The following is a 551101-nucleotide window of genomic DNA, read 5'->3' on the forward strand; positions in this document are numbered from 1 at the left end:
AGAGAGGGTGTCTGTCTCCCTGATCTGAATTGGGAGCTGGTTCCACAGGAGAGGAGCCTGAAAGCTGAAGGCTCTGCCTCCCATTCTACTCTTACAAACCCTAGGAACTACAAGTAAGCCTGCAGTCTGAGAGCGAAGCGCTCTATTGGGGTAATATGGTACTACGAGGTCCCTAAGATAAGATGGGACCTGATTATTCAAAACCTTATAAGTAAGAAGAAGAATTTTAAATTCTATTCTAGAATTAACAGGAAGCCAATGAAGAGAGGCCAATATGGGTGAGATATGCTCTCTCCTTCTAGTCCCCGTCAGTACTCTAGCTGCAGCATTTTGAATTAACTGAAGGCTTTTTAGGGAACTTTTAGGACAACCTGATAATAATGAATTACAATAGTCCAGCCTAGAGGAAATAAATGCATGAATTAGTTTTTCAGCATCACTCTGAGACAAGACCTTTCTGATTTTAGAGATATTGCGTAAATGCAAAAAAGCAGTCCTACATATTTGTTTAATATGCACTTTGAATGACATATCCTGATCAAAAATGACTCCAAGATTTCTCACAGTATTACTAGAGGTCAGGGTAATGCCATCCAGAGTAAGGATCTGGTTAGACACCATGTTTCTAAGATTTGTGGGGCCAAGTACAATAACTTCAGTTTTATCTGAGTTTAAAAGCAGGAAATTAGAGGTCATCCATGTCTTTATGTCTGTAAGACAATCCTGCAGTTTAGCTAATTGGTGTGTGTCCTCTGGCTTCATGGATAGATAAAGCTGGGTATCATCTGCGTAACAATGAAAATTTAAGCAATACCGTCTAATAATACTGCCTAAGGGAAGCATGTATAAAGTGAATAAAATTGGTCCTAGCACAGAACCTTGTGGAACTCCATAATTAACTTTAGTCTGTGAAGAAGATTCCCCATTTACATGAACAAATTGTAATCTATTAGACAAATATGATTCAAACCACCGCAGCGCAGTGCCTTTAATACCTATGGCATGCTCTAATCTCTGTAATAAAATTTTATGGTCAACAGTATCAAAAGCAGCACTGAGATCTAACAGAACAAGCACAGAGATGAGTCCACTGTCCGAGGCCATAAGAAGATCATTTGTAACCTTCACTAATGCTGTTTCTGTACTATGATGAATTCTAAAACCTGACTGAAACTCTTCAAATAGACCATTCCTCTGCAGATGATCAGTTAGCTGTTTTACAACTACCCTTTCAAGAATTTTTGAGAGAAAAGGAAGGTTGGAGATTGGCCTATAATTAGCTAAGATAGCTGGGTCAAGTGATGGCTTTTTAAGTAATGGTTTAATTACTGCCACCTTAAAAGCCTGTGGTACATAGCCAACTAACAAAGATAGATTGATCATATTTAAGATCGAAGCATTAAATAATGGTAGGGCTTCCTTGAGCAGCCTGGTAGGAATGGGGTCTAATAAACATGTTGATGGTTTGGATGAAGTAACTAATGAGAATAACTCAGACAGAACAATCGGAGAGAAAGAGTCTAACCAAATACCGGCATCACTGAAAGCAGCCAAAGATAACGATACGTCTTTGGGATGGTTATGAGTAATTTTTTCTCTAATAGTTAAAATTTTGTTAGCAAAGAAAGTCATGAAGTCATTACTAGTTAAAGTTAATGGAATACTCAGCTCAATAGAGCTCTGACTCTTTGTCAGCCTGGCTACAGTGCTGAAAAGAAACCTGGGGTTGTTCTTATTTTCTTCAATTAGTGATGAGTAGAAAGATGTCCTAGCTTTACGAAGGGCTTTTTTATAGAGCAACAGACTCTTTTTCCAGGCTAAGTGAAGATCTTCTAAATTAGTGAGACGCCATTTCCTCTCCAACTTACGGGTTATCTGCTTTAAGCTACGAGTTTGTGAGTTATACCACGGAGTCAGACACTTCTGATTTAAAGCTCTCTTTTTCAGAGGAGCTACAGCATCCAAAGTTGTCTTCAATGAGGATGTAAAACTATTGACGAGATACTCTATCTCCCTTACAGAGTTTAGGTAGCTACTCTGCACTGTGTTGGTATATGGCATTAGAGAACATAAAGAAGGAATCATATCCTTAAACCTAGTTACAGCGCTTTCTGAAAGACTTCTAGTGTAATGAAACTTATTCCCCACTGCTGGGTAGTCCATCAGAGTAAATGTAAATGTTATTAAGAAATGATCAGACAGAAGGGAGTTATCAGGGAATACTGTTAAGTCTTCTATTTCCATACCATAAGTCAGAACAAGATCTAAGATATGATTAAAGTGGTGGGTGGACTCATTTACTTTTTGAGCAAAGCCAATAGAGTCTAATAATAGATTAAATGCAGTGTTGAGGCTGTCATTCTCAGCATCTGTGTGGATGTTAAAATCGCCCACTATAATTATCTTATCTGAGCTAAGCACTAAGTCAGACAAAAGGTCTGAAAATTCACAGAGAAACTCACAGTAACGACCAGGTGGACGATAGATAATAACAAATAAAACTGGTTTTTGGGACTTCCAATTTGGATGGACAAGACTAAGAGACAAGCTTTCAAATGAATTAAAGCTCTGTCTGGGTTTTGGATTAATTAATAAGCTGGAATGGAAGATTGCTGCTAATCCTCCACCCCGGCCCGTGCTACGAGCATTCTGACAGTTAGTGTGACTCGGGGGTGTTGACTCATTTAAACTAACATATTCATCCTGCTGTAACCAGGTTTCTGTTAGGCAGAATAAATCAATATGTTGATCAATTATTATATCATTTACCAACAGGGACTTAGAAGAGAGAGACCTAATGTTTAATAGACCACATTTAACTGTTTTAGTCTGTGGTGCAGTTGAAGGTGCTATATTATTTTTTCTTTTTGAATTTTTATGCTTAAATAGATTTTTGCTGGTTATTGGTAGTCTGGGAGCAGACACCGTCTCTACGGGGATGGGGTAATGAGGGGATGGCAGGGGGAGAGAAGCTGCAGAGAGGTGTGTAAGACTACAACTCTGCTTCCTGGTCCCAACCCTGGATAGTCACGGTTTGGAGGATTTAAGAAAATTGGCCAGATTTCTAGAAATGAGAGCTGCTCCATCCAAAGTGGGATGGCTGCCGTCTCTCCTAACAAGACCAGGTTTTCCCCAGAAGCTTTGCCAATTATCTATGAAGCCCACCTCATTTTTTGGACACCACTCAGACAGCCAGCAATTCAAGGAGAACATGCGGCTAAACATGTCACTCCCGGTCTGATTGGGGAGGGGCCCAGAGAAAACTACAGAGTCCGACATTGTTTTTGCAAAGTTACACACCGATTCAATGTTAATTTTAGTGACCTCCGATTGGCGTAACCGGGTGTCATTACTGCCGACGTGAATTACAATCTTACCAAATTTACGCTTAGCCTTAGCCAGCAGTTTCAAATTTCCTTCAATGTCGCCTGCTCTGGCCCCCGGAAGACAATTGACTATGGTTGCTGGTGTCGCTAACTTCACATTTCTCAAAACAGAGTCGCCAATAACCAGAGTTTGATCCTCGGCGGGTGTATCGTCGAGTGGGGAAAAACGGTTAAAGATGTGAACGGGTTGGCGGTGTACACGGGGCTTCTGTTTAGGGCTACGCTTCCTCCTCACAGTCACCCAGTCGGCCTGCTTTCCCGGCTGCTCGGGATCTGCCAGGGGGGAACTAACGGCGGCTAAGCTACCTTGGTCCGCACCGACTACAGGGGCCTGGCTAGCTGTAGAATTTTCCACGGTGCGGAGCCGAGTCTCCAATTCGCCCAGCCTGGCCTCCAAAGCTACGAATAAGCTACACTTATTACAAGTACCATTACTGCTAAAGGAGGCCGAGGAATAACTAAACATTTCACACCCAGAGCAGAAAAGTGCGGGAGAGACAGGAGAAGCCGCCATGCTAAATCGGCTAAGAGCTAGTAGCTACGCTAAGCTAGCGGATTCCTAAAAACACGCAAAGCGAATAATGTGTAAATAATTTAGAGGTGATTCAGCAGAAGGAGTGCTTTAGTTAAGGCACGTAAAGATTACACTGGGAAACAAATCGTAATCTAGATAACTAGATCAATCTAACTGCGCAGATCAAACAGCTAACAGATACAGAAAAACACCGCTGTGCTCCGGAACAAGAAGTGATACAATACCGCAGTGAGAGCCGACCACCAGTAGAGTCAAGTAAAAAAGTAAAAAAAAAAAAAAAATAAAAAGGTAAAAAAGTAAAAAAGTCTTGAAAAAGACTATTAGTTCAAAGTCCAAAGCAGCAGGTAGCAGTCTCTGTGTATTATCTCCACACCACCACCACACGTCACTTCGGCTGACTGGTATAAATGAACCGTTTTTCCGTATTATTCGACTACACCACTTGTCTTATTACATTTTCAGCTAAAGCTTCATAGGCTAAGAGTGTGTTAACTCATCACGTCAACAGTTCAAGCTTGAACTGGAGTTGTGAGCTTTTCAATATCATCATAATTCTCAGTACAGTCATTATAGTTTTCTCCACTAAGGTCTGACTGTTTCAATGCTTGATATTTTGGCATAGTTTGTTGGAAGGCCAGATTACACTGTACAAATGTATTTGACACCATTTTGCCAACCATTGTTTTGATATAAGGGATCACACAACACATGCAAAGTCCAATCAGAATTAGGACTATAATAACTGGTGTCACCATTTTCAATAGTAACTGCCAACATGGTCCTGAAGTCAACCAGGACCAGGGATTCCACCGGTTCACGGCTAGGGTGTCTTTATGCATTGCATCACGAAGTTTATTCAGCTCTTCCAATGCGTCCTGCATATCCACTGAATGAATGGAGTCTGGGATGAAAGTACAGCATGTTGTGTTCAGCAGAACACAAACTCCTCCCTGTGAACCAGTAAGCAAGTCTAAAACCATGCGATTTTGCATCACCATGGTACATAAAGCATCTATTTCAGTGTTTTGAGCTGCTACTATTTTTTCAGTTACATTCATGAACAGACCCAATCGATAATTCAGAGTTTCAATCATTAATGAATTTTTTCCCACTCCTATCCAGGGGAACAATGAATGTGCTATTTTATCTCCTACAGACCACAATTTTTGGTCCTTTGGTACATCCGAGCCCCACATGTGATCATGTGGTAACACATCTGGGTATATCAATCTCCTCCGTCTGGTGCTGCCATTCTTCTCTGTGGAGGTCCTTGGCACTACCACATATGTATGGTCAGTCACCTGGGTAGGTGCACACACACCACCCCAATTTGGTGGGAGACTCATGTACAGTCTGGAACCACAAAGCCAATAGATGTCATCATACACCGGAGTACCATTTACAGGTGGTAGCAAAAACTTACTAACATAAGCACATGATTCATCCGTTCCCCATGGACAGGAGCCTGTATAATTACATCCCCGTCCAATGTGATGAAGATAAGTACCATCCACATATTATGTTTTGGTTAGGCTTAAATTATTTGATAAAACATACGTTTGGGTACACAGACGTTTCTTAATTTTACCTACAGTTTTATTCCCTGTCCCGTAAAAGCAAATTGGGAATGGCCGTTGTGATGACAATTTAACGTGATGATATTTTTGCGTTTCCCTTCAGTCTAGTCAATGGAGCAGCACTTGGGCACGCTTGTACGTCCTCTGTTGAAATCCCTATCATATAAGTGGTTGCACTGAGGCAAGTGGTGTTACATCTTATCAGATTTGCTGAGAACTGCTGCCCCCGAAATACAGTTTGATTATGCATCCGTATGATAAGACATTCTGTCACCCTAGCAGGGTACGGTTTAGCCGTCAGAGCTGGGTGTGTTGAGGATATAGGTATTTGCGAACAAACATAACAATTAGTAACGTAATTCCATAGCCAATAAATGAACATATCTGTACCACATATTAGTATGGTATATATGAGGGTGTCCATCTGTCTCATTCACATTATGAATAAACCTCTTCTGACGTTGCTTGCGTTGTTCTCTGGCTCGGTCCACAGTGAGCTGCAATTCTTGGGTCAACCACCAGGCCAGGAATCCGAGGAGCACGAAACACACTAAGATCACAACGCAACCGGCTGCCCTACCAACAGTCCGGCAGCGGCGGCGCTGAGCACGCCGCTCCGGGGTCTGCTGTAGTTCAGTCATGATTGCTAGGATACAGTGTTGTTAACCAACCTCACCTAATAGTGCAAGGATCTCCCTGCTTCACTGGCATTGAGACAATCTATTACTAATTAAATAGACTCCCTTTGTAGCCAGACTTCCCCTTACACTGTGGAGGCAGCCAACACACGCTGTATCTTACAGTGATGTATCCACGTTGATCTCTCCGCTATCTTTACTGCAGTTGGTGTTGTTAACAGCACTTGGTATGGACCTTCCCAACGAGGACTGGACCAGTTCTTCCTCTTAATCACTCTGATGAACACCCAGTCTCCTGGCTAGACTACTGGAAGGCCGTCCTGTGGAAGATCAAAATTATTCGGCAGTAAATGTGTTTAAGTTATCTCTTTCTGTGTTAATGTCTTTTTCATAAAATTTGCTAATGTTTGTTCCTCATTTGCTGTTTTAGTATCCATGTCAAAATTGGTAGACGATATGGTCGTCCATAAAGTATCTCAAATGGTGTTAACCCTGATGGTGTTGGTGTTATTCTCATATACAATTTTACTAGGTCCAAACATTCAATCCAGGTTCGTTTTGTCTCTTCTATACATTTCCTTAATCTTATTTTTATTGTGCCCTTTGTCCTTTCCACTAATCCTGCACTGTGTGGGTGGTAAGCACAATGATGTTTTAACTTAATTTTCATGTGTTCTGCTACTCTTTGTACAACTTCATTTACAAAATGTGTTCCATTATCACTGTACAATGTCTCTGGTATTCCATAATACTAGACTGTATTGATAAGGTCCACATCGATTTAGTTCAATAAAGTCCATATGGACAATTTGAAAAGGATACTGTGGTTTTGGGAATTGCCCTCTCCGGGGTCTTATACTTCCCTGTGGGTTGTGTTTCAATCAGGTAACACAGGCTTTACAAAAATTTTTTGAGTATAAATTAAATCCATAGGTAGTAAAGTATTGGTCTACCATATATACCATCCCCCCTGTCGACACACCCATGTGTCGCAATTGCAGCTGCTTTGAATAAGCTTTTGGGTAGGATGGGTTTGTTATGTATACAATAAAGTCCTTTGGGGTTTGGGGTTGCCCCATTTTTCAACCATAAATGTCGTTCCTGCGCTGGTGCCTGTTTTTGCATATCCAATAAAAGGTCAGAATCTATTAATAGTTCATTGTCTGTCTGGCAGGCGATAAGAATGTATCCAAACGTTTGGAATAATAGCCAACTGGTTTATTTTTATTACCATGTTGTTGTAGCAAGACTGCACACATGAATCCCCGTTTTGTGTCCACCATGAGAGTGAATGGCTTGGCATAATTGGGCAGAGATAATACTGTGGAACTCACAAGTTCTTGTTTAAGAGCTGTAAACTGTTCTTCAGCTTCTTTATTCCACTGTATTTTGTCAGTCATATCCATTGGTATAGAGTGTATTAAATCCTGCAATTTCTGCACCATCTCTGCATAACATGGAATCTAGGCTCTGCAATAATTACAGATACCTAGAAAAGTCATCATTTCCTTTTTCTGCTTCAGGTTTTAACGGATATTGTTTGATCCGTGGTCTCCAATCAGATCGTGGCTTAATTTCGACTGGCGGAATATTTTTCAACAGTCCTACATCTGTGGGTGCTTTCACCCAGAGATGAGGAGGCAGTTTGGCCAATAAAGTCTCATCTTCCTGTGTCAACAACACAGATGTTGTTAAATTTCAATCATCCAGATCTACTTCATGTATCACCGGTGTCGTTCAAGCACTTACAAACTTGTATTTCCGATACAAGCCTGTGGATGGACTGAAATCCCACACCGACATTGCATCTGCTTCATGCCAATCAGTTGCTTCCTCAGCTATCTTAACAATTCCTCCAAGGTCCTTCCAGGACTGAGTGTCTGCCCTTATCAGTGAAATATGCGGCACAGCCTCAGGTTTTCCTCTGTACCATTTGTCTGCACTTTGGGTCAGCACTACACTACACACAGAGGTGGTTTTTTCTGTCTGTGTATAAGTGTGCTACTGTCTGTAATTCTGATGGAATTTTCAGAAATCCTGCTCCATACCTTTCATCCTTTCGTGGAGTGAATAGTATAGTTATGTGTAGATCTTTAGGTGACATCATTACTACATGTTCTCTGTTTTCACAGGTCATCAGACCTTCCTCCAATAATTGTTCAGTTTGTCTCAATTCCGACAGATCCAAAGAGCACTGCCAGGCCTGGGCCAAATTTGTATATACAGTAGCGGGCTGCCTTTTTTGTTTTCAGATTTCTTTCTGCGTGTATGGCGTGGTCTACATACTCTTGTAACCCAGCTGTTGGGAACGTTATCATGTGTTTGTCTACCCATGCTCGGATATCTGATCTGGAGTTGGCATGGAGTGCATTTTTCAATTGTTGTTCATACACGCTATCATTTTTCAGTGGTAGAAGACCACTGTGCACTTTAAAAACTTTTTCCATTTGATGTCGATAGTCTTCGAATGGTTCATCATCTTTCTGTTTTGTGCAATTTATTTCTGTGTAATTTGACTTCTGCTGGTATTTCTGCTTAATTCTCAGCAATAGTGCGGCCAATCGATCTTCCAATTCCTGACTATCATGGGCTAATGAAGTGTGGTCTGCCTCTGCAGGATCCCAATCTCCTTTTACATCAGCCCAATCCTTTGTCACAGTTGCCATTATGACTTGTTGAACTTCATCCCCTCTAAGATTGTAGGATTTAACCAAAGTGGTTACGTCAATAATGTACTGGGCTACATCTTCTCGTGGGGGAGTTACACCTTCCACAGTTCCATCTAGGTGATACGACTTTCTAATGTTTTCTGTGTCTTGCATGAATCCCTCAATGTCAACATGAGGTGATGGTATCATGTCAACTGCTGCTTTGATATCATCAGCATTCCATGTTCGATATACGAGCATGGTTGATCGGTGCCCTGGAGTTCCTGCACGAGGATTTGGTACTTCTATCAAAGGATAGGTACCTTCCTGGTCACTGTGTTCCTCCATGGGAGGAGCTGTAGGCACTTTTGTTTGACTGCGTGTTTGTGGCTTTTCTTGTTTTTCACTTTTTACTTTAGGTCGCACCGCCATATCATACTGCGGTGGAGGCACATCATCATCCTCTGGTAGAGGAGGGTACAAATGCGTTGTTGCCGGCGGTCCAGCCGTCGGTGGTTTCTGAGGTTGTTCAGGTTCTCTGTGCTGAATTATCACATCTTCTTCTGCCTTACCTACAGCTTTCTTTTTCCTTGCTTTCTCTAATCGTCGCTTCTCTGCTCCCTTCCGTCTGTTCTCTGCTTCCTCCTCCCAAAATGCCACTAAATCTGCCCCTACTTTCTGCTTCTTTTTTTTTTATCACCTTTATGTTCCTTTTCCAACCTTTCCTTCAGTTTTTGAATACTAGTCAGGTTTAGTCGTCCGTCAAAGTCATGTTTATTTATCCAGGTCTCCAATTTCTTTGTTGCTTTTGGATTTTTGCTTCCATAAATTTCCAGTCGTCAGTTGATAAATTTTCCTTATTTTTAGACGTCTTTCCCCCCATTTTTATTATTCCTTGTTATAATTTGGACTTCAGACGGGGGCACACCTAGGGTGTTCTAAATCTGAAGTTTTCACTTTCTTTGGACGTGACAATTAATTTGCCGTCGTGTGGTTGATTCCTTTCACCTCCCCGTAGGAAGCGGAATCACTTGCCTCTGCATCCACACACACGGTTGTCACTTACGTTGTCCAAAGTATTACACTTTCACACTTTTATTCTCAAAAACCGGTATTACTTCGTATTAAAACAGAGGAGTCCGTACCCTCCTTCGGAATTTAACTACGTGCGTCCCTCGCAACCGTAGAGGAGTCCGCCCTCCTCGCGGAGTTTAACTGCTTTACATTAACAGACGATTCCATGCCATCGCTTACGGAGTTTAACTGTTTATGTGATCACACTTTTATTCCCTACCGGTACGCGTATATAAACAGAGGAGTCCGCACCCTCCTTCGGAATTTAACTACGTGCGTTCCTCGCCATCGTAGAGGAGTCCGACCTCCTTACAGAGTTTAACTGTGTTTCATTAACAGACGATTCTGTATCATCGCTTGCGGAATTTAACTGTTTATGTGATCTGATCACCATTCACTCAGTACTGTTACAAAGAAATTCTACTCACTGACTCGACTTCCTGTCTGTCTTCTTCGGGAAAATCTCGTCAACCAGACGATGCCACCGGCGGTCGACAATTGCAGACACGATCAATCGATCGGACCTTGGCCAAGGATTTACGTCTGGACTTGGCGACCCCCGCCGGACACCTCCGGTATTGTTGAGATCCCGGACGTAGCCCCCAGTCAATGTTGGGTATTTTCGCCTCCAAACATTCTTAAAACCTTTAACAAGACAGAGTCAAGAACCACCAGTGAGACAGAAAGTCAAATTTAGCTCGCGAGGAGTGCAAGTCAGGCTGTACACCAAAGCTACACTAAAGTCTGGCCTGCACTCCTGCTCTTTTATTTAGGACTTCCCTACATACATGGGCGGTACAGCTCCTAAGGGGAGGAGTGATAGCGCGTGAGCTGTTGCCGCAGAACCGCTGATTGCACAATACATTCAGGACTTTCAGAACCTTTTTAATCTTGGGCTCGATTAAGATGTGTTTAAGACATCTAACGATTAATCACACTTCTTCTGACACAAGGACTAATGTATCATAATCACACTGTGGTTGGAACATTCAATTCTCTATTCTTTATCTCACTGCTCCGCTTATGGCTGCATTCTGCCTGGGTCATCTTCACATGTCCTGAAAAAGAGCTTAGCGTGCACACAGAGATACCACAACTTGCAGAAGCACGTCATGTCACATATCTTAAGTAACCTTCACCCATCACATCAGTACAGTACACTTTATCAGAGCAGAGAGAACTACATTCTACCAGAGCAGAGAACACAAAACATGCATGATAAAATAAAACAGTGTATCTACAGAATAACTCCAACACATGACACTCACAATTAGTGTCCTCAGTTCTCAAACGCTTATTGAGTGTTGTTAGAAGGAAAGGTGATGTAACACAGTCATAAACATACCACTGTCACAGCTTTTTTGAAATGTGTTGCAGGCATCCATTTCAAAATGAGCAAATATTTCCACAAAAACAATAAAGTTTATCAGTTTGAACATTAAATATCTTGTCTTTGTGGTGTATTCAATTGAATATAGGTTGAAGAGGATTTGCAAATCATTGTATTCTGCTTTTATTTACATTTTACACAACATCCCAACTTCATTGGAATTGGGGATGTATGACATAAACAGATTTTTGCAAAGTGAGTCACTTTTTATTTTGATGTTTGGGAAAGAACGTTGTTGAGAATGTTAATGGTAATGTTGGTACTATCATTTTTCTTACGTCCTGTATTAATTCATGATGTCCTCTTCGATGTGTCTTTTGGGTACCAGGTACTCCTTGGTGGTGACTCGTCAGCGGGCTTTGTGTGTGGTTCTGCTCTGCTGGGTGGGTTCCGTTCTGTCTTCCTTTGCCCAGTTTATCGGCTCGGATGTCCTGCACACCTACAGCATTGGTGGCTCTGACTCGGGAACAGCTGGCCTTGGGCTGGGGAACAACCGGACTACCTCTGTTCCACATTTTACCCCTTCCCCACTCCCTAAATACCTCAAAGACCGCAAAGTGATTGGAGAGTACCTTCCATATGGTGGCTTCTTGTCAAAGTTTTATGTTGAGGACCAGTACAACTTTACCTATGCTGAGATTCATGGTGCACACTGGGGAGTGTGCGCCCCAGACACTATTCTCAGTCCAGAGTTCTTAGTCTATGCCCATGGGCTGATGGTGTTTGTGCTGCCTTTGCTTTGCCTTCTGGCTATTTACCTTCACATTCTGTGCATGAAACCAAAGAAGACACTTTTTAGCCATGTTGAACTCCCAAAACTTGATTCCTGCCGGGTGCGTTCCCTAGCTCTGTCTGTCTCGCTCTTAATTTTGCTATGTCTACCACTCCATATTATACATGGCCTCTTGCTTTTCACCCCCACCACCCATGTTCCTCTTTGGGCACATGCACTTGCCACGTTTTTCTTCCAGCTGTATGGTCTTGTACCCCAGCTGCTCTTCACTCCTGTGAAGAAACAAACTGGTAATAAAGAACAAGCATCCTATCCTCTATCTGTCCCCAACCTCCCGCTGCCAGTGGTTGCCCCATCTGGATGTAAAACCGTTCCCAAATCCCTGTGTGAGGCTCTGCAGGTGGCTCCATGGTCTCCAACCAAACACTCGTTGAAAGCCAAAGTTTGTCCAGAGGTCTGAGAAGACATTCTGCAGACAAGTTAAGGCTACAATGTGTTGGACTTAGTGGCGCCTATTAGTGGAAATGTAAACTAACATTCATAACCATGTGTTTATTTGTGTAATAACACAGCAGTCTGTTTCCATAAGTTCAGAATGAACCCTTCATGTCTACATGGGAGGGGCCCCTTCATGGAGACCATCATGTTGATACTGTAGCCCAAAAGGGACATATAAACTTCGTATTTCACACTTTACAGTGCAGTAAGAAGACTGACGAAAAAAGAAGAGGAGTCAGTGGTTGCTCCCCCCCACCACATGCACTGAGCAGGCTAACCAGTTCAAGAATCCTGTTGGTCCCCAAAACGTGAATCTGCTGCAAATCTTGAATTATCTACAAACTGTAAATGAAAATGTACTCAAACCGTGAATATCTGTGAACTGTTAATAATTTTGCTGAAAATCATTAATAAAATATCCCACAAAACATCAACGCAGGTCTCGCAAAACATTATTCATGATATAGTATATGTATTTTCTTTTGGTTTAAGTAGTTTATGGGTCAGTTACTTAAGGAAATCTTGCAAAATATAATCATTTGCTCTCAATCATTCTATTTATATGGTGGTTGTATCCATAATTTGCAACGTATTGGTGGGCTTAAATTCACTACGTCATATATCATTCCAAGCAAAAAGCGAAAATATAATTACTTTAAAAAAAACATTTTTTTTTCAAATGTGCATTATATTTGTTTAATGTGGATTTTAGATTCTTTAAAAACCAATCATCAATATTTTGAAGCAACTAAAACATTAAATAGTTAAATCTAACACTGTAAAAATCCAGCTTGGGCTTTGAAATATGTTTCAGCAGAAATACATTATTATACAAATAATGAATGTTTATGAGTTCAATGGTACAAATATTTCATGAGGTGAAAGATGGAACGTACCATTCAATGAGGTAAAGCCTCGTTGAATGGTACATTCCAGCTTTCACCAAATTAAATATTTGTTTCATTGAAAGGATGGAAAAACATTAATTATTTGTTATATATAACGGTGAAAATAGATCCTTGTCAACTGATTAAATTATAAACAACAGAAAAGGACTTACATTTTGGTGCTCTTCACTGGTGGTTAACAATCCAACACGAACTTTAAATAGGAGTCCAAAATTGTTCTCAGTTGTCCATGATGCCATCCACTTATTTCATGTACAGACTGCCATCTGCTTTCCTCACTCCAGTGAAAAATTGCATCAGAAATTTGTCCAGCTATTCATCCTCACTTCATCCTAACAGCTCTTCATGCCTCCAGACAGCTTACATCATGGTGGATTTGTTTGTGTTTGTGTGTGTGTGTGTGTGTGTGTGTGTTAGAAGAATTAGCAATGTCAATAGCTCGTCATCCACCAGCAGACCAAACTCTGCTACATTTAGCTAAACACCGCCCACGGTAGTGTAAGCATGCACAATGGTCGGAGCGTGCAATAGCACATTTCATATAGCACCAACATTGCATGCTAATAAAGGACTATTGCATGGTCAAAGAAACACAATGGCAAATGGTATGAATAATCTATGTCACATGACATACAAGTCACCAATCAAATGACAATGATCCACTCAGCCATTATATAATCTGTAATATAAAATATATAATGTGTTAATTATATATTCTTGGTAGACTAAAATGTGCATCTTTGTTTTACTGTCAAATACAACAAAAATTCTGATTATTGACTGAACATTATCAGCAAATGTCAATTATTACATGACAGTTAATATACACTTTATACAAAAAAAATTACACTCATAAATAACACAACTTAGCGAGTGACATACTCAATATAATTGATAAATTTAATGCCTAAAACCATTGATATAGTTGTGTATTTACATAATATAACTGTCCATTTGGTTTATAACTGAACATTATCATTAGGTACAGCCAAAAGGCCTATGGATTGTGACATGTACAGCTCATATATGTTTTAGAAAAAAAACACATTCACAACATTACCTGTACACCTATGTAAATGTTTTTATTTATGCTATTATTATCATCAACATTGTCATTTACTAAAGTATTATGTAGTGCATATAATATGTGATTTTTTTGGTGTAGTCATTTCTAAGTTCTGCTTCAGAGTACAATATTTTTTACTGTCATTTTGTATGAATCTGAATAAAATGACTGAATTGAATAACATTTCATAGTTTCTATTTTTCTGTGATATTATTTTGTAAACATTATTTTGTGTTTTGGGGGACAAACAACTGACTCCTGATTTTTATCAGTGTGATCTCTGATTTAAATATGAGTACCTATACAATTTTTTTCATCTAGCTCAAATGCCTTCATAATGATAAAAATTTGCAATGTAGGGTACTGTAACATGGCACAGACAAATTTTGAACCTGTATTTGCATATTCAGAAAGCAACATATCAGCTCTGAATGGAAGCATAAAGCTCAAATTATCTCTCAATTTACTCTCTGCGTACAGCTCTTCAAAACCTTGTAACAAAATTGCGTTGACTGAATTGCTAATTTTATGATGCCATGGAAGAAAAAAGAAGCTCAGTAATCTGTCTTTCAAAGTTGATCCATTATTTTGGGGTGCCAAATATTGTAAATACAGTGGCTTGCAAAAGTATTCAGCCCCTCAGTATTTCAGGCATTTAAATTTGTTTATGGGGTTTCAAATACAAAAAGTAAATGATGCTTCTCAATATAAAAATTTCTAAAATTATCTTCCGTAGACTCAAACTGAAAACAAATCTTTACAACTTCATATAAATTAATTAAAAATATAAAAGCCAAGATGATGGGTTGCATAAGTAATCAGCCCCTTTGGTATAACACTTGTAAATAATCAATTTAATTGCCAGTTTTCTTCAGACAAGTCAGGGGATGGATACATTAACATTTCCAAGTCACTGAATATGTCTTGAACTTTATTTACATCAGTTATGAAGAAATGCAAACAATATGGCACTCTTTGGTAAATCTGTGTGGAGTAGACAGTTCTGAAAAACTAAGTGACTGTGCAAGAAGGAGAACAGTGAGGAAAGCCACCAAGACATCCAGACAACCCAGAAAAAAGTTTTAGGCTTCTGTGGCTGTGATTGAAGAAATTGTGCACAGTGCAAATTCTGCATTTTGTATCTCCAATTATACAGCTTCATGATGAAGTGGTACAGAGGAGGGTCGTCTTTCACCAAAACATCAAATCTAGGCTTGCATCTCAGATGTACCTTCTGGCAAATTGAAGGTGAACTTTCAGGTCTTCTTTTTAAGAAAACCCTCCTCTGCTGCACTTCATCATGAAGCTGTATAACTGGGAATATAAAATCCAAAACTTGCACTGTGCAATTTCTCCAATTACAGCCACATAAGTCTATAACTTCTTCTGGGTTGTGTAGGTGTCTTGGTGGCTTTCCTCAATCTTGTCCTTGCACAGTCACTTAGTTTTTCAGAAATGTCTTCTCCACACAGATTTACCATAGAGTGCCATACTGTTTGCATTTCTTCATAACTGATGTAAATAAAGTCCAAGACATATTCAGTGACTTGGAAATGTTCATGTATCCATCCCCTGACTTTTCTGAAGAAAACTGGCAATAAAACTGATTATTTACAGGTATTATACCAAAGGGGCCCATTACTTATGCAACCCATCATCTTGGCTTTTATATTTTAATTAATTTATATCAAGTTGTAGACATTTACTTTCAGTTTGAGTTTAAGGAAGATAATTTTAGACATTTTTATACTGAGAAGCCTGGTTTACTTTTTGTATTTGAAATGTTATAAACAAATTAAAATTTGTGAAATACCAAGGGGCTGAATACTTTTGCAAGCCACTGTACCAAATTTGAGCTTTATGCTTCCATTCAGAGCTGATATATTGCTTTCTGAATATGCAAATACAGGTTAAAAATTGGTTTGCGCCATGTTACGGTATCCTAGTTTGCAAATTTTTGTGAAAAATTAAGAAGTGGCTGAGCACTTGCCCACATGGTCAAATCATAAAGAGACTGGAGGCCTATTTTTGACATTCTATGATCATGTTCGATTTTCAAGAGTCAGTAATTCAAAAACCACAATATTTTACACACGTATAACTAGTACCCCAGATATGTGTATTCTACAATATGAAGATTTTCCAATGAACCCTTCTTTAGTACCACTCTTTGAAATTTTGTAATTTTTTGTGAGAATGGACAAACTTCCATTTTATTATGCTACAGAATGAAAAAATTAGCACTGTATCCCATTTTTGAAATTTACTACTGTATCTGCAGTGCCCAAATAGGGTGTATTACAAATTTGAGCTTTATATCTACATTTTTAGCTGAGATCATGCCTTTTAAAAATTAAGAAAGTTCAAAATGCGTTCGTGAGTGAAAAATAGGATTGCAGGTACCTTTATTAAAAAAATATATATATCTAAAAAACTACTTGGAATTAAGCAGAAACATTTTGCATGTGTTCATTAGACATAAAAAAAATAAAATAATGAGAATCCAAGTCGGTGACCTGGGAGGCACCTGATAATTTCACACGGAATGACCCATAACAAGGGGCGTTATGCATGGCTGAAAAAGAACACAGCATTCCAAGAAAAAACACTTGCTACCTACAGTAAAATTTAGATGTGGTTCCATCATGCTGTGGGGCTGTGTGGCCAGTGCAGGTACCCGGGAATCTTGTTAAAGTTGAGGGTCACATGGATTCCAGTCAATATCAGCAGATTCCTGAGAACAATGTTCAAGAATCAGTGACAAAGTTGAAGTTGCCCCGGGGCTGGATCTTTCACCAAGACAATGACCCCAAACACTGCTCAAAATCTACTAAGACATTCATGCAGAGGAACAAGTACAATGTTCTGGAATGGTCATCTCAGTCCCCAGACTTGACTATTATTGAAAATCTGTGGTGTGATTTTAAGCAGGCTGTCCATGCTCGGAAACCAACAAACCTGAGATGTTTTGTAAAGAAGAATGGTCCAAAATACCTTCAAACAGAATCCAGACTCTCATTGGAAGCTATAGGAAGCATTTAGAGGCTGTTATTTCTGCAGAAGGAGGATCTGCTAAATATTGATGTATTTTTCTGTTGGGGTGCCCACATTTATGCATCTGCCTAATTTTGTTTCAAGAATTATTGCATACTTTCTGTAAATCCTATAAACTTCATTTCACTTCTGAAATATCACTGTGTTTGTCTGCTATATGATATATTTAACTGAAACTGCTGATCCAAACAACCAATGATTTATAGGAAAATGATTTTAGGAAAATCATGGAAATCATCAGGGGTGCCCAAACTTTTACATACAACTGTATCTTCCAGTGAAACAATTGTTCCAGAATACACAGTTATGTCTATAATTACTGGATGATGAAGTTTTGTTTTGGGTGCGTATCACATAAATATTGAGTTAAAAGCAAATAGAGCCCATGCTGTCAGCTTTGAGTGTATTTCCATCCAAATCAGAAGAAATGTGTAGCAAATACAACTTTTACATGCTGCTCCCACTGTTCAGGCTCTGAAAGTAATTAACTAACATAATCATGCAATAAACTATAATTTTAAATACTTGGTTGCAATTCCTTCTGAGGCTTTGAATGCAGACAGATGGGTGATGTGCTACCAGGTTTGCACTCCATCTGTCTTTGGTTCCTGCATGTTTGTGGGCTCTCTTCGATTCTGTTTTGCCTTCAGCATTTGAAATATTAGATTTAATGTCAATTGATTGACTTGGACACTGCAGAAAAATCCACTTGTCGGCCCTGAAAGAGTCCAGGATTACATTCACAGTGTGCTTCAAGTCATTTTCTATCTGCACTGTAAATGAGTTTTGAAGCATTTGGCTGAATGTAAGAAGGTAAAATAGCCTCAAACACTTATGAATTGAATCTCACATCATCAATAAATACTGGAGAACCAGCTGCATTGGCAACAGTACATATCTACACCGTAACACATGGACCCCCTCCTCCCCACGACCCATGCAAAAATACAAACGCTCCAAAGCTCCACAACACAACAGAAGTAAGAAGAACAACAACATCACTTTCCACCAGAGGACTTGACAGACTGTTGAGTGCATTTTTTATTACTGTACTAGCTGGGGTACCCGGTGCTGCCCGGGTTAACCTGTTTTAGACATAAGCCAAATGCCAATCATTTTAACCAAAACAATTGCCCAACACTTGTTTTTGTAATGCTGATGTCTTATAAATGTAATATTCAATGGGCTAAAGTTTGTCCAGCAGAATTCCCCAAACTAAGTGGAAATACATGGTTAAAAGACAAACACATTTGAAGTCCTTCATGCAGACTTTGTTTTGCAATCAAATTTATAACAAAATTACACAAAAAAGGTAGGTAACAGTAAATGTAAATGAATGAATCAATACTGAGGTAGTGGTGTATTTCACTGTTTTTACATTGCAATTTTACAAACATAAAATGAATGTATTCAGACAGGAAGGCAAACTGGCTTGTACAGGACAGTCAGGTGCTTAACAGTTGATAACATAAAGTAGCTGAAGAAAGGGATTAAATAAATAGAGATGGCCAACACATATACAGCACTGGAAATTTGAATCTGCCTGGTCATACCCACAGCCTCAGCCTAAGCATGTTGTTGTTTTGCTGAGTGTGCTGTGGCTGTGCTGTGCTGAGTGTGCTGTAGAAAGGGATTAAATAAACAGAGATGGCCAACACATATACAGGGCTTGAAATTTGAATCTGCCTGGTCATACTCACAGCCTCAGCCTAAGCATGTTGTTGTTTTGCTGAGTGTGCTGTTGGTGTTGTGTGCTGAGTGTGCTGTAGAAAGGGATTAAATAAACAGAGATGGCCAACACATATACAGGGCTGGAAATTTGAATCTGCCTGGTCATACTCACAGCCTCAGCCTAAGCATGTTGTTGTTTTGCTGAGTGTGCTGTTGGTGTTGTGTGCTGAGTGTGCTGTAGAAAGGGATTAAATAAACAGAGATGGCCAACACATATACAGGGCTGGAAATTTTAATCTGCCTGGTCATACCCACAGCCGGCTATTTTGGGGGTAATTTTCAGTTCAACTTAAAAAAAAATGGTACCAGTTTGTTCCCCATGTCCTGAGGATTCAGAATATATGTAGTGTTTAGGGCTACATATTATAGTTTGAGAGTTTATCCCGGACAGACAGACAGACATAGCCCTTTATGTATATAGATTTTCAGGACGACAAGTCACAGCAGAGTATAAGTTATCTCTGTGCAAATACACACCATAATGAAGTGGAAGAAAAGCAAAAAACAAAACAAATCCATATGCAAGCTGTACCACTTCATACTGTAAGTCGCATACATTTTTTTAAACGCGGTGCTGCTTCATGCAATACGAAGGAAAATGAATGTAATCAGAGTATTCATTTTCAGTTCAGTGCCTCTGTTCAATGTAATTCAATGTTTGACAACCTTCTTGTAAGACATTTGTAAAACATAAGTGCCTTGCTTAGGCAGCATAGTGGCTTAGTGGTTACCACTGTTGCCTCACAGCAAGACTGTCATAGGATCGATTCCCCCTGTGGCCTTTCTATGTGGAGTTTGCGTGTTCTCCCCGTGTTTGTGTGGGTTCCCTTGGGGGTGTTCTGGCTTCTTCCCACATCCAAAGACATGCACATTAAGTGGACTGGAAACTTTAAACTGTCCGTAGGTGTGTGTATGTGTGAATGTTTTTGTCTATATGTGGCCCTGTGACAGACTGGCGTCCTGTCCAGGGTGTACCCCGCCTCACTCCGTGAGTGCTGGGATAGGCTCCAGCCCCCCGTGGCCTGACCTTGGATAAGTGGTTAAAGGTGAGTGTGTGAGTGAATTGCCTTATGTAGCTTAACCCTGCATTGTGTTGTTGCTACTGATTTCTGTGCATGCATCCCAGAAAGAAATCACTAACATGTTGCTGTTGCTGCATGTGTTTACTTTCTGGTGCAAACGTGTAGATAATATAATATATAATATATATAAAGTGCTTTAAAATCACCCACAGGGTCCAAAGTGCTGTACAGTAAGACAATAAAATACAACCACAATTCCAATGAAGTTGGGACATTGCGTAAAATGTAAATAACAGAATACAGTGATTTGCAAATCCTCTTCAACCTATATTCAATTGAATACACCACAAAGACAAGATATTTAATGTTCAAACTGATAGACTGTTGTTTTTGTGCAAATATTTGCACATTATGAAATGGATGCCTGCAACACATTTCAAAAAAGTTGGGACGGGGAACAAAAGACTGGGAAAGTTGATGAATGCTCAAAGAACACCTAACTGGAAACAGGTGAGTGTCATGATTGGGTATAAAAGGAGCATCCCTAAAAGGCTCAGCCATTCACAAGCAAAGATGGGGCGAGGATCACCACTTTGTGAACAAATGCGTGAAAAAATAGTCCAACAGTTTAAGAACAATGTTTGTCAATGTTCAACTGCAAGGAATTTAGGGATTCCATCATCTACACTCCATAATATCAGAAGATTCAGAGAATCTGGAGAACTTTTTACACATAAACGGCAAGGCCAAAAACCAACATTGAATGCCAGTGACCTTCCATCTCTCAGGTGGCACTACATTAAAAAACCAACATCATTCTGTAAAAGATCTTAACACGTGGGCTCAGGAACACTTCAGAAAACCAATGTCAGTTAACACAGTTCATCGCTACATCTACAAGTGCAAGTTAAAACTCTACCATGCAAAGCGCAAGCCATACATGAATGAATGAATGAATGAATGAATGAAATTTATTTCAGCATCAACACAGTACAGACACAACATATCAAAACAAATCAAAACAAAAACCAAAACCAAAATTTGCACTGTGTGTCTGAAAAGGGGTGGGAAGAAGCAAAGCTTATAAGTTACCCACCCCTATACCAAAAATCCAGTCCAACACATTTTACACTTATACTCAAAAAAAAAAAAAATAGGACTCATAAATACATATCCATTTTTGCTCACACTCCTATATATACATACATTCCCCACAGATACATACCATACATTAACAAATTTATACATCATATTTATACATTAAATTCAATTTCCTTTTCCAATATATCCAGAAATTAATAGATTTTTATAATGTTTCTTAAAACAAACTAAAGAACTACATAATCTAATTTCAACAGGACATTTATTCCAAATCTTCACCCCCTTAACTGAAACACAAAAACCCTTTATATTAGTGCGTACGGGAGGCCTCTTAAATACAGCACATCCTCGTAAACTATATCCAGAATCCCTTATCTTGAACAGGTTCTGGACATAAAGTGGTATGGCTAGATTATTTGCTTTGTACACAGTTTGTATTGTGATATAATCCACTAAATCTCTAAATTTCAATAAATTTAAAATCATAAACAAAGAATGCGTTGACTCAAGATAATGTTTGTTACAAATAATTCTAATGGCATGTTTTTGTAAGAGAAATACTTGATTGGTATTTGATTTATAAGTGTTACCCCAAGACTCCACACAATATGTCATATATGATACTACTAAAGAATGATATAAAGTGAGTAATCCTTCCTGTAACAGTGTGTCCTTGACCCTGTACATGATGGCGATAGATTTTGACATTTTCAATTTTATATAATTTATATGCGGTTTCCAGCTGAGTTTATTATCAATTATAACACCAAGGAATTTATTCTCAGTCACTGTCTCTATTTCCATATTGTTAATGGTTACATTTTTACATTTAGGTACAAATTTATTTCCAAATATAATACATTTAGTTTTTCCAAGGTGAAGTGACAATTAGCGTTAAACCAAGCCTTGAATTTATCCAATTCATTTTCCACAGTATCCAAAAGCTGTTCAAGATTATCACCACTACAAAACACAGTTGTGTCATCTGCAAAAAGGATACACCTCAGTACTCTTGACACCCAACTTATATCATTTATATATAGTATAAATAACAGGGGTCCTAACACCGAACCCTGGGGCACCCCACACGTAATTTCCCGAAGTCCAGAATCAATGTTATTATAATGAACATACTGAAACCGACCATGTAAATAACTATTTATCCAATCATATGCTAATCCTCTAATTCTGTATTTCTGTAATTTAGTTAATAATATTTCATGGTTAACAGTATCAAACGCTTTCTGTAAATCAAAAAAAATACCTACTGTATATTGCTTATTATCTACTGCAGTCACTATATTTTCGATAAAATCCATCAATGCATGTGATGTAGATCCAGATTTTCTAAATCCATACTGTTCTTCACAAAGTATCTCATGCTTTTGCAAGTAATTATTCAATCTTTTTACAAAAATTTTTTCTAGTATTTTCGAAAATTGTGGTAAAAGTGAAATAAGTCTGTAATTGGAAAAAGTGTGTTTGTCCCCGGTTTTAAACGTAGGTATTACTTTTGCTATCTTCATCTGAGAAGGAAATTTACCAGAACTTAATGATATATTACAAATATAGCTGAAAGGTTTCACTATACAATCAATAATTTTTTTCAGAAAAGCCATATCAAAATGATTAAAATCCTTTGTTTTCTTACTTTTGGAATTATGCACCAGATCAATTATCTCTTCTTCATTGGTTGCACCAACAAACATTGACACAGATTTATTAAATATTATCTTATTTTCAAAAAAATTAGTGCTCGTTGAGTCGATATTACTAGCTAGTTTTTTCCCCACATTGACAAAAAATTCGTTAAAATGATCAGCAATAGACTCATTGTATTCAATCACAGTATTATTCAAGAGAAAAAAAGAAGGATAATCTCTAACATTTTTACTCTTTTTTATTATTTCATTTAAAATGTTCCATGTATTTTTTATATTATTCTTGTTTTTAACGAGTAGCTCGCTATAATATTTTTTCTTACTAAATCTCATAATATAAATTAGTTTATTCTTATAAATTTTATATTTACTTTCAGCTTCCTTTGTTCTTAATTTTATAAATTGTTTATACAATAAATTCTTCTTTTTACATGCTCTCTGAAGTCCCTTAGTTATCCATGGTTTATTGCCGTATCGATTAGTGTATATTTTGTCAACAAGAGGACAATGTTTATCATATAACTTAGAAATAGAGGAAATGAAACCATCATAGGATCATCAACATAAACTTCATTCCAATTCTGACGTAGTAAATCCTCCCTTAAATTGTCAATGGCTATTGGTGTTACTTTTCTACTCAACCTTTTAAAATCCTTTCGAAACACTCGACCATGTAATGCAAAAACAGTGAATACTGGCAGGTGATCAGTAATATCACTTACCAGTAGTCTCGCACTGAGCTTACCGGATATAACATTTGTTAGAATATTATCAATAAGGGTTGTTGAGTTCGAAGTTATTCTGCTTGGATGAATAATAGTCGGGAATAACCCCATACAATATATGGAATTTATAAATGAAGTAGTTTGTGGATGATTGTGAGGATTTAGAAAATCAATATTAAAATCACCACAAATAAATAAATGTGCATTCTTATTAATTTTGTTGTACATTCCCATAATTATTTGTTCAAAGGTATCAATATTTGCTCCAGGAGCTCTGTATATGCAACTAACAACCGTATTATTTGAATTTATAGATGTAATTTTGACTGTAACACATTCCATGATATTATCAACTGTAAAAGACATATTAACTAGTTTACAATTATAATCAGACCTTACATATAATGCCACGCCCCCGCCTCTTCTCATCTGTCTATTAACCAGAAACAATTGATAACCATCCAGTTGTACTAAATCTTGACTGACCTCAGATAACCATGTTTCTGATATAGCAATCACTGAAAAACTTTTTTTAGATGTTATCAAACAATCATTTATACTTGAAAAATTCCGGGAGAGACTTCTACTATTAAAATGTATTATTGAAAAATCTCCATCATTGATTATGTAATCATTGAATTGTTCTTCCGTAAAATAATTACAATGTCTCTCAATATTGTCACTAAAAAAAGAATCTGGGTCAGATTCCAATCCAAAATGGCGAGAGGCAGAATGACTATAATTAAATGAATCCAGGCAGAGCTCCTTGGCAGAAATAAACTGATTATTGACCATGATTATTTTACTTTATGCAGATTTTCCTCCATCGTCACAATCATCCAATACATTTCTTTATTAAGTATTATTTCACAACTTACATCAATTAAACTCACTAAGGTCATGTTCATCTTTAATCCATAAGGTTTTCGCTTCTTCAGGTGTTCCATTTAATTTAATGTAAACTTTACAATTAAATGTCCATGTGGCCTGTATCTTATTTTGTTTTCTTAAAAGTCGTGCCTGTCTTGCTAAGTCTGAGTTCTTTCTGGTCAAGTATTCATTAATGTATACATTTGTTCCTCTTAAATTCTTTGCTTGTTTTAGAATTGCAATCTTCTGTTTCCTGCTTGTAAGCCTCAGTAATATAACTCTAGATTGTTTTTTTCCTCTCCGCGGTAAAAGGTGACTACTTTCAACATCATTGGAATTTATTACAATTCCTTTGTCCTTCAAAAATGAAATCACCTGTTCCTCCACAGAGAGGTTATCCATTTCAGATGGCTCCTCTCCTGGGGCCACTGCTCTTGCATAACTTCGAGGCTTAATGTTCAATCCTGTGATGAGGAGGTCATTTGACCTGGTCTGTTGTTCAAGTTCTGCAATTCGATTTTCCATATGTTTTAATGATTTGTCTTTTTCTTCATTTGCCTTTTGTAATTCGGCAACTTGCTTTGTTAATTCCAATATTTTTTGTTGTTGTTGTGAAATGATTTTTAGTTGATCAGCCACTTCTTTAATAGGCTTCATTTGTGCTGACATCTCATTTAGCATTTTTCTGATGTCCTCAAGTTCTTCCTCCATAAACGCAGTACCTTTTTTTGGAGCCATGGCTGAAGGGCCCTAAAAGCGGGCCGACTACGCCCACAGCAGGGGCTCCAGCAGGCAACAGCCGCAGATGCAATAGGCCTCAAAACAGGCCGACGCGGCGCAAACAACCCTCGAAGTCAGGCCAGCAAACGACAACAGCGGATCTCCAACAGCAGCGGCCGCAGTGGACCTGATGGCAGCTGACGGACGCCGGCGATGGTATACAGCAGCGGCGGCAGAGCGGATCCAACGGCCCCTGAAGCGGCTGATGCACGCCAACAGCGGCGTCCCCGACGAACGTCGACAGCAACACGATCTCAATCTCAGTCACAGCCGCCCCCGGCCTCAGTCATAGCTTCAGCTAGCCACGGATGTAGCCGCCGTCAGCCCAGGATGTAGCCGTAGGCAGCCTCAGATGTCGTCGCCGCTGCCAGCCCCGAATGTAGCCTCCGCTGAAAGAACAGCCGAAGCTCACACGGCGACTGTCGTCAAAGCAGCATCCAGTCCCGGCAGGTTTTAGGACCCGTCGGTGCCGAAAAATCCTTCTCCAAACTCCGCCGCCATGCTGAAATCATCACGTGACACGCGCCCGCCTGTGTTTGTGTGGGAGGCGTGGTCTGCAGGATGACGGACAGATGCAAGACAATGCTAAGCCACAGTCTGCACGTGTTACAATAGTGTGGCTTCGTAGCAAAAGAGTACAGGTACTAGACTGGCCTGCCTGCAGTCTAGACCTGTTGCCCATTGAAATGTGTGGTGTATTATGAAGCGCAAAATACAACAACGGAGACCCTGGACTGTTGAACAACTGAAGTCGTACATCAAGTAAGAATGGGAAAGAATTCCACCTATAAAGCTTCAACAATTAGTGTCCTCAGTTCCCAAACACTTATTGTTGTTAGAAGGAAAGGTGATGTAACACAGTGGTAAACATACCACTGTCCCAGCTTTTTTGAAGCGTGTTGCAGACATCCATTTCAAAATGAGCAAATATTTGCACAAAAACAATAAAGTTGATCAATTTGAAAAATATCTTGTCTTTGTGGTGTATTCAATTGAATATAGATTGAAGTGGATTTGCAAATCATTGTATTCTGTTTTATTTACATTTTACAAAACGTCCCAACTTCATTGGAATTGGGGTTGTACATAAAAATAACTCAATAAATACATTAAAATACAAAATGCATTTAAAATACACACAGCTCACAGCCACAGCATTTCACTTAGTGTTAAAAGCCAATGAAAAGAGATTTTTAAAAGTGATTTAAAATGTGCAATGATAAAGCCTGCCTAATATGCAGTGGCAGATCATTCCAAAGATTTGGTGCTGCCACAGCAAAAGCCCGGTCCCCTCTGAGCTTACACCTAGTTTTGGCACGGTCAGAAGCAGCTGGTCCGCCGACCTGAGTGACCGGATAGGAGTATGACTGTAAAAACTCAGAGATAAGGTGGGGCAAGTCCATTTAAAGATTTAAAAAGAAATATAAGAATTTTAAAATGGATCCTAAAACGAATAGGCAGCCAGTGAAGTGAGGCTAAGACAGGTGAAATGTGCTCATATTTGCTGTTGGGAAAGTGTAAGTACACGGACCCACAACAGGGGGCGCAAATGAACGGACAATGGAATAGGTCAAATAACAACACTTTACTGTTGCGAACGTGCACAACAAACACAACAGATTACACAATAGATCAGCGGTCAAATTACAAGGTGTCGTGTGGGCAGGCTCGAAGATAGGAGACGTCTGTCCAAAGCAGAACCGGAACCACACGATTTCCTCCGCCACCAGACCCCGGGAATACTGGAGCCGCCAAGTCCCGAACTCCCAGGTGGCCACTGCCTCCGCGTGTCGGACCTGGTACTGCTGGCGAGGAACAAAAACAATTAAACGTGGGTGCGTCTGCACCCAGCAATCTGCACGGCAGGGAAGCTACCTCCACCTCTCGTTGGAGAAAAAGTCTGTTATCACTCACAAAAAGCACAAAAAAAAGGGCTTTCTATCAAGCAGTCAGGCTGAGGATATTACCTTTCAGGTAGAACGATATCTCGGCAAAGAGGTGGAGATGACGTCTTGCTGATATACCGATGCAGATCAGATGAGTGGTGACAGCTGTCACAGGTGATGAGTGTCAGCTGTCACCCCGGCTGCTCTTGTGAGGCGGCAGCGCCCTCTTGTGCCTGGAGCCCGCACTCCAGGCAGGGTGCCCTCTGGTGGTGGTGGGCCAGCAGTACCTCCTCTTCAGCGGCCCACACAACAGGACCCCCCCCTCAACGGGCGCCTCCTGGCGCCCGACCAGGCTTGTCCGGGTGGCGGCGGTAGAAATCGGCCAGGAGGGCCGGGTCCAGAATGAAGCTCCTCTTCACCCAGGAGCGTTCTTCAGGTCCGTACCCCTCCCAGTCCACCAAATACTGGAAGCCCCGGCCCATCCTACGGACATCCAAAAGCCGGCGCACAGTCTAAGCCGGCTCGCCATCGATGATCCGGGCAGGAGGCGGTGCCGGACCCGGAGTACAGAGGGGTGAGGTGTGATGTGGTTTGATTCGGGACACGTGAAATACAGGATGGATCCGCAGTGAGGCCGGCAGCTGAAGCCTCACTGCGGCTGGACTGATGACCTTCTGGATTTTGAAGGGACCGATGTAACGGTCCTGTAACTTGGGGGAGTCCACTTTGAGGGGGATGTCCTTTGTCGACAACCACACCTCCTGCCCTGGCCGATACGCAGGGGCCGGGGTCCGCCGACGGTCTGCATGGGCCTTTGACCTCATCCGGGCCCTCAGCAAGGCAGAACGGGCGGCACGCCACACCCGACGGCACTTCCGTAGGTGGGCCTGGACCGAGGGCACACCGACCTCTCCCTCAACCACTGGAAACAAAGGCGGTTGGTACCCCAGACATACCTCCAAAGGGGAGAGGCCGGTGGCTGACGACACCTGGCTGTTATGGGCATACTCGATCCAGGCCAGATGGGTACTCCAGGCCGCCGGGTGCGCGGCTGTCACGCAACGCAGGGCCTGCTCCATCTCCTGATTGGCCCGTTCTGCTTGCCCGTTGGTCTGGGGATGGTACCCGGATGAGAGACTCACTGTGGCCCCCAGTTCCCGGCAGAAGCTCCTCCAGACGTGCGAGGAGAACTGGGGACCGCGATCTGAAACAATGTCTGTTGGGATCCCATGCAGCCGGACGACGTGGTGAACCAGGAGGTCCGCTGTCTCCTGGGCCGTCGGGAGCTTCGGGAGGGCCACGAAGTGGGCCGCCTTGGAGAATCGGTCCACTATCGTGAAGATGGTGGTGTTGCCCTGGGACGGCGGGAGACCCGTGACAAAATCCAGGCCGATGTGGGACCAGGGGCGATGGGGCACGGGCAGCGGCTGGAGCAGACCCGAAGCCCTACGATGGTCAGCCTTGCCCCTGGCGCAGGTGGTGCAGGCCTGGATATAATCCCGGACGTCGGCCTCTAGGGACGCCCACCAGAAGCGCTGCCGGACAACTGCCACGGTTCTTCGCACCCCTGGATGACAGGAGAGCTTAGAGCCGTGACAGAAGTCCAGGACTGCAGCCCTAGCTTCTGGTGGGACGTAAAGTCTGTTCTTCGGCCCAGTTCCGGGGTCCGGGCTTCGTGCCAGGGCCTCCCGGACGGTTCTCTCTACGTCCCAGGTGAGGGTGGCCACGATAGTGGACTCCGGGATGATGGGTTCCGGTGGATCCGACAACTCCGTTTTGACTTCATCTTCATGTACCCGGGACAAGGCATCCGATCTCTGGTTCTTGGTCCCGGGACGGTAGGTGATCCGGAAGTCAAAACGGCCGAAGAACAGTGACCAGCGGGCTTGCCTGGGATTCAGCCGCTTGGCGGTCCTGATATACTCCAGGTTCCGGTGGTCAGTGAAAACCGTGAATGGCACGGACGTTCCCTCCAACAGATGTCTCCACTCTTCTAGAGCCTCTTTCACCGCAAGGAGCTCTCGATTGCCGACGTCATAGTTCCGTTCGGCCGGGGTCAACCTGCGGGAAAAATAGGCACACGGGTGAAGGACCTTATCGGTCTTCCCGCTCTGGGAAAGCACAGCTCCTATCCCTGAGTCCGAGGCGTCCACTTCAACCACTAACTGGCGACTAGGATCGGGCTGCACCAGAACGGGTGCAGACGAGAAGCGCCGTTTCAACTCCTTGAACGCGGCATCGCAACGATCCGACCAGGTGAAGGGAACTTTTGGTGAGGTCAGGGCTGTCAGGGGGCTAACTACCTGACTGTAGCCCTTAATGAACCTCCTGTAGAAATTAGCAAAGCCGAGGAACTGTTGCAGCTTCCTACGGCTAGTGGGTTGGGGCCAGTCTCTCACCGCCGCAACCTTGGCCGGATCAGGAGCGACGGAGTTGGGGGAGATGATAAACCCCAGGAAGGACAAAGAGGTGCGGTGGAACTCACACTTCTCGCCCTTCACAAACAGCCGGTTCTCCAACAACCGCTGCAGGACCTGACGTACATGCCGGACATGAGTCTCAGGATCCGGAGAAAAGATGAGTATATCGTCTAGATATACGAAGACGAATCGGTGCAGGAAATCCCGCAAGACATCATTAACTAATGCTTGGAACGTCGCGGGGGCGTTTGTGAGGCCGAACGGCATGACCAGGTACTCAAAGTGACCTAATGGGGTGTTGAATGCCGTCTTCCATTCGTCTCCCTTCCGGATCCGAACCAGGTGATACGCATTTCTAAGATCCAGTTTAGTAAAGATTTTGGCTCCATGCAGGGGGGTGAACACGGAATCTAATAATGGCAACGGGTATCGGTTGCGAACCGTAATCTCATTCAGCCCCCTGTAATCAATACATGGACGAAGTCCGCCATCTTTCTTGCCCACAAAAAAGAAACCTGCCCCCATCGGGGAGGTGGAGTTCCGGATCAGCCCGGCAGCTAATGAGTCCCGGATGTAGGTCTCCATTGATTCGCGCTCAGGTCGTGAGAGGTTGTACAGCCTGCTGGACGGGAACTCAGCGCCTGGAACCAAATCAATGGCACAATCGTACGGACGGTGCGGGGGAAGGGTGAGTGCCAGATCCTTGCTGAAGACGTCAGCAAGATCGTGGTACTCAACTGGCACTGCCGTCAGATTGGGCGGGACTTTGACCTCCTCCTTAGCCTGGGAACCGGGAGGAACCGAGGATCCTAAACACACCCGATGGCAGGTTTCGCTCCACTGAACCACCACCCCAGACGGCCAATCGATCCGGGGATTGTGTTTTAACATCCATGGGATGCCCAAAATCACGCGGGAGGTGGCAGGAGTTACAAAAAACTCAATCTCCTCCCGGTGGTTTCCAGACACCACCAGAGTTACTGGTGGTGTCTTGTGTGTGAGTAAAGGGAGGAGGGTGCCATCTAGTGCCCGCACCTGCAATGGCGTAGGAAGCGCCACCAGAGGGAGCCCTACCTCCTTTGCCCATCTGCTGTCTAGCAGATTCCCTTCTGACCCCGTGTCCACCAGTGCTCGGGCTTGAAGGGTTAAATCCCCGCTCAGGATTGTGACTGGGAGTCGTGTGGCAATTTGTGTGTGTCTCACTTGAATGTCTTGACCCCCCCTTAGCCCAGTCTCTAAGGGCGAGTGTTGACGTTTTGGCCGTTTGGGGCAGTCTCTCTGTGTGTGCTCTGTTGAGCTGCAGAGAAAACACTCTCCACGGATCAGCCTTCCCATTTTGGCCCTGTGCGTCTCCCTAACAACGTCAACAGGGGGAGCTGTTGCCCCACAAAGCGCTGCGGCTGTGGAGCGTGGGGAGGGCGGCCCCTTTTCGAACCCGGAAGGGAGAGGGGCGGCGCGTATCCGGTCACGTCCTTCGCCTCGCTCCCGACGGCGTTCCTCTAACCGATTGTCTAATCGTATAACGAGATCAATAAGCCCGTCTAAATCCCGCGGTTCGTCCTTAGCCACCAGGAGCTCCTTTAGGACCAACGACAGTCCGTTTACGAAGGCGGCGCGGAGGGCAGTGTTATTCCAGCCGGACCTCGCAGCCGCGATGCGGAAGTCGACTGCATAAGCAGCTGCGCTCCGGCGCCCCTGTCTCATTGACAGCAGCACGGCTGAAGCGGTCTCTCCTCTATTTGGGTGATCGAACACTGTTCTGAACTCCCTCACAAACCCATCATATGTCAGAAGGAGCCGTGAATTTTGCTCCCAAAGCGCTGTAGCCCAAGCGCGTGCCTTGCCGCGAAGCAGATTAATTACATAAGCTATCTTGCTAGAATCAGTCGCGTACATGACAGGACGTTGTGCGAAGACGAGCGAACACTGCATAAGGAAGTCCGCGCACGTCTCCACACAGCCTCCGTACGGCTCTGGAGGGCTTATGTATGCTTCCGGGGAAGGTGGGAGGGGTCGTTGAACGACCAGTGGAACGTCACTGTTACGCACAGGATCGACAGGAGGGAGAGCCGCAGCAGCGCCCTGAGGGCGCGCCTCCACCTGCGCGGCGAGAGCCTCCACCCTGCGGTTAAGGAGGACGTTCTGCTCGGTCATTAAATCCAACCGAGCCGTGAAAACGGTGAGGATCCGCTGCAACTCACCGATCATTCCTCCTGCGGGCGCCTGTGCACCCTGTTCTTCCATTGGCCGTTCAACAGCCGGTTGACGCCCCTCGGGATCCATGACGTTGGCCGAGATATCCTGTTGGGAAAGTGTAAGTACACGGACCCACAACAGGGGGCGCAAATGAACGGACAATGGAATAGGTCAAATAACAACACTTTACTGTTGCGAACGTGCACAACAAACACAACAGATTACACAATAGATCAGCGGTCAAATTACAAGGTGTCGTGTGGGCAGGCTCGAAGATAGGAGACGTCTGTCCAAAGCAGAACCGGAACCACACGATTTCCTCCGCCACCAGACCCCGGGAATACTGGAGCCGCCAAGTCCCGAACTCCCAGGTGGCCACTGCCTCCGCGTGTCGGACCTGGTACTGCTGGCGAGGAACAAAAACAATTAAACGTGGGTGCGTCTGCACCCAGCAATCTGCACGGCAGGGAAGCTACCTCCACCTCTCGTTGGAGAAAAAGTCTGTTATCACTCACAAAAAGCACAAAAAAAAGGGCTTTCTATCAAGCAGTCAGGCTGAGGATATTACCTTTCAGGTAGAACGATATCTCGGCAAAGAGGTGGAGATGACGTCTTGCTGATATACCGATGCAGATCAGATGAGTGGTGACAGCTGTCACAGGTGATGAGTGTCAGCTGTCACCCCGGCTGCTCTTGTGAGGCGGCAGCGCCCTCTTGTGCCTGGAGCCCGCACTCCAGGCAGGGTGCCCTCTGGTGGTGGTGGGCCAGCAGTACCTCCTCTTCAGCGGCCCACACAACAATTTGCAACAACAAGATGGCTGCCTAGTTTGTAGTTCAATCACTTCACACACAAAGTTGTGTTTTGTGTGGAAAAGTGACAGCCTGAAAAATAATGACAGGCAGAAAACTCTTTGCAAATACTCTTGGGTATATTTATGTTCTCTGTGTTTGCAAGCTTTTTTTTATGATGCAACTACCCATTGCTGAATATGTCTCTGTTTCTGCGTTTGTTTTCTGCAGTTGCTAATTTGTAAGTGTTGTGGCCTTTCCCAGCCACCGCACAAATAGGTTTAAAGAAATGTTTGAAAAAAAAAAATAAAAAACACACACTTTTGTCATATGCTAAGTCAAAGTGTGACAACAGTCAACATTAATGTAGAAGATACATCATCAAAATCATTTCACAAATTACCGGAGAAAAATAATGAGTTCAGGTATGAACAATATCTAATTGATGTTTCATTTAGTGTAATTAAATGCTTAAAAACCCTGCTGTTAAACGTCAAGAACAACTTAAATGCCGTTGTTCTGCAAAGTTAAATTTTTGCTCATGTAGTATTTGGGCAAGAAAGATTTCAAGCATTACAAAATTTACAACTTTAGTTTGAAAAGGACACAGCAGCTGTGACTGACAGTTTGTTGTTTTAACAGACAGCAATAACAACTTATTCTGAAGACAGCCACTGGGTAATGTAGTCATAATATGAAAGATGCCAAGTCAGAAGGGAGCAGAAAGCTCTATGGTTCATAATCCTGACAACAGTGTTGAGAATTTTATTTTCAATGGCCTCGACTTAACTCATTCTTTCACATAAAATAATAAAAATAACAAGGAATCTCAGTTTAAGTCTTAGCTTAGTCATCTTTTCCTCCAAGAAATTAGTTTAAAGTTGATTATGAAAACACATATCGAGGCTTGAGTCATAGTTATTGGGGATGTCAGATGGTGGTCTGATGGGTTTCATTTTAACTCTGATCTATAAATCCCTCATTGAATCACTTATTTTCAATATCTCATCCTGGTACAATTTCCTCACTATCAAACAAAGAAATAAGCTTCTCCGCACTATCAGTCATGCAAGCAAAATAACTGGCTTACCCCAAACCCCTCTGTCTGAACTATACAGTCGCTCGGTGATCAGGAAAGCCACCCTGATCACTGAGGACCCCTCACACCCTCCTCACCACTCTGTCCAGTTACTGCCGTCAGGCCAGCGGTAAAGAGCTCTCTGGCCTGCAAAAATATTTGTAAGAAATCTTTCATTCCCTCCACTGTAGTAGTCCTTAATAAGACCAGATAGACGCTTGTGCTGTCAATGGTGTTGTCAATCAATGAGAAAAAATACTTGTGTGAGAATTTTATGTGTTTTATAAGCCAGATGTTGAAGAAGAATTTCTGTGACCTTTGTGGGACAGACAATAAAATTTATTCTATTCTATTCTATTCTTCTAAATTAACAAAATAACTTGTCTGTTGTTATTGCTTCAGATTAGATGATTTACTGATTAAAATAATCGTGTATCTTGGACATTTCTTTTAACACCAGTAAAACAGCATGAAAAGTCATGTGTACATTTTCAAGTTTTGTAGATTCATTCATTCATATCTGTATTCAGTCTAATTCATGTTTGGTCCTCCGAAGGATAAATAAATGCGTCATGATCTGCCCCGTTCCTGGTTTATGCCATGATTTTGGTCTCTTGTCTGTGCCCATGTCCCCAGTCTTTGATTTTCATTTTATGGTTACTTTAGTCATTGGTTTTAATTTCCGTTTTACCACTGTTGTCATTGGTTGTGTTATCTGTTTGTATACTTTTGCCACATGTTAGTTCTGTTCTAGTTTCAGCCCCAGCCTTTAATTTTCCTGTTGACCTTTTGTCAATTTTCACCTTTGTTTCCCTGGGTTTGTTTCTTTGTTCCTTTCATGTGTGGATTTTTCTTGCATTATGTTTGGGACTCACCTCCCAGTTTATTTCTGTCTGCTTATTGTTTACTTTACTGCACTCTCTTGCACCTGTTCGCTTCTTCTTGGTCCCATTCTTTCACACCCCTTTCTGAACTTTTTCACACACCTGTATTCACTTTCCTTAATTACTACACCTTGTATTTAAACCTCACACTGTCCACTCTTTCGACATGACATATTTACAAATACACATTTATTTGTAAAAGCACACGTTACAGTACTTGTGTTTTGGTTTTTACAAATAAATAAACCAATCAACCAGTGAAGGAGACTCATTTTTTCCGTAATGCCCCTTGGTGCGTGTGTCTGTTGACGCTCAAACCTTCAGAATTAGTGCACTACTTTAAAAGATATGTGCGATATTTTCACTTTGTAAAAATGACATAGTTGCTATTAATGTCAATAAACTGTCCAGAATTAGTTTTGTTTATAAATGAAACCATGAGTGAAAAGTGCTTTGCATTTCATGTCTTCTGCTCTCTGTCTGTGTTGTTGTATGTGGAAAGTAAATGAGCTTTTTTTTTTTTTTTTGCAACAGTAGCTAGCAGCTGGCCTGCCACCTGCTGGAGGAGGACTGAACTCACAGTGGTCTGACTGTTGCAAAGCATGCAACAGGAGCTAACATGTATGATTTTAGAGTATATAAATGTTTTGGACCGTTAAGCTTTCCTCACTATGCCAGCAAGAAAATGTTAGCAGACAGAAAGTTAACAGAACTAAATTTTGTGGAAGTTAATTGGTCCCCTGATGGTTTTCAAAATTAGCTGGAAAGCTAATCTGCTAACAAAAAGTTAGCTTTGCTAATTAGCAGTTAGTGGACTAGTGGAACTGTGCCCACCACTGCATATCAGACAATGAGACTCATTACAGAGAGGAGATCCAACACCTGACACAATGACCTTCAGCCAACAGCCACGTTCTGAACACAAGCATGGTCAAGGAGGTCATTGTGGATTATAGGAAGTCCCGGAAAACAGAACAGAACTCCTCTCCTTATTCATAGGGAGGTGGGAGAGCATGTGAACAACATCCAGTTTCTGGGTATCCACATCACATCAGATCTGGTCTCTGAAGACTTCCCACCAGACGAGGAAAGCCCAATAAAAGCTCTTCGTTCTCAGGAAGCTTTCCAGAACCACAACAGAGAACATCATCTGTCTCAGTGTGACAGTGTGGTACAGCAGCTGCACTGCACAGGACAGTAAGGACAAGGCCCGGGTGGTGAGAACAGCACAGGGGATCATGGGAGATTTGGACTCAGTATATGCTGGATGAGTACAGACGTGGGCCAGATGTGTTGCTGCGGGTCCCACCTACCCAGGCAATGTACTGTTTGTATCGCTTCCTTATGGAAAATGGTGCAGAAACATAAAAACAAACCACCAGACTGAAAGACAGCTTCTTCCCCAAAGCTGTGAAATCCATCCACCCCCTGCACACACACACACATACACACACACACACACACACCACCGGACCCCTACAGGCACACATACACTAACTTACCCTGCCTTACAGTCTGGGACCTGCACTCTGCTCCACTTTACGTTTATCTGCTGCTGTGTCATATCGTTGTTCTACTGCAATCTGTTTTCCATTATCGTTACTGCTGACATGTCCCTTATATCCTTTTATGCACATATCCAGAGTGTGTTTGCTCTTGTTTTTCCTTGTGCCTTTTCAAGCCAAGAGCTACCAAATGACATCTGATTATGTGTATGTATAATAACAATAAAGAATAGATGAATCTCAAATTTTTAGAAATGCTGTGTTGAAAATTCCAAGATGGCTCGGTGTTGATGTGCTGCAAATCATTCAGTGTGTGAAATCGGGCATCAGGTTGGATGGGGAGCGTCGGTGCACAGCCATTTTAAGATCTCTCCAGAGATGTTCAATCTCTGGTCTGGGCTGTGGCTGGGACACTCAAGGACATTCACAGAGTTGTTGACTCCTTTGATATCTTGGCCATGTGGTTAGGGTCATTGTCCTCCTGAAAGATGAACCATCACCCCAGTCTGAGGTCAAGAGCGCTCTGGAACAGGTTTTCGTCTACAGTAGGATGTCTCTGTACATTGCTGCATTCATTCATCATTACCTGCTGCTGAAAAACATCCCCACAACATGATGCTGCCACCACCATGCTTCACTGTTGGGATGGTTCCAAACATGACACTTGACATTCATGTCAAAGAGTTTAATCTTTGTCTCATCAGACCAGATTTTGTTTCTCATGGTCTCAGAGTCCTTCAGGTGCCTTTTGGCAAACTCCAAGTGGGCTGCCATGTGCCTTTTACTAAGGAGTGGCTTCCGTCTGGCCACTCTACCATACAGACCTGATTAGTAGATTGCTGCAGAGATGGTTGTCCTTTTGGAAGGTTCTCCTCTCTCCACAGAAGAATGCTGGAGCTCTGACAGAGTGACCATTGGATTCTTGGTCACCTCCCTGACTGCTGTTCTTCCGTGATCGTTCAGTTTAGACAGGCAGTCAGCTCTAGGAAAAGTCCTGTGGATCTGAACTTCTTCCATTTATGGATGATGGAGACCACTGTGCTCATTGAGACCTTCAAAGCAGAAGAACTGTTTCTGTACCCTTCCCCATACTTGTGCCTCTGACATGCATGCAACTGTGGGACCTTATATGTAGACAGGTGCGTGCCTTTCCAGTTCATGTCCAATCAACTGAATTTATCCCAGGTGGACTCCAATTAAGCTGTAGAAACATCTCAAGGATGATCATTGGAAACAGGATGCATCTGAGCTCAATTTTGAGCTTCATGGCAAAGGCTGCAAATATTTATGTGCACCCATTTTGCCATCTCTTCACTGGCTTCCTGTGTCTGTGGGGTTGGATTTTAAGGTTCTGTTATTAACTTATAAAATTATTCACAGACTAGCACCTCCCTACTTAGCTGACCTAATCAAGCCCTAGGTACTGGCCTGGGCTCTGTTTTCTCAGGGCACGGGACTACTTTGTGTCCTTAGGGTGAATAAAAAGTCTGCGGACCACAGAACTTTCTTTTGTCGTGCACCTGTTTTGTGGAATGATCTCCCTGTGTCAATTAAACAGTCAGCTTCTGTGGAGACTTTCAAGTCTAGACTTACGACCTATCTTTTCTCCCTCTCATATGGCTAGCATACTGGCATAGTGTAGTACTCTGCTTCCTATCTTTTTAAAGTCATTTTTATTTGCAACGGAACAGGTCTCAGCCTCAATTTTATCTAAATGTTTTGTCTGTGAGTGAAGCTTAGGGCTAGCAGCCGGTGATCACCTTAGTAATTTATGTTTTTCTGTCAAGATACTGCTGATAAATTATGCCTTAGGTGTAGTTTTATTCCAGCTGACTGATTCTGCTCTTTTTCTCTCTGTTTGTGGTATGAACGATGGACAGATCCGAACTGAAGGGCCTGGATGAACTGTGAGGTGGAAGACCTGAGGCAGGTGCTGCATGCTGCAGTCTTCATGTGAAAGGCCCACTGATGGCGTGGACAACCCCTGCCTGTGCTGCTGACGCCTGTGCAGCTACAGCCATGAGTGCAAATGAAGGTTGACTACGGCATTTGCAAAATGGACTATACTCAATGACTGGATCTGAAGACCCAATTACCACCTCCTCTTCTCCCCTCCCCAACCAACTGGTGCTGTCCTGGACATCTGCGTGGACTTAATAATTTTCAAAAATTTGATGTTCTCTGTATTGGTTAAAAAATGTTATTTTTTTAATCGTATGACCTAAGCAGAGGGTCACTCCTTTGAGTCTGGTCTGCTTGAGGTTTCTTCCTCAAATCATCAGAGGGAGTTTCCTTACCACTGTCACCTGTGTGCATGCTGTAGGGGTTGGTAAGGTTAGACCTTACTTGTGTGAAGCCTCTTGAGGCAGCTTTGCTATGATTTGGCGCTATAGAAATGAAATAAATTAAACTGAAATGTGATTTCTCATTTTATTTTTAATAAATTTGTAATATTGGAATGAGGCAGTAACAGAAAAAAATGTGGAAACAATGCACCGCTGTGAATAATTGCTGTATGTTCCAGATCTGTGGAATCCTTTTCATATATGGTTCTAGGAAGCTCTAATCTGGATTTCCTTTTGTGAGTAGCAGTGATTCTCTGCTGTATGTACTCTGAAGTCTTGATTATTTACCTTGATTTTTGACCCGTTGGCAACGTCTCGGAGGGTGTTCTTGAGCTTACCAACTGTTGCTTATAAGATTTCTTCACCAGAAAATTATTTTCCTGTTATTAGTCACAGTTTTCTGGGCATTCTGTTGGTGTGTTCCATCTTTCAAAGTAAATGCCAATTATTGATTTGGCCATATGTAGTATTTTACTGTTTTGGTGGGTTTGTTTTGTTAACAACATCAATCCAACAATCCACAAATGATGTCTTGCTTTTTTGGCAGTGACAGCAACTTGGACTTACCAGCAACAGATTCAAAATGCAACACTTGAAATGAGTTCTGCTCGAATGCAGTCGTGTGGAAATAACACACCCCTGGCAATAAAACAGTTCTGCAGTTGACTAATTATTTGATGAACCTTTAAAATAGGGAAGCACATCATAAAATCTCTGTCATTCCAAAAACCTTCCCCTGATTTGGATATTAAACTTAAACTGAAGCTTCAACTCGTAACTTTGAGCTTAATGCAGTGACTGCAGAAACTGTACACAGTGCAACTTTAACATGTTGCATCACCAGTTATACAGATTTGTAGTAGAGTGGCACTGAGAAGTATTTTATTAAAAAGGAGATGTAAAATTTAAGCTTCTGTTTGCCCGAAGGCACATGAGAGACTCAAGCCTCGATTTGATCTGTTTTCTTGTATAAAAATCTTTCTTTGTGCCACTTCACCATGAAGCTGATGATGCAACAGGTAAAAGTTGCACTCTGCAGTTCCTCCAGTGACAGCCACGGGAGTCTACAACTGCTTGGGAGTTGCACAGGTGTCTTGGTGGCTTCCCTCACGAATCTTCTTGGTTTTTGAGAACTTCCTCCTCCAGGCACATCCTCTGAGGGAATGTCACAGGAGTTATGGAATTCCTAATGCCTCTATGTGTCAAGGTTTTGCACAATGCATGAAAATGGACATTTTGTTCGTTCAAACCAAGGACTTCCCAAATGCCTTAGACTTACACCATCTGTTGGAGAAAAATGCTTACAACACCTACTATTGTTAGGTGGCCTCCCATCTCATTTTGGTCACTCGAGCAATGATAATCCACAGAATTCCCAAATGACTCCCTACATCTGCTGTCCAAAAAAGACCAACAGCCCAGGTAATGCCTTCATAACATTATGAAAACGTTTGGTTAATGTTATCAGAACATTTTGGAAAAACTCAACATTATGAGAATGTTCCCAGAACATTCCTCTGTAATGTTTTTCCAAAGCCTTCTTATAAAGAATTCCACACAATAATGTTACTGTAACAATATCACACAATATAACCAAAAGAAACCAATAGACAAACATAACCAAAACAATGAACTGGTGTTGCCAACCGAACAGTCCTCCCTAAAAATCGGTCCACCCTGCCTTCAATGCGCATGCGTCATTTCTGACCACAGCAGCACGTCTAAGACGGAGTCTCTAGTGATCAAAGGGAGTAATGTGATTATTAACCATGAGATGACAAAGTAAAACCTCTTAAATCATTCAAAAGACAGTTTTAAGCAGAAATGAGGAGATAATTGGAGAATCGCTACTGTAGCACGTCAGACCCAGATGAGGTGCTGCGCCACTCTCATCGGTCCCACATCTTTTATGACGAAATAATGTTGAATTTATGTGGAAATGATTGTTGTACAAAAGCTACAGATATCTGTTGCTGAGATAGATGATGACCAGAGTGCAGTTTGAAGCAGAAACTAGGTGATAATCAGCGAATGCGCAGTGAAGGCAGGGCAGACCAATTTTTAAGGGGGGACTGTTCGGTCGGCAACACCGGCTCTAGCTATTTTGGTGCCCTCAGTGAGAATATGGTTTGGTGCTCCCCCCACGCACACATCACCCCAAACAGTAATGGACAACAGCTGTATGACAGACCTTAAAGGTTGAATTGTTGATAAAATACACTAACATACAAAGAAACACACACACACACACACACACACACACACACACACACACACACACACACACACACACACACACACACACACACACACACACACACACACACACACACACACAAAACCACTTATCCTTGATTGGGTCATAGGTGCTGGAGCCTATCCCAGCAATCAGACAGCGTGAGGCGGGGTACACCCTGGACAGGATGCCTGTCTGTCGCAGTGCCACATACAGACAAAGAAACACATTCACACCTGCACGCACACCTACAGACATTTTAAAGTTTCCAATTCACCTAACCTGCATGTCTTTGGATGTGGGGGGAAACCAGAGCACCTGGTGGGAACCAGCCCAGTCTCACGTTTTTTTTTCATGCTCCCGTCACGAAATGAGTCAAATTTTCGTGACAGGTTTTTTTTAACTCACTATTACTAACCCTACTCCTACCCCCAACCCTAACCTTAACCATAACCTAACCCTACTCCTTCCCCCAACCATAACCACCACCGAACCCCCGCTTCATTTTTAATTTCTTGCAGCCATCACGAAATGAATTAGAATGAATTTGTGCTGCTGTGACGAAAATGAGGCGCTTTTTGTCACAATATGATGAACCAATAGATTAATGTATATGTCGTGCTGCTGAATCACGACTTGCCGTGAGACCAGGTTGAGAGAACCCATGCAAACATGGGGAGAACACGCAAACTCCACACAGAAAGGCCACAGGTGGAAATTGAACCCAAGAGTGTCTCGAGCTGAAGCAACAGTTCTTATCACTAAACCACAGTGCCGCCCCATAAAATAACAATGAAAAATAATTTAATGAAAGAACATAAACCAGTCCCAGCAGAAGACTGCCCCTCCCTGAGCCTGGTTCTGCTGGAGGTTTCTTCCTCTTAAAAGGGAGTTTTTCCTTCCCACTGTCGCCAAGTGCTTGCTCACAGGGGGTCGTTTTGACCGTTGGGGTTTTTCCGTAATTATTGTATGGCCTTGCCTTACAATATAAAGCGCCTTGGGGCAACTGTTTGTTGTGATTTGGCACTATATAATTAAATTGATTTGATTTGATAAATAAAACCAGAGCTCCTGTTGAGATTTTGTACAAATACTTAGAAAGTCCTGACAGCTCCCACAATATGAATAATAAAAAAAGGTGCTGTGTTCAAACAAAACAAAACAGTGGAATATAATTTTAAAACAGAACACAAAAGTTGCAGTGCAAGTTTAACTCAAAGTCAATCCCAGTGAAGGCAATTTTTTTTTTCATTTTTTTAACAACACAAATGGAAATGGTGCTATGTTCAGTGAATAATTTGTACTTGTATTTGTTAACAATGTGCCTTATCGAAGCAGAATGTGCAAACAAGACAACATGGGATCCATCTGCATTGCTGCACTGCACTGCTGAGAATCTGACAGCGATGCAGATGGATCCCCCCTTGTGTCCTGGATTGGAGATTACCTCACTGGCAGACCACAGTATGTGCGCTTGCCACAAGGGACTGTGCTCTCTCCTCCATTACACCACATCTGCCAGACGATGTTTTACGGGTCTGTGGTGGCTCGTGCTGTCATGTTTGCTGTTATGTGCTGGGGCAGCAGACTGAGAGTAGTGGACACCAACAGACTCATTAAACTGATCAGGAAGGCCAGTGATGCTGTTGGTGTGGAGCTGGACACTCTGTCAACAGTGTCGGACAAGAGAATGGTGTCCAAGTTACGAGCAATACTGCACAATAGCTCCCACTCCTTACATGACGTCCTCGTGGAATGCAGGAATGCTTTCAGTTGCAGTCTCATTCCAGCTAAATGCACCACGGAGCGCCACAAGAAATCATTCCTGCCTGTGGCCATCAAGCTGTACAACTCCTCCCTCTGAATGATACACATCCTTATTCCACAGAAAGAACTAATTTTTACCGGTGGCCATCAATTATGGCCATTGGGTATAGCGTAGACTTTGCGTCCATCTGTTCGTCCGTCTGTCTGTGCTCAGCGTACGTCCAGTCCTATTACTGGCAGAATCTTCAAATTTACAGGGAACATTCTTGGGACACAGACGTTGGACAAGTTCAAAGATGGCTAACCTTGACCTATTTTAAGATGTCTTTAGGAGGTTAAAAAGTCACATTCTGTTTCATTCTGTTCCTTTTTTTTGGTGTGGTGGGGCTGACAGCCAATCAGAGTAGAGTGGCACTGTGATGTCAGCGGCAGGTCTCTGTAAAACCACTTCATTTATGTGTTTATATGACATGTTTCTCATACTGTACATTCTGTAAAAGCTAGCGAGAAATAAACACTTCTAAAACTGAAAACGCTGTTTTTGGAACCTAATAACACAGATGAAGTGATTTACAAGACAGTTCGCGGACATTAGCATGGTGACGTCACAGGCTAGCTGCAAACCGTTTTGTTTATGCGTAACTATGACCTATTTGTCATATATTATGTAAAAGGTAGTGAGAAATAAACACTTCTAAAACTGAAAATGCTATTTCTGTAACCTGATAACACCTCTGGATGGATTTACAAGATATTTCACAGATGTCAGCGTGCACGCTAACTTCCACTAACTCAAAACTAACTTTTGCTCTTGTCAAAAGCTTATAAATGTAAATATTGTTTATAACTGATTGATAGATGGGCTTTACTGAACATATACAAATTGTAAGTAAGACAATATCTTCATAATAATGTAAATATCTATCTATCTATCTATCTATCTATCTATCTATCTATCTATCTATCTATCTATCTATCTATCTATCTATCTATCTATCTATCTATCTATCTATCTATCTATCTATCTATCTATCTATCTATCTATCTATCTATCTATCTATCTATCTATCTATCTATCTATGTATTTTAGCATTGTGTTATTATTTTTCATTTCCACATCCTGTTTATATTGTATATTTGCTGTTTACATTATATATTTGTATTGCTGTGTATTTAAAATGGTTGTGGACTGCTGTGTATTTAAAATTTTATTTCTATTTTCTTTCCTCTCCAACTTGCTATTTTGCACTGAGCACACAGAACAAGTACAATTTCCCCTAAGATACTAAATAAAGTCTTTAAAATGGCTACAAAAGTGAAATTTTTATGTGGACCTTTGTCTCAAACAGCAAGATGTAAGTGAAGCACTGCATATTTAAAGTTAAGCAGTGTGTTTGTACAGTAGTGTTCAGAATAATAGTAGTGTGGCATTCAGTCAGTGAGTTTGTCAATTTTGTGGAACAAACAGGTGTGAATCAGGTGTCCCCTATTTATGGATGAAGCCAGCACCTGTTGAACATGCTTTTCTCTTTGAAAGCCTGAGGAAAATGGGACGTTCAAGACATTGTTCAGAAGAACAGCGTAGTTTGAATAAAAAGTTGATTGGAGAGGGGAAAACTTATATGCAGGTGCAAAAAATTATAGGCTGTTCATCTACAATGATCTCCAATGCTTTAATATGGACAAAAAAAACAGAAACGTGTGGAAAAAAACGGAAAACAACCATCAAAATGGATAGAAGAATAACCAGAATGGCAAAGGCTCACCCATTGATCAGCTCCAGGATGATCAAAGACAGTCTAGAGTTACCTGTAAGTGCTGTGACAGTTAGAAGATGACTGTGTGAAGCTAATTTATTTGCAAGAATCCCACGCAAAGTCCCTCTGTTAAATAAAAGACATGTGCAGAAGAGGTTACAATTTGCCAAAGAACACATCAACTGGCCTAAAGAGAAATGGAGGAATATTTTGTGGACTGATGAGAGTAAAATTGTTCTCTTTGGGTCCAAGGGCCGCAGACAGTTTGTGAGATGACCCCCAAACTCTGAATTCAAGCCACAGTTCACAGTAAAGACAGTGAAGCATGGCGGTGAAAGCATCATGATATAGGCATGTTGCTCCTACTATGGTGTTGGGCCTATACGAGGTCTGTCCATAAAGTACAGGTCCTTTTTATTTTTTTCAAAAACTATATGGATTTCATTCATATGTTTTTACGTCAGACATGCTTGAACCCTCGTGCGCATGTGTGAGTTTTTCCACGCCTGTCGGTGACGTCATTCGCCTGTGAGCACTCCTTGTCGGAGGAGTCGTCCAGCCCCTCGTCGGAATTCCTTTGTCTGAGAAGTTGCTGAGAGACTGGCGCTTTGTTTGATCAAAATTTTTTCTAAACTTGTGAGACACATCGAAGTGGACATGGTTCGAAAAATTAAGCTGGTTTTCAGTGAAACTTTTAACGGCTGATGAGAGATTTTGAGGTGATACTGTTGCTTTAAGGACTTCTCACAGTGCGAGACGTCGCACAGCGCTCTCAGGCGGCGTCATCAGCCTGTTTCAAGCTGAAAACCTCCACATTTCAGGCTCTATTGATCCAGGACGTCGTGAGAGAACAGAGAAGTTTCAGAAGAAGTCGGTTTCAGCATTTTATCTGGATATTCCACTGTTAAAGGAGATTTTTTTAATGAAAGACGTGCGGACGGGTCCGCGTGTCGGCTCGCAGCCGCCGCGACGCTCCGCCACAGGAAAAACACCTCTGTTGGAAGCCTTAAGGACAAGTTGGAACATGTCCAAATGGTTATCAACACGGAGGTGTTTTTCCTGTGCCGCCGCTCCGCGCCGGCTGCGTCCCGACGCGCGGACCCGTCCGCACGTCTTTCATTAAAAAAATCTCCTTTAACAGTGGAATATCCGGATAAAATGCTGAAACCGACTTCTTCTGAAACTTCTCTGTTCTCTCACGACGTCCTGGATCAATAGAGCCTGAAATGTGAAGGTTTTCAGCTTGAAACAGGCTGATGACGCCGCCTGAGAGCGCAGCGCGACGTCTCACACCGTGGGAAGTCCTTAAAGCGACAGTGTCACCTCAAAATCTCTCATCAGCCGTTAAAATTTTCACTGAAAACCAGCTTAATTTTTCGAACCATGTCCACTTCGATGTGTCTCACAGGTTTAGAAAAAATTTTGATCAAACAAAGCGCCAGTCTCTCAGCAACTTCTCAGACAAAGGAATTCCGACGAGGGGCTGGATGACTCCTCCCACAAGGAGTGCTCACAGGCGAATGACGTCACCGACAGGCGTGGAAAAACTCACGCATGCGCACAAGGGTTCATGCATGTCTGACGTAAAAACATATGAATGAAATCCATATAGTTTTTGAAAAAAATAAAAAGGACCTATACTTTATGGACAGCCCTCGTATATAAGTAAGTAAGTAAGTAAGTAAGTAAACTTTATTTATATAGCACTTTTCACAGACACGGGTCACAAAGCGCTTTACAAGGTAAAACAATAAAAATATACAGTAAAAATACACACTCAGTACTAAAAAAGTATTGGCCATGAAAAGCCTGTTTAAAAAGTAGAGTCTTCAGTTGCTTTTTGAACATCTCAACAGAGTCCAGGGATCGCAGGGACAGAGGGAGTTCGTTCCAGAGACGAGGCACTACGGCTTTAAAAGATCGGTCTCCTCGAGTTTTAAAGCAGGTTCGAGGAACCATCAACAGGTTCTGACCTGAAGATCTGAGGCTGCGGGCTGAGGTGTAGGGCTGAATCAAGTCAGCAATGTAATCAGGAGCCTGACCATGTAGTGCTCTGAAAGTGAAGACCAAGATTTTAAAATTAATTCTGGAGGCAACAGGGAGCCAGTGGAGGGATTCCAAGATAGGTGTGATGTGGGCTCTCCTGTTGGTGCGGGTCTTAAGCCTCGCAGCAGAGTTCTGGACATACTGCAACCGATTTAGCTCCTTCTTACCCAGGCAAGTGAACAGGCTGTTGCAATAGTCCAACTGCGTGGAGACAAAGGCATGGATGATTTCCTCTAATTCTTTCTGTGACACCAATTGTTTAAGTTTGGTGATATTTCACAGTTGAAAGAAGCAATTCTTCACAAGCTTGCTTGCGTTCTGAGCAAGAGACATTCCTTCATCGAAAATAACGCCAAGGTTTCTAAGGCTTGTTTTTGCCGTTAAGCCCAAGTCACCAAGGAGGCTCCTGATAACAGGAACAGCACTGTCAGGGGCAACAATAAGTGTCTCAGTTTGTTCAGAGTTTAGTTGCAGACAGTTTCCATTAAGCCACTTCTTTACCTGTGACAGGCAGTCAAATAAAGAGTTCAGTTTGTGGACTTCTGAAATCTTAAAGGAACAGTACAGTTGTAAGTCGTCCGCAAACAGGTGGTAGGAAATATCCCTAAAGCCCTGAATCATCTGGCCAAGGGGAAGGACATACAACTGAAACAGCAGTGGCCCCAAAACAGAACCTTGCGGGACACCATACTGTAAGGCTGCTGTTTTCGATAGTTTATGGCCAGCCAACACACTAAAGGTCCTCTCCTCCAAGTATGAGGCAAACCACTTCAGCACGGACCCCGACAACCCTACCAGATCGCGCAGCCGGTTGACCATAATGCTGTGGTCGACGGTGTTGAAGGCTGCGGACAGGTCTAGCAGGACTAGGACCGTGCATCTTCCTGCGTCAGCAGCCATCATGATGTCACTAGACACTTTCAGTAGTGCGGTCTCGGTGGAGTGGTGTTTCCGAAAACCTGACTGAAAAGTGTCAGATGTTGTGCATCTCAAGGAAAGACGTTAGTTGTTTTGCGACCACTTTTTCCAGTATTTTTGCTAGAAAGGGGAGCTTCCATATTGGCCGGAAATTCTTTAGCTCAGACTGGTCCAAGTTAGGCTTTTTGAGTCTTGGTTCCGCCACAGCATGTTTAAATGAGCTAGGAAAGAGACCGGATGACAGGGACATGTTGAACATTTTCATGACCCATGGCCCGATTGAGTCAAAAGTATCTAAGAAAAGCTTGGAGGGAAGGACATCAAATGGGCATGAGGTCAGGTTCATTTTAGTTGCAACTGCTGCAATGTCTTCTAGTGACACTCGGTTGAAAGACGACCAGACCTGTAATGGCAGTTCAGGCCAGACTGAGCCAGACCACAAGGGGTCAGTAAAGGCATTTTTTATGTGTCTGACCTTATCAACAAAGAACTCCATATATATAACTCATATATCACATACCAGGTATCATGGATCAGTTTGGGTATGTCAAAATACTTGAAAAGGTCATGTTGCCTTATGCTGAAGAGGACATGCCCTTTAAATGGGTGTTTCAACAAGACAATAACCCCAAGCACACTAGTAAACAAGCAAAATCTTGGTTCCAAACCAACAAAATTAATGCCTCGCAGATGTGAAGAAATCATGAAAAACTGTGGTTATACAACTAAATACTAGTTTAGTGATTCAAAGGATTGCTAAAAAAGCAGTTTGAACATAATAGTTTTGAGTTTGTAGCATCAACAGCAGATGCTACTATTATTGTGAACACCCCCTTTTCTACTTTTTTTTTACTAATAGCCCAGTTTCATAGCCTTAAGAGTGTGCATATCATGAATGCTTGGTCTTGTTGGATTTGTAAGACTCTACTGAATCTACTGGTACCTTGTTTCCCATGTAATAATAAGAAATATACTCAAAACCTGGATTAATCTTTTTAGTCACATAGCACTACTATTATTTTGAACACTACTGTATATCTAAAAAATAAAATAAAATCATGACCCCCTGGAGCGAAAGAACACACACCTTTTATAAGTGAAGCAACTGACTAATCAAAAAACACCTTTATCGTACAGATTCTTATTGGATTTGATCACAGTTTTTATTTGGTCATCAAGAAGGTGGACAGCAGATTTATTAATACTGCTTTTGAGGAAATTGCTGCACTCCACAGCTCCACACGAGGCTTTTCCTGCAGCTACACCAAGTGAGTTCCACCCTGAGGGGGATGAACACCAACAGAGCTGCAGAACCAGATAAGGTGTCAGACCCAACTCTGAAACTATGTGCTGGTCAACTAGCAGGAGGTTTTCTGAACATTTTCAACCTGTCCCTCAAATCCTCCATCATTGCAGCTGTGCCTAAATAAATCATCCGCCATCTGCCCCAATGACTACCGCCCTGTCACTCTGACCTCAGTAGTCATGAAATAATCAAGGACATCATCACTGTGGGTCTGTACAGCCACCACTTCACCTACAAGGGGAACCGGTGTTGCAGGCCGAATGGTCCGCCCCTAAAAAATTGGTCCGCCTTTAGCATCTGCGCATGCGTCATTTCGGACCACAGCAGCACATCTGAGATGGAGTCTCTTCACTCAAAGCAATCAAATGCATTAATGGGATTATTAACCATCAGATGATGAAAGTAAAACCCTCTTAAATCATTCTAAAGTCAGTTTTAAGCAGAAACAAGGCCATTTGAAATCAAATCAAATCAGTTTTATTTATATAGCGCCAAATCACAACAAACAGTTGCCCCAAGGCACTTTATATTGTAAGGCAAAAGCCATACAATAATTACAGAAAAACCCCAACGGTCAAACCGACCCCCTATGAGCAAGCACTTAGCGACAGTGGAAAGGAAAAACTCCCTTTTAACAGGAAGAAACCTCCAGCAGAACCAGGCTCGGGGGGGGCAGTCTTCTGCTGGGACTGGTTGGGGCTGAGGGAGAGAATCAGAAAAAGACATGCTGTGGAAGAGAGCAGAGATCAATCACTAATGATAAAATGCAGAGTGGTGCATACAGAGCAAAAAGAGGTGAATAAAAAGAAACACTCAGTGCATCATGAATCCATTTTAAGCAGAAACGAGGCAAAATTCTGTCACGCTTTGAAATGTCCGAAGCGCAGTGAACGCATCAGCTAGCAGCTCATTTAGCCGTGGCGCTCTGACAGCTTCCTCCGCCTTTTGTGATGAAATAATGTGGAAATGATTGTTGTACAAAAGCTTCAGGTATCTCTCGCTGAGACAGATGATGACTGGAGTGCAGTTTGAAGCAGAAATGAGGTGATAATCCATGAACTGCGTCATCGGGGGGGGGGACCAATTTTTAGGGAGACCGTTCGGTCTGCGACACCAGTCAACAGAGGATGCAGTTTCAATACCACCCCACACAGAGTACAGAAGCTTGAATCTTCGACTGGACTGGGTTGCTTGACGCGAGAGTCAAAGATTCAAGCTTCTCTACTATGGAAACCACCTGGACAACTGAGAGCCTACACAGAAACACCCCACACAGAGACTGCAATGGTGAAGACAGCAACCAATCTTCTTTCTCTGTGGTGCTTCCTTGGAAAGAAAATCTGTCGGGTGTGCTCTGGCGCACACACACACACACACACACACACACACACACACACACACACACACACACACACACACACACACACACACACACACACACACACAGCTGCGCCCTGATGTCCAGATTGCTATCAATAGAAAGCAAACGCTAGAAAGCAATCCGGTTTGAATCCAGCTGAAGGGGGTCTAAAACCTTAATGCAATATTTTTGTTGATGCCTTCATTTAAAACCAAAAGTTTACACTTGACTGGTTCATTTCTGCAGCATTGTGGTGGTGTAGTTCTGGATCTGACTGCATGCAGTATTTGTTTGAAATAATAAAGAGGTGTGTTAATACCCATAAGTTTATTGGGGACAGCAGTACCACATACTGTGTGTCCATGTGAATCCATTTTGCAGAGAAACAGCGACTGATTTAATAAATAGCGTTTGGTCTAAAGAAGAATAAATGTGATATATTCCTCTTTGTTGTTGCCTTTTTAACTATTCAACAACCTCATATGCACATGCTATGAATAACACACAAATGAAAAGGCCAGTTAATTATCCAGCCTCACGCCAAATGTCAGCCAGAAAATGAATTCTGCTTGATGACGACTGTCCTGACTGCTGACGTCTCCCGTCTACGACCGCTCTTCCTGTGGGTTTTATCTAAAGCCTGCTTTAAATCTCTGTTAAGCCAATAACCATTAATGTATATGAGTGGCAGCATTTAATTAAACATTGAGTGAAAACACTGCGGTTCAGACAGGACTCTGCGTTCCAGGGAAAATGTAATTAACCTGGTTATGGTGCAAGCTTTATGGCCATTTTGATTAAACTTGTAAATACGCTGTGATGTGCTTTTGTAATAATGAAAAACAGCCTTGCTTGCTATAATTGGATTGTTCATCTTGAGCTGTGACAGTGGAGGAAAAGGAGAAATTATGTTTTTATACATGAAATCTCAAATTCACCATGTCATTGGGCCTCATAGGCAGCAGGGTGGCTTAGCGGTTAGCAATGTGGGCTCGCAGCAAGAAGGTCGTAGGATCGCTTCCCACCTGAGGCCTTTCTGTGTGGAGTTTGCATGTTCTCCCCATGTTTGCATGGGTTCCCTCCGGGTGCTCTGGCTTCCATCCATATCCAGACACGCCAGTTAGGTGAATTGGAAACTTTAAATTGCCCGTAGGTGTCTGAATGTTTTTGTCTGTCTATGCCGTGCATTCAGAAAGTATTCACAGCACTTAACATTTTTCACATTGTTTTATGTGTACAGCTGAAATTAAATTTTTTTTCATCAAAATTCTATACACAGTACCTCATAATCTTTTAAGATTTTTTCTAATTTCTTAAAAGTAAAAAAAAAAAAAAGGCGCACACCTGTCTACATATAAACTCCCACAGACCATATATAACGGATTTTGTATAACGTATTTTTCACTCACATTGGATAAAATGTCTCGTCCAATCGCAATGAATTTCCATTAAAAACACCTCGCATATGGGACCAGAGTCATTTCCATGATTAAAAGACTGGCTGCTTACTTTTTTCACACTGTGCTCAGACTCGAACCTGCAGCCTGACATGCACCTGTTAAATCAGACACTATGATGTGAAACTTTTCTGCTTTCACTCTTTCCTCTCACATTTTAATAGTTTTTGTAGTGTGCACACTAATTACATTTCGGGATCACATAGATTTGGCAGAAAAGGCCCCAAATTTACAACACAGTCTGCAAAAAAGTAAATTGTAGCCTTACCTTTGAATTGGAAGTTGATTAGAAAGAAAAGCTTGTTGAGGGTCAAATGAATCCAGAATAAAGCATAATCCAGTGACGGAAAACTTTAAAACTGTCACCCATGTCATTGCATGACACAGAGTTGCAGAGCTGCAGAACCATAAATCAGGCTTTAAAGTAAGTCATCTTTTAAGTAAATCATCATTTAATGAATAAAGGGACCCTACGTTACCACCATTCCACGTACCTCCAGGTATCTGATCTGTGTGTGGGTGGGGAGTGGGGGTCGACAGTTGGATCAGAGTGGTGTGAGAGATGTTACTCACCTTTCACATATGTACATGTACCTGGTTACCCAGGGGAGGGTATTGTACGGGCTCGGGCCCGATGCGTCACAAGTAGAGCAGAAAGATTCAAAACAAGCACCTCTGGGTGAACAGTTTATGCCACATAATATTTCATTCATCTCTGTAATTAAGACTTACCGTTGACCCTCTCCTGTGTTAATCAGCAATGCTTGATGTGAGGAGAGTGTTTGTGTGTGTGTGTGTTTGTGTGTGTATATGTATACAGTGGGGAAAATAAGTATTTGTTCTCCTGTCAGTTTTGCAGGTTTTCCCACCTACAAAGAATGGAGAGGTCTGTAATTTTTATCATAGGTACACAACTGTGAGAGACAGAATCTAAAAAAAAAAAAAAAATCCAGTAAATCACATTGTATGATTTTTAAATAATTAATTTGCATTTTATTGCATAAAATAAGTATTTGACCCCCTCGAAAAGCAGAGCTTAACAATTGGTACAGAAACATTTGTCTGCCATTACAGAGGTCAGATGTTTCCTGTAGTTCTTGACCACGTTTTCACACACTGCAGCAGGGATTTTCGTCCACTCCTCCATACAGATATTCTCCAAAACTTTCAGGTTTGGAGTTTCAGCTCACTCCAAAGATTTTCTATTGAGGTCAGGTCTGGAGACTGGCCAGGCCACTCCAGGACCTTAAAATGCTTCTTACAGAGCCCCTCCTTAGTTGCCCTGGCTGTGTTTGGGGTCATTGTCATGCTGGAAGACCCAGCCATGACCCATCTTCAATGCTGTCCCCAATGTACAGAGACATCCTGGATAAAAACCTTCTCCAGTGCGCTCTTGACCTCAGACTGGGACGAAGGTTCATCTTTCAGCAGGATAATGACCCTAAGCACACAGCCAAGATATCAAAGGAGTGGCTTCAGGACAACTCTGTGAATGTCCTTGAGTGGCCCAGCGAGAGCCCAGACCTGAATCCGACTGAACATCTCTAGAGAGATCTGAAAATGGCTGTGCACTGACGCTCCCATCCAACCTGATGGAGCTTTAGAGGTGCTGCAAAGACAAATGGGCAAAACTGCCGAAAGATAGGTGCACCAAGCTTGTGGCATCATATCCAACTTGAGCCTGTAATTGCTGCCAAAAGGTGAATCAAATCAAATCAAATCAATTTTATTTATATAGCGCCAAATCACAACAAACAGTTGCCTGAAGGCACTTTATATTGTAAGGCAAAAGCCATACAATAATTACAGAAAAACCCCAACGGTCAAAATGACCCCCTATGAGCAAGCACTTGGCGACAGTGGGAAGGAAAAACTCCCTTTTAACAGGAAGAAACCTCCAGCAGAACCAGGCTCAGGGAGGGGCAGTCTTCTGCTGGGACTGGTTGGGGCTGAGGGGAAAGAGTCAGGAAAAAGACATGCTGTGGAAGAGAGCAGAGATCAATCACCAATGATTAAAAGCAGAGTGGTACAGAGCAAAAAGAGGTGAATAAAAAGAAACACTGGGTGCATCATGGGAACCCCCCCAGCAATCTAAGTCCATAGCAGCATAACTAAGGGATGGTTCAGAATCAACAAACTACTGAGCAAAGGGTGCCAACACCTATGTACATGTGATTTCTAAGTTTTTTTTTAATAAATTTGCAAAAATTAAAAACAAAACTTTTTCTATTTTGTCATTACAGAGTGTTGTGAGTCGAATTTTGAGGGGAAACCCCCCAATTTACTCCTTTTTGGAATAAGCCCGAAACATAACAAAATGTGAGGAAAGTGAAGCGCTGTGAATACTTTCTGGATGTAGCGTATGTGGCCCTGTGACAGACTGGTGCCCTGTCCAGGGTGTACCCTGCAATCACCTCCAATCACCAACTTTCTTGTTGTTTTTTTTTTTTTTTATAGGTGCAAACAAAATGTCTGTGTGGTTACAAGCAGCAGTAGTAGGAGTCACGTATGGTTTATCTGGTGTCATCCAAATCTATGCGTTTTAGAAACAGAATATTTCATTCATTTAAAACAATTTCAACAGGAAAACCCCAGATAAATTACCCCATTATTATGGCAGTGTTATATTGTTTAACTCTGCAATTTGAAATGCAGTATAATTCTGAATTTATTCAGAGAACCTATAGCTAATATTAATTTCAGATATTCCTTTACCAGTCCTGCAATGGGGAAATATACAGGAATCACAAAGCTCATTCAATTGGGGGTGCACTTTACCCTAGAGTCCCTTTATTCAGAGATTAGCGACATGACGAGCCACGAGTCATATGACTCATGGTGCCATCTTGGGGCCAAAATAGCATTCGCTGTAAACCTATTTGCATGTAAATCCAGCTATTTTATTCATTTATTCACTGAAAATGTCAGTTTGTTGTGCATTTGGATGTGCAAATAGACACAACAAGGGGTTCAAGATGTACAGATTCCCTTCAGATTTGAACAGAAGAAAAATTTGGGAAAATAAAGTCGCCATATGGGATGGAAGCGATTTCATTGTCAAAACTTTGAGAGGTAAATTTACTGTTCAGTCCCATGTACAGTAAAACTTGCCTAAACCGTCATCATATAAACTGGATATTCGCAGTCACCAGACAAAAAAATCCCAAAGTTTTGTGTTGTTTTCCATGTAATAAACACCATATATAACATATTTTTCACTCACATCGGATAAAATGTCTCTTCCAATCACAATGAATTAAAAACACCTCGCATATGGGACGAGAGTCATTTCCGTGATTAAAAGACTGGCTGTTTATTTTTTTTCACACTGTACGCAGACTCGAACCTGCAGCCTGACATGCACCTGTTAAGTCAGACACTGTGATTTGACACTTTTCTGCTTTCACTCTTTCCTCTCACATTTTAATAGTTTTTGCAGTGTGCACACTAATTACATTTCAGGATCACATAGATTTGGCAGAAAAGGCCCCAAATTTACAACACAGAGTCTGCAAAAAAGTAAATTGTATCCTTACCTTTGAATTGGAAGTTGATTAGAAAGAAAAGCTTGTTGAGGGTCAAATTAATCCAGAATAAAGCATAATCCAGTGACAGAGAACTTTAAAACTGTCACCCATGTCATTGCATGACACAGAGTTACAGAGCTGCAGAACCATAAATCAGGCTTTAAAGTAAGTCATCTTTTGAGTAAATCATCATTTAATGAATAAAGGGACCCTACTTTACCACTATTCCACGTACCTCCAGGTACCTGAGTTGTGTGTGTGTGTTGGTGGGGTTGACAGTTGGATCAGAGTGGTGTGAGAGATGTTACTCACCTTTCACATATGTACATGTACCTGGTTACCCAGGGGGCAGTATTGTATGGGCTGGGGCTCGATCCATCAGAAGCAGAGCAGAGCATTCTAAATAAGCACCTCTGGGTGAACAATTTATGCCACATAATATTTCATTCATCTCTGTAATTGAGACTTACCGTTGACCCTCTCCTGTGTTAATCAGCAATGCTTGATGTGAGGAGAGTGTTTGTGTGTGTGTATCTATCTATCTATCTATCTATCTATCTATCTATCTATCTATCTATCTATCTATCTATCTATCTATCTATCTATCTATCTATCTATCTATCTATCTATCTATCTATCTATCTATCTATCTATCTATCTATCTATCTATCTATCTATCTATCTATCTATCTATCTATCTATCTATCTATCTATCTATCTATCTATCTATCTATCTATCTATCTATCTATCTATCTATCTATCTATCTATCTATCTATCTATCTATCTATCTATCTATCTATCTTTTTATTTATTTATTTATTCAATGTTTTACCATGTAAGTCAATTGAGAACACTTTCTCATTTACAATGACAACCTGATCAAGAGACAGCACACTGACAAGAGAGAAAAACAGAGATTCAAAGTCCCCACATACAACAGTGAAAAACATACAGTAAAACAACTGCAAAAATAACAATGAAACAGAAAATGTTAAGAATTAAGATATACATTATTAAAAACATAAGCAACGGTCCTGTAAAATATTAGAAATTGAGTTTTTAAAAATAGATAGGCGTAAAAACAAACTAAGCTTTAAAGACTGTTGTAAGTTATTCCAGTCACTTGCTGCAGAAAACTGGAAAGAGGAGCGACCAAAGACTGTGCGAACTTTTGGGACCACCAGACTGACGTAAGTGCTGGAGCAGAGAGCGCGAATGGAAGTGTGGATGTTTAGTAAGGAGCTCAAATAGGACGGAGCCAAACCGATCAAACATTTATAAATACACAATAGCCAATGGATTTGTCTACGTGTATGGAGAGAGGGCCACTTCACCATTGAGTACAAATCACAGTGGTGCGTGGTGAAAGGTGCACCTGTGACAAAGCGTATGGCAGCATGATATACAACATCAAGTTTGTGAAGCAGAGTCTTTGATGCCATTCTGTAAACTAAGTCTCAGCAATCAAGGATGGGGAAAACTGTAGTACACCTAAATACTTATAGTGCGAAACAGTCTGAATTTCTGATCCGTCCAGGGATACAATTTTACCTGGACTGGGAGGGACATGCCTGGAACACCACTCCAGCGAGGCGTCCAGGGGGCATCCGGAAAAGATGCCCGAGCCACCTCAACTGACTCCTTTCGATGTGGAGGAGCAGCGGCTCGACTCCGAGCTCCTCCTGAGTGACCGAGCTCCTCACCCTATTTCTAAGGGAGCGCCCAGCCACCCTGCGGAGGAAACTCATCTCGGCCGCTTGTACTCGCGATCTCGTTCTTTCGGTCATGAGCCAAATCTCATGACCAAAGGTGAGGATCGGAATGTAGATCAATCGGTAAATCGAGAGCTTTGCCCCCCTACTCAGCTCTCTCTTCACCACGATGGTCCGATAGAGCGACCGCATCACTGCAGATGCTGCACCGATCCGTCTATTGATCTCACGCTCCATCCGTCCCTCACTCGTGAACAAGACCCCGAGATACTTAATCTCCTCCACTTGAGGCAAGGACACTCAACCGACCTGAAGAGGGCAAAGCACCTTTTTCCGGTCGAGAACCATGGCCTTGGATATGGAGGTGCTGATTTTCATCCCAGATGCTGCACACTCGGCTGCAAACCGCCCCAGTGCACGCTGAAGGTCCTGATTTGACGAAGCCAACAGAACCACATCGTCCGCAAACAGCAGAGACGAGATTCAGACCCCCTCTACACCCTGGCTATGCCTAGAAATTCTGTCCATAAAAATAATGAACAGAAACGGTGACAAGGGCAGCCCTGGTGGAGGCCAACGTGCACTGGAAACAGGTTTGACTTACTACTGGCAACCAGCAGTAAGTCATGTGTGATATTGTTTATGTAAATATTAAAGAAGGTGGGACCCAGGATGGATCCTTGAGGCAGACCTTTGTGAAGAAGTAAGGGTTCTGAGAGGAGCCCTTCAACTCTCATCGACTGCGTACACCCAGAGCAGTAGCTTTTAAACCATGTGATGGAATTATCTGAAAAACCTGTCTCCCGTAGCCTATCCATCAAGATGTTTAAATCCACAGAATCAAAAGCTTTGGCTAAGTCAACAAACATAGCCACACAGTACTCCTTATTGTCAACAGCATTGATGATGTCATTATGGACCTTCAATGAGGCAGTCAGACAGCTGTGCCTGGCTCTAAACCCAGACTGCAATGGGTTATAGATGTGATAAGACTCCAGGTAATCTATCTGTTGTATGTTGACAATTTTTTCAAAAATTTTCGTTAAGACAGGGCAAGATGGAAATTGGCCTAAAGCAGTTCATGTCACTGTTGTCTCCAACTTTAAATAGAGGAGTGACTGCAGCAGATTTCCAATCTTTTGGAAAAACCCCAGTCTGTAAGGATTGAATAGTCTACAGATGGGGGCTGCTAAGATGTAGGCTGCTGCTTTCAAAAGAATGGCTCTAGTGGAATCGAGACCGGCGGATTTAGAAGTGTCCAGTCTTAGCAGTTCATTGAGCACTTCAGATTCCAGGATGGGATGAATAGAGAAGACAGGTCTATCAGGGGCTGATTGGGGTTGTTTCACAGGGGTTGTAGCCTGAGATAAAAGGTCTGTGTGGGCAACCTGAGCAAAGTGCTTGTTAAAATTGTCCATAATTTTTATTTTTAATTTTATCAGTGATAACCACGCCATCAGCTTTGATCATGATTGGCAGACAGGGACTTGTTTTCTTACACTCAACAAAAATATAAACGCAACACTTTTGGTTTTGCTCCCATTTTGTATGAGATGAACTCAAAGATCTAAAATTTTTTTCACATACACAACATCACCATTTCCCTCAAATATTGTTCACAAACCAGTCTAAATCTGTGATAGTGAGCACTTCTCCTTTGCTGAGATAATCCATCCCATCTCACAGGTGTGCCATACCAAGATGCTGATTAGACACCATGATTAGTGCACAGGTCTGCCTTAGACTGCCCACAATAAAAGGCCACTCTGAAAGGTGCAGTTTTGTTTTATTGGGGGGGGGGGGATACCAGTCAGTATCTGGTGTGACCACCATTTGCCTCATGCAGTGCAACACATCTCCTTCACATAGAGTTGATCAGGTTGTCAATTGTGGCCTGTGGAATGTTTGTTCCACTCCTCTTCAATGGCTGTGCGAAAGTTGCTGGATATTGGCAGGAACTGGTACACGCTGTCGTATACGCCGGTCCAGAGCATCTCAAAAAGCTCAATGGGTGACATGTCCGGTGAGTATGCCGGGCATGCAGGAACTGGGACATTTTCAGCTTCCAAGAATTGTGTACAGATCCTTGCAACATGGGGCCGTGCATTATCCTGCTGCAACATGAGGTGATGTTCTTGGATGTATGGCACAACAATGGGCCTCAGGATCTCGTCACGGTATCTCTGTGCATTCAAAATGCCATCAATAAAATGCACCTGTGTTCTTCGTCCATAACTGACGCCTGCCCATACCATAACCCCACCGCCACCATGGGCCACTCGATCCACAACATTGACATCAGAAAACCGCTCACCACACGACGCCACACCGCTGTCTGCCATCTGCCCTGGACAGTGTGAACCGGGATTCATCATGAAGAGAACACCTCTCCAACGTGCCAAACGCCAGCGAATGTGAGCATTTGCCCACTCAAGTCGGTTACGACGACGAACTGGAGTCAGGTCGAGACCCCGATGAGGACGACGAGCATGCAGATGAGCTTCCCTGAGACGGTTTCTGACAGTTTGTGCAGAAATTCTTTTGGTTATGCAAACCGATTGTTTCAGCAGCTGTCCGAGTGGCTGGTCTCAGACGATCTTGGAGGTGAACATGCTGGATGTGGAGGTCCTGGGCTGGTGTGGTTACACGTGGTCTGTGGTTGTGAGGCTGGTTGGATGTACTGCCAAATTCTCTGAAACGCCTTTGGAGATGGCTTATGGTAGAGAAATGAACATTCAATACACGAGCAACAGCTCTAGTTGACATTCCAGCTGTCAGTATGTCAACTGCACACTCCCTCAAATCTTGCGACATCTGTGGCATTGTGCTGTGTGATAAAACTGCACCTTTCAGAGTGGCCTTTTATTGTGGGCAGTCTAAGGCACACCTGTGCACTAATCATGGTGTCTAATCAGCATCTTGATATGGCACACCTGTGAGGTGGGATGGATTATCTCAGCAAAGGAGAAGTGCTCACTATCACAGATTTAGACTGGTTTGTGAACAATATTTGAGGGAAATGGTGATATTGTGTATGTGGAAAAAGTTTTAGATCTTTGAGTTCATCTCATACAAAATGAGAGCAAAACCAAAAGTGTTGCGTTTATATTTTTGTTGAGTGTATTTTCCATAGACTTAATTGAACTCCAGAATTTTTTAGGGTCAGCACTACTAGCGAGTAATTGCTCTTTAAAATGAGTAACTTTTGCCCTTCTAATTGTGTGAGTGCATTTGTGTCGGACAGCTCTATAGGTCTGATTGTTTATTAGAGAATTTAGCTTTTTGCCAAAGATGGTGTTTCTGACGAATGAGCTCAGCTAAATCTGGTCTAAACCAAGGACTATATCGATTTTTAACTCTTATTTTTCTTAGGGGAGCGTGTTTGTTCAAAATTGAGGTAAACAAGCTTTTGAAATGTGACCAGGCAACTTGATACTGTCTATCTCTCTCTCTCTCTCTCGCTCTCTCTCTCTCTCTCTATATTTATTTTTTCAGCAGTGGAGTACATCCCATGGATGAGAGGACTGTAACAGCACTCATTTGTTTCCTCATTCATTGGCTTTAGCAGGTCCCTTAATTCCACGTTTTACAGGTTAAACTGTTGTAGGCTTGCTGCTGTGTGTCTCTGATGTCAATCCTGGTCAGTTTCACAGATCTCAGCACTCTGATTGCACAACTCTGATGTGTTGGCCGGGCTGTGTTTGGTATTTTTTGTGGTGTTATTTACGTTAATTCACTATTCTCATGACCACATACTGACGTACACACAGGTACCAGTCATACACCCAATATTTAAGCAATGATGTGGATTCACAAGCATTTCCTAAATCTGTTGTGGCACATACATACGAGCACAAAAAGTTCAGACATTTCAGAGAAGTTTGTGAAAATGTTTTGCAGGACATTTGCTCACTCTTCCTGATTTGATTTGAGGTTTTTTTTTCTTCTTCTTCTTCTACTTGGTCCTTCTTTGGGCTTTAGAACTTCTCCCAGCACATATGACACACCATGGGGTCTATTTTTTTATTTATTTGCGCCACCTCTTTTCTGTCTTTACATCTCTTCTTGGTGCACCTGAAAAACAGTTACTCTTCTGCCATCACAGAAAAACTTCCTGACTGACACACATTATTGGTTGAAAATCAGGTAAAGAAACAAACAACAACAAAAAAAGTGATTTCCACAGCTTCCCTGGTGCGACTGTCCATTCAATTATTCTGTCTGCCTGAAAGCTCTCTGCTCTCTGATTATGTTCGGCCTCAGCACACTGAAGCGCCTCAATCAATGCCTCAAGCTGTGTTGCTGCTTCACACACCTGTGTGCTGCCAGGAACACTGAACGTAAACCACACTCACCACCCAGAGTTACCAAGGCTGGTGTTAAAATTGTGTCTAATCCACCATGTAGTCATCAAAATGTAAATACCTGACGTTTGCATAGACTGATATTGACAACAACTCGTATAATTGAAATATAACTGCCATAAATGGTCATTAATGGGAAGTTCTGTGATATGAACCTATTCCAGAACATTACTCAGAGAAACAAGCATCAGGGAAAAGTTATTCAGACTCCTCGCTGCCATTATTGGCAAGATTATAGCACATTCACTGCGTGTCATAAACGCTGGCAGGAATACAATCGACTGTTGTCTGGCTTGTGACAAACTCGTTTTTGCTTATGTCTATTGATTTGATAATCACCCTCAATGATCACAGTGGTGGTCTGAATGTAATCAGTTCTGGCTCTTGAATTGTATCATTGCTCTTGTCAGATAATTACACATTCCCAGAATGCACAAGAACAAGCAGTAAAAGCTTAAACAGACACTGAACAGTCTTTGAATTCTACAAACTTTTTAGCAAAGCATGCAACAGTACTTAAAATAAAACGAAACTTTTTGTGTCTTTAAAAAGTCTCAAAATACACTTGAAAGACTGAGTACAAATAGTCCATAGGCCAAGCAGGTTATCAGTACCATCTATGGGTATGAAACAGCACTTAAAATCCAGCCTCAGTATGCCATGGCCTACAAAAATGTATGATGGATAGCCCAGGGTGGTAGTCAGGTTGGGGTCAATGAAGAAATAAACAGGGGCCAAAATTGAAAATGCTGCAATCATATTGAAAAATGTACCACATTATTTGTCTAATCATAAAAATTCCAACATATATAGTTTTTGAACTATGACTATGGGCTAAAAGCACCAAAATGGTTACAAAGGTTAATTTTTAGTTTGTACATTGGTCAAAAGTTAAAGTTGGTCCCAATTTCAGTAAAAAACACTGCAACTGATTGTTTGGTTAACAGTTTTTAAAAAGGAATAGTTTGCATCATCTGTCCTGCCCTACTTATTATTTTAATGGGTAACATATATCAAATATAGGTGGACGTCACCTTGTTTGACCATTAATTTGGACGCCAAGCATTCAACACAGTCCAAATGATCCTGTTTATTAATAGTATTAATTTCAAACAATAATATGCATTACTTTTTACCAGTATGGAGCAAATTTAACTTTTGACACCTGTATAAACTTAAACTGACTTCTGTCACCATTTTTGCTGTTTTTACCCCATTCAGCATAATGTCTGAAAGCACCGTGGAGTTGGAGAACAACCACCAAATCTCCCTGAGGTGAAGTTTTGTATTTTTCCTTTTCTGTTTACTGTGTTTCATTAAATTGATTTCAACTCAGTTTTGCTGTGTGTACTGACAAAGTGTCAGTACACACCTGTCTATGTAGTTGGAACTGAATATTTCTCCATATAAATAGTAGACAGATGCTGCACTCGATTTTGAGACCGGTTTTTCTGTGGTGTGGTTTTTGACCTGCACTTATTTAAAAACCAGCACACCCAGATGAGTGCAAGCGCATTTTGAATTTTAAAGAACACTGACACAGGCATGAAAATGACAACTGTGTTGGTTGGAAATTAGCAGTGACATTTGAGCTGTCCCTTGCACTGCTTTACGCAGGGTGGAAGATAGACCGTCAGTGTTTTGCTCAACAACACCTTTACATGGAGTGGAGAAAGTAGAACCTTACCCTAAGGCTGAAAAATACCCAGTCTACCTGCTGAGGTTTGATCTGCCGGTAAGACAACAAGTAACAAAATACACTGAGATACTACCCCATTACACCCCAGAACCATCAGGGTCCTTGATGGCAACCATCCAGCCAGACAACTAGTACAACTAGTACATCCCTTTCTCTCAGTCTGTCACAGCCAGGTGAAACATAGCCATCCACTTAGCCTTCTCCAGCTGTCAGTGTCCTCAACATGGAGGCACCTGCATGCTGGATTATGCACAGATAAATACCCCACATGGCCAAAAGGTTACAGCTCACACTCCCTCACAATGCGAGTAATACTCATCATCTGAGTCTCCCAAAGTAACCCAAGTGGTACTCAAGGATCTTCCAAAGAGGATGTAGTTGTTTAGTAAAATAACAAAATGGATCATACACCATCCATAAAATTTTGAGTTGGAGACAAAGCAAGGGAAAGTCATTACATATGTGACAGAGATAATAATGTCGGACAGGTGTTGGATGAACAACGTATAGATCTGGGTTTGATACCCGATAATGCTACCTGTTTCTGTACTTGGACAAGACATTTTATCTGCATTGTCGTGGTCCTGCCAGCTATAAATATGTACTGGCTTTGGCTGGTGAAATAAAGTCCAACAGACTGGCATCCCAATCAAGAGGAGTAGTAGAGTCTTTTCCACTTCATGCTGTAGAATCTGGGGATAGGCACCAGCACCAATGAACCTCTGGATCGTATGAGATTTATTTCTTCTTCATGTTCCAGTGCTTACCTCTCCATGAAGCTAAATTCAAACCAGCTGTCACTCTTTTGAGTGATGCTGTCCACCAATCTGACATAGACAAACAGATGAGCCAACAAACCCCCTATTGGTCTGTTACATATTTTGAAATTCTGTGACTTGGTTGATTATACCACAATACAAATCATGTATAACATTAAAAATAAACTTTTACCTCATCATGTCCAGGATGTTTAAAATGAGGGAGTCCAGCTATAATTTGAGAGGAACATTATTATTTGATAAATTAAAGACTCAAAGTACTGTAAAAAGTCATTGTGTTTCTGTAAAAGTGTATATCTTTGGAATAACTGCTCTGATAGCATTAAATTATCTGGTACCTTAGTTGGCTTCAAAAGACTTTATAAAACAATACAATTACTTGTTATAGTATGAAGAATTAGGTTAACTGAGTTTGTTATTGGTTTTTTGATTGTGCGTTGTGCACGATTGTTTGTTCTGTTGTGTTGACAAATTTTAGTTCACTGATTAATCTATAGAGTCTGTGCTTGTTTTTTATTTTTTGGTATTTGTTGGTAAGTGTGTGTGTGTGTGTATATATATATATATATATATATGTGTCAAAGTAGAGTCTGCGATTTGGTAGAATCAGAGACTCTACCAGTAGAGACTCCAATTCTACCAAGGCATTCATTATCATGACAAGATGATATCTAGACAGCAATACCTTACTGTGGAAATTAGAAAAATATCTGTCATATCAACTTCCCATTAGAGCCACACCATGCGGAAGTGATCCTAGTAAGAAAGTGAGAACTTGTAATCAACAGAAACTCTACTAGTAGATTGTCCATTCGGAGACTCTACTAGTAGAGTTTCCTATTGGAGTCTCCACCAAATCTCCGATTCTACCAAATCGCAGACTCTACTTTGACATATATATATTTATAAACACACACACACACACACACACACACACACACACACACACACACACACACACACACACACCCACACAACACACACACACACACACACACACACACAACACACACACACACACACACACACACACACTCATACCAAAAAAGGAAAAAAACAAGCACATACGATATAGATTAATCAGTGAACTAAAGTTTCTCAACACAACAGAACAATCGTGCACAATCAAAAAACCAATAACAAATTCAGTTAACCTGTTTCTTCATAATCTCCAAATCTACCAAATCGCAGACTCTACTTTGACACACACACACACACACACATATATATAGATATACATATGTATGGTAAACGGGGTGGGTGCTTATAAGCTTTTGATTCTGCCTACATCCTTTTGGCCACACAAAACTGTGAAACTGTTCATGAGTTTGTTGTTTTACGAGATGTGTGTGCCGAATAAACTCATTCATTCATTCATTCATTCATTCAGAAGCACAACCTGGCTCAGCAAGGTGAAAGAATGAGTTTTGTGCGTAGGACACTGGAGGCTGGTTAGAACACATAGTGGGGACAGTATTCTTCATTCTATATCTGTCCTTCATGGGGTGTTTTGATAGCCTGAACAAGCTGGGCTCTGTTTGCCTCACCATAAAGCAAGAAGATAAGTCTATTCTTACACGTATGAATGGTTTGCTGTCCAACATGCTCTCATGTTGGTAGTGCTGGTTAGTCATTACTTTGATAGGAGTTTGACGATCTGTCTTTATGACAGGCGACCGCTGAGCTTGCCATTGATGGAAGAGAAACACATCGATCTATCACCCGGCGACCTCCGGCAGCTTTCAAATCTAGCCCCGTGCACAGATGGACATGTCGAATGCTTTTCGACAGAATCTGGTATTGATTGTGTGCAAGTTAATGGCAGAGTCATATTTTTTTCTGCATGCATCTGTCTCAACCCTCCTCTTATCCTTTCTTCCCCGCCATCTTCACTTGATTTATTAATGGCGCCACAGAATTTTCTGTTTTGCTTATTCCATTTTAATCTGAACAAGCTGTCAGTCAGAACTGCCTCCACCGCCTGACTCACTGCACCTATAACTCCACCATTCCCCATTGATCTCATCCCGCTTCATGTCTCCTGTCTTAGGATTTCACAATCAGCACCGGCTAATTACACAGTAAACACACCGAAAAACACAGTCGGATTCTTTTTGGATCCTTTTTTTTAATTTTGTCGTGCTTTGTATCTTTTCCCCTATAAAGAAATAGTTAGCTATATATCAACAATGACACATGGACTCTGAAATAAACGTAGTGAAAGACAGGGAAGAGACAACTAGGCACAGGAGAGAGACAGAGAAAGAGCGAGAGAGACTTAAAAAAGACAGCAATTTCTATACAGTAGAATGACAACAAACCATGAGAAGTGTACAGTTCTTTAACATTTACAATTATAATAATAACAGCAATAATAACAGTAACAACAATCATACATTGTTGAAACAATAATAATATTAATAAAAAAATCAATAAGACCTCTGGTTTCTCCTAAAGACAATTACTTTTTTTTATTCTTTTCTTTGTTTTCTTTAAAGATCACTGGACAGTAGTTTGTTCGGCTTTGCACCTCTAAAGGCTAATATTCTGTGTTAGTATAGTTTCATAATGTGTAAACTGTTTTTTTTTTCATCTTAAAAGTTTTTATTTAATTTATGCTTCTATTCTTTTTTATACAATAAGCAATTCAGAGATATGTATACTTGTTCTGTGTTCGTGAGTGTGTGCACGTGTCTGCGTTCGTGTGGTAAGCGTTCAGAAAATACCATCCCGTTCATGTTCAATCCATTCGCTATCGCACAACTCGTCCTTCTTGTTCAAACTTTTTAAAAGCCGTTTATCCTCTTAATGACATTCTAAAATAATTAGCTTTCTTTAATGCCTTAGCAAGACATATTCCTTTCTTCTTCATTGGGAAAGCAGCCCACACTACTAATCCTTTCATTATAGGAGCAACAAAGGAGGCGCGATATGGGGTGACCGACGGGGAGAAAACGGTACGAGGGAGAATGGAGAGAGGATGGAAGCAGGTGAGCAGTAGAAAATAAAAGGAGAAAATACCTTTTTCTCAATGTGTCAGTGGGGTGGGGGGACTGAGTAATACCCTACTTATGCTTATATTATTCCCAGCCAGCCGCAGGGAATTGGAAAACCAAAGTATGGCATCGTTTCCAAGAATCAACACTAAGTGGTCTTCAGGAATTATATATCAATTGCATTCTGCAGGCAAGATGCTTAGCAGTTTTAAGAATTTTAATGTTCTTGTGTTGCCTGCTCAGTAGCTCCTTCTCAGCCCCCCACCTGCCACTGCCGGCACTTTTAAAGACTGAGGTTTATGAAATCAATGGCTTCTAGAGGGGTAGAATTATAGCAGTATCCGTCTCTAATTCACCTTCTACTTTTCACTTATAGGGAAGGGTGTCAATTTCTTTGGGCTCGCCGCTTCCCTATTTTCGAAAATAATTATGGCATCATTTCTCTTTGTCTACCCTCTGCTTCCGCTCGCTCGCTTCACCCAATTCCCTTATTTTCTCTGACTCAGACTACATGGCAGAGTTGTTAATGGCTAGTGGGTCTATAGGCGCTCCTTTTTCTCAGCCTGCCTGTGGGCGTGTTTGTGTACGGCGGGTACGGCGTGGCACAGAGCAGTATGGATTGGCTATGTGCAGTGTCTGTATACACTTGTTCTCCAAAAGGCTGCCTCTTGCAGCTCAGTGTATGTACAAGTGTGTGTGTTTGTGTTTATACCTGTTATATAAGTAGGAGACAAGGAAAGGATGGAAGGGAGGGGATGAGGTCAGATGTGAAGGGGATTGGGGAAAAGGAACAGGGCTATTACAGTAGGTACTCCTTCTTGCCCTGGCTGGCGTCATTCCATTGAGGAAGGCCTCCTGGACCTCACCATGTTCATCCAACCCACTAGCCTCATGGGTAAGATAGGAACCTGGATGGAGAAAGACAGAGAGAGAGAGAAAGCAAGAGGGAGATGGGGGACGGAAGGTTAGGTGGGAAAGTGTCAAGATCATTGCAGTGACATGCGGCATTGCCAATCTAATCAGCGCTATGATTATTCAGCACCCATACCTGTGACTGATTAATTAATTAGTGAACTGATTGTTAGGTCAGTACCAAGCAAGAATAGGCTCTCTGGTACGATATGAGCCTATTCCATCAGAAATTAAAGATCGGGAATGGATGTGTATTTAAGAGGAAGGTGTTGAGGAGAAAATAGAGGATAAAAAAGACAGGAAGGGAAAAGAAGATGCAAGAGAAGGGAGGACGGAAGGTTAGGTACTTGAGAACAATGGCACATTCATGTCAAACAGAGATCCCATCAAAAAGTTTAACGTATCATTGTTATCCCTACGATACCATTGGACAGACTCGATGAGCCATTGCGCCTGGGACCTTCGCAAGGAAGGTAGCAAATCACTGATATTAGTACTGGCACCTTCCAACCCCAAATCAGAATAAAATGGGACAATATGGAAAATGCTAATAAAAACAAAAAAGTAATTTTCCATTAACTTTGACTTTGAATCAGCTGCAGACAACTTGAGGCTATTTCATCTTATTTCTGGGTAACTCATTTCAGTTGTAAATATCCATTCAGGAGGTGATAATATAGTGGTTAAGCAGAGGGCTGAAGACCAGAGCATCCTCGGTTCAAATCCCTGTCAGGCCGGAAATCACAAAGAGTCCTTAGGCAAGTCCTTAATCCTTGAGTTGTTCCTGGTTTACAGCTGAGTGCCTTGCGTGCATCACTCTGACATTGGTGTATGTGAATGTGAAGCATCGTTGTAAAGTACTTTGATCCATTCCTGCATTTCAGGCCTACAACACGGCCCAAAAAAGTTGGATGCAAAAGCATTTACCACTTTGTAATGTTGCCATTCCTTCTCACAACACTTAATGGACATTTTGACATTGAGGTTCAGATGTTTCAGGTGTTATTTTGTCCGAGGCTTCCTGTAAGCATGTCTTAAGGTGTGAAACAGTATGGGGTCATCATGTTGCATTTTTTGTTTCCACATACTTCACTGGAACAGGTCAGGACTGGTTAGGACTGCACGCAGGATAGTCCAGTACCTGTATCCTCTTATTCCACAGCCATGACTTTGTAATATATGCTGATTGTTGATTATGCGTGGAAAAGATGTCAAATTGAGGGCAGCATATGTTGTTTAATATTTCAGTGTATTTTCTGCATTAATGCTGCCATCACAGAAGTGCAAATTACCTTTGTCAAGGACACTAACAAAACCCCATACCATCACAGACCCTGGCTTTTGGACTTGATGAATCTAAGAGTCTGGAAAGTCTTTTTCATCTTCGGCCCAGTGTCGCCGACCCGAACGTTCCCCCCCAACAATCGGCCCGCCCTGCCTTCACTGTGATGTGTCATTTCGGAGCATCAACAGTGTCATTTTGAACGTCAGCAGTGATTCACTGATTATCGCCTTGTTTCTGCTTCAAACTGCACTCCAGTAATCATCTATCACAGCGACAGATATCTGAAGCTTTGGTACAACAATCATTTCCACATACTGTAAATTCAACATTATTTCATCATAAAAGGACAGGGGACCGATTACCGCGCCACAGCTGCACATCTGGAGTCTGACATACTGCTGCGCCTACATCATTTCGGAGCGTCAGTAGCGATTATGCCTCATTGCTGCTTAAACTGAACTTTTAGAATGATTTAAGAGGTTTTTACTTGTCATCTGATGGTTATAATCACATTATTCCCTTTGATTGCTTTGGGTGTAGAGAATCAGACTCAAAGTCAGTCTCAGATGCATGCACAGTGAAGGCAGGGCGGACCAGTTTTTAGGGGGAATCGTTCGATCGGCGACACTGGAGCACACAACATCTATTTTTTCTAAAAAAATAAAAGAAAAGAAAAAAGATCTGCAGTACTGATTAGTCTGATCAAATTCACATTTCCACTGTGTTATGGTCCAAACCGGAGCCCTGAGAAGTCAATGCCACTTCTGGACAAGGTTAACATCAGGCTTCTTTTTTTTTAATGGGGCATTTGTGAATGTAACTCTGTACTGTGCTGCTTGACAAAGGTTTCCTAAAGTAATCCCTTGCCTGTGTAGCTGCATATCAGCTAGTGATGAATGGCTGTTCTGTATGCACTGACATTCCTCCAGATTCCTTGAATAGTTTAATGGTGCTGTGCATTGAAGAGAGGAAATATGCAAATCCCTTCTCATCTTTTTTTTTTTTGTTTGTTTGTTTGAGGAACATGGTTTTTAAACATTTCAATAATTGTCTCACATATTTATTGAGAAACTGGAGATTTTTCAGCCCTTTGTAGATACTACTTTTGTGCCAAATCATGATTACAGTCACCTTTTTCCAACACCTGTTTCAAAAATCATTATTTCATTTGGTTGACCTCATTACTAGCTCTAAATGGCCCCATCCCAAACTTTTTTGGAATGTATTCAGGCCATAAATGTGGGAATGAATGTACTATATTAATAAAGGAAATGAAGTAGATGACACAAAACTTGAAATATGTCAGGTTAATACTAAAACAGAAATCAAACAGAAATCAACTGACTGTAAGAGCCCCATCACACTTACTACAAATGTGCACGTGCCAAACCAAATCAGGCAGAATGCAAATAAAAAAACAAAAACAAAACAAAACAAAACAAAACAAACAAACAAAAAAACAAAACAAAACCCAATATTCGTGCCACATCTGGGAGGGAATAAGGATTGTAGAGGACAGCCATCCCAGACTGTGCTTCGACCTGCCCCAACTAATTTGTGCCTCCGAACGCAGTACAGATGTAGGTTGCACACAGTAATAGCACCGGGACAGCTGCCAGAATGCAGTAAGAACAATAAGAATGGACTTACAAGTTGTGCGATTGCGGTCCGATTGCAGTTCAGCAGAATATATTCCAGCAGCACTTGAGGTGCACTCGAATTTCCCGAATGTGCCTGAACACACCTTCAGGAAATTCGGCCAGGGCGGAAACATGCCGAACGTCATCCAAATGCAATCAGAATGTAATGAATGCCGTTTTCATGCAGTCCGATTGTTTAGAATGCAGTCAGATGGCACATCGACTGCCGTTCGATAGTTGTTCCACTTCAACTGCACCACGACTGTTTTGAACATGAGCAAAACTGATGATTTTGTATTGTCCAGTTGTGATTGCTGCATGGCTGGACGGTGTGACGCTTTTGTGAGCCACACTGAATAAAAGTTGTGGAAATATTATATACTTTACATTATATACTAATGAATGCGCTCATCAAGAAAAACATTCTACACTGAAGGCAGCAGAAGCATTACTGTGACGTTATGAAACCGAATGCAACACAGACACCAAAGATTTTCCTTAAAAAAAAACAAAAAAAAACCAACAACAACAAAAATCTTTGGTAAGGAGAGACATGCTGTGTTAAAATATACAGCCACATGTGTGACAAAGCAAGACAAACACAAAGAAGACTGCAGCTCATCCGCTGGCTTGCATGCTGATTAATGCACAGCAGCCGAAGTTTAAAGAGACGATGTAGCACTGTTTGTTTAATGAGGCCCACTTTCATTAGCGATTTAAGAGAAAAAAGGACTGCCTGATTTGCTAGATGAAGAGATATTGAAGCTTTCAGATCTTAATGAACATGACAGAATGCGGCAGCTTGACTGTAAATTCTTATCTGTACACAACAATGGTAAAATTTGGTGACTCATATTAAACTAATTAAACATGATGGCATGGTTAAATTCACTGCACTCTCAAATAGCTTGGAGAATTTGTGTATATCTGAATATAATGTTCTTCAATGGAGGAATACAAGTGCAACTTGTATTCTATTTGAGAATTTGTATTTTCTGCCACATTATAATTCTGATCCACTCCATCTCAGAGGCAAGTATACATTTAACTACACTCCATTTATTGAACAGCTTTAGTTACTCTTCATTTTGGAGATTCAGAATAACAATAACAATGCAACATAAAATCAGTAAGTACATTATTATTTCAATATGGCTTTATGTATATATAAACTAAGTCCCTTCGGCTGCCACCTTGTTTTCACTTGGGGTCGCCACAGCAGCTCCTCGGTGGATCTGCACGTTGATTTGGCACAAGTTTTACGCAACTCCACGTTACATGGAGAAACATGGCAGGGGTGGGATTTGAACTGGGAACCTTCCACCCTGAAGCCATTGCATATTTGGCACTTTAAATACATTATTATGTTCATATTGCGGTACTGTTACTTCAAGGAGAACTCAGTAACTTTGGTCAGTTTTTTTCTGTTTCATCTTGTTTTTTTGGCTGCATTCCTTCTCTATGGTGCTCTCCCTATAACTCGGGAGTACCTAATGTATGTCAAAATTAGTAAAAACTCACTGCCACCCCCCCACTTTCCACGTGCATTTGTTTTTACACTGTGGAGCCATGTCAGGGAAGCAACAACCCACAGAAATATACAAACAGAGTTTAGTTCCCCTTCACACAGTACAAATGTGCTCGAATTGCGCATGAAGTACGCATGAAGCAGGAATCATATGCAATGCATGTAAAATCGTAGCTGCCTCCAACACCTCCTACCTGTTGCTACAACTATTTGCACACACCAGTGGCTGAAAGATAGAGTGTGCCCTGTGAGAGACCATCAAACCTTCTCGTGGCAGATGTCAGCCAAATTCCAGCTGATACACACGAACATCTAACATCGCTTGCTTGACACTTAGAAAATATGTGGCCATTCATGCTATTAGCATGACAACAGTTGGTAGACAATCACTTGTGAGCTAGCAGTGAAATCTGTCTAAGTGCCCCCACGAGTGTGGCTTTGCAAAACAGCAACACACATGTGAGGTGCCGGAGTGTCGGCCCCCCCGCACACATGTGCAGTGCGTGTGAATCGCATGTATGTTGCGTGATGGTGGGAGCGCACTTGCATGAGCTGCTGATATGGATGTACAGATGATGTGTTGGTGGGTGTGCTGGACTGACAGAGGCTGTGTCCACCCACAGGAGCAGCTGTGGAGATTTGTGGTTCTGGACGTCCCAGCTGGAGAACACGCACCGTGTTTGGATGGACATGACTAGCAACTGTCCCACTGTGACGCAGGTGTGTCTGCTTGTTGTCCTCACATGGACATACGTAAAAACATATATCACTGTTGCAATGGGCTGCAGCGAGTGAGCGCAAGCGGCACACACTGACAGGCTACCCCAGGTGAAACGGACCGTCAGATCATAACACGCAGTGAGCGATCTGAATGTCATGTCACTCACATGAGCTCTGTTTCACATGAAGCAGCGTCTGTCCTGTGGCTTGCCGTCCACAAGACACGCATGTCGGGCCGGAGATGCGCGCAGGGCTGGCTGAACACACCACCAGCAGATGCGGACATAAGGGTACCCTGATTTTTATTCATGTCATTTTATGACTGTACATCTGTGACTATGGGTCATCTACAGAGGAACAGACGGTTCATACTTGTATCACCCATTTGATAAGAGGGATTCCATAAAATGTGATGTTTTTATATGGTGTGTGGTTATATTTTTTAAATACATCCATGTCCTTCTTGATATCAGGTATTTTCCCACACCTTTTACAGGACAGCGATGGTAGCTTTGTGGAAATGTTTCTGCCTGACAATCAGAGCTTTTGGAAATTGCAGGTTCGAATCCCGTGGGTGGCATATATTTTTTTCCTTTTTCTTTTTCACAGCAGTGGTTACACATTGCACAGATGCTCGCACTGTGCTCCCACGTGTACAAAACCATCACAGCATATATTTTATTTATTTCTTTTTTCACAGCAGCTTTTACAGTATTTCTGTAAAGGCTCACAGAAATACTGTCATAGTCTGGCACTGCTAATTGTAACAACTACATATTTGCCTACTCTTTAGCAATATGGTAACCACATCGCATAGCTGCTTGCACTGTGTTCCAGCATGCACAAACGTGTCGCAGCGGCATCGTTTATGCCTGCCCATCGGCTCATTGTTTTTATGGTTTGCTCTTGCGAGCTGTTCCGCCATGATTCACCCTTTGTATTTATTTGTACTATGTGTGAAGGGGCCCTTAGCTCAGACAGGTCTCTCTCTCCTACCTCCTTTATTCTCTTTCTCTCCACTTCTCTCGCATGTACACTCTCTCTCTCTCTTTGCCTCTGACATGTGTGATCCCTCCCTCCCTCTCTCGCTCTCTCTCTCTCTCTCCACCTCTCTTTATCTGTCTTTGTGAGGACGTACATGATCAGGTAAATACAGTAGTGTTCAGAATAATAGTAGTGCTATGTGACTAAAAAGATTAATCCAGGTTTTGAGTATACGTGGTGTGTCCATAAAGTAACGGCCCTTTTTATTTTTTTTTTAAAACTATATGAATTTCATTAATATGTTTTTACGTCAGACATGCTTGAACCCTCGTGCGCATGCTTGAACCCTCCACGCCTGTCGGTGACGTCATTCGCCTGTGAGCACGCCTTGTGGAAGGAGTGGTCCCGCCCCCTCATCGGATTTTCATTGTCTGGAAATGGCGGAATGAAAAGGACTTTTTTCTATCAGAGTTTTTTCAGAAGCTTTTAGAGACTGGCACCTGGAAACCATTCAAAAAATTTATCTGGCTTTCTGTGAAAATTTTATGGGCTTCACAGAGAATAAGGACTTTAACTACAACTTTAAGGACCCCTTTAAGGACGGTCGGTGCGCCGCGCTCTGAGCTGCGACGTCGCGGCACAAACCACTGGATCATTTCTAAGCTGATGGCTCTGTGGATACGAGACCGTCGTGTGCTCTTTCTCTGGTTATCACAAGAGCTGGACATCAGCCATTTTCCGGCAGATTTCACTTTTAACGAGAGATTTTGTCATGGAAAGCCGCGCGGAGGCTTTGCGCGTCACGACCGATTCGCTGATGAAGCGAGACAAAGGAACACCTCCGTTTCGGAGTGTTAGAGGACAAGTTGGGACATGTCCAGCTCTCCACAAGTTCTCTTATACTCACTCGACTGGTAAGCACTGAAAGCCGAGATAGGCATGTCCAAACTTGCTCACAGGCGAATGACGTCACCGACAGGCGTGGAAAAACTCACGCATGCGCACGAGGGTTCAAGCATATCTGACGTAAAAACATATGAATGAAATCCATATAGTTTTAAAAAAAAAATAAAAAGGCCCGTTACTTTATGGACACACCACGTATTTCTTATTGTTACATGGGAAACAAGGTACCAGTAGATTCAGTAGATTCTCACAAATCAAACAAGACCAAGCATTCATGATATGCACACTCTTAAGGCTATGAAATTGGGCTATTAGTAAAAAAAGTAGAAAAGGGGGTGTTCACAATAATAGTAACATCTGCTGTTGACGCTACAAACTCAAAACTATTATGTTCAAACTGCTTTTTTAGCAAGCCTGTGAATCACTAAACTAGTATTTAGTTGTATAACCACAGTTTTTCATGATTTCCTCACATCTGCGAGGCATTAATTTTGTTGCTTTGGAACCAAGATTTTGTTTGTTTACTAGTGTGCTTGGGGTCATTGTCTTGTTGAAACACCCATTTCAAGGGCATGTCCTCTTCAGCATAAGGCAACATGACCTCTTCAAGTATTTTGACATATCTAAAAGTATTTTGACATATCCAAACTCATCCATGATACCTGGTATGCAATATATAGGCCCAACACCATAGTAGGAGAAACATGCCCATATCATGATGCTTGCACCACCATGCTTCACTGTCTTCACTGTGAACTGTGGCTTGAATTCAGAGTTTGAGGGTCGTCTCACAAACTGTCTGTGGCCCTTGGACCCAAAAAGAACAATTTTACTCTCATCAGTCCACAAAATATTCCTTCATTTCTCTTTAGGCCAGTTGATGTGTTCTTTGGCAAATTGTAACCTCTTCTGCACGTCTTTTATTTAACAGAGGGACTTTGCGTGGGATTCTTGCAAATAAATTAGCTTCACACAGGCGTCTTCTAACTGTCACAGCACTTACAGGTAACTCCAGACTGTCTTCTGTCATTCTGGGGCTGATCAATGGGTGAGCCTTTGCCATTGTGGTTATTCCTCTATCCATTTTGATGGTTGTTTTCCATTTTCTTCCATGTGTCTCTGGTTTTTTTTGTACATTTTAAAGCATTGGCGATCATTGTAGATGAACAGCCTATATTTTTTTCACCTGCGTATAAGTTTTCCCCTCTCCAATCAACACCTGATTCACACCTGTTTGTTCCACAAAATTGACAAACTCAGTGACTGAATGCCACACTACTATTATTGTGAACACCCCCTTTTCTACTTTTTTTACTAATAGCCCAATTTCATAGCCTTAAGAGTGTGCATATCATGAATGCTTGGTCTTGGATTTGTGAGAATCCACTGAATCTACTGGTACCTTGTTTCCCATGTAACAATAAGAAATATACTCAAAACCTAGATTAATCTTTTTAGTCACATAGCACTACTATTATTCTGAACACTACTGTATGATGTCATGCTTTCAGACCATGCCAAACTCAACTCCAAAGCTTCCCCCAGTAGCAGGAACACAGGTCTGCATCTCTTTTTCACACTTTTTTCTTTCAGCTCTGCTATTCCAGAAAGTCTGACAGAGGTTGACCCATGTGTGACCCCTTGCCCTGTCACATTGTTTTTCTCTTCCTGTCTTCTTTTTTTAATTTTTTGTTTTGCTGGCTCTGCCATTATTATGAACATACATGTAAGAAAAAGGTCTTTATTGGCATTTCTCATTTATTCGTGTTTCTCGTTGAGACCTGAGACACTCATTCACAACACAGGGTCGGTGTCTCTGAGGATGCAAGGCTGGTTTTCTGCTATGACACCCTTGGCGTGGAAGAGAGAACCTCCATTTTCACCAAAACAAGACATTTTAACCATTGCATTTACTCCCAAACTGTAAAATTAAGGTTAGAAAAGCTACTAGGTCCCCTTTAAGTAGCATTTTATTTTACTTATAAGCAGGTATTTTAACAGTGTCATATTACTTGCTACCTTTACTTAAGTCAAATATCTGAGTTTTTCTTCCATCACTGATGTTACTGCGCGATCTTCATCTCATCTTACTGTACAGCTAAGAAGTGATTTACAGAAACACTGTCACTCTATCTTATATTCAGAGAAAACACTGATTTAAAATTTCAAATATCATTAACGTTGACTTTTTTAAGTATGGATGAAAAAATGCTATTTCAATGCTAAACTATCAGAAAATCCTTGATTGAGGGAAGGAAGGGTGTGTGTGTGTGTGTGTGTGTGTGGGGGGGGGGGGGGGGTCTGACAAACAGCCTGAGTTTCATAGATCAGGGTGGCTTAGGTACTTCTTTTTTTAAGTTGTGTGTGCACTTAAGTGTCCTGAGTGACACTCTCGTTCACCACACTGCAGAGGTTGGTTGGCATGGTGACAGTGACATCAGGATGGAGACATCGCCCTCATGGCCCTGTCGTAACATTGATTGGTTGTAATGGTCTTGACTTTTGCTTATTGGCGGTCAAGTCATAGTGAATGTTGACTGACAGGTTGGTCTGGACGTAGGGAGAGTAATAACTCATCAGGCCGTCTCCCAGCCTTTTTTAACGTGTTCCTGGATCACTTCTTGGCAGCTGTGGTGCACAGTCACAGGCTGCCAACATGGGAGCACTTAGACAGATAGGAAAGGCAGGGAGGCCTCTTTGAATTGATGAGGGTTGATACACTAACATACAGAGTCATAAAACATGGGGGACCACACCTACATTTCCCAACGTGCCTTATTTCTTCCTCCAGCCCGGCCAAGGCTGTTCATCACTGACAGCGTGCGGATGGAGAGGAGCAGCGCATCCTGTCTGCTTTGCGCCTCACTTTAACGGATTATTCTTTGAAGCATCTGGGTGTTTTTTTAAAGCCTTTTCACAACAGAAAGTGGAAAAAAGTGACAGCTAAGACCTGCTGCTGATGCACGTGTGCGTGTTACCTTTCTGTCGGACGGAGCACCAGATGGTGATAATGAGGACGCAGATGACAGTGAAGACCAGCAGTGCCAGAACGCCACCTATCACAGCATATGGTACTGCGCTGTGGGTCTCTACCACTGCACCGGGATCTGAAAGGGAACAACAAAGACAAGTACGTGGGTGGGGTGTGGGCCATATAAAAGGAAATATGGAGATAAAGAGAGAAAGAGACAAAGAGAGACACAGATCAAAAATGAAAGCAGGAGAGTTGAGGAGGGGAAAATAATTGGATGAAAGCAAGAGAAGGAAAGCGCATTAAAACCCCCAGTGTGGGAGACGGAGCAAGAACGGGCAGCGACAGCGAGACGAGAAAAGACGAGTCGATTTCATCCACCAAACTTACATTATCACCTTTCATCAATCCGCTCGGCACAGAGGGCCAGGCGGACAGACAGAACGGGTGAGAAGAAGGTGGGGAAAAATAAAGAGAGCGAATAAAGAAATGAGTTTGCCGTCCCGTAAAAAGCTGCTCCAGCCAAGCACCTGTGAAGAAAACAATGCATTTTGAATGAGGGAAATTCTGTGCTGCGTGTTTATCGTGTGGCCCTGGGAAATGGAATCAAACGCTTTACCGAAAGAGTGACAAGACAAAAATAATAAGAATAAAAAGGAGGTTAAATTCTGACATTTTGTCAGATAAAATTGTAGCAATAAGGAATTATTAATGTCAACATCACCTTTTTTCCAACTTTTAGTGTTTTAAAGCAAAGGACAAACACAAAAACTGAAATAGAAATGAAAGAACATGTATGTTATGAAGCAGAGAAAATGCCTGTATTTATGTGTACCAGAACATGAGGTGTTAGAAAAACAAGAAAAGTGGATGATTGACAAGCTGCAGAGGTGCAGAAGAAGGTACCCTGCCTGCAAAAAATATCACAACTAGTGAAACATTTTTGTGTTTGTTTGTTCCACTCCTCAGAGGTGCTTGGGGCAATTTCCATCAAACCAGCTTGATGTATGTACGTTGACTCAAGAATTGCCCAGAAGGAGTTTGTTTTTGCAAAAGTCAAGGTCACTGGAGTCAAAGGACATTTTTTGCACCTCTGATTTGCACAAAAAACGTGCCACATATGTGGGTGGATTCTGTAATTGCCCAAGTGTCATCATATTTACCAAAGGTTCAATCATTGTGCTCAGGGTCATTGGGGTCAAAGGTAAAATTTTCTTTCACTCAATTTGCATCAAACGTGGCTCAGATGCTGATGTGGGTTCTGGTGTCATTCAGGTGAGGTCAAATTTGCTGAATGTCAAGAACTGTAGTCATGATTGTTGCTGTAAAGGGTCAAACATTTTATTCCAATTTGTATAAACCTGGAACACACATTGTACATATACGAGGTCTGTTAGAAAAATATCCAACCTTTTTATTTTTTGCAAAAACCATATGATTTGAATCACGTGTGATTGCATCAGCCAAGCTTGAACCTTCGTGCGCATGCGTGAGGTTTTTCACGCCTGGCGGTTGCGTCATCGCCTGTGAGCAGGCTTTGTGTGAGCAATGGTTCCACCCCTCACGTCGGATTTTTATTGCGAATAAATGTCCTGAACGATTTGGAGCTTTGCTGCATCAAATTTTTCCAGAAACTGTGAGAGACCTCCAGGTGGACACAGTTTGGAAAATTAATATGGCTTTCAGGGACAATTTTATGGGGATTACACAGATTAAGGAGTGCTCCAGCCGGTTTTAAAGAATGCCCACAGCGTCTGAGAGTGCGGCGCACTCCGAGCGCCCAATCAACAGGCTGCAACAACCAGATCATTTCCAACGTGAAGGCTTTGTTTGATCCGGGACGTCGTCTGACTTCCACAAAAATGGCAGAAGACGTGGACATCAAGACTTTTTCGGCACATTCCACTGTTACAGGAGTTTTTTTATGGAAAGAGAAGCGGAGGGATGCCGCCACCGTGCTGCTCATGGCGGGGGACAAAAGCACCTCCGTGTTGGTCTCACAGGACGGGCTTTGAGATGGCTTTCAGACGGCTTTCGGTGGCTTTTTCAGTCGTGTGACTATCGAGAAATTGTGCATGAGCAGGACATGCCAGAACATGTCTTGTGAGGCTTCATCACGGAGTTGCTTTGCGCCATGCGGCTCCGCCGCGATACGCGGAATTCCTCCGCACGTCTGTCTCATGGCCGAAAAAGTGCAGATGTCCACGTCTTCCGCAATTCTTGTGGAAGTCAGACGTCGTCCCGGATCACACAGCATCCAGTGTGGAAATGAACAGCACATTTCACTGTTACAGGAGTTTTTGTCATGGAAAGAGGAGCCTTCACGTTGGAAATGATCTGGTTGTTTCAGCGGGGTGTCAGCCTGTCGATCGGCGCTCGGAGTTCGCCGCGCTCTCAGATGCTGTGGGTGGTCTTTAAACCGGCTGGAGCACTCCTTAATCTGTGTAATCCCCATAAAATCGTCCCTGAAAACCATCTGAATTTTCCGAATGGTGTCCACCTGGAGGTCTCTCACAGTTTCTGGAAAAATTTGATGCAGCAAAGCTCCAAATCGTTCAGACATTTATTCGCAATAAAAATCCGACGAGAGGGAGAACCAGTGCTCACACAAAGCCTGCTCACAGGCGAATGACGCAACTGACAGGCGTGAAAAAACTCACACATGCGCACAAAGGTTCAAGCTTGGCTGATGCAATCACACGTGATTCAAATCCATATGGTTTTTGCAAAAATAAAAAGGTCGGATACTTTTCTAACAGACCTCGTATGTGGATCCTGAATTGCCCAGGTGAGGTCATATGTTTCAGAAGATCAGTCACTGGGTCAAGGCCATCGGGGTGAGGGTCAAAATGTATGTTTTTTTCACCATCCTACCAATTTGTATTGAAGGTCAAATATGTCAAAGGTAAGTCATTCTGGTCAATGACATGTCTGCCTGTCTGTCTATTGGCCTACTCGCCAGGTCATTTTGCTGATTTCTACCAAACGTAGTTTGTCAATGAAAAAAAATTGACATTAAAACTTTCATTTTGGCAAAGATCAAGATCGAATAATTTGATTCATGAAAAAATGAAAATTCATGAAATTTGGAACATATGTGGCACACACACAGGTTGATTTTAGAACTGGCCAGGCAATCTCATCCAGAGATCAATCATTCAGGTGAAGGCCAAGATACCGTGCATCCAGGAAGTAATCACAGTGCTTCACTTTTTCCACATTTTGTCATGTTGCAGCCTTATTCCAAAATGGATTAAATAATTTTTTTTCCTCAAAATTCTACAAACAATAATGACAATGACATAGACATTTTTTTTTAGATTTTTGTACATTTATATATATATATATATATATATATATATTATATATATATATATATACTATATATATATAATATATATATATATATAGAAAACAAACTAAGAAATCAAATGTATGTAAGTATTCACAGTTTTTGCCATGAAGCTCAAAATTGAGCTCAGGTGGATCCTGTTTCCATTGATCATCCTTGAGATGTTTCTACAGCTTAATTGGAGCTCACCTGTGATAAAGTCTGTTAATTGGACATGATTTGGAAAGGCTCACACCTGTCTATATATAAGGTCCCACAGTTGACAGTGCATGTCAGAGCACAAACCAAGCATAAAGTCAAAGGAACTGTCTGTAAACCTCTGAGATAGGATTCTCTTGGAGCACAAATCTGGAAAAGGGTACAGGAATATTTCTGCTGCTTTGAAGGTCTCAGTGAGCACAGTGCCCTCCATCATCCATCAATGGAGGAAGTTCAGATCCACCAATACTCTTCCAACAGCTGGATGACCATCTAAACTGAGTGATCGTAGGAGAAGAGCCTTAGTCAGGGAAGTGACCAAGAACCCAATGGTCACTCTGTCAGAGCACTAGCAAACCCCTGTGGAAGAGAGGAGAACCTTCCAGAAGGACAACCATCTCTGCAGCAATCCACCAATCAGGTCTGTATGGTAGAGTGGCCAGATGGAAACCACTCCTTAGTAAAAGGCACATGGCAGGGCTGGAGTTTGCCAAAAGGCAACTGAAGGACTCTCAGACCATGAGAAACAAAATTCTCTCATCTGATAAGACAAAGATTGAACTCTTTGGCATGAATGTCAGGCATCATGTTTAGAGGAAACCAGGCACCATCCCTACAGTGAAGTATGGTGGACATCATGCTGTGGGGATGTTTTTCAGTGGCATGAACTGGGAGACCAGTCAGGATTGAGGGAAAGAGAATGCAGGCAATGCACGGAGGACCACCCTGGATGAAAACCTGCTCCAGAGCGCTCTGGACCTCAGACTGGAGCGACAGTTCATCTTTCAGCAGGACAATGACCCTAAGCACACAGCCAGGATATCAAAGGAGTGGCTTAAGGACAACTCTGTGAATGTATCTGAGTGGCCCAGCCAGAATCCAGACCTGAATCTGATTGAACATCTCTGGAGAGATCTGAAAATGGCTCTGCACTGGACACTCTCACACTCTAAAAAATAAACCACTGTCTCAACAAGAAAAAGTGATGTAACAATTTGCATAGATTTTTAAAGTTATTTCAGCTTAACTAAAGTTATTTCAGCTTAACTAGAGAAGTCTTGTGGCATTAACTCAGTTGAAAGTGAAATAACTACGTTGAAAAAAAAAAAATTCTATGCAAATCGTTACATCACTTTTCTTGTTGAACAGCAGTTCCTTTTTTAGAGTACATCCAACCTGATGGAGATTGAGAGGTGCCGCAAAGAGGAATGTGCACCAAGCTTGTGGCATCATATTCAAGAAGACTTGAGGCTGTAATTGCTGCCAAAGGTGCATCAACAAAGTATTGAGCAAAGGCTGTGAATACTTATGTACGAGATTTCTTAGAGTTTTTTTTTTAATATTTTTAATAAATTTGAAAAAAAAAAATCCAAACCTTTTTTTTCATGTTGTTATTATGGGGTGTTGTGAGTAGAATTGTGAGAGAATTTTGACTCCATTTTGGAAAAAGGTTGTAGTATAACAAAATGTGGAAAAAGTGAAGCGCTGCAAACACTTTGGGGTGCCACTCTAATTGGGATCAAATGTCCAGATTACTTGAGCCCTTACTACTGTATCTTCATGCCTATGAGTAGGGTAAATCGGGGCACAAAGTTACACATGGCAAATTATTACAAATATAATAAATTAATATTAGCACATAAATATCCTATATAAATAAAACAAAACTGAACTGGACTGTTACTGTTGATCTCTCAGTGCTTGTGTTCCTGGATTACTCTGGTGCCTTTTCCCTGTGATAGACTGCTGACCACCCACCTGCTTATCCACATCAGTTCATGTTATCCAGTGTCTTTGATTTGAATAAAACAGTTTTTCAACTTGTTCACCATTGTGACTTTCTGCTTTGGGGTTCTTGTAAGAAACCTTAACACCATACAGGATTCAGTGCCACCTACTTGCTGCTTAGGGACCACAATAGCTTGATTTCGAATCCAAGAAGTCAACCAACCAGGGCAACCTAGTTACTGAACGCAAGTGCAAATATCAACATGGCTTCTTTGCAGTAAATTTCTGCACATCACATTTGTATACAGTTAGATCCATAGCACCACAAAGAACATGAAATGAAACAATGTAGTGTGGTTTAGTAACTTCATAGCTTCACCAGCTTCTTGGTGGAGTGGAACAGAGAATGATTTTCACACGGGAAAATGGATCAAAGCTGAGCTTGAGTGTCCGATGTGCCCCATGGCAAACTGTCAGTGAAATTTCATGTCTTCTTTTATGTGTGTCACCCCAACATGATGCTGTGTAACTGGTTATGCAAAAGACCCCAGGGAACACAGATGGCCAGTTTTGGTGGTCTGCCGGACAGGGTGCCAACCCAGACCCAGGGCGGTTACATAGCATGCTGAATGCGGTGCATCGCTCCAGACCATACCTTCCCGTCACCTGTTGACTGCCCAAGTTTTCCTCAAAGGGGCAATATAGTTGCTCGAAACATTGAAGACAACAGTTTACATCATGTTCACACTGGTGAATATGACATGCAAATTGGTGGCAATGGCCAATGAAATAGGCCTGAAATGACAATTTTATTGGTGAGCCATGTTGTGCTTTTTTATTTTTTTATTTGTTGCAATTCTGATTTTCTGGATTACAAATTGACAAAAAAAAAAAAAAAAAAAAAAAATATATATATATATATATATATATATATATATATATATATATATATACAAGGTCTGTCAATAAAGTAACGGTCCTTTTTATTTTTTTCAAAAACTATATGGATTTCATTCATATGTTTTTACGTCAGACATGCTTGAACCCTCGTGCGCATGCGTGAGTTTTTCCACGCCTGTCGGTGACGTCATTCGCCTGTGAGCACTCCTTGTGGGAGGAGTCGTCCAGCCCCTCGTTGGGAATTCCTTTGTCTGAGAAGTTGCTGAGAGACTGGCGCGTTGTTTGATCAAAATTTTTTTCTAAACCTGTGAGGACACATCGAAGTGGACACGGTTCGAAAAATTAAGCTGGTTTTCAGTGAAAATTTTAACGGCGGATGAGAGATTTTGAGGTGATTCTGTCGCTTTAAGGAACTTCCCACGGTGCGAGACGTCGCGCAGCACTCTCAGCCGCCGTCGTCAGCCTGTTCAAGCTGAAAACCTCCACATTTCAGGTTCTATTGATCCAGGACGTCGTGAGAGAACAGAGAAGTTTCAGAAGAAGTCGGTTTCAGCATTTTATCCGGATATTCCACTGTTAAAGGAGATTTTTTTAATGAAAGAACGTGCGGACGGGTCCGCGCGTCGGGACGCAGCGCCGCGACGCTCCGCCACAGGAAAAACACCTCTGTTGAAAGCCTTAAGGACAAGTTGGCCTGCCTGTTAACAATTTCTCATATACTCACTCCACTGAAAGCCATCAAAAGCCGCCTGGATTTTACAAATGGTTATCAACACGGAGGTGTTTTTTCCTGTGCCGCCGCACCGCGTCGGCTGCGTCCGACGCGCGGACCCGTCCACACGTCTTCATTAAAAAAATCTCCTTTAACAGGGAATATCCCGATAAAATGCTGAAACCGACTTCTTCTGAAACTTCTCTGTTCTCTCACGAAGTCCTGGATCAATAGAGCCTGAAATGTGGAGGTTTTCAGCTTGAACAGGCTCACGACGGCGGCTGAGAGCGCTGAGCGACGTCTCGCACCGTGGGAAGTCCTTAAAGCGACAGAATCACCTCAAAATCTCTCATCAGCCGTTAAAATTTTCACTGAAAACCAGCTTAATTTTTCGAACCGTGTCCACTTCCATGTGTCTCACAGGTTTAGAAAAAATTTTGATCAAACAACGCGCCAGTCTCTCAGCAACTTCTCAGACAAAGGAATTCCGACGAGGGGCTGGACGACTCCTCCCACAAGGAGTGCTCACAGGCGAATGACGTCACCAACAGGCGTGGAAAAACTCACGCATGTGCACGAGGGTTCAAGCATGTCTGACGTAAAAACATATGAATGAAATCCATATAGTTTTTGAAAAAAATAAAAAGGACCCTTACTTTATTGACAGCCCTCGTATATATATATATATATATATATATATAAAATTTACTCTGATTTTCTTTGCCAGAGACAATATACAAACACTGTTCTTCATGCAAAATTGATTAATTTCCATTTATATCTGCACATATTTTAAATTCTCTACTTAATATATTGGGACTTTTGATAATTCTGATCAGGAGTATGTGCACTCTCTGAGGGCCCTTCCTGTTCTATATTTTAGGTATTTACATTTTATACAGCTTGTTTTAAAACTATTACACTGAGTTGTATTGTGTTAACTGTATTGATTCATACAGTTTTAGCACCATCCTACGTAATGATCACAGCTTGAAACAAAAACCTTTCTCACAGCTATAATTGCAAACACAGACCTTCAATAGCTTTGAAAAACAATTAATTTGCTCAGCTTTAATGTCTGTCTTGTGCTAGACAATTTACCAACTACTATATATTGTTCTTTAAGCCATTTTCAGCCTAGTAATGTACTTTCAAATCTCAATTTTGCACTTTAGTTTCAAGGTAACAGTTTTGAATGTCTTTTTATAGTTAACATTTAGCTTGATAATGTTTATAGCAGCTGGCAACAGAGTCATGTTCTGCTTCTTTACTGCTCCAGAGTGTTTTAAGATGATACCAGTGAGTATGACAGTGGGTGAGAAGCTGGACACATAAAGTGGAGACATAGGTGGCAAAAGAGGGGTGCTTTGGTGGGGGCAGACTCATGCCCCACATTTTTAGACTTCAATTTTAGGACTGAGATTTGCAAAATCTCCATTCATTCATTTTTCTATACCAACTTATTCCAATTTAGGGTTAGGGTCACCAATTCACTGAACCTGCAAGTCTTTGGAAGTGGAAGGTAGACAACCAAGAGAGAACCAATGACACCACAGTGAGAACATGCAAACTCCACACAGGACCAGGTTGAAATCAAACCCAGGACCTTCTCATTGTGAGGCAACATTTCTGACTACTAAGCTGTCCATCTTACTTCGTATCATTGGTATGTTATTTTCAAAAATATAGAATGTTTCCTCAAAAACTGACCAACTCATTCAATCAATCTTTTGCTTATACATTGTTTATATGTGGTAATTATTCTTGAAATTTATTGATAAAGGTCTTATGAATGATATATTAAACATGACAGTTTCTTAGGGCCCCTTCACACATAACACAAAATTAAGTAGGAATCAGGGCGAATCACGGCGAAACAGCCCAAATGAACGAACCCCCGAAAACATTGAGCCGATGTCGGGAGGGACATACGATCGGAGCAGGCATGATCGACGGTGCTTGCGATGGTTTCAATCATGCTCGTGCGCATCCACAAAACCATTGCAGTGGGAACACAGTGAGAGTAGCTGGAGCGGTGGAACCACCTTGCGCAGCTATTGTGGAGAAAAAAAAAACAGAATGTGTGGAACCACATTGCACCACTGATGTACAGAAAAAAAAAAATAAAAACAGGTGGAACATGTGGAACCACACTGTGCACTACTGTGGAGAAACAAAAAATAAGAAATACATGCCCCTTGCGGGATTCAAACCTGCAATTTACAAAAGCTCTGATTAACAGACAGAAACTTACCACTGCTCTACCATCGCTGGCTTAACATAACAGGAGGCTAAAATGCCTAAAATCACCAAGAAGATGAACATATTTTAAAAAATAGGAATTAGACGATGTAGATGAAGAAGACATTTTCGTCATCTTTAATTATGGCAAAAAAGCGCCATAATAACTGACAAAATAGCATTTGTTACAGCATATTTTTGGTGATACATGACTGAAAGTGGCATATTTGGCGCACTGTTGGCTTGTAGACCTGTGGTGCGCCGCTCACAGGACAGATTGCCTACTGTGTGACCACATGATCTGACAGTTCATTTCACCTGGGGCAGCCTGTCGCAAAAGCAATATATGTTTTTATGTATGTGCATGTGAGGACAGCATGCAGGCACACGCGCATCGCAGTGGACAGATGTAAGGTCATGTCCGTCAAAACATAGTACATGTTCTCCACCTGTGATGTCCAGAACCAGAGATCTCAATAACTGCTGCTGTTGGCGGTCATGCCTCCTGTCCATTCAGTGGAAAGACCAACGTGTCACTCTCTGTTTCTGTGTTATGTGATAATTTTTGTTTTTGTTATTTTGTTATGTAATTGTGTATGTAGTTATTGTCCTGGCACCTGTCCTGGCAGTGGTCTCTGTGTTTTTAATGTGACACGTCGTGTGGACTGAACCGTCATTTGCAGCTGTCAGTGAGTCTCTGGCTGGCGATCAGCAGGGAGGAGGCTCGCTGTGCTGTGTGCGCTGAGACGTGGCTGGCTGCTCCCATCTGTACACATACATCAGCATTCAATGCAAATGTGCCTTGCAACACCCTGTTCAGATCCTTCCTCAAACACCTACCTGTCTTGCATTTCCTCTTAATCAGTCCTCTGTTTAAATCACACCCTGTACCTTATCTGTTTGTGAGATCGTTGTGCCCTGTGCCTTCAGAGTGCCTTCAGCCAGAGTGCCTTCAGAGTATTTTTTGCCGTGTATTGCTCTACCCGTGGTTTTGACCTGTCTGCCTGTTTTTTGGATCCTGTCTCTGCCTCATGTTTTGGCTTTTGTTGCTTTCATGGCATGCCTTTTTGTGTATCAAACCCAGCCTGTACCTTTATTAAATCCTGTGATCAGACGTCTGAATCCTGCACTTGTGTCCAACCACTCCGTACCATCGTGGCTGACAAACTGCTGCAGTACTTACTCTTCACCACATCACTGTTGATTGTTTTGCAGGTGGGCAGATGGCAGCTACTTTCCAGAAATACATGCAAAAAATCGTATTTCAAGGCTAAAAATGCTTCTGACAAAGAATGTATTCTCAGACTAGAATTCACATAGGGATGGCTGACAGTGGTGCTGATGGTTCTGCTCATTGTTTGTGTGTGTGTGTGTGTGTGTGTGTGGTGAGGAGGTGGGTAAGAGAGGAAGCTTTTTTTACATCCTGAAATCCAGTGCATGTGCAAATCCAGTGGCATATCAACTTCAACATCACCTGTGAATGAAACACTGGGTTAACACATATTTAAGATCTTCAGGATGGTAAATGGACTGAATTTATATAGCGCTTTTCTATCTGAATCAGAAGCTCCAAGCACTTTGCATTGACACCTCATATTCACCCATGCACACACACACTCACACACACACAAGTGCGCCAATCCAAGGCGCTCAACTGCACACCAGAAGCAACTGGAGGATTAAGGGTCTTGCCCAAGGGTCCTTAGTAATTTTCCAATCTGGTCAGGATTTGAATTGAGGATTTTCTGCTCTTAAGCCCAATGCACCTCCTCTCCCTTCAAGCTATAGGGCCTTTCAAATTTCACAAAACTTAAAAAAAATTAGTTTCTACCAAATGTAGGTTTGTTTTTGTAACATGTTGCAAAATTACAGCTCATTTTAATGAAGAGGTCATATTTATCTGGGATGAAATTCCATAGTGAATATTGCGTTTTCCTTCATCACCATCATGCAGATTAACTACAGGAGGAAGGCCATGTGTGCATGAGTGAGGTTTTAAGAAAACCTGAGACCCCTCTTATGTTAACATCTGCACAATTTCTTGTAAATCACTTCCAAATCTATCACATGTTGGTCACTGCATCTGATCTGTTGAATTTCTCCATCTCAGGGGTTGAAATTTTAACTGTTTCCAGAAAGCATGAATTTTGATCATATTGGCAATATCACATTTGGAATCCTTTATTTAAATGCTGAGGAATAAAATTATTGTGGTGCCAAAGAAAATTATTTTTATGACTTAAATCTTAAAAAAGCCAATGGCACAATCTGGATGTTTTTTTTCCTCTTTTATCCAGAGGGCACGACGTCCATGATTTGCAATTTGAAATGAGGACTCATCAGACCACAGCACACTTTTATACTTTATGTCTGTCCATTTCAAATGAGCTCGGGCCCAGAGAAGGTGGTGCCGTTTCTGGATGTTGTTGATGTATGGCTTTGGATTTGCATGGTAGAGTTTTAACTTGCACTTGTAGATGTAGCAATGAACTATGTTAACTGACAATGTTTAGCCGCATGTTCTCCTTGAATTGCTGGCTGTCTGAGTGGTGTCCAAAAAATGAGGTGGGCTTCATAGATAATTGGCAAAGCTTCTGGGGAAAACCTGGTCTTGTTAGGAGAGACGGCATCCATCCCACTTTGGATGGAGCAGCTCTCATTTCTAGAAATCTGGCCAATTTTCTGAAAATCCTCCAAACTGTGACTATCCAGGGTTGGGACCAGGAAGCAGAGTTGTAGTCTTACACACCTCTCTGCAGCTTCTCTCCCCCTGCCATCCCCTCATTACCCCATCCCCGTAGAGACGGTGCCTGCTCCCAGACCACCAATAACCAGCAAAAATCTATTTAAGCATAAAAATTCAAAAAGAAAACATAATATAGCACCTTCAACTGCACCACAGACTAAAACAGTTAAATGTGGTCTATTAAACATTAGGTCTCTCTCTTCTAAGTCCCTGTTAGTAAATGATATAATAATTGATCAACATATTGATTTATTCTGCCTTACAGAAACCTGGTTACAGCAGGATGAATATGTTAGTTTAAATGAGTCAACACCCCCGAGTCACACTAACTGCCAGAATGCTCGTAGCATGGGCCGAGGCGGAGGATTAGCAGCAATCTTCCATTCCAGCTTACTAATTAATCAAAACCTCAGACAGAGCTTTAATTCATTTGAAAGCTTGACTCTTAGTCTTTTCCATCCAAATTGGAAGTCCCAAAAAACTGTTTTATTTGTTATTATCTATTGTCCACCTGGTCGTTACTGTGAGTTTCTCTGTGAATTTTCAGACCTTTTGTCTGACTTAGTGCTTAGCTCAGATAAGATAATTATAGTGGGCGATCTTAACATCCACACAAATGCTGAGAATGACAGCCTCAACACTGCATTTAATCTATTATTAGACTCAATTGGCTTTGCTCAAAATGTAAATGAGTCCACCCACCACTTTAATCATATCTTAGATCTTGTTCTGACTTATGGTATGGAAATTGAAGACTTAACAGTATTCCCTGAAAACTCCCTTCTGTCTGATCATTTCTAATAACATTTACATTTACTCTGATGGACTACCCAGCAGTGGGGAATAAGTTTCATTACACTAGAAGTCTTTCAGAAAGCGCTGTAACTAGGTTTAAGGATATGATTCCTTCTTTATGTTCTCTACTGCCATATACCAACACAGTGCAGAGTAGCTACCTAAACTCTGTAAGTGAGATAGAGTATCTCGTCAGTAGTTTTACATCCTCATTGAAGACAACTTTGGATGCTGTAGCTCCTCTGAAAAAGAGAGCTTTAAATCAGAAGTGCCTAACTCCGTGGTATAACTCACAAACTCGCAGCTTAAAGCAGATAACCCGTAAGTTGGAGAGGAAATGGCATCTCACTAATTTAGAAGATCTTCACTTAGCCTGGAAAAAGAGTCTGTTGCTCTATAAAAAAGCCCTCCGTAAGCTAGGACATCTTACTACTCATCACTAATTGAAAGAAAATAAGAGCAACCCCAGGTTTCTTTTCAGCCCTGTAGCCAGGCTGACAAAGAGTCAGAGCTCTATTGAGCCGAGTATCCTTTAACTTTAACTAGTATGACTTCATGACTTTCTTTGCTAATAAATTTAACTATTAGAGAAAAAATTACTCATAACCATCCCAAAGACGTATCGTTATCTTTGGCTGCTTTCAGTGATGCCGGTATTTGGTTAGACTCTTTCTCTCAGATTGTTCTGTCTGAGTTATTTTCATTGGTTACTTCATCCAAACCATCAACATGTCTATTAGACCCCATTCCTACCAGGCTGCTCAAGGAAGCCCTACCATTATTTAATGCTTCGATCTTAAATATGATCAATCTATCTTTATTAGTTGGCTATGTACCACAGGCTTTTAAGGTGGCAGTAATTAAACCATTACTTAAAAAGCCATCACTTGACCCAGCTATCTTAGCTAATTATAGGCCAATCTCCAACCTTCCTTTTCTCTCAAAAATTCTTGAAAGGGTAGTTGTAACACAGCTAACTGATCATCTGCTGAGGAATGGTCTATTTGAAAAGTTTCAGTCAGGTTTTAGAATTCATCATAGTACAGAAACAGCATTAGTAAAGGTTACAAATGATCTTCTTATGGCCTCAGACAGTGGACTCATCTCTGTGCTTGTTCTGTTAGACCTCAGTGCTGCTTTTGATACTGTTGACCATAAAATTTTATTACAGAGATTAGAGCATGCCATAGGTATTAAAGGCACTGCGCTGCGGTGGTTTGAATCATATTTATCTAATAGATTACAATTTGTTCATGTAAATGGGGAATCTTCTTCACAGACTATGGTTGATTATGGAGTTCCACAAGGTTCTGTGTTAGGACCAATTTTTGTTATATGGCTGGGGGGGGGCCTGGCTGCCGGTTTGTTTCTGTTTTTTGGTTTTCCTCCCAGGTGGCGTGCATTTGGGACTGAGTGGCTGTGTTGCTGAGGCTGTCAGGACCTCACCCTGATCACCTGCGACTCGTCAGGACTCACAGCTGTGGTGCATCTGGATGGAGTGGAACATGTTGGCATTTAAGACTGGAGTGCACAGTGTGTATTTGCCAGAGACTCGACCTTGTGACCAGACGGGTGATATCGTCATCTTGGGAGCCATCTCATCAACAGCGGATGCTGAGAATGTCCAGGTTTGATGCACAGTCTGTGAAAGAGGAGGGGGTGAGGTCTCACGCTCGTCAGCACACTTCCTGAGGTACGTTAGATTTTGTGACTAACAGTTATACAGTCAGTAAATGTGGTGTCCCTCACACCTTATTGTATTGAGCTGTTTGTTAGTCATGTATCAGCTTCCACTGCGGTGGAGTTTTGTGAACTGGATGTCCATGCCTGCAGGTTGGGAAGCTGATCAGTAATCAAGCCAGGAAGTGTTTGCTGTTTTGTACACCTTTAAGTGTTCTGTGTGTAGAGTGTGGACTCACATAATGGTTCCTTCTTTCACAGACTCGGTTGTTGCGGCCACCTGGGGGGTGTCGGCGGGGTCCTTGGGTCCGAAACAGCTTCTGGCTCCGGACCGTTAGCGCTGCTGGGAGCGCACCACGCCAGGCCGCACCTTTTTGTTATATTATCACTGTTATGTATTAAATTCAGTTAGCCTTTGTACCGTGCTCTGCTTATTTCATACTGGGTCCTTCAAACGCTGGTCGGTTCTCCGAGCTGCGTCCGACACATAACAAATTTTATTCACTTTATACATGCTTCCCTTAGGCAGTATTATTAGACGGCATTGCTTAAATTTTCATTGTTACGCAGATGATACCCAGCTTTATCTATACATGAAGCCAGAGGACACACACCAATTAGCTAAACTGCAGGATTGTCTTACAGACATAAAGACATGGATGACCTCTAATTTCCTGGTTTTAAACTCAGATAAAACTGAAGTTATTGTACTTGGCCCCACAAATCTTAGAAACATGGTGTCTAACCAGATCCTTACTCTGGATGGCATTACCCTGACCTCTAGTAATACTGTGAGAAATCTTGGAGTCATTTTTGATCAGGATATGTCATTCAAAGCGCATATTAAACAAATATGTAGGACTGCTTTTTTGCATTTACGCAATATATATATAAAGGTCTTGTCTCAGAGTGATGCTGAAAAACTAATTCATGCATTTATTTCCTCTAGGCTGGACTATTGTAATTCATTATTATCAGGTTGTCCTAAAAGTTCCCTGAAAAGCCTTCAGTTAATTCAAAATGCTGCAGCTAGAGTACTAACGGGGACTAGAAGGAGAGAGCATATCTCACCCATATTGGCCTCTCTTCATTGGCTTCCTGTTAATTCTAGAATAGAATTTAAAATTCTTCTTCTTACTTATAAGGTTTTGAATAATAAGGTCCCATCTTATCTTAGGGACCTCATAGTACCATATCACCCCAATAGAGCGCTTCGCTCTCAGACTGCAGGCTTACTTGTAGTTCCTAGGGTTTGTAAGAGTAGAATGGGAGGCAGAGCCTTCAGCTTTCAGGCTCCTCTCCTGTGGAACCAGCTCCCAATTCAGATCAGGAGACAGACACCCTCTCTACTTTTAAGATTAGGCTTAAACTTTCCTTTTGCTAAAGCTTATAGTTAGGGCTGGATCAGGTGACCCTGAACCATCCCTTAGTTATGCTGCTATAGACTTAGACTGCTGGGGGGTTCCCATGATGCACTGAGTGTTTCTTTCTCTTTTTGCTCTGTATGCACCACTCTGCATTTAATCATTAGTGACTGATCTCTGCTCCCCTCCACAGCATGTCTTTTTCCTGGTTCTCTCCCTCAGCCCCAACCAGTCCCAGCAGAAGACTGCCCCTCCCTGAGCCTGGTTCTGCTGGAGGTTTCTTCCTGTTAAAAGGGAGTTTTTCCTTTCCACTGTTGCCAAGTGCTTGCTCATAGGGGTCGTTTTGACCGTTGGGGTTTTTACGTAATTATTGTATAGCCTTGCTTTACAATATAAAGCGCCTTGGGGCAACTGTTTGTTGTGATTTGGCGCTATATAAATAAAATTGATTGATTGATTGATTAAATGTTTTTCTGAAGTGTTCCTGAGCCCACGCGGTAAGATCCTTTACACAATGATGTCAGTTTTTAATGCAGTGCCGCCTGAAGGATTGAAGGTCCCGGATATTCAATGTTGGTTTTCAGCCTTGCTGCTTACATGTAGAAAGTTCTCCAGATTCTCAGAATCTTCTGATTATATTATGGACTGTAGATGATGGAATCCCTAAATTCCTTGCAATTGAACATTGAGAAACATTGCTCTTAAACTGTTGGACTATTTTTTTCACGCAGTTGTTCACAAAGTGGTGATCCTCACCCCATCTTTGCTTGTGAACGGCTGAGACTTTTGGGGATACTCCTTTTATACCCAATCATGACACTCACCTGTTTCCAATTAGGTGTTCTTTGAGCATTAACCAACTTTCCCAGTCTTTTGTTGCCCCGTCCCAACTTTTCCAAACGTGTTGCAGGCATCCATTTCAAAATGAGCAAATATTTGCACAAAAACAAAAAAGTTTATCAGTTTGAACATTAAATATCTTGTCTTTGTGGTGTATTCAATTGAATATAGGTTGAAGAGGATTTACAAATCATTGTATTCTGTTTTTATTTACATTTTACACAATGTCCCAACTTCACTGGAATTGGGGTTGTAAAATGAATTTGATTTTGCATCCTTCTATTTAAAAATAATGATTGATAACTGGTGGTAAATGCTGATATAGCACATAATATCAACATTCACAAATGATTAAATTAAACATGCAAAGTAACAAAAAACTATACAAAGTACAAAAATAAATAAATAAGCTGTAAGCTACCCTACCAGCCCACCGCAGGAGGTGCAGTGCCAACTGTGTGGTGATAAACACAGCAGTAACTATATTCTATTTGTGATTAAAGACAGCAAGTTGGACAGGCATGCCAAATTCTGAATGAGAAGCAGTGAGAGACATGTCAGAAGCTGCACAGGACAGCAGGGGATGCTACATGGGTATCATTTATTTCTTTATTTTTGTTTATTTACATTTAATAAGCTGTGGTGTATCTCCACTCTGCTCTCTGACTCCCTCTGTGTCCCTGAGTCAGCCATGATATTTGTGGTCTTTTGGCTTCACTTTTACACAGTGGGAATGAATAGTGGCACAACATCCATCGTTTCGAGTTTTATGGTCTGTAAACACCCACAAACACGCACACACACACACCTGCAGGTCAGGCATTTTGTGATGGAGCAGTTGGGCACAGCTAATATTTCATGAGGGATGAGCATTCAAACTGTCTCCATTTTCACATCATGGTGTTAAGTCGCTGCGGCGCTCAGATCCACAGGTGACTGACAGGATTAAAAAGTGGAATCTTCTCCAAAGAGCACCCGAGACAATACGTCAACATCGACTAAACGTTCGCCAAACTGCTCAAACCGCGTCTTTACTGTGACTCTTTCTGACACCTCCACACATGCCCAGCAGGTGAACAACCTTGAATTGACAGAGACAACACCAACAACAGCTAAGGCGGCAGAACAAGACGAATGCTCCCGCTCGCTTGTTTTTCATTTCTTCTTTTAAGTAACATCGAGGAGATAGAGAAGAGTTGAAGGTTTAGGAAGAAAGAAGAGATACCTGTGAGCTCATGTCTGAGTGCGTGTAGCAGATGAATAGATTCTGTAGTTAGCCGAGCAGTGCCAAAAAGATGTTCTTTCTCCTGCTGTGTCTTCTGGGAGAACGTGATTAGACAACCACCTGGATGTGTGATCTTTCCATCTTTCCCCATATGTATGCGTGTGTGTGTGCACATAAATATGTTTATGTAATATCTTTTAAGTCCCCAAGGGCCAGTGTCAGTCAGCCAAATGAATCCGTGTGCTGCCAATTCCATAAAAACCCTATGCACTGATTCATTAACTTTAATGCCTGAGCAACACAACACCCCGCCCACACACACACACACACGCATATTCAGACAAATGCTGACTGTGCAAAGCATGAATGGAGGATCAAAGCGCCAGTGATAAAAAAAAAAGGCAAGAAAGCGAGAGAGAGAAGCTCAAATGTCTGCAAACAGGCATGTGTATGGAGATGAAGGCTGAAAGAAGACTAACAGAAAACCAAATGACTCTGTGTGTGTGTGTGTGTGTGGGCTGGGTGTGTGTGCACATGGGATCTCGTCTGTTTGTGTGTGTATGTGTTGTGTGCACTGTGCTCTTGTCCACGGGCAGCTGCTTGTGATGCCTGGGGTTTGTCCTGGAACCTCCAAGTCTCTGGACTGCGTCTTCGGTAGAGTTGTGGGAAACAGTGACTTATGTGCCTTTGCTGGCTGACCTTGACTTTGTTGATGATGCTGTGACCTTTAGATACCCTGATTACAGCACCTAAGATGAGGAGTGAGGAATTGGGATGTGTGGGTATGTGATTATCCATGAGGAAGACTAAGACCCAGCTGTTTAATGTCTTCCTTGAACTTGTGGCGACATCCTCTTGTCTCAGCAGTGACGTTTATGTTTCTGGGCCTGGAGATGCCTATGAAGGGCTTATGGTGTCATCAGGCTGCTGGACAGAGGTGTCTGCAGGAGAACAAACATTCAAGTCTTTAAGGTCTTGGTGTTCTCTGACTTACTGCATGGTTGTGATACTTGTATGCTAACCAGTGACCTAAGGTGAGGATTAGATATCTTTGGTACTGGGCGTCTTCACAGAAGCCTTGGGGACTAATGGAATGACAGTGTATCAAATGAGCGGTTACTTCGGAAGACTAAGATGTGAGGTATCACCTACATTGAGAAGGGAGCATCAGGTATGACATTTGGATGTGGCACATTTTTCCATGCATGATCCAGAATGTAGGTGTCCAACTGTTGAGGACCACAGTATCTGGAGAATTACAAGGAGGTAGTTACTTCTGAGAGCTGGGAATGAATCAGTTGTCTGCCTGAGTGGCTGCTATCCAAGAGCCAAGCAGCTCCATAGTGTGGTGAAAAATTGACTTGACTTAACATGGGTGCAGCCCTTGCGTGGTTGTTAGTGGTCTTGGGCAGTAGCTTACCATGTGGGTGTGGACTCTTGATGGGGTGCTGTTCAGTGGATGCCCAGTCGATGGATGCCCCTCCTGGGAGGTGTGAACTGTCCTGTGGGTGGCTGCTCTCCTGCTGGCTTTGGTCCTGGGGCCTTGGCCATATGGGGAACAGTGACCTGTGGCACTGTTGCAGGATTGGACAGTCTCAGGAGGGGCACTGGCCTACCCTGTCTCTGTGATTTGACACCCTGTCTGTTGTCAGGGTTGGGGTCTGTTTCATGTATCTCATGTTCACAGGACTGGTCTTCTCTCGCCTGTGGAGTGGTTGGGTGCACCTCTTTATAGAGTAGCAGCTTGGTCTTTCCTGGTGTCATAACTGGCCTCTTGATGGTAGTGGACCTCACGCATGGGATACTGGTCCTCGTTGCTAATGTCTTCTATCATGGTCACTAGAGAGGTCTGCCTTTGCTGCTTGCCATTGCTGTTGACACTCTGTGCAGCAGTGAGGCCCCATGTGCATTTTGGATGCAGTGTAGCACAAATGCAACTCTGATCATTCATTCACTTTATCTCAGAGCACATTATATCTGTCACACTCTACACAGACTTAAACCTTCACACAACATATTCACACATCCATTCAAGTAACACTTTCAAAATCATGGCAAACTCTGTAAACCTCTATGGCTATGCCAATCGTCATGACCACCTCATCCATCACACACACACACACACACACACACACACACACACACACACACACACACACACACACACACACACACACACACACACACACACACACACACACACACACACACACACACACACACACTGTGATGTATGTTTGGCACTGGATAACGGAGATACAGTGCATCCAGAAAGTATTCACAGTGCTTCACTTTTTTACACATTTTGTTTGTTACAGTCTTATTCCAAAATGGAGTAAATTTATTATTTTCCTCAAAATGATACACACAATACCCCATAATGACAATGTGATTTTTTTTGTTTTAGATTTTTGCAAATTTATTAAAAAAAAACCCCCAACAAACAAAAAATGAAATTGTCTGTAGACCTCCAAGACAGGACTGTCTCAAGGCACAAATCTGGGGAAGGGTACAGAAACATTTCTACTACTTTGAAGGTCCCAATGAGTACAGTGGCCTCCATCGTATGTAAAAGGAAGACGTTCAGATCCACCAAGACTCTTCATAGAGCTGGTCGCCTGTCTAAACTGAGCAATCGGGGAGAAGGGCTTCAGGCAGGGAGATGACCAAGAACCTGACAACCATCTCTGCAGCAATCCACCGATCAGGTCTGTAGGGTAGAGTCGCCAGACGGAAGCCACTCCTTTGTAAAAGGCGCATGGCAGCCCATCTGGAGTATGCCAAAAGGCACCTGAAGGACTCTCAGATCATGAGAAATCAAATTCAATGGTCTGATAAGTAGGGATGCACTGTTGCCACTTTTCTCCAGACTGAGTACAAGTACGAGTACATACATTTTGGTACTTGTCGATACCAAGTACCGATACGATTACTTAATGATACCATTACAGTTTTATGATGACTTTGAAAACATGTTTAATTTATCAGTCATTCCTTACTTTTTGACTGTAACTCCTACCAGTATCATTAGCTTTGTTTTTATTTACAAACATTTCACTTAAATCATGTAACATCACTTTTTGACTACAACAAATTGTCCTTTAACATTAATTGTGTGTTTGTTAACAAACATGACAATGCCAGACATCTCACTGAAATGTAACCTGTCGACTTCAGCACTACAAAAGATACAACACCAATTACTGAATTGAAATTGTCCATCTGTCCATCTGTCCATCCATTTTGTCTGTGAGGACTAAAAGCCTTTTTTGAAAATGTGAGGGGCAGATTCATTTTGATGAAAAGAAACTTCCCTCCATTATTTCTGTTTCTCTTTTTATCTGCAATCTGTGACACTGAGCTAAACAGCCTGTCACTCTCCACACTATTTTTAAATTTAATTAAATACATAGCGGCAACCTACACAAATACAAACCATAAATGTTTTTTCCCCAAAGATGGAACATGCAATATTCGAGGAGCATGTTGTGTGCGCGCACACACACACACACACACACACACACACACACACACACACACACACACACACACACACACACACACACACACACACACACACACACACACACGCATGCTGTCGCAACACACGGAGGCAAAACTGAGTAATTTTAACATTATTTTTATTTAATTTTTTTCTTTCTATATCATGGGATAATTTGCTTACGTTCAGACAGAATAGCCGGTTGCCTGTGGTAAATGAGCCGTTAACGAGGAGCACTGACTCAACTTCTTGCCCAAATTGCGGCTTGTGGAGGCAAGCGGAGGTTCCGAACACAGCGCCACAGACATTCTGCAAACAGATTACACCTGTTGCGGACCGAGCCGGTCTCACATCAGCCTGGACACCCACACCAAGGGCTGAAACTCACCAACTTGAAGGACAATCTCCGCCGCTGAAACTGTGATCTGAGTTCTGATGGAGGAACTGCCGCAAAGTGCCGAACTCACGGAGAAACTTTTTTCAGCCACACGAGGAATTAAAGTATTTTCAGATGTTGTGTTCCAAACTCAGGAGGCTTTATGTGGATTATTTTTCTTCGTATGATGATGAATTCCACGAACAGATAAGACTTTTTATTTACTCTGGATGTGAAATTTCTCCGCATGATGGACCGCAGTTTTCAGCCAATTAATGGACAGCACTGACGGACGTATTTTGACTTATGAGTAAATTATATGAAAGCCTATAGCAACCCATAAATGAACCACATCATTGTTTAAGCTGCAGTGTTCAAAACGTATGAAGATGTAGGGGCTTACAGTCTGGAAATTTCGGAGTGTGTGCATAAAATTCACCCATTGAGAGGTTGACATCACGCTGCTGTGAAGATGTCTCAGGTCACAGAGTATCGGAGATGTTTTATGATTACAAGTATGAGTTAATGAATACGGGATTGGGCCGATACCTGATACTGGCATCGGGGTCAGTGCATCCCTACTGATAAGACAAAGACTGAACTCTTTGGTATGAATGCCAGGCGTCATGTTTGGAGGAAACAAGGCCCCATGTCTACAGTGAAGCATGGTGGTGGCAACATCATGTGGTGGGGATGTCTTTCAGCAGCAGGAACTGAGAGACTAGTGAAGATGGAGGGAAAGATGAATGCTGCAATGTGAGACATCCTGAATGAAACTCTGCTCCAGAGCACTCTTGACCTTAGACTTGGGTGAGGGTTCATCTTTCATCAGAACAATAACCCTAAACACACAGCCAAGATATCAAAGGAGTGACTTCAGGAAAACTCTGTGAATGTCCTTGAGTGGCCCAGCCAGAGGCCAGACCTGAATCTGACTGAACATCTCTGGAGAGATCTGAAACGCTCCCCATCCAACCTGATGAGAGGTGCTGCAAAGAGAAATGGGCAAAACTGTCTAAAGATAGGTGCACCATGCTTGTGGCATCATATTTAAGAAAACACCAGGCTGTAATTGCCGCTAAAAGTGCATGAGCAAAGGGTGTGAATACTTAAAAACCTTTTTCTCATTTAGTCATTATGGGGTGTTGTGTGTAGAATTTTGAGGGGAAAAATTAATTTACCCCATTTTGGAATAAGCCTGTAACATAAAATGTGGAAAAGGTGAAGCACTGTGAACACTTTCTGGATGCACTGTATATGGCTCAACATGTCAGCTGTGAATGGAAGCAGTGTGATACATCCATGGAGGAGATTGGACACGTGTCACACTGGGTCCACACTGCTTCAGAAATGCCATGAGAGACTCTCCAAGACTGAGCTGAACTGGACCAGTGGTATGAGCAGAACTGAATCAGTGCACGATCATAACCAAACCAGTGTGTGAGAGAACACCGTGGCTGTAGGACTGGCTGAAGCTTTGCAATAAATCTTGACATCTCTCGCACATCTCTCCATCTCACAGACTACAACCAACTGTCAGATCTGCAGAAAAGTCACTGGAGCCAGCCTGCCATCCATCCAGAACGTATACCGGTCCAGGACCAGGAAGTGAGCTGGTTAAAATCTCTGCAGACCCCTCACACCCTGGACACTCACTGTTTAAACTCCTCGCCTCTGGTCGATGTTCCAGATCTCTGTACTTCAAAGCAACAAGATACAGGAACAGTTTCTTTCCACAGGTCACCACACTGATGAACAACTTAACCTGCCAAAAAACTCACAAATTCATATAATTCCAGTCCAACTTCAATCTGTTTGTCTGTTTCTCCTTTGCACACATTTTTATTGCACATTTTATTTGCACCTTGTTATTTCCACATTTTTATTATGACTTATTTAGTGTTTAGTGTATATTTATACATGCTTATAGTACAGTTCAAACCGGCATAAAATTCCTTGTATTCTTGTAGATACTTGGTAAATAAAGGCTATTCTGATTCTTACTCTGACACTTCTCGCTCATGGTAACGGCAACATGTCACTTATTTAAACTGACTAAACCAGTTGAACTACATAAACACAATAAATCAATAACAAGAACAACACTGTTAAACTAACATGAACCACAATAACAGCATTTAAAACCCCCAAACCCTGAACTCCAATGGTGCATTGCAGCACAAACGTACATTGTTCACTGTTGTTAGCTACTGTCACTAATTTCTCCAAAAGTGTTTGTTCTATCAACTTTCTCCTTTCGCAGCATTCATCCTTGACCCAAAATACATAAGCATACCAAATGGCAAATGTCAGCTCTCCCCAGTTTCTCTGTGTGCGAAGTCATATCCATGCATGCACGCACACACACACAGAGTTCACTTGACTGTTATATTATAGATTATATACGTCGGTGTACAGGTAATGTGAGTGTGATTTTTTTCTAAAACATAATATATGTTTTATATGATTTAATGTTTTAATTTATGTTTAGCTGTACATGTAACAATCCATAGGTCTTTTGGCTGTACCTAATGATAATGTTCAGATAAAAACCAAATGGACAGTTACATACATGCATACATCTTCAACCGCTTATCTGGGATTAGGTTGCTGGGGCAACAGCCCCAAGCAGGACACCCCAAACGTCCCTTTCAAATGGACCAAATGGACAGTTATATATTTAAATACACAGTCATGTCAATGGTTCTAAGCATTATATTTATTTATTACATTGAACGTGTCACTCTCTAAGTTGTGTTATTTATGAGTGCAGTGTTTTCTATGAAGTGTATATTAGCTATCATGCAATAACTGAAATTTGCTGATAATGTTCAGTCAATAATAAGATAGACCAGAATTCTTTTCTGTTTGGCTGTAAAACAAATATGCACATGTTTGTCTATTACCCAAGAATATACGAGGTCTATTAGAAAAGTATCCGACCTTATTATTTTTTTCAAAAACCATATGGATTTGAATCATGTGTGATTACATCAGACATGCTTGAACCCTCGTGGGCATGCAAGAGTTTTTTCACGCCTGTCGGTTACGTCATTCGCCTGTGGGCAGTCTTTGAGTGAGGAGTCGCCCACCCTCTCGTCGATTTTTTCATTGTTGAGGAAGGGCTCAGAGACTGCTGCTTTGTTTGATCAAAATTTTTTCAAAACTGTAAGGCACAACTGAGTGGACACCATTCGATAAATTCAGCTGGTTTTCGGTAAAAATTTTAACGGCTGATGAGAGATTTTGGTCTGGTAGTGTCGCCGTAAGGACGGCCCACGGTGCCTGATGGCGATCTGCGCTTCGAGGCGGCAGCGTCTCGCCGTTTCAAGTTGAAAACTTCCACATTTCAGGCTCTGTTGACCCAGTAAGTCGTCAGAGAACAGAGAACTTTCAGAAGAAGTCGGCATGAGGAGTTTATTCGGACATTCCATTGTTAACGGACATTTTGTAATGAAAGAATGTGCGGGCAGAGTCGCATGTCGGGCCGGACCCGACCGCGGGGGGTCGCAACAGGAAAAACACCTCCATTTGAAACCTTAACGGGCAAGCTGGAACATGCCCAAGCTGTTAAACAATTTCTCAGTTACTCACTTGTTGAAAGCCATCAAAAGCCGCCTGAATTTTACAAATGGTTTTCAACACGGAGGTGTTTTTCCTGTCGCGGTGCACACAGATTCGCCGAGTCGTCACGGAAACGACTCAGCGAATTTGCGCGCACGTCTTTCATTAAAAAATGTCCTTAAACAGTGGAATGTCCGCATAAAGTCCTCATGCCGGCCTCTTCTGAATCTTCTCTGTTCTCTCACGACGTCCTGGGTGAATTAAGCCTTAAATTAGGATGTTTTCAGGTCGAAACAGGCCGACGACGGTGCCTGGAAGCGCTGCACGATGTCCCGCTCCGTGGGAAGTCCTTACAGCGACAGAAACACCCCATAATCTCTCATCAGCCGTTAAACTTTTCACCGAAAACCAGCTTAATTTCTCGAAGTGTCCACTCGGATATTCCTCACAGGTCCAGAAAAAATTTTGATAAAGCAACGTGCGTTGTCTCGAGCAGCGTGTGAAACAAAGGAATTCAGCCGAGAGGGCGGGACCACATCTCACTCAAGGCCTGCCCACAGGGAAATTACGTCACCGACACACGTGAAAAAACTCACGCATGCGCACGAGGGTTCAAGCATGATTGGTGTAATCGCACGTCATTCAAATCCATATAATTAAAAAAATAAATAAAAGTGTCGGTTTATTATCTAATAGACCTCGTATAATTAATACACAATAATGCATTTCTGCGAAAATGTATTTACGGTCAATTTCTTCAAAGCCCAAGCTGGATTTTTACAGCGTAAGATTTATAAATATTTATTGTATAAACACTTTAGTTGCTTCAAAACATTGGTGATTAGTTTTTAAAGAATTCAAATTCACATTAAACAAATATAATGCACATTTGAACAAAAACAATTATATTTTATATAAAATTAATTATATTTTGTGCAGCTATTGGTTGGAATGCTATATCACGTAGTGAATTTAAGCTTGCCAATACGTTGCAAAATATGGATACAACAGCCATATAAATAGCATGATTGAGAGAAAATTATATTTTGCAAAAGGATACCTTTTTTTTCATGAAAACATTGACAAATATACGAGGTCTGTGAGAAAAGTATCCGACCTTTTTATTTTATGCAAAAAATATATGGATTTGATTCATATGTTTTTACGTCAGCCAAGCTTGAACCTTCGTGCACATGCGTGAGTTTTTCCACGCCTGTCGGTTGCGTCATTCGCCTGTGGGCAGGCTTTGAGTGAGCACTGGTCCACCCCTCTCGTCTTTGTTTCATTGCGAGGAAATGGCGGAATGATTTGGGCTTTTTTTCCATCAGAATTTTTTCAGAAACTGTTAGAGACAGGCAGCTGGAAACCATTTGAAATATTTATCTGGCTTTCGGTGAAAATTTTACGGGCTTCACAGAGAATAAGGAGTGTTACCACAGCTTTAAGGACTGCCCACAATGGCGCACGGCACACCGCGCTCCGAGCCGCCATCGAGAGGCAGAAACCACCACATCATTTTTAAACGGATCGCTGTGTGGAGCCGGGACCGTCGTGTGCAATTTCTCTGGTTATCACAAGAGCTGGACATCAGCCATTTTCCGGCAGATTTCACTTTTAACAAGAGATTTTGTCACGGAAAGCCGCGCGGAGGCTTCGCGCGTCATGACCGATTTGCTGATGAAGCGAGACAAAGGAACACCTCCGTTTCGGAGTGTTAAAGGACAAGTTGGGACATGCCTATTTCAGCTTTCAGTGCTTACCAGTCGAGTGAGTATAAGAGAAATTGTGGAGAGCTGGGCATGTCCCAACTTGTCCTCTAACACTCCAAAACAGAGGTGTTCTTTGTCTCGCTTCATCAGCGAATCGATTGTGACGCGCGGAGGCTTTCCATGACAAAATCTCTTGTTAAAAGTGAAATCTGCCGGAAAATGGCTGATGTCCAGCTCTTGTGATAACCAGAGAAATTGCACACGACGGTCCCGGCTCCACACAGCGATCTGTTTAGAAATGATGTGGTGGTTTCTGCCTCTCGATGGCAGCTCAGAGCGCGGCGCGCCGTGCGCCATTGTGGGCAGTCCTTAAAGCTGTAGTAACACTCCTTATTCTCTGTGAAGCCTATAAAATTTTCACTGAAAGCCAGATAAATTTTTCGAATGGTTTCCAGCTGCCTGTCTCTAACAGTTTCTGAAAAAATTCTGATGGAAAAAAAGCCCAAATCATTTCACCATTTCCTCGCAATGAAACAACGACGAGAGGGGTGGACCACTGCTCACTCAAAGCCTGCCCACAGGCAAATGACGCAACCAACAGGCGTGGAAAAACTGACACATGCGCACAAAGGTTCAAGCTTGGCTGACGTAAAAACATATGAATCAAATCCATATATTTTTTGCATAAACTAAAAAGGTCGGATACTTTTCTCACAGACCTCATACATATAATAATAAATGTAAACAGCAGTAATATGAATGTACAGCTAATATATAATCAGTGATATGTGCAGTTAATATAACTTAGGCCAAACTGCAAATTTGCACATATAGCTCATGAAAATTAAGATGGCGTTGGTGCTGATCTTATGGTAGTAAACTACCCCCCCACCCCGCTCCCCAAAAATATATTTTTTTTGTTGCAGAGATAAGGTTTGTGGCCAAGATTTCCTGAAGTAATTGACCCGTAAACTACATAAACTGAAAGAAAATATATATCATGAATGATATTCACATTTTGCAACATACGTGAGACCTGCGTTCACATTTTGTGGGACATTTTATTCACAGCTTGTAGCACAATCACTAACGGTTCGCAGATATTCACGGTTTGCGTGAACCTTAAATGAAGTAAGTGGTTGAAGATGAGTGAGTGAGTGAGTAAAATAGCTTAAATGAATGACTTAGAAAAACAAAAATAAGAAAACCCCCTACCCCATACAGTTGTCATGAAATGTGAAACAGGCAACAGAAACCAAAACTTTTTTTTGTATCAGGCAGTAAACATGTATTTTTTTTTTCTGCTCTAACATTGGAGATTATAACACAGACTACTATGAGGATTGACTCACTTTTGCAGTCAACTACAAGCAGCCATTCAAGGAAAATGCAGCTTTTGGCAGTGCCACGTTTACTTCATTTTCAGCTTGACACAAACAAGATAGTGAAATCAACAGAAATGTCTATGCTACATTTCTCCTCCAATAAAAAAAGTAAGATTGGTATAACCGTTCAAAAAAAACAACAAAAAAAACAAACAACTTGTGCTTTTAAAACCATTTTTACCACAGAGTGAGATGGTGTGTGTGTGCATGTGTGTGTGATAAGGAGAAAGATGACAACAAAGGAGACAAGGGAAGGACATGGTGAGAGATGGAGCCATGCAGAAGCAGAATAAAGATGTGTGTGTGTTACCTTCAGGGACCTGGGCCAAGCTGTGTGTTATGAGGGTTGGGATGGCGGGATGGGAGGTGACGTAACTGACGGTAGGAGTGGGAGAGACAGTGGTTGTGACTGACACATTATCTACACACAGATAAGGGATGGGAAAACACACATACACAAATGCTATTATCGGAAACATGCAGCAAACTTCAACATACAGATTGCAGAGGTGTTATAGCAAAGTTAAGTACATCATGAATAACATTAAAAATACTTGTGCAATGCACCCGAAGAACTTTTTTACTGATGTTATTCATTACATTTCATTAATTAAATAACTCAATGAATGAAAGTGTTTGCAAGCTCATTTAGGGAGTCCTAGTGCACTTGCAAAACTAATTAGAAGTTGAAGTTGGTGAAGAAATGAACACTTAATAATAATAAAAAAAAAATACAAACCTGAAATCCTTGTATGTTTTCTGTTTTATTATCATTTTTTGACATCTCTTAAGTGGTTTGAGTACGTGATGCTGCAGTCATCATTATTTAATTGTATTCGCAATGTAAAACAGTGGCTGTCCCAAAACTTCCTTTACCTGAATGATGGTAAAATGGAGATCATGGTGTTTGAGCCCTCTGCCATACCAAATGTGGTAACACCAAATTTTGGTGCTTTGGCTAACTATGTAAAACCAGCTGTCAAGAATTTGGGAGTGATATTTGACAGCTGTTTGAGGTTCGATCAACAGATAAATTCTGTTGTCAAAGCTAGTTTTTTCCAACTTCACCTTTTGGCTAAAATAAAGCACTTTCTCAGTAGACGTGATCTTGAGACAGCCATTCATGCTTTCATCAGCTCCAGACTTGATTATTGTAATGCACTTTATTCGGGCATTAATCAGTCATCTCTTGCACGTCTCCAATTGGTGCAGAATGCTGCTGCTCATGTTTTAACAAACACTTTTAGACATGAGCATATTACGCCCGTCCTGTACTCACTCCACTGGCTTCCAGTTCATTTTAGAATTGATTTTAAAATTTTAATGTTTGTTTTTAAAGCTATTTATGGCCTTGCACATCCCTACTTGTCTGAAATTTTAACTTTGCGCACCTACAGTAGGACATTAACGGCATCTGGCCAGCTTTACTTAGATGTTCCAAGGTCAAGATATAAATGCTGGGGTGATCATGCTTTCGCGGTAGCTGGCCCCAGACTGTGGAACAAGCTACCTCTTGAGTTACATACTATTCCTGACCAAGCACTTTATTTAAACTGGCTTTTAACACTTAGTGGGGAGGTGACATGCTCTGTTTTTTTTATGTGCTGTTTTAAAATTTTGTTCTATATGTGTTTTATTTTTGTGAATTTGTGTTTTTTAATGTTAAACACTTTGGACACCAGTCAGTGCTGTAAAGCGCTTTATAAATACATGTTGATTGATTGTTTACAATGGGGTACTCATGTCAAAACAGTTTCAGTCTTTTGTTCATGATAATGGGTCATTCACATCATCAGGAGAGTCGCCAAGGGAGCCGTCAGGAGAGGCGTCTGTCCCATCATTAGGAGGGACAGCTGCCCTGTCATTTAGGAGGGTGCTAACTAGAGCACAATGGGTGCTAATTAGAGCTATTGTTTAGTCACTATTGTTTAGGCGGCGCAGTGAACGCAAACAGAAGAGGGGATGCCAGGGCGGCGTGCTAGTGAGGCTACGGAAGCAGCCACATAGACCAGTGCTCCCAAGCATTTTTCTCTCAAATGTACGGCCTCTTGCAAACAAATTGGACGAGTGGAAGCTGCGGATTGCAAACGATAAGGCTACCTGGGACTGTTGCACTCTGCTGCTCACGGAGACGTGGTTAAATCCACTTATACCGGATACGGCTATTGAGCTAGCAGGTTATACAGTACACCGGAAAGACAGGTCAGAAAGCTCCGGACAGAAAAGAGGAGGGGGGCTGTGCATTTATGTTAATAACAGTTGGTGCACGAATTCCACAGTAGTCGCTAGACATTGCTCTCCAGACGTCGAGTTCATGACGATTAAATGCAGACCCTTCTACCTCCCGCGGGAGTTAAATGCCGTGCTGCTTACTGCCGTGTATATAGCACCCGACGCTAATACTAACTCGGCTCTGGGGCATTTGCACGACAGCATTAGCGACAAAAAGAACAGATACCCTGAGGCTGCTCATATCATTTCTGGGGACTTTAATCATGCAGATCTTAAAGCAGTTCTCCCCAAATTCCATCAGCACATTAAGTGCAAAACCAGAGGAGAAAATATACTGGACAAACTGTATACAAACATCAGACAGTTACAGGGCTAAATCATTAGCACATCTTGGGCAATCTGATCATGCATCCCTGCTACTTATCCCTGCATACACACCCCTACGGAAACAAGCTCTGCCCACGACCCGGACTATTACAACTTGGCCTGAGGATGCCTCCTACCAGCTGCAAGACTGCTTCCAGAGAACTGACTGGGAGGTTTCTGACCACCAGGACCTGGAGAATCACACTACAGTGGTTCTGGACTGCATCAGGTTCTGCACAGACAGCGTCACCAGGGACAGACGTATAAGGATTTATCCCAACAGAAAGCCCTGGATGACGAAGGAGGTGCAGAGCCTATTGACAAGCAGGAACACAGCCTTTAGGTCTGGGGACGTGGCACTCTACACCACCGCCAGAGCTAATCTGAAAAGAGGTATCTGCAAGGCCAAGGCAGCATACAGAAGGAAGATGGAGGACTATATCAGGAGCAACGATACCAGACAGGTGTAGCGGGGTGTCCAGCATATCACAAGCTACAAACCTAGCAACTCCATGGCCAGGGTGAATCTTCTCTGGCAGAGGAGCTCAATATCTTCTTTGCCCACTTTGAGGTGACACCTACATCAGCTCCATCTCAGCCGCCTGCTCACAGTAGTCACACACTCATAGTAGAAGAGTGTGAGGTGAGGCAGGTGATGAGAATGGTGAACCCGAGGAAAGCTGCAGGACCTGACGGAGTGGCGGGTCGGGTGCTGAAAGATTGTGCGGACCAACTGGCTGGAATCTTTACCAGGATTTTCAATCAGTCCCTGTCACAGGCTACTGTCCCCCCCGCTTAAAGTCCTCTATCATCCCATTACCAAAGAAACCTTGCATTACCACCCTGAATGACTACCGCCCAGTGGCACTAACACCAGTCATCATGAAGTGCTTTGAGAAACTGGTGCGGAGTTATATCATCTCCTGCCTGCCAGCTGATCTGGACCCTTTTCAATTTGCTTATAAAGCAAAGAGATCTATGGAGGATGCTGTCTCCACAGCACTTCAGGCCACGCTAACCCACCTTGAACAACGAGGGAGCTACGCTAGAATGCTCTTTGTGGATTTCAGCTCGGCATTTAACACCATCCTTTCACCACGTCTGGTGTCCAAGCTGGCAGACCTTGGACTCCCTCCACTCACCTGCAGCTGGATATTGCACTTTTTGACAGACCGCTCCCAGAGGGTCAGGCTGGGTTCCAACATCTCCACTGCTCTTAGTCTTAGCACCGGCTCACCACAGGGCTGTGTGCTTAGCCCGCTCCTCTACACTCTTTACACCTATGACTGTGTCTCTACCCATCCTAGTAATAAGATAATAAAGTTCGCAGATGACACAACAGTAGTCGGACTCATCTCAGACGACATAGGTGAGGTAGCCTACTGGGATGAGGTGCAGCGGCTGGCAGAGTGGTGTTCAGTCAACAACCTGCTCCTTAACACTAAAAAAACAAAGGAGCTTGTTGTTGACTTTAGAAGGAACAAGTATGACATTCAACCACTCTTTATTGGGGGGGGGGGGGGGGAGGTCTGTGTGGAGCGGGTGCCGGTGTTCAGGTTTCTCGGCATTGAGCTGGAGAACAGCCTGACATGGCGCGCCAACACCAAGGAGCTGCTGAAGAAGGCACAGCAGAGGCTGTACTTTCTGAGAATTCTCGGGAGGAACAGTCTTTCTCAGAATCTGCTTCTCGCCTTCTATCGCTGCTCCATAGAGAGTGTGCTCACATATGGACTGTGTGTTTGGTATGGCAGCTGCACATCCTCAGAGAAGAAGGGTCGTTAGGGCAGCTACATAGGGTCGTTAGGGCAGCAGAGAAGATCATAGGTTGCCCCCTCCCCACACTGGAAGACATTTACACATCCAGATGCCGCAAGAAGGCAATAGATATTTCAAAGGATGTCTCACACCCTGGACACTGTCAGTTTCAGCTCATGCCATCAGGCAGGAGATACAGAATATTACAAACCAGAACAAACCGTCTAAAAAATAGGTTCTATCCAAAGGCAATCATGGCACTTAATTCTTCAAGGTGAAATATTATGTTCAGTATGCAACATATCTGGTGGCAGTCTTTTTCACCCAGTGTAACCTGTGACCGTACCATTCCTGTCCATAAACAGTGCAATATATGTTTTATTCTTTTAGATGTTTTATTCCTGTTCATAGCCAGTGTAATATGTTTCATTCTTTTATATGTTCTTAAACTATTTATTGCTCTTAACTCACGAGCCGAAGCACTTTCAATTTTGTTGTGACTTTGTAAAAAGTAACAATGACAATAAAGACTATCTAAATCTAAATCTACATGTAACTCCAGACTGTCTTTGATCATCCTGGAGCTGATCAATGGGTAAGCCATTGCCATTCTGGTTATTTTCTATCCATTTTGATGGTTGTTTTCCGTTTTCTTCCACGCGTCTCTGTTATTATTATTTTTTTGTCCATTTTAAAGCATTGGAGATCATTGTAGATGAACAGCCTATAATTTTTTGCACCTGCATATAGGTTTTCCCCTCTCCAATCAACTTTTAATCAAACTACGCTGTTCTTCTGAACAATGTCTTGAACGTCCCATTTTCCTCAGGCGTTCAAAGAGAAAAGCATGTTCAGCAGGTACTGGCTTCATCCTTAAACAGGGGACACCTGATTCACACCTGTTTGTTCCACAAAATTGATGAACTCACTGACCGAATGCCACACTACTATTATTGTGAACACCCCCTTTTCTACTTTTTTTTTTTACTAATAGCCCAATTTCATAGCCTTAAGAGTGTGCATATCATGAATGCTTGGTCTTGTTGGATTTGTGAGAATCTACTGAATCTACTGGTACCTTGTTTCCCATGTAACAATAAGAAATATACTCAAAACCTGGATTAATCTTTTTAGTCACATAGCACTACTATTATTCTGAACACTACTGTAATTAAACATATACTTTCAGGTGGGTGCTGTCAGCTGACTTTTGGTAATCTCAGCTATTTGTTCTGGTTTAAACGTATGTAAAAAACAAAAAAACAACAACAACAACAACAAAAAAACCACCAAGTGCTCTGTAAAATCACTTCCAAAAAACTGGCACACACACATAACCACCTGGTGTGAAACAGGTGTCCTTCAGAGTCCAGACTTTCAAAGTGTCTCTTGCAAGTGTCCACTAGAGGCGCACAGTCTATTGCGTGTAGTAATGGGATTTGAACTTACCAGTATTGTTGTACAATGAGCACGACATCAGATTATACTGATTTCTTTTAAGCAGAGTTTACTAAAATAACTTTCTTTCTTGATAACGACCTTGATCAGTACACCTCCTCGGTATTATCATACGTACATCAACTTTTGTATTGGAACTGTCACTATTGTTAACAGTCCATGAGGGTATCTGATTATTCCTAACCAAATACCTTGGCTGAGTAACAAATGTATGAACCTGCTTAGATTTAGGGATGGTGATTACAGAGCCAAGAATACCACTGCTTATAGCCATGGAAGGAGCAGTCTTAAATGTGGCATTAAAGATGCTAAAAACAACTACAGACTCTGGATTGAGGAAAACTTTGCCAGTAACGACTCTTGATGTATGTGGAAAGGCATAGGTGCCATCACAGACTATAAATGGAAGGACAATCAGACTGAAAACAGTAACCGCTCATTAGCAGAGGACTTCAACATGTTCTTTGCAAGCTTTGATGCAACTACCAGTCCAGGGTAATGAACAAACTGCCAGCAGATAATCAACCTCTGATGTTGGACACCAATGAGGTTAGGACAGCCATGCGTTGTATCACCACTAGAAAAGCAGTTAGACCAGACAGTATCCCAAGCTGGGTACTCCAGGCAAGCGCAAATCAGCTGGCAGAGGTCTTGCACACCAGTGGACAGTTTAATTTCCTTTTAGAGAATTAGGTTTCTTAGGTCAGGTGTAGGAGCACATGCTAGCATTGTACACTGCCTTTCCTGTCTGGATCTAAACTGGCAACTAGCCAGGTGGACCAGCGGCCATCCCAATCTCCTGAATGTAGCCATCTATATGCCACATCCAGGTGATACGTGGATGTCCCTTTGGCCTCATCCAGTCTTTGGGGTCCTTAGCAAGATAGCACCTGTGTGATGGATCATGCTTGTAAGAATGCATTACACTTGTTTTACTCAGGCTGTGTTGTGACTCGCTCAACTACTGCAGCACAGACATGTCTGTATGTACTATTTTCCCCCGGTAGCATTCCAGCTGCATTTTGTAGCATTGCTGCTGCACCCAGTTCAGTCTTTACACATAATTAGTCTTGATTATAGCTATCCACCTACACTCTTTATCTTCTGCGAAATAACTGTTCTTTGGAAGTGCTTTTACAGGGTGGTGTGTGTGTTTTATCTGGTGCATACTGCTGAAGCTATTCACTGTAAATGCTAACACAGAAATTAATTAAGTATGATAAGCGAAAGAAACTCAGTTTTCATCAACCTGTTGTGAACACTCATTTTAAATAAGTAAGTACAACCCCTGGCAAAAATTATGGAATCACCAGCCTCTGAGGATGTTCATTCAGTTGTTTAATTTTGTAGAAAAAAAGCAGACCACAGACATGACACAAAACTAAAGTCATTTCAAATGGCAACTTTCTGGCTTTAAGAAACACTATAAGAAATCAGGAAAAAAGATTGTGGCAGTCAGTAACGGTTACTTTTTTAGACCAAGCAGAGGAAAAAAATATGGAATCACTCAATTCTGAGGAAAAAATTATGGAATCACCCTGTAAATTTTCATCCCCAAAACTAACACCTGCATCATATCAGATCTGCTCGTTAGTCTGCATCTAAAAAGGAGTGAACACACCTTGGAGAGCTGTTGCACCAAGTGGACTGACATGAATCATGGCTCCAACATGAAAGATGTCAATTGAAACAAAGGAGAGGATTATCAAACTCTTAAAGAGAGTAAATCATCATGCAATGTTGCAAAAGATGTTGGTTATTCACAGTCAGCTGTGTTTTAAACTCTGGACCAAATACAAACAACATGGGAAGGTTGTTAAAGGCAAACATACTGGTAGACCAAGGAAGACATCAAAGTGTCAAGACAGAAAACTTAAAACAATATGTCTCAAAAATCAAAAAATGGACAACAAAACAAATGAGGAACGAATGGGAGGAAACTGGAGTCAACGTCTGTGACCGAACTGTAAGAAACCGCCTAAAGGAAATGGGATTTACATACAGAAAAGCTAAACGAAAGCCATCATTAACACCTAAACAGAAAAAAAACAAGGTTACAATGGGCTAAGGAAAAGCATTCGTGGACTGTGGATGACTGGATGAAAGTCATATTCAGTGATGAATCTCAAATCTGCATTGGGCAAGGTGATGATGCTGGAACTTTTGTTTGGTGCCATTCCAATGAGATTTATAATGATGACTGCCTGAAGAGAACATGTAAATTTCCACAGTCATTGATGATATGGGGCTGCATGTAAGGTAAAGGCACTGGGGAGATGGCTGTCATTACATCATCAATAAATGCACAAGTTTACGTTGATATTTTGGACAACTGAAAGGATGTTTGGGGATGTTTCAAGATGATAATGCATCTTGCCATAGAGCAAAAACTGCAAAAACATTCCTTGTAAAAAGACACATAGGGTCAATGTCATGGCATAGGGTCAGTGTCAATGAGTAGATCTGATTTGATGCAGGTGTTAGTTTGGGGGATGAAAATTTACAGGGTGATTCCATAATTTTTTCCTCAGAATTGAGTGATTCCATATTTTTTTCCTCTGCTTGGTCTAAAAAAGTAACCGTTACTGACTGCCACAATCTTTTTTTCTTGATTTCTTATAGTGTTTCTTAAAGCCAGAAAGTTGTCATTTGAAATGACTTTAGTTTTGTGTCATGTCTGTGATCTGCTTTTTTTCTACAAAATTAAACAACTGAATGAACATCCTCCGAGGCCGGTGATTCCATCATTTTTGCCAGGGGTTGTAAATTGAGATTGGAAGACATGCTTTACTTGATGTATCCCATTTAAGCCAAATAAAAAAAATAAACATTTTTCGTACCCAGAGTTCTTTGTGTGTTCTTTCAGACATGCACAGATCTGCCTCATTTACTTTGCACATTCCCGCCCACACGTCCATGGTGAGCCCATGTTTCAACTACCAGTGCTCTATTGAACCTGTTTTTCACTCATTATGAGTGCTGTGGGATTATTTGTGCTTGCCACCCTGATTTGGTAAGTAAATATTTACTATTTGGTAGACTGCATAGAACACTGTCATCTACTGGATGGGAGTGTGAATAGCGCCCAACACATGGTCGCTATTCATGGCACTGAATAACGCTTAACAAACAGAATTTTCAGTTTTGCAATGCCCTTTTTATGAATAAAAAATGACATATTTACAAATGCACATTTACTTGTAAAAACCAACACACGTTATAATAACTTGTGTGTTGGTCTTTACAAATAAATAAACCAGTCAACCATGATGAGTGGCGGCTCATTTTCCCATAATGCCTTAATACAGAGTTGACGTTAATTCAATAAACTGTCTGGAATTATTTGGGTTATCAATCAAAACCATAAGTCAAAACTGCTTTTCTTTTAATGTCTTCTGCGACACATCTGTACTGTTCTATGTTGAAAGTAAATGACTCTTCCTTACAGCAGTGGGCAGGGCACACATAAGACATAAGCTCTGACTCGTTTGTGTTGGGTTTGTGATCACCTTTGTTTTTAATCATACGCATTGGTGGTGGTTAACATTCTTTTATGTCAAGAAAATCAAGTTGACCTGAATATGATGGATGAGCAAAACTAAAGAGAATTAAGCTATCACTTGAGTACTAGATGCTAAGAGTAAACAACTTACTGTAATCTCATTTATTTTGAGTACTGAAACCTCAAAATAAACAAGTTACTATAATCCAATTATTTAAATTAATTTGAGTACTGCACACCCACAATAATTAAGTTAATCAAAACTGATTCATTTAAGTCAACATCAATAATTTTTTTTAGGCAAGTTTGCATGTTTTTTTTTAAGAAAGTCAACTTATTATATTTTACAGTGTTGGTGGTCAGCTGACCGAAACACTCTGACAGCACATGTTGAAAGTATTATAATATATACATGTGGCTTTTTCATTTGCTAAAATGATTTGAAAAATTATACTGCATTTTTTTTGTAAACATATTTTATTGAACTTTAACATATTAAAAACGGAACAACACACCACAAAAACAAAACAAAACAAAACTGAACTATAACGACTGAGCAATCTGAGTTATAAATAATTAAGTAAGAAAACAAAAAGAAATACATGTAATTTACCTAAAATAGGCTACAGAGACTAATTTATTTAATTGGAAGACCCCAAGGCTCTCCACTTTAGTAAACCAGTGCCGCTCTGCAAAGTATTGCTTAGATCACCGGTCAAGTATTCCAATAGAGAGTGCCATAAATCCAAATAGTTTTCATCATTACTTCTTAAATTTGCATTTTGCCTCTCCATTGGTAATACTCTGAAAATTTCTTTATACTATTAAGTTACTGTTGGTGGCTTATCCTTAATCCAGTTAAACAAGATACATTTTCGTGCCAAAAAGTTGTGTTCATAGTTTTTATACTGCATTTGTATTTTTCATGTCTGAGAGCTTTAACCAAGATATAGAACCTCCAGTTAAAGGTATTAATTATTTAATGTTGTTAATGTCAATGTTGGCATAATTTCTAACCATTGTGTATGCACAAAATGGGGCCTAAAAGATGCTATGACATTTTAACAGATACATTGTCATTTCTAAAAACAAACTAGATCCGTGTGTACAAACATTTTGGTGTACATTAAAATGTACTTGGCAGCATTACACAATAAATAATGCTGTGTGCAAGTGAGTCATAGCTTGTACAATCAATTCCACTTAAAAACACATGTCACGTATCCATGAACCTGAGCATTAAAAAAATGAAGTTATTAGATGTGACAGTGAGCCATCATTATTCCAGAATCAATGCTCAGTTGCTTATATATAAGGCAATTCAGATCTTACATATAACATATTTTAATAATTTATCAGTGCACCACAGCTGAGTTGCTGACATGACTGGATTATCACTATCACTTGGACAAGTTTCTGCCTGCTATACTGGCATGAAATACAAATCATGTCTTTCAAACAATTTTATTTTAAATTTTGCCCACATTATTTTCACTCCCTACACTTTATTAAGAGATTTTATCTTCATACAAACAGCAGTGAAAAGGATTCTGTGAAAACTGTAACAATAAGTAATTGTCAAGTTATTCTGTTATTTTGGGCAATTTCATGTTAGTTCTTTTAGTGGGCTTTTTGATGCTGCTTAAAGTTATGGCCATGAGTGAGTGTGATGTCAAATTAAGAAACATAAGTGAACAGTCCTTACCAATGGTTGAGACATGCCATCGCCCGCCTAGTGCCATATTCATTGTTTTTGTGTCTATATCTATCTGTGGCAGACGTGATATGTTTTTCGCTGAGGGATTCACAATCCTGCTCAGTAAATTACTGGATGTTAGTCTCAAAGTCCTGAACCTAGCCAATGCGTTTAGAGTAAGAAAGCGCAGTGATGAAATAATGAAGTGAAAGAAAGACTTGACTTATGTCATTTCGAAACAGGAGATATATATGACTAAATATTTTCTGAAATTGACTGTGCGGAATACATTCGAACTTGACCCCAGAAAAGCCATAAGGGCACAGAAAAATGATCCTTTCTGCTGGATTTCTGGAACAGCTGAGTTAAAAGGTATATCTGAATGAGAAAGACACACTTTAAAGAAGGGGCTAAAAGGAATTGCATTTGGCAGACTGACATTCATCTAGGAGGCAACTGGAATATATGAGAACACATTCTCTATCACTGACACATTTTCTATGGTACAATGGCAGGAGAGACAGAGACATTGTCTCTGACAGATACATTCCCAATAGAACAGCGCCATGCAGGGACTGTCTCATTCAAGGCTGAACAATAGCTTGGATCTTGACACATTATCTGAATCGATAGCTGAGACACAATGGCAGGTAGAGACAAGTCCATATAGCTGATAAATACAAAAATAATAGCTGACAAGAATAAAGGGAAGGTGAAGGAAGTAGGTGTAAATGTGTGTCTGTACGAGTGCATCAGCACTTTCTGAGTGAATACACGCCACTTCATCAAACAATCTTTATAAAACCGCAGTGTGCCACGTATGTAGTCTGAGGATGCACAAAAGCGTGCACACACACTGCCCTTTCTCCTCAGGAGTAATTTATTACTAAGTATTCCTTGGTCTCTTCTCTCCCATTCTCCCAGTGGTCCCTAAGATCATCAATCTCTTTTTGCACTCCCTATGTCAGCACTATACTACCAACTCCACCGTACCTCCCATTTTTTTCCTTACTTTATGTATAACCTTGGTCTTTTGTCTGCAGAGACATGTGTACTGTAGCTAAGACAAAACGGGGAGCAGAAAGCAGGAAAGAAAATCCTACACGTCAACATATACCCTAACTGTGACGCTCATCTGGAATGAGGTTCTTTGCTCATTATTTCCAACACTGTCCTTTGGCAGCCTGCATACTTCTGCGAGCAGTACTGCAGTGCCTGGATCCCTGCTGCTCAGTAGGGATCCAGGCATCCAGGGATCCATGCTACAACAAAAGAAAAAAAAAACCCACAGTGATGCTTGTATTGAATTTGATGCCTATTTTATTGCAGATAAAACCAAAGGTATGTCATGTTTTGTGTGGTCAACTTCATAAATTTGTTAATATACATCCGTTCATCCATTTAACCACCTTCAGCACATTCCAAGAAAAGTTGCCAGTTTGTGAGGTTCCAGTCCTTCTCACAATGCTCAAAAGACGTTTTGGCATTGAGGATATCAAGCAATGAAGCTATTTCAGGTGATATTTTGTGCTATTCTTCCAGGGAAGACAGGTCAGGACTGCAGGCAGGCCAGTCCAGTACCTTTATCCTCCTGTTTGCAGCTATACCTTTGTAATGTGTTCAGAATGTGTTTTTTACATTGTGTTGTTGAAAAATGCATGGGTTGTCCTTGGAAAAGACATCCTCTTGAAGGCAGCAGAGGGCTCTCCCTAATACCCTTGTCACACATAGAAGAGTGGCACCGGAATTATGAACCGGAGCACATCCAAAAATGTCGGATTTCAATTCCAAAACATTCTGACAGCCACCTGCGGAAGTCAACACAGTTGGTCAAAATCGGCCCCGAGTGTGATGCACATGTTCAAAATCTCCGGGCGCGGTCAAAATGGGACACCTATCTGACAGCGGTCCATGTGCAGTCTGAGAACCATCTGACCCTAATTTACATATTCCCAATGGCAGCAAAATGGAATCCGAAGACGATTTGAGGGAACCTCGAAATGGATTCTGGCACCGCAAAGCCTGCCCGGTATGACCTCCAAGTGCCTCGTATAATAATCCTGTGTTTGCCATTCAGACCATTTGGGGATCAGGCAGTCTGCAGCACCTTTCATGGCCATCTGACAGCAGTCTATGCCATCTACATACGCTCTGGATGAGATCTGACAGGTGTGGATGAGGCGGTCTGTTTGCACACCGACACTGCTGGCCATGCCTCTTTTCCTCCGACTGTATTGGATTATGGCAATATTTGCCATGTCGGGCATGCTTCCGGCACATTCTTGCTATGTGTGATGGGGATACTAAGCACTGGAATAATGGCGCTGCTATGATTTCAGCATCATCACACGACTTTCAAATTTAGGTTGGTTCCCTCTCTGTTTTCTAAGGTAATTTTGCTTAAACTGATAGAAATTTGCCCGTTGGGCCGCCACATGGTGTCATTGTTTTGTGAATGTAACTTTGTATTATAATCCTTGACAAGGTTTCCCAAAGTAATCTCTTGCCCATGTGGTTTATAACTGCTATTGATGAATGATGGTTCTTTTTGCAGTGCTGTCTGAAGGAACAGAGATCACAAGTGTTTCAGCAAGTGTTCAGCAAGGCTTGCATCTTTTAGACACTGAAATTCCTTGAATAATTTAATGATATTATGCACTGTTGAGGGAGAAATATACAAATTCCTTACACAGTTTCTTTGGGAAACATTGTTTTTAAAAAATTTCAATAATTTTCTGTTACATTTGTTGACATACTGGAGTTCTTCTGCCCATGTTTCTTCCTCATAGACCCAACCTTTCCTGATATTGCTTTACAATCACCAATTTGCCGTCATTCTGTAGAAAATAACATCATTTAGTTTAGTTTAACTCATTACTAGCACTAAATTGTCCCAGTGTTTTAGAATGTGCTGCTGGCTAAAATGCAGGAAGAACTAACAACAAATGAAATTAAATGTCCAGAAAAACATGAAATATCTTGGTTTCATATTGTCTGCAATGAAATAGAAGATGCACATTTTAATAGTGAACAGGTGAGTTAAGGATTTTTAATTAAAAATAATACACTAATCCTTAAGTTTTGAACATTAACACACACAGTGACAAACTGCATTATGGGTAAATGAACCTCTATTTCAATTCAATTTCTTCACTTTATATAGTGCCAAATCCAGTGGTGGGCACTGTTCAGATAATCTGATAACTGCTAGTTATCGAAGCTAATGTTTGTGCTAGCAAATTAGCTTTTCAGATAACTTTTAAAACCAAATATTTGCACAAAACAAGCCTCATTTTGAAATGGATGCCTGCAACATGTTTCAAAAAAGCTGGGACAGTGGTATGTTTACCACTGTGTTACATCACCTTTCCTTCTAACAACACCCAATAAGAGTTTGGGAACTGAGGGCACTAATTGTGAGTGTCATGATTGAGTATAAAAGGAGCATCCCCAAAGGCTCAGCCGTTTCACAAGCAAAGATGGGGTGAGGATCACCACTTTGTGAACAACTACGTGAAAAAATAGTCAAACAGTTTAAGAAAATGTTTCTCAATGTTCAATTGCAAGGAATTTAGGGATTCCATCATCTACAGTCCATAATATAATCAGAAGATTCAGAGAATTTGGAGAACTTTCTACACGTAAGCGGCAAGGCTGAAAACTAACATTGAATGCCCGTGACCTTCGGTCCCTTAGGCGCCACTGCATTAAAACCGACATCGTTGTGTAAAGGATCTTACCGCGTGGGCTCAGGAACACTTCAGAAAACCATTGTCAGTTAATAACACAGTTTGTTGCGACATCTACAAGTGCAAGTTAAAACTCTTCCATGCAAAGCAAAAGCCATACATCAACAACATCCAAAATGCTGCTGCTGCCTTCTTTGGGCCCCAAGCTGATTTGAAATGGACAAATGCAAAGTGGAAAAGTGTGCTGTGGTCTGATATGTCCACATTTCAAATTGTTATGGAAATCATAGACGTCGTGTCCTCCGGACAAAAGAGGAAAAAGACCATCCAGATTGTTACCAGTACAAAGTTCAAAAGCCAGCATCTGTGATGGTATGGGGGTGTGTTAGTGCCCATGGCATGGACAATTTACACATCTGTGATGGCACCATCAATGCTGAAGGTTTTGGAGCAACACATGCTGCCATCCAAGCAACGTCTTTTTCAGGGACGTCCCTGCTTATTTCAGCAAGACAATGCCAAGCCACATTCTGCACGTGTTACAACAGCGTGGCTTCATAGTAAAGAGTGCAGGTACTAGACTGGCCTGCCTGCATTCCAGACCTGTTGCCCATTGAAAATGTGTGGCGCATTATGAAGTGCAAAATATGACAATGGAGAGCCCGGACTGTTGAACAACTGAAGTCGTACATCAAGCAAGAATGGGAAAGAATTCCACCTACAAATCTTCAACAATTAGTGTCCTCAGTTCCCAAACACTTACTGAGGTTGCTGGAAGGAAAGGTGATGTAACACAGTGGTAAACATACCACTGTCCCAGCTTTTTTGAAATGTGTTTGCAGGCATCCATTCAAATGAGCAAATATTTGCACAAAAACAATAAATTTTATCAGTTTGAACATTAAATATCTTGTCTTTGTGGTGTATTCAATCGAATACAGGTTGAAGAGGATTTGCAATTATTGTATCTGTTTTGGAGTGTTAGAGGACAAGTTTGGACATGTCCAGCTCTCCACAAGTTCTCTTATACTCACTCGACTGGTAGCACTGAAAGCTGAGATAGGCATGTCCAAACTTGTCCTCTAACACTCCGAAACGGAGGTGTTCCTTTGTCTCGCTTCATCAGTGAATCGGTCGTGACACGCGAAGCCTCCGCGCGGCTTTCCATGACAAAATCTCTTGTTAAAAGTGAAATCTGCCAGAAAATGGCTGATGTCCAGCTCTTGTGATAACCAGAGAAAGAGCACACGACGGCCTCGTATCCACAGAGCCATCAGCTTAGAAATGATCCAGTGGTTTGTGCCGCGACGTCGCAGCTCAGAGCACGGCGCACTGACCGTCCTTAAAGGGGTCCTTAAAGCTGTAGTTAAAGTCCTTATTCTCTGTGAAGCCCGTAAAATTTTCACCAAAAGCCAGATAACTTTTCGAATGGTTTCCAGGTGCCAGTCTCTAACAGCTTCTGAAAAAATTCTGATGGAAAAAAGTCCTTTTCATTCCGCCATTTCCAGACAATGAAAATCCGACGAGGGGGCGGGACCACTCCTTCCACAAGGCGTGCTCACAGGCGAATGACGTCACTGACAGGCGTGGAAAAACTCACGCATGCACACGAGGGTTCAAGCATGTCTGACGTAAAAAACATATGAATGAAATCCATATAGTTTAAAAAAAAAAATAAAAAGGACCGTTAGTTTATGGACACACCACGTATGTCTTGTGGCATGGTATAATTTTAATCACCAAGACTCGGTGGGAGAGAGGAGCTCTCATGGCGCAGCTGTGTACAAGGACTTTTCTTCACTGTTTAGACACCGTTTGGATAAGCAGGATGCTTTATAAGGATTATTTCTTCAGATGAATCCCACTGAAACTAACAGGTAAGAATTTATATTTACTACATGTATTTTCCTCTGCCAATCAATGCATTAATGGACGTATTTTGGTTGTTTTAAGCTGCAGGGTTCAAAGTGTATGAAAAAGTAGTAGCTTTTAGCTTGTAAATGACAGTGTAATCTACAACTTTTGTATCTACAAGTGTTCCTGAGCCCACGTGGTAAGATCCTTTACACAATGATGTCAGTTTTTAATGCAGTGCCACCTGAGGGATCGAGGTCACGGGCATTCATTGTTGGTTTTTGGCCTTGCCGCTTATGTGTAGAAAGTTGTCCAGATTCTCTGAATCTTCTGATTATATTATGGACTGTAGATGATGGAATCCCTAAATTCCTTGCAATTGAAGGTTGAGAAAACATTGTTCTTAACTGTTGGATTATTTTTTCATGCAGTTGTTCACAAAGTGGTGATCCTCGCCCCGTCTTTGCTTGTGAACAGCTGAGCCTTTTGGGGATGCTCCTTTTATACCCAATCATGACACTCAGCTGTTTCCATTTAACCTGTTCACCTGTGGAATGTTTCAAACAGGTGCTCTTTGAGCATTCATCAACTTTCCCAGTCTTTTGTTGCTGCTGTCCCAGCTTTTTTGAAATGTGTTGCAGGAATGCATTTGAAAAATGACCAAATATTTGTACAAAAACAAAAAAAATCTCAGTTTGAACATTAAATATATGTCTTTGTGATGTATAGGTTGAAGAGGATTTGCAAATCACTGTATTCTGTTTTATTCACATTTCACCCAACATCCCAACATTATTGGAATTGGGGTTGTAATACCGAGATAAACTGTGACTTGTATACTGTGTTTCATTGCTTTTGAAAGATGATGACAGTGTTGGAGGTTTATTTTTATTTATTCATTTTTCATGTGTTCTTTGTGTTTACCCAGCAGCCCCTGCTGCACTTAAAGTGAAACTGGTGTATCAGAAGCCGACAGTGCAATCTGATGTGGCCGCGTCTGAATCAATACTAACAGTTATCTGTAATAAAGAAAAAAACTTTTAGCATTTTATTGGTTAGCATCATAAAAGATAACTTTTCAGTTATCTGATTAATGGTTATCAAAGCTAACTTTTTGGTTAAGGTGCGTTTACACATAAGCAAGATGCGTACGAATGTCATTTTTCTGTCATTCGTGACACATTCCTGACATCTTAATGTGACTTAACACATCTGAATAGGTTTCTTAATAGTGCGTGTTGGTGCGTGATATTCTTGATATTCATGGAGCATGTTTTTGCCTGTCAAAAAATCTTCCACGAATGTCACACACCACCCTCATTTCGTCTCAAGTCGTGGAGGTCGCAATCTGAGCGTATTGATCCGTCTTGATGGTAGTGATCCTTAATAGAACATGACAACATTCGTAGTGGTTCCTGTGATGGTTCTTGGAGCCCAAACTGTCACGCGTTATTACAAAGTGACACGGAACTGTCAAGTTTTGACATGACTTGTAACACGGCGTCACATTTCGCTGAGTGCCATGACGGATCAGTTTTCTGTCATGTGCGCACAATTAACTTGGCTTCAAATGTCAGTCCCAGTTCCTGCTGAAGCTCCTCAGGACTCTCCTGCAGGTGTTCCACTGCTGTAACCGATGAGCGGGAGAATGAGTCTGAACCAGAGGAGTGAGAGGAGACTCACGTGCAGCCAGACATCCTCTGCACCTTCCTCCAGTTCGTCGGAGGAAGAAGCACGTGCACAATTAAACCTACGCTGCACAACATTGTTTGATTGCTGACACCAAGTCGGCTAAAAGTCAACTTTCAGTGCTCTTCAGCGCGCTCCTGCAGGTGTGCCACCTGCTGCATGTGCCTGATGTTTGGGGGAAATGTGCCAGACGAGAGCCGCATGAAGCCAGACATCTGGTGCTGTCCTTTTCCTCCTCTCTGCACCACTCCATGGCACAGAGCCCAACTACGCATGCAGTCACAAAGTTCTTCTGAAAAACTGGAGCGATCTGAATTCGATTGGATGAATATGGGTGTGTGTGTGGAGGACAATTCACTTGTTCACAACGTGACAGAACTTAACGATGCGCTGTTACGCGCAATAGCAATAATTCTCTGGCAACATGTGCCATTAATCGTAATGTGTGGTAACAGGTTGCAGCAGTTCCTGAGGACACCTGATGCCTCTGCCCCGAATAATCACATTCGTGATCAGCGGCCAAGAATGTGTACTTCGTGGCATTCGTGACTTGTCGTATGTGTAAATGTAGCATTAGTTGTGCCCACCACTGGCCAAATCACAACAGAGTCGCCTAAAGGCACTTCACACATAACAATTCAGAAAACAAAATAAAATGAATTAAATAATTAAAAGCATAAGGCTAAAAAAGTAAAAAGCATAGTAACATAATATGCCAGGATGTAATATGCCATCCAGTAGATGGGTCAAAATGCATAGAACACTGCCATCTACTGGACGGCAGTGTAAATGATGCCCGGTTATATCAGATGGTTGTTGCTGCCTGGCCGACTCACAACTTAACAACAACAGAATTTTCAGTTTTGCAAATGCCTTTTTAACAAATGAAAAATTACATATTTTACAAATACACATTTATTTGTAAAAACCAACACATGTTAATTTTTGTTTTGGTTAAATGAATCAGCCAATCGGTGTTCACAGGCTCAGTTTACCCATAATGCAGTTTGGCATCTCTGTGTGTTAATGTTCAAAACTTCAGAATTAGTGCATATTTTAAAATTAAAAGATATGTGTCAGATTTTCACACTGTACAAACGACAGAGTTGACATTAGTCTAGTTAAACTATCCAGATTAATTTGGTTAATAAATCAAAACATCATAACTCAAATCTGCTTTCCTTTTGAGGACTTCAGCCTCACGGCTGGACCGCTGCATGCTGTAAAGGGTAATGACTTTTGTTTTGTTTTGTTTTTTTTGTAGCAGCCTGGTGGCCAGACCCCTTCTGCTGGGTCAGCTCCTCTTAGCTGCCCCACTGCTGCAAAATACATAGCAGACAGGAGCCAACAGGGTTTCTAAATGTTTTTCACTATTGCTAACTATGTAAAAAAATGTTAGCAGTCTAAAAGTTATTGGAACTAAATGTATCAGAAGCTAACTAGTCCGCTGATGGTTTTTAGCTGAAAAGCTAATCCACTAAAAAAAGTTAGCTTTGATAATTAGTGGATTAGCAGAAATGTGCCCACCACTGGTCCTCGGTGAGAAAATAATGATTCAAACTGACTAGATCTGCTTCAAAATGTCACAAATTGCCCTTTCACGAGATCAGTTGGACCAGGACACCAAAAGCATAGCAGGCAATGAGCAGACTCCTTTGCTATTCCCTGTTTTAATTTGATCTCAATGCCAACAGCAGCAGCTATCACCAGATGGTGCACACTGTCACTGTTTTACTGGATGGAAGTGGCTGAAGGCTACTGACACCTTGAAACATTTATAAGACTTTCTTTATTTCCCACTCTTAAATTCTTTTCACAGCTGAAACCACAGGCTCATTATTTCCCTTTGTATGAGTCCTATGAGCATGGCTCTGTTAGGGAAGGAAACCGTTCAAATTCAGATATGAAAGCACAACACAATAGATTTTCTTTCAACCATTTTTACAGCCACACACTGGCATTCTTTGGGGTCCTATATGTAAGTCTATCCAGGTCTGGAAAAAAATAACATGAAGAGTTTAGATCTAATTTAGGTTAAACGTGGCAAGTAATTTTTCATCATCCAAGGACAAAGTGATTTGATTACATGTGATGTTAACATTTTGGCCAAATGCTTATTAAGGTTATTCAGGATGACTACAATGAAGATAACCGATAGTTATTAAAAACTAATATGAGGTCCCATACCACCTTACCAAGACTAATGGCACCTTGACACACACGAATTTGATCCCTACGCTGTCATGCAATCGTGCATGCCAATGAGTAAATCATCATAAACTATTGTAAACTGTGCACAGCTGCATACCAAAACAAACAGTTGCCCCAAGGCGCTTCATATTGTAAGGCAAAGCCATAGAATAATTACGGAAAAACCCCAACTGTGACCCCCTGTGAGCAAGCAGTTGGCGACAGTGGGAAGGAAAAACTCCCTTTTAACAGGAAGAAACCTCCAGCAGAACCAGGCTCAGGGAGGGGCAGTCTTCTGCTGAGACTGGTTGGGGCTGAGGGAGAGAAGCAGGAAAAAGACATGCTGTGGGGGGAGCAGAGATCAATCACTAATGATTAAATGCAGAGTGGTGCATACAGAACAAAAAGAGAAAGAAACACTCAGTGCATCATGGGAACCCCCCAGCAGTCTAAGTCTATAGCAGCATAACTAAGGGATGGTTCAGGGTCACCTGATCCAGCCCTAACTATAAGCTTTAGCAAAAAGGAAAGTTTTAAGCCTAATCTTAAAAGTAGAGAGGGTGTCTGTCTCCCTGATCCGAATTGGGAGCTGATTCCAGAGGAGAGGAGCCTGAAAGCTGAAGGCTCTGCCTCCCATTCTACTCTTACAAACCCTAGGAACTACAAGTAAGCCTGCAGTCTGAGAGCGAAGCGCTCTATTGGGGTGATATGGTACTATGAGGTCCCTAAGATAAGATGGGACCTGATTATTCAAAACCTTATACGTAAGAAGAAGAATTTTAAATTCTATTCTAGAATTAACAGGAAGCCAATGAAGAGAGGCCAATATGGGTGAGATATGCTCTATCCTTCTAGTCCCTGTCAGTACTCTACCTGCAGCATTTTGAATTAACTGAAGGCTTTTCAGGGAACTTTTAGGACAGCCTGATAATACTGAATTACAATAGTCCAACCTAGAGGAAATAAATGCATGAATTAGTTTTTCAGCATCACTCTGAGACAAGACCTTTCTAATTTTAGAGATATTGCGCAAATGCAAAAAAGCAGTCCTACATATTTGTTTAATATGCGCATTGAATGACAGTGCCAGTGCGCAAAGAGTGCAAATGCATCATCAGTTACGAAAAGATTATTTTATATTGTGCGGCGTCAAGCGGGACAAAGCATGACGCATTGGCACGACAAACTGCGTGGAAGAGCAGGGATCAAATTTGTGCAATTGTTAAAGTACCTTAAAGTGTAGGTGACACGATATGTAATGTTTTTTGAGTATTTAAGACTAAAATTAAACCGTTTGAAATATATGCTTTCCTGGTGTGCAGTTACTGAAGAGACAAATTTTTGGATTTTGAACTGCGCAAGACTAAAAACCGGGAACTTCCAGGTGAGTCCTGACACTGGAGAAGAAGGAGGAAGTGACATCAGTGCCTGAACCAATATCTTAAGACCCCTGGGTTACTCCTTTTCTAACCCGAATATCAGGCCATATCGGGATATCCCTATAGAAAGGAACATTATTTTGTGTTCTGCGCATGTCCTATCCGCAAGGAATCTTGGTCTTTTGAGTACGGCAACTACTTGTATGCGGTGCGCGCAACCCACCGGACACCACAGAAGCAGAGATAAACAGCGCATTGTGTTCTGCATCCTTATTAGGCGGGCCGGTCGCTGGCACCAGTCGGCATATCACCGGGATTGCTCTCACTGCCTCCGATGCTCTTACCATGTCTGCGGGCTCGGTAAACGCCGCAGTGGGCCACTCACACCGCCCCCCCTCTCTGCTGTGCGGAGCTGCGCCAAATCTGGCAACAGGTCCAGCTGTTTTGATGTGGAGGCAGCCCACAGGAGAGAAAAGTGAAAAATGTTAAGGCCTGTTAGTGAGAAAAGTGTGTAGTGAGGGGTTTTACATGAAGCAGGATTACACGAAGCAGGATTTGCACGAACGCCAGACCAAATCAAGCACCGGTGGAAGATGTGCGTCGCTGTTTAGATGGGGATATTCCAAATTATACCAATGACCATGTATACAGGAGTAACTCTGTCTGCTTAAGCATGTAACGGGTTATTCCTAATGATTCAGAAACCGGAATATTGACCTTAACCCGAATATTAACGGTATGTAAACGTAGTAATTGTTCGAAAACGGCTCGACCTCTGCGGTGTTTACAACTGATGTGTGCTTGAATAAGCAGGTCCTATTCTCATGATGACGTAGCAACAATATAGCCCAAAGCCACGGGGCTGAGGGCTGAAATAGAGTGCAGGCTTCAGACAGCTGTTGTTTATCCTTCACCTGAGCACTTATCATCGACTTTGATTGTTCAGGATTTTTTTTTAAATATCAACATTTCATCATTTTTAGTGATTATTTGTGCACATTTTTTTGGTGTCACTTGCACTTTAAGATCTAGCCCGACCGCGGGGGTCGCAACAGGAAAAACACCTCCATTTGAAACCTTAACGGGCAAGCTGGAACATGCCCAAGCTGTTAAACAATTTCTCAGTTACTCACTTGTTGAAAGCCATCAAAAGCCGCCTGAATTTTACAAATGGTTTTCAACACGGAGGTGTTTTTCCTGTCGCGGTGCACACAGATTCGCCGAGTCGTCACGGAAACGACTCAGCGAATTTGCGCGCACGTCTTTCATTAAAAAATGTCCTTAAACAGTGGAATGTCCGCATAAAGTCCTCATGCCGGCCTCTTCTGAATCTTCTCTGTTCTCTCACGACGTCCTGGGTGAATTAAGCCTTAAATTAGGATGTTTTCAGGTCGAAACAGGCCGACGACGGTGCCTGGAAGCGCTGCACGATGTCCCGCTCCGTGGGAAGTCCTTACAGCGACAGAAACACCCCATAATCTCTCATCAGCCGTTAAACTTTTCACCGAAAACCAGCTTAATTTCTCGAAGTGTCCACTCGGATATTCCTCACAGGTCCAGAAAAATTTTGATAAAGCAACGTGCGTTGTCTCGAGCAGCGTGTGAAACAAAGGAATTCAGCCGAGAGGGGGGACCACATCTCACTCAAGGCCTGCCCACAGGGAAATTACGTCACCGACACACGTGAAAAAACTCACGCATGCGCACGAGGGTTCAAGCATGATTGGTGTAATCGCACGTCATTCAAATCCATATAATTAAAAAAATAAATAAAAGTGTCGGTTTATATCTAATAGACCTCGTATAATTAATACACAATAATGCATTTCTGCGAAAATGTATTTACGGTCAATTTCTTCAAAGCCCAAGCTGGATTTTTACAGCGTAAGATTTATAAATATTATTGTATAAACACTTTAGTTGCTTCAAAACATTGGTGATTAGTTTTTAAAGAATTCAAATTCACATTAAACAAATATAATGCACATTTGAACAAAAACAATTATATTTTATATAAAAATTAATTATATTTTGTGCAGCTATTGGTTGGAATGCTATATCACGTAGTGAATTTAAGCTTGCCAATACGTTGCAAATATGGATACAACAGCCATATAAATAGCATGATTGAGAGAAAATTATATTTTGCAAAAGGATACCTTTTTTTCATGAAAACATTGACAAATATACGAGGTCTGTGAGAAAAGTATCCGACCTTTTTATTTTATGCAAAAAATATATGGATTTGATTCATATGTTTTTACGTCAGCCAAGCTTGAACCTTCGTGCACATGCGTGAGTTTTTCCACGCCTGTCGGTTGCGTCATTCGCCTGTGGGCAGGCTTTGAGTGAGCACTGGTCCACCCCTCTCGTCTTTGTTTCATTGCGAGGAAATGGCGGAATGATTTGGGCTTTTTTTCCATCAGAATTTTTCAGAAACTGTTAGAGACAGGCAGCTGGAAACCATTTGAATATTTATCTGGCTTTCGGTGAAAATTTTACGGGCTTCACAGAGAATAAGGAGTGTTACCACAGCTTTAAGGACTGCCCACAATGGCGACGGCACACCGCGCTCCGAGCCGCCATCGAGAGGCAGAAACCACCACATCATTTTTAAACGGATCGCTGTGTGGAGCCGGGACCGTCGTGTGCAATTTCTCTGGTTATCACAAGAGCTGGACATCAGCCATTTTCCGGCAGATTTCACTTTTAACAAGAGATTTTGTCACGGAAAGCCGCGCGGAGGCTTCGCGCGTCATGACCGATTTGCTGATGAAGCGAGACAAAGGAACACCTCCGTTTCGGAGTGTTAAAGGACAAGTTGGGACATGCCTATTTCAGCTTTCAGTGCTTACCAGTCGAGTGAGTATAAGAGAAATTGTGGAGAGCTGGGCATGTCCCAACTTGTCCTCTAACACTCCAAAACAGAGGTGTTCTTTGTCTCGCTTCATCAGCGAATCGATTGTGACGCGCGGAGGCTTTCCATGACAAAATCTCTTGTTAAAAGTGAAATCTGCCGGAAAATGGCTGATGTCCAGCTCTTGTGATAACCAGAGAAATTGCACACGACGGTCCCGGCTCCACACAGCGATCTGTTTAGAAATGATGTGGTGGTTTCTGCCTCTCGATGGCAGCTCAGAGCGCGGCGCGCCGTGCGCCATTGTGGGCAGTCCTTAAAGCTGTAGTAACACTCCTTATTCTCTGTGAAGCCTATAAAATTTTCACTGAAAGCCAGATAAATTTTTCGAATGGTTTCCAGCTGCCTGTCTCTAACAGTTTCTGAAAAAATTCTGATGGAAAAAAGCCCAAATCATTTCACCATTTCCTCGCAATGAAACAACGACGAGAGGGGTGGACCACTGCTCACTCAAAGCCTGCCCACAGGCAAATGACGCAACCAACAGGCGTGGAAAAACTGACACATGCGCACAAAGGTTCAAGCTTGGCTGACGTAAAAACATATGAATCAAATCCATATATTTTTTGCATAAACTAAAAAGGTCGGATACTTTTCTCACAGACCTCATACATATAATAATAAATGTAAACAGCAGTAATATGAATGTACAGCTAATATATAATCAGTGATATGTGCAGTTAATATAACTTAGGCCAAACTGCAAATTTGCACATATAGCTCATGAAAATTAAGATGGCGTTGGTGCTGATCTTATGGTAGTAAACTACCCCCCCACCCCGCTCCCCAAAAATATTTTTTTGTTGCAGAGATAAGGTTTGTGGCCAAGATTTCCTGAAGTAATTGACCCGTAAACTACATAAACTGAAAGAAAATATATATCATGAATGATATTCACATTTTGCAACATACGTGAGACCTGCGTTCACATTTTGTGGGACATTTATTCACAGCTTGTAGCACAATCACTAACGGTTCGCAGATATTCACGGTTTGCGTGAACCTTAAATGAAGTAAGTGGTTGAAGATGAGTGAGTGAGTGAGTAAATAGCTTAAATGAATGACTTAGAAAAACAAAAATAAGAAAACCCCTACCCCATACAGTTGTCATGAAATGTGAAACAGGCAACAGAAACCAAAACTTTTTTTGTATCAGGCAGTAAACATGTATTTTTTTTTCTGCTCTAACATTGGAGATTATAACACAGACTACTATGAGGATTGACTCACTTTTGCAGTCAACTACAAGCAGCCATTCAAGGAAAATGCAGCTTTTGGCAGTGCCACGTTTACTTCATTTTCAGCTTGACACAAACAAGATAGTGAAATCAACAGAAATGTCTATGCTACATTTCTCCTCCAATAAAAAAAGTAAGATTGGTATAACCGTTCAAAAAAAACAACAAAAAAAACAAACAACTTGTGCTTTTAAAACCATTTTTACCACAGAGTGAGATGGTGTGTGTTAGCATGTGTGTGTGAGAAGGAGAAAGATGACAACAAAGGAACAAGGGAAGGACATGGGTGAGAGATGGAGCCCATGCAGAAGCAGAATAAAGATGTGTGTGTGTTACCCTTCAGGGACCTGGGCCAAGCTGTGTGATTTAGAGGGTTGGGATGGCGGGATGGGAGGTGACGTAAACTGACGGTAGGGAGGGGAAGGACAGTGTTGTGACTGACACATTATCGACACACAGAGAGGGATGGGAAAACACAATACCCAAATGCTATTATCGGAAACATGCAGCAAACTTCAACATACAGATTGCAGAGGTGTTATAGCAAAGTTAAGTACATCATAATAACTTAAAAATACTTGTGCAATGCACCCGAAGAACTTTTTTACTGATGTTATCATTACATTTCATTAATTAATAACTCAATGAATGAAAGTGTTTGCAAGCTCATTTAGGGAGTCCTAGTGCACTTGCAAAACTAATTAGAAGTTGAAGTTGGTGAAGAAATGAACACTTAATAATAATAAAAAAAAAATACAAACCTGAAATCCTTGTATGTTTTCTGTTTTATTATCATTTTTTGACATCTCTTAAGTGGTTTGAGTACGTGATGCTGCAGTCATCATTATTTAATTGTATTCGCAATGTAAACAGTGGCTGTCCCAAAACTTCCTTTACCTGAATGATGGTAAATGGAGATCATGGTGTTTGAGCCCTCTGCCATACCAAATGTGGTAACACCAAATTTTGGTGCTTTGGCTAACTATGTAAAACCAGCTGTCAAGAATTTGGGAGTGATATTTGACAGCTGTTTGAGGTTCGATCAACAGATAAATTCTGTTGTCAAAGCTAGTTTTTTCCAACTTCACCTTTGGCTAAAATAAAGCACTTTCTCAGTAGACGTGATCTTGAGACAGCCATTCAATGCTTTCATCAGCTCCAGACTTGATTATTGTAATGCACTTTATTCGGGCATTAAATCAGTCATCTCTTGCACGTCTCCAATTGTGCAGAATGCTGCTGCTCATGTTTTAACAAACACTTTTAGACATGAGCATATTACGCCCGTCCTGTACTCACTCCACTGGCTTCCAGTTCATTTTAGAATTGATTTTAAAATTTTAATGTTTGTTTTTAAAGCTATTTATGGCCTTGCACATCCCTACTTGTCTGAAATTTTAACTTTGCGCACCTACAGTAGGACATTAACGGCATCTGGCCAGCTTTACTTAGATGTTCCAAGGTCAAGATATAAATGCTGGGGTGATCATGCTTTCGCGGTAGCTGGCCCCAGACTGTGGAACAAGCTACCTCTTGAGTTACATACTATTCCTGACCAAGCACTTTATTTAAACTGGCTTTTAACACTTAGTGGGGAGGTGACATGCTCTGTTTTTTTTATGTGCTGTTTTAAAATTTTGTTCTATAGTGTTTTATTTTGTGAATTTGTGTTTTTTAATGTTAAACACTTTGGACACCAGTCAGTGCTGTAAAGCGCTTTATAAATACATGTTGATTGATGGTTTACAATGGGGTACTCATGTCAAAAACAGTTTCAGTCTTTGTTCATGATAATGGGTCATTCACATCATCAGGAGAGTCGCAAGGAGCCTGCAGGAGAGGCGTCTTCCCATCATTAGGAGGGACAGCTGCCCTGTCATTTAGGAGGGTGCTAACTAGAGCACAATGGGGCTAATTAGAGCTATTGTTTAGTCACTATTGTTTAGGCGGCGCAGTGAACGCAAACAGAGAGGGGATGCCAGGGCGGCGTGCTAGTGAGGCTACGGAAGCAGCCACATGACCAGTGCTCCAAGCATTTTTCTCTCAAATGTACGGCCGTCTTGCAACAATTGGACGAGTGAAGCTTGCGGATGCAAACGATAAGGCTACCTGGGACTGTTGCACTCTGCTGCTCACGGAGACGTGGTTACATCCACTTATACCGGATACGGCTATTGAGCTAGCAGGTTATACAGTACACGGAAAAGACAGGGTCAGAAAGCTCCGGACAGAAAAGAGGAGGGTGGCTGTGCATTTATGTTAATAACAGTTGGTGCACGAATTCCACAGTAGTCGCTAGACATTGCTCTCCAGACGTGGAGTTCATGACGATTAAATGCAGATCCTTCTATCTCCCGCGGGAAATAAATGCCGTGCTGCTTACTGCGGTGTATATAGCACCCGACACTAATGCTAACTCGGCTCTGGGGCATTTGCACGACAGCATTAGCGACAAACAGAACAGATACCCTGAGGCTGCTCATATCATTTCTGGGGACTCTAATCATGCAGATCTTAAAGCAGTTCTCCCCAAATTCCATCAGCACATTAAGTGTAAAACCAGAGGAGAAAATATATTGGACAAACTGTATACAAACATCAGACAGTTACAGGGCTAAATCAGCACATCTTGGGCAATCTGATCATGCATCCCTGCTACTTATCCCTGCATACACCCCTACGGAAACAAGCTCTGCCCACGACCCGGACTATTACAACTTGGCCTGAGGATGCCTCCTACCAGCTGCAAGACTGCTTCCAGAGAACTGACTGGGAGGTTTCTGACCACCAGGGACCTGGAGAATCACACTACAGTGGTTCTGGACTGCATCAGGTTCTGCACAGACAGCGGTCACCAGGGACAGACGTATAAGGATTTATCCCAACAGAAAGCCCTGGATGACGAAGGAGGTGCAGAGCCTATTGACAGCAGGACACAGCCTTTAGGTCTGGGGAAGTGGCACTCTACACCCACCGCCAGAGCTAATCTGAAAAGAGGTATCTGCAAGGGCCAAGGCAGTCATACAGAAGGAAGATGGAGGACTATATCAGGAAGCAACGATACCAGACAGGTGTAGCGGTGTGGCCAGCATATCACAAGCTAAAAACCTAGCAACTCCATGGCCAGGGTGAATCTCTCTGGCAGAGGAGCTCAATATCTTCTTTGCCCACTTTGAGGTGAACCTACATCAGCTCCATCTCAGGCCGCCTGCTCACAGTAGTCACACACTCATAGTAGAAGAGTGTGAGGTGAGGCAGGTGATGAGAATGGTGAACCCGAGGAAGCTGCAGGACCTGACGGAGTGGCGGGTCGGGTGCCTGAAAGATTGTGCGGACCAACTGGCTGGAATCTTTACCAGGATTTTCAATCAGTCCCTGTCACAGGCTACTGTCCCCCCCTGCTTAAAGTCCTCTATCATCCCATTACCAAAGAAACCTTGCATTACCACCCTGAATGACCTACCGCCCAGTGGCACTAACACCATCATCATGAAGTGCTTTGAGAAACTGGTGCGAGTTATATCATCTCCTGCCTGCCAGCTGATCTGGACCCTTTTCAATTTGCTTATAAAGCAAAGAGATCTATGGAGGATGCTGTCTCCACAGCACTTCAGGCCACGCTAACCCACCTTGAACAACGAGGGAGCTACGCTAGAATGCTCTTTGTGGATTTCAGCTCGGCATTTAACACCATCCTTTCACCACGTCTGGTGCCAAGCTGGCAGACCTTGGACTCCCTCCACTCACCTGCAGCTGGATATTGCACTTTTTGACAGACCGCTCCCAGAGGGTCAGGCTGGGTTCCAACATCTCCACTGCTCTTAGTCTTAGCACCGGCTCACCACAGGGCTGTGTGCTTAGCCCGCTCCTCTACACTCTTTACCCTATGACTGTGTCTCTACCCATCCTAGTAATAAGATAATAAAGTTCGCAGATGACACAACAGTAGTCGGACTCATCTCAGACGACATAGGTGAGGTAGCCTACTGGGATGAGGTGCAGCGGCTGGCAGAGTGGTGTTCAGTCAACAACCTGCTCCTTAACACTAAAAAAACAAAGGAGCTTGTTGTGACTTTAGAAGGAACAAGTATGACATTCAACCACTCTTTATTGGGGGGGGGGGGGGGGAGGTCTGTGTGGAGCGGGGGTGCCGGTGTTCAGGTTTTCTCGGCATTGAGCTGGAGAACAGCCTGACATGGCGCGCCAACACCAAGGAGCTGCTGAAGAAGGCACAGCAGAGGCTGTACTTTCTGAGAATTCTCGGGAGGAACAGTCCTTTCTCAGAATCTGCTTCTCGCCTTCTATCGCTGCTCCATAGAGAGTGTGCTCACATATGGACTGTGTGTTTGGTATGGCAGCTGCACATCCTCAGAGAAGAAGGGTCGTTAGGGCAGCTACATAGGGGTCGTTAGGGCAGCAGAGAAGATCATAGGTTGCCCCCTCCCCACACTGGAAGACATTTACACATCCAGATGCCGCAAGAAGGCAATAGATATTTCAAAGGATGTCTCACAACCCTGGACACTGTCAGTTTCAGCTCATGCCATCAGGCAGGAGATACCGAATATTACAAACCAGAACAAACCGTCTAAAAAATAGGTTCTATCCAAAGGCAATCATGGCACTTAATTCTTCAAGGTGAAATATTAGTTCAGTATGCAACATATCTGGTGGCAGTCTTTTCACACCAGTGTAACCTGTGACCGTACCATTCCTGTCCATAAACAGTGCAATATGTTTTATTCTTTTAGATGTTTTATTCCTGTTCATAGCCAGTGTAATATGTTTCATTCTTTTATATGTTCTTAAACTATTTATTGCTCTTAACTCACGAGCCGAAGCACTTTCAATTTTGTTGTGACTTTGTAAAAGTAACAATGACAATAAAGACTATCTAAATCTAAATCTACATGTAACTCCAGACTGTCTTTGATCATCCTGGAGCTGATCAATGGGTAAGCCATTGCCATTCTGGTTATTTTCTATCCATTTTGATGGTTGTTTTCCGTTTTCTTCCACGCGTCTCTGTTATTATTATTTTTTGTCCATTTTAAAGCATTGGAGATCATTGTAGATGAACAGCCTATAATTTTTGCACCTGCATATAGGTTTTCCCCTCTCCAATCAACTTTTAATCAAACTACGCTGTTCTTCTGAACAATGTCTTGAAACGTCCCATTTTCCTCAGGGCTTCAAAGAGAAAAGCATGTTCAGCAGGTACTGGCTTCATCCTTAAACAGGGGACACCTGATTCACACCTGTTTGTTCCACAAATTGATGAACTCACTGACCGAATGCCACACTACTATATTGTGAACACCCCCTTTTTCTACTTTTTTTTTTACTAATAGCCCAATTTCATAGCCTTAAGAGTGTGCATATCATGAATGCTTGGTCTTGTTGGATTTGTGAGAATCTACTGAATCTACTGGTACCTTGTTTCCCATGTAACAATAAGAAATATACTCAAAACCTGGATTAATCTTTTTAGTCACCTAGCACTACTATTATTCTGAACACTACTGTAATTAACATATACTTTCAGGTGGGTGCTGTCAGCTGACTTTTGGTAATCTCAGCTATTTGTTCTGGTTTAAACGTATGTAAAAACAAAAAAACAACAACAACAACAACAAAAAAACCACCAAGTGCTCTGTAAAATCACTTCCAAAAAACTGGCACACACACATAACCACTGGTGTGAAACAGTGTCCTTCAGAGTCCAGACTTTCAAAGTGTCTCTTGCAAGTGTCCACTAGAGGCGCACAGTCTATTGCGTGTAGTATGGGATTTGAACTTACCAGTATTGTTGTACAATGAGCACGACATCAGATTATACTGATTTCTTTTAAGCAGAGTTTACTAAAATAACTTTCTTTCTTGATAACGACCTTGATCAGTACACCTCCTCGGTATTATCATACGTACATCAACTTTTGTATTGGAACTGTCACTATTGTTAACAGTCCATGAGGGTATCTGATTATTCCTAACCAAATACCTTGGCTGAGTACAAATGTATGAACCTGCTTAGATTTAGGGATGGTGAGTACAGAGCAAGAATACCACTGCTTATAGCCATGGAAGGAGCAGTCTTAAATGTGGCATTAAAGATGCTAAAACAACTACAGACTCTGGATTGAGGAAAACTTTGCCAGTAACGACTCTTGATGTATGTGGAAAGGCATAGGTGCCATCACAGACTATAAATGGAAGGACAATCAGACTGAAAACAGTAAACCGCTCATTAGCAGAGGACTTCAACAGGTTCTTTGCAGCTTTGATGCAACTACCAGTCCAGGGTAATGAACAAACTGCCAGCAGATAATCACCTCTGATGTTGGACACCAATGAGGTTAGGACAGCCATGGCGTTGTATCACCACTAGAAAAGCAGTTAGACCAGACAGTATCCCAAGCTGGTACTCCAGGCAAGCGCAAATCAGCTGGCAGAGGGTCTTGCACACCAGTGGACAGTTTAATTTCCTTTTAGAGAATTAGGTTTCTTAGGTCAGGGTGTAGGAGCACATGCTAGCATTGTACACTGCCTTTCCTGTCTGGATCTAAACTGGCAACTAGCAGGTGGACCAGCGGCCATCCCAATCTCCTGAATGTAGCCATCTATATGCCACATCCGGTGATACGTGGATGTCCCTTTGGCCTCATCCAGTCTTGTGGGGTCCTTAGCAAGATAGCACCTGTGTGATGGATCATGCTTGTAAGAATGCATTACACTTGTTTTACTCAGGCTGTGTTGTGACTCGCTCAACTACTGCAGCACAGACATGTCTGTATGTACTATTTTCCCCCGGTAGCATTCCAGCTGCATTTTGTAGCATTGCTGCTGCACCCAGTTCAGTCTTTACACATAATTAGTCTTGATTATAGCTATCCACCTACACTCTTTATCTTCTGCGAAATAACTGTTCTTTGGAAGTGCTTTTACAGGGTGGTGTGTGTGTTTTATCTGGTGCATACTGCTGAAGCTATTCACTGTAAATGCTAACACAGAAATTAATTAAGTATGATAAGCGAAAGAAACTCAGTTTTCATCAACCTGTTGTGAACACTCATTTTAAATAAGTAAGTACAACCCCTGGCAAAAATTATGGAATCACCAGCCTCTGAGGATGTTCATTCAGTTGTTTAATTTTGTAGAAAAAAAGCAGACCACAGACATGACACAAAACTAAAGTCATTTCAAATGGCAACTTTCTGGCTTTAAGAAACACTATAAGAAATCAGGAAAAAAGATTGTGGCAGTCAGTAACGGTTACTTTTTAGACCAGCAGAGGAAAAAAATATGGAATCACTCAATTCTGAGGAAAAAATTATGGAATCACCCTGTAAATTTTCATCCCCAAAACTAACACCTGCATCATATCAGATCTGCTCGTTAGTCTGCATCTAAAAAGGAGTGAACACACCTGGAGAGCTGTTGCACCAAGTGGACTGACATGAATCATGGCTCCAACATGAAAGATGTCAATTGAAACAAAGGAGAGGATTACAAACTCTTAAAGAGAGTAAATCATCATGCAATGTGTGCAAAAGATGTTGGTTATTCACAGTCAGGCTGTGTTTAAACTCTGGACCAAATACAAACAACATGGGAAGGTTGTTAAAGGCAAACATACTGGTAGACCAAGGAAGACATCAAAGTGTCAAGACAGAAAACTTAAAACAATATGTCTCAAAAATCAAAAAATGGACAACAAAACAAATGAGGAACGAATGGGAGGAAAACTGGAGTCAACGTCTGTGACCGAACTGTAAGAAACCGCCTAAAGGAAATGGGATTTACATACAGAAAAGCTAAACGAAAGCCATCATTAACACCTAAACAGAAAAAAAACAAGGTTACAATGGGCTAAGGAAAAGCATTCGTGGACTGTGGATGACTGGATGAAAGTCATATTCAGTGATGAATCTCAAATCTGCATTGGGCAAGGTGATGATGCGGGAACTTTGTTTGGTGCCATTCCAATGAGATTTATAATGATGACTGCCTGAAGAGAACATGTAAATTTCCACAGTCATTGATGATATGGGGCTGCATGTAAGGTAAAGGCACTGGGGAGATGGCTGTCATTACATCATCAATAATGCACAAGTTTACGTTGATATTTTGGACAACTGAAAGGATGTTTGGGGATGTTTCAAGATGATAATGCATCTTGCCATAGAGCAAAAAACTGCAAAAACATTCCTTGTAAAAAGACACATAGGGTCATGTCATGGCATAGGGTCAGTGTCAATGAGTAGATCTGATTTGATGCAGGTGTTAGTTTGGGGGATGAAAATTTACAGGGTGATTCCATAATTTTTTCCTCAGAATTGAGTGATTCCATATTTTTTTCCTCTGCTTGGTCTAAAAAAGTAACCGTTACTGACTGCCACAATCTTTTTTTCTTGATTTCTTATAGTGTTTCTTAAAGCCAGAAAGTTGTCATTTGAAATGACTTTAGTTTTGTGTCATGTCTGTGATCTGCTTTTTTTCTACAAAATTAAACAACTGAATGAACATCCTCCGAGGCCGGTGATTCCATCATTTTTGCCAGGGGTTGTAAATTGAGATTGGAAGACATGCTTTACTTGATGTATCCCATTTAAGCCAAATAAAAAAAAAAAAACATTTTTCGTACCCAGAGTTCTTTGTGTGTTCTTTCAGACATGCACAGATCTGCCTCATTTACTTTGCACATTCCCGCCCACACGTCCATGGTGAGCCCATGTTTCAACTACCAGTGCTCTATTGAACCTGTTTTTCACTCATTATGAGTGCTGTGGGATTATTTGTGCTTGCCACCCTGATTTGGTAAGTAAATATTTTACTATTTGGTAGACTGCATAGAACACTGTCATCTACTGGATGGGAGTGTGAATAGCGCCCAACACATGGTCGCTATTCATGGCACTGAATAACGCTTAACAAACAGAATTTTCAGTTTTGCAAATGCCCTTTTTTATGAATAAAAAATGACATATTTACAAATGCACATTTACTTGTAAAAACCAACACACGTTATAATAACTTGTGTGTTGGTCTTTACAAATAAATAAACCAGTCAACCAGTGATGAGTGGCGGCTCATTTTCCCATAATGCCTTAATACAGAGTTGACGTTAATTCAATAAACTGTCTGGAATTATTTGGGTTATCAATCAAAACCATAAGTCAAAACTGCTTTTCTTTTAATGTCTTCTGCGACACATCTGTACTGTTCTATGTTGAAAGTAAATGACTCTCCTTACAGCAGTGGGCAGGGCACACATAAGACATAAGCTCTGACTCGTTTGTGTTGGGTTTGTGATCACCTTTGTTTTTAATCATACGCATTGGTGGTGGTTAACATTCTTTTATGTCAAGAAAATCAAGTTGACCTGAATATGATGGATGAGCAAAACTAAAGAGAATTAAGCTATCACTTGAGTACTAGATGCTAAGAGTAAACAACTTACTGTAATCTCATTTATTTGAGTACTGAAACCTCAAAATAAACAAGTTACTATAATCCAATTATTTAAATTAATTTGAGTACTGCACACCCACAATAATTAAGTTAATCAAAACTGATTCATTTAAGTCAACATCAATAATTTTTTTAGGCAAGTTTGCATGTTTTTTTTTAAGAAAGTCAACTTATTATATTTTACAGTGTTGGTGGTCAGCTGACCGAAACACTCTGACAGCACATGTTGAAAGTATTATAATATATACATGTGGCTTTTTCATTTGCTAAAATGATTTGAAAAATTATACTGCATTTTTTTGTAAACATATTTTATTGAAACTTTAACATATTAAAAACGGAACAACACACCACAAAAACAAAACAAAAACAAAACTGAACTATAACGACTGAGCAATCTGAGTTATAAATAATTAAGTAAGAAAAACAAAAAGAAATACATGTAATTTACCTAAAATAGGCTACAGAGACTAATTTATTTAATTGGAAGACCCCAAGGCTCTCCACTTTAGTAAACCAGTGCCGCTCTGCAAAGTATTGCTTAGATCACCGGTCAAGTATTCCAATAGAGAGTGCCATAAATCCAAATAGTTTTCATCATTACTTCTTAAATTTGCATTTTGCCTCTCCATTGGTAATACTCTGAAAATTTCTTTATACTATTAAGTTACTGTTGGTGGCTTATCCTTAATCCAGTTAAACAAGATACATTTTCGTGCCAAAAAGTTGTGTTTCATAGTTTTATACTGCATTTGTATTTTTCATGTCTGAGAGCTTTAACCAAGATATAGAACCTCCAGTTAAAGGTATTAATTATTTAATGTTGTTAATGTCAATGTTGGCATAATTTCTAACCATTGTGTATGCACAAAATGGGGCCTAAAAGATGCTATGACCATTTTAACAGATACATTGTCATTTCTAAAAACAAACTAGATCCGTGTGTACAAACATTTTGGTGTACATTAAAATGTACTTGGCAGCATTACACAATAAATAATGCTGTGTGCAAGTGAGTCATAGCTTGTACAATCAATTCCACTTAAAAACACATGTCACGTATCCATGAACCTGAGCATTAAAAAAATGAAGTTATTAGATGTGACAGTGAGCCATCATTATTCCAGAATCAATGCTCAGTTGCTTATATATAAGGCAATTCAGATCTTACATCATAACATATGTTTAATAATTTATCAGTGCACCACAGCTGAGTTGCTGACATGACTGGATTATCACTATCACTTGGACAAGTTTCTGCCTGCTATACTGGCATGAAATACAAATCATGTCTTTCAAACAATTTTATTTTAAAATTTTGCCCACATTATTTTCACTCCCTACACTTTATTAAGAGATTTTATCTTCATACAAACAGCAGTGAAAAGGATTCTGTGAAAACTGTAACAATAAGTAATTGTCAAGTTATTCTGTTATTTGGGCAATTTCATGTTAGTTCTTTTAGTGGGCTTTTTGATGCTGCTTAAAGTTATGGCCATGAGTGAGTGTGATGTCAAAATTAAGAAACATAAGTGAACAGTCCTTACCAATGGTTGAGACATGCCATCGCCGCCTAGTGCCATATTCATTGTTTTTGTGTCTATATCTATCTGTGGCAGACGTGATATGTTTTTCGCTGAGGGATTCACAATCCTGCTCAGTAAATTACTGGATGTTAGTCTCAAAGTCCTGAACCTAGCCAATGCGTTTAGAGTAAGAAAGCGCAGTGATGAAATAATGAAGTGAAAGAAAGACTTGACTTATGTCATTTCGAAACAGGAGATATATATGACTAAATATTTTCTGAAATTGACTGTGCGGAATACATTCGAACTTGACCCCAGAAAAGCCATAAGGGCACAGAAAAATGATCCTTTCTGCTGGATTTCTGGAATAGCTGAGTTAAAAGGTATATCTGAATGAGAAAGACACACTTTAAAGAAGGGGCTAAAAGGAATTGCATTTGGCAGACTGACATTCATCTAGGAGGCAACTGGAATATATGAGAACACATTCTCTATCACTGACACATTTTCTATGGTACAATGGCAGGAGAGACAGAGACATTGTCTCTGACAGATACATTCCCAATAGAACAGCGCCATGCAGGGACTGTCTCATTCAAGGCTGAACAATAGCTTGGATCTTGACACATTATCTGAATCGATAGCTGAGACACAATGGCAGGTAGAGACAAGTCCATATAGCTGATAAATACAAAAATAATAGCTGACAAGAATAAAGGGAAGGTGAAGGAGTAGGTGTAAATGTGTGTCTGTACGAGTGCATCAGCACTTTCTGAGTGAATAACACGCCACTTCATCAAACAATCTTTATAAAACCGCAGTGTGCCACGTATGTAGTCTGAGGATGCACAAAAGCGTGCACACACACTGCCCTTTCTCCTCAGGAGTAATTTATTACTAAGTATTCCTTGGTCTCTTCTCTCCCATTCTCCCAGTGGTCCTAAGATCATCAATCTCTTTTTGCACTCCCCTTATGTCAGCACTATACTACCAACTCCACCGTACCTCCCATTTTTTTCCTTACTTTATGTATAACCTTGGTCTTTTGTCTGCAGAGACATGTGTACTGTAGCTAAGACAAAACGGGGAGCAGAAAGCAGGAAAGAAAATCCTACACGTCAAACATATACCCTAACTGTGACGCTCATCTGGAATGAGGTTCTTTGCTCATTATTTTCCAACACTGTCACTTTGGCAGCCTGCATACTTCTGCGAGCAGTACTGCAGTGCCTGGATCCCTGCTGCTCAGTAGGGATCCAGGCATCCAGGGATCCATGCTACAACAAAAGAAAAAAAAAACCCCACAGTGATGCTTGTATTGAATTTGATGCCTATTTTATTGCAGATAAAACCAAAGGTATGTCATGTTTTGTGTGGTCAACTTCATTAAATTTGTTAATATACATCCGTTCATCCATTTAACACCTTCAGCACATTCCAAGAAAAGTTGCCAGTTTGTGATGTTCCAGTCCTTCTCACAATGCTCAAAAGACGTTTTGGCATTGAGGATATCAAGCAATGAAGCATTTCAGGTGATATTTTGTGCTATTCTTCCAGGGAAGACAGGTCAGGACTGCAGGCAGGCCAGTCCAGTACCTTTATCCTCCTGTTTTGCAGCTATACCTTTGTAATGTGTTCAGAATGTGTTTTTTACATTGTGTTGTTGAAAAATGCATGGGTGTCCTTGGAAAAGACATCCTCTTGAAGGCAGCAGAGGGCTCTCCCTAATACCCCTTGTCACACATAGAAGAGTGGCACCGGAATTATGAACCGGAGCACATCCAAAAAATGTCGGATTTCAATTCCAAAACATTCTGACAGCCACCTGCGGAAGTCAACACAGTTGGTCAAAATCGGCCCCGAGTGTGATGCACATGTTCAAAATCTCCGGGCGCGGTCAAAATGGGACACCTATCTGACAGCGGTCCATGTGCAGTCTGAGAACCATCTGACCATAATTTACATATTCCAATGGCAGCAAAATGGAATCCGAAGCGATTTGAGGGAACCTCGAAATGGATCTGGCACCGCAAAGCCTGCCGGTATGACCTCCACGTGCCTCGTATAATAATCCTGTGTTTGCCATTCAGACATTTGGGGATCAGGCAGTCTGCAGCACCTTTCATGGCCATCTGACAGCAGTCTATGCCATCTACATACGCTCTGGATGAGATCTGACAGGTGTGGATGAGGCGGTCTGTTTGCACACCGACACTGCTGGCCATGCCTCTTTTCCTCCCGACTGTATTGGATTATGGCAATATTTGCCATGTCGGGCATGCTTCCGGCACATTCTTGCTATGTGTGATGGGGATATAAGCACTGGAATAATGGCGCTGCTATGATTTCAGCATCATCACACGACTTTCAAATTTAGGTTGTTCCCTCTCTGTTTTCTAAGGTAATTTTGCTTAAACTGATAGAAATTTGCCCGTTGGCCGCCACATGGTGTCATTGTTTTGTGAATGTAACTTTGTATTATAATCCTTGACAAAGGTTTCCCAAAGTAATCTCTTGCCCATGTGGTTATAACTGCTATTGATGAATGATGGTTCTTTTTGCAGTGCTGTCTGAAGGAACAGAGATCACAAGTGTTCAGCAAGTGTTCAGCAAGGCTTGCATCTTTTAGACACTGAAATTCCTTGAATAATTTAATGATATTATGCACTGTTGAGGGAGAAATATACAAATTCCTTACACAGTTTCTTTGGGAAACATTGTTTTTAAAAATTTCAATAATTTTCTGTTACATTTGTTGACATACTGGAGTTCTTCTGCCCATGTTTCTTCCTCATAGACCCAACCTTTCCTGATATTGCTTTACAATCACCAATTGCCGTCATCTGTAGAAAATAACATCATTTAGTTTAGTTTAACTTCATTACTAGCACTAAATTGTCCCAGTGTTTTAGAATGTGCTGCTGGCCTAAAATGCAGGAAGAACTAACAACAAATGAAATTAAATTGTCCAGAAAAACATGAAATATCTTGGGTTCATATTGTCTGCAATGAAATAGAAGATGCACATTTTAATAGTGAACAGGTGAGTTAAGGATTTTTAATTTAAAAATAATACACTAATCCTTAAGTTTTGAACATTAACACACACAGATGACAAACTGCATTATGGGTAAACTGAACCTCTATTTCAATTCAATTTCTTCACTTTATATAGTGCCAAATCCAGTGGTGGGCACTGTTCAGATAATCTGATAACTGCTAGTTATCGAAGCTAATGTTTGTGCTAGCAAATTAGCTTTTCAGATAACTTTTAAAACCAAATATTTGCACAAAACAAGCCTCATTTTGAAATGGATGCCTGCAACATGTTTCAAAAAAGCTGGGACAGTGGTATGTTTACCACTGTGTTACATCACCTTTCCTTCTAACAACACCCAATAAGAGTTTGGGAACTGAGGGCACTAATTGTGAGTGTCATGATTGAGTATAAAAGGAGCATCCCCAAAAGGCTCAGCCGTTCACAAGCAAAGATGGGGTGAGGATCACCACTTTGTGAACAACTACGTGAAAAAATAGTCAAACAGTTTAAGAAAATGTTTCTCAATGTTCAATTGCAAGGAATTTAGGGATTCCATCATCTACAGTCCATAATATAATCAGAAGATTCAGAGAATTTGGAGAACTTTCTACACGTAAGCGGCAAGGCTGAAAACTAACATTGAATGCCCGTGACCTTCGGTCCCTTAGGCGCCACTGCATTAAAAACCGACATCGTTGTGTAAAGGATCTTACCGCGTGGGCTCAGGAACACTTCAGAAAACCATTGTCAGTTAATAACACAGTTTGTTGCGACATCTACAAGTGCAAGTTAAAACTCTTCCATGCAAAGCAAAAGCCATACATCAACAACATCCAAAAATGCTGCTGCCTTCTTTGGGCCCAAGCTGATTTGAAATGGACAAATGCAAAGTGGAAAAGTGTGCTGTGGTCTGATATGTCCACATTTCAAATTGTTATGGAAATCATAGACGTCGTGTCCTCCGGACAAAAGAGGAAAAAGACCATCCAGATTGTTACCAGTACAAAGTTCAAAAGCCAGCATCTGTGATGGTATGGGGGTGTGTTAGTGCCCATGGCATGGACAATTTACACATCTGTGATGGCACCATCAATGCTGAAAGGTTTTGGAGCAACACATGCTGCCATCCAAGCAACGTCTTTTTCAGGGACGTCCCTGCTTATTTCAGCAAGACAATGCCAAGCCACATTCTGCACGTGTTACAACAGCGTGGCTTCATAGTAAAAGAGTGCAGGTACTAGACTGGCCTGCCTGCATTCCAGACCTGTTGCCCATTGAAAATGTGTGGCGCATTATGAAGTGCAAAATATGACAATGGAGAGCCCGGACTGTTGAACAACTGAAGTCGTACATCAAGCAAGAATGGGAAAGAATTCCACCTACAAATCTTCAACAATTAGTGTCCTCAGTTCCCAAACACTTACTGAGTGTTGCTGGAAGGAAAGGTGATGTAACACAGTGGTAAACATACCACTGTCCCAGCTTTTTTGAAATGTGTTGCAGGCATCCATTTCAAAATGAGCAAATATTTGCACAAAAACAATAAATTTTATCAGTTTGAACATTAAATATCTTGTCTTTGTGGTGTATTCAATCGAATACAGGTTGAAGAGGATTTGCAAATTATTGTATTCTGTTTTGGAGTGTTAGAGGACAAGTTTGGACATGTCCAGCTCTCCACAAGTTCTCTTATACTCACTCGACTGGTAAGCACTGAAAGCTGAGATAGGCATGTCCAAACTTGTCCTCTAACACTCCGAAACGGAGGTGTTCCTTTGTCTCGCTTCATCAGTGAATCGGTCGTGACACGCGAAGCCTCCGCGCGGCTTTCCATGACAAAATCTCTTGTTAAAAGTGAAATCTGCCAGAAAATGGCTGATGTCCAGCTCTTGTGATAACCAGAGAAAGAGCACACGACGGCCTCGTATCCACAGAGCCATCAGCTTAGAAATGATCCAGTGGTTTGTGCCGCGACGTCGCAGCTCAGAGCACGGCGCACTGACCGTCCTTAAAGGGGTCCTTAAAGCTGTAGTTAAAGTCCTTATTCTCTGTGAAGCCCGTAAAATTTTCACCAAAAGCCAGATAACTTTTTCGAATGGTTTCCAGGTGCCAGTCTCTAACAGCTTCTGAAAAAATTCTGATGGAAAAAAGTCCTTTTCATTCCGCCATTTCCAGACAATGAAAATCCGACGAGGGGGCGGGACCACTCCTTCCACAAGGCGTGCTCACAGGCGAATGACGTCACTGACAGGCGTGGAAAAACTCACGCATGCACACGAGGGTTCAAGCATGTCTGACGTAAAAACATATGAATGAAATCCATATAGTTTAAAAAAAAAATAAAAAGGACCGTTAGTTTATGGACACACCACGTATGTCTTTGTGGCATGGTATAATTTAATCACCAAGACTCGGTGGGAGAGAGGAGCTCTCATGGCGCAGCTGTGTACAAGGACTTTTCTTCACTGTTTAGACACCGTTTGGATAAGCAGGATGCTTTATAAGGATTATTTCTTCAGATGAATCCCACTGAAACTAACAGGTAAGAATTTATATTTACTACATGTATTTTCCTCTGCCAATCAATGCATTAATGGACGTATTTTGGTTGTTTAAGCTGCAGGGTTCAAAGTGTATGAAAAAAGTAGTAGCTTTTAGCTTGTAAATGACAGTGTATCTACAACTTTTGTATCTACAAGTGTTCCTGAGCCCACGTGGTAAGATCCTTTACACAATGATGTCAGTTTTTAATGCAGTGCCACCTGAGGGATCGAAGGTCACGGGCATTCATTGTTGGTTTTTGGCCTTGCCGCTTATGTGTAGAAAGTTGTCCAGATTCTCTGAATCTTCTGATTATATTATGGACTGTAGATGATGGAATCCCTAAATTCCTTGCAATTGAAGGTTGAGAAACATTGTTCTTAAACTGTTGGATTATTTTTTCATGCAGTTGTTCACAAAGTGGTGATCCTCGCCCCGTCTTTGCTTGTGAACAGCTGAGCCTTTTGGGGATGCTCCTTTTATACCCAATCATGACACTCAGCTGTTTCCATTTAACCTGTTCACCTGTGGAATGTTTCAACAGGTGCTCTTTGAGCATTCATCAACTTTCCCAGTCTTTTGTTGCTGCTGTCCCAGCTTTTTTTGAAATGTGTTGCAGGAATGCATTTGAAAAATGACCAAATATTTGTACAAAAACAAAAAAATCTCAGTTTGAACATTAAATATATTGTCTTTGTGATGTATAGGTTGAAGAGGATTTGCAAATCACTGTATTCTGTTTTTATTCACATTTCACCCAACATCCCAACATTATTGGAATTGGGGTTGTAATACCGAGATAAACTGTGACTTGTAATACTGTGTTTCATTGCTTTTGAAAGATGATGACAGTGTTTGGAGGTTTATTTTTATTTATTCATTTTTCATGTGTTCTTTGTGTTTACCCAGCAGCCCCTGCTGCACTTAAAGTGAAACTGGTGTATCAGAAGCCGACAGTGCAATCTGATGTGGCCGCGTCTGAATCAATACTAACAGTTATCTGTAATAAAGAAAAAAACTTTTAGCATTTTATTGGTTAGCATCATAAAAGATAACTTTTCAGTTATCTGATTAATGGTTATCAAAGCTAACTTTTTGGTTAAGGTGCGTTTACACATAAGCAAGATGCGTTACGAATGTCATTTTTCTGTCATTCGTGACACATTCCTGACATTCTTAATGTGACTTAACACATCTGAATAGGTTTCTTAATAGTGCGTGTTGGTGCGTGATATTCTTGATATTCATGGAGCATGTTTTTGCCTGTCAAAAAATCTTCCACGAATGTCACACACCACCCTCATTTCGTCTCAAGTCGTGGAGGTCGCAACTGAGCGTATTGATCCGTCTTGATGAGTAGTGATCCTTAATAGAACATGACAACATTCGTAGTGGTTCCTGTGATGGTTCTTGGAGCCCAAACTGTCACGCGTTATTACAAAGTGACACGGAAACTGTCAAGTTTTGACATGACTTGTAACACGGCGTCACATTTCGCTGAGTGCCATGACGGATCAGTTTTCTGTCATGTGCGCACAATTAAACTTGGCTTCAAATGTCAGTCCACAGTTCCTGCTGAAGCTCCTCAGGACTCTCCTGCAGGTGTTCCACCTGCTGTAACCGATGAGCGGGAGAATGAGTCTGAACCAGAGGAGTGAGAGGAGACTCACGTGCAGCCAGACATCTCTGCACCTCCTCCAGTTCGTCGGAGGAAGAAGCACGTGCACAATTAAACCCTACGCTGCACAACATTGTTTGATTGCTGACACCAAGTCGGCTAAAAGTCAAATTTCAGTGCTCTTCAGCGCGCTCCTGCAGGTGTTCCACCTGCTGCATGTGCCTGATGTTTGGGGAAATGTGCCAGACGAGAGCCGCATGAAGCCAGACATCTGGTGCTGTCCTTTTCCTCCTCTCTGCACCACTCCATGGCACAGAGCCCAACTACGCATGCAGTCACAAAGTTCTTCTGAAAAACTGGAGCGATCTGAATTCGATTGGATGAATATGGGTGTGTGTGTGGAGACAATTCACCTTGTTCACAACGTGACAGAACTTAACGATGCGCTGTTACGCGCAATAGCAATAATTCTCTGGCAACATGTGCCATTAATCGTAATGTGTGGTAACAGGTTGCAGCAGTTCCTGAGGACACCTGATGCCTCTGCCCCGAATAATCACATTCGTGATCAGCGGCCAAGAATGTGTACTTCGTGGCATTCGTGACTTGTCGTCGTTATGTGTAAATGTAGCATTAGTTGTGCCCACCACTGGCCAAATCACAACAGAGTCGCCTAAAGGCACTTCACACATAACAATTCAGAAAACAAAATAAAATGAATTAAATAATTAAAAGCATAAGGCTAAAAAAGTAAAAAGCATAGTAACATAATATGCCAGGATGTAATATGCCATCCAGTAGATGGGTCAAAATGCATAGAACACTGCCATCTACTGGACGGCAGTGTAAATGATGCCCGGTTATATCAGATGGTTGTTGCTGCCTGGCCGACTCACAACTTAACAAACAGAATTTTCAGTTTTGCAAATGCCTTTTTAACAAATGAAAAAATTACATATTTTACAAATACACATTTATTTGTAAAAACCAACACATGTTAATTTTTGTTTTGGTTAAATGAATCAGCCAATCGGTGTTCACAGGCTCAGTTTACCCATAATGCAGTTTGGCATCTCTGTGTGTTAATGTTCAAAACTTCAGAATTAGTGCATATTTTAAAATTAAAAGATATGTGTCAGATTTTCACACTGTACAAACGACAGAGTTGACATTAGTCTAGTTAAACTATCCAGATTAATTTGGTTAATAAATCAAAACATCATAACTCAAATCTGCTTTCCTTTTGAGGACTTCAGCCTCACGGCTGGACCGCTGCATGCTGTAAAGGGTAATGACTTTTGTTTTGTTTTGTTTTTTTTGTAGCAGCCTGGTGGCCAGACCCCTTCTGCTGGGTCAGCTCCTCTTAGCTGCCCCACTGCTGCAAAATACATAGCAGACAGGAGCCAACAGGGTTTCTAAATGTTTTTCACTATTGCTAACTATGTAAAAAAATGTTAGCAGTCTAAAAGTTATTGGAACTAAATGTATCAGAAGCTAACTAGTCCGCTGATGGTTTTTAGCTGAAAAGCTAATCCACTAAAAAAAGTTAGCTTTGATAATTAGTGGATTAGCAGAAATGTGCCCACCACTGGTCCTCGGTGAGAAAATAATGATTCAAACTGACTAGATCTGCTTCAAAATGTCACAAATTGCCCTTTCACGAGATCAGTTGGACCAGGACACCAAAAGCATAGCAGGCAATGAGCAGACTCCTTTGCTATTCCCTGTTCTTTAATTTGATCTCAATGCCAACAGCAGCAGCTATCACCAGATGGTGCACACTGTCACTGTTTTACTGGATGGAAGTGGCTGAAGGCTACTGACACCTTGAAACATTTATAAGACTTTCTTTATTTCCCACTCTTAAATTCTTTTCACAGCTGAAACCACAGGCTCATTATTTCCCTTTGTATGAGTCCTATGAGCATGGCTCTGTTAGGGAAGGAAACCGTTCAAATTCAGATATGAAAGCACAACACAATAGATTTTCTTTCAACCATTTTTACAGCCACACACTGGCATTCTTTGGGGTCCTATATGTAAGTCTATCCAGGTCTGGAAAAAAATAACATGAAGAGTTTAGATCTAATTTAGGTTAAACGTGGCAAGTAATTTTTCATCATCCAAGGACAAAGTGATTTGATTACATGTGATGTTAACATTTTGGCCAAATGCTTATTAAGGTTATTCAGGATGACTACAATGAAGATAACCGATAGTTATTAAAAACTAATATGAGGTCCCATACCACCTTACCAAGACTAATGGCACCTTGACACACACGAATTTGATCCCTACGCTGTCATGCAATCGTGCATGCCAATGAGTAAACTCATCATAAACTATTGTAAACTGTGCACAGCTGCATACCAAAACAAACAGTTGCCCCAAGGCGCTTCATATTGTAAGGCAAAGCCATAGAATAATTACGGAAAAACCCCAACTGTGACCCCCTGTGAGCAAGCAGTTGGCGACAGTGGGAAGGAAAAACTCCCTTTTAACAGGAAGAAACCTCCAGCAGAACCAGGCTCAGGGAGGGGCAGTCTTCTGCTGAGACTGGTTGGGGCTGAGGGAGAGAAGCAGGAAAAAGACATGCTGTGGAGGGGAGCAGAGATCAATCACTAATGATTAAATGCAGAGTGGTGCATACAGAACAAAAAGAGAAAGAAACACTCAGTGCATCATGGGAACCCCCCAGCAGTCTAAGTCTATAGCAGCATAACTAAGGGATGGTTCAGGGTCACCTGATCCAGCCCTAACTATAAGCTTTAGCAAAAAGGAAAGTTTTAAGCCTAATCTTAAAAGTAGAGAGGGTGTCTGTCTCCCTGATCCGAATTGGGAGCTGATTCCAGAGGAGAGGAGCCTGAAAGCTGAAGGCTCTGCCTCCCATTCTACTCTTACAAACCCTAGGAACTACAAGTAAGCCTGCAGTCTGAGAGCGAAGCGCTCTATTGGGGTGATATGGTACTATGAGGTCCCTAAGATAAGATGGGACCTGATTATTCAAAACCTTATACGTAAGAAGAAGAATTTTAAATTCTATTCTAGAATTAACAGGAAGCCAATGAAGAGAGGCCAATATGGGTGAGATATGCTCTATCCTTCTAGTCCCTGTCAGTACTCTACCTGCAGCATTTTGAATTAACTGAAGGCTTTTCAGGGAACTTTTAGGACAGCCTGATAATACTGAATTACAATAGTCCAACCTAGAGGAAATAAATGCATGAATTAGTTTTTCAGCATCACTCTGAGACAAGACCTTTCTAATTTTAGAGATATTGCGCAAATGCAAAAAAGCAGTCCTACATATTTGTTTAATATGCGCATTGAATGACAGTGCCAGTGCGCAAAGAGTGCAAATGCATCATCAGTTACGAAAAGATTATTTTATATTGTGCGGCGTCAAGCGGGACAAAGCATGACGCATTGGCACGACAAACTGCGTGGAAGAGCAGGGATCAAATTTGTGCAATTGTTAAAGTACCTTAAAGTGTAGGTGACACGATATGTAATGTTTTTTGAGTATTTAAGACTAAAATTAAACCGTTTGAAATATATGCTTTCCTGGTGTGCAGTTACTGAAGAGACAAATTTTTGGATTTTGAACTGCGCAAGACTAAAAACCGGGAACTTCCAGGTGAGTCCTGACACTGGAGAAGAAGGAGGAAGTGACATCAGTGCCTGAACCAATATCTTAAGACCCCTGGGTTACTCCTTTTCTAACCCGAATATCAGGCCATATCGGGATATCCCTATAGAAAGGAACATTATTTTGTGTTCTGCGCATGTCCTATCCGCAAGGAATCTTGGTCTTTTGAGTACGGCAACTACTTGTATGCGGTGCGCGCAACCCACCGGACACCACAGAAGCAGAGATAAACAGCGCATTGTGTTCTGCATCCTTATTAGGCGGGCCGGTCGCTGGCACCAGTCGGCATATCACCGGGATTGCTCTCACTGCCTCCGATGCTCTTACCATGTCTGCGGGCTCGGTAAACGCCGCAGTGGGCCACTCACACCGCCCCCCCTCTCTGCTGTGCGGAGCTGCGCCAAATCTGGCAACAGGTCCAGCTGTTTTGATGTGGAGGCAGCCCACAGGAGAGAAAAGTGAGAAAAATGTTAAGGCCTGTTTGAGAAAAGTGTGTAGTGAGGGGTTTTACATGAAGCAGGATTACACGAAGCAGGATTTGCACGAACGCCAGACCAAATCAAGCACCGGTGGAAGATGTGCGTCGCTGTTTAGATGGGGATATTCCAAATTATACCAATGACCATGTATACAGGAGTAACTCTGTCTGCTTAAGCATGTAAACGGGTTATTCCTAATGATTCAGAAACCGGAATATTGACCTTAACCCGAATATTAACGGTATGTAAACGTAGTAATTGTTCGAAAACGGCTCGACCTCTGCGGTGTTTACAACTGATGTGTGCTTGAATAAGCAGGTCCTATTCTCATGATGACGTAGCAACAATATAGCCCAAAGCCACGGGGCTGAGGGCTGAAATAGAGTGCAGGCTTCAGACAGCTGTTGTTTATCCTTCACCTGAGCACTTATCATCGACTTTGATTGTTCAGGATTTTTTTTTAAATATCAACATTTCATCATTTTTAGTGATTATTTGTGCACATTTTTTTGGTGTCACTTGCACTTTAAGATCTAGACTTTCAGTGATTTCCATTATGTGACCATCAGAAGTGTATCTGAACTTGTAGTTGAACAAAAGTAGTTTAGCAAAAGTGTTGGTCTTATGCAGCCCATCTTTTTGGCTTTGGTTTTTATTTATTTATTAATATCACGTTGTAGAGAGGACAGGTCACTCATCTCATCAATGACATTCATGTCTCTAGGTTTTAAGCCTTTGAGATTGACACACACCTGAGAAGAGCTTATGGAGTTATTACCTCACTGGACAAAAGTGTTTATTGATGCGAATACTGTTGGAGGAGAAGGAAGGTCCAAGTCTTTGGGGTCCTGATACTTCCTGTTTTTGGGTAGTATCTCACTGGGCTGCGACAGCCTGCAAACAGCATCCGCAAGGAAATTTGTGCAGTTTTGCACGATTGTACGGCATCCGCGTGTCGCTTGAATTTTGCACAGACCAAAAGATTTGTGAGTTAAACTCCCTTACCAAATCATTAGCAGGATGCCTTGTACTCCTCACCATATAGTCTCTGCTAGTCAGAACATGTGCAACTTGTGAGTCAACGTGTGAGACAACTAGTGTGGGGTTGACATACACTTTTCCTTTTACATGATTGGGGAGGAACAGCCTTTCTGGAAGCGGTCAAACGAGTCCAGCAGCCTCCAACCACCTGGCTCTGCAGCCAACCTGCACCCATCTGATGTGTACACGTGTGAGAGGGCTGGATGCGTCCTGTCTGGCCGCAGAGAAGCCGCGCCATCTAATAGAACTATGTTTTATGGTGTGGCACACCCAGTCTGGCCACAGAACTGAATTTACTGCATTTTTCTCTTTTTATTTCCTTATTTTGCTGAGGACAGCAGTCTGATGCTGCTGGGCTGCCGTCGGCCCTCGTGCATGCAGGGACAGCAGGCTACACCTGTGTGGAGAATGTGGACGAGGCCATCGGGATTTATTGTTTTTATTTTCATTGCCTCTAAGGACATCAATGGAACTTAAAGTGGATATGACACCTAAAAAATTAGGTTAAACTGACATAAATATCAAAATATGCATACAGTATAGTAAGTTGAGAGTGGTTTTAATCATTATCACTGAGAAATAAAGTTTGTACAATTTCTCAAAAGTGTGTTTCTTGGAAAGCACCCTGGCAGCGTTCCATCAGCGGTCAAGTGATGCTGTGACGTCACAGCGTGTAGAGTCCCGTCTTTGTCTGTTAGATTAACAACAGGAACAGATAGACCTCAGCATGGACAGTGACGAGATCAAGAACTTTTCTGACTCCTCTTCAAGTGTGAATTATTTCTGACTCAGATACTGAGGATGTCGCAGCAGTGATTAGACCCTACAGACTGGAGCCATATCTTTCGGATGAACATTCAAACCAGGAGCATTATGGCAGCGAAAATAATGCCAGCGGTGCTTATGGTGGAGCCGAAGCAAAGGCAAGAGACGTGCCAATTCTGATGGATTTTGAAAGGCTGCAGAATATGGAATGGTAAGGGAGGCTTTGATTTTTGTTGCTGCTGTTTATAACACGCTAATTACTGTATAGCATTTTCGATTCGAGCGTCTGTTTACTGCTTTTGTTATTGTTCCGGAGCCGCGACAGTGTAGCTATTACTTGTGGACCACCGTCATTACCTTCGGGTTTTTGCCGTGTTCGAGTGCCTGGCATTGCATTCATCCATGTTTAGTTACGTTATTTTCATGAAAGAATAGGAAATAAATGGCGAAAGTTGCCGCCGCCATGTTTACATAACGCCGCCGTGTTTACTACGTAAGTTCCTTGACCATTTCAAGATTATTGTGAACATATTATTTGGGGTTGACATTTTATGTGTTCCTGTGAGCGGTGAGAACATGGAGACGGTAGAAGAAAGTGTCTGCTGTTGGGAGCAAATGCGTTTGTGCGAGTGAAGGGAGCGGCAGCCTGACATTTCATGCATCGCACAACAGCGCGGCTTTCGATCAATCTGCCTGGACTTGAAAAGGCTAAAACCTTTCGCCTTGTGTTTGTGCAATATGCTGCGACACACTGGTCAGGCATATCGACAAACAAGTCCCTGAGAGCTGTGTTTAATCAAAGTTTCTGCTGCTAAAAAAAGTGTAAACAACGGCCGCCAAGCGCGCAAGCCGATACGGTCTACACGTAGTGACGTATTTTAGGCTTGGTGCTCAGCAGGAAGCTGATCACGGGGCGTGCACATTTTTCAGTGGCGGGACGTTCAAATGTTATATTTAACGGGAGAACCGCGTCCATTTTCCCAAAACGCTGAGGTTGACTGAATTATATAACCTTTGTCACATGTAATAAGACTATGTTGTCTTTAAGTGTCATATCCACTTTAAGAGACACAGCTCTTGGACATCATTCTAGAAGTCTTTGAGGCGTTATTTAGACTTGTTTTTTTTAAACGTGCCTTCTTGGTTTTTAATGATCATTTATTTATTATTTTATTATTATTGTCAGTGCTTTTCTGCCTAAAGTTGCGGAATTTTCACGGTGACAAATGGATGTCTTTGTTTCTTAGTCTCATCTGAGGATTCTTGGATACAGTACCACCGGAGTAACTTTGTGGAAAATAAACGGTTACTCAAAGAGTCTTAGATGTGGAGTCTCACTTGCATTGTGAGGTAACATCAGTGACGACATTCTGGCCATGCGACTCGTTTCTCAGTGCCTGATCCAGCACACAGGTGCTACAGTGGTGAGGACCCGAGCAGTTAGAGAAGCCCTAGCAGATATCAGCAGAAGGCAGATATATAGCTACTTTCAAGGGGGAGAGATGAACTTATTGTCTGTTTGGATGATTACCATTCAGGACCCAAAACAATTCCATAGTGTCATGGATGTGGCAATGTGCATTGCAAACTCCCAGACCTGACTTGACTAAACAGTTTTTGGCCTTTGTTGACCTTAAATGATCAAACTGAAGGTCTGTACTGTTCAACCCTTGTGAAGTGTCTTGGGGTGACTTATGTTGTGATTTGGCACTATATAAATAAATTAGCCAATTACCTACCTCCGAGTGGGTTTGATTTAGAGACTGACATGAAAACTTCATCTTCATCAACAAAGCCATCACCTCCAAAAAAGAAGACCATGGAAGTGTATGACACCAACCTTTTATCACACTTGCAGATGATGATGCAGCACAAATGTGTCTCTGTCCTTACCTACTAATACTACTACTGTTACTTGCAAAAATGAAGAGGAAAAAAGTTAAAAGGAACATATGAGAAAAGAAAGAAACGTATGGCGCTAATCTTTTAGCATAATTGCTGATGATGATGATGCAGCACAAAAGTATCTCTCCCTTTTAACTACTACTACTACTACTACTACTACTACTACTAAAGTGCTCAATAGCCTGTGTCACTCCCCATATGCCAAGTATATACAGTATGTGTGACAAGCAAGTGTGGGTGTCAGGGGGACAGCCTTGGACTGGTTCCATTCTTACCTTACAGGCCATTCATTTACTGTCAGGCTGGGGGAGTCCACCTCGTCTTCTGTTCCTCTGAACTGTGGAGTTCCCCAGGGTTCTATTCTTGGGCCTATTCTCTTCACCCTATACCTTCTCCCATTAGGTCAGGTGTTTAGAAAACATGGCATATCTTATCATCTTTATGCAGATGATACTCAAATTTATTTGCCTATTAAGAAGAACTCTAGCAGCCCCCTGACACCCTTGCCTGTGTGCCTAGAAGACGTCAAGGCTTGGTTGGCTCAAAATTTTCTTAGCTTAAATGAGAACAAAACTGAGGTGATGGTGTTTGGGCCCAGTGTTGGTTCCACAGTTCGATTAGACCTGGGCCCTCTCAGTCAACACATGAAGCCCACAGCCACCAACCTTGGCATCATTATGGACTCTGATCTTAAACTGGACAGGCAGGTCAAGGCAGTTGTTAAATCCAGCTTTTATCAGCTTCGTCTTTTAACCAAAATTAAATCAATGTTATCCTTTTCTGACTTGGAGCGCGTCATGCATGCTTTTATTTCTTCACGCCTGGACTACTGCAATTCACTTTTTTATGGAATTAATCAAAATACAGTTCACAGATTGCAGTTAGTCCAGAACGCTGCTGCACGCCTCTTAACTGGGAGCAAAAAACATGAACATATTACACCCATTCTTGCGTCTTTGCACTGGCTCCCTGTTAATTTTAGAATTGATTTTAAAATTTTATTATTTGTTTTTAAAGCTTTAAATGGACTGGCCCCACAATATATTGTAGACCTCCTCCAAATTTGCTCCCCAGCGCGTGCTCTGAGGTCTGAGGGCCAGCTCTAGCTTGTGGTGCCTAGGACAAGACTTAAGACCAGGGGGGACAGGGCCTTCTCTGTGGCTGGGCCCAGACTCTGGAACGCTCTGCCTCTCCACGTTCGAACAGCCCCCACAATGGAGCGTTTTAAGTCTCGTCTGAAGACCCACTTTTATTCTCTGGCTTTTAGCTCTGCATGAGTTGTATGGTCTTCTGTTGTCTTTGGCCTAGTGTTTTATTTATTTATTGTTTTATTGTTTTTATGTTTATTTATTTATTAGTATCTGAGTGGGTTTATTGTTTTGTATAGTTGTATAATCATTTTTATGTGCAGCACTTTGGAAACTGTTCTGTTGTTTAAATGTGCTATATAAATAAAGTGGATTGGATTGGATTGGATTGAAGCTTGGCTCAATTCTCTCCCCTTAAATGTTACTACTGTTACTACTACTACTACTACTACTACTACTACAACACCTAAACTGCTCAATAGCCGAAATCACTCCCCAGATATCAAAGTATATGTGTGTCAGGTCTGGCTCAATTCGTAGGTGCCTTTGGACAGGAGAGGGACATATACACTCCCCCCCCCCCCCCCCCCCACACACACACACACACATACAGTTGTCTCGTATATTAACTGAAAAGTCCATTTCTATTAAACATGGTCAAAGGGTTGTGTATTCATCGTGAATAAAATAGTTTGTTTTGTAGAGACTTGGTGAGTTGTCAAGCCACCCCCACCCCACCCACACACACACACACACACACACACACACACACACACACACACACACACACACACACACACACACACACACACACACACACACACACACACACAAAGAAAAAAGCACAAGTTACAGTACCAATGAACCACTAAGAAATAATTTGCATGACTCTGTCTCAAACATGTAAAGCACAGGTTCGGCGCGGCGCGGTGCTCTGTGAGTGCCCATTCCAGGCTTGACTATTTTCTGCCTCCAAATATCAAAAATGTGAACTTCAGGTAATCAGTCTGTTGCTGTTGTTCATGGTGCAGTCAAGTACTGTTCAAGCTGAAGTGGACACGAGCTGACATTTAAACACTGCAGTAATTAACTAGATGATCAGAAAATATTTTCTCCTCTCCACTTCATCTATTATTCCTATTTTCTCCAAAACTAAATTCCCTCCCTCCTCATTAACGTATTCATCTGACTCTGGGTTGATTCCTCTGTAACTGCACCAGTTTTCTTCAACTTCATTCAGAAGAACGCTTGACAGCAGTTCTTCCCCCTCTTTTCCTCCCTTTGTGGTCGCATGCATTAAGACTATATAGCTGCCAATCAGGCACTGAGCCTGTGTTATTTTCAGCCATGGATGCAGTGATAAGTGCAATAATGGCATTTCTTGTATCTCATTTTTGCAGAAGTACGCCTGAGGATACTGTGTCACCATTTTGAATAAGCATATTTATATTTACATGTGCAGAGTTCATGTTTATGTGACCTTCTCCAGAGTCTTGGTGGCTACATCTGCCAATCAGTATGCTGAACAGCAGATGGTGTTCAGACGTCCATTGATGAAAATAATTAGCACCCATTAGCTGGATAAGTTTTGAGTCCCATCAAAAGGGACTATGGGCTATTATGACATTTTGAAAGCTATATGAATGGCCATCACAAAAAAAAAAAAAAAAGTTGAATGGAACTATTTGGGTGACACTTTCTATTAAATTTAGTAATGTATCATGGATACAATTTTTTGTGTTTATTTATTTATTTATTTATTTTGCTTCAAGTTCGGGATTATTACAAATGATGGCAAGTATTATTCATTCACTGTCTATTTCTGCTTATTCCATTTAATGGACATGGAGGAAAGGGGCTGGGGCTGGAGCCTATCCCAGCAGTCATTGGGCAAGAGGCAGGGTACACCCTGGACAGGACGCCAGTCTATCGTAGGGCCACATACAGACAGACAAACACATTCACACCGATAGTTAATTTAGAGTCACCAATTCCCCAAACTTGCATGTCTTTGTAGTGGGAGGAAGCCGGAGCAACCAATGGGAACCCATGCAAACACGGGGAGAATGCATAAACTCCACACAGAAAGGCCAAGGTGGGAAGCGATCCCAGGACCTTCTTGCTGTGACGCAACAGTGGTAACCACTAACCCACTGTGCCACTCAATTATTCATGTTATTGACACTGAAATTAGTGAGTAGTGTATAACAATGATCAACAATAATCAGTTGCTTCTGATTATCCAATACGTATGTTATTATGACTTTATATAACTTATAAACTTGTATAACTTATATAACTTATGTACTTGTAATTTGCCAACCTTAGAGCAAACAAAACCTTGCAACCTTAATCTTTGGAGGTTATGGACCCCAGGCTGCGATCCATTGCTCTAGAGTTTCTAGCAATATGGTATTGATTGAATAATCTTAATTCTATTATGGCTGAGTGGATCTTTGTCATTTGATTGGTGCCTTGAATGTCACGTGATATGGATTATTCATTCTGTTTACCGTGCAAATTTGGTTCCATGCGTTTTGTACCATGGCAGGCTGCGAACCCCGCCATACACACACACACACACACACACACACACACACACACACACACACACACACACACACACACACACACACACACACACACACACACACACACACACACACACACACACTAGTGGGGGTGACATTTAGCTAAACATAGGAGAGTTTTTTGCTGATGGACGATGATTTGAACAAGCTAACTGACGGCGCTAATTCTTCTAATGCACACACATGCGCGCACACACACACAAAAACAAACAACAAAAAAAAAACAAATCCACTATGCCAAGCTGTCTGGAGGCTGTCTGGAGCCATGAAGCTGTTTAAAGTTTGTGTGTCAGGGTTTGAGTTTTGTTTGGCTTTCTGTTTTATCTTCTTTTGTTCTGTTAGTTATTTTTGCATTTCATTGGTCTTGGTTTGTTTATTCTCTTGCTGGGTTTTTCTGCTTTTTCTTGTCATTTTGATTTAAAAACAGGAAACCTGGTTGTTTGACAATAAATGGCTTCACCCAACCACTAACCATGAGTGAAAAAAAGTGTTTGTGTTATCATTCATATTCTCAACAAGAATTCTGCCAGGGTATGTAAACGTTTGAGCTCAGTTGTATTTGTGTCATTCTTGGCACATTCCTGACATTCTTAATGTGACTTAACATATCTGAATAGTTTTCTTAATAGTGCGTGTTGGTGCGTGATATTCGTAATTTTTGTGGAGCATGATTTTGGCTGTCAAAAAATCTTCCACGAATGTCATGCACCACCCTCATTTCGCTTCATGTCATGGAGGTTGCAACTGAGCGTGTTGATCCATCTTGATTAGTGGTGATCTTTAACAGAGTGTGACAGAGCTCTTCTCTGACTTGCGCACAATTAAACCCTGCTGCACTGCATTCAGTTTCATTGCTGTAGTATGCTGAAGAAGGACAGTGACGCCAAGCTGGCTCAAAGTCTCGTTCCAATGCTCATCAGTGCACTCCTGCAGGTGCTGCTGCTGCTGCTGTGCCTGATGTTTGGGAAAACGAGTGAGACGAGAGCCGCGTGGAGCCACACATTTGGCCATCAGTCTCCTCCTCCTCTCTGCGCCACTCCATGTCACAGAGCCCAACTAAGCATGTAATCACAAAGTTCTTCTGGTGTGGATTAATCAACATTTTGAAGGGCAAACTGGAGTGATCTGAATTGCTCAGCAGCTGACGGTAGGACGAATATGGGGGTGTGTGAGGAGACAATTCACCTCATTCACAATGTAGCAGAACGTAATGATGCACTGTTATGTGCAAAAGTGGAACATTCTTCTTTACCGTGTGCAATAGTTCCTCATAATTTGCCAACAACACATGCCATTAATCGTTAAGCTTGGTAACAGGTTGCAGCAGTTCCTGAGGAGACCTGGCACCCCAAATCATCACATTCATGCTCAGCAGCCAAGAATGTATACTTTGTGACATTTGTGACTTGTCGTTATGTGTAAACACAGCATTACTGTCACATCTTGCACAGAAATAATAACCCTGAGATGTTAGGAGTTGTGGATGGAGCGTACATCATGTTCACCTGGAGTTACATAGAATTGAACCAGGCCTCTGCCCCAGTCCACCCTGAGCTGAGCGTGGCTGTGGTGGTTGGGAGTCCACCGCACTCTGGAAATACGGAGTGGCGCCCCTGCTCAACTTGGCACCAAATGCTGCCAGGTTACTTGCTTGGAGAAATCATCTGAAGTGCACTGAGTTATAGATTGTTCCACTGTGGCGCAAATCAGCTCAAATCTCAGCCCGATGTCAGAACTGCTTTAAAACTTATTCAGACATCAATGGAGATGCACTGACATGGTTTATTTTTGTTCCAATATAATATAGGTGTTGTTACACACACACACACACACACACACACACACACACACACACACACACACACACACACACACACACACACACACACACACACACACACACACACACACACACACACACCACACACACACACACACACACACACATATAAAATGACAGAAATCCTATGAAAAATGCCAAAACAAATCTGACTGAATGCCTTCTGTTTCCTTCCCCAAGCCTGCCTTCATTAAATACTGTTCTATGTTTTCTTTTCCAATTATCCTGACAGCTCATTACAACAGCAAGGGAGACACACACTAATCCCGGGTCATCAACTATTCTCCATTTTTCTACCACTTTCCTCCTCCTCCGCATTCTGTCTATAAGATAAATACATGATTTGCAGCACATACGCAAAAAAAAGCTGTGCAACTCTAACCCAAACGCCACTTTCCCTTTGCTTCCCGATCTCATGCAGTTCACTTTTAATGGGTTTTACTGCCTTGGTGACTAATTTGAGCTCAGTTCAATTACATGAGGGAGCCCTGCAGGTTTTCACCTCACAATCAGTACCATGCTCCTCCGGTCACATGCACACCGACTGCATATCATTTCCTGCTTCTGAAAATGGGCTGAAAGTTAAATTTGTGGTTGAACTTGTGCAAACGCGTACACTTGCGGCAATCGGTGTCAGACTATTTGTCACTAAGTGTGTACACGTGACCAGCCAAATAAAGAAAAATATCTTTTTCTCTGCTTCCTCTCCTTTGCTGGCAGGAAGTGACATTGCCGACAGCGACAGAGACAAATCGGCAGGCACTTTCGCCTGAGTTTGTGCTCGCCGTGCAGACTCTGATGGCAGATAAAGCTCACACAGGGATGAAAGACGCTGCTGGTTTTTCTGCAACCAAATGCTTTTTGGTTTGTTTCGCTGACTCATCCCTTTGCAGCGTTTCTTCCAGCTTTGCTGTGCGTGTTCTTGTTCCCTCTGGGGTGACTGGGAGCAAACTAACCTGATACTCAGTTCGACTGATTCTTAACCGATTCTTAACCTACATTTGACTAACAGACTCCTTTTGTCTTTCTTTCTTGTCCTCTGTCCAACCTCACCTTCATTACCTGTCCCCTCCCTCTCTTCAGACCTTAATGCATCCCTCCCTCCAATGCTCTTTAACGCATCTTTGGCTGCGATCAGTCATCTCTGTGGTTTTATCTCATCAGTGAGGTCTTTGTCAGGTAAATAGAACAGCAGCAGATGTCAGAGCACAGGACAAACTGGTGGCAAGGTGAAGAAGAGATGAAAGGGATGGAGTGAGAAAGAAGAATAACTCCGCTGTTATGGGTCATGTTTTAGCTCTAGTTCTGTTTTGCTGTTTTGGTCAAGTCTTACAAGTCATGAGTTATTTGAGGTTATACAATGGCTGAGTGGATCCTTGTCATTTGATTGGTGCTTTGTGTGTCACGTGACATGGATTATTCTTCCATTTACCGAGCAAATTTGGTTCCATACGATTTGTACCATTGCACGCTGCGAACCCTGCCCACACACACACTAGTGGGGTAGCGTTTAGCGCCCCCACTTGTGCTTTGCTGATGAACGATGATTTGAACGAGCTAATTCTTCTAACACACACACACACACACACACAAACAAATCCACTACGCCATAAGCCATCTGGAGGCATGAAGAGCTGTTAGGAAGAAAAGCTGGACAAATTTCTGACACAATTTTTCGCTGGACTGAGGAAGTACACACTATCACAGACTATATCATCAGTATTATTCTGAACTATCAAACTGTTTTTCCAAGTTGACTGAGAACAATTTTGGACTATTTAAAGTTTGTGTTGGATTGTTGATGTCAAAGCAGCAGTCGCACCAAAATGTAAGTCCCTTTTCTGTTGTTTCTAAATGTATATAATTAGGGAATAACCCTGTTGTGTCTGATGATGGGCGGACGTTCATGCTGGGTTATACGGTTGAACATACAGCTTTACCGGTGATGCATAGCGAAGCCGGTAAAAAGTAGTTTTATAGCGGCACGTTAGTGGAGCCGTAAAACAGATATGTTCCACCGTATAACAGCATGAACATCCACACATCAGACACATTCTAATCCAATTCCATTGTTTGCACGGTTTATTTTTCTGTAGGTAATTCAGCTTACCATGAAGTAGCGATCATCTTTCCAAAAGCGCACATGCACAGTTACATGTGGAGGGGAGGAGTGACATTCGACAGTAATCACATCTCGTCAGAACAGCGGTCAGGGCGTGGAGTAATACATCTTTTGCCACTGTTGTTGCAAAAATTACACGTATATGAGATATTATACGGTCTGTGCTCTCGCACGATTAACCAATCAGATTTTGAAGTTTTTACATTATTTCAATGGTACAAATATTTCATGAGGTCAAAGAAGGAATGTTCCATTCAATGAGGCTTTGCCTTGGACCTAATGACCCCAAGCTAACCTGGTGCCAGCATGCTACTGTTGGCGTTATGTGGTATAGATGGAATCACAGACATGGAAGTCACTGAGTGCTTGTCTTCACTCTCACCCAATAGAAATATTGGAACAGAATCCTTTTAGATGTGTTGTATGGTTGGGGGTGCCTGGCTGTCTTTTGTTTCTGTCTTCTGTTTCTGTCTTTTGTTTTTCCTTCCAGGTGGCACGCGTTTAGGACTGAGTGGCTGTGTGGCTGAGTTATCAGGACCTCACCCTGATCACCTGAGGCTGATCATGTGCAGCTCGTCAGGACTCACAGCTGTGGTGCATCTACACGGATTGGAGCATGGTGGCATTTAAGTCTGGAGTACACAGTGTGTATTTGCCAGAGACTCGACCTTGTGACCAGACGGGTGAGATCATTGTCTTGAGAGCCATCTCATCATCATGGATGCAGAGACCGTCCAGGTTTGATGCAATGGTCTGTGAAAGAGGAGGGGGTGAGGTCTCACGCTCATCAGCACACTTCCTGAGGTACGTTAGGTTTTGTGACTAACATAAGTACAGTCAGTAAATGTGGTGTCCCTCACACCTTATTATATTGAGCTGTTATGTTAGTCGTTTAATCAGCTTCCACTGCAGTGATAATGTGAACTGGGTGTTCCATGCCTGCAGGGTGGGAAGCTGATTAGTGATTAAGCCAGGAAGTGTTTGCTGTTTATGTACACCTTTGAGTGGTCTCTCTGTGTGTGGAGTGTGGACTCACATGATGGTTTCTTCTTTCACAGACTCGGTTTGTCGCGGCCACCTGGGGGGTGTCGGCGGGGTCCTTGGGTCCGAACTGTTTCTGGCTCCGGACCGTTAGTGCTGCTGGGAGCACACCGGCATTCCACCACGCCAGACCGCGCACTTATTTGTTTGTATTTTGCACATCACTGTTATGTCATTAAATTTTGTTATCCTTTGTACCGTGCGCTGCTTATTTCATACTGGGTCCTTCAAACGCTGGTCGGTTCTCCGTCCTGCGTCCGACACATAACAGTAGTCTCTGGCCAAACATCACGGACCCAGCGGTAGCAGAGACGGTAACGCGCCGGGAAGGTGGCAGCAGACGTTCAGAAGTTATCCGGATCAGTTGCGGGTGCTCTCCGCCCGGATGGTGCGTGTTTGAGAACCCATTATCGAATACTGATTTGAGCTCTCTTGCAGCCGTGTTCCTGTGTTGTGCCTTATCCGTGGGTCGTGGTGGAGTGTGACTAGCGACGGCTTCGCGTCACACTTCGACCGGATAAGAGGTTTAAACGGGAGGTGCATGAGTGTGTCTGTAATGGGTGAACGCGCACGGCGGAGCTCTGTGGCACGGGTCGCTGTGCTTCTTGTTGTTACAGTTGTAGCCCCGTTTCCTCGGGTGAAGATAACTACTGCGTCTGTTGTGTCAGCTCCGGCGTAGTTTAGTTGAATCACATTTTGGTTGTGTGTTTACACATAGCTGCACACAAGAAAAGCAGCATGAGTTTGTTTTCTCTGTTACCAAAGGGGTTTTATTTTCAGCACTTTGGCTCCCTCTGTTGGTGACTGAGTCACATTACCGTTAATGCTCTTAAGGTGGAACAGGTGTGTTCCATTTGTTTGAGCTTAACGGTATACGTCACTTATTAGTTTTGTGTTGGTTCATTTTTTGTGGGTGTTTTTTGAGTTGGTTTATGTGTGGGAGATTTTTTACACTATTAGTGTTCTGGGGTTGTGACCCTGCAGTCTGTCTGGAGCATAAACAGGACCCAAGTAACTGTATGTTAGTCTGTAAGTCTTTTTTTTAATTTCTTTTAGTTTCACCTCCCAGGGTTTGATGGGACGGTCCTCTGGGGGGTGATGGGGGGGTAATTGGGTTGTTTTTTCTTTTTTCTTTTTTTTTTGTTTTTGTTATGCCCTCTCTTCTCCTCTGGCTCCAGCCGTGTGAGCCGTAGGTTGTCGGCGTTGCTGGAGTGGTGCAGTTTGGTTATGCTGGGTGTTTCCCAGGTAACCTCTGCACCTGGGAGGGGGGGGGGTTCGGGGTGTTGTTGGTTTTTTTTTTGTTTGTTGATTCCCTGTTCCACCTCCGGCTTCAGCGCACCTTTGAGCCGTCTGCCATCGGCGTGGCTGAGGTTTGGGGCAGTGGGATATACCCGCAGCTGGTGGCTGGTTTGGAAGTCGGAGGGGTGGCGCCGTTTTGTGCCGTCTGCCATAACCGCTGTTCCACTCCTCCCGGTTGACTTCTGGGGTATAGTCATGGTTGGTGACGCTGGACGTGCTTCCAGTTTCCACTGCGCCGAGGGGGTGGGGTTGGGGTTGTTTTGTTTGTATGTTTTTTTTCCCCTTTTGTTTTCCCCCCCAGTTTCCGCCCTCAGGGTGTGACTGTGGTGTCCTCTGGGGGGGAAAGGGCGGTGGGTCCATCTAGCCATAGACGGCCGGGGCTGGGTCCATTGGTCATGAGGGGGGGCGTCTCCTGGGGTTGATGGAGCGGTCCTCTGGGAGGCGCTGGGAGTCCCCGTGGGTGACTTTGGATCCCAGAGGGACCTCGGCTGTGGTTATTACTCCTGGAGCTGGCAGGATGTCCTCTGGGGGGTGTTGGTCCCTACATGTCGTCGGGGGGGGGGGGGGGGTGTTAGCGTTTTTATTTGTAAGCTTAAGTTTGGGTTGTTTTTCTTTTCTCCTCTTCCCGGGGTTTGATGGGACGGTCCTCTGGGGAGGGGGGGGGGGGGGGTTGGTTGTTTGTATTTGTCTTTTTTGTTTTATGACTAATCAGACTTTGAACATAGTTGGACAAAGGCTGACTGCACAGGTTCAAGAACTCCTGGCCACACCTGTGCAAATTGACTGACAGAAACAAGGGCAAAGATGCAGTCAGAGGAGAAGACGTCAACTGTTCTGTCAGATGAAGATTCTGTTGGAAGACGAATGCAGATACGGTTTCCAGCCATGGTCCCTGGAGGGGGGTGTTTCTCCTGGGCCCGGTTTGTGTGGTCACCGGGAGGTTTCCCGTGAGGGTGGGGTGCTGTTGTATGGTTGGGGGTGCCTGGCTGTCTTTTGTTTCTGTCTTCTGTTTCTGTCTTTTGTTTTTCCTTCCAGGTGGCACGCGTTTAGGACTGAGTGGCTGTGTGGCTGAGTTATCAGGACCTCACCCTGATCACCTGAGGCTGATCATGTGCAGCTCGTCAGGACTCACAGCTGTGGTGCATCTACACGGATTGGAGCATGGTGGCATTTAAGTCTGGAGTACACAGTGTGTATTTGCCAGAGACTCGACCTTGTGACCAGACGGGTGAGATCGTCGTCTTGAGAGCCATCTCATCATCATGGATGCAGAGACCGTCCAGGTTTGATGCAATGGTCTGTGAAAGAGGAGGGGGTGAGGTCTCACACTCGTCAGCACACTTCCTGAGGTACGTTAGGTTTTGTGACTAACATAAGTACAGTCAGTAAATGTGGTGTCCCACACACCTTATTATATTGAGCTGTTATGTTAGTCGTTTAATCAGCTTCCACTTCAGTGATAATGTGAACTGGGTGTTCCATGCCTGCAGGGTGGGAAGCTGATTAGTGATTAAGCCAGGAAGTGTTTGCTGTTTATGTACACCTTTGAGTGGTCTCTCTGTGTGTGGAGTGTGGACTCACATGATGGTTTCTTCTTTCACAGACTCAGTTTGTCGTGGCCACCTGGGGGGTGTCGGCGGGGTCCTTGGGTCCGAACTGTTTCTGGCTCCGGACCGTTAGTGTTGCTGGGAGCACACCGGCATTCCACCATGCCAGACCGCGCACTTATTTGTTTGTATTTTGCACATCACTGTTATGTCATTAAATTTTGTTATCCTTTGTACCGTGCTCTGCTTATTTCATACTGGGTCCTTCAAACGCTGGTCGGTTCTCCGTCCTGCGTCCGACACATAACAAGATGGCCTGTTAGTGCACTCAACAGGCAGCATGGTGGCTCTCGTGGATGTCTAACGAAGAAATGACATGTTTACACAAAACATTTTCAGCTGCTATTATCCTGATGTTATGTGAGTAGATGCTATGGTAATTACCCCGAGTGTACCCAGTAAGGGGGAAGCACGGTGGCTTAGTGGTTAGTGCTGTTTCCTCACAGCAAGAAGGTCATGGGATCGATTCCCACCTGTGGCCTTTCTGTGTGGAGTTTGCATGTTCTCCCCATGTTTGTGTGGGTTTCCTCTAGATGCTCCGGTTCCCCCCTCATTTAAAGACATGCAGGTTAGGTAATTAGGAAACTTTATAACTGTCCAGGTCTCCCTTGCAAAAGAGATCTCGATCTCAATGGGACAAACCTGGTTAAATAAAGGTTAAATAATAAAATAAACTGCATTGCAGTTAGCTATATTTCAGATGTTTGTAATAAAATTCTTAGAAAAGACAAACAGTGGATGCGATTGGCGTCTTGACTCCAGCACACACAGCCGTCCCTCAAAGCATGCACACCACTAATTATTCATAACATTATACCATAACCGAGCATAAACGGACAAGCTATTAAAAAATAATCACACCTTGTACATTTGTCATGAAATTGGAAACCAAAACCATATTTTGTACCAGGCTATAAAGGATATTTATTACTGCTATAAAGTTGAGGATTTTAATATTGGCTGCTGTGGAGAGTGAGTCACTTTTCAAACTAGTCTAAGGTGGCCATTAAAGGAACTGCAAGATTTTGGTGTGAAAAGTGTGCTGGGTTAAGTCAAGGAGTCTAATCGATGAATGTTGAGGGCAAAAATGAAAGAAAACTGTAAAGGAGGGATTACGGAAAACCAGATGACAGAATAGAGCACTCGGTATCCTTTTACAATATTCCACTGTGGTGTTATACAGTGAAAAAGAGGGAGTCATGGATATGGAAACCACTCAGTGTTTGTCACCACTCTTGTCCTCTGATCAATACAGAACTCTTCTTGCATTGATTAAGAGGAATAAAAAGATGGGTATATTCTGGAGTGTTTGAAACTGTAATGGGGTAACTACACAGAAAGTGGTGTAGTAGTAAAACAAGCATTCCTTTGATTTATTAATTTGTTAATTTATTATGTCCGCTAAAGATGTAATAAATTAATCAGCGTTTATTTGTCTGTCTTTTAGCAGGATTACATCAAAACTACTGCACAGATTTTGATGATATTTTATCCACAGATAGATATTAGGCCATGGAAGACTACACTGAATTTTGGAGCTGATCCAGATCTGGCTTCTGGATCAAGATTACACTGTATACAGACTCTGAAGGATTACGTCAAAATTACTTCGTGGATTCTCAACAAATTTGCACTACAGGTAGATATTGGGGCATGGAAGACTCCACTGAATTTATATCTGGATCCAGATTCTGGCTCAGGATTTTAATTTATAGGCTTCTAAGGATTATGTCAAAACTACTGCACAGATTTTGATGAAATTTTCATCACAGATACATATTAGGCCAGGGAAGACTCCATTAAATTCTGGAGGAAATCTGGAACCTGATTCTGGATCAAGATTTCCCTTTATATAGGCTTTGAATGATTACATCAAAACTATTTCAAGGATTCTCACCACATTTTCACAACAGACAGATATTAGGCTGTGGAAGACTCCACTGAATTGTGTAGGTGATATGGATCTGGATTGGCAGACATCATTAATCTCTGATTGCTCTTGTTTATCCTGTCGTGATGGTTGGTAATACTCTCACATTATATATGTACATAGCATGCATGAATGTATGTTGGGGAGGTGATGGTCTAGTGGTTAAGCAGTGGGTTTAAGACCAGAGGATCCTCAGTTCAAACCCTATATGGCCAGAAAATCTCTCAGGGCCTTTGGGCAAGGTCCAGCTTGCTCCCAGTGTGTAGTGATGTGCACCTTGTGTGGCAGCACCCTGACATCAGTGTGTGAATGGGTATATGTGAGGTATTACTGTAAAGTGCTTTGGTCTTCTGACATAGATGGAAAGACACTATATAAAAGCAGTCCATGTACCATGTCGTTGAACTTGCATCTGCATATTTATTTGTGTATGAACATGAAATCTCACTAACAGTATCAAATTGAAAATTGTTTACGGACTGGCACCTCCCTACCTACCTGACCTAATTACACCCTATGTGCTGGCCCGGGCTTTGCGTTCTCAGGGTGCAAGACTACTTTGTGTCCCTAGGGTGAATAAAAAGTCTGCAGGTCACAGAACTTTCTCCTTATTGTGCCCCTGTTCTGTGGAATGACCTCCCTGCATCAATAAAACAGTCAGATTCTGTAGAGACTTTCAAGTCAGGACTTAAGACACACTTATTTTCCCCTTTGTATGGCTACCATATTGGCATAGTATGTTTCTATGCTTTTTACTCTTTTAATTAATTTTATTAGGAAACGGAGTGGGCCACGGCCTCAACTTTATTTAAAGTTTGTGTCTTTTAGTGAAGCTTAGGGCTAGTGGCCGGCAATCACCTTAGTATTTCTTTTGTTTTTCTTGTTGCTTAATGCTGACAAATTATACTGTATTTGTTGTCTTTCTGATGCCCAATTCTGTTTTTTCTCCCTGTTTGAGGTGCCACTCCATCCAGAGATGGGTGTGGTATCTGTTTCTGTTACCCGCCTGTCCTGTGCACCAGCAACATTTCCTGTATATTTGTTTTGTGAATTGTTTTGTAAATTGTTTTGTAAATTGCGTCGGTAGCATGGCCCAAACAAAGGGTCGCACCTTTGAGTCTGGTCTGCTTGAGGTTTCTTCCTCAACTCATCAGAGGGAGTTTTTCCTTACCACTGTCACCTGTCTGCTTGCTCTGGGAGTTGGTAAGGTTAGACCTTACTTGTGTGAAGCACCTTGAGGCAACTTTGTTGTGATTTGGTGCTATAAAAATGAAAATAAAATTAAATTGTCTGGTGCATATGTTTGCATAATAGTAAGCCCCTTCAGCTGTTCCTTTGATTTCACTCGGGGTCGCCACAGCAGATCCAAGGTAGATCTGCATGTTGATTTGGCACAAGTTTTACACCGGATACACCTCCTCTACGCAATTCTACATTACATGGAGAAATGTGGCAGGGGTAGGTTTTGAACCAGGAACCTACTACTTGAAACTAACCACACTAACCACTTGGCCAACACCCCTGCATATGCTCGCATAATAATATGGATGAATTTTCCTTTCCTAACAAGCACTATTCAAGAATGCTTTGTATTTGGAATGTGTGTATATTGGTGATGTTATTATGATGTATATATATACTGTATCATTGGAATGCCCCAGTGCTGAGCATCTGCCCACCCCCTTTATTAATGAAAGTTGGCTAAACGCCCACCCAAAATTAAATACTTGTTTTATTAAAGTTGATTAAATGCGCACCATAAAATAAAGAAATTTCATGACCTCAAAATATTGTAAAAAACAACAACAACAAAAAATATTACTTTTCATGACGTTTTTCTCATTGCTTCCGCATCTTACCCCTAATGAGGTCATCAGTATGCACTGGTAGTAGTCGCATAACAATGACATCAGTTTGAGAGTTTGCAGTATGAGAGTTGCGCACAAGGCAGAAAGATCTGTAACCATCTGGTACTAAATTTGTGATTTATTTTTTATTTGTGATGAAGCATTTTGTTGAACTATTTGGAGGGGTGGGCATTCTGACAAACGTAATAGTGGCTGTGCCCATGCATCCACCGACCTCCTCTTTAGGCAGAATTTTGTAATTATGGCAGATATAATAATTATGTTCCTAATTTGCAGAAAGCATTCTCAACTTAATAAGAGACTTACTTCCAGAATGGTTTACAATAAATCTTTGTATATTTTGTTGAGGCAGTTGTGATATGTACACATTATGGGGCTGATTTGATTATATAATAGCCACAACAACCAATGCACTATGGCAGACACTTCAAATTTTACATTAGAATCTTACAGTCAAATATTACCACATTGATTTCAGATGTTAAAATCTTATTTTAAGACTCTGTGTATTAAAGATTGCATTTATTGATTCTCAGAGGTCATCACATCATTGTTGATTTAACTATCTGAAGCCGCTTATACTTGATGTTACAGCTGCTTTGCATTAACACTACTGTGAATTAAGTAGACGCAGCACATGGGCAAACCCTGTACATTTTGTAGCACATGGCTTTGCATTGCTTGAGTGCGTATTGCTGTTTTTGCCTGCAATTACATGGGTTCATCACAGTTAATTGTCAATTTTGTAATAATTTGAGTATTTTTGCTCTCTGGTGCCTTTCACAGATTATTCAGCAATTAAAGGAGAAAGAAGCTCCAGTTTATTTTCATTTTTAACACTTTCATATGAAGTTTATTGGGATACTGTCTGCAGGAGCATTCCACCTGCTATGAGGCTGTCATTAATCCTGATGTTCCTGCCACAGGTGATTAAGCTTTACTTTTGTGTTAAATACTGGTGCAAATGAGTGCACATAGCAAATAACACATTTGAGTTCAACTGCATATCTTATGGTGTCTCAGTGTTGACAGTTATTTCATTGTGTAGATTGCTTATATGCATGCACATTAGAGTTAGTCAGATGGGTTCCTATGTCATATCAGCATAATAGGTGTGGGACAAAAAGACAAAAAGAAGAAGAAGATGAGAAAAAAAAAAACGACAAAAAGACAAAAAGAAGAAGAAGATGAGAAAAAAAAAAACAACAACTTTTCTTATTGTTACCATGAGGAGAACTCTGCTGCTCCAAACACAGCTGAAGTGGGTTGAAACTTGGCTTGTTGTATTAAATTAGTAATAATATGAGTAGCCACTTTAAAAAACATAGAAGAAAAAGTGCACAAACTTTGCTCCATCTAAATGTTTTACGACAGACATTGTGATTTTCCAATTAAGTAGACATCACCCAACCCTGCTACTCCTATCTTGAACCATAGCTCAGATGCAATGTAAGGAATATACACACACTTGTGTACACACACAGAGCACTATTTTGAGCAAGTTGTGAATTTTTTCGAATGCATTGTGTTCACCCAAAAATAGCTACAGAACACAATGTAAGCACCACACATTGTGTTGCATTTGTGTTTTTATATGTGAAAGAGGCAGTAATATAGACAGAATACTGGGGGTCTGGGGACCCCCACAAACAGTCTAAATTTTTAGGTGCCATTTCACCACAAATACCAATCACAGAGAAAAGATACTTTGAAACCTGTCTGGTATTAATTTCAACTTGTATTGTACATTATTATCACTTACTGAGGCGTTGCTGGGCCGGTAGCATAGATTTACATTTATGCTACCTGTCCATACCTGCCTGCAGTTACGGGCGGGTATCCCAATACCCGCCCCCTGTACGTAAAGTGATGACATCATATCATGCACAACCCAAGAACTGTCCGCAGATGATAACGTGAAAAGGCGAGAAGTGTGTGTTGATCCCAATATGGATATTCCGGATGAGTTTATCATGGATAGTCCGACAATGAACAGCAGCCAAAGCAGCCAGCTTGATGAGGACGCCCTGACGAATTTGGAGAGCAGCGCGGTACCAGCCAACATGACAAACGTTAAAGTGAGCCGATATTTGCCCGAGTTAGATATCGGTTACTATTAGTCATTTTGGGCGACTAGGCATGGACATCGGGCCTCTGAAAATGCATACTGCACGACAACTGCATGTTATTGTATTAATCTTGAATGTGATTCTAAAACGTTATGATGACAATAACACAGAACATTTGAAATGTCTGTGGCTAAAAAAATTGAACACCCTTCCTCTACCTTGCTGCACTGTGGCCTTTTACAAATGTATCGACCTGGGCAGCACATATGAAACCTGCACACAGTCAAGCACAGCTTAGGGGCTGAGTGGTGGTTCTCGTAACAGTTTTGCTTTTTTTGTAGCTGCTTCAACCTGGGAGCAGCGTGTCCATGTGTGCACTATGCACACGCTCACTCACTGCAGCATGTCGCCACAGTGATATATATTTTTATTTATGTCCACTTGATAACAGCAAACAGACACACGGGTGTCACAGTGGGCAGTTGTTTGTCCATGTCTGTCCAACCACAGTATGTGGTGTCCAGCTGGGATGTCCAGATCCACAGATTTCTAGAGCCACTTCAGTGGGAGGACACACCTCCTGTCATCTCAGTGCACAGACCAAAGCCACACTCATGTGGGACTTAGACAAATTTCTGTGTGAGTACGAAAGAGATTGTCTGCAGTCTGTTATCATGCCAAGAGTGCGACTGGCCACACATTTTCTAAGTGCTATGCGAGCGGTGTTAATGTTTGTGTGTGTCACCTGAAATTTGGCCAAGACCTGCCGCGAGAGGGTGTGATGGGTTTGCACAGCACACACTTTGTCTTTCAATTGCTTGTGTGCGTAAACAGTTGTAGAAACACGTGTACGAGGGGTTGGAGGCAGGGACGACATTACACGGTTTGCACACGATTCCTGCATCATGCACATTAAGTTTATACATTGTCCAAACTTCACACTATGTGTTAAGGGGCCCTCCATGATGTAGTTATGTTCAGCAGCTCTTTGGGGGTGTGCATATTTTGATGTAATCTGATTTATTTGGAAATTATATAGTAAGTCCCTTTAGCCATTCCCTTGATTTTTTTCCACTCAGGTTCCACAGCAGATCTGAGGTGGATCTGCATGTTGATTTGGAACGGATCACGCACAGTGTCTTCTTCCTCTGTCCTTCTTTGTTTTGGCTCTGATGGACAAATGACATCACATTTCCATGGCAGCACAGAGATCTGCATTTAGCAGAAAGCTTTTCCCAGTTTGAAAACACAGCACATATGTGCTGGCGGGAGCTGGATTTGATTGGGGTTTGCCGTGGGATGAAAGCACAATGTCATATTTCCTCACAGGATGTCAAATAACTCCACCACATGTCATCAGAGAGAGAGAGAGAGAGAGAGAGAGAGACAGAGAGAGACAGAGAGAGACAGAGCGAGAGGGCGCTATAGATAAAAAATATTGAAAACCACACAGTGCTGTCTGACCTGGAACAGCTGCAAGGGATGCTCTCTGGATGTGAGCTCTCTGCCCAGCCCAGAAGCCCTAAGTGAACCATCAAAAAGCTGCAAGATTTCATTTTCCACTATGCTCCTCAATAATAATAATTAAAAAAAAATTAAATACATGAGTCCAGAAATGGTGGCTGTAAGTCTTGAAGTCCGCTGCACCTGCCTGTGCCAGCAGCATATCAGACCACTTCCAGAAGCGGCTGTTACTTTCTGGTCACCTGCTATTTTTGTGTGCTCCCAGGGCAGGCACTGGGAGCATATTGGGAGGTCCCTTGTCGCCTTGCCATTTTTGAACAGTTCAAAATCCAGGCATGATGCTTGCAACACCCTGCTGGTCAAGCGAGGGAAGAGCCCCATCCAGCGAATGTCACGCAAATTTACGTGACTTCCCTTACAACTGCCATTTGCATGCTGTCACAACCCAGTAAGATAGCACTCTCACTGTTTAACTTCATGAACAGATCACTGGAATCCTTATCCTTTGGCTTCACCACTTGTTTCCTTGTACTCCAGTCTACTTTCTTCATCTCTCCATCCAACTTGTGTTTAACATCTTTCTTCTTATACACTGAACAAAAATATAGATGCAACACTTTTGTTTTTCCTCCCATTTTTCATGAGCTGAACTCAAAGGTCTAAAACGTTTTCCATACACACAAAATACCAATTTCTCTCAAATATTGTTCACAAATCTAAATCTGTCTTAGTGAGCACTCTCCTTTGCCAAGATCATCCATCCCACTTCACAGGTGTGGCATATCAAGATGCTGATTAGACAGCATGATTATGCACAGGTGTGCCTTAGGCTGGACACAATAAAAGACCATTCTGAAAAATGCAATTTTGCTATATTGGGGGGGGTGGACACAAAACCAGTCACTATCTGGTGTGACCACCACTTTCCTCACGCAGTGCAACACGTCTCCTTCACATAGAGCTGATCAGCAGCCAGCCACCATCGAATGTGAGCATTTGCCCACTCAAGTCGGTAACTCTCTTGGGTACACTCCAGACCACCTCATCTAACTCACTTCAGAAATCTTCTTTCTCCATCTCACAACCTACCTGTGGGGCATATGCACTGATGGCATTCATCATCACCACTTCACACTCATCATCCTGTGAGCTCGCTTCACCTCCAACACACTCTTAACATACGTTTCCCTTAAAATTCCCCAATACCATTTCTCCTCCCATCCACACCATGATGCAACAACTTAATCCCACCTCTGATGCTCTTGGCCTTGATTCCCTCTCACTTGGTTTATTCTACACACAATACGTCTACTTTTCTCCTCTACATCATCATCAGCCAATTCTCTCCCTTTACTGGTCACACTGCCAATATTCAAAATCTTGACTCTCACTTCCACCCTTCTAACTTTTCTCCTTTCCCGCTGTCTCCAGGCATGTTCTCCTCTTTTTCTTTTCTTTGCCCAACAGTAGCCAAATTTCTGCTGGCACCATGTGGGCAACAGCACCAGTGAAGGTCATTGTTAACCTGGGAATGGGCAATCCAGAAAGGAAATTTGGTTTGTAAACTACATGGTTATTTTGGTACATTTTACACTGGATGTCCTTCCTTACTCAACTCTATTTGTCTTGGGAATAGCAAGTAGAATGTACTGGTTCCACACCACACACTCAAAAAAACAAACAAACAAAAAAACATGGGTGTTGATTGTTTTTATGGTACACGAACATAAGTCTAACATGTAGTTTATATGATATTGAATCAGGTTTTATGGGTGAACACATTCAAACCATGTAGTTTTAACATAACATGCAACATCTTAAAATTTAACTTGCTCAGTGAACATAATAAAATTATGGAAAGTATTTCCACTCAAGTAAAATGCATTAACTTAGCCAGAAACAATTTTGCTGAGTGACCTAAATGTAAATTTGTTGGGTCAACATGATTAATTTGTGTTACTGTTACTAAATTACCATGGGTCAGGCCAACTCGATTTGTAAGAGTAAATGTAAAAAAAAAAAAAACAAACAAAACAAACAACAGTAAGTCCCTTTGGTTGCTCGCTTGTTTGTGCTTGGGTTTGCCACAGCAAATCCAAGGTGGATCTGCATAAATTGTATTGATCCCACACAGCAAAGTTAAGTTGACGTGTAACTGTGCTATTTTAATAGTAGTTGTAACTACTTACAGGGCAGGGGTGGTGGCCAAGTGGTTAGTGCACTTGGTTTCAGTATGAAAAGTTCCTGGTTCAAACCCCCACCCCTGCTACATTTCTCCATGTAATGTGGAGTTGAGTCACGAAGGGCATCTGGTGTAAAACTTGTGCCAATTGAACATGCAGATCCACCTCAGATTTGCTGTGGCAACCCTGAGCACAAACAAGAGAGCAGCCGAAGGGACTTAATTTTTGTTTTTGTTACATTTACCCTTACAAATTTAGTTGGCCTAAACCATGGTAATTGAGTAACAGTAATGCAAATTCATCATGTTGACCCAACAAATGTACATTTAGGTCTACATTTATCTTTTCAAATCTGGTTGGCCTGAACCATGGCAATTAGGTAACAGTAACACAAATTCATCATGTTGATCCAACAAATTTATTCTTAGGTCAGTCAGCAAAATTGTTTCTGGCTAGGTTAACACATTTGACTTGGGTGGAAATACTTTACATAATTTTTTTTAATGTTCACTGAGCAAGTTATTTTTTTGAGTTCATGTGGCTGAGTTAAGATACATGAATATGCTAATTACAACCAATTACAAAGTCTTGTCAGACATAAGGCAGATCAAATGAGATGTCTGACATAGAAATGTGGGACTCATGATCATAAAACTGAACAAAATATTAATCTGTCGCATTTCTTTTTTTTTGCCACTCCATTGTAAATCATATGATTGCAGTAATTTTATATATATATATTTTTAGTGTTGGTTCTGATAGGACTTAAACCAGTATGGCAATCTGCCATTTTCCATCTATTATTGCTTTCTAACCTCAGATCAGTTCACATTAAGATATCTGGGGTGGAAATGTCAAGTCTATGTGCATTCTGGGCAGACTGTTTTCTGTAAATGTAACCAGTTCCATCTGGGAAAGGGGCTTAATAAAAATCAAAAATAAAAAAAAAAGGTGAGAGATAACAAGCAGAGCTTAAGAAAAACAGAAATAAACAAATATACTGCAGAGGCTCAGAGGGTCAGTATATCTGACTAAAACAGAAACCTGGCAAAAAAAAAAAAGTAAGGGACAAAGCTGAATGAAACTGCATGTGTTCTCTACTTTGAAAATACTGGATGTGCCGATGTTTTCTATCTCATTTGAAAAAAACCAAACAAACAAAAAAACAAAAAACTAAGAAACAGCAGCATCAAAAACCATGACCAAACATGGTGGGTGCTGGAACGAAGAAATGAAGAAGCCTTCAGGTGTTCAAATCATGTCTCATAGCAACACGTTTTACAGGAAAATACACATTTTCTTTGTAAAAGCTTAAGACGTGTACTCTGCAAAATGTGAGTGAACAGAACAATAAATAAGTCCATCTCCTTTAACGTAACTCACAAACAATAAATATTATCATCTTGTAACTCACCACATAACTGATATTTGTCCTCTTTAAAACCCGGTGACCTTTGATACACCAGATCAATCGAAAAAGTAACTTTCTTTTTCCTATGTAATATCCCATAGATGAGTCTGCCACCTGGTGGTCTGAGGACAGATTAGGAGTGTGTGTGGCTGTCAGTGAGGGAGGTGGACTGTTTCTGCACAGAAATGTGCTAAATCAGAGAAATAAACCAAGATGACCAGAACTGGACCTGATATAAATGAGGTGAAAAGAGCAGGGTGGGTTAAGGAAAGTAAACACTTTAAAGAATGTCGTGGGCAGAACGAAAGAAAAAAAAAAACATAAAAAGAGGGAACACAGAAAACCAGATTTCTGCAGATATATAAGTCACTCAGTGTTTGTCTTTGCTCTTGTTCAATATGGAGTAAATACAAAGAAAGTGCCATGAGTGATCCTGAGTAATCACATTAACAAAGTGGAGGAGATGGACGAAGTATGTCTATCTACAACATTTTACAGGGTACATGCCAAGAGTTTTTCAAAGCATAAGATATCAGGTGACTTTATGATTCTAACACTCACACAACACAGTCACACACAACCCAGCGGAAAGGATTTTGCATGAATTTAACAGTGAGAGAAAAACAAACGATTGGAGCAAGGTACAAGGTGAATGTGGACGAGGAAGTCAGACCATTTATACACAGCAATTTATGAGAATCCCTAATCTTAAAAAAAGATGAGGTGGTATAGAAAATGTAAACAAACAAAACACAGCAACTCTTACATTTACTTTGAATTCTGTTTCATTGTAGACAGTACAAACACAGGATATTAAATGTTTTGTGTTTAAAAAAAAGTTGGGATATTACATCATTTACCACTTTATAATGTTGCTATTCCTTTACACAACACTTAAAAGATATTTTGGCACTGACGATACCCAGTGATGAAATATTTCGAATGTTGTTTTGGCCCATTCTTCCTTAAAACACATTTAAATGTGTGCATCAGTATGTGGTTGTTGTTGCATTATTTTTGTTCAAAATTCTCCCCACATTCTCCATTGGGGAAAGGTCAGGACTGCAGGCAGGTCTTCTTCAGTATCTGGAGCCTCTTCTTCCACAGCCATGCTTTTGTAATGTGTGTCGAATGTGTTGTGTATTGTGTTGTTGAAAAACTTATGTATGTCACTGGGAAAAAAAGTCATTTTGAAAGCAATATATGTTCCTCTAAAATCTCAGTGTACTTTTCTGCATTAATGCCACAATCACAGAAATATAAATAACCTTCGCCAAGGGCACTGACACAACCCCATAGCATGATAGATCCTGGCTTTTGGACTTCTTCTTGTTAACAGTCTGGATCATTTTTGCTCAGAGCACAGCATCCAATTTTTCCAAAACAGATCTGGAATATTGATTTGTTTGACCACAATCTTTGGATTGTGGTCATTTCAATTGTGTGATTGTCAAACCCAGATGCTGCTGAGCCCAGAAAACATCAACACTACTTCTAACCCAGGTTAACATAAGGCTTCTGTATTACACAGTAAAGATTTAAGTGGCATTTGTGAATATAACTCAGTATTGTAGTGCTTGACAAAGGTTTCTCAAAGTAATCTTTGCCCATGTGGTTATATAATCTATTGATGAATGACAGTTCTTGATGTAGTATCAACTGATGCATCAAAAATCACGGGTGTTCAGTTTAGGTTTGCCATGCGTCATGTTGGTGTGTGTGCTGAATGGACAGGGTGGCGTGTCTGCAAACAGCAGCAGCTGTTGAGATCTCTGGTCCTGAATGTCACAGCTGGGGAACACATGCCGTGTTTTGAAGGACATGACCTTACAACTGTCCACTGTGATGCCCATGTGTCTGCTTGCTGTCCTCACATGGAAATACAAAAAAAAATATATCGCTTTTGTGACGGGCTGCAGCGAGCGAGCGCACAGCATGCACATTGATACGGTAAAATAGACCTTCAGATCATATGAACACGCATCTGGAGAACTGAATGTCACGTCACCCATGTGAGTTCTGTTCCACATGATGTGGTGTCTGTCCTGTGGTGTGGCCCGACACACGTTTCCTGTGAGCAGGGCGCCACAGGACTATGACAAGCCAACAGTGTGACAAATACGCCACTTTCAATCACATATCACCAAAAAATACGCTGTAACAAATGATGTTTTGTCAGTTGTGACAGTGTTTTTTTCACCCTAATTAAAGACGACAAAAACTTCCTCTTCTATACATTGTCTAATTTCTTTTTTTTAAAAATATGATTATCTCCTTGCTGGTTTTAGTCATTTTACGCTCCTGTTATAAGACAGCGATTGTAGTGCAATGGTAAAGTTTCCATCTGTTAATTAGAGTTTTTGTAAATTGCAGGTTGGAAACCCGTGAGTGGCATTTATTTTTTATTTAACCAGGGTTATTTAACCGCAGGGTTCTGTATTAGGTCTCCTTATAGTTATTATTTATATAAACCGAGTGATTTTCACTAATTATACAGAATTATCTAATCTATCAGTGTCCGGTAAGTGTAGTAATTATTTATATAACTGGCTGGACATAATAAGACATAATGAGAACACACGGCTTCATTCCTGTCATTTCATGGTGCACGTGGTGCAACATGTTCCAGCTGCTCGCACTGCGCTGCATCGGGATCATTCATGCCTGCCCGACCATGTGCCCCTCCCGACATTGGCTCGATGTTTTCGTGGTTCGCTCATTCAGCCTTTTTCACTGTGATTCGCCCTGATTCGTGCTATGTGTGAAGGGGCCCTTACAATGTAAATCAAAATAAAGGTTTCAAAATAAAGATTTTGAAAATTAATCCCCAAAATTTTCACAATAAAGGATGCACATCATCATGCTATGTGCAAGCCATATCTGAAAGTTGAGATTGATCTGACAAATAGTCAGAAAGCTATGTGAGCCACATACCCACACACAGACGGTTCTTGCCTTATAAATATATATATATATATATATATATATATATATATATATATATATACACGAGGTCTGTTAGAAAAGTATCCAACCTTTTTATTTTTTTCAAAAACTATATGGATTTGATTCATATGTTTTTACGTCAGCCAAGCTTGAGCCTTCCTGTGCATGCGTGAGTTTTTCCACGCCTGTCGGTTGCATCATTCGCCTGTGGGCAGGCTTTGAGTGAGCACTGGTCCACCCCTCACGTCGTTGTTTCATTGTGAGGAAATGGCGGAATGATTTGGGCTTTTTTCCATCAGAATTTTTTCAGAAACTGTTAGAGACAGACAGCTGAAAACCATTCGAAAAATTTATCTGGCTTTTGGTGAAAATTTTACGGGCTTCACAGAGAATAAGGAGTGTTACTACAGCTTTAAGGATGGCCCACAATGGTGCACGGCGCCACACTCCGAGCCGCCATCGAGAGGCAGAAACCACCAGATCATTTCTAAACGGATCGCTGTGTGGAGCCGGGACCGTCGTGTGCAATTTCTCTGGTTATCACAAGAGCTGGACATCAGCCATTTTCCGGCAGATTTCACTTTTCAAACAGATTTTGTCATGGAAAGCCGCGCGGAGGCTTCGCGCGTCACAACCGATTTGCTGATGAAGTGAGACAAAGGAACACCTCCGTTTCGGAGTGTTAGAGGACAAGTAGGGACATGCCCAGCTCTCCACAATTTCTCTTATACTCATTCGACTGGTAAGCACTGAAAGCCGAGATAGGCATGTCTCATACAGTGAAACAGTTTGAATTAGTGCACCACGAAACACCGCGCTGATGGACAGGCGTGCACGATCCTGGTGTGAGAGTTTGTGCACGCGACAGTGTCTTTCGAGCAGGAACACAGCGAGAGGTGCACCACATTGCACCACTTATGTGGAATAAATGAAAAATATAAACCAGCTGGTACCTGTGGGACCACATTGCATTGCTTATGTGGAAAAAAACAAAAAAAACACATCATCCATGGGAAACAAATCCGCGCCTTCCAAAAGCTATGATTGTCATTCAGAAACTTTACCACTGAGCTACAGAACTGTCCTGTGAAAGCTGCGGAAACCCGCCTGATATCAGGAAGGACATGGAAGTATTACAAAAAAAAAATTAAATCACACACCAAATAAAAACACCACATTTATCAAATGCGCAAAACAAATATGATCTGTCTGTTCCTCTGTACATGACCCATGGTCAGAGACATGTCATTCATGTCATGTCATTCATGTCATCTTCTCATTCATGAAATGACATGAATGAGAAGCACTGTGCTCTGATTATGTCCGCATATACTGGTCCGGTGCGTTCAGTCGCCCCGTGTGTGTCCTGCCCAACACGCGTCTTGTGGATGGCACACCACAGCACAGACACCGTGTACCGCATCATGTAGAAGAGAACTCATGTGGGTCACGAGACAGTCAGATCGCCCGCTGCGTGTTCTGATCTGATGGTCCGTTTCAACCTGGGAGATAGCCTGTCAATGGGCTGCAGTGCACACGCGCTCGCTAGCTGCAGCCTGTCACTACGGTAGTATATGTTTTTATTTATGTACATGCAAGGGCAGCAAGCAGACACACGCGTCACAGTGGCCTTTGTTAGTTCATGTCAGTCCAAACACAGCACCTGTTGTCCAGCTGGGATGTCCAGATCCACAGATCTCCACAGTTGCTTCTGTCGGTGGACACACCTCCTGTCAGTTCAGTGCACACACCAAAGCCACACTCGTGGGGGACTTAGACAAATTTCACTGTCAGCACGACAGTGATTGTCTACAGACTGTTGTCGTGTTAATGCTGTGAATGGCCACGCATTTTCTAAGTGACATGTGAGTGGCGGTAGATGTTCGTGCGTGTCACCTGGAATATGGCCGACACCTCTTGCGAGAGGGTTCAAGTGACTCGCACAGGGCACACTTCGTCTTTCAGTTGCTGGTGTGCGCAAATAGTTGTAGCAACAGGTGTAGGAGGTGTTCGAGGCAGGGACGATTTTACACATTTTGCACATGATTCCTGCTTCATGCGCACTTCGTGTGCACTTCGACCATACTTCGCACTATGCGTGAAGGGGTCCTAAAGCATGTACAGCAGCTCTGGTGTTTGTTACTGTAACATTTACACACACTTGCATGTCACTGTATGCTCTGAAAAATGTCACATGGCATGTCCAAATTATTAGTTGTGGCAAAAGGGAAAATCTTAAGTGACTTTTAGTCATCCACAGATTAAAATGATGGCTGAATCAACCAGTCTGAGCTCTTTGAGATAAGGGTAAAAGCAATCCCCCTGGTGGGGAAATTATTATTATTTTTGGGAAATACAGCAAATTACCACTTGATACGAGGCTACAACAGAAGGATTTGTGACAACTGACTGCAGAAAATCCTCGGTACACAGTAACAAAGCTGAAGTTTGGATTTATGGTTTTTGGCCGAGACAACATTCCCTACTTTACTTATTCACAGTCGATGAGAAAGTACAAAAAAGCTCATTAAATCTAAGTGTTGGCCGATGTAGAGTAATGAAATGAAAGTCCAAAAATGACAGCAAAAGGGAAAAAAATACAAGTGAGAAGATGACTGAAAAAAGTAGTGAGCAAGGGACGGATAGAGAGATGAGGAGGGAAAGATAAAGATAGAACATTTTTTCGATAGAGGTGGCAACACACATCAAAGTTTGACTTGTTGAAACTAGGAGAGCGAGAGCGAGGCAGAGGGAGTAGGTGGGGATGTCACCTTTCATCTTACCACTGTCGCCACCCTTGATACCCGTGGAAAGCTCCCATTATACCTGCCGTTTGATGCCAAGCGTGCTACTACAAGAGTGTGTGTGATTGCGTGTACGAGTGTGATGGATCGACAAGGAGGCGCCAACCAAAAAGCCGCCTGCAAACATTACAGAAGACATCATGTATCACTCGCCTTCATCCATCCCTCTGCTTGTGATCTCTACATCAGGTGCAATGATAGGAGCAACCAACAGGGGAGGGCAAACACATCAAAAGGGCATATGTGCTGAGTGACAGTAATGTGCATGTAATTAGGCCACACTGCAAATGTGCAGGATGTGATACTGTACACGCTCTAATGATGAGCCAGCTTTGGGATTTCACTTTGCTGCCAACCCATTAAAAAAAGAAGAATCTTAAAATTCCTGTGCTCTCAGCACTAAATCTAACATATTTTCTCAGACAGATGGCCAGTGGTCTTTGTGGAAAAACAACTTTAGGGTTATCCAAGATCTTCACGCAGTGGCATCATAATCTTCATTTGAGCCATTGTGTGAATCGTATCTGGGCCATTCTTCATGACAGATTTAGCCAGAGAGTGGGAATGAATCGAGGTGCAACGTCTTGTAAAACCTGACAACAAAAACCCACATCTGCCTCCCCTCAGGTACCTCTGCTGACGCAACAAGCGAAGTTGCTTGGCCTGAATTTTTAAATGGCACACATGTTCAACTCTTCCTTCAGTAAACTTTAAATGCAGCACAGCACGAGCTTTGCACAGACAGTTTGCACTGCATGCAAAATTCTGAGGTCTTTATCTGCACTGTGCGCTGGGCTCTCAGACAGTTAATGTACTTGTCAAAACATGCAGGTTTAAGTGAATCTAAAATTCCCAGAAGAGAGGATGAGGCTACAGAAGACATGATGGATTGACTCTTTAAAAAAAAGACAGACTGAATAATGATGTTGATGACCGATATCTATGTGTGCTGTGTCTTCTTGGGGAATCAATAGCTCTGTTGATGTTCAGCAGAGGTTTGCTGCTGTGTGCCAAATGAAGAAAACAAATAAAACTAGAAGATAGATGAGATGAGAATCAAGATTTGTTATCCAGTGCTGCAATGCCAAGACGATTAAAAAGAAAGAAAAAGTGTTAAACGGGAAGTCCAGCATTTTTCAACCTCAGATATTATTATTATTATTATTATTGGTTACAACCAGAATGACTTTGTTTTAAATGAGTGGTTACTTAGGGAGGTTACCATTAGGAGTATCACTTGCATTATGAGGGAGAATCAACATTTTGTCCATTTGATGTTTTTCTGTATGCACAATCCAGCACATAGGAGCCTGAGGGTTTAGGACCCCAATGGCTGGAGAAGGCCAAGGTGATGGCCACACTTCACCTGGCTGTGGCAAATTGATGGTTATTTTTGACATGTGGGGACTAGGGTTGGGTATCAAAAACTGGTTCTTTTTAAGAATCATTAAGATTTGATTCATGGACATCAACAGTGGCCGTTGTTTTGAGAGTGTTTATTGTAAAAATGATCATTTTTCTATGTTGATTGCAGACCCACTGCAGTGGCTTCTGTCACGAAAGTCACGACATGGGACTCGTGTCTTGTTGCGGGCAAGAAATGAGAATTGTCCTCTGTTCTGTTTGCACAGCTCCAAATGCTGCACGGCTCTTTGCCAAGTAAAGTTAGAAAGATAGAGTCTGGTTGGAATTAATAACTTCAAAGCGAATCGTCATTATAAATCAACTGACACCTCTTTCCAAACTTTCTAACACAAACAACAAACTACAACCAACCAAACACATTTTTTTCCCCCAAGATGAGACATCCTTCGTTCTTTATGAATTACATTGATGCTGATGTGCAGCCAGCTGGAAGACCTCAGCTCAGGTTCTATGGAGTTACATTTGTCCCATTAATATCTGAAAGGAAATGCTTTTGACAAAAACTACATATTTTGTTTATTTCTATTTATGTCCAGAGATCTAGGATCTACCATGTACAGATTTTATTTAATTTAATTATGGCCAGAGATCAAGGATCCAGTGATCAATTTCATATTAATTTATTTAAGACAATAAAATGTTGTTGACATAGAAATCCTGTAAAGCCTACTTTTAGTACACAGAAAATATATTATAATAATATATTATTGATAAGAGAATCAATAAGGAATTGGATCGATAAGTGGAGTTGATAATGGTATCGATATCACTAAAATCTTCAATACCCATCCCTAGTGGGGATGGACAGTTGTCTGCCTGAGTGATTATCATCCAGGACCCAACGTGGTACTGTGGTGTCTTGGATGTGGCGAAATGCGAGAACAGGCTTGACTTCACTTGACTTGCGCTATTTATTAGATGTTCTTTGGATTCAACCTTTCACTGCAGTACTGGCCCAGTATTAAATTAGAAAGCTAGTTCAGTCAATGCAAGACTATGGAACCCATAAAAACTAATAATTCCTACAAAGGTCCAGCAAATAAACTTCAGTCTGTGCATGATCATTCCCCAATGTTTCAGTTATCTTGGTCATTTTGCATAAAAGTCGTGTTCTCTACAAGTTATGCTCCAAATTAGGATTTGCTGGTGAAATAGGCCTCCAGGCAAAATGTCTTTTCTTTGGTTGACCAAGACATGTTGGGGAAGAGGACTGGCACAATCACAATAGTCTCCCAACGAGACTCAGAACTTGACTTTTATGTGCTTGTAGGATTTATTATAATTTTGAGAGGTTCTGTTTTTTGGGTCACCCTGTATAATAAAACACCAAAAACAAAATGACTCAATTTCAGTTCAAAACTAAAGACGGCCATCAGAAGAGCCGAAGGCACAATGTTGTTGTCAATAAATTGCAGCACTCCAGAATTATTTATTTTTAATAAATTGTGCAGCTGTCTCAGCTCTGAAATGGATCTTATTTTTGGTGTAGTATGGTATGCTTGTGCACTGCCCCCCCCCCAAAAAAAGTAATATTGAAACTTTACAACAAGTTTAGAGAGTGTTTTCAGCCACCTGCTGCACAGCTTTGTTCTACAGATGCCATCATCACACAGTGCCGTCCAAAAGTACGTTGGAAAGGTGTTCTCTTCACGGATGAATCCCGGTTCACACTGTTCAGGGCAGATGGCAGACAGAGTGTGTGGCGTCGTGTGGGTGAGCGGTTTTCTGATGTCAATGTTGTGGATTGAGTGGCCCATGGTGGCGGTGGGGTTATGGTATGGGCAGGCATCTGTTATGGATGAAGAACACAGGTGCATTTTATTGATGGCATTTTGAATGCACAGAGATACCGTGACGAGATCCTGAGGCCCATTGTTGTGCCATACATCCAAGAACATCACCTCATGTTGCAGCAGGATAATGCACGGCCCCATGTTGCAAGGATCTGTAGACAATTCTTGGAAGCTGAAAATGTCACAGTTCTTGCATGGCTGGCATACTCGCCGGACATGTCACCCATTGAGCATGTTTGGGATGCTCTGGACCGGCGTATACGACAGCGTGTACCAGTTCCTGCCAATATCCAGCAACTTCGCACAGCCATTGAAGAGGAGTGGACCAACATTCCACAGGCCACAATTGACAACCTGATCAACTCTATGCAAAGGAGATGTGTTGCACTGCATGAGGCAAATGGTGGTCACACCAGATACTGACTGGTATCCCCCCCAATAAAACAAAACTGCACCTTTCAGAGTGGCCTTTTATTGTGGGCAGTCTAAGGCACACCTGTGCACTAATCATGGTGTCTAATCGGCATCTTGATATGGCACACCTGTGAGGTGGGATGAATGATCTCAGCAAAGGAGAAGTGCTCACTATCACAGATTTAGACTGGTTTGTAAACAATATTTGAGGGAAATGGTGATATTGTGTAAGTGGAAAAAGTTTTAGATCTTTGAGTTCATCTCATACAAAATGGGAGCAAAACCAAAAGTGTTGCGTTTATATTTTTGTTGAGTGTATATATATATATATATATATATATATATATAAAAGATTTAACTGGCAGTCGCAGTTGCTCACCATAGACCAGTAGGGTGTAGTGATCAGCGGCACGGCCGTAATTGTTCTGGGCCTGGCATAAGTATGTCCCGTTGTGTGACTGGCTGAGACGGGAAATCTGGAAAGTGGGGCCAGAAATCTCTGCCCTCTCTGGTAAGGTGTCATTAATCTTGGACCACTGAATATTCCTTGGCCTGAAAGAAAGAGACAAAGACAAACAAAGGGAGGCAGCTCAGAATTTTGAAACTTTTTAAAACAAAGAACTGAGAAATTTTTCTTCAACAACTGACTTTATTAATCCAAGCTATTCCAAGCCCTGGATGAGACATTAATGCTGGTCAGATGGCCAATTCAGGTGTTTTTGTTTCCCATCAGGTGATTTGGAACCAATAAATTTCATATTTGGCCATCACAAGACTACTTAAGTGTATTTATCGATGCAGAAAAAAGTCCAACTGAAAACAACAGCTGAACATCTCAATTATTGTCAGTACAATGTCTGCGATATTATTTTATTTCCTGTGATATTATAATGGAATATAAGTATGTTGAAGGCATATGCTGCCATACACTGTTCTGGCACAAACTTTACTTGGTTTACCATGGATTAGCACTGTTATACTGTTTTTCCAAAAGTATTATATTTAGAAAATTCCTGACCTCCTACATGAATAAAGTACTTTGGAGTAGCACATCAGTGATCCAGCTAGGAAACCCAGGCCAAGTGTATCACTTCTTGATAGAGTGTAAAAAAAATGCTCTGTTGTCTGCTATGGCACTCCATTATTCTACTGTGCCAAATACAAAAGCATAATCTTATTTTTTATACTTATGTTTTATACTGAAAACACCTGATGGTCAGATTATATGCACACTTGGAAATGATTTACACACTTATGCTGATGACCTGCAGATATACATGGCTGTTTCTGTCAATATCTCCCATATTGCAATACTGGAGTCTTCTGTGTTTGCAGTGAATTTAATCTTCTATTTTTTTTTTTTTTTTTACTTTTGAAGTCAGAGAAGACTGAGATGATGGCTAAAGGTCTTGCTCAACAAAGACATAATTGATAGTTCACACTGTCACCCGATGATGGCATGATTCATCATAGTGAAAGTTACTGTTAAACAACAACAAAAAAAAACAGTTTGTTTTTAACCATCAATGTCTTTTCACCCACTGGTCTTTTGACATGTATGGCAAGAAGGTCCACGGTTTGATTCCACCAAAAGCCAGTTCCTTTCTGTGCGAAGTTTTCATGTTTTTACCATGTGTGTTTCAGTTTCCGCTATCAAAATGTACTTGTTTGATTGTACTCCTTACACAGTGTGTAAGGCCCTGTGTGGATGTCTAGAGTCTCATTTATCAAACTGTGCATAGAAAAGTTCTAAATGCTGTTATACAGACAAAATTTTGCAAATGTGTAACTACAAAGAAAAAGTGTATTTATCAAACAGATGCATGACATTCGTACTCCCATTAGTAAGTATCATCCATTCATTTTCTATACCTGCTTACTCCAATTAAGGATCATGGGAGATGGAGCCTATATTAACAGCCATAGGGATGTAGGCGGGGCACACCCTGGACAGGATGGCAGTCTATCGCAGGGCCACACACAGACAGACAAACACATTCACACCTGCATGCTCCTATGGTCAATTAAAAGTTTTCAATTCACTTAATCTGCATGTCTTTGGATGTGAGAGGAAGCCAGAGGACCTGGGCAGAACCCACACAAATGCAGGGAGAACATGCAAACTCCACACAACACAGAAAGGTTCCAGGTGGGAAGTGATCCCATGACCTTCTTGCTGAGAGGAAACAGTGCGAACCACTAACCACCATGGCGCTCTTAGTAAGTATCAGCTCCTGATAAATTCTATATGTTATAAAGCACATGCTTGTGTATGTTCATAGTCATTTAGATTCAGAAACACCATCAATTAAACATATATGGCAACAAAACATCAGTTTGTTGCTTGTGTTCCTCACCGGAATAACAGATAAGAGAGCAAAGAAAATGAACTAAAGATAAAGGTTCTTGTGTGAGTGAGTGTGATTGAAATCCCCCCAAAAAGAAAGAAATGTGCCAGCCATGTTGCATCTTAATTTATATATCATTATCACTTATATGGACATAATTTTAACACATTTTAAGAACGTTTATTAAGTTCACCACAACACTTGGCATAAAACTTTCCAATTAACAATAAATGTCTTCTATTATTTGTTGTTACTGTTGTCCCAGAATCCTTTCCTTTTCCAGTTCTTCTGTGATGTTACCATGCTGCTGTCTTAATGATGATAGTATCTTTCAAAAAGAAAATTTGAGCAGGGAAAATAACGGGTCAATAATAGCGGGTTTATTTATTTTTTTTATATGATGATGTCAAAAGTTCTTGTTTAGTTCATACAGGTGTCTTTTGTAGGTTTCGACACCAATGAGACTCTGTTTCTAACTCGATATAATTTACAAATTGATCAATTCCATATCCATCCATCCATTTGTGTAGAAATACTGCTACACACAGTTTAAGCACAAATCTGTATGAATGGAGGCCCTGGAGTTGGTCCCTAGATTCTGCTCAGTGACTGCCCAAATGGTACTGCTAGTTGTGAATTTCTCCACTGTGAGATCAATAAAGTCTTATCTTATCTTAGTTATCAGATTGTGCCTAAATTGTCATTAGGATGGGCTAAATACAGAGGGAAATTTCCCAAATAAAGTACAAATAAAGTATCATTTATTACAAGAGAGGGGGCTCAGACTGCTTAATTGTCTTTGTGGAACATTGCAGTGATTAGACCAGTCCTGTATATGGCTAATGAAGTACCCGCTTTTGTGTCCTCCAGAAGTGACTTTTGTGAAGTATTATTTTCTGGTTCACCAGATAAAAGTACAAGTTGTATTCAGATAATTCTGAATACGGCTGCTAGAGTTTTTAACGAGAAGCAGATCTGAAAACATTATACGTTTGTTGGCTTCCCTTTACTGACCTTGTGTTACAGTGAGAGCTGATTTTTAGGTTTTATAGTTGACTTATAAAATTTTTAATGGTTGTGTATGCTCATATCTTTTGGAAATGATCAAGCTATATGTGCCAACCTATGATTTGTCTTATTTTGTCTACCAAAAGTTAAAAATAGAGGCAAACAGGCTGGAGAGCTCTGGCTTGTGGAACAGTCTGCCTGTCCACTCCTGTCGAATCATTTAAGGTCAATATCAAAACATATGTTTTTTTACTATTTATACTTAGTGTGTGGGTTTAATATACAGTATATTAAATAAATGTGTCATTGTTTGTTCTGTATGGTTTTCTGTTTGTAATCTGGTTTACTGTTTGAGTACACTTATTTCTTTTTAACTTTTATGTCCATGTTTTAAAATTGCCCACCACTTTGCAAATTTTGACCATATAATAATAATAATAATAATAATAATAATAATAATATTATTATTATTATTATTATTATTATTATTATTATATGGGATGTCTCAATTACGGTTTTGTTTGGGCCTCAACCCTGATCCAAGTCACTTAATATTGAAAATCTGCTGATAATGAGACTCAATCCTAATACATTTGCACAGGGCAGACTGAAACTACATTAAAGTCAATCAAATGTATAGGTTTGACAGCCCTGCAATGCATTAAGAAACAATCAAAAAGAGGGTCAAGGGCCTTGTGGGTTACCGGCGCAATTAAAGCCCAAGGCAAAATCACCATTTTCCATAAAAAATGGCCACCATTTCCAAACAAATGAATCTATGACTATAATTTTTTGACGTGAAATATGTCAATGACCCATATTACACTCTTGATAAATTAGAAAAAAGTTATCAGTTTTTGAGAAAATTGCCTTTAAGTGTTCAAAATGGCAATTGTCTGCATAAAAATGGCCACCATTTCCAAACAACTCTACAAATATGATTTTTAGATGGGAACAATATCAATGACCCATATTATGCCCTTGCCAAATTACAAAAAAGTTATCAGACAGTTTTAGAGATCGCAATAAACAGACAACAACAACACTGACGACGACCACAGCTGATGCCGTGCCACGACATAGAGTTAGTGGCCTATCGTCCGATAACCCCCCCCAAAAATGCCTATAATCCAAGTTGCTTCTTGATTTGTTTTTTTTTTTTTTTACTAAATAAAAACGTAAACAACATTTTTAATATGGCTCTTATCAATTCCAATTAGTGCCACATTTTAAAAGATTTCACTTCAAAGAAAGGGATGCAATGTGAATGTGATTTACGTCTGACAGCATGGTATCATTAATGTTCATTAAATTCACAGTAAGACAGAAGAGAATGTATACAAAAATCCAAATCTAGATGGGACAAACAAAAATGTACTGCGAGTACAGAAACTACAAGGAGTTTATTCATGTATTGTTTATGAAACAGAGCACAGCGGGATCCAGTGTTTTTAAGGTGATTTGTATTCAATAAAGCTGATAGAGGTCAATAAAAAAATATGCTCTGATCAGACCAAATACTGATCTTTGAGATCAGATCAGTGCATACATTATTATTATTATTATTATTATTATTGTTGTTGTTGTTGTTACTCATCCATCCATTTTCTATACCTGCTTACTCTAATTAAGGGTCGAGGTGGGGCTGAAGCTTATCCCAGCAGTCATAGGGAGTGAGGCACCCTCATGCACACCTACGGTCAATTCAAACTGTCCAGTTCACCTAACCTGCATGTCTGTGTATGTGGGAGGAAACCCACGCAAACACAGGGAGAACATGCAAACTCCACACAAAAAGGCCCCAAGTGGGAAGCAATCCCACAATCTTTTTCCTGTGAGGTAACAGTGCTAACCACTAACCCACCTGTTATTATTATTATTAATATTATATTCATTCATTCATTCATTTTCTATACCTTCTTACTCCATTTATGATTGTGATTGAGTGTTTTTAACTAGGTTTTATGTAGAATTTGTAGGGTTATTTTTTATTTATTTTATTTATTTATTTTAATTGTGCTTTTAAGAGATTGTTTTTAATTTCATTGTCATGCACAATATTTTTTTCTGGTGTCATGTACAATGATAATAAGAAATTCTACTCTATTCTATTCTCTATTCTATTCTATTCAAGGGTCCCAGGATGGCTGGAGCCTATCCCAACACCCTGGACAGGACACAAGTTTGTTGCAGGGCCACATGCAGACAGAAAAACATATTCACACTTGCACACACACCGATGGTCAACTTAGACCCCCCAGTTCACAGAACCTGCATGTCTTTGGTAGTGGGAGGAAGCCAGAGACACCGACGGGGAGACATGCAAAACCCATAAAGAAAGAACCAGGCGGGAAGCAATCCCACCTTCTTGCTGGGAGGGTTAGGGTTAGATAATACAGTTGGACAGGGCACACTGCAAGTACAATAAAGTCAATCCAATGTATATGTTTGACAGTTAAACAGCTCTGCAATGCAATGTGTGGAAGGGGTGAGACTCATCTTCAATAAAGCTGATAGTGATCAATCAAAAAAACTTTCACTAGACCAAATACCAACCTTTGACATCAGATCAGCACATTATTATTATTATTATTATTATTATTATTATTATTATTATTATTATTATTATTATTATTATTATTATTATTATTATTATTATTATCTAGTAGCTAGTAGCTAGTAAGCCAGTATTGATCAGTATGTGTGGTATTTATATTGCCTATTTGTATTTATATTTAAATTTATATTTGCAAACTGTTTTCCTTTTTTCACTTTTAATGCTCTGTGTGCTTCTTACCCTGTGTGGTGCTTATACAATGCTGCTGGAACCTCAGTTTCCGTGAGGGAGTCTTCCCAAGGGACCAATAAAGTTCTGTCTAATCTAATCAAATCTAATCTAATCATGCATTTCCAAAACCTGATTATTCCAGTTTAGGTCACCGGAAAAGGGGGGAAGGGGGATTCTGAAGCCTAGCGGTTATTATCATTATCATTATTATTGTTACTGAATCCATCAAACCAGAATTCACAGAAAGATTATGACATCACCATCATGTCGAAGGCAAAACCCACATGCATCTGTGTCCACATGCAGACGGTGTCTCTCCCACTCAATAGCAACAAAATGTCAAATCTTCCCTCTGTGGATGACACTGGAAGAAGCCAAGATGACATATAACACCCGTCGGTTCCACATTGCTCAGACACTTTTTTGATCACACGCAACATATGATAATGCATAATTACAACCGTCTCAGCTGGTTGTAATTATACGTGATCATATAAGTGATCATATGTGGAACCGCCACAAGACTTCCATACATACTTCACAGCACCTGAAGCAGTAAAATGTGCTAAAATGTGAAAGAAAGGAGTCAAGGGATCAAATTAGTAACACTGGGGAAGCTAAAAAAAGACAGTTGAGGAAGAGAGAAGCCCTCAGGGGGGAGGATGGCATGAGAATGAAAAGAGGAATAAAAATAATGAGGAGATGGATGGTCAGAGGGCAGCAGGGGTGTAAAGAGGCTGGCAGGCAAAGAACAGAGGGTGAGGAAAATAAAAATAAAAGAGGGCACAATAGAATAAGTCACACAGGACAGATAGGGATGAAAAAAGAGGCAGTGGAAGACATGGAGAACAAGATATGGTATGTTGACAGATGAAGGGAAGGAGCAGCAGACAAAGTGAAATGGTCATGAAAGACAAGCAGGCAGAGCAGACAGGAGGTGCACGGATTACGAGGCACCCTGGCATAAATCGATCTGGCAGAATGTCATGGCTCATGCCACCCTGGCAAGATTACAATCCTGACTCATCTGGGTTCTAATCCCCCAGGAAGTCTAATTAAACCTTTTTCTTGCTTAGTCACACGCAAACACACACTGTATAGTGGCTCCCACACGTACCAAATGTGCACACAGAAGCTCTCTCCAGCTCGCTTCTCCCCCTCCACACTTGCACACTTGTTCTTCCCACACAATCATTCCAGCAAAAGTAAGCAAAAAAGCCAAATAACAAGACGCCTTTGATGTTTCTGCTTCTAATGAGAGGGACAATGAGTGACCCCGCCTCCAGAAGTGTAAAACAACTGGTCAATCATGGATTTCTTAACAATCATCTCAAAAACAGTCCTACAACAGATGACCCTTGATCCAGATCACATTTCATTATCACCACCAAAGATGGCGCTGTAACACCCTAGTCAGGAAAAACAAAGTAATGCCTAGACATTTAAATTGGAACTAGAACACAAATACTGTATGTCAAGATCAACACAATAGGGATTAGTACCAATGAGCCTGCCCAGACAGCAAATAGATCCGGGCTGGATGTAGTCCAACATCTGGTACCAATCCTGAAAACAGATCCGGTCCAGACAGTTTTTGCACCCTGGCCCAGATCCGGCACAGCTCCGCTTTACAGTTCTGGAACAGATCCAGACCAGATCTGAACTGGATCCGCAAAACACCAACCGTTTACAGACCATATTTGGCACGGATCTGGGACAGATGTGGTCCACATCACAGCACCGTGGCAGGAACATGGGGCATAACGATAAGCAATTTTATCTGCACTCGGTAGAAACTATCCATTAGCGGTTGTAAACTCTGTACTCTGTAATCGTGATCATCACTGAGGCTTTTTTAAATGCTTATTGCAAAGCGGTTTGTTTCTTTATGACAATCAAGTTTTATAAGTCCAGGGACACTGATCTGTGTGTTATAGATACAAATCAGTTTCCTCTGATCCACGGAACTTACCCCTGTAAAACTTGTTCCTGGCACGGTGCTGTGATGCGGTCCACATCTGTCCCAGAGCCGTGCCAGATATGGTCTGTAAACGGTTGGTCTTTTGCGGATCCAGTTCAGATCTGGTTCGGATCTGTTCCAGAACTGTAAAGCGGAGCCATGCCGGATCTGGGCCAGGGTGCAAAAACTGTCTGGACCGGATCTGTTTTCAGGATTGTACCAGATGTTGGACTACATCCGGCCCGGATCTATTTGCTGTCTGGGTGTGATGTAACTGAAATCTACAGACAGCTACAGACTTCCTTTGAAAATTTCAACAAAATGTAGATGTTTCCTAAACAATTCTCAATTAATCTGAAAGAAAAAAAATGGGTTCAGGGCAGGTAGAGGAGAATATGAAATGGGAGTTTAAGTCCCAGTCACACAGCACTAACAAAGGACACCAAAGCCAAAACGAAACAAGAGATCTGGACTTACATTGACTTTCGGAAACATTGTTTAACCTTCGTCCAGCTTCGTTCCTGTAGCTGGCACTTCGTCAGAATTGTCAAACGGTTGAACAATGGGAACAAATCCCGACGACAACTTCAATTCATCTGTATTCTGTTTTGCTTTCTGTCTTGATGGTTCCTCATCATCTGCATAGTTCCCGTACTATCAGCACTCTTTTTGATTGTCATCCAACTTTCACAAATGTTGATGATATCGGAACAGATCAATAACTAAAGATCTGACTGGCTGAACGTGACTTGTCCATGTGTGGGACAAAAAGCAACTCTGTCATTCAGAAACAATAGAATGTTTTATCAACGACTTTAACTATTTACGCACGTTTCAGCCACAAACGGCTGGAATGGCCGTGCGCACATGCACGTTCATCATGAATGTTTCGTTTTGATTTTGTTTAAAGTGTCAAGGTCGGTGTTCGCTTCGTTTTTCTTTTGTTAGTTTTGTTTTTGTTTTGTTCCCTTATGCGCTTTTGATTCGCAGGTCTGGTGATGGGAAAGTGCGGGATCATTCGTCCACCTTTTCTCGACGATTTGTGACTTTGTGACTTTTTATCCTTCGTTCAGCTATCGTTATGTGCCGTGTGACCGGGCACGTAGGAACACACCACTCTACATCCTCATCTAGTTTGAAAGGAGGTGAATGTTTATACAGTGACTGTAGTATTTTCAATATTATAGTATATTCAATGGCAGATCAGACAGAGGAGGTGATGGCTGTGACCCAGACGGTCAGGGTCAGAGGGCCTGCTGCAGCCTTCATCTGTCTTCCCTAACTAATTATCGACCCAACTGATTAACAGTTTATCCCTAATAATTATCCTGACATTTTCGTTGACTTCTATTTACGTAAGTGCAGATAGCATGAAACCGATATATTTCATAAAAAAGAAAAATAACTGGTGCAACACAGGAATGAGTGCCAGAAAATTTAATAGATATATATAGTCACATCTTCCTCAGATGAAGGTGTGACTCTCACATCGAATTGTTAGTCCTGTTGAACATTTTTTACTTTCAGCACCTTATTAAATTTTCTGGCACTCATTCCTGTGTTGCACCAGTTATTTTTCTTTTTTACAAATTAGTCCTACTTGGCTGCACCAGATTTGTTTGTGTTATACAGAAGCGCGGTGAACTCTTTGTTTTTGCCCGATATATTTCATGTTTGTGTAGTCAGCCTTTTTTTTTTTGTTAATATACATCCATTCCTACATTTAAGGTCTGCAACATATTCCAAAAAAGGTTGGCAGTTTATTCTAAATGTATGGGAATAGTGCAACATTTTTACTTTTTTAAAAATTTTCATTTTATATACAGTGAGGAAAATAAGTATTTGAACACCTTGCGATTTCGCAAGTTCTCCACTTAGAAATCATGGAGGGGTCTGAAATGTTCATCTTAGGTGCACATCCACTGTGAGAGACATAATAAAAAAAAAATAAAAAAATAAAAAATCTGGAAATCACAATGTATGATTTTTTAATAATTTATTTGTATGTTACTGCTGCAAATAAGTATTTCAACACCTATGAAAATCAATGTTAATATTTGGTACAGTAGCCTTTGTTTGCAGTTACAGAGGTCAAACGTTTCCTGTAGTTTTTCACCAGGTTTGCACACACTGCAGCAGTGATTTTGGCCCATTCCTCCACACAGATCTTCTCTAGCTCAGCCAGGTTACTGGGCTGTCGCTGAGAAACACGGAGTTTGAGCTCCCTCCAAAGAGTTTCTATTGGGTTTAGGACTGGAGACTGGCTAGGCCACTCCAGAACCTTGATATGCTTCTTACGGAGCCACTCCTTGTTTATCCTGGGTGTGTGCTTCGGGTCATTGTCATGTTGGAAGACCCATCCACGACCCATCTTCAATGCTCTAACTGAGGGAAGGAGGTTGTTCCCCAAAATCTTGCAATACATGACCCCGGTCATCCTCTCCTTAATACAGTGCAGTCGTCCTGTCCCATGTGCAGAAAAACACCCGCAAAGCATGATGCTTCCACCCCCATGCTTCACAGTAGGGATGGTGTTTTTGGGATGGCACTCAGAATTCTTCTTCCTCCAAACACGGCGAGTGGAATTAAGACCAAAAAGTTCTATTTTGGTCTCATCTGACCACATAACGTTCTCCCATGACTCCTCTGGGTCATCCAAATGGTCATGGGCAAACTTAAGACGGGCCTGGACGTGTGCTGATTTAAGCAGGGGAACCTTCTGTGCCATGCATGATTTTAACCCATGACGTCTTAGTGTATTACCCACAGTAACCTTGGAAACAGTGGTGCCAGCTCTCTTCAGGTCATTGACCAGCTCCTCCTGTGCAGTTCTGGGCTGATTCCTCACCTTTCTTAGGATCACTGATACGCCAGGAGGTGGGCTCTTGCATGGAGCCCCAGTCCGAGGGAGAGTGACAGTCAAGTTTAGCTTCTTCATTTTCTAATAATTGCTCCAACAGTTGATCTTTTTTCACTAAGCTGCTTGGCAATTGCCCCGTAGCGCTTTCCAGCCTTGTGGAGGTCTACAGTTTTGTCTCTGGTGTCTTTGGACAGCTCTTTGGTCTTAACCATGTTAGTAGTTGGAGTCTTACTGATTGTGTGGGGTGGACAAGTGTCTTTATGTAGCTAACGACCTCAAATAGGTGCTTCTAATTTGGAATAATAAGTGGAGTGGAGGTGGACTTTTTAGAGGTGGACTAACAGGTCTTTGAGGGCCAGAATTTCTGCTGATTAGCAGGTGTTGAAATACTTATTTGCAGCAGTAAAATGCAAATAAATGATTTAAAAAATCATACATTGTGATTTCCGGATTTTTTTTTTTTTTTTTGGATTATGTCTCTCACAGTGGACATGCACCTAAAATGAAAATTTCAGACCCCTCCATGATTTCTACGTGGGAGAACTTGCAAAATCGCAGGGTCTTCAAATACTTATTTTCCTCACTGTAAGTAAGGTTTAACCTTACCAACCCTAGAGCAAGCACACAAGCAACAGTGGTAAGGAAAAACTCCCTCCGAAGATATTGAGGAAGAAACCTCATGCAGACCAGACTCAAAGGGGTGACCCTCTTCTTCAGCAATGCTACCGAAAGACTACAAATACGGTAAAATTTGTCAGCATTAAACAACACAAAAAACGCTAGAGAGAAGAAATAGGATTTAAAGAGGCTTTAAAAGTCTCTAGGGACAGGGATGATCTAATATTAAAGGAGAGACTATTCCAGAGCCTGGGGCCAGCTGCTGCAAAGGCTCTGTCACCTCTCATCTTTAATCTGGCTATGCACCTCCAGCAACAGTTGGTCAGAAGACCTTAAGGCTCTAGTTGGGGTGTAAGGAAAAAGGAGCTAGGAAAGATACACTGGGGCCAGGCCATTGATGGCTTTAAAAACAATTAAAAGAAGTTTAAAATCAACCCGGTAACAGACCAGAAGCCAGTGAAGACTAGCCAAGACCGGCGTAATGTGGTCAGACTTTTCTTTCCTGAATGAAGATGAGCATCAGCATTCTGGATAAGCTGGAGGTGGTTTAGAGAGGTCTGATCTAAGCCAACATACAGAGAGTTACAATAATCTAGTCTACTTATGACGAAGGTGTGGATAACCTTCTCAAGGGCAATGCCTGAGAAATATGGCTTGGACTTGGCTAGGAGACAGAGTTGGAATAAAAGTGTCCTAATAACAGCACTGACCTGCTTATCAAATTTAAAATGGCTGTCAAAAATCACCCCAAGGTTCTTCACACAGTACTGAATGTTGGAAGCCAGGGGACCTAGGACATCAGCAGAGCAGGCTGTGGAAGTGCTCCCCCCAAACAGGATCTTGGATCATTAAGATTTAATAGGTTAGCACTCATCCAAGATTTGACCTCACTCAAACAATCCAATAATGGCTGCATTGGGTCATTGCCTAACAACCTTATTGGCAAGTAAATTTGGACATCATTGGCAAAGCAATGGAAATATATTTGGTATTTATATTGTGTGAAGCACCTTGGGGCAACTCTGTTGTGATTTGGCACAATATAAATGAAAATAAATTGAAACTGAAATTGAAATTTTTGAAAGATACCGCCAAGACGCAACATGTACAAAATACACCGCCGAATGTGGAAGCATGAGTGAACAGCACTGGTAGATGGTCGGAAACACACAGAGTTGCACAGATTTCCTTAATAGAGACAGATAAACCATAAGACATCACAAGATCTAAAATATGCCCCTTTTCATGATTCGGGCCAGATGCGTACTGAGTAAAATTAAAGGACTTAATCAGGTTTAAAAAGTCCTTCACCAGAGGACAGGAATCACAACAGATATGTATATTAAAATCACCAGAGATTAAAATATGTCAATTATGTTAGTTAATGTTAGTTTTACACTTAGAGAAAAATCCTGTTGTTTCTGATGATTTGCAGATGTTCATGCTAGTTATACAGTTGCAAATTGAGTTTTAAAATGGATATTTGCGACCATATAACAAACAGCATGAACATCCGCAAATCATCAGACACAAGGGGGTTATTCCCATTCTAATCCAATTCCATTATTTGCACGGTTTATCTTTCTGTAGGTAATTTGGTCGGTGAAGCTTACTGGGAGGCAGCGTTGCTCCAACAGTGGTCAGGGTGTGGAGTAATCCATCAAATGTGAAAATCCATCAAATCCATCAAATGTGAAACCGTAATTCTGTGTCAGAATCCACATCAGTACTTTCGTATTGTAGCTTAAATTCACCCATTTCGGCAGTGGCGGTACACGACTTTCTCTCACTCTCAGCTAACAGCGCCATTATGACATCTGCGTAGCAGCTCCCGGAGCCAGTGTTCTGTCAAATTGTGTGTCTCGACAGTTCTGTGTCCTGACGATACTGTGCACGCCTGTCGACTGGCCTGTCGGCAAGATTGACATCTCATCAGAAGCCCGATCAGGGCACGGATTAATACATCTATAAATGTGAAACGGCTGAATATTTTGCCACTGTTACTCAACATTATAAGGTCTGAAATCTCACATGATTAACCAATCAGATTTGTAGAAAAAATGTAACTGGATTAGAATGGTGATTTTACTACTGTGTGTAGAAGATAGAGTAGCACCACAAGAGTGAACTCACAAGAGTGTATTTATACAGTCCTATGACTGGAAGGAAAAATACTAAGTAGGGCTGGTGGAAGAACAGCAATGGTATTGCTGTACCACTTAACATGCCCTTACACAATCTACTGAATTCCTAATTGCTTCAGTGTGCAGATAAACGAAGGGAAATATGAGGCATCATTTATTGATGTGAATCCCTATCATTAGATGGAAAAGCAAAAAAGAAGTTCAGCCCATTTTGCGAATGTTATCTTTTAACATCATGGCTCCACAGAGAAAAAATTAAACAAAATTGGACATAAAAGGTGCCTTGAAGTTTCAAATTTAGGCTGCACTGTCCTTTCTTACTTCCGTTTTTACCCAAGGCCAAAATATGGCCATCAGGTATTGCGAAGACTTTGCGTCCGTCCGTCCGTTTGTCCATCTGTCCATTTGTCGGTGCTCAGCATAAGTCCGGTGCTGTTACTGCCAGGGTCTTCAAATTCACAAGGAACATTCCTGGGGCACAGAACTTGGACAAGCTCAAAGATGGCTAACCTTGACCTGTTTGAAGGGGTCAAAAGGTCACATTCTTTCCACACACTCTTTCCTTGATTACATGCTCATTGTGTTGTATTTTAATATTGTAGATCACTGCAGTCCATTAAAGACTGCAATTTCAAACAGCTGATGGCATCATAATATACAGTGCCAGGGTAAAAGTCTTCAGCAAGCATGAGTTTCTGTATGCATTTTATTTTCCTTCATTAGGGTGCTATCTCACTGGGCTGCTAAAGCTTGCGAATCATATCTGCAAGCAATTTTGTGAGATGTTATGTTCGCTGGGTGGCTCCTGCTGGAGATGTCGGGCATCACTCGTGTCTCGACTGAATTTTGAACAGTTCAAAGTTGGCAAGGCGGCAATGGTCCTTTCCAAATACTCATACAGCCATCCCAGGCATCATGAAGCTGTCTGAATGTGCAACTCATGACGTGTGAGAATTGTGAGAGAACTTTGAGAGCGGTTGACAACACATGAAACTACATTGTGAGTGACTGGAGACAAAATTAAGGATTTAACATTCCTCGGGGGCGACATGCACGAGCTGGCCTGGGAGCATGGCAAAATGGCAAAGATGACCAGAGACCACAGCCCTGCTGCGGGCCTGGCCATGCATGCAGTTGCAGCGGGATTCAGCACTCCCATCTGCACGATCTGGAGTTATGCATTTAATGTTTGTTTGTTTACTGAGGAGCACAATGGAAGTTACATGCTGCCTCTCTGCTCCAACCGGCCATGCGCGCAGAAGGACGGAGGAGGATAATATCACTCACGAGCCGTACCAAATCAACATGCAGATCCACCTCGGATCTGCTGTAGTGACCCCGAGTGGAAAAAAAGAAGGGAACAGCTGAAGGGACTGACTATGTTATTACCGAATAAATCAACTCAAATCCAAAGCTGAACACTGTGCTGTGTTACAGAGACGTAGCGTTCCAACGCATGGTAGATGCATTGGAATGGTGAGTGAGCTGTCCACACTTTTCTTCCTGTTTTTTTTTCTCCTCGGTGTAGCCACACTAGGCTTTACTATTATATATTAATTATTTATTATTATTTCATCATTTACACTCAACAAAAATATAAATGCAACACTTTTGGTTTTGCTCCCATTTTGTATGAGATGAACTCAAAGATCTAAAACTTTTTCCACATACACAATATCACCATTTCCCTCAAATATTGTTCACAAACCAGTCTAAATCTGTGATAGTGAGCACTTCTCCTTTGCTGAGATAATCCATCCCACCTCACAGGTGTGCCATATCAAGATGCTGATTAGACACCATAAGTGCACAGGTGTGCCTTAGACTGCCCACAATAAAAGGCCACTCTGAAAGGTGCAGTTTTGTTTTATTGGGGGGGATACCAGTCAGTATCTGGTGTGACCACCATTTGACTCATGCAGTGCAACACATCTCCTTCACATAGAGTTGATCAGGTTGTCAATTGTGGCCTGTGGAATGTTGGTCCACTCCTCTTCAATGGCTGTGCAAAGTTGCTGGATATTGGCAGGAACTGGTACACGCTGTCATATACGCTGGTCCAGAGCATCCCAAACATGCTCAATGGGTGACATGTCCGGTGAGTATGCCGGCCATGCAGAACTGGGACATTTTCAGCTTCCAAGAATTGTGTACAGATCCTTGCAACATGGGGCCGTGCATTATCCTGCTGCAACATGAGGTGATGTTCTGGATGTATGGCACAACAATGGGCCTCAGGATCTCGTCACGGTATCTCTGTGCATTCAAAATGCCATCAATAAATGCACCTGTGTTCTTTGTCCATAACAGACGCCTGCCCATACCATAAACCCCACCGCCACCATGGGCACTTGATCCACAACATTGACATCAGAAAACCGCTCACCCACATGATGCCACACACGCTGTCTGCCATCTGCCCTGAACAGTGTGAACCGGGATTCATCCGTGAAGAGAACACCTCTCCAACGTGCCAAACGCCAGCGAATGTGAGCATTTGCCCACTCAACTCGGTTAGGAACACAAACTGGAGTTAGGTTGAGACCCCGATGAGGACGACGAGCATGCAGATGAGCTTCCCTGAGACGGTTTCTGACAGTTTGTGCAGAAATTCTTTGGTTATGCAAACCGATTTTGTGGCTGGTCTCAGACGATCTTGGAGGTGAACATGCTGGATGTGGAGGTCCTGGGCTGGTGTGGTTACACGTGGTCTGCGGTTGTGAGGCTGGTTGGATGTACTGCCAAATTCTCTGAAACACCTTTGGAGATGGCTTATGGTAGAGAAATGAACATTCAATACACGAGCAACAGCTCTGGTTGACATTCCTGCTGTCAGCATGCCAATTGCACGTTCCCTCAAATCTTGCAACATCTATGGCATTGTGCTGTGTGATAAAACTGCACCTTTCAGAGTGGCCTTTTATTGTGGGCAGTCTAAGGCACACCTGTGCACTAATCATGGTGTCTAATCAGCATCTTGATATGGCACACCTGTGAGGTGGGATGGATTATCTCAGCAAAGGAGAAGTGCTCATGATCACAGATTTAGACTGGTTTGTGAACAATATTTGAGGGAAATGGTGATATTGTTTATGTGGAAAAAGTTTTAGATCTTTGAGTTCATCTCATACAAAATGGGAGCAAAACCAAAAGTGTTGCGTTTATATTTTTGTTGAGTGTATTTTATTATCTATTTTATATTTTATTTTACTATTATTTACAGGGCTGTGCCTTCCTGGCTACTGTCGGGGGAATTTCCACAGCTTCTTTTCAGATAATAGCAGGATAATGGCAGCCCACAGCCATCCTGAGCAGCACTTGTTTGTAAATGTGTCATCTTTTCAGCCGTGAGTGGCGTTTGACATCTATGAGTGCTCCATGTGGCATTTGCGCACGCATCAGTGAGATACCTGCACCTGCTAGGGCCATGACCAACATTCACAAGAGTGCCATTCTCCATTCAAATGGCACTCACACGATATGTATGTGGACATTTTCACCGTGAGTCTGTGTGACATTTGGCCCACATTCGAGTAACATGTCGTTAATACCAATTCAATGAGATACCAACAGAATTTGTTACTAATTCGTGGTTGTCGCAATTTTGTGTCTCCAACTACTCTCCAACAGTCGCAGCCACAGTGAGATAGTACCCTTAGGTCATCAGCAATAGACTGCATTTGAAATTTATAAATCTTTTTACAAAACCTTTTCCACAAAAACAAAGATTAATAGAATTTTATTCAAGAAAGTAGTAGACAAAAGACAATGACAAAACCTTTCAGATGAATAAAGATGTGATTAATCCGTTAGGGTCCTATCTCACTGGGCTGTGAAAAGCGTTGTGAATGTCAATTGCAAGGGAAATCGCTTGATTCGTGTGATGTTCACTGGGTGGTGCTCTTCCCTGGCTTGATTTGCAGGGCGTCAAAAGCATCGCACCTATTCAAAAGTTGGTGGGGGGGCGACAAGGACCCTCCCATTATGCTTCCAGTGTCATCACTGGGGTTGTCCGACCTCTGAATGTACTCACTGGGACTTGTACATGAAAGATTGTGAGAGAACTGTGGGAGGGGTGGGCCACACACACAAGCTGCTTGGGAGCACTCCAAAATAGAGATAAATAGAGTTAACCATAGAGGAATTCCCACTTCTGGAAGTGGCTGAGCTGCTGCCGGCCTGGACTTCTGTTTGAGCTTTCTGGATTCATGCATTTAATGTTTCATTTTTATTTTCTTTTATTATTCTTTTTTTTGAGGAGCACAATTCTGCAAGAGCAGAGAGCACTGACACAATTGTTCTACGTCCAACAGCGCTGTATCGTTTTAATATTTTTGTTTTATCTGGAGCGCTCTCTTTGTCGTTGTCTCTCCGCTCCTCTGTCTCCCCCAGGAGTTGTCTGATGTCCTTGATGTGAGGACAACGCACAGTCAGTGAGTCAAGACAAACTCCGTTCAATCCTCCTTCCCACCGTGCACGTATGCGTCGTTAAACTGGAAAAATCCTTCTGCTAAATGCACCTGACTGTGCAGCCATGCAAATGTGACATCATCTGTCCATCAGAGCCAAACAAAGGAGGTCGGAGGAGGAGGAAATCATGCATGATCTGTGCCAGACAGCATGCAGATCCACCGTGCATCTGCTGTGGATACCCCGAGTGAAAAAATAAAACAAGGGAATAGCAAAGGAGTTATTGCTGATAAATCTATCAAATCAAAAGACGCACAACCCAAGCGTTACCAGACATTGCGGGGGTCACGGAGAAGAGCTGTCCAGTGTGTGGATGAGTGCTGTGCACAGATTTTGGAGCTGAGGAAAAAAGAATCATATAAGTGAAGATTGGATACTGGATACTAGAGGAGGAGAGTACAGTAGATCCATCAGGGACATCATTCGGCAACTCGGTGCATGCGCTATACACACTTTCGTTCCAGTCCCCCCCCCCACACCACACCCACCCCCCACACCCACACACCATGTGGTGCTATGCTAAGCTTTACTGTTGTTATTATTTATTATTATTATTTTGTTATTTTTATTTTGTCCTTACTGGGTACAGTCATAGGAATTTCCGAAGTCTATTCACATGGCTAGTAGCTGTATAATAAGAGCTGAGCACTGTGAGAGTACTGCATGGCATTCGCCGGCAAATCAGCAGATCCATCTGCGAAGGCTGTGGTTGACATTTGTGAGAGTGCTGTGTGGCAGCGCTCATGCAGTATGTATGCGGACATTTTCGCCGTGAGTCTCTGCGATATTTGGCTGAGATTCGGAAAACATTCAGACATGCGCCAAAGTGTTGTTTGTACCATTTCAGTGAGATACCAACTGCAAAATTGTCACTCGTGTACTTGATCACTAATTCACATCTACAACTGCTCTGCAACAGTCGCAGCCTAGTGAGATATTACCTTTAGGTTTAAAGCAAAATACACAATCTCACAGGCTGCAAATGTTAGAATAATTAATGAAAATCAAAATCTAAAACAATCCAATTTTTTAAAAGAAAGATCAGTCACATATTATAGTTAGCCTTTAATGCTTATTACCACTGGATTAAAAATTCTTTGATATTTTAAACCTCTTTATTATCATTTTTTAAAGAAAATTTAGAATTTTCTAATAGATATGGGATAAACTTTACAAAACAAGCATTCTTGGATATTGACATATGTTTGTGCTGTTCCATTTGTCAACCTGGGTGGTTGCCAAAAAGGATTCAGGGTATGCAATTTGGTGTATGTGGTGACATCATTGCATACTCCCAGACTTGACCTGAACTGTGCTGATATGTTCATTGCCATCAATTTAATTAAGGTATAAGAATTCAAAGCATGATATGTATGATGCATATGGTGCTGATATGAAGGGGAACTGGACTGCATTTCTACCACACATTTCCTTCTGATACAGATGCTCAAAGCACTTGACAGTGATGCTTCACATTCACCTATTCCCACACACACTCACACTGATGTCACGGTGCTGCCATATAAGATGCTCAACTACATAGAAGGGCCAAATTGGGGATTAAGGACCTTATTCAAATGGATTTTATTCTCACACAGGAAACTGAATCAAGGCCCAGTCCATTTTACTACATAATGGAAGTAGACACTCCTCTGTAGTGACAGTATCACATCCCAAGACCCTGGAGGTTCTACAGTGAGGTTTTCTGCAGCCTGGAACACAACTACAGAACTAAGCTGGTCTGGTGGATTCAAGATTTGGCTGTGCTAGTCGGTACTGTTACAGCTAAGATAATGACTGAAGCCCTATCCGAGTACCTGGGGCTTGGCTATATGAGTGTTCTCTATCACAGATGTCGTTGCTGTTGTTGTTGTCCATCTGGCTGCTCCACTTTTGTTGGGGGTCGCCACAGCGGATACAGCCAGATTCGCATTGGTATTTGGCACAAGTTTTACACCGGATGCCCTCCAATTTTACCCGGAGAAACACACACAGCCGCTGGTGTTCCGAAGAGGTCTCCCATCCAAGTACTAACCAGATCCTGCACTGCTTAGCTTCTGAGATCTGATGGGATCAGGCTGACACAGAGAAGACCAGCTGCTAGTGTCCTCTAATACAGCGTCATATGGGATTTAAGAAGGCTAGACCTCTTTATTGGACTGTGACAGGGGCAGGGAGATGGCTGGGGGGCATCTCCCTGAGGAGGATCACCAGCCTGAGGAGGTGATCCGAGCAGCTCTCGATGGTATCAAGCACCCGGTCCCACTGAGTGTGTCCCGCTCTGCTCTGAGGACAGTGTCGGGTGAGGAGTTTGACTGGGAGGGTCCACCTGTCAAACTCAGAGGACAGAAACCTCTAGGTGGTGGATGGGCTGGGAGCTTGGAGGGAGGGTCCGGTTGGCTGCCCTGGGGGGGGTCTTGGGTGTTGGGGAGGCCTTGTGTGCTTCCTGGCCTGGGGGATTGGGTCTCGCCTCTTGTCTGGGGGCCAAGCCCCGCCCCTGTATGGCTCGGTGATCCTTCCTGCACCTTGGGTTCAGTGGCAGCGGCTCCTTTGCCCCCGTCCCCGCTGCCACTCACTCTTCCCCTTGGGGGCCGTGCTCCGGGTGGTGTGGGTCTGGGGCCCCCTTTTGGTGGGCCCATACCGGCTCCTTGTGTGCCTCCCTTGCGTATGGGGCTGCTTCCTGTAGAGGAGGGTTTTATTAAAAAGAAGACCTGAAAGTTCAGCTACAATTTGCCAGAAGGTACATCTGAGATGCAAGCCTAGATTTAATGCTTTGGTGAAAGAAAACCCTCCTCTGTACCACTTCATTACGAAGCTGTATAACTGGAGATACAAAATGCAAAACATGCACTATGCACAATTTCTCCAATCACAGCCACAGAAGCCTATAATTTCTTCTGGGTTGTCTGGGTGTCTTGGTGGCTTTCCTCACTGTTCTCCTTCTTGCACAGTCACTCAGTTTTTTGAGAACTGTTTACTCCCCACAGATTTACCATAGAGTGCCATACTGTTTGTATTTCTTCATAACTGATGTAAATAAAGTTCAAGACATATTCAGTGACTTGGAAATGTTCATGTATCCATCCCCTGACTTGTCTGAAGAAAACTGATAATTAAACTATGACTGATTATTTAGCGGTATTATACCAAGGGGGCTGATTACTTATGCAACCCATCGTCTTGGCTTTTATTTGTAATTAATTTATATCACATTGTAGAGATTTACTTTTAGTATCAGTTTAAGAAAGATAATTTTAGAAATTTTTATGTTGAGAAGCCTGATTTACTTTTTGTATTTGAAATGCCATAAAGAAATTAAAATGTGTGAAATACCAAAGGGCTGAATACTTTTGCAAGCCACTGTATACGAGGTCTATTAGAAAAGTATCCTACCTTTTTTTTTTTTAAAAACTATATGGATTTGATTCATATGTTTTTATGTCAGCCAAGCTTGAACCTTCGTGCGCATGCGTGAGTTTTTCCACGCCTGTTGGTGACGTCATTCGCCTGTGAGCACGCCTTGTGGGAGGAGTGGTCCAGCCCCCTCGTTGGATTTTCATTGTCTGAGAAGTTGCTGAGAGACTGGCGCTGTGCTTCATCAAATTTTTTCCAAAACTGTGAGGCACATCCGAGAGGACACCATTCGACAAATTAAGCTGGTTTTCGGTGAAAATTTTAACGGCTGATGAGAGATTCTGGATTTTTTCTATCGCTGTAAGGACTTCCCAGGGAGTGGGACGTCGCACAGCGCTCCGAGGCGACGTCGTCATCCTGTTTCAAGCTGAAAACCTCCAAATTTAAGCCTCTGTAGACCCAGGACGTCGTGAGAGAACACAGAATTTTCAGAAGCGGTCGGAATCAGCAGTTTATCTGGACATTCCACTGTTAAAGGAGATTTTTTTAATAAAGGAGATTTTTTAATGAAAGACGTGCGGACGGATTGGTGCGTGTGCGGCATGCCCGCCACAGGAAAAACACCTCTGTGTTGATAACCATTTGTAAAATCCAGGCGGCTTTTGGTGGTTTTTGTTGAGTGAGTATCTGAGAAATTGTTTAACAGCAGGGCATGTTCCAACTTGTCATTAAGGCTTCCAACGGAGGTGTTTTTCCTGTGGCGGACGCGCTGCGCCGGCTGCGAGCTGACACGCCAATCCGCCGCACGTCTTTCATTAACAGTGGAATGTCCGGATAAACTGCTGATCCCGACCTCTTCTGAAAGTTCTCTGTCTCTCACGACGTCCTGGGTCAACAGAGGCTTAAATTTGGAGGTTTTCAGCTTGAAACAGGATGACGTCGCCTCCGAGCCCTGCGCGACGTCTCGCTCCGTGGGAAGTCCTTACAGCGATAGAAACAATCCAAAATCTCTCATCAGCCATTAAAATTTTCACCGAAAACCAGCTTAATTTGTCGAATGGTGTCCACTCGGATGTGCCTCACAGTTTTGGAAAAAATTTTGATGAAGCACAGCGCCAGTCTCTCAGCAACTTCTCAGACAAAGGAATTCCGACAAGGGGGCTGGACCACTCCTCCCACAAGGCGTGCTCACAGGCGAATGACGTCACCGACAGGCGTGAAAAAACTCTTGCATGCCCACGAAGGTTCAAGCTTGGCTGATGTAATCACACGTGATTCAAATCCATATGTTTTTTTTTTTTAAATAATAAGGTCGGATGCTTTTCTAATAGACCTTGTATATCATGAATGATATTCACATTTTGCAATTAACGGTTTGCAGATAATTCACGATTTGCAGCTGATTCATATTTTAGGGGTTAACAGAGGTTAAAAAGTCACATTCTGTTTCAATCTGTTTAGTTTTGTTTTTGAGTGGCCCATCAGAGTAGAGCTGCACTGTGACATCATTGGCTGATATCTCCAAAATCAGTTCGGTTTGTGTGTTTATATACGTTTCTCATATATTATGTAAAACTAGCGAGAACTAAACACTTCGGGTTAAAACGGGTTAAAACACTTCAAAACGGGTTGGACCTTACTCTTGTGAAGAACCTTGGAGCAACATTCATTGTGATTTGATGTTATATAAATAAACTGAATTGAACTGAACCTCAAATTGTTGGGAAGGTGTCGTAGCACGGACCCACAACAGGGGGCGCAAAGGAACGGACAATGAATAAGCCAATAAGTAACAATTTAATGTTGTGACAACACACAACTAAACACACAAAATATATAGTCAATTAACACCAGGTGACGTGTGGGCAGGCTCGAAGATAGAAGACCCCCGACGAGAGATGAGCCGCGTCCCACACGGCTTCCACCACCAACGGTCTGAAGAACACCAGAGCCGCCAAGTCCTGAGTCCCCAGGTGGCCTCTGTCTTCGGCTGTCGACCCTGGTACTGCTGGCAGAAAACAAGACAGGATGGATGAGTGTGAAGTCGCACACTCAGTAATCCACAGTCTGCACTCAGTTAGGAGGGAGCACCTCCACCTCCAATCAACACTCGTGCAGCTCCTGCTTAACCACTTATCTGTATCTGGTTTGGGGTGTGAGGCGAAGCCGTCGCTGATCACACCAAACGCCAATCCCACAGATAAGGACAAACACCACAGGATAACGGCTGCAAAAGAAGTTCAGATTATTACTCAACGTTTTGAGACAGCAGAGAAAATTACCTCTTCGGTAGTTGATTTCTCGGCGGGGAGGTGGAGTTGCAGTCCGGCTTATATAGTGGTGTAGATGAGTGACAGCTGGTGCGATGAGTGACAGCTGTCACTTCTTCTGGGTCTGGCGCCCTCTCGTGCTTGGAGCCCGCACTCCAAGCAGGGCACCCTCTGGTGGTGCTGGGCCAGCAGTACCTCCTCTTCAGCGGCCCACATAACACAAATATTAGTATAGGTGATGTTATAAATAGGAGGAGGTCAATAGGGCACCGCAGTCTAATTTGAACCCTGCGTGATATCGTGGGGTTTGACCACTTACGGGGACCTGCGCTCGACGTGCAATATATACACAGCGTCACATGGATAAATGGTGTACCAGAGACGGTTTTATGGGAAGCTGAGCTTCCCATAAAATGTCAAAAAATATGTAATGGTCAAATATGTACAGTTTGTTATCATTTCATTGACTACAAGTGCATTAGAACACGTACATCTTGAAGACAAGTTCGTTCAGAATCAGCTACTTAGCACAAATCGATGGACTCTATTTCATTAACTTCTCATAAATCTTTTTTCTCATATGATCTGTGGTCAATGCATTTTCCTGTAGAAGCCAAGCGTTCGTTCACTTCAATGGAATTGCCTGGAAAGGTTTTTTTCATTGCCACAAAATGCGACATCATGGGATAAAGCTACGATTTTGTCCCACCCCCGGACGCTGAGCGTCTCTTGGGGTGAACAGAGCTGTGGGCAGGCCTGGACGCTGGAGTTCTGCACAATGATTGGATGATCAGTCAAAAGGCTGAATCCCGTTTTGATTGAATGTGAGAATTAGTTCTGCTTCATTCTTCAGCAAGTGTTTAAAAGTCACCGCATGTTAATTATCGTCCCCGTTCACAACACAACATCAAAGTATTCATGATTATAAGTCTATCCAGGAACATGCAGTAATAATTAGTGGTTGCTGATGGATTTTATTCATGAAAATTAGTGAAACCAAAGTGTTTTGAACCACTGACTCAATATGAAGCAATGGTTCAGTGTTTGAAGCTTATGATACAATTAGATATGGCAACATCTGCTGGGTAATCTTTAACATAACATTTGCATGGAACAGTGTGAGGAAACAGTTATAGTTATTATTTATATAAACCGAGTGATTTTCACTAATTATACAGAATTATCTAATCTATCAGTGTCCGGTAAGTGTAGTAATTATTTATATAACTGGCTGGCATAATAAGACATAATGAGAACACACGGCTTCATTCCTGTCATTTCATGGTGCACGTGGTGCAACATGTTCCAGCTGCTCGCACTGCGCTGCATCGGGATCATTCATGCCTGCCCGACCATGTGCCCCTCCCGACATTGGCTCGATGTTTCGTGGTTCGCTCATTCAGCCTTTTTCACTGTGATTCGCCCTGATTCGTGCTATGTGTGAAGGGGCCCTTACAATGTAAATCAAAATAAAGGTTTCAAAATAAAGATTTGAAAATTAATCCCAAAATTTTCACAATAAAGGATGCACATCATCATGCTATGTGCAAGCCATATCTGAAAGTTGAGATTGATCTGACAAATAGTCAGAAAGCTATGTGAGCCACATACCCACACACAGACGGTTCTTGCCTTATAATATATATATATATACACGAGGTCTGTTAGAAAAGTATCCAACCTTTTTATTTTTTTCAAAAACTATATGGATTTGATTCATATGTTTTTACGTCAGCCAAGCTTGAGCCTTCCTGTGCATGCGTGAGTTTTTCCACGCCTGTCGGTTGCATCATTCGCCTGTGGGCAGGCTTTGAGTGAGCACTGGTCCACCCCTCACGTCGTTGTTTCATTGTGAGGAAATGGCGGAATGATTTGGGCTTTTTTCCATCAGAATTTTTTCAGAAACTGTTAGAGACAGACAGCTGAAAACCATTCGAAAAATTTATCTGGCTTTTGGTGAAAATTTTACGGGCTTCACAGAGAATAAGGAGTGTTACTACAGCTTTAAGGATGGCCCACAATGGTGCACGGCGCCACACTCCGAGCCGCCATCGAGAGGCAGAAACCACCAGATCATTTCTAAACGGATCGCTGTGTGGAGCCGGGACCGTCGTGTGCAATTTCTCTGGTTATCACAAGAGCTGGACATCAGCCATTTTCCGGCAGATTTCACTTTTCAAACAGATTTTGTCATGGAAAGCCGCGCGGAGGCTTCGCGCGTCACAACCGATTTGCTGATGAAGTGAGACAAAGGAACACCTCCGTTTCGGAGTGTTAGAGGACAAGTAGGGACATGCCCAGCTCTCCACAATTTCTCTTATACTCATTCGACTGGTAAGCACTGAAAGCCGAGATAGGCATGTCTCATACAGTGAAACAGTTTGAATTAGTGCACCACGAAACACCGCGCTGATGGACAGGCGTGCACGATCCTGGTGTGAGAGTTTGTGCACGCGACAGTGTCTTTCGAGCAGGAACACAGCGAGAGGTGCACCACATTGCACCACTTATGTGGAATAAATGAAAAATATAAACCAGCTGGTACCTGTGGGACCACATTGCATTGCTTATGTGGAAAAAAACAAAAAAAACACATCATCCATGGGAAACAAATCCGCGCCTTCCAAAAGCTATGATTGTCATTCAGAAACTTTACCACTGAGCTACAGAACTGTCCTGTGAAAGCTGCGGAAACCCGCCTGATATCAGGAAGGACATGGAAGTATTACAAAAAAAAATTAAATCACACCCAAATAAACACCACATTTATCAAATGCGCAAAACAAATATGATCTGTCTGTTCCTCTGTACATGACCCATGGTCAGAGACATGTCATTCATGTCATGTCATTCATGTCATCTTCTCATTCATGAAATGACATGAATGAGAAGCACTGTGCTCTGATTATGTCCATATACTGGTCCGGTGCGTTCAGTCGCCCCGTGTGTGTCCTGCCCAACACGCGTCTTGTGGATGGCACACCACAGCACAGACACCGTGTACCGCATCATGTAGAAGAGAACTCATGTGGGTCACGAGACAGTCAGATCGCCCGCTGCGTGTTCTGATCTGATGGTCCGTTTCAACCTGGGAGATAGCCTGTCAATGGGCTGCAGTGCACACGCGCTCGCTAGCTGCAGCCTGTCACTACGGTAGTATATGTTTTTATTTATGTACATGCAAGGGCAGCAAGCAGACACACGCGTCACAGTGGCCTTTGTTAGTTCATGTCAGTCCAAACACAGCACCTGTTGTCCAGCTGGGATGTCCAGATCCACAGATCTCCACAGTTGCTTCTGTCGGTGGACACACCTCCTGTCAGTTCAGTGCACACACCAAAGCCACACTCGTGGGGGACTTAGACAAATTTCACTGTCAGCACGACAGTGATTGTCTACAGACTGTTGTCGTGTTAATGCTGTGAATGGCCACGCATTTTCTAAGTGACATGTGAGTGGCGGTAGATGTTCGTGCGTGTCACCTGGAATATGGCCGACACCTCTTGCGAGAGGGTTCAAGTGACTCGCACAGGGCACACTTCGTCTTTCAGTTGCTGGTGTGCGCAAATAGTTGTAGCAACAGGTGTAGGAGGTGTTCGAGGCAGGGACGATTTTACACATTTTGCACATGATTCCTGCTTCATGCGCACTTCGTGTGCACTTCGACCATACTTCGCACTATGCGTGAAGGGGTCCTAAAGCATGTACAGCAGCTCTGGTGTTTGTTACTGTAACATTTACACACACTTGCATGTCACTATATGCTCTGAAAAATGTCACATGGCATGTCCAAATTATTAGTTGTGGCAAAAGGGAAAATCTTAAGTGACTTTTAGTCATCCACAGATTAAAATGATGGCTGAATCAACCAGTCTGAGCTCTTTGAGATAAGGGTAAAAGCAATCCCCCTGGTGGGGAAATTATTATTATTTTTGGGAAATACAGCAAATTACCACTTGATACGAGGCTACAACAGAAGGATTTGTGACAACTGACTGCAGAAAATCCTCGGTACACAGTAACAAAGCTGAAGTTTGGATTTATGGTTTTTGGCCGAGACAACATTCCCTACTTTACTTATTCACAGTCGATGAGAAAGTACAAAAAAGCTCATTAAATCTAAGTGTTGGCCGATGTAGAGTAATGAAATGAAAGTCCAAAAATGACAGCAAAAGGGAAAAAAACAAGTGAGAAGATGACTGAAAAAAGTAGTGAGCAAGGGACGGATAGAGAGATGAGGAGGGAAAGATAAAGATAGAACATTTTTCGATAGAGGTGGCAACACACATCAAAGTTTGACTTGTTGAAACTAGGAGAGCGAGAGCGAGGCAGAGGAGTAGGTGGGGATGTCACCTTTCATCTTACCACTGTCGCCACCCTTGATACCCGTGGAAAGCTCCCATTATACCTGCCGTTTGATGCCAAGCGTGCTACTACAAGAGTGTGTGTGATTGCGTGTACGAGTGTGATGGATCGACAAGGAGGCGCCAACCAAAAAGCCGCCTGCAAACATTACAGAAGACATCATGTATCACTCGCCTTCATCCATCCCTGCTTGTGATCTCTACATCAGGTGCAATGATAGGAGCAACCAACAGGGGAGGGCAAACACATCAAAAGGGCATATGTGCTGAGTGACAGTAATGTGCATGTAATTAGGCCACACTGCAAATGTGCAGGATGTGATACTGTACACGCTCTAATGATGAGCCAGCTTTGGGATTTCACTTTGCTGCCAACCCATTAAAAAAGAAGAATCTTAAAATTCCTGTGCTCTCAGCACTAAATCTAACATATTTTCTCAGACAGATGGCCAGTGGTCTTTGTGGAAAAACAACTTTAGGGTTCCAAGATCTTCACGCAGTGGCATCATAATCTTCATTTGAGCCATTGTGTGAATCGTATCTGGGCCATTCTTCATGACAGATTTAGCCAGAGAGTGGGAATGAATCGAGGTGCAACGTCTTGTAAAACCTGACAACAAAAACCCACATCTGCCTCCCCTCAGGTACCTCTGCTGACGCAACAAGCGAAGTTGCTTGGCCTGAATTTTTAAATGGCACACATGTTCAACTCTTCCTTCAGTAAACTTTAAATGCAGCACAGCACGAGCTTTGCACAGACAGTTTGCACTGCATGCAAAATTCTGAGGTCTTTATCTGCACTGTGCGCTGGGCTCTCAGACAGTTAATGTACTTGTCAAAACATGCAGGTTTAAGTGAATCTAAAATTCCCAGAAGAGAGGATGAGGCTACAGAAGACATGATGGATTGACTCTTTAAAAAAAAGACAGACTGAATAATGATGTTGATGACCGATATCTATGTGTGCTGTGTCTTCTTGGGGAATCAATAGCTCTGTTGATGTTCAGCAGAGGTTTGCTGCTGTGTGCCAAATGAAGAAAACAAATAAAACTAGAAGATAGATGAGATGAGAATCAAGATTTGTTATCCAGTGCTGCAATGCCAAGACGATTAAAAAGAAAGAAAAAGTGTTAAACGGGAAGTCCAGCATTTTTCAACCTCAGATATTATTATTATTATTATTATTGGTTACAACCAGAATGACTTTGTTTTAAATGAGTGGTTACTTAGGGAGGTTACCATTAGGAGTATCACTTGCATTATGAGGGAGAATCAACATTTTGTCCATTTGATGTTTTTCTGTATGCACAATCCAGCACATAGGAGCCTGAGGGTTTAGGACCCCAATGGCTGGAGAAGGCCAAGGTGATGGCCACACTTCACCTGGCTGTGGCAAATTGATGGTATTTTTTGACATGTGGGGACTAGGGTTGGGTATCAAAACTGGTTCTTTTAAGAATCATTAAGATTTGATTCATGGACATCAACAGTGGCCGTTGTTTTGAGAGTGTTTATTGTAAAAATGATCATTTTTCTATGTTGATTGCAGACCCACTGCAGTGGCTTCTGTCACGAAAGTCACGACATGGGACTCGTGTCTTGTTGCGGGCAAGAAATGAGAATTGTCCTCTGTTCTGTTTGCACAGCTCCAAATGCTGCACGGCTCTTTGCCAAGTAAAGTTAGAAAGATAGAGTCTGGTTGGAATTAATACTTCAAAGCGAATCGTCATTATAAATCAACTGACACCTCTTTCCAAACTTTCTAACACAAACAACAAACTACAACCAACCAAACACATTTTTTTCCCCCAAGATGAGACATCCTTCGTTCTTTATGAATTACATTGATGCTGATGTGCAGCCAGCTGGAAGACCTCAGCTCAGGTTCTATGGAGTTACATTTGTCCCATTAATATCTGAAGGAATGCTTTTGACAAAACTACATATTTTGTTTATTTCTATTTATGTCCAGAGATCTAGGATCTACCATGTACAGATTTTATTTAATTTAATTATGGCCAGAGATCAAGGATCCAGTGATCAATTTCATATTAATTATTTAAGACAATAAAATGTTGTTGACATAGAAATCCTGTAAAGCCTACTTTTAGTACACAGAAAATATATTATAATAATATATATTGATAAGAGAATCAATAAGGAATTGGATCGATAAGTGGAGTTGATAATGGTATCGATATCACTAAAATCTTCAATACCATCCCTAGTGGGGATGGACAGTTGTCTGCCTGAGTGATTATCATCCAGGACCCAACGTGGTACTGTGGTGTCTTGGATGTGGCGAAATGCGAGAACAGGCTTGACTTCACTTGACTTGCGCTATTTATTAGATGTTCTTGGATTCAACCTTTCACTGCAGTACTGGCCCAGTATTAAATTAGAAAGCTAGTTCAGTCAATGCAAGACTATGGAACCCATAAAAACTAATAATTCCTACAAAGGTCCAGCAAATAAACTTCAGTCTGTGCATGATCATTCCCCAATGTTTCAGTTATCTTGGTCATTTTGCATAAAAGTCGTGTTCTCTACAAGTTATGCTCCAAATTAGGATTTGCTGGTGAAATAGGCCTCCAGGCAAAATGTCTTTTCTTTGGTTGACCAAGACATGTTGGGGAAGAGGACTGGCACAATCACAATAGTCTCCCAACGAGACTCAGAACTTGACTTTTATGTGCTTGTAGGATTTATTATAATTTTTGAGAGGTTCTGTTTTTTGGGTCACCCTGTATAATAAAACACCAAAAACAAAATGACTCAATTTCAGTTCAAACTAAAGACGGCCATCAGAAGAGCCGAAGGCACAATGTTGTTGTCAATAAATTGCAGCACTCCAGAATTATTTATTTTTAATAAATGTGCAGCTGTCTCAGCTCTGAAATGGATCTTATTTTTGGTGTAGTATGGTATGCTTGTGCACTTGCCCCCCCCCCAAAAAAGTAATATTGAAACTTTACAACAAGTTTAGAGAGTGTTTTCAGCCACCTGCTGCCACAGCTTTGTTCTACAGATGCCATCATCACACAGTGCCGTCCAAAAGTACGTTGGAAAGGTGTTCTCTTCACGGATGAATCCCGGTTCACACTGTTCAGGGCAGATGGCAGACAGAGTGTGTGGCGTCGTGTGGGTGAGCGGTTTTCTGATGTCAATGTTGTGGATTGAGTGGCCCATGGTGGCGGTGGGGTTATGGTATGGGCAGGCATCTGTTATGGATGAAGAACACAGGTGCATTTATTGATGGCATTTTGAATGCACAGAGATACCGTGACGAGATCCTGAGGCCCATTGTTGTGCCATACATCCAAGAACATCACCTCATGTTGCAGCAGGATAATGCACGGCCCCATGTTGCAAGGATCTGTAGACAATTCTTGGAAGCTGAAAATGTCACAGTTCTTGCATGGCTGGCATACTCGCCGGACATGTCACCCATTGAGCATGTTTGGGATGCTCTGGACCGGCGTATACGACAGCGTGTACCAGTTCCTGCCAATATCCAGCAACTTCGCACAGCCATTGAAGAGGAGTGGACCAACATTCCACAGGCCACAATTGACAACCTGATCAACTCTATGCAAAGGAGATGTGTTGCACTGCATGAGGCAAATGGTGGTCACACCAGATACTGACTGGTATCCCCCCCCAATAAAACAAACTGCACCTTTCAGAGTGGCCTTTTATTGTGGGCAGTCTAAGGCACCACCTGTGCACTAATCATGGTGTCTAATCGGCATCTTGATATGGCACACCTGTGAGGTGGGATGAATGATCTCAGCAAAGGAGAAGTGCTCACTATCACAGATTTAGACTGGTTTGTAAACAATATTTGAGGGAAATGGTGATATTGTGTAAGTGGAAAAAGTTTTAGATCTTTGAGTTCATCTCATACAAATGGGAGCAAAACCAAAAGTGTTGCGTTTATATTTTTGTTGAGTGTATATATATATATATATATATATCTATATATATAAAGATTTAACTGGCAGTCGCAGTTTGCTCACCATAGACCAGTAGGGTGTAGTGATCAGCGGCACGGCCGTAATTGTTCTGGGCCTGGCATAAGTATGTCCCGTTGTGTGACTGGCTGAGACGGGGAAATCTGGAAAGTGGGGCCAGAAATCTCTGCCCTCTCTGGTAAGGTGTCATTAATCTTGGACCACTGAATATTCCTTGGCCTGAAAGAAAGAGACAAAGACAAACAAGGGAGCAGCTCAGAATTTTGAAACTTTTTAAAACAAAAGAACTGAGAAATTTTTCTTCAACAACTGACTTTATTAATCCAAGCTATTCCAAGCCCTGGATGAGACCTTAATGCTGGTCAGATGGCCAATTCAGGTGTTTTTGTTCCCATCAGGTGATTTGGAACCAATAAATTTCATATTTGGCCATCACAAGACTACTTAAGTGTATTTATCGATGCAGAAAAAAGTCCAACTGAAAACAACAGCTGAACATCTCAATTATTGTCAGTACAATGTCTGCGATATTATTTTATTTCCTGTGATATTATAATGGAATATAAGTATGTTGAAGGCATATGCTGCCATACACTGTTCTGGCACAAACTTACTTGGTTTACCATGGATTAGCACTGTTATACTGTTTTTCCAAAAGTATTATATTTAGAAAATTCCTGACCTCCTACATGAATAAAGTACTTTGGAGTAGCACATCAGTGATCCAGCTAGGAAACCCAGGCCAAGTGTATCACTTCTTGATAGAGTGTAAAAAAAATGCTCTGTTGTCTGCTATGGCACTCCATTATTCTACTGTGCCAAATACAAAAGCATAATCTTATTTTTTATACTTATGTTTTATACTGAAAACACCTGATGGTCAGATTATATGCACACTTGGAAATGATTTACACACTTATGCTGATGACCTGCAGATATACATGGCTGTTTCTGTCAATATCTCCCATATTGCAATACTGGAGTCTTCTGTGTTTGCAGTGAATTTAATCTTCTATTTTTTTTTTTTTTTTACTTTTGAAGTCAGAGAAGACTGAGATGATGGCTAAAGGTCTTGCTCAACAAAGACATAATTGATAGTTCACACTGTCACCCGATGATGGCATGATTCATCATAGTGAAAGTTACTGTTAAACAACAACAAAAAAAACAGTTTGTTTTTAACCATCAATGTCTTTTCACCCACTGGTCTTTTGACATGTATGGCAAGAAGGTCCACGGTTTGATTCCACCAAAGCCAGTTCCTTTCTGTGCGAAGTTTCATGTTTTTACCATGTGTGTTTCAGTTTCCGCTATCAAAATGTACTTGTTTGATTGTACTCCTTACACAGTGTGTAAGGCCCTGTGTGGATGTCTAGAGTCTCATTTATCAAACTGTGCATAGAAAAGTTCTAAATGCTGTTATACAGACAAAATTTGCAATGTGTAACTACAAAGAAAAAGTGTATTTATCAAACAGATGCATGACATTCGTACTCCCATTAGTAAGTATCATCCATTCATTTTCTATACCTGCTTACTCCAATTAAGGATCATGGGAGATGGAGCCTATATTAACAGCCATAGGGATGTAGGCGGGGCACACCCTGGACAGGATGGCAGTCTATCGCAGGGCCACACACAGACAGACAAACACATTCACACCTGCATGCTCCTATGGTCAATTAAAAGTTTTCAATTCACTTAATCTGCATGTCTTTGGATGTGAGAGGAAGCCAGAGGACCTGGGCAGAACCCACACAAATGCAGGGAGAACATGCAAACTCCACACAACACAGAAAGGTTCCAGGTGGGAAGTGATCCCATGACCTTCTTGCTGAGAGGAAACAGTGCGAACCACTAACCACCATGGCGCTCTTAGTAAGTATCAGCTCCTGATAATTCTATATGTTATAAAGCACATGCTTCGTGTATGTTCATAGTCATTTAGATTCAGAAACACCATCAATTAAACATATATGGCAACAAAACATCAGTTTGTTGCTTGTGTTCCTCACCGGAATAACAGATAAGAGAGCAAAGAAAATGAAACTAAAGATAAAGGTTCTTGTGTGAGTGAGTGTGATTGAAATCCCCCCAAAAAGAAAGAAATGTGCCAGCCATGTTGCATCTTAATTTATATATCATTATCACTTATATGGACATAATTTTAAACAATTTTAAGAACGTTTATTAAGTTCACCACAACACTTGGCATAAAACTTTCCAATAACAATAAATGTCTTCTATTATTTGTTGTTACTGTTGTCCCAGAATCCTTTCCTTTTCCAGTTCTTCTGTGATGTTACCATGCTGCTGTCTTAATGATGATAGTATCTTTCAAAAAGAAAATTTGAGCAGGGAAAATAACGGGTCAATAATAGCGGGTTTATTTATTTTTTTATATGATGATGTCAAAAGTTCTTGTTTAGTTCATACAGGTGTCTTTGTAGGTTTCGACACCAATGAGACTCTGTTTCTAACTCGATATAATTTACAAATTGATCAATTCCATATCCATCCATCCATTTGGGTAGAATACTGCTACACACAGTTTAAGCACAAATCTGTATGAATGGAGGCCCTGGAGTTGGTCCCTAGATTCTGCTCAGTGACTGCCCAAATGGTACTGCTAGTTGTGAATTTCTCCACTGTGAGATCAATAAAGGTCTTATCTTATCTTAGTTATCAGATTGTGCCTAAATTGTCATTAGGATGGGCTAAATACAGAGGGAAATTTCCCAAATAAAGTACAAATAAGTATAATTTATTACAAGAGAGGGGGCTCAGACTGCTTAATTGTCTTTGTGGAACATTGCAGTGATTAGACCAGTCCTGTATATGGCTAATGAAGTACCCGCTTTTGTGTCCTCCAGAAGTGACTTTTGTGAAGTATTATTTTCTGGTTCACCAGATAAAGTACAAGTTGTATTCAGATAATTCTGAATACGGCTGCTAGAGTTTTTAACGAGAAGCAGATCTGAAAACATTATACGTTTTGTTGGCTTCCCTTTACTGACCTTGTGTTACAGTGAGAGCTGAGTTTTAGGTTTTTATAGTTGACTTATAAAATTTTTAATGGTTGTGTATGCTCATATCTTTTGGAAATGATCAAGCTATATGTGCCAACCTATGATTTGTCTTATTTTGTCTACCAAAGTTAAAAATAGAGGCAAACAGGCTGGAGAGCTCTGGCTTGTGGAACAGTCTGCCTGTCCACTCCTGTCGATCATTAAGGTCAATATCAAAACATAGGTTTTTTTACTATTTATACTTAGTGTGTGGGTTTATATACAGTATATTAATAAATGTGTCATTGTTTGTTCTGTATGTTTTCTGTTTGTATCTGGTTTACTGTTTGAGTACACTTATTTCTTTTTAACTGTTATGTCCATGTTTTAAAATTGCCCACCACTTTGCAAATTTTGACCATATAATAATAATAATAATAATAATAATTATTATTATTATTATTATTATTATTATTATTATTATTATTATTATATGGGATGTCTCAATTACGGTTTTGTTTGGGCCTCAACCCTGATCCAAGTCACTTAATATTGAAAATCTGCTGATAATGAGACTCAATCCTAATACATTTGCACAGGGCAGACTGAAACTACATTAAAGTCAATCAAATGTATAGGTTTGACAGCCCGCAATGCATTAAGAAACAATCAAAAAGAGGGTCAGGGCCTTGTGGTTACCGGCGCAATTAAAGCCCAAGGCAAAATCACCATTTTCCATAAAAAATGGCCACCATTTCCAAACAAATGAATCTATGACTATAATTTTTTGACGTGAAATATGTCAATGACCCATATTACACTCTTGATAAATTAGAAAAAAGTTATCAGTTTTTGAGAAAATTGCCTTTAGTGTTCAAAATGGCAATTGTCTGCATAAAAATGGCCACCATTTCCAAACAACTCTACAAATATGATTTTTAGATGGGAACAATATCAATGACCCATATTATGCCCTTGCCAAATTACAAAAAAGTTATCAGACCAGTTTTAGAGATCGCAATAAACAGACAACAACAACGCTGACGACGACCACAGCTGATGCCGTGCCACGACATAGAGTTAGTGGCCTATCGTCCGATAACCCCCCCAAAAATGCCTATAATCCAAGTTGCTTCTTGATTTGTTTTTTTTTTTTTTACTAATAAAACGTAAACAACATTTTATATGGCTCTTATCAATTCCATTAGTGCCACATTTTAAAAAGATTTCACTTCAAAGAAAGGGATGCAATGTGAATGTGATTTACGTCTGACAGCATGGTATCATTAATGTTCATTAAATTCACAGTAAGACAGAAGAGAATGTATACAAAAATCCAAATCTAGATGGGACCAACAAAATGTACTGCGAGTACAGAAACTACAAGGAGTTTATTCATGTATTGTTTATGAAACAGAGCACAGCGGGATCCAGTGTTTTTAAGGTGATTTGTATTCAATAAAGCTGATAGAGGTCAATAAAAAAATATGCTCTGATCAGACCAAATACTGATCTTTGAGATCAGATCAGTGCATACATTATTATTATTATTATTATTATTATTGTTGTTGTTGTTGTTACTCATCCATCCATTTTCTATACCTGCTTACTCTAATTAAGGGTCGAGGTGGGGCTGAAGCTTATCCCAGCAGTCATAGGGAGTGAGGCACCCTCATGCACACCTACGGTCAATTCAAACTGTCCAGTTCACCTAACCTGCATGTCTGTGTATGTGGGAGGAACCCACGCAAACACAGGGAGAACATGCAAACTCCACACAAAAAGGCCCCAAGTGGGAAGCAATCCCACAATCTTTTCCTGTGAGGTAACAGTGCTAACCACTAACCCACCTGTTATTATTATTATTAATATTATATTCATTCATTCATTCATTTTCTATACCTTCTTACTCCATTTATGATTGTGATTGAGTGTTTTTAACTAGGTTTTATGTAGAATTTGTAGGGTTATTTTTTATTTATTTTATTTATTTATTTTAATTGTGCTTTAAGAGATTGGTTTTTAATTTCATTGTCATGCACAATATTTTTTTCTGGTGTCATGTACAATGATAATAAGAAATTCTACTCTATTCTATTCTCTATTCTATTCTATTCAAGGGTCCCAGGATGGCTGGAGCCTATCCCAACACCCTGGACAGGACACAAGTTTGTTGCAGGGCCACATGCAGACAGAAAAACATATTCACACTTGCACACACACCGATGGTCAACTTAGACCCCCCAGTTCACAGAACCTGCATGTCTTTGGTAGTGGGAGGAAGCCAGAGACACCGACGGGGAGACATGCAAAACCCATAAAGAAAGAACCAGGCGGGAAGCAATCCCACCTTCTTGCTGGGAGGGTTAGGGTTAGATAATACAGTTGGACAGGGCACACTGCAAGTACAATAAAGTCAATCCAATGTATATGTTTGACAGTTAAACAGCTCTGCAATGCAATGTGTGGAAGGGGTGAGACTCATCTTCAATAAAGCTGATAGTGATCAATCAAAAAAACTTTCACTAGACCAAATACCAACCTTTGACATCAGATCAGCACATTATTATTATTATTATTATTATTATTATTATTATTAGTATTATTATTATTATTATTATTATTATTATTATTATTATTATTATCTAGTAGCTAGTAGCTAGTAAGCCAGTATTGATCAGTATGTGTGGTATTTATATTGCCTATTTGTATTTATATTTAAATTTATATTTGCAAACTGTTTTCCTTTTTTTCACTTTTAATGCTCTGTGTGCTTCTTACCCTGTGTGGTGCTTATACAATGCTGCTGGAACCTCAGTTTCCGTGAGGGAGTCTTCCCAAGGGACCAATAAAGTTCTGTCTAATCTAATCAAATCTAATCTAATCATGCATTTCCAAAACCTGATTATTCCAGTTTAGGTCACCGGAAAAGGGGGGAAGGGGGATTCTGAAGCCTAGCGGTTATTATCATTATCATTATTATTGTTACTGAATCCATCAAACCAGAATTCACAGAAAGATTCTGACATCACCATCATGTCGAAGGCAAAACCCACATGCATCTGTGTCCACATGCAGACGGTGTCTCTCCCACTCAATAGCAACAAAATGTCAAATCTTCCCTCTGTGGATGACACTGGAAGAAGCCAAGATGACATATAACACCCGTCGGTTCCACATTGCTCAGACACTTTTTGATCACACGCAACATATGATAAGCATAATTACAACCGTCTCAGCTGGTTGTAATTATACGTGATCATATAAGTGATCATATGTGGAACCGCCACAAGACTTCCATACATACTTCACAGCACCTGAAGCAGTAAAATGTGCTAAAATGTGAAAGAAAGGAGTCAAGGGATCAAATTAGTAACACTGGGGAAGCTAAAAAAAGACAGTTGAGGAAGAGAGAAGCCCTCAGGGGGGAGGATGGCATGAGAATGAAAAGAGGAATAAAAATAATGAGGAGATGGATGGTCAGAGGGCAGCAGGGGTGTAAAGAGGCTGGCAGGCAAAGAACAGAGGGTGAGGAAAATAAAAATAAAAGAGGCACAATAGAATAAGTCACACAGGACAGATAGGGATGAAAAAGAGGCAGTGGAAGACATGGAGAACAAGATATGGTATGTTGACAGATGAAGGGAAGAGCAGCAGACAAAGTGAAATGGTCATGAAAGACAAGCAGGCAGAGCAGACAGGAGGTGCACGGATTACGAGGCACCCTGGCATAAATCGATCTGGCAGAATGTCATGGCTCATGCCACCCTGGCAAGATTACAATCCTGACTCATCTGGGTTCTAATCCCCAGGAAGTCTAATTAAACCTTTTCTTGCTTAGTCACACGCAAACACACACTGTATAGTGGCTCCCACACGTACCAAATGTGCACACAGAAGCTCTCTCCAGCTCGCTTCTCCCCTCCACACTTGCACACTTGTTCTTCCCACACAATCATTCCAGCAAAAGTAAGCAAAAAAGCCAAATAACAAGACGCCTTTGATGTTTCTGCTTCTAATGAGAGGGACAATGAGTGACCCCGCCTCCAGAAGTGTAAAACAACTGGTCAATCATGGATTTCTTAACAATCATCTCAAAAACAGTCCTACAACAGATGACCCTTGATCCAGATCACATTTCATTATCACCACCAAAGATGGCGCTGTAACACCCTAGTCAGGAAAAACAAAGTAATGCCTAGACATTTAAATTGGAACTAGAACACAAATACTGTATGTCAAGATCAACACAATAGGGATTAGTACCAATGAGCCTGCCCAGACAGCAAATAGATCCGGGCTGGATGTAGTCCAACATCTGGTACCAATCCTGAAAACAGATCCGGTCCAGACAGTTTTTGCACCCTGGCCCAGATCCGGCACAGCTCCGCTTTACAGTTCTGGAACAGATCCAGACCAGATCTGAACTGGATCCGCAAAACACCAACCGTTTACAGACCATATTTGGCACGGATCTGGGACAGATGTGGTCCACATCACAGCACCGTGGCAGGAACATGGGGCATAACGATAAGCAATTTTATCTGCACTCGGTAGAAACTATCCATTAGCGGTTGTAAACTCTGTACTCTGTAATCGTGATCATCACTGAGGCTTTTTTAAATGCTTATTGCAAAGCGGTTTGTTTCTTTATGACAATCAAGTTTTATAAGTCCAGGGACACTGATCTGTGTGTTATAGATACAAATCAGTTTCCTCTGATCCACGGAACTTACCCCTGTAAAACTTGTTCCTGGCACGGTGCTGTGATGCGGTCCACATCTGTCCCAGAGCCGTGCCAGATATGGTCTGTAAACGGTTGGTCTTTTGCGGATCCAGTTCAGATCTGGTTCGGATCTGTTCCAGAACTGTAAAGCGGAGCCATGCCGGATCTGGGCCAGGGTGCAAAAACTGTCTGGACCGGATCTGTTTTCAGGATTGTACCAGATGTTGGACTACATCCGGCCCGGATCTATTTGCTGTCTGGGTGTGATGTAACTGAAATCTACAGACAGCTACAGACTTCCTTTGAAAATTTCAACAAAATGTAGATGTTTCCTAAACAATTCTCAATTAATCTGAAAGAAAAAAAATGGGTTCAGGGCAGGTAGAGGAGAATATGAAATGGGAGTTTAAGTCCCAGTCACACAGCACTAACAAAGGACACCAAAGCCAAAACGAAACAAGAGATCTGGACTTACATTGACTTTCGGAAACATTGTTTAACCTTCGTCCAGCTTCGTTCCTGTAGCTGGCACTTCGTCAGAATTGTCAAACGGTTGAACAATGGGAACAAATCCCGACGACAACTTCAATTCATCTGTATTTCTGTTTTGCTTTCTGTCTTGATGGTTCCTCATCATCTGCATAGTTCCCGTACTATCAGCACTCTTTTTGATTGTCATCCAACTTTCACAAATGTTGATGATATCGGAACAGATCAATAACTAAAGATCTGACTGGCTGAACGTGACTTGTCCATGTGTGGGACAAAAAGCAACTCTGTCATTCAGAAACAATAGAATGTTTTATCAACGACTTTAACTATTTACGCACGTTTCAGCCACAAACGGCTGGAACGGCCGTGCGCACATGCACGTTCATCATGATGTTTCGTTTTGATTTTGTTTAAAGTGTCAAGGTCGGTGTTCGCTTCGTTTTTCTTTTGTTAGTTTTGTTTTTGTTTTGTTCCCTTATGCGCTTTGATTCGCAGGTCTGGTGATGGGAAAGTGCGGGATCATTCGTCCACCTTTTCTCGACGATTTGTGACTTTGTGACTTTTTATCCTTCGTTCAGCTATCGTTATGTGCCGTGTGACCGGGCACGTAGGAACACACCACTCTACATCCTCATCTAGTTTGAAAGGAGGTGAATGTTATACAGTGACTGTAGTATTTTCAATATTATAGTATATTCAATGGCAGATCAGACAGAGGAGGTGATGGCTGTGACCCAGACGGTCAGGGTCAGAGGGCCTGCTGCAGCCTTCATCTGTCTTCCCTAACTAATTATCGACCCAACTGATTAACAGTTATCCCTAATAATTATCCTGACATTTCGTTGACTTCTATTTACGTAAGTGCAGATAGCATGAAACCGATATATTTCATAAAAAGAAAAATAACTGGTGCAACACAGGAATGAGTGCCAGAAAATTTAATAGATATATATAGTCACATCTTCCTCAGATGAAGGTGTGACTCTCACATCGAAATGTTAGTCCTGTTGAACATTTTTTACTTTCAGCACCTTATTAAATTTTCTGGCACTCATTCCTGTGTTGCACCAGTTATTTTTCTTTTTTACAAATTAGTCCTACTTGGCTGCACCAGATTTGTTTGTGTTATACAGAAGCGCGGTGAACTCTTTGTTTTTGCCCGATATATTTCATGTTTGTGTAGTCAGCCTTTTTTTTTTTGTTAATATACATCCATTCCTACATTTAAGGTCTGCAACATATTCCAAAAAAGGTTGGCAGTTTATTCTAAATGTATGGGAATAGTGCAACATTTTTACTTTTTTAAAAATTTTCATTTTATATACAGTGAGGAAAATAAGTATTTGAACACCTTGCGATTTCGCAAGTTCTCCACTTAGAAATCATGGAGGGGTCTGAAATGTTCATCTTAGGTGCACATCCACTGTGAGAGACATAATAAAAAAAAAATAAAAAATCTGGAAATCACAATGTATGATTTTTTAAATAATTTATTTGTATGTTACTGCTGCAAATAAGTATTTCAACACCTATGAAAATCAATGTTAATATTTGGTACAGTAGCCTTTGTTTGCAGTTACAGAGGTCAAACGTTTCCTGTAGTTTTTCACCAGGTTTGCACACACTGCAGCAGTGATTTTGGCCCATTCCTCCACACAGATCTTCTCTAGCTCAGCCAGGTTACTGGGCTGTCGCTGAGAAACACGGAGTTTGAGCTCCCTCCAAAGATTTCTATTGGGTTTAGGACTGGAGACTGGCTAGGCCACTCCAGAACCTTGATATGCTTCTTACGGAGCCCCTCCTTGTTTATCCTGGGTGTGTGCTTCGGGTCATTGTCATGTTGGAAGACCCATCCACGACCCATCTTCAATGCTCTAACTGAGGGAAGGAGGTTGTTCCCCAAAATCTTGCAATACATGACCCCGGTCATCCTCTCCTTAATACAGTGCAGTCGTCCTGTCCCATGTGCAGAAAAACACCCGCAAAGCATGATGCTTCCACCCCCATGCTTCACAGTAGGGATGGTGTTTTTGGGATGGCACTCAGAATTCTTCTTCCTCCAAACACGGCGAGTGGAATTAAGACCAAAAAGTTCTATTTTGGTCTCATCTGACCACATAACGTTCTCCCATGACTCCTCTGGGTCATCCAAATGGTCATGGGCAAACTTAAGACGGGCCTGGACGTGTGCTGATTTAAGCAGGGGAACCTTCTGTGCCATGCATGATTTTAACCCATGACGTCTTAGTGTATTACCCACAGTAACCTTGGAAACAGTGGTGCCAGCTCTCTTCAGGTCATTGACCAGCTCCTCCTGTGCAGTTCTGGGCTGATTCCTCACCTTTCTTAGGATCACTGATACGCCAGGAGGTGGGCTCTTGCATGGAGCCCCAGTCCGAGGGAGAGTGACAGTCAAGTTTAGCTTCTTCATTTTCTAATAATTGCTCCAACAGTTGATCTTTTTTCACTAAGCTGCTTGGCAATTGCCCCGTAGCGCTTTCCAGCCTTGTGGAGGTCTACAGTTTTGTCTCTGGTGTCTTTGGACAGCTCTTTGGTCTTAACCATGTTAGTAGTTGGAGTCTTACTGATTGTGTGGGGTGGACAAGTGTCTTTATGTAGCTAACGACCTCAAATAGGTGCTTCTAATTTGGAATAATAAGTGGAGTGGAGGTGGACTTTTTAGAGGTGGACTAACAGGTCTTTGAGGGCCAGAATTTCTGCTGATTAGCAGGTGTTGAAATACTTATTTGCAGCAGTAAAATGCAAATAAATGATTTAAAAAATCATACATTGTGATTTCCGGATTTTTTTTTTTTTTTTTGGATTATGTCTCTCACAGTGGACATGCACCTAAAATGAAAATTTCAGACCCCTCCATGATTTCTACGTGGGAGAACTTGCAAAATCGCAGGGTCTTCAAATACTTATTTTCCTCACTGTAAGTAAGGTTTAACCTTACCAACCCTAGAGCAAGCACACAAGCAACAGTGGTAAGGAAAAACTCCCTCCGAAGATATTGAGGAAGAAACCTCATGCAGACCAGACTCAAAGGGGGTGACCCTCTTCTTCAGCAATGCTACCGAAAGACTACAAATACGGTAAAATTTGTCAGCATTAAACAACACAAAAAACGCTAGAGAGAAGAAATAGGATTTAAAGAGGCTTTAAAAGTCTCTAGGGACAGGGATGATCTAATATTAAAGGAGAGACTATTCCAGAGCCTGGGGCCAGCTGCTGCAAAGGCTCTGTCACCTCTCATCTTTAATCTGGCTTATGCACCTCCAGCAACAGTTGGTCAGAAGACCTTAAGGCTCTAGTTGGGGTGTAAGGAAAAAGGAGCTAGGAAAGATACACTGGGCCAGGCCATTGATGGCTTTAAAAACAATTAAAAGAAGTTTAAAATCAACCCGGTAACAGACCAGAAGCCAGTGAAGACTAGCCAAGACCGGCGTAATGTGGTCAGACTTTTCTTTCCTGAATGAAGATGAGCATCAGCATTCTGGATAAGCTGGAGGTGGTTTAGAGAGGTCTGATCTAAGCCAACATACAGAGAGTTACAATAATCTAGTCTACTTATGACGAAGGTGTGGATAACCTTCTCAAGGGCAATGCCTGAGAAATATGGCTTGGACTTGGCTAGGAGACAGAGTTGGAATAAAAGTGTCCTAATAACAGCACTGACCTGCTTATCAAATTTAAAATGGCTGTCAAAAATCACCCCAAGGTTCTTCACACAGTACTGAATGTTGGAAGCCAGGGGACCTAGGACATCAGCAGAGCAGGCTGTGGAAGTGCTCCCCCCAAACAGGATCTTGGATCATTAAGATTTAATAGGTTAGCACTCATCCAAGATTTGACCTCACTCAAACAATCCAATAATGGCTGCATTGGGTCATTGCCTAACAACCTTATTGGCAAGTAAATTTGGACATCATTGGCAAAGCAATGGAAATATATTTGGTATTTATATTGTGTGAAGCACCTTGGGGCAACTCTGTTGTGATTTGGCACAATATAAATGAAAATAAATTGAAACTGAAATTGAAATTTTTGAAAGATACCGCCAAGACGCAACATGTACAAAATACACCGCCGAATGTGGAAGCATGAGTGAACAGCACTGGTAGATGGTCGGAAACACACAGAGTTGCACAGATTTCCTTAATAGAGACAGATAAACCATAAGACATCACAAGATCTAAAATATGCCCCTTTTCATGATTCGGGCCAGATGCGTACTGAGTAAAATTAAAGGACTTAATCAGGTTTAAAAAAGTCCTTCACCAGAGGACAGGAATCACAACAGATATGTATATTAAAATCACCAGAGATTAAAATATGTCAATTATGTTAGTTAATGTTAGTTTTACACTTAGAGAAAAATCCTGTTGTTTCTGATGATTTGCAGATGTTCATGCTAGTTATACAGTTGCAAATTGAGTTTTAAAATGGATATTTGCGACCATATAACAAACAGCATGAACATCCGCAAATCATCAGACACAAGGGGGTTATTCCCATTCTAATCCAATTCCATTATTTGCACGGTTTATCTTTCTGTAGGTAATTTGGTCGGTGAAGCTTACTGGGAGGCAGCGTTGCTCCAACAGTGGTCAGGGTGTGGAGTAATCCATCAAATGTGAAAATCCATCAAATCCATCAAATGTGAAACCGTAATTCTGTGTCAGAATCCACATCAGTACTTTCGTATTGTAGCTTAAATTCACCCATTTCGGCAGTGGCGGTACACGACTTTCTCTCACTCTCAGCTAACAGCGCCATTATGACATCTGCGTAGCAGCTCCCGGAGCCAGTGTTCTGTCAAATTGTGTGTCTCGACAGTTCTGTGTCCTGACGATACTGTGCACGCCTGTCGACTGGCCTGTCGGCAAGATTGACATCTCATCAGAAGCCCGATCAGGGCACGGATTAATACATCTATAAATGTGAAACGGCTGAATATTTTGCCACTGTTACTCAACATTATAAGGTCTGAAATCTCACATGATTAACCAATCAGATTTGTAGAAAAAATGTAACTGGATTAGAATGGTGATTTTACTACTGTGTGTAGAAGATAGAGTAGCACCACAAGAGTGAACTCACAAGAGTGTATTTATACAGTCCTATGACTGGAAGGAAAATACTAAGTAGGGCTGGTGGAAGAACAGCAATGGTATTGCTGTACCACTTAACATGCCCTTACACAATCTACTGAATTCCTAATTGCTTCAGTGTGCAGATAAACGAAGGGAAATATGAGGCATCATTTATTGATGTGAATCCCTATCATTAGATGGAAAAGCAAAAAAGAAGTTCAGCCCATTTTGCGAATGTTATCTTTTAACATCATGGCTCCACAGAGAAAAAAATTAAACAAATTGGACATAAAAGGTGCCTTGAAGTTTCAATTTAGGCTGCACTGTCCTTTCTTACTTCCGTTTTACCCAAGGCCAAATATGGCCATCAGGTATTGCGAAGACTTTGCGTCCGTCCGTCCGTTTGTCCATCTGTCCATTTGTCGGTGCTCAGCATAAGTCCGGTGCTGTTACTCGCCAGGGTCTTCAAATTCACAAGGAACATTCCTGGGGCACAGAACTTGGACAAGCTCAAAGATGGCTAACCTTGACCTGTTTGAAGGGGTCAAAAGGTCACATTCTTTCCACACACTCTTTCCTTGATTACATGCTCATTGTGTTGTATTTTAATATTGTAGATCACTGCAGTCCATTAAGACTGCAGTTTCAAACAGCTGATGGCATCATAATATACAGTGCCAGGGTAAAAGTCTTCAGCAAGCATGAGTTTCTGTATGCATTTTATTTTCCTTCATTAGGGTGCTATCTCACTGGGCTGCTAAAGCTTGCGAATCATATCTGCAAGCAATTTTGTGAGATGTTATGTTCGCTGGGTGGCTCCTGCTGGAGATGTCGGGCATCACTCGTGTCTCGACTGAATTTTGAACAGTTCAAAGTTGGCAAGGCGGCAATGGTCCTTTCCAAATACTCATACAGCCATCCCAGGCATCATGAAGCTGTCTGAATGTGCAACTCATGACGTGTGAGAATTGTGAGAGAACTTTGAGAGCGGTTGACAACACATGAAACTACATTGTGAGTGACTGGAGACAAAATTAAGGATTTAACATTCCTCGGGGGCGACATGCACGAGCTGGCCTGGGAGCATGGCAAAATGGCAAAGATGACCAGAGACCACAGCCCTGCTGCGGGCCTGGCCATGCATGCAGTTGCAGCGGGATTCAGCACTCCCATCTGCACGATCTGGAGTTATGCATTTAATGTTTGTTTGTTTACTGAGGAGCACAATGGAAGTTACATGCTGCCTCTCTGCTCCAACCGGCCATGCGCGCAGAAGGACGGAGGAGGATAATATCACTCACGAGCCGTACCAAATCAACATGCAGATCCACCTCGGATCTGCTGTAGTGACCCCGAGTGGAAAAAAAGAAGGGAACAGCTGAAGGGACTGACTATGTTATTACCGAATAAATCAACTCAAATCCAAAGCTGAACACTGTGCTGTGTTACAGAGACGTAGCGTTCCAACGCATGGTAGATGCATTGGAATGGTGAGTGAGCTGTCCACACTTTTCTTCCTGTTTTTTTTTCTCCTCGGTGTAGCCACACTAGGCTTTACTATTATATATTAATTATTTATTATTATTTCATCATTTACACTCAACAAAAATATAAATGCAACACTTTTGGTTTTGCTCCCATTTTGTATGAGATGAACTCAAAGATCTAAAACTTTTTCCACATACACAATATCACCATTTCCCTCAAATATTGTTCACAAACCAGTCTAAATCTGTGATAGTGAGCACTTCTCCTTTGCTGAGATAATCCATCCCACCTCACAGGTGTGCCATATCAAGATGCTGATTAGACACCATAAGTGCACAGGTGTGCCTTAGACTGCCCACAATAAAAGGCCACTCTGAAAGGTGCAGTTTTGTTTTATTGGGGGGGATACCAGTCAGTATCTGGTGTGACCACCATTTGACTCATGCAGTGCAACACATCTCCTTCACATAGAGTTGATCAGGTTGTCAATTGTGGCCTGTGGAATGTTGGTCCACTCCTCTTCAATGGCTGTGCAAAGTTGCTGGATATTGGCAGGAACTGGTACACGCTGTCATATACGCTGGTCCAGAGCATCCCAAACATGCTCAATGGGTGACATGTCCGGTGAGTATGCCGGCCATGCAAGAACTGGGACATTTTCAGCTTCCAAGAATTGTGTACAGATCCTTGCAACATGGGGCCGTGCATTATCCTGCTGCAACATGAGGTGATGTTCTTGGATGTATGGCACAACAATGGGCCTCAGGATCTCGTCACGGTATCTCTGTGCATTCAAAATGCCATCAATAAAATGCACCTGTGTTCTTTGTCCATAACAGACGCCTGCCCATACCATAACCCCACCGCCACCATGGGCCACTTGATCCACAACATTGACATCAGAAAACCGCTCACCCACATGATGCCACACACGCTGTCTGCCATCTGCCCTGAACAGTGTGAACCGGGATTCATCCGTGAAGAGAACACCTCTCCAACGTGCCAAACGCCAGCGAATGTGAGCATTTGCCCACTCAACTCGGTTAGGAACACAAACTGGAGTTAGGTTGAGACCCCGATGAGGACGACGAGCATGCAGATGAGCTTCCCTGAGACGGTTTCTGACAGTTTGTGCAGAAATTCTTTGGTTATGCAAACCGATTTTGTGGCTGGTCTCAGACGATCTTGGAGGTGAACATGCTGGATGTGGAGGTCCTGGGCTGGTGTGGTTACACGTGGTCTGCGGTTGTGAGGCTGGTTGGATGTACTGCCAAATTCTCTGAAACACCTTTGGAGATGGCTTATGGTAGAGAAATGAACATTCAATACACGAGCAACAGCTCTGGGGACATTCCTGCTGACAGCATGCCAATTGCACGTTCCCTCAAATCTTGCAACATCTATGGCATTGTGCTGTGTGATAAAACTGCACCTTTCAGAGTGGCCTTTTATTGTGGGCAGTCTAAGGCACACCTGTGCACTAATCATGGTGTCTAATCAGCATCTTGATATGGCACACCTGTGAGGTGGGATGGATTATCTCAGCAAAGGAGAAGTGCTCATGATCACAGATTTAGACTGGTTTGTGAACAATATTTGAGGGAAATGGTGATATTGTTTATGTGGAAAAAGTTTTAGATCTTTGAGTTCATCTCATACAAAATGGGAGCAAAACCAAAAGTGTTGCGTTTATATTTTTGTTGAGTGTATTTTATTATCTATTTTATATTTTATTTTACTATTATTTACAGGGCTGTGCCTTCCTGGCTACTGTCGGGGGAATTTCCACAGCTTCTTTTCAGATAATAGCAGGATAATGGCAGCCCACAGCCATCCTGAGCAGCACTTTGTTTGTAAATGTGTCATCTTTTCAGCCGTGAGTGGCGTTTGACATCTATGAGTGCTCCATGTGGCATTTGCGCACGCATCAGTGAGATACCTGCACCTGCTAGGGCCATGACCAACATTCACAAGAGTGCCATTCTCCATTCAAATGGCACTCACACGATATGTATGTGGACATTTTCACCGTGAGTCTGTGTGACATTTGGCCCACATTCGAGTAACATGTCGTTAATACCAATTCAATGAGATACCAACAGAATTTGTTACTAATTCGTGGTTGTCGCAATTTTGTGTCTCCAACTACTCTCCAACAGTCGCAGCCCAGTGAGATAGTACCCTTAGGTCATCAGCAATAGACTGCATTTGAAATTTATAAATCTTTTTACAAAACCTTTTCCACAAAAACAAAGATTAATAGAATTTTATTCAAGAAAGTAGTAGACAAAAGACAATGACAAAACCTTTCAGATGAATAAAGATGTGATTAATCCGTTAGGGTCCTATCTCACTGGGCTGTGAAAAGCGTTGTGAATGTCAATTGCAAGGGAAATCGCTTGATTTCGTGTGATGTTCACTGGGTGGTGCTCTTCCCTGGCTTGATTTGCAGGGCGTCAAAAGCATCGCACCTATTCAAAAGTTGGTGGGGCGACAAGGACCCTCCCATTATGCTTCCAGTGTCATCACTGGGGTTGTCCGACCCTCTGAATGTACTCACTGGGACTTGTAACATGAAAGATTTGTGAGAGAACTGTGGGAGGGGTGGGCCACACACACAAGCTGCTTGGGAGCACTCCAAAATAGAGATAAATAGAGTTAACCATAGAGGAATTCCCACTTCTGGAAGTGGCTGAGCTGCTGCCGGCCTGGACTTCTGTTTGAGCTTTCTGGATTCATGCATTTAATGTTTCATTTTTATTTTCTTTTATTTATTCTTTTTTTTTGAGGAGCACAATTCTGCAAGAGCAGAGAGCACTGACACAATTGTTCTACGTCCAACAGCGCTGTATCGTTTTTAATATTTTTGTTTTATCTGGAGCGCTCTCTTTGTCGTTGTCTCTCCGTCTCCCTCTGTCTCCCCCAAGGAGTTGTCTGATGTCCTTGATGTGAGGACAACGCACAGTCAGTGAGTCAAGACAAACTCCGTTCAAATCCTCCTTCCCACCGTGCACGTATGCGTCGTTAAACTGGAAAAATCCTTCTGCTAAATGCACCTGACTGTGCAGCCATGCAAATGTGACATCATCTGTCCATCAGAGCCAAAACAAAGGAGGTCGGAGGAGGAGGACATCATGCATGATCTGTGCCAGACAGCATGCAGATCCACCTTGCATCTGCTGTGGATACCCCGAGTGAAAAAATAAAACAAGGGAATAGCAAAGGGAGTTATTGCTGAATAAATCATATCAAATCAAAAGACGCACACCCCAAAGCGTTACCAGACATTGCGGGGTCACGGAGAAGAGGCTGGTCCAGTGTGTGGATGAGTGCTGTGCACAGATTTTGGAGCTGAGGAAAAAAGAATCATATAAGTGAAGATTGGATACTGGATACTAGAGGAGGAGAGGACAGTAGATCCAGCAGGGACATCATTCTGCAACTCGGTGCATGCGCTATACACACTTTCGTTCCAGTCCCCCCCCCCCCCACACACACACCCACCCACACCCACACCCACACACCATGTGGTGCTATGCTAAGCTTTACTGTTGTTATTATTTATTATTATTATTTTGTTATTTTTATTTTGTCCTTACTGGGTACAGTCATAGGAATTTCCGAAGTCTATTCACATGGCTAGTAGCTGTATAATAAGAGCTGAGCACTGTGAGAGTACTGCATGGCATTCGCCGGCAAATCAGCAGATCCATCTGCGAAGGCTGTGGTTGACATTTGTGAGAGTGCTGTGTGGCAGCGCTCATGCAGTATGTATGCGGACATTTTCGCCGTGAGTCTCTGCGATATTTGGCTGAGATTCGGAAAACATTCAGACATGCGCCAAAGTGTTGTTTGTACCATTTCAGTGAGATACCAACTGCAAAATTGTCACTCGTGTACTTGATCACTAATTCACATCTACAACTGCTCTGCAACAGTCGCAGCCTAGTGAGATATTACCTTTAGGTTTAAAGCAAAATACACAATCTCACAGGCTGCAAATGTTAGAATAATTAATGAAAATCAAAATCTAAAACAATCCAATTTTTTAAAAGAAAGATCAGTCACATATTATAGTTAGCCTTTAATGCTTATTACCACTGGATTAAAAATTCTTTGATATTTTAAACCTCTTTATTATCATTTTTTAAAGAAAATTTAGAATTTTCTAATAGATATGGGATAAACTTTACAAAACAAGCATTCTTGGATATTGACATATGTTTGTGCTGTTCCATTTGTCAACCTGGGTGGTTGCCAAAAAGGATTCAGGGTATGCAATTTGGTGTATGTGGTGACATCATTGCATACTCCCAGACTTGACCTGAACTGTGCTGATATGTTCATTGCCATCAATTTAATTAAGGTATAAGAATTCAAAGCATGATATGTATGATGCATATGGTGCTGATATGAAGGGGAACTGGACTGCATTTCTACCACACATTTCCTTCTGATACAGATGCTCAAAGCACTTGACAGTGATGCTTCACATTCACCTATTCCCACACACACTCACACTGATGTCACGGTGCTGCCATATAAGATGCTCAACTACATAGAAGGGCCAAATTGGGGATTAAGGACCTTATTCAAATGGATTTTATTCTCACACAGGAAACTGAATCAAGGCCCAGTCCATTTTACTACATAATGGAAGTAGACACTCCTCTTGTAGTGACAGTATCACATCCCAAGACCCTGGAGGTTCTACAGTGAGGTTTTCTGCAGCCTGGAACACAACTACAGAACTAAGCTGGTCTGGTGGATTCAAGATTTGGCTGTGCTAGTCGGTACTGTTACAGCTAAGATAATGACTGAAGCCCTATCCGAGTACCTGGGGCTTGGCTATATGAGTGTTCTCTATCACAGATGTCGTTGCTGTTGTTGTTGTCCATCTGGCTGCTCCACTTTTGTTGGGGGTCGCCACAGCGGATACAGCCAGATTCGCATTGGTATTTGGCACAAGTTTTACACCGGATGCCCTCCAATTTTACCCGGAGAAACACACACAGCCGCTGGTGTTCCGAAGAGGTCTCCCATCCAAGTACTAACCAGATCCTGCACTGCTTAGCTTCTGAGATCTGATGGGATCAGGCTGACACAGAGAAGACCAGCTGCTAGTGTCCTCTAATACAGCGTCATATGGGATTTAAGAAGGCTAGACCTCTTTATTGGACTGTGACAGGGGCAGGGAGATGGCTGGGGGGCATCTCCCTGAGGAGGATCACCAGCCTGAGGAGGTGATCCGAGCAGCTCTCGATGGTATCAAGCACCCGGTCCCACTGAGTGTGTCCCGCTCTGCTCTGAGGACAGTGTCGGGTGAGGAGTTTGACTGGGAGGGTCCACCTGTCAAACTCAGAGGACAGAAACCTCTAGGTGGTGGATGGGCTGGGAGCTTGGAGGGAGGGTCCGGTTGGCTGCCCTGGGGGGGGTCTTGGGTGTTGGGGAGGCCTTGTGTGCTTCCTGGCCTGGGGGATTGGGTCTCGCCTCTTGTCTGGGGGCCAAGCCCCGCCCCTGTATGGCTCGGTGATCCTTCCTGCACCTTGGGTTCAGTGGCAGCGGCTCCTTTGCCCCCCGTCCCCGCTGCCACTCACTCTTCCCCTTGGGGGCCGTGCTCCGGGTGGTGTGGGTCTGGGGCCCCCTTTTGGTGGGCCCATACCGGCTCCTTGTGTGCCTCCCTTGCGTATGGGGCTGCTTCCTGTAGAGGAGGGTTTTATTAAAAAGAAGACCTGAAAGTTCAGCTACAATTTGCCAGAAGGTACATCTGAGATGCAAGCCTAGATTTAATGCTTTGGTGAAAGAAAACCCTCCTCTGTACCACTTCATTACGAAGCTGTATAACTGGAGATACAAAATGCAAAACATGCACTATGCACAATTTCTCCAATCACAGCCACAGAAGCCTATAATTTCTTCTGGGTTGTCTGGGTGTCTTGGTGGCTTTCCTCACTGTTCTCCTTCTTGCACAGTCACTCAGTTTTTTGAGAACTGTTTACTCCCCACAGATTTACCATAGAGTGCCATACTGTTTGTATTTCTTCATAACTGATGTAAATAAAGTTCAAGACATATTCAGTGACTTGGAAATGTTCATGTATCCATCCCCTGACTTGTCTGAAGAAAACTGATAATTAAACTATGACTGATTATTTAGCGGTATTATACCAAGGGGGCTGATTACTTATGCAACCCATCGTCTTGGCTTTTATATTTGTAATTAATTTATATCACATTGTAGAGATTTACTTTTAGTATCAGTTTAAGAAAGATAATTTTAGAAATTTTTATGTTGAGAAGCCTGATTTACTTTTTGTATTTGAAATGCCATAAAGAAATTAAAATGTGTGAAATACCAAAGGGCTGAATACTTTTGCAAGCCACTGTATACGAGGTCTATTAGAAAAGTATCCTACCTTTTTATTTTTTTAAAAAACTATATGGATTTGATTCATATGTTTTTATGTCAGCCAAGCTTGAACCTTCGTGCGCATGCGTGAGTTTTTCCACGCCTGTTGGTGACGTCATTCGCCTGTGAGCACGCCTTGTGGGAGGAGTGGTCCAGCCCCCTCGTTGGATTTTCATTGTCTGAGAAGTTGCTGAGAGACTGGCGCTGTGCTTCATCAAAATTTTTTCCAAAACTGTGAGGCACATCCGAGAGGACACCATTCGACAAATTAAGCTGGTTTTCGGTGAAAATTTTAACGGCTGATGAGAGATTCTGGATTTTTTCTATCGCTGTAAGGACTTCCCAGGGAGTGGGACGTCGCACAGCGCTCCGAGGCGACGTCGTCATCCTGTTTCAAGCTGAAAACCTCCAAATTTAAGCCTCTGTAGACCCAGGACGTCGTGAGAGAACACAGAATTTTCAGAAGCGGTCGGAATCAGCAGTTTATCTGGACATTCCACTGTTAAAGGAGATTTTTTTAATAAAGGAGATTTTTTTAATGAAAGACGTGCGGACGGATTGGTGCGTGTGCGGCATGCCCGCCACAGGAAAAACACCTCTGTGTTGATAACCATTTGTAAAATCCAGGCGGCTTTTGGTGGTTTTTGTTGAGTGAGTATCTGAGAAATTGTTTAACAGCAGGGCATGTTCCAACTTGTCATTAAGGCTTCCAACGGAGGTGTTTTTCCTGTGGCGGACGCGCTGCGCCGGCTGCGAGCTGACACGCCAATCCGTCCGCACGTCTTTCATTAACAGTGGAATGTCCGGATAAACTGCTGATCCCGACCTCTTCTGAAAGTTCTCTGTTCTCTCACGACGTCCTGGGTCAACAGAGGCTTAAATTTGGAGGTTTTCAGCTTGAAACAGGATGACGACGTCGCCTCCGAGCCCTGCGCGACGTCTCGCTCCGTGGGAAGTCCTTACAGCGATAGAAACAATCCAAAATCTCTCATCAGCCATTAAAATTTTCACCGAAAACCAGCTTAATTTGTCGAATGGTGTCCACTCGGATGTGCCTCACAGTTTTGGAAAAAATTTTGATGAAGCACAGCGCCAGTCTCTCAGCAACTTCTCAGACAAAGGAATTCCGACAAGGGGGCTGGACCACTCCTCCCACAAGGCGTGCTCACAGGCGAATGACGTCACCGACAGGCGTGAAAAAACTCTTGCATGCCCACGAAGGTTCAAGCTTGGCTGATGTAATCACACGTGATTCAAATCCATATGTTTTTTTTTTTTTAAATAATAAGGTCGGATGCTTTTCTAATAGACCTTGTATATCATGAATGATATTCACATTTTGCAATTAACGGTTTGCAGATAATTCACGATTTGCAGCTGATTCATATTTTAGGGGTTAACAGAGGTTAAAAAGTCACATTCTGTTTCAATCTGTTTAGTTTTGTTTTTGAGTGGCCCATCAGAGTAGAGCTGCACTGTGACATCATTGGCTGATATCTCCAAAATCAGTTCGGTTTGTGTGTTTATATACGTTTCTCATATATTATGTAAAACTAGCGAGAACTAAACACTTCGGGTTAAAACGGGTTAAAACACTTCAAAACGGGTTGGACCTTACTCTTGTGAAGAACCTTGGAGCAACATTCATTGTGATTTGATGTTATATAAATAAACTGAATTGAACTGAACCTCAAATTGTTGGGAAGGTGTCGTAGCACGGACCCACAACAGGGGGCGCAAAGGAACGGACAATGAATAAGCCAATAAGTAACAATTTAATGTTGTGACAACACACAACTAAACACACAAAATATATATAGTCAATTAACACCAGGTGACGTGTGGGCAGGCTCGAAGATAGAAGACCCCCGACGAGAGATGAGCCGCGTCCCACACGGCTTCCACCACCAACGGTCTGAAGAACACCAGAGCCGCCAAGTCCTGAGTCCCCAGGTGGCCTCTGTCTTCGGCTGTCGACCCTGGTACTGCTGGCAGAAAACAAGACAGGATGGATGAGTGTGAAGTCGCACACTCAGTAATCCACAGTCTGCACTCAGTTAGGAGGGAGCACCTCCACCTCCAATCACACACTCGTGCAGCTCCTGCTTAACCACTTATCTGTATCTGGTTTGGGGTGTGAGGCGAAGCCGTCGCTGATCACACCAAACGCCAATCCCACAGATAAGGACAAACACCACAGGATAACGGCTGCAAAAGAAGTTCAGATTATTACTCAACGTTTTGAGACAGCAGAGAAAATTACCTCTTCGGTAGTTGATTTCTCGGCGGGGAGGTGGAGTTGCAGTCCGGCTTATATAGTGGTGTAGATGAGTGACAGCTGGTGCGATGAGTGACAGCTGTCACTTCTTCTGGGTCTGGCGCCCTCTCGTGCTTGGAGCCCGCACTCCAAGCAGGGCACCCTCTGGTGGTGCTGGGCCAGCAGTACCTCCTCTTCAGCGGCCCACATAACACAAATATTAGTATAGGTGATGTTATAAATAGGAGGAGGTCAATAGGGCACCGCAGTCTAATTTGAACCCTGCGTGATATCGTGGGGTTTGACCACTTACGGGGACCTGCGCTCGACGTGCAATATATACACAGCGTCACATGGATAAATGGTGTACCAGAGACGGTTTTATGGGAAGCTGAGCTTCCCATAAAATGTCAAAAAATATGTAATGGTCAAATATGTACAGTTTGTTATCATTTCATTGACTACAAGTGCATTAGAACACGTACATCTTGAAGACAGTTCGTTCAGAATCAGCTACTTAGCACAAATCGATGGACTCTATTTCATTAACTTCTCATAAATCTTTTTTCTCATATGATCTGTGGTCAATGCATTTTCCTGTAGAAGCCAAGCGTTCGTTCACTTCAATGGAATTGCCTGGAAAGGTTTTTTTCATTGCCACAAAATGCGACATCATGGGATAAAGCTACGATTTTGTCCCACCCCCGGACGCTGAGCGTCTCTTGGGGTGAACAGAGCTGTGGGCAGGCCTGGACGCTGGAGTTCTGCACAATGATTGGATGATCAGTCAAAAGGCTGAATCCCGTTTTGATTGAATGTGAGAATTAGTTCTGCTTCATTCTTCAGCAAGTGTTTAAAAGTCACCGCATGTTAATTATCGTCCCCGTTCACAACACAACATCAAAGTATTCATGATTATAAGTCTATCCAGGAACATGCAGTAATAATTAGTGGTTGCTGATGGATTTTATTCATGAAAATTAGTGAAACCAAAGTGTTTTGAACCACTGACTCAATATGAAGCAATGGTTCAGTGTTTTGAAGCTTATGATACAATTAGATATGGCAACATCTGCTGGGTAATCTTTAACATAACATTTGCATGGAACAGTGTGAGGAAACAGTCAGGCTCTGTTATGTATAGATATTTTTGTTTTAAAACATTAATAATATTCTTGTAAAAGTAAATCCTTTTGACTGCTCCTTTGTTTTCACTCGGGATCGCCACAGCAGATCCAAGGTGGACCTGCATGTTGATTCTGGTTTTATGCCGGATTCCCTTCCTGATGCAACTCCACATTACATGGAAAAATGTGGCAAGGGTGGGGTTTGAACTGAGAACCTTCCGCACTAACCACTTGTGCCATCATAAAATACTGTACGTAATAGAGACATAAATTGTGAAATGCTTGTGCAACTAGGGACTGTTATGACCATTTTACATATATGAATTTACATATAAATAAATTGACAAATTTTATGATGTAAGCTGGCAATGAGCTTCCTCTCTTTGACAGACCAGCAGCCGCCACTGCCATGTACTGTTTTCTTTTAGGTTGCAATCACCGAAGCAGTCGCGAAAAATTATTATTTTTTTGGTTCCCAGTGGAGAAGAAAAGATGAGGCAAATGGGAGACGTCGTGTCAGTAAGTGTTAGTCGACACAGCTAACCAGAGTAGCTCCATTCTCTCGCATGCAAAACAGCCTTGACATGTTTGTGCTCCAGATCATAAACAAACCGCAACATGTCCGCTTTCCACAGCATCATCACTTTTTCTTTGCATTTTCACTTAGTTTGCCTGTAATTTGCCCAAAAACCCATTGAAAAGACCATGGTTGGTCCCCTGGAAGTATAGAAATTATATGCGTCATATTTTACCCCTTTAGCGCCTGCCCTCAAACGAGACTGCGGTGCCCAATTATAACCCAGAGCTAACTAAAGGAGGTTAAAGATTCATTCACTGGGCCGGTGAGCATGCTGGTGTGCAGCAACATGCAACCTGGACTCTGATCTCGCATACATGTGTGCACTCACAGTCTTCACAACAAGCCATCACAAAGCTTTAGCGGGGTGCCAGCCAATACGCATTCCAGCCAGTCCTCACTGTGGGATTTCACTGAAGCTACTGCATAAGTGTATGAGACTCACACACACACACACACACACACGCACACACACGCACACACACGCACACACACGCACACACACACACACACACACACACACACACACACACACACACACACACACACACACACACACACACACACACACACACACACACACACACACACACACACACACACACTCTTTGCCTGCATGAGGCTGGGGAGCTTTTGTGGAATTGATGCCCACTGACAGACAGGCTGTCTTGGGGAGGGTTTAAGTGCTTAGAACCCAATACCCTTCTGGAAAGTGCACAAAGGGCTTTGAACACGCTTACAATGGCATTGTTTCAAAGCATGTTCTAAAAATGTTTGCTGACGTCTTGTTTACACAGTAGTAGGTGTGTCCTAACACTTTAGTATAGAATATGTTCACACTGAGATGAAATTCTGACCATCTTCTCCAACACTATGAAATGACTCATACTTCTGTGTTATAAGCTCCTTTAATTTATGTTCTTAATGCAATAAAACATGGATCAGTTGACTTGTATGCATTGGTGAAAGAGGAGATGTCAGGCAATGAAACCCTAAATTCTCTTGAAGCAATATGTTCTCAAGATTTGAACAGGCAACCACCACTGAAGCATGAATTTTGGGATGAATTACCTCAACATTTTTTTTTTCTTTACATCATCCACCACCTCTGTGTGGATTTAACAGATATGAGGGAAAAGAAACAGCGTGAGGTCCATTCTACTTTTCCCTGGTCTGCTCTCACTGGTGTATTATGAAGTTTTCACCAACATTTACAGTAGTGAGGTTTCAGATTGTAAGTGACCCTTGCCTCACCTCTCCTTTTTCAAGCATGTGCCCATGTAAGTGGCCTCAGTCATGAGTGAATATTCTCTCTTGGTTGAATCAGAGAAACTCCATGCTGTATGGCATATCACACAAAAATACACAGCAGACAGAAAAGCTCATCCACGGGAGCAGATTGGACAGACTCTAAATGTTATCATTATTTTTGCTGTTTCTGCATTGTATGTTAGCTGTGCACTGTTTTCTTAGAAACAACCCTATCTCACAGTGCTTTTACAAAATGCAGGCACTGAAAGGGTCACTGCTTCCATTTATGTGTCCTAATCATGATTGCTTTGTCATGCTCCGACCCCCCAAAAGAAAAAAAAAATAAAGTGCAATATGTGCTCATTGTTGATGTTTCACAGAATAAAAGCAGATAAGGATACAATAATATTAACATTAATAAAAATATTGCACAACAGAACAGGGAACATAACACCATATTTTGTCAGATCATCTCCAGATGCATAAGATCACATAGTAAAAAAGAAAATATCACAAAAATAGATTTTCTTCTAATTAAATTTTTCAGCTTTATTGAAAACTACCTGAGACTCCCATAACAGTAAGAAATATAAGGCAATGCTTACCTAATTATTAAGATCCTATTGTCTTATTGTCTTAGTTTTAGTTTTAGTAGTTATCCTATTGTCTTATGTCTTATGTCTTCATGTGCAAATCAAGGAATATTTGTAGATCACTCTCTGTGCATTTGCACACATTAATGACTATGTTTACATGCAGCCAATAAACCTTTCATAACCGAAATATTAGCAATAACCCGGTTGCGCATGGCCATGTAAACACCCACAAAAACCCAAATATGCTCATATTCCGGTTTTTAAAAACACGAATATGACCCCTGGGTTACTCCTTTTCTAACCGGAATATCAGGTCATATAAACACGCATCGGAATATCCCCATAGAAAGGAACATTATTTTGTGTTCTGCGCATGTCCTATCCGCAAGGAATCTTGGTCTTTTGAGTAAGGAAACTACTTGTATGTGGCGCACGCAACCCACCAGACACCACAGAAGCAGAGGTAAACAAGTATGGCGAAATCCAGACGCGGCAGCACAGCACCACACTTTTGGAGTGAGGAGGAAACCGAGTACTTCATTAGTATCGTGAAAGACATGAATATAATATCTTTTATTGATGGTAGAAAGAAACGCATATTTGCGTCATGACGTTCTCCGTATGTCTGGACGTTGTCCATGCTTCACTGTTTAGATGGGGATATTCCAAATGATACCAATGACCATGTATACAGGAGTAACTCTGTCTGCTTAAGCATGTAAACGGGTTATTCGTAATGATTCAGAAACTGGAAAATTGACCTTAACCTGAATATTAACGGCATGTAAACATAGTCAATGAGTCAAGCTTAACTCCATAGGAAGTCAGCTTTGAGTTAGAGGATGTTAGCATGTATGTTAGCATGTATGCTAACAGCCGCGAAATGTCTTGTAAATAACTTCAGGGGTGTTATTAGGTTCCAAAAATCAATCAATCAATCAATCAATTTTTTTATATAGCGCCAAATCACAACAAACAGTTGCCCCAAGGCGCTTTATATTGTAAGGCAAGGCCATACAATAATTATGTAAAACCCCAACGGTCAAAACGACCCCCTGTGAGCAAGCACTTGGCTACAGTGGGAAGGAAAAACTCCCTTTTAACAGGAAGAAACCTCCAGCAGAACCAGGCTCAGGGAGGGGCAGTCTTCTGCTGGGACTGGTTGGGGCTGAGGGAGAGAACCAAGAAAAAGACATGCTGTGGAGGGGAGCAGAGATCGATCACTAATGATTAAATGCAGAGTGGTGCATACAGAGCAAAAAGAGAAAGAAACAGTGCATCATGGGAACCCCCCAGCAGTCTACGTCTATAGCAGCATAACTAAGGGATGGTTCAGGGTCACCTGATCCAGCCCTAACTATAAGCTTTAGCAAAAAATGATGTGTTTATTTCTTGCTAGCTTTTACAAAATAGATGACAAACATACATAAACACACAAAACAAAGCAGGTTTGGAGAGACCAGCCACTGATGTCACAGTGTAGCTCTAATCTCATTGGCTGCCACCTTTGCCACTCAAAAACAAAACAGAAGACATTGAGGCTTTTCAGGTTTCAAATCCCGCAAAACCTCAGAGAGGTCGCCGTGCTGCGAGATCTCAGTAACATTCAGAACTGCACTGAGATGCTCTGATCACGCTGCACTTTAACCGCTGCACACGGACAACACCATTAACATCGCAACATAAAACTATTTTTATATTGTGCCTAAAACTCTCATGAATATATTCTGCGGATTTATAGATGTTGTTATTGTGTTTGTTTCATATAAACATGCGAGAATCACAGGCTGTCTCTCCGTTATTTTCAATGGGAGCTGCTGTGAGCTACAATCGCTTCCTGTTCATGTCGTTCTGGGGGAAAGTGAAGTTTGCGCTTTAACGTCTTGATTATTGTTCTTTACAACACTGTTTGTCCTCCTTGTTCCAGACTAATATATATAAGATGTCTGAAATTCAGTTTGCGTTTATTAAATTCCACGCAGATTAATTGTAGCAGACACGGATTATTTGTTGTAATTGTTTTAGCAAGTTTTCAGGGTATCATGCAGCAGTCTGTTATTAACGTGACGAAAAGCATAAAAAATATATTTTTTGTAGTATAATATTCATTTACAATTATCATGTGGATTCTCTATGTTGTTTTGATTGCAGTGACTCTCTGGCACACAAGGGATTATGGGATACATGAAAACCCCAAATTGAAACAGAATGTGACATTTTAACCTCTTAAAATACCTCTTAAAATAGGTCAAGGTTAGCCATCTTTGAACTTGTCCAAGGTCTGTATCCCAAGAATGTTCTCTGTGAATCTGAAGACTGCGGCAGTAACAGGACTGGACTTATGCTGAGCACAGACAGACGGACAGACAGATGCAAAGCCTTTGAAATACCCGATGGCCATATTTGTAAAAATGGTTAATGCATGTCCTTACCCATGTCCTAATATGTCATAAATGATAGGAAAAAAATCCTGAGTGCTTCATCTAGCATGATATTTGACTGAGACATGCTCAAAGAGGTCATCATTTGGAAAAAAATTACTTTTTGAGTACAGGAGAGAGCTTTCATAAAATACTCCTATTTTGATTCCATTTTGAGTTCTTCAGGTAAAAATTAGCCCTAGCCACAGATTTTCATAGCATTTCATGCCATTCCAGCATTTCATGTTGGAAAGTTGACAAAAAGCCTTGTCTGGACAAATGTAAAAAACTTAACTGAAATTTTACAGTCATAATTTTTGTAACGTATTACAAATACAAACCTAATATTTCGCATTTCTCTGGAGGAATGGTATAGGAGCACCTATGAATTTTCTTTCAGGAGGATCTGAGAGGGTGACGTAGAAGCCTCTGGGTGAGTGGACTGTTTTTTTTTTATGTTAGTGATGTCCTAGGAGCTGGTTGTTTGTTGGTGTTAGCCGATATCATGCTCTTATGTGCACAGTCAGTTTTGGAATGCAATCCAGAATGTATACAGTAGAGCTGAACACTCAACAGCATGAACAAACATCAAAACCTATCCAAGCAAATGGATTCGCATTCATAATGTCACCTGATTCCTTTACAATGAGAACAGTACCCAAGCTGTTACAGCCAACCCAGAAAGTTGTCATATGAGAGACGTTTTGGGTGAGATTACAACCTGTTCACACATAGTCATTAAAAAGTGATTAAGAAACATAGAAACCTTCACAATGCACCTTTTAATACTTTATTCACTGTAGTTTTTGTTCACCTCCCGCAAAAGTATGTAAAGAACCAGGTAATTACTTTCATTTTTGAAGAAAGAACTCTTTAATTACGCAAGATAATAATTATTCAGCAACTCAAGGTGAAACCAAGGGTCAGAGAAAATCCATTATTGAGGTCTCAGAATTGCTTTTTTGCATTTTGGAGACAGTCTACTGTAATTTAAATGACTTTTTAGAACATGACCTCCCAGTGGGGTATTTTACAAAAGAGTGAGAAACAAGTGGGAGAATCTGCATCTTCAAAAGGCAAACTATTGATTGCACCTCTTCATCCGGAGTAGATTTGCTGACACAATTGAAGGACTTCAAGCACCTTTTGGCTTGGTTTAGAAGTAGACAGCATCATCAGCAGCTGCTTTTTTAGCTGTCGTTGTGGACTATAGTCAAGAAAGAGGACTGTCATCCATTTACCAGCCACATTATTCTCCAACCACCATCTCACAGTCATGAACATTTGCAAACAAAAGATCACCATTTCTGATGAACTAGTCAAAAGTATTGACAGAAATGGAGCTCATAACCAACAAGGAACTCATCCTGGTGCCAGCTCTGCAGTGAACAACTTGCTTTCTGTTCGGGCATTTCTCTAGATCCTTATCTCACATTTGTGTGAGGTCACGGGGGCACTATGCCTAAAGACTGAGCATCCTAAGGGTTCACTCTCTCATTCAAGGACACGTCGACTCTCAGCTGCATTTGATGGCTTGGCCCAGCGACCCTACAGTGAATACTTGCAAATAAGCTGCAATTGCCTCCCTCTGGTTATAGTCTCTTCTTAAAGTTCTGTATAGGCCCCGAGGCCCACTGGTGTAGCTGGATTCCATAGTGGAAGTGAAAGGCAGTCTGTGACTCTCTTTGGACAGGACACAATCAGACAGCTGGGTGGATTCAGACAATCAAATATTTTAAATAGTCACTCATCAGTCGAGTTCAGTGGTTCCCATCCCTGGCCCTCAGCGACCCCCTAACCTGCACATTTTGAATAGCTCACTCTGGTTTCTGTTCACTTGATTGTCTGTGTACACCTGAATGAAATACAGTGAGGAAAATAAGTATTAGAACACCCTGTGATTTTGCAAGTTCTCCCACTTAGAAAGGAGGAGGCAGTATGAACATCACATGGACACACCTGCCTGCTTTGACATTTCTGCCTGTGAGAAACCTTTCTAATTCAATAAGGGTATCCTTTGTCTTGTTGCTTTGTTTGGTCTCACCATGGTGTAAAATATTTTACATTAAAAAGTTTCTAACAATTTCACTTTGTACAGCTTAGCTGTTGCTCTCTGTTTCTGTTAATGACCATGTTTCAGCGTTATGTTTTTTTTTACTGTTGTTCATTTGCCTTTGTTGGTATCACTCACTCACTCATCTCCAACCTTTTACTCCAATTAAGGGTCACAGGGAGCTGGAGACTATCCCAGCATAGGGCATGAGGCAGGGTACACCATGGACAGGACGCAAGTCTGTCGCAGGGCCACATACAGACAAACAAACACATTCACACCTGCACTCACACCTACAGACAACTTTTAAAGTTTCCAGTCCACCTAACCTGCATGTCTTTGGATGTGGTACGAAGTTGGAGTACCCGGAGAGAACCCATGCAAACAAGGGGAGAACGTGCAAACTCCACACAGAAAGGCCACAGGTGGGAATCAATCCCATGACCTTCTTGCTGTAGGGCAACAGTGCTAACCACTAAGCCACCGTGCTGCCCCTGTGAAAATCTAACATACATATAACAAAAACAACAACATCAACAACAAAACGTTTTTATCTGTAAAGGTTTGGTTGGGGACAAGTTTTAGTCATATAAAAAGTAGGAGAATTACTTTTAACTAGTGCATTACCTGTGGGGATCCAAGGACTCTAGATTGGGCAGTGTTTCTAAAATAGGTAGCTGACATTTTTCAAGATTGGGAATAAATTATGCTCTCCGAAAAATATTAGTCCTATCAACGTTCCGTTTTGGCAGCATTCATCTTTGATCCAAAATGTATAGCATATCAAACGGAAAATGTCAACTCTCCCCAGTTTGTCCATGTTTGAAATCATACACATACACGCATGCATGCACACATGCCTACACGTACACAGCAGCCACTTGGCTCTTAACATCTCGATAATGCGGTAAACACAATTTCCTTCTTCTACTGACTCAGAAGCAAACCTTTGACTATGGTATAGTGATATAGCCCAGTCTCACGTTTTTTTCGTCCTCCTGTCAGGAATTGAGTCAAATTTTCGTGACAGGGTTTTTTTTAGGCACTATTACTAACCCTACGCCTACACCCAACCCTAACCTTAACCATAACCTAATCCTACTCCTTCCCCCCACCCTAACCATAACCACCCTGAACCCCCCCCCCACCCGCTTCACTTTTAATTTCGTGCAGCCATCACGGAATGAATTAGAATAAATTTGTCCTGATGTGACGAAAATGAGGCGCTTTTCGTCACAATATCACGAACCAATAGATTAATGTATATTTTGTTCTGCTGAATCACGACTTGCCATGAGACCAGGTTTAGTGATACCAGGGAATCGACATAAAGCTCTCAGGCTCCCCATTTCTCATACCATTTTTTTGGAAAGCCTGCTGTGTATGAAATCTGCTATAGTATGTGCTATACCAACTTCCTTTGCTTAGCTGATTATACCTAACACGACCATTCTTCTACTGAAGCTATTACTCATAAAGCTAATATTTTATATAAACAAATTTAGGAAGATATTTATTTCAACAGACATTAACATTCTCAACAGGTCTATGAGAGAGAGATGAAATTTGCTATATACTGACCATTAGGATATTTCAAATGGGGTTGCACATCCAATGTTCAGTTTTAATTTAAGTATTTTACTTATTCATTTGTTCATTTCCTACCACTTATTCTGGTCTGGGTCACCATGGTAGCAGACCATGCAGCTCAGTCAACTCTGTCCTCAGCAAGTCATCGAACTCTTCCTGGGGGATCCCAAGGTGTTCTCAATCCAACCGGGAAATATAATCCCTCCAGTGTATCCTAGATCTTTCCCAGGGTTTCCTCCCCAGTTGGACATGCCTAGAAAGCGTCCTTAGGGAGATGACCAGGGGGCATCCTCAAGAGATAGCCGAAGCACCCCAGCTGGCATTTTTTGATGTGAAGCATCAGCATGTCTACTCCAAGCATTTTACTGAGTGTATTTAAATTTTAATTTGAAATTAATGTTTTTGAGTTTTCATATTTAAAACAAGACTGCCCAAATCTGCTCCTGGATGATCTGTTCCTGGAAGGCACCTGCCCTGCATGTTTTCATGTCTACCTGCTCGACTCACACCTGATTATTTAATTTGGGTGTTTCTCACCTCCTCATTGGCTGAGCACATCGTCAGAGTTAATTAGATGTGGGTGGAGCAAGGACAGTGGAAAAAACCACGCAGGGCAGGTGCCTTCCAGGAACAGCTTTGGGCAGCCATGATTTAAATGTTGGAACCTTTAATGTCTGCTTTTATGTTCAATTTTGCACACTTTTATCACATAAATAAAACAAATTATGAAATGCTTTTCCTATTTGACTTCATCTGAATATCCAACTACGGGAGTCATTCAATAATGTTTTAGCACAAATGCAATCAATTTTATTTAAAATATTACTTTTCTTGCATCTTCTTTTTCAGTTCTAGTTTTGCATACTCATATAGCTGTGTACACACTTCTTGCATTGTGAGGGTGTGTCAGCTGTGACCTTTTGGTCATGTGGTGCATGAACCAGCACATACATGCCTGACTGTTAAGTCTAAAGAAGGCCAAGTGGATGCTCATGCTTCGCTTGGCTGCAGCAGACAGTTACTTTCGAGATGTGGGGATGGACCTGTTGTGTGCGTGGGTGGTTCCCAGGACCTAAGGCGGTTCTTTGGTGTTGTGGATGCAGTGAAGCGTGGCACCAGAGTATGCTCCCAGACATGACTCGATTTGAGCGTACTTGCAGTATACAGGCATGGCTGCAGGTCTCTGTGACAAAACCAAACAAATAGCCACTAAAAAACAACAATAAACAAGAGTGCTCTGAAAGCACAATATCCCCTTCTGGAAAATGCTGCTTTGATATGTGTTGCCACATTCTGATAACATTTCAAGGTATGTGATAGTTGATTTCAGAATGCAGACACCAACTCATGAAACTGGCAGTGTCCAGGTTTGTTAATCAAGGGCCATAACTCTGCCAAAATGTGTCAATCTTGTACAATATTACAATATGCATATTACCAACCTGTAACCAAGAACTGAGCCAAGTTTCCAAAAATTCCTACTAAAACTGTGAGAGGAGTTGATATCAGAATGCTTATACTTTTTTTGAGACGGACAGAGGGACAGAGAGACAAACAGACAGAAAGACGGACAAATCATCACAACATAATCACCCATTGGCCCTTAGGGGCCAGCAGGGGATAAACACCCCAACCACAAAAACCCAGCACAATAGCAGAATGATAAATAAACCAATCCAAAACCATAAATACTAAAGCTGCAAAATGTTTTATAATGACACCATAAGTCATCCATTCATCCAGTTTCAGACCTGCTTATTCCTCTTAAGGGGCTATCACAGCAGTCAGTGGTGCAAGAGGTTGGGTACATCCTGGACAGGCCACCAGTCTGTTGCAGGCCTGACACATATACACAAACAAACTCTCACTCACACATACATAGATTTTTGCAAATTTATTAAAAACTAGAAGCACTCAGAGAGTGCAAACCTTCGCCAAGGCCATAGGGTCACTGACCTTAAAAAGATTCCCTCCTTGGCACAGTGATCTATTCAACAATTCAGTGTTACAACCAAAACTATGATACATACACTTTTCTTTCCTGTATATTTGACATCCTTGACCATGAAAACATACCACTAGAACTTGGAATCACTTTGATGTCTTTATTAGTTCAAAAGATATTGTATAAAAACGATTTTTCGGTAATGGCGGTTTTCTTCTGGATCTAGTTCCATAACATTTGAAGCTACATCAAATCTGGTGACATCTTACTGAATCAGTACAGATTCAGCTACAGTTTGGTGTTAGTTGTGCATCTCTAGCTTCATTTGTCACCTCACACTGACACATTTTCTATTTTCCCTATATTTTTGCATATTCTGGATCACCAGATCCGGAATCTGGATCCGATCATCACCAAACTTTGTTGTTTGATAGAACATTTGACTATGTTACACCCTAATTTTTTCAAGCCTTTCTGCCTTGTTTTCGTGGAGTTAGAAACTAGAATGTCAAAATTCCCCCTATCCCGCAATGGTGAAGAATCCTTTAGAAAATTCCTGGATCTGGATCGTGATCCAGATCACCACTAAAATTTAATCACTTGTTCCTCTTGTCATTTCCAACCACTCCACAAAATTGAATCAAAATCAGTTCAAAACGTTTTGAGTTATCGTGCTGACAAACAGACAGACAAACAAACAAACAAACAAACAAACTCGACTGAAAACATAACCTCCTTGGTGGAGGTAATAAAAAACTAAGAAATAACGCGCACGTAAGTATTCACAGCATTTGCTATGAAGTTCAGAATTGAGCTCAGGTGCATCCTGTTTGCACTGATCATTCTTGAGATGTTTCTACAGCTTAACTGGAGTCCACCTGGGTTATATTCAGTTGATTGGACATGATTTGGACAACTTCCGTGATGGCTGCACGAAATTAAGAGTGAAGTGGGGGGGGGGGTGGTTATGGTTAGGGTGGGGGAAGGAGTAGGGTTAGGCTATGGTTAAGGTTAGGGTCGGGGGTAGGAGTAGGGTTCGGAATAGTGAGTTAAAAAAAACCCTGTCATGAAAATTTGATTCATTTCTTCACGGGAGCACGAAAAAAAAATGTGAGACTGGGCTAGATTTGGAAAGGCAAACACCTGTTTAAATATAAGGTCCCACAGTTGACAGTGCATGTCAGAACACAAACCAAGCATGAAGTCAAAGGAACTGTCTGTAGACCTCCGAGACAGGATTGTCTCAAGGCACAAATCTGGGGAAGGGTACAGAAACATTTCTGTTGCTGTGAAGGTCCCAGTGAGCACAGTGGCCTCCATCATCTGAAAATGGAAGAGGTTCAAATCCACCAGGACTTTTCCTAGAGCTGGACGTCCGTCTAAACTGAGCGATCAGGGGAGATGGGCCTTAGTCAGGGATGTGACCAAGAACCTGATGGTTACGCCGTCAGAGCTCCAGCATTCCTCTGTGGAGAGAGGAGATCCTTCCAGAAGGACAACCATCTTTGCAACAATCCATAAATTCAGCCTGTATGGTAGAGTGACCAGACGGAAGCCACTCTTTAGTAAAAGTCACATGGCAGCCCAGCTGGAGTTTGCCAAAAGGCACCTGAAGGACTCTCACAACATGAGAAATAAAATACTCTGGTCTGATAAGACAAAGAAGTCTTTGGCGTGAACGCCAGGCATCATGTTTGGCGGAAACAAGGCACCATCCCTGCACCATCCCCTAAGCATGGTGGTGTCAGCATCATGCTGTGAGGATGATTTTCAGCAGCAGGAACTGGGAGACTAGTCAGGATTGAGGGAAAGATGAATGTACAGAGTGAGTCACTTCTGTCAAGATTTCAGGTCTCATCCTTCATCCACAGCTGTGTGTCAGAACTCTGTCCCTGCTTTTTCATTTTCACACATCCTGTATATTCATTCTTTCATCTCAGCACCACCCTGGTGGACTGAGTTTTGTCACCTTTAATGTTAATTTCGTGACCTGTTTTTAATTTAGTCTTAGTCTTGTGTCAAATGTTCTTCTTAGTTTTGGTCATAATTAGTATTTCATATAATTTTTTTACTCTGTCAGAGAACTGAATGCATTTTAGTCTCGCTTCAGTCGAGTCATTTTAGTCTTTTTGATCAAAAACAGATTATTTCTGATTACCATTTCAGTCAATATAGCGTTTCACACATCTGAAATACTGAATGTTAGCATGACCTGACAAAATACACTTGCTGAATTATTGAAGGTTTGTGGTGTTTTTCCCTGATATTTTAAATCCACAAGGCTTCCCATCAGATACAATTAGATTAACATTCATCCTTGACCCAAAGTACATAAGCATACCAAACGGCAAATGTCAGCTCTCCGTGGTTTCACCATGACCAAAGATGTACACACGCATGCACACAGACGCCACTTGGCTATTATAATATAGATATGATGCACACTTCATATTTCATCATTATTTTTTATATTTAATGTCATTTGTATGTCTATATATATATATATATATATATATATATATATATATATATATATATATCAACAAAAATATAAACGCAACACTTTTGGTTTTGCTCCCATTTTGTATGAGATGAACTCAAAGATCTAAAACTTTTTCCACATACACAATATCACCATTTCTCTCAAATATTGTTCACAAACCAGTCTAAATCTGTGATAGTGAGCACTTCTCCTTTGCTGAGATAATCCATCCCACCTCACAGGTGTGCCATATCAAGATGCTGATTAGACACCATGATTAGTGCACAGGTGTGCCTTAGACTGCCCACAATAAAAGGCCACTCTGAAAGGTGCAGTTTTATCACACAGCACAATGCCACAGATGTCGCAAGATTTGAGGGAGTGTGCAGTTGGCATGCTGACAGCAGGAATGTCAACCAGAGCTGTTGCTCGTGTATTGAATGTTCATTTCTCTACCATAAGCCGTCTCCAAAGGCGTTTCAGAGAATTTGGCAGTATATCCAACCAGCCTCACAACCGCAGACCACGTGTAACCACACCAGCCCAGGACCTCCACATCCAGCTTGTTCACCTCCAAGATCGTCTGAGACCAGCCACTCGGACAGCTGCTGAAACATTCAGTTTGCATAACCAAAGAATTTCTGCACAAACTGTCAGAAACCGTCTCAGGGAAGCTCATCTGCATGCTCGTCGTCCTCATCGGGGTCTCGACCTGACTCCAGTTCGTCGTTGTAACCGACTTGAGTGGGCAAATGCTCACATTCGCTGGCGTTTGGCACGTTGGAGAGGTGTTCTCTTCATGGATGATGCGAAGGAGATGTGTTGCACTGCATGAGGCAAATGGTGGTCACACCAGATACTGACTGGTATCCCCCCCCCCCCCAGTAAAACAAAACTGCACCTTTCAGAGTGGCCTTTTATTGTGGACAGTCTAAGGCACACCTGTGCACTAATCATGGTGTCTAATCAGCATCTTGATATGGCACACCTGTGAGGTGGGATGGATTATCTTAGCAAAGGAGAAGTGCTCACTATCACAGATTTAGACTGGTTTGTGAACAATATTTGAGGGAAATGGTGATATTGTGTATGTGGAAAAAGTTTTAGATCTTTGAGTTCATTTCATACAAATGGGAGCAAAACCAAAAGTGTTGCGTTTATATTTTTGTTGAGTATATATTAAACCCAGTCAGACCAGAAAATCACTAAAGGCCCTAGGATAAGGTCCTTAATCCCTCGTTGCTCCCGGTGTGTCATGACCGCCTTGCATGATAGCACCCTGATGTCAGTGTGTGTTTCTGTGAATGGGTGAATGTGATGCATTATTGTAAAGCACTTTGAGCTTCTGATGCAGATGGAAAAGCGCTATATAAATGTAGTGCATTTACCATTTAAAGAGACATCCTGGATGAAAACCTGTTCCAGAGTACTCTTGACCTCAGACTGGGGGAAGGTTCATCTTTCAGCAGCACAATGACCCTAAGCATACAGCCAAGATATCAAAGCAGTGGCTTCAGGACAACTCTGTGAATGTCCTTGAGTGGCCCAGCCAGAGCCCAGACCTGAATTTGACTGATCATCTCTAGAGAGATCTGAAAATGGCTGTGCAGTGACGCTAACCATCCAACCTGATGGAGCTTGAGAGGTACTGCAAAGAGGAATGGGCCAAACTGCACAAAGGGGTGCCATGCTTGAGGAATCAAATTCAAGAAGACTTGAGGCTGTAATTGTTGTCAAAGGTACATCAACAAAGTATTGAGCAAAGGATGTGAATACTTATGTAGATGTAATTCCTTAGTGTTTTATTTTTAATCAATTTGCAAAAAAAAAAATAAAAAATCATGTTGTCATTATGGGGTGTTGTGAGTAGACCTTTGAGGGAAAAAATGAATTTCATCTAATTTGGAATAAGGCTGTAAAATAACAAAATGTGGGAAAAGTGCCAGAACATCTGGAGGGAAGCTTCGCAAACACTGCTAACCACGAAATCACTGTGCGTCATAAATAATCATAATATTTTTTCATGGAAACTAATTCAGGTTAATCATTATTTTAATATTTTTTATGAACAATTTTGATGTCAAAATGTTATGGGATCCTCTTAACCTTTGACATGCTTTTATTCACAATTCTGAAAGCTGTGGAGCTCAGCGTGACTGGACTTTTCTACACTAGCTTTACTGCCAAGAAAGCAGACTTATTTTATCAAAACCACGCCCCACCAAAACACAGTCACCTCTGTTCAATCACTATTTGCATGAACTCAAGCATAAGGCTAGAGGTCTAGAATGGAAATGGCGTAGTTCAAAATTAGAAGCATTCCACTTCGTGTGGCGTGATGCTATCTTAGACTATAATCATGCACTACTGACTACAAAGTGGACCTATTACTCTGATTTGATCAACAAAAACAAGCATAATTCAAAGTTCTTGTTCGACACGCTGGCAACACTTATTCATGGACAACCACCTGTAAATCGCTCTTCTTTTACTGCACAAGATTTCTTGGATGACTTTGAGAAGAAAATAGATGACATTAGGTTAAACATATCCCAGCATGCCTTAACCCACTACACCCTGTTATTGAGGTGGGCAACATTACTGAGGTATTACCTAGAATTACAGAATTTGATAGTATCTCACTAGGCGTGCGGACGAAACTTGTAACGTCTACAAAAAGCACAACCTGTTTATTTGATCCTATACCAACAAAACTGTTTAAAGACCTGTGGCCCAGTCTTCGGCTGACTGTGCTGGAAATGATTAATATCTCATTTCAACTTCTGGATTTGTTCCTAAATGTTTCAAATCCGCAGTGATTAAACCATTACTTAAGAAATCTAATCTCGACCCTAGTGTACTGAAAAACTACAGGCCGATATCAAATCTATCATTTTGCTCTAAAATTCTGGAAAAAGTGGTGTCACGGCAGCTCGTGGACCACCTTACTGAGAATGATCTTTTTGAGCCACTGGAGTCTGCTTTTAGAAATTACTATTCCACAGAGACAGCTCTCACTAAAGTGGTGAATGATCTTCTGCTTGCAATAGATTCGGGCACCATGATGGTTCTGGTGCTGTTAGATCTCAGTGCTACATTTGATACCATGGATCATCATATTCTACTCAACAGGTTGGAGGATCAATTTGGGATTACTGGGAGTGTCCTTCCATGGTTGACGTCATACTTAACCAGTCATTCTCACTGTGTTTTGTATAACACTACCTCTAACCTTAGTGATGTTAAATTTGGGGTTCCACAGGGGTCCATCTTAGGCCCCCTGCTTTTCTCCCTTTATATAGCACCACTTGAGCACATATTGAGGTGTTTTGGGGTTACCTTTCACTGCTATGCTGATGATACTCAGTTATATGCTGAAAACTGCTGGCAATCTCATCCACATAAAATCCTTAGAAGATTGCCTTGCATCAGTGAGAAGCTGGATGTCTAACAACTTCCTACTTTTAAAGTCTGATAAGAATGAAATGATGGTTCTTGGTCCATTGAGACATTGGCATCAATTTGACCAGCTAACGCTTAGCCTAGGCTCATGTGTCATACATCACACTGACAAAGTGAGGAACCCTGGGGTAATTTTTGATCCTACATTATCCTTTGACCTCCACATTAGAGATATTATGAGGACTGCTGTCTTTCACCTGTGAAATATAGTGAAGATTCATCCCATCCTGTCAATGGCTGATGCTGAGACCCTGATTCATGCATTTGTCTCGACTAGATTGGACTACTGCAATGCCCTATTTTCCTATTCCTATTTTCTGGTTTACCGCAGTCCAGCATTATGGGTTTCCAATTGGTTCAAAATGCTGCTGCCAGACCTTTGATGCGAAACAGAAAGTTTGACCATATCACACCCATTTTGACATCTTTTTACTGGCTTCCTGTCCCTGTGAGATCAGATTTTAATATTCTGCTACTGGCCTATAAAATTGTTCACAGACTGGCACCTCCCTACCTATAGTGAGGAAAATAAGCATTTGAACACCCTTGCGATTTTGCAAGTTCTCCCACTTAGAAATCATGGAGGGGTCTGAAATTTTCATCTTAGGTGCATGTCCACTGTGAGAGACATAATCTAAAAAAAAAAAAAAAAATCCAGAAATCACAATGTATGATGTTTTAATAATTTATTTGTATGTTACTGCTGCAAATAAGTATTTGAACACCTACCAACCAGCAAGAATTCTGGATCACACAGACCTGTTAATTTTTCTTTAAGAAGCCCTCTTATTCTGCACTCTTTACCTGTATTATTTGCACCTGTTTGAACTTGTTACCTGTATAAAAGACACCTGTTCAAACACTCAGTCAATCACACTACAACCTGTCCACCACAGCCAAGACCAAAGAGCTGTCTAAGGACACCAGGGACAAAACTGTAGACCTGCACAAGGCTGGGATGGACTACAGGACAACAGGCAAGCAGCTTGGTAGAAGACAACAACTGTTATGATTATTTATTAGAAAGGGGAAGAAACACAAGATGACTGTCAATCTCCCTCGGTCTGGGATTCCATGCAAGATCTCACTTTGTGGGGTAAGGATGATTCTGAGAAAGCTCAGAACTACACAGGAGGACCTGGTCAGTGACGTGAAGAGAGCTGGGACCACAGTCACAACGATTACATTAGTAACACATGATGCTGTCATGGTTTAAAATCCTGCAGGGCAGCAAGGTCCCCCTGCTCAAGACAGCACATGTCCAGGCCCATTTGAAGTTCACCAGTGACCATCTGGATGATCCAGAGAAGGCATGGGAGAAGGTCATGTGGTCAGATGAGACCAGAATAGAGCTTTTTGGAATAAACTCCACTTACCATGTTTAGAGGATGAGAACATCCCCAAGAAAACCATCCTAACCATGAAGCATGGGGGTGGAAACATCATACTCTGTGGGTGCTCTTCTGCAAAGGGGACAGGATGACTGCACCGTATTGAAGAGAGGATGGATGGGGTCATGTATTGTGAGATTTTGGCAAACATCCTCCTTCCCTCAGTAAGAGCATTGAAGATGGGTCATGGCTGGGTCTTCCAGCATGACAATGACCCCAAACACACAGCCAGGGCAACTAAGGAGGGGCTCCGTAAGAAGCATTTCAAGGTCCTAGAGTGGCCTGGCCAGTCTCCAGACCTGAACTCAATAGAAAATCTTTGGAAGAAGCTGAAACTCCACACCTGAATGAATTGGAGAAGATCTGTATGGAGGAGTAGACCAAAATCCCTGCTGCAGTGTGTGCAAACCTGGTGAAAAACTACAGGAAACGTTTGACCTCTGTAATTGCAAACAAAGGCTACTGTACCAAATATTAACATTGATTTTCACAGGTGTTCAAATACTTATTTGCAGCAGTTGTGATTTCTGGATTTTTTTTTTTTTTAGATTATGTCTCTCACAGTGGACATGCACCTAAGATGCAAATTTCAGACCCCTCCATGATTTCTAAGTGGGAGAACTTGCAAAATCGCAGGGTGTTCAAATACTTATTTTCCTTACTGTAGCTGACCTAATTAAACCCCACATACCGGCCCGGGCTTTACGTTCTCAGGGTGCAGGACTACTTTGTGTCCCTAGGGTGAATAAAAAGTCTGAGTGTCACAGAGTTTTCTCTTATCATACCCCTGTTCTGTGGAATGATCTCCCTGCTTCAATAAAACAGTCAGATTCTGTGGAGACTTTCAAGGCCAGACTTAAGACACACTTATTTTCTCTTTTGTATGGCTGGCGTACTGGCATAGTACGTTACTATCCCTTTTACTCTTTTAATTCATTTTATTAGGAAATGGAGAGGGCCACGGCCTCAACTTTATCTAAATTCTGAGTCTTTTAGTAAAGCTTATGGCTAGTAGCCGGCGATCACCTTAGTATTTCTTTTCTTTTTCTTGTTGCTTAATGCTGAGAAATTACACTGTATTTGTTGTCTTTCTGATGCCTGATTCTGTTTTTTTCTCTCTGTTTGAGGTGTGGCTCCATCCAGAGATGGGTGTGGTGTCTGTTCCTGCAACCCTCCTGTCTTATGCACCGGTAAGATTTCCTGTATACTCGTTTTGTGAATTGTTTTGTAAACTGTGTCGGCAGCATGGCCCAAGCAGGGGGTCACCCCTTTGAGTCTGGTCTACTTGAGGTTTCTTCCTCAAATATCAGAGGGAGTTTTCCCTTACCACTGTCGCCTGTGTGTTTGCTCTGGGGGTTGGTAAGATTAGATCTTACTTGTGTGAAGCACCTTGAGGCAACTTTGTTGTGATTTGGTGCTATATAAATGAAAATAAGTTGGAATTAAATTGAATTACTATATTCTGTTGTTGTTTGGAGCCCATTCTCTTTGTCTGGACAGTTTGCCACTGCAAGCATATGGTCGAGAAACACCCACGGTGGCTGAGCGAGAGTCTGCTGTGCACAACCTGAGGGCTCAACAGAAGATACTTTGTCTGGGAAAGTAGCACTGCATGAGGGCGTACACAGAAACTCATAACACAAAAGAGCTCAATAAAATACAATATCTGGTGTTTCTATTTAGTCGAGATGAACTGCAAAATGATATTTTGTTTAAGCATATATGAGATTACTGAAGTTTTAATAACAGAAAATCAGTAGTTAATAACATATATACTACAAAACAAATGTTAACATCCATCTGAGCCCATGGTGGGCCGTGCATTATATACCAGGCCTTCAAAGCTCTCCTCCTGTAATTAAATGCAGTATGACACGATGCAGCATCACAAACAGACATCACATATATCCTAAATTACTGTTTTTACAAAATGTTATAAGAGTAGCGTGGCTCTATTAGGAAACAAGACAGTGCATGTGCATGTGTGGAGTGGGTGGACAAGCAAGAGAGAGAGAGAGAGAGAACACACACAGGAAAAGAGAAAAGCTTTCTGACTAAGGCTGGGAGCTGGATCAGAACCATTAACACAAAGAAACGAGAAACCTCAAGGGAGCCACATATAACCACCAATCAAGCAAAAAATGCCATAAACTGAAACAAAACAATCAGAATAAAGCAGATTCCAGCCAAGCTGCTGTACATTATGCTTGTGCACACCTGACATGGAGATACTGACAGAGCAATACCACAGACATCATTCACACCAGCAGCAAAAATCCAGAGCAAGTAAAAAAAAATACATAATCAATTAAACGTACCAAAGCTGCTCATAATTTGAAAACAAAATCTACCAACCTTTTATTCTTTTTAAGAAGTTCAATACCATGGTTGTTCATTCCACAGCTACCCAGTAAATTCACCAAACCAATTTGTTTCTTCTCCTCTTTCAGCCATTGTCCATTCACAAAAAGAACAAAGTTAGCCCCTCCCAAAAAAATATTACCACCTAATGCCTAAATGCTAGAAAAAGAGTTAAAATGAATTATAATATGAACTTAAAGGCTGCATCCAGAGCCATCATTCATCAACAGCTGATATAACCACATGGGAAAGAGATTACTTTGAGAAACCTTTGTCAAGCACTATAGTTGTGGTTGGATGTATACACTCATTACGGGCCATTATGTCATGGTAATTTTGGGCATTTAGTAATGTCTTTGAACTGTTCTTTTGTCAGAGTGGAATGATTATACAGCATACATCATAAATAACTTTAAAAAACAAAAAATTGGTTGCACATGTTTAAATTGATGTTGAATCTGCTCTCATCCACACAGGGCCATAAAATGCTTAGAAAGGACAGACACAGATGGACCTCAACGGCTAGCAGACACTGCTAGCCATCACAGCTAGTGGAGTCTTGGAATCAACTCACTGGACACACTACCTGTCACTCAAAGTGACCACACCCTCATTATTCCTAACTTTGTGGCATAAAATATGTGAAACTGCTGCGTTTTTTATATATATATATATATATATATATATATATATATATATAATATATATATATATATATATCTATATATATATATATATATATATATATAAATGTCACCCTGTGTGCATTTGTCATAAAAAACATTTTTTGTACCAAGCTGTAAACGTGTTTATTTCTGTTGTAAAGCTGGACAGTTTGACATGGGCTTCTATGGGAAGTACCTTTCTTTGGCACCAGCCTCAAGTGGCCATTCCATGAACTGCAAAATTTTCCACTTCTGCATTTCCTTCATTTTAGAGGGCTGGAGGTTGGAGCTTGGTTTTGACTCTTACTGACACAGTCTCCCTCTGGCTTTCCTTCTAGTGTATCAACCACTCATCCATGTTTACTACCAGGCCACCAGCCTGCTCCCACATGGAACATTTTATGTTCACTCTGTGCATGTTTTCCACGCTAATCACATTAGCTAAAAATAAAGGCTGTTTAGAATTTTTATCAAAGTGGTTCAGTGGTTTTCTGACAGATCACGGGCATTACAGTACTTCTGCCTGTGTAAAGTGTAATTAATACATAAAAACTATGAAAACATACACATATAATTAAAGTGTCTCAATTTACACACACGCAAACACATGCACAGACTTCAGGCACACTGGAAAATATTTCTTTTCAACTATTGCATCAATGTGAGTGCTCGGCTACGTACATATGAGCGTTAAGTTCTTCATTCTGTGCAATTATTTCAGCAACAAGCAAGATAATCACATGAATCGCATATATGTATATGTATATGGTTAAGGCTTGGAATCTTCTCTGTCAGACAGTATCATTAGTTTTCCACTTTCCCTTTCCACGCTTTTACGCCAATGCCGGACAAATTTTTGCATGCCATTGGTGAAGAAATTAGGTGTCTCCTCTTTGCACCAGCGGTGCACAGCTGCTTGTACCTCTGCATCATGAGTGTAACTGTGTCCCATCAGGTCTTCTTTCAGCTTAAGAAAAGCAAAAGCCAGAGGGCACGAGCTCTGGACTGTAGTGTAGGGAGGGTGTGGTTAGATTTCATTTGTTGCAGTGCCTCCTGTGTTTGTCAACTTGTGTGTGGACGAGTATTATCATGCTGAAGAACTGAGTCTTTTGCACAGCTGTTCTGAAGTGTCCACTTATTGTTCAGAGTTGACAGTGTTGCTGTGTTCCACAAATTCTGTGAGGACTATGCCACTGTGGTGGATTAGTGGTTAGCACTGTTGCAAGAAGATAATGGGTTCGATTCCCACCTGTGGCCTTTCTGTGTGGAGTTTACGTGTTCTCCCCATGTTTGCGTTGGTTCTCTCCAGGTGCTCCGGTTTCCTCCCACATCCAGAGACATGGAGGTTAGATAGATTGGAAACTTTAAATTGTCTGTAGCTGTGCGTGCGGGTGTGAATGTGTTTGTTTGTCTATATGTGGCCCTGCGACAGACTGGCATCCTGCGCTCGATGACTGCTTGTATAGGCTCCAGCCCCCTGCAATCCTTAAATGGAGTAAGTGGTTGAAGATGAGTGAGTGAGTGTGAGTATGCCATTGCACCTGCAATTGATGCTGTGAACCTGTGGCTGTTATTGGGCGCCTCCTCCAGGCTCGGTCATTGGGGCAGCGCTGTGAGGGCGAGCGCTACAGTTCCCCCTGCATAAGCCCTCGCAATAAAATGATGGCTCATTTATTATTTTCATTTAATTTCATCCCATATTTTTAAGGCCTTGTCTGAAACTGAACTTTCCCTGTACAATCTTTTTCTTTGTCATTTTCAAATGTAATGAAATATTTCTGTTCTCACAGATTCAGTGAAACTACTTGAAAATGCTGCAGTACATATGCCATGTGTGGTGCTGTAACGTGTTCACAAAAAAAATGGAGAAGAAGATGTGGAGCAAGTTACTAACTTAGCAACTATTCAGACCCTCCGGCGTCTTTTTTTTCCAAAAAATTGGTGACTTTTTGTGGTGTGATTGAAGACTGTGATGTGAAAGCACTAGGCATGTAAATCTCCTCACTGACAACGATGTGATACGCACCTCGATACACTACCAGTGATACGATACATGTAGCGATACATGACAATGCTGATGATAAGATGCAATACGATTCACCCCTGGTCCCAATTTTATGTGATTTGATATGTATTTGATAGCGATTCAGTTCCTCACAATCAGTGATGCCGGTAACGCGTTACTCTAATCTGACCACTTTTTTTAGTAACGAGTAATCTAACGCGTTAATCTTTCCAAATCAGTAATCAGATTAAAGTACTTCTCCATGTCACTGTGCGTTACTATTATTTTTCTTGTGGGTCGATAGCAGCATTAAACTTGGTCTGTGGGCAGGAGGTCAGGGTTCGACTGAACTGCCCACTTTAAGCGAGCTGTGAGCTTTTCGTCCACGTTTTTTTGCAGCTGCTCGACTCGTCCTCACCTCTTAAAGCGCGGTGATCAGCACACCTGCACTGAGCTTTACAAAGACATTTTTATACTTTTTTCCCTCCTTTATTTAGAATTCTGAGCTGAGCCGCTCTGTATCTGTTTGTTAAAAACAGCTGATCCTCTGCGACGCGTCAACAACTAACACTATTTTCCACTCAAATGCACCTAAACTCTCTTTCTGAGAACCACATGATGTGAAAAACGCAATAAAACTTTCTTACCTGTAATCTAGTTATGTTTTCTGCATAACTAAATGTTATCCATTCTTTGTGCTCAAACGCCAAAGCAGGGGCGAATCCAGATGGAATGGGGGCGTGGGACAAGGATGTCCCCCTCCTCACAACACCCTAGATTAAAGGTCCAGTTTTGAAGCCGTTTTTTTACTACAACTACTAATACTACTTAAATAATACTAATTTCGACAAGTAAAATGTTTAGAGAGAATTTAATGTTAGAAAATGTCTAGAATTTAATAGTTACATTTATAAACAGTTTGAAATTGCAAGTTTTACTGTACAGTGCTGTCAACAGTTAAATATGAGGTCAAGAAAGAGGTCTTTATTTTACTTTTGATAAACAAGTATTTGTTTCATTGAAGTCAAGAAAGGGTGACTATAAAGTGAGTTTTGGCAAAACAGGTATCCATTGTCATGTTGAGGTGGGTTGTTGTCCAGCAGCTGGGGAAAGTAACTAAAAAGTAACTAGTAATCTAACTTAGTTACTTTTACAATTGAGTAATCAGTAAAGTAACTAAGTTACTTTTTCAAGGAGTAATCAGTAATCAGTAATTGGATTACTTTTTCAAAGTAACTGTGGCAACACTGCTCACAATGCGACACAATGGGATTTGGTGCAATATAATTAGGGATGGGTATTGATAAGATTTTATCAATATTGATGCCATTACCGATTCTGCTTATCGATGTGATTCTTTATTGATTCCCTTATCAATACCTCTTGGAATTTCTGGTGTACTAAAAGTAAGCTTTACAGGTTTTGTATGTCAACAACATTTTATTGAGTCTTAAAGTAAATAAATATGAAATTGTTCACTGGATCCTTGATCTCTGGAGATAAATAAAAATCAACAAAATCTGTACATGGTCACTGGATCCTTGATGTACATGATGGATCCTTGATCTCTGGATAAAAATAGAAATAAAATCTGTAGTTCTTGTCTAAAGCATTTCCTTTCAGATATTAATGGGACAAATGTAATTCCATAGACCCTGAGCTGAGCTCTTGCAGCCGCCTGCACGTCAACATCAATGTAATTCATAAAGAACGGACGACATCTCATTTGGGGGAAAAAAACGATTTTGGTCAGTTGTACTTTATTGTTTGTATTATACTGTTTGGAAAGAGTTGTCATTTGACTTAAAACGGCGATTTGCTCTGAAGTTACTAACTGTGACCTAAAACTGCACGGCTCTTTGGAGCTGTGCACTTAATCCCACAAAACAGAGGATATTATTATTATTATTATTATTATTATTATTAATTCTATTACCTGTTGGACAACTTCAGTTCATGCACTGGCTGGTGCTCACGCCAGAGAACCATCGTGTAAAACTCCGGTGTGGAATGGAGGATGACTCTCGTTTCTTGCCCGCAACAAGACAAGAGTCCCATTTCGTCACGTCAATCCACACAAAGGTGACTCACAGTTGACATCTTTAAATGGCTTTGCGAAGTGTCAATGAAGAAACTGCGGACTTGCCACTTCTGAAAACCAGCGAAGCAGAGAACCAGCGAACAGTGGGTTGCAGCGCTGCTTCATTGCTTCAGCTTCGAGCAGACCAGCTGTAGTCTGCAGTCAACTTTGAGAAATTATCATTTACTCGATAAACACCCTCATGGCCGCTCCGGTGTCCTGAACTGAAGGACCGATAAGGGGATCGTTAAGCAAAAAGGCTATTGATGTCAGTGGACTGAATCATTTCTTACACATACTTTAAAGAAACTGGTTTTCAATCACACAACCCTACTTCCAACGCTTGTTGTGGTTCTCGCAGACCTGCATGTTTGGTGTAGTACAAATGTGCTTTCTGGCTTCCTTCTGTGGTGCATTCAATGTGCCTCACAAAAAATGGATGGAAGCAGGCAGCGAGCAAGCATCACACTGTTTCACCTGTCAACTGAATCAATTAGGGATGCACCGATTGATACCACTTTTGTCCAGACGGAGTACAAGTACGAGTACATACAATTTGGTACAGAGTACCAATACGAATACTTAATGATAGAATTACAGTTTTATGGATACTTTTAAAACGTGTTTGTATGCATCAGTTGTTCCTTACTTTTTGACTGCAACAGTTTACAAGTGTCAATAGCTTTGTTTTTATTTACGAACATTTCACTTAAATCATGTAACATCACTTTTGACTATCAACAAATTGTCCTTTAACATTAATTGTGTATTTCCTAACAAACATGACATTGCCAGACATCTCACTGAACTGTAACCTGTGGACTTCAGCACTACAAAATATACAACACCAGGAACAGAACTAAACTGTCCATCAATAACTTTTGTCTATGCTGAAAGCCTTTTTTTAAAAATGTGAGGGGCAGATTCTTTTTGATAAAAAGAAGCTTCTCTGTGTTATCGGCTTTGAGCCTGTTTCTGTTTTTAATCTACAATGTGTGACACTGAGCTAAACAGCCTTTCACTCTACACACTATTTTTTATTTTTATTTTTAATTAAATACGTACTGGTAACATACACTTGAGGTTGTCGTCAGGATTCCTTTACATTTTTCAACAGTTTGAAAATTCTGACGAAACGCCAGCTACAGGAACGAAGCTGGACGATGGTTAAACAATGTCTCAGAAAGTCAACGTAAGTCGAAATTTCTTGTTTCTTTTTGGCTTCGGTGTCCTTCGCAGTGCCATGTAACCGGGACTTTTAATTGCAGTTAAAATCTGTTTGGTGAAGCAATAGTTACTAAGCAAAATATTTTTCTTGAGCTTTAACTTTGATGTCTTGCTTGCTGTTGAAATAACTGCATTGGAGACAGAACTTTTCAGCCACCCTTTGTGTACACAGTTGTTTAGCTGCAACATTTCTGTCATTGCATGTTCTGACAATTCCTTGTGGTGGTTTAGTTTTATTATCTTATGATCACCCCACTCAGTTTGCTTCCTATAATCCAAAAAATGCTGAGGGAGATTCTCCGTACTGTGGCGGCCAATGTGCTTGTCATAGGATGGGTCTTGACCTTACTTACTCTTGTCATGCTTTTTGAGGTTTTTGTGAACATTGTGAACTTTTGATTTGACACTGCATACATAAATTTAATTATGTTTTGGTGTATAGTCGCTGGGAAAAATACTACTCATGTTGGACTATGTACTGCACCAATAACATTTATGTTGTTGTGTCTGTAGGAAGCACAAAGTATCCGTTGGGTGCAACTGGTGCCAAAGCAAAATCATTTCACACTGAAGCAAATACTTACAACGGGTTCCCAGTGACGGAGCAGGTGAGGCTAAGTGAGTCGCCTTCTCGCAAAATACCGGAAGGCGGAACAATTTTCACTGTCGGCGCAACTGGAGGGGGAGGGAGAGAGGGAGAGAGAAGAGAGAGAGACTGGATCAAAATTACGCCACAAAGACGAAGCCAAATGAAGAATGCGAGCACACAAAGAAGGAACAAGTGAAAAGTGACACAGTGGCAGGAGAAGTCTTTAACAGCTGTTTCCATGGCAACCAGCAGACATCATGACAGTTGAGACACCTGTTATCATAAGTCGCCCACTGCTCCAGCAGCTGCTGTACTACACTTACTCCTATAACCGAGCAATCGGAAGGTAAATCCTTTGTGACAGTCGTTGATTACGGCCAGATGTCTGGCGGCAGGAATTACACAAGTGTTAAATATGAATCATTTCAGTTGACAACAAACAGTATACCGCTGGCAAATTGCATAAGAGATGTAACAGCAATGGTAAATATTTGATATGACTGTGGAACATTTATCAAGAACGTGAGGAGAAAATAAATTCATGAGCTGCTCTTTGTTTGTCTTGGCGTACAGTTACAGTGAGGATGCACTGAGATCTGATGACTTCACATCATCTGTGGTGGCTGTTTGCTTTGGTTGGTTTCAGCTGATATGCTGTCACTCAAACATCGTGCAGACCGACAAAGTGCACTCACACCACCTGAGACGGCTGAGCTCAGATCGAAGTGAAAGAAGATGATATTTGTGTTTGGTCTGAAAGCAAAATGGTGCACTGAGGATTGTGTGGTGTTAGATATCACATGAAGTTAAAGTTATAAAAATCCAGTGGGTTTGTGTTAACCATTGGTCCATGTGTCTGCAGTTGACAAGACGAATTCTACCTTCTCATTCAGATCAGCATGTGCTGAAGTGGTCTCATGTTGAATATTTCAGGAATTGTCCACCAAATTTTGTAAATTCTACAAAAAACTGTCCAGTTTTGAAAGTATAAATTCTGAATTATTGCAAAAGAACATATCTTGAAATATCTGTCACAGTCCTCTACCACATTTAATAGTGAAAGTAAAAACAGCAACAACATCATCAACCTTCAATATGTGTCCTCATAGAGTGGGTAAGGTCTAGCCCAACCTTTCTCAGACTGGTCCCCGGTGTTGCCGACCGAACGGTTCCCCCCCTTAAAATCAGTTCACCCTGCCTTCACTGCGCATGCATCATTTTGGAGCATCAGCAGCGATTCACTGACTATCTACTTGTTTCTGCTTCAAACTTCACTCCAGTCATCATCTGTCTCTGTGACAGATATAGTAGTGTTCAGAATAATAGTAGTGCTATGTGACTAAAAAGATTAATCCAGGTTTTGAGTATATTTCTTATTGTTACATGGGAAACAAGGTACCAGTAGATTCAGTAGATTCTCACAAATCCAACAAGACCAAGCATTCATGATATGCACACTCTTAAGGCTATGAAATTGGGCTATAAGTTAAAAAAAAGTAGAAAAGGGGGTGTTCACAATAATAGTAGCATCTGCTGTTGACGCTACAAACTCAAAACCTTTATGTTCAAACTGCTTTTTTAGCAATCCTGTGAATCACTAAAGTAGTATTTAGTTGTATAACCACAGTTTTTCATGATTTCGTCACATCTGTGAGGCATTAATTTTGTTGGTTTGGAACCAAGATTTTGCTGGTTTACTAGTGTGCTTGGGGTCATTGTCTAGTTGAAACACCCATTTCAAGGGCATGTCCTCTTCAGCATAAGACAACATGACCTCTTCAAGTATTTTGACATATCCAAACTGATCCATGATACCTGGTATGCGATATATAGGCCCAACACCATAGTAGGAGAAACATGCCCATATCATGATGCTTGCACCACCATGCTTCACTGTCTTCACTGTGAACTGTGGCTTGAATTCAGAGTTTGTGGGTCATCTCACAAACTATCTGTGGCCCTTGGACCCAAAGAGAACAATTTTACTCTCATCAGTCCACAAAATATTCCTCCATTTCTCTTTAGGCCAGTTGATGTGTTCTTTGGCCAATTGTAACCTCTTCTGCACATGTCTTTTATTTAACAGAGGGACTTTACGGGGGATTCTTGCAGATAAATTAGCTTCACGCAGGCGTCTTCTAACTGTCACAGCACTTACAGGTAACTCCAGACTGTCTTTGATCATCCTGGAACTGATCAGTGGATGAGCCTTTGCCATTCTGGTTATTCTTCTATCCATTTTGATGGTTGTTTTCCATTTTCTTCCACGCGTCTCTGTTTTTTTTTTTGTTTTTTTTTGTCCATTTTAAAGCATTGGAGATCATTGTAGATGAACAGCCTATAATTTTTTGCACCTGCGTATAAGTTTTCTCCTCTCCAATCAACTTTTTAATCAAACTACGCTGTTCTTCTGAACAATGTCTTGAACGTCCCATTTTCCTCAGGCTTTCAAAGAGAAAAGCATGTTTAACAGGTGCTGGCTTCATCCTTAAATAGGGGACACCTGATTCACACCTGTTTGTTCCACAAAATCGACGAACTCACTGACTGAATGCCACACTACTATTATTGTGAACACCCCCTTTTCTACTTTTCTTACTAATAGCCCAATTTCATAGCCTTAAGAGTGTACATATCATGAATGCTTGGTCTTGTTGGATTTGTGAGAATCTGCTGAATCTACTGGTACCTTGTTTCCCATGTAACAATAAGGAATATACTCAAAACCTGGATTAATCATTTTAGTCACATAGCACTACTATTATTCTGAACATTACTATATCTGAAGCTTTTGTACAACAATCATTTCCACATAAACTCAGCATTATTTGATTATAAAAGACAGGGCAGCGATCAGAGCGCCACAGCAGCATGTCTGAGTCTGACTCTCTGAGTCTGACTCTCTACACTCAAAGTGATCAAAGGGAATAATCCATTGTACACTCCACTTATCTTTGATGGCCGTGACCCTTGACATGTAAATTTGGTGAATGATAACTGAATTTTCTCATTTTTCCTTGTGGACACATGCAGAAGAAATCTAAGTACTTTCTCACCTGCCTAATTGTAAGCAAAATATCAAATGGCAAAGAACTATTTAGGTGTAAAACAAACAATCAATGTTGTCCATTCATGTAATGGAAAGAATAATCTTACCATTGCTTCTGGTTTTTCAGATTTTTCTAAACCCACTTATTAAATGCTCCCACTGGTCATATTTGAAAGTGTGAACAAACAATCTATATGACTGCATTGACTGGAGGAGTTGTTGCTTAAAGGGGATAATAGATTACAATCTGATTGGTTTGTTTGATGTTATATTAGAAATCAATCAATCAATCAACTTTTTTCTTGTATAGCGCCAAATCACAACAAACAGTTGCCCCAAGGCGCTCCACATTGCAAGGCAAGGCCATACAATAATTATGAAACACAGTCTACGTCTAAAGCAACATAACCAAGGGATGGTCCAGGGTCACCCGATCCAGCCCTAACTATAAGCCTTAGCGAAAAGGAAAGTTTTAAGCCTAATCTTAAAAGTAGAGAGGGTATCTGTCTCCCTGATCTGAATTGGGAGCTGGTTCCACAGGAGAGGAGCCTGAAAGCTGAAGGCTCTGCCTCCCATTCTACTCTTACAAACCCTAGGAACTACAAGTAAGCCCGTAGTCTGAGAGCGAAGCGCTCTAATGGGGTAATATGGTACTACGAGGTCCCTAAGATAAGATGGGACCTGATTATTCAAAACCTTATAAGTAAGAAGAAGAATTTTAAATTCTATTCTAGCATTAACAGGAAGCCAATGAAGGGAGGCCAACACGGGTGAGATATGCTCTCTCCTGCTAGTCCCCGTCAGTACTCTAGCTGCAGCATTCTGAACCAACTGAAGGCTTTTTAGGGAACTTTTAGGACAACCTGATAATAATGAATTACAATAGTCCAGCCTAGAGGAAATAAATGCATGAATTAGTTTTTCAGCATCACTCTGAGACAAGACCTTTCTGATTTTAGAGATATTGCGTAAATGCAAAAAGGCAGTCCTACATATTTGTTTAATATGCGCTTTGAATGACATATCCTGATCAAAAATAACTCCAAGATTTCTCACAGTATTACTAGAGATCAGGGAAATGCCATCCAGAGTAACGATCTGGTTAGACACCATGCTTCTAAGATTTGTGGGGCCAAGTACAATAACTTCAGTTTTATCTGAGTTTAAAAGCAGGAAATTAGAGGTCATCCATGTCTTTATGTCTGTAAGACAATCCTGCAGTTTAGCTAATTGGTGCGTATCCTCTGGCTTCATGGATAGATAAAGCTGGGTATCATCTGCGTAACAATGAAAATTTAAGCAATACCGTCTAATAATACTGCCCAAGGGAAGCATGTATAAAGTGAATAAAATTGGTCCTAGCACAGAACCTTGTGGAACTCCATAATTAACTTTAGTCTGTGAAGAAGATTCCCCATTTACATGAACAAACTGTAATCTATTAGATAAATATGATTCAAACCACCGCAGCGCAATGCCTTTAATACCTATGACATGCTCTAATCTCTGTAATAAAATTTTATGGTCAACAGTATCAAAAGCAGCACTGAGGTCCAACAGAACAAGCACAGAGATAAGTCCACTGTCCGAAGCCATAAGAAGATCATTTGTAACCTTCACTAATGCTGTTTCTGTACTATGATGAATTCTAAAACCTGACTGAAACTCTTCAAATAGACCATTCCTCTGCAGGTGATCAGTTAGCTGTTTTACAACTACCCTCTCAAGAATCTTTGAGAGAAAAGGAAGGTTGGAGATTGGCCTATAATTAGCTAAGATAGCTGGGTCAAGTGATGGCTTTTTAAGTAATGGTTTAATTACTGCCACCTTAAAGGCCTGTGGTACATAACCAACTAACAAAGATAGATTGATCATATTTAAGATTAAAGCATTAAATAATGGTAGGACTTCCTTGAGCAGCCTGGCAGGAATGGGGTCTAATAAGCATGTTGATGGTTTGGATGAAGTAACTAATGAAAATAACTCAGACAGAACAATCGGAGAGAAAGAGTCTAACCAAATACCGGCATCACTGAAAGCAGCCAAAGATAACGATACATCTTTGGGATGGTTATGAGTAATTTTTTCTCTAATAGTCAAAATTTTGTTAGCAAAGAAAGTCATGAAGTCATTACTAGTTAAAGTTAATGGAATACTCAGCTCAATAGAGCTCTGACTCTTTGTCAGCCTGGCTACAGTGCTGAAAAGAAACCTGGGGTTGTTCTTATTTTCTTCAATTAGTGATGAGTAGAAAGATGTCCTAGCTTCACGAAGGGCTTTCTTATAGAGCAACAAACTCTTTTTCCAGGCTAAGTGAAGATCTTCTAAATTAGTGAGACGCCATTTCCTCTCCAACTTACGGGTTATCTGCTTTAAGCTACAAGTTTGTGAGTTATACCACGGAGTCAGACACTTCTGATTTAAAGCTCTCTTTTTCAGAGGAGCTACAGCATCCAAAGTTGTCTTCAATGAGGATGTAAAACTATTGACAAGATACTCTAACTCCCTTACAGAGTTTAGGTAGCTACTCTGCTCTGTGTTGGTATATGACATTAGAGAACATAAAGAAGGAATCATATCCTTAAACCTAGTTACAGCGCTTTCTGAAAGACTTCTAGTGTAATGAAACTTATTCCCCACTGCAGGGTAGTCCATCAGGGTAAATGTAAATGTTATTAAAAAATGATCAGACAAAAGGGAGTTTTCAGGGAATACTGTTAAGTCTTCTATTTCCATACCATAAGTCAGAACAAGATCTAAAATATGATTAAAGTGGTGGGTGGACTCATTTACTTTTGAGCAAAGCCGATAGAGTCTAATAATAGATTAAATGCAGTGTTGAGGCTGTCATTCTCAGCATCTGTGTGGATGTTAAAATCGCCCACTATAATTATCTTATCTGAGCTAAGCACTAAGTCAGACAAAAGGTCTGAAAATTCACAGAGAAACTCACAGTAACGACCAGGTGGACGATAGATAATAACAAATAAAACTGGTTTTTGGGACTTCCAATTTGGATGGACAAGACTAAGAGACAAGCTTTCAAATGAATTAAAGCTCTGTCTAGGTTTTTGATTAATTAATAAGCTGGAATGGAAGATTGCTGCTAATCCTCCGCCCCGGCCCGTGCTACGAGCATTCTGACAGTTAGTGTGACTCGGGGGTGTTGACTCATTTAAACTAACATATTCATCCTGCTGTAACCAAGTTTCTGTTAGGCAGAATAAATCAATACGTTGATCAATTATTATATCATTTACCAACAGGGACTTAGAAGAAAGAGGCCTAATGTTTAATAGACCACATTTAACTGTTTTAGTCTGTGGTGCAATTGAAGGTGCTATATTATTTTTTCTTTTTGAATTTTATGCTTAAATAGATTTTTGCTAGTTATTGGTGGTCTGGGAGCAGGCACCGTCTCTACGGGGATGGGGTAATAGGGGGATGGCAGGGGGAGAGAAGCTGCAGAGAGGTGTATAAGACCACAGCTCTGCCTCCTGGTCCCAACGCTAGACAGTCACAGTTTGGAGGATCCCAAAAAATTGGCCAGATTTCTAGAAATGAGAGCTGCTCCCTCTAAAGTGGGATGGATGCCGTCTCTCCTAACAAGACCAGGTTTTCCCCAGAAGCTTTGCCAATTATCAATGAAGCCCACCTCATTTTTTGGACACCACTCAGACAGCCAGCAATTCAAGGAGAACATGCGAGAACATGGAGAAACAAACATGTAACTGATTGAATCCAACCCTTTGGCATCCTGCTCTGCAGTTTGTGTTCAGATTTCATGCCACATAAATACCCATGCATTTCCACTATGTGTTATAAACCGTGTGCCATAGATAAACAAGATAGGTCCTAAAGGATTGACATGTTTAAATCCTAATGTGAACAGCAAGATAACTACAATTAAAGAGCAACAACACGTTTGCTTGCTTGTTTATATGTACAGGCTGCACCAAATGAATCAATTCCAGGTTTGCCAGAACATTCAGACTGAATGATCCTTTCTCTTCATCTGGATTTACATATTAATCAACATGCAAAATATAATCCTACACCTAAAACAGTTATTCATATTTCTGTGAATTTCAGCCACAGGCCTACTGCCATGTCAAGTAATTACTGAAAGTCTAATGATTCTCATTTGTGTGTTCTGAATATAGTTGGGTTTTTTTTTTTTTTTTTTTTGCTTTTGTTTTGTTTTTTGCTTTTTTGAAGGACTTACACTGCATACAGAAGCTATTTACAGCGCTTCACTTTTTCCACATTTTGTTATGTTATAGTCTTATTCTGAAATTTATGAAATTCATTTTTTCTACACATAATGACAATGTTACAAATCATTTTGAGATTTTTGCAAATTTATTAAAAAAACAAAAAAACAAAAAACTAAGACATAAGTAGTCACAGCCTTGCAATGAAGCTCAAAACTGAGCTCAGGTGCATCCTGTTTCGACTGAACATCCTTGAGATGTTTCTACAGCTTAATTGGAGTCCACCTGGGATAAATTCAGTTAACTGGACATGATTTGGAAAGGCTCACACCTGTCTACATATAAGGTCCCACAGGGTACAGAAACATTTCGGCTGCTTTGAAGGTCCGAATGAGCACAGTGGCCTCCATCATCCATAAATGAAACAGGTTCAGATCCACCAGGACTCTTCTAAGCTGACCGCCCTCAAAACTGAGCGATTGGGGAGAAGGGAGGTGACCAAGAACACTGTCAGAGCTCCAGAATTCCTCTGCGGAGAGAGGAGAAACTTCCAGAAGGACAACCACCTCTGCACCAATCCTCTGCACCAAGCCTGTATGGTCGAGTGGCCAGACAAAGCCACTCCTTTGTAAAAGACACATGGCAGCCCAGCTGGAGTTTGCCAAAAGACACCTGAAGGACTCTGAGACCATGAGAAACAAACTTCTCTGGTCTGATAAGACAAACATTGAACTCTTTGGCTTCACGTTTGGAGGAAACCAGGCACCATCCCTACAGTGAAGCATGGTGGTGCAGCATCATGCTGTGGGGATGTTTTTCAGCGGCAGGAACTGGGAGACTAGTCAGGATTGAGGAAAGATTAATGTAGCAATGTGCTGAGACATCCTGGATGAAACCTGCTCCAGAGCGCTCTTGACGTCAGACTGGGGTGATGGTTCATCTTTCAGCAGGACAATGACCCTAAACACACAGCCAAGATATCAAAGGAGTGACTTCAGGACAACTCTGTGAATGTCCTTGAGTGGCCCAGCCAGAGCCCACACCTGAATCTGACTGAACATCTCTGGAGAGATCTGAAATGGCTGTGCAGTGACGCTCCACATCATCATGATGAAGGTTGAGAGGTGCTACAAAGAGGAATGGACCAACTGCCCAAAGACAGGTGCGCCAAGCTAGTGACATCATATTCAAGAAGACTTGAGGCTGTAGGTGCTGCCAAATGTGCCTCACAAAGTATTGAGCAAAGGGTGCGAACACTTATGTAAATGTGACTTCTTAGTTTTTCATTTTGTCATTATGAGGTGTTATCAGTAGAATTTTGAGGGAAAAATTAATTTGCTCCATTTTTGCAATAAGGCTGTCAGATAAAATGTGGAAAAAGTGAAGTGCTGTGAATATTTATGGATGGACAGTAAGACTTTGCCTTAATCTTTGCTGCTTTGATCTTGTGATATTTTCAGCTGCAGCATCAACAATTATTACTGCTGTAACTGACTGGTAAGCTGACTAAAGGTTTAGGAAATGTCATCTTTAATTTAAAACATGACATGATTGGAGTCACAGTAAGGAGACAGTAATGATAACACTGAAACACTATTAAAAATATGGTTGGTAACATAAGCAGTGGATTATATATTTTAGAGATTTTAAATGCTGTGCACAGTGTTTCATAGAGAACCATCTTCATGCTTTGAAACATGATGAGATCTAATTAATGAAAGAAAATGCAACAAGATAGGTCTACCAGAAATTGTCATACTGTGTTCATAATGTATGAAATTTTGCTGAAACATCCCTCAGAGATTTTGGTCTCTGGTGGTCTCTGATGAGGCTTACCTCATCCCACACATCCTTATCATCAGCCAGTTCCTCTAACTCTTCCCAGGTGATCCTGGGAAATATAAACCCTCCAGAGTGTCCTAGCTCTTCCCAGGGGTCTCCTCAATTTCAATTCAATTTCAATTTATTTCATTTTTATAGCACCAAATCACAACAAAGTTGCCTCAAGGCGCTTCACACAAGTAAGGTCTAACCTTACCAACCCCCACAGCAAGCAGACAGGTGACAGTGGTAAGGAAAACTCCCTCTGATGATTTGAGGAAGAAACCTCAAGCAGACCGACACAATTTACAAAATAATTTACAAAACAAATACACAGGAAATTTTGCCAATTCACAGGACGGGAGGGTTGCAGAAGTAGACACCACACCCATCTATGGATGGAGCCACACCTCAAACAGAGAGAAAAAAAAACAGAATCAGGCATCAGAAAGACCACAAATACAGTATAATTTGACAGCATTAATCAACAAGAAAAACAAAAGAAATACTAATGGAATTGCCGGCCACTAGCTGTAAGCTCCACTAAAAGACCCAGATTTTAGATAAAGTTGAGGCCGCGGCCCACTCTGTTTCCTAATAAAATGAATTTAAAAGAGTAAACCATAGTAACATACTACGCCAGTATGCTAGCCATACGAAAGGGAAAATAAGTGCATCTTAAGTCTGACTCCTCCCAGTTGGATGTGCCCGGAAGAACTCCCTAGGTTTATGTCTGAACCACCTCAACTGGCTCCTATCAATCCAAAGAAACAGTGACTCCTCACCGAGTCCCTCCTGGATAATCAACCTTCTCACCCTGTATTGGAGTGTAAGCCCAGATACCCGACAGAGGACCATCATTTCTGCTGCTTGTATTTGTGACATTATTCTTTTGGTCATTACCCAAACTTCATGACCATAAGTGAGGACAGGAGCGTAAATCGACTGGTAAATCGACTGGAGCCTCGCCTTCTGGCTTAGAGCTTTCTTCATCATGACAGTCCGGTACAGTGTCTGTAAAACATCAGACACCATGTCAATTCGTCTTTCAATCTCACATGCCAACTTCTCCCCACTCATGAACAAGAATCCGAGATACTGTACTTGAACTCCTCCATTTGGGACAATAACTGATCCCTGACCCAGAGGGGATGACCCGCCCTTTTCTGAGAGAAGACCACATCTCAGATTTGGAGGTGCTGATTCTCATCCCAGTTGCTTCGCACTCGACCTCAAACCTGCTTTGTGTGCATCAGAGTTCACCGCCTGATGAAGCCAACAGAACCACATCATCTGAAAAAACCACTGATGCTACTATCAGATCACCAAATTGAACACCCTCCGGTCACTGACCGTGACTTGAAATTTCATCCATGAACATCATGAACAGGATTGATGACAAATGGCAGTCTAAGCAGAGTCCAACACCCACCGGGAACAGGTCCAATGTAATGCAGAGAATGTGGACACAGCTCCTACTTTGGTCATATGAAGACCAGATCACATGCACCCCATACTCCCATAGCACCCCCCACAGAACCTGGCTGTACCCCTTTTCCAAGTCCACAAAAAACACTTAGACTGGTTGTCCCATCTACTGGTTGTTGTTGTTGGCAGTTTCCTCGCTTGCGAGGATAGTGGGAAGGCCTTTTTTTTTTAAAGTTTCTACAAGCCCTCTGGTGGCTGAAAAGTCCGATGCAGGATACACAAGACCTGTTACACTTGGGGCAAATGAACACTTGAGTAGGCTGGGCTTGTGCTGCTGCCCGCTCTTTCTGTCTTTGACGCTTCTGGCGTGAGGCCTCACTTCTTTCTGCCTCAAACTTCAGGCTGGCGGATTTGATGCTGGAATGCCAGCTGAGTCTCTCTGTAGCTAGATGCTGCCATGACTGATGCTGAATGCCTGCAAGGGAGAGCTGTTTCTTCAGCTGGTCCTTATAGCGCTTTTTGGGGGCCCCTTGGTTTCGTCTCCCTTCCTTGAGCTCGCCAAAGAGAATTAATTTCGGCATGTATGTATCATCCATCCTGGCTACGTGACCTGCCCAACGAAGCTGTTGTTTGAGTATAATAGACTCCATGCTGGGCAATTTGGCTCTGGTAAGAATGTCCTCATTTGAGATGTAGTCCTGCCACTTGATCCTGAAGATGTTTCGGAGACAACGCTGATGAAAGCGTTCCAGTAATCTGATCTGCTGGCGATACAGAACCCAGGTTTCAGCTCCATACAGGAGGGTAGGGACCACAATGGCTCTGTAGACCTGCACTTTTGTGGAAAGGCGCAGTGCATGATTCTGCCAGACTTTCTTAGAGAGTCGACCAAAAGAACTGCTGGCCTTGGCAAGGCGACTGTCTAGGTCCTTGGCAACAGATGCGTCGTTTGAGATAACACTACTGAGATACGTGAAGTGCTCTACTGCATTCAGGCTGGTACCCTCGATGTTGATTTGGGTGGGGTATATGCTGTATGGGGGACCGGTTGATATAGCACTTCTGTCTTTCTCAGGCTGATGGTGAGGCCGAAGGCTCTTGCTGCTTCAGCAAAACAGTTGACAATGTGCTGCAAGGCTTGCTCCGTATGGGCGATGAGGGCGCAGTGATCTGCAAAGAGCAGCTCCATGATTAGCTGTTCTGTGATCTTAGTGTGGGACAGAAGACGCTGCAAGTTAAACAGACTTCCGTCGGTTCTGAAGCGGATATAGATGCCGTCTGTCAAGTCTTCTTTGGCCTCACGAAGCATCATGCTGAAGAAGATGGAGAACAGAGTGGGCGCGAGGATGCAACCTTGTTTGACACCATTTGAGATGGGGAAGCTGCCGGACAGAGTCCCGTTGTACTTCACTTGTCCCATCTGGCCTTCATGCAGCTGGCGGATGATGGTGAGGAGCTTTGGAGGGCAGCCAAGGCGTGCAAGAATCTTCCATAAACCCTCACGACTGACCGTGTCAAAAGCCTTGGTTAGGTCTATGAAGGCTGCATAAAGGGCCATGTTCTGTTCTCTGCACTTCTGGATCTGTCTCAGGACGAAGATCATGTCAGTGGTTCCCCTGTTGGCCCAAAATCCGCACTGACTCTCGGGAGTATTTTCATGCGCTATGGTAGGGGTAAGCCTGTTGAGCAGCACTCGAGCCAAAATCTTGAGTGACATGAGTCGGTCAGAATGTCCAACTGGCAAACTGTGTAACCTATGTGCTATGGCGCTCTTAATCATGAACCCGACCCCTGAGAGTCGACGATCTTCTTTAGCCTTCCCTGACCAGAACAGTGTGTAGCCTGTGCCTTCCTCGGTGAGTGACCCTTGGTCTGCAAAGCGCACCTCGCTGAGTGCAGCAATGTCTATGTCAAGCCTTGCTAGCTCTTTGGCGACTAAGGCTGAGCGTCTTCAAGGACGATCGCTATTGTCTGAGTCCATCATTGTGCGTACATTCCAGCACGCAATTTTCAGGTTCTTTGTTTTTCTTTTCGCACTGCGTGTAGTGTTGCCGTTGGCAGCGGTGAGCCAACCGGGTCTAGTGAGACAACCCATGTTTAGACCACCTTTTCTAGGTCTGTCTCCATGTGGAGCAAGCAGGGCTATCCCTAAACAGGGCTGCTTGGTCACCCAGGGCCCTGCCGGATGATGCTGTTGTCTCGGGTCAGCAATCAAACGACCATAGCTCCTGAGCCGCCTGCATGCAGGATCGAGACTGCAGCTCCCAGTGCCATCATGCACCTGCTGTGTTCGCCTCTTCCCATCGCTGCAGGGCTTTCCTTCCCGCCTGCGCTCGTTGCTTAAAGTGGGGATCAGCTCGCGCACACCAATTCCACTCTTTAGGCAAGGTGGCACTCCACAATGGCACAGACAAGCTGAGACGGCTGTGGCGACCACCAGGCTGTAGATTTTACATCAGAGTGACCTTCTCCTAGCCTCTGGCTAAAGAACCTTCCTCGGAGGCACGGGGGAAGTAACCCAGGCTGGGGGTTTAACATCAGGGTTTTCCTTCCCCTAGGTGGACTGCCTTAACAGGGCTAATAAGTCCCATCTACCCACTGCTATAACCCAGTCAGCTGGGAGGCTCGTGATGGCGGGAGCGCCTAGATCCCGTATAGGTCATGGACCTACCACTGCCATACTTGAATAAACAATATCTGTGTTGTAAAACAACAACAAAAACACAAAGCCAACCTAATCAAAACCAAAGTGAGTGCAGCTCCAGGAAAACCTACCTGAAACAATCTAAAACTGACTGAAAATAAATCTGACTCAATCTAAACCGAAAGCAACTCATCTAGCGCAATGTAACTATAGCTTGTAAGCTAACAAACGGAATATAAAATCAAATCAAATCAAATCAAATTTATTTATTTATTTATATAGCACCAAGTCACAACAAACAGTCACCCCAAGGCGCTTTATATTGTAAGGCAAGAGCCATACAACAATTACAGAAAAACCCCAACGGTCAAAATGACCCCCCTGTGAGCAAGCACTTGGCGACAGTGGGAAGGAAAAACTCCCTTTTAACAGGAAGAAACCTCCAGCAGAACCAGGCTCAGGGAGGGGCAGTCTTCTGCTGGGATTGGTTGGGGCTGAGGGAATATAAAGCTAACCAAATCTAAATGCACTTAAAACAATCACAGTCGAAACCTTTATCACTATGAAAACAGATAAGTGTGTATAAAGCGAACTGAATCTGAAAGTAACTGAAAAACAGGCAACTGAACATAAATTAATGCAAAGATATGCAAATTGTTAAATGAATATAAAGATAGCAATCTAAAATGTACTTAAAATCACACTATCTGAATCTAAAAATGTATTTATCACTATGAACATAATTTCATGCAAAGCAATAGCTAAATGGATATAAAGCTAACAAAGTAAAATTGTAAAATTCACGTAAAATAACACTATCTGAATCTAAAAAATGTATTTATTACTATAAAAACAGTTAAGTGTATATAAAGCTAACTGAAAAAACAGCTAACTGAACATAAATTCATGCAAAGCTATGTGACTAGCTAAATGAATATAAAGCTAGCAATCTAAAATTTACTTTAATAACACTATATGAATCTAAAAATGTATTTATCACTATGAAAACAGTTAAATGTATATAAAGCTAACTGAAAAAAACAGCTAACTGAACATATAAATTCATGCAAAGCTATGCAAATAGCTAAATGAATATAAAGATAGCAATCTAAAATTTACTTAAAATAACACTATCTGAATCTAAAAATATATTTATCGCTATGAAAACAGTTAAATGTATATAAAGCTAACTGAAAAACAGCTAACTGAACATATAAATTCATGCAAAGCTATGCAAAGAGAGAGTTAGAGAAGTGGAAAAAAAAATCATACTTACTAACATACTTACATACATACAATGATAATATAACATGATATAATATAACACGATAATACAGCTACTATGATACAGCTAACATGACAACACAGCTACCATGATACAGCTACCATGACAACACAGCTACCATGATACAGCTACCATGACAACACAGCTACCATGATACAGCTAACATGACAACACAGCTACCATGATACAGCTACCATGACAACACAGCTACCATGATACAGCTACCATGACAACACAGCTACCATGATACAGCTACTGTAGCTAAAACAATCAGAACTGAGTTAACTATCATAAAATGCTCGTGACACAAAATGAAACAGTTGCTTCAGAAAACAATTCTGTTTCAAAACAAACACTGTACAAAAGCATCATCTATTGAAGTTTGAGTTTAGTGAAGGCAGAAATAAAAATTCTTGAAACACTGAACATCTGCACCAATTGCTTCAGAAAACATTTTACTGGCTCAAAATGTTCGAACTGGCAAATTGTTTTACAAAATTGTTCACGAGTTCAAATAGCTCAAAATAATAATCTGACAGTTGTTTCAGTAAAATGTGAAATGCTCCTAACACAAAATTAACAAACTGCTGCAGACAGTGAATCACTGTTTCAAAATGTTCAAAACACCAAAAGAAATCTACTGGTAGACCCTTCTAAAATCATTGCGAGGGTAAAGAGCTGGTCCACTGTTCCACAACCAAGACTGAACCTGCATTGTTCCTCCTGAATCTGAGGTTCGACTAACAGCCTATTTGACCCCCATACTGTCGCGCAATTTGTCATACCAGTGCATCCCGCCATGTGCTGCTTGGCGTCATGCCATACAAAATAATCATTTCATAGTCAATGACACATTTGCTCTCAGAGCTTGGCCGATGAAACCATCTTATCGCTCCCAGAATCACTGAGAAATTATTTTCAGCTGCAGGTTGTCTTGTGCTCGTCATGTGGTGGAGAACGCATTTGGAATCTTGTCTCAAATGTAATTATTTATAAAATATATTGTAATTGATTGGTAAAACAGTTGTGTTTTCATTTTTTCCTATGAGTTACAAAATGTATCTGTAAAATTATGTTTATTACCGATATAACATCTCATCATAATCTAATTTCATGTCCAGGTACCCCGCGCATTGACATGCATTGACAAACAGTGTTTTTGATTAGCTCAGTGTTCACGACTAGTTCATGCATGTAGCATGAAATTAATATGTGTCAGAAATTTTGAACATTTCAAAATTTTCTTTGTGAACTGACACCTAGCCGTGCACAGTTCATGCACAGTTTACGACAAGTATACTTATTGACACGCACGATTGCGTACCAGTATGGTGATCAAATTCGGGCAAGTGTCAAGGTGGCTTAAGACTCCTCTCTAGTACGAGCATAGACTTTCACAGGGAGGCTGAGAAGTGTGATTCCTCTGGAAGAAATGCTTGCAATTTCAACAGTAATAGGAAGAAAAGCCTTTTAATCTGTGGTAAAACTCTAATTTTTATTCAGTCTTTCACAAAAGGAATTAGATGTAGAAAAACACAAGCAGTGGAATATCACCCCCCCTCCCCCCCACAAAAAAAAAAAATGGATGTACAGTGAAGCTAAGGACTCATCCAGAAATAAACCATTCAATTCATTTATTATCTGTGCCCACTCTTACCTTAATCAATGGCACAAGGTCTCACACAGAACGGTTGTGAGTTGCGATGTGTTCACATCCTGGGCTGAGTATGAATGTGTTTCATTTGAACATGAGATATGCATGGTTTGAAAAATGGAGCTGCTACTGTGACAAAATTATTGCTGGCATTAAAGTGAAATACAACAGCAAAGAGCCAAAATAACAACTTAAGTGGCAGTTTTACAGATGGAATAATCTGATGTTTTGAAATGTCTGGCAATGAGCGTTATGGTACTTCATTTGTTTCCAAGATGAACAGAAGTGCTTTGATACAAAAAGAAAAAAAGAAAATAAAATTGCAACACACACACACACACACATAGTTTTGAGAAGGAACTTACAATACACATCCAAGCGGTAGTGTCGGATCTTCTTCTGGCCACTGAGAGCAGGGTGGGATGCTTCACAGCTCAGCGCCGCTCCGTTGTCTTTCCTTTCCACGGGGATCCGGATGGTGCTGGAAACACTGAATATCTTCAGGTTGTCCTGCTGGGACATCACACCTGGAGATGGAGAGGAAAAAAAATGGACTGAATAAAAAAGCAGAGAACCGGTAGAGCAACCAATACGTGTCCAGCCTCCAACTGAGAAATCACACCTGTGTGGAAACAGAGGGAGGATCAAAATTCAGATAGATGGGTGTAATGAAGTGTTCTACCCCAAGCTGGAACTGTCATTTTCCAGCTTTTTTGTAGTAACAAATAAAGAAAGGTGTTATGGTCTGGGCTACAGTCTGGTCATGAATCTTTCCAGCTTTTCCCTGTTTCCTGTCCAATATGGCTGATGTCAGCCAGATTGATTGATTGGTTTGTCTTTATATGGCCTCTTTAGACCCACTGGTTGTGGAGCTATTCTGGACAATGGCTATGTCTCAATTTAGGGGCCGCATTCTTAGAAAAATTTGAAGAACTGGCCTTCAGAGACCAAATCAACTGTTCTGAAATGAGATGGTCTAGCACATGGAGCATTTTGAGATTGTGTTATTCTAACCTTGACAACTGCACATATCAATCAATCAATTCAATCAATTTTTTTATATAGCGCCAAATCACAACAAACAGTTGCCCCAAGGCGCTTTATATTGTAAGGCAAGGCCATACAATAATTATGTAAAACCCCAACGGTCAAAACGACCCCCTGTGAGCAAGCACTTGGCTACAGTGGGAAGGAAAAACTCCCTTTTAACAGGAAGAAACCTCCAGCAGAACCAGGCTCAGGGAGGGGCAGTCTTCTGCTGGGACTGGTTGGGGCTGAGGGAGAGAACCAAGAAAAAGACATGCTGTGGAGGGGAGCAGAGATCGATCACTAATGATTAAATGCAGAGTGGTGCATACAGAGCAAAAAGAGAAAGAAACAGTGCATCATGGGAACCCCCCAGCAGTCTACGTCTATAGCAGCATAACTAAGGGATGGTTCAGGGTCACCTGATCCAGCCCTAACTATAAGCTTTAGCAAAAGGAAAGTTTTAAGCCTAATCTTAAAAGTAGAGAGGGTGTCTGTCTCCCTGATCTGAATTGGGAGCTGGTTCCACAGGAGAGGAGCCTGAAAGCTGAAGGCTCTGCCTCCCATTCTACTCTTACAAACCCCAGGAACCACAAGTAAGCCTGCAGTCTGAGAGCGAAGCGCTCTATTGGGGTGATATGGTACTACGAGGTCCCTAAGATAAGATGGGACCTGATTATTCAAAACCTTATAAGTAAGAAGAAGAATTTTAAATTCTATTCTAGAATTAACAGGAAGCCAATGAAGAGAGGCCAATATGGGTGAGATATGCTCTCTCCTTCTAGTCCCCGTCAGTACTCTAGCTGCAGCATTTTGAATTAACTGAAGGCTTTTTAGGGAACTTTTAGGACAACCTGATAATAATGAATTACAATAGTCCAGCCTAGAGGAAATAAATGCATGAATTAGTTTTTCAGCATCACTCTGAGACAAGACCTTTCTGATTTTAGAGATATTGCGTAAATGCAAAAAAGCAGTCCTACATATTTGTTTAATATGCGCTTTGAATGACATATCCTGATCAAAAATGACTCCAAGATTTCTCACAGTATTACTAGAGGTCAGGGTAATGCCATCCAGAGTAAGGATCTGGTTAGACACCATGTTTCTAAGATTTGTGGGGCCAAGTACAATAACTTCAGTTTTATCTGAGTTTAAAAGCAGGAAATTAGAGGTCATCCATGTCTTTATGTCTGTAAGACAATCCTGCAGTTTAGCTAATTGGTGTGTGTCCTCTGGCTTCATGGATAGATAAAGCTGGGTATCATCTGCGTAACAATGAAAATTTAAGCAATACCGTCTAATAATACTGCCTAAGGGAAGCATGTATAAAGTAAATAAAATTGGTCCTAGCACAGAACCTTGTGGAACTCCATAATTAACTTTAGTCTGTGAAGAAGATTCCCCATTTACATGAACAAATTGTAATCTATTAGACAAATATGATTCAAACCACCGCAGTGCAGTGCCTTTAATACCTATGGCATGCTCTAATCTCTGTAATAAAATTTATGGTCAACAGTATCAAAAGCAGCACTGAGGTCTAACAGAACAAGCACAGAGATGAGTCCACTGTCCGAGGCCATAAGAAGATCATTTGTAACCTTCACTAATGCTGTTTCTGTACTATGATGAATTCTAAAACCTGACTGAAACTCTTCAAATAGACCATTCCTCTGCAGATGATCAGTTAGCTGTTTTACAACTACCCTTTCAAGAATTTTTGAGAGAAAAGGAAGGTTGGAGATTGGCCTATAATTAGCTAAGATAGCTGGGTCAAGTGATGGCTTTTTAAGTAATGGTTTAATTACTGCCACCTTAAAAGCCTGTGGTACATAGCCAACTAACAAAGATAGATTGATCATATTAAGATCGAAGCATTAAATAATGGTAGGGCTTCCTTGAGCAGCCTGGTAGGAATGGGGTCTAATAAACATGTTGATGGTTTGGATGAAGTAACTAATGAGAATAACTCAGACAGAACAATCGGAGAGAAAGAGTCTAACCAAATACCGGCATCACTGAAAGCAGCCAAAGATAACGATACGTCTTTGGGATGGTTATGAGTAATTTTTTCTCTAATAGTTAAAATTTTGTTAGCAAAGAAAGTCATGAAGTCATTACTAGTTAAAGTTAATGGAATACTCAGCTCAATAGAGCTCTGACTCTTTGTCAGCCTGGCTACAGTGCTGAAAAGAAACCTGGGGTTGTTCTTATTTTCTTCAATTAGTGATGAGTAGAAAGATGACCTAGCTTTATGGAGGGCTTTTTTATAGAGCAACAGACTCTTTTTCCAGGCTAAGTGAAGATCTTCTAAATTAGTGAGACGCCATTTCCTCTCCAACTTACGGGTTATCTGCTTTAAGCTACGAGTTTGTGAGTTATACCACGGAGTCAGACACTTCTGATTTAAAGCTCTCTTTTTCAGAGGAGCTACAGCATCCAAAGTTGTCTTCAATGAGGATGTAAAACTATTGACGAGATACTCTATCTCCCTTACAGAGTTTAGGTAGCTACTCTGCACTGTGTTGGTATATGGCATTAGAGAACATAAAGAAGGAATCATATCCTTAAACCTAGTTACAGCACTTTCTGAAAGACTTCTAGTGTAATGAAACTTATTCCCCACTGCTGGGTAGTCCATCAGAGTAAATGTAAATGTTATTAAGAAATGATCAGACAGAAGGGAGTTTTCAGGGAATACTGTTAAGTCTTCTATTTCCATACCATAAGTCAGAACAAGATCTAAGGTATGATTAAAGTGGTGGGTGGACTCATTTACTTTTTGAGCAAAGCCAATAGAGTCTAATAATAGATTAAATGCAGTGTTGAGGCTGTCATTCTCAGCATCTGTGTGGATGTTAAAATCGCCCACTATAATTATCTTATCTGAGCTAAGCACTAAATCAGACAAAAGGTCTGAAAATTCACAGAGAAACTCACAGTAACGACCAGGTGGACAATAGATAATAACAAATAAAACTGGTTTTTGGGACTTCCAATTTGGATGGACAAGACTAAGAGACAAGCTTTCAAATGAATTAAAGCTCTGTCTGGGTTTTGGATTAATTAATAAGGTGGAATGGAAGATTGCTGCTAATCCTCCGCCCCGGCCCGTGCTACGAGCATTCTGACAGTTAGTGTGACTCGGGGGTGTTGACTCATTTAAACTAACATATTCATCCTGCTGTAACCAGGTTTCTGTTAGGCAGAATAAATCAATATGTTGATCAATTATTATATCATTTACCAACAGGGACTTAGAAGAGAGAGACCTAATGTTTAATAGACCACATTTAACTGTTTTAGTCTGTGGTGCAGTTGAAGGTGCTATATTATTTTTTCTTTTTGAATTTTTATGCTTAAATAGATTTTTGCTGGTTATTGGTGGTCTGGGAGCAGGCACCGTCTCTACGGGGATGGGGTAATGAGGGGATGGCAGGGGGAGAGAAGCTGCAGAGAGGTGTGTAAGACTACAACTCTGCTTCCTGGTCCCAACCCTGGATAGTCACGGTTTGGAGGATTTAAGAAAATTGGCCAGATTTCTAGAAATGAGAGCTGCTCCATCCAAAGTGGGATGGATGCCGTCTCTCCTAACAAGACCAGGTTTTCCCCAGAAGCTTTGCCAATTATCTATGAAGCCCACCTCATTTTTTGGACACCACTCAGACAGCCAGCAATTCAAGGAGAACATGCGGCTAAACATGTCACTCCCGGTCTGATTGGGGAGGGGCCCAGAGAAAACTACAGAGTCCGACATTGTTTTTGCAAAGTTACACACCGATTTAATGTTAATTTTAGTGACCTCCGATTGGCGTAACCGGGTGTCATTACTGCCGACGTGAATTACAATCTTACCAAATTTACGCTTAGCCTTAGCCAGCAGTTTCAAATTTCCTTCAATGTCGCCTGCTCTGGCCCCCGGAAGACAATTGACTATGGTTGCTGGTGTCGCTAACTTCACATTTCTCAAAACAGAGTCGCCAATAACCAGAGTTTGATCCTCGGCGGGTGTGTCGTCGAGTGGGAAAAAACGGTTAGAGATGTGAACGGGTTGGCGGTGTACACGGGGCTTCTGTTTAGGGCTACGCTTCCTCCTCACAGTCACCCAGTCGGCCTGCTTTCCCGGCTGCTCGGGATTTGCCAGGGGGTAACTAACGGCAGCTAAGCTACCTTGGTCCGCACCGACTACAGGGGCCTTGCTAGCTGTAGAATTTTCCACGGTGCGGAGCCGAGTCTCCAATTCGCCCAGCCTGGCCTCCAAAGCTACGAATAAGCTACACTTATTACAAGTACCATTACTGCTAAAGGAGGCCGAGGAATAACTAAACATTTCACACCCAGAGCAGAAAAGTGCGGGAGAGACAGGAGAAGCCGCCATGCTAAATCGGCTAAGAGCTAGTAGCTACGCTAAGCTAGCGGATTCCTAAAAACACGCAAAGTGAATAATGTGTAAATAATTTAGAGGTGATTCAGCAGAAGGAGTGCTTTAGTTAAGGCACGTAAAGATTACACTGGGAAACAAAACAAACCATATAACAGTAACATATAATTTTTCAATTGTTTGCTTTTTACTAGGGGGAGGGAGCTCTGCAATAACTCTTGGGAAGGTTTGGCCAGGAAGGGCAGATCTGATGTACCCATTTTCAGGGAAAAGAAGCCTGCATTCGTCAGATGTATTATAATGAGTCTTCAAAATGAGACAGCCTCGTTGCGCCACTACGATACATGTGGTTGACAAATTGAGAAGGAGCTGATGTATTTTGCAAAACTACACATCTTGTTCAGCCATGTGAGTGATCATGGCAAAGCTGTGCTGACATTGGGTGCAAGTGGAGTAACCAGATCCGATTTTTGTGTCCATACTGCAATCTTCATCTGCCAGCTAATCCACATCGGTTACTATAGTAATAAAAGTCGGTGAGTTTTTATGAGTTCATATAATTTACATTTTTAGGTTTATATACTATAAAATGGCACGAGGTGTGATGGCGTGTGACAGCTTGATCAGGCAAAAGACCCTTTAGAAAAATAATGCACATGCACACATGTGCACACACATGCACACAAAAAAGTCCAAACTTAATGTGCACTGTAAGTCATGTCCACAAACTGCCACACAAAATGCAGTGTGGAACAAAAGCTTTAACAAAGCTGGTGCCGCATAAATACATGCACATGACACTCCTGCATGTGTGATATATGCACATGTTCAACACGACGTGCAGCGTGTTTAAGGCATGAGGCATTGTCTGAGTATTGTTTTGTGGAGGCAATTTTGCAGGTTAATTTGGGCTTTTTTGTGTGTGTGTGTGTGTGTGTGTGTGTGTGTGTGCATGCTTCCAAAGTTTTTTTGCTTCTGTCAGCCAGCTGCTCAGAGGGTGACAGAAGGAGAGACATCACAGATTTCCAACCCAGTCTCACGGCAGTTCAGCAGCACAAAATATACATTAATCTACTGGTTCGTGATACTGTCACGAAAAGTGCAAAATGTTCATAATGGAAGCGCCAATTTATTGTAATACATTCCGTGATGGCTGCATGAAATTAAAAGTGATACGGGGGGGAGTCTGGGGGAGTTATGGTTAGGGTTAGGGTTAGGGGTAGGAATAGCGTTACGTTATGGTTAAGGCTCGGATTGGGGTAGAGGTAGGGTTAGTAATAGTAAGTTAAAAAACACGAACGGAAATTTTAATCATTTTGTCACAAGAGCACAAATAAAACTCATGAGACTGGGCTGTAGATTTCACCACATAGGCTCACAGGAGGAGATTAACATACAGTACATGGCGTGAAAAGTCACAGACATGACAAAACACAGCCAGATCTGTGTGCTCAGACAAAAACAGATTTACAAAAAATGCCATTTTGCACTTCAAAGTATTTATGAATGAGGGTTGCAACAAAATTGGAAAAAAAAACAACTGTATCTGATGTGACATTTGACTGTTCAGACTTGCAGCATGGAATCACATTGAAATCTGATATTCACATCAATCAGATTTTTCCTGGCAGTCTGAAAATGGCCATAGTTAGCCGAACCCTAATTTCACAGTTGGCTGTGCTAGGACACTGGGCACCAATAGAGGAGGGCATATGCCTTTCATTGATTGCGTGATTGATCTGTTTATAGAGGGTTTTGACAGACCCAAATCATCACTACCGCATAGCTGCATTTTTCCAGTTGCCAAATATGAAGAAAGTGATTACTTTCGTTTTTGGTGTTCAGGCATTTTTTTGCACTATGTCAGAGATGTAAGTGCATCTCTAATGAGATCAGTCAGAAACATGATCCCTGCATGAAATAATCTATTGCATTTTAATAACTCACTGTCATCCATTTCTGGAACACTTCTCCCTCCTTTTGGCTATCCTCTCCTCTGCTTAAGAAACTTCTAAGCCTCATAAAACTCATCATCCCTACTACTTACAGCTTGTCACCTTAGGAGGTCTGTTAAGGTTTACGATGCTTTATAAATAACTTTGATCTTTTATCGTATTTAATTTTCAGGGGAACCATCCAAAATTCTGAGAATTTTCTAAGAATTTTGTCATGAAGAGCAAGTCTTTGTACGAGGTCTGTCAATAAAGTAACTGACCTTTTTATTTTTTTCAAAACCTATATGGATTTCATTCATATGTTTTTACGTCAGACAAGCTTGAACCCTCGTGCGCATGCGTAAGTTTTTCCACGCCTGTCGGTGACGTCATTCGCCTGTGAGCACGCCTTGTGGAAGGAGTGGTCCCGCCCCCTCGTCGGATTTTCATTGTCTGGAAATGGCGGAATGATTTGGACTTTTTTTCCATCAGAATTTTTTCAGAAGCTGTTAGAGACTGGCACCTGGAAACCATTTGAAAAATTGATCTGGCTTTCGGTGAAAATTTTACGGGCTTCACAGAGAATAAGGACTTTTACTACAGCTTTAAGGACGGCTTTAAGGACGGCTTTAAGGACGCTCGGCGCATCGTGCTCCGAGCTGCGACAACGAGGCAGAAAACGCCAGATCATTTCTAAGCTGATGGCTCTGTGGATACGAGACCGTCGTGTGCTCTTTCTCTGGTTATCACAAGAGCTGGACATCAGCCATTTTCCAGCAGATTTCACTTTTAACAAGAGATTGTGTCATGGAAAGCCATGCTGAGGCTTCGTGTGTAACGACTGATTCGCTGTGTAAGCGAGACAAGGGAACACCTCTGTTTTGGCGTGTCATGGGACAAGTTGGGACATGCCTATCTCGGCTTTCAATGCTTACCAGTCCAGTAAGTATCAGAGAAATTGTGGAGAGCTGGACATGTCCAAACTTGTCCTCTGACACACCGAAACAGAGGTGTTCTTTGTCTCGCTCAAACAGCGAATCGGTCATTACGCACGAAGCCTCCGCACGGCTTTCCATGACAAAATCTCTTGTTATGTTATCTTAGATTAAAGGGGTAATTTTTGCAAGAACAAATGCCTACAAATGTGTGACAAGAATCTCTAACAATTTGTAAGATCAGAACATCATTAATTTGCCAGAAATAATACTTTTTTTTTATTTTAGCTTAAAAAAAATTCAGAAAAAACCATTAGGCTATTTATTTGGTGTTTGTTTTTGTCATAAAAAAACCAAAACAAAAACTAAAAAGCAAAAACAAAACAAAACAAAAAAAAAAACCCACATCACTTCATTTCACACTGCAGACTACAGTTCTTGCTGATACACACAAACATCCTCTAGTGCACAATCACTTGGGAAGTTGATGAGGTAGGAATATAGCTCTAACTCCCGGGCCCCACCTGGGGAGCTTTTCCCATGTGTCAGCAGGTGTCTTGTGTGTAATAAAGTACAAAACCACATAAGAATCAGACATAAACTATAAGTACCTTTGACTTTGTTTCTCTCCCCCCCACCCCCCCCCAACTTTTGATTTGGCAAAAGTTTTATGCCATATGCCCTTTCTGACAACTCCACATTACATGGAGAATGGGCAGGGATGGATTTTGTTAATTCTACCCGGTTGTTACTGTAATCCTGTCCCTTACCAAGTACAAAGTCAAACTAGTCCTCAAATTGAATTTATTCAAATGGCCTGGGTTCCCAGAGATGTAGTCCACACAGGGGCTCCATCTTGTGAGAGACCCCAAACAAACCCAACAAGTAGTTTTTATAAAATACAATGTAGGTGGTACAGTGGGTGGGTTTTATTTCTACATCTAACCTTACTGGCTCACATAGACAGAGGGGAAACTCCACCCCTTTTCTTTAGCACACAGTTGTAAGTGGTGGAACTTAACTCCTTTGTTTACTGGACTTTCTGATCAGATAAAACCAGTTCAGACAACTAAAACGCACTAAACAATACAACCATTAAAGCATAGCAAACATTTGGTATAGTAAAAAGTAAAATATAACAAACTAGAAGCACTTGGAGAGCACAAACCGTCGCCAAGGCCATAGGGTCACTGACGTCACATGGAATACCTTTTGGCAAAGAGACTTATTCCATGTCATTTCACACATCTACCGTAATGTTTCAGATTCAGTGGTTAACCCTCTGGGGTTAAGTTTTATGTCTCTTTTTTCAGGACAACCTGTACTTTCAAAATATATATGTTATAGTTGTGTTTTATAAGTGTCGGCCCCAGAAGGTTAAACCCTTAGATCTTCAGCAAATGTATTTATAAAGAGAAACTGCATGAACTACACAAGTTTTTTATTTTATTTTCTAATAACAAGTTTATTCAAGGAGGAGAAACAAATGCTAAATTATTGTTTTGTCATAACTTAATTTTTGTTCAGCCTTTGTAACCCGTCTCCATGAAGTTAGATGCAAAAATGTTGAAATTGGCCCTATCCTGCAATGATAAAGAATCCTTAAAAAAATTACTGGATCCGGATTGTGTTCCGGATCATTACCAAAATTTAAGGACTTCTAAGTTAGGCCAAGATACACCCCTGGTAAAAATTTCATTCAAATCCGTTGAGGATTTTTTTTGAGCAATCCTGCTAACAAACCAACCAACCAAACCAACCAAACCAACCAACCAACCAGCCAACAAACAAACAAACGGACGTGACCAAAAACATAACCTCCTTGGCGGAGGTAATAAACACACAGATATATCTAACAACTTGAATCTTCCCCTCTGGAGGCAAGAGCACCACCCTGCCCACACAAAATACAACATACACCATCATTAAAAAGATGCTTGCTCACTCTGAAAATGAATCCAATGGGGGGAACCAAAATTAATCAGTGAATATCTGGCTAACTTTAATATGACGCAAATAAGATCTACAATTTTCCACAACTTTGAACTACGTATTGAAATCTGAAGATGTAAAAACCTGATACTGTAGCCAGCCATCTGGTACCAGCCCTATCTAGTAATATTGTTACCAGTAACTACTATTGTTTGCTGTTCTGAAATGTTTCAACAACCATGCAGCTAGAAAAAAAAACAAAAAAAAAAACTGAACATGTTCTGACACATGATGAATTTATTTGCAGTGTGGCTGACAGGATTAGACCTAGGGTCGTACTGATTTATGCACATAGGCTGACTGGATCATTATCCATAGATGTAAAACACCTGGGAGCCCATGACAATGACATACCAAGGTGAACATGTGTTATATATCTGTATGAAATTGCTCACAGGGGGAGGTGTGCACCCAGAGAGAGATGATGCACAAATGTTTGGTGCCGCAGTGAAACTGATCTCACAGTCTTATGCTTTTATTTTTGAGCTTGTAACAAAGCTGTATGTCACTATTCCCAGTAACCTTTTCTTATCAAAACCCCTACATACTGTTAAATTTGACCTGTTTTGACATTTGGCAGCAGTAATAATACCATAAATGTCATTCTTTCAGCCTGCAATTTGATGAATTCCTAAAGTGACCCAAAATACACAAAAATCCAAATTTTAAAAAATGTTATATTTTTGTACAGGTGCTACAACATTATGTATATTGAGGCTGTTCCATGTCAGATAGGACCTGTATCTACTGAAATGTGTTTTAGATCAAACAGTGTGGGTTAAATCAAAATTGTAGTTTTATGGAATCTTGAAACTGTAAATGACATGTCTGTGGGTATTTTTTATGGGAGAGTGGTGACTGAGTTCAAGGGAAATTTGACATTGTCATGAGAACTGTCTATGTTCCAACTACATCTCAAAATACTGAAAGAGGAAAACAACATATCAATTTATTCTGAGCTAACTGATATCAAAACAGATGTCAAAAGAGGGGTTAGGGGTCATAAATAAAGGTAACTGAGCTATTTCAGTGGCTTTGATTATGGCAGCAAGACATACAGTACACAGCTCTCAGCCTATGGCCAAATTAGCTACAAACGACATAGGCAAAGCCAGAAGTTGCAATTCATTTTTGGTGAGAGTGGCCATTTTGCGGCAGCAAGAGACTACAGTCAATACGCCGCCAGCTAGGTGGAGCCAGAATAGATGGCAAGTCTATGTTCTGCAAATTTTGAGCAACGTGTCACTGCAACTGCCAATTCCAGTAAAGAAGGCAGCATGATGTCAGCTGGTTGCCAGCTTGAACAAAATAATCCAAGATGGAGGAAAATACTACAAAAGAGTTTTACTTCTGCATTAATCTGTTTGCCATTTTTTCTAATATTGTGTAAAAGTTGACAAGAACTAAACACTTCTAAATCTAAAAATGCTGCTTTTGCAGTCACAACACATCTGAATTAATTTACAAGACATCTTTCAGAGCATATTCTCACACACGCCACTAGCTCAGGCAGTGGACACTCTTGTTTTGCCCGAACATTGATATACAGTTTCTGGGTATTCTGTGTTAGTACGCGCCTGCGGCCGACATGCTTGATGAATTCCTGCGCAAAAAGTAGTTCCCAGATAACTGTGATATATTCCTGTGAGATCATAAATATATCTCATCTAAATCAATTGGAAAATTTACCAGTAATAAAATATTAAAGATAACTAAAGTTTTAAGAGTGGCAGTAATAAATATTTAGGAAACTTGAAGTTTTGGAGCAACTTCACCAAACATTGACACGATGGAGTATGATGCAGAAGCGGTCAGAAATATACAATTGGGATGTTTTGATTACCATTTACAGTTGGCAATGAAAGACTTGGGTGTTAACTTGTGTTAACCCTCTGGGGCCGATGCCGTCATATACGACGGCTAGGACCAAGCTTTACTAAATTATAAATAACTTTTTAATGATATGCGATAGAAACATACTTTTTTTTTTGCTGAAAAGTTAACTCCATGGACTTTCGAGCCAGCCATCAGCCATCTTTGTACTCCTCACAGAAGCTGTGTGATGACGTGTGCAATGTGAGTGTCCAATTGGAATTGGTTCACTGTCAAATGATTTTCCAAAATCCAATCGTAGGGCAGATTCACCTCGCGTCAAAAGCCAAAGATTGTTTTCAGGAGTGTTATGTTATTAGTTGGCCCGTTTGAATAGCCTCCTGGGTGCTCCAATGAGTACATCCAGTGCGCCCTGCGCCATTACGCACAGCAATCAGTGAAAGCAGACGGACAGCCTCTGATGACAATCTCACATGCTCAAGCAAAGTGTGTAACTATCAGGATTGCTCCACTAGTTTGCATGTGAATGTTACTGGATAACTCTGTTGCTTTCCCGGCATAAAGCACTGTTTACCATATCAATGGAGTGAGGGGGATGGCTGCTTCTCAGACTGTAAGGAGCCAAAGCGGGCCAAAGTGCGCATGAAAGCTGCTTTAGGAGCAGCACAGAACACTCCAAAACACAGTAGAAGTAGAAGTTTGTGATGTAACCTTTGTGTAACAGCAGACAGAAATTGCTTTGAGATGAAGACAACAAAATGCATAGACCATTTTGTATATATTGTTCAAAATATGCATTGTTTGAACCTTTTGTTGTACAGTCTTTCACACAAGACCTCAAATTACCTTTATAAAGTGTCAAAACAGTTGTTTATTATAGTTTGCTGTGTGTTTTGAATAAATGTGAGTGGGAAATTATTTTCCATTTTACTTTTACTTTTTTATTTCTGATTGTGAACCTTTATTACACTTATAAAACACAACAAAAGCATATATATTATGAAAGCACAGGATGTCCTGAAAAAAAGAGACATAAAACTTGATTGTGGGTTGCAGGGAGAGCTGTTGACTGCAATAATAAAACATTTATGCCAGGCGAGTGAACTGTCCAAAAAAATGCCTTCGGACCCCAGAGAGTTAAAGTCAGAACAAAAAGCTGCACTGAAAGAGATCTATCTGGGAAGAGACACATTTTGCGTGTTGCCCACAGGTAGGCATTTACTTTGATTTAATTTTCACCAGGAAAGTCCTAATGAGTTCACCACTCATAATCATATATGTTATACATACACTACTTCAATGATACGTAACCAATATTCTTGCATTGGTCATTGTGAAAGTTTAGGAGTGTATCACTGGAATGGGTCTGGCGAAAGTAGTCCGGTGAGCTATCCCACAATGCCAAAATAGCAGCGATGTCGCTCCAATTAGAGCGCCACACTGAGCAGTGTGTTTTCTGAGGTTTTAGCATGGTAACTAGTGACACAAGAATTTTGCTGCGAAAGATGTTGGACTGATACAAATCAAGTGACCTTTGGTTCCTTTAAGTAGTCAAGCAAGAAATAAAAACTCACAATGACAGTGTTGTATTTTCCCATCCTTTATAATCTATCATTAAACATTATGCATATTAATGCCAAGCAACCACGAGCTGGCCACGCCCTGGGAACACCCATCAAGCGACAAACACCAGCTGCTTAGGGGAGGTGATGGTCTAGTGGTTAAGGTGTTGGGCTTGAGTCGAGAAGATCATGGGTTCAAATCCCTGCCTGACTTGAAAATCACTAAGGGCCCTTGGGCAGGTCTTTAATCCCCTATTGCTCCCGGTGTGTAGTGAGCGCCTTGTGTGGCAGCACCCTGACATCGGGGTGAATGTGAGGCATAATTGTAAAGCGCTTTGAGCGTCTGATGCAGATGGAAAAGCGCTATATAAATGCAGTCCATTTTACCATTTATTACTTGGTGCCCTGATTTGTAGCTAATGTGACTATTGATGCCTTTACGGTGTCAAATCTCACACATAATCACATTCTCACTTGAGAGGCTGAGATTTTGTTGTCAGTGTAAACAAGCGTTTACGGCAACTTGTTTGCAAAATTGTGTCATTATGGAGGTGAGTTCAACCAAAATATGTATTTAGGTGTTTAACTCAGATAATCATGAGTATTTAATGTGAGTTTAAAAAGCATGTTGCTGTTAGGGTTGTGTGTCAGAAACCAGTTCTTTTTGGGTATCCTTAAGAAATGATTCGATCCATCGACATCAATAGCCTTTTTGCTTAACGATTTCCATATCAGTCCTATAGAGTGGCCATTGTTTTTGGGGGTGTTTGTCAGGAAAATGATCATTTCTCTACATTGATTACAGACCCTGCAGCGGCTCTGTATAATCAACCGTTTCTGCAGCGCAGCTTTGCTTTGAACCTTGAACCAATGAAGCAGTGCTTCGATCTTCGATCTGCTGCTTCGTTGGTTCTTTGTTTTATTTCGCTTTATCTTAATTTTTCCCCATTAAAACCCTAAAGAGCATATGCCTGTGAGTAATATTTACCTTTGTTATGGTTATTCTCTTCTGAAACAGTTGATAGATGTATTTTATAACTTAAAAACAGGACTGATAGCATTAAGCTGAGCCATTATCAAGCCTTCCACCCCGGTGTGCAAAGGATTCTGGGATACTCTAGCATGTGCACATCACCCTTGTGGTGATCGTTGGTGCGATTCTCAATAAAAGAGAGTGTGTGTGATGTGTGTATTTAACATGGTGTTGCTGTCTGTTTTTTTTTCTGACATTTTATCATAAGATTCTGAGCAAGCTGGTGCTTCCAGCCTTTCACACAGATGACATGTGGGAGGCGGGTGGGTGGCATGTCGAGGGCAACTGTGAAGTTGAGTGACTAAAACACCCATAGGAGCGCCAGTAACCTTGTGACGTCGTATGTCGTGTTTATGGTGGACAATGGTGAGTTGGGAGCAGAGCGCTAAACACAGCTCTAAACACTACAAACACCGTATGTGTGAGAGGGGCTTTAATGCACAGGAGGCCATTGATCTGATCTTCCAAGATGAGGGAGAAAATAGTGATCTGAAAGAGGATATGTCAAAGCAGGAAGAGGAAAACTCTGATTAGAGCCCCTCTGATGATTAGTCATGGTTATGTAAAAATAAAAACACTTCCAGAATGTACTTGCCATTTTCTCTTTCAATTAAATATATTTAAATCATTGTAGATACGAGGCCTGTCAATAAAGTATCGGACTTTTTTATTTTTTTCAAAAACTATATGGATTTCATTCATATGTTTTTACGTCAGACAAGCTTGAACCCTCGTGCGCATGCGTGAGTTTTTCCACGCCTGTCGGTGACGTCATTCGCCTGTGAGCACGCCTTTGGAAGGAGTGGTCCCGCCCCCTTGTCGGATTGTCATTGTCTGGAAATGGCGGAATGAAAAGGACTTTTTTTCCATCAGAATTTTTTCAGAAGCTGTTAGAGACTGGCACCTGGAAACCATTTGAAAAATTTATCTGGCTTTCGGTGAAAATTTTGCAGACTTCACAGAGAATAAGGACTTTTACTACAGCTTTCAGGACTGCTTTAAGGACGGTCGGTGCGCCGCGCTCCGAGCTGCGATGACGAGGCACAAACCACTGGATCATTTCTAAGCTGATGGCTCTGTGGATACGAGACCGTCGTGTGCTCTTTCTCTGGTTATCACAAGAGCTGGACATCATCCATTTTCAGGCAGATTTCACTTTTAACAAGAGATTTTGTCATGGAAAGCCGCGCGGAGGCTGCGCGCGTCACGACCGATTCGCTGATGAAGCGAGACAAAGGAACACCTCTGTTTCGGAGTGTTAGAGGACAAGTTTGGACATGTCTATCTCGGCTTTCAGTGCTTACCAGTCGAGTGAGTATAAGAGAAATTGTGGAGAGCTGGACATGTCCCAACTTGTCCTCTAACACTCCGAAACGGAGGTGTTGAATGAAATCCATATAGTTTTTGAAAAAAATAAAAAGGTCAGTTACTTTATTGACAGACCTCGTATTATGGCTTCATTTCTTCAGTAAAATAGAACATGATATTGTGTGACAGTATATGTTTTCTCTCTGCTCTGCTCCCTGGAACATTAATGAAGGATTAATCATTCATTTGTTAATGTCATGCAGTATAAATAGATCTGTCTTTCAAAATTCTGTGTAAACACTTATTATGAGGGAATTCTTGAATCAAATTTGAATGAGGATCTTCCAACATTTTTGTTGCATTCCACTAAGCAGTCAGAGAAGATGTTTCACCAAGACCAGCACTGGGACACTGCAAGAACTCAACCAATCCTGAGACTTCATGAAGGCCCTGTCACACCTTGATGATTTAGCCAGCATAAAAAACACTGGCATATGCTGGCGTAGGTCTAGTAAGTTTTGTGTAAGTTAAGAGCACGTTGAAGCATGCTAATATATGTTATAATACCCTAAGCACCTCGAACAATTTTGGGGATGCTGAAAATTTTCAATGAATGCCAGCGTATGACTCATATGCCACACACGTGGGACATAAGTTGTAGGCAAGTTATGCGATTGTTGACAGACATTTCTTGTAACTGATGCTGTTCACTGATTGGCTGAAAGCTGCTGTCCTCAGGCGAACAGACTTTCAAATATTAAACCATCACACACAGAGTAAATATAAAGTCTAACCTGTTCGTTTCAGTGGGATTCATTATCACAGTCTGACGAAATTGTATCCACATAAAGCCTCCTGATTTTAGAAAACAACACCTGAAAATACTTTAATTCCTTGTCATGGCTGAAGAAAAGTCCCTAATTATTAGACGTACATCCGCGTATGGCAGCATTTTTAATAAGGTTGGCATACGCAGGCTAAATCGTCAAGATGTGACAGGGCCTTGAGACTGAAGTTGTGGTGGTCTTGTTACTCTGCTGTTTTTTTCTTGACAGTAGGAACAGCTCACAGCATGCAGTCCTGAAAGGCATATTTTGAAGTCAATCTACAGTGACAGACTCGAGGTTACGAGCACATTAAGCGGAAGACAGGGTGTAGTTTATTAACTCCCACAATCTGCTAACCACCAGCGCATAACATGTAACATTTAAGTCAAAACTTCACGGACTTTGAAGACAAATGAAACATCAGATTTCAGGGAGAAATCTGTGTGTAGCTCAAATGCACGCCGCTTGTACATTATGCAACTGCCAAATCTGGTTTCCGCGGTAAACACAGCATATGCAGAGTGAATGTAGGAAGAAATTAACAACTGATGAATGAGATGAGCCTTCTGGAGCAACACCAGGTAAAGAGGAGAATGAGTGGAGAAGCTGCGATGAGAAAGGGGGGAAGAAGAGAAAGCAATTTGCATCTATATTTCATGGCAATTACAAGCTGCAGAACTGTTTGTTTGCAGATGGCAAATTAAGTGAGTGCTTCTATGCAAGTGTGTGTGTGTGTGTCTTAGGGAGAGAGAGAGAAAGAGAGAGAAATGAGGCTGGATGATAAAAGAAGAATATGCACAGTGTAACTCAAAGATTTTAACTCAGACAGACAAGAAGAGAGAGGGGCATCAATGGAAGAGGGTGAGGGAAGAAAGGTTGAGGGGTGACACAGACAGGGAGAAAGAGGGCAGCAAAACGGCTGTGACTGATGGGGGGGGGGGGGGGGGTGAGGAGAGCAAAGAGAGCTGTGGTGAGATGAGCTCAGACATGAAAGTATAGATAAGGGTGCCGAGCCAGATGCACAGTGGAGGCAAGATGCAAGAAGAGAGGAGGAGGAGAGACAGAAGGGAGGAGGAGGAACAGCAGGGCCAAACTAACGGGTCTTGACATGGTCACGTACTGGGATTTTTTTGCTTGTTGAGGCAGAATACAAGCATATTACTTATATCGCTGTGAGTTTTTAATTATTGCCGACAAGGAAATGAAAGCGAGCCCTATCGAAGCGTGAAGGAGAAGGAGGAGGAAAAGTGAGAGTGAGGGCAGGGAGGACATCCGAGGAGAGAGAGGCAGAGAGGATGGCTGTGGGCGCAGACGAGGAGAAATAAGGGAGCACAGGGTAGATAGCGTCTTAATTAAAGCATGCTTAGCCATATCTGTGGGGATCAGCTTTAGTGTCCTTTAGTGTCACAGTTCATTTAACTCTGATCCAAAAGAGACGAGAAACGGAGAGAAGAGCCTCCGCGACTCCTCGAACCCTCGCGATTGTAGCCAAAGAGCGTCAGTTCTCTGTCACCAGTAAGTCCAGTAAGAAAGAAAGAAAGGGGATCAGATGAATTGGCAGAGGAAGGAATGACAGCGACAGGCACCTTCTGACGGAGGAAAGGAAAAGAAGGGATGAAATAGATGACTGTCAGACGAAAATAGAAAGTTAAAAAAAGTAAAAAAAGGTGAAGACATGATGTTTGAAAGTGTAAAGCGTTGTTAAATGCATGTCCCAAAACCTGCTGACAGCACATTATCACAGAATATCAGAATCAGAATCGCCTTTATAGTCATTGTAATTTACACTTTAACGAGCTTTGAGGGCAACTCCAAAAGGTGCTTTTCTGAAGTGTGAGTAATTATTAGCCAAATAAAAGATAATAAAATTTAACAAAATAAATTATTTAAATATATGTGCAACTAAAAATAAAATGTAGACAAAATATAAAATGTAAAACAAGAAATTATGTACGACTGTGGAATCTCATGTATTGAGTAATTAAAAACATGATCTGTATAGTACAGAAAACAACAACGTAATAATAACTTTGTTATTTAGAAATGCACTGCAGCTCTCTTGGTAACTCTGATTTACTGCAAAAGCTGTTACAGGACAAAAAAGAGTGACAGGATAATGGCCTGGTTGCCAACCTGGGGTCCGAGCCCCTCTTAGGGGGATGCCAAAGATCACAGGGAGGTGCTCGACATTTTGTCTCTCTGAAGTTAGCAAACCGGAAACTTCACCTATATGTTTCATTTCTTCGAGTGTACTAAAAAAGACATAAGACACTTACTTCTCGCACACACACTCATCTTCAACCGCTTAGTCCAATCAAGGGTCGCGGGGAGCCTATCCCAGCAGTCATAGAGCTCGAGGCGGAGCACACCCAGGACAGGACGCTAGTCTGTCACAGGGCCACAAACAGACAAACAAACACATTCACACCTGCACGCACACCTACGGACAATTTAAAGATTCCAGTCCACCTAACCCGCATGTCTTTGGATGTGGGAGGAAACCGGAGCACCCGGAGGAAACCCACGCAAACACAGGGAGAACATGCAAACTCCACACAGAAAGGCCACAGGCGGGAATTGAACCCATGACCTTCTCGCTGTGAGGCAACAGTGCTAATCACTAAGCCATCGTGCTAGCCTTAGACACTTACTTGATAAACAAAATTAATTAAAAAGATCATTTTCTTTGCATAAACCAAAGAGGGTTTCTCACATGTGTTTTTAAAAGAAATAAGTAAATAATTGTATGAATCACTTTATTCTTTTTTTGGGTGAGGGGGTGGTTGTGCAAGGGCTGGGGGAGCTGAGCTGTACAATTAGAGGAGCTTTGAAGGAAATGCAGCACAACGTAAGTTCTATCAGAATACTCAGATCTTTAGTGGGGCCAAAAAGTATTTAGTCAGTCCCTGATTGTGCAAGATCCCCTACTTAGAAAGATGAGAGAGTCTGTAATTTTCATCATAGGTACACTTCAACTATGAGAGACAAAATGAGAAAAAAAAAAATCCAGGAAATCACATTGTAGGATTTTTAAAGAATTTATTTGTATATTATGGTGGAAAATAAGTATTTTGTCATTAACAAAAGTTCAACTCAATACTTTGTAACACAAACTTTGTTGGTAATGACAGAGGTCAAATGTTTCCTGTAAGTCTTCACCAGGTTTGCACACACTGTAGCTGGTATTTTGGCCCATTCCTCCATGCAGATCTCCTCTAGAGCCGTGATGTTTTGGGGCTGTCACTGGGCAACACAGACTTTCAACTCCCTCAACAAATTTTCTATGGGGTTGAGGTCTGGAGACTGGCTTTGCCACTCCATGACCTTGAAATGCTTTTTATGGAGCCACTCCTTTGTTGCCCAAGCAGTGTGTTTGGGAACATTGTCATGCTGGAAGACCCAGCCATGTTGCATCTTCAATGATCTCACTGATGGAAGGAGGTTTTGGCTTAAAATCTCACAATACATGGCCACGTTCATTCTTCCCTTAACACAGATCAGTTGTACTGTCCCCTTTGCAGAAAAACAGCCCCAAAGCATGATGTTTCCACCCCCATGCTTCACAGTAGGTATGGTGTTCTTGGGATGCAACTCAGCATTCGTCTTCCTCCAAACATGACTAGTTGAGTTTCTACTAAAAAGTTCTATTTTGGTTTCATCTGACCACATGATATTCTCCCAATCCTCTTCTGGATCATATGCTCTCTGGCAAACTTCAGACGGGCCTAGACACGTATTGGCTTAAGCAGGGGGACATGCCTGGCACTGCAGGATTTGAGTCCCTCTCTGCGTAGTGTGTAGCCTTTGTTACTTTGGTCCCAGCAATCTGCAGGTCATTCATCAGGTCCCTCCGTTTAGTTCTGGGATTTTTGTTCACTCATGATCATTTTGACCCGCCGGGATGAGATCTGGCGTGGAGCCCCAGATCAAGGGAGATTATCAATGGTCTTGTATGTCTTCCATTTTCTTACAATTGCTCCAACAGTTGATTTATTCACACCAACCTGCTTGACTATTGGAAACTCGCTCTTCCCAGCCTGGTGCCCATCTACAATTTTCTTTCTGGTGTCCTACAACAGCTCTTTGGTCTTGGCCATGGTTGAGTTTGGAGTCTGACTGTTTGAGGATGTGGACAGGTGCCTTTTATACAGATAACAAGTTCAAACAGATGCCATTAATGCAGGTACAACCCAGTCTCATGTTTTTTTTTTCGTGCTCCCGTGACAAAATGAGTAAAATTTTCGTGACAGGGTTTTTTTTAACTTACTATTCCTAACCCTACTCCTACCCCGACCCTAACCTTAACCATAACCTAATCTTACTCTTTCCCCCCACCCTAACCATAACCACCCCGACCCCCCGCTTCACTTTTAATTTCGTGCAGTCATCACGGAATGAAATAGAATGAATTTATGCTGCTGTGACAAAAATGAGGTGCTTTTCATCACAATATCACGAACCAATAGATTAATGCATATTTCGTCCTGCTGAATCATGACTTGCCATGAGACCAGGTTGTGCAGGTAACAGATGGAGGACAGAAACGCTTTTTAAAGAAGAAGTTACAGGTCTGTAAGAGCCAGAAATCTTGCTTGTTTGTGGGTGACCAAATACTTATTTTCCACCATAATATACAAATAAATTCTTTAAAAAATGTGATTTACTGAATTTTTTTTTTCTCATTTTGTCTGTCTTAGTTGAAATGTACCTATGATGAAAATTACAGACCTCTCTCATCTTTCTAAGTAGGAGAACTTGCACAATCAGGGGCTGACTTAATACTTTTTGGCCCCACTGTATTAGTCATCGGCTCTCAACCAATAAGAACTGTGCACATCCCTTAAAACATCAATGATCTCATTCACCTCTTGCTGTTTACAGCTCACCAACAAGACATCTCCTCCTCCACCCCGCTGCCACCAGTTGGTCCCTGTCCTCTGCCTGGGGGTAGACTCTGCCCTGCCATTTCCATCAGCAGGAATTGCAATCATATCAACTCTACTCTCTACCATGATGGGGACCAGTGCCAAATCTACTACACCATACACTAGAAGTTTCTGTACATTATCATGTTGCATTAAAATTATCACAACACATGCACATTTTTAAGATTGTAACATAAAAAGCAACATATGTGCACTAGCACATACAGACTCTGTTCAAACCGCATGAAATTCAAAACCAGTGTGATTACTTTTTTTAATATGTTTCAACACCAAAGCAAGTGGACCACTTCAAGGAATATCTTTCAAATCAGTTGGTGACACATTGAGGCCAAATCTTGCACAGCTCATGATGGAACAAAGGAACAATGTTCACAAATGGTTTTGGAATACTGTGAATCAGTGGTTTGAGTTAACTGTCTGTAATTCATTGTTTTGTTTTGCCACAATGCCCTGCCACAAAGACTATTTATTTCTTAATTAGGGTTTTGAGTTTCTTGTTCTGTTTTCTATTTTTAACTAGAATTTTCCCACATAATGGGCATTGCTGGGCAGTATGTCTCAAGGTCATGTTTTAGGTTTATTTTGATAGCTCCATATCTCCTCTGGAATGCCGGCAGCATGTCTCAGGGCCGTGTTCTTGGTATAACTTCATATCTCCTCTTGAAGGCCATGATGTATACTGTTCTTGGCATACCATGCTACAGACAAAACACAGTTTCACTTTTAGACATACCATTTCCGATAGCAATGCAAACATGTCACCTGCACATAAGGTCAAACATAAACACTTTTTCACCTAATCACATAGCAGGGAAGGCCTGCTCACTTGAAGGTTGGCCAAGTACAGGCTTAAAATGCAAGCAAGCCCAGAGGTTGGGGCTCTTGTTAGCAGCGGTGCATGTGACGTCTGCTTTCAAGATCCCAGCGCCGTAATGGGGACTCTTTTTGTTCAATCTGGGCATCTCTTTAATGCAGCATCTGGTTTTCTAAGTCCATCTCCTGGTCAATATTTGAATCTTAAGTTCACTCACAACATAAAACTACCAGGGTGGGAATCTCAGGCAGAAAATCCTCATGTTCTTCCCTGCAGGTACTGGTTTGTTAGTTTTGTGGACAGCAGTGAGGAGCACATGGCCTGTCCAGTGTTCAGTAAGTAGACAAACTACATGTCAGTTTTAAGAGCCGTTCACCATTTTTGGTAATTTACCCAACATCCGCATATTGTCTAGAACCTTTTCGCTAACACTTCTGAAGACAGGTCAGATAAGATCTGGGAGGATGTGCCAATGCCACAAGGTGCCAGATCCACCACACTATGGAATCACCTTGGGTCCTGGATGGCAACCATCCAGGCAGACAACCAATCCATCCCTACTTCTCAAAAGTACTCATCTATGTGCTATAGCCAAGCACAACATGAACATCACCTTCACCTGCTCCGTCTGTTTGGGTCCTCAACAATGAGGCACCTGCTCACTGGTGGTGAATAGTGCCACATGGCCAAAATGCTGACATTCCCTCATAATCTTCATTCCCATGTCCATTAAGCATATTTTTTCTACGACTCTGGGCACCAGCATCTTTATTCAATTTCTCTAAATGACAACGGAGCACAGGCAGCCGCCTCCAGAAATGCTGCACCCAGAGTCTTTTTTCAGACTTTAGCACGTTTTGGTGCACCAGCACTTAGCTGAAAATCCCTGAATGTTGAAGAAAAGTGCTGTGATGTCATTGCAGCTACTCATGAGCTGTTTATTGTTGTCATAGACAGCAATAAATTTGCTTGAGGGGCACCCCCCCCCCCAACACTGAAAATACTGAAAGTGTTTGGATGAAGCATTTTTGAACTTAACTGAGTCAGGGCCAAATAGCATTTTCATGCTCAAATGGCATTATAGTGATGCCTTGCATTCACCCATTCACAAACACACCAATTGCTGCATCTTGCTGTGCAAGGTGCACAACTATGCATGTGGAACAACTTTGGGGTTAAGGATGTTGCCCATGGGCCCTTAGCAGCTTTAGAGTCTGATGGAGAATTTGAACAGTCTTGCCTCAATCCATCACTTTAACCACTAAACCATCACCTAAATAATATGTGAAGAACCATTTTGTCTTGTTCACTGTCCAATTAATCCATCACCAGATGAGCATTTCCTAAACATCCAGCTGGTGGTAGACATATCTATGGGATATTACATGGACAAAACAAAGTTGGTTTTTAGACTGAGCTGGTACATCAAAGTTCAGCAGGTTTTAATAAGTCTGTCCTCACTAGCATCCATCTATCTCCCCATCTGTCATCAGTTAATTGCTGCATTTTAATTTCAAGGAACATGGAGGTTAGTTTTAATATGTTGTTTTTGTTTGCATAAATGATATTTAACTGACAGCCATTTTATATATATTTAATATAATGATTTCAGGCAAAACTGGAAGTCTTGCATTTCTTTGCAGCATGAAAGCCAATACGCACAAACCCATCCATCCATCCATTTTCTTCCGCTTTAGCCGGACTCGGGTCGCGGGGGCAGCAGCTCAAACAAAGCCGCCCAGACCTCCCGATCCACACACACCTCCCCAGCTCCTCCGGGGCGTTCCCAAGCCAGCTGAGAGACGTAGTCCCTCCAGCGTGTCCTGGGTCTTCCTCCCAATGGGACATGCCCGGAACACCTCTCCAGCGAGGGGTCCAGGGGGCATCCGGAAAAGATGCCCGAGGCACCTCAGCTGGCTCCTTTTGACGTGGAGGAGCAGCGGCTCGACTCCGAGCTCCTCCCAAGTGATTGAGCTCCTCACCCTATCTCTAAGGGAGCACCCAGCCACCCTGGGGAGGAAACTCATCTCGGCCATTTGTACTCGCGATCTCATTCTTTCGGTCATGAGCCAAATCTCATGACCATAGGTGAGGGTCGGAACGTAGATCGATCGGTAAATCGAGAGCTTTGCCCTCCTGCTCAGCTCTCTCTTCACCACAATGGTCCGATACAGCGACCGCATCACTGCAGACGCTGCACCGATCCGTCTGTCGATCTCACGCTATATCCGTCCCTCGCTCGTGAACAAGCCCCCGAGATACTATAACTCCTCCACTTGAGGCAAGGACACTTCACCGACCTGAAGAGGGCAAAGCAACTTTTTCCGGTCAAGAACCATGGCCTCGGATTTGGAGGTGCTGATTTTCATCCTGGACACTTCAGACTCGGCTGCAAACCACCCCAGTGCACACTGAAGGTCCTGATTTGATGAAGCCAACAGCACCACATCGTCCTCAAACAGCAGAGATGAGATTCTGTGGTTCACTCTACACCCTGGCTGTGCCTAGAAATTCTGTCCGTAAAGGTAATGAATAGAACTGGTAACAAAGGGCAGCCCTGGCAGAAGCCAACGTGCACTGGAAACAGGTTTGACTTACTACCGGTAATGTAAACCAAGCTCCTGTTGCAGTCATACAGGAACCGGATAGCCCTTAGCAAAGGACCCGGGACCCCGTACTCCCGGAACACCCCCCCACAGGGTGCCCCGAGGGACACGGTCGAACGCCTTCTCTAGATCCACAAAGCACATGTGGACTGGTTGGGCGAACACCCATGAACCCTCGAGCACCCAATGGAGGGTGTAGAGCTGGTCCAGTGTGCCACGACCAGGACGAAAACCACACTGCTCCTCCTGAATCCGAGGTTCGACTATCAGTTGAATTCTCCTCTCCAGTACTCTGGAATAGACCTTACTGGGGAGGCTGAGGAGTGTGATCCCCTACAGTTGGAACACACCCTCCAGTCCCCCTTCTTAAACAGAGGGACCACCACCCTGGTATGCCAATCCAGAGGCACTGTCCCTGACTGCCATGCGATGTTGCAGAGGCATGTCAACCAAGACAGTCCCACAACATCCAGAGACTTAAGGTACCCAGGACGGATTTCATCCACCCCAGGAGCCTTGCCACCGAGGAGCTTTCTGACCACCTCGGCCTGGTTAATGGATGAGTCCGCCTCTGAGTCCCCAGTCTCTGCTTCCCCTTCGGAAGACTTGATGATGGGATTGATGGCTTGATACGTACAAACCTTGGTACAATAATACATAAGAATGAACAGAGATTGCCTCCCAAATTTGGGACTAGTAAGCCACTTGGGGTTGCCACAAATGGAAAAGAGAGAGAGAAAAAAGAACTGTGCATGAAATTGCACAAAATTCACTACACATGATCTTGGATCATACAGGGTGAGAGAGAGAGAGAGAACACTCCAGATAAAAAAAGATTAAAAACCACACAGTGCTGGGTGAGCAGTAGCAGGTTCACCACAGTTCAAGTCCACTCATGCCCATTCTCCATGTTATACAGCTTGTGTGGAGTTGCATTAGACAGGGCATCCAGTGTAAAACATGACACCAAATCAACGTGTGGCTCCATAGATGACCCTGAGCAAAAAAACTGAAACAGAAGCCACAAGAAATTGTGATTCTGGCAAGCCCAATCAGTTTTTCAGCATTATACAATACTGCAGATTTAACAGCAGAGTGCAAAAATGACTTCTGTGTATGTTCAACGGACTCACGGCAAGGACAAGCTCAGATAGAATACTTAACTTGGAGAAACAAAGAGAGATAGTGAGTTAGAAGAAGGATGGATCAAGGTAACACAGTGATGGATGACTCACAGATTTATCAGAATCAAAGAGCCACACAGAGATAGAAAAGAATAAAATGTGGCTGTTTGTGTGCTTGCCTGTGGGTATAAAAAGAATTAGAGGGAGAAGAGTGCACAATGTGAAGTGCATATCGCATATATGCTTTCATGTAAAGGTGTCAGTATATATATATATATATATATATATATATATATATATATATATATATATATATATATATATATATATATATATATATATATATATATATATATATATACTGCAAACTTTGCAAAGAAAACTTCACAAATCAGCGAAATATCAGCGCTGCAGGTAAAACATCCATTCTGTTCATCTGCTTTACTCCATTTCTGTCCATCCACCATTTATCAATAATCATCCATCCTTTCATCTTCCTTTCAGGAAAAATATCATCCACCCATTTCAGCATGTTAGTTTTTGGATCCATCTCTCTCTTTCTCAGCAGGCTGTACCTGGTATCTCTCGGCCGTTTCGGACCCAACGCAGGGTGGCGGCTGGCTTGCTCCGCATTGACACACAAGTCAGTTCCACCTCACCGCCTTCCACAGCATCCTTCTTCACCTCGACTGTGGGCGTTTCGGGGGGCACCAACACAGACAGCATGGCCACCTGATGGTGTGTGGCATTGGTGTAGAGCTGGCAGGAGTAGCCGCCCTCATCCGACACGCTAACGTTGGATAATGTGATGAGCACCAGGCGCGGCGTGAAATGCACCATCTGGAAACGGTCATCCTTCAGAGCTGTTTGTGGAGTGGGGGGAGGGAGGGTGAGATAAGGGGTGGATGAGGTGGATCACAGAGAGAGAAGATGAGTGTTAGCTAATATATAGACAGGGACACATTCAGTCTCTCGTTCACGTCACTCAGTGTAGAGCCGATCACTTAGTCAAACCCGCATGGTTTTAGAAACAGACATGGGGAAGAGTGTTCTGGAGTATCAGTGCTAACTGCTACACCATCATGCAGATGGTATTTTGATCATGTTCAAGAATACAAGATTAAATTTGCATACAATGAAAAAGTTCTATTGCAATTCATTGTTGAGTCACAATCGCTTGGTTAAGCAAGTAGGTGTTCCACTTTGGACATGATCTACAACCCTACACAAACTGGAACACAGTACAATGCACTGTAAAAAAGAAAAAAGAAAAAAGTGTCAACTGTTTTGAAAAAAGTACTAACTAATGAAAAAAACCCATCTTTAATAACACTAGTTTGTTGGCTGCCTTGGATGTCATTGTGACAAAGTGTTACCTTTTGTGTCTAATATTTTCACCTTGTGACATCACAAAGGTGTTCTGGAGAAAAATGTAGAAATCTGACCATCTTCCTCTGTCTGCCAGTGAAGGTATCAATGGTTGGGTATTGGATGTATGATGCACTCGTATGCATGCGCTGAGTGCCACTCTTGTTCGTAATGTTTCTAAGACAAACATAAGGCACTAAAAGTTTTTTTTCTGGTTTTGGGTTTTATTACAAGTAACATACTTCATGTCTGTGCATTAAACAATGACTGCCAAAATCTATCATTCTGATGCTTTAACACATTTTCCTGGCAGGCTTTTATAGAGTGTTATTTTGAATAATTTGAGTTGTGAAATGTCTTGGTTTGTGGGGCTGCCAGGGTTGGACAGCAGATGAGTGGGTAGCACAGTTGTCTCAAAAGAAGGCTGTGGGCTTAGTTTCTCCAAAGCCCACCTTTCTTTTTTTTTTACCTCTACCAAGGATGTTTTGTTTTCAACTGTGTACCTTTGTTTGTACTTAAAAAAGTGAAAAGAAAAATTAATGGGCTCCTCCCAGACCCATACCCCACCCTTCCACCAAATTTCAACAAAATCACTCCATTATTCTTTGCGTAATCCTGCTAAATTTTGCTGAGTAAAGGTGCATTTACACATAGGCAAGGCGCGTTACGAATGTCATATTTGCGTCATTCTTGGCACATTCCTGACATTCTTAATGTGACTTAACGCATCTGAATAGGTTTCTTAATAGTGAGTGATATTCGTGATGCTTTTGGAGCATGTTTTTGCCTGTCAAAAAATCTGCCATGAATGTCACGCACCACCCTCATTTCGTCTCATGTCGCGAAGGTCACAACTGAGCATGTTGAGCCATCTTGATTAGTGATGATCCTTAATAGAGAGTGACAGCGTTGTTCTCTGATGTGCGCACAATTAAACCCTGCTGCACCGCATTCAGTTTCATTGTTGCAGTATGCTGAACAAGGACAGTGACGCCAAGTCTGCTAAAAGTCTCGTTCCAGCGCTCCTCAGCGCGGTCCTGCAGGTGTTCCACCTGCTGCATGTGCCTGAAATTTGGGAAAAAGAGCGAGACGAGAGCTGCGTGAAGCCACACATGGCATTCTCCGTCTCCTCCTCCTCTCTGCACCACTCCATGGCACAGAGCCCAACTAAGCATGCAGTCACAAAGTTCTGCTGTGGCTGTTTAGGAAAAACTGGAGCGATCTGAATTGTTCAGCAGCTGATGGTTGGATGAATATGGGTGTGTGTGTGGAGACAATCTGCCTCATTCACAACGTGACAGAACTTAATGCTGCGCTGTTAAGCGCGATAGCGCGCAACAACGCGGGACATTATTCTTGACCATGCATAATGGTTCCTGATAATTCACCAGCAACACGTGACGCCTCTGCCCTGAATCCTCACATTCGTGATCAGCGGCCAAGAATGTTTTTTTTTTTTTTTTGTGACGTGCCGTCGTTATGTGTAAATGCAGCATAAAATTTACTTTGCTGGGATAACATTTGGTCCCATTCTAAATATGCGTACTCTAAAACAGGGCTAAATCAACTCAACATAGTGTAAAATCAACTCTTATTGGAGTAAAACCACTTGCATTGACTAGACGGTGTCACCAACTGAACGGTCCACCCTAAAACTCGAACCGCCCTGCCTTCACTGCGCATGCATCATCAGCCGTGGTTCAGTCATTATCACCTTGTTTCTGCTTAAACTGCACTCCGGCCATCATCTGTCTCAGCGACAGATTTCTAAAGCTTTTGTACAACAATTATTTCCACATAAATTCAGCATTATTTCATCAGAAAAGACAGAGGAAGCGACCACAGTGCACATTCAGATCACCCACTGCGTGTTATGATCTGACTGTCCGTTTCACCTGGGGCAGCCTGTCAGTGTGCGCGCCGTGCGCTCGCTCGATGCAGCCCACGTGAGGGCAGCAAACAGACACATGCGTGTCACAGTGGACAGTTGTTAGGTTATGTCCGTCCAAACACAGTACGTATTCCAGCTGGGACGTCCAGAACCAGAGATCTATCTCAACAGCTGCCGCTGTCAGTGGACACACCCCCTGTCAAAGAACATGATGGTGATTATGACATGTATTTTGATGTAAGATGTGTTACTTTCACCCACATGGTTCTGTTTTCCCCAAAGTGATAGCACCCATGGCCAGTATTTACAAAGTGTTTTTGAAAAATGCAGTCTCTGAATAATCTAATATGGCCACTGCATTTATTTTTTTATTTTGGCATTATGCATTCTAACCAATTGGTATTTCTGCTACTTAGTATAATTCTGGGATAATTTGGTAAACTGCGGCTGTATTTATGGGCCTACTTGGATGGGAACTCTATGAATCAGGTACTTAAAAAGATTCCTTGGACCATGTGCAACTGTACAATCTATTAAATACACACTTTACATCATTGAGGAAGGAAGGTTTTGTTCTACATGTTCAACAGAAGGACCTGAAGCCATCATTCAAAATATGACATTGTCCAATTTTTAAGAGAGCACTCAATCACCATGACCTGAAAGGCTACTGATCAGGGAGAAAACCATCAATCCAAAAGGCACATTAAAATCAATGTCTTGGCCTTTGTCCTGGTGATCAAGTGTAATATTTTGTCGAGATTTTTCATGTTGGGAATATTTCACATGAAAGCTTTTAACCATGGTGTTTGTAAAACTATGCCCACAACTGTATGTGTCAAAGCTCTCTGATGTTGATTGTTAGATGTAATACCTTTGGGCATTGCTATTCTGGGAAAACTATGCCCTCTGTATGTGCACCTCATGTCATATTAACTCAGATGTGGACCAAATGATGGCACTGAGACAGTATGAAAACAAAGGTTTGTCTGAGTGAATGGTGATGTAGTTTGTTCATAGTATATGAATGCAAAGATGACCAAACTCTAACATGGGTAACATGGGTAGGGAGAGGTCCCATGGGAAAAAAAGCTTTTCAACCTACCATCCCTGGTTCTCAAGAACAGGCACCTAAGTGGCTCTACGCTACTCTTTTCTACTTTCCTATTTCACCCTTCCTTTTTAGATATTTAGATATACCTTTATATACTAGCATAGTTCCACCTTAGAATTGGAATATAATATATAAGATATATCTTACTGAATTTTCATGGGTACCAGATCTGCCACAATGGTATGAACTAAAAAAAATTCAACCAGTATTAAATTGGTGCAAACCAGCTCTATGTAATTCTAGATTATTTTCATCACTTGGTAACTAAGTGACAAGTGAACCCCACCTGCTGTATCAAACAATAAATGTACCTTCAGAGGTGTTTTTCTTGTATCTATGTGTAAGTGGAGTGTTTTTGACAGCAACTCTGCCCACTATTACAGTACAAGATGTCCCAACTTCATCCTGTATTAAGCTGTCAATCATTATTTTTTGACAGCAATGTCCACTGTCAGTCTGGATTAATGATGCTCATACCCATGTCTTCATGCGCTCTGTGTAACACCTGATGAAATGACTGCAATAAGCTTTGTTCGGGACACTATCAGCATTCATGACAAACACATGATGAATCCATATGATCATGAAACAGGTTTTTTATTTGTATGTAATTGGCTGATTTGTATACTATTTCCAACACCTCAAACAAATTAACTTCAACCTAAGTCTCAAACTGAGAGCCTGAATGTCAGACAGGGCACTGACATTCACATTTAGTCTATAAGCCAGTCATCAATTTTGACCTAATCGGTACCACATAAGGTGATGAAACAACACTTAGAATCCAGCCTCAGTGTACCATGGCCTACACAAAAATGCATTATAACATCCCAGGGTGGTAGCTGTAGCCAGCTGGGGGTCACTGAAGATTTACACAGAGGTCAAAATGTAAAAATGCTTCAATCATGTTGAAAACTATACTACATTATTTGTCTGATCATAATTATTCATATAAGGTATAGTTTGGACTATCTATGACTGAATGTTCTTGAGTTATGGGGTAAAAACAGCAAAAATGGTGACAAAGGTCAATTTTAGTTTGAACAATGTCAAAAGTTAAAGTTGCTCCAATTTCAGTAAAAAATGATGCAAGTTACTGGTTGAAATAAAAGGATTAATAAATGAAACAGTTTTAACTGTGTTGAATGTTAGGTCTCCAAACATGCATGGCAAATGGTGCACGCTATTCTTTTTTAGAACCCTATTAACTCAAACAACAATTTGCATCATTTTTTTTTTTTTTTTTTAACTGAAATTGGAACAACTTTTGGCCCCTGTACAAACTGAAATGGACCTTTGTCACCATGTGTGTTGTTTATACCCCCCTTTCGCGGCCTCTCAGTTTCGCGGATTTTTTTTTTGTGCAATTTTGCTTTTTCTTTTTTTTTTTTTTTTTTTTTTTGTTACAATGCATTGTGTTCTGCGTCCTTATCAGGTGGGCCGGTCGCAGTACCGGTCGGCATCACCCAAGGCGCCAAGGCGCATTATATTGTAAGGCAAAGCCATAGAATAATTACAGAAAAACCCCAACGGTCAAATTGACCCCCTGTGAGCAAGCACTTGGCGACAGTGGGAAGGAAAAACTCCCTTTTAACAGGAAGAAACCTCCAGCAGAACCAGGCTCAGGGAGGGGCAGTCTTCTGCTGGGACTGGCTGGGGCTGAGGGAGAGAACCAGGAAAAAGACATGCTGTGGAGGGGAGCAGAGATCAATCACTAATGATTAAATGCAGAGTGGTGCATACAGAGCAAAAAGAGAAAGAAACACTCAGTGCATCATGGGAACCCCCCAGCAGTCTAAGTCTATAGCAGCATAACTAAGGGATGGTTCAGGGTCACCTGATCCAGCCCTAACTATACACTTTAGCAAAAAGGAAGGTTTTAAGCCTAATCTTAAAAGCAGAGAGGGTGTCTGTCTCCCTGATCCGAATTGGGAGCTGGTTCCACAGGAGAGGAGCCTGAAAGCTGAAGGCTCTGCCTCCCATTCTACTCTTAAAAACCCTAGGAACTACAAGTAAGCCTGCAGTCTGAGAGCGAAGCGCTCTATTGGGGTGATATGGTACTATGAGGTCCCTAAGATAAGATGGGACCTGATTATTCAAAACCTTATAAGTAAGAAGAAGAATTTTAAATTCTATTCTAGAATTAACAGGAAGCCAATGAAGAGAGGCCAATATGGGTGAAATATGCTCTCTCCTTCTAGTCCCCGTCAGTACTCTAGCTGCAGCATTTTGAATTAACTGAAGGCTTTTCAGGGAACTTTTAGGACAACCTGATAATAATGAATTACAATAGTCCAGCCTAGAGGAAATAAATGCATGAATTAGTTTTTCAGCATCACTCTGAGCAAGACCTTTCTAATTTTAGAGATATTGTACAAATGCAAAAAAGCAGTCCTACATATTTGCTTAATATGCGCATTGAAGGACATATCCTGATCAAAAATGACTCCAAGATTTCTCACAGTATTACTAGAGGTCAGGGTAATGCCATCCAGAGTAAGGATCTGGTTAGACACCATGTTTCTAAGATTTGTGGGGCCAAGTATAATAACTTCAGTTTTATCTGAGTTTAAAAGCAGGAAATTAGAGGTCATCCATGTCTTTATGTCTGTAAGACAATCCTGCAGTTTAGCTAATTGATGAGTGTCCTCTGGCTTCATGGATAGATAAAGCTGAGTATCATCTGCGTAACAATGAAAATTTAAGCAATGCTGTCTAATAACACTGCCTAAGGGAAGCATGTATAAAGTGAATAAAATTGGTCCTAGCACAGAACCTTGTGGAACTCCATAATTAACCTTAGTATGTGAAGAAGATTCCCCATTTACATGAACAAATTGTAATCTATTCGATAAATATGATTCAAACCACCGCAGTGCAATGCCTTTAATACCTATGGCATGCTCTAATCTCTGTAATAAAAGTTTATGGTCAACAGTATCAAAAGCAGCACTGAGGTCTAACAGGACAAGCACAGAGATGAGTCCACTGTCTGAGGCCAAAAGAAGATCATTTCTAACCTTCATTAATGTTGTTTCTGTAGTATGATGAATTCTAAAACTTGACTGAAACTCTTCAAATAGACCATTGCTCTGCAGATGATCAGTTAGCTGTTTTACAACTACCCTTTCAAGAATGTTTGAGAGAAAAGGAAGGTTGGAGATTGGCCTATAATTAGCTAAGATAGCTGGGTCAAGTGATGGCTTTTTAAGTAATGGTTTAATTACTGCCACCTTAAAAGCCTGTGGTACATAGCCAACTAATAAAGATAGATTGATCATATTTAAGATCGAAGCATTAATTAATGGTAGGGCTTCCTTAAGCAGCCTGGTAGGAATGGGGTCTAATAGACATGTTGATGGTTTGGAGGAAGTAACTAATGAAAATAACTCAGACAGAACAATCGGAGAGAAAGAGTCTAACCAAATACCGGCGTCACTGAAAGCAGCCAAAGATAATGATATGTCTTTGGGATGGTTATGAGTAATTTTTTCTCTAATAGTTAAAATTTTATTAGCAAAGAAAGTCATGAAGTCATTACTAGTTAAAGTTAAAGGAATACTCGGCTCAATAGAGCTCTGACTCTTTGTCAGCTTGGCTACAGTGCTGAAAAGAAACCTGGGGTTGTTCTTATTTTCTTCAATAAGTGATGAGTAGTAAGATGTCCTAGCTTTATGGAGGGCTTTTTTTATAGAGCAACAGACTTTTTTTCCAGGCTAAGTGAAGAATTAGTGAGACGCCATTTCCTCTCCAACTTACGGGTTATCTGCTTTAAGCTGCGAGTTTGTGAGTTATACCACGGAGTCAGGCATTTCTAATTTAAGGCTCTCTTTTTCAGAGTAGCTACAGCATCCAAAGTTGTCCTCATTGAGGATGTAAAACTATTGACGAGATAATCTATCTCACTCACAGAGTTTAGGTAGCTACTCTGCCCTGTGTTGGTATATGGCATTGGAGAACATAAAGAAGGAATCATATCCTTAAACCTAGTTACAGCACTTTCTGAAAGACTTCTAGTGTAATGAAACTTATTCCCCACTGCTGGGTAGTCCATCAGAGTAAATGTAAATGTTATTAAGAAATGATCAGACAGAAGGGGGTTTTCAGGGAATACTGTTAAGTCTTCAATTTCCATACCATAAGTCAGAACAAGATCTAAGGTATGATTAAAGTGGTGGGTGGACTCATTTACATTTTGAGCAAAGCCAATCGAGTCTAACAATAGATTAAATGCAGTGTTGAGGCTGTCATTCTCAGCATCTGTGTGGATGTTAAAATCGCCCACTATAATTATCTTATCTGAGCTAAGCACTAAGTTAGACAAAAGGTCCGAAAATTCACAGAGAAGCTCACAGTAACGACCAGGTGGACGATAGATAACAACAAATAAAACTGGTTTTTGGGACTTCCAATTTGGATGGACAAGACTAAAAGTCAAGCTTTCAAATGAATTGAAGCTCTGTCTGGGTTTTTGATTAATTAATAAGCTGGAGTGGAAGATTCCTGCTAATCCTCCGCCTCGGCCCGTGCTACGAGCGTTCTGGCAGTTAGTGTGACTCGGGGGTGTTGACTCATTTAAACTAACATATTCATCCTGCTGTAACCAGGTTTCTGTAAGGCAGAATAAATCAATATGTTGATATATTATTATATTATTTACTAATAGGGGATGGGGTAATGAGGGGATGGCAGGGGGAGAGAAGCTGCAGAGAGGTGTGTAAGACTACAACTCTGCTTCCTGGTCCCAACCCTGGGTAGTCACGGTTTGGAGGGTTTAATAAAACTGGCCAGATTTCTAGAAATGAGAGCTGCTCCATCCAAAGTCGGATGGATGCCGTCTCTCCTAACAAGAGCAGGTTTTCCCCAGAAGCTTTGCCAATTATCTATGAAGCCCACCACTCATTTTTTGGACACCACTCAGACAGCCAGCAATTCAAGGAGAACATGCGGCTAAACATGTCACTCCCGGTCCGATTGGGGAGGGGCCCAGAGAAAACTACAGAGTCCGACATTGTTTTTTCAAAGTTACACACGATTCAGTGTTAATTTTAGTGACCTCCGATTGGCGTAACCGGGTGTCATTACTGCCGACGTGAATTACAATCTTACCAAATTTACGCTTAGCCTTAGCCAGCAGTTTCAAATTTCCTTCGATGTCGCCTGCTCTGGCCCCCGGAAGACAACTGACTATGGTTGCTGGTGTCGCTAACTTCACATTTCTCAAAACAGAGTCGCCAATAACCAGAGTTTGTTCCTCGGCGGGTGTGTTACCGAGTGGGGAAAAACAGTTAGGAATGTGAACGGGTTGGTGGTGTACACGGGGCTTCTGTTTAGAACTACGCTTCCTCCTCACAGTCACCCAGTCGGCCTGCTTTCCCGGCTGCTCGGGATCTGCTGGAGGGGAACTAACAGCGGCTATGCTACCTTGGTCCGCACCGACTACAGGGGCCTGGCTAGCTGTAGGATTTTCCAAGGTGCGGAGCCGAGTCTCCAATTCGCCCAGCCTGGCCTCCAAAGCTACGAATAAGCTACACTTATTACAAGTACCATTACTGCTAAAGGAGGCCGAGGAATAACTAAATATTTCGCACCCAGAGCAGAAAAGTGCGGGAGAGACAGGAGAAGCCGCCATGCTAAACCAGCTAAGAGCTAGTAGCTGCGCTAAGCTAGCGGCCGTGTCCCGCTCTGGGGACAGGTGTCAAACTCAGGGAGGGAACCTCTGTTGGAGACGCCGGTAAAGTTAGAAAGATATTCACAGATTCAAAGTTTACAGCTCAATAAATCTTAAGAAAAATGTTCCAGAAAAATAACCAGCACTAGTTATTAACCTCAGGAAGGTAGACAATGAGCTACAACTTTATTTTTATCCATATGAGCCATCCTCTGAGCTGGAAAAATAATACTGATCTAAACAAGCAGTTGGCTAAGAAACGGGACCGTCTACAAAGTGCAAAAACAAGACACCAGAAAAATATTCAATAAATTCAGATGTGGCATCACCAGATTCACTGCACACATCAATGGTCTCCTGCTGGTTACACTACAGAACTTAGTTTGGGAAAAAGTGCATTTTTAAAAATTTCAGGGAAGTTATCATTTAAATGTTCAGCGACATCATTGTTATAAGGTGTAATTACACAAAATTTACTGAACACATCATTGGTCTCCTGCTGGTTATACTACAGCACTCAGTTTGGAAAAATGTAATTGTGAAAAACTTTTGGAGAATTTTTCATTGTTTAAATTTTCAATACCGTCAGTGTTGTACAATGTTGTGACACAAAATTTACTGCACACATCAGTTGGGTCCTACAGGTTATACAACAGCACTCAATTTGGAAAATGTGCCAAAATTGAATTTTAGTGATTTTTTTTAATCATTAAAATAAGTAATAAAATGAGCAATAAAATTCACAAATTCATTAAAATTCAATTTTTGCATATTTTTCCAAACTGAATGCTGTAATAGACTGAGCATGAGACTATTAATGTGTGCAGTGAATTTGGTGACATCATACTGAATTTATTTTTCTGGTGTCTCTTTTCGTTTTTGCACTTTGTAGATGGTTCCTCCACTTTCATTTCTCAGCCGACTGCTCATTCAGATCAATATTATTTTTCCAGCTCATACAATTACTCGTTGTTGTACATTCCTCTGCTCCCATTTTGTGGTCTGGGTCGTCACAGCGGATACAGCCAGATCCGCATTTGTAGTTGGCACAAGTTTTACGCCGGATGCCCTTCCTGACGCAACTCCAGTTTTACTTGGAGAAACACACTCAGCCACTGGTGTTCGAAAGAGGTCCCCCATCCAAGTACTAACCAGATCCTGTACTGCTTAGCTTCCGAGATCTGACGGGATCAGACTGACACAGAGCAGATCAGCTGCTCATACAGTGACCCATATTTATAAAAATAAGGTTGTAGCTCACTGTCTACCTTCCTGAGCTTAGAAACTAGTGTTTGTTTTTCTACAATGTTTTTCTTAAGATTTATTGAACTTGGAATCTGTGAATATCTTCCAAACTTGAGTCTCTAACGGAGGTTCCCTCCCTGGGTTTTGACACCTACATTACCATTTGACAGGTCCTCACCTGTCCCTGGAGCAGGACACGCCCAGTGAGACCGGCGTTTGACACCAGAAGTAAGAGCCCACACGGATCACCTCCCCACCTCACCAGCTGTATTGAACTCCACCCCCACCCGCGCCGCCAAAAAAATAAAATAAAAAAAAATTGTGATCATTATTTCCTGTAGTAATTGATCTGTAAATGGAAATCCATAAACTCCTTAACTGAAAAAATAAATATATATTATGAAAGATATTCAAATTTTGTGAGACCCGCATTCCCGTTTTCGAAGACATTTTGTCAGTATTCACATTTTTCAATTAATTCATAATTTGCATCTGATTCATGTTTTAGGGATTAAGACCTCACCCTGTGGGACTGCTGGGATAGGCTGCAGCCCCCCTGACCCTTAATTGGAGCAAGCGGGTATAGAAATGAATGAATGAAAAGAATAGCCATATTTGTATATAGTGCTTTAACAATAAGAATTTTTAGTGTGCATATTTAAAAACAATTGACCATTGAACACCTAAAAACAAAACAAAACATAAAAAGTATCACATAGTCTATCTGTTATGTTAATACGTAAATAAATTAATTAAAAAAAATAAAATAATTGGTAAACATCCCACTATTTGTTTTTTGACTGGTTAATTGTCCCTCTGGAAGCAGAGAACCTCATTAGAAGTCTTCAGGTTACTGAAATTGAGACAAATGATCAAGACTTTAGTTTGTGTTGAAGACTCAGGGGAACACTTTCAGCACCAAGGACAGAGCACAAACTACCTTCAGTGTAATATGCGAGAAGTCTTATAACAGGTTGCTAATGTAACTTCTAGATTTGATACAATGAAGGTAACTTGCCAAGCTGTAACTCTGCATAAAGCACCGCAATAAAGTTTGCATTTGGTGCTAATGGTTCTTGGATTGTGTATTTATAAGCACAGGTTGGTTTGTTAATGCAGACCAAATGGCCAAATCTCTCTTCTTGGATGAGAACAAACATTTCCGGGTTACGTTTTCAATATTCAAACTCTGTGACAACAATGGTAATGTACTTCACCATTTAGCAGCCAATGTAGCAGATGTTACTATTTTGGATGAAAGTCATAAACATACCGCTTTGCTTCTGAATGCATCCTTTAGTGTGTGTCTCAAACAAAGTGTTTAAAGATGGTCACAAGCCGGTTATTCATTGAAATTGCTGGCATTTATATTTGGCAGTTTTGGATTTTACATGCAGGGGGGAAATAGTAGGAGAGTGAGTTAGCTATCATGCACTACCGCTGAAAAATAAGGAACGCCTTGGACAGTGGATAAACATGATGAAACTGAAGGACCCACCTGTTACGAGGTTCTACAAAGTGTGTAGCAACAATTTCGAGTGGGGCTGCTATAAAAGGGATTTTTGAGCGGAGCTCATGAATTCAAAACAATTTTTTTTTGAAGGACACTGCAATCCTGACAATATTTGACTTCAGTAAGTGCATACACATGGGGCAAGCCGCAGTCAACGCATGCCTCAGACATAGAAAAACACAGCTAGCTGTCGTTGTCAGTGCCGAGACAAGTGAGAGAGCAGGATGTCTTTACAGGAGGTGAGTTTCAAAAGTAGAATATTTATTTATTCATCATATATCAGTCTAGCTGAGAACATGAAATAAATTCTGAATGGTTAACCGATGCACAGTTGTAATACCAACGACAATAATTTTCTTCTGTTGTGTGTGTGTTTGTGTGTGTTGCTATGGCAGCCTGTACATCCTGTTATGCATAATCTAAATTTGTGATCAACAGTATAATTAATATGTGTGTAATTATTACAGTATATGCATTATCTGCTAGTAAAAACTGATAGTGACTTTTTGTGTGTGTGTGTATGTATATATATATATATATATATATATATATATATATATATATATATATATATATATATATATATATACACCATGGTCAGTGAGAATTCCATGTCTAACTGGCGTGCATTATTTTCATGTATACGCACACATAGTTCAGCGAGTTAAGTGGAGGAGAGCAGACGAGGAGGACAGCAAAAGCAACGGCATAAAGATTTAACATCAGATGAACTGGACAAGACTGAAGATGGGAAAGAAGAAGAGAATGGTTCTATCCTTGCGGGCTCCGCATCAAAACAGCTAGCATAGTTTCTGTACTTGTTACCAGAGTTGGCCGTTTGGTTCCATTTAGAGTGCAAATTTGGTTCCATAGGTTTGGTACCATTGCACTGTACACACACACACACCCATGTACGTGCACATGTCCTCCTGCACATGCACACACACACACACACACACACACACACACAAACAAATCCACTGTGCTGTCTGGAGGCTGTGAGCAGGAAGAGAGAAAAAAGCTAGACTCATTTCTGACGTGATTTTTTTTTTCGATACACTGAGGACATACACAGTCTTTCTTTGGGAGTACATGCACATACAAGCGCTGACCAGGTTGCATGTGTGTGCATGCGTGCGGGGGACAATGACTCTCCCGAGACATAAATTGATTGAGCTAACTGACACTGCTAATTCTTGTAAGATACACATACACACACACACACACACACACACACACGCACGCACGCACGCACGCACACACACACACACACACACGCACACACACACACACACACACACTGAGGACATACACAGTCTTTCTTTGGGAGTACACGCACATACAAGCGCCGCCCAGGTTGCATGTGTGTGCGTGCGGGCGGGGGACAATGACTCTCCCGAGACATAAACTGATTGAGCTAACAGACACTGCTAATTCTTGTAAGATACACACACACACGCACGCACACACACACACACACACACACACACACACACACACACACACACACACACACACACACACACACAACAAACCCACTGTGCTGTCTGGAGACTGTTAGCAAGAAGAGAGAAAGCTGGACTCATTTCTGACGTGATTTTTTTTTACGCTGCACTGAGGACATACACAGTCGACTGAGCCGGTTGCATGTGTGTGCACGGGGGACAACAACACGATGATTTGATTGAGTTAACTGATGCAGCTACACAGACACACACACAAAATCCACTCTGCTGTAAGCTGTCTGGATGCATGAAGACCTGTTCACGTGAAATGCTGATGTGATTTTTGGCTGGACTGAGGAACTACACAAAGTCTTTTTTTTTTTTATGGAGATCCGAAGTCAGTGCACAGCATCACTGGACTACACGTTACAATTTGGACTTCAGCAGCAGTGTAAGTCCCTTTTCTGTTGTTTATAAATTAATAAAATATCAAATGACAAGGATCTATTTTAGCCATTATATAAAACAAATAATGAATGTTTTTACATTTTTTCAATGGAACAAATATTTAATTCGGTGAAAGCTTGAACATACCATTCAACGAGACAAAGCCGAGTTGAATGGTATGTTCCAGCTTTCACCTCATGAAATATTCATACCATTGAACTCATAAACATTCTTTATTTGTATACTTGAAAACTGGCCACCATGTTGGAATTTTGAATGGCCAATTGGTCAGAATTGATCAGAGACCCCTGGAGATACAGAATTTCCTGCCTTGATCATAATTTGCACAATTCTTAGCAAATCTTGACTTTATCTACCTCACTATTATTGATAACATTTTACTAGATTTGAGAATGACTAAATGGCACCCATGCACCTAAAACTACATACATTGATCTTTGCATTTGCCTTCAAACTGACATGTATGCATAACATAGATAAATGTTGCATATGGTTCAGAAGATGTGGAATCATGGATATAAAATGCAACAACAACTCAATATTCTGTAACGGCCAACGAATGGTGTCAGGGAGCAGATCTTTGAAAATGTCCTTGGCCTTTGTGCTGAATGGTAAATGGATTGCATTTATGTAGCACTTCTCCATCTGCAGCAGAAACTCAGAGCAATTTACAGTTATGCCTCACATTCACCTGTTCACAAAGACACACTCATACAGATATCAGGGTGCTGCCATGCAAGACGCTCACTACACACCGGGAGGAACTAGGGGAGTAATGACCTCGCCCAACGGCCCTTAGTGATTTTCCAGTCTGGCTGGGTTTTGAACTGAGGATCCTCTGGTCTGAAGCCCAATGCTTAAAAGGGACATCCTTTAAAATTTCTGTGGGTAAATGGACTGCATTTATATAGCACTTTTCTATCGGAATCAGACGCTCAAAGCGCTTCACAATGATGCCTTGCATTCACCCATTCACATAGACACATTCATACCCCAATGTCAGGGTGCTGCCATGCAAGGTACTCACTCCACACTGAGAGCAACGAGGGGATTAAAGGACCTTGCCAAAAGGGCCCTTAGTGATTTTGCAGTCTGGCTGGGTCTTGAACCGAGGATCCTCTAGTCTGAAGCCCAACGCTTATCCACTAGACCAGGGGTGGGCAACTTGTTCCAGAAAGAGCCAAGAAGGTGCAGGTTTTCTTTGCAGCCACTGATTCCACCAGGTGATTTCACTGATTAACTGATTCCATCTGCTCAAAATGATATTAATCAGTGAAATCACCTAGTGGAATCAGTGGCTGCAAAGAAAACCTGCACCCTCTTGGCCCTTTCTGGAACAAGTTGCTCACCCCTTCACTACACCATAACCTCCCTGGAGGGTAACAGTTTCATTCTAAATGGTAAATCAAACTAATATTTGCAGTTATTTTCATTTTTTTTCTTTTAATAATTATTGCACTAAACAAATTTGCTAAAAATAATCCACCACTAGAGGCGCTGCAGTCAACCCAGAAGTGTGACGTCAGTGTATGGACAAGTGTTTACAACATAACATTTTTTTTTTTTTTTTTTGGAGATGGCAGAGAGGAGTAACACCACATAGGGTTTTCTTTTTGAACCTACTCCAGTCTTTAGTGAGAGTACACAGAGAGCAGTGATGATGAACAATCATCCAGGACTGAAAATTTGCTTTGGTGTGTCTATGGTTATTGTGGATTGATGCTGTCAGTGTTGGAGTCACTCTGCTGTCAAGAAAACAATGTGTTTGGACTGAAAATGGACCATGAACCTGGGACTCACTGCATCTCCAATGTGGACTAATTCCAAAGAGCCTCGACCCATTACTTTTGAAATTATCCCTAAAAGAAGTTGTCAGTGAGGATTTGAGAGACTGAATTTCAAACACGTCCATATGTATCTTACAGACTTTAGTATGTCAAGCATGGTTATTGCCATTTTATTTTATATATATAAAATGACACGTGTATGTATGTATATGTATGTTTATGTGTGTGTACACACACACATAAACACACACACATATACACACACACACACACACACACACACATATATATACAAGGTCTGTGATAAAAGTAACGGACCTTGTTATTTTTTTCAAAAACCATATGGATTTGAATCACGTGTGATTACATCAGACATGCTTGAACCCTCGTGGGCATGAGAGAGTTTTTTCACGCCTGTCGGTTACGTCATTCGCCTGTGGGCACTCTTTGAGTGAGAAGTGGCCCACCCTCTTGTCATTTTTTCATTGTTTAGGAATGGCTCAGAGAGTGCTGCTTTGTTTGATAACATTTTTTTCAAAAACTGTAAGGCACAACTGAGTGGACACCATTCGATAAATTCAGCTGGTTTTCGGTAAAAATTTTAACGGCTGATGAGAGATTTTGGTCTGGTAGTGTCGCTTTAAGGACGGCCCACGGCGCCTGACGGCGATCTGCGCTTCGAGGCGGCAGCATCTCGCCGTTTCAAGTTGAAAACTTCCACATTTCAGGCTCTGTTGACCCAGTAAGTCATCAGAGAACAGAGAACTTTCAGAAGAAGTCGGCATGAGGAGTTTATTCGGACATTCCATTGTTAACGGACATTTTGTAATGAAAGAACGTGCGGGCAGAGTCGCATGTTGGGCCGGACCCAACCGCGGGGGGTCGCGACAGGAAAAACACCTCCGTTAGAAACCTTAATGGGCAAGTTGGAACATGCCCAAGCTGTTAAACAATTTCTCAGTTACTCACTTATAGAAAGCCATCAAAAGCCGCCTGAATTTTACAAATGGTTTTCAGCACGGAGGTGTTTTTCCTGTCGTGGCGCACACAGATTCACCGAGTCGTCACGGAAACGACTCGGCGAATTTGCACGCACGTCTTTCATTACAAAATGTCCTTAAACAGTGGAATGTCCGCATAAAGTCCTCATGCCGGCCTGTTCTGAATCTTCTCTGTTCTCTCACAATGTCCTGGGTGAATTAAGCCTTAAATTAGAATGTTTTCAGGTCGAAACAGGCCGACGACGGTGCCTGGAAGAGCTGCGCAATGTCCCTCTCCGTGGGAAGTCCTTACAGCGACAGAAACACCCCATAATCTCTCATCAGCCGTTAAACTTTTCACCGAAAACCATCTTAATTTCTCGAATAGTGTCCACTCGGATATCCCTCACAGGTCCAGAAAAAATGTTGATAAAGCAACGCGCACCGTCCGCAGCGGCTATTCAGACAAAGAGATTCCGACGGGCGGGGTGGAGCACTCCTCACTCAAGGCCTGGCCACAGGCGAATGACGTCACCGACACGTGAAAAAACTCACGCATGCGCACGAGGGTTCAAGCATGTCTGACGTAAAAACATATGAATCAAATCCATTTATTTTTTGAAAAAAAATAAATAAAAAGGACCGCTTTTTTCATCACAGACCTCGTATATGTATATATATATATATAGTCGGGAAATCATTCCTTTTGGTAAAGGAGTGATTGCTGTACACTACCAAAACACATTAGTGACATCACTTTTGTGAAACTCAGCATGGGGCGTAGTGTAGTGCTAACCTAAGATAAGATAAGACTTTATCGATCTCACAATGGAGAAATTCACGTTACGTCAGCTCTTAAAAAACACACAAGATGGGTGCGAGTATAGGAAAGTGTGCATCAAACAGCGTGTGCAAGGATAAGCAATAATAATAATACAATAATACTACGGAGCTGTGTGCCCCCCCCCCCACACACACACCCCATACACAGCCACTGCACACCTTTGAGTGTGATCACTGCCCACGTCGGACAATGAATGATACTGCTCGATGTGCACTACATTTGCCATTGTATTTTAATTTAGCCATTAATTGTAGCACTAGTATTAAAATAACAGAGCAATCAAATCCATATCCAAGCAGTAATAATGTATTTCAAGAGGTACTAATAAAATAGCAACCAAAGCCATATCTTCTTCTTTGTCTTTCGGCTGTTCCCGTTAGGGGTCGCCACAGCAGATCAATCGTTTCCATCTCACCCTGTCCTCTGTATCTTCCTCTGTCACACCAACCACCTGCATGTCCTCTCTCAGCACATTCATGAACCTCCTCTTTGGTCTCCCTCTTCTATTCCTGCCTCGTGGCTCCATCCTCAGCATCCTTCTCCCTATATACCCTGGGTCCCTCCTCTGCACATGTCCAAACCATGTCAATCTCGCCTCTCTGACTTTATCTCCAAACCGTCCCACCTGAGCTGTCCCTCTGATATGTTCATTCCTAATCTTGTCCATTCTTGTCACTCCCAAAGAGAATCTCAACATCTTCAGCTCTGCCACCTCCAGCTCTGCCTCCTGTCTTTTTGTTAGTGCCACTGTCTCTAAACCATACAACATAGCTGGTCTCACTACTGTTTTGTAAACTTTCCCCTTCACTCTTGCTGATATTCTTCGGTCACAAATCACTCCTGCCACCTTTCTCCACCCACTCCACCCTGCCTGCACTCTCTTCTTCACCTCTCTACCACACTCTCCATTACTTTGAACAGTTGACCCCAAATATTTAAACTCATCTGCTTTCACCACTTCTACTCCTTGTAACTGCACTATTCCACTGGGCTCCCTCTCATTCACACACATGTACTCAGTCTTGCTTCTACTGACTTTCATTCCCCTTCTCTCCAAAGCATATCTCCACTTCTCCAGACTAGACTCAACTTGCTCTCTACTCTCACTACAGATCACAATGTCATCTGCAAACATCATAGTCCATGGGGACTCCTGTCTGATCTCATCTGTCAACCTGTCCATCACCACTGCAAACAAGAAAGGACGCAGAGCTGATCCTTGGTGTAATCCCACCTCCACCTTTGAATGAGTCTGTCATTCCAACTGCGCATCTCACAGCTGTCACACTATTCTTGTACATGTCCTGCACTACCCTAACATACTTCTCTGCCACTCCAGACTTCCTCATACAATACCACCACTCTTCTCTTGGCACCCTATCATAAGCTTTTTCTAAGTCCACAAACACACAATGTAACTCTTTCTGTCCTTCTCTGTACTTTTCCAACAGTATTCTCAGAGCAAACATTGCATCTGTAATGCTCTTTCTCGGCATGAAACCATATTGCTGCTCACAGATCTTCACCTGTTTTCTAAGCCTAGCTTCTACTACTCTTTCCCATAACTTCATGCTGTGGCTGATCAGCTTTATGCCTCTGTAGTTTCTGCAGCTCTGCACATCACCCTTGTTCTTGAAAATAGGAACCAGCACACTTCGTCTCCACTCCTCAGGCATCCTCTCACTTTCCAAGATTTTATTAAACAATCTGGTTAGAAACTCTACTGACATCTCTCCTAGACATTTCCATGCCTCCATTGGAATGTCATCTGGACCAACTGCCTTTCCACTCTTCATCCTCTTCCATTTTCCATCCTTAAGATATTAAATTTGGTACTGAATGTCGGTCATTTCCCTGAAAGCTGGCGTGAAGGGATGACCACACAGAGACTAATTCTGTGTAAGTAGTAACCTAGGGAAGCTATTTGGCACTGTTGTAAATCCAGTTATTATCGACTTGTTCATTGAGCAGAGTGTCTTAAGCAATAGTCCGATTGGAATTGTCCACCCATTTTTAAGGCTGACAGAGTTCATCCAAACAGGCTGAGTATTCACATGTTGCTACTAACATCCAGCGTGTTGTTCAGTGTTATATGTCACGTGACTGATTGTTTACACCATACAACATAGATATTGTGATTCTTCTTCCCACTCCTTTATCAATGCACCCCTCGGAACTGTTCAACCCACTACCTCCCCTATCAGCCTCATTTGTCATCTACCCCTTTTCCACACAAACTGTCATAGACAACAGAGCACCTCTCCGTTGCAACACACGTATCAAATGACATACTTTATCTCAGAGGAACATTAATAATCTTTTGTATATACAAACTACATAAAATCTTCCCCCTAATGATCCTACTATGTGTTTTAGATTATATTTTCTTAATATGCGATCACTGAATTCTAAATCTCTGCTGATTACTCGTCTTTTCATGGAACATCGGTTAGATACGATGGGTCTTGGTGAGACATGCATAAACTCAAATACGTTCCTGCCTTTGACTGAAGGATGCCCTCTTACACATTTATGCTCACTGCCCATGAAGCTAGACAAGGCAGAGGCATTGCTCTAAGTTAGAAATCAGTCTTTGGGTTGACACTCCATGGGGGTGCCAGGTTTGACTGGGGGAAGTTTTGATTCAAGCCTTACAGCTTGGCCCCTATTCCAGATTTTTAGATGATTTCTGTGAATTTATTTGTGACTTGGTGACTTTTACAGAAGTGTAATTTGGGGGGATTTTATTATTAATGTTAATAGGACCTGGAACTCTCTAAAGCCGTGGTCCCACTGAATAATAAAGGATGAAAAATGAGCCACATAGCATGTTTTTTGGGGGTACGAGTCAAGTTATTCAACAATCATGGGAGAATGGTGGCTCTGAGAGGGTCTTAGAGACAGAATATTTGGCTAACAAGGCTCATCTCTGAGAGTGGTGCTAATTTCAAGAAGTTCAAAATTTAGTAACAACAGCATGAGATAGTTTGTGTACGAGGTACTATGAGGACAAACGAGGATTATAGAGGCATGTTTGTAGTGAGGACGAGGTTGTTAAAAGCCCATTATCTGAGCACCTGGCAGCTACGAGGACAGGACAGGCTATTTTGGACAGGCTCAACCCTCTTGCACCCTAAAACCCCACCTGCTTTGTGTGCCAGACGCTGTATATAAAATAATTATTTTGTAGTGGATTAATCATTTTCTGTCAGAGTTTGGATGTTGAAAACACCTCTAATCTCTTCTGGAATCACAGAGAACATTTGGATCTTTTTTCTCTCTCTGTCTCATGCACTGAGGTGGAGAACGTACAACAGCCTAAAAGGTAATTTTTTTTATAATGTTTATATTGTAATAGCTTGGTAAAACAGTTGCATGTTCATTCCTTCTTCATAAGCAGCTGTAAAAGGATGTTTACGATAGATTTAGCATATTGTTATAATGGATGAGATGAGGCATGCTCTGTGCACACTGATGCAATGACGCGCACTCAAGACGAGCATTTACGCAGAACGCCAGCACACAAAACAGCAATTTTGCAGACATTAGGAGACAAACGTAAAGTTAAAAGTTGGAACACGGTGTCAAAATGACTGTCTGCCAAGGAAGAAATAAAGCCAATGAGAAGAAGTGCAGAGGCAACTGTCCAGGAATCTGTGGTTCAGTTATAGCTGGTCTGGTACATTTAATGACTCTGGAAGACAGGTGAACAGCAGCCTGGTGCACGCATGCGCACCCCGGCCGGACTGTAGAGGAGCGTCTTTTTTTTGGACTGCATTTAAAAAATGTGACATCTTGAATGCATGCTGTGAATTGAAAACTCACACTTTAAAGGACCCAAGTGTGGGAGGGCTGGAGGTTTGGATCAAACCCATTCCTAAGCGGGCACCAACGTCATGTTGCATGGCGCTACATGGATTATACGAGCCATTCAACACTGGACGGGCTCAAATGACAGGCCAGTCATGGCTCACTAGAGGCTGATACCTGGCACATGTAAGGTACAGAGAGGCACACAGAGGCGTCTCAATAGCTGATACATGACGGCATAAAACGTGGATCATTCTTTGAATAATCGCTGACACACCCATGGCTCATTATTCATGGCTTATTATTCGGTGGAACCGAGGCTTAAGTAAGGAATTTTCAGATGTTCTGAAAATGTATGGATTTCATCACTTCTAGCAGTCAACCCATTGTAGTGGTAACACCTTGGACCTGGTTGTGGCTCAAGAGATTGACATTTTAAATATAGACATAAGCTCTCCTTCATCAATCTTGGATAATCTTAAGTTTAAATTAACATGTTAAATGAAACCAGTTGCTTTCGTGACACTGATGTGTCACATTGGGTCATCTACTATAACTAATCATGATGAAAGGCTGCCTGAGGGTCTTGGATCCCTCCGGGTACCCCGGCTTCCTCCCACATCCAAGCACATGTAGGTTAGGTGGACTGGAAACTTTAAATTTTCCATAGGTGTGCGTGCGTGTGTGAATGTGTTTGTTTATCTACAACCCCTGGCAAAAATTATGGAATCACCGGCCTCGGAGGATGTTCATTCAGTTGTTTTATTTTGTAGAAAAAAAGCAGATCACAGACATGACACAAAACTAAAGTCATTTCAAATGGCAACTTTCTGGCTTTAAGAAACACTATAAGAAATCAGGAAAAAAAATTGTGGCAGTCAGTAACGGTTGCTTTTTTAGACTAAGCAGAGGAAAAAAATATGGAATCACTCAATTCTGAGGAATAAATTATGGAATCACCTTGTAAATTTTCATCCCCAAAACTAACACCTGCATCAAATCAGATCTGCTCGTTGACACTGACCCTATGGCATGACATTGACCCTATGTGTCTTTTTGCAAGGAATGTTTTCACAGTTTTTGCTCTATGGCAAGATGCATTATCATCTTGAAAAATGATTTCATCATTCCCAAACATCCTTTCAATTGTCCAAAATATCAACGTAAACTTGTGCATTTATTGATGATGTAATGACAGCCATCTCCCCAGTGCCTTTACCTGACATGCAGCCCCATATCATCAATGACTGTGGAAATTTACATGTTCTCTTCAGGCAGTCATCTTTATAAATCTCATTGGAATGGCACCAAACAAAAGTTCCAGCATCATCACCTTGCCCAATGCAGATTCGAGATTCATCACTGAATATGACTTTCATCCAGTCATCCACAGTCCACGATTGCTTTTCCTTAGCCCATTGTAACCTTGTTTTTTTCTGTTTATGTGTTAATGATGGCTTTTGTTTAGCTTTTCTGTATGTAAATCCCATTTCCTTTAGGCGGTTTCTTACAGTTCGGTCACAGACGTTGACTCCAGTTTCCTCCCATTCGTTCCTCATTTGTTTTGTTGTGCATTTTTCAATTTTTGAGACATATTGCTTTAAGTTTTCTGTCTTGACGCTTTGATGTCTTCCTTGGTCTACCAGTATGTTTGCCTTTAACAACCTTCCCATGTTTGTATTTGGTCCAGAGTTTAGACACAGCTGACTGTGAACAACCAACATCTTTTGCAACATTGCATGATGATTTACCCTCTTTTAAGAGTTTGATAATCCTCTCCTTTGTTTCAACTGACATATCTCGTGTTGGAGCCAGGGTTCATGTCAGTCCACTTGGTGCAACAGCTCTCCAAGGTGTGATCAGTCCTTTTTAGATGCAGACTAACGAGCAGATCTGATATGATGCTGGTGTTAGTTTTGGGATGAAAATTTACAGGGTGATTCCATAATTTATTCCTCAGAATTGAGTGAGTCTATTTTTTTCCTCTGCTTGGTCTAAAAAAGTAACCATTACTGACTGCCACAATCTTTTTTTCTTGATTTCTTATAGTGTTTCTTAAAGCCAGAGAGTTGCCATTTGAAATGACTTTAGTTTTGTGTCATGTCTGTGATCTGCTTTTTATAAAAAATTAAACAACTGAATGAACATCCTCCGAGGCTGGTGATTCCATAATTATTGCCAGGGGTTGTATATGTGGCCCTGTGACAGACTGGCGTCCTGTCCAGAGTGAACCCCGCCTCATGCCCTATGACTGCTGGGATAGGCTCTAGCTCTCTGTGACCCTAATTGGACTTAGCAGCTGAAGATGTGTGAGTGAGTGAGTTTTAATTCTGCACTTGCTAAACTATTGGATTTAGTAGCTCCACCCTTCCTAGATGCTGTCCCGCTAATTTGCAGATACTCTAGTTTGGAGAGCATTTATGGCTTCTTAAATGTGTTGGTCATTTAGCCTTATAGAAAGGTGGTACTTCAATATAAAAATTGGCTGCAAGGAGGGAGTATTACTCCCACTTAATAGACCGTTGTTACTTTCTCAGTGCACATGTGCAGTGATGCCTAAATCTCACGTGACAAAGCATGAAGATCCAACTCCGCTGTCAGCATGGGGAGCACAATGTTCAGTGCATGTTCATTCAAAACACGTCCAAGGAGTGGCTGTCCACAGCCAACACCGAGGGCCCCTCTGATACAGATACTTCAGATAACGGTAAATTCAGGAGGCGCCTGCTGAAAGAGCTGCTGAGACCCTGAGACCTCTGAGTGCAGGGACAAATTCCAAGAGGTGAGGTCAAGTTCAGCTGCTTACATGTGGCTTTTACCATTTCCAAACTCCTGAAAAATATTGAGTTGGTGTTATCTTATCATGATGAGTGGAGCAGTATGTTTGAATGTTTTCAATGAATCAGTGGAACGTTGCGTTTTTATAGTGCTTTGCTGAAGTGAAAACGGTCCGTGATGGAAAACTGCTGTTTTTCCAGCTCCCCGGAATATCATTTGTGCAAAGCACATTTGAATCAAGACGTTAAATGTAGTTTTCACACGCTATATTTATTGTTGTATTATTGAATGATTTTCACAAATAAAACCATGAAAAAAATGTGCGCACAGTGTGTACAGGATTACAGCTACAGGCGCCAATGTTCTCTACTAAATATTGTCTTATTGTTCCGATTGTCACATCTGGGACACATTTATGGGAGTTTGTCCTTCCTTCTTTGGACAAGTTATACACATTTGTCAGTGTTATGCATAGATTCAGCCATGTCCATGTAGGTACGCAGAGCATACATGTCCGCATTAAAATGCTTTGCTCCCTTCGGCGTTCCATACGAGTGGCTTGTAGAGTACTTAGTGCACATGCACCAAACAATGTAACAAAAGTCTATTAATAATATTAGGCATAATCCAAAATTCTTATTTCATAATCTGGTTAAACTAACTAGGGTGCACCCGTCCATTGATTGTTTGCCATTTACATCACAAGAGTTCCTTGATTTTGACACTACTTCACTTATGATGTTTTTGATATGCTACCAACAAAGTTGTTTCAGAGCTTGTGGTCTTTCACTAGATCCACTTTGCTGAGGATCATGAACTTGTCAGGAACAGCCAGTTATGTCCCTGCATGTTTTAAACCTGCTGTGATTAAACCCACTCTTAAGAAAACCAATTTAGATGCAGGCTCTCTGGCAAATTACAGACCAATTTCAAACTGACCTTTTTGCTCAAAAATTCTTGAAAGAGCTGTCTACCAGCAGCTTGTGGACTATGTCATTGATAATGATGTTTTTGGGCCACTGCAGTTGGCTTTTAGAGCATATCATTCAACAGACACAATCCTTGCAAAAGTGGCAAATGACTTTTTGAGGATAATGGATTCTGACACTACCACATTGCTGCTTTTGCTTGACCTTAGTGAAACCCCCTTTGATACAACCGATCACATTGATATTCTATTTTTCCAACCAATATAAATGTGTTTTGCCTAACAATGTCACTTTTTCAGGGTTCTGCATTGGTCCCTTGCTGTTTTCTGTTTAGATGGAACCACTTGGATGGATATTGCAAAAATCGCTTTCACCGTTATGCTGATGATACCCAGTTTTACATATGGATTGATCCCTCTCAAGCTGGGACTTCAGAGTATTGTTAGGTATCAATGAGAAACTAGATGTCCTGTAAATTCTTGCCTCTTAAGTCAGAGAAGGCAGAATTTATGGTCACTGGTCCTTTGAGCCAAAGCAGCCAGTCTGAGCAGTTACTGTTTGGATTGGATGCACGTGTCATTGAACGGAGTGATAAAGTAAAGAACTGATATGTGATTTTTGATGCCATACACAGTAAAATCACCAGTGCAAAACTAACACTGGTGATTTTACTGTGAACCATCGAGGCAGTCGGCCATGTGAGCTTATTGTTTTTGTACGTGATCCCATAATTGGTTTTAGAAATAAAATTCATGATCATTTTCCAAGTATTATTAAAAATGCATAAACACCTTGTTCTCCTCATGATTTTGGCCCAATTTCCTAAAAATGTATAAATTCTGATGGCTTTTATAAAAGCTGGGCACTTCCTGGTTTGCCAATTTTGACCAATCAGGAGGCAAGAAAAAAAACAACATGATGTCGGACGCCACTGACATGTGAAGAAATCAAATGTTTTATTCACTTCGGGTTTGTTAATGACGTTAAACTGAACATTTCTAATGCAACAATGTGGGCCAAAGCTTTGTCCTGTGCTGACGGTGTAAAGTATGGGTCCATTATTGTAGCAAAAGTATTTGCAAATGTGTATTTCGATATGTGCGTGTGTAACTACATCTACAAATGTGTAAAAAAATGTGTGTGTGTGTGTGTGTGTGTGTGTGTGTGTGTGTGTGTGTGTGTGTGTGTGTGTGTGTGTGTGTGTGTGTGTGTGTGTGTGTGTGTGTATTTCAGTTTATGTGTGTGTAATCAGATCCACAAATGTGTAAAAAAAATCTGTGTGTGTGTATTGGCTGTGTTCTTACAAATTACTTTTGCTACACTCCTGCCACATTAGATCTGTAAATGTGTGCAGCGAATCGTGTGTGTGTGTGTGTGTGAATATGTGTGTGTGGAGACTTGTCTGTGCCGTCGTAGCTATTCAGCTTCACACCACCAGGGGACACAAGCACCAATGATATCGGTCACCCCTCCAGTTTTAAGCCTGGTCAACACTTCAAGTTGGATGCAATGCATTCTGGGTAAAATGAACTGATAAATAAATGCGTCCTTATTCTACAGATTGCAGTGCTTTATGCTACTGCTGTGGTCAATATGTTGACATTTATTCAAGCTTGTTAAAATTATGTCCATAGGTGGTTTGGTTTTTTAATGGATAAAATTTTAATGTTTGTGGGCAATATTCTGTTCCAATAGATATTTTCTACAGTAGTGTGATAAATGAAAACCAAAACAATTTAATATCACTGAGATTATTTGCAGTACACACTGCTCTTTCCCTTTAAAAGGAATTCTTGTAAAAATGGTATTTTTAGTAATTAGTGGAGCCAAGTAGTTAATGCGCTTGGTTTCAGTGCAGAAGGTTCCGGGTTCAAATCCCACCCCTGCCACATTTCTCCATGTAATGTGGAGTTGCGTCAGGAAGGGCATCCGGTGTAAAACCTGTGCCAATTCAACATGCAGATCCACCTTGGATTTGCTGTGGCAACCCCGAGTGCAAACAAGGGAGCAGCTGAAGGGACTTCCCTACTTAGTGGATTATCTCATTAATGGCACAGAGGATTTTGGAGAACAATTGTGTTTTTTACACTCAACAAAAATATAAACGCAAGACTTTTGGTTTTGCTCCCATTTTGTATGAGATGAACTCAAAGATCTAAAACTTTTTCCACATACACAATATCACCATTTCCCTCAAATATTGTTCACAAACCAGTCTAAATCTGTGATAGTGAGCACTTCTCCTTTGCTGAGACAATCCATCCCACCTCACAGGTGTGCCATACCAAGATGCCGATTAGACACCATGATTAGTGCACAGGTGTGCCTTAGACTGTCCACAATAAAAGGCCACTCTGAAAGGTGCAGTTTTGTTTTATTGGGGGGGATACCAGTCAGTATCTGGTGTGACCACCATTTGACTCATGCAGTGCAACACATCTCCTTCGCATAGAGTTGATCAGGTTGTCAATTGTGGCCTGTGGAATGTTGGTCCACTCCTCTTCAATGGCTGTGGGAAGTTGCTGGATATTGGCAGGAACTGGTACATGCTGTCGTATACGCTGGTCCAGAGCATCCCAAACATGCTCAATGGGTGACATGTCCGGTGAGTATGCTGGCCATGCAAGAACTGGGACATTTTCAGCTTCCAAGAATTGTGTACAGATCCTTGCAACATGGGGCCGTGCATTATCCTGCTGCAACATGAGGTGATGTTCTTGGATGTATGGCACAACAATGGGCCTCAGGATCTCGTCACGGTATCTCTGTGCATTCAAAATGCCATCAATAAAATGCACCTGTGTTCTTCGTCCATAACAGACACCTGCCCATACCATAACCCCACTGCCACCATGGGCCACTCGATCCACAATACTGACATCAGAAAACCGCTCACCCACACGACGCCACACACGCTGTCTGCCATCTGCCCTGAACAGTGTGAACCGGGATTCGTCCGTGAAGAGAACACCTCTCCAACGTGCCAAACACCAGCGAATGTGAGCATTTGCCCACTCAAGTCGGTTTGGACGACAAACTGGAGTCAGGTCGAGACCCCAATGAGGACGACGAGCATGCAGATGAGCTTCCCTGAGACGGTTTCTGACAGTTTGTGCAGAAATTCTTTGGTTATGCAAACCGATTGTTTCAGCAGCTGTCCGAGTGGCTGGTCTCAGACGATCTTGGAGGTGAACATGCTGGATGTGGAGGTCCTGGGCTGGTGTGGTTACACATGGTCTGCGGTTGTGAGGCTGGTTGGATGTACTGCCAAATTCTCTGAAACGCCTTTGGAGATGGCTTATGGTAGAGAAATGAACATTCAATACACGAGCAACAGCTCTGGTTGACATTCCTGCTGTCAGCATGCCAATTGCACGCTCCCTCAAATCTTGCGACATCTATGGCATTGTGCTGTGTGATAAAATTGCACCTTTCAGAGTGGCCTTTTATTGTGGGCAGTCTAAGGCACACCTGTGCACTAATCATGGTGTCTAATCAGCATCTTGGTATGGCACACCTGTGAGGTGGGATGGATTATCTCAGCAAAGGAGAAGTGCTCACTATCACAGATTTAGACTGGTTTTTGAACAATATTTGAGGGAAATGGTGATATTGTGTATGTGGAAAAAGTTTTAGATCTTTCAGTTCATCTCATACAAAATGGGAGCAAAACCAAAAGCGTTGCGTTTATATTTTTGTTGAGTGTAAGTATCAACCATATAATTAATTAATAATATTAATGTGTAAAACCAATCAGGAGACTATGCAACTTTTTAAATGAGGCCATAACACTCCCATGGCCCGCTGTCTAATCCTTTGATTTAGAACGAGTGCCTTTTTTAATTTATGTATTATCGTGAAGCTCTGAAGTCTGTCAATGCCAGATGCAGAAACATTGATTCAGTCCTTTGTATCATCAAGAATGTTGTTTTCTAGCTTGCCACATACCAGCATTAGCGGAAAGCTGCAGCAAGAGAAACCCAGAGAAGAAAGTTTGACCATATTACTCTGGCACTGGTCTCCCTATTCATCCATGGTCTGATTTTATAAAATTCTACCTCAACAAAATTCTACATGGAGCTCCTTGGTCCACTGCCACAGCGATCTAGTCCCAGATAAGCATCAGAAAATGAATGAATGAATGAACAAATTAATGGACAAGTGCCTTCATACTTGGCTGATTTACTTACACCCTATGTTTTGGCTGTGCTGTGCGCTCTCTGCATCAAAGTTGTGTGTTCCAACACTGAAGAAGTCAGCAGGTCACAGTGAATTTTTCTGTAACAGTTTGTTGATCGTGATAAGGCAGTCTGACTCTGTGGACTTATTCAAATCAAGGCTAAAAACACATTTATTTTCTCTGTCTTAAAACTGACATGGGTTTACTTGTGTCAAATTATATAAGATTAAGTTCACAGAAAATATTTAGCACCCATTTGTCCCCTGCTGTTACGTATGATTATTACAGTTGCCAGTCACATTTTGTTTTATCTGATTGACAAAAGTTTATCCTGTTTTGTAGATATTAATCTATAGTTTATATTGGACTTATTGCACCCCATTGGACTGTTTTTGCATCATGTTATTTCTTAATTGTCTTTTAATTAAGCTTAGTATTTCTACTGCATATGCTATTTGGTTAAATTTTAGATGTTTCTTATTGTTGTGGTGCTCCGAGCAGGTGGCTGCCCAACTCAGCTGGTTCTGCTGGTGTTGGAACCTGATTTTGTGAAGTGTCTTTTGGTGCTTTGTCGTGATTTGGCTTGTATCCAAAACAGAAGGTGCCCAGTACAACACCACTGATGCCCAGTCTTCATGGAATGTGGAGCTTTGTGAATTTCCAGCAGACACTTTAAAAAATTAAACGCTTGCATGTGCAGTAGGTTATATTTGTGTTCTCTGTGTTTCTAAGCTTTTTCAGGTTGAAAGATGAAGCAGACCAGTCTCAAAGGGGAGACCCTCTGCTTGGGCCAAAAAACAAACTCTGAATGCAATGTTGAATTAGGCCATGATCCTTTACTTCTAAACATTCAAAAAGCATGCTTTTGAACCACACTTTCACTACATGCACAACAACAAGGAACTGCCATGGGTCCAGGATGGCAGCCACCCATGCAGACAACGGGTCCATCCTCACATCTCTAAAATAAACATCTATTTGCTGCAAGCAGGTAAAATGTGAGCAACCCTTTGGACAAAGGGGCCCTCAACACTCAGGCACCTGAGTTCCAAATCATGAACTGGGAAAAAAGTAATGGATGTGACAAAGCACGGTACTAGCACATCCTCCCAGACTTGACTTGATTGAAAAAAGAACAATTAAACTCTGGAACCATATCAAAAACAATGTCCCTACCTATTAACTTTATAAAACCCTGGCTTGTCAAGAGTTGTGCATAGAAAGGAGCCTCCTGGATTAAATAGCAGATTTTCCATGATACCAGATTTTATGGTTCTTTGAAACAGTTACTGGATTGGGTGTCACAGCATCACATCTATAAGGACAAACCTACTCAAGAGCAGGTTTACTCAAACTATACAAGATTAGATGATGGATTTAAAGAGTGTTTCAAAAAATCCACCTCACCTTTGGCAGATGCAATGAAAATAAGAGGAGAAGATTATGCAATTGTCAAGATCCTTCCGAATTCCCTGACTCATTATTTTAATAGAGGTGCTGCTTCAGGCAGGAGGGAATCATTTATTTATTAATTTATTAATATCATGCTTCCTTTGAATATTAAGGAATAAATGACAAGACTGTAAATGGTGAGATCTTTAATGCAGTGGGCACATAAAGGCTGCAGAGTGAACAAAGAACATTTATTTGCTTCTGAGTGTTGAAATTTGGTTCTTCTTTTCACATACTAAGATTTTGATGCCTTATTCAGTTTTATATCATCCTTTCATTTTCTGACTGACTTTGATACTGTGCTAGATCATTTTAGTATGAGGAGGATCATTACAGATACATTTAACATGCTGGCCACTCTGTTTTTAAAACAGTTTAGCAATATTTCCTTTACTGTGAATCATCTTGCTGTAAAAGAAGCATTTTCTTGGACTGAAAATGCCCTCTCCAGCATTCCTCGGATCGTACAGTTGCTGATCATGGTTTCCAGAATCAACATATATATGCTAATCAACAAGTATGCACTCAGTGATGAAGGTGAGTTGAAGATAAGCAAAGAAACAAGCAAAATACCTTTTGCAGTCAACAGGTGGGCAACCTCTGCTCAGAATGTTAGAAATTTGACATACTTTGAAGAGCATTCCAGTGCACTCTATATCCTGTCTGGAATCTGATCAAGAGAAAGAAGTTCTAAATATAAGGCAATGCTAAAATACCCTCGTCCGTATGAGCATTGTCTTCTTTATAATTTGCAGCTGTGTAATTGGTATCCCAGTGCAAAGTGTTTATATATATATATATATATATATATATATATATATATATATACGAGGTCTGTCAATAAAGTATAGGTGTTTTTACGTCAGACATGCTTGAACCCTCGTGCGCATGCGTGAGTTTTTCCACGCCTGTCAGTGACGTCATTCACCTTTGAGCACTCCTTGTGGGAGGAGTCGTCCAGCCCCTCGTCGGAATTCCTTTGTCTGAGAAGTTGCTGTTAAAGGAGATTTTTTTAATGCAAGACGTGCGGACGGATTGCAGCGTCGGCTCGCAGCCGGTGCGACGCTCCGCCACAGGAAAAACACCTCCGTTGGAAGCCTTAAGGACAAGTTGGAACATGTCCAGCTGTTAAACAATTTCTCATATACTCACTCCACTGAAAGCCATCAAAAGCCACCTGGATTTTACAAATGGTTATCAACACGGAGGTGTTTTTCCTGTGCCGCCGCACCGCGCCGGCTGCGTCCCGACGCGCGGACCCGTCCGCACGTCTTTCATTAAAAAAATCTCCTTTAACAGTGTAATATCCGGATAAAATGCTGAAACTGACTTGTTCTGAAACTTCTCTGTTTTCTCACGACGTCCTGGATCAATAGAGCCTGAAATGTGGAGGTTTTCAGCTTGAAACAGGCTGACGACGGCGCCTGGGAGCGCTGCACGACGTCCCGCTCTGTGGGAAGTCCTTAAAGCGACAGTATCACCTCAAAATCTTTCATCAGCCGTTAAAATTTTCACCAAAAACCAGCTTAATTTTTCGAACCGTGTCCACTTCGATGTGTCTCACAGGTTTAGAAAAAAATTTGATCAAACAAAGCGCCAGTCTCTCAGCAAATTCTCAGACAAAGGAATTCCGACAAGGGGCTGGACAACTCCTCCCACAAGGAGTGCTCACAGGCGAATGATGTCACCGACAGGCGTGGAAAAACTCACACATGCGCACGAGGGTTCAAGCATGTCTGACGTAAAAACATATGAATGAAATCCATATAGTTTTTGAAAAAAATAAAAAGGACCTATACTTTATTGACAGCCCTCATAAATATATATATATATATAAATAATGTATGTATGTATGTATGTACACACAGTGGTGACCATAGATAACAGAAAAGTTACCTTCGCTAACCATTAATCAGCTAACTGAAAAGTTAACTTTCATAAGTTACCACTAACTTTTAGTAATGACTCTGCAGCCAAATCAGATTACACTGTTGGCTACAAATAAGCCAGTTTCAAGTTTAACTGCCGCAGGGGCTGCTGGATCACAAACACAAAACTAACGCACAAAAAAATAAATAAATAAAATATAAAACCCCAAACCCTGTCATCATCTTTATCAAAAGCATTAAATCGCACTATTAGAAGTCACAGTTTGTCTCTATATTATATACTTATAAACCATTAATGGAGCTACGGCTCACGCATATTGTGTTCACAAACACAAAACAAGTCCATGAAAAATAAATAAAAAAATAATAAAACCCCAAACACTGTCATCATTTTTATCAAAAGCAGGAAATCTCACTATTAGAAGTCACAGTTTGTCTCTATATTATATATTTATAAACCATTAACGGAGCTATGGCTCACCCATATTGTGTTCACAAACACAAAACAAGTCAGCGAAAAATAAATAAATCAAAAATAAAACCCCAAACACTGTCATCATCTTTATCAAAAGCAGTAAATCTCACAATTAGAAGTCACAGTTTGTCTCTATATTATATATTTATAAAACCATTAACGGAGCTACGGCTCACCCATATTGTGTTCACAAACACAAAACAAGTCAGCGAAAAATAAATAAATCAAAAATAAAACCCCAAACACTGTCATCATCTTTATCAAAAGCAGTAAATCTCACAATTAGAAGTCACAGTTTGTCTCTATATTATATATTTATAAAACCATTAACGGAGCTACGGCTCACCCATATTGCATTCACAAATACAAAACAAATCCACAAAAAAGAAATAAATAAAAATAAAACCCCAAACACTGTCATCATCTTTATCAAAATCATTAAATCGCACTATTATAAGCCACAGTTTGTCTCTATATTATATATTTATAAACCATTAATGGCGCTACGGCTCACCTATATTGTGTTCACAAACACAAAACAAGTCAACGAAAAATAAATAAATCAAAAATAAAACCCCAAACACTGTCATCATCTTTATCAAAAGCAGTAAATCTCACAATTAGAAGTCACAGTTTGTCTCTATATTATATATTTATAAAACCATTAACGGAGCTACGGCTCACCCATATTGCATTCACAAATACAAAACAAATCCACAAAAAAGAAATAAATAAAAATAAAACCCCAAAAACTGTCATCATCTTTATCAAAATCATTAAATCGCACTATTATAAGCCACAGTTTGTCTCTATATTATATATTTATAAACCATTAATGGCGCTACGGCTCACCCATATTGTGTTCACAAACACAAAACAAGTCAACGAAAAATAAATAAATCAAAAATATAACCCCAAACACTGTCATCATCTTTATCAAAAGCAGTAAATCTCATTATTAGAAGTCACAGTTTGTCTCTATATTATATATTTATAAACCATTAATGGAGCTACAGCTCACCCATATTGCATTCACAAATACAAAACAAATCCACAAAAAAGAAATAAATAAAAATAAAACCCCAAACACTGTCATCATCTTTATCAAAATCATTAAATCGCACTATTATAAGCCACAGTTTGTCTCTATATTATATATTTATAAACCATTAATGGCGCTATGGCTCACCCATATTGTGTTCACAAACACAAAACAAGTCAATGAAAAATAAATAAATCAAAAATAAAACCCCAAACACTGTCATCATCTTTATCAAAAGCAGTAAATCTCATTATTAGAAGTCACAGTTTGTCTCTATATTATATATTTATAAACCATTAATGGAGCTACAGCTCACCCATATTGCATTCACAAACACAAAACAAATCCACAAAAAAGAAATAAATAAAAATAAAACCCCAAACACTGTCATCATCTTTATCAAAAGCATTAAATTGCACTATTATAAGCCACGGTTTGTCTCTAAATTATATATTTATAAACCATTAACGGAGCTACAGCTCACCCATATTGCATTCACAAACACAAAACAAGTCAACAAAAAATAAATAAATCAAAAATAAAACCCCAAACACTGTCATCATCTTTATCAAAAGCAGTAAATCTCATTATTAGAAGTCACAGTTTGTCTCTATATTATATATTTATAAACCATTAACGGAGCTACGGCTCACCCATATTGCATTCACAAACACAAAACAAGTCAACAAAAAATAAATAAATCAAAAATAAAACCCCAAACACTGTCATCATCTTTATCAAAAGCAGTAAATCTCATTATTAGAAGTCACAGTTTGTCTCTATATTATATATTTATAAACCATTAACGGAGCTACGGCTCACCCGTGTTGCGTTCAACATGACTGGTAAAATCTACACCTCACGGAGCGATTTGTCTGGTTAATTCCGATAACGAACAAGACTCCGGACGAGACTCCGGCATGCTAACTAGTTACGCGGCCCCGTGCGGTCGGCGTCAACTTCTTAGAGGGACAAGTGGCATTCAGCCACACGAGATTGAGCAATAACAGGTCTGTGATGCCCTTAGATGTCCGGGGCTGCACGCGCGCCACACTGATCGGATCAGCGTGTGCCTACCCTTCGCCGAGAGGCGCGGGTAACCCGATGAACCCCACTCGTGATGGGGATTGGGGATTGCAATTATTTCCCATGAACGAGGAATTCCCAGTAAGCGCGGGTCATAAGCTTGCGTTGATTAAGTCCCTGCCCTTTGTACACACCGCCCGTCGCTACTACCGATTGGATGGTTTAGTGAGGTCCTCGGATCGGCCCTGCCGGGGTCAGAACACGGCCCTGATGGAGCGCCGAGAAGACGATCAAACTTGACTATCTAGAGGAAGTAAAAGTCGTAACAATCGCTCGGTCATGTTGAGCTTCCCCACTGAAGAAAACCCATGTAAGTTTTGTCTTTACATAAAAATACAGTAAAAAGTGTCTTTTCACTTTAAAAAAGCAAAGATTTGCATGTACACGCGGACTTTAAAGCAGACACACTAACTGTTGATTTACACTACGGGAGGTCATCTCGACAGAACGGATTGTTGCAAACACACAAAAGACAGGAACTAACATAATTTTAGGGTTTACAAACACTTTTTCTCATGGAATGCCCCTGCCTGGGCCTGTATAGCGCTTTGTCCCTGTCTGCATCTATCCTCCCTCCTTTGATCCCTTTTGGCCCATTCGTCGATCATCTGTTTGTGTTACTTTAGTCTCAGGGTTTTGTTTTTGTTTGTCTTCTAAGCACCGTATGTTGAAGGTATCAGCATCAGAAGTGAATCATCTGGGGCCTCGTGTACAAAGACTTGCGTTGACTTTGGACTAAAGGTTGGGGCATGCCAAAACCCTGAATCAGGCGTAAGCACAAATATATTCAGATGTATCAAAGTGTGCATAGGCATGAATCCACGCACGTTTGGTTTGTACAGCCCACTTGAACATGGAATCAGGCACATGTGTGCACACATCAAACTCCTCCCTGGCCACACCGCTATCTGAATATGCAAATGTATGCAAATAGTCTGGTTGTGTCATGCTGATGTGACCATAAGTGTACAGTGTTGTGTGTTTGATGACGCCAGCCATCGTCTCTGTGTTGTTTTGTGTAACAATTAAAGAACTTTCAGAGACAATGTGCAAAAACAAGGAAAGCTGTGGTTAGATCGCCACTCTCTCAGCTCGCTGTAATGTAAAACAGAAATGCCCGCCCGGCGTGGTCAGCACCTGTGTGGGCACAGACAACGCCTGGCTCATCACCGTATTGCGCTCTGGGCCGGCCGCAATTCTGTGTGCAACTCCAGCAACAGTGACCTTGGTAATCGAAATCGGTTTATGAGCCAATTATTGTCATTTGTAAGTAAATCCTCATGTTCCCTGAGTAAATGCTCACGTCAGATTGCAGCATTTGCACGGTGCTTTGACAATGCTAATGCAGCCATTGTTAGTGCCATTTTTACGCATCACTTTGTGTGTGCTTTTATATCCATCCATATAATTGCAAACATGTGGGTGTGTTACATGTTCATCAGTGTGTCTCTGATGTGCACATCACTCTGATGACTTCTTGTTTTCACACTATTAACAGTTCCCAGCATCACCTTTACATGTCCATAGTGGAACAATAGATGTAGAAACGTGCATATGTCAGTCTGGATTTTTGCATGACGCACCGCACGTTTGCACACTCATGTCACCTTAAATACATTAGCCCATCGATGTGGAGACAGGCGTATGCCAGGTTTTTGTGCATAAGCACACTTTGTACATGAGGCCCCTGGACTGCAGCCTGCCTATCTGTATGTATTGCATCAAATTTGAATTTAAATGTGGATTCAAATAGTTGTATCACCTTTATTTTATCTTCTCATTTGGCATTATTGGCATTCATTTATTCTTTTTGCCTCAAGTCAGAGCTCCTTGTATTAACAAATGCTAGATAGAAATGAGATTAGCGCTTTCATCACTCATTTGTGACATCAATCACACAGACAGCTCTGCAGAGGGAAAAAATGACAAAATTTGGAGGAAATAGTAGCTTTGACAGGAACACAGACAATTTTGTGCTATGGAATTGATAGTGCTGCTAAATCTAAAGCTCAGGATGATATAAAAGTTAAGACAGAGTTTGCCAAGTCATTTCAGTGGATGAGCTCCAGGCTGTACTGGCACATTGACACAATATAACAGATGTCTTCCTTCTTTCATTTTCAGCTTTGACAGCAAATGTTATTTTTTTTCTGAGCAGTGAGCTTCCTAATCTGAATGCATACACACATTCTCATTAAAGCCCAGTTTTTTTCCTTATATCTAATTAGTGCCCAGTGATTTCATTGTTCATCTGATTAGTTTTTCAATCATACTGATTTTACTTTGACACCTATGGTAACTCTTTGGAAATTTATGTACAGAAAGCTCACTGCTGTGACCAGAAATTGCATAAGCAAAGTTATTAAACTGAGTATAGCCTTTTGTGCTAGTGACAGACAGGCTAAATACTACAATTACACACAGGGGTAAACACAGCAATTCAGACTATAGAAAATAGCCAATGACTGGCAAGCTAAAAACAAATAAAATGCACACTAACAAAATCCTAAACCACTGAAAAACAGAGAGGATGACAATCGATGCCCCTTACTGCACAAACAACAACAAATGAAATACAGGGACAGTGATTCCGAAGTTGATCAGAGGAGAGCACGCCAATGTTTGCTTACTGTAGAAAGACACCAATCAGTTGGGACAAAATGCTCCCAAAGGCACCTGTCAGGTGGTGCCGAATGAATTTCACAAACCCAACCATGGCATCCCTATTAAAAAAAAAAAAAAAAAAAAAAACACAAAAATGGGATGAAATAGCTTTCTTCAGCTTGCTTCCTAAGAGTCTTGCTTATAAAGGCCTGGCAACTTGCTGGCTCCAGACCTGGCAACCAGCCCAAAAACAAGAAGTTCTAAATGTAACGCAATGCCAAAATACCCTCGGCCGTATGAGCATTGTCTTCTTTATAATTTGCAGTTGTGTAATTGGTATCCCAGTGCAAAGTGTTTATATAGTATGTGGAGACACACAGGGGCAGTTTATTGGGTGTGCTGTTAAACAGATTAATCATGAAACTGGAATAATGTTTGTGGGAGCTACGGAGTGTGTGTGTGTGTGTGTGAGGCTGCACACACACACACACACATGCAGAACAGTGCACACACACACACACTGACGTTAAAAAGGTGAGGCGCGCCTCTGCTGACTATTCATAATTTACACACGTTTATTGATAAATACTGAACACAGGAAACCTGTTAAGAGGCTCTGCAGCTCAAAATCAAACAATTTTTTTTAAAGACATTAATAATAATAATAATAATAATAATAATAATAACATATTTGAATGCGCACATCCCCAAATGTGTCCGCTCTGATTTTTGTTCAGAAAAGTTACACAAATAAATTATTTAAACACAAGCACACACACACCCCACCCCACCCCCCATTGCGCACCGTGCAGCCTCCAGCCTTTTTGCGCACCACATATGATTTGAACATTAACGGAATGAAAATGTTTCCTATTTACAGAAACACAACATTCCTCATCTGATGGTGCCTTTATAGCAAAATGTGTGCAGTTAATAGCTCTGATTACATTCGGGAAACCGGCTCTTGCTGCAGAATGTGCTGTAACATTGGAATGTACCTGGATGAGATTCGGATGATTGCGTTCCACACAGCTGGTGGCTCGGCGCAAGGTTGACTGGCACACTCCTGACTGATCAGCCAGCTCACGCTGGAATTCGTCTGATGCCAGGATGCACAGCATGGTCAGCACCTGTGTGGGCACAGACAGCCCCAGGCTCCTTGCCGCATTTCCATGCTCACATCACTTTTGATACATTTACACGTGGATATGGAGACGGGCGTAGGCCAGGTTTTTGTGTGTAAGCACGCTTTGTACATAAGGCTCCTGGATGCTAACCAGTGGGTGATGACTGGACTTCTCTGGTACCAGGTCTCTTCAGAAAACCTAGTCCTGTGGTACTGCAGGAATCACTTTGTGTCAAAAGAATGGTTACTTTGTTTGGCTGAGAAGAGGAATCCCTTGTAGCAGTGGCTGTTAAACTGGTCCTTAAATATCACTTAACCTACACATTTTCCATCTTTCCCTGCTCTGAATGAACTAATCAGCTTGTAGCAGAGCAGGGAGAGATGGAAAATGTGTCAGTTGTGTGGTACTTGAGAGCCAGTTTGAGAGCCACTGCCTTTATGCATCTTTGAGGCCTCAACCCTGAGGCACCTAGATGCTTACTTTCAAGATCTGGAGATGTACCAGTAGTCTGCCTGGGGGGTTGCCATCCATGATTAAAGTTGGTTCCATACAGTTGGTGGTGCTCCCAGACCTGACCTGATTAGTGTGAGCATTCAGTGGTAGGTCCAGAGTTTTTGTTCATTCCGAATCCTGTCCATCCTTATCACTCCCAAAGTAAATTGTAACTTCTTCAGCTCTGCCACCTCCAGCTCTGCCTCCTGTCTTTCTGTTAGGTCCACCATCTCTAAGCCATACAACACAGCTGATATCACTACTGTCTTGTAAAGTTTCCTGTTTACTCTTTTAAATATCCTTCTGTTACAAATCACTCCTGACACCTTTCTCCATTCACACCACCCTGCCTGTTTTCCCTTCATTACAACACTCTCCATTACTTTGGATAATTGACCCCAAGAATTTAAAGTGATCTATATTAACCTTACTCCTTGTAACTGCACTTTCCACCAGGTTCCCTCTCATTCACACAAGTACTTGGTCTTGCACATACTGACTTTCATTCCCCTTCTGTCTAGAGCATATCTCCACCTCTCCAGGCTAGTCTCAACCTGCTTTCTACTCTCACTACAGATCACAATGTCATTTGCAAAAATCATAGTCCATGGAGACTTCTGTTTGATCTCATCTGTCAACCTCTCCATCACCATTGCAAACAAGAAAGGGCTCAGAGTCTATCCTTGGTGTAATCCCTCCTCCACCTTGAATGCATCTGTTATTAATACTGCACATCTCACCACTGTCATGCTGTCCTTATACATATCCTGCACTACACTCATACTTCCCTTTCAGTCCAGACTTCCTCATAAAATGCCAAAACTCTTGTCTTAACACCCTGTCATAAGCTTTCTCTAAATCCATAAAGACACAATGCATCTTCTCCTGGCCTTCTCCATACATCTCCATCAATATTCTTAGAGCAAACATTGCATCTGACATGCTCTTTCTCAACATGAAACCACATTGCTGCTCATAGATCATCATCGCTTTTCTAAGCATAGTTTCTACTACTCTTTCCCATTACTTAATGCTGTGGCTGATCAACTTGATGCCTCTATAGTTACTGCAATTCTGCATATCACCCTTGTTTTTCAAAATCAGAACAAGCAGACTTCTACAACTTCTCAGGCATCCTCTCACTTTCCAAGATTTTATTAAACAATCTGGTTAGAAAATCCACTACCATCTCTCCTAAACATTTCCATGCCTCCACTGAAATTTCATCCTGACCAGCTGCCTTTTCACTCTTTATCCTCTTCATAGCTCCCCTCACTTCATCCTTACTAATCTCTTGCACTTCCTGATTTACTCTCTCTACATCATCCAGCCTTTTCTCTCCTTTTCTTCAACCATCAGCACCTCAAAATATTCCCTCCACCTTCTCAACACAATCTCCTCAGTTGTCAGCACATTATCATCTGCATCTTTTATCACCCTAACCTGCTGCACATCCTTTCCAGCTTTCCCTTTGTCTGGCTAATTGGTACAGGTTCTGTTGTCCTTCCTCAGTGTGTAACTTCAGGCGCAGCTTAATATATGATTTTTCCTTAGCCTTTGCTACTTCTCTTTTCACCTTAAACCACATCTCCTTGTACTCTTGCCTACTTTCTTCATCTCTCAGACTAATGGAAATCTTTTTCACCAACCTCTTTCTCCTTACACTTTTCTGAACATCATCATTCCATCACCAAGTTCCCTTGTTTTCCTTCTACTGTCCAGATGTCACATCCAGTACCTTCCTAGCTGTCTCCCTCATCACATCTGCAGTTCTTTTCAAGTTGTCCCAAATTGTTTCACCTCTATTCAATGCCTGCCTCACCTTCTCCTTGAATTTTATACAACAGTCTTCCTCCCTCAGCTTCCACCATCTGATCCTTTGTTGAGTTCTTACTCTATACCTCTTATGTACCTCATCATCCTACAAGCCACCATCTGATCCTGTCTAGCTATGCTCTCCCCTGCCACCACCCTGCAGTCTTCAATTTCTTTTAGATTGCATCTCCTATAACGCTACTCTACTCATTTATCTGGGTTTAGATCCGGCACTCAGACTGTATTGGCTGCACACTCAATGTGGCTGATATTTGCCAAAAGTTATGCCATGCCTCCTTCTACCCTCTTTATTTCTTTGGACATGGGACCAGCACTCAGAATACACTGGCTGCACACCCCATGTGGCTGAGTTACGAGGGCATGATTAATTAGTATTAAAGTAGATGTCAAGTGACTAATGCATAGCTTTTGTGTCCACTTATACATATCACATGTGACAAAACTAAGACCAGCAACTGTTTAAAGTTTACAGGCAGGAAAAACCTTACCACAACTGACGCAAACCAGAAAAGAGGCTGTGCTCTGTTTGGTTGCACTATTTCTGAATATTGGACTGACATGCTGTTATTTCTCTTTTTCTCCAGAATCTTGTTTCTGGAGTTCTTTAAAAACAATTCATTTGTAATTTCACGAGTGCATCAAAGCAAACAAAATAATACTAACAATAAAAATATATCGTGTTATGTGAGAGGCATGAACTCCAGTTGATCCCAGTACAGTGCATAAACAGCAACTCACGGGTGCTATGGAAACTGGGGGCACTATAGGAATGAATAATCCAAAGGATAGTGGTGGTGTTAATATACTTAGCCTAAAAAAGATTGGATCCTGCATTGCAAATGTGAATTTCTACACCTGAATGCAGTGGTAGCACATCCAGTGGTGTTGCTTTCAGCCCTGTGTGTGTGTGTGTATGGCACCGCTCATATGTGTGTGAACAAAATACAGTTTTGATCCGATCTGGACCAAACCTAGAAGAATATTTGACGGCCGGCAATGGTTACAGGCTAAGGTCAAATTTTGTGCCAAAATATATATGTAGTATAACATATTGAGAATCACTGAATCACAAAGAATTAGTTGGATGACAATGTGTCAAATACATAAGGTGCTGGTGATGCACTACTTGAGTGTGTCTTGGCGAGATGGGGCTATTCCACAAAGCAAATTGGGGTGGGTTTTGAAGCATCATACTAACTTCTTGAACGTTTTTTGTTAATCTTGAACAAACTCGGTGTAAGTAGTAATTACGGCCATCATCGGCGCAAGTTTTGAAATGGGGGTGAAATTTTCGAGCTGTTCAAAAATTTCATCCTGATTTTCCCAATCGTTGCTGGTGTGTAGTAAAGTCCGGGTATTAGTAGTCTTAACAACTTCAGTCATGTTCGAGCATCTTGAAACTGGGTGTACAGCTTTAAACTTGCTTGCGCTCCACTGGGGTAAATATTTGAAGCAGAAGCAGCGTTTGATGCAACACTGGGTTAGGGTGCAGCCTGGTGCACTGCCTTACTTTTGTTTTTGGGCGGGTTGCCAGGTCTGGAGCCAGCAAGTTGCCAAGCCTTTATAAGCAAGACTCTTAGGAAGCAAGCTGAAGAAAGCCATTTCATCTTTCTGTACATAAATTTCCAAAGAGTTACCATAGGTGTCAAAGTAAAATCAATATGATTGAAAAACTAATCAGATGAACAATGAAATCACTGGGCACTAATTAGATATAAGGAAAAAACTGGGCTTTAATGAGAATGTGTGTATGCATTCAGATTATTTTTCACGGACTTGTTTTGTGTTTGTGAACCCAATAAGGGTGAGCCGTAGCACCTTTAATGGTTTATAAATATATAATATAGAGACAAACTGACTTCGAATAATGAGATTTACTGCTTTTGATAAAAATGATGACACTGTTTCGGGTTTTATGTATACGGTAGGCTGAAAAGTTCAAAGGCTGACTATGATGCAGTTGTCGAATTGAACAAATTCAGGGTTATTTTTCTACATAGTCTCCCTGTAACTCCACACACTTCTTCCAGCGGTGCTTGAGTGCTTCAATTCCCTTGGCATAGAAGCTTTCATCTTGAGAGTCAAAATAGTCCTCAACGGCAGCCATCACCTCATCATTGCTCCGATATTGCTTCCCAGCCAAGTTTTTTTCAGGTTTGGGAACATATGAAAGTCCGAGGGTGCCAAGTCAGGGGAGTATGGTAGGTGATCTACCAGTTCAAATCCACACTCGTGGATAGTGGCCATGGCCACTGTTGACTTGTGAGCTGGGGCATTGTCTTGATGGAACAGCACCCCTTTCGTCAGCTTTCCTGGTCCCTTCTTTTTGATAGCCTCGCGTAACTGTCTCAATAGGTTAGAATAGTACTGTCCATTTATGGTTTGTCCCTTTTCAAGATAGTCCACGAACACAATGCCCTTGGCATCCCAGAAAACTGAAACCATGACCTTCCCTGCAGACGAAATAACCTTGGCCTTCTTTGGAGGTGACTTTGGGTGTTTCCACTGCATTGATTGTTTTTTTGTCTCTGGTTCAAAGTGGTGAACCCAACACTCATCCTTGGTAAGAAAACGTTCCATGTAATTGGCTGGAGCCTCTTCAAATTGCACCACGTTTGCCTTCGACATGACTAGCTTGGTGCATTTCTGATCAGGTGTCAGAAGACGTGGCACCCACCGAGCTGACACCTTTGACATTCCACGTTCTTCATGCAGAATGTGTTCAGTTATCTCATGGGATATTCCCACAGCATCTGCTAGCTGATTAATCATCGATCGTCTGTCGTCCATCACCATTTCATGAACAAGGTCAATGTTTTTCTGGGTTGTGGCTGTTGCAGGCTGCCTTGGGTTGTCTTCAATGCTCTCTCTGCCCCTCTTAAATTCAGCTGCCCACTTCTGCACTGTAGTTATGGAGGGAGCTTCATCCCCTAATATAGCAACCATATCCGCATGAATGTCCTTGGGCTTCAACCCCTTCTTATGCAGGTACTTAATCACACCGCAATGCCAGATTTTGTCCATTTTTGCCGTTTCCCTCTACCACGAACTTTCAAACTTGGCTATGAACCACAAACTACCTCACAACCTGGAAGAAAATAACACAGTTAGTCATCAGAAGAGTTGAACTTAATGCATGCCAAGTTTTATTGAAATGACATTTGTCCTTGGTGAGCCTTAGAACTTTTCAGCCTACCCTCTATATATATATATATATATATATATATATATATATATATATATATATATATATATATATATATATATATATATATATATATACTCAACAAAAATATAAACGCAACAATTTTGGTTTTGCTCCCATTTTGTATGAGATGAACTCAAAGATCTAATACTTTTTCCACATACACAATATCACCATTTCCCTCAAATATTGTTCACAAACCAGTCTAAATCTGTGATAGTGAGCACTTCTCCTTTGCTGAGATAATCCATCCCACCTCACAGGTGTGCCATATCAAGATGCTGATTAGACACCATGATTAGTGCACAGGTGTGCCTTGGACTGCCCACAATAAAAGGCCACTCTGAAAGGTGCAGTTTTGTTTTATTGGGGGGGGGGATACCAGTCAGTATCTGGTGTGACCACCATTTGCCTCATGCAGTGCAACACATCTCCTTCGCATAGAGTTGATCAGGTTGTCAATTGTGGCCTGTGGAATGTTGGTCCACTCCTCTTTAATGGCTGTGCGAAGTTGCTGGATATTGGCAGGAACTGGTACACTCTGTCGTATACGCCGGTCCAGAGCATCCCAAACATGCTCAATGGGTGACATGTCCGGTGAGTATGCCGGCCATGCAAGAACTGGGACATTTTCAGCTTCCAAGAATTGTGTAAAGATCCTTGCAACATGGGGCCGTGCATTATCCTGCTGCAACATGAGGTGATGTTCTTGGATGTATGGCACAACAATGGGCCTCAGGATCTTGTCACGGTATCTCTGTGCATTCAAAATGCCATCAGTAAAATGCACCTGTGATCTTTGTCCATAACAGACGCCTGCCCATACCATAACCCCACCGCCACCATGGGCCACTCGATCCACAACATTGACATCAGAAAACAGCTCACCCACACGACGCCACACACGCTGTCTGCCATCTGCCCTGAACAGTGTGAACCGAGATTCATCCGTGAAGAGAACACCTCTCCAACGTGCCAAATGCCAGCGAATGTGAGCATTTTCCCACTCAAGTTGGTTACGACGACGAACTGGAGTCAGGTCGAGACCCCGATCAGGACGATGAGCATGCAGATGAGCTTCCCTGAGATGGTTTCTGACAGTTTGTGCAGAAATTCTTTGGTTATGCAAACCGATTGTTTCAGCAGCTGTCCGAGTGGCTGGTCTCAGACGATCTTGGAGGTGAACATGCTGGATGTGGAGGTCCTGGGCTGGTGTGGTTACACGTGGTCTGTGGTTGTGAGGCTGGTTGGATGTACTGCCAAATTCTCTGACACGCCTTTGGAGACGGCTTATGGTAGAGAAATGAACATTCAATACACGAGCAACAGCTCTGGTTGACATTCCTGCTGTCAGCATGCCAACTGCACGCTCCCTCAAATCTTGCGATATCTGTGGCATTGTGCTGTGTGATAAAACTGCACCTTTCAGAGTGGCCTTTTATTGTGGACAGTCTAAGGCACACCTGTGCACTAATCATGGTGTCTAATCAACATCTTGATATGGCACACCTGTGAGGTGGGATGGATTATCTCAGCAAAGGAGAAGTGCTCACTATCACAGATTTAGACTGGTTTGTGAACAATATTTGAGGGAAATGGTGATATTGTGTATGTGGAAAAAGTTTTAGATCTTTGAGTTCATCTCATACAAAATGGGAGCAAAACTAAAAGTGTTGCGTTTATATTTTTGTTGAGTGTATAATTTCCTTCCTGTGTTCATGTTGTCTGATGTGACGTCATGGGAAACACCTGCTCAAAGGGCCTATTTACATAAAATTGCATATTTAAATGGGGCGTGGCCAGGAGGAGTTTGATTCCACGCTCAATTCCCCGTTCAGTGGGACGTACAAACGGATTCATGCCGACGCACACTTTCATACATCTGAATATATTTGTGCTTACGCCCGATTCAGGGTTTTGGCATTCGCCAACTTTTAGTAGAAAATCCATGCAAGTCTTTGTTCATGAGGCCCCTGGTCTCACATCCACACAGTAAGACAGGTTGCACCAGGACCTTAAGGACTTAGACGTGTTCTCCTGCAAAGATATCGGCACCAAACATCTTATCATAACAGCCAAACAGCTCTGTCCAGTGACCTCGTGACTCCATAAGTTATTTGCATGTGTCTCTCAACCTCTTAGCGTGCCCCAGCTCTGTGGAACGATCTCCCGGCATACATATGGCAGTTGGATATTGTGGAGACTTTTAAATCACACAATGCTAAGACTCCTTTGTTTTCTTTGTTTTATCATTCGTCTTATGATGTGTTTTTATTCTTGTATTCTTTTATGGTTTTGTCTTTTTAAATTTTTAATTCAGTTCTTTCTGTTTTTATTATGTTGTGTGAAGGGCCTTGAGACTTTCTCATCATGAATTCGCGCTATATAAATTAATACATTTGAAATTTTAATTTGAACCTCAAACGTCGAGGACCCGGAGACATGAACATCACTGCTGAGATAAGTCAACATCTCTACAAGTTCAACACTTTCACCATATACAGATACACTTCTGATCCAAATCCAGAAAGTCAATAAATCATGAAACTTAGTCTTGACAATTTCAAACCCAGACACTGCAATACCTCACCCCGCATCTCAAGTGTATCGGTTGGTAATAATAAACAATGGGAATAACAGTCTGTAGCTTGACGCCTGCAGATTTACATAAATACATTTGAAACTTTGAAACTCACTATGTATCGATTGTGCATCCTCCCCTTTTCTCACTCACTCATGGCTTTTCAATTTTACTCTGTCCCTTTCTTAAGTCCTTTGTGTTAGCTTTAGCTCATGGAATGAACAGCAGACACTTCCCTGATGTAACACCCAGCCATCTCACAGCATAATTCACCACAACACACAGATGCTACATGGTGGATATTGGCTTTGTAAGCTTCAGAGAGAGAGAGAGAGAGCAGACGAATATAGCTACATAATGAGGCAGGCAGGAAAAAACAATATAGACAACAACAGAAATCCACAAGACACCTAGTGAGCAACCCAGAGTGTTGGAGTTAGTCCACTCCTCCTGGAAGTATACTGCAGTACTCTTGCCACCTACCTGCCAAAAAAATGTGCCCTCCACCAGACTGCAGCGGGAGCACTGTTCGAGACCAATTCCCAACAGATAGATAAACCTTTTTTAACTGTCTGCACTAAATGGCAACGAAATGTCAGACTTCTGCTCAAGTCCAAGTTCACCTTTATTGTCTGATCTGTTTTGCATGCAGAAGAATAAGCATGAGGATGAGCGATAGGGGCCGCCGTGGAGAAAGGGTCCATTTGGACAGTTCCCTGGCTCCTTATCTGTCCCTGCAATCTCACAAAACACAGTCCTGACTGGTTGCTTCCTTGCAAAGCAGGTGTCCTAATTCAGTGCACTTACAGCAGCAGCTCTATTCAGGCAGGGAAGTGGAATTGCTCAGCGCAGAAAGGCCTTCGTTTATTAAGGAGATACAAGGGCCACAGATAGGCACTAAGCACAAATGGAAAGGCCCTGTGGTGAGTGATCAAGCAAATATAGAGAAAGAAATAGCCAGGAGAAGTAATTTACTTTCCCAGGAGAATGTCCCCAATGAGATTTTTCAGCTCTTACAGGAACCAAATTAGTCACCAATACCCATCTATACTTTCTACTTTGGCTAACATTTGGATTGTTTCCCAGTGCTCACTCTATCCCACAGTTCTTTAGCCTATAATTTTTGTCTGTCTGCTTCTTTATTCTTTCTCTTTTAGCCTTTTATTCTAGCTTTTACATGCAGGGGTGGTGGCCAAGTGCTTAGTGAGGCCTCAAAGATGCATAAAGGCAGTGGCTCTCAAACTGGCTCTCAAGTACCACACAACCAACACATTTTCCATCTCTCCCTGCTCTGCTACAAGCTGATTAGTTCATTCGGAGCAGGGAAAGATGTGTAGGTTAAGTGATACTTAAGGACCAGTTTAACAGCCACTGCTACAAGGGATTCCTCTTCTCAGTCAAACAAAGTAACCATTCTTTTGACACAAAGTCATTCCTGCAATACCACAGGACTAGGTTTTCTGAATAGACCTGTTACCAGAGAAGTCCAGTCATCACCCACTGGTTAGCATCCAGGGGCCTTATGTACAAAGCATGCTTACACACAAAAACCTGGCCTACGCCCATCTCCACATCCACGTGTAAATGTATCAAAAGTGATGTGAGCATGGAAATGCGGCGAGGAGCCTGGGGCTGTCTGTGCCCACACAGGTGCTGACCACGCTGTGCATCCTGGCATCAGATGAATTCCAGCGTGAGCTGGCTGATCAGTCAGGAGTGTGCCAGTCAAACTTGTGCTGAGCCACCAGCTGTGTGGAACGCAATCATCCGAATCTCATCCAGGTACATTCCAATGTTACAGCACATTTTGCAGCAAGAGCCGGTTTCCCGAATGTAATCAGAGTTATTACTTTCCCAGGAGAATGTCCCCAATGAGGTTTTTCAGCTCTTACAGGAACCAAATTAGTCACCAATACCCATCTATACTTTCTACTTTGGCTAACATTTGGATTGTTTCCCAGTGCTCACTCTATCCCACAGTCCTTTAGCCTATATTTTTTGTCTGTCTGCTTCTTTATTCTTTCTCTTTTAGCATTTTATTCTAGCTTTTACCTGCAGGGGTGGTGGCCAAGTGCTTAGTGCACTTGGTTTCAGTGCGGAAGGTTCCTAGTTCAAACCCCACCCCGCCATGTTTTTCCATGTAATATGGAGTTGCATCAGAAAGGGAATGCGGTGTCGCAGACCGAACAGTCCCCCCCCCCTTAAAAATTGGCCCACCCTGCCTCCACTGCGCATGCATCATTTCGGACCATAGCAGCACGTCTGAGGCGGAGTCTCTTCATCCAAAGTGATCAAATGGATTAATGTGATTATTAACCATCAGATGGTAAAGGTAAATCATTCTAAAGTCAGTGTTAAGCAGAAACAAGGCCGTTTTAAGCAGAAATAATCACTGACGCTTTAAAATTATGGATATGCAGTGAACGCACCAGTTAGCAGCCTGTGTAGCCGCATCGCTCTGATGGCTTCCTTTGTTTTTTATGATGAAAAAATGCTGAATTTATGTGGAAATGACTGTTGTACAAAAGCTTCAAATCTCTGTCGCTGAGACAGATGATGATTGAAGCAGAAATGAGGTGATAATCCGTGAACTGTGGGGTAAAAGCTGTGCCAGTTCAACCGCAGAACCACCGCTGATTTGCTGTGGTGACCCCAAGTGCAGACAAGGGACCTACTTTACTATTCTGGCTTTTTCCTCCTTTCATTCTATTCTGATTGAGCTTGGTCGTGTTTTCTGAAGGCTGCAAGTTCACATCTCTTGGGGAGCAGACAGGGCAGCTCTGTTTAAATACTTAATGCCGTTCGCGCTGATCTGATGGAATTGAGGGGAAAGTTGAAAGCAATGATTCCCAAAGCAGTGACCTCAGCTAACCAATTAGGGCGCATGGTGAGGGAGGTGAATAATGAGGGAAAGAGAGATGTGCAGAACAAAGAGTATGAACAGTGCAGCAATGAACTCTGAAAGCAGGTCTGTTGTCATTCATTCAGTCTAATCCCAGTAAATTGTGAACATTTTCATAGACGATGTTTCCCCAGCACTGGGTCAGAGTCCCTATTGTCAACACTGTCAGCATAATTACAAACACTGGAAGATGTAATCATTACAAGCGCATTATCCCCCACCCCGACCCCCCCACATACAGACACACACATATACTTATTCATCTTCAACTGCTTATCTGGGGTCGGGTCGTGGAAGCAACAGCTCCAGTCGGGGACCCCAAACTTCCCTTTCCTGTGTCACATTTACCAACACTGACTGGGGGATCCTGAGGCGTTCTCAGGCCAGTGTGGAGAAATAATCTCTCCACCTCGTCCAGGATCTTCCCCAGGGTCTCCTCCCAGCTGGACGTGCCTGGAACACCTTCCTAGGGAGGCATCCTTACTAAATGCCCAAACCACCTCAACTGGCTCCTCTCAAGGGGAAGAAGTAGCTGCTCTACTCTGAGGTCCTCATGAAGGACTAAGCTTCTCACCCTATCTCAAAGTGAGACTCCAGCCACAATCCTGAGGAAACACATTTCGGCCGCTTGTACCCGCGATCTGTTTTTTTTCGGTGATGACCCAACCCTCATGACCATAGGTGAGAGTAGAAACGAAGATTGACTAGTAGATCGAGAGCTTTACCTTTCCGTTCAGTTCTCTTTTCATCACAACAGTACGGGAAAGCGAATGCAATACTGTCCCTACTGCGCTGATTCTTTGGCCAGTCTCACACGCCATTGTCCCATCACTCATGAACGGGCCCTGAGGTACTTTAAATCAAGCAAGATCTCATTTCCTACTTGGAAGTAGGCAGTCTAACGGTTTCCTGCTGAGCACAATAGCCTCAAATTTAGAGGTGCTCGTCCTCATCCCGGCAACTCCACACTCTGCTGCTAACCGACCCAATGAGTGTTGGAGGCCACAGGCTAATGATGCTAACAGGACCACATCATCTGCAAAAACGAGACCATCAACCCACCAAAATGAAGACCCTCCAATCCCAGACTAAGCTTCGATATCCTGTCCATGAATATTACAAACAGGATTGCTGAAAAGGCACATCCATGGCGGATGCCAACCCTCACCAGAAACAAGTCCACCTTACTGTTGAGGACCTAAACACAGCTCTCACTTTGTGAGTACAGAGATTGATGGCCTGACAAGGGACCTCCTCACTCCATACTCTTGCAACACCTCCCACAGCATCTCCCGGAGTACCCGATCATACGTCTTCTCCAAGTGCACAAAAAACATTTAGACTGGATGGGCATACTCCCAGGCCTCCTCCAGGATCCTTGTAAGAGTAAAGAGCTGGTCAGTTGTTCCACGACCAGGACAGGACAGTGTTGTTCATCTTCAATCTAAGGGTCAACTACTGGCTGAACCTGCCTTTCCAGCACCCTGGAATAGACTTTACCAGAGCGGCTGAGTAGTCTGATGCCCTCTCACACACACTGGTACAGGGATATTAATACATGTCCAATTGTCTGGAACAAGCAGAAAATGTGATCAGACAACACAGATCCCCTATAATGTTGCTGGAATCGGACAAGTCTAATTTTTCTTTCTAAAGTGGTCACACAATTTATTTTTTTGCATTGCTACAAATTGTGTAGCTTTCCTGGACCGGCACCACCTTATTTCTCATGTTTACATCTTGTTATGTCTCACAGAAGACAAGCATCATGTTTGGCTTTCTTCTGGCAACTTTGGAGCACCCTACCAGCAAACAAAGAGGAAAAACAATGTGCATGCATATATACAGAAACACTGAAAGAGTGTGCATTCAGTAGCATCCCTCAGAAGCTAGAGTTTGGTATGTAGATTTCATTTTAATGAAAGTTGTGCCAGGAATAACAATGTTGTTTCTTAATCCTTCTGAACCAGGGAAAATACTGGGTATATCTCTGGCAAAATTAAAATCCACCATACCGGTGTGCCAAGCAGAGGTGAAAAGACAATATGAAGTGAAAATCAGAGAGAGAAGGTTTGTGAGAAGCTGGAAGGATGAGTTGTCTTAGGTACAATATGATGAAGAAAACGTGATGATGTATTGTAATGCTTGCAGCTCATTTCCTTCCATCACCGACCAGTAAGTCTTCTTTTATTTCAAAAATAACTGTATTATTTAAAGATTTGTGTAGAGGTGAAATCCTACTCTTTTTCTGAAAATAAATGATGCATTGTTTAGGCTAGGATTCAGGAGAGTACCACAATTACACAACTGGTCAGCAAAAACTGTAGGAATCACTCTCCTGCTTGGCAAAATGAATAAATAAATAAATAAAAATAAATTATGAAAAGAAAAACAGTTTTCTGCACTTTTTGTTAAAATAAATCAAAATGAATATTTCTTGGTTTTTCTAAATTGTATTATCAAAAGAGTTAACACAGGAAGAAATAATAATATGAGACTTGTACGAGGTCTGTGAGAAAAGTATCGGACCTTTTTATTTTTTTCAAAAACCATATGGATTTGAATCACGTGTGATTGCATCAGACAAGCTTGAACCTTCGTGCGCATGCGTGAGTTTTTTCACGCCTGTCGGTTGCGTCATTCGCCTGTGAGCAGGCTTTGAGTGAGCAGTGGTCCACCCCTCTCGTCGGATTTTTATTGCGAATAAATGTCTGAACGATTTGGAGCTTTGCTGCATCAATTTTTTTCCAGAAACTGTGAGAGACCTCCAGGTGGACACCATTCGGAAAAATTAATATGGCTTTCAGGGACGATTTTATGGGGATTATACAGATTAAGGAGTGTTACTGCCGCTTTAAGGACGGCCCACAGCTGCTGAGAGCGCGGCGCACTCCCAGCCCCGATCGACATGCTCAAACAACCAGATCATTTCCAATGTGAAGGCTTTGTTGATCCAGGACCTCGTCTGACTTTCACAAAAAGGCAGGAGATGTGGACATCAGCACTTTTTCGGCACATTCCACTGTTACAGGAGTTTTTTTCATGGAAAGAAAAGCGGAGGGACGCGCCATGGAGCCTTTCATTACGCGGCACAAAACCACCTCCGTCTCACAGGATGGCTTTCAGGTGGATTTCAGATGGATTCCGGTTGCTTTTCAGTCGTGTGATTATCCGATTGTGATTGTGCATGAGCTGGACAGCTGGAAACAGAGATAACAAATTATACATGCACAAGTAAAGCTAGATCTCGCAATGGCAGTGGTGTATGTATGTACATCCGTAATGATATCGCATTTGATAATAGAAGTGACATGAACTGTGATGACCTTAAAGCATTGTGGATTAACCAATTCTTACCGAAATCGAAGCCCATCCTTATCGGGACTTGTTATAGGCCACTTTCTCAGAATTGTTTCTATAATAAGCTTGAGGAGGTATGTTGTACATCAAATTTTTTGAACTCAGAAGTGGTGATCATTGGTGATTTTAATACCAATGTTTTGACAAGTAGTGATCCACTAGTTAGAAACTTGGAATCATACTGTTCAATGTTTGATTTGAAAAAGTTAATCGACGAACCTACTGGAGTTTCTAAGACAAATGAGTATTTTCGACTTAGTACTTGTATCTGATGCACAGAAAATTTCACAAAGTGGGGTAATAACATGTGGATTGAGTGATCACATGATCACTTATTGTACTAGGAAGGTATCTAAACTACAAATAGGCTGTCATAATACAGTACGTGTAAGGTCACGCAAACATTACTCCAAGGTGGTATTTGTAGCTAGATTGAATGCTGTAAATTGGGCTCCAGTCCAGTGGTTAAATGGTTTACATCTTACACTCAACAAAAATATTAACGTAACACTTTTGATTTTGCTCCCATTTTGTATGAGATTAAAAAACTTTTTCCACATACACAATATCACCTTTTCCCTCAAATATTGTTCACAAACCAGTCTAACCAGTTTAGATGCCCTTCTTGATACAACTCCAGCTTTATGTGGAGAAACATATGCACAGCTCCTTGTGTCCTCAAGCGTTCTCCCAGCCAAGTACTAATCACGACTGACTCTACATAACTACGAAGATCTGACAGGATCAGGTGTGCAAACAGTGGAATGGCTGGAACAGGATAGATTTATTTCAGTTCTCCTCACTATTTATTTCAGTTCTCCTCACTATCTTTCTAGTGGATCATCAGTTTATATATCTTGGCCTGAAAAGCTGGCATCCGTGAAAGCCATTAGTCCACATTGAAAATGACATTAAAAAAGGGTCCACAATGTTATGATTGTTATGTTTGTCTCCTGCTGTCTGTCTTTCTATGATCTGTTTTGTGTTCTCTCTCTCTCTCTCTCTCTCTCTCTCTCTCTCTCTCTCTCTCTCTCTCTCTCTCTCTCTCTCTCGCACTAACCACTGTCTGGTTTCTTCACACGTGTTTTAATTGAACCCATTAGAGTGTCTCTGCTTTCAATTAGGAATCACCTCACAATATTTTAGTTCCTCCCTTTATCCTGGTTGATCCTGGTTTGTCTCCTGTGATTTATGGACACTGCCAGCTATTTTTGGGCATTTTAGACTTTTTGTCATTTCTGGTAATAAATGCATCTGTATTACATCTGTGCTTTCTTGCTCCTTTGTGTGCCTGCTTCTGGGTTCACCAAAGCAAAAGTTTTTATTTAACCTTTTATTTTAAAGTGAAGTTCAGATTAATTACAGTAGTGTTCGGAATAACAATAGTCCTATGTGACTTAAAGGATTAATCCAGGTTTTGAGTATATTCCTTATTGTTACATCGGAAACAAGGTGCCAGTAGATTCAGTAGATTCTCACAAATCCAACAAGACCAAGCATTCATGATATGCACACTCTTTAGGCTATGAAATTGGACTATTAGTAAAAAAAAAGTAGAAAAGGGGGTGTTCACAATAATAGTAGTGTGGCATTCAGTCAGTGTGTTCGTCAATTTTGTGGAACAAACAGGTTTGAATCAGGTGTCCCCTATTTAAGGATGAAGCCAGCACCTGTTGAACATGCTTTTCTCTTTGAAAGCCTGAGGAAAATGGGACGTTCAAGACATTGTTCAGAAGAACAGCGTAGTTTGTTAAAAAGTTGATTGGAGAGGGGAAAACTTATATGCAGGTGCAAAAAATTATAGGCTGTTCATCTACAATGATCTCCAATGCTTTAATATGGACAAAAAGAACAGAGACGCGTGGAAGAAAATGGAAAACAACCATCAAAATGGATAGAAGAATAATCAGAATGGCAAAGGCTCACCCACTGATCAGATCCAGGATGATCAAAGACAATCTGGAGTTACCTGTTGCTGTTGTCGACTGATGAGAGTAAAATTGTTCTTTTTGGGTCCAAGGGATGCAGACAGTTTGTGAGATGACCCCCAAACTCTGAATTTAAACCACAGTTCACAGTGAAGACAGTGAAGCATGGTGGTGTAAGCATCATGATATGGGCATGTTTCTCCTACTATGGTGTTGGGCCTATATATCGCATACCAGGTATCATGGATCAGTTTGGATATGTCAAAACACTTGAAGAGGTCATGTTGTCTTATGGTGAAGAGGACATGCCCTTGAAATGAATGTTTCAACAAGACAATGACCCCAAGCACACTAGTAAACGGGCAAAATTCTAGGTTCAAAACCAACAAAATTAATGCCTCGCAGATGTGAAGAAGTCATGACAAACTGTGGTTATACAACTAAATACTAGTTTAGTGATTCACAGGATTGCTAAAAAAGCAGTTTAAACATAATAGTTTTGAGTTTGTAGCGTCAACAGCAGATGGTACTATTCTTGTGAACACCCCCTTTTCTACTTTTTTTTACTAATAGCCCAATTTCATAGCCTTAAGAGTGTGCATATCATGAATGCTTGGTCTTGCTGGATTTGTGAAAATCTACTGAATCACTGGTACCTTGTTTCCCATGTAACAATAAGAAATATACTCAAAACCTGGATTAATCTTTTTAGTCACATAGCACTACTATTACTACTATTACTATTATTCTGAACACTACTGTACTTCCTCCTCTATCGTGGCAACACTTGAAAAAATAATTGAATCAATTCAACGACTGGTAATTGCATCAACAACATCAGCTCAAAACATATACACTTATACCCTGCAGCATCTGCAACAATTTAATTGATTAAGAATGAGAAGAACTTTATTAATCCCAAAGGAAATTGTTTTGCCAAAGTGCCGAAACATTAAACATTGCTTTTTTTTTTTGTTTTGTTTTACAGTGAGAACAGTGAGTACAACATGTTTATTCGAAATGACTGAAGACGCTTGCGCAAGATGTTGGAAGTATGTAGCTCTGAATAACTGAAAACTGTATTCATCCTACAGATGAATTTATACAGTCTGATTGCCACAGGTAGGAAGGACCTCCTGTGGTGTTCTGTGCTGCACCTCGGTGGCCTCAGTCTTTTGCTGAAGATGCTCTGACAGGACATGACATGCAGGGGATGGGAGGTGTTGTCACAGATGGTGAGCAGTTTTCTCAACACCCTCCTCTCCAATACCTCCATCACAGACTCCATTTCGACCCTCAGGACCGAACCAGCTCTCCCGATGAGCTTGTTGAGTTTGTTCATTTCATGTAACGTGTATTCTGCAAATTTACACAATGCATCCAAACACAGAAATAGTTTGTAAAGCTTCACAAAGCAACAGAAATAGTCACAAAACAAAGAGATGTTTCTGCCTGGAGTTTTTAACTGACAATGCATTGTGGTGCTCCACTCTTTACCTGATCACAGAGCTGAGGATGTTTATTTACTTTATTCATGATTTTACTATTATACTATGAATAGGTTTTGTTTCATTTGCAATGTCTGATTAATTTTTATATGTGCTGTAGGTTGTATTCTCTATGCTTGCAAGCCTTTTTTTCATTTTGCAAGACGCTTTTTTGATGCAGCTACCTGTTGTTGAATAGATGTAGGACTTTTCTACAGTGGGGAAAATAAGTATTTGATCTACTGTCGTTTTTACTAGGGATAGGCGAGTACACCACTGTCTGTATCTGTATCTGTTCAACCATCTAAATGATCGGCATCCATATCTGTACTTGGACTGGGCGGGGTCTACACCGGACATGGACGTGGTTTGACCAAAATGGGTGGAGCTTAAATCGGTACATTATTTCAAGTCTGAAATTGATATGGATTGAACAGAAGTTGCTATATTTATTGTTTATTTGAAAACTATTTTTGATCACAAAAGTAAGAGAACTATTTACAGAGCAAGTTTTTTTATGAACTCAGAACAAGAATATTCTTAAGTGTATATGAGTGACTATTTACAGAACAGCCTCAGAATTAAGATTCAATGCTTTTGATCACAATAGTAAAGGAACTATTTACAGAACAAGTATTTTGTATGCATGAACAAGAGTTGTCATATTCAACACAACTTTCTTTTTTTATTTTTAATTTTTTTAATTTTATGATCAAACAGATTTTTGTCAATTATTTATTTATTTTTACTACAGCCACCATCCGCTGCTCCTGCCCTGCCATTATAATGCACACACTTTATTTTAACACATTTAGTGAACACATTCACCGATTTAGAGTCGGGGTCACTAGGTGGTGGTGGGTTTACAGGGCAGACTGTGGTGCAGCAGTGTACCATGGCCTCCCCCTGGTTTTAATGCAATACTTTATCCTTGCTCACTCAGGGGGTTGCACACATCAAGAGAGAGTAATTATAATAACAAGGGTTGGTTTCTTAGGTCGGGTGAATGTGGCATGTGGGGTCTGCCTCAGATGGCTGGGAATATCTGGGGTGCTGGGATGGGGGGTGGTCCATCTCTTTGGTTCTGCCATGGTCTCGGGGCCCAACTCTGGGGCTTGTGGGGCCCAGGGTGCCGTGGCCCATTGGGGGATGGGTGTTTTGGTGGGGCACGTGTGATGACACTGGGGGGGTGGATGGCTGCAGAAGGATGGGGGCCATGATCTCTGTGTGGTAGGGTGCTGTCCTGTTCTCACTTGGGTGGTCTCCTGATCTTGGCCTTTGGTGTTTGCGGTGGGGTCCAGGGTGGGGGGTGGATGAGGGACTGGGATGAGGTCTTGGGGGGTCCTGCTGGCTGTGTTGGGGGAGTCTCAGGTGTTGGGGAAGCGCGGTGGAGCTGCTTCTCTTTCCATGACAAAAACTCCTGTAACAGTGAAATGTGCCGTTCATTTTTAAACTGGATGCTGTCTTGATCCGGTATGTCATCTGACTAGCACAGGAACTGTGAAAAGACGTGGACATCAGCATTTTTTCGGCACATTAAGACAGACGTGCGGAGGAGTTCCATGCGGAGGAGTACCGCGTGTCGCGGTGCAGTCGCTCGGTGCAAAGCAACGCTGTGATGAAGCCTCACGGGACATGTTCTGGCATGTCCAGCTCATGCACAATCACAATCGGATATTCACACGACTGGAAAGCAACCGGAATCCGTCTGAAATCCACCTGAAAGCCGTCCTGTGAGACCAACACCTGGTTTTGGCCCGCGTAATGAATGGCTCCGTGGTGCGTCCCTCCGCTTTTCTTTCCATGAAAAAAACTCCTGTAACGGTGGAATGTACCGAAAAAGTGCTGATGTCCACATCTTCTGCCTTTGTGTGAAAGTCAGACGAGGTCCCGGATCAACAAAGCTTTCACACTGGAAATGATCTGGTGGTTCCAGTGGGGTGTCAGCCTGTCAATGGGGGCTGGGAGCATGCCCCCATATATATATATATAGCTGTCACACATCAACTCATGACAGCTGTCACCCGTCATTTCATCACTCCATAAAAGCCAGATGTCATCTCCACCTCGCTGCCGAGATATCTTCTACCTGTGAAGGTAATTCTCTGCTGTACTGAAAACTGTGTCATAGTCTGACCTTCTTTTGCAGCCGCTTTCCTGTTGTGTGCCTTATCTGCTGGATTGGCGTTTGGTGTGAACAGCGACGGCTTAGCTTCACACCCAAACCAGATAAGTGGTTAACAGGAGCTGCACGAGTGTGTGATTAGAGGTGGAGGTGACTTTCCACCTTCTGACTGTTTTTGTTACTGGGTGTGCACACACCCACATCTCACTGTTTGTGCTCCTCGCCAGCAGTACCAGATCCGACAGTCGGGGACGGTGATCACCTGGGAATTCGGGACTTGGCGGCTCCAGTATTCACCAGGTTTGGTGGCGGTGGAAATCGTGTGGTTCCGGCTCTTCTCAGGACAGACGTCTTCTATCCTCGAGCCTGCCCACACGTCACCTTTGTGAATTGACTGTTATCAGATTCTGAGATTGTCTGTATATTCGTTGTGCACCTTCACAACATTAAATTGTTACCTTTTGGCTCATCTATTGACCGTTCATTTGTGCCCCCTGTTGTGGGTCCGTGTCACTACACTTTCCCCAACAGTTAGTGCACGTGGTTTCAGTGCGGAAGGTTCCCATGGCTCAAATCCCACCTCTCATTTCTCCATGTAATCTGGAGTTGCATCAAGAAGGGCATCTGCTGTAAAACCTATGCCAAATCTACATGCAGATCCACCATGAGTTTGCTGTGGTGACCCTGATTGGAAATCAAGGGAGAAGACGAAGGGACTTACTTACCAACCTCGTCCATTCTGTGGAGAGTTTGGATTTGTGTGGGTTCCCTCTCCAGCTTCCTTCCACTTTCAAAAATGTGCACTAGTGACTCTAAATGGGCTCTAATGTGTTTGTTTGTCCATATGTGACAGCCCTGTGACAGACTGATGGCCTGTCCAGGTTGTACCCTGCCTCTCGCCCTGTGACTGAGATGATATATATATATATATATAGAGAGAGAGAGAGAGAGAGAGAGAGAGAGAGAGAGAGAGAGAGAGAGAGAGAGAGAGAGAGAGAGAGAGTGTCTCAAAAATGTACCCAAAAGTATTTTGACAACACAGGAAAAACCAGTCAATATTATCAGATATTTTAGCATGACCATGTGGCCGAACCATGTAATTTTTTCCCCCAAATGCACAGTTTTTAGTTCAGTCTTTCCTTTTTGATGTTTTAACCCTTTATTTTTTACACCGCATTATGATTAATGAAACCTCCTTGTCTGCAAATCGTCTGTCTCCTGTTTTCCGGAAAACCACCTAGCAAATTCAAGTCTCCTTGCCATTTGCAGGGGAGTTGCAAGTCAGCAGTTAGGATACGTTGTACAGAACTCAATGATTTTTGTTCTTTGACTTAGGGTCAAAACTGCTGCATTTTGCAGCAAATTTTATGAGTTATTGGCATTCCAACTCAAGGTTGTAAGCCAGTTCAATGAAATCTATAGCATTAGCATTAAATAGCATTAAACAGTGGTCCACCCTTCTCATCGGATTTTTATTGCGAATAAATGTCTGAACGATTTGGAGCTTTGCTGCATCCATTTTTTTCCAGAAACTGTGAGAGACCTCCAGGTGGACACCATTCGGAAAATTAATATGGCTTTCAGGGACGATTTTATGGGGATTATACAGATTAAGGAGTGTTACTGCCACTTTAAGGACGGCCCACAACTGCTGAGAGTGCGGCGCGCTGATGGCTGATGCAATCACACGTGATTCAAATCCATATGGTTTTTGAAAAAAATAAAAAGGTCCGATACTTTTCTCACAGACCTCGTATACTAAGAGCACAGATAAGAATGATGAGGTGAGACATTATTTCATCAGTGCATGATGAAGGACCAGGAATGGACTTTGAGACAGACTGTCTAATGCTATCAAATGATTTCATTCAGTGAACTTTGACACACCTTGGGACTACAGTGGTCCCTCATTTATTGTGGGAGTTACGTTCTAAAAAGCCCGTGATAGGCGAAATCCGCGAAGTGGCCAGCGTTATTTTTTACAATTATTATAGACGTTTTAAAGCTGTAAAACCCCTCACTACACACTTTGTACACCTTTCTCAATCTGGCATGAACATTTTCTCACTTTTCTCTCATGTGTAAACACTCTCAAAGTTCAAACCTGAGTAGAAAAATAAGACCAACCTGTTTTCAGGCCCAAACATTTGTTTGAGAAATAAAAATAGAACGTTTTTCTATAAATAATTATGATGGCTTTTAGAACTAATGGATTTAATTTTAACGATCAACGTACGACGTTGGACACATGAGAAATTATTAATAGTGACTGACCAGTATTTCACAGTTCCTCTGATACGCCTCTTCGTCCTGGCGCCGCTGCGCTGTCACGTCTTTTTCCACTGACTCACACTTCGCTGCAGGTGTCTTTTTCCGAGTGTGGAACACAGTTATGGGTAGTTGTTGGCACTCTTTTTTCTTCTGGGCGAGAAGATTCTTATAAACAGACACGCAGAACATAATGCGCGTGCTCTCCCTTCACGGTGTCACGACCGGCTGCTTGATGAGGCCACGGAACACAATGCACTGTAAAAAAAAGCATGCAAAATTGCAAAATTGGACTAAAAAAAAATCCGCCAAACAGTGAGGCCACAAAAGGTGAAACGCGTTATAGCGAGGGACCACTGTACATATAAGTGGCATGAAACTGAATGTATTTTGTATTTGTCTTCAGACCTGTACTTTGTATGACATCTACCTTTAAAGCTTTAAATAACAAAAGATCTTAGAAACTGAAATCTGTTTCCTCTGGTGTCTCATTTGTGGTCTGTGTCACAGAGGTTTTAGGTAATTTACAGTAAATAACAGTAACAGTAAATAAATAAAACCAAGAGTGAAGGTTTTTAGTAAAGACACATGTCTTGAAATGTAATTACATGGCCAATTTGTTATATTTGATGCAAGTGGTTTACCAGACTGGACCTGCATGTGGCAAATGTGAAATCTTGACAAAATGTCAAATCAACAAAGAAGCAGAAATCACAGTTTTATAATGCCTGAATTGCATAAAATGGAGAAAAAAAAACTGAATTCTAAGTTGGATAGTGTGCAGGGGAAATGGTTTCTCATGTTCAGCCCACAGGCAGAAATTATTACGAGTCGATTTGCAGATCCACAGAAAGACAAATGGCCAATGAAGTGATTTATTGAGGAAAAATGTCAAATATGCTTCACAAAACTTCATTATTTTCTCATTTTCTCTGTGTGAAACCAGTGTAAATTCAATACAGTATATATATACGAGGTCTCTTAGATAATAAACCGACCCTTTTATTTTTTTTTAACTATATGGATTTGAATGACATGCGATTACACCAATCATGCTTGAACCCTCGTGCGCATGCGTGAGTTTTTTCACGCGTGTCGGTGACGTCAATTCCCTGTGGGCAGGCCTTGAGTGAGATGTGGTCCCGCCCTCTCGGCTGAATTCCTTTGTTTCACACGCTGCTCGAGACGGCGCGCGTTGCTTTATCAAAATTTTTTCTGGACCTGTGAGGAATATCCGAGTGGACACTATTCGAGAAATTAAGATGGTCTTCTGTGAAAAGTTTAACGGCTGATGAGAGATTATGGGGTGTTTCTGTCGGTGTAAGGACTTCCCACGGAGCGGGACGTCCTGCAGCGCTTCCAGGCGCTGTCGTCGGCCTGTTTCGATCTTAAAACATCCTAATTTAAGGCTTAATTCACCCAGGACATCGTGAGAGAACAGAGAAGATTCAGAAGAGGCCGGCATGAGGAATTTATGCGGACATTCCACTGTTTAAGGACATTTTTTTAATGAAAGACGTACGCGCAAATTCGCCGAGTCGTTTCTGTGACGACTCGGCAAATCTGTGTGCGCCGCGACAGGAAAAACACCTCCGTGTTGAAAACCATTTGTAGAATTCAGGCGGCTTTTAATGGCTTTCAACAAGTGAGTAACTGAGAAATTGTTTAACAGCTTGGGCATGTTCCAACTTGCCCGTTAAGATTTCCAACGGAGGTGTTTTTCCTGCCGCGACCCCCCGCGGTCGGGTCCAGCCCGAAATGCGACTCTGCCCGCATGTTCTTTCATTACAAAATGACCGTTAACAATGGAATGTCCGAATAAACTCCTCATGCCGACTTCTTCTGAAAGTTCTCTGTTCTCTGACGACTTACTGCGTCAACAGAGCCTGAAATGTGGAAGTTTTCAACTTGAAACGGCGAGACGCTGCCGCCTCGAAGCGCAGATCGCCGTCAGGCGCCGTGGACCATCCTTAAAGCGATACTACCAGACCAAAATCTCTCATCAGCCGTTAAAATTTTTACCGAAAACCAGCTGAATTTATTGAATGGTGTCCACTCAGTTGTGCCTTACAGTTTTGAAAAAATTTTTATCAAACAAAGCAACAGTCTCTGAGCCATTCCTAAACAATGAAAAAAATCGACGAGCGGGTGGACGACTCCTCACTCAAAGCCTGCCCACAGGCGAATGACGTAACCGACAGGCGTGAAAAAACTCTCGCATGCCCACGAGGGTTCAAGCATGTCTGATGTAATCACACGTGATTCAAATCCATATGGTTTTTGAAAAAATAATAAGGTCGGATACTTTTCTAATAGACCTCGTATATATATATATATATATATATATATATATATATATATATATATATGTGTGTGTGTGTGTCAAAAATAAATAAATAATTGAACACTGCATGATCTACTGGTGCCAGATGTTCAGTACTTAAGGGCCCTGTCCCACTGACGTTTAGGAGGATTTGTGCATGAAATGAGGAGACAAAAGCTGAGCGTCCGCAACAAAGGTGGGCGGAAATGAGAAATGTCCCGGGGTGGATCAGCGAATACATGAGGAAGAAAAGCGGATATAACAGAGAACAGAAGCGAAGGCGACCACGGAGGCACCCCCATGAGGGGCACAGCGGCCGTGATGCACTTGCTTCATCCGTGCCCACTCTGTCTGCATTAGAGGATGACATTTTTCAGGAATTCCCGTGGGTCACGTGATTCCTGTGGGATTCCTGCGGGATTCCTGCGGGATGGGAGTCAAAATTTTATCAATCCCGTGATTGGGATGGGACGGGAATAAAAATGAACGGGAGCAGGCAGGAGCGGGAATGCCAAAAATAGATGATGATTTTCATCTATTTAATGCCGTGTGCACACCGGGCGTGATCAGACGCTATTCGCAGGGGTCGCGTCGCGACAGACGCGCCTCCTTCTCCCGGTGTGTTGCTCTGCTTTTGCTGCGAAAATTTGCCCCGGTGCGTCAGTCAAGTTAACATGACGGACCTTGATCACATGGAGCGAGTTGTTGTGGAAAGCTCCCAATACAGACAGTATCATTATTTGCTGCAGCAGCTGCGTCTGGATGACGGCCGCTTTCAGCGGTCCTTCCGCCTCTGCAGGACCCAGTTTGAGGACCAACTGTCCCGTTCACGCGCGCACATGTAAACAATTAAAAAAAAAAAAAAAAAGAAACTCCGCTGCTTGCTGCAGCTCACTCTTCCACCCAAAAACTCTGTCATAATTGTGTTTACAAACCAGTCACCATTTGTTCTATTATACATCTGTGTAGTTAATAAGTAAAATAATCTCCATTTGCTTGCGTGCGCACGTAACATAAAAAGAAAAAGAAACTCCGCTCCTGCTGCTGCTCGCTCCAAAAAGTCTGTCATAATTGTGAAATAAAGGACAAAAGAGACATAAGTCCTGCTCTCAGGCTGCTACCAGCGACAGGACATGTTCACATCTTCAGTCAAACTCCAGACATCTCCACGTCACTACATATTCGGTCCCTGATTGATCATCACGGTGCGAGACATACGGGAGTGGGATGGGAGTGGGACTGATTTTGAGTGGGAGCGGGATGGGATTGGGAGTCATCTTTACAGGAGTGGGACGGGATGGGGATTTATTTTTTTACTCCAGTCCAGGATTGGGACAGGATTGGATTTTTTTTCTGGGAGCGGGATGGGACGGGAGTGAAAATCCACTCCTGTGTCATGCTCTAGTCTGCATGCACGACATACTATCTGCGACCTTGATGTGGCCGTGCTAGGCACGCGTCATATCTGTTTTGCACGCTGTTCCGGTCCGCCGCCAAGCCGCGCCAACCCGTCGGTTGCGGATATCAGCGGATGACAGGGGATATGCGGCGCGTTGGTTGTGTATATCCTGCGTATGTCTTCAGTATGTGTTCAGTCAGTGATGCGGATCTCATCCGCAGCAGGATTTTTGAGCCGCTCAAAAATCCTGGCTGCGGACATGCGTGCCTCTGCGGATGATCACAGACGTGTTCGGATGGCGGCCGACTCATACAGGAATGTTACACGGTTATTGCGGTTGTTTGGCGGATGTGGGCCACTCCTAAACGCCAGTGGGACAGGGCCCTAAGCTGGGTTTACACTGTGCGAGTTCTGGCCCTTTTTCAGCTGACTTTTCATTCATGCGAGAATTTTTTGGATCGCACCGACTTTCAGGTTAATCACGCGTCCTGCATCGTGTAGTTTACATGGAGTAACGAGCTGCGTTTAACATCTCATGACCACCTCCTGATCAGTGATCATATGGTCGAATAAAAATCAAACCTGTTTGATATTATTCTGGTCGTCCATCGTAAGGGTATCCTGCTGCTGTAGAGCTACAAGCATCCAACCTCTCACACTGTGCATGTGCAAACACCGCAGACCTGTCTTGGAATGTTTTTTTTTTTAACTTTGATGTCTCCCATCGAGAGTTTTTGTAAATTAAGTCTGAAAAAAAAGCTTCTGTTTACGTTTTGCTTCTGGAAACACGAGTCCGACGTGTGGTTTTTGAACATACAATGTGTGTGAGAACACAAATCGGGCACTCTGAACTTTTACACCGTGCGGTTCTGTGGTACAGTTTGAGCTGGAACCGAGTACAGTGATTGAAAATATCATACAGTGTCTGCCCAGCTTCAGGTTGAATACTGCCATGAACACTACTGGCCAGTAGATGGCAGTAGAGACCATGAAAACATGCCAAAACAAAATTCCAGATAATCGTGTCTACTACATTTAAGATGCGTGGAATTTAACAAACGCAATAACAACATCTATAAACCCAGAGAATATATTCACGAGAGTTTTAGGCACGAGAGTTTAATGCTGTTGTCCGTGGAGCATGAACAGAGTGTCTGAAATGCATTTGTCCTGTCGTGAACGTACTGAGATTACCCTATCCTACCCACAATGCACTGCTGGGCACAGCATGTCCACACTAAAACCTTAAAAATTACCGCATTACTTTAAAACTAAAACATATATCTGATATTTTCACTTTATAAAACTTCAGACGTGACAGTAATTTTCAATAACTTGTCCGAAATTAGTTTGGTTAAAATTTGAACTATAAGTTAAAAATGTATGCCTCTGGATGACTTGGGTGATATTGCCAGTGTATCAGTATGAGTTTAAAAGAAATTATTTATTTATTTTTTTGTGACCAGTTCTTCTTTGCCTACAGAAGATAGAGCGGAAGATAATTAGTCCAATAATGGTTTTTAAAGATATTTGAAGCTAATCCAATAATGAAAACATTATCTTCGATAATTATCGTTTATCAGATTTTGTATATATATATATATATATATATATATATATATATATATATATATATATATATAGAAAGAGAGAGAGAGAGAGAGAGAGAGAGAGGGAGAGAGAGAGAGAATCACAAAGAATATTTTGGGTTTGTCAATACCTTGTTGTCATCCCTTACATGAAAACGTCTGTCTGGGTAGCACATGCTTTTTTCCAAAAAAAGGGTTTTTTACAAATGTGTTTTGTATTGATCACAGTAGTGTGTAAATGACTGCAACAGTGTCTGATCATCTGAAGACTGTGTTAGTGAGATGAAAATAAAACAGCATTTTTATAAATGTTTGTATGTTTTTGAAATATGTGTATATGTTTTGACTGAAGTATCATTTTGCAAACAATCTAGGAGTTGTGCAAATTGAGTGTGGCGTTTGGATAACTGTGTGAATATTTTGCAAAAAGGGGCCCTGTTTTCAACAACAATTGAAAAAAAAAAACTGTAAAAACGTGGGTGTGTGATTTTATTTAGTAAGTTTAAGTACACAATATAATTGTAAATACATTGCAATTTTTGCCAACTGTTTAAACAAAAAGCGAATGCTTAGACTAAAACTTCAAATCCATCAAATCCAAAACTTCAGCAATAGCTAAAACACAATGTGACAACATCTTAAATACATTTTCTGCTTTGCACTTTGCTTGCAATTCCTCAACACTAAGAGTGTAACGATACATGTATTTGTATTGAACCATTTCAGTACGGGACGTTCGGTTCGGTACAGAGCTGTACACGGGTGAGTTCGCGTTGCATGTGTTTACTGTAATTTCTGGACTATAGATTGCACCTGAATAATAACTGCACCCACCAATTTTAAAAAGAAAAAAGAAATTGTACATAAATAAGCCGCACTTTGTAAGCTGCGGGTCTCCACGTTGTAACATGGGATATTTACACATAACGATGTTAGACAGAAAGATTTTTTAACTTTTAATACGTACTGTAAATGCTTTTTTTTTACCCTGAAGTGTTACACGTAAATATTGACGCGCACGTCATCCAGCGCACGCACACGGTGTCCCTGCTCCAGACAGAGAACTGAGTAATTTTAAACTTTTTCTTGAGATTTCATCACGTGTGCAGCCAGGATCACATGGAGCTTGTGGTAAATGAGACATTATTGAAGAGCTGTGACTTTTTCGACTTGTTGTGCCAAGACAGAGACCCAGTGTGGAAAGGTCGGGGGAGAAGGCTCCGCTCCCGAAACTGATCTGACGGCGCAATGTACCGCAGAGCAACTTTTCTTCACTAAAATGCACAGGTAAGACCTTATACAGTATTTATACTGTGTGTGTTTGTGTGTGTGTGTGTGAATTCACACCGCATGAGGAGCGTAGCTTTCAGGAAATCAATTGACAGCATCAATTGATATACATATTTGTTGTTTATTTGAGAACATTTTATTTAACTTACTACCAGGCAGCACTTAGCAATTATTTTATTTTCCTGTTTGTATAATGTTACAATAAATTGTTGGTTTAAACAACAAGCAAATTTAGGCTTTGCATTTTGTTCCCATACTGAACCGAAAATGAATCGAACCGCGACCTCAAAACCAAGGTACGTATCAAACCGTGATTTTTGTGTATCTTTACACCCCTATTCAACAAAGTTGTTACAGAACATTACACACAGTTTCCTGCATTAGACACCTATCTCAAAGATAAAATACCTTGTTATCATTGTGAAAACACTTTTAATAAAAATGCAAAATGTTTCGGGTAATTGGAAATACTAATGCACATAACTGAAAACACTCATGAAGAAAACTCACCACCAATCGGTCTGACCTTTGGCACTACAAATAGAGCTCAGGTAAGATATTTTGTCAAATCTGCAATCATGGAGGCGATAACACCCAGATAAAGAGGCAGAGGAAGAGGAAAAGGAAGACAAAGACAAAGAGAGATACGTGGACAAGGACAACGACAAAGAAGACCAAGAAGGAGAAATGTTTCAGATGAAATTCGTGCAGCTTTGATGGATCATGTGATCAACCACGGCCTCACAGTGAGGGAAGCTGGACAAAGGATCGACCCAAACCTCAGCCACCACACAGTGGATAGTACTGTCAAGTACTATATCATTCTGACATCTGAATGGTTGAATGCGAGGCATCACTGTTTACTGCATCACTGTGCTTTGAGTTTCTGATATAGATGGAAAAGCGTGATATAAATGCAGTCCATTTACCATTCTGATGTTACCATACCATGCTACAGTACTGTAAACACTTGTTTTCATTGCTTTGATTTGTGTTTTGAGTTTGAACTGTACAGTACTAAGAAAATTCTATTTCTTTGTAAAAACAAATACAAAAAACAGGGAAATAACACTTTTGTTGCTAAATAGTGTAGCTTCCAGGTCTTGTTTGAGAAAAAGTAAATGCAAATATATTCACTTCAGTGTTTTTGTGTAAAACACATCAGTGTGTTGCGGTTGATTTGAAAGTGTTTCATGTGCATGTGTGTATCATTTTGTTGCTAGAATGACATTTTTAGAGAGGATTGCTAGATTTTGATTGTAAGGTTTAATTTTGACAGAGCTGTGAAGTGTTGTGCCTTATCCAGCTTGTGTGTAGAGTTTTGACACAGTGAGCCAAATTTTGCAAAATGTGTATAAGCAATCAGCAACAACTAAAAATGCATGGATGACACAAGAAAGAGAAAACACTTATTTCCATTGTGGTCCATTTAAAAGTCAAATGACAAAACAGAATAATAAAATAAAAATAATAATAACATAAGTGTGTATATAACAAGAACCTAAACAATGTATCTATATTATAAAAGCCAAGTGGCCTCTGTATGCATGTGTATGGCTGTGATCATGGAGAAACCGGGGAGAGCTGACATTTGTCATTTGGTATGCTTATGTTTTTTGCATCAAGGATAAACAACGCAAAAACAGAAACTTGATATGTCCAATATTTTTTGAGAAATTAATTATTTTAGCTAACCAGTAAACTATGGACATTGTGCTGCAATGCACCATGGGAGTTTGGGGTTTGGGTTTTTTTAATGTTATTGTGGTTCATGTTAGTTTAACAGTGTTGTTAGCGTTAGTGTTTATTCTGTTTTCGTAGTTGAATTGGTTTAGTCAGTTTAGTTAAGTGTCATGTTGCTGTTACTATAAGTTAAGTGTTATGTTGCTGGTACTATGAGTGAAATGTGTATTGCATTTGATGTATTCTGCCATGTCTCTGTTTGTGTCTAAAAAAAAGACAAAAACCTCTCTGTGCATGCATGCATGCATGTGTACAACTTTGATCACGGACAAACTGAGGAGAGCTGACATTTGACATTTGGTATGCTTATGTATTTTGGGTCAAGGATGAATGCTGCCAAAACAGAACATTGATAGCACTAATATTTTTGGAGAAACTATAGATATTAACTAATGTGGCTAATTTCATTCTTGACTAACATGCCATTCCAGCAGGGGCTGGTAAAATCATCTTTACATTAAAAGTGTGTGTATGCGTGTGTGCATGATTTTATTTAATAATAAAAGGTGATAGCATGTCATATCACTCCCATGCTCTGGCATGATGTACATAACAGGTACATTTTAATTGACAAAACGTACACTTTAATGGCACATGGCACGCGCTGGCCATTTGGATTGTAATTAAAGTGCACCCTAGGCAGCTGCTACTTCATAGTAAGTAAAGTGCGTTGCTTGTTACCTGACCTGAGTACTACGTGAACTGCCAAAATAAGGGCTCCAATGAACGGGTTGTGATCTAAAATATAAGGCTGACTGTGTGTGCGTGTGTGTGTGTGTTCGCGCACATGCGCTTTAACCTAAGGGCCCCAGTGACCTCCCCCTTGGTGCCCCCAGCCACCATAGCAAGTTTGGTGTCAATTGCTTAATTACTTTGACTGTGCATAGCGAACACACATGCACGCACACACACGCACACAAACAGACACACAGTAAACTTTATATATTCGATAATAAAATAATAATAACACTGGTCAACACGATTTTTCTTGCATGGAGTTTTTCAATAGCTTTTGGGTAATTCTGGGGTGCTGAATCCGAATCTGGTGATTTTTAAGATATGAAAACATATTTCTCATATCAAGCATCGAAGCAAAAGCTGCAGTCTCGAACACCTCTTAAGTACCATAAGCGATATTACGGCTCTTGTACACATATCGCGAACCTGGTTTAAAAACTATGCTTTTGAAGCTTTTTTGTCAACTGAGAGCATGTGTGATTGTGTGTATTCAATCAATCAATCAACATTTATTTATAAAGCACTTTACAGCAGCCAGATGGTGTCCAAAGTGCTTTACAGTAAAAACACATTCATAAAAATAAAACACACATACAAAATATTAAAAACAGCACATAAAAACAGAACAACAGAACTAGGTGATAAAAGCCCGCTTAAACAAATAAGTCTTTAATTTAGATTTTGTATTGGCTATACAAGTTCATTTTTTAGGTCTGACTGTTAAATGAATTCAGTGTTGTTCACAGAATTTCATATTTAGTGCAAACAGCAGTGGTCTTTGTAGCATCGAGGACACTTGGAACCAGACATGTCCCACTGTGTCAACATGCACACATACTCATCTTCAACCGCTTATCCAAGATCGGGTCATGGGGGCTGGAGCCTATCCCAGCAGACATAGGGTGTGAGACAGGGTACACCGTGGCTGGACAAGACGCCACAAATAGACAAACAAACACCTTACAGACAATTTAAAGTTTCAAATCCATTTAACCTGCACGTCTTTGGATGCGGGAGGAAGCCGGAGCAACCGGAGAGAACCCATGAAAACACGGGGAGAACACGCAAACTGGACTGTGTCAGCAATCCTGCTTTAAATAATGTGTAAAAAATGATGCCAGCAAGGCCCAAAAATAATAGGTTCACCTGTCCTATCCTCCATCTATCAAAACATAAAACTGAATGTGCAGTAGTTCTTAACGTTACTTAAATTATCTTCATATTGTGAGTGCTTGCTTTGTCCCATCCACAAGTTCAACTGCGCCCACCTTTTCAAATGATATATTGATGTGTACTTCAAAATGGTTGAATTTTCTTCTCGACTCGCTCTGAGATAAATAAATTTACCACAGTTTGCACTTACCAGGCAGTAAGGGGGTACGGAGACAGTTTGTTTGAGCCAGATCGTGGTTTCATCCTGATTGGCAGTGTATGTCTACAGGCCACTGTAAATTTTGTATTCTATGCCTTGGCTCTTGCGTTATCTGAATTAATTCACACCTCCCCGCTCCCGCTTACTTTTCTGCTCATCTCACTACAAGACAAGACTATAAAGGTCTAATATCCATGATAATATCAAATAATTTTCCATATTGATTTTTCACAATTGTTTTGTCCATATTTTGGGTTACACAGTGCACCGCATTCCATCATAGGGTTGAAGGAAACATCCATAAACTTAACGGAAAAGACACTGGTAATTTTCTGCCAGGACATTATTTGAATTTTTTTCTTGCGATGCTGATTGGTGATCAGTGACACAACACAGTCATGCTCACACACCATCCTTCAACTTCTATTTAGTCCTGCTTCATCAGCTTCCAGCTTCCCTCAAACCTCTGTCGAAGACCCCCTGCCTCCCTGCTCACCTGCCAGTCTGCCATACAGCCATGTTTACCACCCTACCTGCATCCCAACTCAGTTCTGCTCCGCCAGACATCTCTGAAATCCGCTCTGCAGGTCTCCACTCTCACCTCGGTGGGAGATCGCCTGAGAACATCGATGTCCTCTCTTTCTTAAGCACTCCACTGTACCCTGCTGTTCACCTTGTCTCCATATAACGCTGCACCTTGACAACTACAATAAAATGTACTCACTTCCCTCAAAGGGATGGGAGTTGGACTACCAATATGTAGAGACCAGGATTTGATTCTCAATGACTCTCCCTGTCTGCAACCTTGAACAAGACAAGTCATCTGAATTGTCCCAGTGCACCCAGCTGTAAGTGGGTGTCAGTGTTGGCTGAAGAAGTAACTTGTGATGGACTGGCGTTCTATCTAGGGCTGATTAACATCAATTTGAGCAGATGGAGTCAATTAATTAGTGAAATCACTTGGTGGAATGGGTGGTTGCAAAGAAAACCAGCACCTTCTTAGCCCTTTCTGGAATCGGTTTGAGACCTGTGATCTAGGGGGAGTCATAGACTCCAATCCACTTCACGTGTGGCATCCAGGGATAATCACTGGCACCAAACAGCCTCAAGGCCTGTTTAGCCGCTAAACTTGTTGCTTGCCTCTACTGGTGGTTGGCTCTCACTGCGGTATTGTATCACTTCCTGTTCCGGAGCACAGCGGTGTTTTGCTGTATCTGTTAGCTGTTTAATCTGCGCAGTTAGATTGATCTAGTTACCTAGATAACGATTTGCTTCACAGTGTAATCTTCCCGTGCCTTAACTAAAGCACTCCCTCTGCTGCTGAATCACCTCTAAATTATTTACACATTCATTTTGTGTGTTTTTAGGAATCCGCTAGCTTAGCACAGCTACTAGCTCTTAGCCAGTTTAGCATGGCGACTTCTCCTGTCTCTCCCGCACTTTTCTGCTCTGGGTGTGAAATGTTTAGTTATTCCTCGGCCTCCTTTAGCAGTAATGGTACTTGTAATAAGTGTAGCTTATTCGTAGCTTTGGAGGCCAGGCTGGACGAATTGGAGACTCGGCTCCACACCGTGGAAAATTCTACAGCTAGCCAGGCCCCTGTAGTCGGTGCGGACCAAGGTAGCTTAGCCGCCGTTAGTTTCCCTCTGGCAACACCCCCGAGTCACACTAACTGCCAGAATGCTCGTAACACGGGCCGAGGCGGAGGGTTAGCAGCAATCTTCCATTCCAGCTTATTAATTAATCAAAAACCCAGACAGAGCTTTAATTCATTTGAAAGCTTGACTCTTAGTCTTGTCCATCCAAATTGGAAGTCCCAAAAAGCAGTTTTATTTGTTGTTATCTATCGTCCTCCTGGTTGTTATTGTGAGTTTCTCTGTGAATTTTCAGACCTTTTGTCTGACTTAGTGCTTAGCTCAGATAAGATAATTATAGTGGGCGATTTTAACATCCACACAGATGCTGAGAATGACAGCCTCAACACTGCATTTAATCTATTATTAGACTCAATTGGCTTTGCTCAAAATGTAAATGAGTCCACCCACCACTTTAATCATATCTTAGATCTTGTTCTGACTTATGGTATGGAAATTGAAGACTTAACAGTATTCCCTGAAAACTCCCTTCTGTCTGATCATTTCTTAATAACATTTACATTTACTCTGATGGACTACCCAGCAGTGGGGAATAAGTTTCATTACACTAGAAGTCTTTCAGAAAGCGCTGTAACTAGGTTTAAGGATATGATTCCTTCTTTATGTTCTCTAATGCCATATACCAACACAGTGCAGAGTAGCTACCTAAACTCTATAAGTGAGATAGAGTATCTCGTCAATAGTTTTACATCCTCATTGAAGACAACTTTGGATGCTGTAGCTCCTCTGAAAAAGAGAGCTTTAAATCAGAAGTGCCTGACTCCGTGGTATAACTCACAAACTCGCAGCTTAAAGCAGATAACCCGTAAATTGGAGAGGAAATGGCGTCTCACTAATTTAGAAGATCTTCACTTAGCCTGGAAAAAGAGTCTGTTGCTCTATAAAAAAGCCCTCCGTAAAGCTAGGACATCTTACTACTCATCACTAATTGAAGAAAATAAGAACAACCCCAGGTTTCTTTTCAGCACTGTAGCCAGGCTGACAAAGAGTCAGAGCTCTATTGAGCCGAGTATTCCTTTAAGTTTAACTAGTAATGACTTCATGACTTTCTTTGCTAACAAAATTTTAACTATTAGAGAAAAAATTACTCATAACCATTCCAAAGATGTATCGTTATCTTTGGCTGTTTTCAGTGATGCCGGTATTTGGTTAGACTCTTTCTCTCAGATTGTTCTGTCTGAGTTATTTTCATTAGTTACTTCATCCAAACCATCAACATGTCTATTAGACCCCATTCCTACCAGGCTGCTCAAGGAAGCCCTACCATTATTTAATGCTTCAATCTTAAATATGATCAATCTATCTTTATTAGTTGGCTATGTACCACAGGCTTTTAAGGTGGCAGTAATTAAACCATTACTTAAAAAGCCATCACTTGACCCAGCTATCTTAGCTAATTATAGGCCAATCTCCAACCTTCCTTTTCTCTCAAAAATTCTTGAAAGGGTAGTTGTAAAACAGCTAACTGATCATCTGCAGAGGAATGGTCTATTTGAAGAGTTTCAGTCAGGTTTTAGAATTCATCATAGTACAGAAACAGCATTAGTGGAGGTTACAAATGATCTTCTTATGGCCTCAGACAGTGGACTCATCTCTGTGCTTGTTCTGTTAGACCTCAGTGCTGCTTTTGATACTGTTGACCATAAAATTTTATTACAGAGATTAGAGCATGCCATAGGTATTAAAGGCACTGCGCTGCGGTGGTTTGAATCATATTTATCTAATAGATTACAATTTGTTCATGTAAATGGGGAATCTTCTTCACAGACTAAGGTTAATTATGGAGTTCCACAAGCTTCTGTGCTAGGACCAATTTTATTCACTTTATACATGCTTCCCTTAGGCAGTATTATTAGACGGCATTGCTTAGATTTTCATTGTTACGCAGATGATACCCAGCTTTATCTATCCATGAAGCCAGAGGACACACACCAATTAGCTAAACTGCAGGATTGTCTTACAGACATAAAGACATGGATGACCTCTAATTTCCTGCTTTTAAACTCAGATAAAACTGAAGTTATTGTACTTGGCCCCACAAATCTTAGAAACATGGTGTCTAACCAGATCCTTACTCTGGATGGCATTACCCTGACCTCTAGTAATACTGTGAGAAATCTTGGAGTCATTTTTGATCAGGATATGTCATTCAATGCGTATATTAAACAAATATGTAGGACTGCTTTTTTGCATTTGCACAATATCTCTAAAATTAGAAAGGTCTTGTCTCAGAGTGATGCTGAAAAACTAATTCATGCATTTATTTCCTCTAGGCTGGACTATTGTAATTCATTATTATCAGGTTGTCCTAAAAGTTCCCTGAAAAGCCTTCAGTTAATTCAAAATGCTGCAGCTACAGTACTGACGGGGACTAGAAGGAGAGAGCATATCTCACCCATATTGGCCTCTCTTCATTGGCTTCCTGTTAATTCTAGAATAGAATTTAAAATTCTTCTTCTTACTTATAAGGTTTTGAATAATCAGGTCCCATCTTATCTTAGGGACCTCGTAGTACCATATCACCCCAATAGGGTGCTTCGCTCTCAGACTGCAGGCTTACTTGTAGTTCCTAGGGTTTGTAAGAGTAGAATGGGAGGCAGAGCCTTTAGCTTTCAGGCTCCTCTCCTGTGGAACCAGCTCCCAATTCGGATCAGGGAGACAGACACCCTCTCTACTTTTAAGATTAGGCTTAAAACTTTCCTTTTTGCTAAAGCTTATAGTTAGGGCTGGATCAGGTGACCCTGAACCATCCCTTAGTTATGCTGCTATAGACTTAGACTGCTGGGGGGTTCCCATGATGCACTGTTTCTTTCTCTTTTTGCTCTGTATGCACCACTCTGCATTTAATCATTAGTGATTCATCTCTGCTCCCCTCCACAGCATGTCTTTTTCTTGGTTCTCTCCCTCAGCCCCAACCAGTCCCAGCAGAAGACTGCCCCTCCCTGAGCCTGGTTCTGCTTGAGGTTTCTTCCTGTTAAAAGGGAGTTTTTCCTTCCCACTGTCGCCAAGTGCTTGCTCACAGGGGGTCGTTTTGACCGTTGGGGTTTTTACGTAATTATTGTATGGCCTTGCCTTACAATATAAAGCGCCTTGGGGCAACTGTTTGTTGTGATTTGGTGCTATATAAATAAAATTGTTGATGATGATATAAGAAGAGTCCTGTGATCACAAAAACCTGTGCCTCAAAAGTCAACCAAGAGATGAGAAGCACAGTCCCAGTAAAATGGACTCCATTCCTTTAATATTTTTAAACAAATGATGGTCCCTGAACCCATAGATATGTTCTGGATCTCAAAGAGCTCCCAATGTACATGCCACTCATCCCCAGTTATCTGTTGATTTTAGATGGCAGAATGGATGAATGATCCCTCGGATGTGTCACATTCTGGCACAGATTCCCAACAGGCACTGGTGCTTCACTGCAGCTCTTCAGCTCCTGCCTGGAATGCAACAGGAGAACCTCCTGGTCCAGAAGGTGCCTGGTCACCTTCTTAAACTCTGACTCTGTCCTATGTTTGGGTGCCCAAGTTGATCATATCATACAGCATAGGTTTCAAGCTAAATTTGTGTTTGTTAATACAATGTGTACTGCAAATGTGTGTTACTGTTAGAAATTCATTGGCTTGCAATAATGTTTCTGCAGCCTCTACCAAAACTGATCCTTCATTCTCACCCGCATGTGGCATTCGTGGGCCCCTCGTTTGACTAGTTACAGTGTCTTGTCCACAAACACTCAGCAGCAATTAGGGATTGAAGTCATCAACCCACTGTACCAGCTGAGGCACATTTATATTTATTCAGATGTTCCCAGTCAGTCTACTTTGAATTAACACAGATATAAACCATGGCTTCGACAACAGCCTTCAGGGTGGGCAACTTTTGAATAATTTCATTGTGTACATTACTTACGGGATAAATAAGTACCTTGTTAAACCACAAAACACATGTATTTCACAAATTTAGCCCCATTAAAATGCCCCACACAAATTTAAAGCATGATATCCTAGCCTATTTTGTTTTCACTCAAAGGTTTCCCTGCAACATACCAACCTACCACCTGGGCAACGTCTTCCCTCTGGTGTTTGAGAATCAGTCATCTTTAGTGCACCCTACTGTCAGAACACGTCATTGCTGGAACACTTACAAATGGTCCAGATTGCTCCTGTAATGCTTCTTATGAGGTCCTCTAAAAAGTTCCATGTGGAACTAAATTTGTTCAGACCTCAATTTATGATTCTGACAATCACTGTCAGAGCTTAACATGGCCAGATTCCTACATAGTCTTCAAACTAGACTTTTGTTCTTTTTTACTTATTTTTCATTTGGTTTGCAAACTCAGAATTTTAATGGTTCTGGTTTGGGGTTCATTTTTAAAAATGTTATTCTTGAACCAATTAGAACCAAATAAAATACTGGTTAATATATTAACCAGTATTTTATAATGTCTGACACATTAAGATGTGTCATACAACCATCCATACTGTATCTTTCATATTTTATAAAAATTTCTATTGATATAATTAAAATTTTAAACTAAAGTCTATCGCTAATGCCACATTCAATAAGTAAGTTTATGTTGGAAATATTGTTTAGTTTAACTGCTGGAGCTAGCTACATATTATCAACATTATTTCTGCTTACATGTTAGCCTGTCCATAAAACATTGATGATGTTGATGTCTAAGAGCGATGCCCCATTGCTGATGTTTGACCCCACTTTAAATCCCATTTCCAAGATTAAGCAAATGGGCTGACTCTTTAAATTAGAAGGTAAGGGCCCCTACACACTTAATATGACTGAGACCAAATGGCGCATGAAGGAAGAGCTGAATGGCACCCGTGAAATTTTGGAACCGCCTCGAACACCTTGTACAGCAGTCACCACAACCATTCGGCCACAGCACATACACTCTACATCTGCGTCTCATTCATGCCATTCGAACGGCGGATAAGATGAGGTCGCACTGCCATCTGATTGTGCTTGCAACACTCGCACAGCATGTTGAACGCAAGTTGGACAAATTTTGCTGCAGCCGAGGGCCTTTTCGAAATCATCAGCCACGTCGAACCTTGGTCAAATAGTGCGATCGAGGCAGCCTTCACACCAGCGGCCGAATGATGGCAAATGGCCATTCGACCCACTTTTGGCCAGGTGCCATCCACGCACATCCAACACCATTCGCAGGCCACTTAGAAAAGGTGGGGCCATTCGGGCTGCCAGCACGAAAACAGAGAGCAGGCAGACCACTTTTGAGCTGGCTGTGTGAATGGCTCCACATTTTCTAAGTGCCCCATGAGTGTGCCATTCCATCCTCCCCTCCCCCAAGCAACACATATGACATGCAAGTGTGCCCCTCCCCACCCGCGTCACAAATGAAATGGCATGTGAGTGTGTGGTGTGTCTCTTCCCCCCAAAAACATAAAAGACATGCCAGTGTGTTCCAGCCACAGACGGCATGCAAATGTGCACAAAGCCATTTGTGGCGCACAGCCATTTGTGTGCGTGCGCACAGCCTCTCCAGCCACAGATGGCTGGAACATGCATAAATCGTTAAAGTAGTTGATAAAACGTTCTTGCCGCTATTGTTTCTGTATGACAACGTTGCTTTTCATCCTGCACATGGAGGAGTCACGTTCAGCTCACTGGATCTTTAGTTATTGATCCGTTCAGATATCATTAATGTTCGTGCAAGACTTGGGAGGTTGGACGAAGTTGGACGACAGTCAAACGGAACGCTGATGGTACGGGAACTACGCAAACGATGAGGAACCATCAAGACAGAAAGCAAAACAGAATAGGGAAGAATTGAGGTTGTTGTCGGGATTTGTTCACATTTTTCAACAGTTTGAAAATTCTGATGAAGCGCCAGCTACAGGAACGAAGGTGGACGATGGTTAAACGATGTCGCCGAAAATCAATGTAATTCCAGATTTCTTGTTTCATTTTGGCTTTGGTGTCCCTCGTTAGTGCCATGTGACCGGGGTTTGAACATCAGTTTCTGACTTTGTGTTAGTGAAGCTATTTGTCATATCTGCAGACTTTGCAAACGTATTTTAATAAAATCAGCGTGCACCCTGAAAAATTTTGAAAATATGACAGGAAGTGAGTGAAAAGTGACAAATCACAGCCTTTGCATCTCTGATTTAGCAGGTGCATGTCAGGCTGGGGGCCCTTTGCCTGAGCACGGTTTGGAAAAAAATAATGGCTGTTTTTTTAATCACGGAAATACGGGACCCACTTTCCTCAAACTGGCGAGTGTCAGTGCTGAACCTAATTTTGTACCTCTGCTACTGTGCACGTCGATCCAGACTGCGAGGGGTTTTTAATGAAAATGGATTGTGGTCGGACAGGACGTTTTGTCCAATGTGAGTGAAAACCCTTTGTACAAAATCTGTTATATACAGTGTTTATTACATGGAAAACCATACAAAAGCACTGGGGGTTTTGCTTTTGTCCGGTGAGTGCAAATATCCAGTTTATACAATGATGTTTTTTTGAAGATTTACTCATCAATTTCTATGCTTTTATGTTTACTTATTGCCAGAAAAAGGTTTCCATAACAATTCTGTATTTCCGGTCAAATATACAGAAGCTGGGTGTAAGGTCTATACTCCAAACTGCTGTTTGGTGCTTATGCACAAACAACAGTCGGAGGTTTATCCCTGCAACCCGAAGGCACAGAAAGGTGACCCACTCATCTACCGGGGTAAACTCCAACACACCGGTGCTCAGCCGGGGGTTTGTGAGTATCCACACACCCACCCAGCACCTCACACCCTGGGCAACTCCAGAGAAGAAGGTTCAGCTCCCCTAGGAGAGTGGACCTGAGGCTATGCAAGGCAAGGCCCACCAGATGTAACTGGTAGTGGTCCACCTCCAGCACAAGTTCCATTCCCCACAGCGAGGTGAAGTTCCATGCCCTCAGAGCTATCTTCTGCCACCTCGGTCTGGTCCGTCGACTTTCACTGCCACCCATGACACAGCGCACCCGACCCCAGCAGTTCACCCTGTGGGTGGTGAGCCCACAGGGTGGTCCTATGAATATATCACATTGTTGGTTTTCCTTTTCATTCCATAATGAAAAGTAGCCTTGGTCCTACTAAATTTCTGTGCCTGTATGCAATGATCACACCTCTGAGGACAAGAAAAAAAAAATGTTTATCCCATCCCATGCCCAAAATTTGTGCTGTGCCTGTTTTCATTTTATTTATTTATACATTTCTAACCCATAAATGCCACAAAAATGTTTTTGAGCATGCAACGTGATGGCCGCTATCATCTCTTGAACGACAGATGTGTGTGCCCACTGTGCTATCTATTCAAGCTATACTATATGTGGAACCCTGAGAATGTCATTCGTATTTGTTCAGATCAGGTTTGGTGTGAGAGTATGGAGGCTGTGTCATGGTTGTGTTGTTCCAGAGTCAAGTACAATCTCTGGTTTCTTTGATGCATTGCAGAGGGGTAGCTTCAAGAGTGGCCGCTAGCTCACAGAAAGTCTGCGTGAATGCGATGTCTTGGACAAAGATGATCATTCACATGTGCACGATGTTGTTCTTCTGGATTGGAATATTTAGAATAGAATAGAACAGAATAGAATTTATTATTATCATTATACATGACACCAGAAAAAATACTGTGCATGACAACGAAATAAAAAAAATCTCTTAAAAGCACTAAATAAAAATAAACAAAATAAATAACCCTAAAAAAAAAGATAATGTGTTGTTTGTGTTTGTGTTTCATTTTGTCTTCTTTATTCTGCCTGCGGGCATACACGCTTGTCATCTTCAGCAGGGGTGGACATGGCATTACACATGTATAGCTGCAACAAAGATTCCGTGAGACCGCCACAAAAACACCAATAAACATACACTGGTCATTTTCAGAAATAAACCTCGGTGGGAACACTGCATGAGTTATCATTGCAGAGTTGTTCACCAAGAGGGTAAGTGCACTTTTTTCCAGTGAGGAATGTTTCAAGACCACGCCAGTCCATTTTCCATGTAATTTGAAGTTTCATCAGGAAGGGCTTCCTGCACAAATCCTGTGCCAAATCAATATGCAGATCCACGTCAGCTCTGCTGTGGCAACCCTTATCATAACTACTGCACAGGTTATCTTTCAGTGATTTAAAAAAAAAAGCTCTCAACCCCTTGCCAATTTTACAATCTGTTTTTATTCTTTTTTTTATTATTATTATTGTAATTGCTAGGTCTGGGCTGAAAACAAAAGGAGACTGTGCCTTTGATGCTCACACACTCATCTTCAACCACTTATTCAAGATCGTGTTACGGGGAGCTGAAGCCTATCCCAGCAGTCATAGAACGTGAGGCGGGGTACACCCTGGACAGGACACCAGTCTGTCACACGGCCACATACAGACAAACAAACATATTCACACCTACACACAATTTACAGTTTCCAATCCTTCAAACCTGCATGTCTTTGGATGTGGGAGGAAGCCGGAGCACCTGGAGAGAGTGCATGCAAACATGGGGAGAACATACAAACTCCACACCGAAAGACCACAGGTGGGAATCGACCCTATGACCTTCTTGTTGTGAGGCAACAGTGCTAACCACTAAGCCACTGTGCTGCCCGCCTTTGATGTTGCTGCTCCCAAATTGTGGATCAGATTCCCACTGGCCATAAGACATGTGGACAAATGAGACTCAAAACCCACATGTACAGGTTTGGCCTCGGTTGACTGCATTTTCTTCTGTTGTGTTTTAATTGCATTATTAATCCATTTGTAATTTTCCTTTGCGACTGCTGTTCTTGACAGGTGCTATATGAAAACATTTTTACTGCCTTACTGCCGTACTGCATCTGGCTCACCTTAGCGATTACTTACTTTTCAAAAGGGGTTGTTTGTGTTGCCCACCCCGATGCCCTTACTGAAATCAGGCTTCATTATATTATTGGTTACAATGATAATATGCCCACAAACCTGCTTTAAAAAAAACCCATCAAGGTCGTACTCAAATGAGGAGGACCGATCAGTGCTGATCTCATCGCTGAGGTTAACGCTGGATTATGCAGAGAGCTTCAAGCTAGGCTTTTAAAACAGTTAATGTACTCTCGTTGTGGGGGCAGGGAGTAAAACCATCTCCTGAATTAAGTCTTCGGTTATCTGACTTTTTAATTTGGAGCTGCTTCAAAGGCAAACGGGCGCATTTGCATCAGTGAAGTGTTGGTGAGTCATCCCTAATGTGTTTAAAAGGTTTGCTTGAAGTGTCACTGAAGCTAAACACGGAAACACATGTACGCACCGCGCGTGCCGTTGAAGAACAGGGTCTGGCGGCGAGGGTTCTGGATGACCACGATGGATCCATCATAGTTGTGGAGGCGGCAGGAGATGTGGGCCGTGCCTCCCTCCAGCACCGTCACATTCTCCGTCTGCACCGCCTGGCAACGCGCTGAAGGAGACAAGGGCAGAAGGAAAGGCAGAAGGTAGAGGAGGCAGGAAATGAAGACAGAGGGACAAAGGAGGGGAAGGAGAGGGAAGAGAAATGTTCAGTCTGACCCTCACTTGAGATAAGACCTTTAAAAATGTGGCATTTAACATTCCTCATTTTCTCACTCTTCATCGCGCAAGCACAACACGGGAGACGAGAAAGAAAAGAAAGGAGGAGGAGGAGGGACAGATAAAACAATGGAGAACCCGAGAGAGAAGACACTGCAGGACTCAAGAAAAAGACTATACTTGTGAACAATGCATTTTTCTGATTATAATGGGGATGATTATAATTACTGCCATTCATCTTTTTATGCGCACAAACACATACATACAAACAACCCTACTGCCTTTGGCTGGTCGAACTGAATGCTTCAAAAGACACATTTGAATGCATAATGCCTTATTAAAGCTCTAAGTGGCTGCTGGGATACAACGCTGAAACACGTAGAGCACAGAGAGAGAGATCGCCACGTGTGACCTCAAAGATTAAACTGCAGCATTACCACACCAGTCTGTGACCAAGTGCACAACTGTTGGAGTGAATGCACTTCACACATCAGTAATATCATTTCTCACCCAGGTGCTAGCTAAACCAATTCATTACGCTCCATTATACAGATGTAATGGTGTTTATTACATATATTTGAAAAGTGCTGGGGGGAGCTGTGGGATTTTGTGAATGAATGTTCTCCCACGCACAGTCGTGCACCTGAAAGCATGTAGCTGTGAATGTGTAAATATGTTTCCAATTCTGATATTTCATTGTAAAAGAATGTGGTTTATAACAAAACTGACAACTGTTGCAATTTTGCCTGTGTACACCACAACAACAGAGCTGAAATGAAACAACAGAGATGTGACTGCAGCTCTCAAAAACCAAGTGAATGTATAAGAAGATGAGTGAGGTAAGCCGCCAAGACACCCATGACAACTTTGAATGAGTTCCAGATTTCTTGTATGTATTGTGCAACTTTTGTCTATTGTGTCATCACTCTTATGGCTACAGGCTGGAGTGGAACCAAGAAGCATTTTCGTACAAGAAAATGTCAAATCTGAAGTTGAGTCAACCATGAGTCTCGAGGCAAAACAAAATCCTCTTGCAACTACAGTTGGAACAGAGAAACCTGCATGTTTTCTGCTGTGTGGTTGGCTGATTAGATATTTACTTGAATTAGCAGTTGAACAGTTGTACCCAGGTGAAAGAAATGGGATTCATAATTTGAGAATGTATAAGGCTGGATGAACCTGTTTATATGAAATGAAACCTGAGCTTACTGAATAAATGTTTGACAGATACTGAACAAAATGTATTACTTTGTTATTTTGATGACTTTGAAAACTAATGGATTCTGTTGTGTGGGCCGCCAGAAGAGGAGGTACTGCTGGCCCACCACCAGAGGGCGCCCTGCCTGAAGTGCGGGCTTCAGGCACGAGAGGGCGCTGCCGCCACGGACACAGCCGGGGGTGACAGCTGTCACTCATTATCTCATGACAGCTGTCACCCATCTACACTTCATCATACCACTCCATAAAAACAGGACGTCATCTCCACCTCATTGCCGAGATATCATCGACCTGTGAAGGTAATATTCTCACCCTTAAAACTAACTGTGTCTTAGTCTGAACTCGTTTTACAGCTGTTTTCCTGTGGAGTGCCTTATCTGGGAGATTGGCGTAATCAGCGATGGCTTCACTTCACACCCCAGCCAGATAAGTGTTTGAGACAGGAGCTGCACGAGTGTGTGTGAGAGGTGGAGGTGGACTCTCCACCATTGTTGCTACTGGGTGTGCACACACCCACATCTTATTGTTTCTGCTCCTCACCAGCAGTACCAGATCCGACATTCAGAGACGGTGGCCACCTGGGGACTCGGGACTTGGCGGCTCCAGTATTCTCCAGGTTCGGTGGCGGAGGAAATCGTGTGGTTCCGGTTCTTCTCAGGACGGACGTCTTCTATCCTCGAGCCTGCCCAAACATCACCTTTGTGGATTGACTGTTTGCAAAATTCTGTATTCCTCTGTATTGTGGTTGTGCTCATTCACAACAGTAAAGTGTTCATATTCGACTCTTTTATTGTTTTACGCCCCCTGTTGTGGGTCCGTGTCACTACACTCTCCCAACAGATTCATCTAAATTATAAGAGCCAAGTGGCTTCTGTGTGTGTGTGTGTGTGTGTGTGTGTGTGTGTGTGTGCATGACTTTGATCATGCAAAAACCAGGGGAGCTGACATTTGCCTTTTGCTTTGGGGTCAGTCCATCTCAAATCACCCAATTTTGGAAAAACCTCCCAGGTCACCCTCTCAGATTTTTATGAAAAAAATCACAGGTGGTCCCATACCAGAGATATGTAAAACCCCAAAATATTAGGTCTGTATCTCAAATGTCTTGAAGGCACAGCCCCTGGAATTTTAGTTAATTATTTGAATTTTACCAAACAAGGCTCTCTGTGCACTTTCCAACATGAATATATCCAATTAAATGGCATGCACAGCTTTGAAAGTAAGTGTCTAGGGCTAACTTTCCCTGTAGAATTCAAAACTCTTGTCAGATTTTGTATATCGTGCACCCATTTTCATTCACAAGGCTCTAAAAATTGTTGAAAATCAAAAACGCAAAAAATTCTACTACCTTCAAGTGCTTATTACTCAAAAAGTATCCGAGATAAAGCAACGTTTTTTTTTTCTCCTATTAGTTTGACATATTAGACCACATCCATAAGAAAACCAAAGTTATTGCTAGTTCAGGAGTTTTTTTTTTTTTTTAATTGCCTGCTTTCACATCCTCATTTGGCCATGTGGCCATTTGAATAACAGTTTCATCTTTTCACAATGAGTTCTTACATATCTGAATATGATATAATCAAAAAAATTGTGTTGTTACTGGCCTTCCTGTTGGAGTTATGAATCAATACTGGTTATCAAAGCTAACTTTTTGGTTAGGTGTGGCCACCACTGGATATACACACACACACACACACACACACACACACACACACACACACACACACACACACACACACACACACACACACACACACACACACACACACACACACACACACACACACACATATATATCTGTGAAATACCTTCAGAAGGCAGCAAATGTTGTGAGACAAACAGATGGTGACTGCCATAGCAGGAGCTGCTGACTTGACTGCTTTGGGCCAAAATAAATGTCTATATCTGCAACCGAGTGTGCACAATGTTTGTGAACAATAGATGGGTGCACTTGTACACGCACGGTTGGCATATTGCCATAAAACTTCTTAGACATCATCTGATCACGCCAACTTGATCTGAATTTAATTCTCCCCCTGATTTTAATCTGTTTTAATGAAGCACTCAAAGCCAGACGGTCATCACATCAGAGGAAACAGAGAGGCAATGTGGATATTGAACCGCAATCAGCAAGAATCCAAAAGGGGATAAAGACAAAGGGGACTCTAATACTCAGTGAAGGAGCAAGAAAAAAAAAAAACTTGACAATTAGCACTAATTGCAGTCATTTTTGCTACCATTCTCTGCATCAATGTTGTGATTCATATCGAAGGCCATCACGGCCTGCTACCACTGTCCCAATTATTGTTCTAATGGCTGTTATTACTCATTACCGTGGCAACCAGGCTTGGGCGACCATTTTAAAAAAATGTAATTAATTGTAATCATGTTGCTACACATTGTGATAAAGGCTGTTTAGCACAGTGGTGACTTGGTATGTGAGTATATTGTTCCTATCCTTTCAAAAACACTTTTACACTTTCACTGTTATTTGCTTAAGTGATCAAAATGTGGCTAATAGAACACTAATCAACATAAAGAGATATTTCAATGTTGAGTTCTTAAAGGTCTGGTGGCCTTTAGAAACAGAAGAAACTCACAAGTGTGTTTCTAGCTGGGTCAGATTCTAATTTCCATCGTGTTTTAAATGATGTCATGACCTGCAACAAGCCCTGGCATGTCCAGCAGATGGCAGTGTTCAACAGGTGACAGGGTGGTCTATAGTATATTACAAAAGCGAAATAGAGTTGGTTTTGAATTGATTAAAGTTCAACCATTCTGAATCAGTCTGTCCTCATTATGTACACTATGGATGCATTTATTTATCTATTAGCTCAGTGCATTTTACAAGGCACATGCCTAGACCTTTTAAAAACCAAGCAACAATTCAAAAAGTAACCAATCAGGACAATGTTTAAACAAGGCACTACATATTGCACATTCTGACTTGACTTGAAGAAATTTTCAGCTGTCTTTAAAATTGAGATTTAATAATTAACTGTTGAATAAGATGGACAAAAGTCAGGGAATATAAAGAGATATCTATGTGTTCAAAAAATAAGCAATGGTGGCTTTGAAGGTGATCCTAATGTTCTGATGTACCTTGAGAACAAAACTTCATTCTTTGGTGTTAATTTGGGCAAGGTCTCACTGTGCCCAAGTGTTGACCAGCTATACTGTCTGGAAAAGTATTGAACATCTGGTTAAGTCTCTGGATGTCCCACAAAACAGTCCAATTAACCACATAGAAAGCATTGTGAAAATCAACACAGGTGGTAAAGAAGCACGGTTGATATTCACACAACTAGGATGAGACCAGTGATTGAGTTCACAGGCATTAAACCAGACTGGTCTGGCTGCAGAGCAGCTGGTGATGAATCCCCTTGAGAATGACCCTTGCGTGCAACTAAAGCACCATGAGCCTCGGGGCTAACAACACTTTTAATTGGCATAATATTAGATCAACAATCACGACGGCTACAGTTTATTCATTGTGGCATCAAACACAAGTCGTGCAATCACTGTAAAACCATAGTGTATCATAAATATACAAGGACACAAATGGGCTGTTTTACAATCAATAAGTGGAATTTAAAGATAAAGTATGGTTTAATGGCAAGGTGGAAATGACCACCAGAGTTTAATTTGCCACGCATGGATAACTACTACTGGTCTATCAGCAGCAATCGTCATTTGGTTTGATTTCCCCGTTTGTTTATCAGCAGAACTCTAAATACACCTGTCAAAATATCTTCAAAACTTCTACCATGTCGTCTAATTTTGATGGGCTGCCAGAACTATTATTTATTTAGCAGGTAATCACTAAATGGACTAATTTCCCAATCAAAGCCAGCTGTATAACAATCTAACACCCAGGACCATTGTCCAGTGGGGAAACGACTTGAAACAGGCATTCAAAAATAAAATATCTTGCCTGTCAAAAATGTCCTCTCCAGAAAGAGTGCATTTCAAACTCAAGCATCAGTGTTATGTGAATAATCACTGTTTGTTTGAAAGAGTTAATCACTATCTGTGATGCCGCAAAAGGATGTGTACCTAATTTGCTCAAATGCCTTTAATATTGGGGTGTAACTCTCCATTTATGGAAATGTTTATCACTATGTGTGAATGCAGAAACACGGTAGCAGTTGTATACTCTGAGTACATACTTAAGTTTTTAGTAGATAGTATATGTGGTAGATTGCACTAATCTTAGTCTGTATAATTTACACAATTATTTTAGTAAAAAAAAAAGTCCTCTCCGGAAAGGTTCTACTTGTTATTTTCAATTTTGAAATAAATATATATACAAACATCTGACAGGACTGTCTTACCATGTGCCACAATCGATCACTCTCACATGTACATGCATGCACACTTACATGAAGTGAAGAGCCCAAATTTGAGAAAATTAACGTGGCCATTGAGTTCTTATGGTGCAGTGATGGTCAACACGAAAGGAAAACAGGCCTGTCATGTCAAGTATTTCAAAATCAGGTATTTATATCAGTTAAATAGTATGGGAATATAGCCAAACTGAAATTATATTGAACCTTGACAGGGTTTTTAATATATCTGTCTGAGGAGATATAAATACAGTACAACATAACGGGGCAGGATTATCATTTCTGTCTGGACAAAGTATCAGCTTTATACTAAAGTGGTCATTTAATGTCTCTGATATCTCTTATTGCAGTAACGGAGCACCTGTCTGCATGACCTATACAGGTCAAAAATTCAGCATTTGCAGGTTCTCAGAAGCACAGGATTAAGCTCCCAAAACTTTATTGAACTGTAAAAGGCAGAGTTTCAACCTTCGATAACTTTCTTTGCAACTATACATTGTGGGCTATTAAAAAAATTAAGAGCTATAGCAATAAAGGGTCAACCACTGCCATTTAAAAACTGACAGACTCCATTAAAATGCTTGAAAAGTCCATTTAAGGTAAAATATTGTGATGAAAAAGTCAGTAATGAAAATTAAACTTAAATGGCTGATGACAATGTTGATTTGCTCCAGGTGCCTGCAAAGACTGCTTGCATTACTAAAAACAGAAGTGTGCTGCATGCTTCTTTGAAGTGAGCAGGAGGCTATCATTATCTTTTTAATAAACTGGGCACACTTGTTTATATGTATGGCTCAATCCATCAGATCAGGTAATGAGCAGCATGTCAAAGCAGTTGTGCTAAGCAAAAAACAAGCAATAATAATAATAACAACAATAATCTCAGAGAGCACATGAGGTATGCCCTCCTCCTTAGGAAATATAACTCATAATAATATAAGCATTTCACTGACTGTTTAACATGGTCTGACTGGTCATTAGGTAGTAAACCAGCCTAAGTTAGTAGATTTATCTACTACAAATGAAATAATGGCTGAATTAGCAAGGTTTGTCAAGAATTTGCTTTGCTGACCCGTGACCTTGAAAAGTTGATCAAGGTCAGCCAAATGCAAACTCATGTGAAGTCATCCCATGAGCCACCAGTACACCAAATTTAGTGAACCTGCAGTTATTTGTTCTCAACCTAGTATGTTTACCAAGAATTTCCTAAACTGACCTCTGTGACCTTGAAAAGTAGGTCGAGGAAACTCATATACGAACTCATCCGAGGTCCTGATAAGAAGCACCGATACGCCAAGTTGAGTGGGCTTGCTGTCATTTGTTCTCAAGTTATTGCACTCACAGTCTGAGTGAGGGACCGACAGAAAAATTATTTTGAAATGCCCTCCCCCCAAAGGAGGGCAGAATAATATTGCTCACTCAGAAAACACATTTCAAATCTGGTAATATTCACTAGCTTTTATGACTACAGGCAAGCTACAGAGGAGAGGATGAAACAATGACCTATATAGAGGGCTGACAATGACATCGTACACAAAGATAAGGGCAGGAACCAACTTCCTGCATATTCATGATCCTTGTGGGAATCATTTTTCTGCTGGGGGGATGCTTAGCAGGAGCTCAACTGATGTTAACATAAGGGACGGAGCAGTCAGTTCATCTTCATTGTATATTCTTTTTAATTTGGTGAGCTACAAGATGAAACTCACTCACTCAACTACTCATCTTCATGTTTGTTGTTTAAGCCCTTCAACGCCATCTACGTTTTGTAATTCCCTATTTCAGGAACCCGTAATTCCTTGTGCATGGTGAAAAGCACTGTGAAGGGTGTGTTGAGTAATCCAGGAAGAACTTTGGCAATGTGCATTTCGAGGCTTGCGTCATTACAAAATAGTGACAGTCATCAATGACGTTGCGAAGCCTCACTGTCCAGCTGTACCACGTGACTGGAAGTGGTTCAGATCTTGGTGCGAAGGGTATAAATCCCATAGATTCAGTCCCAAATGTGTGGTTGTGAAAGAGGAGCGTTTTGGTCAATTGAGAGTAAGACCATTTGGAAAGTTAGTCAAGTTTGGAGAGTAGGAGGACAGGATCGCCTAAATCCAAACACAGTTGAAAAATTATTGTTAATAAAAAGGAGTAAAATCTCCCCTGTACTGTCTATCATTGTGCTCATTACACAAGCACATTCACTGTCCTCTGCCAGCGAGCACTGATGCCTTTTTCCAGAAGTGACACCACACATGAATATAACTCCACCTGCCATTATTATCTGAGGCCAAAATATGGCCATCGGGTATTGCAAAAGTCTGTCCGTCTGTCTGTGCTCAGTATAAATACAGTCCTATTACTGCCAGCGTCTTAAAATAATTCACAGGAAATATTCTTAGGACACAGACCTTGGACAAGTTCAAAGATGGCTACCGTGACCTATTTTAAGAGGTCAAAAGGTCACATCCTGTTTACTTTTTTTATGCTCATATGGCTGACAGTACTTTAGCATTGTATATTTATATGACTCACAAAACAAGTTTATTATACAACTATGATATACATTATAATTGTAATATACGCACTAGAAAATACAGAAATACACTATATTAGTATGAACAAATTATTATTATCATGTGAACATGAAGCCTAACCTGACAACCGGCCCTGAAGTGGGTCAGATATTGGTTTCTCTCTCCTAGCCTGTGATTGGTTGGTGGCCAAGATACTGATGTCAGCCCATGAGTCAGCCTCATGTTGATGTGGCGTGAGCGCTGCTCTCCTATTGGTCCTTTAGGAGTGGGAAATCTCACTCCAAAATGGAGGCCGGAATCCGGCCCAATTCACAGCTGGGTCGGTTGTTGGGCTACATGAAGCCCTGAGAAACTAGCCCTTTTGTGAACAGTGCGCTGGAAAGCTTCAATGTTTCAATGCTTCATGAAGCTTCTTCTTAGGTGCTGTCATCTACCTCATGCTCACCCACCTGGAGACTGTCAGGAGCGCTGTGAGAGTCATGTTCTTTGATTTCTCCAGCGTTTTCAACACCATCAGACTGGCACTGCTGCGGGGGAAGCTGGAGGACGCAGGTGTGGATGGACACCTCGCCGCCTGGACCATCGACTACCTCACTGGCTGCCCGCAGTACGTGCGGCTGCGCGGCTGTCAGTCTGAGGTGGTAAGGTGCAGCACTGGGGCCCCCCAGGGCACCGTCCTCTTGCCTTTCCTCTTCATCCTCTACACCTCAGACTTCACCTACAACACGGACAGCTGCCACCTCCATAAGTTCTCTGATGACTCAATCATTGTGGGTCGTGTGTCTGAGGGGAACGAGCTGGAGTACTGGTCGGTCATCACAGACTTCGTGGACTGGTGTGAGCGCAACCACTTGTGTCTCAACACCAGTAAGACAAAGGAGATGGTGATCAACATCAGGAGGAAACCACCACCTCACCCACCGGTGAACATCCAGGGGGAGGACATAAAGACTGTGGACAGTCTCAAATACCTGGGTGTTCACCTCAACAGCAAATTGGACTGGACTCATAACACCGACGCCCTGTACAAAAAAGGTCAGAGTCGCCTCCACCTCCTGAGGAGACCGAGATCCTTTGGAGTGAGCAGGTCTCTGCTTAAGACTTTCTATGACTCTGTTGTAGCCTCAGCTCTCCTCTATGCAGTCGTCTGTTGGGCCCTGGGCAGCACAGAGCGGGAGAGAAAGAGACTGAACAATCTGGTCAGGAAGTCCAGCTCTGTCCTGAGCTGTCCTCTGGACTCTCTGGAAGAGGTGGCTGACCAAGTTCAAATCCATCATGGACAACTCCTCTCACCATCTGCACTGGACTGTAGTGGAGCTGTGCAGCTCCTTCAGTGACAGACTGAGGCACCCTCAGTGCAAGAAGGAACAATACCGCAGGTCGTTCCTCCCTGCTGCGGTCAGGCTGTACAATAACACTGTGAAATAACCACATGCAATAATATGTCCACAAATCACGTGCAATATTAATATGTCCAGAAATCATGTGCAATAACAACTCGTTTACAAATCCCTGCACTAATGTCACCTTACCACACCTAAACTCCATTTCACATATTGTAAAGAAGATGCTCCTATCTCCTTTTCAATCCCAATCATGTTTATATATGCATATGTATATGTATAGGTACGTATGTGCATATGTGTATGCGTGTATGTGTGTATATGTGTGTGCATGTATATGTGTATATGCATATATATATATATATATATGCATGTATGTGTGTGTGTGTGTATACACATACATATTCTATTTCTACCTAATTTCTTATGTCTCGTACTGTTACAAGTATTATTATTATTGCTTATCCTTGCACACGCTATTTGATGAACATTTTCCTCTACTTGCACCCATCTTGTGTGTGTTTTTAAGAGCTGACGTACGTAACGTGAATTTCTCCTCTGTGAGATCAATGAAGTTTATTTTTATCTTCACCATTAGTAGTGAAAAACTCAGCCAGATGGGGTGTGCAGCCAGTACATTCTGAGTGCCGGTCCCAAGCCCGGATAAATGAGGAGGGATGCATCAGGAAGGGCATCCGGCATAAAACAAGCCAACCCAACTATGCAGACTCAGAATCGAATTCCCATACCGGATCGGTCGCGGCCCGGGTTAACAACGTCCACCACCGGTGCTATTGCCCAACAGGGTGCCGGTGGAAATTGGGCTACTGCTGGGCGAACACGACGAAGAAGAGGAGGAAAACATTGCCACGAACAGCGGGAGAAGAAGAAAACTATGGAAATGAGAGTGGGGACTTTGAATGTTGGTAGTATGACTGGTAAAGGGAGAGAGCTGGCTGATATGATGGAGAGGAGAAAGGTAGACATATTGCGTGTGTAAGAGACCAAGTGGAAGGGAAGTAAGAGCAGGAGCATCGGTGGTGGGTACAAGTTGTTGTACCAAGGACAGGAAGAGAAATGGTGTTGGGGTCATTTTAAAGGAAGAGTATGTTAAAAGTGTGTTGGAGGTTAAGCGAGTGTCTGACAGGGTGATGAGTGTGAAGTTGGAAATTGAAGGGGTGATGATGAATATTATCAGTGCATATGCCCCACAGGTAGGTTGTGAGATGAAGGAGAAAGAAGATTTCTGGAGTGTGTTAGATGAGGTGGTGGAGAGTGTGCCCAAGCATGAAAGAGTGGTGATAGGAGCAGACTTCAATGGGCATGTTGGTGAAGGGAACAGAGGTGATGAGGAAGTAATGGGTAGATATGGTTTCAAGGATAGGAATGGGGAAGGACAGATGGTAGTTGATTTTGCAAAAAGGATGGAAATGGCTGTGGTGAATACCTACTTTAAGAAAAGGGAGGAGCACTTTTTGAAGAGTTGATGAATAAAGAAAATGAGCAAGAGAAAAGGCTGGATGATCTGGTGAGAGTAAATCAGGAAGTAAAAGAGATTAGCAAGGAAGAAGTGAGGGCTGCTATGAAGATGATGAAGAGTGGAAAGGCAGTTGGTCCAGATGACATTCCAATGGAGGCATGGAAATGTCTAGGAGAGATGGCAGTAGAGTTTCTAACCAGATTGTTTAATAAAATCTTGGAAAGTGAGAGGATGCCTGAGGAGTGGAGACGGAGTGTGCTGGTTCCTATTTTCAAGAACAAGGGTAATGTGCAGAGCTGCAGTAACTACAGAGGCATAAAGCTGATCAGCCACAGCATGAAGTTATGGGAAAGAGTAGTAGAAGCTAGGCTTAGAAAACAGGTGAAGATCTGTGAGCAGCAATATGGTTTCATGCCGAGAAAGAGCACTACAGATGCAGTGTTTGCTCTGAGAATACTGTTGGAAAAGTACAGAGAAGGACAGAAAGAGTTACATTGTGTGTTTTTGGACTTAGAAAAAGCTTATGATAGGGTGCCAAGAGAAGAGTTGTGGCATTGTATGAGGAAGTCTGGAGTGGCAGAGAAGTATGTTAGGGTAGTGCAGGACATGTACAAGAATAGTGTGACAGCGGTGAGATGCGCAGTCGGAATGACAGACTCATTCAAGGTGGAGGTGGGATTACACCAAGGATCAGCTCTGAGTCCTTTCTTGTTTGCAGTGGTGATGGACAGGTTGACAGATGAGATCAGACAGGAGTCCCCATGGACTATGATGTTTGCAGATGACATTGTGATCTGTAGTGAGAGTAGAGAGCACGTTGAGTCTAGTCTGGAGAAGTGGAGATATGCTTTGGAGAGAAGGGGAATGAAAGTCAGTAGAAGCAAGACTGAGTACATGTGTGTGAATGAGAGGGAGCCCAGTGGAATAGTGCAGGTACAAGGAGTAGAAGTGGTGAAAGTAGATGAGTTTAAATATTTGGGGTCAACTGTTCAAAGTAATGGAGAGTGTGGTAGAGAGGTGAAGAAGAGAGTGCAGGCAGGGTGGAGTGGGTGGAGAAAGGTGGCAGGAGTGATTTGTGACCGAAGAATATCAGCAAGAGTGAAGGGGAAAGTTTACAAAACAGTAGTGAGACCAGCTATGTTGTATGGTTTAGAGACAGTGGCACTAACAAAAAGACAGGAGGCAGAGCTGGAGGTGACAAGAATGGACAAGATTAGGAATGAACATATCAGAGGGACAGCTCAGGTGGGACAGTTTGGAGACAAAGTCAGAGAGGCGAGATTGAGATGGTTTGGACATGTGCAGAGGAGGGACCCAGGGTATATAGGGAGAAGGATGCTGAGGATGCAGCCACCAGGCAGGAGGAGAAGAGGGAGACCAAAGAGGAAGTTTATGGATGTGCTGAGAGAGGACATGCAGGTGGTTGGTGTGACAGAGGAAGATACAGAGGACAGGGTGAGATGGAAACGATTGATCTGCTGTGGCGACCCCTAACGGGAACAGCCAAAAGACAAGGAAGAAGAAGAAGAAGAACCATTAGTAGTGAATAGTTCTGATCTCAGCCTGAATTAACTTAGATGTGAACAAATGTGGGAAAATCGGTCTCCTAAAGGTTTCAGAAGCATTGTGGGTGTTTTGGAATTTTTGCTGAGTACAGTAATCAGAGCAGGAAAGACAGTTTGAGTATAGTTAAAGAGTTAATTGTTAAGTTTATACGTATATGTAAAGAGTTAATAAACCCAAACAAAAACAGGAGCAGCCGAATGGACAACAACAACAAATAATGAATGTTTTTCCGTTCTTTCAATGGCACAAATATTTCATTCGGAGCTGGAATGGTTAGCTCCGAATGTACCATTCCAGCTCTGTTTTATGTAACAGATCCTTGTCATTTGATATAACAACAGAAAAGGGACTTATATTTTGGTGTTCATCACTGGTGCTTTGGCGTCAAAAGTCCAACAGAAATTTTATATAGGAGTCCAAAATTGTTCTCAGTGAAGTTGCAAAAAACAATTTTGGTGATGTAGTCTGATGATGTAGCACTTTCCTCACTTCAGCGAAAACCTGCGCCAGATATTTGTCCAGCTTTTCCTCCTAACTTCATTCTCTAAATCCTAACAGCTCTCCAAGCCTCCAGACGGCAGCAAAACAAACTCCGCCATGTTTAGTTAAACACCGCCCCCGGTAGTGTGAGCAGGCGCGGTGGTCGGGGCGTGCAATAGCACATTTCATATAGTACTATGATGGCATGCTAAAAAGAACTATTGCAAGGTAAATGAAACACAATGGCAAATGATATGAATAATCCATGTCACATGGCATACAAGCCACCAATCAAATGACAAGGATCCGCTTAGCCATTATGTAAAGTTTGTTTTTGAAGTTCATTGACATCCAAAAATCTGCTAGTGTTTTCTTTTTCCAAGTACTTGTCTTTCGACACTAAAATTTTAGGGCCCGGTCCCACTGGGGAGAGGATTAATTGCGCATGAATTGAGTACACAAATTATGGGCGTTCGTTGTTGTCCACAACAAAAATGGCCAAAAATGACAAATGTCCCAGTATGAATTACAGATATATTAATAATATATAGCGAATATATGATGAACAATCACGGGTGTATAACACATGAAGTGAGGAAACGGATCTGACGCATTGCGATTATCACAGTAGTATTACGGTTGTATTATGAATGCATCGCAGACATGTTGCGCGTGCACGGCATCTGCATTGCGGTCATAAAAGAAGCGCACTCGGGCTGTCGGCATCACTATTCACACCAACAATACAGGCACTGGAACAGTTGCTGGACTCGGACAAGTTGATTGGAGTAAAGAAGCAGTGAACTGGGCGAGTGGTGACGTCAGCGGATCGCATCTGAACGATTATAACAAGAAGTTAAATCTGTTACAAACATAGGAATAAATACTGTAACAGCTGCAGACAAGAAGGAAAAAAAAGCTGTTTTATCAAGCCTTGACAATGTAAACAAGTCAAATAATTACCTTTTTAGACGGCTCAAAATGCTTTCTGCCATTATTATTAATTCTGCTTTCTGATTTGCATCCACCGCAAATCAGATGCAAAGCAGACGTAATAAAAACGCTTTATTCGTGGCCAATCTGTATGAAGTCACTACAACTTATTTTAGTTCGTGATGTGGACATAATGGGCGCGCAAAATATCCGTTTTACACACTGTCCCAGTCCCCTGCCAAGCCATAAATTCCTGTCAGTTGCGGATATCAGCAGATGACGGCGAATATACAGCGCATAGATTGAGTATGTATTGTGTATATATTGAGTATGTATGGAGTATGTAAGGTGGATGTCATCCGCAGCCAAAATTTTGCACAGCTCAAAAATCCTGGTAATGGAAAAATGTGCCTCTGCGGATAATTGCGGACGTGTGCGGGTGTCAGCTGACTCATACAAGCATGTTTCACACATATTGCAGATGTTACGCGAATATGAGCCAATTTTGTGCGCAATCCATATGTAAATCCTCCTAAACGCCAGTGGGACAGGGCCCTTATGTTTCATGTCATCTCCAGTTAAAACAGCTGTTGATGAGACTGGAATGACCGCCTTGCATTTTCCCTGAAACACTGTATATCACATAGCCTACTTTGACAGACAGACAGCGTAAGGTCATCAAATATCTTTGACCTCTGCTGTTTGGCATATAAAATAATAAATACTTGACTTCTGTTGCAAACAGGATGACTGACTTTTACTACATTGCCTGCTGACAGAAGCCACCCAGAAACACCTGCAAGCTGGCACTGGATGATAAATCTGGACAAAGACAAAAGAGGGATGGAGAGACTGTGGGGGGTTTGGGCTCTAACCAGGAAATGATAGCAGGGAGATAGGAAGTCACAGTTTGGGTATAATAATGCAGCTGGCGGGGGGTTGGTTGAAATGTAGGAGAGATGACGCATATTCCCCCACTTCCCCTCATAACGCAGCTGGGTACAGCACTTTAGATTGACTGCTGACTTTATAGGCTGCAATTCACATCAAGGCCATGAGCCTGTGCCTCTGATCATTGGCAGAGTGCAGCATGGGAAGGCAATGAGAGGAAGGAATCTGTATGACAGAGGTATTAATCTGGTCCCCATTAAAATCCCCACAATAAAATACTCTGCAGGAGTCAAATTATATTAAGAGGGAATGTTGAGAGCAATCGATAGCACGGTGCGGCACTGACCGATTTGATGGGCGGACAAATAAAATACACGGAATGAAAAGAACAAATGCCTTCTCTGTCCAGCCAAGCGGGGGCAGTATTTCATAGCAATGAATTGGTGCCTCTCATCATTTCAAATGCCTTTACCCCATGCTGTCACAGCCCCGGCAAAAAAAAGGAGCCTTTATTTACTACAGCAGTCGAGATCTGCGGAGGACCTTCATTTCAAAATAAGTAAACAAATAAATAAATAATAGGCACAGAAATTCATGAGACAAGGCTGTTGAGAGGGCCAGTCTAATAGTCCCATGATGGGGTTGAGTTATAAACGGAGGGATGCAGGGGGTTGAGGAACAGAAGGAAGGGATGAAGGAGGTCTAGAGAGTGGGATTTTGCGAGACAGGCAGGCGGAATGCTGCCTCACCTCCAGTCACAGTAAATTCAAGAAACTGCCTCAGTGGTTCAGGGTTAGAGGGCTGAATTACCACCTCACTGCATCTCTCTCTTTTGCTCGCACACTGCTTTTTCTACCTCTGAGCACACGCGTGGCATGTTGGGAACCCTGAGAAGGAAAGGCAGCTTGCCACCAGACAAGCCCCCGTGTATCTCTGAAGCAGTGCACTCACTGTCTCCCTATTCATTATCTCTCATTATCTTTCACATGGATGTGAGCCAAGAGCTGGCGTCTCCTCTGCACGCAGGACGCCGATTTACAAGCCAATCGATACAAGACACTACAATGCATGGCTCCTTGTGTTATTGCTCTTTTAATTAAACCTATAACACCAGCTTGTCGTCTCCGCTCTGACAGGGTCGACAGCTGACAGCTTCCCATCTGGATGTATGTTTTTGCCATCACCCTCTGAGTATGTATGCAAATGAAAGGCATCAGGGGACCGACGCAAACCCTGCACACTCTACACACTCTACACACCACGATATAAATATACAAGGAAATATACATATATTATGTGCAATGGCTTTTTTGACTATGTCTGACTTCATCATAAGAACTCTGTCTAACTTCTTTATAAAGTTATTCAGACCAAACAATCCTAAATATTTTGCTGATTAATATTTGTCTTAGATCATCCATCTAGGCTTGCTTGATTTGAGATACAAGGGGTGATTGAGAAGTTTTGAGCCTGACCTAAAAAAGTAGGGTGTGATTCTCCATCTTTTGCATTTTGAGAAACCACCATTTCCAGAGAATGTGTGAAGTTTTGACTCAATGGGTGCAATGGTACAAAATGTTGGTTTCTCAGAATACAAAAGTTGTACAACCACACCCTACTTTTTCTTGGTCAGGCTCAAAACTTCTCAATTGCCCATTGAATACAAAGAGACAGTGTTTTGGATCATGTTTCATTGACATTTGACCAAAAAACTCTAAAATCGAATCACCTCTAAATATTGATCCAAGTAATATTCCCACCATGTTTGATCCATGTACGCCTCTTGGTTGTTAAAATATACAAACTAGGTGTTATTCAAACCATGTCTTCCTTGACCTTTGACCAAAGTACTCCTCATCTGTAGATACTCATATTACATAGACAAGTAATATTCCCACCATGTTTGATCCATGTAAGCCTCTTGGTTGTTGAAATATACAAACTAGGTGTTTTTCAAACCATGTTTTCCTTGACCTTTGACCAAACTACTCCTTGTCTGTAGATACTTATACTACATAGCCAATTAATATTCACACCATGCTTGATGCATGTACGCCTCTTGGTTGTTGAAATATACAAACTAGGTGTTATTCAAACCATGTCTTCCTTGACCTTTGACCAAAGTACTCCTCATCTGTAGCTACTCATACTACATAGACAAATAATATTCCCACCAGGTTTGATCCACGTAGGTCTGTTGGTTGTTGAAATGTACAAACTAGGTGTTTTTCAAACAATGTCTTCCTTGACCTTTGTCCAAACTACTCCTTGTCTGTTGATCCACACACACACACACACACACACACACACACACACACACACACACACACACACACACACACACACACACACACACACACTTGTTTAAACGACCCTCTGTTTTCATCTCTTCGTGCGGGGTGCAGGGAAATTAGGGTTCTTTTGCAATGCTAATGTTCAGGTGTGTTCGCCGCAACATTTGCTCCAGGTTAATCAATCACAGAGTTTTGTGGTGCAGTGATTTCATGAAACAGCTGACTTTAGGGTTCTCCATCCTCCCTCCACCCCTCCCACCCCACTCCCTTGACACCCCCCAACACCCCTCTGCCACCCCCCAATCTAAAATGATCCCTCCATCTTGCTCAGGGAGACAGATCTCTGCCAGTCACCTACAGTGCAAAGAAGAGATTCTCTCATTATAAATAAAACATAATCCTTTCCAAATCTCATGCTCGTCTCTCATTACTTTCGTTCTGTCACTTTGTCCTGTTGCCCTTTTTTCCTCTCGTCTCCTCCGCACAGCATTTTGTCTCCTTCTCCTTGCTTTTTGTCCACAACTCATAAATCTCTCCTGCCACTTGCCTTCATTTCTAATCTCACACTCAATCTCCCTCTTCGTCTCTCCATCCTCCTTACCTTCTTCCGAATCTACTCCTTTTTTTTCTTTATTCCTCTTTCCAACACCCCTTCAATCTACTTTCTTCTCATCTTCTTCCTACATTATCTTTTATTACATTGTTCTTCGTGTGTGTTCCTCATCAAACCTGCTCTTACGGGCCTCTGGACCATTGTCACGTGTCGTCTCCTGTTTCTGTCTATACACTAATGTCTCTTCCTTTTCTTTCTTTGTGTTATTTTTTTTGGTCCTTTGCAATAGTTTCCTTCAAAGCTGCAATACACTTTCATTCCCCTTGCAATCTCTGTCTAGTTTTTCTCCTTTTCTTGTGACTCAGTGGGAATCTTTTCCTGTCTCTCTGCCTCTTCCATCTCCACACTCTCCTTCTGTAAATGCGATTTGTTCGGCAGCTCAAGTCAGCAGCATAATCGCGCTGTTTGGAGGATGTTGGGAGAGAGGAAGAGAGAGAGAGCAGAAGAAAGAGAAAAAGGGAGTAAAGTGAATGGGACAAGAGGGCAAATCAAATGAGTGGTGGCTGAGTGACTCAGTCTCTCCTCCCAGTGTTTTGCCTGTTTTAATTGCCTGCCATACAGTTCAGCCCTCTCTTTACTTTCTGTACTTCTCTTAACGTGTTCGTTTTCACTCTGAGACCGTTGCATGTGATGCACATGAGTGAGAGGTATTGTTACTTCTTGTGTTCTGCACTGCAAAATTCTCCAAAACACCAAATGACAGCAGAGAGAAAATACATTCAGAAGACAGGGTAGAATAACTTCTCAGAAAGCACCTGATTTGGGTCCAGAGTCAGTTTCTAGACCAACAGATCTAAGTTACAGATGCAACCATTTGCTGCCCCATTCTGGAGTGGGCAGGATGTTCACCATACTCGGGCCAGCTACTGAAAAAATAATAAGAAAAATGCTCATCCAGTTTGGAGCTGGGTCAGTTCTGGCCTAGTTCATGCTTGCAAGCATCAGTTGGCCATCCCAGGCTACCTGAAATTTGTCCTCATCAGCTGATAGTGACTAGATCTACAATGTTATTGGCCCATTTTGCTAAAGACATCAACTTGGGTTTACTTTACGGATTTGTGCCTGAATCAATGTAAAATATGGCAAATATGACTTTGTAAGAGATGGTTTTTACTTCACATGAAACTGATTGGCTCTATGATAGACCTTCCAGTTCCATATTTCATTGTCCTTTCACTGTGAACAGCCACCAGCGTCAATAATGGAATTTTCCATGACATCGCAGAGCAAAGACATTTTGAAAATCGCAAGCTTTCCGTCATGACCGAAAGAACGAGCTCACAGATACAAGTAGCAGAACTGAGGTTCCTCCATCTGGTATCTGAGTTTACACTAAGCTAAGCTAAGGTGGTCTCCCAGGGAATGTCTTCCAAGCAGGTCCAATTGGAAGGAGGTCTCGGGGAAGAACCAGGGCATGCTCGATGGATTATTTTTCTCAGGTGGCTTTGGAATGAATCACCCAGGAAGACTCAGAGGACTTGGCCAAGGAGAAGGAAGTGTGGGCTGAGCTGGTTGGTCTGCTGCCACCATGACCTGGATAAGCAGCAGGCAATGAATGAATGAATGGATGAACCCAGAAATGGAAGAAACCTTGGTACTCAGTCAAAGGTTTGGACACATTTTCCCATATATTTATATATATATATATATATATATACACTTTGCTTTCTCCTCTCACATTTAATTTTTTTGGGGGGGCCAAGCCTTAAATTTTTCACTGCATATTTATGTCACTCCTGCACATGTCCCATTTTTCAAAGTAATTGCCTAATATGTGTGCGTCCAAATAATTGGCCCCCAAATTCTTGTGCAGTGGTGCATCCATATGAGAATGAACTAAAAATCAGTCTTAAGTCGACATTTATGGCAAATTGTTGCTCTGGGGGTTGCTAAGGTTAGACCTTACTTGTGTGAAGCGCCTTGAAGCAACCTTGTTGTGATTTGGCGCTATAAAAATGAAAATAAATTGAAATTGAAATTGCTGCAGGAAAAAATATTCATCTGTTTTGGAGATGGTTCTGGTCCAGATACAAAAACTGCATGAGTTATTGGCTTGCTCCACCAAAAGTAACAGGCTTTCATCCATTTCACAGATCTTCAATCAATCAATTTTTTTATATAGCGCCAAATCACAACAAACAGTTGCCCCAAGGCGCTTTATATTGTAAGGCAAGGCCATACAATAATTATGTAAAACCCCAACGGTCAAAACGACCCCCTGTGAGCAAGCACTTGGCTACAGTGGGAAGGAAAAACTCCCTTTTAACAGGAAGAAACCTCCAGCAGAACCAGGCTCAGGGAGGGGCAGTCTTCTGCTGGGACTGGTTGGGGCTGAGGGAGAGAACCAGGAAAAAGACATGCTGTGGAGGGGAGCAGAGATCGATCACCAATGATTAAATGCAGAGTGGTGCATACAGAGCAAAAATAGAAAGAAACAATGCATCATGGCAACCCCCCAGCAGTCTACGTCTATAGCAGCATAACTAAGGGATGGTTCAGGGTCACCTGATCCAGCCCTAACTATAAGCTTTAGCAAAAAGGAAAGTTTTAAGCCTAATCTTAAAAGTAGAGAGGGTGTCTGTCTCCCTGATCTGAATTGGGAACTGGTTCCACAGGAGAGGAGCCTGAAAGCTGAAGGCTCTGCCTCCCATTCTACTCTTACAAACCCTAGGAACTACAAGTAATCCTGCAGTCTGAGAGCGAAGCGCTCTATTGGGGTGATATGGTACTACGAGGTCCCTAAGATAAGATGGGACCTGATTATTCAAAACCTTATAAGTAAGAAGAAGAATTTTAAATTCTATTCTAGAATTAACAGGAAGCCAATGAAGTGAGGCCAATATGGGTGAGATATGCTCTCTCCTTCTAGTCCCCGTCAGTACTCTAGCTGCAGCATTTTGAATTAACTGAAGGCTTTTTAGGGAACTTTTAGGACAACCTGATAATAATGAATTACAATAGTCCAGCCTAGAGGAAATAAATGCATGAATTAGTTTTTCAGCATCACTCTGAGACAAGACCATTCTGATTTTAGAGATATTGCGTAAATGCAAAAAAGCAGTCCTACATATTTGTTTAATATGCGCTTTGAATGACATATCCTGATCAAAAATGACTCCAAGATTTCTCACAGTATTACTAGAGCTCAGGGTAATGCCATCCAGAGTAAGGATCTGGTTAGACACCATGTTTCTAAGATTTGTGGGGCCAAGTACAATAACTTCAGTTTTATCTGAGTTTAAAAGCAGGAAATTAGAAGTCATCCATGTCTTTATGTCTGTAAGACAATCCTGCAGTTTAGCTAATTGGTGTGTGTCCTCTGGCTTCATGGATAGATAAAGCTGGGTATCATCTGCGTAACAATGAAAATTTAAGCAATACCGTCTAATAATACTGCCTAAGGGAAGCATGTATAAAGTGAATAAAATTGGTCCTAGCACAGAACCTTGTGGAACTCCATAATTAACTTTAGTCTGTGAAGAAGATTCCCCATTTACATGAACAAATTGTAATCTATTAGACAAATATGATTCAAACCACCGCAGCGCAGTGCCTTTAATACCTATGGCATGCTCTAATCTCTGTAATAAAATTTTATGGTCAACAGTATCAAAAGCAGCACTGAGGTCTAACAGAACAAGCACAGAGATGAGTCCACTGTCCGAGGCCATAAGAAGATAATTTGTAACCTTCACTAATGCTGTTTCTGTACTATGATGAATTCTAAAACCTGACTGAAACTCTTCAAATAGACCATTCCTCTGCAGATGATCAGTTAGCTGTTTTACAACTACCCTTTCAAGAATTTTTGAGAGAAAAGGAAGGTTGGAGATTGGCCTATAATTAGCTAAGATAGCTGGGTCAAGTGATGGCTTTTTAAGTAATGGTTTAATTACTGCCACCTTAAAAGCCTGTGGTACATAGCCAACTAACAAAGATAGATTGATCATATTTAAGATCGAAGCATTAAATAATGGTAGGGCTTCCTTGAGCAGCCTGGTAGGAATGGGGTCTAATAAACATGTTGATGGTTTGGATGAAGTAACTAATGAAAATAACTCAGACAGAACAATCGGAGAGAAAGAGTCTAACCAAATACCGGCATCACTGAAAGCAGCCAAAGATAACGATACGTCTTTGGGATGGTTATGAGTAATTTTTTCTCTAATAGTTAAAATTTTGTTAGCAAAGAAAGTCATGAAGTCATTACTAGTTAAAGTTAATGGAATACTCAGCTCAATAGAGCTCTGACTCTTTGTCAGCCTGGCTACAGTGCTGAAAAGAAACCTGGGGTTGTTCTTATTTTCTTCAATTAGTGATGAGTAGAAAGATGTCCTAGCTTTACGGAGGGCTTTTTTATAGAGCAACAGACTCTTTTTCCAGGCTAAGTGAAGATCTTCTAAATTAGTGAGACGCCATTTCCTCTCCAACTTACGGGTTATCTGCTTTAAGCTACGAGTTTGTGAGTTATACCACGGAGTCAGGCACTTCTGATTTAAAGCTCTCTTTTTCAGAGGAGCTACAGCATCCAAAGTTGTCTTCAATGAGGATGTAAAACTATTGACGAGATACTCTATCTCACTTACAGAGTTTAGGTAGCTAATCTGCACTGTGTTGGTATGTGGCATTAGAGAACATAAAGAAGGAATCATATCCTTAAACCTAGTTACAGCGCTTTCTGAAAGACTTCTAGTGTAATGAAACTTATTCCCCACTGCTGGGTAGTCCATCAGAGTAAATGTAAATGTTATTAAGAAATGATCAGACAGAAGGGAGTTTTCAGGGAATACTGTTAAGTCTTGTATTTCCATACCATAAGTCAGAACAAGATCTAAGATATGATTAAAGTGGTGGGTGGACTCATTTACTTTTTGAGCAAAGCCAATAGAGTCTAATAATAGATTAAATGCAGTGTTGAGGCTGTCATTCTCAGCATCTGTGTGGATGTTAAAATCGCCCACTATAATTATCTTATCTGAGCTAAGCACTAAGTCAGACAAAAGGTCTGAAAATTCACAGAGAAACTCACAGTAACGACCAGGTGGACGATAGATAATAACAAATAAAACTGGTTTTTGGGACTTCCAATTTGGATGGACAAGACTAAGAGTCAAGCTTTCAAATGAATTAAAGCTCTGTCTGGGTTTTTGATTAATTAATAAGCTGGAATGGAAGATTGCTGCTAATCCTCCGCCCCGGCCCGTGCTACGAGCATTCTGACAGTTAGTGTGACTCGGGGGTGTTGACTCATTTAAACTAACATATTCATCCTGCTGTAACCAGGTTTCTGTAAGGCAGAATAAATCAATATGTTGATCAATTATTATATCATTTACCAACAGGGACTTAGAAGAGAGAGACCTAATGTTTAATAGACCACATTTAACTGTTTTAGTCTGTGGTGCAGTTGAAGGTGCTATATTATTTTTTTCTTTTTGAATTTTTATGCTTAAATAGATTTTTGCTGGTTATTGGTAGTCTGGGAGCAGGCACCGTCTCTACGGGGATGGGGTAATGAGGGGATGGCAGGGGGAGAGAAGCTGCAGAGAGGTGTGTAAGACTACAACTCTGCTTCCTGGTCCCAACCCTGGATAGTCACGGTTTGGAGGATTTAAGAAAATTGGCCAGATTTCTAGAAATGAGAGCTGCTCCATCCAAAGTCGGATGGATGCCGTCTCTCCTAACAAGACCAGGTTTTCCCCAGAAGCTTTGCCAATTATCTATGAAGCCCACCTCATTTTTTGGACACCACTCAGACAGCCAGCAATTCAAGGAGAACATGCGGCTAAACATGTCACTCCCGGTCTGATTGGGGAGGGGCCCAGAGAAAACTACAGAGTCCGACATTGTTTTTGCAAAGTTACACACCGATTCAATGTTAATTTTAGTGACCTCCGATTGGCGTAACCGGGTGTCATTACTGCCGACGTGAATTACAATCTTACCAAATTTACGCTTAGCCTTAGCCAGCAGTTTCAAATTTCCTTCAATGTCGCCTGCTCTGGCCCCCGGAAGACAATTGACTATGGTTGCTGGTGTCGCTAACTTCACATTTCTCAAAACAGAGTCGCCAATAGCCAGAGTTTGATCCTCGGCGGGTGTGTCGTCGAGTGGGGAGAAACGGTTAGAGATGTGAACGGGTTGGCGGTGTACACGGGGCTTCTGTTTAGGGCTACGCTTCCTCCTCACAGTCACCCAGTCGGCCTGCTTTCCCGGCTGCTCGGGATCTGCCAGGGGGGAACTAACGGCGGCTAAGCTACCTTGGTCCGCACCGACTACAGGGGCCTGGCTAGCTGTAGAATTTTCCACGGTGCGGAGCCGAGTCTCCAATTCGCCCAGCCTGGCCTCCAAAGCTACAAATAAGCTACACTTATTACAAGTACCGTTACTGCTAAAGGAGGCCGAGGAATAACTAAACATTTCACACCCAGAGCAGAAAAGTGCGGGAGAGACAGGAGAAGCCGCCATGCTAAATCGGCTAAGAGCTAGTAGCTACGCTAAGCTAGCGGATTCCTAAAAACACGCAAAGTGAATAATGTGTAAATAATTTAGAGGTGATTCAGCAGAAGGAGTGCTTTAGTTAAGGCACGTAAAGATTACACTGGGAAACAAATCGTAATCTAGATAACTAGATCAATCTAACTGCGCAGATTAAACAGCTAACAGATACAGAAAAACACCGCTGTGCTCCGGAACAGGAAGTGATACAATACCGCAGTGAGAGCCAACCACCAGTAGAGGCAAGCAAGAGCAAAATGGTGTATCAGTCATCTGTGCCAGAACTTATGGCTGACATTGGTCAAATCTAGGCCAGATCATTTTGACTGTCTGGGTGTTCACTTTCAGAAAAGTGAAATTACCTCAAATCATTCTGGCTCTGCATGATCACGTGCCGTGGCAGGACACAGTAATAAAAGGATGGCGTCCTGCAGAGCGCAGTATGCACTGTAGATATCCTTTCAAAATTGTAGAAGTTTTCGTTTAAAGATGTTAGAAAAAAACAACCAAATGGTAGCTGATGAGTGGTGAAGTATTGTGACACCACAAAGTGTGGTCTTCAGGATCCACAGGTACAGTACATGTTCCATATTGTGTGACCTTTGTTGCATGTCTCTCCATCTCTCTCACCCTTTTTTATGTTTGTCTTCTTCAAAACTGTCTCATAACACCACGCAAAAAAGATTCAAAAGAAATAAACACCACAAATAGAAAGACGACACTGTCCTGCATGCTGCATGGCCACGGTCATCATGTTATATGTGGTAGGTACATCTGTCATTAGAAATAAACTAACTTTTCAGGTCGTATCTTGACACTCTATGGCACATGATCTGTGGCGCATGGTGCGAGTCCAACTTCACTTCGATTACACACATTCTAAACAGCTTAGCACAAAATAGTTGGATTTATTTGCTTAAATAGTGATGGTTTTGTTTTAGGCATAACAAACCTACCATCCCTGGTTCTCAAGACCAGGCACCTAAGTGGCTCTACTGTACTCTTTTCTACTCTCCTATTTTACTCTTCCTTTTTAGGTATATGTTTATATACTAGCATAGTTCCACCTTAAAATTGGAATATAATATATAAGATATACCTTACTGAATTTTCATGAAAGAAACTGCAGTGTTTTCTGTCATCACTGTTTACAGTGAGAATGCACAAGGAATCTGCTCGTACTGAGAAAGTGCACAAAAGTAAAGCATTTTGTCTAAGTGGCAGCATCTTTTTCCAACCCTGAGTCTTTTTTTTTTTTTTTAGAAAATTTGACCTTTTGTGACTTTAAGTTGAAAGTCCCTAAACTTCACTGCGGGGCCTTTTCAGCGAACCAGATGGCGCAAAAGCAGATTCTATTCACAACAGAGACAAAAGAAAACCAAAATAACCCTCATCTGTGACAGCAGAGAGGACAGATGCAGGTGAGTGCTTTTTATTTCTGTACATCTTAAAAATATTGTTTGGTGTTTAGTATTGTTATCGAAACAAATCCCATGAAGAATTTTTTTTTTTAATTCTTAAAAAAGTGCTGAGATGAGATGTTACATTGAATCTCTCTTTTGTTGCTATGGAAAAACAAACAAACAAACAAAAAAATGCTATTTCGAAAGTCACGGGGCCTAAATGCCTCTTTGGCAGTGTGTCACAGCATGGCAGCGAGAAGCGGCTACCAAAGCTCCCTGTGGTGAAGCATTGAAGCAGCAGGGTGATGTTTCTTTATTTTTCCATTAGTTGATTTACAATCCTTTTGTTTCATGGTTGTGCTTACGTCAGTTTCTTTGTGTGTACAACCAGAGATGACGTTGATTATAAACCTGCTGATGTAAGGTATGTAAAGAATACTGCACCAGATAAATATTAGAACAGCTCCACGCTGGGCTTTCCACAGGTTTTTTTGTGCTCCATGGCACAATCAATTTCTCCCTCATCATGATAGCATTCCAGCATCACTGAGCCTGACCACACCTCATTTTAAGATAATTCCACTGGCTATTTAAGCAGCTCCCAGTGAGCAGCACCTCGGTAACCCTCCATGTGCGCCTTAGGCTCAAGGGGGATGTTGGCGCACTGCTCATCACAGATCACCAAACGCTAGGAAGACTTGGTTATACTCGTACTGTTTTTAAACATATAAAACATTTTGAGGAGGTCATCACAACTCCAACCAGATGTTTCAAATAGAACACAATGCTAAAGTACCCTCGGCTGTAAAATCATGTAAACAGTGAAAGAGTGTGTAGAAAGAATGTGAACTTTTGACCCCTTAGAATAGGTCAAGGTTAGCCATATTTGAACTTGTCTAAGGTCTGTGTCCCAAGAAGGCTCCCTGTGAATTTGAAGACCCTAGTAGTAATAGGAATGGAGTTATGCTGAGCACAGACAGATGGACGGACAGATGCACAGTCTCCGCAATACCCAATGGCCATATATTGGCGTTGGGCAAAAACAGCACAGAACGCACCAGGTGCAATTGGCACTTGGGTAAATCTGCTGTATCAGCATGAAAGTCAGACATGTCCATGCAACGTGGGTGCTGGGGCGGGGGTGGGGGAATTACAGCTGCGCCGTTGCGAAATGGGAGTAATACTTTCACGATGCTGTGTGCTGCTCTGCCTCTCGCTTTGTCTCCAACATGAGCTTCAGACCGTCTGTCATTTTGTGCGCTGTGAACACAACGCTGCAAATCAGCACAAAACTCTCCCTTCATGTCTAACGTCTCATTATTATTGCATTCATTCATATATCTTAGATCCTGCTTGAACACTGACTTTGCTCCCAAGTCACGCTGCCTCCACTGGCATTGAAAGCTTTTATCTTCTCTGCTTTCCTCGTTCAATTATCATCATCCTTCTTTTTGTGCACCTCCTCTCCGATCCCCAATCACTCGTTTTGACCTTCGTATCTTCATGTCTATCCAGCCCTTCAGCATATTTCCATCACCTCAGCCCCGTCTTGCCCCATCCCGCTCTCTCTCTCTCTCTCTCTCTCTCTCAATAGCTCTGTCGTTCCTCTACCGCACACTGCGTTTCTCCTCTCATCCACCCATGCCATTATTCTTTCTGCTCTCCCGCTCACCTCTTCTTACCCTTCACAAACTACCGTCATCTTCTCCCTACTCTCGCTCCCTCTTCTCCCTCTTTTCTTCACGTTTTCTTTCAGCTAAAGTTGGTTAGTTCCATCCGCCGTGCAGCGCTTTATGGCCCAGGTTTTGTCACAGTCCCAACAAATCTGCAACAATGGTCACCACACACACACACAGACACACACAAACATCCCAGTGGCAGCTTTAACAAAATTTACAGGGCTATTACGTGGCGGCTACCACACTGGAGACACAACACAGCCAAAAGCACTGGTCTGACACACGAAATTCCACTACATGGTGAGACACTTGTACATGCGTATATTTAAAATCCAGCACATGTGAGCGAGGTTTGTTCATGCGCCAGGGCAGACACAAAACCGAATTACATAACCGCACTGACTGCCAGGACACAAACTCAATGTACCTGCTTCCTTCACTCCTCTATCGTCAACTCAACCCCCCCCCCCACACACACACACACACACCAACAACTGCTCCCACCACCACAACACCCCACCACACATAACGTCTTTGTGTTGATCAAAAATACAAAAAAGTTGAGCTGATGAGAGTTTACTAGCGTAGAGGAGAAAGTTACTGCAGCACAACGTTTGTTTACCGATGTGCAGCAGGGAAATGGAAAACATATCCTAGCGTTAAACACAAAATATGAAGTAGTGCAATAATTAACAGCACCTGCAAACTCATGCTCTTGTTCTTGGAAGCTTATGTGCATCCAGTCACATGACTCTTGTTTTTTTCACATTATTGCATTAAGGACAGCATGGTGGCTTATTGTTTAGCACTGTTGCCCCCACAGCAAGAAGGTCATGGGATTGCTTTCCACCTGGTGTTTTCCGTGTTTACAGTTTACATGTTCTTCACATGTTCATGTAGGTTTCCTCCAGGTGCTCCGGCATCTTCTCACTTCCAAAGACATGCAGGTAAGATGAATTGGTGACTCTAAAGAGTCCCAGAGTGGGACCGGACAGTCTCTCGATATAAACGGTAACTGTGTCATTTTTACAGAAAGAAAATATCACATATATGACATATCTTTTAAAGGAATGCACTAAATTATGAAGGTTTGAGCTTTAACAGACACATGTACTGAAAGGCATTATGGGAAATTCATGCCTCTTTCGATAACCCCCCCCCCGGTCAAAACGCATCGAACACTGCCATATACTGGATGAATAGCAGCCCATATTGATCGTGAATTACTTCACAAACAGAATTTTCAGTTTTACAAATGGCTTTTTTACAAATGAAAAAAATACATCTTTCAAATGCACATTTATTTGTAAAAACCAACACATACATTACAGTAACTTGTGTGTTGGTTTTTACAAATAACTAAAACAACCAGTGAAGAAGATTCAAGACTGCTGAGGGAGGACTGAGCTCACAGTCGCCTGACTATTGCAAAACACACAACAGATAAGTAGTAAAGTGTATGATTTTGATTCACTATGCCAGCAAAAAAAAAAAAGTTAGCGAACTGAAAGTTGGCGGAGCTCCATTTTGCAGAAGCTAAGTGGTCTGCTGATGGTTTTCAAAATTATCTGAAAAGCTAATCTGCTAACAAAAAAGTTATCTTTGCTAATTAGTGGTTAGTGGAACTGTGCCCACCACTGGATAGACCAAATGCTATTTGTAAGCTTTGGCCTTGTATAAATCTTTGACTTCAGGCACTGTGTGGAACTGCATTGTGATCCCAATTCACTGTCTAGGATTTAAGAAGAGGTGAAGATAAATAGTAAATGGACTGCATTTATAAAGCACTTTTCCATCTGCATCAGATGCTCAAAGCGGTAGGGGATTAAGGACCTTGCCCAAGGGCTCTTAGTGATTTTTCTGGTCAGGCTGGGATTTGAACTGAGGATCCTCTGGTTTCAAGCCCAATGCTTATCCACTAGACCATCACCTCCCCCCAAAAATGTATGCACTTTTTAAAATGTGATTTTATTTTTTATTTTTTAATGGCAACTTTAACTTTGGTAAATTCAGTGACATGGTGCTATGCAAATACTGCTTTAATGAATCAGAATGGCAATTTAAAATTAAAAGGTTATGAATCAATTTGTCCACTGAGATATCAGTATTATGTGATGTCAACATAAGACTACCCAGGCGGTACAAAACAAGTTGTCTTCTCAGCTCTATTTTCAGTATTGCAATAAGGTATTGCAATTTCTAACATATTGCAGTGTATTGCAATATGCATCAAATAGCAATGTATTGCAATATGTATCATCACAGTGTATTGCATTGTATCACAATATGTACCACATTGCAGTGTAGCGCAATATGTATCATACACAATGTATTGCAATATGTATCATATTGCAGTGTATCGGAATATGCATTATATTGCAGTGCATGACAGTATGTGTCACATTGCAGTGTATCACAATATACCTCCTACTGTACCTCTTCTCATGCAAATGCCACAAACTATGTTGCTTCTGCTACTCCACAGCTTAACTTTTTATCTAGTTCTTTTTCTCTGTTGGTCCATTTCTGTCTTTATATTGGTGTCTGACACTGCAATTTTCCTCAGTCTCTTTCTAAACAACTACTCAATATAGATAGTTTATTCTATTCTCCCAGCCTCCTCGAACCAAAATTCTTTTACTCGGTGCTTTGCAGAAACGCTGAGGACCAACTTCAGCTGTGCTTATCTCTCTTTCTTTCAGAGTGTTTTCATTTGAGACTGTCTCCTTTAAGTCTTTGTGTCCATTTTTTTTTTTCTTTTACTCCCTTAGTCCCGTCTGTCATTTCCTGAGCCCTCATGGGCATACAATCCTGTCATCACCTCTCTATTATTAATCTTAATTACCAATTCTAACTTTATTACTGCCATTTTGAGCAATTCAGCTCCAGCTTGCGTTATTATGAATTCACTGCAGCTCCTCCTACGTTTGTCATTTGCTGTGCACTGCACTGGATCCCAGTTTGTATCAATCAACACCAATTAGGATCTTGGTCCCAATCGGACATTCATAAAACTTCACATGGAGTACTTTGAGGAATATTCAGCCTCAGTTGAACTGAACAGAAGGGTTGTGCTTATACTGGTGCCGCTTTGCTAAAATTTCCATAAAAATTGTTAATTTTGTGATAAAAGCATGGAATTTGGCACACATATTCTAAATTAACTAATGTTTATTTTTTAGATATGGAGCCATTCTGGAGCTGATCTCTAATGAGCTACAGGGGTCAATAAAGAATTACACAGGGGTGAAAATTTAAAAAATGCTCCAATCATGTTGAAAACTATACAACATTATTTGTCTGATCATAATGATTCCGATAAGGTATAGTTTGAACTATCTTTGACTGAATGTTCTGGAGTTATGGGGTAAAAACAGCAAAAATGGTGACAAAGGCCAGTTTCAGTTTGTACAGGGGTCAAAAGTTAAAGTTGCTCCAATTTTGGTAAAAATTATGCATATTATTGGTTGAGTTAATAGCATTTTAAAAAAAGAATAGTTTGCACCATTTGTCATGCTTAGTTATCATGTTACAGGGTAACATATGTCATACGTCATAGAATCCAGTGGACGTTGACCTTGTGTGACCTTTACTTTGGAGACAATGCATTCAACACTAATAGTCAAAACTATTCCTTTTATTAATCCTTTTATTTCAACCAATAATTTGCATCACTTTTTACCAAAATTGGAGCAACTTTAACTTTTGACCCCTGTACAAACTGAAACTGATCTTTATCACCATTTTTGCTGTTTTTACCCCATAACTCCAGAACATTCAGTCATAGATAGTCCAAACTATACCGTTTAAGAATCATTATGATCAGAGAAATAATGTGGAATAGTTTTCAACATGACTGGAGCATTTTTATATTTTGACCCCTGTGTAATTCTTTATTGATCCCTGTAGCTCATTAGAGATCAGCTCCAGGATGGCTCCATATCTGAAACTAAACAGTAGTTAATTTAGAATACATGTGCCAAATTCCATGCTTTTATCACAAAATGTACAATTGTTTTGCTATGCCACCCCACTATTACAATGAGGTACATTACTGTTGCTACACATTAACTGCAGTTTTAAAAATCTCTCAACATCAAAAATTTCAAAGATTTCAGAGTTATTTGAACAGTTAAAGTGTTTTAACAACACTCTTGTTTTTAAATTTTGCACAGTGTTAGTGTTTCTACAAAGAAAAGAGTTCTTGTGATATAATGAAACTTTACTGGTGGTGCAGTGACAACGGTGCCACCACATGACCAGAAAGTTGCAGGATCAAATGCAACTTGTGGCCTTTGTCTTTTTTTTTATAAACAACTCCCAAAGAAAATTTTGCAGTGTTAAGATGACTTTGGACAAGAATGTACATGGTCCCATTCAAAATTGTAGTTACTGCATATGGATCCATTGAAAATAGTGTTAAATCAACTCTATCATAGTGTTAACACAACCATCATTGTACTAATCATCTACATTAGAGCTGAGCAACTTGATTTACACCATGATAGAGTTGTTTTAACACTATTTTGAATGTCAAATTAACACTGAAAAATTCCCTTCGCTGGTAAACAGGAAAAACATAGATGAGTGGGTGAGTGGATGAGTTCATCCCAGGTAGTGTAAGCAATAACTCAAAAACAATAAATTCTATCATCTTATAACTTGGCAAATTAAAAGACCACACAAGGAAGATGAAGTGATGCACCAGATCAACAAAAAACAAAAAAAACCGTAGCTGCGTAACAGAAATGACACGACTGTACACTTTGCATCGAGTGAAAGACAGACACCATCATGTTTGACCCCTTCATAGGCTTTGCCAGGCCTTTGTGTTTGGTTTTCAACCATTCTACATAAAACTGCAGATTAATTGACCCAATTAATTTTTAATGTTGCTGATGTAGATTTGTTTTAGGTTAAACTTTCATTTAAACATGGTACAGAGCATTTCAGTACATTTCAATCAATTTCTCCAAAGGTTTTCAACCAATCTCCACAAGCCTTGTTGGACTGATCAGTCAGCTTCCACTGCTTCATTGTTGAGACACGGCGATTTCCCACCAATTCCTGAAAAACTACCAGCCTGATCTTCATGCTCATTTACAGAATCCAATGATAGACAATCATTTTTTATGCACATGCTGTTAGAGTGAAATGTGCACTCAGACCGTGCTGATGGAACCTCAAACAGTTAGATAAACACCAAATAACAATTCAAAGACTGCCTGGCTGTGCGTGCACTGACTGGAGTGCTCCTGTTTAGTCTGGTAATTACACCTGAGGTTCCCTGCAGAATGTACACTGCACATTCTATTCCATCTGTCTGTCTGCAAGTACGTGCATGTTCAAGTGTGCGTGACTTACGGGCGATGCAGAGCAACATCAGGACCAGGCTGTGCAAGGCCAGAGAGAGGGGCGCGGGGAGGAGGCGGCAGAGGACAGAGCTCCGGGTGGTCCTCATTGAGCAGCTTTGTGTCTGTGTGTGTTTGAAAGTGCACGTTTGATCAATGGCTCCTCTGTGACCCCGCCTGCACTGCTACAGACAATCTAGCACACACACGCACCCACACAAACCCACTGATCTGTTCTAAACCGTGTATACACTGACTGCCCAGCTTTAGTCAGACACAAGTTGTTGTAGGACAACAGCCTTCTACACCACAACACACACACACACACACACAAAGTAATACCTTCAGCTGCAACGCCTTGGAGAAGGTTTAACCAGAGCCCACGGGGCTAACCAAGCTAGAGCCTTAGATGCTATATCAAAACACACTGAGATGATCTTAGAACAGCAAAAAGTTGTGTCATTGTGAGGCTTGCGTAGAATTTATGGCATTCATCAACTCTCCGACTCCTCGGCTCAGTCGTATGTGAGCAAAACCGCTAAAGAAACCGTGCTAAGATGGCTATTTTCTCCCACAAAGCTCCTCGGAGATCAAAGCTAGAGACTGTCAGATCAATGAACGGGAAAAAAGCAATAATAAAAGTGACCTTGAAGCACTGTGTTGTTCACCAATAAGGGTTTTCAATAACAACAGGTAATTAACCAAATAAGGAACAGCTAATCACGGACAGTACACCACAGCGTCAAAGCCAGAGGCGGCTCCGCGATCCGAGTGTCTCGATACAGATCACACAATTAACCACAACAAATAGACTGGGTCTTATAGGTCAACCCACACAGCTCGGGGGAACAGAAAATATCAATAATGCTGTATTTCTCTCAGATACAAGCTGAGGGAAAAGCCTTCAAAAGCCAGTCAAAATAATCTCTGTTGATGTTGACTCAATGTCAAATGGAGCGACCTACAGCAGTGCCCCTCAAGGATGGAGAAATGTGAACCAACAGTGTTCAAGCTTTAAAAAAAAAGTCCTGATTTTAACAAGGCAAGCAGAGTTCCAGCCAGACGTCAGTGCTGTTTTGAACTACGGCTGAGCTGACCTGGCCTCGGGAGGGACGAGGACTATCATGCTGTAACTCATCTACCAGCAGCTAAGGTTAAATAAAACCCACTGATCTGAGAACACTGCTCTGGAAAGCCACAGAAAAACCAACGTGCACAAGCACCAAGCAAAATGTCAAGTACTTTGATTTGAGATATTAAAGTTTGTTGACTTCCTGCAAGGAACGGAGGATTAGTCAACTGTTTCAGTTGTGATATGTCATCGTACCTACACTGTAGCACAAACGGACAGTGTTTTTACAGGGTAATTTTACACTGCCGGGATTAATCACAGGCTGGAAGACAGTATAATAGTACGGCATTGATTTGAATAACTGTTCCAGCGCTAGACGCTCCGCCAGGGGCAGTCAGCGACCCCAGTGCATTGGCTCACACACAGATCTCAAAACCTGTTGTGTTTCAGATCCAGATCACCACTCTCTGAGAGCGGAGTATTTGTGTGTTTGCGTGTTTAATATGCGTGTTTGTCACGCAAAGACAAGTTGCGACAGGCAGCAGCGCACACCTCACACCTCACTGAGCACTATCTGATGGAATAAACGGCGGGTGTCATCCTGAGATTACGACGCGGCATCCCCCTGTGCTCACGCACGCCCTGCACCCTGACAAACCCAGCTGTAATGGCTTTGGGCGTGACACAAAGCAGATCACAGCCAATCTTTCCACAAGATTTCACCGGTCAAAGGACTGACGCTGACAAAATGACTCTGTTTTGGTGTTAGAACAGCCGCTCCAGTCAGGGAGATTGGGGTGCCAGCAGGAGACAGATGGGGACAAAGTCTATTCACTTCTTCAAATCGATCTCCAAAAATACCCTTCGTTTATCCGTCCAGTACACTCTGTCTTGCTCTTTCTCCTCTTCCTTCAATCCTCTTGTCAATCCACAGCGCCGTCCCCACAAATTTGTCTTTGCTGCACTTCCTGCCGGTTGTTCTACGAAAGCGTCTTTAGTCCCAGTGGTGTTTATCACAACTGTCTGTTTTTTGGGTTCTTGTCTTCCCTTTATATAACTCTGACCTCCCTCCCTTTGCTTTTTTCTGTGTGGCCGACCACGCACTTGGGTGTCACCGCATATTTTGCATGATATTTTGTGAAGGTTGAGGATGACTGTGTGGATGGAAGCAGTGACAATGAGTGGCTTTCAGGTCTGCAAACAGTGGCGGTGTGTGTCCAGTGTCGACTCAACCCCAGTTAAACAGTTAGCTGTCTGTTACTCCCTTACACTATCTACTAGCCATTAATTTGTCCATAGAAGGATGCACAGAGGCATCATAGTGCCTCTTTATGTTAAATGGACAGTTTTATGGCTGCAGGGATGTGCATGGCTGTCTGCTGATAAAAACGGCCTGTGTGCACGGGTATTAGATTTAAAGGGCATGCTGCTAAAAGCCAAACTAACAATGCAATGGTCACTGGACTGATGTGAACCTCATTCAGTAAATAAGTTTTAATATGATGGAATTAGAGCAGCATGGTGGCTTATTGGTTTGCACTGTTACCCCACATCGAGTAGGTCTTGGGATTGTTTTCCACCTGGTCCTTTCTGTGTGGGTTTGCATGTTCTCCACCATGTTTGCAGGAGCATGTGATAGACTAGTGCACTGTACAGGGTGTACCTGGTTTCTTGCCCTATGAATGCTGGGACAGGCTCCAGCTTCCCTGTGATCTTCATCTGGAATAAACAGGTGTAGAAAATGAAAGAATGATGAAATTATAATGATTGCTCATACATTACAGTAGTTCTGTCGTAACCATAGGAATAGAGAAATTATTTTTAAGAGTTTGTAATGCTACCAGAACAAAAGGGGCCTTTATGGTCAACTAAGACCTGAGGCAATGATTAATACAATTCAGGAAATCCATCACTTGAAGGATGATTTTATGTTTTTCAAAACCAACCATTATGATTCAGAACAGATGACAGTTGAAGGGTTTATACTCTACAAACGGTAATGGCCCCACCCTTCAAACACGTGTGGCATCACTGCATTGAGTACAGATCATGATCCTGAAGCAATTATTTCATGAACGTTTGATGGAAGTCTATCGGTAAATTACAGTAATCTAAAGTAATCTGCACCCAAATTACAGTTATGAAGGCAACCGGTTAACTAGCAAGCTGGCACCATGGTGGACTAAACAAGGTAATATCAGATGAATCCTTTTCCATACTCTTTATATGATTCCCTTTCAGTTTGGATTTTTGTTTTGTGCGTGTGCACATGAGCTGTCTGAAAGGGGGAGGGTCCACTATTCCAGGTGTCCACTAGTACTAGGGTACACTAATCCTAGGGTCCACTACTCCTAAGGTCCACTGGTCCTAACCTCTTTGTATTATTTCATGGTGTATATTACAACACCAAACTGATTTTAATGTTCACAAATAAATGTAATACTTTCAAATAGCTAATAAACCAAATGCAGGTTTGTTCAATTTACAAAAATATAACATATGATTATGTTGACGTACACCATTAATCACCTTTAACTGTACTGTTGTCTGTTGAATAGAAAAACAAATAATGGTAATTCACCATAATTGTTTTTTTAAACTGTCACACATTTGTAACATTACTTAACCTAATTTAGTGCAACATATTGCCTACCATAAATGTAAAACAACTTCAACATGCTCTCCTTAATACTAGGACTAGTTCCAGTCTGAAAGTACCTCATGTGGAACATTTTAATGTATAAACTTACAAATATAAATAGCTACATTAAGTTCATGGAGACTTAATATCAACTTTGTCAAGTCACATGTTGAACAACATTTATACAATGGTTATAGCTCCCAGGAGTCTTCTCCTTTAATTTAGTATTAAACAAATTATTCAAACTGCTTTAACTTGCATTTTCACAGTTTTAGTGTCTTTCAACGCCTTTTATTTTACTCTTATTGTTGATCGTGTTAGTTTGTCACTGTTTATTCCACTTTGTGCTCTTTGATCATGTTACCCCTTCTGAAGGACCACAATGGAAATAAGTGCCTGCATTTTATTGTGTTTATCCTTTTATTATCATCCTGTTGTATCTGTTTTATACAATGCCATATAATAATAAATTAAATCAAATCAAGTCCTTTTCCATCATTGTGCTTTGGCATTAGTTGTTTTTGCACAGGAAGCACACAACTAAATTGGATGAAAAACAACATTAGGTAATTAACATCGTTCACTAGACTTTCTATGGTTGGAAAACAACTGACAGCTATGAAAAATAGAAACATATTTTTAAAGACCATTACAGTGTCTGAAAAAAGTCATGTAACACTATCCATTAATGAGAACACACTTTGTCTCTTTCTGACCAGAGCTTTACATGGAGCTCTGTCATTCAAACTCTGGACTACACAACTCATGGAAAAGGACAACACTAATGTCTCCATGCACTTATGTAATGTACCAATTTAGATTTGTAAGTTCATATATTAAAACATTTAATGCCAAGTGCTTTCAGGCACACAGCAGTGGTGGCGGGTGTGTGTGTGTGGGGGGGGATCAGCACACACACAAGAAAAATTTAAACTGAATGTGCACCGGGGAGAGTGTGGAAAAGAATTAATTTAATATTTACCTTGTTTTGTCCATCAAGGTGCCAGCTTGTTAATTTGTTAATGCTCATGAGTTACTGGTTGTCATTGTAAACGTAATTGGGGCGCAGATTACTTTAGTAGCTGTTTAGTGACAAGGGCAAGTCCAACACGTCATACGTGATGTGCTAACATGGCGGTGATAGCCCGTATCAGCACCAAGTGGGATCAAAGGCTTCTTGAGTACAGATCATGACCAATTATTTAACGAAAGCTTAGTGAAAAATCTACTGACATGAGTGTGTTTGAGGGAATTAATTTGAGAGAGATGACAGATCAATCAATCATGGACTTCCATGTCAGGTCTGGGAGCATATGTTGGGATCCTCAACACTGAAACACCTGCATGCTGGATCATTGCCAGAAAAATGCACCACATGGCCAAAATCTTGTAGGTGATATTCCAACAATCCAAGGAGTATGCCTCATCTGAGTCTCCCTAAGTAGCCATTCATTTCACACAAACACCTGAAGTCACGGTTTAGCATCCAGGCATCATAATTACAACCCTGGCAATAATTATGGAATCACCGGCCTCGGAGGATGTTCATTCAGTTGTTTAATTTTGTAGAAAAAAAGCAGATCACAGACATGACACAAAACTAAAGTAATTTCAAATGGCAACTTTCTGGCTTTAAGAAACACTATAAGAAATCAGGAAAAATAATTGTGGCAGTCAGTAACGGTTACTTTTTTAGACCAAGCAGAGGGAAAAAATATGGACTCACTCAATTCTGAGGAATAAATTATGGAATCACCCTGTAAATTTTCATCCCCAAAACTAACACCTGCATCAAATCAGATCTGCTCATTAGTCTGCATCTAAAAAGGAGTGATCACACCTTGGAGAGCTGTTGCACCAAGTGGACTGACATGAGTCATGGCTCTAACATGCGAGATGTCAATTAAAACAAAGGAGAGGATTATCAAACTCTTAAAAAAGAGGGTAAATCATCACGCAATGTTGCAAAAGATGTTGGTTGTTCACAGTCAGCTGTGTCTAAACTCTGGACCAAATACAAACAACATGGGAAGGTTGTTAAAGGCAAACATACTGGTAGACCAAGGAAGACATCAAAGCGTCAAGACAGAAAACTTAAAGCAATATGTCTCAAAAATTGAAAATGCACAACAAAACAAATGAGGAACGAATGGGAGGAAACTGGAGTCAACGTATGTGACCGAACTGTAAGAAACCGCCTAAAGGAAATGGGATTTACATACAGAAAAGTTAAACGAAAGCCATCATTAACACCTAAACAGAAAAAAAACAAGGTTACAATGGGCTAAGGAAAAGCAATCGTGGACTGTGGATGACTGGATGAAAGTCATATTCAGTGATGAATCTCGAATCTGCATTGGGCAAGGTGATGATGCTGGAACTTTTGTTTGGTGCTGTTCTAATGAGATTTATAAAGATGACTGCCTGAAGAGAACATGTAAATTTCCACACTCATTGATGATATGGGGCTGCATGTCAGGTAAAGGCACTGGGGAGATGGCTGTCATTACATCATCAATAAATGCACAAGTTTACATTGATATTTTTGGACACTTTTCTTATCCCATCAATTGAAAGGATGTTTGGGGATGATGAAATCATTTTTCAAGATGATAATGCATCTTGTCATAGAGCAAAAACTGTGAAAACATTCCTTGCAAAAAGACACATAGGGTCAATGTCATGGCCTGCAAATAGTCCGGATCTTAATCCAATTGAAAATCTTTGGTGGAAGTTGAAGAAAATGGTCCATGACAAGGCTCCAACCTGCAAAGCTGATCTGGCAACAGCAATCAGAGAAAGTTGGAGCCAGATTGATGAAGAGTACTGTTTGTCACTCATTAAGTCCATGCCTCAGAGACTGCAAGCTGTTATAAAAGCCAGAGGTGGTGCAACAAAATACTAGTGATGTGTTGGAGCGTTCTTTTGTTTTTCATGATTCCATAATTTATTCCTCAGAATTGAGTGATTCCATATTTTTTTCCCTCTGCTTGGTCTAAAAAAGCTACCGTTACTGACTGCCACAATTTTTTTCCCTGATTTCTTATAGTGTTTCTTAAAGCCAGAAAGTTGCCATTTGAAATGACTTTAGTTTTGTGTCATGTCTGTGATCTGCTTTTTTTTTTTACAAAATTAAACAACTGAATGAACATCCTCCGAGGCCGGTGATTCCATAATTTTTGCCAGGGGCTGTATATGAAGTAAGTCAGGAAGCACTGAGACCCTAAAGAACTGGATTTTCATTTTTCCATAAAGGTGTTGGCATCTCAAAGTCTGATGTCACTGTCAAGATAAATGAATCTTTCTATAAATGCAACACTTTCACTGCATACAGATACACTTTTGATGATTCTATAAACTTGGATCTTAGTCTTAATCCAAGACAATCACAAATCCAGAAAGTCTGGCTCCTTCAAATTTCGAAGAGCCACAATCAGGGTATCCATTGATTCAACAAATATCACAGCATCGCCCTTGGATTCAAGATCAACAAATAAAGATAATAACCTGTCTTCACAAGTAAAATGCAGGAACACTGAGAGAAGTAAAGACAGACACATAATGACAGTGTGACAAAATAAATCACAAGAAAAGAAGAAGAAAAATGATTCACCTCTTGGGTGTGTTTGTTTGAGGACTAAACAAATGGTAGAAAATGTTGATGTCTACCTTCTGTCTTCTCTTTGTTTCTTTCAATAGAACAACTTGCACTGTAATCACCACCTTGAACTCCTTTCAAACATATAGAAACATTCTGCTTTTCCAAACACTTTTGCTTAAGTTAGTTATCAATTTCAACTTATCCTACAAGCTAAGAGAGAGTTTAAAATAATGGGGGGAAGCAGTGAACTACAGGTGAGACTAGGTTGTTGTTACCAGAGGGTCATAGCTTCAATTCTACAAGTTGTCAGAAAAATCAATAATGTAATCACTTTGAGCAGCAACATGAGATGGTGACGTGCCACAGAAATGGAATGTATTTCTGTGGTTCTGTGGCAAATAGTTTTTGTCTTTTTTTTTTTTTCATTTGCCTTGAATTTCCTTCTACAAGAGTGCAGTGGGCCCCATACCCGGGGTCTAAAGCTGCACCCTTAACATTACTGACTTTGTATCCGAAGGCTCTCTTCAAGATGGTGACCTTTCCTCTCCTCAAATACTGCCTTTGATCTCCTGCCCCACTTCTCAAGTTTGAGTAAACGAAGCAGTGAGAGATCTTTTTCTTCTACCCAATGGATTCTTTTAGCCCTTTGATGGTGTTGTCGCTGGGGTCCAGGATCAGAACTATCTGGTGGATGACCCAGCTGAGTGCTGCTACAGAAGAGATGTCTCCCCACAGCACTGGAAGAAGTTGCACCATTTTCTTCATACGCCCTGGTGCCTAGGCGCTTTGTGGAGGTTTTAGCTGGGGTTTGTTTCTTTTGAAACATCCTCATACCAAGATCTCTCCTGGCAAACCCCTTCACAGTGGGGCCAAGGACACTCGAGGCTCGTGTCCAGTAGGAACTCATTATTCATTATTCATTATTATCAGGTTGTCCTAAAAGTTCCCTGAAAAGCCTTCAGTTAATTCAAATGCTGCAGCTAGAGTACTGACAGGGACTAGAAGGAGAGAGCATATCTCACCCATATTGGCCTCTCTTCATTGGCTTCCTGTTAATTCTAGAATAGAATTTAAAATTCTTCTTCTTACTTATAAGGTTTTGAATAATCAGGTCCCATCTTATCTTAGGGACCTCATAGTACCATATCACGCCAATAGAGTGCTTTGCTCTCAGACTGCAGGCTTACTTGTAGTTCCTAGGGTTTGTAAGAGTAGAATGGGAGGCAGAGCCTTCAGCTTTCAGGCTCCTCTCCTGTGGAACCAGCTCCCAATTCAGATCAGGGAGACAGATACCCTCTCTACTTTTAAGATTAGGCTTAAAACTTTCCTTTTTGCTAAAGCTTATAGTTAGGGCTGGATCAGGTGACCCTGAACCATCCCTTAGTTATGCTGCTATAGACTGCTGGGGGGTTCCCATGATGCAGTGAGTGTTTCTTTCTCTTTTTGCTCTGTATGCACCACTCTGCATTTAATCATTAGTGATCGATCTCTGCTCCCCTCCACAGCATGTCTTTTTCCTGGTTCTCTCCCTCAGCCCCAACCAGTCCCAGCAGAAGACTGCCCCTCCCTGAGCCTGGTTCTGCTTGAGGTTTCTTCCTGTTAAAAGGGAGTTTTTCCTTCCCACTGTCGCCAAGTGCTTGCTCACAGGGGGTCCTTTTGACCGTTGGGGTTTTTCCGTAATTATTGTATGGCTTTGCCTTACAATATAAAGCACCTTGGGGCAACTGTTTGTTGTGATTTGCGCTATATAAATAAAATTGATTTGATTTTGATTTGATTTAGTATTTGCCATTTTACCATCTTGCTCTTTCTTTGCAAACACAGTGACTACCACTGATGGACTCAGTACAGTCAGCACGACTTCAAACACATAAGCCTACTAGGATGTTGTGGTCTGTACTATATACAGAGGACAGCTGACTTTTGGGAAAAAATTCTTTACAGTCATGCTACATTTTTAAGTATTGACATATAAAGATTTTTTGGCTTTTATGAAAGTGTTTATTGAAGGTTTAATATGTTGAAAGTTTAATTTTCTAAAAAACAAAAATTGTCATCAATAAGCTTTTCTGAAGCTGCTTAACCAGTACAATATTCCATGTAAAGAAATTATGAATAACTGAAGTTTTATATTTGCACTGACAGTGTTCACATGAGATCATTTTTATTTTTTATTTTATTTATTTATTTATTTATTTTTGGACCATGTGAAACACTGTTGAAACACAATTATGCTGTTTTGTCCATGAACATGCTAATTCTGCGTTTGGGGACAGAAAATGTCCAGATTTGAATCTGCTGTCTGGGATGTTAGCGGATGGACAGATGAATTCAGTCAGGTGTGTGGCAACCTCACTGGCTTTTATTTTGAAATACAGGCTGTTATTGTGGAAGTGTGACATCACACAAACGCACAGAGGCCATTCCCCTTTTATTATATGGATTATGTCAAAAACTACCTAAATAAAAATGACAATATTTTTCCAGGATGTCAAAAATCATGTCAACCTGTGTTTTTATCGTAATGTTTGTGTAATCATTAACTTATGCTGCATGTGTGACCGTTTGCAGCATGGTGACCACAGGTGGCCAACTATTTGGGATATTTGTTACCCAGAAAGCTGTTTTTTGTGGTCTCCTTAGCTTAGCATGTTAAGTAGTTGTTCTACCAATCTATAGACCTGTGTAAGAGTCCTGGTCATGCTACCTCTCTGTGTCCTAAGACAAGACACCTCATGTCCTTTTAAATTCAGTTTATTAGTAATGGAACAGGTCTCTGTCTTAACTTTATCTAAATTTGGGGTCTGTTAGTGACGCTTAGGGTTAGCGGTCGGCAATCACCTTAATATTTTCTCTGCTTTCCTGTTGATTTATTGCTGATGAATTATACCTTAGGTGTGGTTGTTCCACCAACTGATTTTGCTCTTTTTCTCTAAGTACTAGGTGTGGAGGGAAATATGCTAGAGTGGCATCGGGATGCTGAACTGATAAGATCTCAAGAAATTGTTGCAGCAGATTTTTTGTTTTTTCAAACTCCACAAAACTTTGTTAAACTTTGTAAAAACATTGTAACTGTTAGAATGGCCGAAGCAGTGTGTCACCCCTTTGAGTCTGGTCTGCTTGAGGTTTTTTCCTTTCCACTGTCGCCTGTGTGCTTGCTCTAGGGGTTGGTAAGGTTAGACTTTAAGCCCCGGTCACACGGCACTAACGAAGGACACCAAAGCCAAAACGAAATAAGAAATCTGGACTTACATTGACTTTGGGAGACATCGTTTAACCGTCTTCCAGCTTTGTTCCTGTAGCTGGCGCTTTGTCAGAATTTTCAAACTGCTGAAAAATGTAAACGAATCCCGATGACAACTTCAATTCATCTGTATTCCATTTTGATTTCTGTCTTAATGGTTCCTCATCATTTGCATAGTTCCCGTAAAGTCAGTGTTCCGTTTGACTGTTGTCCAACCTCCCAAGTCCAATGTCTTGCACGAACATTGCCGATATCTGAACAGATCAACAACTAAAGATCTGACAAGCTGAACGTGATTCGTCCATGTGTGGGATGAAAAGCAACCATTACATGCCATCTGTGGCTGGAAAGTGCATGCGTGTGCACACACGTTTGCATGCCATCTGTGGCTAGAAAGTGCGCATGCACACGCATTGTTGTTCTGAAGACAAACCTGTTATCAAGACAACCAGATCTGGCACCTGCAGGTGCTGTGGAGAATGCAGAAATGATCACAGGATGATGCTCGGTCTGATACGCGCTGTCAAGTCACGTTTTGTTTTGATTTTGTTTAAAGCATCAAGGTCACTGTTCACTTCATTTTTCTTTTGTTAGTTTCGGTTTTGTTTCATTCTTTTATGCGCTCTGGACTCGCAGGCTTTTCAGTGATGGGAAAAGTGCAGGCTCATTTGTCCACAATTCTCGACAATTTGTGACTTTGTGACTTTTTTCCTTCGTTCAGCTATCACCGTGTGCTGTGTGACCGGACCCTTACTTGTGTGAAGCACCTTGAGGCAGCTTTGTTGTCATTTGGCGCTACATAAATTTAAGAAATTGAACTGAAATCTGCATTGTCCCAGTCCACCCAGGTGTAAATGAGAAACCAGCCTTGGCTGGGAAAGTGACCTGCATTGGACTGATGTCCCATCTGGGGGTAGTCACACAGTCTCATTCACATCACTCTACGGAGTTCGGATTAAGCACTAGCACCAATGGGCCTCAGTGACTATGTAGGACTTCCCTCTCCATTTTGATTTTACACAAACTGGAGTACTAATCCTGTCACCAACCCACTGGACAAATTTCTACAGTTACTCTGTCTGTACACTCGGGTGCACATTAACATCACACCCACAATGGAGCAATCTGGGGTTCAGTGAGTTGCTGAAGTGCACCAGTGCCAGGACTGCATTCCCTGACCCTTTGGTTATAGGAGAACCACTCTACCCACTGTGCTGCAGTGTTCCCAGAACATCTACAATGCAGTTTCTCTTTCAGAGGTCTTTTCCACAGGAACAATTAAATCAGTAAATCATGGGCTGTAGGACTTACAGTGCTAAACGTTACATCTACAACTTTCATTGTCTTGTAAAATACGAAACATTGTTTGGTCATTACAACAGCATGTCGACTTGCTCCAAATTAGCTGATAATAAACTATTAAATCTAATCCTCCACGAGTTGCATTTACAAACATTTTTATGTGTTCAACTGGAAACTTGTTCTTCCCTATTATCAAGTCAAATAAAGTCACATTTATTTATCGGGTGCTTTTAACCAAATAGGGTCTTCACAAAGTGCTTTGTGGAGGAACAAAAGACATAATTACAGACAAAAAGAATAACACATTACAAATCACTGCATGACTGGTGTTTGTACGTGAGTCTACATTAAGTGGAAAACCCCCTAATGGGTTGATTTCTATTTTTTTCTGGTGCATGTGTAAGGAAGGGACATTATGGCAAATTGTATGCCCTATGCCCCCATTCCTCTCTTTCTCCCTCTCTGTCTCCCTCGTCCAAATCAAATTTTTAATGGGCTTCATCGTGCCACCGTGGAATAAGTGTTGCCAAAGCACTTAAGGGGCTTAAGTCAGAGTCGTGCTGGAAATATTAAGCACTCACACAGCCTTACAAGGATCCCTGCCTGCTGAAGTATGCCGAAGAGATCGTGCCAGCATTTAATACCAACGGTATTAAAGCCGTCCGACAAGGGAGAGCAGCAGAACTATAGATATATACAGCATGTACCACAACTGGGAATGGGAGAAACATAGTGGACGAGAGGAAGGAGCAGATTGGGAGGAAGAGTCTGGAGGACAGAAGTATGGATATCTGGCAGAGAAAAATGAAGGAACAACAGAACTGAGGCCAAATGAAAGAATTAATGTACAAAGAAATGTTGAGCAAAAGATGGGAAAAGAGAAGAAAAATGTTGAGAGAACAGGAGCAAAGAATAAGAGATGCAAGGGAGCCGGGCCGCGGTGTGGGAGGTATGCACTGATGGGGTAGCTGTGAACCAGTAGCAGAGGGCTAATGCAGAGATTCTATCGGGAGGCTTATCCGAGATTAAATTTCTCGTTGTCCTTAAGGCGCTTCTTGGGTAAGCGGAAGTGTCGAATTTTTTTCTCGTGTCTCCCTTGAGGTTGTGGGTTGCTAGTGTGTCTGTACGTGTGTGGGGGAGCATTAAGGAGGGTGTGCAGGTGTGATTCACGGGGCATTATTTTTCAGCCTGTGAAAAGTGTCCCTGAAAGGTGAAGATAATTGAAATGAACATTTACAGATAAAGACCCCCAATCATCATTTCGTCGAAAGCACCTGGACTTCTTGGTTTGTCTTGACAACGTGCACACAGATATCTTCCTGAATTTAAAGCAAACTGATGTTGTCACCCCAGTTATCCTTTCACAGGGAGGGAGACTCCATAGATAAGGAAACAGGAGAGGAAACAAACATTGGGGGGGGTGCATCAAAGTCAACTCATCCCCCAAGAGGGCTGCTGGCTGTAGGGCCCTTGATGGACATGTGAATCATGTTTAAACTTAATGTAAAGCAGAGAGATAGCATATTAAAGCTGATTTCCCCCCCCCTTTATACTTTCAGGTCACCAGTGAGAGCAGTCGCCCATGCTGCACTGGAAAATGTAGAAGACGCCCAGAGTGTAAACAGTTTCACCCTCTCATGAGAACATATTGTACCATATTATAAAATAAAGCAATTACTTGGAGTTTCTGTGTGTTGAAATCCATCTCCAGTTCTCTACATTTAATAGAAACATACTGCTCCTCATCTGTGCTGTTGTTGTGGTTCAGATCTGTCACTTGGATGGATGCATGTTGGATGGCTGCATGTCAAAAAGCCTTTGTGGTATTTAATTACCCTAAATGTCTGATTCAGCGAGAGGCAACAGTGCAGCATAAAGGAAAAGCGGACCTTCTGTACTCCATTTTTATTCAGGTCCCATGTCCATGAGCATGCATTGATTACACCAGCTGCTGCATCCACCAAACCATGGAACTGTCTTGGATCCTGACCAAACACCTAAGCAGACAACTGATACATCTTGACCTAAAGAAGGGTTTTTTTTTCCAGTTTATCCCCAGAAACTGGAACATGAAGTACCTTAAGCTCTGGTCCCGCCGAATAATGAACGATGAATAATGAGCCATGCAACTTTTTTTTTTTTTTTTTGGTACAAGTCGAGTTATTCACCAATCATGGCAGAATAGTAACTCTGAGAGGCTCTTAAAGGCAGAATATTCAGCTAATGAGGCTCATCTCTGAGCATGGCGCTAGTTTCAAGAAGTTCAAAATTTAGCAAAAACAGCGTGAGACAGTTTGTGTAGGGGTACTACAAGGACAAATAAGGATGCTAGAGGCACATTAGTGGTGAGGACGAGGCTGTTAGAAGCCCATTATCCGAGTACCTGGCGGCTACAAGGACAGAAGAGGCTATTTTGGACCTGCTATTTTGGCCCCACACTCACGCACACTTTGTCATGACAATTCCACCTGCTTTGTTCAGCTGGATGCAGTGCTTTGTGCACTGGATGCTGCATATATAAAATAATTATTTTGTAGCAGATTTTAATCATTTTCTCTTAGAAAACACATGTTGAAAACACAGCTAATCATTTCCAGAATGACAGAGGACTGTTTCATCTGGAGCTTTCTTCTCCCCCCCTTCTCATGTGCTTCATGAGGTGGAGAACATATTTGGAACAGTCTAAAAGGTAATTATTTGTAATGTCTATATTGTAATAACTTGGTAAAACAGTTGCATGTTCATTCCTTCTTACAAGTAGGTGTAAAAGTATGTTTATGAAAGATTTAACATCTCATAAAATTGATTGGATGAGCTGTGCTGTGATGCTGTGCGCTGATGCAATGACTCACATGCAGTGTTTTTAAATTGTTTGCGGAATGTTCATATATGTGGCGCATTATTCAAATAATCACTGAAATTTCTGACAACTCCATACGTCGCTCATTATTCATGGCTTTATGATTCAGTGGGACCAGGTCTTCAGACTCTACAACCCCCACCCCCTCTCAAATCAAATGCCAGTCCATTGGAGATTTTTTCAAAATTGTTATAGTGAGACATTTCTTTGAAAATTATTTTCTCCATTTGCATTCATATCGATGGATCTATCTATCTTTATCTCCATCCCGGTATTGTAATTGTTTGTAACTCCCTAAAATTGGCATTGCTCCCCCCAAAACATCCACAGTATTTGGGATATCATTGCACATGCACTTGACTCGCGCAGGCAGCCACAGAAAGTATAAACTTTTGCTGCCATGTGTCCATGTCTATTAATGTTTTATAGCTAACTGCTGTGAAACACTCACAAATTAATGTTTTGTTTGTCTGATAAACAGTTTTGATCAAGTAAAGATGTCACATTCGTTGATCACTGCATTCTGTGTCTCATCACTTTTTAACTCGCTCTGACTGAAATGTTCTCCCTACAGCCAGGAAAAAAAAATGCAGTGAAGCTGCCAGGATAATGCTTAGCTCTGCATGATGCTCAGGTAGTGATGAAACAGAACGTGTACCACAGACATGATGTTCATTCCATGTCCCCAGGACACTATGCATGCAAAAATCTGCACAATTTTTTTAATTCATTGCATTTTTTTTTTTGTATGGAGGGATGAAATTAAATCAAACTCTCTAATATGTTAACTATAATATGAATGAATGAATGAATTAGTTAATTTATTTTGGCATACAAAAGAAAGAAAAAAATAACTCATCTGCACAAAAAACAGATTTCTCAGTTAGCCAATGTGACAAAAAGGGTGTAGGCAGAAGCAAAAGCTTATGTACCCCTACCCCTTTTACCTTAAAAAAATATACTCATGACAACAAATACAAAAAGAACAAAACACAAACATTTGAAATTAATCAGTAAACTTAAATTAAACTTAAATTAAACTTAAATAAACTTAAATTTCTCATCACAATCCAAAAGTAATAGTACAAAATCAGTAAATTAATTGTCCATACTGTAACGAGAAATTATATTATTTTATAAAGTCTTTTAAAACCAACTAGAGTACCGCATAAGTTAAAATTTTGGGGGACAGCTGTTCCAAATGTTTGCTCCTTTTTACAGAGATGCAGTGATTTTTTTTTTTTTACGTTACAGTAGTTTGTGTCTTTGGTTTATCAAATAATAATGTTCCTTTCAAATTAGAATTCCTCGGCTTATTTCCAAATGTAATACAGTTTGTTTTACCGAGATGAAATGATAATTGGTTTGAATCAAACAATTGTTTGAATATAAGTCCAACCACCACTTACATAAATGAACAATGGATACCAACTCAAATATTGATATTTAGAATCCAAGGTGAGGAGTAGAATAAAATGCTGAGGTGCCCAAACCTTCACGTTGTCTGTGCATGTCCAACTGGAAGGAGATTTAGAAGCAGACCCAGAGCAATGCCAGAGGGATTGTATCCATTTCTATTTACCTAGAATTGCCTTAGCATTTGCCAGAAAGAAGTGGAGGTTATGGCTGCGGAGAGGGAGGTTTGGGCTGTCTTAATGAGCCTCTTGCCTCTACCACGAATAAGGAGAGGAAAAGAAAATGATGAATTGATGTTGGGTTCTGTTCTCTTGCCTTGGTTGTGATTCTGATTTGGTTTGTCTTGCTGACTTAGTGTTAATAGCTCGCCTAGAGCAATGCACGTAGAGCTAATCCCACTGTTTCTTTTGAACGACTAATTAGAAAAGTCACAGCACCTCGATCTATGGCCACTATCAGTATCTGCGCTTTCTCCAGGCACAGCTCGGGATACTTCCCGATCACCTCACACTCCTGCAAAAAAAAGGGGGTTTCAATACACCCTGACGCTTGGGCATGCTTTCAGAGATGCCGTCTGTTTTTCCTTGCACTATTTTAGTTAAGAAGGTTGAAATTTACTTTATTTTTCACAGTCTAGTGACAGTAAAGCCTGTCAGATGAATGCAAGTTAATATATGGATCACATCCTGACAGGTTAAAAGGAATAACAAACAGATTTGTATCACTGGTTTGGACAAAATTCCAACAAGCTTCTTCATATCCTCTAAGAGATAAATAAAACAGGAGATTAAACATACTTTTTTGTAGGCAACATAAATGGTGAAACTGTTGCCTTTTCATGACGTATATGAGACAAAGACAAAACAGCTCTGTGGTAGTCACTGTATGCATCTTATTATTTATCTCATCCCATTGCGCATGTTGCCATGCAATGCAATAATAGGGACAAATTTATCTTCTTCTCTTTGTGTCTGCCAAAGAGCCGAACATGTTGACTAAAACAAAACACTCCACTGACAGACTGTAACAACAGAAGATGAAAAATACTATTGAAGACTGGAGCTCATGTACAACATAGTTCAGGAAAAAAAGAAATGCAATGTAAGAAAGTAAAAGAAATACACTGCGAGTTCACAGTATTTCAGTGGGAAATGTCTCCTTTAGTTTAAGTCAATGGATTGTGACTTGTCTCATCTGAAATGACAGCTGGCTGTCAGCCTGGGTGGTTGCCAACCAGGACCTAAAAAATGGATCTGTAGAGGATGTGGTAAGCTGCAGCAGCAGTTCATCATCCCAGACCTGACCTAAAAATCTTTACAAAAGCTCTTCCAGACCTTATTCAGTCTGGGAAGGGCCGGTGGGGGTGGGGAAGGTCACAATTTGTTGTGTTTTGTCTTCAACAAAATGCAGGTAATATTCCTTTTCAGTATCCAACTCATCCTCTCATTAGCTTTAACTGCACAATTAGACCCCCATCACACATAGTACAAATACGCACCAACCAGGCCGACTGAGGCCAAAATGGCAAAAATGGTAATAAATGAGATGCAGTCAGGAGGGACAGACAGTCGGACAGCTGTGTACGACTGCCAGATGACCACATAGAATGTGGGCAGACCCAGTCCAGAATGAGTTGTGCACACTCGCACAACTGCAACCCAAAGATCGTTGGACAACAGTACGGAGACACAGACTGCTGTCAGACTGCACCAAGACCATAAATAAAGTGACCAGACGTATGTATGGATGTGCTCGAGTGATCTCACTCATTCACCCACTCAATCACTGAGTCGCTCATCCACTCTCTCCCTCACACGCAGTGCCACTTTGGACAAGGCATTTGTGAGCTGATGCTGTCAGCACACAGCACATCCGGGTCTTGAGGTACTTCACCACAGGCTACAGCGTCTGGCCGTTGCCCGCCCTGCACTGTGACACGCACCTGGGGCCGTACCCAAGGTGAGTTCACATTTATTCATGTTGTCATGGGCTGGCAAAACAATTCCCCCATCATTCCTCCGACAAAACTCAATGGTGAACATCAATCAATCAATCAATCAATCAATTTTTTATATAGCGCCAAATCACATGACAAAAACATGTCATAATATGTCTATTACCAGGGTGACATCCCATTCAGCTGTGTTGTGGGTACCGCACTGAGCCCCTGACACGCACAATGGGCCTCATGTATCAAAGTTGTGCACTTGTGGCGTAAATTTACGGTGTAAATTTGAAATACACCAAAGTTGCCGTGACATGTATCAAGCAGTGCGCACCTGCCCATTTCCAGCATAGGCCTGACATGACCTTGATTATAATAAACACACCCATAAATATTCAGACTCCACTTCAGACACACCCTCATTTTACGACATGGAAGCCAGGAAGACGGCAAAGAAAAAGAACTCCACCAATCACGACGCGTGCCAATAGAGTGTCAAAAGCAGCCGTCGTATTAATTGTTTTGTAGTATAATCAAAAAAGTGTTACAGTGGTCCCTCGTTTATCGCAGGAGTTACGTTCTAAAAATAGTCCATAATACGCGAAGCCGCGACGTAGTCAGCGTTATTTTTTACAATTATTATAGATGTTTTAAAGCTGTAAAAACCCTGTAAAACCACTTTATACACTTTCTCAATCAGGCATGAACATTTTCTCACTTTTCTCTCGTGTGTAAACACTCTCAAAGTTCAAACCTTAGTAGAAAAATAAGACCAAACTGTTTTCAGGCCCAAACATTTGTTTGAGAAATAAAAATAGAACGTTTTCCTATAAATAATTATGATGGCTTTTAGAACTAACGAATTTAATTTTAACGATCAACGTTCGAGGTCGGACACATAAGAAATTATTAATAGTGACCGATATTTCACAGATCGCGCCTCTGCGTCCTGACGCCGCGCCTTTTTCCACTCACACCTGGCTGCAGGTGTCTGTTTCCGAGTGACAAACACAGTTATGAGTAGTTGTTGGCGCTCTTTTTTCTTCTGGGCGAGAAGATTCTTATAAACAGACACGCAGAACACAGAACACTGTAAAAAAAAAGCATGCAAAATTGGACTAAAAACTCCGCGAAACGACGAGGCTGCGAAAGGTGAACTGCGTTATAGCGAGGGACCACTGTATTCTCTTTTCACGTCAATAATTCTTGACATGTGGATATTTGCTCGCTCAATTAATAAGACACGCCTAATTTTTCAGATTTCTTTATTCTTAAAATGTATTTCTTTATTTATTTTATTGTGACAAATGGATGGAGACGACACAACCTGATTGCAGCACGGGCGAAGGGAATGACAACACTGCAGTTGTAATTATCAATTTCATTGTCTAAAACAATCACACCACATAAAGTTAAGCTCAGGGCTGCTCTGGCTCCAGGCTCTGGAGAAAAAGGTGTGCAGCGCTTTCTTTGCGGTCAGCGCTGTGACCACGGATCGTGCTCGATAGACCAGCAATCCCGCAAAAGCGGGATTTGTATTGATTATTATGTAGTATAACCAGGAAAGTGTTATTCATCTAACCTATGCATTGATTTGTATAATGGCACTGTTTATCAGGCCGATCATCTTCATTTTTATGTGGATTCCAGCGCTGGTTTATTTTGGTGTATAATTTACACCACCTCTCGACCTGGTGTATATTTTCAGCGCAGCGTACGCCAACGACAACATTGATAAATGCCAAGTGGCGCAGCCGTTTTGGCGTACACCCCATATACGCTCAAATATCGCCGTACGCACGTTGATACATGAGGCCCAATGACACACTGACTCGCAGTGACAGAAGGTGCTTTCAGTGTCATTGCACAATGTTAACGTCCACTTCACATGATGGGTGCATGCCACATACATGTTGCATATCGACATCTGCTTTGCACTCCCTGAATGGGATCCAGTGGAGGTGCACAAAAGTGGCACAAGCAGGACACTCTGCCAGGAGCTGACATGACCGACTCACATATGAATGTTTTGTTTGTCTGATAAACAGTTTTTATCAGACATCTCAATAGACATATCAAGTAAATCAGACATATCAAGTGAAGATGTCACATTCATTGACCACCACATTCCACCAGGACACTACATGCATGCAAAAATCTGCACAATTTTTTTTTAATTCATTGAATTTTTTTGTATGGAGGGATGAAATTAAATCAAGCTCTCTAATATGTTAACTATTCATTCAGTCGGTTAGTTGTGAAAGACATACAGATTTTCAAGTATTTTCAAGTACTTCATCTAAAATTCAAGCATTTTTCAAACCTTGAAAACACAACCTTAAAATTAAAGCTTTTCCAAGGATTTCCAGCACCTGTACAAACACTTACACTGGAACAAAAAAACAGGAAAAATGTTTCATGCACTCAGGAAAATTTTCAGCTGAGTTTGAAGTATTTATGAGCCTTACATTCTGCTAGAAACAGGTACATTGTGCATGAAAGTGGCACAAGCAGGACACACTGCCAGGAACTGACATGACCGATCTGTTTCGGCTTTCCCCCAAGTGCGATCAGATTGTCGGGAATAATGTTATGATGCCATATGAATATGTAGATTGCAGTGAGACTGCGGTCAGACTGCACATAGACTGCCTTTCATTGGGTGTCCAATCTCGACTGCACCACGAGTGTTTTGGACATGAGCAAAACATTCAAGGCAGCTGCACAATGGGCCCAACCATGTCGACTGCTCTGAGACAGCTGTCCGACATTTTCAGACTGCACCTCAACACGTTTCGAATGTGGGTCGACTCTTCATTCAGACCCATTCGGCCTCATCTGTGCTATGTGTGACGGGGTGTTACATAGACCAGTCCTGCATCGAGACACCAAGGATTCAGTATATTGAAGCACTTTCTCTTTAACTGTTGGACTATGACATTCTCTGTCTCTGTCCCTCCTTCGAGAACATGCTGCCCGAACACACCTGAGACTATACTGACTTGAACTTAATTAAAGCACCTATCAAAACAGCCCCATTCAGATCTGCCTTATATATCAGAAGAAGTCGGTTTCAGCATTTTATCCGGAAATTCCACTGTTAAAGGAGATTTTTTTAATGAAAGACGTGCGGACGGGTCCGCGCATCGGGACGCAGCCGGCGCGGTGCGGCGGCACAGGAAAAACACCTCCGTGTTGATAACCATTTGTAAAATCCAGGCGGCTTTTGATGGCTTTCAGTGGAGTGAATATATGAGAAATTGTTTAACAGCTGGACATGTTCCAACTTGTCCTTAAGGCTTCCAACAGAGGTGTTTTTCCTGTGGCGGACCATCACGGCGGCTGCGAGCCAACGCTGCAATCCACCCGCACGTCTTTCATTAAAAAGATCTCCTTTAACAGTGGAATATCCGGATAAAATGCTGAAACCGACTTCTTCTGAAACGTCTCTGTTCTCTCACGACGTCCTGGATCAATAGAGCCTGAAATGTGGAGGTTTTCATCTTGAAACAGGCTGACGACAGCGCCTGGGACTGCTGCACGATGTCCCGCTCCGTGGGAAGTCATTAAAGCGACAGTATCACCTCAAAATCTCTCATCAGCTGTTAAAATTTTCACCGAAAACCAGCTTAATTTTTCGAACCGTGTCCACTTCGATGTGCCTCACAGGTTTAGAAAAAATTATGATCAAACAAAGCGCCAGTCTCTAAGCAACTTCTCAGACAAAGGAATTCCGACGAGGGGCTGGACGAATCCTCCCACAAGAAGTGCTCACAGGCGAATGACGTCACCGACAGGCGTGGAAAACCCATGCATGCGCACGAGGGTTCAAGCATGTCTGACGTAAAAACATATGAATGAAATCCATATAGTTTTTGAAAAAAATAAAAAGGACCTATACTTTATTGACAGACCTTGTATATATATATATATAAAACATGCCTATTTTAAAAGGTGCAAAATAAATAAAATAATTATTATTACTACATGTGTTCTTCAGTGAGTCCTAACACAAACTGCTTCTTCCTTGATATTTAGAAAGGTATCTTGTCTCATGTAATAATAATAATAATAATAATAATAATAATAATAATAATAATAATAATTATTATTATTATTTGTTAGCTCGACCAAAGATTTAAGGTTTGACTGTTTTTGGTTTGTCAGATTGTGTGTTTGTTGTTATCAGGAGTATTTAGAAGCTTTTATAAAACCTGATAGCGTGGGCATGGGTCGAGGAAAAACTCCTTACATTTTGGAGTGGATCCAGATCAAGGGCAAATCATTGTCAGGAAATATTACACAACTCGTTATGATAAAATTATGTGAACATGCAAAAAATAGGACTAGAAACACATTTCATTGTTAAGTGGACTATTGGCCTTGGTAGAGCACTCTCCTAGTTAAAAATAACTCCCAGTATTGGTGGGTGTGTGCTTCGGTCCTTCCATATTTTTATCACGGCACTTGTATTTTGGTGCAGAATTGCTCAAATGAAAAAAGCAGTGCTGGTTGATGATTTCTATAAATGGAAAGCACATATCATGATAAATTGTAGGCCGATGTTGGATTAGAGTTAGAACTTACTAGTGCATAGCTATTTGAAGGAACTTGTGATTTGGTGCTGTATAAAGTAAGTGTTGGAAGTTAGTGAAATGAGTTCAAGGGGAACTCAGGAATTTTCTAATCTAGGCCACATTTTTAGATGTTTTTGGATTTAACTTTTGATGATAATGGAGAACACTAATACTGTATAATGTAAGTGTATAGGGCAAGTTAAAAACAAGGTAAACCACTTGTCGCTACTGATTTGGAAAACATGTCATCGCTACAAAGTTACCTGTGTGCATGTTTACCTCAGTACATGTAAAAAAAAACAAAACACTTTTTAAAGCAGATTATACAGGACCATAGCCATTTTGGGTCTCTGTTCTACAGCAAGTCCATTCAGGCTGCTTATCAATGAGGGACACAATCCTGCTGGAAGCACAAGGAGAAGAACAAGTCCTCTATCAATAGCAACTTGCTGTCACAGAAACAGAAGTAACAGCAAAAACAGTAACAAGGTATATAAAATCAAATCAACACCTGTTCTAACTTTCTCTACCAAACACCATGACATATACACTCAACAAAAATATAAACGCAACACTTTTGGTTTTGCTCCCATTTTGTATGAGATTAACTTTTTCCACATACACAATATCACCATTTCCCTCAAATATTGTTCACAAACCAGTCTAAATCTGTGACAGTGAGCACTTCTCCTTTGCTGAGATAATCCATCCCACCTCACAGGTGTGCCATACCAAGATGCTGATTAGACACCATGATTAGTGCACAGGTGTGCCTTAGACTGCCCACAATAAAAGGCCACTCTGAAAGGTGCAGTTTTGTTTTATTGGGGGGGGATACCAGTCAGTATCTGGTGTGACCACCATTGGCCTCATGCAGTGCAACACATCTCCTTCACATAGAGTTGATCAGGTTGTCAATTGTGGCCTGTGGAATGTTGGTCCACTCCTCTTCAATGGCTGTGCGAAGTTGCTGGATATTGGCAGGAACTGGTACACGCTGTCGTATACGCCGGTCCAGAGCATACCAAACATGCTCAATGGGTGACATGTCCGGTGAGTATGCCGGCCATGCAAGAACTGGGACATTTTCAGCTTCCAAAGAATTGTGTACAGATCCTTGCAACATGGGGCCGTGCATTATCCTGCTGCAACATGAGGTGATGTTCTTGGATGTATGGCACAACAATGGGCCTCAGGATCTCGTCACGGTATCTCTGTGCATTCAAAATGCCATCAATAAAATGCACCTGTGTTCTTCATCCATAACAGACGCCTGCCCATACCATAACCCCACCGCCACCATGGGCCACTTGATCCACAACATTGACATCAGAAAACCGCTCACCCACACGACGCCACACACGCTGTCTGCCATCTGCCCTGAACAGTGTGAACCGGGATTCATCCGTGAAGAGAACACCTCTCCAACGTGCCAAACGCCAGCGAATGTGAGCATTTGCCCACTCAAGTCGACGACGAACTGGAGTCAGGTCAAGACCCCGATGAGGACGACGAGCATGCAGATGAGCTTCCCTGAGACGGTTTCTGACAGTTTGTGCAGAAATTCTTTGGTTATGCAAACCGATTGTTTCAGCAGCTGTCTGAGTGGCTGGTCTCAGACGATCTTGGAGGTGAACATGCTGGATGTGGAGGTCCTGGGCTGGTGTGGTTACACGTGGTCTGCGGTTGTGAGGCTGGTTGGATGTACTGCCAAATTCTCTGAAACACCTTTGGAGACGGCTTATGGTAGAGAAATGAACATTCAATACACGAGCAACAGCTCTGGTTGACATTCCTGCTGTCAGCATGCCAATTGCACGCTCCCTCAAATCTTGCGACATCTGTGGCATTGTGCTGTGTGATAAAACTGCACCTTTCAGAGTGGCCTTTTATTGGGAAATGGTGATATTGTGTATGTGGAAAAAGTTTTAGATCTTTGAGTTCATCTCATACAAAATGAGAGCAAAACCAAAAGTGTTGCGTTTATATTTTTGTTGAGTGTAAATGTGGGGCTGAATGTAAATGTAGGGCAGAGTCTAACGGTTTTAGGGGATTAACGCTACTCTAAACAAAGTTCACAGTAGCACTACAGGTTATGTGAAGGTATTCAATGATGGTCACGGGTAGACAGAGGTATAAATTATTGCCAGTTGTGGAGTGTGTTTTCATAGAATTGCTTCCAAATTTATGTTGCCGATTAAGGAGTATTCTCTATATACAGACATAAATAACCAATACACAAATTCAGTTTGAAGCATTCTCACACAGGTAATCACACACAACGTTAATATCATAATTACATTCACGTGCAGTGATAACACATGCGGGGGTATTGTTTTCTATCCTGCTTGTCCATCAGTCTGTCCATCGGTGTGTAAGCAAAAAGGCTCAAAGAGTTTTCATTTAATTTAGACCTAACTTGGAAAGTGATACAAGTCAAACCTTTGTCCCAGTGTTTACATACAGGGGATATTTGCAATGGCTGTTTTGACGCATTGGTTAAGATAAACATTTGGTTCCTATTAAACATGAATATGAAGTACTACATAGCCCTTCTATTGGTCACATGACATTTGACTTTAGGTGACACTGTAAGGTCAAATTCATTTAGAATGCTCATTTCAGGTCATTGGGTAGAAATACGCTTATGGTTGTTATTAAACATGAATACAAATTACTATCCCTGACTCCTGACTATTGGTTACCTGACCTTTGTCTTTGCATGACCTTCAAAAGTCAAAGTATTTTAGAATTGCTATTTCAAGGAATTGGCTAAAATGCACCCATAGTTATTATTAAACTTATATTGTAAGCCCTTTTCTCCATTTTATGTTGGCCACATGGGGTTTGACCTTGATATGTACGTAACTAATTCAGAACGGATACTTTGAGGAATTGGTTACAAATACACCTATGGCTAAAATTAAACAAATATGCACATATATATTCCTCCACTGCCTTTTCCATTGGTCATATGGCCTTTGAACCTCGAAAGATCAAGTTACAAGGGGCAATTGAGAAGTTTTTGAGCCTGACCCAGAAAAAGTAAGACATGGTTCTCCGTCTTTTTCTTTCTGAGAAACCAACATTTCTCAACATTGCACACAGCGAGTCAAAACTTCACACATCCTCAAAAAATGATTGTTTCTTAGAATGAAAAGCATGAAGAATCACGCCCTACTGTAGGTCCCCTTCACGCGTAACACGATTGAAACCAACCCCCTCGTTTACCGGAGGGGGAGGTTTCTGTCCTCTCTGAGTTTGACAAGTCGACCATCTCAGTCAAACTCCTCACCTGACACTATCCCCAGAGCGGGACACACCCAGCAGGACCAGATGCTTGACAACATCAAGAGCTGCTCGGATCACCTCCACAGGCTGTAGTGACCTCCGCAAAAAAAAAAAAAAAATAATAATAATAATAATTTTTGCAGTGATAGGGTTTGTGATCAAGATTTCCTGCAGTAATTGATCCATAAAATGAAATCCATAAACTACTTAAACTGTGAATATCATGAATGATATTCACGTTTTGCGAGACCCCCATTCATGTTTTGTGAAACCCACATTCACGTTTTGTGAGACCCGCGTTCATGTTTTGGGAGATATGTTTTCAGTCTTCATGATCTGCAATTAACGTTTTGGTGATAACTGATGATTTGCAGCTGATTCACATTTTGGGGGTTAACATGCCCCATGCGTATGTTACCAAGCAACACAAATGGCACTATACAATTGGCATGGGAGTGTACGTGTGTCCCCCAACACACAAATGGCATGCAAGTGTGGAGCATGCTCCCCCGCAACACAGATGAAGTGTAAGAGATCCCCCCCCCCCCCCCCCCCCCCCACACACACACACACACACATACACACACATACCAGGAGCCTACAGTTGAGGTGCAGCTGAGGTTGCAAACGGTGGCTGCAGTGCAGTGTGATCACAGTGTGACTGCAGTGTGATCATGGTCAGCAAAGCATGCACAGCTGGATGGCTGTCATGTTCATAATGGCACAGCTGACAGCTGTGGAACGCCATGGCATATTGCAAACAGTTCACACGGGTGTCCCAAAAAAATATGCAACATTTTATCAGCAAAGAAAATGGTCAAAGCATACGAGGGCTGTCCATAAAGTATAGGTCCTTTTTATTTTTTTCAAAAACTATATGGATTTCATTCATATGTTTTTACGTCAGACATGCATGAACCCTCGTGCGCATGCGTGAGTTTTTCCACGCCTGTTGGTGACGTCATTCGCCTGTGAGCACTCCTTGTGGGAGGAGTCGTCCAGCCCCTCGTCGGAATTCCTTTGTCTGAGAAGTTGCTGAGAGACTGGCGCTTTGTTTGATCAAATTTTTTTCTAAACCTGTGAGACACATCGAAGTGGACATGGTTCAAAAAATTAAGCTGGTTTTCAGTGAAAATTTTAATGGCTGATGAGAGATTTTGAGGTGATACTGTCCCTTTAAGGACTTCCCACAGTGCGAGACGTCGCGCAGCGCTCTCAGGCGGCGTCATCAGCCTGTTTCAAGCTGAAAACCTCCACATTTCAGGCTCTATTGATCCAGGACGTCGTGAGAGAACAGAGAAGTTTCAGAAGAAGTCGGTTTCAGCATTTTATCCGGATATTCCACTGTTAAAGGAGATTTTTTAGTGAAAGACGTGCGGACGGGTCCGCGCGTCGGGACGCAGCCGGCGCGGTGCGGCGGCACAGGAAAAACACCTCCGTGTTGATAACCATTTGTAAAATCCAGACGGCTTTTGATGGCTTTCAGTGGAGTGAGTATATGAGAAATTGTTTAACAGCTGGACATGTTCCAACTTGTCCTTAAGGCTTCCAACAGAGGTGTTTTTCCTGTGGCGGAACGTTGCGGCGGCTGCGAGCCGACGCGCGGACCCGTCCGCACGTCTTTCATTAAAAAAATCTCCTTTAACAGTGGAATATCCGGATAAAATGCTGAAACCGACTTCTTCTGAAACTTCTCTGTTCTCTCACGACGTCCTGGATCAATAGAGCCTGAAATGTGGAGGTTTTCAGCTTGAAACAGGCTGATGACGCCGCCTGAGAGCGCTGCACGATGTCTCGCACCGTGGGAAGTCCTTAAAGCGACAGTATCACCTCAAAATCTCTCATCAGCCGTTAAAATTTTCACTGAAAACCAGCTTAATTTTTCGAACCGTGTCCACTTCAATGTGTCTCACAGGTTTAGAAAAAAATTTGATCAAACAAAGCGCCAGTCTCTCAGCAACTTCTCAGACAAAGGAATTCCGACGAGGGGCTGGACGACTCCTCCCACAAGGAGTGCTCACAGGCGAATGACGTCACCGACAGGCGTGGAAAAACTCACGCATGCGCACGAGGGTTCAAGCATGTCTGACGTAAAAACATATGAATGAAATCCATATAGTTTTTGAAAAAAATAAAAAGGACCTATACTTTATGGACAGACCTCGTATGTCTAGGAAATAAATTTATGGCTGAATAGAAAGCTGAAAGGTTGAAGATTTTCATACCAATGTCAATACTGGCCCTGCATTTTGTCAGTCTACCATAAAGTCGCTGCACCTGTTTGACACTCTTGGTCTGGTACTAAAAATCAATAATTTTTGTTCACTGTAGTATGGTTAATCTTAGCATTTTCCTGAATCTTGCTTGGCATCTTCAGGGTCTCTGCAAGTAAAAAAGAAACACAAGTGATTAAGTTTGTAGCATTTAAGGGTCAAACTGAGTGTTTTAAATGTTGTATATTTTTTTGGGACACCCTATAATATATATATATATATATATATATATATATATATATATATATATAGCAACACTTATAAGCATAGGTGTTACAATCTGTGTTATTGTGATTTTTGTTTATATAATAAATGTGTAAGATCGATTCATTGGTAAATATTAAAACAATACAAGAATTCACAAATAATGTTATCTGACAAGACGCTGATAATCTATTTGTGTCACAGACACAGTAACTGAGTCGAATACGTGCCATGTTTTTTCTCCTTACTCTTGTCAGTCATCATCCACAGCCCCTCCTCTTCCTGCCATCTGAGTCACATGACTAACACACCTGCCAGCAATCACCTCGTTATGCTCAGTAATTAGCATGCCTTGCCCTTGTCCTTGGCAAGACCCCTGCTTTTCCTTCGAACTTTATCTCTTTTTATGACCTGTCACCATTAATGAACCTCATTCTGTTTGACATTTTTGGATTTCAGATTAATTCTGACACTCCGCTGAACACACTGACTTTTTGGATGACTGTTTGAAGCCTGCCGTTGCTGTTTGTGATCTACTAGCCTTTTGAACTTTTTAATCTGTCCTTGCTTTACTTTAGGTTTCAGTGCGGTAACTGAGTGGTTTCATTTTGTCTCTTTCTGAAAACAACATACATTTTTAACATCCCACTGGGCAGGAACAAGCTGATTAAACTTTGGTGGTGATCTGGATCTGACTGAAAAGCTGTTTTAACTGTCTTTTTCTGACATACCATATGTAGAGTTGTAAATAAATAATGTTTAAATACATGTCTTTTGATCCCACCTACTGACGTGGCATCACGTCAAATGTGAGCACGTGCTGGTGCCACAAGTTGCTACATCCACCACACTACAGAACTGCCTTGGGTCCTGAATGGTAACCACCCAAACACATAACTACTCTATCCCAACCTCTTGAAAGTAACCATCGATCTGCCACAGGCAGATGAAACGTGAAAGGTCCTTTTGTTCTTCTCTATTGCTGAGGTCCTCAACACTGAGCCACACATTTGCTGGATTTCACCAGAAAAACAGGACGCATGGTCAACATGTCGTAAACGATGCTCCTTCGCAATGCAAGTGACACTCTTTGATGCAAAGTCATTCAAGCAGTACCAAAAACCTCCAAAGAGGCATAGTACCAATGGCATTTGGTCATTACCTTAATTCAATGGTTAGCACCCAAGTCTCACAACTGTGCAGTAAGATGGGAAGCACCTGGATCCTGAAGACGTAGACCAAATCACAACATACGTCACCACAAGGCATTTCACACGAGTAAGGTCCAACCTGAATCACTCCTGAGCAAGCACACTGCCAACAGCGGAAATAAAAAAACTCCTTCAGTCTGCTTTAGATTATAGGAAGAAATGTCAAGCAGAACAGGCTCATTGGGGTGACCATCTGCTTTGTCCATACTAAAATAAAACAAAAACACAGCACTGAATTGTCAAACATGCAGAGACAGAAATGATATGGTTAAGGAACTATATATATATATATATATATATATATATATATATATATATATATATATATATATATATATATATATATATATATATATATATATATATATATATACAAGGTCTATTAGAAAAGTATCCAACCTTATTATTTTTTTATTATTATTATTATTTTTTTTTTTCAAAAACCATATGGATTTGAATCATGTGTGATAACATCAGACATGCTTGAACCCTCGTGGGCATGCGAGAGTTTTTTCACGCCTGTCGATTACGTCATTCGCCTGTGGGCAGTCTTTGAGTGAGGAGTCGCCCACCCTCTCATCGATTTTTTCATTGTTTAGGAATGGCTCAGAGACTGCTGCTTTGTTTGATCAAATTTTTTTCAAAACTGTAAGGCACAACTGAGTGGACACCATTTGATAAATTCAGCTGGTTTTCTGTAAAAGTTTTAACGGCTGATGAGAGATTTTGGTCTGGTAGTGTTGCCGTAAGGACGGCCCACGGCGCCTGATGGCGATCTGCGCTTTGAGGTGGCAGCGTCTCGCCGTTTCAAGTTGAAAACTTCCACATTTCAGGCTCTGTTAACCCAGTAAGTCGTCAGAGAACAGAAGTCGGCATGAGGAGTTTATTCGGACATTCCATTGTTAACGGACATTTTGTAATGAAAGAACGTGCAGGCAGAGTCGCATGTCGGGCCGGACCCGACCGCGGGGGGTCGCGACAGGAAAAACACCTCCGTTGGAAACCTTAACGGGCAAGTTGGAACATGCCCAAGCTGTTAAACAATTTCTCAGTTACTCACTTATAGAAAGCCATCAAAAGCCACCTGAATTTTACAAATAGTTTTCAACACGGAGGTGTTTTTCCTGTCACCGCGCACACAGATTCGCCGAGTCGTCACGGAAACGAGTCGGCGAATTTGCGCGCACGTCTTTCATTACAAAATGTCCTTAAACAGTGGAATGTCCGCATAAAGTCCTCATGCCGGCCTCTTCTGAATCTTCTTTGTTCTCTCACGACGTCCTGGGTGAATTAAGCCTTAAATTAGGATGTTTTCAGATCAAAACAGGCCGACAACGGCGCCTGGAAGCGCTGCAGGACATCCCGCTCCGTGGGAAGTCCTTACACCGACAGAAACACCCCATAATCTCTCATCAGCCGTTAAACTTTTCACCGAAAACCAGCTTAATTTCTTGAATAGTGTCGACTCGGATATTCCTCACAGGTCCAGAAAAAATTTTGATAAAGCAACGTGCGCCGTCTCGAGCAGCGTGTGAAACAAAGGAATTCAGCCGAGAGGGCGGGACCACATCACACTCAAGGCCTGCCCACAGGGAAATGACATCACCGACACGCGTGAAAAAACTCACGCATGCGCACGGGGGTTCAAGCATGATTGGTGTAATCGCACGTCATTCAAATCCTTATAGTTTTTTAAAAAAATAAAAAGGTAGGATAGTTTTCTAAGAGACCTTGTATATATATATATATATATATATATATATATATATATATATATATATATATATATATATATATATATATATACATACTGAACAAAAATATAAATGCAACACTTCTGTTTTTGCTCCCATTTTTCATGGGATGAACTCAAAGATCTAAAACATTTTCTATATACACAAAAGACCTATTTCTCTCAAACACTGTTTACAAATCTGCCTAAATCTGCGTTAGTGAGCACTTCTCCTTTGCCAAGATAATCCATGTGACATTAATATGCTGATTAGACAGCATGATTATTGCACAGGTGTGTCTTAGGCTGGCCACAAAAAAAGGCCAGTCTGACATGTTCAGTTTTATCACAGTGCAATGCCACAGATGACATACGTTTTGAAGGAGTGTGCAGATGGGATGCTGACTGCAGGAATGTCCACCAGAGCTGTTGCCTGTGAACTGAATGTTCATTTCTCTACCATAAGTTGTCTCCAAAGGCGTTTCAGAGAATTTCTCAGTACATGCAAGCAGCCTCACAACCGCAGACCAGGTGTAACCACACCAGCCAAGACCTCCACATCCAGCATGTTAACCCTAACCCCAACATAACCCTAATATTATACAAAACTTTTTTGGGACATGAGCACAAAAACCTACTGCATTTTGTGAGAGACACTTTGCGCATTTTAGTGAAGTCATACATTAAATCACCTTTCGTGATGTTATTATGAATTTGCCGTGAGATCGGGTTGGGATAAGCTAATGAAACAATCACAAAATGCTCCGTGGGCTAGATAGTCTCATTTCATCACATTTGGTCTGGCCTATGCAGTCTCAAAAGGCCAGATCATCATAGAACACAGAATTCAAAGGATGCGGCCCCTGAAACTAGACGGCTTATATCACGAGTCACCCACCGTGTTCCTGGAGATCACCGACCGTGCATGTTTTCCATATCTACCTGCTACAACCACAGCTGATTTGCCGTCTAGTGTTTCCTACATCTCCACTGGCTGATTGACTTAGTTACTGAGCAACGGATGGAGAAGGGAGAGTTGGAAAAGATGCAGGACAGGTGAAATCCAGGAAGCGCGTTGGTGACCCCTGACTGACTATGCTGGATGGATGTATAACGTGGCCCCTTTTAATGTGCTTGCCAGTTTTCATACATCTGTAAATAGAAACATACACTTTACAGAAGAGAAGGTGCATCACCGTCTCACCCAGTCAACCATCGGCATCCAGCTGAGCTCAGTCACTCCTGACTCGATAAAAGAAAACCACATCACCTGTCAAGAAAACATACTTTTGGTACTTCCTAATGAGTGCCAGGGTGTGTGTGTGTGTGTGTGTGTGTGTGTGTGTGTGTGTGTGTGTGTGTGTGTGTGTGTGTGTGTGTGCGCGCGCGCGCGAGCATGTGTGTGCACAGACATACTGTGAGCAATATGATGCCAGGAACTTGCTGAGAGTAATGCTCATTATCCATTTGGTATGACACCTCCGAGGGACAGAGTGCGATTCTCTGCACACTGTTTACTCTGGAGTGGTGCATGTTGTCAGTCTAACCTGCTGCTGCTGCATTTGCAAACATTTTTTTGTCACTTCATCTTTGCTGCCTGGTGTTCGTCTGTGTGCACGTGTGTATCCATACACAGCTCAGTTAAAGATCATTTCCAGTGCTATTTTAAGGCATATAAACATCAATAACAAACACTGTTTGCTCCTGCTCCGAAAAGCTGCGGCAGCAAAGCAGCTCGTGCTCACACCCTGTATAACTGCACTGTTCACGTTGGGACTGGCTGTGACATACGTCTCAGCATAAATGGAAAACAATCCCTGGACATACAGTGAGGAAAATAAATATTTGAACACGCTGCAGTTTTGCAAGTTCTCCCACTTATAAATCATGGAGGGGTCTGAAATTTTCATCTTAGGTGCACGTCCACTGTGAGAGACATAATCTAAAAAAAAAAAAAAATCCGGAAATCACAATGTATGATTTTTTTTAATAATTCATTTGTATGTTACTGCTGCAAATAAGTATTTGCCAACCAGCAAGAATTCTGGCTCACACAGACCTGTTAATTTTTCTTTAAGAAGCCCTCTTATTCTGCACTCTTTACCTGTATTAATTGCACCTGTTTGAACTTGTTACCTGTATAAAAGACACCTGTTCACACACTCAATCAATCACAATCAATCACACTCCAACCTGTCCACCATAGCCAAGACCAAAGAGCTGTCTAAGGACACCAGGGACAAAACTGTAGACCTGCACAAGGCTGGGATGGACTACAGGACAACAGGCAAGAAGCTTGGTAGAAGACAACAACTGTTATGATCATTTATTAGAAAGTGTAAGAAACACAAGATGACTGTCAATCTCCCTCAGTCTGGGATTCCATGCAAGATCTCACTTTGTGGGGTAAGGATGATTCTGAGAAAGCTCAGAACTACACAGGAGGACCTGGTCAATGACCTGATGAGAGCTGGGACCACAGTCACAAAGATTACATTAGTAACACACGATGCTGTCATGGTTTAAAATCCTGCAGGGCAGCAAGGTCCCCCTGATCAAGCCAGTACATGTCCAGGCCCGTTTGAAGTTCACCAGTGACCATCTGGATGATCCAGAGGAGGCATGGGAGAAGGTCATGTGGTCAGATGAGACCAGAATAGAGCTTTTTGGAATCAACTCCACTTACCATGTTTAGAGGATGAGAACAACCCCAAGAAAACCATCCCAACTGTGAAGCATGGGGGTGGAAACATCATACTCTGGGGGGCTCTTCTGCAAAGGGGACAGGACGACTGCACTGTATTGAAGGGAGGATGGATGGGGTCATGTATTGCGAGATTTTGGCAAACAACCTCCTTCCTTCAGTAAGAGCATTGAAGATGGGTCATGGCTGGGTCTTCCAGCATGAAAATGACCCCAAACACACAGCCAGGGCAACTAAGGAGGGGCTCCGTAAGAAGCATTTCAAGGTCCTGGAGTGGCCTGGCCAGTCTCCAGACCTGAACTCAATAGAAAATCTTTGGAGGGAGCTGAAACTCCAAACATGAAAGATCTAGAGAAGATCTGTATGGAGGAGTGGACCAAAATCCCTGCTGCAGTGTGAACAAACCTGTTGAAAAACTATAGGAAACATTTGACCTCTGTAATGGCAAACAAAGGCTACTGTACCAAATATTAACATTGATTTTCACAGGTGTTCAAATACTGATAACTGGGCCTTTACTGGGCAAATTAAACCATGGTTTTAGTTTTAATGGCATCAAAACAAGATGCGCTTCTGTCCTGCCAAGTTTAAATGGGTTGGTAAGGTTAGACCTTACCTGTGTGAAGCGCCTCGAGGCAGCTTTCTTGTGATTTGGCACTATATAAATGAAATAATTTGAAATAAAACTGAATTAAAGCTACAGTGTGCAGAATTTACTGCCATAATTTAATACATAATACAGTCATAATTTTGTGCCCTTTCACATTTTTGTGTCTTTGTCGATGGGGATTCATTCTCCCTTGCCTTCTCATGTGATAAACAATGTATGATCATCTATTTCACAAACATTGGGGTTCTGAAAAGTATTAACCTGCACTAGCAACCAGTAGACGATCTGGTAGACAATAGACAACCACTAATTTTCAATTTTTCAATTATATAGCACCAAATCACAACAGAGTTGCCTCAAAGCACTTCACACAAGTAAGGTCTAACCTTACAAACTGCCAGAGCAACAGTGGTAAGGAAAAACTCCCTCTGAGGAAGAAACCTCAAGCAGACCAGACTCAAAGAGGTGACCCTCTGCTTGGGCCATGCTACAAACATAAATTACAGAACAATTCACACAACAATTCACGGACGAATATACAAGAAATGCTATTGGCACACAGGACAGGAGGATCGCCAACACGAATACAACTCCAATCTCTGGATGGAGCTGCACCTTAACAGAGAGAAAACAGAATCAGGCATCAGAAAGACAAAAAATACTGTATAATTTTCCAGCATTAAACAACAAGAAAAACAGAGAAATACTAAGGCCGGCCACTAGCCCTAAACTTTACTAAAAGACCCAGAATTTAGGTAAAGTTGAGGCCGCATCCCGCTCCAATTACTAATAAATGAATTAAAAGAGTACAAAGCGTAAAACAAAACTGTACCAGTATGCTAGCCATATGAAAGGGAAAATAATTCCTTTTCCTTTTTCTTCAGTCTTCTGGCTGTGCTTCACATTTTTCACCTTTTGTGTTTGTGTGTGTGTGTGAGAATCCCCAATTTAGGAACTTCTAGCAAAAACACAGTAAATCCAGACAAAACAGCACCTCTGGGGGATCTTACCTAACTGCAAATAAATACTGCTGCCAAACACATCCAGAATATGTAATGCTTTGAGTTCTTACATTTATCTATAAAGCAAGATGCATCTCTGTGTGTGTGTGTGTGTGTGTGTGTGTGTGGCTCACATATTTCTCTGACTGTTTGTTAGATTGGCCTCAGCTTGCACACGGCCTGATGGTGTGCATCCTTCATTATGAAGATTTGGGGGATTCATTTTCAAAACCTTCATTTTGAAACCTTTATTTTCTTCTCAAAATGTGCCTGTGAATAAAATCAAGTGCACCCTCTCTTCTTCTACGGTGTTTAGTGCACCAGATGAATTGGCTAACATTATCTTAGCTTTAGCTACACAATCAATGGGTCCCACGATTTACCCAGACTGACTGCACATATGAGTAAATTAAGTACTTTTATTTATTTTTTTTTTGTGTGTTTTTTTTGTGGCATTTTGTAAATACAGAAATGCGCTCTGTCGTACTCCTGTGAACAAATCAAGTGCATCTCTGTTCTTCTATGGTGTTTAACAGTAGCCGGCATACTTATTACCTCCGCCAAGGAGGTTATGTTTTTGGTCGCGTCCGTTTGTTTGTTGGTTGGTTGGTTGGTTGTTAGCAGGATTACTCAAAAACTTCTCAAGGGACTTCAATGAAATTTTTACCAGGGGTGTATCTTGTCCTAACTTAGAAGTCATTAAATTTTGGTAATAATCTGGAACATGATCCGGATCCAGTAATTTTTTTAAGGATTATTTATCATTGCAGGATAGGGCCAGTTTCAACATTTTTGCATCTAACTTCATGAAGACGGGTCACAAAGGCTGAACAAAAATTAAGTTGCGACACAACAATGATTTAGCTTTTGTTTCTCCTCATTAATAAACTTGTTATTAGAAAAAAACGTGTAGTTCATGTGGTTTCTCTTTATAAAAACATTTGCTGAAGATCTAAGGGTTTAACTCTCTGGGGCCAATGCCATCGTATATTATGGCTGAGACCAAGTTTTACTAAATTATAAATAACTTTTTAATGATATGAGATAGAAACGTACTTTTTTTTTTTTTTTGCTGAAAAGGTAACTCTGCGGACTTTCAAGCCACCATCTTTGTACTCCTCATAGAAGCTGTGCAATGACGTGAGCAATGAGAGTGTCCAATTGGAATTGTTTCACCGTCACATGGTTTTCCAAAATCCAATCGTAGGGCAGATTCAGCTCATGTGACACACCAAAGATTGTTTTTAGGAGTGATGTGTTACTAGTTGGCCTGTTTGAATAGCCCCCTGGCTGCTCCCATATCCCTGCACCATTACGCACAGCGAAAGTGAAAATGAGCAGACGGAGCAGACGGAGAGCCTCTCATACGAGGGCTGTCCGTAAAGTATAGGTCCTTTTTATTTTTTTTCAAAAACTATATGGATTTCATTCATATGTTTTTACGTCAGACATGCTTGAACCCTCGTGCGCATGCGTGAGTTTTTCCACGCCTGTCGGTGACGTCATTCGCCTGTGAGCACTCCTTGTGGGAGGAGTCGTCCAGCGCCTCGTCGGAATTCCTTTGTCTGAGAAGTTGCTGAGAGACTGGCGCTTTGTTTGATCAAACTTTTTTCTAAACCTGTGAGACACATCGAAGTGGACACGGTTCGAAAAATTAAGCTGGTTTTCAGTGAAAATTTTAACAGCTGATGAGAGATTTTGAGGTGATTCTGTCGCTTTAAGGACTTTTCACGGTGCGAGACGTCGCGCAGCGCTCTCAGGCAGCGTCATCAGCCTGTTTCAAGCTGAAAACCTCCACATTTCAGGCTCTATTGATCCAGGACGTCGTGAGAGAACAGAGAAGTTTCAGAAGAAGTCGGTTTCAGCATTTTATCCGGATATTCCACTGTTAAAGGAGATTTTTTTAATGAAAGACGTGCGGACGGGTCCGCGCGTCGGGATGCAGCCGACGCGGCGCAGCGGCACAGGAAAAACACCTCCGTGTTGATAACCATTTGTTAAAATCCAGTTGGCTTTTGATGGCTTTCAGTGGAGTGAGTATATGAGAAATTGTTTATCAGGTGGAGATGTTCCAACTTGTCCTTAAGGCTTCCAGCAGAGGTGTTTTTCCTGTGACGGAGCATCGCGGCGGCTGCGAGCCGACGCTGCAATCCGCCCGCACGTCTTTCATTAAAAAAATCTCCTTTAACAGTGGAATATCCGGATAAAATGCTGAAACCGACTTCTTCTGAAACTTCTCTGTTCTCTCACGATGTCCTGGATCAACAGAGCCTGAAATGTGGAGGTTTTAAGCTTGAAACAGGCTGATGACGCTGCCTGAGAGCGCTGCGCAACGTCTCGCACCGTGAAAAGTCCTTAAAGCGACAGTGTCACCTCAAAATCTCTCATCAGCTGTTAAAATTTTCACTGAAAACCAGCTTAATTTTTCGAACCATGTCCACTTCGATGTGTCTCACAGGTTTAGAAAAAATTTTGATCAAACAAAGCGCCAGTCTCTCAGCAACTTCTCAGACAAAGGAATTCCGACGAGGGGCTGGACGACTCCTCCCACAAGGAGTGCTCACAGGCGAATGACGTCACCGAAAGGCGTGGAAAAACTCACGCATGCGCACGAGGGTTCAAGCATGTCTGACGTAAAAACATATGAATGAAATCCATATAGTTTTTGAAAAAAATAAAAAGGACCTATACTTTACAGACAGACCTCGTACAATCTCACGTGCTCAAACAGTGTGTGAGTATCAGGATTGCTTGACTAGTTTTCCTGTGAATGTTACTGGATAAGCCTGTGGCAAGCTCTCTCGCTCTGGTATAAAGCACTGTTTACCATATCAATGGAGCAAGGGGGAGGGGCCGCTCCTCAAACTGAATGAGCCTCGAAGTGTGAATGTTGCTTTCAGAGCAGGAGAGAACAAACACACAGTCAACTTCATAGCAGAAGTTTGTGATGTGACCTTTGTGTAACAGCAGACAGAAAGACAAAGACAAACACAACGCATAGACCATTTTGTATATACTGTTCAAAATGTGCATTTGTGTTTATGGTTTGAACCTTTCTGTTGTACAGTCTTTCACAAAAGAGCCCACATTACCTTTAGAAAGTGTCAAAACAGGGGAGGTGATGGTCTAGTGGTTAAGGTGTTGGGCTTGAGTCCAGAAGATTGTGGGTTCAAATCCACACCTGACTGGGAAATCACTAAGGGCCCTTGGGCAAGGCCTTTAATCCCCTATTGCTCCCGGTGTGTAGTGAGCGCCTTGTATGGCAGCACCCTGACATCGGGGTGAATGTGAGGCATAATTGTAAAGCACTTTGAGCATCTGATGCAGATGGAAAAGTGCTATATAAAAGTGCTATATATATAAAAACAGTTGTTTATTATAGTTTGCTGTGTGTTTTGAATAAATGTGTGTGGAAAATTATTTGCTGCTTTACTTTTTCCTTTCTTATTTATGATTGTAAACCTTTACTTCACTTATAAAACACAACTATAGCATATATATTTTGAAAGTACAGGTTGTCCTGAAAAAAAGAGACATAAAACTTGATTGTGGGATGCAGGGAGAGCTGTTATAATAATAAAACTTTTATACCAGGCGAGTGAACTGTCCAAAAAATGCCCTCGGACCCCAGAGGGTTAACCACTGAATCTGAAACATGACGGTAGATGTGTGAAATGACGTGGAATAAGTCTCTTTGCCAAATGGTATTCCATGTGACGTCAGTGACCCTATGGCCTTGGCGGAGGTTTGCGCTCTCCGAGTGCTTCTAGTTGTCGCATTGCTGCCAACTTCTGCATCCGTCCGTTATAGCAGTATGAAATCCTCTCAAAGAGTTCAGTGTCTTTCAACTGCAAAAAATAAAAAAAATAAGACATCAGTCTGCCAGATGCCTTCTGTCTCACTCCAGTGTAAATTATAGGCACTTTAGCATCACATGGACGTATTGACATAATTGCTATAGCTGTAAGATATGTGTGACAAACATTCCTGTGTCGTGCCAGAATGCTTTAACTCATCTCATGTTTCACTGTATAATATTGCTAACATCTCTGATGTTGTTTTGGAGGTTAAAGACAAATGCTAATCATAGCAATCGTTGTGTTTTTGACCTCATGAAGCCTTTTGTGAGAGCAGAAGCAGCCCCTCGCTGCTCATATTACTGAGTAAGGATATGAATGCAGACGAGCAGATGCTGATATTTGGCAGCCTTGAACATGCTCACAGACTGACAATCAATGCACTGTGTTTGGCTGGAATTTACCTACTGTAGCCTCTGTGCAGTACTTTATAGGTGCACAGTACATGTCATAAATGCATCGATTGCAGCATGACCTCAATGAGCCATGGCATGTGAGGTCATTTATTTGTCCAAGTTTAGCAGGTAATGTTCAGCATCAAGGCTCTGACCTTGTCACTCCCCACAGCACACACCTGAGTTTGAACAAAGGGGAAACAAGGGAAGAATGATATATTTATTAACCTTGAAGGATACAATCGTGCGGATGCTGGAAGGCGGAGGCCGCGGAGAATGAATCCAACATTGTGAGTGGAGGCTCTTTATAGCAACCTGATGTGTCTTTGTAGGCCATTTGTTTGGTCCCATACCAACATTTTACAATGTTTCACTTTTTATTTCTTTCTGTTTGTTTTCACTTTTTTCCTGTACAGGCCAAAATATGTGCAGTTATGGACAGTTTAAAAATATTCAAACTCAGCTTACCCTTGCTCCAAGTACTCCTTAACCCCTTAAGCCCTAGAGCCTATCTCACAAGGTCAAAAATGCAAAAGTTTGGACCAGCTAAAAGACAGGTCCTAGGGGATGTCGTGGATGCAAAAAAAAAAATAAAGAAAGTAAATAATACTTGGTAGGAGTAAATGAGGTTTTTTTTTCTCAAAAAAAAAAAAGAATTCTGATTTATGTCTTTATTTGCTTGGCATTTCAAGCTGTGGTTACTTGATATGTGATTGAAGTGGATAGTTTTGTAGAGGAGACTTCGCTTGACATTTTGATGTATAATAAGTGTATGTTGATGTCAGCATTGGTTAGTTATGAGTGTTCAAATGTTCCAAAACAGGGCAAGTCCCCAAATTTGGGGACTCTAGGGTTTAAGAGGTTAATTTCCGTGGAAAAGTGCTTCAAATTATATAAAAGCTGAGTGGATCCTTGTCATTTGATTGGTGGTTGTATGTCATGTGACATGGATTATTGATATCATTTGCTGTTGCGTTTAATTGACCGTGCAATAGTTCTTTTTTAGCATGCAATTTTGGTGCTATAGGAAATGTGCTATTGCACGGCCCGAACACTGCGTGCGCTCACAGTACCGGGGGCAGCGTTTAGCTAAACATGGCAGAGTTTGTTTTGTTGGTGGACGATAATTTGAAGGAGCTAATTCTTCTAACACACAAAAAACCAAACAAATCCACGACGCCATAAGATGTCTGGCAGCATGGAGAGCTGTTAGCATGAAGTTAGAAAAGCTGGACAAATTTCTGATGTGATTTTTCGCTGGACTGAGGAACTACACAAAGTCTTTTTTGTCAGTGGACAGCATCATGGACTATATCTGCATAATTTTTTACTCAGTTAAGCTTGTGTTGGACAGTTAAACACCAGTGGAACACCAAAATGTAAGTCCCTTTTCTGTTGTTATATAAATTAATAAAATATCAAATGACAAGGACCTATTTCCGCCGTAATATAAAACAAATAATGAGTGTTTTTTCATTCTTTCAATGGAACAAATAATTCATGAGGTGAAATTTGGAATGTACCATTCATTGAGGCGAAGCCAAGTTGAATGATACATTCCAACTTTCATCTCATGAAATATTTGCACCATTGAACTCATAAACATTACTTATTTGTATAATAATGGCTAAAAGTCAGCTTTCCATTGGGTCAGCATTTTGCAAACACCAAGATGAATGCCTCGTTAAACAATATGGAAGATTCCAAAAGTTCACAAGGTAATGGAATTACATTCAAAAGCTTCTGATTGACCAGCTGGCACAATTAGAGGACACCTGGTGAACCTTTAGCTGTATTTAAAGCCCTGAATGATAAAGCAGTACCTTCTTAAGTGCAGGACAAAAAATCAAAAGAATGAAGCCAAGGCACGTGGAGCAAAATTTTGCATCTTCAGCATTCTGGTTCCTCCTTGAGAGTCATCTCAAAAAGATTAATGGTACCATAAGCAATTATAAGAAGCAGGGGACCCAACAAAATTTACATTATCAGGGAAAGAGGCACAAAATACTGCCAAGGAACTAAAAAACCTGTGTCCCAAAGGTCCATCAGAACTCAGGATGACAATGAAAGGAATGATGGTGGATATGGAGGTATCACAGAGAAAAGTGACATCATTGATCTATAAGAGGGCACTCCATCACCATGGCTTTAATTTCAGTCACTGAAGGAGGAAGCCATTAATCAAAAATCTAGACTTTAAAATATCCATCACCAGGACAAAGACTAAGACTGTTTTTTTTTTTTTGGGGGGGGGGGATCAAGTTTAGATCAATGGTTGCCTCGTTTCCTCCTTCTTTCCTTTTTTTTAACATGTATTCATGCTAAATCATATTGTATATATACTGGTAAATCCCTCTTTGATGCCACCCAAAGGTTTTCTGAATAATGTGATTGGACCTCAAATGGGGCAACTAAATGTTGCAATTTTGATAGTGATTGAATACACCTAATCTCCGGCCAACACATAAATGGACAAAGAAGTACAATGTGGAACACCTATCACTAAGTTACCAAGTTAGTACAAGCTACCTGGCTAAGTCAACTGAATTCAAATGATTGGTTAATGCATATTTTTGTGGAATGGGCAGCAGGTTTTATAATTGGAGGCTTATGCCCAGCATTGATCCTCATTAACGATTGCAATATGTGTATCTAATGTCACCAAACTAAAACCTGCAAATTAGCGCTAATAATGCTAAGAGAAGCAAGTCTTATATAGGCCCTGAAGCCCACTGGTGCTGGTGCTTATCTCTTGATTCCATAATAATGCTAACATATGGATGAAATATTACTAAAACATTACTCAAAGAAAATAATGGAGCAATTCTTAGATAGTCCATTAAGGCAAATAACCAAACAGTAAGGCAAATTATCTTAGATATTTGTAATAAAATGCTCAGAAAGGACAAACACAGTCAAGTCTAAAGCTAGTGGTCAGCCACTAGCAGGGGCAGCTAGCAGTGGCTGTTTGGACAAGAGCACACTAGCTGTCATGAAATGTGACCTCTCCTCTACTTATTTACAATTTTATGAATTAAAATAGCTGAACTTTATCTAAATTTGGGGTCTGTTAGTGAAGCTTAGGGCTAGCGACCAGCGATCACCTCAGTATTTTCTTTGTTTTCCTGTCTATTTCATGATGATGAATTATACTGTAGGTGTGGTTTTTCCGGTCAACTAATTCTGCTCTTTTTCTGTCTGTCCAAGTGCAGAGGGAAATGTGCGAGAGTGGCATCTGTGGACAACAGGATGCTGGACCAACTGCGACATGCCATGCCTGAGGCTGATTCAACAGATCTTCTGAATTCCTGTTTTCTGTCTCTTCAACTCTGTAAAACTTTGTAAAAACCTTGTAACTGTTAGAATGACCTAAGCAGTGGGTCACCCCTCTGAGTCTGGTCTGCTTGAGGTTTCTTCATCAAGATCATCAGAGGGAGTTTTTCCTTACCACTGTCAACTGTGTGCTTGCTCTAGGGGTTGGTAAGGTTAGACCTTACTTGTGTGAAGCACCATGAGGCAGCTTTGGTGTGATTTGGCGCTATATAAATGTAATAAATTGAAAACTGAATTGAATTAACCCTCTGGGGTCTGAGGGTATTTTTTGGACAGTTCATTCGCCTGGCATAAATGTTTTATTATTGCTGTTAACAGCTCTCCCTGCATCCCACAGTCAAGATTTATGTCTCTTTTTTTCAGGACAACCTGTGCTTTCAGAATACATATGCTTTTGTTGTGTTTTATAAGTGTAATAAAGGTTAACAAACAAAAATAAGAAAGAAAAAAGAGAACACATTTATTCAAAACACACAGCAAACTATAATAAACAACTGTTTTGACACTTTATAAAGGTAATTTAAGGTCTTGTGTGAAAGACTGTACAACAAAAAGGTTCAATCAATAAACACAAATGCACATTTTGAACAATATATACAAAATGGTCTATGCGCTTTGTTTTGTTTTTGTCTTCATCTCAAAGCAATTTCTGTCTGCTATTACACAAAGGTTACAACACAAACTTCTACTTCTACTCTGTTTTGGACTGTTCTGTGCTGCTCCTAAAGCAGCTTTCACGTGAGATTGTCATCAGAGGCTCTCCCTCTGCTTTCACTGATCACTGTGCGTAATGGTGCAGGGCGCCAGGGGGCTATTCTAATGGGTCAACTAGTAACACATCACTCCTGAAAATGATCTTTGGCTTTTCACGTGAGGTAAATCTGCCCTACGATTGGATTTTGTAAAACCATGTCATGGTGAACCAATTCAGATTGGACACTCACATTGTGCACGTCATCACACAGCTTCTATGAGGAATACAAAGATGTCCGATGGCTGACTCGAAAGTCCGCGGAGTTAACTTTTCAGCAAAAAAAAAAAAGTAAGTTTATATCTCATATCATTAAAAACTTATTTATAATTTGGTAAAAGCTTGGTCTTAGACATCGTATACAACGGCGTCGGCCCCAGAGGGTTAAACTGATGAGTTATGTAAAAAATCACTTCCTGTACAGCTATCATGAATGAGAAAACTAGATATAGGGACCAAAACCATTCATTTGTAGCAGGGTTTTAAACATGTTTATTTCTGCTATGGGACATATTAACATGGGAGGGTCTGTGGTGAGTGATTCTTTTGGAAATACCCCCAAGTGGCCATTCAAGGAACTGCGCATTTTGACACTGCAATTTCGGTGCCAATTTCATGAAAGCTTTACACAGCATGCCATTTTCAAACAACATTCTAAATGCCACTCTATCAAATATTCTGCTTAGCTGGCCTGTTTCCTTTTCAGATGCTAGGAGTTGTCATGTCGTCCATGTCACAATGTTCAGAATTTCAAAGTTTGCACGACCATATGTCACGGCATTGCGTGATTCAGCATCACAAAATATACATGAATCTATTGGTTTGTGATATTGTCACAAAAAGTGCCACATTTTCATAACGGGAGCACAAATTAATTTGAATACATTCCGTGATGCAGGGGGAGCTGGGCGGAGGGGGTTATGGTTAGGGTTAGGGGAAGGGCTAGGGTTCACGAAATGAGTCACATTTTTGTGATGGGAGCACAAAAAAAACTTGTGAGACTGGGTTGAGTTTATACGACCTGCAGCCAACTTTGCATAAATGTCTTCAGAAATGTCCTTCCTGACTGTCCTGTTGCAGGGCGTGGTTTGAGCAGGAAGTAGGAGGAGCATTTACCAGCTTTTGCAGATGGATGTATTATGATGTATTTGACTCGGCAGTGTTGAGCTGATTGCTGTGCATAGCTAAAACGGGCTGCGACGCACATTTCCTGCGCGCTGCTGTGGGTAATTGTGCCACCTCACAGAGGAAGAATCTGCCAACCACTTTCCTCCGATTCTGCCAATTCAGAAACATTTTACAAAAGGATAATTTCTCCCTAGCATGATATAATCTTTCTTTTCACCCTGTGCCTCAATGGAAGCCTTTATGGCTTTTATCACCTCTCCCTCCCTCCATCTCTTTCTGTCTTGCTTTCCTGACCCTCCCCGCTCATCTCGCCATGCTCGCCCTCTCTGCCTCTGTCGCTTTCCTCCGATCCATCTTTTGCTCTTCTCTCCTCTCACTCTGACCTTACAGAGGGTCATTGCACTGAAGTCACTCTTGTTACCGTTTCTTTCTTTTTTCACTTGGCTCTTTCTGTAGCGGAAAGAAAAAAAATCCCTCACACTCAGTTTGCCAGCTCTGTTTCTGATGAGCAGACTCGCAAGGAGAATATTAATGAAGCACCTCAGCCAATTAACACCTAAAGCACATAACAACCTTTTATGCCAATGCACGCACCCAGGCGCGTGTGTGCGCACGTTCATCCAACATTTATGGGGGCAAGAGAAATGCAAACAAAGTGATGGGCGGCGGAGAACAAGAGAAGCGAGAGAGTACAGAAAGATTTATGGGGTGTGAAGAAAAGGGAGGAATTAGCAGAAGATGCTCGGCAGCTGCTGAAATGTTCATGCACATCTGATGGGTTTAATAGTGGGCGGTGTGTACACTGGCATGGATTTAACCAGGACAACACCATGCATAAACGAAAGGCATCAGAGGTCTGATGTATGCCATCGTGCTCTGCACACCATGATATAAATGTACAAGTAAATATACATATTTCTGCAGTGTGTTTTTGACTGTCTATGACTTCAACATATGGCTTCTGTCTGACATAATGATGAGTCATTCATACTAATCAATCACAAACATTTTCTTGATCAAGATATGCTTAGATCATCCGTCAAGGGTTCTTGGTTGTTGAGCAATATGAAAACAAAAAAGTCTTTTTTGGACTATTTTTTCCTTGACCAGACTACTTCAAAACCTAATTGCTTCTAGATATTTATCCAAGCAATATTCCAACCACATTTGATTCATTTAGACTTCTTGATTGTTGAGATACATAAAAAAGTGTTTTTTGGACCATGTTTTCCTTGATCTTCACCTCTAACCTGTGATCAAACAGCACTAGATTACTACCCAAGCAATATTCCCACTAAGGCTGATTCATCTGGGCTTCTTGGCTGCTGAGATATACAAAAAAAAGGGTTCTTTGGACCATGATTTCAATGACACTCCTCCCTTTGACCAAACTACTCCAAAATCTAATCACCTCTAAATAACTGCCCAAGTAATATTCCCACCAAGTTTTATCGATTTACTCATCTTGGTTGTTGAAATACCCCCCCAAAGAAAGGTGTTTGTTTTCATTAACCTACTCCAAATCCTACTTACTTCTCGATATTTATCCAAGCAATATTCCTACCAAGTTTGATTCATCTAGGCTTCTTGGTTGAGATATACAAAAAAAAAAAAAAAATGTTCTTTGGACCATGTTTTCAATGCTACTCCTACCTTTGACCAAACAACTCCCAAATCTAATCACCTCTAGATATCTGTCCAAGTAATACAGTATAATAATAATAATATAATTATTAATAATAATAATACCACCCCCACTCCCCTGCCCAACCCAAAATAACTGTTTGTTTGGACCATGCTTTCCTTGACCTTTGACTTTTGACCATACTACTCCTATAAAACCTATACTTCTAGATATTTATCCAAGCAATATTCCTACCAAGTTTGATTCATCTGGGCTTCTTGGTTGTTGAGATATACAAAAAAAAAGTGTTCTTTGGACCATGTTTTCACTCCAACATCTAATCACCTCTGGATATCTCTGAGAATTGTTATACACATACACACACACACACACACACACACACCAGTGCAAACACTACCCTGCTTTTGCCGCGTCACCATAGTGACACAAAGGGCAGCAACAGTGAACCCTGCATGCACATATTTGAACTCACGTGGGGTCGCATCCTTGTATGCATAAAACATGGCAGGAGACATCAGAGGGCGTGAGGGAGATGTGCAGAACAATGGACAAAAGGCGCATGGTAATGACCCGGATAGCGAAAGGAGTTGGCGCCGCTTGGAAAGTTAAAGGGCGTGAGAGGAAGTATAAATGTGATAAAGTAATGGTGAGGAGGGAGAAACTTTCCTCACGGCCTGCTGCCTTTGGACTGAACTGCATGCAAATGAAAAATGGAGATGAAATAATTAGACAGGCTGACTAGAAGCGCTCATCTAAATATGTAAATGCACTTAATTTTACTTTGATTTACTCCACTGGCTCCCTATCACCCTCCCACTCATATCTTTGCCACTTTCTTCCTCCTTTTCTCCCTCTCATTTGTTCCTCTCCTACTTTTCATTCATGTTTGTCATTGTTATTCTCGCTCTCTGTTTTCCATCAGTTTGTGTGTAATGCCACAGTAATAAGTTAATACGCCATGGGTATGTCAGCTCAGTTATTCACTCAATTATGGACTTAAAGTCAGTGGGCATCCGAGGACAGTGTATAAAAAACTCATTGCACACAACATACAACACGCTGTGCAAAAGTCTTAAACACCCGAGGCCATCAAATATCGCCATCGGGTATTGCAAAGGCTTTTTCTCCGTCCGTCCTTCGATCTGTCCATCCATCTGTCTGTCTGTGCTCAGTATAAATGCAGTCCTATTACTGCCAGACTCTTGTAATTCACAGAGAACATTCTTGGGACACAGACCTTGGACAACTTCAAAGAAGGCTAACCTTGATGTATTTTAAGAGGTTAAAAAGTCACATTCTGTTTCAATTTGATCCTTTTTTGAGTGACATGAGTGACAGCCAATCACAGTAGAGATGCACCATGACATCAGTTGCTGGTTTCTTCAAAATCACTTTGTTTTGTGTGTTTATATACAAGTTTCTCATATATTATGTAAAAGCTAGCAAGAAATAAACACTTCTAAAACTGAAAATGCTGTTTTGGAACCTAATAACACATCTGAACTCATTTACAAGACATTTTGCAGAGGTTAGCATGGTGATGTCACTTCCTGCTGTAGCTACTTGCGAACGGCTTCATTTCTGGTATATTATGTAAAAACTATAGCAAAAAAATAAACACTTCTCAAACTGAAAATGTTTTTTGTAACCTGATAACATCTCTGGAGTCATCTACAAGACATTTTTCAGACATTAGCTTGCACACTAACTTTTGCTAACTCAAAGCTAACTTCCTATGGAGTTAAATTTGTCTCATTAACCCTCTGGGATCCGAAGGTATTTTTTGGACAGTTCACTCGCCTGGCATAAATGTTTTATTATTGCTGTTAACAGCTCTCCCTGCATCCCAAAATCAAGTTTTATGTCTCTTTTTTTCAGGACAACCTGTGCTTTTAGAATATATATGTTTTTGTTGTGTTTTATAAGTGTAATAAAGGTTTACAATCAAAAATAGGCAAGGAAAAAATAAAGGGAAAAATAATTTTCCACACACATTTATTCAAAACACACAGCAAACTATAATAAACAACTGTTTTGACACTTTATAAAGGTAACTTGAGGTCTTGTGTGAAAGAAAGACTGTACAACAAAAAGGTTCAAACAATAAACACAAATGCACATATTGAACAATATATACAAAATGGTCTATGCGTTTTGTTATTTTGATATGGTAAACAGTGCTTTATGCAGAGAAAGCAAGAGAGTTATCCAGTAACATTCACATGTGGAGCAATCCTGATAGTTACACACTCTTTGTTTGAGCATGTGAGATTGTCATCAGAGGCTCTCTTTCTGCTCCGTGTGTTTTCACTTTCACTGTGCGTAATGGTGCAGGGCACACTGAGTATGTACAAAGAGTATGTACTCATTGGAGCACCCAGGGGGCTATTCAAACGGGCCAACTATTAACATATCACTCCTGAAAACGATCTTTGGCTTTTCACGTGAGGTAAATCTGCCCTACGATTGGATTTTGGAAAACCATGTGATGGTGAACCAATTCCGATTGGACACTCAAATTGCGCACGTCATCACACAGCCTCTATGAGGAGTACAAAGATGGCCGATGGCTGGCTCGAATGTCCGTGGGGTTAACCTTTCAGCCAAAAAAGAGTAAGTTTCTATCTCATATCATTAAAAAGTTATTTATAATTTAGTAAAGCTTGATCTTAGCCGTCGACCCCAGAGGGTTAATACCTGCAAATGCACAAAGGGTGATCTACAAAAATTCCTTGATTTGTACAACATGAACAAATGATGATTTGATGTGAACATGTACAAATTGTGTTTAAGACAATAGGACCTTAATAACTACTTAAACAACTGCAAATTATAAAGAACACAATGCTGATATGGCCTAGGGTATTTGAACATTGTGTTACATTTATGTTTGTTTTCATCAGTTTGTCAGTAAAAGACCCAATCTGAAAGCTCCAAATGTTAAATAAGAAATCAAAGGCATGAAATGGTTGTCTGATTGGACACAGATGATTGACATGTCACAGCACCACACATCTGGTTGAAAGAGCTGCATTTTCAAATCAGTGAGTCACATTGACTGCTAGGTTCCCCCTGTCCAGTAGTTTGTGCTGTGTACCACAAAAAGTTCTAATCCACCTTAGTCGAAGAAGAAAAATGTTTGTTTCAGATTTGAACTGAACACGTCGTTTGAACTATGGACTTCTAATCACACCAAACTTATATTGGTGAGTAAATGACTATATTTTATTCCAGAAATGAGGTCCAGGTTGTTAAAAGCAGCATTTCTCCTTTAATTCAGGTTGCCGTATATACACATGTTTAAGCTAACAGACAGCAGCTGGTTCATGCTCTGTTGGCTTATTAGTGCAGCAGATAACTGAAACAATCCTTCAAATGGTGATACAAGCATCAAATTCAGCACAAATACAGCTGGAGCAAAATTAATGGAGCAACTTTAACTTTTGACCCCTGTACAAACTGAAACTGACCTTTGTCACCATTCTTGCTGCTTTCACTTCATAACTCCATAACATTCAGTCACAGATTGTCCAAACTATATCTTTCTGGAATCTTTATGATCAGGCAAATAATGTGGTGTAGTTTTCTATATGATTGGAGCATCTTTTAATTTTGACCCGTGTAATTCTTCAATTGAACCCTACCTGGTTGCCTATTAAAAATTCAAATGGCCAATCAGTTTATTCAAAAGAGTTCATGTCTATGGATTACATGTGCCAAATTTGATGATTGTATCACCATTTGCAGGATTCCACTAATATTCTCCTATCTGCTGCACTATATACGAGATGTAAGATGCTGCTCCTAAGTGTTTTTCAGTTGCTCTCAAAAGTATTGGAACACTTGGTATTTCACACATTTTAATTTGTTTATTCCATTTCAAATCCTTTTTTTTTTTCTAAATTTATCTTCCTTAACTCAAACTGAAGGCAAATCTCTACAACTTGATATAAATTAATTAAAAATATAAAATCCAGCTTCCTGATGAAGTGGTGTAGAGGAGGATTTTCTTACAATTTGACAGAAAGTACATTTAAGATGAAATCCTACATTTGATTTTTTTGGTGAAAGAAACTTTTGTATTTCTTCATAACTGATGAAAATATAGTCCAAGACATATTGTTCATGTTTCCATCCCCTGACTTGTCTAAAGAAAACTGGCAATAAAACTGCTTATTATTTACAGGTTTTATCAAGTTTTAGAGATTTGCTTTCAGTTTGAGTTTGAGGAAGCACAATTACAATAGGGTCCTTGTAGGACGTTTTCCTACTCTGGCCCTAATAATGGGCAGCATGGTGGCTTCATGGTTAGCACCAGTGGTGGGCACAGCTAACCAAAAAGTTAGCTTTGATAACCAATAATCCGATGACTGAAAAGGTATCTTTTATGACACTAAACTGTTAAACTGCTAAAAAAATTGTCTTTATGACAGATAACCGATAACTTTTAGTACTGATTTTGACGTGGCCACATCAGATTACACTGTCGGCTTCTGATAAACCAGTTTCACTCTCACTTTTGTTGCTGGGTAAATTCAAGGATCACAAACACATAAAAATGCATGAAAAATGAATGAATAAAAAAATAAAAACCCAAACACTGTCATCATCTTTCAAAAGCAGTAAAACACAGTATTAGAAGTCACAGTTTATCTCGGTATTATATACATAAACAAAAAAGCTGCTGCTTTTTTTCACACGCTTTGAACCCTGCGGCTTAAACAACCGAAATATGTCCATCAATGCATTGATTGGCAGAGTAAAATACGTGTTAGTAAATATAAATTCTTACCTGTTAGTTTCAGTGGGATTCATATAAAAAAATAAAGCGTCCTTTTAAAAATCCCAAACAGTGTCTAAACGGTGAAGAAAAGTCCCTCTGTACACACAGCTGCACCGTGAGAGCTCCTCTCCCCCACTGAGTCTTGGAGATTAAATTATCCCATCAGCCACAAAGAAATAAAATAAAATAATGTTAAAATTAGTCCATTTTGTTTGTGTCGAGTGGACAGTAACAGTGTAATGTCCAAAGTGAACCTGAACTACACTATTCACAGTGCTCCCTGCGTCGACCGACCAATCACATCTTGCGCTTAATGATGACATCATCAGCAAGCGACAGGCAGCCAGTTTGCCACAAATACACAACAGATGGACTAAACTGTTTGATTTTAGGGTTTACAAATGTTTTTGACCATTAAACTTTGCTCACTTTACCAGCAAAAAAAAAAAATGTTATCGGACTGAAACTTATCAGAACTAAATTCATCGGAAGATAATTAGTCTGATGATGGTTTTAAAACTTATCTGAAAAGCTAATCCTCTAGCAAAAACATTAGCTTTGATAATTATCTGTTACCGGATTATCTGAACTGTGCCCACCACTGCTTAGCACTATTGCCTACTGTTTTTTTTTTTGTTTTTTGTTTTTTTCTGTTTCCTGTTTCTTTAGCTTGGTAAAAATCTGTAAAAACCTTGTAATTGTTACTATGACCTAAGCAGTGGGTCACCCCTCTGAGTCTGGTCTGCTTGAGGTTTCTTCCTCATTATCACCAGAGGGAGTTTTTCCTTGGTAAGGTTAGACCTTACTCATGTGAAGTGCCTTGATGCAGCATTGTAGTAATTTGCTGCAATATAAATCAAATAAATTCCTGCCCAGTCATTTCTGTGTGGAGTTTGCATGTTCTCCCCTTGTTCTCGTGGGTTCCCTCTGAATGCTCCAGCTTTGTCCCACTTCCAAAGACATGCAGGTTTAGATGACTCGGTGACTCTAAACTGACCATAGGTGTGCATGCCTCTGTCTATGTTTGGCCCTGCGACAGACAGGCATCCTGTCCAGGATGCACCCTGCTGCACTGTCCTGTTGATTCATAGATCAGAACCAGGGATTGAGTGCATAGGACTGAGCGCAGGCATTAGCAGAGGTTTTGTCATCAGAGCTTGGAGCAGCATATTTAAAAAAATAAAAAATAAAATATGGAGTGTCACCTTGTCTCTCTCACTCCTTCTTGTTAACCCCATGCATCTGAAGCATGACTTGCCCAGAATGCATGTGTATGAGGTCTATTAGAAAAGTATCCGACCTTATTATTTTTTTCAAAAACCATATGGATTTGAATCACGTGTGATTGCGTCAGACAAGCTTGAACCCTCGTGCGCATGCGTGAGTTTTGCCACGCTTGTCAGTTGCGTCATTCGCTTGTGAGCAGGCTTTGAGTGAGGAGTGGTCCAGCCCCCTCGTCGGATTTTCATTGCCAGGAAATGGCGGAATGATTTGGGCTTTTTTTCCATCAGAATTTTTTCAGAAACTGTTAGAGACTGGCAGCTGGAAACCATTAGAAAAATTTATCTGGCTTTCGGTGAAAATGTTACGGGCTTGGTAGAGAATAAGGAGTGTTACTGTCGCTTTAAGGACGGCCCCCAGCGGCTGTGGGGCACGCCGCACTCCGAAGCCGCCATCGACAGGTTGAACGACCATTTCATTTCTAAATGGATGGCTGTCTGGATCCGTGACCATCGTGTGCCATTTCTCTGGTTATCACAAGAGCTGGACATCAGCCATTTTCTGGCAGATTTCACTTTTAACAAGAGATTTTGTCATGGAAAGCCGAGCGGAGGCTTCACATGTCACGATGGATTCGCTACTGGAGCGAGACAAAACCACCTCCATTTTGGTCTCACAGGACGGCTTTGAGATGGCATTCAGACAGCTGTCGGTGGTTTTTCCATCAAGTGATTATCCGAGAAATTGTGGATGTGCCTGGACATGCCAGAACATGTCCCGTGAGGCTTCATCACGGCGCTGCTGTGCGCCATGCGGAACTGCCGCGACGCGCGAAGCCTCCGCTCCTCTTTCCATGACATAAACTCCTGTAACAGTGGAATGTGCCGTTCATTTCCAAACTGGATGCTGTGTTTTATCCGGGACGTCATCTGGCTAGCACAGGAATTGTGAAAAGACGTGGACATCAGCACTTTTTCGGCACATTGAGACAGACATGCGGAGGAATTCCACGGGTCACGGCGGTGCCGCATGGCGCACAGCAACGCCGTGATGAAGCCTCATGGGACATGTTCTGGCATGTCAAGGCACATCCACAATTTCTCGGATAATCACTCAATGGAAAAACCACCGACAGCTGTCTGAATGCCATCTCAAAGCCGTCCTGTGAGACCAAAACGGAGGTGGTTTTGTCTCGCTTTCCATGACAAAATCTCTTGTTAAAAGTGAAATCTGCCGGAAAATGGTTGATGTCCAGCTCTTGTGATAACCAGAGAAATGGCACACGATGGTCACGGATCCAAACAGCCATCCGTTTAGAAATGAAATGGTCATTCAGCCTGTCGATGGCGGCTTCGGAGCGCGGCGCGCCCCACAGCCGCTGGGGGCCGTCCTTAAAGCGATAGTAACACTCCTTATTCTCTACCAAGCCCGTAACATTTTCACCGAAAGCCAGATACATTTTTCTAATGGTTTCCAGCTGCCAGTCTCTAACAGTTTCTGAAAAAATTCTGATGGAAAAAAAGCCCAAATCATTCCGCCATTTACTGACAATGAAAATCCGACGAGGGGGCTGGCCCACTCCTCACTCAAAGCCTGCTCACAGGCAAATGACGCAACCGACAGGTGTGAAAAAATTCACGCATGCGCACGAGGGTTCAAGCTTGTCTGACGCAATCACACGTGATTCAAATCCATATGGTTTTTGAAAAAAATAATAAGGTCGGATACTTTTCTAATAGACCTCGTATTATTAAGCCAGAAATACACTGCAAGGGTCACATTTGGATAGCAGTTGTGCATGTGTTAGAGGTGGGCAGATCGATCCTAATATTGATAATATCGATACCAATGCTGGTATTGATATTGAACGATCCTCGTCTAAAAATAGATACTCAAGCTTTTTTTTCCTCCCGCACGCACTGACTGCTGTGCACGCAGATTCATCACAGTCTACTCTCTGTCTGTAAGAGGAGCGCTGTGCTGTGTCACACAACATGGAGCAGCACACCCTTGTATTGTGGTTTGTCAGCCCTCTACCTCAGGAGATTTTGTTTTAAGTTGTGTTGAGTGATTTTTTTAAACAAAAATGTTGATTGTGATAATAAAGTATTTTGCTGTCACATACAATGTTTGGCGAAATTCTATCCTAGGTATTTTGAATCCTTTGGATCTATGAAGCTTAAATATGAAAAAGTATCGGTATTGGTATTGATATCGGTGATACTGGGCCTGTATTTACTTGGTATCGGATCAATACCAAAATTCCCGGTATCGCCCACCTCTAGCATGTGTACTCACACCAGACTGCATTTCAGCTGTGTTTGTGTTGCAATGCTGCTCAGTCTTCTCACATCATTTGTCTTTGTTGATGGCTTTATTTCATACTCTTATCTTCTGTGCCCAATTTCTGGTTGTGATTTTCACAGGTTAGTTTGGGCTTTTTTGTGTATATGCTTGTACATTTTTCTTTTTTTTACTGACTTGTTTGGCTGAGATTCTGGTTTTGTTTGCCTTTGTTTGTTTATTTTTTGCTATCCAAACACACTACATTACAGTTACATTGATTTGAATGTTTCTTAAGAAGTTCATTTGTTGTTCACATCTTTACTGTCTTTAAAGGTCCCGTAATTATGGTAACATCACAGAGGAGCTGTAAAATTAAATCATTTACATGGCTGCTTTCTGCACTTTGTAAACAAAACTGGCTCCAAAGCGCTGTGAAATTAAAATCTCTTCCCCTCGTATTTTACATGGATTTTAATATTAGTGTTTTAAAAAGTATGGAGAATGAAAATGTTATTAAATTAGACTGCACGTTTGCTCTTGAAAAATGAGATCTCTGTTTTAATGAGAGAACCTCAAAGTTTAAAGTAATAAAAAAAAAAAACAGCGTCTAAGTGCACGGATTTGCCTGTGTGTGTGTGTGTTCCTGCAGATTACAGATTATAAAAGACACCACAGAAAGCGGCAGCTGTCCTTCTTAATGACAATCTGTCATCGCTCCTTTCGAACTGCTCCTCCTCTTTCATCAGTCTCTCGTCTTTCTCCAGTGCTGTCCTGGTGACTTTAGTCTGACTTCTAGCAAACATCCATCACTTTCTGCACGTTCAAGGAGACTCCACGCTTACATCTCTGCGGAGCTGAAGCGATTAGTCGATTAAATTCGATGCTCACGATAAATAATGACCATTTATAACAAATGGTTGTCCAGCTTAGAAAACAGAAATACATTTGGGGCGATCAATGAAGCCCACCAGCGACATGAAGTGCGATGAAAGAACAAAAGCCTGTCGATGTCCCACAGCACATACACAATGTAAAGAAAACTTATTTCAACTGAGGCATTCTTCTTCATGATGTTCTCTGAAACAACCATCAGAAGGTCAGGTCAGGTCAGCATGTCGGGGTGCTATGCTGTGTTGCATCCACCACACTATGGAACCACCCTGGGTCATGGTCGGCAACCACTCAAACAGATTACTGGTTCATCCCCACCTCCTGAAATATAGTTATCAATTAGGTGAGACATGGGCATCCGCTTGTCCTTCTTGGGTCCAAAAGCCAATGTTGCCTCTTGATGCAATGATGCTAGAGGCATGTCTCACTTGAGTTTCCATAAGTAGAAAGAAAGTCATTCCAGTGGTAGAAAAGTATCCTCCAGAGGGACCTAACAGCGGACACATCCTGTCATTGCCATTGAGGACACATCATGTCATTGCCATTGAGGACACATCCCATCATTGCCAGTGGGCTTTAGTCCAAGTCCACCAAGACCTTAAATCACTGATGTCCAAAGTATTCCAGAAAGAGCCAAGAGAGTGCTTCAAAAAGCATTACAACTGGTAAAACCTGAATGAATTCAGTTGTTTGAACTTATGTTTGTAAGTCAGAGTTAATCTAGAGTTGATCTAATTTACAAACGTAAGTTCAAACAACTTAATTCATTCAGGTTTTACCAATTGTAACACTTTTTTAAGTTGGTTCTTTTTTCACTGCACTTTGAGCAGATGGGATGAGTTCATCAGTGAATTCACCTGCTGGAGTCAGTGGCTGCAAAGAAAACTTGCACCCCCTTGGACCTTTCTGGAATACTTTGGACACCACTGCCTTAAATTACTTAGAGCTTTGTTCTCCTGCAAAGGTAAAAAGTCAAGACAAGTTCATGAGCGTGCATTGATGTTACACATCACCACCTCCACCACACCATGGAACAACCGTGGGTCTTGGATGGCAACAAACCAGGTAGAGCACCGCTCCAGTCCCAACGAAAGTAACCATCTATCTTCTGCAGCCAGATAAAACTTTAGCATTCCCTTGGCCTTCTCCAAATGCTGGGGTCATCAACACTGAGCCACCAATGTGCTGCATCATGTACAGAGAAATTTGTTATATGTCCAAAATGTCATAGCTGACACTTCCACACAAGACAAGTGATACTTCTGTTTTGAATCTTTCAAAGTATCTTCTCATTTGAGATAAAGTCATTCCAGTAGTACCTGAGGATCCCCTGAACAGATACCCAGTCACTGCGTGAAGCCACTGGTTAGTCTCCAACTCTCACAACCACACATTAAAACAACTGTCACTGTGACAGATTGAGAAAACATACTTGTTAAATGTGTTCCTTGTCATTTGATGTACAGTAGTGTTCAGAATAATAGTAGTGCTTTGTGACTAAAAAGATTAATCCAGGTTTTGAGTATATTTCTTATTGTTACATGGGAAACAAGGTACCAGTAGATTCAGTAGATTCTCACAAATCCAACAAGACCAAGCATTCATGATATGCACACTCTTAAGGCTATGAAATTGGGCTATTAGTAAGAAAAAAAAGTAGAAAAGGAGGTGTTCACAATAATAGTAGTGTGGCATTCAGTCAGTGAGTTCGTCAATTTTGTGGAACAAACAGGTGTGAATCAGGTGTCCCCTATTTAAGGATGAAGCCAGCACCTGTTGAACATGCTTTTCTCTTTGAAAGCCTGAGGAAAATGGGACATTCAAAACATTGTTCAGAAGAACAGCGTAGTTTGATTAAAAAGTTGATTGGAGAGGGGAAAACTTATATGCAGGTGCAAAAAATTATAGGCTGTTCATCTACAATGATCTCCAGTGCTTTAAAATGGACAAAAAAACCAGAGACGGGTGGAAGAAAACAGAAAACAACCATCAAAATGGATAGAAGAATAACCAGAATGGCAAAGGCTCACCCATTGATCAGCTCCAGGATGATCAAAGACAGTCTGGAGTTACCTGTAAGTGCTGTGACAGTTAGAAGACGCCTGTGTGAAGCTAATTTATTTGCAAGAATCCCCCGCAAAGTCCCTCTGTTAAATAAAAGACATGTGCAGAAGAGGTTACAATTTGCCAAAGAACACATCAACTGGCCTAAAGAGAGACGGAGGAATATTTTGTGGACTGATGAGAGTAAAATTGTTCTTTTTGGGTCCAAGGGCAGCAGTTTGTGAGACAACCCCCAAACTCTGAATTCAAGCCACAGTTCACAGTGAAGACAGTGAAGCATGGTGGTGCAAGCATCATGACATGGGCATGTTTCTCCTACTATGGTGTTGGGCCTATATATTGCATACAAGGTATAATGGATCAGTTTGGATATGTCAAAATACTTCAAGAGGTCATGTTACCTTATGCTGAAGAGGACATGCCCTTGAAATGGGTGTTTCAACAAGACAATGACCCCAAGCACACTAGTAAACAAGCAAAATCTTGGTTCCAAACCAACAAAATTAATGCCTCACAGATGTGAAGAAATCATGAAAAACTGTGGTTATACAACTAAATACTAATTTAGTGATTCACAGGATTGCTAAAAAAGCAGTTTGAACATAATAGTTTTGAGTTTGTAGCGTCAACAGCAGATGCTACTATTATTGTGAACACCCCCTTTTCTACTTTTTTTACTTATAGCCCAATTTCATAGCCTTCAGAGTGTGCATATCATGAATGCTTGGTCTTGTTGGATTTGTGAGAATCTACTGAATCTACTGGTACCTTGTTTCCCATGTAACAATAAGAAATACACTCAAAACCTGGATTCATCTTTTTAGTCACAAAGCACTACTATTATTCTGAACACTACTGTATGTCAAGTCGATCGTAAGTTTTGATTTTGCTGTACTTGTTGGTTAGCTTGCCAGTGGATGTCCAGTAGACATTTGTTTTAACCATGTGTCATTTCTTTGTGTTCTGTTTGTGTCTGGAAGCGCTGTGCACCCACATTTGGTGGTTGTCCACTCATTCCATCAGAGCCCTAAATCCACTGGAGACTGACAGATGAGGTGAATTTTGCCACCAGACAAATTATAATTAGTTTACCTAATTCATCGCAATGTGACTACACAGTAAGATATGAAGCCCCAGGAGACAAAAGGCTTGCACCTTTGTTCTCCTGCAAAGACATTGGTATCGCCAAACATTTCTATCGAGTAACCTCATGACATCATGACTCCGTAAGCTTTCCCCAGACATGTTTTGAACTCAAAGGCCAATGACCCAGAGATATGAATGTCTCCTCGGGTTCGACACATTCACTGTGTAAGGATACAATTCTGATGGCTGAATCCAGGAAGCAGTGATGCCGGTAACGCATTAATTAGTAACGCGTTACTCTAATCTGACCACTTTTTTTAGTAACGAGTAATCTAACCCGTTAATCTTTCCAAATCAATAATCAGATTAAAGTTACTTCTCCAAGTCACTGTGCGTTACTATTATTTTTACATTGTGGGTCGATAGCAGCATTAAACTTGGTCCGTGGGCAAGAGGTTGGAGTTCAACTGAACTGCCCACTTTAAGCAGAGCTGTGAGCTTTTCATCCGCAGTTTTCTGTAGCAGCTCGTCCTCACCTCTTAAAGCGCGTGATCAGCACACCTGCACTGAGCTTTACAAAGACATTTTTATACTTTTTTTCCTCCTTTATTTAGAATTCTGAGCTGAGCTGCTCCGTATCGTCTCGTTAAAAACAGCTGATCCTCCGCGACGTGTCAACAACACTATTTTCCACTCAAATGCACCTAAACTCTCTTTCTGAGGACCACATGATGTGAAAACGCAATGAAACTTTCTTACCTGTAAATCTGGTCCTGTTTTCCTGCATAAATAAATGTTATCCATTCTTTGTGCTCAATCCAGATGGAATGGGGGCGTGGGACAAGGATGTGCCCCCCTCACAACACCCCTAGATTAAAGGTCCAGTTTTGAAGCCGTTTTTTATTACAACTACTAATATTGCTTAAAATAATAATAATTTCGACAAGTAAAATGTTTAGAGAGAATTTAAATGTTAGAAAAATGTTAGAATTTAATAGTTACATTTATAAACAATGTAGGTTCGAAATTGCAAGTTTTACTGTTACAGTGCTGTCAACAGTTAAATATGAGGTCAAGAGAGAGGTCTTTATTTTACTTTTTTATAAAACAAGTATTTATTTTCATTGAAGTTAAGAAAGGGTGACTATAAAGTGAGTTTTGGCAAAACAGGTATCATTGTCATGTTGAGGTGGCAGAGGGTTGTTGTCGACAGCTGGGGAAAGTAACTAAAAAAGTAACTAGTAATCTAACTTAGTTACTTTTACAATTGAGTAATCAGGAAAGTAACTAAGTTACTTTTTCAAGGAGTAATCAGTAATCAGTAATTGGATTACTTTTTCAAAGTAACTGTGGCAACACTGCCAGGAAGTCACTGAGAGCCTGGATCTTCATCTTACTTCAGCACAACCATAAACCCACATACTGTCACTCCACGCTCACCCTCTCAAGTGCTGCAGTGACCGAAATGATCATGTTTTGCTTTCTAGATCTTCAAATTCTCTGAAAAATTCAAAATTCAGCACAACACTCTCACAAGACTATTCACAGGTGTAATTCCCCTGATCTTTTGTGTCCCATTAGAGTCTGGATTCAATCTATTCCTCAATTTAAAATTTATTTAGAATGGTGACGTTAACAGGCCCGGATTCCAGGACATGTATCTCACACAGGAGAACATATGATCTGAACCACAAACAAAGACAGAAGAGTTTTATAATAATAATAAAAAAAAACAATATACGTATGCATGACAATAAGGAAAACCTTCTTTCACAAGTCCTAACTTAATTGGTCCCTGTGAGCATAGAGGGCGGTCCCACCCTTGATCTGACCCACAGTAAAATGAAAATTACAGTAACGCGACCCTTTTTCTGTTCTCAACGCAAAAACCAGTTCTGCACAATTAAGCCCCTAGCAAACTAAAAACAGAATCCTTTGAATGAAGTGATTATTTAATACTAAAATATAACAAAACAAGAGCAATCGGAGATTTCTGACATCCAGTAATCCGGATTTGGATCACCTTCAAAATTCTGTGGAGTCTTCCATGCCCTAATACAGAGGTTTTCAAAGTGTGGGACAGTGACCCCCCCCCCAGAGAAGAAATGAATAGCTGTCCCCCCCCCCCCCCCCCACGAGACACATACACACAATTTAAACATCTTCGTGCGTTTCTTTTTATTCTTTTACACGTTAAACACATTTTAAATATTTGTGTATTTTTAAGGAACGTCTATGCATTTACAAATTTTACAGCCTTTGTAATCATTTTAAACATATTTTTAAAGAACTTTCTATTCTTTCACACATTTTACACCCTTTTCAAACATTTTAACATGTTTTTAAAGCACTTTCTGTTCTTCAATTTTTACCTTTTGTCATTTCAATTTCAATTTAATTTATTTCCATTTACATAGCGCCAAATCCCAACAAAGTTGCCACAAGACACTTCACACAAGTAAGGTCTAAACTTACCAACCCCGAGAGAAAGCATATTTTAAACAACTTTATTTTTTAACAAATAAACATCTCTGTGTGTTTTCAAAACTCTTTGACATAATTAACACATTTTAACATGAATAATATTAATTAAACTTTTATACATATTTAGTCTCTCATCTAGTCGCACCTCTTGTTTAGTGCAAGCAATGATTCTGGGTCTTTTACGTGTATAGGCAGCTGATGTGGGGATGCACTGTGGAGGGGAGCAAATGAAGATCATCCACTACTTTCTCCTTTTTTTGATTGTCCTAAACTCTGTCTTTTCGCTGGTAGATTATGCACTAAAAATGCATCCATTTTGCTCCTGGCATGTTAGCTAACAATGTTTTCTTTTTCCTTTTTTTCCTTCTTTTTTTGTTGGTTAACAGTGTTTACAGTTATTTTTTGGTGAGAATCCATGAAATACAAGGTGGGCCAATATATTACCACTTTTGTAATCCAAAGAAGAGGAGCACGGTTTGAACATGTCATCAATTATTGAACTGTGTGGAAAACAAGAGACAAAGTGGGAAACCTTTGGTATCAAATGTTAATTTAATTGTTTCTGTTGCAAGTCTGTAAATAAAATTTTCAAATAAGTTCTCATTTCCAAAACCTGTGTATGATCACAAAGTGGTAACATTTTATTGGCCCACACTGTAGTTGTAATGTAATCCTTCAAAGCCTATATAAAGTGAAATGCTAAGTCAGAATCCAGATCTGGATCACCTTCCAAATTCAGTGGAGTCTTCCATGGCCTAGCTATCTGTAATGAAAATTTCGTTAAAACCTGTGCAGTAGTTTTGACGTAATTCTACTAACAGACAGACAAATAAATGCCAATGATTTTATTATGACCTTGGCGGACGTAATAAAATATAAACCCACAGGTATACTGATATATCTAACACAGGAATGTTTAACTTTGTGAGGTCGGTTTTATCCTTAGTTTACTTATTAAAGTAGCTTTGTTATGTTCCAAAGCTCGCAGGTTTAAATTCTGCACAAGACAGAAAAGAATTGGTGATTGTAACAGGACACAGCCAAATAAATAAACTGTCACTTTGTGAGGTATCAACATATCAACGTGTCCAACAGTAGGCACTTCAATGGACATATCTACCCCTTTGAACTTTACGTGCTGTTCACATGTTGTTAAAACTATTGTACCAGCTCCGAACAGGAAATGTATGCTATGCTAACGACAGCTGGCTTCTTCTATGCTGCACTTTCTGCACAGTATGTGGTGCTGCCCCCAGTGGTGAACATACAGTGAGCAGGAGCAGACAGGCAGAGAGACAGGAGTGCAAAATCATAAAGAGTCAAAAACATCTTCCATGATCAATGAGTGCAGGTCTCATCTTCCCACACTTGAACTTGCCAAATCACTATCCATTAGAGAGCTCAATGATCAGATCAGACAAATGGCCGAGTAATTGTGAGATATGATGAGGCTATTCATTGTGGGTAGGAGGTAATAGTTGATAAATGTATTAGAGTAATAATTACTGAGGGTAAAAGAAAGTATGATTCATTACATCAGATGCTCACCTTTCATTATATTATATATCTGTGTCCAAAGTTTATAGTGATATCAACAGATGCAATGATGATCACATTAGAGTCAGTGTCTGTGACGACTCTAAACCGACAGGTTATCAGTCAAAAGTGAGCAGCGGGGGGTTCAAGATGGCGTCGTAGCGTTAGCACTTGTGTTGCGAGGCTCCGGTGAAACTGTCTGAAATATCCGTCTACATTACGTGTTCACCTGGTAGAACTTGTCTTTTTTGAGTATGATTCACTGTATGATGAGCTTGGATCAGTATTTTTCCAAAATGCTGGGTTCAAAAAGTAAGGCGTATAAGAAATCCACCACTGGAAAACATGCTAGCGATGCTAATGAGGTGGTAGAGCCATCACAGCCCGTCACACACGAACTATCTGCGGGGTCCAAAAATGATGACATGGCTGAGGAGACTGACGAAGTGGACCCGACTATCCTTCTTGTTTTAAGCAGAATGACAAGGGATGTCACGAAGGCATTTGATGACAAAATAGGTACTGTGCTCGCTGCTATTCATGAACAAACAGCCCAGATTCAGACACTGGGAGCACGAGTCAACGCAGCTGAAAGCAGAATCTCAGACATGGAAGACACTACAACGGTCTTACAGGCTAAAGTGACAAAACTTGAGAAGCAAGTTAGTGACCTAACGGATCATTTGGACTATCTGGAAAACTATAGCCGCAGAAATAATCTCCGCATGACTGGCTTGGCGGAGGGCACGGAGGGAAGAGATCTCGTTACTTTCGTGGAAAGCTGGCTTCCCACTTACCTCAAGCTCACAACCAAGGCAGGGAAGATCAAGTTGGATCGCGTTCATTGCTCTATTGTGCAGCAGCGGCCGGTGGGTCCCACTCCACGCACGAGAGCCATTATCCTGAGGTTCCATAACTTCACCGATAAGCAGCGGGTGATGGCAGCGGCTCGGCGCCTCGCAGCGGACCCGACCCACCCCACAGACCAGCAGCCTCGCATTTTCTTCTTCAACGACTACTCTGCTGCTGTCATTAAGAAACGGAAGGCGTTTGACGAAGTGAAAGCTCGGCTGAGAAGTAAGAATGTGGACTACGCGCTCATGTTTCCCGCAACGCTGAAGATCACCACTAACGGCGCAGAGAAAGATTTGACACACCTGAAGCAGCTGCTGCTTATGTGGAATCGTTGCCCTCGAGAGCCGAGGGTGATATAGATATTTGAGTTTTATTTTTCATCTCTTTTCTTTCCGATGGATTGCCCTTGACTATGCTAAAGATGTGAGTATTCGCCCATTGTGGGCGTTTGTGACTTCTGCATTGTTCTCTCACATCCTCTCGATATTCAGGTGAAACTGTTATTTTTCACTTGGTGCCTGGCGCACTGTGCTTGTCTCTATGAATAGGCATGTGCTAGATGCAGGTACCTGTTGGTAAATTTGCTAGCAGGCCAAGGTCAGTTTCGGTTCCTACTTGTTCTGTAGGGTGTTACTCCAAGACTACTATGTTTCTTAATTTGTGTTTTATTTTATTGTGTTCTATTGTTTTATCTTTGTTTAGCATTGACACAGCTTGGCTTATATATGTTTTATTGGAAGTGTGGTGGGATCCTATGTATCTATGTTTAACATATTTCTTTGTTAATTTCAATGGGTAAATTGCGATTGTGTAGTTGGAATGTATGAGGTGTGCACAATACCATTAAGTGTAGGAAAATATTTACTTGTCTGAAAAAGGATGGGATAGACATTGCTTTCTTGCAAGAGACACATCTCAATGACACTGAGCATTCAAAATTACAACAAGGATTATACAATCAGGTGTTTTTCTCATCTTTCACAACTAGAAGTAGGGGAGCTGCTGTGCTTATAAAGAAAACATTGCCTTTCAAAATGTCCAATTGTATTACAGATCACAAAGGTCGTTATGTAATAGTAAAAGGAACTTCACAAGGTGAAAATATAATTTTAATGAATGTTTATTTTCCTCCTGTCCACTCAACCAATTTTCTTACCAAAATATTTCTAGAGTTAGCACAGATTCTTTCTAACTCAACAGTTATTGTTGGCGGGGACCTAAATTTAATTTTTAATCCAGTTATTGATAGATTTCCACATAGTACAATACTCCCCTCCCATCAAGCCAATGCATTTCAGGCTCTGTGTGATGAGTTTGGTTTGGTAGATGCTTGGAGATGTGTTCATCCATCAGATAAACAGTACACTTTCTGCTCTAGCCCACACAAATGCCAAACGAGAATAGATTATTTTTTCCTGCCCAGAACTGATTTGCATTTAATTCTTTCCTGTGAAATTACCAGTATTCTTATCTCCGACCATGCTAGAGTGATCTTGGACATGAACCTTAGATCTCCCTCACACCAGTCTCGTTATTGGAGACTTAACACTTCTGTACTGAAAGATGAGACATTTGTATCCTATTTCTCCTCAGAAGTTAGAGCATTTTTGTCAATTAACACCCCCTCTGCTAATAACGCGTCTATTTTATGGGAAACTTTTAAAGCATATGCTAGGGGTTTGATTATATCATACACTGCTACAAAGAAACACCAAAGACTAGAGAAGCAAAAATCTCTCGAACTTGAATTGATAGATAAGGAAAGGATATATGTTTCCTCCCCTTCGTCGAAATTATGGCAAGAAATTACCTCAATTAGATCAGCTTTAAATTGTCTTCTAACTAGAGATGCAGAGAGGAAAATAAGATTTACCAAGCAGAGGTTCTATGTGCATGGAGATAAACCAGGAAAATGCCTAGCCTATCACGTGAAGAAGCGGGCAGAATCGCAAACTATTGCAGCTTTATCTGATGATGGACACAAAGTTTTTGAAAATAAATTAATAAATGATTGTTTTAAAAAAATGTATACAAAATTGTATATATCTGACCAGGCTTTGGACTCAGAGCGATTAATCGATAATTTCTTTGACCAATTCGAACTACCGACTTTGTCAGTAGAGCAAAAGAATGCCCTGAATTCTGCAATTACAAAGGCTGAGGTTGTCAAAGCTATTAAATCACTGCAGAACTGAAAAAGTCCTGGGCCTGATGGATTTTGTAGTGAATTTTACAAACACTTTCAAAATATTCTCGTGGAGCCTCTGCTTGATATGTTTAATCATTCTTTTACAACAGGGCAATTACCACAAACTTTAAAGGAGGCCAATATATCTTTGATTTTAAAGAAAGGAAAATGTCCGGAATTGTGTGCCTCTTATAGGCCTATATCTCTATTAAACGTGGATAGGAAATTACTTTCTAAAATTTTGGCCTCTCGTTTAGAGACTGTACTGCCAATGTTAATAAAAGAGGACCAAACTGGTTTTATAAAAGGTCGTTGCTCTACTGCTAATGTCAGACGTCTGCTCAATGTGATTGAAGCTTTTAAAAGAAAATCTATTCCTGGTTTGGTGCTTTCTCTCGATGCAGAGAAGGCATTCGACCAAATTGAGTGGTCTTTTTTTATTTTATACTTTAAGTCGGTTTAATTTGGGTACAAATTTTATTAATTGGGTTAAAGTAATGTACAGCGGGTCACAAGCAGCAGTCTTAACAAATGGGTTTCGGTCTGAGTACTTCTCTACTGGGAGAGGAGTAAAGCAGGGCTGCCCTTTATCGCCACTTCTTTTTGCCCTGGCTATAGAGCCACTGGCTGAAGCGATAAGGATGTCACCTACAATTCATAGTTTAAATATTGGACAGTTATGTCATAAGATAACCCTGTATGCGGATGACATCTTGATTATTCTCACTAACCCTGAAACTTCTGTAGCAGCTCTTGTCAACCTGATGGACTCATTTAGTTGTTTTTCGGGATATAAAGTTAATCTGGCAACATCTGAGGCTATGCCTCTTGGGACACTTTCATCAATACCAAACATTATAGGCTTATCTGCCTTTCCATTTAAATGGTCACCAGATGGGTTTGTTTATTTGGGTATCTTTATTACTCCTTCCTTTGATCATTTATATGAAGCCAATTTGGAACCGTTATTTGATCAAATTAAGCAGGAACTAGAACGCTGGAGCTCACTGCCTATTTCTTGGCTAGGGAGAACAGCCTTGGTTAAAATGAATATGTTGCCAAGACTACTATATCCTATTCAAATGACTCCTGTAATATTTTCTAAAAGGGTGTTAAAAGATGTAAATGGTTGGCTCAGTTCATTTATTTGGAACAAGTGCAGACCCAGGCTTAAAATGGCGGTTTTACACTTACCAAGTTCTAAGGGTGGCGTGGATATGCCTAATATTAAATTATACCAACTTAGTGCTCATTTAAGGTTTATTAAGGATTGGGTCAGTAATAACAAAACCTCTGTTTGGATGGATGTTGAGACGGCATTGTCTGGGTGCAAATTAAGTGATCTGTTGTTTTTTAAAAATCTAAAAGAAATTCAAATATACTGTACAAATCCTATTACATTGATCACCCTAAAGGCATGGAATATTGTGCGCTGTCTTGAGGGTCATTCTAAATTAACATCTATGTTCACCCCAATAACAAATAATCCTCCATTTCATCCGGGTTCTTCTGATCCTGGTTTCCGTCAGTGGCTACATAAGGATGTCAGGATGCTCAAGGACCTGTTTTCCGATGACAGACTAATGTCGTTTGAACAACTTTCACAACACCACAAACTGATGAAGCAAGATTTTTTTCGTTTTCTGCAAATAAGACATTATATAACTCATAGTACTACTCTCATCGACCACCCTGAAATATCCCCACTAGAGGATATGCTGTTTAAACAACATTGCAGGAAAGTGTCTCTAAGCTCCCTGTAGTGTTCTGAACAATTTAACTACTACTGATATGCAGGGAGTGAGGGGTGAGTGGGAAAAGGAGTTGTCTTTAACCATTGATGAAGAGACATGGGATAGTATCTGGTCTTGTGCAAAAAAGATTTCAATTTGTACACGAACTAAAGCAATACAGTTAAAAATTATTCATAGACTTCATATATCCCCGCACCGCAGACACCTCTTTGACCGCACCCTTTTTCCTCTCGGTCTTAAGTGCAAAACTGAAGTACGAACCTTAACTCATTGTTTATGGACTTGTCATGAACTTCAAAGATACTGGGTCAAAATTGTAAGGGAGATTGAGAAAATATTACTATTGGATTTAGAAGTAAACCCTGTATCTTTACTCCTGGGCCTCCCAAGTAAATGTGTAAAAACAGCTGCTGGTAAAAGACTTTACAACATGCTAACTTTTGCTGCAAGAAAAAATATTCTTTTGAACTGGGTCAGTGACCGGATCCCATCTATTAGTGGCTGGCGAAAAATTGTTTTTGAGCTAATTCCTTTAAAATATCTCACAAGTATCATTCATGACACTGGGCATCAGTTTAACAAAGTATGGAGCCCATTTTTAGATTATACTGGGCCAGATCTGTCCTCCACTCTGTTAAAAGGTCTCCTATAAATGACACTTCAATTGTATAGAGATGTACCAATGTAGTGACTACTGATTCAACTTTTGGATATGGAGTTTGAGAAATTTATTATTACTATTTTTTTTCTATTTATGGATTCATAAATTATTAAATAAGTGTGACATTTTGTCATTCATTAATTTATCTTTGGAGGAGGACTATCGGTCGGCCTCGAAGAGATTCTGGCAAACCGTCCAACGCCTCAGGAGGCGGAAGCAGCTCTCCACCAGCACTGTTTACGGTGTGGGTGGGGAGCTGTTGACCCTGACTGGGGATGTTGTCGGGCGGTGGAAGGAGTACTTCGAGGATCTCCTCAATCCCATTGTCACGTCTTCCGAAGAGGAAGCAGAGACTGGGGACTCAGAGGCGGACTCATCCATTACCCAGGCCGAAGTCACTGAGGTGGTTAGAAAGTTCCTCGGTGGAAAGGCTCCTGGGGTGGATGAAATCCGTCCTGAGTACCTTAAGTCTCTGGATGTTGTGGGGCTGTCTTGGCTGACACGCCTCTGCAACATTGCATGGCGATCGGGGACAGTGCCTCTGGATTGGCAGACCGGGGTTGTGGTCCCTCTGTTTAAGAAGGGGGACCGGAGGGTGTGTTCCAACTATAGGGGGATCACACTCCTCAGCCTCCCCTCTATTCCAGAGTACTGGAGAGGAGAATTCGACCGATGGTGTGGTTTCGTCCTGGTCGCGGCACACTGGACCAGCTCTACACGCTCCATCGGGTGCTCGAGGGTTCATGGGAGTTTGCCCAACCAGTCCACATGTGTTTTGTGGATCTGGAGAAGGCGTTCGACCATGTTCCTTGGGGCACCCTGTGGGGAGTGCTCCGGGAGTACGGGGTCTGGGGTCCTTTGTTAAGGGCTATCCGGTCCCTGTACGACTGCAGCAGGAGCTTGGTTCGCATTGCCGGTAGTAAGTCAAACCTGTTTCCAGTGCACGTTGGCCTCCGCCAGGGCTGCCCTTTGTCACCGGTTCTGTTCATTATTTTTATGGACAGAATTTCTAGGCACAGCCAGGGTGTAGAGAGGGTCTGGTTTGGGAACCACAGAATCTCGTCTCTGCTGTTTGCGGACGATGTGGTTCTGTTGGATTCGTCAAATCAGGACCTTCAGCGTGAACTGTGGTGGTTTGCAGCCGAGTGTGAAGCATCCGGGATGAAAATCAGCACCTCCAAATCCGAGGCCATGGTTCTTGACCGGAAAAAGGTGCTTTGCCCTCTTCAGGTCGGTGGAGTGTCTTTGCCTCAAGTGGAGGAGTTTAAGTATCTCGGGGTCTTGTTCATGAGTGAGGGACGGATGGAGCGTGAGATCGATAGACAGATCGGTGCAGCATCTGCAGTGATGCGGTTGCTGTATCGGACTGTCGTGGTGAGTAGGGGGGCAAAGCTCTCGATTTACCGATCGATCTACGTTCTGAAGGGGAAGACCCAGGACACGCTGGAGGGGCTACATCTCTCGGCTGGCTTAGGAACGCCTTGGGGTTCCCCCGGAGGAGCTAGGGGAGGTGTGTGTGGATTGGGAGGTCTGGGCGGCTTTGCTTGAGCTGCTGCCCCCGCGACCCGACTCCAGATAAAGCGGAAGAAAATGGACGGATGGATGGATGGATGGATAATTTATCTTTTATCTTTAAATTATTGTAGGGTTGGGTGGATTCTGACCTTGGTGCATCCCTTTTTAATCCCACCACTTCTTCTTCTTCTTACTTTTATTTTCCTCGTTGGATTATTTTTCCAGTTGACCAAGTTGTCGTCTGTTTTGCTGTCTCCTTTTGTTCACTTTTGTTTGTAAAGTTAAAGTTAAATTGCAAATAAAAATAATGAAAAAAAAAAGTGAGCAGCGATGTCATGTTGCTTTATGGGGTGATTATCCAGGTATGCAGACATGCCCTACTGAGCATTCATAATAATTTTACGTTTTGTTGAGATGGTTGGGTGATAAGCTGCCCAGCCCCACTTGTTTTGCCACTATGGAGGAGAACAAAATGGAAGCAAATTGAACTGAGCTGAACTGAAATACAAGTCAAAGTGAAGTTGAGTGTCAACCCTGTCGAGAGATTCACTCATCTTGGCAGTGATGTTCGTGCCTGTGGGTCATCGGCCTTTGGGCTCAAGATACAACGCAGTGCCAATACCTTTGTATGGGAATGAAGGTTCAGGTGTTTAATGTTCTGGTGCTTCTGCTCTGACTGTGTGATTGTGAGACCAGGACAATAATTTGTGACATAAGGTGATGACTAAATGTCTTTGGTACTCCAGCTTGTTGGTAGATTCTTAGGTGCCGCTGGAATGATTTTGTGTCAAATGAATGGCTTCTTAGGGAGATTTAATTGCTGCATTGTCATAGGCGCTGACATTTTGGCAATGTATCACATTTTATACTAAATTTGAGTAAAACATTTTGGGAATAACGTTCATGCTGGTTATATGGTCGTACATTGAGCTTTTACAATGGATATTTGAGACCGTATAACAGCATGAATGTCCGCAAATCATCAGACACAAGGAGGTTATTCCCATTCTAATCCAATTCCATCATTTGCACGGTTTATTTTTCTGTAGGTAATTTGGTCGGCGAGGCTTACCGCGGTCAGGAGTAATCCATCAAATGTGAAAATCCATCAAATGTGAAACAGTAATTTTGTATCAGAATCCTCATCGATACTTTCGTATGGTAGCTTGAATTCATCCATTTCCGTGGTGTTGTCGGTACGGGAATTTTTCTCGCTCTCAGCTAACAGCGCTAACAGCTAGCAGCGCTTCTCCCGTGTTCTGGCGAATTGTGCCTCTCGCCGCATAAATCGACAGTTCTGCATCCCAATGCACACGCATGCGCAGTTGCGCGGAGGACAGAATGATATTCGACAGGAATGACATCTTGGCAGAGCACCAGTCAGGGCGCGGAGTAATACATCCAAATGTGAAACGGTTGAATATTTTGCCACCGTTACCCCGATATTATAAAGTCTGAAATCTCACACTATTAACCAATCAGATTTGCGGAAAAAATGTAATTGGATTAGAATTCCCTATATTCCATGTAGTCATGAAAGGTGAAGTTTGATTACCTACATGTAAACAAAAGCGAATATGTGCCTGTGTTGAAAGTATGCAAATGAACATTTATCCCGTAAATGGCAAAACTTGATATTATTTTCACTGGTGTGCCTGTGGACAAGAGGGATTTCCCTTAATGTTGATAGGAGTGCAAGTTTGACCAAACTACTCTAAAACTGAACCACATCTAGATATCTATCAAAGGTTAAAAGTCAATGTGAAGGAAAATATGGTCAGAAAAATACCCTTTTTTATATCTCAACAACCAAGAAGCCTAGATGGATGATCGAAGGCATTTTTTGAGCAGCAAAACTTGTGATTGATTGGTATGAATGACTTCATAATGAAGTCACACAGGAGTCATATGATGAAGTCAAGACACCATTATACACATATGTATATTTACTGTTTATTGGCCCACACTCTGTTCTGCCTGAACAGGGTGTGGGCCAATGCATGAGCATGACCAGTGTCATGTACATTGGAATGCCAATTTCAATAAAATGTCTAATTTCATCACAAATAAAAAAATATATCACAAATAACTCACCTGACTGTGTCCATTTTTTGTCCATTTCTCATTCACTAAATGTATTCCATGTAATTTAATTTCAGGTGAGTATTCAACAAACTTTCTTCAAAAAAGGGGGTGGGCTGATTGCCTCTAACAGGCAATTTGGGAAGTTAGACTGGAGACTGGAGCGATTTTTGTTTTTGATTAAATGAATTGCTTTCTGTTTATAATCTGACTGGCTTGAGAATCTTACTGCAACATTAACACTATTAAACCAGAAATGACTGAAATATGAAATTTATGGGAGGACCCCCGTAAAGAATCCTTTCAGTGAACTAATCCCAGGATCTCCAGGTCCTCAATGTGCTATCCATGGATCCAAAGAGGCAACTCCAAGGACCTACCTTCCATCCTTGATGCAGAAACATTTGAAGTCACTGAATATGTGTTCAACTTCATTTGCATCCATCACTAAGAAAAACAAAGACGGTCTGGAAAATTAGTGTCTGTGCAAGAAGAAGACAACTTAGAGAAGCAACCAAGACCATTCTGAATGAGTTATAGGCTTCTGCGAATGTGGTTGGAGGAACAGTGCACAGTACAACAATTGTTTATTTGTTGAATCACCAGCTATGAAGCTTCACAGTGGAGTGGCACAGAGAAAGATTTTCTTTCAGAAAAAAAAATTGAAATTTCAGCTGAAGTTTGCCAGAAAGTACATGGGTGACCCAAGCTTAGGGCTCCTTCACACAAAGTATGAATAGGGCAAATCACGACGGAGCGAACCACAAAAACATCGAGCTGACAGGCAGGCGTGAATGAACCAGCTGCCACTGTTTTGTGCACACAACGGTGTGGGGCACGAGCCACACGAGCCAACTTGTGTCTTCCTGTTACTCCTCCTCCCACTGAGTGAGGAGTTGTATAGTCTGATGACCTGAGGGTCAAAGGAGTTTTTCAGTCTACTGGTCCTGCATGGTGTGGTGGTTTTACTGATGTGTGGCACCAACACATGGTTCCAGACCTGACCAAATATACTTGTATATGTAAATATTTTTGAATGAATGAATTAATTAGGATTGTTTGACGTTTCACATATTGTGGTAGCATTTATCAAATCAAACTGGTCATCATAAGCTGCAATAAATATTAATATTTTATTCCACATCAAGGCATCAGTGCCAGTAATATACTGCTAACTCAACACTGTACACAAAAAACACCTTCTGTGTGTAGTGTTGTGTGGGCCGCCAGAAGAGGAGGTACTGCTGGCCCACCACCACCAGATGGCGCCCTGCTTGGAGTGCGGGCTTCAAGCACGAGAGGGCACCGGAGCCACTGGGAGTGACAGCTGTCACTCTTCATCAGCACCAGCTGTCACTCACTCAACTCATCACCATCACCATAAAGGCTGGACTGCAACTCCACCTCCTCGCCGAGAAATCAGCTACCTTGGAGGTAATTTTCTCTGCTGAACTAAACCTTGTGTAATAGTCTGATCTCAGTTGCAGCCGTTTTCCTGTGACGGTGTCCTTATCTGCGGTATTGGCGTTTGGTGTGGACTTCGCCTCACACCCCAAACCAGATAAGTGGTTTCACAGGAGCTGTACGAGTGTGTGATTGGAGGTGGAGGTTCTCCCTCCTTACTGAACACAGACTGTGGGATTACTGAGTGTGCGTACTCACACTCACCTGTGCTGTTTGTTCTCTGCCAGCAGTACCAGGTCTGACAGCTGAAGACGGTGACCACCTGGGGACCCAGGACTTGGCGGCTCCGGTGTTCTTCAGGTCCGTTGGCGGTGAGGGCCGTGTGGGATCCGGCTCGGTTCTGGACGGGCGTCTCCTATCCTCAAGCCTGCCCACACGTCACCCAACGTGTAATTGACTGTAGTCCCAAACTGATTGTCTGTATTCCGTTGTGCACAATTTTGCAACATTAAATTGTTACTGTTTGGCTTATCCATTGCCCGTTCTTTTACGCCCCCTGTTGTGGGTCCGTGTTCCTACACTTTCACAACATGTAGATTCCTATTTGTGATGTTGTGAGAGAGATGGATAGGAAAGATTAAACCTTATAGCCTTTGATGAGTGGATTGGTATAGTAGGTGAAAAAGCCCCTGTAATTCATCTTATGCCTTGAGTACAGCTTTGCCCAAAACAGCACCACAGAAAGTTAAAAAGTTGAAGTACACTCTTTATGAAAGGTGTGCCAACACAATTGCTTGAGAACATTTTCTTTCTTTCTTTCTTTCTTTCTTTCTTTCTTTCTTTCTTTCTTTCTTTCTTTCTTTCTTTCTTTCTTTCCTTCTTTCTTTCTTTTTTTTTTTTTTGCATAAAACAGAAGAAAAATGACATTTTGGGGAAACATACATAAAGAGGACAAAGTTGATTTGGCATGTGGAAAAAGATAGTAAGTCCTCTACAGGCCCTGGGGCCCGTTGGTGCCAGTGCTTATCTCTGGGTTTGGTAGCATGAAGCGGATGAGAGTCTATGAGTACCCCTAGACAGGATGCCAGTCCCATGCAGGTTACTTCCCCAGCCAAAGCCAGTACCCATTTACAGATGGGTGGACCGAGACAATGCAGATTAGGAGTGTTTTCACACATGAACATCTGAAACAAAGACCGAACCAAGGTTCGTTTGGTTTCACATTGCAATGCGGGAGTCAGATTACAGACCTTTTAATGATGTACTTGGACCCTGATGTCATCATCTATGTAGGCTGCATCTCCGCATAGTCGACATTGATAAACTTGTAGACTTGCGTGTGACTGACATCGGTTCATTGTCAATTTGGTGTCTAATTCCATTTGAAAACATACAAAAAACTTAGTTTGAATCAGAAAAATTAATGAAAGAAGTCCTTTTAGTGCAATGCAAAATATTATTGTGAAGGTTTTTGTTTTGTTTTTTTTTAACCAGTAACCTGTAGTGACACTTGCAATCAAAACTGAAATATTTTTTACTTTTACCAAATGGTGCAGTGACAAGGACAAAATGGCTGTTTTATCTTTAACAAGGAGAAAAGATGGGCAGCAGTCCAGGGAGTCACTCAGGATTAATCAGGTTTCTTTTCTTTGTCAGCTGTTTCACGGGCGACACTAACCTGCCTCAACTTGTAATTTGTCCAAAAATTCAAAACATCCAAAAGGTTTTCATGCTTCAAACAATCCAAACGATGGTTCAGTTTGATCCAAACCCAGACCACCTCATTTGATTTGATGAAATTTTGGTCTTTTGGTCTGGACTGCAGTGTCCGAGGCAGTGTTCATACCTGCTATTGTGTTTTGGACCAAACTGAAAACGCTGACACTCTGGACCAGACAAGGTAGGTGTGAAAGCATTGTACATGTCTTGTCCAAGTAAAGGATAGCGTACATATCATCCATTAGAACTACAATTAAACATTGTTGAGCTGTTTGTGGGCTTCAAGGACTAGCCTCCAGAGACAGTACCCTTGGTATTCTCTGGTGGCCTTCCTCAAAGGCAGGAAGGCAGGAGTAGAATTACTCCCCCAGAGTCTTCTTTCTAGGTATCGAGCCAACGACCTCAAAAAGGTAGACTGGGGACCCCCTGACAGTACCGGGTGCACTTTAATACCATCCCAATGTCACTCATGAGAACCTGTTGATGCACTACGCTGGGATCAACTGAGCAATATGTATTATAACAGAAGATCCATTTATTTTATTTTTTTAATTTATTCTGTTTGCTATGGTATTCTACCATGACTAAAATGGATCTTGGTCGGACACGGTCCAGGAACCAGAATCTGGAAAAACACAGAAGCAGGATGACAGCATTCAGACAGAGTGAAGGAGAACAGACCAAGATAAATCAGAGCAGCCTAAGGACTATCTCACCTGTTGTTCACTGTGTAGGTTCCCTGCTCTTCTGCCTGTACATTTTCCCATTTTCCTAATTTGCATGTGTGTCCTATCATGCACTCAATTACTCTGTGGAGAAAGCAAGGTATTGTCTTCACTGGTGTGTGTGTGTCTGCATGTCTTTAGACAAGATAACTCAAAAATGGCTGCATGGACTTCCCTCAAACTTGTTCGGAATATTATTTGAATGGATATCTAGATGTGACTAGGTTTTGAGTTATATGGTCAAAGGTCAAGGTCAAGGACAACATGGTCTATAAAATGCTTTTTGCTTTTTTATGTGTATCTCAACAACCAAGAAGCCTAGATGGATCAGACTTGGTGGGAATATGACTTGGATAGATATCTACAAGTGATAGGTTTTTGGAGTAGTCAAATGTCAAGGTCAAGGAAAACAAGGTTTGAAGTATACTTTTTTGTATGTATCAACAACCAATAAGTCTAGATGGACGATGTAAATCATATTGAGCAGCAAAATATTTGTGATTTATTGATATGAATGACTTCATGATGTATTCAAACAGAAGTGAAGTCATATATAGTCAAAAAAAAAAAAAAAAAAAAATTACCAACACCATTCCATACTGGTGTTGGTAATGGAAACATGATTTAAAGATGTACGTCAGTTGCACATGATCAGAATGTCTCAGAATAACAGAATTTTCTTCAGTTGCTAACGGAGAAACCGACAGTGGCTTTAAAAAGTATTCAGCCCCTTGGGATTTTATGCATTTTAATTTATTTATGCCATTTCAAATATATAAAGTAATTCAGGCTTCTCAATATTAAAAAGTATAAAATTATCCTCCTTAAAGTCAAACTCAAAGCAAATCTGTACAATTTGATATAAATTAAATAAAAATATTAAAGCCAAGATGATGGGTTCCTCATGTAAGGGGCTCCTTTGATATAAGACCTGTAAATTAACCATTTTATTGTCAGTTTTCTTTAGAAAAGTGAGTTTCTGGGTGTCTTGGTGGCTTTCCTCACTCATCTCCTTCTTGCACAGTCACTTTGGTTTGAGAACTGCATCCTCCAGATATAGTAACCATACAGTACTATACTGTTTGTATTTCTTAAAGACTGATGCAAATTAAGTCCAAGACATATTCAGTGACTTGGCCATGTACATGTATCCATCCCCGATGTGTCTAATGAAAACTGGCAATAAAACTGATAAGTTACATGTGTTACACCAAACAGAACCATTACCTATGCAACCCATCATCTTGGATTTGATGTTTTATCTGCACACTGTCATCAGCAACCAAAGGAGCCTGTTCGGGTAAAGACTGCTCCTTCCCAAGTGCAGGACCAACAGACTGAAAAACTCCTTTGTCCCTCAGGCCATCAGACTGTACAACTCCTCACTCAGGGACTGTAGGTGTAACAGAAAGCCAGAGGTCGGGGAGGAGAGGAACAGTAGTACTCAGTAAGCCAGTAGCAAGCAGTATTTCTGGTATTTATATTTACATTTTGTAAATTGCCTCTTACTTCTACTTCAGATGCTCTGTGTGCTTCTTACCCTATGTGCTGCTATCCAATGCCACTGGAACCTCAATTTCCCTGAGGGAGTCTCCTCAAGGGATTAATAAAGTTCTGTGTAATCTGATCTAATCTAATCAAGTTGTAGACATTTGTTTTAGTTTGAGTTTATAGAGGATAATTTTAGAAAATGTTTACCCGTATGCACGAAGCAGCCTAAGGCTAAAAATAGGTCCTAGTGACGTTATTCCAAGAAAAATCTTAGAATTCCTCAAATTCTTAGTCATTTCTCAGAATTTTCCCTTGGTAAGATGAAGGTTGTCCACAAAGCACCTTAGGCCTTAAGGGAACTCCTAAGGTCCAAAACAGGTAAGAGTAGTGAGGAGGACTTTTAAGAAGCCTAAGAGTGTCTTAAGCAGACAAGCTGGTGGAAAAGACAGAGAGGAAGCAGAGATATTCTCCATATGTAGGATGACAGTGAGTCAGTAACACTACTGGCTTGAACTACTTAATTATTTTATGTTAATTTACTGTCTTAATGTATTTATAAATTGTTCAGGTTGCTGTTATCATATTCACACATTAATGTTATTATTTTTCTTATTATTATCAGTATTATTGATATTATTTTATTTTATTATTACTTCTATTTTGTGATTGGATTTTTAAATGGACCACAATGGAAATAAGCGTTTTCACTTTCTTGTGTCATGCATGTAATTTCAACATATTTACAATTATATTATGTACTTACATTGAACTTATTAATAAACTCATGCACACTTTTAGTATGTGGATAATCGGCATGTGAATGAGATACGTTCAAACGTCTTCATGCTGTGTAACAAATAATTTTGTGGTGAACTGCATGTTTTTGTGGCACTCTGCCACTAGGAAGCGCTCTTATTTTTCCAATAAAACAACACAGATGGTGAAGGGGCGACATCAAACACGATACACTTTTCACTTATGGTGACAACATGGTGACACTTAAGTCACTAAACCAATTGAACTACAAAAACACAATGAATCAATAACACTAACAACAGTGTTGAACTAACATGAACCACAATAACATTTAAAACCCCGAAACCCAGAAATCCCATAATGCATTGCAGCACAATAATTTACAGGTTTATCGACCGGCCCGATGATCGCTCCAGTTTAATTTTGCTGAGTATCATCATCATGACATTATAATTATTTTCATGATTACGCATTTCTTAATGCAGTTTTATGATCAGTTGATTTTACTGTTCATTCGTATGTCGGCGCGCAGAGCACGTTTATTTATTTAATTTTTATTTCACCTTCCCTTTCTGTGACAACCAATCACAGCTCTTACAGGACCACGTCATACCTAGCAAGGGGGTCAACCCCGCCTCCTCACTAAGATAGGAGTTTCTGTCAACTCCTTGCCCAGAGTTGCTGTCAGACACCTCTTGGGTCTCTCTGAAGCTGGGAGTCCTTGCCAGGATATTTTAGGCTAAGTTAGGAGCTCTTTGAGAGGACTTTGAGATGCATCGAGCATACGGACCCTGATTTACTTTATGTATATGAAATGGCATTATTTGGACAAGTTCTGATCTTGTACTACCAATGTACCTCTTAAAGTCATGTAAATTCAACCGTGGACTGATGTATACCCTACATGTTGGACACACATTAACAAAAAAGACTTTTCATTAAGCAAATTATTTTGAAATTAACAAAAAGTATGCTTATTTTTGTGTATTTACAACTAATTCTGCCCCCCCCAACCAAGAACATAAATCTCTGGAGATGCTGCTGTTGGAAGATATTTTTAGTTCTTCACAAAGAGTGGGAACTATTTTTTTTGTTGTTGTTGTTTCTTTTATTCCAATGCTCGGATTGTTTCTTTGTCTGCAGCTCAAAGTGACTGATGCAGTGCTCATCGCCAGTTTGAAAATATAGCAAATACATTGAATATGCTTCAGAACGGTCCAAGTTTTCACTTCAAAATCATCACTCTGATGCCCCCATTTAGTGGAAAAGCTATTCCATGTTCTTTTGTGTGAATATTTTCACCTCTCTCATGAATATTCCCAACAGCAGTGGCTATGTTGTGAAAAGCCGTCATCCATCACCACATGGTGCACGCAATTAATGACTTTTTTTTTCTTTTTAGATGTAGGTGGTTAATAACTGCTCAGAAATCTTTAAATCTGTTTCTCCCGCTCTTGTATCCCACTGACCGTCTTTTCATCTTTGCAAACGAAGCCTCATCATCTCCAAATGCACCGTCCGTATCAGTGTGGATCTGCATTTGAGATAGATCTTTGGAAATCAGACATTTGATGATGCAGTATACTCACTTTATCTACTTTCTTTGAAAAAAATCAACTAGCTCCAACTTTCAAAATCAAGTATCGAACGCCAAACACAGAAAGAGCCACTTACGAGTTGAAAAAAATGCATTTGTAGTTTTACTGCTCTTGTATATCACTGCTTTGACAGAAGTGACCCTGACAGAATGACGCTTTATCCCATCACGCGCTCTCCTTTTGTTTCTTCTTCACATCTAGCAGCCTGAACTTCCCTCAGGCCTTGTTTATTCATTTATGACGGACCCCCATTTTGTCTACAAAGTCTGACCAAGCAATAAACACATAAACACACAAATCCGCCACTGCAGTCAGGGAATAATTAGACTGACATAGCCGCAATATATTAATCATACTTGTAATAAGCAGAGCATGCTCAAGCGCTGGCAAACCTCCATGCATTTTTTCTTTGTGCATTCTCCTAATTATTTCCCAAGTAGATTTCTGATCAATTAAGAATTGTGGTTACATTTATTTACTTAAATCAATCAATAAATAAAAATGCTCAAACTTCCAACTTCACCCTCATTATTATGACTGTACTGCCTCCATCCCTGTATTACCAAAATAAAATAAAAACAACAAACAGTACAGTGCATCTGGAAAGTATTCGCAGAACTTTACTATTTCCACATTTTAGACTGGAGACCAACTCATGAAAAAGTCCTGGTGGATCCAAACTTCTTCCATTAATGGATGATGGAGGCCATGGAGGCCTGTGCTCATTGGGACCTTAAAAGCAGCAGAAATGTTTCTGTACCCTTCCCCAAATTTGTGCCTTGAGGCAATCTTGTCTCAGAGGTCTACAGACAACTTCTTTGACTTCATGTTTGGTTTGTGCTCTGACATGCACTGTCAACTGTGGGACCTTATATGGAGACAAGTGTGTGTCTTTCCAAATCATGTCCAATCAAATGAATGTACCCCATGTGGACTCCAATTAAGCTGTAGAAACATCTCAAGTATGATCAGAACAAACAGGATGCACCCGAGCTCAATTCTGTGCTTCATAGCTGTGAATATATATGTACATGTGATTGCGTAGTTTATTTTTTTATAAGTTTGCAAAAATCTAAAAAAAAAAAAACATTTTTACATTGTCATTATGGGGTACGGTGTGTAAATGTTTGAGGGGGAAAAAAAAAGAATTTCATCCATTTTGGAATAAGGGTGTAACATAGCAAAATGTAGAAAAAGTGAAGCACTGTGATACTTTCTGGATGCGCCGTATATCACTTGATCAAAGTTTTATCAGAGCAGACATGCTGAGTACTGTTTGCCTTTAACGAGCAAATACTTGTCAAACTGCTTTAACGAGGTGTTGGCACACTGCGCCTCTCACTACACAGTTATCCAGTACACGGACGCGTACACACTGCTGTGTTTATTCCTCAAAAATCAAACAGAGGGGATGGACAGTCTGCCAAGCTGGTGCAGAAGGATCAGCTGAATGTTAGCTGCAACCAATTAAAGCCGTGCATCTTATTTTTTGCGCCTCGACTGCTTTCAACATTCCCGCATTTCTTTTTGCCTCAGGTTGGGCAACAGCTCGGCTGGTTAAATTACTCTAGGAAATGCCACCATTTGAGTATTTTTGCAGACTAACTGTAAGAGGAAGTATTCCACCACAGCTAGCTAGAATAACACTTGAACAATGTAATGCTGCTGCTATTAGAGTGTTTAATCTGCCAGGAACTAAAACACCTGATGATAGCTCTAATAAAGAGAATAACACCCCCAGCAGGGGACTAAATGAAGCCACAGCAGCCACAAACAGTACTAATAAGACACAATATGGGACCAGTACTTCAACACATTAATTCAAAGCAGATTGTGTGTGTGTGTGTGTGTGTGTGTGTGTGTGTGTGTGTGTGTGTGTGTGTGTGTGTGTGTGTGTGTGTGTGTGTGTTTCTGTATTCATCGTGTTGTGAGGACAGTCATCCTTGGCCACCTCCATACTGTCGAGTCTCACATCCCAATTGGGGACAAAACTTAGTTACCAAAATCATTATGTTTCATAGGACAGACTGGGGTTTTCCATCACGGTTGGTGTAAACATTTACAGCACTCCAACGTGTGTTTGGTTATACTTCCAGGGGCATTTCTTTTTTTATTTTTCAATGATGTTTGTCACCAGCTTTTCTTTTTCTTTTTTGTTTTCTTATTGAAGTACTCCAACAATCCTCTCCGAGATACACCCCTTGCTCAGTTTATACCCTGGGTTAAAGTGGGAGAACTTATTTTGTAATCTGTGTGCATTGTAGGCTGCTGCAGGACTGCTGGTGTAATCAAGCGGTAAACTTTGTTGTCGCCAGATAAAGCCCGACTGGAAATACAAAAAAGTTGCAGTTCCTTGACTGGCCCCTTGGGGGCTGGCAGAGCATTATTCCTGTAGGAGTCCATGTTAAAATGTCCAACTTTAGAGCAGAAATTAAAAAAAGATAGTTTCCTTCTCCATGACAACTGTATTAGTTTAAAATGTTCAAGATGAAAAACAATTCTTTGGAAATACAGGTAATGCCCAAAATTCCATTTGCTTTGGCTGCTGCATTACATATATATTTGGAAAAATTTAACTTATCATGTACAAGTACACCTAAATCATTCTCCTCCTTAACAGTTTCACACTTCACTGTTTTTGCATTTGTATTCACACAAGCCTACAAGTCCTTCAAAGTTGTCATGATTGTTTTGATGGCTTCCCTCACTCATCTCCTCCCTGCGCAGTCCCTTGTTTTTCCTGAACCTTCTACTCTAGGTAATACCATACTATTTGCTTTTCTTAATGACAGATGCAGTCCGAGACATATTTAGTGAAGTGGAAATGCTCACATATCCAATTCCTGACTTTTCCAGAGGAAACGCTGTTAAAGTAATGTATTATTGTAAATAGACCACTGTGTCAAGAACTGTTTGACATGTACATTTTGTCTTTTTTTCTATTTACAAAATATTTTTGCTTTTGCCATTATTGTTCAATAACTCTGGACTTTTCAAAGCAATATTCTGTCTATGTAAAATTGTTTCATTTGCATTTACACTCAACAAAAATATAAACGCAACACTTTTGGTTTTGCTCCTATTTTGTATGAGATGAACTCAAAGATCTAAAACTTTTTCCACATACACAATATCACCATTTCTCTCAAACATTGTCCACAAACCAGTCTAAATCTGTAATAGTGAGCACTTCTCCTTTGCTGAGATAATCCATCCCACCTCACAGGTGTGCCATACCAAGATGCTGATTAAACACCATGATTAGTGCACAGGTGTGCCTTAGACTGCCCACAATAAAAGGCCACTCTGAAAGGTGCAGTTTTATCACACAGCACAATGCCACAGATGTCGCAAGATTTGAGGGAGCGTGCAATTGGCATGCTGACAGCAGGAATGTCAACCAGAGCTGTTGCTCGGGTATTGAATGTTCATTTCTCTACCATAAGCCTTCTCCAAAGTCGTTTCAGAGAATTTGGCAGTACATCCAACCAGCCTCACAACCGCAGACCACGTGTCACCACACCAGCCCAGGACCTCCACATCCAGCATGTTCACCTCCAAGATCGTCTGAGACCAGCCACTCAGACAGCTGCTGAAACAATCGGTTTGCATAACCAAAGAATTTCTGCACAAACTGTCAGAAACCGTCTCTGGGAAGCTCATCTGCATGCTCGTCGTCCTCATCGGGGTCTTGACCTGACTCCAGTTCGTCGTCGTAACCAACTTGAGTGGGCAAATGCTCACATTCGCTGGCGTTTGGCACGTTGGAGAGGTGTTCTCTTCACGGATGATGCGAAGGAGATGTGTTGCACTGCATGAGGCAAATGGTGGTCACACCAGATACTGACTGGTATCCCCCCCCCCAATAAAACAAAACTGCACCTTTCAGAGTGGCCTTTTATTGTGGGCAGTCTAAGGCACACCTGTGCACTAATCATGGTGTCTAATCAGCATCTTGGTATGGCACACCTGTGAGGTGGGATGGATTATCTTAGCAAAGGAGAAGTGCTCACTATCACAGATTTCGACCGGTTTCTGAACAATATTTGAGGGAAATGGTGATATTGTGTATGTGGAGAAAGTTTTAGATCTTTGAGTTCATCTCATACAAAATGGGAGCAAAACCAAAAGTGTTGCGTTTATATTTTTGTTGAGTATTTATGAACATGTTTTATATTCTGTACCTGAAATTCAGGGAAGGCAATAACTCTGACCAACAACAACAAGCGGTTGATGCCCACACACACACACACACACACACACACACACACACACACACACACACACACACACACACACACACACACACACACACACCCTCCCACAGCATCTCAAACACGGCCACACTTACGCACAGTTATTCACTGCAGTCGTTTCTTCACACCCAGAAACTCATAATACCATCCATCGCCTAGCAACCACCTATCAGCAGACAGGCCCACCTCTGGACCTCTGAAAGACAGCCAATCAGGCGAGCTGCTCCCCTGAGAGAAAGTACTGTAATAAAGGAGGAGGGGGCCGGGATGAGCGGGTTCGTCAATAAGCTTTCACGGTCACCAAAACAAACCTTTCTTGTGATTTTTATATTCTTTTAGTGCACACACTGAAGTTAAAGTACTGAAACCTCATTCTGCACAGCTCGAAAGCTCTCTCTCTCACTCTCTCTCTCTTTCTTTCTCTCTGTCTGAAGAAAGCTTTCAAACTAATTTTGCAAACATATCCAATTACTACAGTAAAGTCGATAGCAACGGGTTCAAGCATCCTTTCCCTCAGCATGCACACCTGTGCTTAAGGATAACGCACCATTCATAAAAAAAACAAAAACAAAAAAAAAAACATCATTGCAGGCTTTATCTAGCACTTTCTGCTGTTTTACATTGGGGGCTGCCTGATTTTGTATCAAATGTTCGAAATAAACAGTTTTCATTGGTGCACAAAGACTGATTATTAAGACATCCTGCTAAATAAACCTTAACTAAAGAGCAAAAAATACTCATGAAATTTGAGGAGAAATGACCTTAATACCAGTGCAATTATCTGTCCATGCTGCAGTTATCTTGTCCACTACTTGACAAGAAATAAAATAAAATCCAATCATGAATTCTCTTATGAATCACTCGAGTTATAGTTGTTGGAATGATTCAGGCTCATGAAAACATTAATTATCATATGTTCTGAACGTCATCCTCTTCATGTTTCCATAATGCATACACATTCTGACTATTAATCCTCTGTCATAAAGTATTCTTGAAGAACTTCCATGAACAAAATCACTTGGGATACACAGGGATGGAGTTCGTTCAGCGGTTCTTGTACAGTCATGAAATTGCAGAGAACGCCGCAGGACGCCAAAGAGCCGCACAGCTGCCATCAGGACATTACAAGGCCCACTTGGTATCCGCAACACACCATGATCCCCACGGTCATCGTAAAGTATGAAGCTGCACCTGACTACCGCAGAAGTGTCGCCAAGGACAGAGGATGCTCAAATACTGCACAGGTGCCGCACAAACACCACACAGAAGAGCCATGACCGCGAGGCATGTGAATCTCATCACTGACAATGATTCGATATGTACCTCGATACACTACCAGCGATATGATACATATAGCGATACATCAATCAATCAATCAATCAATTGTTTTTATATAGTGCCAAATCACAACAAACAGTTGCCCCAAGGCGCTTTATATTGCAAGGCAAGGCCATACAATAATTATGTAAAACCCCAACGGTCAAAACAACCCCCTGTGAGCAAGCACTTGGCTACAGTGGGAAGGAAAAACTCCCTTTTAACAGGAAGAAACCTCCAGCAGAACCAGGCTCAGGGAGGGGCAGTCTTCTGCTGGGACTGGTTGGGGCTGAGGGAGAGAACCAGGAAAAAGACATGCTGTGGAGGGGAGCAGAGATCGATCACTAATGATTAAATGTAGAGTGGTGCATACAGAGCAAAAGAGAAAGAAACAGTGCATCATGGGAACCCCCCAGCAGTCTACGTCTATAGCAGCATAACTAAGGGATGGTTCAGGGTCACCTGATCCAGCCCTAACTATAAGCTTTAGCAAAAAGGAAAGTTTTAAGCCTAATCTTAAAAGTAGAGAGGGTGTCTGTCTCCCTGATCTGAATTGGGAGCTGGTTCCACAGGAAAGGAGCCTGAAAGCTGAAGGCTCTGCCTCCCATTCTACTCTTACAAACCCTAGGAACTACAAGTAAGCCTGCAGTCTGAGAGCGAAGCGCTCTATTGGGGTGATATGGTACTACGAGGTCCCTAAGATAAGATGGGACCTGATTATTCAAAACATTATAAGTAAGAAGAAGAATTTTTAATTCTATTCTAGAATTAACAGGAAGCCAATGAAGAGAGGCCAATATGGGTGAGATATGCTCTCTCCTTCTAGTCCCCGTCAGTACTCTAGCTGCAGCATTTTGAATTAACTGAAGGCTTTTTAGAGAACTTTTAGGAGAACCTGATAATAATGAATTACAATAGTCCAGCCTAGAGGAAATAAATGCATGAATTAGTATTTCAGCATCACTCTGAGACAAGACCTTTCTGATTTTAGAGATATTGCGTAAATGCAAAAAAGCAGTCCTACATATTTGTTTAATATGCGCTTTGAATGACATATCCTGATCAAAAATGACTCCAAGATTTCTCACAGTATTACTAGAGGTCAGGGTAATGCCATCCAGAGTAAGGATCTGGTTAGACACCATGTTTCTAAGATTTGTGGGGCCAAGTACAATAACTTCAGTTTTATCTGAGCTTAAAAGCAGGAAATTAGAGGTCATCCATGTCTTTATGTCTGTAAGACAATCCTGCAGTTTAGCTAATTGGTGTGTGTCCTCTGGCTTCATGGATAGATAAAGCTGGGTATCATCTGCGTAACAATGAAAATTTAAGCAATACCGTCTAATAATACTACCTAAGGGAAGCATGTATAAAGTGAATAAAATTGGTCCTAGCACAGAACCTTGTGGAACTCCATAATTAACTTTAGTCTGTGAAGAAGATTCCCCATTTACATGAACAAATTGTAATCTATTAGACAAATATGATTCAAACCACCACAGCGCAGTGCCTTTAATACCTATGGCATGCTCTAATCTCTGTAATAAAATTTTATGATCAACAGTATCAAAAGCAGCACTGAGGTCTAACAGAACAAGCACAGCGATGAGTCCACTGTCCGAGGCCATAAGAAGATCATTGTAACCTTCACTAATGCTGTTTCTGTACTATGATGAATTCTAAAACCTGACTGAAACTCTTCAAATAGACCATTCCTCTGCAGATGATCAGTTAGCTGTTTTACAACTACCCTTTCAAGAATTTTGAGAGAAAAGGAAGGTTGGAGATTGGCCTATAATTAGCTAAGATAGCTGGGTCAAGTGATGGCTTTTTAAGTAATGGTTTAATTACTGCCACCTTAAAAGCCTGTGGTACATAGCCAACTAACAAAGATAGATTGATCATATTTAAGATCGAAGCATTAAATAATAGTAGGGCTTCCTTGAGCAGCCTGGTAGGAATGGGGTCTAATAAACATAGTCACGGTTTGGAGGATTTAAGAAAATTGGCCAGATTTCTAGAAATGAGAGCTGCTCCATCCAAAGTGGGATGGATGCCGTCTCTCCTAACAAGACCAGGTTTTCCCCAGAAGCTTTGCCAATTATCTATGAAGCCCACCTCATTTTTTGGACACCACTCAGACAGCCAGCAATTCAGGGAGAACATGCGGCTAAACGTGTCACTCCCGGTCTGATTGGGGAGGGGCCCAGAGAAAACTACAGAGTCCGACATTGTTTTTGCAAAGTTACACACCGATTTAATGTTAATTTTAGTGACCTCCGATTGGCGTAACCGGGTGTCATTACTGCCGACGTGAATTACAATCTTACCAAATTTACGCTTAGCCTTAGCCAGCAGTTTCAAATTTCCATCAATGTCGCCTGCTCTGGCCCCCGGAAGACAATTGACTATGGTTGCTGGTGTCGCTAACTTCACATTTCGCAAAACAGAGTCGCCAATAACCAGAGTTTGATCCTCGGCAGGGGGTGTCGTCGAGTGGGGAAAAACGGTTAGAATTGTGAACGGGATGGTGGTGTACACGGGGCTTCTGTTTAGAACTACGCTTCCTCCTCACAGTCACCCAGTCGGCCTGCTTTCCCGGCTGCTCAGGATCTGCCAGGGGGTAACTAACGGCGGCTAAGCTACCTTGGTCCGCACCGACTACAGGGGCCTGGCTAGCTGTAGAATTTACATACATTATACATGACAACACTGACAATACGATGCGATACGATTCACCCCTGTTCCCGATTCAATGTGATTTGATATATATTTTAAGGCAATTCAATTCCTCACAATGTGATTTGGTGCAATTTATGATGTAAATGTTTTGAGAGGGGTTAATGAACAAATTGTGCACCTGCCGCTGGAAGCAAAGCAGAGAACCAGCAAACAGAGGGTCAAAGCACTGCTTCATTGTTTCAAGCTTCAAGCAGACCCGCTGCAGTCTGCAATCAACATAGAGAAATGATGATTTCCCGATAAACACCCTCAAAAACAACGGCCGCTCCGGTGTCTTGAACTGAAGGACCGATGGGAATCGTTAAGCAAAAAGGCTGTTGGTGTCGTCATGTTTGTTGTGGTAGAAATGTGCTTTCTAGCTTCCGTCTGTGGTGCATTCAATATGCATGGAAATAAATAGATGCAAACAGAGAGCGACCGATCCATTGCAATTTCACCCGTCAATTGAATTGATGCACACTGAATGAATCGATGCACGCGTTGATTCATCTCCAAATGCCTAATGACCGCCCAACGTCAGCGCAATGATCGGGGCTGTGTGATTTTTATGAATAAAGTTCATTTTAGTGAAGCGCTGTTATAAAGCGTATAATGAGTTCCTTGTCAGCTGATGTCCGCAGAGTTCGTCAGAAGGTTTTGTGCATGTTCAAAACTTTGAGCAGAGATCAGGCAGAGATTTGTTTTCTAATTTTCCTGCAGCTGATGGTTCATTCTGGGCTTCTGCTCCATTGTCAGTTCTGCACAAGCGGATATGCAGCTTGGCTGTCACAAAAAGCACATGTCATATCAGACATGTGGGACCAGTAATCTGTGCCCCAATTACTATTGTGTTGATAACCTGTAGTACAAACTAACTAAAAAACTGTCACCATGGAAGACAAAGCGTGCTAAATATTAAATTAATCCGCTGTCCACATTTATGTGCAGCACACATTCAGTAGGATTATGTGTGTGTGTGCGTGCGTGCGTGCGCTGGGGATTTTTTCCACTGCTGTGCGCCTGACAGCAGATGCATAAAAATGCCTAGTGTGGAACATTTTAATATTTAAGTAGGTACATTAAGTTTAGGTAGACTCACTATCAGTTTGGTCATTTTTTCCATTAATTGTATTATCCAGAGTTTCACTCACAGCTCTGGTCGACAAAATGAGTTTTCTGAACTGAACAACAGTCATGTGACTTTTTTCAGTCCCTGCAATGGTTTTCAGAAATATCTGTTTTTATTTTTTATGGATGTCAGTTGTTTTCCAGCCACATAAAAGTCCAGTGAAAGGTGTTAAATATCTAAAGATGTAATTTTTCTGCAGACTTAGCTGAAACTGCCCACAAAAATGACAGAGAAATGTACGTGTGCACACACACAAGCAAAATTCCAATGGAACAGTGAGAGATTGGCGCCAACCGGTAAGCCATAGGAAGCTGCAACAGTTCCTCGGCTTCGCATATTTCTATAGGAGGTTCATCAAGGGCTATAGTCAGGTTGTTGGTCCCCTTACAGCCCTGACCTCCCCAAAAGTTCCCTTCACCTGGTCGGATCGGTGCGAAGCCGCGTTTAGGGAGTTGAAACGCCGGTTCTCTACTGCGCCAGTTCTGGTGCAGCCCGATCCTAGCCGCCAGTTTGTTGTGGAAGTTGATGCCTCTGACTCAGGGATAGGAGCCATGCTGTCCTAGAGCGGGGAGTCCGATAAGATGCACTGTCCCGGGTGCATGAAGAGGAGGTCAAAACTGAGCTGTCGGATCCACCCGAAACCATCATTCCGGAGTCCACTATCGTCGGCACTCTAACGTGAGACGTGGAGAACATCGTCAGGGAGGCCCTGACGCGTCACCCAGACCCGGGCGGTGGACCACCTAACCGTTTGTACGTCCCACCAGACGCTAGGACTGCAGTTTTGGACTTCTGTCACGGTTCTAAGCTCACCTGCCATCCAGGGGTGCGAAGGACCATGGCAGTGGTCCGGCAGCGGTTCTGGTGGGCGTCAATGGAAGCCGATGTCCGGGAGTATGTCCAGGCCTGTACCACCTGTGCCAGGGGCAAGGCAGTACACCAACCGGAGAAGGGACTCCTCCAGCCGCTGCCAGTGCCTCATCGCCCCTGGTCCCACATTGGCCTGGACTTTGTCACAGGTCTCCCTGCGTCCCAGGGAATGACAACTATCCTGATGATAGTGGACCAGTTCTCCAAGGCGGCCCACTTCGTGGCCCTCCCGAAAGCTCCCGATGGCCCAGGAGACTGCAGACCTCCTGGTCCACCACGTCATATGTCTGCATGGTATCCCTGCGAACATCGTCTCAGATCGTGGTCCCCAGTTCTCCTCGCATGTCTGGAGGAGTTTCTGGAGGGAACTGGGGGCCACCGTGAGCCTTTCGTCCGGTTCCACCCTCAAACCAACAGACAAGCAGAGCGGGCCAATCAAGAGCTGGAACAGGTCTTGCAATGTGTGACCTCCGCGCACCCGATGGCCTGGAGTCAACATCTGGCCTGGATCGAGTACGCTCATAACAGCCAAGTCTCATCTGCAACCGGCCTCTCCCTGTTTGAAGCGTGTTTGGGGTACCAGCCCCCATTGTTTCCAGCTGCGGAGGGAGAGGTCGGGGTTCCCTCGGTCCAGGCCCACCTCAGGAGGTGCCGTCGGGTGTGGAGAACAGCCCGCTCTGCCCTGCTGAAAGCCCAGACGAGGGCGAAGAGCCATGCAGACCGCCGACGTGCCCCAGCCCCAGCATATCAGCCTGGGCAGGAGGTTTGGCTGTCAACAAAGAACATCCCGCTCAACACGGAGTCGCCGAAACTTATGGACAGGTACATTGGACCATTCAAAATCACCAAAATCATCAGTCCAGCCACAGTGAAGCTGAAACTCCCAGCTTCACTGCGGATCTATCCTGTTTTCCATGTCCCCAAACTCAAGCCATACCACACCTCGGACCTTTGCACCCCCGGTCCAGCGCCGCCTCCTGCCCGCATCATCGACGGCGAGCCTGCGTGGACAGTCCACAGGCTCCTGGATGTTCACCGGAGGGGTTGGGGTCTCCAGTATCTGGTGGACTGAGAGGGTTACGGACCCGAAGAACGCTCCTGGGTGAAGAGGAGCTTCATCCTAGATCCGGCCCTCCTGGCCGAGTTCTACCAGCAACATCCCGACAAGCCTGGTCAGGCACCAGGAGGCGCCCGTTGAGGGGGGGACCTGTTGTGTGGGCCGCACGAAGAGGAGGTACTGCTGACCAACGCCAGAGGGTGCCCTGCCTGTTGTCGGGTTTCAGGCACCAGAGGGCGAAGCCGCCAGGAGTCACCAGGAGCCAAGAACTGACAGCTGTCAGCAATCATCATCATCAACACCCCATAAAAGCCTGGAAGAGACACCACATCTCTGCCGAGTTATCGGCTTACCACGCAGGTAAACTTTCTCAGCCGTTTTGTGCCATTCGCACAATTCTTGCTACTGAGTTTTGCAGTCGTAACCTTTGTATACTCGCAGCTTGGAGCTGGGTTTGTGGAAGTTGGAGGGAGTTGGCGTTCCCACTCCTCACTTTCCTAACTTGCTAAGTATACTGTTGGTACTGCACATTCTCAGCGTTCCTGTTTTCTGGGAGTGGTGGATTTTTCCCTCAGGAAGGAACTGTGATTTTTTGCTGACTGTTTGCTGGGTGTATACACACCCACCTTTAACCTGTGTCTGTTCCTGCCAGCAGTATCGGATCTGACAGCTGGAAGCAGAGGCCACCTGGGGACTTGGGACTTGGCGGCTTCGACGTACTGCAGGTCTCCGTTGGCGGTGGAACCTTGTGGGTCCCGGCTCTTCTCTGGATAGGCATCTCCTACCCTCGGGCCTGCCCACGCGTCACCTGCTGTACTTGTGATTGACTGACTAAAGCAGTATTCGACCTGTTGTGCACATTTGCTGCAATAAATTGTATTTATTGGCTTATCTATTGACCGTTCATTTACGCCCCCTGTTGTGGGTCCGTGCATTACACTTTCCCCAACAAAATTATTAATGACAAACTGTTTCGGTGCGAGAAATGGGTTCACCAAAGTCTTTGGCTGACAAAAGGAGTATAATACGAGGTCTGTCAATAAAGTATAGGTCCTTTTTATTTTTTTCAAAAACTATATGGATTTCATTCATATGTTTTTACGTCAGACATGCTTGAACCCTCGTGCGCATGCGTGAGTTTTTCCACGCCCGTCGGTGACGTCATTCGCCTGTGAGCACTCCTTGTGGGAGGAGTCGTCCAGCCCCTCGTCGGAATTCCTTTGTCTGAGAAGTTGCTGAGAGACTGGTGCGTTGTTTGATCAAAATTTTTTCTAAACCTGTGAGACACATCGAAGTGGGCACGGTTCGAAAAATTAAGCTGGTTTTCAGTGAAAATTTTAACGGCTGATGAGAGATTTTGAGGTGATACTATTGCTTTAAGGACTTCCCACGGTGCGAGACGTCGCGCAGTGCTCTCAGGCGCCGTCATCAGCCTGTTCAAGCTGAAAACCTCCACATTTCAGGCTCTACTGATCCAGGACGTCATGAGAGAACAGAGAAGTTTCAGAAGAAGTCGGTTTCAGCATTTTATCCGGATATTCCACTGTTAAAGGAGATTTTTTTTAATGAAAGACGTGCGGACGGTCCGCGCGTCGGGACGCAGCCGACGCGGTGCGGCGGCACAGGAAAAACACCTCCGTGTTGATAACCAGTTGTAAAATCCAGGTGGCTTTTGATGGCTTTCAGTAGAGTGAGTGTATGAGAAATTGTTTAACAGCAGGACATGTTCCAACTTGTCCTTAAGGCTTCCAACAGAGGTGTTTTTCCTGTGGCGGAGCGTCGCGGCGGCTGCGAGCCGACGCGCGGACCCGTCCGCACGTCTTTCATTAAAAAAATCTCCTTTAACAGTGGAATATCCGGATAAAATGCTGAAACCGACTTCTTCTGAAACTTCTCTGTTCTCTCACGACGTCCTGGATCAATAGAGCCTGAAATGTGGAGGTTTTCAGCTTGAACAGGCTGACGACGGCGGCTGAGAGCACTGCGCGACGTCTCACACCGTGGGAAGTCCTTAAAGTGACAGTATCACCTCAAAATGTCTCATCAGCCGTTAAAATTTTCACTGAAAACCAGCTTAATTTTTCGAACCGTGTCCACTTCGATGTGTCTCACAGGTTTAGAAAACATTTTGATCAAACAAAGCGCCAGTCTCTCAGCAACTTCTCAGACAAAGGAATTCCGACGAGGGGCTGGACGACTCCTCCCACAAGGAGTGCTCACAGGCGAATGACGTCACTGACAGGCGTGGAAAAACTCACGCATGCGCATGAGGGTTCAAGCATGTCTGACGTAAAAACATATGAATGAAATCCATATAGTTTTTGAAAAAAATAAAAAGGACCTATACTTTATTGACAGACCTCATATATGATGAAATTGGTAAATCTCTTCAATGTATATATATATATATATATATATATATATATATATATATATATATATATATATATATATATAATAAAATCACTCACCATTTCTAGCTGCATGTTTTCTTTCTTGATGTTAGTATGCAGAAATGTCCATAAATATCCTTCATTGGTTGAAAAGTGGAAAGTCCCTCACTGTGCAGAGTAGTGGGCTGTGCTTGCCATAATAATTGCATTTCAGCTTTTACTGCAAATTACTGTCGGAAAAACTAAAGTGGGTATGGACAACTTTCTGGGGAAGATGCTTTACGAAATTCTATGTTTTTTGTTGTGTCATTTTGTATTACATTCAAAGGACAAAAAGCAAGATGACACCCCCCCCCACCATATACTATAATTCTGACATGAAAGGTGATCTTGGCTTCAAAAGATTGTTTACCACTCTTAGTGTTGCAATAGTTTCATGATCGTTGTGATATTTGTTGCTACGATCACTATCAAATACTTCTCAAATCACCAGACCTAGTGTAGATGGCGCAATATTTAAGACTGTGATGTTTGTACTGCAACATCTCTGAGAAGGATTGTGTTCCAGCAGAGAATTTCTTTCTTTGTTTTTGTGCGTGTGTATTTTTTTTCCCAAGCTGTCAGGTGATTGACAGTAAGCAGAGCACAATGTAACACTGTGATATGAAAGCACTCAACCTGGAGACTCTCTGGCACAACGAGATAATGATAAAACACAAAGTCTAACAACAACAAATCAAGGCTTCAATTTTTACTAGAATGGATTTTCTGTCTTCTCCAAGTTTTTGTCTGCATAAGTTGATTTCATTTGGAATGAAAATGACAAACTGCTTTGGAAAGTGGGGAAAAATTAAGCATTAGTCTATAACTTTGAGAAAACACTACTGGAACTAATATAAATACAGAGGGCTAAAAATAAAAATAATATTAAAACTGAAGTTATCCTCATATGATGCCTCTAATCTCACTAGCACAGTAATGAGATGAGGCTGAGCTCGCTCGGCCTCACCTCACACCATTAACTCTGCTCTGACTGTTGCTGTCACGTTTGCTGCTGGACTCCGTGTCTGATCCCTGGGATTTGGTCAGTATCTGCACAGATGTCAGCTTATAATTATCAGGAGGTGTTTGCATTGGTTGGTTCGCTGACATCCAGCTGCACGTTCACAGAAGGAGCTGAAATTGAATTTTAAAGGCCTCTGAAAATAAAGAAATAAAAACAATTTTTATATACAACATATATTACTTACAAAAACGATAGAGATTTCACAACAGACATTCTCAAAAGTCATATTTACATTCCTATTTGGTCTGAGATATGCCCACTGAGGTAGGCTGAATACATTGGGACATGACCACACATCCTTCAGGAGAAAAATATAGCTGACAAGGAGCAACAGCTTAAAGGTGACAGAGCTTTCTGTCCATACATTGTGTTAATTTTGTGTCTATGTTCTCTTTTTAAACAAGACAACTTCTTTTTCCTGTTAGCACTTCATGCAGCTCTATAATGGATTTTCCGGTTGGTCCTCTAAATTTGGGTGGTTCGTGTTCATGCCTTCTGCGTTTTTTTGGAAAACTGTTCTCTTCCTCATGTAGTTCCCTCCCCAAGTCATTTGTGTTCCAGGGCTCTAATAAGGTTTCATGAAATTGTTTTTTTTTTTCAGTATACCCATCCTTTCCGCAGGTTAGCTCCTTTTATCTTTCACTTGTCTCTGCCTTGTGGTCTGGCCAGTCTCACATCCATTCTCCAGCCCTGCCCGTAGACCTGTATCAGCCTCCCGGCCAACCCCCTGACTCTTCCATATTATGTAATAGGCCCCGCGGTGGTCCTCCAGATTCTGCCATGAGTCTTGTTGGGCCATCTGGATCCCGTCTGTCCCGCTGATCAGCTCAGGTCAGTCTCTCACAGTTGCCCCCCAGTCTCTGCTTTTGCCTGCCTTCCTGGTGGTCCTTTTGTCCCCTGCATGGGGCTCGGTCACCCTCCTGCTGCACTTTCCATCCCCATTTGGCCACATCTGTGGCATTGTGCTGTGTGATAAAACTGCACCTTTCAGAGTGGCCTTTTATTGTGGGCAGTCTAAGGCACACCTGTGCACTAATCATGGTGTCTAATCAGCATCTTGATATGGCACACCTGTGAGGTGGGATGGATTATCTCAGCAAAGGAGAAGTGCTCACTATCACAGATTTAGACTGGTTTGTGAACAATATTTGAGGGAAATGGTGATATTGTGTATGTGGAAAAAGTTTTAGATCTTTGAGTTCATCTCATACAAAATGGGAGCAAAACCAAAAGTGTTGCGTTTATATTTTTGTTGAGTATATAAGATGCAAAACTTTTAATCAAAAACAACAAAATCAATATTTAGTGTGAGTGCTGTTTGCTCTTAGCAGAGTATCAGCTCTCCTTGGGACATGTGTGCAAAGTCAAAGATTTTGTAGGCATGGAGCCAAGGGTATGATTAAACAATTTTCCCAATCAGATCCTAGTGATCAATGACATAAGACTATATGTAGGTTATCACACAGTCATTATGTGAAATACAAAAAGGAAGAATAGAACTGGGTCAGGATCAGCCATGCTCTAAGAACAAGGTGACGTGTCAAAAGACATTTTAATATAAGGAATGCCCTGTTTACACCGGACTGAGACTTATTTAAGACCTACAAGATCATGACATTTTAACAACTCTCACAAGTCTTGGCTGGTCCTGGTGTGGGCTGTTATTTGTGTTTACACCAAGCTGACTGAATTGTGCAAATAAAAATTGTGTTAATATCCGTGATGCAACCCTAGTCAGACTCCATTGAGAGTCTGTTACGACCATCAGGATCAAGTTGAGAGTGAGTTGAGACATGAAAGTTTATCAAGACTGATTATGAGACTCATGTAGCTGTTAACTGGTCACAACTTGTGCAAGTGTTTTAAACAGTTCAATACACTCGCACACCTGTTGGAAACTGATGGGGAGTGATGGAGAGTGATGGCACCCAAGAGGGTTCTTTTTCTAACCATGGAGACCCCACTGTGACCAGCCTGCAACCCCAGTGGGAGTCAATGAGAGTGACGACGAGCAGAGGCTGTTTTTGATCGCAACTCGGTCATGGACCTGGTGTAAACGGGGTGTAAGCACAGCAAAGAGACACAAATTTGGTCGCATTGCATCAGTGAAGTGTCTCACAATAAAGTTTTTCATGACAGACAAGTGTTTCCAGGTGTGGTGTCCCAAACCTTCTCCAGAAATGCAGCCAACGAGTCTCAGTGTAGCAAATAAAAGGCACATCATGTTGACTTTCCTTCACGATCAGATATCCAACAGCATCATCAGCTCAGTTGTGACAGATACCAGTGCAACCATCTACAGTCCACATGGTCTTTATGAAAACCTTGCAGTCCAAAAGCCATACTCCAAGAAAGTCATGCACTTCCCCCATATACACCCTGAGACCCATCATGGTTGAGGTTTCTTCCTCAATATCATCATAGGGAGTTTTTCCTTACCACTGTCCCCTGTGTGCGTGCCCTATGGGTTGTTAAGGTTAGACCTTACTTGTGTGAAGCGCCTTGAGGCAGCTTTTTTGTGATTTGGCGCTATATAAATGAAATAAATTGAAATGGAATTGAATCAAGCCAGTGCTTATGTTGTATGGCTGGGGGGGGCCTGGCTGCCTTTTTGTTTGTCTTTTGTCCTGTCTTTTGTTTTTCCTTCCAGGTGGCTTGCATTTGGGACTGAGTGGCTGTGTAGCTGAGTTTATCAGGACCTCACCCTGATCACCTGAGGCTGATCACCTGCGGCTCATCAGGACTCACAGCTGTGGTGCATCTACATGGATTGGAACATGGTGGCATTTAAGACTGGAGTACACAGTGTGTATTTGCCAGAGACTCGATCTTGTGACCAGACGGGTGGGATCGTCGTCTCAAGAGCCATCTCATCATCAGTGGATGCAGAGAACGTCCAGGTTTGATGCATGGTCTGTGAAAGAGGAGGGGGTGAGGTCTCACGCTCGTCAGCACACTTCCTGAGGTACGTTAGATTTTGTGACTAACATTTATACAGTCAGTAAATGTGGTGTCCCTCACACCTTATTATATTGAGCTGTATGTTGGTCGTTTAAATCAGCTTCCAGTGCAGTGGAGTTTTGTGAACAGGGTGTTCTATGCCTGCAGGGTGGGAAGCTGATTTGCAATTAAGCCAGGAAGTGTTTGCTGTTTGTACACCTTTGAGTGGTCTCTCTGTGTGTTGAGTGTGGACTCCCATAATGATTTCTTCTTTCACAGACTCGGTTTGTCACGGCCACCTGGGGGGTGTCGGCGGGGTCCTTGGGTCCGAACCGGTTCTGGCTCCGGACCGTTAGCGCTGCTGGGAGCGCACCGCAATCCACCACGCCAGACCGCGCACTTTTATATTTTTCACATCACTGTTATGTTTATTAAACTCTGTTATCCTTTGTACCGTGCTCTGCTTATTTTATACTGGGTCCTTCAAACGCTGGTCGGTTCTCCGGGCTGCGTCCGACACATAACAGCTTACCCAGACTACCATAGCATTAAGTGCTTAAAAGTCTGGTTAAGAGTGGTTAAGACTCATGATGGATGGCAACCCAGTCCAGCACAAGTCAAGCATCCATATACACCTTAGTGGATGAAGACACTGCAGAAGTGTCTTGAGCAAGGACAAAAGCAGGGAGCATGAAGCATACACTGGAAATTGAAACCAGGTCAAATATTGGTAGTCCAACTCCTACCCTGTAGACCTACATGTTCTGCAGCTCTCATGCAGTGCGCCTGAAAACATAAAATCTACAGTGCAGAAACATGGCAACTTTTCCTTTGGCGTGTGGAGACAAAATTTTAAATATTTCTCAATAACAGAGGGATGTTATCTTGCCGAGTGTCTGGACAGTGAGACACAGATGACTGTCTTTAGGCAACAGTGGAGTGTGGCAGAAGTTCAGTTCCGGTGCAGGGCTCCATTTCTGCAAATGGAGTTTCGGATATTCTCAAGATTAATGATTCTCAGTATTGAAAAGTACAAGCACTTATCCATGGTGCAATACCATCAGTGGAATGTTTGATTGGGCCCTAATTCATTTTGTAGCAAGACAATGACACAGAGCTGAAGTCATAATGAACTATATCTTCAGTGGTGTGGCTCAGACAGAACACTGATCTCCACACGGCAGACTCATGAAGAGATAGAAGCAAATTAAACAGCCCAAAACTGCACAATTTGTTCATTCTCCTGGATGTTTAGAAGAAACTACATGCTGAGTTCCTCTTTGTTTATTCACTCTATATAGCATTTATGAATAAACTAGAAGGGGAACTCAAAGAGCACAACACCCACGGCTTCCATACTGACACTGATCCGTGCAATGTATTCTTTGTGATTCACTGATGCTGTAATATATGGTTCTGCGCAGCATAAGAGTTATGACTTTGACCTTTCACGTTCATCCAATGTTAAAGATCGTGTGAGAAATACAAAAGAAATACATGACTTTATTCATGTTTATCAAAAGTTTACCTAAATCCTGAAAATAGACATTCTATATTAGTGACTTTTCAAGATTGTTGTTGAACGTGTTGAACTTACATAGACATTCACTTGTCTCAGTAGTGACAATCATGTCTCTGTGTCCTTGAGATCCAGAAATGCCTGGGAAGAGCTCATGGAGACGTGAGGTGGCTGGACAGGGGTGTTTGGTGATGCCAATATCTTTGCAGGAGAATGAATGTCCAAGTCTTGAGGGTCCTGGCACTTCCCGACTTACTGTATGGTTGTGAGATATGGCCACTAAACAGTGACTTAAGGCAAAGACTGGACATCTCCTCTGAGGATCTTTGAGAACCACTGGAATAACTTTGTATCAAATGAGTGGTTGCTTATGCAGACTCAGATGAGGGGTGTCTCTACCATTGGTAGGGAGTTTCAGTGTCAACATTTTGGTCATGTGGCATACCTCTCTATGCATGATATAGCATGCAGGTGCCAGAGTGTTGAGGGCCTCAGTGGTTGGAGAAGGTCAAGGGGATGCCCAAATGTTACCTGGCTGTGACAGGTCAATGGTTACTTTTGAGATGTGGAGATGGGCCAGTGGTGCGCCTGGGCTGTTGCCATCCAGGACGCACGGTGGTTCTGTGGTTCCACGGCACAGCTGCATGCTCCCAGACATGACTTGACAAGATCAAACACAGTTCATGTGACCAATAGAACAGTGTTATGTGACTTAATATATTAGTGTTTAATAGTGACCATACTTGTATCGTTAACCAATTCCTCAACATGACCTTTCCATATATCCTCTACACATGAAGATTGGCCCAGTATTTGTCCCATGTCACTCTGACAGAGGGACATAGAAATGCTGTCCATGTGTCCGTCTGAAACACTTTACTCTCAAAACTTCTCATAGATTTCAAACAGGTTTGCCACATTTTCAGCATGGATGCATCCCTTAAAGTCGATACTAAGTTCATGAGTGATCTTGACCTCATTTTGAGAGTCACAGGGCCAAAAATATAGGGAATGGTGTACTCCCAATAACTTTTCAAAGAACTTGATAGCAAGGATACAGGTCTAGGTCTCAGTCAAGCTCAATAATGAATGGCCTTCAACAAGTTTTGAAGGTCACAGAGCCAACAACTGTGTTTGTGTATGAACACTGACCTGTCGATAAATTTTCAAGGGTTTCTTTTGTAGCAAGGATGCACTCCATGATGTTTAATGAAAGGTGGACATTACCTGATAGGAATTGCTTGGAAAGACATGGTACCTCTGCACACAGATGTAATAAAATCTTATGCCTGGCAAAGATTCTTCACTTTACACCAAAACCACATGCACAGAAGTTTTGTTTTGAAGACTCCTTGTTGGACTTATACTAGCCGGCTGTGCAGAACACAAGCTCTGACATGACCCTCACTCCACCAGCTGACCACAAGTAAACCACTGATCCTCTGATCCTTTTGTCCCTGCGGACATATCAGCCTGATAATCTTCCAGCACAGCAGCCTGACCGTCTCCTTTGTCGCTGCTCCGTCTTCCTCTGCATTTTGCTCTGTGGCCCTCACATTTCTGGGGATGCAGTGCCGGCCCCACCATGGCCCCTCATCCTAATAAAAACACGTCCACGAGCATTTGTCAAATAGTAATGTACCTCTGTCACTTAGTCATCATTTGCGGCAGCAAGAAACCCTGTTCTCTCTCCGGCCCTCCCTCTGCCCTCCTACATCACTCTATCTCCATCCATCCATCCTTGCGCCTCAGCTGTATTCCTTCCATAATTTCTATCTCTCCCTAGTGTGCTGTGCTTTCTCGCCTCATCGCTCCACCAAATGCCCTTCCTCTCAGCCCCCTCTCCCTCCATTGTTGCCGCTCCTTACCCTGCATCTCCCTGCTGCTCCCCCTCCTCTGTGCTACCTCTCCTTGACTCCATCCTCTTCCTGCCAGCTCCTCACTCCTCTTGTCCTTCTTCGTGTCACCATGCATGACATTTCTTATCTGACGTTCCCATTCTATGTCATGCCGGGTATTAGAGCCTATCGCCTCCTCTGTTTGTGTCTTTGTGTTTCATCTCGACCTGAAACAGTTATGCACCTTTTATCGCTCCTCCTGCCGTCTTTCCTTCATGTGGGTATTTTATGTTTGTAGTGCTTTTAGACCAACCCAGTCTCATGCCAGTTCGTGATGGCATTATGAAAAGTCGAATCAGAATCAGAATCACAATCGAATTTCTTGCCAAGTAAGTTCTCACATACAAGGAATTTGATCTGATGACATTGGTGCACACAGAACAATAAAATAAAATATTTCTGGAAGAAGTAATAGGTGCATAAACAACAATAAAAGGAAAAGGAAAAAAATACTTCTGTAAGAAGTAAAGGAGTGAAATAGACAAATGGGCAAATCTAAGTTTGCTGTCAAAGTGATATAGTGGGATTGTGGAATGGGGCTGTGCAGGCATGCAGATGACCAATACAGGGATGATCAGTCTGTACCTTGTGGGAGTGGGGGAGCAGGGTAAATGGGGGGTTTCTGGCATTATTAATAAGTTTAGCTGTGGATGGAAAGAAGCTGTTTTTGTGACTTGAGGTTTTAGTCCTGATTAGTCGATGAGCCAGGACCCCTAAAATCCACCTATCGGTACCACCTAAAAGATTGGATTCTCATAGTTATTTTTGTCAAGGAACACATCCCTAGAGCAAGTCAGATTTGGTAGCCTTCCTTTTTTTAAGTGCACTGTTCCTAACCATACCCCTAATTTGCCATGTTATGAAATACATAAAATACAGATAGTGATTGCAGATTTGCATATACTAATATTTTACCACATAAAAGCATATAAGGACCACAAATAGAATAGCACTCTAGCATATTAGAACATCTAGAGAATGTTTTTTCTTTACCAAAAAGATGAAAATTTTGTAAAAACAAATACCCTCATTTTTATATTATAGATTCCTGGAATATGCATATACAAATTATCTTAATGCACCTATTTCAAGCAATATATATGAACTCTTTATGAATCTTTATTAGTATAGTTGCAAAATATGTGGCCTTTGCCTAGCTATAACACTATAGCTATCACAAAAAGTATACATTTATTAATGCATAGCTTTTGATTTTGTTACAGTAAAAAACACATACTTAAACTGTAGACAAAAACATCTTAAAACATCAAATTTAAGCATTTAACTGTTAAACCAATAATGAATTTCTATATATTCTTTCTACTTATCAAACAAATGCTCTGACATAATACTCTTTGAACAGGAATCACACAATTTGCCACCTTGAGATAGCCCTTCTATCTCTGCATATTACAGGTTTCAAAGTTTAACACACAACACTAACTTGCAGTTTAATATTCATTTTCATCCTCATCTTCAATGTTCTCTTTGGTCTCCGAATACTCCATGTCTAGGTCTGATGCCTGCTTATCACAGTATTGCAGTTTGCACATATCAGTACATTTCAGTCCATTCTTCAAACAGACACAATTTGGCCTCTCACATTTTCTTGTGCAGGTGAATGCTAGCAGGTCCAATACAGTTTCTGGAGCTGGCTGGCCTTCCATCCAATAGATGACCAACTGTTCTGTCTCATTTTCCTTTTCAAGCTTCCATCCTCTTCCCACAGGGCTTGGGGTCTGTGGGTCTTTCTCCAAGCATCTTCTCCAGATGGCAGCTTGGTAGTTGGCTCGCTTAGCATGTCTTTCCAAGCAATTCCTACATGGTGGCAACTGGTAGCTTTCTATTTCACCCTTCTTGGCACAAAACAAGTGGTATCTCAACTCATTGACCTTTGAAGATGCTTCCTTGTTTGCATACAGGAGACATGTGAATGCCTCCAACCTGTCCATCAGTTCTGGTGAGAGGTCCCATTTCTGGCCCAGATCTGTGAACACCTTCTGGACATCTTTGCTGGTTTTGAGAAGGTTCAGTGCTTTTGATTTGACTTTGCTTGCAAATGCACTGTCACATCCTGTGTTAAGTGTGCATCCCTGGTAAAGCCTTGCAGACTTCTCTTCCAACAGTTGTCACAATCTTCCAAATATCAACATATCGCACATCACTTTTGCATGTTCAAGACAGTTGCTGCCACCTCTCCAAATGTAGCCTGATCTCCTTTCACCCTTTATACCAAGTTCATCCCCATCAACAATGGTGGCTGAATAGCACCATTCTGGGAATGTGCCAGTTGTTGAAAGGAATGTCTTTCCTTTCAACAACTGGCACATTCCTTTGAAGGAGAGATGCAAATGCTGCTTTGTTGGTCTTGCGCAGCCCACCCTCAGGTGTAGCGAGGGCCCATGGAAGAGGCCCCAGTGGATGTGAGAGGACATCCACCATGTGTAGATTACATACCTGTGCCATCACAATTATGCGGCCAAACAGAGTTCGATCTGCCTGTACGATGAATGCCTTGTTGCTGGTTTTCACCTTGGTCTTCTTTTGAAGATTGCTGAATGTTTTTAGTTTCAATGTCCTCATCACCCACTTGCATGTGCATAACTGCATGTATTCTCCTATACCTTAGATTTGGACATGTAGATCATGTTTTCATACATTAGGTGCAAATTTGGATTGTTTTTTGCATTTTAATGTTGGCCATTTTGAAATCCAAGATGGCCACCATGAAAACTGAATTTTTATGATTATCAGTAAACTACTCCTAGGTGACCATCTAGGTTAAGACACATAAAGCACAACTCTTTGGTGCCTATAAACCAAGAAAGTGACCCGGTAGGCTATTGTAATGGCCATTTTGAATTTACATATGATGATAACACATGGTTAGCTACCAAATCTGCAATGCTATCACATATTTTCCATCTCTAGGGATATAGACCTTGCTGAAAATCACAATGAGAACCCAATCTTTTTGGTGGTACCGACCAACCCATCTGACTCATCGACTAGATGGACCTCAGCTGTCTGCCAGAGGGGAGGGTAACAAAATGTTTGTGCCCTGGGTGAGAGGGATCGACCACTATCTGCTTTGGTCACCTCAGGGGCCCTGGAGGTGTACAGGTCCTGTAGGGATGGCAGATTGCAGTTGAGTCCCATCTCTGCTGTGTGGATATTAATCTATTGGTTCATGATGGGGCACGAAAATGCGGCACTTTTCGTGACGAGGGCATGAAATGTGGGGTGACGGGGGATGGGGGGTCTGGGGGGATTATAGTTAGGGTGAGGGGACATTTACACTATGGATGTGGTTAGAGTTAGGAGAAGTGGAGGATTATAAATAGCAAAAACAAAAAAAACGTGTCATGAAAATGGCGCACTTTTCGTGACAGGGGCACAGAAAGAAACGCGAGACTGGGCTAGTTTAGACATGTGCCAGTGTCCACGTTAAACTGTGCACTGCTTCTTTATTTGTATTAAAACTAGAAAGGCACTCTCTATACAGCACACTAAACCTTACCCCCAAAACTACAGACAGAACAGTCCCAAATATTTCTGATTTAAAAAGCTGCATGCATTCTTAATTCAATATTCAGGTTGCTCCAATATAACTGATAAAATTCAGTAGGAAAAACCAGATTGAAGACATTCAGCTAAACCTCCAGGCTATCAAACAAACAAACAAACAAAAAAAGTTAAATCAAATTGGGATGCCATTGATTCTACTTTAAAATTACAGCAGAACACAAGCTGACAAATCAGAATATGAATCAATCACAGGCAGATTTAATTGCTGATATTCTGTTGCCTCTATGTTTACTTGAAATTGACAGACATCAGACAGAAAGAGTTTTGGTGTAAAAATGCAATGTATGCAACTTCAATAGCCCTATTATTGAAAATCTGATTATTCTCTATAAAAACACTCCATCATAAAATGTGTGTTTGTGTGTGTGCGTGTGTGTGTGTGTGTGTGTGTGAGAGAGAGAGAGAGAGAGAGAGAGAGAGAGTGGAGTAATAATTACCGTATTTTCCGGAGTACAAGTCGTGGATTAATTTTCTACTAATTTGGGAGGTCCCACAACTTATATATATAAAAAAAAACCACATGCGTATTATTAATAACAATTATAATAATGAGAATTTATATAAGATGTGTTAAAGATTTTGTATATATGTTATCACTGTTAAACATTTGTACATTTGTCTTCTTTCTCATGAGAACGGTGTTGTGCTGTTTTGCACTTCACCCTGAGAATGTACGTGTTATTCAACCTTGTTTTAGCTTTGTCTTCTTTCTCATGAGAACGGTGTTGTGCTGTTTTGCACCTGTCTTAACGAAATCCTGAGAATTCAATTTTGTTTTAGCACTCTGGGGTCAATCTGAGCTGGGAATGAAGGGCTGGATGTACTTATTATTATAATATAACTTTGTTTTTCGCAGCCTCTAACGACTGGGAGTAAGAGAACGTTTTGACTGTTGTGATGTGGTGCTTAGTGTGAAGGAGTGTGAAGGACAGGACACTTCAGGCAGATGCAGAACAGCTGATAACTGCAACAGACGAACGAGATGTGCTGACCTGTGTAAAAGAAAGTGTTCTTCCTTACAGCTGCACTTATTGACGTATGCGTTTATGTTACGGGAAGAAACTTGTCTTGCGTCATCACCCCCACCCTTAGGACAAGTTTTTTGTTTATGTGATGAGGGCGTCTCTTAATAAAAAGAGCGGAAAAGCAGGCCAGACTTTAGTGTAGCCTTGGTGTACAGCCTGACTGCACTCCGCGCGTAAAATTTGACTTTCTGTCTCACTGGTGTTTCTTGACTCTGTTTGTCTTGTTAAAGGTTTTAAAAATGTTTGGAGGAGAAAATACCCAACATTGACTGGGGGCTCGTCCGGGATCTCAACAACACCGGAGGTGTCCGGCGGAGGTCGTCAAGTCCAGACGTAAATCCTTGGCCAAGGTCCGATCGATCGATTGATCGTGTCTGCAATTGTCGACCACCGTTGGCATCGTCTGGTTGACGAGATTTTCCCGAAGAAGACAGACAGGAAGTCGAGTCAGTGAGTAAAATTTCTTTGTAAACAGTACTGAGTGAGTGGTGATCAGATCGCATAAAACAGTTAAATTCCGCAAGCGATGATACAGAATCGTCTGTTAATGCAAAGCAGTTAAACTCTGTAAGGAGGGCGCGGACTCCTCTGTTTACGCGTACCGGTAGGGGATAAAAGTGATCACATAAAACAGTTAAACTCCGTAAGCGATGATACAGAATCGTCTGTTAATGAAACACAGTTAAACTCTGTAAGGAGGGCGGACTCCTCTACGGTTGCGAGGGACGCACGTAGTTAAATTCCGGAAGGAGGATACGGACTCCTCTGTTTTAATACGTAAAGGAAATCCCGGGCAGAAATATGTGCACTGTAAAAAAGCAGTTAAATTTGGCAGGGATGGCGGAGTCCCCTAATGCAGGACATTAGTTAAATTTCACGGGAGAGCGAGCTCCCCTGGCATAAGAATACGCGTATGATTATTAAAAGTGTTTCTATGTGTACATAGTGTATTGTGTAAGTGTAAATAACTGTGTGAAAGTGTAATACTTTGGACAACGTTAGTGACAACCGTGCGTGTGGAAGCACAGGCAAGTGATTCCGCTTCCTACGGGGAGGTGAAAGGAATCAACCACACGACGGCAAATTAATTGTCACGTCCAAAGAAAGTGTGAAAACTTCAGATTTAGAACACCCTAGGTGTGCCCCCGTCTGAAGTCCAAATTATAACAAGGGATAAAAAATATAATAAAAATGGGGGGTAAGACATCTAAAAATAAGGAAAATTTATCAACTGACGACTGGAAATTTATGGAGGCAAAAAATCCAAAAGCAACAAAGAAATTGGAGACCTGGATAAATAAACATGACTTTGACGGACGACTGAACCTGATCAGCATACAAAAGCTGAAGAAGGAGTTAGAACGGGAACATAAAGGTGATGAGAAAAAGATGCAGAAAGTAGGGGCAGATTTAGTGGCATTTTGGGAGGAAGAAGCAGAGAACAGACAGAAAGGAGCAGAGAAGCGACGATTAGAGAAAGCAAGGAAAAAGAAAGCTGTAGGTAAGGCAGAAGAAGATGTGATAATTCAGCACAGAGAGCCAGAACAGCCTCAACAATCACCACCGGCTGGATCGTCGGTGACAAAGAGACCTTTATCTCCTCTACCAGAGGATGACGATGTACCGCCCCCACAGTATGATTTGGCAGTAAAACCTAAGGTAAAAAGAGAAAAACCAGAAAAACCACAAACACGCAGTCAAGCGAAAGTGCCTACAGCCCCTCCCATGGTGGAACATAGTGATCAGGGAGGTGCCTATCCTATGATAGAAGTACCAAATCCTCGTGCAGGAACAGCAGGACAGCTATCAACCATGCTCGTTTATCGGACATGGAATGCTGATGATATCAAAGCAGCAGTCGACATGATACCATCGCCACATGTCGATATCGAGGGCTTTCTGCAGGATATAGAAAACATTAGAACATCTTACCACCTTAATGGACCTGAAGTCCAACAGGTGTGGATGAAAGCATGTGGCCCTAAATGGAGTCAGGTACGCGGAGACTGGAATCCTGCAGATCAACAAGGCGTACCACTGACACATGATGATCTAGTCTTAGAAACAAGAGTGGAAGCTATGATTACACGTGCAAAAGGAGTGTTAGGACCAAAGATAAATTATACTGAAATTACCAGGACAACTCAGAAAGAAGGAGAGCCATGGACAGAGTTTAGATGCAGATTTGAGAATGTATTTAGGGTCCATAGTGGCATATTGCCAGGAACACCTGTGTATGAACAACAATTGAAAAACGCTCTGATCCAACATTCCAATAAGGATATAAAAGCTTGGATACAGAAACATTGGATTGGATTGCCTACAGGCACATTGGAAGAAACACATACACACTGCTGTCATGCAGAAGAAGTCTTAAAGCAGAAAAAGACAAGAAACAGCGGCAAAGGAGTGTATGTAGCACATGGAGATGATGAAATATATTACCAGCAGGGTAACTTAAGACAGCAGAAGCAGTGCAAACGCCCCAAAAAGCCATGGCAAAATAGACAAGGTGGACAGCCACAACATCAAGGACCCTGGCAACCACAACAGCAGCACAGACAGGGAGGGCCACCACGTGGTCCCCTGATTTGTTGGAACTGTGGAAGAGAGGGACATATGTATAGAAATTGTCCGAATCCACCTACTGAGGGAGCAGCAGGGAGAATTCCACAACGGAATAATCCTCCGCAGCCACAGTATCCACAATGACTAGAATCCATAATCCATGATTCCACCTCAGATAGGCAATCTGATTGTGATATGGATCTGTGTGCCTTGCTGGGAAATCCGGTACCAAAACCAGAAGTGACTTTGTTGGTAAATGGACGACCAGTGACATTCCTTTGTGATACAGGAGCATGTAGAACCACATGTAATGACAACATACTTGTCCATCAATTAAGCAACGAAATCTTTAGGGTTCGCTCTGCAAATGGACAAACATCAGACGTCCCTATCACCAAACCCATAACGTTGACAGATCCATTTGGCCTGACGTGTACTATGTCAGTGTTGAGCATGCCACAATGTCCAGTTAACCTCCTAGGACGAGACGGATTGACTGCATTGGGCTTGTCCATAATTGTGGAACAAGGGAAATTAGTTGTTGAACGCACAGGAGGCGTTAACATGGTAAGAGAAGAAAGCGATGACCCCACATTCCACTATTACTATACATTTGACATTTCAGAAGAAGATGCTGCAGGATGGGGTAAAGATGTCGTCTTGCAAGCGACAGCCCTACTAAAAAATCCTGAACAACGGATGTCACCACCTGACCTGCATGTCACAATGTGGCATAAAGATCCTCCAGGTCCGGATGGTGACTATGAAACTAAATTGAAAAATGTTTCACCTGTGAAGCTGACAATGACCGATTTGATTCATGATGGCAACTCAACAGCTGTCATAACAGTAACAGGCGCCACTGAAGATGTATCAAAATTGAGATCCACAGGTATGCCGTTACATATGTCACTTTGTAAGCCATATTTGACAGAATGGCAAGAATTGGGACTGACAGTCATAACAGCTTTGTCAGCCTCTGATTGGAGCAGAGTTGGACCACGAACGGAGTTCAGTCCATCAACCAAGTTGTATAAAGTGCCAGTTAATGTCTCATTGGTGCTGACAGCTGGAACACACATTGATGTGTCCACTTCACAATCCTGAGTGTTTCAGTTGAGTCCTGAAGAAGATGCTCTTCTCTCTTCAGTACCGTCAGGATTGTGGACAACAGGTCCTTCAGACGTAGGACTGATTAAAAATGCACAACCTGTAGTTATAAGGCCAAAAACAGAATACAGACCATGTGTAAGACAGTATCCATTAAAACCTGATGCAATTGACGGAATCAGGCCAGTAATAGAGGATTTATTAACAGCAGGAGTAATAGTGCCATGTCCAGATTCACCATGTAACACACCCATATTTCCTGTAAAAAAGGCTCCGCCCTCAGTGGGGTGGAGAATGATTCAAGATCTGCAGGCAGTAAATGCTGCTGTGATTAAAAGAGCACCATGCGTCCCAGATCCACACACCTTGTTAAATTCGCTGAGACCAAATTCTAATAGTTTCTCAGTAATTGACATAAGTAATGCATTTTTCTCTGTGCCAGTACATCCAGATAGTCAATTCTGGTTTGCTTTTACCTTTTAAGGACAACGATATACATTCACCAGATTACCGCAGGGTTACGCAGAGAGCCCAACTATTTATTCTCAAGTCATGTCAGCATGTTTAGCCAATTTCGTTCCACCAGCAGATAGCCAACTATTAGTGTATGTTGATGACATTTTGATTGCCTCTGACACACGAGAAAACTGCATAACTGACACAGTGGCATTATTATGTTTCTTATTTGACAATGGCCACAGAGTGAGTAGAAACAAAGTTCAGTTGTGTAGGGATAAAGTAAAATATTTAGGACATGAGTTATCAGTCACAGGGCGCACGATCGTGTCTGACAGGAAGGAAGCAATTTTGCACGCTCCAAAACCACAAACCAAAAAGCAGATGATGTCATTTCTTGGTTTGACAAATTACTGCAGGGCATGGATTCCTTGCTATGCAGAGTTGACTAGTCCACTTTCTGATTTGATGTACAAAGATGATATTTCAATGTCAACCGTGTTGGAATGGAACAAAGATGCTGAGGAAGCCTTTGTAAAAGTAAAACAAACATTAGTGTCATCCACAGTTTTGGCACTACCAGATTATAGTAAACCATTCATTCAAACAGCTGATTGTAAGAATAAGTTCATGACTAGTGTTTTGGTTCAAGTGTATGGCTCAAAATTGAGGCCAGTTGCCTACTACTCATCTAAATTGGATGCAGTAGCAAGTGCTTTACCACCATGCGTACAGGCTGTTGTTGCAGCCTCTATGGCTGTTCAAAGTAGCAGTAATGTTCTATTCCATCAGCTGACATTGAAAGTTCCACATGCAGTCTCTGCACTTCTGTTGCAGACAAACATGAGCCTTTTGTCCCCAGCAAGACATCTTTCGTGCATGTCCTTGCTATTATCACAGCCACACCTTATGATAGAGCGATGTACAACATTGAATCCCTCCACATTGATACCTTTACCTGAGGATGGTGAGCCGCACAATTGTCTTGATGTAGCAACAGTCTGTACGAAAGCACGCCCAGACCTCCGGGACACACCCATCCCAAACAGTACAATCGTGTATGTGGATGGTTCTTCCACTAAAAATGCTTATGGACAAACGCAATCTGGATATGCTGTCGTCACAAATTCAGAAGTATTAGATTCTGCTTCATTGCCATCGTCATTTTCAGCACAAGCAGCTGAATTAGTTGCTTTAACTGCAGCTTGCTATCTGTTTCAAGGTACGGCCGTATCAATTTATACAGACAGCCAGTACGCTTTCAGCACAGTGCATGTGTTTGCAAAACTGTGGGAGGAGCGTGGAATGGTGACATCATCTGGAAAGCCAGTGACTCATGCCACTCTCCTAACTGCCCTACTGCAAGCTGTGAAGTTGCCTCAACAAATTGCTATATGCAAATGTGCGGCTCACACCAATGGCTCTGACAGTGTTTCAAAAGGAAATGATTTTGCTGACAGAGCAGCAAAAGAGGCAGCAGCAGCTTCTTCTATTTTTGTTGTACAGGAAACTACTCCAGATTTGCATTTAGGTCATACACTGCTTGCTGACATGCAACAGCAGGCAACTGACAGAGAAAAACAAATGTGGATAGCTAAAGGAGCTACGTATGCAAATGACTTGTACGTATGACCACAAAAGAAACCCATATTGCCAAAGAATATGTTTAAATGGGCAGCTATTATGAGCCATGGCGTGACGCATGTCTCATCAGGGGGTATGATATCGCAATTGCAATCTATTTTTTGTCTTTATGGGTTCGATGCATATGCAAAACAGCATTGTAGAGCATGCATGATATGTGCAAAACATAACTCACAGGGCAATTTGAGACCCCAAAGAGGTAAATTTCCAACACCACAATATCCCTTTCAAGTGATTCATATGGATTATATACAGCTGAGTAAACATGAAGGGAAGGAATTTTGTTTAGTCATAATTGATGCCTTCTCAAAATGGGTAGAATTGTTCCCTACAAAACATGCAGATGCACTTACAGTGGCTAAAGCATTATGCAAAGACATCATCCCACGATTTGGAATACCAGAAACAGTCTATTCAGATAATGGAGCGCATTTTGTTAATACAATAGTGCAATACGTAGGAGAAGCGCTACAGGTTAATCTCAAAAATCATTGTGCTTATCATCCACAAAGCGCCGGATTAGTGGAAAGGATGAATGGAACAGTAAAAAACAGACTTAGAAAGACAATGGAGGAAACAGGCAGACCATGGACGCATTGTGTGGATTTGGTAAAAATGTATATAAACATAACTAGTACCATGGGGTTGACACCGTATGAAACATTGTTTGGCAGAAAATATCGATTGCCATATTATGGACAAATTTGGGATGTACCTGAGGAAGCCAATTTGGCGGATTACATGAGGAAAATGTTAGAAGGACAACGAGGGAGAGTTCCAAACACTGATGATCCCATTTCTCCACAGGAGGACCCTAAAGTGGTACCTGGAGACTGGGTGTTGATAAGAAGCATCAAGAGAAAACACTGGCATTCACCTAAATGGGAAGGGTCCTATCAAGTACTACTCACAACACCCACAGCTTTGAAAATTGGGGAAAGAAGTACATGGATTCATTTAACTCACTGTAAGAAAGTCATTTCTGCAGACACAGACAAACAGTAAGAACAGTAGGACAAGACTAGTAATAGTGTGTGAGCTTGGTGTTAAGATCCAGGTTAGACACGAAAGCTAGCAGAAGACATTAAGAAGCCACTGTTCTGAACATAGGTGTGCTGTAGTGTGCAGAAATGGCGAAAGAAAAAAATAAAAAGAACGAGGGTTTCTGGACCCCACGGACAGTCCTTGTTATGCTACTTTTCTTTTTTGAATTGGGATTATTATTAAAAGCCATGAGCACGGGACATGATAATAAGGATCACATCCGCAGATTGCAGAGACCAAAAAGAAGTAACGAAGACCCCAGTCCGATAATAAATGCCACAGTACATAGCTGTGATGGGAATAATGCGTACCAATTTGGTGTACAAGCCTGCATTCCTAGAAATACTTCTGTGATCATCTCTGTACCATATAGTGCTCTTACCCATGGAATGCCGGATGGTGACAGAGGGACTAATTACGGAAATAGTTTCTCATGGTATATGGCCAACGATCAACAAGATAGGAGATGGGAAACGTTGGTAGCCGATGAATGGAGTAGATGGACACCAAGATGGGCACAAACCGAGTGGGCTAAGTACCAGAGTCAAATTCTCAAAATGTATCAAACAGATGATAAGCTGTCTATAGTGGTGAATACCACAGAAAAAGGAACCATATTCCCACCTGATATAGAGGGAGACTGTTGGTTGTTCCTCCTTTGGGTATACAAACAAGGAAAAGATCCGTATTTCCATTTTTTCCTCTGTGAAACAGATAGAGTACAGCAACCAATATTGACCGAATTAAGTACGTCAAAGGGGGTGTCCATACAAGCAAAGGGGGTGTCTGTACAAGGCACAAAAGACATGAAGGCAGATGACTGGTTCCTAGTAACTACAGGAATTAGTGGACAAAATAACAATTGGCTTTTAATGGCAGAACAAGCAGGACTAGCAGCAAAGAAGGACTGTGTTGTATGTATGGGACCCAGACCTATATTACAGGTAATACCGGCAGCATTACCCAAAGACTGTCTACTGACTGCTATGACACAGACATACATTGCGGCAAACAACAATTGTTCTAAGTGGGACAAGATCTATCCAGTGACCAAATTGACTAAGATTAAACCTTTATTCTCAAGCAAAGTTGGGCATGCTAACCATACATGTGTACACTTGACAGGGACAAGTAAGACTTTGGGTAGCTTAAACCACACTGCCTGGTGTAAGAATGTGGTCCATAGTACTCCCACATTCAAACCTGTCGGGAGGAGTGACGTATGGTGGTGGTGTGGGGATAACAGAATCTTTGACAGACTGCCACGAAATGTGTCAGGTTATTGTGCATTAATATCATTATTGTTACCAGTTGAAGCCATACCCATGACCCCTGAAGATGTTATGACATATGCAGCCTCTCTTATTCCTGAAGATTGGCAGAAAGGCATAGCCAGACATAGAGTAAAAAGAGATTGGAAAGGAGTGGGAAATCCAACATATATTGACGCAATAGGAGTCCCCAGGGGAGTGCCTGACGAGTATAAACTGGTTGATCAAATAGCAGCTGGATTCGAATCTTCCATCTGTTGGTGGTGTTCAATTAATAAAAACGTGGACAGAATAAACTACATCCACTACAATGTACAGAAATTAGGAAATTGGACTGAGGAAGGATTTAAGGCTGTCCATTCACAGTTAGAAGCCACGTCCCTTATGGCCTTCCAGAATCGTATTGCTCTGGATATGTTGTTGGCAGAGAAAGGAGGTGTTTGTGCCATGTTCGGAGAACAATGCTGCACATTCATTCCCAACAACACGGCTGCAGACGGCAGTCTCACTCAAGCCATTGACGGGCTGAGGACGTTGAACAGGAAGATGAAAGAGCACAGTGGAGTAAACACCGAAGGCTGGGATTGGTGGCTGGAAGGGATGGGAAAATGGAGGTCTTTGATTTCTTCACTATTAGTGTCTATAGCAGTATTTGCTGCAATTCTAACATTGTGTGGATGTTGTTGTATTCCATGTCTCCGAGGCCTTGTAAATAGAATGATAACCACAGCAATAAGTCCAGGACCAGGAGGGGGTCCGGCATCATATCCACTTCTGGGGACAGACGACGAGGAGGAGGACGATGGCTCTCCTGACCTGTACCCAGACCAATGGAAGTATGATGACCCAGACACCGATGATGGTGACAATGATGACATCACCTCTGGGGTGTAAGCCTATAGAGAGAACATACCATGATGAACCTCTTAGTGAAAATCTCAAAAAGAAGTGCTAAGCTGAGTGATGCCTACTGTATGTTTAACAGGCGATAAACAGGAGGGGAATGTTAAAGATTTTGTATATATGTTATCACTGTTAAACATTTGTACATTTGTCTTCTTTCTCATGAGAACGGTGTTGTGCTGTTTTGCACTTCACCCTGAGAATGTACGTGTTATTCAACCTTGTTTTAGCTTTGTCTTCTTTCTCATGAGAACGGTGTTGTGCTGTTTTGCACCTGTCTTAACGAAATCCTGAGAATTCAATTTTGTTTTAGCACTCTGGGGTCAATCTGAGCTGGGAATGAAGGGCTGGATGTACTTATTATTATAATATAACTTTGTTTTCGCAGCCTCTAACGACTGGGAGTAAGAGAACGTTTTGACTGTTGTGATGTGGTGCTTAGTGTGAAGGAGTGTGAAGGACAGGACACTTCAGGCAGATGCAGAACAGCTGATAACTGCAACAGACGAACGAGATGTGCTGACCTGTGTAAAAGAAAGTGTTCTTCCTTACAGCTGCACTTATTGACGTATGCGTTTATGTTACGGGAAGAAACTTGTCTTGCGTCATCACCCCCACCCTTAGGACAAGTTTTTTGTTTATGTGATGAGGGCGTCTCTTAATAAAAAGAGCGGAAAAGCAGGCCAGACTTTAGTGTAGCCTTGGTGTACAGCCTGACTGCACTCCGCGCGTAAAATTTGACTTTCTGTCTCACTGGTGTTTCTTGACTCTGTTTGTCTTGTTAAAGGTTTTAAAAATGTTTGGAGGAGAAAATACCCAACAAGATGTTCCCAGGTATCAAAGCACAAAACAAAATAAAATAACAATGTACTAAAAAAACAAATTAAACTGCTTAAAAATTTGAAAATAGTTGCGACTTATATTCCAGTATGACTTATGCACGAGGTTTTTAGTCTTCAAGAGGCATGTTTTGGAATGACTTATATTAACAAGAGTCATCAGGAGACAAAATATCACCCGGTCCCCACAGTCAGTAATGCAAAGTGTTGGGGTTCATTCAAGTACACCCTTATGCTAAATATGAATGAAATTGATCAACTGGTTCTTGAGATATCGTGCCAACAAGGGAGGCAATGACAATATCTTGAATATCTTGTTATGACCTTGAAATTGATCCCAAAGTCACTGTAATCGACTGGTGTCGGGGTTCACCCAAGTACACCCACATGATGGATATGAATGAAATTGGTTAACTGGCTCTTGACATATCACACTAACAAGGGTGGCAATGACAATATCTTGAATATCACGTTATGACCTTGAAATTGTCCCCAAAGTCACTGTAATTGACTGGTGTCGGGGATCACCCAAGTACACCCTTATGATAAATATGAATGAAAGTGGTTAATTGGTTCTTGAGATATCATGCAAACAAGTGAAAATGGATGGACGGACGCACACACGCACGGACAGATGGATGGACAGACATGCTGATCACCTTATCTCCTCATATTTCATACTGGTGGGAAAATAAACTAATATACTAATTAAACTTATACTCTGAAAACTGTGGTACCTCCTTCCAGCATTCAACTCAGGGAATGTAGCCACAGAAGTGGGTGACATCATGCAAAAAAGAGAGATAAGAAAGAAACTGATATTCTAAAAATTTTTTTAAAAGACTTGAAAAACTGGAAGATTCAGATCAAAACCACAACATAATCAACTCCTCCTTTAGAATTTGTTGGATCCCGAAGAACTTGCTGAAAATCATTGCCAGTCCATACACAGATACGTTAAGTGCTGAAGGGAGAGGAATCAGAGACTTTTGAAGACTGGTGTTCATCAGGGATATGTTGTGGCTCCTACACTGTTTAATGATTTCATGGACTGGGTGTGGGGTAGTTTTTGTGATGATCAGCTAACTGGGTGCTTTTGTTGGTGAGGAAAGGTTTACTGACTTTGTGTGTGATGCTATATTCTTTGCAGAATCAATGGAAACACTGATTGCAGTACTTAGCAAACTCAGCAAGGAATCAGAATATCTGGGTTTGGGATTGTGTTGGATCAAGACTAAGATCCAGCGGCACTATTCATAAAACTCCAAGTTGCTCCTGGTGGTAAAACTGTAAGCAAGTTCTTAGAATTGTGGGCATTTTGCCTGAAATTGAACAGTAGATCCTCGTAAAGATAAAAGTTATTCATTAAGTATCTCAACACTTCAAAGAGCTCCTGAAATGACAAACCCATTAACTAACTCCAAAACCTGGTGAAAGAGGGACTCATCAACAGCCAGGTGTACTACAGGCTGTACCTTGGGGACGCCATGCATCTATGGGCTGCCCAAAATCCACAAACAGGACGTGCCACTCAGGCCTTTTGTATGTAGCACAGATTCCATCAATTACAATTTGGCCAAGCACCTCAAGTGGATTTTGGCTCCTCTATTGGGTAACTCAGTCCACCATGTAGAGAACACACAAGATTTTGTGAACAAGATCAAGGACCTTCAGCTGGAGGCAGATAAAACTATGGTGTAATTCGATGTGACATCATTGTTGTATGACATCTAATATTGTCGGCAGCCATCTTTAATTCTCATTTTACAACTGGATCATTGGGGAAAAGTGTTTGGATCCGGCAAAATTTGAAATCAGCATACTTCAAAGATTCTGTATGCAAATTTACATACTTTCTACTGGATGCGAACATCTCAGGAAATTGTTGTTACATATCTGCCCCACTAGAGGTATCACACAACCAATGAAAGGTATCAGAGGGCTGATGCATACCCTGCATACTCTACAGACCACAATATAAATATACAAGTAAATATACATATGCTTGTAATGGTATTTTTGACTAAGCATGACTTCATTATGAAGTTATTCATAACAAACAATCACAAACATTTTGGTGATCAATATATGCCTTAGATAATCAATCTAGACTTCTTGGTTGTTGTGATAAACAAAAAAGTTGGTTTTCTGACCATGTTTTCCTAGATCTTTGCAAAATCCCCCATCTGGGGTTAATGAAGGAATATCTACCTATCTATCTAATATATTTACCAAACTGCTCCAAAATGGTAAATAGACTGCATTTATATAGCGCTTTTCCATCTGCACCAGATGCTCAAAGTGCTTTACAGTTATGCCTCACATTCACCCATTCACACAAACACACACACCGATGTCAGTATGCTGCCATGCAAGGGGCTCACTACACACCTTGCCCAAGGGCCTTTAGTGATTTTCATGTCAGGTTGGGGTTTGAACCGAGGATCCTCTGGTCACAAGCTCAACGCTTAACCACTATAGACCATGACCTCCCTGTGATGGTCTAGTGGGACATCCCTGTGAAAATGCAGTCATATCCACAAATATATCCAAGTAATATTCCCACCAGATTTGTTTTTATTTATCCTGTCCAGAGACACACATACACACACAGACACACACAAGTGAAAACACTATCCTGCTGGCCACTTCACCGATGCACAGATAAATACAGCACTTTCAGAACCTCATGCTGTGTTGCGCTTCATTTCATTTCAGCTGGACATTCACACCTTTCAGCCTCAGAAAACAGCATTTATGAGTATAGCAGGCATCTGCAGTGCTGTCAGAGTAATTGATGGAAACCACATCTGAATTATTGCACTGTCAGAAGATGAAGATGTCTATGTAAATAGAAAGAGGCACCACAGCATAAACACTTTTCTCGTTAGTATCAAATACATCAACTACAATATGAAGGGTGTTGTAAATCAAATTTAAATAAAACACAGCAAAACATATGCATGTGATAAGGGTAAAATAGGACAGTTATTTCAAAGTAAAGGCTTAATATTTGTCATATTTAAGAGCATTTTTGTGTGTGCTTTTTTCTCTTGGCCAACCAATGACGGCTTTCAAAACACTGTCATAGCTAGCCAACAGGGTTGGCCCCACCTCCTCACAAAGAGAAAAGTTCTTGACATTTCCTTGTTCAGAGTTGCTCTGAGATTGGTCCTAAATTATGACTTAAAGCTAGAAGTTATAAAGCTAAGTTAGGGCCCGGTCACAAGGCACACGGTGACAACTGAATGAAGGAAAAAAGTCACAAAGTAACAAATTGTTGAGAAAAGGTGGACAGCACTTCTCCCAACACCGACAAGCCTGTGAATCAAGAATGCAAAAAGGAATGAAACAAAACCGAAACTAACAAAAGAAAAATGAAGCCAACATCGACGTTGACACATTCAGGATGACATGACCGACAGCAAATACAAGACCGAGAGCAGCCAGCAGTGTTGACAACAGGTGAGAGATGTTTGTCTTCACAACAGCATTGCTGTTTGCACACACAGGCCGGCCACAAACGGTTGGTACGTGGGTGAATAGTTACAGTGGTTGATAAAATGTTCTTACCGCTACTGTTTCTGTATGACAATGTTGCTTTTCAACCCACACATGGACGAGTCATTAGCGATACAAGAATGTTATGTTCAGCTCGTCGGAGCTTTAGATATTGATCTGTTGCGATATCGTCAACGTCCGTGCAAGACGTTGGTCTTTGGGTATTTGGACAAAGTTGGATGACAAAGAAACAGAATGCTGATAAGGATAATGATAAGGATAATGATAAGGAGCCATCCAGACAGAAAGCAAAATGGAATACAGAAAATTGAGGTTGTCATTGGGATTCATTCACCTTTTTCAACAGTTTGACAAAGCTGACAAAGCGCCAGCTACAGGAACGAAGGCGGACGACGTTTTAACGATGCCTCGGTCTTGGGAGGTTGGACGATGTCTCTGCAGTACAATCTGTCCTCTGTCATGAAATAATGCATGA

General features: G+C 41.6%; 1 protein-coding gene and 1 long non-coding RNA gene across 2 annotated transcripts; one reads left to right on the forward strand and one right to left on the reverse strand.

Annotated features, from left to right (window-relative positions):
• Positions 1–65914: 65914 nt before the first annotated feature.
• On the reverse strand, positions 65915–431867 carry cadm4 (cell adhesion molecule 4). The gene is given in 10 exon segments (XM_034174031.1): positions 65915–67266; positions 67269–67334; positions 77380–77508; positions 106000–106110; positions 189964–190136; positions 273038–273128; positions 289503–289664; positions 316037–316324; positions 398728–398874; positions 431612–431867. Coding segments are annotated over 10 exon segments (1305 nt in total). The 5' UTR covers positions 431709–431867; the 3' UTR covers positions 65915–67225.
• A 17520-nt stretch (positions 431868–449387) lies between these two features.
• LOC117513806 lies at positions 449388–465792 on the forward strand. The gene is made up of 3 exons (XR_004561723.1): positions 449388–449470; positions 453377–453381; positions 465780–465792. It is a non-coding gene; the product is annotated as an uncharacterized LOC117513806 (long non-coding RNA).
• The last annotated feature ends 85309 nt before the right edge of the window (positions 465793–551101 follow it).

This window comes from Thalassophryne amazonica, chromosome 7 (genome assembly GCF_902500255.1).
Source record: "Thalassophryne amazonica chromosome 7, fThaAma1.1, whole genome shotgun sequence".
NCBI lineage: Eukaryota > Metazoa > Chordata > Actinopteri > Batrachoidiformes > Batrachoididae > Thalassophryne > Thalassophryne amazonica.